The sequence below is a fragment of the Vicugna pacos genome, chromosome 29 (assembly GCF_048564905.1).
Source record: "Vicugna pacos chromosome 29, VicPac4, whole genome shotgun sequence".
Lineage (NCBI taxonomy): Eukaryota > Metazoa > Chordata > Mammalia > Artiodactyla > Camelidae > Vicugna > Vicugna pacos.
In genome coordinates, this window is record NC_133015.1 from 19,524,268 (window position 1) to 20,067,399 (window position 543,132).

General features: G+C 40.6%; 2 protein-coding genes, 3 long non-coding RNA genes and 1 pseudogene across 9 annotated transcripts; 1 reads left to right on the forward strand and 5 right to left on the reverse strand.

The window, feature by feature from the left end:
- Positions 1-19,107: 19,107 nt before the first annotated feature.
- NKAIN3 (sodium/potassium transporting ATPase interacting 3) lies at positions 19,108-428,818 on the reverse strand. Its single transcript, XM_072951671.1, has 7 exons — positions 428,363-428,818; positions 223,569-223,706; positions 213,135-213,215; positions 121,794-121,991; positions 45,446-45,506; positions 28,448-28,517; positions 19,108-19,216 (listed from the first exon to the last, which is right to left on the reverse strand). Exons 1-7 carry the CDS (start codon positions 428,414-428,416, stop codon positions 19,207-19,209), a joined length of 612 nt encoding a protein of 203 aa, XP_072807772.1. The 5' UTR covers positions 428,417-428,818; the 3' UTR covers positions 19,108-19,206.
- On the reverse strand, positions 50,610-57,179 carry LOC102534499 (arginine-fifty homeobox-like). The gene is made up of 2 exons (XM_015239543.2): positions 57,031-57,179; positions 50,610-51,348 (listed from the first exon to the last, which is right to left on the reverse strand). Exons 1-2 carry the CDS (start codon positions 57,177-57,179, stop codon positions 50,610-50,612), a joined length of 888 nt encoding a protein of 295 aa, XP_015095029.2.
- A 4,591-nt stretch (positions 428,819-433,409) lies between the features above and the next one.
- LOC140690263 (uncharacterized) lies at positions 433,410-436,269 on the reverse strand. The gene is made up of 2 exons (XR_012065476.1): positions 435,837-436,269; positions 433,410-433,758 (listed from the first exon to the last, which is right to left on the reverse strand). It is a non-coding gene; the product is annotated as an uncharacterized lncRNA (long non-coding RNA).
- A 1,614-nt stretch (positions 436,270-437,883) lies between these two features.
- Positions 437,884-442,620, reverse strand: LOC140690262 (uncharacterized). Of its 2 annotated transcripts, XR_012065474.1 has the most exons (3): positions 442,417-442,620; positions 438,807-438,936; positions 437,884-438,188 (listed from the first exon to the last, which is right to left on the reverse strand). It is a non-coding gene; the product is annotated as an uncharacterized lncRNA (long non-coding RNA). The 2 variants fall into 2 exon arrangements; XR_012065475.1 differs by lacking the exon at positions 438,807-438,936.
- Positions 442,621-464,414: 21,794 nt separating this feature from the next.
- On the reverse strand, positions 464,415-512,204 carry LOC140690264 (uncharacterized). Of its 4 annotated transcripts, XR_012065478.1 has the most exons (9): positions 512,079-512,204; positions 494,557-494,656; positions 488,724-488,932; positions 487,707-487,755; positions 483,956-484,060; positions 481,882-481,954; positions 478,848-478,997; positions 471,514-471,661; positions 464,415-464,769 (listed from the first exon to the last, which is right to left on the reverse strand). It is a non-coding gene; the product is annotated as an uncharacterized lncRNA (long non-coding RNA). The 4 variants fall into 4 exon arrangements; XR_012065479.1 differs by lacking the exons at positions 481,882-481,954; positions 483,956-484,060; XR_012065480.1 differs by lacking the exons at positions 481,882-481,954; positions 483,956-484,060; positions 487,707-487,755.
- A 25,481-nt stretch (positions 512,205-537,685) lies between these two features.
- On the forward strand, positions 537,686-539,195 carry LOC102540476 (tubulin alpha-1A chain-like; annotated as a pseudogene).
- The last annotated feature ends 3,937 nt before the right edge of the window (positions 539,196-543,132 follow it).

A 543,132-nucleotide genomic window follows, 5' to 3' on the forward strand; every position in this document is an offset into this window, starting at 1 on the left:
ATGCATTTTTATTGCCAGTACAATAAGCCCATATGTTTATTAAAAAAACTCACACCTTCACAATGTTTAGCTTTTTTCACACAGAGGTATACAATGCATCTTTTATTCCTCTTAATTTAGTTAGGTAGTTTCATATACATTTCTTACTAAAAATTTTCATAGGTGTCTTGTTGTCTATTATGATTTCTCAATGGGATTTATTAATTTCCTTTCTGAATGGAAAACTTTAAACATACATCCCTTGGACTCATCAGAATAAGATGTCCTTTAATATTTTTAACGGATTTTTGTGTTTGGGGGCTGTGATGGGGTCTTGGTGTACTGACCTTCCACTGATACTTGTCTGTAAATCTTGTGCCTGTTCTTTTTTGAGCCATTTAGTAATTCTAGTAACGTTTAAGCTGATTCCTAAGGGCTTATGATATTTTATTTATTATATATAATATATGTGTTCGTAAATGTCTGTAACTGTATATTACACATAAATATATTAGGATTATTAATTGACTTTTTTTTTATACATATATGCCTTTTCCACCTTCTACGTGATGATTCTTTCCTGGAAATAAGAAATTGAATGTGCAAGTTAAATTAAGGAGGGCTGAATCATTTGGATATTTAAATGGTGCAATTAACATAGAATGGTTGAGGTGTACAGACGTGTACTTTACACGAGTAAAAGCATTCCAGGAGGCGAGGGAGTATTCACAGCATGTAATTGTCCGGATGGCATTAGCCCGAGCCAGCTGTTTACAGGCAGGATCTGGTGTGTGTGTGGACTGTTGCTGCTCTGGTACTTCCAATTAAGGTTTCACCTACTCTTTGCTTTCAAACAGAAAGGTCTGACAAACTATGCAGTGCCTCCAGGTCCTCCTGGAAGCCACACAAGTGATGCCCTCGTGTTGAACTGCACTTTAAAGAAAGAGCTGATGCTGTGCTAATGAATGTGTCAGGAGACTGCAGTTCCAGCCTCGTCGCTTCTAATTAAGGCCTCGGGAACTCTGAGAACCTTGCCAGGTCTCTGCCTTGGGCCATTTTAGTGTGTTACCATTTTAAAGTCTGGCTGCTAATTTTGGTTTTTTTTTCCCCTTCTGTAGGATTTCCTCAATTGTTGTGATAGAAAAGTCATTTACTTTCTCTTTCATAATAGAAACTTTCTTTTCTAGAAACTTTTAATTTTGAATTAATTTGTTCTTACAGAAAACTTGCAATCCCTATGCAAAGAATTCCCATCTATCTTTGACACAGATTACCCAGTTGTTAACATTTTATATGTTTGCACTATCGTGCTCTCTGTCTCTGCTTTGTGTATGTGTGTCTATGTGCACTATGTATGCATACGCCCACATGCGCACACACACACACACACACATTTTTTTTTAAACTACCTGAGATTAAATTGCTGGTGTGTTACCTCTTACCCTGAAATACTTCAATGTATATTTTCTAAGAACAGGAATATTTTCTTACATGATACTGGGTAATTATCAACATCAACAAACTATTAAAATCTTGGCAGTTGTCCTGCTGTTGGTCTTTAGAGCAAATGAAACAAAAAAGTGTTGGGGCGGGGTGGTCAGGGATCTAATCCAGAACCACGTGCTGCATTTAGTTGTCATGTCTTCTCAGTCTCCCTTAATCTTTTCCTCAGTCTTTATCGTTCATGACCTTGAATTCCTGGAGACTATAGGAGAGTTATTTTGTGGAAGCTTTCTCTTAATCCTAAAAATCCTCAATCTTCAACTAATTCCAGAGGCATGACCTTTAACTTGCAGTTGAGGCTTTCTTGCTTCCCACTCAAATCCCCTGTCAGCCCAGCACACACAGGAACATAAATCTGACTCCAAAAGCACTGAGGAGTGATAGGTCTTTAGTGGAAGTTTCCATTTTATTTTTTTATGGGGCTGTGGAGGAGGGGGGCGAGTGCATGGTCACGAGTACCCTGGGATTTCTTGCCACACTCTGTGGACCTCGCGCAGTAAGTTCCGTGGTCCCTCCAACCCCCTGCCCTCTCTGCTCCTGCAGGCTCTCCCAGACCTTGCCCTCTTCCTGCTCCTCGGTCACCCGTCCCCAGTCTGCCTTCTTTCATGTATCTGCTGACACTGGTAGATCCAGGTAGCTTTCCTTGGGTTTTTGTTTGGCAACAACCCGACTCCACACTTAGCACAACAGAGGGTGAGAAGTGAGAGCGAGGGTCTTCCTTCCCCGCCATCCCGGAGCGCAGTGAATGCTCTGAGTTTCTTTGACGCTCTGGTCACACAGAGTGTGAAAGTGAATGGGCGGGACGGCCGCTGGAGGGGGAGGAGTTTGGGATGTGTTCCCTGATTCTCAGCCCAGCTGCACCCTCACGAGGGGAAGGGGAGACTTTCAGCCCCCTTACTTAGTCTGGATGGCAAGTGTCATGGCGTCGGTGCACGATGGGCACTTCTAATCGGCAAGGCTAATTTTATTGTAATGAGGGCATGATGAGCAAAAGGTTACGTTCGGACATTGGCGATTCCTGCTTTTTCCCATTATTTTTTGTTGTCCTCCAGTACACTTGTCACCCAAAATGTGTGATTTTTTTTTTTTACCAGTCCAGAGGTTCTTGCTTTTCTGTTTCTGCCCAAAGACCCCCCATTGTTCACAAGATGTATGATTTCCTGCCATTTGGCCCATGCTCCCCTTTCTCTGCTCATATCTAGCTATCTGCCTACTCTAACAAAAGAATAAGAAAATGAATGAGGGAAGACTAATGTTCTAGGGGACTCACGTCAGAGCCTGTGTTACCCACTTTCCGTATAGTTTCTCACTTAACGACCAGATGGGATCGGTGTCAGCCTCCTTTTGTACGTAAGAAACCTCAGGCTCTGAGAACTTCACTGGCTCAAAGACACGGAGTGAGGGAGTGATGGAACTGGGGTGGATGGAAACATCAGAAATGCAGAAAGATTAGAGATGGGAGGGAGGGAGGCCAGGGAAGACAGGAGGGGGGATGGGGCCAGTGCAGTGCGTGGGATGCGGTGGTACCCTAAGCAGCACTTCCTCTCTGACTGCCCGCTCCTCCGTCCTCCTAAAATGTTTGCTCTGTAACCGTGCCCGCAACTCAGGGAAACTGCTTCAGCTGGTTTTATTCCCCAGGACACATTATCCCTGAAGGAATTGTTCAATGAAGAGCTCTAAAAGGACAGCATTAACTGAAGTTAACTGAAGATATCTGGTCTTCTTTTATTCCTCGTCACCAAAACAACGAAGACAGAGCAAGGCACCATTAGTGCTGATGCTCCAATCCATGCAGGTCTTCATCGGAGCCTGTTCACACAGCCGTTTAAGGAGGCATCAGCTTTTGGGGAAAATACTTTTTGAAAGCAAACCTAATGAAGTCATTTCTACATAGTCTGGAAGCAGAAATGTCTCTTATGATTGAATCTCCATTTCCAACGTATTGACGAACATCAGGGATCATTTATTGTGTGTCACTGCGATCTGAATAAGCACCTACTTTGCTCTGTGTGGGCATCAGTGTATTTTCAAAGGAGAAAATGAAATCAAATCTCTGTTGAAGTAAGAGGCATAGTGCAGCGCCCTTGTTCTTTGCCAACATTTTGGTTTTTAAAGATGCATGCAGTTCCTAGTATTTGGGGGTATGTGGTACTCAGAGAGGTAGGTTTGGATGTGACTCGACTTCCATGGTGCCAGTGGGGCCAGACACCCTCCAGCGGTTTCTCACAGAATGAAACCGCCACTTGCACTGACCTACAAGGCTGTGAGTCTGGCCGCTACCCTCTGCCCTCCGCCTCCCAGTCTTTTCCCACATCTTTCCTCCACGCTCACTGTACTCCAGCCACGAGGGCTCTGTCCAGTTCCTTGCTTGTGTCCTCTTCTTTCTTGACTCAGAGTGTTTGCACTTGCAGTAAAATAAGAGGTGTCACCTGACCACTGTGTCCAAGATAGGGCCCCATTCCACGTCCCTTCGCTCTCCATCACATCAGTCTGTTTCTGTTTTCACAGCATGACCTCCACCTGAATTTATTTTTCATTTGTTCATTGGTTTGCTCCAAGTTTACAAACCCTGGGATTATTGGATTTGTCTTTGCTCATCAAGATGTGATCTTCTTGACGGCTGCTAGAGACCGAGTCCCTGGAAATTTTCTTTAGTCTTTAGGAGATTTTATAATTGCACAAGACTAATGGTCAGCATTTCTTCACTTTCTCTGACAAAAAGGATAACGTCCCACACAAACATTGGTAAATGTCAGTTGAAGTCCCACATAGTTGAAATAAAGATCTAGCTGGATTCCTAAACTGTAACCATTCAAGACACAGAGAATCACCATGTGAATCTCTTAACTGGAGGAATCGTATCTGTTTGGCTCATGGCTAACGCCCGTGTCCAGCACAGAGTCTGGCACATTATAGACATTCAATGGCTACTTGTTGAAAAGTTAAATAAATAACACTGCAGGCAAGATCATTGCTCTCGGTGAACTGGGAGGCTCTCAGAGGGTGAAAGAGAAGCTAGAAGGCTGAGAATGGACAACCAATGCGAGAATGTTTAGAAAGTGGAAGAAAGCAGACTTTACAAATCATAAACTGATGATTTAGTGAAAATCCTAAGTAAGACGCTAAGATACTACGCATAAAATCTTGTAAAAACCAGTTGTGGTGGTTAAGAACTAATATGAATTCAGGTCAGATACATCATTTCTTCTTCATACAGTTAAGATTTTAGACTGCACTAGAGAGATTAGGAAAATGATGAATCTGGGTTTCAGGACGATGCTCTAAAGGAGAGCATTATCTCAGATTCGAAGGAGGCATTTGAGGTCTGACAGATGGGAATATGTGGTAATTCAGCCGTAATCTCTGTCTACCTCACCCTATTCAACAATCTGTAGCCTCTGCATAAAAAAATAAACATCTTTTTACATGTGTAAGTCACGTGAATTTGAGAAGAATAACCAATAGTTTGATCTAAAAAATTGGAAGTTAAAATGACATGATCCTATTGAAATGATTGGCTGAATCTAAGAAAATTAAGTTTGCTAGGAGTCAATATGAGTACCTAAAATTGAGTCTAATAAACCTATCGGGCAGATACGCAGGCAAGTTTCTACTTGACAATAGAAGCGTGTGGGAGGGAAAACCCCCCAAGCTTATGGCTCGAGGTGATGACAAAATTAGTAAGATTGAGCAGGGTAATATGACTGCCAAAAAGCTAATGTGATTCACATTCGTAAAGCACTCAGGACACTCAGAATGTAGTCAGTGCAGTTAGAGTTCAACATGGAACTATGGAAGCAGAACGGAAGTTCTCAGAGTAGAAGGAGACCCATTCTGTCCACTAAATTCAGAATCTTCCACGAGTGAGAGCCCCATAATTACATGTGGGTTTTCAGTGGGATAACATTTGACTTGGGTCTTGAAGATTGAGTGAAACATATCTAGCCTTCGAGACAATATGAGCGTTCTACGTACAGGAAAGGGCTTCCATGTAACAGAAGCATGAAAAAGCAGGAGAAATGTTTGGACAAGAATGTGAAAGAGACACAGAGAATGTGACAAAGGGAGCAGTAAGAGGCAAGGCTGACACTGTATGTAGGGTCAGATGATAGATCTTATATTTCAAGCGAAGGAGTTTGAATCTGATTCTTTATTCTAAGATTTTACACAGGGTAATAAAACACCCCTCAGACTTACTGGTGTGCTGACCCCAGAGCTTTTAGGGAAAAGTGGAGGGTCTAAGCTCCATTAGCAGGATGTTTAAATAAGAGACGTTGAGGGTCAGAATGAAGGTGGTGGTGTTAGGTAGTTTAGATAGAAATGAGCACTGGGCAGGGGGAGAAGTAGAGGAAAGAACAATCCAGAACATGAGGAACCTGAGCTGTCAATCAACCAACCAATCAATCAATCAATCACGAAACCAGGATATAAAAACAGGAAAAAGGAGGGAAGGGTGCCATTTCTTTTCTCTTGGCTTGGCCCGCTCCCGATTCTCGGGAGTGCACGATCCTTCGCTATTTTTTTACTTTACTAAGAAAATCTTGCTTATATCACGCTTTTCGTCTCTCGTCAGAAATGCTTTTTTTTGGGTGACTAAGAACCGAGGTAATTCTTATTTCCCTTTTCCTGGTACCAGTGGCAGTGGGATTGGAGAGGATAGGCTAAGAGATGATATTTAAGTTATTGTCACACAAGTGAAAAATGGAGGAAAAATAAAATTCAACATAAGCTTAGTGTAGGGAAGGAATATATGCTAGTCCGTTGTTTAAATTCATAGCCGTGATTAGATTATAGGAGTGGCTAATATGATTTCTCTGTGTCCAGTTAGGCTTAGAAATTCAAACTCCCATTTGAGGGAAAAGGCAATAAGAAAAGCAATTTAAATGTTTCTTTATTTTGCTTGAAAGCACATGGGAGCCTTGAGACTTGACTACATTTCAAGTTTTTTGATAAATGGAAAAGGGGAAAATGTGTTGTCTTTTATGTTGTACTTGCATCTCTGAGGGCAGAATCTGGACTACACCACTGAAACACCCCCTCCGCCCCCATCTTTTAAATAAACTCAGTTTTAGAATTATAGAAAAATTGCAAAACTCGAGTTCCCATGCATCCCAGTACCCCTCCCCTCCTTTTTCTGGGATGAGCCCACTGTGAGTTGCTAGTCAGTTGGTTCAAGACAAATTCATTCACTGTTCTTGGGGAAGCCCGATTTGAGAATAGAATCCTAGTGCACACGCCTCAGGCCAGATGTTTAGTACTCTGGGAAGTACTCTCTTCAATAATCTCTGGAGATTACGCTGATGTTAAGGAGATTTTACACCCTGATTGGGGTGAGGAGAGGGTATTTTGACAACCCTACTGGAAACAGTGCAGAAATCAACGGGTCTCCTGGGAGGAGGGACCAGGCGGGAGTTGAAGAGGTGAGGGGCTGCAGAGACGGCCCCGAAGGTGAATTCAGAATGACCCCAGGCCCACTGGTACCTGAGATGTAGTTTCAAGCTTTTCTTTCTGGGATGTAATCCTCTTATTTCTTGTCAGACCTTAGCAAAATTTATCAGTTACAAAGGTTGGTTTCAGCTTTGCGTGGGAAATAAAGCCCTGGAGTTCCTGCTTTGGGGAGAAGTTGCCTGGGGTGAACCGTGGGGACAAGAGGACGTTACGAGGAAGTCAGAGTCATTGGCAGAGCGGCCGTGAGCGGCTGTCTGCAGGGAGCCCATCCAAGCAGCACCTGTGTGGATTTATGGAGCACTTGAACTCTCCCCAGGGATGCCTGGAAATCCGTGGGGGAAGGGACTGGGCTTCCTAGAGCCTGAGATGTAACTTTCATTTGTTTATGAAATACAGGGCTAACTCCTTGAACTCCGAAGAATGGAAGAACATTCACGATGCATGCCTTTTCTAATTTCACTGTAATAAATACATACTAGAATGGGGAGAAAACTTATTAAAAACAATAGTCATCTTTTACTTCAATGTACATTTTTATTCATCATTGAAAAGAATAATCTATTGTACTGCTAATTTATTGTAAATGTACCCAGAAAGGGTCCATAGAGACATAAAAAAATGTATGCAGTTTCTATTAAATAACACTTTCTGGTCACTTTGGAATACGAGTATAATACACAAGTGTTATATGCACAAAAAATGTAAAAAGGAATTATGAAAACAAGTTTTACTACCAGTTTATATAAGAAAAAAAGGCATTCATTTTCCACAGGCTACCAACATCATACAGGAGGGTTCCTAACAGAATTCGACCTTTTCAGTTGATTCATCTGGTAGCTCAATTATCTGTAGAAAAGAAGTTAATATACAGTGAAGTCACTACACAGTGTTAAGGGGCAGTAGAAATTCATATTGGTAAAAATATTATTGGAGATTTTTACATTAAGTTGCAATGTCAAGATGGGGACACACCTTGGCTGGCAAGTAATCTAAGAATTGTTCAAGATTGAAAGTTTTTCCTTTTTTTAAATGACATCTGTTGGTAAAAATGGTAAAGGTTAAAAACATGTAGAAACAGACAGCAGGTGCACCGTCCTTGTCTTCTTACCAGCAGATCCTTGTTTTGAAACATGGTGCGAAGCCTTCCATGCTTCCCAAATTTTCCATAAGATGGCAGAGTTGATATTACAAACGGGAGCGCAAACTCATTCCGTTGGTCACAGAAACAAAGAGACTTAGAGGCATTCTAACCCTTTCAATACTGCTGTCCTCTTGCAGTAATAAATAATAAAAACAATAATACTGAAAAGCCTGCTTTTGCCCCTTTACTGAGTGCCCTTACCCATCTGCTCCGGGTTTTATTTAAACACTGACCCATCAAACTAGGCCCTGGCGCACCACCCGCGGGCCACCGGATGGAACAAAAAAATGTCTGTTGATGTGACTGAGGGCGTGGTGGCCCTGACTGCCTTTGTTTGCGAGTCGCTGTAGACTTGGTATCTCTGCTGTGAAGGCAGAGATCCTTCACGCCTGCTTAGGTCCCTCTGAAACGCGTGACTGCAGTTCCGGAGTTGTTATCCCGGTCCCGGGCAGTAGGGGGCTCACTTTGTCCATTTGCTCTACCATCCCGAGTCACAACAGAGCATCAGGCACAGGTCTGCCCAGGCGAACCGGGTAGCCTGTGGCCGAGTGAGATCTCAGTCTGATAGAGTGAACAGGTGTCACTTATGGGGGCCGAACCCAAAGGAAGCAGCTTATGACCACCTGAAAGCTACTAGGATTTCTTGTGTAACCGTCTCAAGGCAAGGACGTGCGTTTGATTTGTTTTTGTCACTCCCGCAGCTTCCGGTGCAAGGTAGATGCTCACTGAGTGCTGAGTCACAGGGAGAGACGGAAGGAGGCTGTGGAGGGGGTCCTTCCTGCTGGGGAGGCTGGGACCCAGCATCTGGAGGAAGGAGAGCCCCGGGCTCCCCCGCCAGGCCCGGCTTGTGCAGCGCAGAAGCTGGCGTTGTCCAGGGGCGTGGCGTTAATAGGCCTCTTCCCCCCCGGACTGGGAGCTGCTGGTGGGCAAACTCTCCTGGGGTTTTCCTGTGTATCTCTGGTGCCTGCACAGCCCCTCGCGGTCCGGAGGCGCGCAGCGGGGTGTTCTGAGGGGAAGAAGCAGCAGCCTTCGGTCGCCACCAGGGGATTCTGCCACGTGGTGTAGCTTCCAAGAGGCCAATCTCCACCACGGAGATGGTGGACCAGAGGCTAGAAGGGTACCTACCTGCAGAGAAGCTTCGAGACCAGGAGTACCTTCTGCATGTGGTCAGTTTGACACACCAAAGTGCAAATCAGATTCGTCTATGAATGAAGACGTCCCAGTGTGTGAGAAGCTGCCATTATCAAGAGAGAAGAGATTTCCTTCCACAGACGGCTGATAGGCCAAGAACGCCCCCAGGAGGAGTGCTCTGGGGAATGGAGGAGGAGGGTAAACACTGCCCGGGGTGGGGGTGGGGGTGGGGGGATGGGGGCGGGGAAGCGCGCGCCCCTCCTGCTTTCTGCAAAGGCTTCCCTTGTCCGTGAAACATCCCAGGACTTGAATATTTTTGCAACTGAAAAAATCAGGGCAGTCTACTAGAAGAGGTACTTTTGCAACTACAAGGTGGGAGAGAATTTACTGGAGGGGAAAGTTGCGGAGAGCTAATTCCAAGGCCCACAGTCTTGAGAATCTGTTCATTTTTTTTTTCCTCCGGAGAGAGTGGCTCACAAGAGCACGGCTCCTATTCAGAATATTTGGGGAATGTCTTGGGTACTACTGATACTTAAATCTTTTAAATACCTAAGCGTCTTTATTTTAACCATTTTGAACGGTGAGTTTTCCAAAATCAAATGTATGCACCTAATTATTTAGGAAGACTGTACCCACAACAGGGCCAACGTATAAAGCTGTGAGGTTATACAGGCCCTGCGACGCCACATTTAAAGGGTTTCCATTCAAATTACAGACTTTGAAGCTCTGTATGGTTATTTGAGAAATTTTCCAGTTGATGAAGTGTCTAATTTAAATAAAAATCAGTAATATATTTTAGGACAAATGAAAGTATCTTGATTAAGGGGTTCCTGTTCCTAATTTACAAAAAAACCTTTTTACTGATAATCTGGGTTGATCATTATAGGAATAAAATGCTATTGTTGGAAGCAGCACAATGTTGCCCACAGACTCTACCAAGTGTATTCATTCTCACCTTATATCTTTCCAGACAACTGTGCTGTAGATTTTTATTTTTTATTTTTTGAAGTTCACTTTTTTTATTGAATTATAATCAGTTTACAATGTTGAGTCAATTTCCAGCGTAGAGCACAATTTTTCAGTTATACATGAACATACTTATATTCATTGTCGCATTATTTTTCGCTGTAGGTTTTTATAGTAATTTTCTATCTCTGTTCGTTTAGTTAGGGAGAGTATGTTAAATTATTGTACGTATTTCTGCTTATTTTATACAATACCCATCTTTCTGATTTTCTGCTTGAAATCTGTCATGTGATAGAAAACAGCATCATTAAGATAATTAGAATTGTATGTAAATTAAGAGTAAACAGGATTTAAACAAAGGGTTGGGGAACTTTTCTATGGAAAAAACTCAGGAGTTTCAGAGCTGGATTTGATAACATGCTTGGGATGGTCAGAGACCTTTCCTGTTTTTGCCTCGGTTCTCGGTTCTGCTGTGGGCAGAGGCTGCCTGGAAGCAGAGGTCTTGTCACATGTCAAGGAGTCTCAGAAAAACTTGAAAAGTAAGCACAACGGAGAAGATCACGTTTCCTCGTCTTTTCATCTACAACGGCAGAAATCCCTTAGTGTTTTCAGATCGGGAACGTCTCAGGGGAAGGTCTCACCTACACACTTCTACCGCAGGATGAGAAATAACTATTGTTATTCTGAAAAGAGACTAAAACAGGCATTTTGCTTTAGGAAATTAATACTCTTCGCTTCAGATTTTCCCCTAAAGACTTAGAAGTATTTTGAAGTGTTAATACCCCAATTCCCTTTGAGTTAGACTGGAGGAAACTGGGATATCCATGTCTTTACAAGAAAACAAGACTTTTCGCAGTTATCACTGATGCTCGTGGTACCCTGGGCTGTGAGCATCTTAGGTTTGCAGGGAAAGTCTACTTTCTTAAGAGGTTTTAATTTTCATGCTTCCCGTATTTATAGATATGGAAATGTGAAGATCAGGCAGAATAAAATCTAGGAGGGTTGATGGCCAAGGGGCCCTGAAACAAAAGAGGAAAGAAGAAAACGGGATCAGAAGCCCTCCTTCTGACCCTCCCCTATACTTCATTCTTGACAGAGATGAATCGGGCTGACATGACCCAAGCTCGGAGACTTTAGAACAAAGTGTTCACCGGCCCAGAGCACAACCAGAACTTTACAAAGGGCCAGGCGGTTTCGATTTCTGGGTGAACTTTGGATATTTGAGTTCCGTAATCGATGGCTTTTCTCTGTGCTGTTACAAAATCTAAAGATCAATCGATTTTTTTTTCTTTATTCACCACACTAAACAAATGGTTTAAAAATAATAAATAAGATGGAATTCATGAGCTTTGCTTGCCCTATAAAAACAACTTAAGCATGCTGCATGAATTGCCCCAATTTCCATTCTCTAAGATTATTTAACGTTGTGCTCTGTACACTCTATTTTGCTTTAAAATGTTTTGCACAGGAAACTAATTTTCTTATGTAGAGTGATGGCAAAAATAAGGAGCCATGGAAGGACCTAGATAAATATTTATAGGTATTGGTTGAATAAGTGGGTTAAGTGCGACAATTCATAATACTGAAACCCCTGGATGGTGCAAAGAGAGGCCTGCACAACACAGTGCAAGTTATGATGAAGGAGCGGGAAGGCTAATCGCCCTTCACGTGTAGAATGTTCAATTTGTACCATCATGATCTGAATGCAGCAGGAATGGATGCCATGATGAGGCTCTTGGCTTCATACTACACAGGGGACCCGAGTAAACTATTCTGTAAAACGGCATTCAGTGACTGCTATTTTAGGTTTAAAAAAGATTTAAGATGCCAGGAGTGGAAGAGAGTTAATTCCATTTAAAAATAAAGAGGTTTAAAGAAGTGAAACCATGGGAGGCAGTTAAAAAGGGACTCCAAGCAACTATTTACAAACTCACTTCTCAGGAACAAAAGTCTTTAGAAGAGACTGATGCTTGGTAGTTAAAAGTCAACTACCTTCTGGCTGACAAAAAAGCGCGAGAAGGCTGGACCAGGGCAGGCAGAATTATGTTGAAACCATGAGTGAAAAAAGAAGGCAGGCAGGACTGAGCTGTTCTTGTCTTGAGGAACCAAAGAGCAGTGGCTTGAGGCCTGGAATTTTTTGTTTGTCCTGAGAAGACAAAGTGCTAAGATGTGAGCCCACTGAATGGGGGGCTCTCTGATGCTGAGATCCAGGCAGAGGGGAAGTGAAGGGGGAGCATGTATCTTTCTTAGCTGCCCAAAGAGTGACCACCAGGGCCCGGAGCCCATGTGAAAAACATCATCAGACTGCAGTCAGCAGCCAAGGCCCGGTTCCGTCTGCCCTTGTGACATCCAATGGCCACCAAATGCAGAGGAAAGAAGGCTGGACCGAAAGCTTGCCTAGCAGACCGGATGGGACCGGGGACAATCCCTGGCAGGTACCAGCCTCCATCTTCTCTCTGAATTGAACAAACCAATAGCTGAGGTCCTTTCAACACTACAGGCTGATCTTACAGAGAAAGAACATGTGGTCCCAGGCATCTTACTTCTTTCAAACTCTCACTCCCGATAATAATCCTACACATTTATCCTTCAGGGAAGTGGGTCACATGGTGCGTTCTAACAATGCGATTGTCAGACAGGGATGTACTAAGTGAAGTTTGTGTGTGGATGTGTGTGTACTGCACGGATAAGGCAGCCAATCTGATCTCAGTTATCAGCATCAGCTGCCAGATTTGCAGGCACAAGAGTAGAACCAGCGCTTGTCAGTGTGGAAGTCACTTCATGGGAGATTGTTTAATGAGTAGTACCTGGAAGGTTTCCGCCTCTGTTTCTCTCTTTTTCACACACACACAAACACACACACACACTGAGCCTAGGAGAAATAGATGATGAAATCTAACTACAAAACGTTTGATGATTTCCGTCAATTGTATTGTTTTCTTAGAGAAACAGATTATCAAGTAGCTTAAAATGCAGTTGGCCCCTCCGTATCCGTAGGCTGCCACATCCGCGGACACGGGGTGTGTTGGGTGGGAGGTGACTGTGTTCGTGTTTGTGCTGTTTTATTGAAGGGACCTGAGCATGGAGGATTTGGGGATCCGTGGGGGCTCCTGGATCCAACTTCCCATGGACACAGAGGGAGGACTGTACCCACTCCGTTCTAGTCAATATTATGTTCTTAGAGAAAGACAGATGAAAGGAAACACAAGGCTAACTTGTGCTGAGAGAAGATAGCAGAAAAGGAAAAATTATATACTTTTCACTTGAACGTCCTTTCTCACCTGCCTAAGCACCGATGTCCATCACATATTTGCGGAATTGAATGAAAAGGAAATACTGACACTACTAATCAATTCAGAAGAAGTGCTGCCAAAATAAGAGTTGAAGAGTTATGACCAGAGAAGAATTCCTGTATTTTTGAGGCAGAACAGTGAGAACCAAGGCATGAATTAGATTGGTTCTTGAATTTTAAGTTCACTTTCCAGAGAAGGAAAGCGAAAATAAACTCTGCAGAATTATGGGAAACACAGAAGGGTCTTATGTCCTAGACTTATTTTTTCTTTCTGAGAAGAAAGGCAGAAAGATGAGGTAGAAATTCTCACTTCATAGAGCTGATGATTAATTCCTCACAGTATTGAAGAATTTATGTATTTTTCTGTAATGTATTATAATTAAAGTAAATGAAAACATGATTCCAAAAAATCATGCCAACTAGTTTGAACTGTGTGGCAGGGACTGTCAAGCATCCTTTAATGTACATTTCCTTTTCTTACTATGACATGACACCCTTAAACTCTAGATGGGCACGAGCCCCCAAGAACAAAGGCTACAATTGCCAGCTCTCCTTGCAGCTGGATTTGATGTGCAACTTGTGAGACACACCTTGAAATGAAAGAAGCATCTTTCTCCCATTTTCCTCCTTTTTGGCTGGAATACAAACGCAATGGCTGGAACTTTGGCAGCCATTCTGAGTCTCCTTGTGACCTTGAGAATGGCAAGACACAAAATGAAGCAGCAAGAGAGAAGGAGCCTGGGTCCCTGTCCCTAGGAAACCTACATCCAACTCTTTGCTATCTCCAGAATTTTGAAATATGAAGAGACATAGACCTGTATATTGTTTAAGCCATGTTCATTTTTCTTTTTCTGTCAAGTGTAGATAACTCTAGTCCTAACTAATATAGATTGACAAGGTTGTCTGCCAAAGCAATTCCATGAGAATAACTAGAGAGATTATCGGTTTCTTCAATTGTTTTCAAAAGCTTAACTCTGGAGAGCAAAGAAAAACATGCCGTGGATGGAAAATGGTCCATGTTTGTCTTGTCAAAGAAACTAGAACAGCAACCCTGAGTTAAGGATTGATGTGTCCAAATCCAAAGTAGGTAGACTTTCAAATTTGAATTTTTCCTTCCTTCCTGCCGCTCTCCTCCCTTCCTCTTTCTTTTCTCCTTTCTTTCTTTCCTATCTTATTTCTTCTTCTTCTTTTTACATAATTTAGTTCTCAAGTTCAAGTGAGAGCATATTTTGGATTCTTTGAATATTTTATTTTAAAAAGTTTTGTCTTTAACCCAATTCTTGCCCTTTATATGCTAGCAAGTCTAAGGAAGATGGTTCATTTTTAACCTGACACCAAATTTTTCTACAAATATCAATATTTAGGAAGTTTACTGACCTTCTAGAAACAGCATTTTTTTCATAGCCCTCAATAAAGAAATTAAGCTTTTTCAGGATGAAAAGAGAGATGCTGCCTACAGATTGTGAATTTTTTGAGAATTTTGTTTTTTTGAAGAATTCTTTATTAATTCATTCTTATATAAAATACATTGGCTTCCTTTCTGCCTTACACACTCTGTGGTTACGTGAGAAGTAATTCCCTCTATGAGTTCTACTTTTGGGCATAACATCCTTGAACGGGGGGCCTATTTGAACAGGGTTCATAAACCTTATCCAGCAAAGGTTACAGATGACTCTTATACGGGAAGAAAACGAAAACAGACATTCAAGATTTCTAAGTTTAAAAAGATCAGTTATTGCTATTGTTTCCTACTTAACTGAGTTATCCACTGGAAACAGCCACCACCTTGGGCTGCAAGGTCAAGTTAGAACATCTGCGTTCTAGTTCACTGTCAAAGTTCTCCTGGTTACATACTAAAGCAAATCAGAAGTGACAAGCGAGTGTTTCCTTTGAGAAATAATTAGCCAGAATGTTTACTTCAGAGTGAGTCCACATTTTGGGATACTATACATTTTTAAATTAGGTATAAAATGAAGATCTGTTTATTCTTGGCAAGATTCCTTTCTAATTAGCAAAGATTGAAAAGAGCAATTTTGGTTTTTACTTGCTTCTCAATTAGCAGAGTCATGATGGTTCTCCCCGGATTGGCAATGTATATTTTAGCTGATGGTGATGAAGACAGATTCCTCTCCATCACAAGTGTCCCATTCATTAAGTGAGACAGATGGCAGCCTTGCTTTGTTTTGTTAGATGCAGCCTCCTGAAGCTGGCTTGTCCCTTTTTTTAGGTCTAGAGGAAACAGCAGGGCTTATTTTTCTGAAGGAAAAAAGAAAGAAGTCAATATTTTGCTAGGCAAGATGTCAAGTTATCCTCAAAACAAGGATGCCAACAGCCTCTCAGAGGGGAGTGATGTGGACATAAGTTTTTGTTTCAGGGACACGTACCCTCACGTTGTATGGCAGACGGAAGGCTAAGATACTTGTGGATCTGCTAGCTGGGAGCTTCTCCTACGAGGTGTTTGAGATTTCTCTGACGTAGGCTGTTGCACACCCCAAAAATGTATTCTGTCCCTTGGGACTTCTCTAAGTAACCCCCTCCGCCCCCGCCACTCCCCTGCTTAATTTTTGCTGCTTTGAAACGTGGCTGGAAGCTGAAATAAAAGGTAAATGGAAAGCATCCCAGTGGCCTATGACTCCACACATATAAGGATAAGTCACTGACAGAAGATAGAAGGCACTGCCGGGGCAGGTTTGACCAAGGTTCCCAAGACACCATCCCAGGTTTGTTCAAAGAGGAAAATAAACTTTGATTTTAACTTTCCCCTTCTCCATTCCCATCAGCACTGGGGATGATGGGTAATGGGTGTCCTATCTCCAGGACCACTTCTGAGAAGAGCGCTTGAACCTGGCGCTGGACCATCTCTTAGGATGCGGAGATCCTAGCAAATGAATACAGGCTGAATGTACACCTTCATCTTCCCTCACCCTGAGCAGACACACACTTGCATACAGAGAAGTCAAGATTTGGCACGATCGTAGATACAGTGAACACGTCCTTGTCGAAACCCTGCTTCCTGACGCAGGGTGCAGTGTGGGTGGGGAGGGGCAAAAGCTGCAGAACCCAGCAATGGTCACGTGTAAGAGGCAGCCCGCTCGAGGGTACCGCATTGGAATCACCCCGGTCACAGGGCGGCAGCTGAGTGTTACTGCACAACCTTACACTTCTTTTCATCCCTTGGTCTTAAGTAAGCAGAACCTCTAACGACTGACCAGGAAGAGGAGAGGCAGGGAGGGAGGAGAAGGGGTGGGAGATCCGACTTGTTTCTGATGATTGGCACATTTTCTGGAACTTTAGAATTATTCCGGATTGCTGTGATTGGGGGTTGAAAACAGTTACAACTTAATTACATAAATGAAGAAAGATTAAAAACTGAAAGCACACATACCATATTAAGTAGTTACCTCTATTGAATAGCCATAGAAAAACCACCAGTGTAAGGCTTTCCTCCTGAGATCTGTCACCTGCAGGGAGACAAGCTCCAGGACCCTGCAGTGCACCAGAGACGTATGTACAGTTACGTGAGGGTAAAACAGCAGCACGGGTTAGCTTGTTCTAGTCTGTGAGTGCTCACTGTGTTTTGTTTATGTGTGTGTGGGGGGGTAAAGAAATGATAGTTTACAATATTTAACTGTTAATTTTATTCTTCTGTCTTACTGATTTTGATAGTCTATTAGCTTTCTCCATAGTAATAACTCATATTAGTCCTGACATTTGAATGCAAAAGTTATTTTTTAATTAAGAAATGCAATGTTTAGTGTATCTTATTTCTAATCTCTTAAATCTGGGCAACTTTTTCAAGCTACTTTTTACAAAACTTGGAAGAGTCTGGCATTTGCATGGGCTTTGCACCTCACTTGAGTGGGTGGATCACAAGAGCTCTAGACAGGATCCAACTTGCTGTCTGACATTACAGAGATAACTGCCCTTTTCAACTGTGGCGTGCTGCAATTTACGGAATGACTTCATTTGTATCTGCCCCTCACCACACCCTTGGGAGGTGGGGATTAGAGTCCTGCTCTATGGATGAGGACATTTCCAGTGCTGAGGTGTCCAGCCCTGTCTGAGACCTCAGTGGTGGGCTGGGGCTTCAAGGGCCCCCTTTTGCCCTCCAGTTTCTCCTTCCTTCGGCTGTAACTTGTGTCCTCTGAACACACCAGGCCCCACACCAAACTTATGAGGCTTCAGGCTCCCTCAACTGTACAAAGGTAGCTTGGATCAGGCTTTCTCCCTGGTCCATGCTGGCTCCTCTTCATTCTGAATTTGGATTTATTCAGGGGAATGAAAAGTGCTGGGGTTCAGTGGGTGTCAGCTGACTGACCGGGCACAGTCCAGAAGCTCTGAGCAAAACAGGCCTCCAGGAAGCCCGCAGGGTTTGTCATGAATTGGGAGCAACCAGAGCAGGCTTTATTGTATAAATTCTGACTCTTAAGCATCTCATAAAATATATGGGCTTCAAGGAAGAAGAAGAAGGAAAAAAAAAAACCCTCTACACACATACAAAAACTTGCACACGATTTTGGATGGTTTTAGGCTGGCTTCTTAGAGCTGTATGGGTCAAGTTAACAACTCATGGATAATTAGTGCCCATGTATACAATTTCGTGGCCTATGGAAGGCCTCATCTTGGTTGTTACCCAACATGAGCAAAGCTTATTCTGAGTTGGGAAATAGTCATGGAAAGACAGGAATGGAAAAAACTGTGATGTGTTTTCAGGCCAATCCTTTTTTTTTTTCATGGAAAATTCTGTTTCCCACATGACTTTCTTGGTTATTGGGAGAGGGAAGGAGAAAGAAAAGCTGATGTAGGACAAATATAAGTATCTTCTTTAGAAGTGTTTATGGAGAATTCCACATCATTTGAATACTTTTGGGGAACATCTTAAGAGCAGTATTCCTGACGGCAGATTTATGGTTGCGATTTCTGTCCCAAAGGCCTACAAGCTGTATATTTAGGTCTGATGCCAGTGTCAGGAGTGGCATAAAGAGTAGAAAATCTGAACCTCAGAGAGACCCTGATCCCCTCCAAAGAGGAATGATACTCTACTAGTCATTTCACTCTTTCGTACGCCCATGACATATATTTTTCAGAACACAGGAAGAACAAGATGTCATGTGTGAATCGGAACATTCAGATGCCATCATATTATTCTGCATTTGGGAAAATCGAGAACAAATTAGGACTCCTCCTTTTGTCTTGCGATGCTGAAAAATGGTCCCTACTGAGTCTGAAAGCCTGATCCACTATCTGTATCCATTTCTCAGCTGTCAATCACAGCATCTAACTCCCTGCTGAGGAGCCCCAGGTACTGTCTGCAAATGCAAACTCCGTCCAGCCTGGGATCACCCCAGCAGTCAGCGGTAGGGACTTCACAGCTCAACAACACAAACCAGTATTTCTCTTAGAATTGGCGGTAGACGATTTTCAGAGAATGGTGTTCATTTTGCATGCCTCACATTAAATATTGTTAAAAAATTAAAAACCCATTTTTTTTTTACAATTTACAAGTATTCCTATAAGAAGGAAATGACTAAAAAAATACCCACCCAAGCACCCACCACTCATCTAGCGAATAATGCTAAGAATACACAGGCTGTGACCGAAGAAGGCTGTGACTCGTGGGGAAGTGGGGAGGTGCAGCCCATCCTCGGGAGGAAGGTGAGACATGTGGATGCAGAGAGGTGTGGTCCACGGCGCTTTGCTTCCTAAGTCAAATTCAGCAGCCACGTTTCAGAGCCAAGGCCATTACTTATTTCGACCTAAAACAGAAGATAGGGATTGCTTTAAAAGACTTCAAAATTGAAAGCTAAATTTCCTTTCTGTTCATCCAGGCTTTTCAAAGACGAACTGTAGCCACAAGGATAAACCCCTGGGCTCCCTGATTTTCAGGTCAGGGCAGGGCCAGCAGGTGTCAACACCAGAGTATCAGACTTGTGGTTTCCTGGGGAAGAAGTGCCAGCCACATGGCAGTTGGGAAGTGACGTCCAGGTGTGGCCTTTGGCTGCCTTGGGGTAAAGATGACAGGACAGCATTATGTCCCCAAGTTGCTAGCTACACCCCTAGCCTGATCTCCCTACAGCGTTCTGTGGGTTGCCTGCTCAAGAACCACCCTGGCTTTCCTACAACCTGACCATCCACCCACGTCCCTTACAAACATCCCGCCCTGTGATGGTCAGTTTTATGTGTCAGTTTTGCTAGATCATAGCACTCCGATACTGGGTCGAACACGGGTCTCAATGTCATCATGAAGGTATTTTATAAAGACGAGATTAACATTTAAATCAATAGACTGAGTAAAGTAGATTTGCTCCATGATGTGGGTGGGTCTTGTTCCATCAGTTGAAGGCTTTAACAGAAAGACTGAGGTCCCTGGAGGAAGAAGGAATTCTGTCTCTACACTGCTCTTGGACTTAAGCCTTCCCTGAGTCTCTAGTCGGCCAGCCTACCCTGCAGATCTTGGACTTGCCAGTCTCTGTAATCCCATGAGCCAATTTCTTAAAATTCTCTCTCTCTCTCCACACACATACACAGCCTAATGGTTCTGTTTCTCTGGAATTCACACTCATCTCCAGTCACTCCTGTTGCCACACATCTGACAAACACTCTGAGCATCTTTCTGACTCTCCACTAGGCAGTGAGCCTTTGGAAGGTGAGGGTCCCGGCTCACACATCTTCCCACAGCATCAACCTCAACACAGTGTCTGCCACGTAGTTGGCACCTAGTAAATATTTGTTGGGTACTTTTTGCTCTCATTGTTTCTCTCATGTGGAAAAAGTCTTAGCTGATCCAAATCTAGTCATCTTTGAGGTTCAATTGAAACTGGTTCTCCTCTGTGAAGACTCCACCGCGACCTCAGCCGCGTTGCTTTCTCAGCCTGCTAAGGGCAACTCCGTGCTATCCGCTGGGCCCCACGTGGAGCCCACGGTGCTCGGCGCCACGACTAACTGTGCTCTGATCGTCCCACTCAGCTACGGAAGTTCTCTCCCTCCAGCTAAATGATGAGCAGCTTGCCAGTGGAGACTGTGTTTTGCACTTATTTTTATGTCCCCATCCAGCAATGCTCTCCCATTAACTCAGTTCAATGACTTTCTCTTTGACTTCTTAGTCATAATGTGAAATAGCTGAAAAAATTTCCAGTTTCCCTGTTTCACGTTTTGGCAGCGGCTCTTCTCCCTGGAAACTCGGTTCCCTCCCCACCGCTCAGGAGTGGGGGCTCTTCAGTTCTCTCCTCATCTTCCCACACGTTTTCTCTGCCTTGTATTCCTCTACATCCTGGAAAACATAGCCCAGATGTTTGCCCTTTTACCCCACTGTTGTTTAACAAGGATTTAAACTGAAAGCTAAAGGGATGAGATTATAATGGTGGGCTATTTACAGTTGTATTCAACCTTTTAGTAAGAAGAAGGGAGACTCAAGGTCTTAAAGTCTATTCATCCATCCAACAGGCGACTCTTCTACACTGGGATAAGGCAAGAGGAGGAGGTGTTTTTATTTTATTTTATTTTATATTTTATTTTATTGGTGATCGTATCGGGAGAAGGTTGGGGGAACGTGCAGGCATCCACCACATTTACCTTGACTGTCAGCTCTGCTTCTGGCTAACATTTTCTGCTTTGAGGCTTTATCAACACAGATTGGAAAAGCAGGGAAGTAGACTGAGCCTGTTCCTCTGATGCCAGGTAGGAATTCTGGAGGGCTAGCTTTGGGCATTGGGAATAACGTCTGCAAGGAGTTTTCAAGAAGAACTTAGAGCAACTTTGAGAAGAGGCATTGAGAGGGAAGCCTAATGGCAACCCTGCCTTAGGTTTTATTAACATTTACTGAAAAATCAAGCATAACCAGAAGTAGAGAGAATGGTATTATGAATACTTACAGTACCCACCATCCTGCTTCAAGTAAAATAAAAATGATCTAATCAAGTCTCATGTATTCACTATGGCTTTTTTTTTTTTGTGGCTAGAGTATTTATTTATTTAATTAATTAATTTATTTTCTTTTTGGTGCAGAATTAGTTTATTGAAGTATCTTTCCCCTCCTTTTTATTGAAATGTAGTTGATTTACAATGTATTCGTTTCTGATGTACAGCATAGTGACTGAGTTATACATGTATACACACAAATATTCTTTTTCATAGTCTTCTCCATTGCAGGTTACTGCAAGCCATTGACTACAGTTCCCTGTGCCCTACAGTAGGGCCTTGTTGTTTGTCTATTCTGTACGTAGTCTGTATCTAGGCTGCAATGTTTAAAAGCACATCCTAGACATGATGCCATGTCCTCGGCAGCATGTCTTCATGACGCTCTGACTCAGAGATTCCTGGTCAAGGACGTGAATCAGTTGGTTGCCCCGGTTTGGCAAGGGGTGCGCGTGTCTGTGCTCTTGGCAGCTAGTGGGTGAAGGGCGAGAATGGTGCCAAATGTCCCCAGATGCACAGGGGAGCCCCCACTGCAAAGAGTGATCTGGTCTAGAGTTAACAGAGGTTGAGAAACTCTGCTCAACTGATAAGAATTTATTTTTCTTCTTTTTTTTTAACCTATTCATTAGCATATCCATCAAAATAGACAATAACTTCTTAATATCATTTACATCCAATCCATAGTCACATTTCCCCAATTGTCTGAAAGCATCTCGTTACCGTTGGTTTGTTGAAATCAGAATCCAAAAAAGGGATACACATTATATTTGACTAGCATGTCTCTTAAATCTCTTTTAATTAGTAAGAGTTTGCTCACCCCCTCCTCCCTTTTATTCATTTGTCTTATACTATTTCCCACATTCTAGACTGGCTGATCATTTCCTTGTGGTGAGATTTAACTTACTCTGTTATTCTTGTATTTTCTACACTCAGGCCAAGATCAATCAGTCCAAGCTGTTCCCATAGAGGGTGCTGTCTCTTCTTAGCATCACCTCAGGAGACACATAACGTCTAGCTGTCACTCTTTTAATGATGGATCAATGAGTCTGGGCGGAGAGTTTGACTTTTGGGAGCCCTAAGATCATTACTCTTTGCAGCTGTTTGTAGATATGGTAGCAGTTACCTAGGGGTACCTGCCCTCAAGGCAGAATGAAATCAAATAATAAGATAATGACGTTATTTCAAAGAGCATCTCCTGAGAGCTTGTCATTGTCTCTTTTTCTCTTGCCCTTTTAAGCCTCTCTGTGTCACTTCTGGGTGTGCGTGTGTGTGTGTGTGTGTGTGTGTGTGTGTGCTTTACTCTGTGTTTTGTTATGTTCTTTCTTATGTCTTGTTTCTCCCCAGAATCTATCATAACATTGAGATTATGCATATTTTTAATGTGACTATAAAATGAAAAAAATATACTTAACATAAGATTCGGCTTATGTTCATTACCTTTAATTTTAAAATCAGTGGCTACTTTCTGTTGGAAAACAGGGCCAAGTGAAGTTACTTTTACTTATTCTGATTAAGCCATCAAGAAGAATGAAATAATGCCATTTGCAGCAACATGGATGGACCTAGAGATTATCATATTAAGTGAAGTAAGTCAGAGGCAAATATCTTATGATATCACTTATATATGGAATCTAAAAATGATACAAATTCTATTTACAAACCAAAAACAGACTCACAGACATAGAAAACAAATTATGTTTACCAAAGGGGAAAGGGCGGGGGAAGGATAAATCAGGAGTTTGGGATTAACAGATGATACATTACTATATATAAAATAGATAAACAACAAAGACCTACTGTATAGCACAGGGAACTATATTCAATTTCTTGTAATAACATATAATGGAAAAGAATCTGCAAAGAAAAATATACATGCATGTATATGCATAACTGAATTGCTTTGCTGTACACCTGAAACTAACATTGTAACTCAACTGTACTTCAATGAAAAATAAAATGCAAAAAATACTTATGCTGATTAATTTTGGGGGAGGGTGCTCTGTATCTCCACATCACTGCATAAATTTGTTCTCTTGCTATTCACAACAATGACAAGTACTGAGAAGAATCCTGGGACTTCACACAAATTGACAGCTTCCTTGGAGGGCACCACGCCGATGTGAGCTTTCTCATTTTGGAAAAGGCTTCATGCGCTAAGGGCCACCTCCTTTGTGCTAAGGCAGGCAGGCAAGGAAGCCCGCCTCTCCTTTGGGACGGCCAAGAGGGCACCCAGGGCATCACCACTGGAGCACTCTGCACTCTTGGGGCAGCTCTCGGGAGAGTTCACGGCTCTGTAAGTGCCCACCATTGCCAGGGGCTGCTGGGAGCCCTCGGGCAGCAGAACTCCATGCTAAGTAACGGGAAACGTGAGCCGGCCATGGCTGCGAGCAGAGTACAGACACCTTGCTCTGCGTGTCCTGGGGGACCAACACGATGGACGAGCGTGAGCGTGTGAAAGCCAATCAAGGACAAATGAAAACGGTATCAAGCCAGAGGGCTGTCATTTCATGTCTTCAGATGCTTGGTCCAGAAATGAGGAGTGATGAGGTAGATGAAGGCTCCCCAAATGCAGCTCATTAATACATTGCTAGGGTTTTTCAATCAGGGTTTGAAAGCACGTCATTGTCACCTCTCTAACCCCTACACACACACACACACACACACACCCTAGGTGTTGTCCTCCTAAGTGTTTTTTTGGTGGGGGGAGGTAATTCGCTTTATTTATTTATTATTATTTTTAAAGGCAGGTACTGGGGATTGAACCCAGGACCTTGTGCATGCTAAGCACGTGCTCTACCACTGAGCTATTGCCTCTACCCCTCCTCCCTGGTATTTAATCTCATGTTGGAAATGCATAATGGCCTGGCAGCGACTTGCAAGGATACTGAAACAAAACAGCTGCTCCCAGGAAAGAGCAGATGGACATCGCCACCCCTGGCTCCATCCAGCAGTCGGATCGTTGGAGGTGAATATCCTCTGAGTCTGGACTGTTAGAGGCGGAGGACAGGCAGGAAGGGACGGGTGGGAGCTGACTGCCAGGCCAGCCTGAAACGGGGATTAGCACGTTTGTCTTCCAGAACTTAGTTGCGGTAGCAGACATTCGATCAGCAGCGGTCACATAGCATGTAACAATTTTTGTGAAGGAAAATTAGCCTCCAGCAAAGGCAATCAGGCAAGTCAAGACACCAGAGAAAAAGTCAAGTTCTCATTTGGAAACCTTAGAAAAAGATCAGCTAAAAGCAGTGGGAAAAGCTTTTTTCATCAAGTCGTTCTTAACTGCAGTCACGGGGCGTCTTCCTCATGGAAATGTCTATCATCATCAGATCTCCCTCTGCTTCTATTGCGAAACTCAATTCTGAGATTCCACTGCTGTCTTTCTTGGATAAACTGCCTCAGCCTAATTATTTTTATGCAAAGAATTACCTCTACATGGAGCTTAATTTTCCCACTACCCAGTCACTAACAATTATGGTAATTTTGACAAACCTCGAAGTAATTCAGCTGCTCACAGTGACGTTCTCTGATACTCTGTATCTCTGTCATGGCTGCATGGGTCTATGCCAAGCCATTTTTCTTCCTGAGAGGTGAATCTGCTTCTGTGAGCGCTCTCCCCTTGGTGACTGCTGCTTCCATCACCAGCTGCCACGTTAGGTGTCCCTTCAAAGCCACCGCTGACCACATGAGTAACCCTTGCCCTTCCTCTGTTGTGAAAGGTGGTCTAGTAGCAGCAAGGAGGAGATCCAGGTTGTACTTGCGTTGAGAGTTACAGCCCCGCCATGTGGGGCCATGAAAGATAATGGACCCCAGCACAGGCTACCCTTGACCTGGGTACCACGTATCCCCAAGTCAGACCCAGAGGACCATCACTGGAAGCATCTCTATAGCCTCCAGCATAAAGAGTCATGTCGTTTAGATGGCGAAGCAATGGCGGCTGAGGGTCTCAGAGCATCCCCACTAGGAGCTGTCAAGATTCCTCTTCTGCATAATCATCTGCTTCCTTATGGATTTGCTGACTTTATGGGAGAACTACGGCAAAGGCAGGTCAGACTCGATAGGCACAAATTTCAGCTTCATCCTCTGCAGGATGGCCAAGCAAATTAGCCTCTACACAGGGGACCCCTGTCTTCTTCTGCTGCTTTTGATCAGCTCCTCATCATCTTTCCAAAGTCAGCCCAGGCATCATCTCCCAGAGGAGGCTTCTCCCTCCAAGTGAGAAGTAAATGTTCTCTCTTATGCCAAAAATTGCCTCAGGGACATCGTTTCATATCTACTTATTTCTACGTAGGTCCCCTCTCCTAGATCATTAGCTGCTGGAGGTCAAAGCTTAGGTATTACTCATCCTTGTGTCTCCAGCATGGGGCCCGGTACACACATTGTAAGTGATCAGGAAGCAATTGAAAATGGAATAAACCAATTCATTTAACCAGTGGGCCTTGATAGCTTGATGCCATCACTTTAAAGAGAGCCAAAGCATGAAAGACAAAATCCATATGTGAACTGCTTCACCCCATACCATCACCCCAGTACATTCACAGGCAATTGGACTGTGGGCCCTAGAAAAATACATTAATGATTATGAGCAATGATATGATCAAATGCAAGAACGAAGGCTCCCTGTACAAGTCTGCAGCATCGCCATGAACGGAGTGTCTGCTTATAGCCACCTGTCTATAACTGCAAGTTACCATCTACATGGGAGTGCCTGGGAATATGATAAGGGTTTTCCCAATTCCCTTAACAAAGTGGTTTCTTAAAACCTGACTTTGGACGCCATGGAGATTAGAGTCTCCATGAAAGTTAAGAGCCACGGTTCACTCCCCTCTCTAACATTTTAGTCCAGAAATTTGGAGTTTTCTCCAAGTCTGTTGCTGGTACAATGGATATGGCATCACTGAGTGGGTACAACGAAATCCAGTGTAAAGGACTTATGGAAAGAAATCAAGCAGGCTGAGTGATGCTGACTGGATAAACTGCAATATTTGTACGCCTGAGGGGGGCACACACACTGACCTCTTAAACTGTTTCACGCACAATGGTTTTAATTCGGGTTTAGTTTGATCTTGCAGAGTCTCACTCCCTCCATGGTTGAAAGTCATTCTATATTCATCTGACATAATAATACACATAATCTATCAAAGCAGAAACTTATTCTCTTGCTTTCTGCAGCCTGTGTTGATGTCACATTCAGCTGAAAAGATGTGTGGTTCAGCACTGAACAGCGTAGTTAAAAAACCCTTTGAGGAGGGAATGGAGTTGATCAAAGCCTTTTAGGTAATCTTGCGAAGACGTCTCTTGTGTTCTTGATTCACAGAGATGGAAGGGACTTGAGGGAACAGAGATGGAAGTCCCTTGGCTCTGGGCTGTGCCACCGGACACCCTTTCCAGGTTCACGGGCACACGAGTGTCATTCAAGAAAGGAGATTCGATTACCAACGTTAATCAGTTGCTGTTTTTAATAACCTTCCCTCATAGAAAGAGCTTTCTCACATCTGACCAATATCTTGCCTAGTGCAGTTTCTCTGCCAAGTTATTTTTTTCACAGTGTAGACGAAAGAAATCATTCATCATCCTCTTCTCACATAACAAAGATTTAGAAGACTTTCCAAGTCACCACCAGGCATTGTTTTAGCTCTTTTCTCACTTTCAATGGACTGATCATCCTTGTCATTGTCACAGTCCCTGCCAAGTTCCCCAGACTCACAAATATCAGCTTTTGGAGTAGATCCCTGACAGGCACGCAGCAGTAATGAGGTGGTGGCTGCTTGGTTCCGGAGTGTTGCATAAGGTGAAAGTTTTTTCCAAATTGGATTTGCTTTAAGAAAACAATATATATTTAAACATCTCTCATGTGACAGGCACAGTGCTGATCTTTGTAGCCTCTGAGCTGTGTTTCCTTCAGCTCATTTTGGCGGTATAAAACTAACTTCACCTGGGGAGATGCAGGTGCCTGGGCAGGCTTCTCAGGGTGTCAGTCCCCAGAGAAGCTGGGGGAGGGGCCGCAGACTTGGGCAGGAGCCACGGTGGCAAAGAGGCTGCCGATGAAGCCTTCTCAGACGTGTTTCTTACACCAGTGACTGTTTTTACAAATTTCCTCTGTCACCATGAAATTACAGGGCAGTGGGCTGGAAGAATCAGAATCTGAGCAAGTCCACAATGTCATGGTGAGAGCTGACTATCCAGGACAGATCCCAGCTCCACCACTTACTACTCGAGAGACTGGGAAAGTTGCCCCTCCTCTGAGAACTTCACGTCCCTTGTTTATAAAGTGGACTATTAACTAGTACATTACAGCATCTTCATGGGGACTAAGTGAGATGATCTGTGCAGAGTGGTTAGCACATGAGTGCTATCATTTTATACATCCGTCTGTTCGCTACTTAGAGCTTTTGAAGAGTGGAGTCACTGTATCTATTTTCTCGTTTTCTAGTATTTTATCAATCAACTGACCATAATTCTTTCCTTATACTCAACTGAAATCTGTCCAGTTTGAGGTGTTTTTGTTGTAGCTGTTGACTTCCTTCCGTGTTCTCTAGGGACAGTTGGTCAAATATTTGAGTACTGGACATATTCATGGACCACTTTACAGATGCTCTACGTACCTTCTCCCATTTAATTCATCCTCCTCCTCCTCTGCCTATGAAGCCATATTACAGATGACAGGAGCAAGTCTCAGAGACATCAAAGAAGGCCCTTGAAACCACACAGGCAGAGCCTGGATCCCAACTTGGGTTTTCTTCCCTTTTCCCTCTCCTAGGCTGCCCGCAAGATACATATTTAGTCTCTCTTCTGCAGACTGAATCATTTGTTTTTCCAACTCAGCAATCAACAACTGATAAGAAAAATGAAATAAAACTATCATTTTAGAAACATACACCACGTCACCAACTTCAAATCCTTTTGGGGATGAGCAAGAACAATGATAAAGTTGGGTTACATGTGAAAGGTGTGTTTTAAATATGAGTGGAAAATTAAACCAATGATTAGTAGCAGCAGGTCCAAATTATTTCAGGTTTGGTTAGTTGTGGCCAAGTTAGAAGGATTAATATTTTCCATCTCATCACACCTTTACTTACAGACGAACAGGCTTTAATTCAACATGATCCTGGTAGTAGGAGTGTGCAGTAAGTCCACCTATGAAATCAACTGAAAACACAACATAGCCCAGTATGAATACATGTGTAAATAAAAACGCACATAACAGCAGGTGCTTAAAAGAACACATACAAGTAATATCGACAAAACATCTGTCTATCACAAAATGGGAAAATGTGTCTTTCATATAAAAGACTTAAAAATATTAGCAATAGTCAAAAACGGCGAAATTAAAAAAAACACACATAGAACTTGGAATCTTAGGGACTGAAAAATCACAGTTGTTGTTGGCCTTAGTGAAAAATGAAGTAACACTAAATAACATTAGATTTTAAATAATGTGTTTGTCCTTAGGCGAACAGATATGCCCTTTCCCGCAATACATCAAAAGATATACCATTTCTTCTTGTTGCCAGAATCCATTTTTTTCCTTAAGAATATTTATTGCATCATTAGAAAGACCTTTGAGAAGTCACAAAATCTATGTCCTTGCCTTCTGTCCTCAAGCCATCCCTGACAAATAAGCACCTGCCTTTTGAGAGAAGGGTTCACCTCCTCTCTGGTGGTATGGTTCTTGGTTCATAGGCAGTGTGGATTCACTATTTTTGGTAATATTCTTCCTAATTTCTTCCTGTTTTGATCAAAGCCTCAACCTTCCTTTTTCAATCCTAATGTCTATGGGTAATCTTAGTTCTTTTCTCCTGTTCTGTAATTTTTTTGTCACAGCCCATTAAAAATATTAATGAGTTTATACCAAGCTCTGGTTATATTTGAGGACTCAAACATTAACAGGTCCACGGACATGGAGGGACACAGCTCTCAGTGCTTGCGTGCGTGTGTGTGTGTTTAGGTACACAGCATATGAATATTACATCACATCCTCGGTTCAGGACAGGCTTGCTAGTGAACTGTGACTTAGGGAGAGGTGAACTAGCCTAGAAGGTGATCTGCTCTGACCTGCTCTCTTGTTTCGCCTCCATTGGAGGAGTTGAGGTAAGGCTTCACAGGTCACTGTGTAGACATGAACTCTGGAGTCCTGCGGGGTTCACAATGATGAGGGGACAAGGGACCCTCTCAACGTAATCCCCCTGGACACCAGACAAGCATGAAGCCCATTCTTTTACTACTAAGTCCTATGAGTTACCTGGATATAACCTTGAGAGAGAGAAATAGCAAGAGGGAAGTCAATCTGAGACACTAAAAAGATTTTCCCAGAGAGAACAAGCAGTGCCTTAGGGGCCATGTAGTCAGATTGGATTATGTTTTATAGATCAGATATTTAATCAAATATCTACTGTCTCACCTTGTTGACCAATGGGTTGGAATTTAGATGGAAGATCATTTGATCGATTAAGATCATTGATTAAAAGTTGAATGATCATATAATTTACAGGACATTTTTAGAGATTAAAAGGTGTATTAAAGTAAACAAATTATAAATATATACATTTGTGAGTCAAATAATTCAATGGAAAGATTATATTAAAAATAAAATTTATTTATAAAAATGAAAAATCAAAAATGAATATCTGTATTCAGTAAAGCAAAAAAAGAAAGAAAACTTCCTTATATTTATCATTTGAATGTTAAAATATAACATTAACAGGGTGATTATTTTTTGTTTATTCATGTACTGCTGTGAATCCACTCCTTGGCCCACCTCTGTCTCTAATACACCACATCACTGGTATTCTGGGGAAAAACACACACATAATAAATAGTTTTTCAGTATGGTCTTATTATTTTGTAAATTTATTTATAATCTTATTCAAAATTTCTTTCTATGATTAATAAATTTGAAAATTTTGTCACCTTAATTGACTCTGTAAATCAAAGTATTTTTAGCTATGAAAACATTTTCTGTACAGGTGCTGGCAAATCCCAAGCAAGTTAGCTAAAGGAAGGATCTGTGTGACATAGTTTAGCCCAAATGCTTTCCCAGGAACTGTTATTTTACTTCCACTTAGCACATCTGTCTTTGCCGAAAATTTTACAAGATACGAAACTTAAATTGTATCTATTTATGATTCTTTTTAGGTCTTCTTGTGAATTAACTTCTTTTCATTTTGATGCAGAATATAAATTTGTCGAATCAAACACAGGGACTCTGTTAAAAGAGTCTTTTTTTCAAGTTGAGATATTTCAATAGGAAATTATAAAATTATAAAACTGAAAATTAAATCCTGTATAACATTTGAACTCTCATTATTTCATTCATCCAGTTCTCTTGCTTTTGTGAGCATGTATTTCAGTGTTCTCCTTTTTTTATGAGCTTTCACTTATTGCCACTTACTAAAAGCTTCAAAAGATGATTTTGGGAATGCTTCATTTGTTGAATTCTATTTAAATTCTTCAACTGATCCTGAATGCAGTGTAACTAAAATGTTGAAGACATTTATACAAATACTCACAAGCACTATAGGAAATGTAGATTAATTTACAAAGTAGTTCTTCAAAGGCTGAAATAACCCTCTCTCTGATGGATGAAGAGAAGCAAAGAGAGATAATGTATTGTGTCATCCTGAAATGTTTTCATTTGTTTGTTTTCAACATCAACTTCATTACAAAAATATTCTCAAGGAAATGCAAACCATGCTGAGACACTACTTTATATCCACTAAAATAGCTATAATAAAAAAAATGAGATAATCACAAATGTTGGTAAAGATGTGGAGAACCTGGAACCCTCATGCACTGCTGGGAGGAATGTAAAATGGTGCAACCACTTTGGAGAACAGTTAGGCAGTTCTTAAAATGGTTAAATATAGAGTCATCATATGACTCAATAATTCTACTCCTAGGCATGTACCCAAGAGAAATGAAAACATATGTGTACACAAAAACATGTACACAAGTATTTATAATAAGCAAAAGGTGGAAAAAATATTGTAGTTCACTTACCCTACTGCGTGTGAGTGTGTATGTATACACACAAATTTTGAGAACTTGACAAGACTGTCAAAAAAGCAACTATTAAGGAGGAATCATTGAAAAGTAGGTGATTATAAAACTGAAAACATCAAGAATCCTTTACAGAGGAAGCAAAACAACAGAAGCCAGATGTTTCCATATTAAAAAAATAATGTTTTATGCACACACCAACACTTCCTATTTGCCAGAGTAGAAAGAGAGTTTAAGTCAAGAGAAACACGGACGTGTAAATGGAGGGCAGGAATATACATCCTGAAAGCTTTTTAAAATAATGTTTTAAAAAATCAAGAATTTTATTTTATTTTTTTAAAGATGATTTGAAATACTTGAAAACAACTCAGCAGGAAAGACCTTTGGCTTCTGAGTGTGCAGAATGGTGATAACAGCACACTGTCAAGAACATAAAGCAACTGTGCATCCTAAAAGTCGCTGTCATGAGAAAGATGTGAGAAGATGCTGAATTAAGCAGTTTCTCCAGTAGAAATAAGGAGATGAATTTCAATGAAACATGGGAAGCAACAGAAGAGTCATGGAAATGCTTTTGGAGATATTAAAAAAGGAAATATCCAGAAATCTGCAGTCATTCCGGCGAGAACACCATCTAAGCGTTTCTGGCAGAAGAGTGCCCTTGGAAGAGACCGGGAAGACAGAAGGAAGGAGGCGGGGGGATGGGGCACAGCTTGCCCGGTGACCTGCAGGATACTTCAGTTGAATTCCATATACTCTGGTTATTAATGTCTTAAAACATAAAAGAAAGAATTAGCACAATTAAGACCTGGCATCCACAGTGCAGAACAGCCAGTAACACAAAGCTCTGACCTCTTCCTCGTTCTCGGAAGCCGAGGTGTTACTATAACAGATCCCTCAGGGGGAGCCCGTGGCAGCCAGGAACACCATGGGTTGTCGTCCTTTCCAATTTATTTCCTGTGCCAACTTCAAAAGCACAGCCAAGCGACTTCTTGGAAGAAATTAAGTGACTTGCGGTGGATTATCTTTGTGGTGACTCACTGTAACCACTGCAAATCCCTGACAGGGATTCTCACTGACCTGAAGGAATTGCAAAGCTACTTTGGATTGAAAGCATCATCTTACTGTACAAATACCGACTGGTTTTCCACTTGTAATAGAGTCACAGCCAACTGCAACTTTTCTGTTTGACTATAGGAAACATTCAGTCATAAATGAAGTTTCCAACAGATAGCTGAGGGCAATTGACTCAGCGCCTCCCTCAGACATCGCAAACCTGATGGACACCTAAAGCAACACAGACCACTTCCAGTGAGCACTCAAGGTATCATTCTGTCCCCAGTTTAATATACTCACCAAATAATTAACCAGAGTGGAGGTATTTTGTTTCTGATCCAGCTCTGATCCTTGCATGCTGCCTGGTCCCTGAACTGGGAAACACCAAGACACCACTGTACCACTGCGTTTAGCTCAGAGAAATGAAAAGACTGGCAGATGAGGATCAATTCACATATTCATTCTGAATGCTTCCTGGTCTATCACTGTTCCTGCTGTGTGGTTATGAGACTGTTCTAATAAGCATTTCTTTTATAAGTTGCCGGCAATAATGTCTTTTTTAATAAAATTCTTTTTTTATTGCAGTATAGGCAATTTACAATGTTAGTTTCAGATGTACAGCAAAGCGATTCAGTTATACATATACATACATACATATATATATATTTTTCAGTTTCTTTTCCATTACAGCTCATTACAAGAAATTGAATATAGTTCCCTTTTATATATAGTAATGTGTATCTGTTAATCCCAGACTCCTAAGTTACCCCTCTCCTCCCCATTTCCCCTCTGGTAACCACAGTTTGTCTTCTATGTCCCTGAGTCTATTTCTGGTTTATAAATAAAATTTGTATCTTTTTTAAGATTCCACATATACGCGATAGCATATGAAGAATACTATTTGACATCAGTAATGTCTTAAGGAAGCATCACTTCGGCCCTTTAAAGAATTCAAATATGGAGATCGTCAGATGGTGATTGACTTGTTGGGTGATATGAATTCATAAGAGACAAGCCGGGGTAGAGGTTCGACATCAGCTGAGTTCATGCAGAGAGGCCCTTAAAGACCGCTGGGAGGACTTTGCAGCACCCTACAGATAATGAAAGCTTTTAGGAGAGACCAGCTATTCCAGCGGCAGTCAGCCACTGAACTCTGCCCGCGTTGCTAGGGAACCAGCCAGTCCGCAGCATTACTGGTCTCCTGCCACCTCCCGCCTGAAGAATCAGAGCTTTCAGAGGGCACGGCCCGCTGTGCCAAACCGCAGGCCACGGTCGGGCTGCTCACAGCACACGGAGTGGCCGCAGGGGTGCCCCGACGGGCTGCTAAACCCAGCGAACTTCACGGGGTCCTGAAACGCTGCTGACGCCCAGCGCGGGTGTTGGGGACTGTGCTGCCAGCGCCGAGTAACTTCATGAACCTTAAGAGCTGTTCAAGCAGGCAGATGACACCCCGAGGGCAAGCTTTATGGCTCTTCTGTACGGTTCTCTTTATGATGCAAGAAGTTTCAAATCTCTCCCGCCTTTCAGAAAGCATGTGAAACGGAAGAAGGGGAGCAGTGGCACCAATGAGATGCTCCAGGAGGAGTCGGCCCCACCCGGAAGAGCAGAGCCCGCAGTCCCAGAGGCTGTGTCATCCAGATCAGAGTTTTCCAACATTTCTATCTCTTCCTGCCTGTAACAGGCAAATGGACTCCTCTCACCTCCATCTAGTTCCCCTCAGTCTTAGGCAGAGAACTGATACAGCTCAATTGACCTGGCTGGCAATTTGGCCTGGAAAACACTGACAGTTGTCACCGGAGAAAGTCTGGAGGGTCTAGAAGCAACCCCAGGTCTGTCTGGGAGTCCCAGCCCCTCCTCATCCGAGGGAGCAGGAGCGGAGGCAATTCGAGGCCAGTAGTCTTCAACGGGGGCTGCATGCCCTGGGCGGAGGGGAGGACTGCATGCCCTGGGCGGAGGGGAGGACTGCATGCCCTGGGCGGAGGGGAGGACTGCCCACGTGGTGTGTGGGCATGCACAGCTCAAGATGATTAATTCCGAGAGCCTTATTCCAAAATGCATGTGTCCTGAGAAGGTACCTGTGACCATTCTGGTGGTCGACTCGCTCCTCCTCTTCCACAGTTGTCTTCTTTTCGCTGTGCTGAAGGGCGTCTGCCCCCGCCACCAGGACGGGCTCACATCTTAGCGCGCCGCCCAGGGCGTGACAGCCTCCAGGGCACTAAACAGAACGGCATTTTTAATTTCTTGTGATGGATGATCACAAAATGACAGCTACTAACCACGAGGCAGGTGTTTTCCAATTTTTGCTTCCAAAATAACCTAACCGATTTGTCAGTTGTAACACTTTAAAAGTAATTTTTGATAATGGATCACTGTATACTTTCAGACATATATTTCAGCTACTTTATCTAGAATTCCATTCGTTCCCATTTGTCCTGTCCCCTTTCCTCCTTTATTGTTTTTCTTTTGTATTTATCACCATTTACCATGCTGTACTATATATTTGACTTTAAAAAAATCTTATGTGATGTCTCACCCCTTCACTACAATTTAAGCTTTATAAGATAAGAAGTTTTGTCTGATCTTGTCTGATTTTGTTCCTTGTTATATTTCCAGCACCTAGAACAGTGCCTGGGACAAGGTAAGCCCTCAAAAATATTTGGGGAAAGAAGGAGTTAAAACAAGCAAGAGACATTGCTGTAAACAGTTTCCTCTCATTCTCATATTTCTTTTTTTCTGTGAACAGAAAATAGTTATAAAAAAATTAAACAGAAAATTTCTATAAATACAACACTAGCACCAAACATTGAAAGTCCCTGAGGGTAGTCTTTTGGATTCTAGGAATAATATTCATCCATGAATAATATTCATCCATGAATGCATGAACTAATTGAAACAAAACCACTCTGTCCCATTTATTAAGAGTTACCCTTCCAATAACTATTTCATTTGATATGTAAGACTTATTCATCCATATCTGTTAATACATTTATGTTTGCTCAGTCATGTTAGTAACCAATAATTGCAATTATAACCCCATCTAAAGAAGAATTTTAACACTAAAAATCTGGTCGCAGGAAAAAATTAAATTCTTATTCATAGGAAAAAAATCTAAAAAATTGCATATCCTCACACTGAATACAACAAAATATATTAAGAGAAATTAAAGATGTCTTAAACAAATGGAAGAATCTAGAACAATCACAGATTGTGAAATTCAATATTATAGCTACCAGTTAATTTGTGGATCAGTTAATCTATGGATCCAAAGCAATCTCAGTAAAGAACTTCGGCAGTTTAATCGAGATGCTGATTCTAAAATGTATGTAAAAAGGCAGAAGAATAACTGAAGATTAGTTAAGACTAAGTCTCGAATAAACCATAAAACTTCCTAATTTAAGATTTAAGATTGATAACTGGATTATACAGATTAAGAACTTTTATACACTAAAAGATAACACTGAGAATGAAATGTCAGCCTATAAGCAATTTTTCATTGCAGACGTGTGGAAGACTAAGAAAAAAACTTTCAGGAATAAATATGTTACATTAAGACGGAATTTTATGACTGAAAAGGAACGGAGGTCTAAGTTCAAAAGAAAATGGAGCAATTTAAAATTAAAGTTTGTTTAGGTACTTTTAAGTGGGTAATTATGAACATTAAATTGCTATGACACTGAGACCACATGGGATACATTGGAAAGAGTAATGCCTCAGATTTATTACTAAATACTGTAGTGATTTTGTAATGGGTCAACCTCTCTAAGCTGGAATTGTGTCTCCTGAACTCCCTGCGTCTATGGTTCTGAGTTAGCGTTGGCTACACGAGACGTTTGTGTGGGATGTGAAAGACAGATGCGAAGCAGCACATCTTACGCTCAGGAAGCTGGTTTAGGGTCCAGGTCCCACTGTAGCTTGTACTTGGAGGGCTGACAGCCAAGATCAAGACGTGTTTGACAACGGAGACCACCCTGGACCCTTGCACAGCTCCATAGATGCCAGCAGGAAAGACGGGAAAGGACGGGACTGCACAGTCCTGCCCTGCACAGCTCGCACCACATCAGCCCTGAGCTCAGAATCAGTCCTGGGAGGAGCCCAGCCCTCCCCACGCTGACACCTGATGTGGCCAAGAAATCCTTGAAGTGGCTGAGTTCTCCTGGCAGTGATCACCAAGGGGAAGACATGCTGAATCTGGTTTCGTGAAAAGAAGGGAAGGTATGTTTTTGCTTTTTAAAGATCATACCCACAGCATTTATCATATCATATTCTGTTACATTTTACTGAGCCATACTTGAATACTGATAGTCTTCTAATTACATTGTATAGCCATACGGAATTTCACAGTAATTAAAAGTGAACAGTGTTTTTGGGGGAGAGGAGACAGAGAGTTCTGGTTTCACAATTTTGTAGTATTTGAATTGCATCCTAAAATTCTGTTATTCTAATGATAAGCCGCACATAGTGAACGTTCTTGCTAACAGGACAATTGATTTGGAGCAAGGTCACTGGACATGTTACATCACATATGCCTCTCCATGACCAATTAAATTCTAGTGGGCTAGCTCGTTATTTTTCTCTACATTGTGCAAATAATTTACATTCTCACTCACTATTTAAATATGAACGTCCTAGTTTTAATCTAGTGAGTCACCAATATATCTTTCTTTATCTACGTATAAAGAATTTCATTTTTATCCTTGTTGGAAAGAAAGGCACAACTGGATGTTTGAAAGCCTATGGACTTTAGTCCTGGAAGTTTCTGGATCAAATATTAGTTCCATTTCTTCTAGGCTGTGAGTTGGGAAAATTCTCAGTGTACTCATCTGTAAAATGGGCATAATGACAGCCCCCTGGGATGTGGTGGCCCTAGATGAGATAGGGGCCATGGAGTGCTGGCGCACAGAAGGCACGCAGCTGACACTGACATAATTCACCATTTATCTTACTCTGCTGACACAGTCCTGTTGATTGTTGATTTCCAAAATGCCAAAAGGTTCGTTTAGCTTAGGATAACAATAGTTTGTGAGAATTCCAACATCCTGTTTCCTCTGTGCCCACAAGAGCGTCTGTCCTTGGGGAATTTGTACTGAGCTTGTGTCTGGCTTGATGTTCTCATTTTAGAAAGAGTACCAGTCTGGAGGAGGGGAAACTGATTACTCCCCCACGTTCTGAAGCCTGAGGTTTCATCTCCTATGAGCGTTTTCTCTTCTGGAAAAATAAGCCTCCTGGTATAAAGACGTAGCAAGACAGAAAGTAAAGCTCAGTGGGGGCAGAATTTTCAGAGTTGTGTCACGTGGGATCCCGGCTCCCCCTCTGTCCAGGGCTGGTGTTGAGTATTCCCTGAGCACGTGTCCAGCCCACGAGACCCGCCCCGTGTACCCGGGACACTCCTGATGACCATATTTAAAGCTTTTGACTGGCTTTGCCTTTATTCTCTACTTCTTCCCCACAGCAGCACAAACCCTGAGGGGAGATCTCTCTCTCTTTTTTTATTGGTATTTCAAGTCACTCCGTGGGATTCTTTGTAGATAATATATCTTTTTTTGTGCCAAGTGCACAGAGTGACTTCTTCCTAATGCTTTCAGTATCACACGTATTTCAGTTACTCTGTCAGGATCCCAGGAACTGCCTTTCGTATTTTGTCTGTGATTCCCGTGCAGGGGCAACCTGTATAGTGGCCCTACAGGGTGCTTTGATAATAAGCCCCTGCTACCGTGGCTCCTCTCCTGGCACTGGTTTACGGGAGCTGTGTTGCCTTTATGCAGATGCTGTAACATACCAGCTCCCACCGACCTCCTTCCTCCACGCACACATGCTTTTTACTTTTGATTTTTCTTGTATTCGAAAGAAAGGCACTAGGTTCTTTTCTAGCCCCCCTTTCTTACTTCAGTTTTCATCTGTAATCATATACTTTATTCCCTTTACAGTTACTCAGCTCTTTTAAAGCCACACGGACTGTGCTATACTTACCCCTTTGGTTAATCTGCATCAGTAGCACTGTGCTTGAGGGGACTGGCTACTTCACTCTTGTAACTACAGTTTGGCTTTACTGAAGACCCTTTCAAGGTTTCTCTACTTTTTCAATTACTATCTGCTCAAAATCACTGGTGGCTGAAGGCCTTTGTGTCACTACTGCTGAGCTCATTCAGAAGAATACTGTATTCTAGAGAAAATAGGATTTTAAAAACATTCTGAGAAGACCTCCCTTTTCTATTCTTGGAGCTCCCTTTTCGTTTATATTCGGCTGCATTCCCAGCCTTTGTTTCTCTTGTGGGTCTGGATCTCTGGAATCAGATGTTCCCATAATCAGTGCTGACAGTTTCTTCCCATTTAAAAATTTTCTAAGAGTAGACAATATTAAATAATGGCATGATGATATTTAAATAATGGCATGGATTTTAAAAATCTCTTTGGGGTCCATAAAGCAGAAGGAATCTCTGAGAAGAAAAATATTGCTTAAGAAAGGTAGGGGCTAAAAGCAGTTCTAAGAATTTGTCTAAACAGTTATAACCTTTTCCTTATGTAACACATTTTTTTCTCAGTTATCCAATTTTTCTCCCAATGTAAATATTTTTATCATTCTCATTTAAATCTGCACAATATTTTACTTTGCTCTATAAATCAAGTGACAAACATTTGTTGAATTGAAGTCTCTTTATAATTAATTGCTCTGCCTGCTTCTATGGTTTTGAACACTTCCCCTTTCAATATTATTTTCCTTTTAAAAAATAGCCTCTATTTTTATTTTGGATTAGTCTTGATCCTTTTGATTCTGGGACAGTCTCCATCCCCAAAATGCCATTTCTTCAGAGATCATCTTTATGAATTCTTCTCTCTTTCTGTGAATGACTGTTTGAAGAAAATTGAATCTGATCATTTTCTTCCCGAGATGAAGTCCATTCACTGACTCCACATTATCTAGCAGAGCATCTCAGCTGGTGTGACCTGAGCAGGTACAGATGTCACCAGACAATTCCCTCATTCCCTGGGGTGTGTGTGTGTGTGTGTGTGTGTGTGTGTGTGTGTGTGTGTGCTGAGTATGGCTTGGGGTAGCTAGCCCTCTGGGTGGTCATTTCTTACTGAGTGCCTTATAAATATTAGCCTTCTCTGTAAGTGTCGAGATATAAAATAGGCGGGGAATCATTGGGGTAAAACAGAATCCAAGGTCCCTCAAAGACCGACCCTGCCACTCACTTAGTGGACTGAACATACCCAACTGCTCATCACTTCCTGTGTCATCCAGGCTTTCCCCAGGCCTTGCTGAGTATCTCATGGGTTTTTTTGCTGAGTATCTCATGACATATTTTTGCCAGTATTTTAAATGTGTTTTCTTTGCTCCTTTCCTGGTGATGTAACATTCTTCATATAAGACCATGTTCTCATGCTCTGAGCAGCTGTGCTGGATGCTCTGACTCACAATTAGCCTCTGCTTAACTTTTCCATGCATCTGATTCACTTTATACAGACCATTATCTGCACTGCACTCTTCCATCATTATTTACATGCCTGGCTCACTTATTAGAATGTAAGATCTCTTAGGAAAGGGACCAAGTTTCATTCATCTCTGTATCCTTATGGTTTAATACAGAGAAGTCTTTCAATAACTGTTTCTGAAGGAATGAATCAATACATCAACAAAAGATTAGCTATTTAAGCTTGTTTAAAGCCCTAAAATTAAACAATAACATACTGGATCTGGACGAGCCAATGGAACCCAGAACAAAAAGAGATATGAAAGAAAGGCAGAATCCAATCAAACATTTAAATCTTTCTGAGAATTGGCAATCTATGTGGAATATAGGAAGAACGCAGAATTCCATCAGGAGATACGGTTGAAAGAAGTAAATAGAATGTCAACAAAGCATCTGAGTCACATGAGAGGACATTAAGATGTTTTGAAGAGTTCGCAAGTATAAAACCAACCAAAAAGAGACTCTTAAGAGGAGTAAAGTCTTCTCTCTACTCATCTAATTAGCTTAGTCCTGGTGATGTGTGCTGTTGAATTAATCACATTTGAAGGATATGGAATGAGCTCTCCTCTTCTTCCACCAACTATTTAAAAAAGCTCTGAAAATCCATTAGTGGGAAGTTATAATTCCCTTGGAATTTAGGGCCTGCTTCCCAGCTGAAAATCCCCTAACTTGCAACAAACTCCAATTGTTTGAGATGCTTATTTATTGGAGACAGCATTTCCAACACAGGGGATTGACTATAGAGAGAACAGAGAAAGCCAATTCCACCATTTTAAAACACTGAAGTAAAAATTTAAGATTTTGTGGTCATTGGGATAATCTGTGTTTACTTTGTACGTAAAATCTTTGTGTTTCTTAACATAATCAGATCGATGATGTCAGACCTGGCAGGTTGATCATGCAAAATCAATTCAAAATTTGAATTTGGTAATTAATTTTATGCTTGTGATTTTTAGATTGAAAGACATAGGAACATTTTGCTAAATTTGTGTATATTTAAGAGGATTTAAGATTTAACATGTGGATACGTTTATTTTATTAGATTTATTGGATTTGCTGGAATAGTTTAAAAACTAGGGAGCGTTTTGTTTATTAGGAGGACTGTTTGAAGGGCTTCTCCAGAATTCACGAGTGCAGGTTAAACGTTTAAAGGACTTTAAATCGTAAATGGAATAGATTATTTAAAGGAATTTAGATTATTGAATTTAAGTAGGTCAAATAATAATTAAAAGTTTAATGGAATATTATTCATTAGAAAACCTTAGAAAGGAGTGAAATTCTGACATGATAATATGGATAAACCTTGAAAACACTATGGTAAGTAAAGTAAATCAGACACAAAAGAACAAATACTGTATAATTCCAATTATGTGAGGCACCTAGAACAGGTAAATATGCAGAGATGGAGAATAGGACAGAGGTTCCCCTATGTGCCCCCCGTAAATGTTCCCCTTATAACTGCTACCCCCCCTTCCCTGCCCCCCCACAATCCCGCAGCAAAGACCGCCGCAGTGCCCTCCCACCGCCTGCTGATCTGATGTCCACAGGGGGGTGTTTGCTTTGGACGTGTAAGATCCCCCGTCCATTAAACCGCGGATGTGTCTGTCACTGACTCTGGGCTCCTCCTTCCATCAGGGCTCACAGGCTTATGGGGTGCAGATCAACAACCCTCAAACATCCATGTACTGCAAGACTCACGAAACAATGAGCAAGTTTCTATTTTGAGGATCATCCAGGCCTCTTCTGTTTTCTCTCCTTCCCCTGGTGCCCGACCTTTGGGTCATTCTACTTCTCTAGGGCTTCTCAAGACATTACAAAGTGAGGACGGGAGACTTGGAAGTTAACACTCAGACTAGTCAGTTTCTCTCCTTTTGTTTCTCTGTTAAATTCGTAGAGGTTAGGGGTGATTCTTATTTCCAATTCACATCATTGCTATGGGGATACTACCTTATTCTATTAAAAGGAATTCCTGGGAAGACAGGCAAATACATGAATGCTAGCCTGCAGGAAGCCTCAAGGACAGCAGAGACATGGAATGTTCTTCCCAGAGTCAGGCATCCTTCCAATGAAAAGTTCCCCAAAAGTATATTACCAGGGGTCAGATGGTTGCATAAAGAGCTATTTTAAGATGTTCAATGTAAAATATTGAACCTACATCTGGGGAGTTCATCTCCTTTACAAAAACTAGCACTTAGGGTTTTCAATGTACATTTTTCCTGCCATTCATACACAACTCAGACTGGCCTTCATGAGCTCAAACAGATGTCCCAGTTGCAATTTGCAACCTAATATCAGAAGTAATGCTAGCAACGGAGCCTCTGAAAAAGCCTGGCAATGTTTATACATGTTAATAAACAATGTTTATACATCTTTCGCCTCCTCTCCACACTTCCTTGAATTAAAACCTTTCTTTTTAGTAAGTCTAACAAGGTAGTAACAAGCCCACAAGTACGTTTTCACCAGGGGATGGTTCACAAACAAGATGCTGACGTGTTTTTACGACTACAGGTTCCAGATGTCCTGGTCTCACCAAAATGTTCATAGAGGTGGAGAGATATTAAAAAAAGAAATAAAAAAATGAAACAGATATAAATAGGCTTATTCATTAGAATGAATGATGGAAAGTATTGACCCTGCCCAGCAGTACCCTTCCTTTTGTGAGCTTTTTATTTCATTGTCTGACCTGCAATCATAGTCTTTATAGGAAATAGTGAAAGAGGCTGAGAGGTAACTAAGAAGCTGAGTGCCTGGAAATAAATGTTTCCTCAAGCATTTATTACCTTTCAGAAATGTCCATCAGCTGAAATGTTAGTCCCAGAGAACCACTTAAGCAGTGCAGAGGAGAAGCGGGTAGTTATTAATTTTTAAGGCTGGCTGACAGCTTTCAGTCCAAGAACAAGGCTTAACTTTGCATTTTGAATAATGCAGAGATTTTCATTAGTCAGAATAGAAATCGAAATGATGAATGATACACTGTCTGCCAGAATGCTGTGACATTGTATTATCTGTTTGCAGTTACCGTTCAGAAGAAGCTTTCCAGAAGTATGCTTAGGCAAATTGGAAGGCTACCGGTATTGTCTGCTTATTTTATGTTTAAAGTTTGTAAAAACAATTTGAAGGATGCGTCTTCTGACTGTGGGTTGGTAATGCCATACCCGAAGGCCCGTCCGTTATTGCACCTGAAAGCTAAGTGCTGGCACAAATTGTACTGGTCCACGAGATCATTGCAATTGGTTTCAGGCACTTATTTTTGCTCAAATCTGCCTTCTGAAGATTCTGGGACAATGTAATTACCAACTGCACTTTGAGTCTTACTTCTTTCAATAAAAAATGTAAAATTACCCTCCCTTGAGAACTATCAGACTAAAAGGTTTGTGATTGCTTTTCTCTGTCATCTCTCTTCCAGCAGATTATCATGTCAGGTTGGTCTAGGGCATATTAACTTCTTTTGAGCACCCAAGACCCTTTGGCTCTAAGTATTATTTGAATTGATGGCAACAAAGCTACTATATTCAGATGTCTCTCGGTAACTTAATGTATGGCCCTAATAACAAACGCTAGAATTAAACAGTAATAGAATAGGCTGCTAGCAGCCGCTTCAATGCCGGTTTGATGGGCATTAAAATAGCTGATTCAGAAATTTCTATAGAGAAACTTAAGCTACTTAAAGACTGTAAAGTCAATGAAACTACAGTATCTGCCAGTAACAAGACAATCCACATACACTGACATTATTACTCTGAAAACAGGCTGATGGAAGGTCAAAAATCTTCTACCCAATTTAGATGAGCCTTTTGTTCTGCATGTCATTTTGTATTTCCAAGTTTTGTTTAAAATCACAAGCCTCAAGGAAAGTCCTTTATATATTTATTCTACTAGAGAAAAATAAGACTATTGATGAATCCGTCTGCCCTCTCACTATAAGGTAGGATGAAGCATTAGCATCGTTTGAGAGCCTCCAACCAGTTCAGTGAGGAGAAGAAGAAAGAGGACCCTTTAGGTACCTACTCGAAAGTGCCTGATAAGGTATTCAGTGGGGATTTATCCATCAGTGTGTCATTGTGGTGGAAGTATTTATTTAGCCCCAATTCTAGTCCTTTTTTTTAGGTCCCAATTCCAGTTGAAATTGCTCAGGCTCACCCTCAGCTGGTTGGTTTTTGGCTGCTCAGGCTGTCTTAGCCGTGCGTTGGAAGCACATTGCTGATTTTCTGTACATTAACTTTGTCAGATTGTGGAACTACGAATGGAACACCTGAAAACACACTTTCCGAAGTTAACTTCATAGTCACAAGGGTTGTCATTACAATCGCACTTTTGAAATGCCAGAAAATTTCCAGCTCATTTACCATTAAAAAAAAAATACCGCCAAGCAAACACAAAGGAGATGATGGGGTATGTTTGCCTGATGAGTTTCATCTCAAGGTTTACTATTTCTTTCAGTTGCTTAAATAAAGCCTCATTGTCAGCTGGATTCCAGGTCATATACCAGACACTGTTCCTATTTGGTGGCAAGCACTCACCAGACCCTTTGGGAGCTGTGTTCTAGAAAGAAGTTGTGATGGCTGGCTAGACACTTACCTTCATTCTGTAAAAAAGAGTCAACTCTACAACCCAGACCGTAATCACAGCGATAGAGCCAAAACCCCTGGGATGGTTGGGTGTGCTTTGCTTATCTAATAATAACTTCCTTTCAAAAAGCAAATTAAACATTTTCTGTAGTATCGCACTAGCCCAGAATGGAGTTGTGCCAGGAAGTGCCTTATGCATTACCAGATGCACAGTAAACGCCAGGCATTAACCTGTGCTGCTAAATCTCCACCATATAACTTCAGGTAATTTGTCTGGTTTTTTTTTTTTTTTGAGTGTTCTGCTAAAATGTGACTACTTAGCTTTTTATCATTCCATTAATTCTTTTTCAGTATCTCTTTTTTGGGGGCATGGGAGTTAATTAGATTTATTTATTTATTTTTAGAGGAGATACTAGGAGTGAACCCACGAGCTCGTGTGTGCTGAGCACGTGCTCTGCCACTGAGCCATACCCTCCCTGACCAGCAACTCTTGTTTTTTTTGTTTATTTTTTTTTAACATCTCTCATTGAAGGCTGTCATTTTCATTTTCTCGGGGCATTTTATGTCATTTACAGACATGTAGTCATTGGCAGACTATATTGTTGCACTGATGTCATCGTTATTAGTCAGATTTCAAAATTCTGCAGCCAGCATGCTTACAACTGGTGATGGATAAAACAACTCTCATTTTTCTACCTGGAAGAAAGTTTAGTCTCTGATGAAAAGTTACTGAGATGATACAACAGCAGGTTTTCAGCGTCTGTGTCTCTGGGCATCCTCCCACACCCCTTGGACTGAGAACTTTAATACTTAGTGCCACCTTACTTGTGAGCAGTGTACCTTACGAGTGTCTGGTTGTAACTTTACTACGCTGATTTCAGTCATTTAAAATGCCAAAGAGAAAAGATTATCATCGCCCTGTAATGGTTAGTTGTGGAAGCAGTATCTCATCTAAAATAACCCCACAGGTAGACACAGGTGTACTTACAGGTGTCTTCTTCTTCCATGAAAATACTGATCACATAACAGGCACACACAAAACCAACCAACTGCAAAGGAGAGAAAAAACACCTTAAAAATCTAGGACAGGTGTCCGTGATTAGAGAGCCTATGTAACCGACAGATGAAGAACACACAGCAGTATCACCCATCAATTTGTAACAGGAAAAAAAAAGTTAAAAATTTTTTATGCTACTTAAATGTTTTAAAAGAACAGCTGTGATTTTAAAGAAACTTTTCATTTCTACTTGGCTTTAATAGCTTTCTAAAACAGTACAGAGAAAAGGGAAAAACTGTAGATGTTTCACTTAGGTTTTGATTTGGGGTTTACAGTTTTTATATTTTAAAATCACCACAGATTACTCAGAACATACATTTTAAAGTTTTGACTATTTATAGAGCAATTTGTAGCAACCCTCATTATTATTACAGTGTTTAATTTTTACAATTTTAATGTTTAATAACCACAAAGGGAATCAAAATATGTTCATTGCAAATTAAATACCAATCATTTACTTAATTATTTAAAATGCTCTGAGAATGTAAATTCTTTTTAAATGCTAAACTGTTTTGTTAACTAGATCATAAGGAAAGGCATTATCTTTCACGTCATTCGTCATAACGTTGAGAGAGAAGAGATAATTTACACTTCTGGTACTAACGGTTAAAAGAATAAATTCAAGGGCCAGGTTTCTGGTTTTTCCCACTGTTTTCTGCACTTATTCTGCTGAGAAGATGACTTTCATTCTATGGAGACAGAGACACTGCAATTTCTGGAGGACAAACTTGTCCATGAATCTAGTCTAGTCCAAAATTACTCCAAGTACTTTGATGAAAAAAAAGATACTTCAAAATAAGGTATAAAGTCTGTCCTCTGCCCTTCTTCCCTGCACATCTGCAAGTTGAAGTCAGACCCAAGCTGAGGAGGAGAGTTTTTAAGTGGATGAGAGTTTGCACTGGCCTGGGCTGGACTTTTAAACATCTACAAGGGACCAAAAGACCTACAGGTTCTGCCTGAAATGTGACCCAAAGGGTGAGACAAACTACAACTATGGAATTGAAGGGCTGGTAGAAGAAGGAATAAAATTGCCTTTTGATGATATTCTACTAAGTCCAGTTCATTCCATAAACCAGTTGCATAGAGAAGAAAGAGATGGCCCATGAGCCTATAACTAAGAACTTTCTAAGGGATTTTTTGGCCCAAGTCCTTTATATTATAGTTGGTGAATATCCCAGTTACGTTCTTACGACCCAAGTCAATACTTTTCAGAAGCTTATTAATAGCTACTCAAATTTGCACAATTTAAAGTTACTGTAATGCATTTAAGCAATCTCCTACTATTGAAAGTTGTTCTCCAAGTTTCTATATTATAAATACTATTATAATGAATAATAATGCCTTTCCTATAGTTTGGATTTTCTGATTTCCAGAGATGCCATCAATATTTTATGCCTTTTTTACACATTGTTAAATTGCTTTTCAAAAGGTTTGTTTTATCTTTTACCCTACGATAGCACAGAATGACAGTGCTTGCTTTGTCATGGCCTTAGTAGCATAAGATTTTTCATTTAAAAAGTATATGCCAGCATAATAGACAAAATGACAGCTCTTCATTTATTTCATTTGCAATAGATATATTTCACATGGAATATTTTCATATTTTGTTACCCACTTATATTTTTTCTATTCTGAATTATCTGAAGAAGTCCCTTTTCTATTTATTAACTTCATGCTATTTTCATTAATTTGTATGAATCCATATGGGGTTTGTATACTGAGCCTTTGTTATATTTGTTGTAATTTTTTTTTCTCTTTATCTCAGCAAGTGATAGTGATGGCTTCATAACTGAGGGGTGTTTTCTTAGTAAACTGTATATTGGAAGGCATCTGCCAACAAGTAACTTTCTGGTTTCTTAGCAGGACTCTGTCTTAGGGGTGTGTGTGTGTGTGTGTAACTCAAGAACTTTCTTGTATTAACTCTGATTGCTGCTGTAATAAATTACCACAAATGCAGTAGACTAAAATAACCCAGATTTATTATCTATAGTTCTGGAGGTCAGAAGTCTGATAATGGTTCTCATTGGGCTACAACCCAGGTGTTAGCAGGACAGCACTCCTTCTGGAGTATTTTTGTCTTTTTCAGCTTCTAGAGGACGCCTGCACTCCTTGGCTTGTGATCCCATTTTTCCACCTTCAAGGTCAGCAACCTTGAACTGAGTCCTTCTTATGCTGCCATGTCCCTGGTTCTCCCTCTTCTGCTCCTTGTTCCACTTTTAAAAACTCTTGTGATTACATTGGACCCATCTGGATTATCCAGGATAATTTCCTCATTTTATGGTCACCTGATTAGCAACCTCAATTCCCTCTGCAACCTTAATTCATTCCCCTTTGGAGCTTAGGCCATTATTCTGCCTGCCACATCCGTGCACTTGTATTTTAGGTTCTCTGTAAACCTCTGCACAATTTAAAACACAGTGAAGAAGGAGAAGTGATACTGAAGAAATTATTTACATTTTAATGTATGAAGTAAAATTATAGCATCCTGATTAAAAAAAAAAAAGACGAACTACAGAGACATGAATTTGGAACCAAGTATTATCAACACAGATCCTGTTTCAATCACAGTAATAAATGTACAAATGTAATAAAAAGTTCTTGGAATTGAAAGAACATTTATAATTGCTAATATGCATATTTTGCTTATCATGTGCTGAATAGTGTTCTAAGCTCTTCTCATAATAATCCACATAACCCTCAAAAGAAACCTAGCAAGTAGCTGCTGTGATGATCTCATTTTAGAGATGGGGGAACGAAGGCAGCAGAAGTTCAATGACTTACCCAGTGATGGGCACCCAATGTAATTAGCTAGTGAGAGGCAGAACTGGGGCTCAAACCCAGCCTGTCATTGGTAGTGTTTGCCTGTGAACGTTTTCCTCTTACAAAAAGAAAAATAAAATAAACAGTCCATCAAAACAAACAAAAAAAGTAATTTCAAAATAAAGTTTCAGGCTAACTTCTGAGTGTGAGTAAGGTTGTGACAAGGTTTAGTGTTGTATTGGCCGTCCCCTCCCTCCCAGCGAGGGTCTGCAGACCCACAAGGTTGCTGAATTGTATCCCATATCAGAAATGATTATCTGACATTAATTAATAAAGGGAAATGCAGGTCACGAGAAAACAACTTGAAAGGAAACTTCGAGAAGTTACTTTGCACATTAATCCGTTCCTCTCAGGAAATGCCATCTTCTAATATTGGGGAGAAAACTTCTCTCAGAAATCCGGTGTCTGCACCTCTAGTCTGTGTTTTCACACTTTTGCCATAAATGTGTATCGACAAGCAGAACATAATTATTTCAAGTAGTTCTGATCTCAAATACACAGTTTCCGGAACAATTTAAATTTTGAAGATATTGTCTCTTTAATTTCATTAGATCATCATTGTTTCCACTTTGTACTGTAGCCGACAGTTTTATATGAGGAGGAAGGTACATGTCAGCTCTGCCATTAAAAAAAATTTTTTTCCATGCCCGTGTCCGTAATTTGTTTTATTTTCCACCCATTGATTCTTGGAGGAAAAGTTCTAAGCTACACGATCATTTTCTGAGCATTAGTCTTCTGAAAACTAGGCTATATAATCTGTAAACCTACTTACCTAGCACATAAGTTAAATCTTGCAAATCATTATTTTTTCATCTAAGTAGGTGAAAGATAAGCCAAATGTTATTTATTTATTTATTTATTTATTTATTTATTTATTTATTTATTTATTTTTTAATTGATTTATAATCATTGTACAATGTGTCAAATTCCAGTGTAGAGCACAATTTTTCAGTTATGCATGAACATATATAAGCCGAATGTTTTGACTGAGTGCCACAGGACTTTTTAGAATAAAGCTAAGGCCGTCACGATAGCTCAGTAGTACAGTGAATATTATTTTTCTACTTTCCTAATAGACTATAAATCTTTAGAAAAACATATAGTACTTCTACCTACACCTTTATGTTGATTTGAAGTAAGAGAAATTATTCTTTTGTCTTCATTGTTATCTTTTGAGGTGACAATGGTGTATAAAGTGCAGACTAGCATATTATTAGCCTCTTTGACAGGGGACGTATTTTGGTGTCTTCTAATATTAGCTCATTCCACTTGGCATGCTGGGTCCATCAGCATTTACTGGTTGGCTCATTGGCATTTACTGGAAGAAAGGCCAGAGGATTGATGAGAAGGACTCTTGAGAGCAAACTCAGTCAACTCAATGTTGAAGCGCTGTTTTCAAACATCAATATGTAGAGTTAATTTGATAGGGTTGAAAAAATCCCATCCTGAGAGAGAAGTTTTAACTGAAAACTAAGTCTGCCTCACGCTCCTCTGGATAAAATGTCTGGAAAATAGTCATTGTTAATGGCTGTCCCATAAATTGCTTTGTGACTTACTTATACATTTAAAGATACAAATCTAAGCAACCCATATAAGGTAAAATTTTTGTGTGCATGGCAAACTTTTTAATGATTCTAATACAAGTTTCCTTCTAGGTTAAAAAGAAAGGGGTTGACCAGATGGCTAACACTAAAGACCAAATGTGAGTTAGGTAGCCCTGATCTCATCATTTGAGTAAGTGCAGTGGAAATTCAGGGAGAGGTTTGGGGTTAGGATGAGACACTGAGCAAGTTAAAAGAACTGCGTAAGAAGATGATCATGGATGTACGTTTATAAAGGCAAAAGGGCCCAGCTCATTTGAATAATTTTTTTAAAGTATGTTTTTACTCAAGTTTCATTTATCTTGTATTTCTTCCCTGTGTTTTAGGACCATGGATTATTTTGAAATTATTGTTAACTCTGAAAAGATTAATTGTCTATGTACTGAAGACAGTTGGTCAATATGTTTATTTCTCTTTTTCCAAATGAGTCTTTTGACTAACGGAAAGTAAAATCAGCTTCTTTTTTTTTTTTCCTTTTTCTATGCTATCTGCCATTTATTAGTACTTTGATAAGAGAAATCCAGAGTCCACCACACTACTCGAGGGGTTCTGGAATTCTGGGCTCTCTCTTAAGATGAAGGCTGCAAAGCTCCAGTTTGTTGTACTAAACTGGGTTTGCCCAGGAGGTAAACCTACAGCTGGACCAGCAAAGATGCTACGGGAGGAACTCTATTCTAACTGGGCCTTGTTGGTGAGAGATACTGACAGAGAGAGTGGAAAGAATAGCTGGCTATCTCATCTTCATCAGGAAAACTGTACATTTCCATGATTTGGGCTATGTCATAGGCATCAGAGTACAAAGCAGGAACTGAGGCCACCAGCCTCTCCAACTGAGGATCTTGGATTTGGACATCACTTGTAGGACTCTCAGTGAGGATAGAGTCCCCCACCCAACTGAAAGGGCCTAAGGGCTGAGGTGAGAAGGAGCTACAGAAATCTGAAACTGTTGGGGGGAATAAATGAGGACTTGATGCTGTTGACACGTTCTTGGCTGGAAGGATCTGGTTTGGTGGCTTCAGTGATTTCTGTTGCTGCTGCTGCTGCTTCCTCATTTTGAACTGCCTATTCCTGAACCAAATCTTTACTGTTGAGTCTGGTAGGTTGAGTTTTAAAGCAAGTTTTCTCTGGAGATTTTTATCTGGAAACATGTTGCAGCTAAACAGAGCCTCCAACTCTTTGTGCTGTGTTTGGGTAAATGAGGTGCGTTCTTGATGCTTCTTCCATTTCTTGGGACCAGCCAGTAACTGTGAATCATCCTGGGAGTTCATGCTGGAATCATCCACACAGATAAAAGGATCTGGCTGGGGGTTCTCTTGGGCCATTTTGTTCATCAGGGGTGCTGACATCTGGCAAAGAAAGCCTGTCATAAATTCCCTTGGATTGCCTATTTTCAAGACTTCTTGATGTGTTTCTCTGGAAATGCAATTCCTTTAGTGTCAAAATCAGCTTCTTAATTATAGTGACACCAGGCTTCCCTTCCCTATTCAGTGAATTTTTTGTTGTTAATGAAATGTGGGACCAACCAGTTTTAAAATGACAGAGCAATGCACAGCAACAGAAAAGTTGTCAGATCCAATTGTTTACTAATGGACTTTAATAATATCTTGATAGATGAAAAGAAAGGAATTTTGGCCAAGTAACTGAAATGTACAATGCCATTAGCTGGAAACAGTCAGATAAAGACATGCCATCCTAGAAATATTAGATCATTGTCCAGGCTTTCAAACAGAATTTGCCAGCCATAATCTCAATATTATAACAAATGGATTAATTAAAATATATCCTTTTACTTTTGCTTTATTGATTGGTATTCTAATAAAATATTTATGGCCAAAATTACTTTTGCTATCATGATTAACCAAAATAGCTGTTTAATTAATAATGTTATTCTCATGAGAACGTGTCTAGACATCATGTTAATCACTAATTTGTAGATGGCTGACTGTTGAGTAGTTCTTGGTTTCCCAGAATATGAGTTGAAAGAGTCCCTGTGGCTTTCTGCTTATCTCCAAGAAATGGAATAAAATGTGTTCTTGCCAATAGCAAAGACACACAAAATAAACAACAGCAGGGTAATAACCCTGATTACATCTGCTTTAAATAAGGGTTTGAAAGAGTCATTCATTTTAAAGACACCCATTTTCTCATCCATTAAAGCCGTCCATCTCTACAGTGATAATGTTTACACAATTTTCTCCTCCGTACTGTAAATTCTGAGGGCACAGGTTCCATCTTTTTCAATATGTTAAATAGATGCAAATGGCGAAAGATTAGATTCCAACACCCTTTTATGTGAAGGGATGGATTCGTTTTTATAAGTAGGATTCATTTTTTTTCTAATTGAAGTATAGTCGGTTTACAATGTTGTGCTAATTTCTGGTGTACTCCAGTGATTCAGTTTTATGTATATATGTATATATGTATAATATAAAGACCCACATATATATACATATATTTACATCTTTTCATTATAGGCTATTACATGGTGTTGACTATAGCTCCCTGCGCTGTATACAGTGGGACCTTGTTGTTTATCTATTTTATATATAATAGTGTGTATCTGCAAATCCTGAACTTAAGGCTGATTTGTCTTGACCGCAGGCCTTGTGTAACGATTGATGGGAATCAGGTTTCACACATGCAGATGCTAGGATGACACATGCCTGTGTGTCCTGCCAATTGTGGGTCTTAGTAAGAATGAATCCAAAAAATGAGTCATCCCTAAGAGCCTGAGTGTCTCAAGGGATCAGTTTGGGGTGACGTGGATGGGTGAGAAGAGCCCATTTAGGGATTTCAGAGAGAGGAGCCCATTCCAGCATAAACTTAGGTGAGAGAGTTTGTGGGTCTGAGGGAAGCCAAAAGGATTCTTGAACAAAAATAACTCTCCAACTGCTCTTGCAAACTTCCCGGCATTCACACCAACAGCGAAGCCCTAAAGCTGAAGAGAACCCGTAAGGAATGACAGAAGTTTCTCTAGTTGACCCACAGGTTCTAAACTGCTTTCTGTTGGTTAATTTTTTCTCAAGTCCAAAATGACTTTGTACAAGTCCCGGCCAAAGCTGTCTCCGGGAGGCAGGCAGAGGCTGACACGCCAGGCTCTGTGCAGGGTCAGGTCCCTAGGAAAGTCATTAAGCGGAACGTCTGAGAGTAGGAAGCTTCCGTATGTGATTTATTTGGGTTAAGGTGTTAAGTTGCTTATAAAGAAGGCAGGGCTGCCTCCCGTCCAGAGCTGTGCAGCGTCTGGGGTTTCACTCCGCTTGTAAGCTAACAGGTCAGCCTGCTGGCCTTTCATGGACGCTGGCCGGAGACAAGGACGTCACCACTCACGGCGCAGAAACCAGCACGAGCCTCACGCCTGTCTGCTGCGTCCCCGCGGCCCTTGGGCCGCGATGGAGCCCTGCGCATGCGGTGGGCTGTGTTCTGCGAGAGAAACGTTGGGTCATTTTAAGCATTTCTCTAAGTCAAGAAAAAGTCAAACAATAGAGAAATGAGCAAGGAACACAAGCATCTAGCCACAGAGAGAGAAAGAAAACTAACTGTGGAACGATGTCAGACATCAGTCATACATTAAATGCACACTAAGACTACAAGAAAGTCATTGTGTCACCCAATTTTGCATCTTTTTTTTTAATTTTTGTGGGTGTTGTGTTAGGGTGGTCAGATAGATATTCTCATATACTACGTTTGGAAGAACAATTTGGCAAAAACCGTTATACTCTTTCACCTTGTAATTTTACCTGTAAAAACCCGTTATGCTGAAATATTTTGTAAATCTCTATAATGATTTTTTTTTGAGCTACTTTTATTGCAAGAGGGAGCAAGTCTCCTGCTTGTCAGGGGTGGGGTGGGGGAGCAGTTACCTCATCCCTAAAGGTTGCTTGCGGAAAACACAACTCTGAGAAATTGCTCAGGTAAAGAGCAATGATAAATTTGGAGGTCATCCGTGTGTCTGTAGATGGCGCTCACAGCCACGTGACTGGACTAGATCCCTAAGTCAGGGAGTGAAGGCAGAGAAGGGATCCAGGGATGAAGCTCTGGAACAAGATGACACTTGGGGGTTGGAGAGAAGCCCCGCCTCCTGCAAAAGAGACTGAAAAGGACTGACTCAAGACCTATACAAGAAAGAGATACAAGACAGGGAGAGCGATCAGCCTCCCCAAAGGACTGTGCGAGGCCGAGGGCAAGGAGCACCGTGTTACTGACCACTGGGCTGAGCAAAGCGGAGGAAACGGGTGACCCTGATGGGAGTTGTTTTGATGCAGGGTGGGGCAAAAATCTGATCAGAGTGGGTCCAAGAGAAAAATAGGAGGTGAATAACTGTTTCAGGGAAGGGCATAGCTCAGTGGCAGAGCATGTGCTCAGCCTGCACGAAGTCCTGGGTTCAATCCCCAGGGCCTCCATTAAAAAAAATAATTATATAAATAAACCTAATTACCTCCTCCGCATCCTCCTCCCCTAAAAAACGACAAAACAAAAAACCCAGAACTGTTTCCAGGAGTTTTGCCTAAACGGGGCGTAGGGAAAGAAACAGAATCTGGAGAAAGATGAGGTTTTTTTGTGTACTTGGTTTTGTTTTTAAAAGTGGGCATGACTACAACACTTTTGTTTTCTGATGTGAATAAACTCTTTCTTAAAACATGATTTGCATTCGCATTCTGGGGCAATGGAGAACAGACGTCATCCTCCCCTCCCCGGCACACAGACGCGTGTTGTCTGCTTCCAAGCCCTCAATTATCCTGCCTCAGCCTGGCTTTCAAGACTTTTCTCACTCCTGTCTGCTGTGAGCCTGCGTTCCCGCTCCCTGGGCACACCCCATTCTCTGCCTGCCCACGACCCCCTAACCTGTTCTCACATCTCTGTTTGCACAAACCCTCGCATCGTTTCAGCCCTGTTGTTGAGGTCACTTGCTCCGACCTCCCCCGTGGCTGCGCCTCTCGTCTGAACTGTCTCCACACCGTGTTGCTCTCGCTCTAATGGCAGTTCCCAGGACTGCCTGTATGTGCGCTGGTTATCTTTCCAGTAGATCCTGGAGAGCAGGACCCTCCTGAGAGAGCTGACGGAGTGGCCACATCCTCTGAGATCCTGCCCTGGTCCCTGCGCCTTCCCTGACTTTGGTCCAGCCTCTCATTCCACGAGGAAGACACGGCTCACATCCCTCTGCCTGCCTGTCTCCACCGCCAGGCTCTTTCAAGGTGAGAACTTTTTCTCAGTGCCACTTTGCATTCCTGCCACAGCACCCGGTACAAGGAAGGTACTCATTAAATGCTTTTGAGTGAATAAATGATGAGAAGCATGGTATTCCAAAGCAAAGCGAGGCAGGGAAACCAGTCTGGCTGAAACACAGTGGGTGAATATCAGAATTCCAACACGGTAGCAATGCAGAAACGCCCACACGGTCCCTGTGCCCCTCAGCCAGCTCTGCTCACGTGCTGCAGCAGCCCTTGACTCGGTAAGTTCCATAGATTTTTGCTGCTTTGCTTTGACACCGCCTGGATCGCATAACAAACATGAGAACAAGACAATGACTGTCCCCTCTTAGACGGATGGATGAAACAAACATGCAGAAAGAAAGGGATACTGGGACACGAGGCTCTTGTCACTTATGAGTTAACTGTTGGCTGATTCTGTATGAAATCAAACTTTTGAAGTACATTAAAAATAGCTACAGGAGTTCCCGAATACTTGCTGCTGCCTTCGCTGAGGAGAGGAGAATCAACGTGATGGGATAATCATTTTCCAGCCACTTGATTGAAGGGATACAGTGGTTTTTTTAAGGAACGGTAGTGCTCCAGCCCTCGCAGCAAGTCCAAATGCAGCCTGCCGTCTTGCACGTCAGGATGACAGACAGCAGACTGTCCAGATGTGCGACACATGGTTGCTAATTTGGGAATCTTCTGGTTCCCTCTACTAGGAGGGGTCAGGGGTCAGCTCTGTGCTGTGGCTCACCCCCAGTTCTGGGCTGGGTGGTGGGCAGATCCTTCCTTTGCAGGGAGACATTAAAACAACTCCGAGACTGAAGAACAGGCAGCAGGTGGACCGTCTCATCGCACAGTGCTGTGTGGACACATTTCTTTCTCTGTGGCTCCCAGGGGGGCCTTTTCATGCAACTGTCACCCACACCCATCTGTTTCCTCCCGTGTGCCCGGCAGAACAGAAGCCTAGGGTCTCAGGATCCTCGGGGGAGGAGGTCCGAGGAGAGACTGGCTTCTTATGTATTTGGATCACTCTGGGGACAGTGTCCTCGTAATCCGAGTAATTCCTCACCTATTTGTTTTTTAATCAAGCTGCTCCTACTTCTTCAGGAATCCAGAATTAGAGTTATGTCTGTTTACGGAAGGCGTCCTTCGCCAAGTGAAGCCTGAAATTATCTGAAGACGTTTGGTTCCCTGTCCTAAGAGTCCCACTGGCACCCTGGGCTCCAAATGAATCAATGAATATGGAAATAAGTTGCTTTCTCCGCGATGACCATAAAAACGCACAGCAGCAACAGCACCGCGTTTGTCTGGGCTTCGGGGATTTATTGCCCTGATGTGATTGAGAGGCACTTGTGTGGATAGTCAAAATGGAAAACAAATGGCTTGCTGCCTTCTACCAAGGAAGATAAGCTTTTTAACGACAGGCTTTTGTGATGCAGACGCTGCACAAGCCAGCTCAGAGGACACGAATGTTACTCTGACTTGCAAAGAGCGGCGCTCTCCACGCGTCTCCCGCATGGAGTCACGGAGGGCTAAGAGCAAACCAACCAACCAGCCACCCGACCTCTTGAGGTCGCTCATTTCATCTGCGACCTTTCCAAGTGTCCACTGCCAAGCTCAATAACTCTGCAATGCTACCGTGTAAAACCTGGTAGGGTCATAGTACCTGTGCTACAAGGTAATTTGAAGAAAGATGTTTCTGTGAAGGAAAATGTCTTCTAGTTCTTACCCACGTTACAATCCTCACTGTAAAGCTGAAAATGAACAGTGTAACTGTGAGATGAACGTAAGTGTAGTTTGAAGATACAGACTTCTTTTTGTGATGGTGCCGGAAGGTGGTGGGTAAGGTGGTGGGTGAGCATACCCGTCTTTGTGGAGATGGGGACTTATTCCAAGTTACCCCAAGCTCTGCCTCCTCCGTCCCTGACCCTCTGAAGGAGTCAGGTCCAGGTAACTGGAGTAGAAGCTGGGCTTCGGCAGGAGCCCTCCACCTGTGTCCACTCGGACTGGCCTCCGACTTGTTTGTTCCATCTCTGTCCCCGTTCCCATCTTGAGCTTTTTACTCCACTCTCTAGCAACTCAGACCTCTTGTTCTGATGACTCATTTTCAATCTGCTCCCTGGCTTACTAGAGAATATTGACTCTTTTTGTGCCTTCAGGGTCAAGGGTGAGCACCCTCTGGACTCAGGAGAGACGGTCTTGCCAATATGTACTCAAAGCCACCTGGCCGCTGGACCACGCAGCCCAACAGTGGAATGTGTGTCTCCAAACATTGTGTTGAGAACTGCAATCCCCAGAGCACCCACTGGGAGGCAGTAGAAGGCAGAGCAGCCGTGCTCCGAGCCCCAGGCTGAGGCTGCCAGGCACTGCCCCACATACCGATCTGCATGTCTCTCCACTGCCCCCTGCTCTCACCGAGGACCTGGCTCAGTAAGAAACGGGGTTATTCAGGGGCCATTAACAAATGGCAATGTCTGGAGCCCTGTCTGTTGTGGACACTGCTTCTGCCATCCAGACAGTCATGTAACCTCGGTAGACGTCTCAGCCCCTTGCAGCAGATGGAGTTGTACGTGGACATACAGGTTTTACGGCTCTCAGGAGAACCCAAACGGAAGACTCTGCTCGTGAGTATCTACTGAATTTGAGGGGAGACATCTTGCAATAGAAGTCTGCTTGTCTGTGATCAAATGGGGTTTCACAGTCTTCTTTTAATATTTTTTTAAAAAAAAAACTTAATGACTTAAAAATTTTTTTTAATCAAGGTACCGGGGATTGAACCCAGGACCTCGTGCATGCTAAGTGCTCTAACACCGAGCTATTATCCTCCCCCAGCTTTCACAGGCTTCTTAATTTGTTTGAGGGGCATTTTGAGAGTCCCATCTAGTGACATGTGGCAGACGCTATGATCCATTTGGCTGAATTAGCATATGGAGTCAATTCCACCTAATTTCACCTTCTTGAACAAGAGTCAGAAGGAGACTGATGATGCTGTGGTCTCGTTCTGGGAAGGCCCCAGGGAGTTCTTTGTGAGAAACCGGCCATGGTGCCCAGATGCACCAGCCTTTGTAACTAATGAAGCTTTGAGTGAAGCAGATGTGCAGCCTGGGACCTACTTCACAGTCGCGCAGCGGGTCACCCACCCTCCCCTCGGGGTCCAGGATGGGGAGGATCTCATGTCATGGACCATCTGACCTCCCTGGATGGTCTCAGTGAAGTGCTGTCTACTCTACACATTGCTCACCACATACCCTGTGCTTTTCAAGTGATGATTTAAACAGTCAAAAGCATTTTTTAAAAGCATAAGCACCAGGTTTGAGTCAAAAGCATAAAATAATTCTAAGATGCTTGTGTCTAATTATCTGGAGTCTTAAAACTGGATATTTTTCCAATCCAATGGACAACAGTCATCATTATTCCTTATAATATGCTGAAATCATGAGAAGGGAGACATTTTTCCACTAATGTTACCCATTTTCTTATTACCCTAACTGAGAGTTCCTTTTCTAAGATGGCTTTGGAATGATCTCAGAACTATATGACTATGACGTTTCCCTTCAAATTCTGGTGCCTGTTAGGGCCAAGACGAATTCATTGTTACTGGAGTTTAATTGATCACTGAATGCTTTGTTGAAATTCAGGTGCACCTTGTATTTGGATCCAAGCACAGTCTAGTAATGACTGAAAATGCAACAAGGTTAATTCAGTATCACCTACTGTGAGAAAGTCTATGTTGACCACTAGGGATCCTAACATCTTTGTTACTAAGAATCCTTAAATAGTGTGTTTAAGACTCTATTCCATTGTAGGATGGTAGAGGGATGGAGTTAAGTTTTCTGCTCTACAATTTGTGGGACTTCATCTTTCAGAAAAATCAAAGAGTTGCCCAGGTCCAGGAAGGAAAACTTAGAGAACCATTCTGGTAGCAATCTTGGTTCCCTGCCTTTGATGAAAGCCAGTCGTGTGATTTATGGAAGTTGGGGGTGGGGCTCTGAGTTGTAAGAGCCACACCCAAACCGTTCGAATCTAAATATCTCACACAAAGCCGTGTTCTACTGGTGTGGGTCAGTGCGATCCTCATGGGAGCAGCTGCTCCCGGGGCGCCAGAGCTGGCTCTCAGTCACCCTGGTTGTCCCAGGTTGGCCCTTCAAGGCAGACATCTCAGGTCCAATTGTCAATCTCCATCAAAGAGTAACCACATTCCAGAAAGGAATTCCAGAAGGTATTTGGGGGCTGGCGTGTTAATCAGAAAGGATATTTGGGCTGGGTAAGAGGGGTCAGATTGAAAGAAGGTAGTTTAAAAACCATTTTTTCAACTAACTTCTTTTTGGGTTAAAATATTATACTTCAGGAACTGGTGAAATTTCTAGATGCTTTAAAAAGCTAAGTTATATTTTGAATGAGTCTTTGCAGACATACTGTACTCACAAAAGTCATAAATAAAAAAATGACATTCTTTGCAGCTTTCTTTGTGAGTGAGACTAAATGGCACCTCTGCTTCTACTTCAGGTGTTTAAAAACGAGAAGAGCCGACAATAGCTCGGACTGTTGGTTTCCTGTTTCCGTTCTGCTTTTTCAGTTATCAGACTGAAACTGTTTCACTGTTTGGACATCCCAGGAGGAGGGTTTTAAGGGCTGGTTCAGTGGTCATTAAAGCTGGGTCTCCCTACTCTGCCCCGAAAGGTAGAAACTGGGTGGCAAGGAGCTTTGATGTCACATAATCTCAGCGGGAAAGAATGGTGTTCAGTGAGCTTTAAAAATACAGCTTCTTAAAATGGCACTTGAGGTCCCTCAAGGCTTTCTGCCACAGAATCACTGATGGAAAGCATGTGTTCCCTACGTTTGATAGTTTTCTGCTTTTCTACATGATGGGAGCTGAGCTGAGAGAATGAGCTTATTCCTTATAGAGAATTCTCGAGAATATCTCAATGGGCATATAATGCACAGCTATTTCGATGCAATAATCTGACACTTCCAGACAGCTTAGATCCCCTTATTATCTTATGCTGCATGTTGACATTTCATTAGAAAAAGAGACCAAGGTAGCTAACCATTTGTAGCAACATTTTGAGTAGTTAGTAGGTACTCAGTGCTAACTTTTTCAGGGTTTAACTTTCACAGCATGTTTGTGAGGTGAATATTACCATCGCTAATTTGTGGATGAAGAAATGAAGGATCAGAACATCTAGGATCAGGTTACACAGCTCGTGAAATCAAGCACAAGGCAACAGTCTGCAAAGCTCGATGCCTTTGACCTAGTTCGCACTGTCTCCGCATTCACTGGGCAAGACCTGAGAAGATGAAGTTGGCTTCGTTAGAGCTTCTCCACTGATGGAGGCACCGTGGCAAGTGGCTTCCTGCTGCCCTCCCGACAGCCCTGGGTTCCCGTCCATTCCTGCTCATTGATGGACCAAACCAGGCCCAATCCTGAATCACTTCTGCTCTTCTATTCTTTGCCCCTGCTCTTGGGTCACACAGTAGAGTAGAACCACAGTGCTCAGAGCAAATGAATTTTAACGTCCTCGGTGTCAACTGTGGTCCTCACCTCCCTCCTCAGGTTCACCCTCAGCCTCGCCTTGACCTCAGCTTCACTTCCGGTGCTCGGCAAATTCTGGCTTCGCGCCTTGCTCCTGACCTTCAGGGATTCTTCTACTGGGCATGAAACCCCAGTGGCCGCCAGATCCCGTTAAACCCATCTTGGCAAATCAGTTTATCTTTTCATTCACAGTTTCCCATCTCTTCAAGCGAGAATACATTAAGAGATTGCGTCCATTGACTTTTCCTGCACTAAACATTTTTGATCCTGCAAAACTCTGAAGTCTACCTCCACACTGTCTTTATTCTTACCTCTTACTTTGTTGAGTGTAAGACTATTAAAGTGAACCAATTAATATATACACAGACACACCATATCGCATTTCTTTCTCCATGTATGCCTTCGTTCATTCTTAATGCGCCTCAGGATAAGGAATCTTTCCTCTTTAAAGATCACCCCCATCTCTCTAATGTCTTTTCTTATCTTGATTTGCAAAGATCTTTCTTTTGCTCTTTTGAGTTTGTCTCCAGTATCTCCTTTTCACAGACTCTCTTCCTCCTGCCTTCAAAAATGTTTAGTTTTCCCTTATCTCACAAAAATGTCACTTGATTCTGTGATGTCTCACAGCTCCTTCCTTCCGCCCACAAATGTCTGAAACGAATGTTGTTATCAGCTGCCTCCTTTCCTCTGCTTTTCATTCCTTCCTTAATTCACTGTGATTTGGCTTCAGGCCCCATTTTTCTGCTGAGATTGCTCTTTTAAAGGTTAGCAGTCTACATTTTGTCAAATCTAATGGCCTTTTTATCCATCCGAACTCACAGAGAGTCGACATTATGCTCCAACTAGACTGTGAGTGTTAAGTTCTGCGGCCTCCCCCATCTCCATCCATTCCTCCAGTGCCACTTAGCTGCCTCTGGACTTCAGCAGCCCCAGTGCCTAGAAGCAGTGCTTGCTATGGTGACAGCGGACCGAAAGGCTGGGTCAAGGGTGGGGCTCGGCCACGAGCGACTCTTTGACATTAGCAGCATGGTCTTGTGCAAGTGTTATGTCGACTTGCCCTTGGGTAAAAGACAATGAGCTGGGACAATCCAGGCTTGGCACGGACTGAGGGTGGGAAAGATCCGCCTGGGACCTGAGGGGGAAAGGCTGACTCCAAGACAAACTTCAGGAAATGGTCAACATCAGCTCTGATCCTGCCTCCAGTCACTGACTCAAGAGAGCAAAGGGGCCAGGATCTGGCTTCAGGGAGATGATACAGTCTCAGAAATGTATTGAGATTAGAGCAAAAGAACCAAGAATGCCGACTGACGGCACAAGAAGGAGTCAATGTGTCAGGACGGTAACCCCTCTGGGTCCGTGGTTTCTCTGCGGTTTCAGTTACCCTCGGTCAACTACAGACCGAAAATATTAGATGGAAAATTCCAGAAATAAACAATCTGTAAGTTATAAGTTTTGAGTAGCGAGGTGAAATCTCACGCCGTCCCACTTCGACCCGCCCAGGACGTGAATCCTTCCTTGTCCAGCGGGTGTCCTGCCCGTTAGTCGTTTAGAAGCCAACTCCTTGTCAGATTGACTGTCCCCTGACTGCAGTGTTTGTGCTCAAGTAACCCTTATTTTATTACTAATGGCTGTAAAATGCAACAGTCGTGACGTTGGCGGTACGAACATGCCCAAGGGAAGCGGTGAAATGCTCCCTTTAAGTGAAGAGGTGAAAGTTCTTGACTTAAGGAAAGAAAAAGAAAAGCCACGCTGAGGTTGCTGGGATCCGGGGTGAGACACGTCTCCACGTCTACCTGTGAGACTGTGAAGAAGGGGCAGGGAGTTCGTGCTGGTTTCACTGTCGCGCCTCAAACTGCGAAAGTTATGGCCACAGCGTGTGGTGAGGGTTTAGTTCAGGTGGAAAAGGCGTGATTTTATACAATAAGATATTTTGAGAGAGAGAGACTACAGTCACATAACTTTTATTACAATATATTGTTTTAATTGCTCATTTATTATCGTGGTTGTTAATCTGTTACTGTGCCTAATTTATAAAATGAATGTTATCATAGGCATATATGTGCAGGAGAAAACACGGAACCACATGTACGGGGTTTGGTCTATCTGCAGTTTCAGGCATCCACCGGGGGTCCTGGAACTTACGCCCCCAGGATTAGGGGGAACTACTACATGTGGAACTTTCTGGAAAGCTCTTTAAAGAGAGCTGACTGCTGGGAAGCACATCTTTTTGTTCTTCTTTCTTGGCTGGAATGCTGATGTGATAGATTTCACTCTAGCTACCATTTTGTGATCATGAGGTGACTTTCGGGATGAAAACTGCATCCCAAGAAGGATGAGGAAGAAATATTAAAAGAGATTCTCTGATGACCATGGAGCTACCATTACATGTCTGCTGTGCCTGCTTCCAGATCCTTCTTAGGTGACAGTAAAACAAATCTCTACCTTCTAGATAATTATTATTTGGGCTTTCTATTACTGGTAGCTAAATTTGATTATGAGCTGGTACTGTGTACACGCAATATCTCTGGACGATTATCCACAGAACTGATATTGGCTGTTGCCTCTTGGGAGGAGAACTGACACACCCAGATTTATCAGGGGCCAGGAGGAAAATTTAAATTTTATAGTACTCCCTTCTGTCCTTTTTAGAGTTCCCGTTTCAAGAAGATAATAACAACAAAAAGTGCAAATAAATAATAACAAAAAACATAAACAAAAAACAAACAAGTGAAACAGAAACAATAGAAATGTAAGAGACTTGACTTCTTGAGTGTTCAAGAAAAACATACTGCAAATTTTCCATCCCTGTTTTCACACCCTTTGAATGGTATTTTCTTTTCATTAAAGGTGAAGGTGGATCCAGCTGCATTTTATGAATTTAATCAGATTTTTGTACATGAATGGAAATTAGCATGCATAACTGACACTCAGCTCTGATTTTCTATCTTGTCTTCTGTAGAATTTTGTGTCAGGATCACTACCCAAATAATTAAAAGCTCCAGGATTTTTGCCACTAAAATCATATCTCCAAGACTTTGAATTCATATTTATGACTGATAACAAGTGAGTAAAGGGCTAAGGAAGAAGTGATTCTTAATGTGTCTTTGTTTGTTGGATGTTGACACAATTTTATCTAACGCAGTGCTGGATTATCCGTGGGAGCGTCGTTTTATGGGAAATATCCTAGAAGGCACAGATCTTTATGTATGATCAAAATGCAATTAATCAAGATCATTAAAAAATCTTCTGCTTACACAGACACCTCCACTTACTTTTCAGGGCTTTGTTTTTTATGACAAAGTCAACCTTCTTTCTCCTCTAGTTGGGGAAAAGTTCTCCTCTCTTTGTCCAGACATTCCTTACTTTCTCTTCCTTCCAACGCTTTAATCACGGATCTTTCCAGTGTCTGGGATGGCTGTCTCCATTTTTATTTTCCCCAGTTGTATATATCTTTGTGTACACACACACATACTCACACACACACACACACACACACACTCATTCAGGGAGTAACTCATACTGCACAGTAAATGTCACAGGCTCTCCCTGACTTCTCCCGGCCGCAATGAATCCCGAGAGGAAATCCCATGAACCAGTGTCCTTTATCTACATCCCGCCCACAGGTATGCTTCTTTAAGATGTTAAGATGGTTGCCAAAAAGATTATTTTGGAAGATGCCACAAAAAATTTAAAATTTTTAGTTTTTCCTTGAAACAATTGGCCCTGAAGTCCTGCGTGTCTACAATCAGCTCCACCTGAACAGCTGCTGCTGCTCTTCCAAACAGAGCAGCCTCAGATGTCCGGGGGTCCCCACACCCCGCTGCCTGGCCTCTGAGCTATGTGATCCTCTGGGCATGCGGGACCCTGAAAATGCGGCCCGAGAGCAGGAGTGGGGAGGGGGCGTGAGTGAGCTGACCTGAGCACAGAAGTCGGTGCAGACCTTTGCAAGTGTCTGTGTTTGTCTGGAGAGTCACGCCTCAGGCACACCTAGAACTATGTCCCACCTGTACAAGAGCCCAGCGCGGATCGCCCGCTCCTGCCTGAAATAGTCACACAATTTATCTTCTTACTAAGCCAACTGTTTACGCCAATGTACATTTTAAAGCTGGACTGGCATCTACTGGGTGTTAGAGGTTCCCCCCTATATTTTGTAAGTCGGGTAACTGGCCTGCAGAACTAGGTATCACTGCCCAATACACCTTATTACCATTTCTCTACTGTTTTATGCCTGTGTGTCTCAGCTTCCCAAATTAACGACAGACTCCTGGAGGGAGTGGTACCATTCTTTATGTATTTCTGGAAGCTAATAGAAGACTCTCTATATATGAATATATACATATATTTTATATATATATATATATGTATATATATATATATATATATATGAATAAGTTGGTACCTAAATGTTCTTTTTACCAAATGAAACCAGGATTTTGCCATGAGAGCATCTTTCGCTCATAATCTTTAAGATTTCCTTCCTTCACGTTTAAATTTATTTTCACTTGAATTAGAGTGACAAACCTGGCTTTGTTTATTTTCTTTGACAGTGTATTTGTATCTATATTTTCAAGCATATAATTTGAGCATCTCAACAAGGGGCAAATAACCACAGCCTGGAAAGTGTGAAGATAAATCTTATTCACACTTCATTAGTTCAAGAAACAGCTTCTCACATCAGTTAATATGATGATAGTTTTTAAAATGCCTGCCAGCCTCCCCGAAGGTGCTGATATGAAGTGAAATTAATCTAGGGCCGGAAAGGAAGCGGATTTGGAAAGAGATTTTACAGATGTCGTCTGAAATGTTAACCTTTCTATGTAAGGCTCTGACCGTGAAATAATGTTATCTTGAGTACAGTGCTGCTTCCCCCCCCCTTTTTTTAAAAAAAATTCTGAAAAGTTTTACCTTACATGATACCTAGAGATGTCTCTTGTCAGAAAAGTAATTAAATGATTGTGTAACAAAGAACCACTAAAATATATTAAATCCTTGTTAAAATGGATAAAAGCCACTTATGGAATCTGCTGTAGCCTTTTCCTCACACATGTTCGTCTGTCCTAGTCTTGTTATTTTTGCTTTCACTATAGTTTTAATCCTGCGAATAGAAGGATTTTAAGCCTTATTCCATTTACGGATAGATTCTCAAACTGTTTTCAACCTGCACTTTCCTGACATCCTTTCTCTGCTACTTCATTCAGTTAAGAATATTTCTGTGTGAAGATGGAAGGAGAAAGGGAGGGGAAGGGAAGAGGAAGAGGAAGAAGAGGAGGAAGAAGGAGCAGAAAGATGAGATGGAGAGAAAGAGAAAGAGAAGGAGGGAGAGAGGGGGTGGTGTGCCTGAGGCTGAAACCATGGCTTTTATAGAAATTTTATTTGCATTTTAGTAAAAGCTAAGTCACCATGCAAACTGCCAAATAAGGAAGGAATTTTGTCTCTTTTTCAAAGACTTAACAGGGATAGTATTTCAATAGTTAACAGTGAAGTCAAACTGGCTCAATTTGTCCCCCACTTCCCCTCTCCTCTGCTCGTTGGCCTCCAGAAGGGTCCAGTGTCACCGTGTTCTTCCACATTGCTCCCTTTCAGATGGTCTCAGATGCCTCATTGGCATTAAAAAGTAATATCACAGCCATCTGGTGGTCTTCAAAGGATAAACTATTAAAGGGATAAAGCCATCCAATGATCTTAAAGGGACAGAGGATGTAAGATGGCACGTTAACTAGCAGCAGAGAAGGGCTTTGTCTAGTGATGAGAGTAGCGACGTGATGGACAGACCACACACCCCAGAACAGTGGCACGCACTTCCACTCTGGGTGAGCAGGTCAGCCCTGCCGGGAGGGGAACCTCAAATCCCGTCTCACTCCGTGGTGAGTGTGCAGACACGTATGTGCGGGGAGCAGGGACAGCTTCAGGGAGCTGCAGGCAGAGTGGAAGGAAACCCAACTGGAATGATAACTGCCTTGAATACATTTCAGACCTGCTTGTTTCTTCTGCACTATCGTCCAAGAGGCACAGGCAGAAATGAAACACTTGTGGGCAGAGAAATTACCTTCCAATGAATCAGAAAACAGCTCGTGGAACACACATCAGCTGAAAGGAAGAAACGGTCTGAACGGCCAGTTTTCACCTGCATCCTGTGTGTAGGCGGAGGACTTGAGTGAGGAAACACCTGCAGGACCTCTCTCTTCATTGTTGTGCAAGTTAGATAACAAAGGGAAAATCAGAGACATAGAACTATCGATGCTCATTGGCTAAAGATCTGTTCGGTGGTCAGTACACTTACTTGCTCTCTGAACTTAAACATGTTTCAATAATCCCCTTCGAAGGGCAGTGTTTTTAAAACTTTAGTAACACTGGCCTGCTCTCCCTCTGGGAGGGGTTATTAAAACACTTTAATGCTGCTTCAGATCAATGGATTCAAGAAGGATAATGTGGATTCCGACAGAACTGTCAGCTAAGCTGAAGATGTATTCAACTGAAGAACATGTTTGAAATAAATTATTCTTACACCCACCAAAACATATCACACTTAAATTGGGAAGGCGAATATACAGTGCATATTAATTTCAACCAAATTCTTAGTGAAGGAAACAAAATTATTTTAGTTTTCATTATGCCACTCCATTGTGGATGAAACTGGAAATATTAATAAGATGCATTTTCTCTCTTTTCAAGCCCAGGCCTGATTAAATGTCACCCCACACTCACACCAGTGTCAGATTTTGCTCCCAAGTGCTCCTCTCTGACTCCTGGCCATGTCTCAGGGTCGATTCCAAGCGCTTTGCCATGAAAGCTTCCTGAGCACAACTTGGATGTCCCCGAAATTTCATGTCATGTCTATTTTGAGTCTCCAAGAATTCTGGTACCAATTCCATGACTGGGTTTTCCCCCACACCACTAAGCAATTCTCCAACATCAGCTGAGTGTCCTTCAAATCAACTCAATTCTGATGTATCTACCTGGAGATAACATCAGAGCCCACAAGACACCCCCCTCCCCCACCGTCAGATGCCAGTTGCAAGTCCAAGTCATTATTTGGGCTTCTGACCAACTAGCTCTACACTGGAGGTTCCAATGACCCCTTCCTGGGGTTTGGTTATTTGGCTGGTGCAGCTCACAGAATTCAGAGAAATACTTTACTCACTAGATTATTGGTTTATTAGAAAAGGCTACAACTCCGATGCAGCCAGATGGAAGAGACGTAGGTGGTAAGGCATGGGGAAAGGGCACGGAACTTCCATGCTGCTTCCGGTTTCCACTCTCCCTAAATCACAACGTGTAAAAAAAACCTGGAAGCGTTCTGAATCCCACTTTTGGGGGGTTATGTGGAAGCTTCATCATATAGGCAAGACTGATGAAAACATTGATATTGGTGATTTTTTTTTCAACCTCCAACCTCCCCCAACCTTGGAGGTCTGGGGTTGGGACTGAAAGTTCTAGTTCTCAAATCACATGGCTGGCTCTCCTTGCAAGCAACCCTTCCTCAGGTGCAGTCCAAAATTGCCTCATAACATAATAAAAGACACTTTTATCACTCTCATCACTTAGGAAATTCTGAGTTTTAGGAGCTCTGTGCCCAAAATGCGGATGACCAAATACATATTTCTTATCAATCACAATATCAGAGTTTCTCAATGACATACCATGTTAGCTGTTTTGCTTAATTTCCAAGAACCAAAACAAATTCTCCCTCTTTACTTTTTAATCATTAAAAAATTATTTATACAAAAGTGCATATCAGAGCTCAATCATGGTTAGATTTTACCAGTAGGAAGTGATGGCTCTCTCCTAGATAGAATCACAGGATTTACTCTCTGCAGCCCTAGTTCATCACCTTCATATACCGCATTATCTTGGTAGTCCTTTGAAGGACCTCTTTTAATGTATAAGAGGATTTAAAATTTTTATCTCATAGTCACTTTATCTTATTTTTCTGTGCAGCTTTGTCCCAGTTCATTGCTAGCACACCACACTTGTCTGATAAATTCATGCTAAAATATTGAATATAGTTTGGATGAGTGCAAAAAAAGATAAGAAGGATTCTTCAAAACTAGCTTGGCAAAATCCAGCAACACATAAAAAAGATTATACATCATGACCAAGTGGGGTTCATCCCAGGGACACAAGGGTGGTTCAACGTATGCAAATCAGTCAATGTAATACATCACATCAATAAGAGAAAGGACAAAAACCACATGATCATCTCAATAGATGCAGAAAAAGCATTTGATAAAAGTTTGTATTTATGATAAAAACTCTCACCAAAATGGGTATAGAGGGAACAAATCTCAACATCATAAAAGCTATATATGACAAACCTACAGCCAGCAGAGTACTCAATGGTGAAAAACTCAAAAGCTTCCCACTAAAATCTGGGACAAGACAAGGCTGCCCACTATCACCACTCCTATTCAACATAGTCTTGGAAGTCCTAGCCACAGCAATCAGGCAAGAGAGAGAAATAAAAGGGATCCAAATTGGAAAAGAAGAGGTAAAAGTGTCACTATATGCTGATGACATGTTACTATATATAGAAAACCCTAAAAGGCCCACACAAAAGCTACTAGAGCTGATCAAAGAATTCAGCAAGGTAGCAGGTTACAAGATTAACGTTCAAAAATCAGTTGCATTTCTTTACATTAATGATGAATCAACAGAAAAAAAAAGTAAAGAAACAATCCCCTTTAAAATAGCACCCAAAGTAATAAAATATCTGGGAATAAATCTAACCAAGGAGGTGAAAGAATTATACACGGAAAACTATAAACCATTGATGAAGGAAATTAAAGAAGATTTTAAAAAATGGAAAGATATCCCATGCTCTTGGATTGGAAGAGTCAATGTTGTTAAAATGGTCACATGGCCCAAGGCAATCTACAGATTTAATGCAATCCCTATCAAATTACCCAGGACATATTTCACAGAACTAGAACAAATCATAATAAAATTTATATGGAACCATCAAGAACCTAGAATTGCCAAAGCATTACTGAAGAGAAAGAAAGAGGCTGGAGGAATAACTCTCCCAGACTTCAGACAATACTACAGAGCTACAGTCATCAAGACAGCATGGTATTGGTACAAAAACAGACATATAAACCAATGGAGAATAGAGAGCCCAGAAACGAACCCACAAACTTTTGGGCAACTAATCTTCGACAAAGGAGGCAAGAATATACAATGGAATAAAGATAGTCTCTTCAGCAAATGGTGTTGGGAAAACTGGACAGCAGCATGTAAAGCAATGAAGCTAGAACACTCCCTTACACCATACACAAAAATAAACTCAAAATGGATCAAAGACTTAAACATAAGGCAAGATACAATAAACCTCCTAGAAGAAAATATAGGCAAAACATTATCTGACATACATCTCAAAAATGTTCTCCTAGAGCAGTCTACTCAAGCAATAGAAATAAAAGCAAGAATAAACAAATGGGACCTAATGAAACTTACAAGCTTCTGCACAGCAAAGGAAACCATAAGTAAAACAAAAAGACAACCTACGGAATGGGAGAAAATTTTTGCAAATGAAACTGACAAAGGCTTGATCTCCAGAATATATAAGCAGCTCATACGACTTAATAAGAAACAACCAAACAATGCAATCCAAAAATGGGCAAAAGACATAAACAAGCAATTCTCCAAGGAAGACATACAAATGATCAATAGGCACATGAAAAATGCTCAATATCACTAATTATCAGAGAAATGCAAAGCGAAACTACAGTGAGGTATCACCTCACACCAGTCAGAATGGCCATCATTCAAAAATCCGCAAACGACAAATGCTGGAGAGGCTGTGGAGAAAGGGGAACCCTCCTACGCTGCTGGTGGGAATGCAGTTTGGTGAAGCCACTGTGGAAAACAGTATGGAGATTCTTTAAAAGACTAGGAATAGACCTACCATATGACCCAGGAATCCCGCTCCTGGGCATATATCCAGAAGGAACCCTACTTCAGGATGAAATCTGCACCCCAATGTTCATAGCAGCACTATTTACAATAGCCAAGACATGGAAACAGCCTAAATGTCCATCAACAGATGACTGGATAAAGAAGAGGTGGTATATTTATACAGTGGAATATTACTCAGCCATATAACCCGACAATATAATGCCATTTGCAGCAACATGGATGCTCCTGGAGAATGTCATTCTCAGTGAAGCAAGCCAGAAAGAAAAAGAAAAATACCATATGAGATCGCTCATATGTGGAATCTAAAAAAAAAAACAACAAAAAAACACAAACAAACCATAAATACAAAACAGAAACAGACTCACAGACATAGTATACAAGCTTGTGGTTGCCAAGGGGGTGGAGGGTGGGAAGGGGTAGACTGGGATTTCAAAACTGTAGAATTGATAAACAAGATTATACCGTATAGCACAGGGAAATATACACAAGATCTTATGGTAGCTCACAGAGAAAAAAATGTGACAATGAATATATATATATGTTCATGTATAACTGAAAAATTGTGCTCTACACTGGAATTTGATACAATATTGTGAAATGATTATAAATCAATAAAAAATGTTAAAAAATAAATAAATAAAACAGAAAGGAAAACAAAAAAAACCTAGCTTGGCAAAACAACAGACAAATAGATCCAGTGGAACAGAATGGAGAGCCCAGAAATAGATTCACATAATATGGTCAACTGATGTTTGACAAGGGAGCAAAGGTAACACAATGGAGCAAAGACAGTGTTTTCAACAGTTGGTTTTGAAACAACTGGACATCCACATGTAGAAAAAATACGTGTGTGTGTGTGTGTGTGTGTATATATATATACTCTATACAAAAATTAACTCAAAATAGGTCATGGACTTAAGTGTAAAACACAAAAGTATAAAACTCCTAGATGATACTATAGAAGAAAATCTAGGTGACCTCGGATATAGTAATGTCTTAGTAGATAGAATCTCAAAGGCACAGCCCATTAGAGAAATAATAAGATGAGTTTCATTAAGATTAAGATGTTCTCTTCTGTAAAAGACACTGTCAAGAGAATGAGTAGACAAATTATAGACTTGTAAAGAAAATATTTCTTTAGACTTGTTGAGAAAAATTTGCCCAAGACAGATCCGATAAAGAACCATTATCCAATGTGTACAAAGAACCCTTAAAACTCAGTGATATAAAAATGAGCAGTCTTATTGAAAAATGGGCCAAAGACCTGAACAGGCATCTCACAAAAGAAGAAACATGATTGGCAAATAAGCACATAAAAAGATAGTCAGCAGTATATGTCATCAGGGAATTTCAAATTAAAACCACAGTGAGCTCCCACTACACATCTCTTAGAACGGCCAAAATCCAGAACTCTGACAACCAAGTAATGAGAAGGACATGAAGCAACAGGAATTTTCCTTCATCGCTGGTGGGAATGCAAAATGGTGCACTTTGGAAACAGTTTGGCAGTTTCCTACAAAATGAGACATATTCTTAACATTTGATCCAGCAATCACATTTGTACTTTGGGAATTTGCCAAAAGGAGTTGAAAACCTGCATCCACACAAAAACCTGTGCATGGATATTTATATCAGCTTTATTCATAACTGTCCAAACTTGGAAGCAACCAAGATGTCCTTTGGAGGGGAACGTCTGTTCCCTCCTCTAAAAATGAGGGTGATAATACTGTATCTAGCCCATGAGTGGAATATATCTGTTTGGATTAACTGAATTATTATAAGGAAAGTGATTAGGTTGTGTCTGGATGGGGTAAGCCTTACATATGCATCTTAGCAGGGACTGGAGATCCAGAATTGTGAGAAGGCTCCGGAGTTTAAGGAGCTTTTATGACCCTTGTGAATAGGATGACAGGTCCCTGGGGGACGGATTGGACCTGAAACCAAACTGCACTCTCAGGAGAGGCTGCTGACCTCCTGGGAAGAGTCGTCTCTGTTCAGAGGTGGGCGGTGGGCAGGGTGGGCTCTTCACAGGGACACGCCTGGCTCTGAGCCCCCTCATCTGGACCCTCGGTTGACAGCTCCTCAGGTCAGTGCCACCCATTCAATGACAGCAATGCCAGAGGTGAAGCTCTCACAGAGCACAAGTACCAAGTGAAGGTTGGGCAGGTTGAGAGGTTTCAACGGTTAATGCATCCGCCACCAGCAAGACTCTCATGTTGGACGAGGGAAATCACACAGTTAGGTCTTGCTTTTTCCGAGAGGATGTATTAACTGATAAGAAAAGGATTATTTGATTAATCAAGACATTGTCTCCGCTGGGACTTTATAGGTTGAATTCACTCACAGAAAGAAATGTAAACCAAACAAAGCAATATATTTCTTCCTTCAAACATTGAATCTATTTATTGCCTTGCTGAAAAAACCCTCCCAGCATTCTAAAACACCAGAGAAAACAAATCCGGAAGGCTGCTGTGAAGCAGATTATCACGCAGAGCTGATCCCCGGCTGCAACGCGAAGTGTCCTGTTAGACCTCTTTGTATCTTTCTATATGTTGACACCATTGTTTCACCGAAAAATGAGCCTCCTTCCATTTGTTCACGGGGAAAATGGATATTGTGTTGTGAATATAAAAGTATTCGTTTTTGATAGGACTAAATAATGGATCATTTTTGGCATAAAAAAGTTTAAGCATGGCTGAGGAGTCTGGCTCTAGGCCACAACCCTTTGTGCACTCCTTCAGGCCCGACCACAAGCGATGGTAGAGCCCCTGCCGGCCGGGCCCCTCCCCGCACCAGCTCGGTGCCGGCCAGGGCACGCGGTCCAGTCAAGGGCCCAGCCCTCCCCCTCCCCCAGCCCTGCTCGTCTAGGGGCCTCCGTTTGGAGGCCTAATTGTGAAGTAGCTCCCCGCAGGGGCCCTTCTCAGGTGCTTCTGCTGAGGCCACCTTACGGGGAGAGGGGCTTGAAAACATGGTCTCCATCTGATTCAGATGCAACACTTTTCCCTCCTGGCCCTTCCCGCCTCACTCCCCTGGCCCCCAGGTCTACAGAACAGCAGGGGCCCTTGGTGTGGGGCTCCCCTGTAAGTGACATGACCCCCCACGCCCCATGCACACCAGCACACCTGACCCCTACATGGGCCCGGTTCCGTGGGGAAAACGGAACCTGGGGAGCCAGCACGTCCTGTCTCCTGCTCACACGGTCACAGGGAGTGAATATGGGCTTGACTGGTTCCTTCGGTTTGGCTCCTTGTCTAACTGACCGCTTGGACCCATGGCCGCTGGGCCCTCTGTCCCCGCAGGGAGCGTGGATGGACTCACGGCATTCACTCCTTCTCCTCTGAGAAATACGCCTTCCATCCACAGGGCCATTCAGCAGAGTCACCCCTTTCTTACGCATTCAAAAAGCAGAAGTACACAGTGTGGTACCTCAAGGCTCGAACACAGCTGGCAGCTCTACTGCCTGATGCTCGGGCGGGAGGGCACCTAACGTGAGTGGCAGCTTGGACGTTTCTGGGTTTGCATCTTCAGCTGTGCTGCTGTGAGGGGGCCCCTCTGCTGGGCAGGAACCTGATGGACCCCAGATGTATATGCCTGGGGTCTCCTTGCCTCTTAGAGGTTTGAAATACGTAGCTCAGAACTGAGGCCAGCCCTAAGTCCTCTGGGGTCTCTCAGCAAGTTCCTTGTCCTCCCTCTCAGCCTCAGAGTTCTCTGTCCTGTGTCTGCAGGCACACACTTTGCTCTATCTCAAACCCCCAAAGGGTTCTGTTTCTGAAGTTAGATATTTCACTCTTCCTTGTAAATTACTTTTCCCCCTGCAGAGAGCTCGGCCGAGGTACCCCAGATGGGGCACAGATCTCTGTTTCCCCATCATTTTCCACAAGAGAACTGGTGAAAATGGTAATTCTATAGAAGGCATGAAGGGCTCCAGGGAGGGGCCCCCTCCTGCGTCTCTTGCCGTCTCCACCATCCCAAGCCCTGCTCCTGTCCAAAAGCCCGGCTCCCTTCTGCAGCACGGCCCCTGGGGCTCTCTGTTCTGGGAAGGACCGCCCAGCCCGGACTCCACCCGCTGGTGCCGGGCAGCGGCCTGAGCCCCGGGCTTCCCCTGATCTGTGAAGTCTGGGGAATAACACTGTCTTCATCTCATGAGGGATATTGGCTGACCTCTACTTGGCCACTGCCTGGAAGAAGGAAAGTAAATATTCTGTCATTAGGATCGAGTCTTCTGCACCTCTAGCACACAGAATCACTCCAAAGCAGTGGGCTATTCCAGACAACTTCCCTCCGAGGAAACGTGTTAAAAACAAAAGCCGGTCTTTGCCTGCAGGGTTCCCAGTCTGAGTTCTGTTGTGAAAGAACACAAACCCCCAAATCGACCTTTTTCTGCCACTTTTCTAAAGCTAAACAGTCACACCAGATGGCTTCCATTCACAGTTTCCAGCCTTTCTAACCTCAAGTGAATATCTATTTCTCTTTAAAATCTGATTTAAATTCTGCATCGTTTTCTTACCTTGTTATCTTAAAATAAGTTTCTACTCTTCTTTTTATCCCTTTTAATTTCAAAGAATTCTGCTTGGTTTCAGTTCCCTAGATGAATCCTACTTAGTTTATTCCTCAGAAGTTGTCTTCCTTCTAAATTAATCTTCCCACTGGAAAACCACCGCCAAAAAATCAATCATTTTATTTTCCTTTCTTAAAAATATTTTTGTAAAAAGTTAACAACATCTTCTCTTTAGACTAGATGTGCCTTTTCCACATTCTTTGCCAAGGACACCCAGACCAGGGCACACCACCCTCCTGCTCTGTCCTTTCCGTGATCACATTACACTTCGCTCGTCCTCACCCATGTTTTTCTCATGCTCCATTCCCATCAATAGTCTGTTGTCAGAAAGCCACAGGGGCAAGGAGAAAAGGTCTTTTAGATCGTTTTACGTTTTGCTTCAATCTTTTAATTTCCCCCCCTCCCTCCACTGAGGGCAGCAGGGGGAAAGGTCTGAATAATAATTCAGGAGATGTATTTGTCTAGCTGTAGGTCCATTGCTTGACATCTATCGGCAGGTTATGGAAAAGCAGAGCATCTGAAGACAGCCCTCCTGGTCAACACTCACTCGGCTACTTAGAACCTGAGCCTCTCCGGGTTTATAGATGTTGAATGCATGCAGTTTCCCCTTACTAAGTTTTTCAGAATATGAGACCTGAGTAACGGTGTTCAGCAGGACGCCCTCACAGTAATGATAACACTCCGGGATCATAAGAGTCCCAGAGTGCAGGCAGGACTCAGTGCACAGGATGAATCAAAGTCACAGGATTGTGGTATCATCAGTACATGAATTTTATGTCTGAAGCCAAACCAGGTCTGGGGTTAATCCAAGCCCAAATCCTCTTTTGTCTCAAACATCTTGCTACTTCGATATAAATTGTTTCTACCTGAATTATTGAGATAAATACCTTCTCGGTCCATTTCCCTTTTGCTAGTAAAGTCCTAGCTTGTAATGGAAGCAAATACCAGGTCATGAGGAACAAAAATGAAAACGAACCAAGACCGAATGAAAAAGAAACATGAAAAGAAAAAAAAAACTCTTCTATCAGGATGATACAATGACTTTTGCTTTCATTAAAGTTTCAAGACCGTATGCTACACCATGGCGGGTTATTTAAAATTGTCGTGAGCCTCCACTGTTCATAATGTGGCTTTTTATTCTAGTGAGAACATCTGTTTCCTTTTCTAATCATCACACTTCTCTTCTTTTCCCTTTAAAGATGCTTTTCAATCTCCAGACACCCTGGTCCTTTAATGCATTCTAGTCAGAGCCAGTATACTCTTTGCAGAACGACAAGAGGAGAAAGTACAAGGTTTCCTGTCAGTTGAGCGATGTAGTTGCTGATTTGCTGATATGTCTTAAAGCCGTTTTATTCTTTCACAGCTGGATGTACTGCATTTCTCTGTGCATGTGTTTGTGAATTTACGTAGATATTTTCCGTGTAAATACTCTTGTGCACGTACTGCCCGGCGATCGATTTCATTTGGGGAGATGGCCCAAGGAAAAGCTTTCTATTCTCTGCTTTTAGACCGCTAGCAAAGAGAGGTTATTAAAAGTATGTACTTTGCTGCTTTAAATATCTAAATTCAACACCAGGCTATTAGATTTGTCATCATCAACTAATATTCTTGCTCCTGGGCAGTGCACATTAGTATGAAATTTATTACGGCAACTCATTATTCCTGGCCTCCAAGAGTTTCCTTCTTAAGTTGCCTGTGGGGTCACAGGCTACTCAGAAAACAGTGCCAGGGATGTGGGGTCTGTATGAGCGGAGGCTGCAGATTCCCATCTGAGTAACAGGGAGCCACCGGCCAGTCAGTTCTCAGTTCTCTCTTTTTATCTCTTATTTCCTTGCTGGACTTTCTGGTGTGTCTCATTCTGGTTTAGTACTTAGTATGTTTATGAGTGAAAATAATGATTATAGTGATTTTCACATATTGATCATTGATGCTGGGCATGATGTTGAGGGCTTTATACATGATCTCACCCAATCTTTAAAATAATCTTATGAAGAAATTACTACCATTCTAATTTTGTGAATAAGAAATGGAACCGTGGGAAGACTAATTTAATTGCCCGATGTGATGCAGTGCAGAGTGGCATATCAGAATCTGAACCTAGTGTGTGTGGCTAAAGATCATGCTTTTAACCATGAGATACTCTGCCTCCCTTAGTGAATAAAAATAAGAATGAGGTCCTGTAATGACTGTTTCTTTGATTGGCCTCTTCCTCAATTTCAGAGATGTATGGTGGGAAGGATGAAAGTGCCTGGATCCTCTGATACAGCTATACACACACACGTGCACACACACGCACAGACATGTACTCACATGCACACATGTGGGTACACACACAGCTACACAAAACACGTGTACATGCATGCACACACATACAAATGCACAGACATAGACACTTAAACCTGAAATTGTTCACTCCTGTACTGTCAGATGGGAAAGTAAACTACTTGTAAACTCTTTTCAGAGTTTATGGGAAAAACAACTTGGGTCATCTTTCGCCCTGATCTGAGACCCCTAAACCTCACTTATATAATCTAAAGTCTTCGTGGAATATTCTTATTCTTCTCAGCCCCTGTGTTATTTTTGTGTGTGTCTTTATTCTTTCCATTTTTTTCAAGTCATTGACTTGTGTTCTACCTTGCCTAAAATCTAAACATTAATATTATCTTCTCCAATTCCAAAATGATCTTCCATGACCTTTAAAAACTCTTGAGTGTATTTTATTAAGAGCTAAGACTTTTTCATGTTTTTCAAAACCCTTTGGCATGCAGGAAGGGAAACTCAGATATTATCACGCAAGCTAAATCTTTTTTCCATGGAAATGTTTTAAATTCTTTTTCAATTGAACTCTTCTTTTCAGGTTTTTAATATCTGATTCTCTTTACCAGAAACCAGTTTTCTTCAATCTCTTTAACTTTCAACATAAAAATATTTTAATTTTTACTTTGTCTTAACTGAAAGGAATCACGATTTCCTCTGTGACTTTGTTATGATCTCACTCGTTGATTCCATAGCACATTTTTTTTTTTTTGGCAAATTACTCACTACCTTCTTTCTGGAACTGCTTTACACCAGCGTCTACACAGAAAGGTTCTTCTTCCTTCTCTTTGACTATATTTTACGTGATGCATTGGATCGGTCCTATAAATAAGAAGTCAAATAATTTTGTTTTTGCCTTAACATACAGAGGGGTGGATGTCTAGCTTCATTAGTATTAATTTTATAATTGGATTTCTGGTGGTATATTCACCTTTTTGCAATCAGTATCAATAGCCAGACTGAACTACAGATCAAACAGATTGCAGTCAATGCAGCACAGTAAAAGTAGAAGCATGGTTAGGACAAGCAGAGCTTTATCATGCCAGGAAGCAACTGGAGCCCTAAATGTACCATATGGGTAACAAGAGAGTTAATTTGTTTCACAAGTGACATCAAAGACTAAATGAAAAAAGGTATCATGTCAGCTGCTTCCTAGCACATTGAGATAAATCTACCTGCTTTATTCTTTCATTCATTTAAAGTTATTTTAGGATATGAAGTTAAGGCTTCTGCTTCAAACCTCTTCGTGGTCTAATCCTAAAATCATTCCCAATATCAAATACTGATCAAATGCCACTAATGAAAAGGTGCAAAATAGTTCCTTGGTAACAAATGCTAATATCCTAGTATAATCTGAAATTACAAAATAGCATTAAAGTTATATTACTTAGAAAGAATAAAGGTGCTGTTTCTTTTATGTCACTAAGTTGACTCCTTTCAAGTAACACAATGAATTCTCACAATATTTTTAAAGTGAACTGAAAACTTGTATGAGGTTGATCTCGTGCTGATCTAAAGGACCCCATGAATCCCCGTGGGATGACTAACCAAGGGAAATGTCCCTTTCTGCCATGTCTCTGTTGGCTCATCTGGGCAGATGAGGTGTGAGGAGAGTAGAAGGCCAAGGAATTTGAGGCCATAGCGAGGCACAGGGAACTGGACTCCCAGCACGTCACTATTTTTTTAAAAAAGTATCTTATCTATTTAGTTTTCTGCAGAGGAAGGTAATTAGATTTATTTATTTACTTACTGAAGGAACTGGGGATTGAACCCAGGACCTCATGCATGCTAAACATGCACTCTACCACCTAAGCTATACCCTCCCCCTCTGTGAAAGGGGCACTTTGACAGAGCCAATAAGATACGGTGGGGTGGGGGTGCGCATATCATGGTTCCCATGAGGCTGAGGAGAAAGGTACCATCTCCGCTGTCAGGGCCACAGCGGAGCCCTAAGCTCCAGCAAAGAAGAAGCCGGGATTATGCTGTATGCCAAAAATCGACACATTGTTATTGACTATAATTCAATTAAAAAAGAAAAAAAAAAAAGAAGCTGGGATATTGGCTTTGGCACAGAGAAGGAGGGAGGATCAAGTCGTAAGAGGGCTGAGCCCTGAGAAGCACCCCGAGAGCTCTGAGGGAAAGAGAAGCTCCGAACAAGACCTGAAGCAGGTTTCTTCTCCCTGGACGCAGCGCAGAGATTGACCCAACCCACCCTGTCCTGGCATCTGACATCGTTGACCCGGTTCCTCACCACCAGGGACACACTCTCATCTTCCCAGGAGGCCTCTGTGTCTGTCTCTGCTTTTGGGTCATGTCCTAACAAATCTGGGTCTCCCATGGTGTGGGGGGGGTGCGTCACACTAGATAACATAACAATCTTTGCTGTGCCCCCAAATAACCGTATTTTTTGGTATTATTATGTGAATTAAAATGTTGAGTGGGAAGCTCTGCATGCAGTTCAGCACCATGAAAGAAAAAAGTGGGGAGCCTGAGGTGACCCGTGATGTTACTTGGGACCTGGGCTTCGTATTCCTGCAACAGATAATTTTGAAAAGCCCCTGAAAAGTTTGATGAAGTTGGTTTCCTACCAGATTTGTAGGTGGCTAATCCAACACAGGCATGAAATGGGCAGCTGAATCTCATTTTCTGTCTCAAGGACTTTCGTGGAATTTACTGTTAGTCAATTCACATCACCGATGTGTCTACTCCCTGGCCTTGGAATGGTCTGGTGGCAGAGGGCAGCTGGTGCTTAAAAGTAACAAGGATGAAACTGGTGATTAACACGGCTGGGGATGTTCTGCAGGTAGAGGATGAGTGTGTTTGGAGAAGCTGGCATGACCTTCTCTGACAGAGGGTATAAATTGAAGTCTAGGCAGTTCTGCTATAATGCTCGCTTTGGAGATGTGTGATTGATGTATTAGGGAACAATTTCAAAGTAATGCAAGTCTTATATTTGCTCATGCATGAGTCTGTCCATGAGAAAAATAAGCAAACACAGATAGCTTCACCCAGCGGAACCAAATTGTGTAGAAAAACACAAAATGTAGGTGCAAACACACCTCATACACCCCCAGTTACCTTGGTTCACCACATGTGTGAGCTGAGTTACAACTTTCCATCAAATTTCAGGTATTTTTTCTTCCACCGCTTCACGACTCACAAGCTGTAACCCTCTGTCATCTACTTTCACAAGTGAAAAAGTGCAGACCTTTTTCTTTCTAGGTAAAACACCATATTTATTATATTATTCACCCATTTCTTAACCATTTAATATATGCAGAACTATGCTACCATTTTTAATAGCTTCACATTTTTTTATATGCCACTGACTAAATTTTTGAATGTTGTCCCCCTGACCCCGTTTCCCCCATAAGCCCTGTAGTTTTTATTGTGCAGTTTTTTAGGGACACATCTATTCTTTCAGAGCAGAACTGATGTCATACTTGGTTTATCCACTAATATGATCAGGATGGATTAAAAAAGGTTTGGGAAGGATATCTGTGATTGCATTCTGGGATTCTGGTGGAAGAGTCCTTCCAGTCCATCATCTTGATGGTATGAATACAGATTTCACAGAATAAGGGTGTTGTCCTAACACTGCCATGAAGAATTGAATAGAAACCAAAGTGCCTGAGAAGCAATGCGGACACAGGGTGGAGGAGATGGAAGGTGATGAGTGCTCTCCTGGGGCCAGCAGGTGCTTCTCCCTGCTTTTTGCTGCTCCAAGGTGACCAACAGTCAGTCTGGCCGGGGCTGCAAGAAGGACAACCCTGCGTGTATTGTAAACAATTGGGCAGCTGGGAACCTTCAGAAATTAAATTGTAGTAGGTTGAAAGTGGTCTTCCCGGCTCTGCGATTTGGGAAGGTACTGGATCTGGCAGTGAGAGGAACAAAGAGGGCCAGCAAATAAACCAGCTCTTGGCTGACTTGCGTGTGTCACTGAGGTTCTGTTGGTCTGTGTTAATGGGTCGTTTGGCTCCCATCAGAAAGTGCTGCCAGCATTTTGTGAATGGATGGTTAGGGTTTGGTGGGAAACAGCTCACTCTCCCACGTGAGGCAGCTGGGCTCCACAGAGCTGGCCTTCCGATGGAGACGGTTGCGTTACCAGCCCTCCCCGCTGCGGGCTTCACAGCCTTCCCATGCTCCCCCCCGGGGCTGCTGTCCACAGTGACATGTCACACGTCTGGGTTGTTTAATATTGACTTAACGTTAAATCGGTATATGCAGGTCCTAACTCTTTAATTTTCAGTTTAAATGTTAATCTCCCCCCGAGCTTTATTGAGATCTAATTGACAGAGAACATTGTGTAAGTGTAAGGTGTAACTGTGACAACTGTGAGGCATAACTCCTGCTAGACCGTTGACAACTACTGAAACAGCTGGTGGCCTCATACCTGTTTTCTTGGAGCACTGATTTTTCTTTTCTTTTAATTTATTTTTTTAGGGGGGGAGATAATTAAGTTTATTTATTAACTTATTTATTTATGTATTTATTTATTTATTAATGGAGGTACCAGGGATCGAATCCAGGACCTCCTGCATATTCGCACACTAACGCTGAGCTATTCCCTCCCCCAGAGCAGTGATTTTTTAAAGTGTTTTGTGCGGCTCAGGGTGCTTTGAAGGAATGTCAAGAGAGAGGAAGGGGGAAAAGAGAAAGGAAGGGAAAGGCATTGGGCAGAGAGGCCCCTCCCCCACTTCAAGGTAAGTAGATCTACCTTTATGTTTTATAACTGGGATTTGTTATTGGCTGAAGTGGGTCCCTTCAAAAGATTTTGAAGTCCTAACCCCCAGTGCCTGTGAATGTAACCTTATTTGGAAATAGGGTCTTTGCAGATAATTAAGGTGAGGTCGTTAGAATGGGTCCTAATCCAACATGACTGGCATCCTTATAAAAAGGGGAAATTTGGACCCAGAGACAGGTGCACACAGGAAATGAAGGCAGAGCTGAAGTGATGCTTCTACAAGCCCAAAATGCCAGCGATACCAGAACCCAGGAGAGACGCATAGAACAGACTCTCCCTCACAGCCCTCAGAAGGAACCAACCCTGCTGACAGCTTGATTTTGGACTTTCAGCCTCCGCAACCTTGAGATAGCAAATTTCTGTTGCTTAAGCCACTCACTTGGTTTGGTGCTTTGTTACTGGCACAGAGTTCTGGGTGGAATTCCATTTGACCCCCCCCCCCAAAAAAGCACAAAGCATTCTGAGGTTTAAATCATGTGAAAATTACTGGGTTAGAGGGAGGTGGGCCAGGTGGAGAACTGTGGATGCTTCCAGTCCAGAACTGCGCCAATCAAAGGACACAAGACCTCCTTGTGCCAAATGTCTATGAAAGCAAAGTCAAATGCCTGCTTCCTGACATGGGCATCCAGTGGGTGCTTTCACAGAGGGGCTGGTATTGTACAGTTTGAATGAGTCATGAGAAGAAAGAAGGATGCTCCTCAGCAATTAGATTACTCAATAACCTAACGTAACCAGGAACAGAAAAGGCTGAGAGGCCTCCATGTATCCCCAGCCCTCCGTATCCATGGGTTCCCCATTTGCAAATCTGAAATATTCGAAAAAATGTCCAGACAGTTTCAGAAAGCAAAACTTGAATTTGCTGCACACTGGCAACTATTTGCATAGCATTTACATTGTATGAGATACCATAAGTAATTTGAAGATGATTTAAAGTAACAGGAGGATGTGCCCGGGTTAGATGCAAATCCTACTCCGTTTTATATCAGGGACTTGAGCATCCGTGGATTTTGGTATCCTCACTGATACGGAGGGACAACTGCATATTCAAGATGGCCTTGGTAAGTTCAAAATAGGGTCTTCGTCTCTTTTTCATGACTATGACTACATGCTCTCAGGAATCCCTGTTCGCTATGAACTGTGGGTCACCTGTGCTGGTACACAAGCCAGGAGTCAATGGGAAGGTACAGATTCCGGATTATGAATTTACTTAACAGCTGGTGCTCGTTGCACCAGATGTGCACCCTTGCTTCTTCTCTTGATGAGGAGGAGAGACAGTAGGTGGGCGCATGGGTCCCTTCTGTAGATTTCTTTCATTAAATTCCCCGTGGATGCCATGTTTGACTAGTCATGAGCACATGTACCTGGCAGATCAATAGCTCAGGCAGAGGGGTGGAAGTCAGGCAGGGTTTTGGCATAAAAAGCCTAAATATATTTCAGAGACCTGGGGTTTCTGGGTTAGGAATGGTACACTGTGTTTTCTTTGGTACTCCAGGATGTGCGCTGGCAGAGGGGGGGTGCGGGGGGATGCTAGAAGTGACGGGGAAAGCACCAGAAGTTAGCCTCGGCTTTCAGAGATTTCAAATGGCACTGAACCAGCCCCTGCATCCTTGGAATTAAAAGGCTGTGAAGGACCAGGTGGTGTCCAGGAATAGATATCCGTGGTGGTACTCAAAATCACGAGTGGGTCCAGTAGGTCTTGTAGCACTGACCACAGACTGGAATTGTCTTTGGACATTGGGTTCGTGGTGTTGTCACCCAGCTGAAGGAGTTACTCCATCATCACACACCTGTGTGTGTGTGGATGTGGCTGTCTGTTGAATAGCAGTCTACGTCCCTGCTGGACTAAAGCAGCACTTGAAGGATTCCCGGGGAATGAGGTTTCCAGCTCGGTCATGCAGCCCCAGCAGCCCTCCCCAGCGCCCCAGCAGACGTCATCACTGATCAAGGCCTACGTTTATGTTTGTGCTGAACCCAGATGAGGCCTCAGAATTCTTACTCACACGGCTCTCTAGGGAGCTGCTCCCCATAGATGAGCTGTCATGGAGGATGAACCCCGTCTGTCCTGCCTGCATAGGCTTGGAGTAGGCATCTGGCATAATGCGAACTGCTTGTCCCGAAACGGGGCCAGCCTGGTGACCCAGTTCCCAGAAAGCTGCAGCATCTCCACAGGAGAAGCTCATCCGGCTGGAAGTATCCAGGTTCTCGTCTCAGATGTATGGGGTGAGGGCCGTCTGGCTGTTGGTGTGAGCCGTATGCAAGAACACAAGTCACCTCAGCCAGCTGCTCCTAGTCGCCACTTGCAACCCAAGGTCAAGTGGTCCGTCCGAGACCACTGGGCATCGGAGTTCATCTGACATTATTACACTGTAGAAGAGGCGACCCCCGACCTCAAAGCCACAAGTGAGCAAGTGTGGGCAAGCACTAAGGACCATCCCCAGGGCCTGATCACACACCTTCAGGGTCTGACCCGGACCTTGTTCAGCAGGAAGACGCAGGAGTGAACCACCCCCACCCGCCGCCCAGTGACTGAGAGACTCCCTCTGCTGGGTCTCTTAGCTCTGCGGGGCTGGGCCACGTTCTCACAAGGGGCCATGGGCCAAGTTCTCAATCACCTGTGAGTATAAATTGTTTGCAATATTAACATAAAGCAGAAGCAAGGGAGGAAAAGGCAAATGGGCACTGACAGAACCTGGCACCGCGAACACCATCTTACTCATCTTCTAACAGCCCCATGAGGTGGGTGGTATGGTTTCATTTCACAGATCGGAAGAGCGAAGCTCAGGGACTGTGTACCCTGCCTGAAGTCACAGGTAGGAAGGGGCAGAAGGGAGGGCAGATTTAGGTGTGCCCAGGGTGCCTCATTCCTCCGGCATCTGCTCCACCACACCACACTCCCATGCTGGGAAGGGAGCCGCATCTCTCCTATCACGTGTTTTGCTGCTTGAGAAATTCAAACAGCTCCGTATTGTTTCTGGTTTCTACCCCGTAGCCAGCGTCTAAACGGACTGATGAAATACTGTCGTCTCCCTACGCAAACTTCTAGTCCGCCGTTCGCAGTATTTCTGACATTTCTGAGGTCATCCCTCTTCCTGCCCTCGACACAGACGAATCCGGCTCCGTGATTCAAAATGAAAAAGCAAAATGGCAACAAATGTCAAGTGCAACAGTGATTCTTTCAGACAAAGCATCAAGAGAGTAAAGCTATTAAAAACTTCATTCTCCTCTGCCCTTCCATTTACTGGGCTGCATCCTCTGTGCTGCTGAAATCAGCACCATCGGAAGCGAAATCTCTACTAGTGCAACCCGGGACGCTGCACCTTCTTTGTAAATGTGAATCTAACCAGAGTAAGACCATGAATAGCTTGCTTTGTTTTGGGGATTGGTGGGAAAGAGCCAGTAAATTCCGTATTTTTATTGATAAAGAAAGAGAGCAGGGATATGAACATAAAAGCTCATTATCTTTAAGACAACTTAGATTTATCTGTATATTTATTTGATTTTGGTTAAATATAACTAAACTCCTCCCAGTGAGCATTATTTTACTTGAAGTAAGGGAATAGACAAAGTTAATGGGAATAAGAAAACTTGCTCTTTACAAGGGAACTATACTTCCATTTAAGTTAGAAAACAAATAGCAAGAAAGTTACACTTTGTTATGTACATTTGACACATCATCACTGGCATCATTTCATAAACTACGCACACTGACACATGATTAAATCATGCCATCAAGTCCTGAAAGAGTAGCGTAAGACTGATACTGTGTTTTTAACTTTGAATTTAAACATGTGATTGAAATCAACCCTTCATTTGGAAAAACAGAAAACGCTGAACCACTTGTCACATTTCTTACGCTCTTGATAAATCTTGCCCTGGTTGTCTAGTCATTGATTTCTCAGAAAATTTATCTGTCAAAGCTCTTTTAGTTCATGCCTCTCTGTTAGACATTCATCACTCACTGGACTGAAAACACACAGGCTTTCTCTCCTCACCCTTTACACATCACTTTGGTGGTTTTGATCGCTCTTCTTCTTTGATAGCATGGATTTTGTGTGATCATGCATGGATTTTAAACAAACAAACAAAAAAAACTCAAGTACCGAGTGATGTTTTTCTGTCTTCTGGGTTCCAATTCAGTCTTGGAAATTAGACTTTCTGAATTCACTCTTTATCTTCTAAAAGGACTGGAGGCCTGGTTAGCTGTGTGTTGATAAGAATCACAAAGCAGGTATATTTTTTCTGAAGTAAAATGAGAGAGCACAGAAAACGGGGTGATGTTTAGGTCATGTTTAGTAAAATTAATGTGAATTCGGTAGCATGTTGGGTTTGTAGTGAACAAAACCTGTCTTTTCCCTGTCTTTTCTTTTCTTTTTAACAGAAAAAATTATCCCTGCCAGAATGTTTAGTAAAATTAATGTGAATTCGGTAGCATGTTGGGTTTGTAGTGAACAAAACCTGTCTTTTCCCTGTCTTTTCTTTTCTTTTTAACAGAAAAAATTATCCCTGCCAGAATTCTATGCCTGCTCAGCACACCTGCCTGTGAGGCTTGTTATGTGAATGTCTGCTTAAAACTTCCTTTTCTCTCATTTCATTTCACATCTTCTGGGATAACTGTGATGAGCAAAGGTAATAAATACAAATGCTACATCATTTACTTAGGAAGTTTTCAGTCTTGACCCGATGCTCTTTCGTCATTCATCTTGGGTCCTATATTCACTCTGTGTCCAGAACTTCTCCCCAGCAGGACTCAGCTTCAGGTCCCATGGGATGTGGAACTTCTTGTTTGGGGGAGGAGTGATGGGGAGTTAATACAGGGCAAGAAGGCAGCTCTGTTAGGTACAGGGTTGTTTTATCACTTCAGCAGCAGGTCAATGAATTTATATTACGAAGGGGAAGATGTATAAAACATGGGATGGGGTGGGAAAAAGAGAATTAAAACTATGTAAGCACTGAAGGCGTCCCCTTTATAGCAACTAAAATACCCAGCACGAGGCAAAACATTCCTGTTTTGCTTCTAGTTACATCCAAGTATGTTCTAGGTCTGGAGAGCCATTCTTCAATGACTTATGGTTGTGTACAATGTACGTGGTGGGTAGAACAGGCATTATTTCACCCAAGTCTCCTTTTGGATGTGGTACATGAAGATGGTTGTCCTGGTAGGCATTGAGCAGCATAAGACCTTCTTAGATAGAGTTCCTTGTTGGGTGGTGGTAGTGTAATCCATGGAGATTCATCAATTGTCCAGGCCCAGTGCCTCGGTCTCCTGGCAGACCAGGGAGTGACCAATAGCCATGGGAAAGTCAAATGGGGACAGTTGCCACAGAAAAACAAGCTCCTTTCACTAGTCAGTCTTTCTCATTCTTGTCTTTGTCTTGTCAGTCTTCCTCTTCCATAAACTTCAAGAAGACCCCATCAATTCTAATACATCAGCATCCAGATTGACAAAACTAATACAGAACAAGAAAAGAAAGTGTCCCCAGCCCTTATCTTTCCAGGCTGCCCAGCCTTTTAACTAACATCTTTGGGCTACAATATAAATTTAAGTGTTTGCAAAAAAAAGTTAAACCCTGGCTATGAACATCTGAAAATATTGAAATTAGAATCAAAACAGCATCCGGGGAGGGCAGTGGAATGAGGATCTTCTTACAATGCAAAAAGTTCCTTTTAATCCATCCTTGGATTAAAAACAAAAATTTTCTTGTGCCTTGATTTCCCACTCTGTTGCCAGTGAGAGCCTAAAGCTTAAGTCTCTTAATCGCAAGCAGTTAATCTGTGGTTTTCTGAGAGGAATCTGAAATCCCTACTGTTCCCAGAAATAAATCATCCTTCTTGGACGTCAGAACAGACCATTTCTAAGGAGTTGTTTTATTCTGTGGACACAGTCACTTTCTATCCAGCCTTATGTTCAACAACCCTGGAGAGCTCCCCCATTATGCCTTCTATGAATAATGGAGTCATGTCTTTTCAAAGCTCAAGGCAGAAATGCAAATACGTTGAATCGCAAAAAAACAAAAACAAAAAACAAACCAAAAAAACAACTTTCAGGCCAGGGATGTCCTGTCTTATCAGCCAGTGATCTGCGTGTTTGAGGCATTTAAGTTCATATTTCAGCTTTTGCCCCACTGGCAGTTCCCGTTACTATGCTATTAATTGGCATATAAATAGCTTTTTATTGTGAAGTTGCAAAGTGCCTCAAATCACTTCTTAGTCATAGGTTTTAGGATGTTTCCCATAAAGTTTAGGACCTTAAACGACTAATGAGACAGTCCTGAAGCTCTCACTTCTCACGTGGCACTTCACGGGGCAAAGGGAAAGGTCACGCATCGGTGAACACGAGCCAAGGGCGGGAGGCACGCGGCGGTGCCCGGGCTCCCTCCTGCAGCAGCCGTTCATCTCAGAAAGAGATACAGGTCGGAAACAGGTCCTGAAACACACTCTACGAGTCTCCTAGCGCTGCTCGAGCCAATTACTAGAAACTTAGTCGCTTAAAGCCACATAAATTTATCATCGTACACGACAAAGTCAAAAGTCCGAGATGAGTTGCCCCTGGTTAACTCCCGGGAAGGGCTGCGGCGCCCCGGGAGGCTCTAGAAGAGACTCCCTTCCTTGCCTTGTCTGGCTTCTAAGCTGCTAGACCCCGCCCGTCTTCCTCGGCTCAGGGCCCCCTTCCCTCTGCATCTTGAGTGCGCACGTCTCATTTCTCTGACTCTCTCTTCCGTTCCCCTCTTCCACCTTTAAAGATCTTAGTGATTATATTGGGCTTATTTGCATAATCTCCTTACCCTGAAGCCCTTACTCTTACGCACATTTGCAAAGTTCCATGTGCCACGGAACGCAACATTTTAACAGGTTCTGCGATCAGGACGCGCACATTTTCAGGGGGGCATTATGCTACCTACTGAACCCCCTGGACACAGTAGACGTGAGAACTCTCTAACCTGCCTCTTCAGTTTGAAAGTCCCTGTGGGAAGTACAAGATGTAACCCACGAAAGTGGGCCCTGAGGGGCCAAGATGGTGAGATGCTGTGTTCAGCTGCTAAGGTGGCTATTCTTTCTCAAACGTCCTCACTAGGTCACATACTCAGTAGAGACTTGTTCTCCTTCCTTCTTTTGTCATCGTTGCATTTTTCCTTTCTGTGGGTTGAGTTACCAGCTTTTTAACAAAGTAGACACTGAGGACTGCGAAGGTATATAATTACTGTTAAAATGATTGGAGAAATCACAGCGTAGCATTTGCCTTGCTGAGAATTGACATTGGTTTGCGGAATGTCTCTGATCCCAGAAAGTCAGTCAGCGCTGGGACAGCAAAGCTCCTATCAGTCTGACACTCAGGCAGTCAGGCCCTCTGGAGCTCTCTTCCTAGAAACAAGTTCTTAAAAACTAAGGAATGTAGAAAGTAGGGTGAACAGACAGGAAGCAGAGGAAAGAAAATCACACCTTCCCTTTTATCGCTTTTTTCTGATCCTCCAGATTTAAATAAAGGAAGCCCTAGAGAAAAGAAAGAACCACGTTTTCACTGGAAAGTTAATTACTTAGAGAAAGCCTGGTCGTCGCCTGTGGTGGAACTGAGCAGATTACGTTCAACGATGGTATATGCGTTATAAACTCCGAGTTCATAACCAGGTCACTAAATAAGTCACCACCCCCTTGAGATCTTTCTTTTTCGTATGGAACTAACAACTGAAGAATGATGTGGGTTAGGGAAGATGTATGCGGGAAATATCTTCCGCCTGGTGATAACAGAAAAGCTTGGCTCATGTTGACAAAAGCCACTCATTCATTCAAAAAGTACTTCTTAAATGTCCATTAGGACCGATGCTGTGGGGGAGTGTGTGTCGCTGTGAATGTGTAAGTGTGAAAATAAAACCCATTTCTACCCTCTGTCTAGTTTATAATCTAGAAGGAAAATCCTATAACTTATGTGTGATTTGGGGGTTTAGTGAAGACATTTTTATAAATGTCTTTGATTTTCTGCAGTTTGAAAGCCACTTCTGATTTCATTTATCTGATCCATTCCAAGTCATCAAAAGACATTCTCTAGATCTAAAAAAGATTTATTTCCTTTTATTTATAATTTTAAAGGCCTGAAACACCACTACTTTGGATAGGAATATCTTTTGTTGTTTTGTTTGATTTTCTATTGGTTCATAAGAGACATTTTTGGAAGTCCAACTCCATTTGATGGAACCTCCCATCTATCACTCTGTGGTGGGGGAAAGTGTGTTTTTTCAATATTGGCCAAAAAACTCCTAAAATCTTTAACTAGAAGAGTCTGTCAGGCTTGGCATATTTTAGGTTGGTTAAAAAAAGACACCTGAGAGTGTGTATACAAAAGGGAGTTAAGGAGAGATGAAGAATTCTCGTCATTAAGGCTTTAGAAGGAGGAAAGAAGTACCGTCAGGCAGAGCACGACAGAATCTGATGTCAGCTGCCGCCTGGGAGGGAGCTGGGAGCGGATATATTTCAGAAGAGGGGTGAGTTTGTACCAGAAACATCTACATGCCGTGGCACTCAGGTGTGGAGCCGTGCACCCAGGAGCAAGGAGGAGCTCCCCAGGCATATAGAAACTTCCCCCCTAGCATCTGAAGCTAAGAAGGTTAATGACCAGTCACTTATCTTTCTGCCTTGGAGGAGTACAAGTTATCCGCAGGAAGACCAGTATCACTGTCTGCCTCAGGCAGAAGGATTTCGATGTATATTCACCTTTTACTCTGATGATTGGAAATTGGTGTCTCGAATGCAAAGGAGTTTTATTCCGTTGGATGTGATCATCGATTACTTTGTGCAAATTCAAGCAAATACATGATTTTTTTTCTAGCTCTTCTCTCTAATAATTGTATCTTATAAATGCAAAGTCTTTCATATATTTAGTCAATCACTTCCCCACCAACCAATATTCCCATCTGCTTGATCTAAAGGATGGGTTCTCTCTGGCTAAAACTTATGCAGGCCACACCTGGGGGGACAGGATAACATTTATACATCTAATAAGACAATTGTGGAATAGCTTGAGTGTGACCCTAGCTACAGAATTTTACTTGTTTGCATCTTCCACCAAATCTACAGGTCTTTCTAAATGTCCCAGCTGTCTCCTGCGGTGTCAGAGAAGCACTCTGAATAGTGCCTTTACACACATTCTGATACCATCACCTACTTCTCAATCCTAGGACTTAACTACTTCCTCCATATGGTTTTATTTTCCTAACAAGTTTGCAAGAACCAAGAGGACTCATCCTTCCTCTTATTTCTCATTAGCGCTTAGGCTGTAATTTACCAATAGTAGATATTTAATAAACACTTGCCGACTATCCAGCCAAACCAATTTAAAAAAATATAAGTTCAAGGTCTCTCTCTTGATATCAACCCCCTTCCCCCCGCCCAGCATTCTACAGCTCCCAAAACAATATCCCCTTTGTGAGGAGAGGTGCATATTGGATCGTGTTTATGGTAAATTGCTTTTGTAATTTCGAATCGTTTTTGGCACAAGGGACCAAGTGAATTAGCTCAGTGTCTTGTTTGTCATTAACCACAAAGCATATTGAATTTAGAAAAATTGTGTGAATGTTATTTGATAGTACATTACATTTTGTCAAACCTAGCTGGGCCAAAAGTTATTCTGTCACAAATCAGTAAACAGATGGAAAATGCAACATTCTGAGCTACAGAGTTGGAACAGAAATTGCATGCTCTGGTCATCGAAATACCACCATGATTGAGTACGAAGATACAATGCCATACACGCTGTTTTCACATTCAAACAAAGATTTCCATTAAACAATAAAAAATCACTTTACGATAACTCTAAAATCTTCCTGGAGTTTTCAGGGTACCTTAAATTTCCAGATACTGATTGTGGGGGTCTTTCCCAAGCATCTAAATTACTGAATACCCATGGCTGATCATTATTAAACCATGAATCGCTGATTTAAATATATCATGAAGTAATGTCTTAACCTTAAATAGAGGCGGTGTTACCTTCCCTATCTCATGAAGATGCACAGAATCAATCAACTTCAAACATCTTAAACAGACTGCAAGTTTGTGAAGATGGAAAGAAGATAACATTCATTAAAAATAAATGCCAGCTCATTATACACAATGTCACTTACAAGGTCCTGCCACTGGGGAAGCAGGTTACTCCTTGCTCATGTTTTCTTAGAAAACAAGTAGTGAGGTCCTGCAGGAATGTCAGACGGAGGCAGCGCTGTGAATCTAGGCTTTTCTGTGAGTGAATCTGACAGAAATTGCGTTTACTCCCTTTAGTGATAAACGTACCTGTCACACATCAACACTCCAGGCAAATCCACTTTTTGTTTATTAAAAGGTTTAAATTTCACTCTCTGCTTAGTTCTTCATTCAGACATTAGTGCCTTGAATGCCTCGAATTGACTAAACTATGCTTAAGTTCCTAGGCAGGGTCCCGAGTTCAGTTTCTTACTTATCTCTGGACAGTTGCTTCATGCCAGAGTCTTCTTCCTCTCTACCACCAACCTCACCACGGAGATCTGGAAGCCCTTAGAGCCAGAGCTTTGGAGGTGGCCCCGGGAGGGGCCCCGCCCAAATCCATCCATGAGCCGGGTCCGTCCATTCTGTTGACTTTGCTCTCTGCCCTCACTGCTGTCAGACGTATCCGTGCAATCCTCGGTGGCTGAGAAGAGCAGCTGCTGCTTCACCTTCTGATTTTCCTTTTTTTCTTTTTCTTTGTTGCATTTTCTTTATTGAGTTATAATAAAGACAGATTCTGACTAGAAGATTTAAAGAATTGGTCATGACTCTTGAAACATTCATTCTTGTTGGTACTAGATCCAACTCCTGAGCCGCAGCCAAATGTGATTGCCATCTGGAGTGGATGAACAGTGGTTTGAGCCTTCTGATTTTACTAAAAGGGAATCTACTTATTTCCCCAAAGAAATTTTTTTCCCAGTTTTTACTGAGAAATAATTCACATACATCACTGTATACGTTCAAGGTATACACAGTGTGATGGTTTAAGTTACATATATTGTGAAATGATTGCCACAGTAGATGCAGTTAACATCCTCCATCTCCTATAGACACAATAAAAAGAAAAGAAAACAATTTCTCCTTGTGATGAGGCCTCTTGGGATCTTAACAGCTTTCCTACATATCGTGTCATAGTATTAACTAGAGTCATCATGTTGGCCATGACATCTCCAGTACTTACTTATCTTAAACTGGGAGCTTATACCTTTCGGCCGCCTTCCTCCAATTCCCGCTCCTCCCACCTAGAAGGGAGTCTCGAAGTTGGTCAGAGAAGGCCCAACTGACTTTGTGAAACTTAGAGTGCTCGAACTTGGGGGTGAAAGATAGGATTGTACTTAATAAATTTGCTAAATCTTTCTTGTGTGTTACTGTTAGAGATCTTCATGCATTATATTAGAATCCAAAACAAAAGGGTATGCTATATTAAAACATTTATTTTAGATATGGGAGTTGAGTGGGAATTTCACGTTTTATTTTCTCGCCCAGGATTTTCAGCAGTACAACTACCTCTATAGCCGGATATCGAGCTATTTTAATGGCAGACTTTGGCTAGGAGGGTGAACATACATTCAAAAAAATCAGAAAAAAAATCAATAACACAATAAAAAATGTAAAAAAAAATCAATAACAGAGACTCTAAGGAGGAAAGGAATTAATTTACCTTTAGAAGAATTTATGGCAAATGATATCAATCAAGCCCTTGTTATGTGCAGGGATCTATACTGTGTTCACATTTATTATTTGATTTTTCATCCCCTTAGTTAATGTTATTTACTGTTTATATCCACCCTTGGGTTTAATATTAAAACTCAGATTTAATTCTAGTACATACACTTTAGTTTATTGAAGACAGTAGGAGAAATGGATTTGTTTATTTCTTGGTGGGTAAAATCAGTAACAATCAAACATGACTCTGAGATTCCTGACAAGTTGTCACCAAAAGATCATTCGAAGCACATTCAAAAATGCCGTGCTACGTGATGTACGGCCATGGCCCATCATCCAGAAGTAAAAACAAAAAACAAGAAAAATACTGGTTTGTGAAGTGTATCTAGAAATTTTCTATGTTCTGTCGTGAATCTTGGATCTTTTCCGTTTCTGGCTTCTGGAGCCCACTCTGCGCATCCTGAAGTTCAAATATACGTCCAATCACAGAATCCCGGCTCCTCCTTTGATAGATGCTCTTGCTTTTCGTGACTGAAACACAATGATGGTTTCTTCAGTTTGTTCATTTCCCACTTCACTTCAAAGCCAATCTGAAGCAGATGCAGAAATTTAAAAAAAAATCTCTCTCTCATTTTGTGATGGAAGCTGGGAAGCACATCTTCCAGGAGTCTACCTTAGGCACAAAGAACTTTAAGGAACAAAAGTTTTGTATTTATAAGAGAAAGATAGGTGGTTATGTTTTAAAGTGGTTTTTCTTTTAAATATATATGTACATGTGTATGGAATCACTAAACTATAGAAAAAAGAGCAAAAACAAATTAGCCTTGTGACTTGGCCTTCATGTGGTCATTCTTCTTATTTTTATTATTATTATTACTCATTTGTCAAAAATCATAAGATCACAGAACTTAAACACCCTGTCAATATGATGTGGCTATTTCATAAATGTCAGGGTTCCTCTGAAATACACCTGGTCTTACTATCTTTTATTTTCATGTCCATTCAGGATCAACATTGTTGTGCTTTCTTTCGTCTCTAGAACAAAGTTACTTCAGGAACCTCTCTCCCTGGTTTGCCTGTAGCAATTCTGTTCTCATTGAATTTCTTTATCTTTTTTGGCAATGACATGGGACATCACACTCCTGGTCCACCTAGTCCCAACTGATTTTCCGTGTGTCTGAACTGCTGGGGGACGAGACGCTAGGGCGCACAAGAGTCTCATGGGCGGCTTGTTAAAGATGTAGGTTTCTGCATCTCCAAGAGACTCTTTTTCAGTAGGTTTGGCGAGGGGTGGGGATTTGCTTTTCTCATAAAACATCAGACCATTGTGGTGCAGGTTTTCGAGGCTGGCACACTAACAAACGCTGCCATAAGTCAGTGCCTCATGAGTCTGAGGCCCACTTTTTCCCAAGGAGCTCTCCCGGCGATCCATCACTGTGTGACAAACCTCCCCGACACTTAGTAGCTTAAAGCAACCACGGTAATTTACTTTGCGTACAGATTTGCAACGTGGGCAGAGTGTGGTGGGAATGTCTTATCTCTGTCCCCGTGATGTCAGCTGAGGTGGTCAGCTCATAGCTGGAAGTCCACTTCCAGCACAGCTCACTCAGGGTTTGGCAACTTGGCGCTGGCCATTGGCTGTCAGCCAGGAGCCTTGGTTCTTTCTACATGGGATTCTCCATGGAGCCACCTGGGCTTCCTCACAGCACAGGGGTCAGATTCCAAGAGTGAATGTTCCAGGAGAAGGGAAGTGGGAGCTCCCAGTCAGTTAAAACCTAGCCCAAGAAACGAAATGTTTTGGGGATATGAAATTATTTCCTCTGCATTCCATTTGCCAAAGCTGTAAGAGAGCTCTCAGAGATTCAAGAGGAGGGGACAAAGGCCCCACCTCTCAATGGGAGAGTGTCAAAGGATTTTTGACTATTTTCAATCTGTTACAGTAACTTGATTATTTCAGACTGTGATCACTAAAAGGGAATTTAGAGGGAATCTAGTCGATTGGCTTCCAAATTAAGGTGGATGATGAACGACTGGGGTGCAAATAGAAAATATTGAAATTTCGTTATATTTTTTCATCCTTTTGAGGGGTATATTATCATGCAATAAAGTAGATGATTTTGCTTTTGGTCTCCAGCTATGTAAATTTTAATACATGAATAGATTTGCATAGCCACCACTGTAACCGAGATACAGAACATAACTTTTAACATCTCAAAAAACTGTCTTATGCTATCTTTATAGTTACACCTTTATCTCACCCCTGGCAAACACTGATTAATTTTCTATGATGACAGTTTCCTCTTTTCGAGAAAGTCGGAATAGAGTAATTTACCTTTAGAGACTGGCTTCTCACAAGGTATTTGAGAATCACCTATGTTGTTGTACAGATCACTAGTTTGTTCCTTTATATTACTGATACATTGCCTTGTATGAATATACCAGATGGCTTATCTGTTCACCTGCTGTAGGACATCTGGGCTGTTTCCAGCTTTCAGCTCTCACAAATAAATCTGCTATGGACACTCACGTATAGAACTTCCTTATATTTTAACTCATCCATTAAGAATATTTACCTGTGAGGGAAGTTTAAAAATGCAAAATAATGTACTGGTACAGTAATACATAGTTATAATTTACATATAAGTTGCGTGTAAGTTCTTATTAACTTAATGGCAAGAGTGTGTGATCAAAAAGTTTGGAGATTGTGTTGATCATGGTTGAAGCTGGGTGACAGATACTTGGGGCTTCCTTATAATGTACTTTCTATTCTGTTATTTGTTTCAAAATTTACATAATATACATTTTAAAAAGGTTTGCAGACCTCTCTCTGGTCCACCGTACTCGTGTGATGGGTGGAGAGCTGATCCTTGAGAGTATCACGGACTCAGGAGGAGACGGCAGAGACACACCCAGGGCTTCTGCCTCTTTCCAGAGTGTTATCCTGCTAACCAGCCGATTTTGGTGAAATAACAAATTGCATAAGGATTTTAAGTTAACTACATGTCACATTTTAGCATTTGGTAACCACATATGTGGAAGAATTGATGGATACTTTAAAAAAATCACACTGGAGAGCAAATTGCAGTCAGTGACACTGCTCTTTTCCATCCTTTTTTTTCTCTTCCTCCCTTCCCCTGGCACACGAGACACACGCACTGCAGACAGAACAAATCAGCAGGCTTGTGAGAACTGAAAGTCCTCACTCTCTTTGCCTAGTGTGCGACAAGATCCTATTTCTTCTTGGCCTTTTGTTACTAACGCCAGCAAACAGCAGAAAAATGATGGATGAAGCCTTTAGCCTGGGTACGATTCTGCCACACTGAGGCCAAGGGGCTTCGCTGGTCAGAAGCCAGCACATGTCATGCTGCCACTCCTTTATTGCTAGGGGTTTGGCTTGGGAAATGGTTTGTTTACTTTTAATTGCTATTTATTTATCTACTATTTCCTGCTCTAAAGGGAAAATTAAACCCCCCAAATCAGCTTAGCTTGGCTAAAACCTACCAAAGACAGTTCTTCCCCTTCCACACTTAGACCTCGGTGATCCATCAACGACAAAGGGAAAAGACTGAAACTAGGGGGTACAGAGTTGTCTCTGATCCACCAAGGAAACCAAGTTTGAAACACATGCCCATAGTTCCTTACAATTCAGCAAGTCTCAGCTTTTCGAGCTCTCGCTTACTTCCTCTGTTTTCCCAGCTACAGGACAAGAAGAACATTGCATTTCCGATAAATAATGTATAATTAATTAGCATTTCCAAAAGCATAGTAGCCTTCACATAAAGTTGTCTTCTCTGTACCAAAACAGCAGGTACGAATGAGATCAGATTTTTCTCCTGCAGCAATCAGTTCCTGTTGTTTGGCAATTCTGAAGTGCTTAGGGGTGGAACCCAATTTCTCTGGGTTCATCTGTTTAAAATCCACCTTGTTCCTATGGAACGGAGAGAATTCTTCTACACGGGAAATCTTATTTAACAAAGAGAAAAAAAGGACACTTGCTCTAAGGAAATTTGAATATGTACTGCCTTAGAGAACTTCATAGTTCTGAATTAAATAGAATATGGAGGTCAGGAGGCAGGCTGCCCACATTTTTGAGTATGGCTACTTAATATTTGAGTAGCCTACTCAAGCAAGTTTAAATACATAGAAGTTTGTTCTTTTTATTCCTGAGACGAGATTTTTAAGTTTATACATGCACACATTTTAGAGATAAATAAACTCTTATTGTAATACCTATTTTATTTATGCCTTCTGGCCTCAAATAACTTTTAAGGTCTCTTCAATGATCTGCTGTTCTCCTAACTTAAGAAACAAGGCTAACGTTGAAGTGCAGTATCCATTTACGCAGTTTCACCTTGACAACTGGAGGTGCGAGAGACGGGGGTCTGAGTTGATGGCGCGGTGGTGATGACTGGGGCTGGGAGGTCTGAACCAGGAGCACATATTTTGATCTAGGGTGAAGCATTCGTTCTAATTCACCCTCAAGGTTGTTACTGATGTGCCTGTACAAGATCTGTTCTTTGTTGTTTCCCGAGGTGTGACTTCTTCCCTGTCCTTCATTCCCTGACTCCAAGCTCACTGGGACTGACGGGGCTGCCTGAAACCGACCATCAGTCGGGGTCGCGGGTCTGAGGACTTGACCCTCGGGGGTAGTACCAGGGAGTGACTGAACTCTATCATCTCACACTTCACAGCAACGCGATTTCCAAACCCGGCTGCACAGGAGGATTATCTGGGGAGCTCTGCACACCTTGCTCTCTGGACCTCGTTTCATACCCAGTCATGAAGATCTCCAGAGAGCAGGACTCAAGAAGCTTTTAAAACACCCCTGGGTAATTCTGCTGGTCAGCCCTCTGTTGACCATTGTTTCAAATGGTTTGCTTGACTGGTTCAAATAGAAGTATAAAGGTAACTCACACACCTACACACTCACCCACACGCTGTCATAACTAATCAACCCAGCGGTTCACTTCATCTGCTGGCTCCTATCGCATGATAGCACCTGGGCACTTGGGGAGGCAGACTATGGAGATTAGAGAGACAAAAATACCCCCATTTTCTCCATAGTAACTCAGCTGTATATACATGATGCATGAGGGACTTGCCTCAGAACGCTGAAATGATAATAGAAGACACTTAATGATCTTTATATATATATACATATACACACTATATATATATACACTATATATATATATATACACTATATATATATATACTGAAAAATTTCACAGGAATTATAAGTAAGATCACCAAGTTTGATAAAGCTTGCCCACTGTTTTGGGGAAAAATCTACTTCCTAATGTACTTCAGAATGTCCTTAAATTTGCTCAGACTGTGACTCATGAACTGTTTCACTCACTGCAGGAGACAGAGTGAGGAGTGGGTGGGAGGCCTGGGGCTTTGCTCTAATCTGAAATCTTTGTGACGCAATATGGCAGACTTGGAGAAAGTCACAATCTCCTTTCCGGCTTTTTTTTTGAAGGGGAGGGGAGTGCCGTGTTCAGTCACCTCTCAGGTCTCTGCGCTCTGTATTCTCTGGCGGTCATCATCTATTAAGCAGCTGTCAGAACTGTGCTGGCCGCCGTCCCCCTGGTGTTCACCACTTAGGGAGGGTGACACAACACCTCCTTGAAGTGACAGTGACATGTAGCATCAGGAACAACTGCTTAGGGCAGAGCAGACCCTCCCCAGGGGCCGGGTCCTTCCTCCTCCAGCTCTGGAGTGTTGGTGGTTGATGGCTCTTTACTCAATCACTTTTGGAAAACTGCTCTCAGCTGCAGAAAGCTGTACCATCCCAGGTCAGGGAGGGTCCCCATCCAATAGTTTGTCCATGTAGGAATAAAAAACCACAGTCTCCTTCCCTCCGAGGGGAGAACCTGGAAGGGCTCTGGCAGCTCAGCGCTCCCTGGGGACTGGCTGATGTCCCTGCCGGGATTTCACTGCAGCTCAGCTCTCCCCTCTGTTCAGTTCACTGCTTCGCTTCACCCCGGGCTTCACCCTGAGGACACACTCCATTAAACTTCTGGTGGGCAAATTTCCACCTCAGAGCCTGTTTCTCAGGGAATCCAATCTAAGACAGCTGGTGTGGGAATTTAATTTTGGATACTACGGAGTTTGAGATCGGAACAACCCTGCCTTGAGCCCAAATGACACTTTTATGGGAATTCGAAGGAGTTGCCCTTACTCATCTATCAGAGAATTATTGCCCTGAATACACAAACCCACGTAACCATGAAGGCGGAAGGCGCTCCTGCAGGTGAGCTTCACATCAGAAGGTGGATCCTTGAAGTGGAAAGGTAGAGTTGTGCCAGATCGTGAAGGGCTTTACTAACCAGTTTGTGGATTTTTGTCTTCTCGATGCTACACTCTCATTTTTCCTGAAGTTCAAGGGCAGTCATATGATGCTCACTTTTAAACCAAATTTAAGTAATGATTCTTTTCACAGACGCTGTATTTGAATTTGCTATATGGCTTCAATTCCATAATATTCCTGAAATATATCCTTGTGAGTTTTCTGTTCATGTGATATGCAGTTTATTTCTACTTAGCATTACAATGTCACGGGGGAAAGGATCTGCGATTTCTGGTGTATTTGTGTGTTTGTTCACTGGGGAACATCTTTAGGAGAAGGGCGAGTCTCTTAAATCTGGTCTCCGGGACTTCTCAGGCTACACATGACACTGTAATTAACTGGAACACTTAGCCCCATGATGGCAAACATAATGTGACGTAGCGCCCTCCCATGTCTGTACAGAACACGAGAGTTGAGAACCGTTCCCCAAATTTGGTTCCAACACAAGTCTTTCTTAGATTCCCCTAGATTAGTTAATTTTATTCTGTGATATTTTCTTATAATACTAAACCACACAAAACTAGCCTGTGTATTACACACATGCAAGTCAGATTATGAAGGTCAAATGCTTTCAAGATTGATCAACCTATAATTTAAATCATATTAATGCTTTTACTGAAACAATCTTGTCATGCTAACGAGTCAATGGCTTTCTATTTCTGTACTTTTATCAATAGATTTTTTTTGATGTCTTATACTCAAAATCCTTCAAATATTCTCTCCCATTCCAGAGAGAGGAAACAAATTATGCGCCACCATCAAGAAGATACAATCAGCAATAGAACCACCACTATAGATCAGCGGGTGCCTTTTTCTTTGACAATATGCTTCATTTTGATAACAGAAGGATGTGGTCACCTTGCTCAACCCAATTTAAGCTTCACAGAGGGTCATAAACTAACCATGAGAAACTAGATTTTCACAGTTGCATCCTGGAGGGGATTTTTTCCCCAGCCCTAAACTGTAGCTTTGGTCATCAGCCTCTGTGCACTGGCTTTTCAGTAGTAGCAAGGCTTTGGACACGTTGCGCTCAAAAGTAGAGCTTCTGTGGCTTTCCTTTTCCAGTGTGCAGTGAATCCAGCTTCATTATTACCTCATTTTCCTCAATGACAGCGTGTCACTTAGTAAGACCCATTAATGGGCACGTGAATGCCAGGACCTGGCACTGGGGGTTTCTCAGGAATCTCCCACCTACTCTGTCCTTCAAATGAGACGAACGTGGGAGCTCAGGAAGGGCATTTTTAGCAACCAAATATGTTACCTTTTATAATCTCAACTAACATGTAAGCTTATATGGATCAGGAAGATGCAGATTGGGCACAAACGCCTGTGTCTTTCACTTTGATGTATAATTTAGAACTTCACGGCCACTCCAAAAATAATGACGTGCTTCAAAATGAGACAGGAGGCAGTATTAGCTCTCCGATTCTGTTTCTTGCTCAAAAAGTCCTCCTCATTCCACAGGAGATTGCCGATGACACTGATGGAAGGTACCAGCCAGGAATCAACTGCTTTTTCTCCTAAGGTGACAGTCTTTACAGACAGAAACTTTTTCTAGTGACAAGAAAGACATTTAAGTGTTTGAGTATTAAAACTGATGGTTGGTATGGAGACAAGGCTTCCATTTCAATAGAGTGAAAGAGGAAATAAAAACATAAACAAAAGGGAAAATAAAATTTGCCACTGCCCTGTCTCCATGCTAATGGCTTGTGTTGCATAAAATGTGGCCACAGCTTATCACCTGCTTGGCAGGTAGATACTGGAGAGTTGACTTTGGCAGTTATAAAAGAAAACATTTACGATCAATAGAGACGGGGAAGACATTCTACGAGGCAACAATTGGTGTCATTCTTACTTCAACTGTCACTTTATAGAAACCAAAAGCTCAAACTCTGTAGCTCATTATTACAAAACATAATTTAGGCTTTGAATTTTGCAGGTGCATCGAGGTAAACTGCAATCAGCATTACTTAAAACTCTCCTGCTTATAATTACACCCATGCTAGGTTCAGGAGAATAAAAATAACCACAAAACACATATGGCAAAGATAATTAAACAAACAAAATAAAGCCTTTGTAGACTTAGATTGCTTCAAATTATTTAGCTAAATATGCACATTTGTGTTTACATTTGTTTACTTAGAATTTCTTCTTGGTGAATTGTTACAGCTCCCTGATATAATATGCTTGCCTCATCAAACACTTCCTCAGCCCTCACCTACTCCATGGAGCTTCCAAACCTGACATCAATTTCTCTTCCTCACCTCCTCCCATCGCTCTTCCACCTGCACCTCCTGCAATCACACCTTAGTTTGTGGGTTCACCAGAGTTCTGCCTTTGATCTTGCCTGCCTGCTCTACATGTCCCCCCGGGGTGTGGCATATCTTACACCCCAACAGAGGATAACTTACGTCCTATTCTCAGGGCTGCCTGGATGGCTGTAGACCTTCAAAGCGAGTGTGCCTAACACCTCCCTCCTAATGTCCTCCCTCCTCAGCCTGCTCTAAGTTCTGTGTTCTCCACTTTGCTTAATGTTGCTACTATCAACTGGTTATTCGGCTTCCTCCCTTTTCTTCTGCTGGGCCTCCAAATCTTAATTAAATCTGTCTCAGCCAAAGCATTTCCTTCCATTCCTGATGTCACAGTGTGGTTCAGCCTTTCATCGCCTCTTGTCTAGACCATTTCAGAATCTCCCTCTTTTTTATGTTGCCGTTGCCAGATCATTCCCCTTTTATCCCACACTGCGTCACTGTCTGATACCTACAGAACAAATGCGACTCTGTTATTCCTCCATCTCAGACCTGCATGGCTCTCTTTTGCCTATAGGATTAAAACAGATTTGTAAGTCTGGAAAAATTTCTTAGTTAGGAAGGGCTTAGCCATATCGTTGCTGTCTTTCAGCCTCATAATCTCACCAGCTGACATGGTTTTCCGTCTACGCTTGGCTCCAGCCAATCGTTTCCTAAGATAAACTTTTTTCTTTCAAGTCAGTGCTGTTTTCCCTGCCTGAGATTACGTTCCTTCATCTAGCAGGTCCACCCCCAAACTTTAAATGTTTTTCTTAATTTTTTTAAAAATAAAATTTATTTACTGAAACTATTTGAAGTTTGTTTTCTAAATTTATAAAATTTTCTGTAAGCTTTTGGGTAAAAGTTTTCAAATCCTATCAGCTTATTCTCAGAGTCAAAAGTGTGGGTTTACAACTTCAGAACTGATAAAAATCATTCATAAATCCAACAGTGATGGAGATAAAGAGATCTTTTCCCCAGTAGTTCGTCTGAAAAAAATTCCAGCTTCATCCAGTCCACAGAGAAGGCAAAAATTGCTCTAATAAATTCTCTTTGCCCCCAATGGTACCTAATTGGAATACAGAAGATTTTGACCCTGAAGAAAATATTACTACTGTGACTGAAGAATGAATCAATGCTTGTCTGTGAGTCAGAATAAATTAAAATGAAGATTAGGCGTGAAATGTTCTGTTATGTAAGCGGTGATGATTAAGGAACCTATTTTACCTACTATTATGGAAATTTCCACACATAGAATTAGCTTCAGGAGAATAGTGTAAATGAATTCCCATTTACCCATCAACCGACTTCAACAGTTAGTAACTTTGTGTCAATTGTGAATCATCTATAACCCACAATTATATTTTTTTGGAGTATTTTACAGCAAAGCCCAGTCATCATACAATTTTATTCGTGAATAATTTGGTTTGTAATTCAAACATAAAAGAGTTTTAAATGTTTTAACAACAAAAACATTATATTATATAACAAAATTAGTAATAACTCCTTAACCACCATTGTTACTAACAATATTATATCCTATTCATATTATTAACAATAATTTCTTTAACTATTCCATCCAATCTGTCTTCAAATTTCTTCAGTCTCCCATAAATATCTTTTTCATGGTTGTTTCATTCAAACGAGGACTACATATTACATTTGGTTGATGTGTTTAAGTGTCTTTTAACCTAAAATCACCTAACTTTTTCATTTATATCATTTATTTGTTGAAGAAATTAGACAATTTATCCCATAGAATTTTTCACATTCTGAAAAATGTCTACTTAACCCTTTATGACTAAACTCATATGTTCACTCTAGGATGCTGTCACTGATTTCCGAAGACGGGTTTTCCCATCTCTGTGATTCTGCAGCACTTGGCTCATGGAATCATCAGGTTATTTTGAGGCTGTTTGCAATTTTTTACTTTCCCAGTAGATTAGGAGGATTTTGAAGACCAGAATCTTGTCTTATTCAATTTTGTATCCCCAGGGCTTAATGTCATGCTTGATATGTGATTGGTGCGTCATAAATTTTTGCTAAGTGGCAGAGTAAATGAACAACTAAGACAGAAGACAGTCATACTGGGAAAGGGAAGCTAGCATCGGGATTTCATCATTAGGAAAGGAGATAAAGAAAAATCTGATTGATGCTTTGCACGCATCATTCACAGGGCTGAATTCCTTTACAGGGGCTGTAACTTGTTTCTCCCCCAAACTGCTTAATTCTTGCATGAAAATGATAAAAAAAAAATCCTGCTATTTGTATGACTTTATAACTCTGTCAGGAATGGGAAAGAAACACAAAAACGATGAATGAAGATGAAACCTGAGACCTGCTAGTCGCTGGTCTGGGAGCAGGCCGTGGCTCCAGAGTTTTGATCTATTGACAGAAATGTGGGTGAGGTCTTTCCACAAAACACCAGCACAGGCTCACTGAAGCCTGGGGCTGAGGTGAACTCCTCTGATATGTGAAAGGAGATTATGGCCGAGGACTTGCTGCCTGAAGCTGCAGCTCTGCAGGAAGCTCCCAGAGGCTCAAGGAGCTGTAAAAGCCAACACTCATCTAATCTCCACAATAGGAACTGGACCAGGCTGCCTGTTGGCTCTGTGATGTTCTCAGTATCAGAGGGAGAGCTCTGCAGAACCACTCTAAAACCTGGTCCCCAACTGAAAGCCTGGGGTCAGTGACAGGGGCAGGGAGGTGGGGAGGTGACAAATAGACCTGGAGAGGGTGAATTTAGGAAAAGAAAGAGAGAAAAAAGCCCTTCCACTTAAAAAGAATTCATCAACTAAAATTCTAGAATACATGGAAATTTTCATCTAAGAAACATAGTAAATAAAATCAACAATTGGAACATGAATTTATCTCAGATTTTTTAAAAACCTATGAGTATAACAAAAGCTTTAAGCCATGATTATTTAATGTACTCAAAAAGACAATTTTAAAACATCCATCAAAAATGAAAAATAATTATGAAAAATAACCATGCAGTGATAAAACAAGAATAGCTAGATATAACATGAGAAAACCTTTAGAGATCTTTATAATTTAAATAGATATGAAAAAACCTTTAGAGATTTTCATAATTAAAAAAAAACCCCATAGCCATTGAAATAAACACTGATCTTTACATTTAAGAGAGAGTTAAGACACATTTAAGACAAAATAAAAGGCTCCAAAATACAGCTGATAGTGGTTCTAGAAAACAGATTGGAATAAATGAGAAAAAAAAAGTAATATTTAGAGAGATAGGAAATATTTACAGAATTGAAGAAAAATATGAGTAATCACATCAAGATTCTATTCCAAGCATTGAACGAAGTATATAAAAATAAATCCAGATCTGAACACGTTGAAGATAAGGAGAGAATCTTAAAAGCTATCACCCACAGGTAATTAGACTGACAGCAGATGTATACTGCCCATCATTGATACCAGAGGCTGTGGAATAATAGCTTAACACTGCTGAGGAAAAATTTTCTAAACAGCATCTTTCAAACTTTATGATGAAATATTTCAAACTTATCCAAAACTAGAGTCAATCTAAAATTGTATATTCAGCTAAACTAACAATACAAGAGTGAGCACAAAGAAAAATGGTTTTGAACACAGGATTAAGGAAATCTGACACCCAAAGCATCACCTAATTAACAAGATAATTATTAAAGGCAGTATTTCAGCAAGAGGAAAAATGGACTTTGAGAGAATATGTAAGTCACAAGAAGAGGTGATGAACACAGAAACTAAGATACGTTAATGATTTTAATAAACTATTGATTATAAGAAAAATGTCAACCAAAACTTGTGTGTATGTTTAGAACAAGTAGAACAAAAACTCCAGGAAATAAAAACAAGATGGAGGGGTACTCATTGTACTGCTAAAGTGTGACATGGTTTTACCATTCAAGGAGGAGAATAGATATATTAACTAAATTTAGACTGTTAAAATGCATATATACATATATACACACACATATATACATATACACACACACATATATACATATAAATACTAAAGATTAAGAGTAATAAAAGGCATATAGATTGGAAAGGAAGAAATAAAACTGTCCCCATTGCAGATGACATAATTGTCTACATAGACAAAAATCTTGAAGAATATACCAAACAAAACAAAATACCCCTCCTAGAGCTAATAAGAGTATTATGTAGCAAATCAATCATATTTCTATATGCCAATAATGAATATGTGGAAACCAAAATTTGAAAATACATTTACTATCACTCCAAAGAAAATGAAACACTTAGGCATACATTAACAAAATATGTACAGGGATCTGTATGCTGCAAATTAGAAAATGTCAAGTAAAGAAATCAAAGAAGCTCTAAACAGTGAAGAGACACACCATATTCTTTCAGTCTCAATAAAGTCAAAGGTATCATTTTCCCCCAAATTGATCTATAGATTTAATATGATTCCTAACAAGATCCTAGCAATGATTCTGTAGCCATAGACAAGCTTAATTTTTTTTGGGGGGGGTGTAATTAGGTTTATTTATTTGTTTAATGGAAGTACTGGGTATTGAACCCAGGACTACATGCATGCTAAGCATGTGCTCTATCACTGAGCTATACCCTCCCTTCTATTATTTTAAAATTTATGCAGAAGCACACAGGCCCTGGGATACGTGAAGCAATCCTGGAAAAGAATACAGTGGGAAGAACCCTTCTCATCACTATTTGGTCCTCCTGTGTATATAGATTCTAACCTCCTATTTAGTCCTCCATACAATGGAGTCCGCCATAAAAAAGAATACAATAATGCCTTTGGCAGCAATGTGGGTGGACCTGGAGATTGTCATACTAAGTGAAGTTAGCCAGAAATAGAAATACCATATGGTATCATTTATAGGTGGAATCTAAAAAGATGATGCAAATGAACTTATTCACAGAACAGAAACAAACTCATACAGAAAACAAACTTATGGTTACTTGGGGGAAAGAGGAGTGGAAGGGATAAGTTGGGAGTTCGGGATTTGCAGATACACACTACTATATATAAAATAGATAAACAACAAGGTCCTACTGCAGAGCACAGGGAACTGTATTTGATATCTGTAATAACCTATAATGAAAAAGCATATGAAAAGGAATGTATAAATGTATAACTGAAACACTATGCTGTATACCATAAATTAACACAACATTGTAAACCAACTGTACTTAAATAAATTATAAAAAAAACCCTATATATTATGCAACTACCACACAACCCAGCAACGGCATTCTTGAGCATTTATCCCAGAGAAATGAGAACTATGTTCACAGCAAAAGCTGTACACAAGTGTTCACAGCAGCTTTATGTGTAACAGCCAAAAGCTGCAGACCATCCTGAAACCCTTCCACAGGCACATGGTTAAACATAGTAAGATGTATCTTCATCAAGGACTACTACCCGGACAGCAATGGAAGGGGGTGATTGATACATGCAGTTACTTGCATGCGTCTACAGGGAATTATGCTGAGTGAGAAAAAGCCTGTCCCAAACCTTTGCATCCCTATGAGCCCATTTATATAACATTTTTGAAATGACAACATTGTAGAAATAGAGGATGGATTAGTGATTGCCAGAGATCAGGTATTGTGGTGGGGAAGGTGGGTAGGGTTATAGGAGAGAGGGAAGTGGGTGTAGGTTACAAAATAGCAATAGGAAAGGTGTCTGCCGTGAGGAAAATGTTCTGTATCTTGACTGTAACAATGTCAATATCCTGTCTGTGATAATATTGTTTTGCAAGATGAAGTTCTCTTTGGGGGAAACGAGCTAAAAATACACAGGCACACTGTTTATAATTTCTTATAACTACATGTAAATCTATATTTATGTTAAAATAAAGTTTAATTAAAAATGTAAAGAAGAAACTAAAGGTCATCTTTAATGGGATAAAATATAGACACAGTTTGCAAGTCAGGAGCAAATAAATACATAGGTAACATATATAAGTAAGACCAAGAGTAACTAAAACTATCAAGTTAGCAGAAGTCAGGAAAAGAGAGACAAGAAAGCAAAAGTAAATACTTACCTACCTACCTACCTACATGCATACGCTCACAGTATGGTAAATAAAAACATAATAAAAGATGGAAGTTTGGCCAACAGAAATGTATTCAGCTCACATGTTAGAAGACAGCTGTCCCCTTAAGATTTTACGTTTCCTAAATGAGAAAACCGAAGCCCATGGAACTTGAATGACTTGTGGGTATTCTCAAAGAAAACTGCATTCAGGGTCCAGACTGAAGCCCAGTCCCCCTAATTCCCATGCTCACAGGCCATAAATAAGAAACAAAAAACCAAAAATCTTTTACTCCAGGAATGACTTACTCCACCAAACATCTCCCGTCAGGCTTGCTGGCCTGCCTCGCGATGCCTTCAAGTCATAAAAGAAGGGAAATGTGTCTGAAAACTGAATTATGTTTTTCTCCGGAGGAAAGGCTCGTCTGTATTTCAAAGGTCATTTATTTTTCAATTTTGCCATTTTTCAATTTCTCAACATGTGGCTGAGGGAACCTACCCTGAATCTAACACTTGTGAACACGATCACTCAAACCAGCGGCTGAGTTCCTAACTTCCCGCCTCCTGAAGCTAAGTTGCTTCCCCGACCCTCAGGGGCAGGTGGAGGGTCTGATCCCTGCACTTAGGGGCTGACTCCCACCTTGGACTTCCTGAGGGAGAGGCCATGAATGATGTGCTCGCTAAATGAGAGCAACCAAGGGCTCTGGATTTTGATTACTATTAGTCTATTTGCTTTCACTATCATGAAAATGAGTGAATGGGAAAAAGTATGTACAAATTAACAAAAAGAAAATCTATCCTTCGTTGTAAAAAAGTTCTGTAAACTAAGTACTAGGTTTATAAAAGAGTGAACGAGTAACGTGCGTTTTGGGGAACCCATTATGAATTTGGATATCGTCATCGGTGCATCCCCTCTGATGCTGCCCTTCAGAGGCCGGGCTTGGCCCCCGTCTGGTGTGTGCTTGGTTAACGTAGACGGCTGGAAATAAGCAAGATACTGTTCTGGTGATTTCTGAACGCTAGGACAGCTTTCCTAAAATTCTCCAGAGTTCACTGGTGCTGGCTGGAGAAAATCCCAGGACGGCCCAGCTCCGCATGTCTTCTGGTTTGTGTCATGATTTCTTGTTTATTGTGAATTGTTTTAGGCTTTATAATAGAATTCAATACTGAAATGGAATTCCGTTGCGATAGGTAAGTGGCAGCCTGGTAGGCCTGGTCTCTGCTGAGCAAAGTTTGCTCTCAGTCCGTGGTCCTGGTGACTTTAACCACCAGACCGGGCTACTTTGTACCACAAACAGCGCCGAGCAGAGCGCCTCCCTCCGCAAACTCCTTCCTCTATGCAGATGTGTAATGGCCAGAATCAACCACTGGCATATACCGACGAATAACCTAGTTGTGTGTACCGGGGAGCAATTCGACATTAAGTAGGAAACGAACTCCAGACAGACTGGCACTCTTCGGGATCCAGCGGTTCTAGGTTTCGCATTCCCTCTCCTTACCACACCCCATCCCCGAGAGCCCCACATCCAGTTAAATTTGAGGAAAGCGACAGTGAACCAGCCCAAATTCTGACCTTGAAGCCGTCTGCCAGGCGCTCACGTGCTCCTGCATCCCCGGCTCCTTGGGCGGCCGCCTTGGACTTCAGGAGGGCCCAGGTCTGCACCCCACTCAGTGGCGGGGCCACTCCTTCCAGTGGATATATTTTCTCCATGTCTCCTTTCTACATTTTTCGGGACTCTTCCTGCTTCTAAATTCTCAGTTGCTATGTGTATCAGCATCCTGGGGCTGCTTCACAAAGTACCACCAACCGAACGGTTGAAACAGCAGAAACTCACTGTCTCACAGTCCTGGAGGCTGGAAGTCTGAGATCGAGGTGTGTGCAGGGCCGTGCTTGCTCGGAAGGCACCAGGGAAGGATCCGTTCCCTGTCCTACCTTCTGAGAGGTCCACGGCTGGTGGCCGCATATTATCCATTCTTCGCATACCTGTGTCTCCAAATTTCCCCGTTTGTAATGATACCAGTCATAGGGTATCAGGGTTCCTGCTACTCCAGCTTGACTTCACTTTACCTGTATCTGCAAGACCGCATTTATAAACACGATCATATTCTGAAGCACCGGAGGTCAGGATCTCAATGAGTGAAGTCTTTTAGGACAATTTTCAACACATAACACCACTACAGTTTCTTTACTTGTGGAAACACTGTTCCTCATTTAAAATTTTTTTCATTATTCCTTTGTTCACTTATTCATTCAACCCATATTTACTGAAAGCTCATCACATGTCAGACACTCTGCCAGGCATCAGAAGAAACAAACAAGGCAATGAGAGTGAAAGGACTTAAGGACACACAGGTGAGCAAAGACGGACATTCCTTTTAGACTCCTCAGTACAAGTTTAAAGAGGATGACTCAGGTTTTTCCCAAGACTGCTTTAACTGGTCAAGATCTGCCAGATTTTGCGAGAATCATTCATCTAACTCACACATCTACAGATTTCCTAAAAGTGCCTGTTGCTAAATTTACCTATAACCAAGGAGTCTTTTGTACTGATTTCATCGTTCGTTATTTGTAAACTGTATTTTTGTGAACTTTGAGTCGACCAGAGGACTCATTTATTTAAGTTTTAGAATCCATTTACCATGTTACTGCTTAGATGTGACACTGATTTTTGATAAAGAAAGGCACTGTGAGAAAAAGAGTTTTAAGCCCCCTGAGGAGATATCCTTCTTGGAAATAAAACATTCTGCCTTTTCCAGAGAATAAAGAGTGAGCCAAATGAAAAATACAGAAGAAACAGCAGGAGGAAGATGTTTTCATCCAACTCCTGTTACAGCAGAGTGGAGCTTTCCGTCTCTGAACGAAGTGCACTGGAGAGGACTCTATTCTCTCTGTAAATGACCGCGAGTGACCTCATGAGATAGACTTTTTTTTTGCTGGGAGGACGAGTCTGTTGGGGAAAGTCACACTGAAGATTCTAATGGTTTGTTTTCAGAATGATAGCCTGTCCAGTGATGCCTTTAAATTCCTGTTAGGTTTAGTGTGTGTGTGTGTGTGTGTGTGTGTGTGTGTGTACGTGTGTGTGCACGTGCGAAGTAAGAGCTAATGTTCTCTCACCTTAAAAATTCTGCCTCCTTTCTACTGAACTAAATGACACAGCACTCAGTAACCTCAACATCCTTGTCCTCTGCACAGCACGAGACAGGCTAGGACTGGGGCTCCTTGCTCAACTCAGACTCTGAGGTTTAAGTGGTAAAAGAAAGTGTTCTCTGCAAACCCAGCTGTCTGGGTACATGCAGACTTCACAGGCCTCCGTGTGAGGAATTCAGATCGGCTGTCTCCTATTGGGTCGTGCTGTGCACCACATGTGTACTTGTTCAGTATAGTCATCTGGTTGGATCCAGCAGCTCTGTCCCCTAGGCAGAGACTAGGGGCAGTGTCTGTCACCCGCTGATGACTTTAAAGTCACCAGTGACATCTAACTTGGTGAGCCTCAAACCAAAGATGGAGAACGGAAGGTAGTCATGTTGCATGCTGTTGCCCAAACCAACACACTTTTTGAAATGGTCTTTGAAAGAGCTGGAAGCTTGGTTGGGATCTGGAGATGTGGTGGATGTCTGAGGAGTCATAAATTTCAAGGTTAGGGTCACTTATACACACACACACACACACACACACACACACACACATGCACATGCAGATGTATACATATGTGTGTATTTAAATATGAAAAATAAATATTAATTTCAACCCCAAATAAGACTTGCTGATGTAGTTGAAGTGAGTTCATATAATATTGATTTCAGGGGCCTAATGATATTTTAGGTGACTAATATTAGCATACTTTTGAACATTCACAATGCTCCAGGCTACCCTCTGTGTTATCTAATTAATTTAAAAAGCTGTGAAGCACTATTAAGTTTTCAATCCCCTTTTAATTGCACTTTAGAGCTGAAAAAACAAAGACTTGGAGAAATTCAGGCACTTCTAGCTGAAGGCTCTACAGCTAGTCATTCTGGAGATGAGACTTAAAACTTCAGACCACCTGATTCTAAAATGGGTGGGGCTTTCCCCACTACGTAACTCAGCTTTAAAATCTGTTTTATACATGAGGTCCACAGACATCCAAGGGGTTTGTGGAAGGAGTCCAGGGGGTCCGTGAACATGGCAGGGAAAAGGGCATCTTTCTTTTCACCCACCTCCAACTAAATGCCAGCCCTTATTTCAGTTATAAATGTTCACAACAGACCTTAGAAGTATTAGCTCTTGCTTCTGTTTGGATTTATGCTTATGTGGGAGGGAAGAAGAGGGGTGAGATTTGAATAGTGGACAGAGAAAGCAGAAGGGCTACACAGAATCCAGGTGATGGGAATCCAGGTTATACATATTTGTAGCCTTCAAATAAGTGGTACTAACACATGTCAGAGAATCAGAATTACCTTTAGAATTTGTTGAATATACAAATGCCTGGACCTCACTGTCCTGAAATTTCGATGCAGAGGCAATTTCTGATCATCTGCACCATGACATGCACACAATGGGGGTTGAAGGGGATGGATGGATGGATAGAGGATGGATGAATACTTGAATGAATGAAGGAAAAAGACAGTAAAAAAAGAAGCAGGAGCCAAGAGCGAGTGAGGCTGCTGGCTGCAGCTAAGGGCTGTGTTCTTGAGGCCACACTGCCCGTCGCTGTCTCTCTCCCCACCGCCCCTGTGTTGGGGACCTACTCTGCATTCCCACAGAGTTAGACTCTGCTTAATGCTGGAAAGACAAGTGATTACAGCGTCTCAGGAATGCAGGCAACTGTCAGGAAGCCTCACATTACTGGCAACTCTCCCCCAGACGAATAGAAACTACAGAAGATGAAGAAGAAAGAAAATGAGGGTAAGGCGGGGGTTGAGATTGAACAGACCTCCAAGACTCCCGCTCACCATCTTTCCGTTTCCTTTCCCAACTCTTCACTCACCTCCAGAAACACTTTAATGGGTGGAAGGACAGTATTTTAAGCGTATTTGTCGGGGGAGGGAGCGATAGGTTTTCCCGAGAGTAGCTTCAGGCTTGAGGACTACTTTCTAAGCACTGTTACTGAGTACCATTTCTGCCCGATGACATTTTATTTATTAAGCACATTTGTTAGTGACAGTTGAATGGATTTTTCTTGTACTTACATACCACGTCGGAAGTGAAAAAGGAATGTTCTCTGACATTCGTCTCATGCTCTATTTGATATTTATTGGAGCCAGACTAGAATCTACACATGTTAAAAATAATCACCTCATTACGAAGCCATTTACTGCCAGTCAAGCTACCTTACTTCCTGTAGAGAAGTAACATGTCGTGTGTGCAAAGGCTACTAATAGTGGCCAAAAAAAAAGGAAATAAAACCCCAAAGAGATGATAAGAGAAAGCAAAGCCACCACCAGCCCTGAAGCTCACAGGTTCTCCTAGTGACTACTGGAATTACAAGAGACGTTTTGTATTTTAAAAACCAAAAAGCAAATATTCATGTATGTCTAAAATGGTAGGTAAAAGGAACGACCCTCCACCATCACTTATATACTTAAAGGATTTAGTTAATAAAACAGGGCACCGTGCTGTTGCTTCTTAATTAGTGAAATTTTCCTTCCCTTCGGCTCAAACTCCAGCAAAGATAGGGATTATTTAACCCCAAAATGTCAGGTTTGATGTGGATTATGGATATTCCGGGTAATGATATTAAGAACACATTTCTTGGATATCCTTAGAGCTGAAAAAGAAACGTAATGGGGTCCGAGACACATGCCCAACTTTAGGGGGGAAAAGAGCAGTGCCTGCCTGCCACATGCGGTTCCTGGGGAAGCGGCCCCACCCGCACCTCCCGCCACTAACTGCCATGCTATTCCCAGAGTCACAGATAACTGACCTGCAGGTGGGGAGTGGGCCCAAAGGCAGACAGACAGACAGGTTATAAACTGGCCTGTGACCTGTAGCCTAGCATCAAACAAGGGGCTGAGCCAATGAGATTCATCCTCTCAGAACTCCAAAATGTGCACCTTCTCAGTCGCCGGAGAGAGCTGAGCCCAAAGGGTTACGATTTGGAGAAGGGCGGTGGGGGGTGTGTGTCACGTGTATTGTAAACTGACAGCGTGAAGGAGCGGAAACTGAGCAAGACAAGGGAGCCAATGGCTAGAGAAGAAAAAGTGGGATGAGCCATCAGGAAGAACAGCAACGCCACGGCCAGGGCAGTGGAGGCTCATTGTCATCCTAACACAGCAAGAGAAACAAATGGTGTGTTGATGTGCAGTGTTGAGAAAGTACCAGAACTTTTAAAAATAAGAGGCTATTTATTTATTGAGTTTTCCTCTTTGCTCTGGTTGCCAAGGACATTCATAATGATCATGTTTAGTCACTGCAGATTTTCTCAGGCAACAGATTTTGCTCTCTCTCTCTCTCTGACTTTTGATTATGACTTTGTTTTACTAATAGCTGTTTTTGGTCTTTTTATTTCTGGTGCCTTATTATTAGCAGCCTACATCTTTTTGAGGAGTAGACAGGATCTGAAAATATCTGCAAAATCAGAAGTGATAGATTTTGGGGTTTTGTCCGTTCAACATATATAGCACATAGACCTGGAAATGGGATGTATTTATTGCTTAAGAGATGCCATGCCTTTCAAAAAAAAAAAAAGAATCTGTTTATTTCCTCCAAGCCACGTGGGAGGATTAACATTACGTAGTGTACAGAGATACAGAATCATTTTAAGGAAAGTGTTTTTTCTCCCCTTCTTCTTTCTCCTTTTGTTCTTATGTTCAGTCTGTTCACAAGGGATTGATCCTTATTCCCAGCCAACAAAGGTAAATCTGCTAGCCCGTGGACTCCACATTGTCCTGCTCCGGGTCGGGGTAGAGAGCAGCTGTGGGTCTGATCGCTCCCCCATGGCAGCATATGCTCACAATTGCCCTCCAGGAGTGCGCCTCCGACAGCTGCATTCAGAGTGTTCACAGGAGCCAAAGGCGGTCCAGCCTTTAACATATGAAGAAGTAACCAAATCATCAGGGTTTCCTACTTCCCTGGCACCGTGCAGGTTACAGACCTTTCTCAAAGGGTAAAAGCTTATACTGCTTTCTTTAGTTCAGCAATAAATATTTATGGGATTACCAGCCCATTGTAAGTGGGATAACCAAACGCATTCTAATGCAAAACTGCTGGCTGCTTATCTAGCCATTTGACAGAATGCAATTACAGGACCAATTCTCTTTTTTGTGCCCTTCTGTTACTGCTCCCTGAATCACTCATGATGGACCCCTGGTAGGTGTTTGTCCCCCAACTTTTCCCAGCATCCGTTGTAAACAAGGTTAGACAAATCCACTATCGTATGTTATCCCGTAAGTTACTCTGTTGATGTTCTGAATGAAAAATTTTTTTTCTACTGCCACAGAGACAATTTCTATTGACTGTTTCCCCCACCTAAAATATAGGTCACACTTCCCTATATATTGTTTCTTTGTACACTTCATCTCTCTCTTTTTGTTTTGAAAACTGGAAATTTTAGATAATATAGAAACTCTCGATTCTTCTTTTTTTCCCCAAAGGGTTGTTTTCTTTTGCTTTACATTAACTTGTCCGAGCCTAATCTTGGTATGTAGCTTCTCAGGCCTCTGTTCAGTTTTTTTTTTTAAACCTATTTTTATTTTAGGATCCTAGAGGTCACCACTGTGTCTGCATAGCTTAGGAGTTGTCAGTGATTGGTTAGACGTTTGCTCAAACACCTAAAGCTACAAAATCTCCTACCATCTGCTGATGCGTCTATGTGTTGCTTGTAGGGTACATCTAACACTCAAGCAAGGTGACCCCCAATGATTCTCTCCTTCTAGGATTTTTGCCCTTGTATAATCTACTCCTCTTGAGAGTGGGCAGCACCTGAGACTTGCTCTGACCAACAGAATATGGCAAAGATGTATGAGGTGATGAGATGATGAGATGAGATGATGAGACGTCCTTTCCATGACATATTTCACTACATGGCAAAGTGATGAGATGTAACGCTCATGATTATTTTCTTACATAAAACTGGGAAGCTGCACACGTGTAGGAGAGAATCTAGGGGGTACAAGCTCTCCAAACACCCCTGGATGACTGGGTGACTGCACATATATGAAGGAAAGACCTGGAGGACATAGGAAAAAGAAAAATCCAGAAAAGATTTGCAAATTGTTGAATCCTCTTCTCAGCACAAAGTCCATGTCCATTTCCATGACAGAACTCAGGGCAAGGGCAAGCATCCCATGACCGTAGCTTCTTCTTCCTTCCAGATTACACCTCATGGGGGCAGAGAGCGTCCTAGGTCTCAGGCAGAAGTCTAAACCTCACCTACAGCTTCACAAGAAGGAGATGGAGCCAGGCTTTTTGCCTTAGGGATAAAGGGATCACGGCTAAGAAACCTGCAACTGCTGCCAATGCAAATACAGAATCTTGTCAGCAAGGCACTAGTCAAAAATGTCGGTGATGTCCTATGAGACAAGACTGCAAGATGGGTTGGAAGGTAATCTTCCTGTGACAAGCCAGAAGAGTGGGATTTGAACGAAGACTAGATACTCTTTGATACTCAGGAGGCAGAACTATAGATGGAAGTTCCAACGTGATGGATTTTGGATCTACAGACAAAAAGTCATTCTGAAACCTTGGAGGAAGCAACATGCTGATGACACTTTCTGGGCCTCGCTTCCAGCCCTGGAGCTGGAGCGTGGTGGGGGCAGCCCTGCCCGGCCGGAGCCCACCTTCACCGTGTAGAGGGCGGGAGTGAGTGTGTGGCTCTCTAACTGTGAGGCAGTGGACATGCTGTTATCAGAAGCTGGGAGTGTGGAAGCCAGCAAGCAAAGACAATAGATGTCTGCTCTTTCCCGCTCTGTCCTGTACGTGCAGGACACAGAAGTCTCACAAGTTGAAGACGCTGACTTCTACGAAATCATGAGATAGTTGAGCAAAATCTGCAGATTGACTCTTTAGAACCCTAATATCTTTCCAAAACATATACTAGGTGAAACATTTATATCTATTCTGCCTTTTGCTTTATGGATTAACAAAGTATCCTTAATAAGCACAGTCATTTTGGGATATATCTGAACCAAGTTTGATGCCCCCTCCCCAGTCGCTGACCACAGGAAAATGGATAAGATGTTTATTTTGTGTCCCAGTTTACTCCTACGTAAATTAGAGAAAATAAGGTCTACTCTGCATTACTCTTGAAAAGATTATGCAAGATGATATTTCAAAGGAAGAAGCCAAGCACATAGTATACACCCAGGAAATGATAGCTATGCTTTTGTTTGTTTGTTTGTTTGTTTTGTGGGGGAGGCAATTAGGTTTGTTTATTTATTTTTATTTTTTTTAAATGGAGGTACTGGGGATTGAACCCAGGACCTCATGCACACTAAGCATGAACTCTACCACTGAGATACATCCTACCCCCCTGATTTTTTTTTTATTATTATCATTGGTTTTAAAATCCTTTGCAGCCAAACCTTACAACACGGTTTTCTATTTATTTAGATTAATTTAACTGACTAATTAAAAGCTGTTGTGTATCCTGAAGATTTTAATTGTTCATGTTTCATTGTCTGCATGGCTTCCCGATTATCTTTGCTACTAAATAATAATTATGCATCGCAAATATTTGCTTGAATTTTGTATAAACCAGTTTTAAATGAAAGAGCTATTTACATTAATCAATTTAAATAAAGAGCACCACTTCCTCGTAGCTTTCTTGCTACCAACTTTACTTTTAGTCAAATGTGAACGGCTAATACTGCACTAATTTCTTTAAACCATTATGAAATGACAATCAATTAAGTGCCATTAGAATGGCAAGACTTTTCCATCTGGGAAGGCACACTTTCCACTACCAGATGGTGCTTCTTTTAGGCTAACTATATCAGCCTTGTGATATTTCTGGAAGTATTTCTCTAATAATTAAAACTATTTAAAAAAAATCTATGTTTCATTCCCATTATTTCTTATGTCAAGAAGAGATGGAAGCTGCCAGTGAAGCAAAGTTCCTGGACTCTCTCATTTTGGTAAATAGCAGCGTCCCCTACCCCACTCCTCAAATCCAAGCCCCAAGCTTCATCTTTCTTCCCTTTCCTCACATGCCACGTCCTATCTTCAGCAAGAACTGCTGTGTAGACATTTCTAGTTCTGTTGCTACCACCCAAGTCCAAGCCACCATCTCCTCTCATGTGGTCTATTGGAATAGCCTACAAATTAGTTTTTTTTCTTCTGTTTTTATTCTCCTCCAATCCACTCTCCAAGCAGCTACAGAGTTGCTTTCGTAAATACAGAGCGCGCCCCTCTCCTGGCTGAAACACAGTAACAGTTCCCAGCATTTTGTAATCCAACTCAAATTCTGTACCATGTCTTTTTTAACCTCTAGCCCTTCTCTGATTTCACCTTTCATCACTCTCTCCCGTATTTTCCAAGTTCCAGCCATGTGAATCTTTCTGTTTCCTCTGGAATATTCCTAGACCCACACTTGAAATGACTTCTTTTGTGTCTCAGCTCAAATGCCACGTCCCAGGATACATCTTCTCTAGCTACTCTGATAAGTAGTGACTAAACCAATTTGATCATTTACAGACATTAAGTCCTTTTTGAGGGGGATAGATATTTAGAGGAAGTCAAGGGCCAAAGTTTTTCTCTCTCTCAAACTGGCTACCAGCAAGCAAGCAAAAACCTGTCTAGACTCTACCACATGTGCACCAATACTGCAGTCAGCAGCCCTTTTCTCAGGATTAAGACTGACGTCTCAGCACATGCTAAGAAACTGATACTGGAAGCACTCTCATAGTGTTGGATTAAAAAAATCACAATTCTAATCATTGTAAACGTATCAAGTGAAATAAGTGGAAAATACCAGAAAGCCATACGCCATCAACCACAACAATCATAACATAATTTGATGATTGTGAAATGACTTCAGGGTAGATTTCATTTTAATATAAAAAGAAAATCTATTGGGAATCTTGTCTCGCTGGTGTGTTACAAGAGGAAAGTCAGAAATCAGCAACTAGTATTTTTGCTGCTGGAAGGCTGAACAGTCTAATCAGGACAATGTGTGCAGGGGCTGAGCTTTGAATATTCACTTAGCTGAGATGCCAAGGAGTTCATCTATAAGTGATAAGTATTTTAGGTGTGTATACTTTATTCAGTACTTCCCTTTAGTGTAGGTTTTTATGTGTCAGTTCAGCTCCATATCCAATAAATACTTTCACCTTGCTATTCATTTGAATTGGAGTTACTATGGAGAAATGACTTTTTGATTCTGACAGCTTTCTGCTGCATTATAAGAACCTGCACATCATACCATCATTCCACAAAAATGGCTTGGCAATTTTCTATGAATTTTTTTTAAAGTAAAGGAATCTGTTCACAGAGGAAGGGTTCTAGAAAAAATGTTTCAATATTAAAAAATTTAATAAGAACCTTTAGGACCTAGGATATGACAATAGAGTACAGTTTCGCATTAAAATAGACTGAACAATTTTAAAAGAAAATTCACCACATTTTTAAAAAATTCAAAGATTTAAACATATACATTTTGCCACAGTTTCATATGTAACTGCCAGGAGAGTTAAAAACAAACAACAACAAAAACCCAAAACAAGACCAGAGAACAGGGAAAGGATAATCTCTGAAGAAAAATTCCTCAGCATTGAAGTACAACCTCTTTGAATTCAGGGTAGAATTTTCCTTTCATTGAACTAGAGCATGAAAAGATCTTTGAAGTTTTTTATTCTAGTCTTTAGTCTTCCTTGAAAATTATAATTCAAATACGTTCTAAAACACTGTTTTAAACCATGCATATTTATATGCAGGTTAAAGAACAATAATGAATGAACTACGTAAGTGAGGGTAAGACCACTGCATCCCCCTCCCACAGTGACTCTGGGCTCGGTCACATGACTTGCTGCCAGGGGGACGATCACAGGCATGACTCTCAAGTAGAGGCTTGGTAATGCTTGCACGTTGGGGTCCTCTGCTTGGAACCCAGCTGCCTTGCTCTAAGAAAGCCTGTCAAGTTTTCTTCAAAGAGAGAAGCCATGTGGAGGAGAAAGTGGGGCAACAGCCGGCCCCAGACATCTGAGTGAGGACTCCTTGGGTGTTCTAAGGCCATCAGAGCTCCTGGTTGAGAGGTTCGTGTGAGACACCCTGGCCAGTATCATGTGGAGCAGAACTACCCAGCTGAGCCCTTCTCGAAGTCCTGACCCACCGAACTCTAAGCAACACATTGATGTTAGGTAGTTACAGTTTGGGGTGGTTTGTTACAGAGCAGCAGATAACGGATACGGTAAGGGACAGCCAGGACTCCTAAAGTCTGTCTGGAAATAATTCCAAGGTACATTCTCCACTGCCAAACACCTCCTAGACATCTGTCATCTGTTTATTTATTATTAAGCCTGTATCTCTTATTCTGACTCTAACCAGTTGGCTAGAAGAACTGAGATGGCTGACGTACGTGAAAAGCATTGTGAGAACGGCTTTACTGCTCATTGACTCAAACAAAATGCCACATCTTTGTTGGATTTCAGGGAAAGAGCACTATTGATGATGGATGTGTATTAAATGAATTGCACTCTGCAATGTGATCAAGCTGTGGGTGGGACAAGCAGGTACAGAGTAAATATCATTAAGGAACTCCCAGCACGTGAGTCTTCTGTAGTCCAGTCAAGCCACATCCCCTTTGTTTCTCTATATGGAATTGTACCCTCACAACAAAGTTTAGGCACTAAAAGGTGTAAGACTCTGGAGGAATTTATTTTCTCAAGGAGTCACAAATATGAGGTTTATTAGATTGAGAAAGCCAGTGGGTATGTTTGATCCTTCTTTCTCTAAGTGTTCATTCACATAAGGAGCTAACGCGCCTCAGGAAAAGAATGCATTGGAACTAGAAGCAGTAGCAGAAGCATGTTAAAAGGGAGGAGCCAATGGACAACGCACCACTTCTGGTGACACAGTCCCACTGAATTTTGTGTGTTGTATCCCAAGTTAGAAGCCATAGCAACTAACTGGTTCTAAAAACAAAGTGTCTGGATGCCAAGAGGAAAAAGATGCAATCTGCCATTAAACATACCGAATGCTGGGATAATAATGGTTAATATCATTGTTCCATGTTCTTACCTGCGGCGTTATCTACCAGGGGACTGTGGACGGAAGGGTTAGATGTAAAATGCCATTACAGAGAGTCCTGATCAGACAAAGACACGAAAGTGGTACTTACAGAGAGGAGAATCTGAACAGCACTGTGGATGACCTCCAGGTACTGGAAGTCGACGATGCAGCCCGTGACGGAGACGTACGTGTAATCGTCCATCATGCCGTGTGCTGACGGGGGCAGCACCCTTCGGACACAGCCGGGCCCGTGTTCCCGCCACCACGACCGGTGTACAGAGATGTTGAATGTCATTAGATCTGTATCCTAGTGGGCAGGAGACAAGAGAGCGAAAGGAGACCATCATATCACATCACATCTTTGCTCTTCACATTAAGACGAATTCAGGAGAGATGAAATTGCTGAAATGGTTTAAATTTCAAGTAAAAAGTGACGAAAGACAAAGCCAACAATGGCCACATGTATCGTATGGCTAAGTGGCTCATTTTTCACTGGGGTTATAATTATTCAATGTGGAGATAGAATTCTTTCAATAATAACATTTTAGGGTTAGCACACATCAAAAATCCAGAGATGATATGTTTATTTAAAAAATTCATATGCTTATTTTAAAATTATTTTGTCTATACTGAAATTTTCTTCTTGCTTCATTAGAATTATCCTCATGGGCTAACATTTATTGCCCTTAGTGTTTGTGGAGGGTCAGCTATGAAGGACTAAGGTTATAATGCTTTTGTCCTAAACAATGGTTTGAAAAGAATACATGAGGAACCAAGACTCTTGACTCTCAGATAAATTAGAGATTACAGCCACCCCTGTGGGCACCTGAGGAGGTGTGGTGATGGAGAGAGAGCAAGGGTGCCCACAGACCACGGGCCAGGATGTGGATCTGCAGGGAGCCGTGGATATAGGCGCAGCTGGTCGATTTCCCAGCCTCCACTCCCATCAAGCTCACTGTCGCTAGTGCCAGGGGGACATGCGGAGTGGGCACCACTTCTGCTCAGCCGCCCAGGGGCTGCCCGCTGATTGTCCAGGACAAATGATGCTCATCTGTGCATTCCAGTGCCCCTCGGAGGACCATCCCCACCTCAGTGGCATGGAACACTCCTAAGTGTCAGAAATTGAATTTGGAACTCTGAAAACTTAGGGGAAGCTGGTGCGAAGTGGAAAGCCCTTGAACTTCTAGCTGACCAGCATGAGACCCGCCTGGGCAAGGTCAGTGGAAACCCCTCCCTTGTTATCCTCTGCTATATGTGGTACCTGCATCTCCAGATGAGAAACATTTCCAGTTCACATTAGTAGGCAGTTTTTCCATGGCTTTAGATTTTCCTCAACTCAAATGATTCCAAGAATCATTATAAGAATGCCTTTGATTAGATCAATAATAAAACATTTTATATCTTTTTTTTTTGGTTGTTGGTTTGCTACATATATTCTGTTACCTTCACAGCTACAGCATTTTATGGATAATAAGACATTTTACATCATCTTTTTTTTCTTTTTTGGTTATTAGTTTGCTACATGTATCATTTGTACTTACTCTCTGGAGGGAAAATATTACAGAAAAATAATTGCTTTTGTGAGTGAATTCAGTTTAACACAAGGCAATTTACCTGCAGGCAAACTGCACACTGCTCCCTTTCCTGGCCATTAGATTTAATCTCTGGAAGTTAGTCTTGGTCACTACAGAAGAACTATGATTTCCCATCTTAATAGAATTCATCAGGTTCAGGATGAACTAGTATGATCTCAAAATTCATAGCAATTTCTGTTCTGGAAGAGTTCTTACCCAGTGGCCTTTTCTATTGCACGACTGTAAGTTCCTTTCAATATGACTTTGACTAAAATTTATATTACCCAAATAAAACAAAAGTGAATTTAAGAACTAATGATACATGTTTGTTACACTCATAAAAATCTCTCAGTGTGGTTCTCACTTAATTTGCTGGCACTGTAACATATTTACAAACTGTACTATTTTTTGTAATGGCTGTATTAAAATTTGAATGAGAACATCAACAGCATCAAATTATATTTAAAATTCTAAACTCTTACTTAAATTTGGAATAAAATTTTATCATAAGTTTGTGTCTGATTTCTATCTCCTTTGACAGTTAGATATCAAACATTAAAAAAAAAACTCAACACATAATCAACTCAGTTTTGCATGAGGCACATCAGAGGGAATGCAACTCAGAAAACCACAATTTTTTTTAAATAAAAAGAACTAAATAAATGAATACAGAAGATCATTTATTTTCTTGACTCTTTTGGTTATCATATCAAAGCCTATAGTTTTGAAATACATGGTTTAGTTAAACCATAGATCAACAAAGTGACCTTAAACATAATTATGAGTAGCTCAAATGTCATTTCTTTTCCATTTCTTGGAATTAAATATTATCTGATAATTTAAGCACACTATGGTTAAAAATATTGACAAGCGATGTCTTTGCCATTAGAATTTTTTTTTCCAAATTAAAGATTTTATATTCTCATATTCAGCAATTGGAAAAAATAAAATGTTTATCCTGAAATCACTGATAAATTTCTATCTTCATACACAAAGAAATAGTCTCAGAACTGAAAAAAATCAATAAGCTATATTTAAATGATATTAAAAATTTAATATATAGTTTTTAAAGGTAGAGTGCAAAGAGTCTGTCGTAATTCAGTAGGGGAAAGATTGTCTTTATCTTTTTTTTTTTCTTTTTTTTTTTTTTTACATTTTTTATTGATTCATAATCATTTTACAGTGTTGTGTCAGATTCCAGTGTTCAGCACAAATTTTCAGTCATTCATGGACATATACACACTCATTGTCACATTAGAATTTAAAAGATGTAAATAATGGTGTTTGTATTTAGGCAAGTGTGTGTGATTACCAAGGGACAGTTGGTAAAACAAAGAAAGCAAGGAGAGAGAGGAGAAACATGGGAGGTGTGGGGACAGCCTGGGAAGAGACAGTGTCAAGGCCAACAGGAGGAAGAATTTCAGGGCAGTTGGTCACACCACAGTCAAAAAACCTCCTAAAACAAAACAAACATGCAAACCAACAACAGTGAATTTGCTGATCGGTGGGGCAATACCAGGAGAGTGCTGGGAGTGAAAAAAACAGATTTCAAGGAATTGAGGGGATTGAGACAGATGATTTGATGTTTTTTCACGAAGTGTGGAAGTCAAGGTGGTAAGAACATGGGATGATGGCTTCAAGGGTGCACAGGAGAACATGAGTGAACATGTGGAGAATAAGATACTGGCTGTATCTCCTCACACTCCCAACCTTATGACTTAAAATTACTCCAGAATATCTGCTCTTCTCTAAATAATCTACTCAGGTAAATGTTAAATGTTTACAAGCCCCTTCGCCTCATTAGTGTGAATCCCATTTTCTTTGAATACTTGAATTTTTTAAAAAAGAGACATTTCCAGAATGATTTGAAATGTTCATTAACTTGGGTATGCGGACATGCCTGCCCACATTATTTGCAGTAAGTGTAGCCACCGTATTGGAATTAGCTCACGTCCTGAAGAATTCAGTGTTCACTTTCTATTATAGTAGACCACTCTATAAATTTTCATTAATCAAGGAGTTACTCATTCTTATTCTTCTTTGTTCTTTTAATCGTCTGCTTTTTTGTATGTGTCTAATTTAACTTTAGCTAATCCTCTCTATTGCTAGAAATGGACTCCCAACCTCTGATAATATTCATTTTTCTCCCCTTTCTCTTTAGTTGTGGCTCAAAGGGTCACTGAATCCAATCTTACATGGCGATCTGCTCTTTTGTCTTTTCACTTTCTTTGATCATAAGCCAGCCCATCTGGAAGTGAAAATGTGACCTTGAGGAGAAGTCCACATGTATTTAAGAAAATAGATTTCAATTTTAGAGTCGGCTTTGAGTTTACATTTATATAATAGAATTCATGTCAATTGAAACTTCTTCTGAAGGACTGTTCATCTCAGAATAGGAACTGGGAAAGTTAAAACAACTTTCTTACATTTCCAATTATTTTCTTTTCACCGAAGCATCAAACATTTCAGAGCGTACTGTAGATCCATGTAACAAGGGACAAACACAGTGCTTGCTAGTGAGGTTTAAGTGTTTGGAGCCCATAATACAAAGACTTAGCGTCAGTTCAAATATCTCAACCAGTGTATATTATTTTCCTACATCAGAAGCAGCTCTTAGAGACAGGCTTAAAAGGCATCCAAGCTTCCACTGGAAAGTGATTGCCATCTGCCATTGCTCTCTTACAGAATCCTTCCTGCAAGCCACCTGCACATCATGATGCTGTCGGCCTGTGCCGCTGGTGCCGAATCTGAGGAAGGTTTGCAGAGCGGGCAGTGGCCATTGATTTTGACTTTCTATTTCTTACCCTCGCAACTAGGCATCGCTGGGGCTTTTCAATTGTCTACTATTGATTAGAGGCCAGAGGCAGGGCTAAAAGTAATCAAGCCTTCTGTCTTCATTCCTGGGCTTTAATTCCTTAGACTGAGCCGTTTCGGGAAGCCCTGAAGTCTCATCCATCTATTCAGCAGGGAGTTACAGAGTTTCTAAAACGAGCTATGCACTGGGATTTAAGAGTGAATGTAAGATCTTATTCTTGCCCTCACAGAACGTATATTCTAGTGGAGAACACAGGCAATAAAATAGACAGAAATACTTATATGTCGTAAAAAATAACATAAAGGGAATAACGTGATGGAGAGTGACTGGGATGAGGAGTGGAGTTATTTTACAAGAGATGGTCAGAGAAGGCGTCTCTCATGGTGGGTATTGGGCCAAGACCTGTTGGATGAGAAGGAACCAGACACGTGAAGATGTGGGGAAAGTGTCGTGTGCAAACAGAACTAACAGTAGACGTAGGAAGCAAGCCCTGATGAGGAGTCGGGATTTTATACAAAGTCCAGCTGGGAAGTCAAATCCTCGTCTCACCTGCTTTGCATTTTTAAAAAGACCATTCTAAGAACTGTGTAGAGAATGGATTTGACTGGGGCAGAGGTGGAAGCCAGTTGGGGGGGTATTGTAGCAGGTAAGGTGACTCGGGGAAAGGGGCAGCAGTAGAAGGGGCAGGACAGGGGTGCGACGTGTTTTGGAGGCAGAATAGCACGTGGAGATGAGAGGAGATAAATGAAGGAGACTCCAGCGTCTGATTGAGCAGGAGGGCGCCCATCTGTTGAAGGCAGTTCTCTGACGGAGGGGGCAGAGCCAGCCAGTTACTCAACAGCCAATAAGTCAACTGCTGGGGGGTGTGCACACCAGCCCCGTAAAGGGTGGATAGATGGGGCACGGAAACAGTATTTATCTGTGTACTTATATGAATTTACCATTTTAAAACCACTTTCCTTATATGTGGGTTAAAACAAGGCATCATGCTAAATAGTGTTAGAAAAGAGGATTTTCAGTGGAAGAGTTATGAGATCAAAGAAAATAAGTGTAAATACTGTGACCTGCAAAACAAAGAGTCAACTGTTCTTGTTGGTAATAGAAATTTTAGTAATATATTTTAATCTGTTTTTTTACTTTAGAAATGAGAACGAAAATATTGCCTGCTATCAATTAATCCTCAGAATGATGACATCAGTTCATTTAAACTTTCTCCAGATGTTATCTAAACAACTTTTAACATCATGCCCTGAGTTGTGGCTCTAGTGCATTCAGTCACACTGTTAATTATACAATTTTTATTAAAATGTATCATGTTTGTGTTCATTTATTTTGTTCTAATTTTTTAATCCAATCAGTTGAATAACTTAGTCCCACAGTAAAAAGCATTTGAAAAAGTAACTATTGCTTAGTCTTTTATTTGTATTCATATCTGGATTAGCTGAATTTTGGGATTAGTACAGTTTTAGTCTGGAAGTGTACATATTCATTGTTTCATTTAAAGGATTAGTATACGCTCTGGCCTGTCAGTCTTCGAAGGTTTGGTACTGTGGGCACTTTACACATGTAAGTACTGCTGGGAAAAAAAGTACGTGATGCTAACACTGAATGGAAAATATCAAAATGCACTCATGGTTTAAAATTATTATATAAAACATGTGTGAGTGTGTGTGAGTGTGTGTGTGTGCGTGTGAGTGTGTGTGTGTGTGTGTGTGATCTCTGTCCACTGAAATGGCTTGGAAACAATGTCATCCCAGCAGCAGTGAGTGTCTCCGGTTCGTGCTCTCTGAAACGCTCCCTCACTAAGCAGAACCAAGGGTATTCCCTGGAGAAATGCCAGATCCAGGTGTGGTGAAGGAAGCAACAAGGAAAGTGTGCAATATATCTTTGTGCTAGAAATTAAGAAAACTTTCACAAACTGATAAGTCATGTTAAAAGGACCTGGGGCCAGTGTGAAGGGTCTCCCACTGGTTAATGTTATGATCATCTGAGCATTAAAGAATGTCTGAGGCAGACCAAATGCATTGAATCAGTGAAGATCTGTGACTCCATTATGCTCAGAAAAGAAAGGCAGATATTAACATTTAAAGGAGTTTTTTAAACAATACCATCTCTGTGCTTTTCACTCAGTTTTGCTATGAACTGCTCTAAAAAAGGAAGTTTATTAATTATAAAAATCAACTTTACTTGAAAAATGAGTGATAAAAGGAAAGGCATTAGGCATTTATTGTGCCTTTCCAGCAGGAATTATGTATCAAGATAACCCAATTGATGAGGTAAAGTCTACCTAACTGGTGAACGCCAGGCGATAAATGTAGAAGGAATGAAAGGATTTTTTTAATTACAAATTATAATGAAATTATTTGATTCTTACAAGGATTAGCAATGGGGTTATTAAAAAATAATAGTTAATTCAGGTAGTATCAAAGTACATAATACAGATTTTTTTTTTAGTGTCAAACAGCACTTACAGAATAATAATAATAATAATAATAATAATAATAATAATAATAATAATAAATTTCAGGACTTGTGAAATATACATAAAATGATATTCAGGGAAAAATTTATGGCATTAAATATTCATAGTAGAAAAGAATAAAGGCTGAGAATTAATGAGCTAAGCAGGTAGTTCAAAGATTTAAGAATAACAAGTTAAGACTATATGAGGAGAAAAGATGTAGATACAGATTTGATTAACAAATGTATATTATGTGCCTACCCTGTGCTGGGATCTGGGATTAATCCATGAACAAATGAGACAAAATCCCTGCTTTAGTGAAGCTAACATTCTAGTATGAGAAGATAGACAACAAATAGAAGAAAAAGTGTAGTCTCTTTTGTGTTAGAAGATGAGTATTATTTCAAAGAATGTAAAGTAAGGACATCAGAAATACATAAAAGCAGAAATGGAGGGAGAAGCAAGATGGTGGAGTAGAAGGATGCTCGTGGCTCACCCTCTCCCACAAGTACACCAAGACTCACATCTACGGACCCACTCAGCCAACCAGAGCACCTGCCAAACTCCGACAGAACATCGCCCTCTTCGAAAGACAAAGAACCATATAAAAGCAGAAATGAATTAAAGATACAGTAGAAAGGATCAACAAAGCACAAATTTGTGTCTTTTAAATGCTAATAGAACTGACAGCATCCTGGTACCAGTGATCAAAGTTGCTACACTTGTCACTGTCCAGGTGGCGTGGTGGCCCCTCATCCACAGGACAATGATCAGCCTTAAACAGAATAAAGTGGTAACATCCAGAAGTTTAAAATGGGTATGCCATATGACTCTGCAGTTTTACCCTTCTGAATTTACCGAGCTCACGAACATGCCTGTCGTGTTTTACGTTGGTTTGTCTACTGAGGTGCGTCGGGTTCATAGGGAAGAACCAGGGATGTCCCTGCAGAAACAGCCTTCCAAAAGCTGAGCATTTGTGCATGGAATAATACAACATTTTTCAATGCAATGGAAAAAACATTTCTTACCAATGATGCCTCAAACATTATTTGTAAAAGTATAATGTACATTCACAGATATTGACATTCATGGTATGTAATTGCTGTGCCTGATGACACTAAGATTTGCCTACAGATGATTTTTTCACAATAAGTACACATTTTGTTTGCAATCTATGAATTTTAAACACCTGTAGTTTACTTAGTTAATTGCCAAGCCCATTCAAGACATCTGGCTTCTCTGTCTTTGTATTAATCAACAATTATTTGATTACAGTGTTATGCCATTTATGCTAATTAGGATTTTGAGACCATAAAATTGTGCTACCTTTGTGCTTCATGCTGGTACTAATGTGTTGTATTTATAGTTTGCTGTATTCATAATTCATGCATGCATATGCATGTATGCTCACATTTTCATTTGCACAACAGAAATTTTTCTATTCAGTCTGGTTTTTTTTTTTTTTGCTAAGTTTACCATCTGAAAAGAATATCCTTACTCATTTTTCAATTTTGGGAGGAAAATTCCTAGTTTGAGAGAAAAAAATAGATATTTGTTTTAACAGGATAGAATCCTTTTAAAAAAATAAAGAGGAAAAGTCATATGGTCCTTTTAGTTGCTCCCTTGTTGAAAGGAAGCTGATAAAGAGGGCAAAACTGGTATTTTGACCCAGGGATGTGGCTCCTGCTGTGGTTTAAAACCCTTTACAAAGGAAGATTGTTTTTCTTAATTGCTTCCTTTGCTAAAATAATTGTGAAGCCTGGAAAGAGTCTGATGAATTGCCAACCTGGATGTGGTAAAACCTCTCTGGAAGGTTCGCATCTATCACCATCCATCTCAAGTTGCAGAGTAACCACCTTGGACGACAGCCTCTTGGGATCCGGAAGTCTCAGAGACAATGACTCAAATACAGCTCTGGCTGGAGTTCCACTGTGGCAGTGGGATGGGTGTCAGCCCGTTCTTGCCGCATTGGGGTTTCTCGTGTTCCATGCAAGTCTTGGTGTGTGTCCATATGTTCAGGGGGAAGGGGCTAAACTGAGAATAAAAGCTTACATCTACCCACAGTACTCATTTTGAGAATCTTGTCTCCTTTCATGTCTTCATAGAGCTCTTGCTATGACTGTGAGTAATCACACCACGTCTGACAATGCTTCATGCCAACATTAGCTCTCTGTCCTCTATCTAAACAAGATTAGGTGTCACTAGCCAGATAGTCCACAAATATTTAAGGCCCAGGGCCTACAAATGAGCTACCTAAATAGTGAACACTGCTTATTTTATCACTGTTTAATTCTCTGAATGGGGCGGGGGATGCTATTTAAGGCGATAGTTTAACCCCAAGCTGAGTCATGGAAGTATCTTTCCTAGTGTCCTGAGGAGCTCAGGGTGCGTCCAAACTACTAATAAAATCATATTAGAAAGTGAATTCTTACTAGTAATGATTAATCCCAATAATTGTAATTCCCCCAAATGAAGTAAAGACCACATTTAGCTCTTCCTGAATTAAAGCTGAATCTGAAGTTTTCCAAAGAATATTTGAATCTTTTTCAATTTGCACACCATGGGGAGACGTATCAATGTCTGACTGGCCTTACAGAGAGCAGCTACTTTTAAAACATCCAAACCCGTCCAAAAGCATGCTTAGCTACACTTTCTGTAAGTACCTGAACGAGCACACACACAGCTGAGAAAGCCTCTCCCCTGTGACGGCTCTGCTGCTAGCCGCCAAACAGCCCTCTCGCCACGAGCTGGGGTTATTTCCAGGGGGAATCTTGCCAGGTGGAATCTTCAAGAGATGTGGGTGGTTATAGTGGCTGCATCTTCTGCAGTGTCTGGAGTGGCAGTGGTGCCTGGCTATGCTCTGCCCTATTTCCCCTTTGTCTGAACACAAGGAGACTTCAAACAGCATAGGTTTCCTCCTTGTAAATATATACATCTAGGTCATTATATACTTAAAAATCTCATTAGGTCACAAGCTCTTCTCTGAGAGTGAATGCACACATTTTTTTCCTTGCTCATCTCTTTAACAGAAATGCTATCTGTATAGTCTTTGTTCTCTATTCATCATTATACCAAGAAATATGTTCGTATTTTCTTCATGAGCACTTTATAATCCAAAGATACATAACCGATATTAATTATAATATATTGGTGAATGCAGAACAGAGGTATTTAGAACGACTTTAATTCAGAGCCATTTCTGTAGGAAGTGACTCACGCAGTCTGATAGAGTTTATCTTTAAGAACGATGCTTCAAGCATTTTGTCCATCAGTGACAAGGCATGGTGGCTTCTTATTCGTTATCTGAGGATAAATATTGCACATCAGGAGCTCTGTGCAGACGGTGTGGGGGCCGTAGTTTGGGGATGTGGAGGGTGGTCCAATCAGTAATCAGAAGATTCCCACATGGCCCCTGCGGCTGGAAGATCTGATCAACCAAGGGTCCAGCTCTTCTGTCTCTGAGTCTGGGAGTGAGATACACAGGTTTTGAGGAAGTCTAGCATTTCCAAAGCTAGTTTCAAGACTTTCCAGAAATAGATCAAACAGGAGAAGATTTTTTTTCTTTTTACTGTCAGAACTGTTCTTTCTTTAAAGGTCTGTTTCCTCGGTGAAGGGCAGTGCTTCCAAGGGCCCCGTTTGGCTGGGGAAGAAGGCCCCGTAGCCCTCAGAGGCAGCAGCTGGCCCCCAGACGTGGCAAGTGAGACTGAAAAGGCACTTTGCCTGCCTCCTCATCGTAGCCTCACTGTCAAAAATAAAAAATCTCAGTTTGGGTTGCAGGCTGTTGGCTGACTTAAAGATTTTTTTTTAAACTTTTAATCAAAGGAGAATTAAAAGAGAAGGACAGGCACTTGCCCTCGCTCTCCAGCCTTAAGTCGTGCCATTTTCCTTCACTGCTAACATTCTGTCCTTCCAGGCCACGCACCAAGGAGCAGTACTGTAATACTCCAGGCAAGTTCCATAAAATTGCAGTTTAAAAGTCCAGGTAGCTCCCTTACATTTTAAAATTGAGGTGGTCTTCAGCAGATGATTATGCTATTTGGCACATCTGCCTCTATTTGGGGAAAGTTATGTATTTAAAATTCAGCTTCTAGATGTGAGTCTGGTGAGGGCTATAGGACCCCAAGACAGACTAGGTCATGAGAAAGGCACTGGAATTGGCGAACATGTGTGACATAAATTCTGTAAGGGCAGAAATTTCCCAATTGTCCCCTCCCCACGATCTCACCCTTTATCAGAAACCAGCATGTTCCCTGTTCCATGGTCCTCAGTAGAGACTGGTGAGGAAGGAAGGGCAGGGGTACATGCGTACTACGTACCGATGCATTCTGGGTAAGGATGGACTGCCATCACATGTCTCAGAGTTACAGCTTGCTAACAAGACCAGCAGCTGCCTTTTCTAGTGGGCAGGCTAGCATAGGGAAGAACAACTTCCCTCCTCTTCTCACCCCCTTCCCCTTGTCCAGAATCTTAACAGTAGTTTCTCTCTGAGTCATCCAACAAATGGGAGAATTTTGCAGTAGAAAGCCAGGTAACTTGACGGCTTGGGCCATCATTGGCTTTGGGAAATAGTGCGTGGAAAAGAGAGCTAGAAGGAAATAAAGGAGAGGAAATAAATGCTGCCATTGTCAAAGAAAGAGCAATTGTCTGGGCCCAGGAGCAAAGGGAATTTTATGGGGGCAGTGAACTTGGAATCCATGGGTCAGAGCCACGCACTACATACAATTAATGAAAGACAGAATTTGAATTACAATATAATAATTCCATTGAGAATTTCTGTAGCTATTTAATGATTCATAGTATACTTTGGTCATTTATACTAACTCATGACCATGAATCCTGCTCTCAAATTCAGATAGCTTGTAATACAATGCACTACACGATGCATATTTATTTATTAACATTTAGAAATAAAGATGTTCCTATAATTTACTGTGAATGTTTAAACATGTCAGGGCCATCATCTCATCATAAAATACCAGGAATTGTTATTGAAAACATTTGGGGACCATCTACATAATTATTCTCAGTATTGAAAAATAAATCCCATTTTGGGGATGTATAAATTACAGCTTCTTAGTTCTACAAATATCCAATTTGGCCATAATTACACATAAAATGAGGGCTTTGGGTTATGTTTGTGTGTGAATTGTGGCAACTTTTTGCTAGGTCACTTCCTACATCTGATAGAAATGTATTCAGAAGATTTGAAAGTGTGTCAATCAGCCCATGGCATCAGTGTTGGTAATGGTTGAAACTTACCTGTCAGGCAAAGCATAAGACAAATGGATTATCTGTGGACATTTTGCTGAGACTCAATTGAGAACAAAGCCAGATGCTCAGAGTAAAAAGAACAGACAAGATCTCAGCTGATTGTTGGACAGTGATTCACAGGACCAGCTCATCCCTGACCTTCTCATTGTGACCTAAAATGCCAAAGGCTAGTTCCCAAGAGAATGTAACCAGGTTCCCAGTCAATGCAGAGTTGCCAGTGAATAAAAGAAAGAACTTCAGTAACAAGAATATGGTCCATTTTCAGAAGGCTAGTTACTTCTGACGGCTCTTAGATTTTTCATGGAGTGATGGCAGGTCTTCCCCACCTTTCTGCCTCACCCTTGCACCCACTGCCACACGTGCCTCTTGTCCCACAGCTGGGAAAAGCAGAATAATGTGGAGAAGACTCCAAGGAGCTCAACTTGCATAGGAAAGAAGAGGGAACGACAGATTCCAAACTAGCCTTCTCCGATCTAAGTTTCCACATCACACACAGGTTAAACATCACATTGGAAGAATTCTGAGGACCACCCTGTGCCTAATATTTAATGGAAGGCAATCAACGTTCTGATCTTTCTGGACTCATGAGGTGGGAGCAGCAGCAGCAGTGCCTCCCCAGTGACATTTGTCTACTGTCTTTGTCCAGACTTGGACACAGCCAGTTCATATCCAAAAGGACACCTATTTTTTTTCCTACTGGGAGTCCAGCTTTGTAACGAAAGCACCCCGTGAACTCAGCATTCTACCGGCAACAAGAAGCAAATCCCAGTCAACTGAGAAACTACCACTATTGGCAAGTCTACGTGTCTTCCTGCTCTTTGACCCTTTACACGTTAGTGTAATTAATCTTTTTATGGCTTGTCTTACTCTCTGATTTTATGTTCCTCAGGAGTTGGCATGGATTCATTTTTGTGTCACTAGTGCCAAACATAGAGTGGGTGTGTAATAAATGCTTATTAAAGGAATTAGTGATTCTCAAATAAAATAAACCATATACGCACTGTAAAATCAAAAGGTCAATTCCAAATGCATTGTAGAGTTAAACATAAAATGTAAGCCGTAAAAGAATTAGAAGAAAAGCATGAATATTTATCTTAGGGTGAGGAAGTACTACATAAACACAAAGAGCGAAGGAAGAAAACGAGAACATGACAGAAAACAGACAGGGTAAGTTTGCTTTAAAAAGTGGCTAATGAGAAGGAGAAGTGGCTGGAATCAAGAACGGACTGCCTGGTGCCTGTGTTACACTTGGCTGCTTTTAGAAATGGTTTCACCATAACTGAGTATTTTCAACTACATGTTGAAAGGAACAATATTCATATAAATAACACTGTGTTTACATAGATAAATTGGTTTAATACTTTAGGGGAAAATGCTACGTGAGTTAAACAAGATGCATTAAAATGTCTTTTAAAAACTTAACGAATAATCAGTTTGACTATATTTTTCAGAATTGAGTCAACTATCCTGATATCCCTTTGGTGTGATCTCAGAATTAAAGTACTAAGGAATTACTTATTTGTAAAATATGTACAGTTTGACAAATCCTCAAGGTTGTAACAAGAAGAAGTCCTTCTATCTATCACAACCTTTTTTTTTTTTTGCTGGACTTGTTTTACGAGTCGTATGCCACACTAAGCCAAAAAACCCCACCATTGCAGGTTAAGGAGCCTAAGAGATAATCAAGAAAAAATCATGTTTTGGAAGATTCATAAATTTGATTCTTATACCAGTAATTTTTGCCATCTGATTCATTATCACAAAGATTTTGGAGAGTAAATTATTGTTTGTCTAGTAAATTTAAAAGGTTTGAAGTTACAAATCCTATTTTCTATACTCACGCAGAAACATATATTTATAAGGAAGAACCAAAACCAAATATTGCTTTAATAAGAATCTTAATCTGTGTACATAAATAATGACACTTCCAAAATTAACTTAATCACTGTAGAATCCAAAATTAGCGCTTGATCAAATTAGCTGGATAATGGTTATTCATTATTTGGTACTGAAAAAACACAACTTTAACTACAATAAATTATGGAACACACAGCAAAACATACAGCTTTAGTTTTTCTTAAAAGACTCTTGTATCAAAATGTCAGTCTCATTAGGCAGAAATCACTAAACCGATGAAGCCAAGAATAAAGGGCAGGCAGGACCTAAAAATCACCTTCCAAACTTGAGAAGCATAATGTATTATAGAAAATACACTATTTCTAGGGAAATGACTCAGTGAAGACTTTCCAAAATATCATAAAATACTTTAGCTGGAAAACGAATATTCTTTCTCTAGATTAAGTGTGAGCATTTAACAATTCAAGCCACAGAGGCTGAGTTGCGCCCGCCCCCCATTTCACAGTCTGGGTGTGACACTATTTTGACTACTGCCGTCAAACCCTCATTTTCAGGAGAACTCAGTGCTGTCTCCTGATTGACTGTTACTTTGCTGCAGCAATTTTAAAGGAGAACTGAAACTATACGAAAGTGACTGTGGATATAGCCTCCTTGCTAATTTTGCATCTAATACATGACTTCAGTAGCAGGTGTTAATTTCTAGGTAAATTCGGGCTGGTCTTCTTGAAAGATAATTCCTACCAGCTGCTGTTCTCTAGGTTTCTGAGAATCCCAGCTTCCAGGACAAAGGGAGCAACTCCCCACGTGTCTGCAGCGTTCTGATGCTAGCTCTTTAGAACGATATTAATCTCGATGCCACGGATTCATGTATTTTTTAATCTACTTCAAGAACAAAAAGGACATAATGGCCCATTAGGAAACATTAAATCCCGATCATTCCGTTAATGTTCGCGCTAATACGTGTTCTATAAAGTTGCTCACTTCTGTGACTAAGACTCTGGTGTCATGGGTTAATGAGCCACACGGTGCCTAATGTTGTACATCGGCTGTTAATCCATTATCAGGGAAGGACTGATCTATCACCCTAGCAGATGGATCAGAAGTCCTGTAGGGGGAAACGAACCCCACCCTTTATTGCTGCGTCTTACAGGTGCGCAGAGCATTTGCACAAGCTATCATATTTGATTCTAAAACCCATTCTCTAAACTCAGGAGGCTGTGTGTTACTGTTCGTTGGGAGCGCCTGGCAGGGAAGCGCAACATCCTTGTGGGATGGGGTCTCTTTTTACTGGGAAGGTTACTGGCTGGCTGTGCGGCTTCTGGAGGGAGGCACTGGGGACACAGATGTGCAGATACTCGCTCAGAACAACCTGGGTGACCTAGTTCTGATTTTTGGGTGAGTAGGCACTGTTTCAACCAAGTTAGCAGTTACAGGGCAGGGAGGCATACACAGCTGCTGACTCATTCCTTCTCTCTTCTATTATGCCTTATGTCAAGTGCTCCGGATACACCAATGCCAGCAGCCTTTTCATCATATTCACAGTAGATGGGAAAGGGTGCTGAATCTGTTCCTTTATGCTCCATCCCCGCATGTCCTGATCTCAGCAAAGTGACTACCCTCAGCTCTGGGAAGTTCTGATTGTTGCCAAAGGTGTCTGTTATCCTATCAGGTAATTGTTCAAGGGAAAGGCTTGATACCCAACTCCTGTAAGGCAGATGTGTGAGAAAATCTGTTGAAAGGACTGGAAACTTTTTTTCATATCTGGAGAGCACCATAATTGCTTTTTCTGGACATTGTCACAACAGCACAACAAGAAAAGCAGCCACCATAATAGAGAACACCTATGTAGCACCTACAATGTGCCAGCCACCGTTTGTAGCACGACATGTGTTTTAACTGACTTAATCCTCGCAACAGCACTTGGGGTAGGTGATGCCGTTCTGCTGACCTTGTCGATGAGGAAGGAACCAGCTACCAAGTTCTGAAGCCTAGAATGGTTGCCACCTCCCTGTTTCCTAATGCAATGTTGTCATTCTCAGTCAAAGTTGAGTATACTTGGGCTCATTCTCCGTACAAGTGATTTGCTTGAATTGACAGCCAACAAGGAGCAGATCTAATGTGGGAAGCCAGGCTGAGGTGGCAAAACAGATGTGAAAATAATTAGGACTCTTGATGACATCACCCCATCAATCAATCTTGAAACCTGCTCTACTTCCGGGGCTTTGGGATGTGAGATGCTAAATGCCCTTAATGCGTACGGCACTTTGAATCAGAGTTTCTGTTACTTCCAGCATGAAGTTCCCAACTATCCAAGAGTCATCTTTTAGCACTAACTAAGGATGCAGCTACTTGTGTTTGGATTTGGCCTTGTGATTTTGGATCAGTTATTTTTTTTTTTCCTTCTGAGGGAAAGTATCTTTTCCCTTTTTCATTTGTAAAATGGGAATGATAATGGCTCCCACTAACATGTGTGATAAGGATCAGATGATACAATATAGGCAAAGCACTTAAAACAGTGCAGGTGAGATCCTATTTGTGAATATTTGGTGAATATTAGTGATTTCAAATTTTATTGTATTTATTATCATTACTTTATTATATTTTATTTTTAAGCCTTGGTATTTTTCTAACCTGTAAAATGCAAATACCAATAAATTTGGAGGGTTGTTATAAGGATTAAATGAAATAATCCATATAAAGTGTTTAGCAGAGTATTTGGCATATGCAAAACGTTCAATAGAGATTCATTTTTTCTTTCCAATTAATTTTTTATTTTAATCAAAACATACGATGTAAAAGATTAAAAAATGCTAAAGACTTATAAAGAAGAAAAGCAGTCCGTTCTATTGTATGAGTTAAAGCTATCCTAGCATGTTATTTTCCTTTAAAAAATTATATACACTAAAAAATAACACTGTCATCGTTTAGGTAAAGATTTACTCCTCCAATAAACCAGTCTGAATATGAGCTTCATTTTTTTTTTATAAATGAAAACCAATTACAGTGTGTGCAAACTGTTGTATAAGAAATGCCGTACTATTATACAAGCAGTTGGTCTATTTCTAAAATGAAGAATGGAGACATGTCTGGCAAATTCCACTGCTTGCTCATCCATAAACTTGTGCAGATCAAATATCCAAGCACAACAATTAAATACCTGACACTACGCCCCTAAGGAAATATTATACTATCTGGATCAACTGAAACTGTGATCTATCAAGAGCTAGTGGTGTAAGTATAATTCTGGCTGAAATAAATGTTAATAATAACCACCTGATCTGAAAAAAAATTCCAAATACATTCCAATTAGCTTTCTAGCTCGCTCGGAAACTGATGACATTTTACACAGAAGCAATAAATTAAAATTCCATTTGCATTGTTGAATTTAGTCATAGAAGAGGGCTTCTGTATATCAAAGTCACATTTAATAACATACAAACCATAGAACTCTGCTTCAATCTGCTCTTGATTTGGGAGCTAACAAATTTTAACCTATAAAAATTCACTTAGCAGCAATTCCTAGTCATTGAATAATATCCGCTTCATGATAGAGATGCCGTGTAACCAAATGCAAACAGGAATCTTGGTAATTCTTAGTGACTGACATTGTGCTTTCTTAATAACTATTTGCTGAACAGACAGGAACACAGGAGTAGAAAAAATACCCATTCAAAGTGTTGTTACCTTTTTCCAATGTAGATTCTTAACTTACGGAGCTATCAATATGTTGAGTTATTAGGGAAAAAGAGAGATATTTAATTTTATTAATTTCTCAAATGTATAAGTCTCTAGTATGTGAAAAATGCTTCGTACTATGTTTTGGCTGTACTTAAGGTATTCATCTAGTCAGTTCTACAAACACCAGCTCAGTGTCTACTAAGTGCAAAACACTGTCATACGCCACGAGGGAGTCAAAATGGAAACTTGGTCTCTTATTAAGCTGGGGTACTGAAAACTCCTTACAAAAACTATAGTAAATGGATACATTTTAAAGACATAATCTACAAGGGTGTGGGAAACATGAGAGGAGGTAAAGGGCACACAGTTTTGAAAGGCAGAAGCAAATGGATGAGCAGGGACCAACATCAGGAGAGAAAGACGGGGAGAGACCCAAGTTACCCATGCAGAGCCATAAGAAGCCTCAGTTACTTCTGGGGTGGTGGTGAAGAGGGTGGCTCTGAAATCAGGCAGCCTGGGCAGAATCTGTCTAAGAACCAGTTAGACCTCTGATGTCTTCTGCTCCTTACTGCTGCGTGTGCCTCCTTCCCCTAGAGTCTGGAGATGTATTCACTAGCGAGGGAAAACCAGGGATCTTGAGCTGGCCAGTGCTACCCACAGTTGAGGGTGTATGTACCATGCTGACAATGTGGGATTAAGGATCAGATGCATGCCAAATGAGGGATGCAAAGACCCCCAGCCTCTGTCCCTAATTGGTTCTCAGGATGTTGGCTCTCAGATCCCTCCCCACGAGATAGAAATTGGAAGGTTCTTTCTTGGGGAACTTGATCTGTTCCAAAGCAATAAAGACAAAGATACTAACACCTGGAATTCCTGAACAAATGGTCCACACAGGCCAATTCACAGCGTAACTCAGAACTGAGAAGCCCCATGATGTGCTCAGCAGGGCCAGTCAGGTTTTAAAATCCTCACTCATGATCATGCACCGAAAGCCAAGGATGAGGAGACTCTGAGGAAAGGCTCTCAAAGATAAAGACTCAAACAAACAGACAAACAAAAAAAGGAAAACAACTTTGAGAAAACAGATTATGCAGGGAGAAAAAAAATCTGAACAAAGCAAAACAATTCGGAACATGTACACACCAAAAATAGGATGCTATAAATGCAGAACATTCAAACTGAAAAAAAAAAGGAACATTTGAATTAGAAACACAGTAACACACATGGAAATTCAGTAAGATTGGAAGGTAAAGTTTTAAGAAATCTTTCTGCAAGTAGAATAAAAAGACAATGAATGGAAAATAGAGAAAAGGCGAGAAACTAGATGAGTGCAGACTATCCGATATTTGAGTGATAGAATTGCACATTAGAAATGGAGGACGCAGAACACGGAGGGGAGAACATTAGCAACAAATGATTTAAGAACATTTCCCCAAAATACAGGTGCTAAGTTTCCAGAAAGAGAGGGTCCACTAAAATGTCCAGCATGAGACGCCTTATTAGTGAAGAGCCTCACATTTCCCAGAACTCACCCATTAGCAGGTCTGGTGATGCTCAAGGGCTCTCAGAATTCCTCAAGCCAGACCATGATTTAACTCTCTCAAGTGCCTTGAAATATGAAAGACTAAATCCTGGAACTCTGTCTGGGTGATAATTTAATTGAAAATAATAAAGCAGGATAAGAAAAATCCCTGGAGAGTATCATATTATTTAATAAACATCTTAAAGATAAACACGAGGGAGGATTTTTCCATAATGTCATTATTTATGCAACTTTTAAGAACATTCATCATCCACATCAAAATGTGATATACCTTTTGGCCTGTTAACTTCTACACAGATGGTGTGTCATGGTTCCAAATTGTGCCAGGTAGTGCCAGTGAAAAAAAATGATTCTTTAGCAGCACTATGTACAATAGCCAAAATATGGAAACAACCTAAATGTCCATTGACAGATGACTGGATAAAGAAGTTGTGGTTTATTTATACAATGGAATACTACTCAGCCATAAAAAGAATAAAACAATTCCATTTGCAGCAACATGGATGGACCTGGAGAATGTCATTCTAAGTGAAGTAAGCCAGAATGAGAAAGAAAAATACCATATGAGATCCCTTACATGTGGAATCTAAAAAAGGAGACAGAAATGAACTTATTTGCAAAACAGAAACAGACTCACAGACATAGAAAGCAAACTTACAGTTTCCGAGGAAGAGGGGAAAGGGAGTGGGAAGGGATAAATTGGGAGTTTGGGATTGGCAGATACTAACTACTAGATATAAAATAGATAAACAACAAGGTTCTGCTGTATAGCACAGGGAACTGTATTCAATATCTTGTAGTAACTATAACAAAAAAGAATATGAAAATGAATATATGTACATATATATATGACTGAAACATTACACTGTACATCAGAAATCGACACAACATTGTAAACTGACTATACTTCAATTTAAAAAAAAAGGATGATTCTTAAGCCTTTCATTCCATTTGACTGAATCATTGTTCTCAGCCACAAATGAGCCATTCAAGGTCGGGCATGCAAGGATGAAACCAGGCTTTATCTTGTAGGAAGGAGGCTAGGAGAATCTCTTCTGGGATATCTGACAGCTGGAGAGCAAGGCCAAATCTACCCCAATATGAAGGAGATGGCCAAGAAGACACAGCATTTGTCAAGCGTTTTTGAGCAATCCTTCCCCTAAGATGGGGGACAGAGCCCACAGCAAATGGGGAAAAACAAATGAAGTACTGGGAAGAAACAAACACTCTAATAGCAAAGATAGCTCTCTTCAGAAAAAAGAGCACAGAAGGCAGAGAGAAATGTTCTAACTATGAAGATGAAGATTTTATTAAAAGGGAAAATTTAGGGGAAAAACAATCTTTAGGGTATTGAAAATATTATGGTGTAAGTGAAGCTCACTTAGAAATGTTAGAAAATAAAGTTAAAGACATCTTTCAGAGAAGTTCCAAAGAAGCTTAAAAAGTCATCAAGAAAGGAAAAGTATTTGTATTTTACCATATGTCTCATCTGCAAATGCCATTTTTATAGTTATAGTCAAACAAATACTGAATAATAAAAATAATAAGATAAAGCAAAACAAAATTCACCTTGCTAATTTGCAAGAGTAGATGTAACAGCCTATATTTAACAATTATCTTGCTGAAATGGTCTGCTGATCTTAAAAATCCCAATTAGAAAATGATGTTGTTAAAAAGAAAATGAGAATTTGCTTCAGAGGATACCTAGTGAAAGATGACCAAAACGGTGGCTATTATGAGATTAAGCAAATTGTATGACTTAGTTAACTGTGGTTTTAGGTAATATATTTTTAATAAATTCAGGTAATGAATGCGTGTACTGCTTGCAAGGTAGAGGAAATTAAATTTAGTAGCTCTGTCATGGAACAATACCCCTGTCCCCCCAGTCCCAAGAATAATGAGCTCCTTTGGAATATATTATCCTAATCGAGCTCATTCCATGATGCTATGGAATGAAAGGATGAAATATTGGTGCAAATGGAGGCAATCATTAATGCTGACAATGTGATTCAGTGCAGCACAGCTCCCCGTGGTTTTTATTTTTAATTCTTCTGTTATTACATGGCTTGAAGTTTACATTGATGTGTGGCAGGATATTAATAGTCCTTAAATTTGACTTAGGAATCAAAATAAAACAACCAGCCCAAATTTCCCAGAACGAAATTCTGGAGACACAACTTGACATGTTGCTAAGTGGGTTCTACAACAACAGAACGATTTCAGAGACAAAAGTTCAAGTCAAATCATCTAGAATTTTCAAAAATGGACCTATGACTAATGATACAACATCGGTGGCAATTTATAAGAATCTTTAAAATAAAGTGCTGGCCCCTGACTCTAAGTTGCAAAATGTAAAGCATCTAGAAGATCCCCAAACCGTGTCTGGCTCAGGCATCAGTGTTCATCCTTGGTAATACAAATAAAATAATTATTAGTTTGATGGGGAAATGAATTGTCCACAGGCTCTTTGTCTTTTTATACACAGGACCTGCATAAGAATCTAACTTTCAAGATCAAAATAAACAAACATTTGCTTCTAAAATGTCCACAATTTCCATATTAAAATATTTTCCCAGTGCTTCCGACACCCCTTCTCCATTTTTCTCAAACACTGTAATTGTGTGCTCTTCTGTCTTAAACGGATGAGTTCTGAGCGGAACGATACCAACGATACTGGTTTAGAAGATGTATTTTTTTTGTCAAATATAATACACACATGATGTATTCAAATTTTAAAGTGAGCCCAGGTGGCCATGGCAGAACTGAAAATTGCATCATTTGATTCGATGTCCTACATTCATTCTACTTTTTCAGCATTCTTTGGTTGCAGGCCTTCAAGTGCAAAGACACCGTGGGGATGACCCGAAGGGGTGCAGTGCAGCCAGTGACCTGATGATGCTTATCATCTAGACATGAAGACAGGCATGTAAAGAACTAGATCACCAGACACAGAAGCATGGAGCAAGGTCCATAACAGGCACAGAAGCATATGTGGCAACTGTCCACCCATCAGATGCATGCGTGGAATTGGAAGAAAAAGATGCCACTCTCGTGCATTCTGTGCACCTGGGGGCAAGTGGACACCGTTGCCTTCAGCCCTGCAAGTTAGTGGTTTGGAAACATTGGTTCCAAATGGGCATACCAGGGGGCCTTCCAGGAGAAGGCGGCATTGGGACTTGGAAGAATGGGTAGCATCTCAATCAGTAGAGGTGATTGTATCCTTCACATTATTTTTTTTTTCCACATAGGACCCTGCTGCACAGCACTCTGCAGGTTTTGTGTCCCCATTTCTTTCCCCAGTACTGAAAATAGGGTTGTACTTTTATTTCCACACAGACAAGCACAGGAGTGGGAGCAAATTGCGGATCTGCGGGGAGCTGCGCTACCCGCACTGAACTGCCCGCCAAGGGTTTCAGCTGTCTGTCCATCTGAGGGACCCCCTGTGTTTCCACAATCATAAAACATGCAAGGATTAAATTTGAGATTTTTCTAACTGAGAGTTAGAAAGCATGACAATAACATACGTGACCACAGTAAAGTGTTGGGTACAGGCTGGGCATGGGGACAAATGGCTGGTTACGTCGTGAAGAAATGAGCATCAGATGCAGCATCAAACGCAGACTCCACTGGCCTAATGCCATGTTTGAAAGCACCCAGATGGCCAAGTCCTCACATCTAGTGCATTCGAGCAGCGTTATGCATCAAAATGAGAGAAAAGGTTCTGGGGTCCGCACGTGGTTATAGTCTAGTGATAAAAAGCTTACAGCCTAAGCCACACACAGGGATTAATACAAGGTAAATCTGGCTGGATTTAATGCTGACCTTCACGAAACAAGTTACTTTTCAGCAACTACAGATGGGTTTATAGGGGAAAAGGCTAGCTGTGTATAATTTTACAGCTAAGATAAAGGATTAAAATGCAAACATAATATTTAGAATTAATTTGTTTCTGGCCAAGAGTACCATGGAGTTGTTAGGGTCCATAAAATAAATGGATGGAAGACAATGCTATAAAAATATAATATGTTCTGTTTGGAAAACACAGTCTGATGATGATGTGTTTTGTTTTGCCTGTGACAGAGGAAGTCTACTGGCTTCAAACTATGTTTGTGGAAGACTCAGTCAACAACACACAGAACAACAATGGAACAGTTAATTGATTGTTTTAAAAATGTGGTGAAATAATTTTTTTAAATGCTGGGTAAACACATGTGCTTCAGATCATGTATTTGAGCTTTTTATGCAGAACTTGTTATTTCTGCATCTCCATCTTCCTTGCCAGAGGTGAAGATTAATAGGTGATTCAAGGTTTAAATAATGCATGTCTACCAAATTGACCATTCTGATTGAATTAGGAGGTGAATGGGAAAAGAGATTATATTTCTGGGAGTCTGCACGGTATTTCATAGTTCATAAAACACTTCCACATTTGAGTGAAATTATCCTGGGGCAATTTTGGAAAAATATCATTTCTCCATTTTTTAGCTCAGGAAACGGCCAATGCAGGTTGCAACAGTCAGACTCAAAGCGCCAGCAGCAAAGCCACGGGCCTGTGCAGCTTCTCTGAATTATCCAGTAAGTTCACACTCTCAAAATTGCTTCAGACATTTCTTCTCCCCTCCCTTCACCCCCGCACTTCCTCCAGTCGATGGTTTAGCACAGGAGAGAAGTGAGTGGCCTAAACTACCTGCTCATCCTGAATTTCAAAATCACCAGCAAGCAATTAAGTAACCAAGGAATTTTTACTAATCTGCTCTAAAAATGTCAACATACTAAGTAATAATTCATAGATCACTCATCTTTCCACTCTGCATAGTGGATAATTTTGAGTAGCATAAAATCTGTGAACTTACCTTTCTGTGGTATCAGACCGCGAGGACCACAGTTCCTGACTAACTGATCATAATTTCGGGAATGCTAATAAGAGCCAAGCAAATTTAAAGCTCTTCCTTTGACAACACCAAATGACAGGACAAGGATGAATAAACCATGGAAAAAGGAGGTTAGGCTTTTGAAGATCTTAAGTTCACCTAACAGACCCCCTCCTCCTCCACCCTCCCTGTCTCCCCTCCGCCAACAGAAGTAGGGAAGTGATGGAAGAGAAGCAGGGATTTAGAAGCACTGGATACGCAGGGCTTCCTGGTGAGTGACAGCAGCAATCACTTAATCAGAAGGTCTACAATATCGAAAGCAGTTTATTTCAGTAGCACTCATTCCACGCTGCAGGGCAATGCCAATTAAAGACATTTTTAATTGATCATCACTCATGGTTTAATATAGATTCTCAATGTAAGTGACTTAGAAATGAGCACAATTATGGAGAAATCTAGCAATGTGCTTCCTAGTAATGCAGCGTATCACACTCATTTCCTTGAACTTGTCTGACCTTCGTTCAACAGCTTTTGCAGGGCTATACCACATTCCGAATTTCCAAAAAGTAGGAAGCAATATTGTGAAAATGATTTTAGGATAAATTATTAAGGAATGGCGTGTAAATACCCTGAGGGAGGTCACAAGGAATCCGGCATGTGTCTCATGACAAGAACATCAGCGTTTATTTCTGTGACTGGGTTGGCAGACGGAGAATGTAGAGAATTAGTCGTTCAGGACTAGGTCTTAAACTGGCAAAATCTGAGACAATATTCTTATTCTTAATGTAGTGAGAAATGTGAATGACATAAGTGGCTTAGAAATTATTTACATCATAGTCCTTCAATGGTGCTCATTAATAAGTTGATGTCAGAATATATATGTTTATATATATGTATAAATGAATCACTATGCTGTACACCAGAAATTAACACAGCATTATAAATCAACTATACTTCAATTTAAAAAAAGAGAAAAATAAAGCACAGGGCAAGTAAAAGATTAAATAAACAAATACAGTGATATCAGTCACAGGGGAAGTTTCAGGAGGAAAGCTGCAGGCTCCCATCTTTTCAACTGTCCTCTTCAGCATTTTTCCAGTTACTCGCATTTCTTACCTAAAGAGACAGAGGCATTCTCGCCTCCTCCCCATCTGTAGTTGAAGTTAACTTCATAATTATTAAATATGCTGAATCAAAACTGTCTTCACATGATGTAGCCATGGACTGAAGTCTAGGAAGTTCCTGTTTAATTGGAAAAAATAAGGTCCTACAGCTGGCTGTACACAGTGGGGAACAGCAGCCTAATAGTCTTAGGAATTCAATTCGATAGGAATTGCATACAAGTCAGTATAGCCCCCCCAAAAGCAAACATGATTGTAGGCTGAATTAATAACAGGAAAATATCTAGAAGTGACAGGGCGGTGATGCTCTGCCCTGTGCCGAAGGGTGCACTCAATTCTGGGTGTGGCTTTGCAGGAGGAGATGGAAGGAGGGCTCATACGACAGATGAACGTAACCTGAGGTCAGTCATGAAATGCGTCAGTGTTTACCTGGATCAGCACAGACTAAGCATTTGAGTGGAGTATGAGAATTCTCATCAAATATTTGAAAGTCTAATAATTAGAAGTGAGGTTTGAGAAGAGTACTTAACCTTTCTCCTTCTAATGAGCATAATCACATTATTCTATTGACTCTGTGAAAAGCGGGAACACATTTTCACCTTTTTCACTTTGTTCTATTTTCTTTCCACTTCTCAGTTTATATTGATTTAATGTGCTATTTTAGATCCAATATATGGTTATTACATTACTTATAATAGATAAAGATGTAAAAGATAAAGCAGTGAACAAAATAGACAGAGATCCCCACTCTTAAGGACTATATGTTCTAGCATTTGGGAGGTGCCAGAGGTTGGGAGGAGGGGAGAGACAAACAATAAAAAATAAACATAATAAATAAGGGCATTATTAAGTATGTTAGAAAGTGAAGAATGCTATTTAAAAAAAAGAGGAAAAATAGAGTTTCTTGGGGGTGGAGGAAGTTGGCAATTTTAAAGAGGGAGTGATGAGGATATTCTCATCAAGAAAGTGATATCTGAAAGTCTTAAGGAAGGGGAAGCAGAAAGCCATGAGAATAATTCATGGAAGAAAATACCAGGTAGAGGAAACAGCATGTGCAAAGGCCCTGAGGCAGGCAGATTCCCAGCATAGGGAACACAAAGAGGCTAGTGTGGCTGGAGCAGAGTGAACAAGTAGCAGGAAGAGGATGAGGATGAAGAGGTAATGGGGAGGTCAGGAGGGATGTTCCTATAGATCATGTCGGGCCCTATAGGCTGCTGTAAGGACCTGGCTTTTGGTTCTAGTGCAATAAGGAGCCATGCAGAGCACTGAGCAGAGGGCTGCCACATTCTGACCTATGTTTTAAAAGAACCACTCTGGCTACAGTCTTGAAAATAGGCTGCCGAGGGGCAGGTGTGAAGAGATTCAGACCAAGTCTCTTCCATTTATTCCCCAGTAAAGTATGAAGGAAGCATTTTAACAGTGTCATTTTGCATGTATTATATACTTTTAAAATTTTTTACTAGGAAAAAAATGTCACAGAGCATCTCACAGAGAAATCACTGAACTATATGACTGGAAGAAACCTTGAGAAACAATCTATTCTACCTTGCCTCAATCAGATAGTGCCCCAGTAAACGATTTCAGATATATATGAATCTGTTTTTACCCGAGAATACTTCTCGTAAAAGAAATTACACCACAGCTTCTTATAATCCATACTCCAAAGCTTCTAAGATGTCTCTTTCAGAAATGCCTTCTTATGTCAAATAAGAATTCTTCATTCTATAAATTACAATTTAAGTCACAGTTTATTCTCTCTCTCTCTTTGAGAATGGGAACTTAAAGAGCACTAAAATGTAGAATCAAAAATCCAGATTTTGAATACCACAGGATTCTAACCTCACTGGCATACTATGTAACCTCTGTGATATCACTCTGTCTCCATGTATAAATTAAGTAACAGATGTAGACCTTCCTTTAGCTCCTAGGGAGAAATGAGCTCTGTAAGTCTCAGATATAATTAGAATCATTGTTGGTATTCTCTTCTCATTAGAAATGGAGAATTAATCCAGTCCCTTACTAGGATTTTAACTCAGCAAGATGGTGTATGTTGCCTGCAGATATGAAATCTTCAGGGAGCATTGAGTCATTCATTCTGAGTCAGGGGGAAAAAAACACTCTGAATTCACCAAAAGCATTTAATCCAGATTTAGAGTCATTCTTATTCCATTACAATGAGTGACCTTTAAGGAAAAAATCCTGACAGTAATTTAAAAGAATTTTAACAGAACTTTCAATACAGCTAACATAGACTCTCTTAAAAATATACTTTAGGTATTACAGGGATGAAAATTGGGTAGATAACTGAGTGAAAACTTACTTGAAGGCCATTAAAATTTAAAACTGAACAGCTCAGTTTCCCAATTAAAAAATATATACATATATATGATTTAATATATGTATATAATTATATATAATTATTTATGTATTAATATTATATGATACATAATTATATGAGATATAATTTATTATACATGTATATTAATGTATACATATATAATATATAATAACATATTGATATATATATACATATATATGATTTTAAAATAGTCCCTTCATTTGTAACCATTTTTCCTAAGGTGCCAGCAATAACTAACCTTGTGCACAGCATAGCGTCTGTGTTGACCATATCTTAAATGGACCTCTTCAGCTTTCTTCCTGCTTTCCCAAGGCTTGTTATTAAAATTATTCATCCTTAGCTCCAGGCTCAGTTTTGGACTTACTGTCAATTATTCCATCTGCCCTTCCGAGCCCTCATGGAGCACTGTGGATTCCACTCTCAGAGACGCTCAATATTCTTTGCCCTACGTCCACGGACAATTTCCTGCTCCACCTCATTATCCAGCAGCCTGGATTATCTCACTGCCTCCTCGCTGGTCCCTCGCATATGGCTTCCTCTCTAATTCACTCTCCAGGCTATTTCTGAACTTACTTTCTTAAAGCTTGGCTCTTATTTTTCGTTCAAGTATCACTGAACCATCACCAAATGGCATGTACTGCAGTAGGTGCTGGTGATGTGAAGGTGAATAAGACTTGGCCCTTCCACTTGTGGAAACTGCAACTAAGTTTGGCAGAGAGACATGTAATTAAGTCATTTTGATCCAGTATGACCAGTGAAATATGAGCACATACAAAGTGCTGTGGCAACAGGAGGAAGGGATCCAGGTTTCTATGGGGCGAGGCATCGGGGAGGATGTCCAGTTTTGCTTTCGAGGGTTGGTTAGATGTAGCCCCAGTCATTGTCTATTTCCATGTAAATGACATTTGCTCTTTTCCTAGAGCACATTGGCCTTTGTTTCCCCTAGGCCCATGCTTTTAAAATAGGATTCTTCAGGGCCCTGGAAGATTAGTTAGAGGTGCTTGCAGGAGGTGCTTAAGATGGGATGGGTGAGAAACCAAGGGGCAGTGTTCTCATATCTCTACCCTATATTTGAAAAAAGTCAGCTCTGCTTTTATTTGTTTTATGTGTGAAGTTCCATGTAAGACTGCGTTTGAAGAAAGCTATTTAAACAATTTTGCTCAAGATAGTGGGGAGGACTTAAGCGGTTTTAGTATTCACTTAGTACTGGCATCAGACTTGGAGGAATAACCATTTTGTGCCACAATATAGAGGAAGACTGGGCTAAGCCGTGGCTGTGACCCTGGACAAATGACTGTAAGTCTCATGACTATGAGATTCTGGGGCCAAGAGTATATAAAGGTAGCAAATCATATCAGAAAGCTTGTTCCTTCCAATCTTTCCAGATGAGACATCTGCCTTTTGTCATGGGGTGCAAATTCTAACGTTGTAGGGAGCAGATTACGGAATGCTTCAAAGAGAGAGAAGGTGTTTTATACTTAAATATCATTTGATCAAGATACCATTATGACTTCAATATAATCATCTTCCAATTAAAACTAGGTGAGCTGAATTATCTCTGTCCTTTCTACATAACTTGGAGAACCCAAGGAACCATAGCCAGAGCTAACTGGAATGTTATAATACTGATAACATTTAGGAAATATAATTGATGGGACCTAAGACTAAATGTGAGACATGAGGGAGAGAAAGAATGGTCATGTCTTTACTGAGCTTCTGGCTTGTGCTTTGGAATGGATAATAGTGGTCCTTACCTAAAAGAATACACAAGAAAGTGAGAAGCATAGAAGGGAAGACACTAAGATTCACTTGGAGACAGGTTGAGGTGGGCATGCATGAGAATCACCCAGAATGTAGTTTGACAAATGAGTCCAGAGCTCAAGAGAGAGTCTGGGAGGGGTATAGATCTGGGAGTCATCGATACGGCATTAGTGAAAATTAATGAAGTGGATGAATTGCTGAGGGGCAATTTTTGAATGAGAAAAGAAGGCTGGGGATGAACTGTTGGGTGGCCCCAAATTAAGGGAGGACGCGGAAGAAGAGAGCTTATAACGAAAACTGAGGAATAAATATTAGGTAAATAAGAAATAAACCAGGAAAAAGTGGTTATCATTAAACCCACAGGAAAAGAGAATTTTAGGAACAAATAAATGGCAATCAGCGCTAATGTCTATAAACAAGCACCCTCTGCTATAACTCATTGTGCCTTCAACTGATCACAGAACAAACCTCTACTTCTTAGTGTGGAATGGAAACCCATCCCAAATCTCATTTCTAATCCTCTTTCGCATAAACTCCCAGCGTTCATCTGTGCTTGTAAATACAAAATCTTTGTTCTGATAGCAGTGCTCTTTGACCTTTATGGAATAGGTTTTATGCTTTTCTCATGTTGCTCTTAACACTTGGAAGCTTCTTACATGTTATCTTTGCCAGTTGGGCTCCTACTTATCCTTGAAGTTTGAGGTGATTTGACTGAAAAAATGGTCCCTGTATCTAAGCTCCCTGCAATATGACTTTGAGGAGCCTTCTATCAAGAGGTGGAGTCTGTCTCTTCAGCTCTTGAATCTGCGCTGGCTTCTGGACCTGCTCTGGCCAATGGAATGAGTCATGTGATGTATTCCAGTTCTGAGCGTAGGTTTCAAGCGGCCTTGAGAATTTTCATTTTCTCTCTTGGAACCCTGCCGTGACTCAACAAAAAGCCTAGGATGATCTGCTGGAAGATATCAGACCATACAAAGAAGAGTCAAGTCCATCCCAGGCCAGTGACCAACAGCGCAGACCAGGAACATGTTAGAGAACTCAGCCAAGACGAGTGGAGCTGCCTGCCTGACCCGAGCTGATCACAGATGCATGAATATTTCCAACTGAGCCAGAGGCCCTGAGGCTGACCTTTAGACTCATGAGCAATAACAAATGTTTATTACTTTATGCCACTGTTTTAATATGATTTGTTATGCAGCAAGAGCTAACTGATACAGTGATCTAGCTCATGTCTCATCAGTTCCATGAACCCTGCCTTGATGAATCTTGCTAAGAAAACAAAATAAAAACCAAAAGCACAGTATATTTGACCCTTGAGTAACACAAGTTTGAACTGTAGGGGTCCACTTACACATGAATTTTTTTTTCAATAAATATACTAGGACATTTTTTGGAGATCTGTGACAATTTGAAAAATCTTGCAGATGAACTGTGTGGCTTAAAAATATGGAAAAATTAAGAAAAAGATATATCATAAATGCACAAAATACATGCAGATAGTCTATCCATACACAGGCACACTATGAGTGATATTTAACATAAAATTGATAATGTGTTAGTTTTCTTACTGCTTTAAAATTTTGCTTTCCAAGAATTACATTACTATACAGTGCACCTCTCTCCCTCTTGTAACTGGAGAAACGGAGAATCAGCCTATCATCACAGGTAAATGGTTTTTTAAAAAAGTAATAATGTTTCCAATCCTGTATCATGAAGATGACTTTGATACTGTGTACTGTACAAATTTTATAACGATACACTCATTCATGTACAGGCTGGGCTACCATGAAGCAATCATATCGCTGCTTCTTCATATCAATGCATGGATTGTTATAACTGTAAATACATATGAATTTCTTTTTCACATTATCTTTTTATTTCTGATGCCTAGTGTTAGTAATATGTATAACATCTCCAGTGCTTTGTATCATATAAGACGATAGTATGTAGGCACTGAACTTATGTATAAATACAGTACAACGCTGTAAGTGTGTTTTCTCTTCCTTACGATTTTCTTAGTAACCTTTCCTTTTCTCTAGCTTACTTTGTTACAAGGGTACAGCACATAATACATATGTACATACAAAGCATGTATTAATAAGCTGCTCAGGTTATAGGTAAGGCTTCTGGTCAACAGCAGGCTAGCAGTAATTAGCTTTGGGGGAGTTAAGTTACACAGGAGGGTTTTCATCTGCACTGGGGTCGGCAGTCTCAGCCCTCACCTCCTTCAAGAACCAGCTGCAGTCGCTCCCCTTTCATAGACGCGAGTGGCCTGCAAGGAGGCGATACAGGAAGATAGGACCCAGAACCCCCAGGGCCCGACGGGCTTGTTAAGAATGCCAGAATGTAACATTCTCAAAGACACCGAATGTTTTTTGCTCCCTCCTTTGGCTAAAACACAAAAACCAACCAACAGCAAAGTCTTAAAATTATGTTTAGAGTTAACAAAGGTTTGGAATCTGGAGGCAACTGGAAGTCTAGGTGAACGCATCCAAGAGCGTTCTGTTCCCTTCCCTCCGTGGCCCCAGTGAGAGCCCCGCGCTGTTGTACTCAGCCTCGGCTCCCCGCTCTGCTTGGTTGTGAAGCCCTGCATTTGGACCAGGCTTAGAGTCAGAGCCAATGGAGTGAGCGCATCCCACGCTCTTTCTGGGGCTGCATTCTGGAGCGGAGGCACTTAAACCCCTCCGGGGCTCACTCGACTCGCCTCTACAGGGACACCTGCTTCGGTGCACAAGGCCCTTCCGCGGAGCAGGAGATCTCGCGAAAAGCGAGGCAGAGAAGCTACTTGGCTTCAAGCACTTGGTATTAAAAAAAACCAAAACCAAAACAAAAAAACAAAAAAAAAAAAAAAACCCAACAACACTGAACAATACACTTGAAACCGTGGAACGCTAAGATATGGGAATGTTTTTGAAGGCTTCTGGGAGTCGGACGCCTTGATCCTGTGCTGCCGACGGTAGAGATTGTGCGTGATGCCCTCCCGCATCACAGCGGGAACAAACCGTTATCTTCATAACTTACTCCATGGTTTCTAGCGGGGCCCCCGAGTCTCAGGGAAACGGCTGAGGCATTGGGCAAGCGGAGAGTCGCCCCCCACCGGGCCGCCCACGCCGCGCCCCGAGGCGCCTGCATCCCCTTGCACCTCTGCCGGGTGCCGCTTACTCAGACGGTCTCAGGCAGCTGCTCCCTCCGTGGGACGTTCTGCTTGTGTGAAGGGCGCGCAGCTGCCAGGGAGAGCCTTCTGCGCGCTGCACCGGCTGGGAGAGCCTCTGTCCCAGCGCCTGGGTCCCTCCCCACCCAGCTTCTGGACGCCTGTCTACACGTCAGCGCTGCCAGCCCGGCCGGCGGAGACGGAAACTTCCGCAGAGGCGTCGATGCTGAATACCTCCTGCTTCGCAGTGATGGGTTTGGAAAACGTCCCAGCCGGTGCATCTGCCTTGGCATAATGGCTTGTACTTCAGAGAATGAGGCTTTTCAAGGGAGGCAGGGAGAACATCCATATCTCCTCACAGAGGGAGGCTGACATCGCTTCCCTCTTTCAGGGACAAGTGCCTGCCTTGTCGGGCTCTGCCCCCGGCGGCGTTGTAGCTGCCGGCGAATGCGTGTAGCCAGGACGGGGCCACTTGGCGCAGGAGACCCGCTGGGTCGGGCCGGGGCGAGGGGTGGGGAGAGGGGCTGTGATGGGTGGAGGGGTTGGGAGGGGGGACCAGGGCCAAGGTGCCTTTATCTTCCTTGTCACCTTGTAGTATCTGTTTTCCCTTTTTTTGTTTTTTTGTTTGTTTGATTGTTTTTCAGTGTGGAGGTCAGGTGACCCGACACCAAGGAGCTTCCTTTGATATCACTGGAGGAACCTGAGATTTATGTTTCCTGTCTTCCACAAATGTACAGACCCAGCCAGTGCTTCGTAAATCTCTTTCCTGGCTTAGTCTTCCTGCTCTTTGATTAAATCTCACATTTATACTCAAATTCATATAATTTCAGGGTCAAAGAGACAAAGATACAGAAGAGGAAATTCTGATATGGGTGTAGGAATTCTGGGCGTCTGGGTGGAGTTAGCAGGAATATCTGAACATTCCTTAATATAATGTTCTTCTCATATAAAGGTAGAGTGAGCTTCTCTGAGGTCCATTTTATAAAGAATGAGAAAGAATCTTTTAAGAACAAACATAATCTACTGAGGTTTTAAACCCAGGTTTATTGGTATGACATCGGTTGTTGAATGGACATTCATGGGGTAAATGGGCTGAATTAATTTTCTGGAAACTTCTGATGAGGTCAAATCCATGTCTGCCTAAAAACCAAAATGTACAATGTCCTAGTGTAAACTCTTCTTAAAAGCAGAAGAAAATGAACAATGCGAGATGAAATCAGACTGATGGCTTAAATACTGGTGTGTGCGGGAGGAGGGACCTGCCCCTGGGTGCTTTGTTCCCTGGTCAGGAACACACAGCCAGCTAGACAGAACACCTGCAAGACTAGAGGCACTTATTTCAAGCATCTACTCAGAAGGGATGATGGGCGAGCACTTTGGTCCCTTCACAACGGCAGCAAGTCTAGGGATGAGGAGAGACTTGGAAATCTTAACTAGGTATCTTAGAAATAACTTCCAAATAAGTTCTCACAAGGAAATAAATGATAGTTTGTGTTAAAATGTATTTCCATCCTCCACAGAGAAGCAAACAGAATAGCAAATAAAAATTGGTACACAGACTGTGCAAACTATAAAAGGAATGCACGTTTGCCATTGTCATTTGGCACGTTTAAAGGGATTTAAAAACATGGAAAAGGATTTTAAATGATATACATTCTTTATTACCAGGCTTAAAGTTAACTTAAGGAAGGATCTTTCAATATTCCATATTTTAATAGGAAAAACTAAGCCATCTCATGCCCATTTTATCTAAAGAATGGATGACAGCATGGAAATGTTTGTTCTTGAGATAAGAAGACTTTGTAGGGGAAGATAAGACATTAGGTGTGTGTGTGTGTGCGTGTTTGTGTGCATGTAACAGAAAGCAGGCTTGCTCTTCATGATTTCCTTTACATGTGCTGTCTCAGTGGCCTCGTGTTTTCTTTCACAGCACTTCTAGCATTTGTAATTCCCTGTTTATTCTGGATACACTATGTCTCCTTAAGACAAGGTATACACTGATTTTATTCTCTGATGTATCGCAGGGTCTATTCCATGGTTTGAAATAAGGTAAATGCTGAATCAATGTTTTACAAGTGAATGAAGAATGAATTTTGACCATTAATGGATGGAAATAATATTCAGCAAACATCTACCATGACAAACACGATACCAGGCAATTAGGTATATTTATCTCATTTAATCTTCCCTATGATTCTGGCAGACAGGTATTGTCAGCTCCATTTTACAGATGAGTAAGTGGACACTTACAGAGGTTAGCTGAACATTTTTGTCCATTTATGTCCAAGGCCACTATTGCTTGGACAATGATTGCCATTGTCTGCTGCCCATAATGAAAACAGATGCCAATTCAATGTAGGGATGGACTGTCGAAGAAATCTCACAGTTCTGGAGTGCACGCTCTTACGAGGAACCGAACGATCTGTCACTGGAATTATGGAGTCCGCCTGACCATCTGTCAGGAACATATAATAGAGAAGACAGGAATGGAGGTTGAATGGGAAACCCTCTAATGTTCCTTTCAATGCTAAACTTTAATTTACTGTCTGGCCATATGCTGAAGTGGCAGAATAATACGGTCCTTCCCCCTTTTGGCATTTCCCTCTTTTTCTTTTCCTTTTAAAGCAGATGGTTGCTATTGCGCGTGTTGCCCCAGGAGAAGGGTGTACAGACAACAGTCAAAGTCGGCTCTCTTTTGGCTTTTCCATTACGAAAGCCTGAGCCTTCAGGGCAAGTGGGAAGCTTCAGGACACAGATGAAATATTTGAGAGAAAGATTGAAAAGAAAAAAAATAATAAATAAAAGAGCATGGCTCTCCCACCAGTTTGAGAAAAGATAACCTGGACTGATGAGTTAGAATTAGATGAACAAAGTGCAGAGGAGTTAATGATCAGTGAGGTTCTTGACGCTTCACAGACAGAGATTCCCTTGAGCTTCCTGCATGGGTAGAGACATGCCGAAGCAGAACTGCCCCAGAAAGGCTTTGAGGCGCTAGAGGATGCTAGAGACTGCACCTGTTTCCAAAAACCCTGGGGAGATAGAAGAACCGAGAAAACCATTGTCTGGAAGGGGTATGCAGGCATACTAGCTGGAGAGGCACCAGGTGACCCCAGGATGAAAGGGACACACCTTGATACAGGGCTTGGCTTTTCAGGAGCTCTGCCTCCTGCACAGCTAAGCGCAGACACAACTCTGGGGAAGGGAATGAACCCTGCCAGGACAAGAAGAGTGGAACAGGGAGCTTGATGATTTGTTCTGAAACCTCAAGACTCATCAAACCAAAGCCTGAATGTTTCTTCTTAACCCCTTACTTGTCATTCCTGCGTTTTTCTGGTGCTTTTAGCCAGATGAAACGAAAACACACTCATTCCTCCAGTGAGAATGGTGTGCGTGTTCTGAATCGTTCAAATGTGATCTTATGATGGAATTCACGTGTTAATGGGGTTAAATCATTTATTTTGAGAGACTGTCTTCATCCATTCATTTCTATTAGTTCTCCTAGTCTTTAAGCCTAGGTTTGGAGCCTCACATAAAATCACACCTGTCTCCCCGAGGTGATGGTTGGTGGAGCAGGAGAAGGGGTGGACAGCCTCTCTCTAGTCCTTTCTCTACTAACATGCTTCCTCTGTACGTTGTACAGTTTGCCATGTCAGGGTCTTTTGTGAAGCAAACCCTCAAACACAAGAGACTGAATGGGGGAAATGCCCATGAGAGAGAAGGTGCAGAGGGAGCGCGACCGGCCGGGGGAGCTCGCAGTCCCCGGTGTGGGCCTGACACCTCGGGAAGGAGAAAGGGGAGGCGGAGGGTTGCGCAGGGAGGACTCGGGATTGAGTGCCGCTCTGAACAAAGGCGCCTACGGTTGTAAAGACGGCGTGTTAAAGCACGGCTTCATCAGGCGGGAACGGCACAGCTCCTGTGCCGCCACTGTGCTTAGAGATGAGCCGGGAGCAGCCTGGGAGAGTGGCTGAAAGGCAGTGGGACTGTAATATGGACAAGAAGTGCCTGGTTTAAATGACCAGCCAGTCATCTGAGAACATCTCCTCCCTAAGGACTTCACAGTCACACTGTTGCAATGAGTCATTTTTCCCTCACCTCACTAGACAGAGACCTTAACTGTTCATATACAGATGTTCCCTGCTTTGCAAAATTTCATCTTATGCTATTTCACTTCTGTGGAAGACCTTCGTTGGTACCTGTTTTCGCTAACCAGAGGATACTTGAAGAGGATTTTTACTTTTATTGAAAAAAAGCAAAAATAGCGTTCAGTGTTTGTGTTGCAGTGAGCCCAGCCGTTACAGAGGCAGCAGGCACCCTGAGCAGTGGAAGTGGCATCTCCAGGATCCCTACCTGGGACCCACACTCAGCATCCCAGCATCCAGCCACCAAGGCTTTGAACCATGTCTGTGAGCATCTGTATTTCATCTTGATTTATTCTGTGCATCTGTCCTAAGGTCATTGCTTTTCTTCACCTTACACCATTTCGGCTTACGAAAGGGTTTGTAGGAAACCTCTTCTTTTGGATAGTGAGGAAACCTGTATACAGTTTTGCAGACATCCTTTATATAGATTCCATCAACAGCCCAATTAAACCTCTTGGGACATGTGTTTGAATGCCACCATGACTGTAACTAGTGACGAAGCTTAGAAAAAATAGAATTCCCCACTTAACTAAAAGGATAAGCAAAGAAAAATTAATGTTGTTGAACTTGCTTTGTTAAAAGGAAAGAATGAGGGAAATCCTAGTGATTTATTTAAAGCGATTGTTATTGATCAATTTTCTAAAGTGAGTGAAGCAAAGAAGTGCTTCAGAAGCAAAGAACGAAAGCTTATGAAATTCAATTTCCTCAACGTGTGAGTTAATGAAAATGAAAGTTAATGAATCTGAATAAAAAGGAAGGTACTTTGCGAGTCAGTGACTAAAAATGAGGGCTGAAGACTTTTTAATAGTTTTTTCTAAACCAAATGGCATGATAATAGAGGCTGACTAGAAGATCTCACCTGAGTCCCAGTCTTCACGAGACCACTTTGCTGTCTTGAGCTACAGCAAGTTTAAGCTCTATATGCCCCAGATGGATGGGATATTAACAACCCTTCCCACCTGTTGTCATAAATCTTACTAAGGACGGATCTCGGCTTGCTTGGAAGGAAAGCGTCACTGGACGTAAGAGCCTTTACGGCAGCCTGACACGCTGCCGCCAGTCTTCCCAGCACATGGGGACGTGAGGCTGTTACATGCAGAGCAGGATGCTGTCTTCCTGATCCACACCTGAGAACAAAGCTGTGTACAGGTAGTCCTCCATCCTTCTCTCACAGAACTGCCACCTGTGGGACCAGCTGTCCCCCACCTGGTTTTGCTGGGAGGTGCTGGATCCACAGAACTTTGTATCTCTCCCTTCATGAACTCCCGCCCCAACACACCCCAATAAACAAGATGACACAAAATGATCCCTTTTTCAGGACAGCAGAGTTTGGAAAGGATGGGGAAAGCTGTACTTTGTTTCCCTCAAACTGAAGAAGGAATGTTCCAAGGAACTAGCTCTTTAAAGAGGGCTGTGCCTATAAGAATTGAAGATTGACAGTTCTCTCCCTGTAGGGGGAGGAGAACACGGGGGAGAGAGAGCACGGGGGGTCCTGTCAGTAGCGATGAGCCCTAGACCCCTGTCCTCCTCTTTCCCCTTGACCACCCTTGAGTTCCCAGTTCTTGAAAGGCCAGATGGATCCCGAACATGCCTGTGGGCCTCAGGTTGGTAATGAGTGATGGATGAGACTGGGATGACAGACTGCACATATTTCACAGGGATCAAGGGAAGACGCCAGCTGGTCAGGAGATGTGGCCACATCTGACCCGTCCCATCCCTGGGGGAGCTGCTGAGGAGTGAGGCCCGCTGGTGACACACCATCTATCTTTGTCAAAAGCTATGCACAAGCCACATCAGCAGTGTGAGCATCCAAAATGGAAACGCAACGTCACCCCGGGCAGTCCACTAGGAGCCCTCTCGTCTCTGCCTCTTCTCCCTAAACCGATCTCTGTGTGATACAAGTCGGGGAGAGTCTTGTGAGAGCCGGGCAGGGCAGAAGGGAGAAAAGTTATAAAATGTTTATGAGACTCTGCATGTGACGAACTCTAAGTGGCTGATTTAACAACCGAATAAAACTAAGTTAAGGATTGCAGCTCTGGTTTTATTATGGGCTCGCTGAACAAGCAGAAAAGGCAGGCAGCAGCAGCAGATCTGGAACAGACATGGACAAATAAGAGTTCTTTTTGCACACCCCCAACACATTATTTCTTAGTAAGCCAGCTACTTATTGCAGATAAAAGGTTAATAATACCCATTCTCATGCTGCGTGGGAGTCTGACCTTGGGCAGCTCTCTCTCTCCGTGTCCTCCTGATGACTTGGGAAAGATCATACGTACCAACTACATAGGATGCGTATGATAAAAAGTGACCCATGATTGGCAAATTACATCTGGACGGGGAATATCTATGAGAGATGCTGCGGAGAAGCCATAATTTGGGGCTTTCCTGAGTAAGTGCCATGTCCCTACCTGGGAATCCATGGGGGTGCTTCAAAAGACACGGAATTCCCTGATGGAAGACGCTTTTAAGGAAACGCACCCCCTGGACCTGGCTGATGTAAAATTCCCCTTAGACCTGACACGCTGGGAGGGCTGGTTCAAGAACGCTCAAGGAGGAGAGCGCCTCACCGCCCAGTCAGCAAGCTCTGGCTCCTGCCTCAGGCCTTCTCAGTGCTGGCGCCAAGTGTGGTCTGTGACGGTCCTGAGTCTCCACCCTGGCTGTCGAGGGCTCTGGGCTCTCATGAACCCATGGTCCTCCCATGTCTCTGCCCAGTTGTCTGCAGTCTTTCTCCGCCAGCCCGTTTGGACCTCTTGCTCCGCGTGGCCTTCCTGCTCTGCTCACACTCTTCCCTATTGGAGGTGCCTTTCCTCATCGTTTCTTCTTATCCCTTCCTGCATGTGGAACCTTGCCCATCCTTGAAGGCTCACCTTTTGAGCTCCTAGAAAGCTCCATATCAGACACACTGTAACCTTTTCTGCACTTTCCCTATGTCACATCTCATACTGTCCCACAGTACAGTTAAAGCTAGTCTCCAAGCTCCTTGGGGAAAGAGAATGTGATTTTTTTTTTTAAATTTTATGTTCTCATGATGGTTTATTAACAAATCATAAGTAATGCTTTACTGAATGGCTAGCTGTCATCTGGTCCCTTACCATCTGATCATCTCTAGTTGGTTGGCTGGCTAATGGATCTCTAACACCAGACAGTAGGCTTTATCTGAGAGATCTCATTAAGTCTTTTTCAGCACTGAAATTTCATTGTCCTGGATAGTGTCCAGTATGTCCCAGGCACTTCACCCATCAAGTGCTGGATAAGTGAATGAAGGCATAAAACTGAAAATTTAGGAAGTAATTTTGGTGTCTTCATACACAAAACAGAATTATTTAGTGATTCACAGTTACTTTTATACACCAGAGGACACCCTCAAAGTATCTGTAGACTCAGTATTCTTGTATTTCCAGGCAATTTGTCATTCTCACCATGGACAATTAACTATTACAAAACATGGACATTTGACGAGTTTCTAGAGGATGCTGAAGTTTGAGAGATACGAGAGAGAGTTAATTATCAACTGTTTCCTACTGCCTGGAATATTCTAATAGGATAACTGCTAACATGCTTCTTTATTATTCTCAAGAATAAGACCTTCCTCTCTGGTAGAGAGACCACTTGGAGATCTCCTATATGGTAGAGCCTGCATTTAGAATCTATACTGAGACTACAAAGTCTAAAATGATAAAAGTTATCTTCCACTGGCAGATGGAAATGGAATTTCCTGGCTTTAATCTCAGACAGACCTGGACTTGAATCCCAGCCCAAACATGAGCTGTGTGCACTTGAACAATTTATTCCAACTCTTGTCTGTAACATGGGGGTGACCGTAATCCAGTTTCAGAGGGCTGTGATAGGACAAAGTGAGGTACTGAATAGAGCTACTAGTGACAACTCCAGTTTCCTTTACGCCCTGCAGCCAGCTCAACATTTAATGTGAATTGCCTTCACAACAGCCCTTCAAAGTCGATACTATTATCCTTATTTTTCAGATAAAGAAACAAGCACAGTGAGTTGCCTGAGACCTAGTAAGTCCGTAATAAATATATGTTGCTAACATAACTACCTGTATTGATGGATATATACTATTGCATATATTTTAATCAAGTTATGCATTTTCGGTATATACAATATGATGAAAATATATGCTAATAGTAATAGCTTAAGGAGCATTACAATGCATCTGATGCTTCGATACTTTATCTGGGCATCTAATTTAATCATCATAGTATGCCTATGTGATGTGATTATCACTCCCATTTAGCAGATGAGGAAACTGAGGCTTAAATAGTTTAAGTCATGTGTCTGAGGTCACACAGCTAAAAAGCCAGTAGTTAAAGCCTGCCTGCCTAAGTCCAGAGCGGGCATGAGTAAGCCTACCTTGCACAATGACTGAGTCTGTCTAAGCTGCTGTAAAGTGGGGATCAAGGCTACTTAGCTGCCTCACAAGACTGCTGTGAACTTGAGGTTACATATCCTCTGGGCAAAGACCTGGCACTCTGCCTGGCATGGAAGAGGCCAGTTATGAAGGGGAGCTCCTCTCCCAGTCCCCACAAGGGTATGTGAAAACCTCCTCTCATGCTTGCAGTCTTCTTCAGAGAATTATTGCAACAGAATTACAGGAAATGGATTCTTTGCGGGTGGGTACTTTAAATAAATAAAGCTAAGATACAAAGTAACAGGAAGACCAATGTCAAATAAATCCTCTCTTTTTTAATTTAAAACAAATTCAAAATCAGAGTCCATGTGTTATGACTAGAAGGCACGGTGGGCCTGACTGTGTCAACAGATCGAGGATGGAGACGGAGATGGCAGGTCCCCCTGCTTCCATGGGAACCTCCCACCAGGCTGGCGTCACCTTGTCACCTCCTGCCCCACCAGCAAGCCTGGTCCTGCCTCAGAAGCACGCCTTTGCCTGGTGGTCCAGACGTGCCTCTGGCTAGGGGGCTGGGGAACAACAGCTGCGGGCTCCCGCTCACTTCCTCTGTGGTCCACATAGACATCTTAGCATCCCTGCCCCTCAGGGTCCACCCAGAAATTCCACAGGTGTCTGCACAGCACTGGTGATGGTGGTGTCAACGTGCCTGCTTTTCCAGGAAGGAAGGGGGACCCTGCTCTTGGTATTTCCCATTTCCTGCATAGATCAGGTCACCATGAATTTTGGATGGACTTCTTCGCCCTCAGTCAGAAGCAAAATGCATATACTCGTCCAGGATAGAACAGTTGTAAGAAAAAATGTTCACTCTGATTTGTAATTAATACATACATTGTTTCTGTGAATATCTATCAAGGTGATTTGGAAACATAGGCATTTTGATCATGAAAAAGCTGAATTCAGTGATCTTTGATAATGCATGAGGCATCTGAAACTTTTAACGGAATTGGCACAAGAAAAAAATCTTGCTAGAGACAGAGAAAAATTGCTTTTCATTTTTACATAACTCTATGAGGGTTACAGAGCGTATTTGCATGTATTAATGTGCGCAATAATCTTTTCAGATAGGTAGGTTATGTATTCTTAACCTCATTTCACAAATGTACAAATTGAAACTCAGAAACAGTAGCATGAAAAATCAATTAACTTCTTCACTCTCAGATGAAAGCTGAACAAAGACCACACTGCCTCCTGGAATTTCCAGGAATCTTGTGCAGAAACCGTGTGTGGAAGCCTGCGTGTCTACAGCTTAGTCTAAGATACGGGGAGGAGAGTGCGGTGAGGGGGGAGACCTGATGCTGGAACTGCTTCCCCCCTCTTTTAATTCCCCTTCTCTGGAGGTCTGGTAACCGGCCCTACTCTCACGAAAGACGCAGCAAGAACATTTGGTCTACACTGTGATGTGAGCATCAGTGTTAAAGGATTCTAACAATCTTATTGCCTCTTCCCTTCACATGTTCTCCTCTTGGGGTATCATCCATAGCTGAACTCACTTCCCATCTACAGCTGCCTTGTTGGGCATCTCCACCTGGATGCCCGGCTAGTACTTAAAACTGATCATGTCCAAATGGAATTAATCACCATCCCTGTCAAAATCTATCCGTCTACATGTTAAGCAAATGAATAGCAACACACCAGTCTAATTGCCATTAAGTAGTTAATTATTTGCTTCCTGCCACCTTTTATCTTTTGTGCTTCTGATGACAGTGACACCACTGTAGTGCCGCAACTGAGAGCGCAATACTTGGAGACATTTGCTTAATTAACACGAAGTGGGGCAGCACTAGGCACAAGGAGCTTCATTAACAGAGAGAGGCAGACACAAGGACAAATAGAAACAGGAGGTAGACACCCACAGAAAGGGCACTGAAGCTATAACCAAGGTAGCAGTCACGCCTGCTTCTGCCGAAGTAAGCGGTGACTTCCCAGAGGAGGGACACCTGGCTGGTTCTTGCATCTGCGTTCACCAGGCAGACGGTCACGGGACGCAATTTCAGGGGAAGCGTCGGCACGAGCCGAGGCGCAGGCGTGAAAGAGCCTGGACGTCTGGGGAGCTCTGAGTTCTTCCAGACCATCTAGATGAAGTCAGAGGGACAGGGAGGGATCACCAGATCATGGGAATCTGCACGTGTTTCCTGGGTAGGGAGGAAGTTTTCTGCAGCCCAGTGATCAGCCCTGGCGGCACGACACAGTGGAATCACATGGAACATTCTGTACACACGACAAGCCTCTCTGAAGCCTTGGAATCGCTTATGATGCCAGAGGTGATTTACAGCTGATTTCCAGGTTTTAAGCAAGAGAATCTTAATTATATTGATGCCATGATTCTGGTTCTTATACATACATTTTTAATTTTAAAAGCAGATAAGCAGAAGTTGAGCGAGGTACGTGTTTGTCCCCGTCCTTCAATGCTGAACACTTACAATTGTTTGTGTGGAGGAAGATGGATGTAATAGATGCTTTCAGGTAAAAAGGGAGCTGTATCTAGTGGTTTTCAAGAAATTCATGTTGTTTTCTTCTAGGCGCTCATCTTTTGAAAAATGTTTTAGTATGCTGCCTCCATTCTCACACGCTTGAAACTTTAAAGTTTACGTGGGAGACAGGTCACCCAGGAGGAGACCAGGTAACAATGCGTCTTACTTCTCTTCATGAGCTGAGATCTTTGAGAGCCTGTCTGACATTTTTTCACTTAAAAAAAAAATCTTCTCATGCCTAAGAACTTTCTGTTATATCCTTTCAGGTGCTCTTGAAAATAGTTTTAAGACTTAGATGCTTAAAACTGAAAATTTAGTGCCAAGATTTTAATGACTTTAGAATACAGATAAGTAAGCATCATTAAAAGTCTCTTCATCAGAGAGCTGCTTAAGTGGGGGTAGAATCATGTTGGAAGAATAAAAATATCATTTTTTCTGTGAAAGGTTACTACCAGGAAGCTATGTGGCTTATTATTGCATTCTTATGAGGGTTTTTACTTTAAAAATTAACAAAATAAAAATTATTAAGATTCTTCGAAAGAAGCAAAAGACAGCAAATCTAGCTACCTGAGTACGAAAATGTTTATCTGGGAAGGTATCAGTGTGTGTATGTGCTGGAGCAGATGTGGGTCTCACAGAAATGGCAGGAGACTAGGGACCAGTCTTAGAAACAGGTGGAAACCAAGAAAACTACAGAGGGACAAAAATCAGGGAGCAGGAACCATGGTTTCTGTATTTTAACTTGTCAGGACCCCACTACTGGGATTTAAAAATCTGCAGCCATTCCCTCCCGGCAGGACCACACATAACAGCAGAAAGATCCATTTCCAAAAGAAAATCGGGGCCCTTTTAGGAAGGAGCCACCTCTTGGCTAGCCACAGCAGCACTTGTTCTCACGACAGCACCTGCAGATCCAGGGATCCCGAGGCCAGGTCCTGCCTCCTCGGAAAGCCACAGAATGCCGAACGGGTTAGCAGCGCTGTGACCGACTGCGCTTCGTGTCAAGAGGTCTAAAGCACTGGGTCCAGTGGTATACATCTCAAGGATAAAACGCCAAAGCTTCAAGATACTGAGACTGAGTCAAAGGGGTGCTTATGGTTATTCTTTATATTGTAGATGGAAGAAAATGCTGTGGGTGCCAGTCCTGTTGTTCTGTTATTCATAGAGATTGAGCCCCTTAAATCACACACACTTAATAAAGAACAGTTGTCCTAAAAGAGAAGGGACAAGAAACCCTTGAGTAAGAAATGAGGTCATCTTTACCCGTCTTCATTCTCTGTATCCATTCTTAGCAAAGGTGAGCTTTGTTTTTAAATTTTAACTTCGATTTTTAGTATTGTTAGGTAGTTAGATAAGTGGGAGAACCGGGCAGACAGGGGGAGGGGGAGGGGAGGGGAAGGGGAGGGAAGGGGGAGGAGAAGGAGGTATGGTCCAGAAGATGGCAGTGTGCCCGCCTTCAGCATAAAGGGGCTTTGCTTCCTCTAAATGAGCGCCGGCAAGAAACTGGTTAGAACCCAGAATTAGTTTCTTTACTTTTCTAAGAAAGGGGACTAAAACGAGGTCTAGTTTTTAAGTATATAATTTGCCTGGGGACACCTCCTCACTATCCACACACTTAATCGTAAATTATAAAACCAGTGGTGTGTTCTGGGCTGTTTCCTTCTGAGTCTGCTCCAGATAGTCTCTGTTAATCTTCACTACACCTCTGTGAGGTGTGGCCGTAAAATCAACTATTTCCCTTTAAGAGAAAGAAGAGAAGGAAAGTGGTTCGCCCAAGATCACTCACCAAATTAGACCCGGCATAAAACCCGGGTCCCACGTCTCCTGTTCCTGTGCTCAGTCAGGAACCCTTGCCGCCCCCTGGGATGCTCCAGGCCAGCCAAGCAGGCAGACCTCCCCCTGGGATGCTCGGCCAGCCGGAGAGGATGCAGCCCACTGTACGGGCAGTCCAGTCTTACCCTCAGGCCAGAAAGCTGCACACACTAAATAGATCACAGCCTCCCATCTCATCCAGCACAGTGGATGGTACTGGAAAACCTCAGTCTCATAAACCCTTTGTTGTCACAACAAGAGCAAAAGCAGAGTACTTGTGAGTCACATTCATCCATTAAAAAACTGAAAGTTTAATACCTGCACAGCCCTGAGGTGTTTGCCAGCCATCACCCCACTTCACCCTTCCAGAGCACCATGAGATACGTGCAACGACCCTAATGCAGAGCTGCTGCGCCACAGCCGGGACCTGGGCTCAGGTCTAACTTCGTCCTCCTTGTGAGAACTGGAGGCCCCTGAAGGCGAGTCCTTCCCGGCGGGTCACTGACCTCATGGGGACAGAAGAGACAAACCCGAGGGAGTCATCTCAGAGGCTGGCTCGGCAGGGGCTGGGAGACGGAGTGGAATGTGCGTCCCCCTGTTACCTCTGGGCTGTGGTAGGAATTTACCGTCGTGACCTTGGCATAGTCAAGCCCGGGGCCACAGTGACCCCGTGGAGACAGGAATGGTTTCTGACTGAATGGACTCTTGGATGGAGAACAGGATGGATTCCACATGGGGAGGGGTTCCCGGGATGTTCCTCTCAGGGGGCTGGACCGCTCACTGTTTATCACTCCTTTCTCCCCATCACTGCCTCATTTCAAGAGCCTTGAAGAACTCCTGAATTCCAGATATGCACTCCAGCGTAAATATGCAGAACATTCTGACACTTGAAAATATGTCCCTAGCAAGGTAGGACAGGTTAGAATTACAGTGTAGCCTGCAGGCAGAAGGGAGAGAAATGACTGGGTAATACTTCACTTCCTGAAGTTCCAAGGAGTAGATTACCAGCCAGTTGCTGCAGAGGGAGGCTAAAATTACTAACCAAATCAACAAATGCACAGGCTAGAAAACAAATAAATTACTTCAACACTATTTCAAAAATCCACGTTTCATCAATGATAAATCACTGAGTGGAAGGAAAGCTATGACTACTGTACTTATTTAAAAGACTCAATATACGACTCAATATCTTCCTGGTGTGATGTATTCATTTATTCAAAAGTGCACCATCAAATTATCTGAGTGGGTCAGCCTCATTTCCACATAATATGCCGAGCAGTGATAAATTAGAACCCTGAGCTTCTGCTGCCTCAGTTCCCCAAAGAGAAACTCAATTTGTTTCTTTCCAGATAAAGCAAATAAACAAAATGACTCTTTCCAACGTTTACTGAAGAATCTTGCACTACATCCTCAAGACCAAATTAAATTTTGCCCAAGGATGGTGTGTCGTGTTTCTGAGGCTCACTGCACAGCTGTCACGGGGCTGGTCATCTAAAAAGAATCCTTTAACGCAGGGGAAGGTTGAGAGACTGTCACGGGAACAGTGCCATAGGGTTGGAACTTCGCCGTGATCTCATGATTTTGTGAGAACACACTCTCAGAATGTTACGCAGAGCGCATTCAAATTTTAATTCCAAAGCCAAGCACGAGTGCTTGGGATTATCCATGCCCTGGCTGCTCTTCGTTAGTGCAAATAATTAAAAGCCGACGATAAACAGAAAGGCACATGGACTGCCGAGATAAACCGCGAGATCTACATTCTCTGTAGCCATTCTGTTTTCTGCTGTCTGCTGGGTTATTTGCACGTTCCCAGAGTTTTCCCCATTTGTTCCACTTGGTGACTGCTGAGGGATGGGATCAGCAGTTTTATCTTGATTCCTCAAATGAGGAACTTCAGACTGAGACGCAGTCTTGGCCAAGGTCACCCCAGAAGGTGCAGAACATATAATAGGCTGCAGCCTGTTTTCCTGGGCAGGGCTCTTCCTACTGTACCATCTCCACGGTCTGTTTTACAGAAAGCACCAACCGCTGGCACCCTGCACTCACTGAAGTGTATTTACTGATTGCTGATCGCGTGCAGGGAACCATGTTATATTTCTGGTACTGCGGACAGAATGCTGAACAGCCTAAGGCTCCTGCCTCCGTGATACGAAGGGGCTGATAAGACAACATGTAAACCATGAAGGTCCCTTCTTTTACTTCCTCCAGCTTTTTGCTCACGGGAGAAATGAACAGTTGGGGGATGGGCTGCGAACACAAAAGATGCTAAGAAGAGGATGAGCTGCTTATTTGTGGGAGCCCCAGTTTCCTTTTACCAAGAACTGGCTGTGGGCACACAGCAAGGTGCACTGTGCTTCTTACCCAGTGCATATGTAAAATGGGTCCAAATGAATATAATGAAATGTAGAGTATTGACCAACCAGTCTATTAAAGTAAATATTATTGAATATATGCTACACTATATTACTTCAGTTTCTAAAATGGATTCTGACATCTTAAGAGGTTCCATTGTATACCTATGAAATATTTACAAACCTGTTCTGAGCCGCTGATAAATAACAGCGAATTTCAGACATGCTTAGATAGCTCTTTTGAAAAATAGAATTCCATAGATAGGCAGACCTTTTAAACAATGAGAGAGTTGAAAGGTTTTAGATACTGTTTCTAGCCTGAACAAAAGAGCTGAAACAATGAAAGTTATAAGCAGAATTAAACTGCAATATAGCATCACATACTGGAACTTGACCTTTCTGATGCCTGAGTTTAGAAAACCTAGAAAATACCCTTTAAAAAAAAAAAGACTCATTTACACAAAAGGACTCTTAATAAAATCATCAGGTATTTGGTAATACGCTAATTTACTAGCCACGTCCATTGTCTTTCCTTACTTGTGGGTTTCTCTATCTGCTCTGAATGGTCTTAGCTGCAGGCAAACTCAGAAATACAGAACTCTATTTCAGGCTTGTCTTTATAAAATAAGAAAAAACTGACTAGGGCCATGGTTACAAAAGAGCTGACAGGAAAAATGAGAAGCATATTTAATTTGGGGAGTGGTTGGACTAGGTATTTAATTTTATTTTGGGGGGGGAGAAGGTAATTAGGTTTATTTATTTTTTAATTGACGTACTGGGGCTTGAACCCAGGACCTAAGCATGCACTCTGCCACTGAGCTGTACACATCCCCTTGGACATTTAGACTAACCATGAAAAACACTCTTATTCCAATTCACAAATTCAAAGCCCAAAATCACATTCTTTGGGGAAGTACAATTTCTGAGTGTAAGTGCAGTTTATAAAGTGACATTCTAATTTATGAGGCTGAGTCACAGAAGAACCTAAAACACAGGATTCCATCAGTCTCTGCTTCTTGCTTATTTGTTTCTTTCGTTTGCTATGTTTCTTAACGTATGAGATAACAGCTGCTGAAATTCTGCAAGCCTCTAAAATATTCTCACGCTTAAAAATCTGTGTCCTGATTTTCAAGGCTGAGATCAGAACAAGTTCCTGAATAAGATTTTCTAAATTGGAAAACAGGGAGCGTCATGGAGAATTAACTGCAGCCTGCGTTCAGAATGGCAGCAAATTCAGCTCCGGACAGGTCCCCGCTGCTCTGCCCGGTGGCGAGGCCACTGCTCACAGAAGGCAGCCTCCGTCAGGTGGGTTCTCGGCTGCCAGCCTTTCCCTGAGGTCCTCCTGCCGGAGACATCCCTTTGGTCTCTCAGGGAGACAGGGCCATGAGGTTTGGCCAGAGCAGATGATTTTTGTTCAATTGTATTTGAAGATTCAAAGGAAAAGAGGCATATTTTATTTCCAATACAATCTTTCCAAGATAGCAATTACTTCAGTGTTTCCCACTTCCCATACCCGCTATTTGCTCATGATTCACCACAATTCCATGTCCCTCTTACTTTTTCTACTCCTCACGAGGGATCTCTTCATACCGAGTTGACAATCACCTGTTGTTTATCTATCTCCTGTTGCCAAAATACAACATCCTAGCTCCCTCCTGAACTCCAAACCCGTTTATCCTGCTGCCTACTAGCCATCTCCAAGTGGATGCTTCATGTTCGAAATGGACCATCTTTATCTTCCTCTACCAATCTGCTCCGTCTCTCCAATTTTTTTTTTTTTTTTTTGATTTTGGCAGATAGATTACCACCCAACCAGTTGCCTAAACCAGAGATCTGGGACTCACCATCATTCTGCCTCACTTTGCCTTACCAAGTTCTATGTTGAGTCCACCCATTTTTCACATGGATATATCCTGTCCTTTCCTCTCTGCCCAACCTTATAGTCACTTTAAAAAAATATTTTGCAGTATCACTGCAGCCTCCTGAATGGTCTCCTTTCTTCTAGCCTTGCTTCCTTGTAATGTATTCTCTCTTCTGGAGCCAGAGTTAAGAGTTCTAAAATTCAAATCCTAAAATATGTCAACAACCACCTGTCATACAGAGAAGTGACTTGGGACATTTTTCCCAGTGAAAGTTCACTCTTCTATATTGAAAGTCTCTCCCGGAGGTGGAAGTAGACTTGTTGGACTGAAGCAATGAAGGTGAACCCCAGACCCTTTTCAGCTCAGATTCACCTCCACCCCATCTCTGTCCCCCTGATCGCCTGAAAACAGGTGACTTGTCATCATCACTTCATGACCCTCGGTTTACCTCCTCCTACTGATTCTTACCATCTCTCTTACCACCCACACCTGCATCTCCAAGTCTTTTTGCGCCGTATCTGGACTTCGGAGGGAAGAGTGACTGACCTGGGCTGTCGGGGGCCACAGGCTTTCTTCTATGCCTCAGTCTGGACCACGCCTGTGAGCAGTGATGTTCTGGGGTCTCCCTGCCTGACCAGGGTGCCCATTACTCTCTCCTGTTTGAGATCTCTTGTTTCTTACTTCTTACGAGTTTCTCTCGCTTGTGTGTTGTTTTCTGTTCACTCCCATGTTTGCTAGAACAAAGCCTCCATTGTTGCATGAGGAAAACTGAGTGTGTGTGTGTGAGTGGAAGTGGGTGAGTGTGTGTATGTGTGTGTATATGAGGTAAATTTTCAGAGATCTTGTTTGTCTGAAAACGTCTTTACTATGTCCTCACTTCATTAATAGTTGGGCCTGGTCTATATTTATAATAGGAAATAATTTTTCCTCCAATTTTCAAGTTCAGGAGTTTTTCTCCATTGTCCTTTACCTTCCACTATGTCTAAAGAAATAAAAAGTCACTCTAGGGGGAGGGCATAGCTCAACTAGTTGAGCGCATGCTTAGCATGCACAGAGTCCTGGGTTCAATCCCCAGTACCTCCATTAAAGAAATAAATAAATAAACCTAATTACCTTCCCCCTCAAAATAAAGTCATTCTAATTTGATCTTTCTGTATTTGACCTGTTTTTGTTTCTTTCCTCTAGACATTTGTAGCATCTTCTAATTGTCCCGATTGCTCTGAAATTTCACAGTGACGTGCCAGACTGTGGATTTATCTTGGAGCTTCTCAGTCTGACAACTCATGTCCTACTGTCCTAGGGAGTGTTCCTGAGTTGCTTCATTGATTCCACACCCCCACCACCTTTTTCCAGAACTCCTACTACATGGATGCTGGATTTAGACTTTCATAACTCTTCTTCTAACTTTCTTTTATTTTGAATTTTTCATTTTCTTTGGCTTCCATTCTTTTTACAGGAAAGGAATTTTATCAGCTCTTACTGGGTTCTTTATTTCTGCTATCATGTTTTTAATTTCCAAGAGCTCAGTTTAGTTTTCAGTGTTCCTTAAAGCACCTTGTCTGGTATTGCAAAATCTTTTCTTATTTCATTTAGAATGTTACAATAGAGGGTTTTTTTTTTTCCTCCACTGTGTTTACTTCTTTTAGCACAGTCTATGCTTCTCAAAGTGTATTTTATTTCTGCCCTGCATTGCTCATTATCCTTCGCTTTAAAGGCTCTCTTTAGGTATGTCAGCCTTTGGGTGTCTGTTCATGATTAAGAGTAAGGGATTAAGACAATGATTAGAATCTCGGAATCCATAGGAAGGCTTGTCAATCTTGAGCTTCTCTGTGGTGATTCTGTGTGTGTGTTGTCAACCCATAACATCATAATGTTTCTTTTCTCGTAAAAGAACTGACCTACGTGTATGTCCTGGTCATACAGGCAACGAACCGCAGGGCCGCTGCAGCCCTGTGTACGACTAGCCAAACACTTACACAGAGTACAGATTCAGTGCAAAGTCTCTTCCTCTGTTAGACCTGCTTTAATTTCATCCGGCCCCTGGCCCCCCGAACCCGACAAAACTAACTGCATCCTCCTTGGTGCTGTCAGACACCTTGTATATCTCTTAATTTTAGGCCCTGCAATTTTCGTAATAACTTGCTCATGTATCACCTTAAATTCATACTCCCTTGAAGTGAAAGCTAGGTCTTTTTCAACTTTTCAGCTCCAACTCATGGACTGGTACATGCTATGGACTGAAATGTACCCTTTTCTAAATTCATACATGGAATTAGTGCCCTTGTAAGAACAGACACCAGGGACATTGCTCGCTCCCTCACTCTCTCTCTCCCTCTCTTGCGCTCTCTCTCTCTCTCTCTCTCTCTCTCTGTGATCTGAGGACACAGCATTGAGGTGGCCTTCTACAAGCCGGGATGAGGCACCCATCAGAACACAACCACGCTGACACCCTGGTCTTGAACCTCTAGCCTCCTGTGTGAAAGTAAATTTCTACTGTGTAAGGCACCCAGTCTATGGTATTTTGTTAAGGCAGCCTAAGCTGACTGACAGTGTCTGACCCGGAAAAAAAACCCTGTAACAATCCTGACTAAATCAAGGCGGGTCTATTGCTCTGGACACAAATTCTAAAGAGCTTGGACCAATGTGCCAAAATGAAGAATATCACATTCCTGTTTTCCTGAGCTCTGGTCTCTCCGTCTCCTTTTATAAATGGCCAGTTATTCGGAGCGTAGTTTCCATATCAGACCTGAGTGTGTCCCTGGCTCTGACATCTGACCAGCGGTAGGACCACAATTTATCTGCAGCTGTTTTCTTTTCTGTTAAAGGGAGCCATGTGTGCATCTACCTCAAAGGGTGTTTGGAGAATTGAAGGTATAGTGCTTAGAAGAGCTTTTTATCCTAACATTCTGAGAATGAGACGTTTCTCTTATTCTTCTAAAACATGTTATCTTTCTTCTGAGAATGAGTTCAGCCCACCTGACTGGCACGGCTTTAGTGCAGCTGCAGGGGGGCCGGCGTGAGCAGAGCCTTCGGCAGTGTGTTCACCAGCCAGTCTGAATTCTCACCTCTCTTAAGAGACAGTTTGGATAATTAGTTCAATTTGAAGGGCAGAAGTTCTAGATGGAGCTAATTCCATACAAAGTATTGAAAGACTCTGCTGAGCTGCCATGAAAATTGCCAAGTAATATTCCTCTCAAACCTTCCACAAGGGAGACCATCACCTGCCAATGACACTTAACGAGGCGTGTATTAGAGAGTTATGCAAATCGCTCCAATAGGAGACTTGAAAATTGTTATTCCTCTTTCATTCCTTGGGTGTTTCTCTTTAGCAATTCAACCCATTAAAGGACTTAAAAAAAAAAAAAGCTGTAGCACCTTTTTTATCATGCAAATATGAATATTAAATGTGAATAAAAATTAAATTATAAATTATAAGTTGAGGAAAAGGAACATGAATCAGTGTCGTTCTGAAAATAAATCCACTTTTCCCAAGGGGGAATAATCTTGCAAATGCATTCTCTTTTCTTTCAAAAGAAGATGTTTTTCTTTTCGCAGGCACTGGTGGGAAATCAGAATTAATTCAAATGAAGGTTCATTAAAAAAAATACACATCTTTTTGGCATTCTCTGGACTTTTAAAACAGTTTGAAAGGTTTAATTAAGATCCTGCAGGAGATAAAACAAAAGCAGTCCTGTCACAAATACTGTTGGACTGGAAGTGGCAACGAACATCGTTCAGATGCAGAAAATACTGTTTCAGTTGGTATAAAGCCGTGAAGTATAATTGTTCTGTAGCATCTTTAATGGTGCCCATACCAATCTTGCATTTTCTATTTGTCTAAAAGTGTGTTTAAAATGTGGCGTCAGGACTGACTGACTTCCATGAAATAATGAGAAGAGCAAGCAGACCCATGGCCGGCGTCTGACCATATACGGGCAATGTGCACCCCCTCCCCCGTATTTCGGTCCTTAATTGGTGACAACTGAAATCAATGAACTCAGTACCCACACACTGTGAACGGGTGTGTAACCAGAGAAAAGACTTGTTCATTGCATTTGTCTTACTCATGAGATGAGACCTGCTGAAAACCATCCCAACCTCAAAGAATTCATTATCAAGTCAGGGAGAATGAGAGGTAAAGAGGCAGAAACACAGACAACCAGAAGTGATAAATGCACATTACATGCTCTAGAAATAATTAAAATTCCCCATAGATATTTAAGAATGTGGTCTCTCACCGTGTAATGTAACTGACGCTGAGCTGTTTAACTCACTTTGGGATCATTTGCCTGGAGGTAGGGCATCTGATGATGGATTAGAACAAACAGTGGCTGGAGGCACAAAGATCACTTTGGGTGTTGTTACTTTAGTCTAAGCCAGAGGTAGTGAGCATGTGAATTTTGCAATATATTTTGAACGGGAAAGAAGAATGGATAAGAGAAGTACTGGGAAAAGAAGTTGAGACTACAGTGAGAGATTTGCTACAAATTCATGTAAACATAAGAGTTGTGATGCAGTGAAGAATTATATACAATTGATACAAACACTTCTACCTCCATAGTAACTAGAAAGACCAGACATCGGAATCAAAATGTAATTTAACTCAGCCGTCAGAAGGACAGGACACTGTGTTCTGTAAAACTCCAGACGGGTGACTACTGTGGGCTTCTCCTTGCTCAGGTAGGTCAGGCAACTTAAAAGGATCTATATTTAATTAAAGTCCACTGTGTACCTGGCACAGGGTTAAGTAATTGGGGAGAATAGAAGATTAAGATCAAATTGACTTATTATCATGGAAACTTTACAACTGTTTAAAGTGGATGGGGGTCTATCTGGGCTCTTGCAACTCTGAAGAGCCCCAGGTGATGCAGCCAACCTGTCCCCTAGATGAGGTCCAGGGCAGCAGGGCTCCAAGACCCCAAGATTGTTTGCAGGGGTCATCTCTGCTTGATCCTGAGGGTTCTCTAAACATTTTGTTTGCCTTTCTCCATCCTTTCCCAAGTAGATGCAACTGTGTTTTAAAGGATGAGGGAAGAGGATGAAGAGGCAATAAGAATGTCCTGACTTCAGCTAGCACCGCTCGCTCCACTGAAACCATCCTCACTGAAGATACCAACGATCTTTGTCATTAAAGCCATCACATCTAATGGACCCTTTTCTGCTTCTGTAAGTAATCAGGTGTCTTTGGTTACAAATGACAGAAAGCAACTCAAGCTGACTTCCGAAAAACCAAAGGGCATTTATTGCTCACAAAATGTAAAAGTCCCAGCCTCCCGACTCTTTACCCGTTGTTCTAGCGAAATTCCTGGCATGGAGTCCCACTGGTCTGGTCGGCTCACAGGACATCATCCCTGTGCTCGCAGAGGTCACACGCTGTTTGCGACTGGGAACCAATGGATGGGGTTCACTCAACCCCAACCAAGGGAACCAAGAGTAAAGGAGGCATGGTTCCCACAGGAAAATGAACGACACAACCAGAAGCACAGGGAACCCGCACACGCGCACTGCTGTGTTCACTGTATTTGACTTGACAGGACATCTGACGCTGATGACCCGTTCTGGTGACATGGCCTCTCTTGCTACCTTTGACATTGTTCACTTTTCCCAGTTCTCCTGCTCCTCCTTCTCAGGCTCCTCCACGGGGCTTCCCTGCTCCCGTTTATGCACTGTCCCAAACTGCCCAGGACGCCAGCGGCTTGCTCTGACCCCTAACCGAAGGGAATCCACGGAGACTCACCCTGTTCCATCATTCATGAAATTTCAGCTTTGGATGCCGTTACTTCACCTTCTGACACCTCCTGTGTCTCAGCCTTTCCCTGGCACACTGACTGAGCTGTGGCAAAGCCCCCATCACGTCCAGTGCTTGGGAAGCAGTGGGGACTGGAAGCTCCCTCATGGAGCCTTGACCGGACTCTTGGATGCTCTGGCTTCCCCAAGGCTGCCCGGGAGGACTGATGGAATGAACACCTTAAGAGGCAAATTTTGATCAATGAGAGACAAGACAGGGAAGGAGGTGGGTGACCAATTGCCCTTTCTTACAGACTTTCAGACTCACAGCAAGTCCCACAGGGCCTCTCAGGAGATGTGTCCCCTGACTCAGCACCAGGCTGCGCTCCCTGCAGCGCTAACTGGGTGATGCACCATCGTGCGTTTGCTTCCCTGATTTTCCTGCTTCACTCCTGTTTTCTCTCAGTCTTACTCAGTCTTGCTGAGCTAAGCTTAGCATTAGCTTCACTTTGGGCTTTGCTTCATAGGAAAGCTGGGCTAGGACACTAGACCGTCTTTCTCTGATCAATGCACATTTATGGTGCTCCACAGGGTACCTCCCAGGTCACTTCTCACCTTACAACCCATATCCTTCTGGGGAAACATCACTCTCTCCCACGACTTCCATCACTAGCTGTAATCTGATGACTCCCAGGTCTCCGTTTCCACTCCGGCTCCACTCTGGAGCTCCAGCTCCACCGACCAGCTCTTACTGGATATCACTCCTTGGAAAGCTTGCAGGGATTTCCAACTCAACATGCCCCAGATCCATGCACATGCCAAACCCAAACTGCTCTTCCCTTGGGATTTCCTTTTCTAGTGGATGGCACCGCCACACGTCCAGTTCCCTAAACCAGAAACCTGGAATCACCTTGATCCCTCACTGTCTCATACTCCTCACTGCTCACATCCAACCTCCCACCAGGACTTGACATTTCTGTCTTCTAAATAAAACTGAGCCACAACAACTTCATTCCATCTCCACGGCATCTTCCTACCTCGCCTGCGTGTGTGCCTCCAGCTCACTGTCTGTGGAGCAGTACATCTTTATTTATTTTTACTATTTTCCCCAACTTTAATGACGTACAGTTGACTTAGAGCATCATGTAAGTTTCCTAGGTACAATGTGTCAATTTCATACACTTAAATATTCCAAAATGATTACCGGGTGAGTGCTGTGTGGTGGGGGAAGTGGGGGTTACAGGTCAAAGAGCACAGGCTTCCAGTTAGAAGGGTAAGAGCAGATTTAAGATCTTTTAAAACATCAGTCACAAAGGCTGTTATTTCAGATAAAACTTCCTTAAACACGCTTGATGCCCCCTGCCCTACCTTCATCTCCAGGTTCATTTCTTGCCTTTCGGCAATCTAGGAGATTTAGGCTTCACATCAACTGTTTTCACTGCTTCTTCATCTAACTAACTTCTGCTCATGCTTCAGATCTCAGCCCGAGCCTCACTTCCTCCTGGAAGCCCTCCTTTATCTCCACCCTCTCCCCAGTCCAGGTCAGCGGCTACCGCACCTGCACATCCGCTCTCGCAGCACTTATGGTGCTGAATCCGACATCCGCTTTAATTTTTTTCTTTCTGTAGAGCGGTAGGTCCTCTGTCTGACTTGTGCATGACTGCCTTCCCCAGAGCCTGACACAGGGACTGGTTTAAAGATACTCCTAGTGCATAAGCACCTTTACAAGTAATTTTCGCACCTGGCGTTTGGTGTCAAGTCCCAGAACATCCAGTGTTTTCTCCTCAGAATTTCAGACAACTGTTGTGTGCAGTCTCGCCTATGCACCCTTCCAAAACCTTTCCTTACAGATCACAAGTGATGGTATAAAAATGATTTTAAATACATGTGCTCCAAAGCAGAATATATATTGACTAGCTCTACAAAATAACATCACATAGAAATGCATGCAGGCTTCATCAATTGTAATAAATGTACCACACTGGTGGGGGAATGCTTACAGTGGGGGAGATTATGCATGCGTGGAGGTGAGGAGTCGGTGGAAGATCTCTGTACCTTCCGCTCAGTTTTGTTGTGAACCGAAAGCTGCTCTAAAAATGAAGTCTATTAAAAAAAATTAAAGCAGTATGGGCATAGAAGGTGACACACTAAAAAATATCAAACAAACACAATACTCAAAACAGAGACATAAAACCCAGCTCATATAGAAGGACTTCAATTTGCTGTCTAATTATTTTGAAAATGCTTTAAATTAAGCTGCACAGGAATTAACAAAAGTAAAAATGGTTTCCTTGATCATTTCACCACTGTCAAAGGCATGGGCAACCACTGTTTTCAACTTTGACCTAGTTACATCTGCCTAAAAAAGAAATGTGAATAAATCTCGACACCTAAAAAAGACGTGCATGCTACTGTTATTATATATTGCGAAGCTTGCTTCCATTCTGTCTTCCAGAGTAAAAACCCAGTGTTAAAGAACCGATTTCACAGCAAATGAGTTAATTAAGCACTTAGCATTGCTTGCCGGGGACTACGGGCCGGGAGCTGGGGCTACACGTCATCTTTTTATTCTTTTATGCCTCTTTGAGCTGATATTCATGGCTGTTTTTACCCCCATGGCTCTCCGTCCTAGAGCTCTGACTCTGTGGCTGATCTAACCTATTGTGCCTTTAAAAATATTTTTTGATTATTATAATTTTTGCTTGTGTTTTTATTTTATTCCCTGCTACTTTATGTGATCACATGCATTACATTTTTGCTCTGTTTCTAGTTTATCATCTGTTGGATAGAAGTTGCTGATGGCAATTTTTAGGTTATAAAATATAATCTGGGCTCATATCATGAATGGGCATTTTTAAATGGAATAGATTTCCAAAGAAATCAACTTTATGTAAAAGCTAAGCCTGTTCAAAACGGATAAATACAATGGCTTATTATAAACATTAGGAACATATAAATTAACCTCCACATTTTATGGTCAGAACAAGCAATTATAGGCTAGGCAAGAATATTTTTAAGTCTAAGCATATTATCTTCGACATTAGTTTTCTTTAGTATGTTGCATGACTTTTTTGGAGTTGGGTGAATAAATGAGAAGACTCCACAGGCATGGATTCAAAACCAAGCACTGTGCGCTGTTCTGCGGTTTCATATATAAATAAAAATAAATATATTATTAGTACGAGCGAATTAGGTCCCTAAAAAATCACTTTATAAGCCTTATTTAAACCTTTGACTTGAGTTGAGTACGTGGGTTGAGAGGATAAAGTTGACCAGTAGACATGTGACCAGCAATCTCCAGTCAGTCAACATACCTGCACCCACGTTCCTAAGCGGATGAGAAAAATACGTTTGGATTTTTAGGTCATTGCAACCGATATCCCTATCTATCTATCTATCTATCTATCTATCTATCTATCTATCTATCTACAATCTCATATGCTTCATCCCAAAAGTTTTTGGTATGCATTTCAAAGTAATCAATTTCAAGATGTAATTATTAAGCCGAAAATCGCTTTTGAGAACAGTTGTTATGGAAACGACAGGCCAGTCAAGAAACAGGCACCACTCGGAGGGTTGGAGTACTCAGATGTATTACGCCGGCGGGCTCAGAGGGGCTTCTGCTCCGAAGCTCTGAGCACCTCCAAGACGTGCGCATGAGGTTTTATAGGGTAAAGTACAAGCTTGGGGTATTCGGCGAATAGGCATGGAACAGCTTTAGCAGCATCACTATCACAAAAGTGGAGGCAGGGAGGCAGCAAACCAACATTCCAAAGCCAGATATGTATCTTTGAAAATCCAGCTGGCTAGCAAAAAATCATGACCAGCAAACCAACACTAATTAACTTAGATTTACAAGTTAGTCCAGCAGAACTCAGATCAGTATTCCAATACTTAGATTTGTGAGTTATCTTGTTAGACCAGCCTGGCTTTTCCTTCACACAGTCATATTTTGGCAAGTAGAATATTAATTTCATGTAAATTAATTACACAAAATGGGTCCTCAGATTAACTAGGAAATAATTCTGGAAACTGTTTTCCGGGCTAAACCACTGAGAGAACTTGAGCCCCAGATGATCTGCATCATAAAGTCGCACTAATGGCAAGAGCACTCATCAAGAATGCAAACCACAGAATATCTTCAATTGTCTGAAGCAAATCTGGCGCTCAGCAGTAACCATGTCCTTTACTTAATAACCCAGCAAAATGCTATTTAGAAATGTGGAGCCTCGAGCTTTCAGAGAACCCATCTCTTCACATAAATTTGGTGAATTCTTTTATCTTCAATCCAGTGTGATTTTCAATTTAAAAGGGCGGGGGGTTTTAAAAATTGTGTTTGTGTAGACGATCTCATTACACCCTGATTACTTGAAAGACATTCATCTTCATTCATATTTAAATCAAACATCAGAAAAACCAAAGGCTGTCCCTCCTGCTACTCTTTTCCAAACACAGCATGACTTCATCGTATTTATTCAAAGAGGATAAGCAGTGTCGTTCATGTATCACCTGGTAAGACTTTTCACTCCTTAAAAACTGAAAAGAGTAAATTTTTAAGGGAAAGGGAAGGTTTGGGGTTAAACCTGTCCAAAGTATGAACACGCAATCTCTCCAGAGAATTGCAGATTCAGCTTCACCCCCGAAATGTCCTTATTTTTGTGCTATCCAACTCTGTGACCTGAAACCCCTGGGGGATCGCTTGCAGATCAGTCGTCATCCAAGCTCTGTTCTTTCTAAACCCCTTGGCTTCTGCTGCCCAGTGGTTCTTAATTAGTATTGGAATCAGACCATCAAGAGACTGCTCTGGTTTGCCTTAGGCAAATAAGCTAATCAAGCAAAGTTACAGCCATTTCCTGCAAGCTAAGTTTGCTGTGTAATCCCCTCTGGGTGTTCCTTCAGCCTACCCAGTGAGAAAAGGCAACAAAACTCAGGTTTTCCGGACATAACACAGCTCTGGCTGGTCTGCCTGCCTACGAAGCTACAGAGCTGAGTGGAGATAACTGCATAAACAATTAATTATGCAAACAAATTAATCAGGAATCAGTTATTATTCATCTGTCTGGTGCTTGATGCTGTGCTACGTGCTGCAGGTAATAAAGAATAAAGACCTTCCAAATGCATATTAATTTCTGAAGAACCATTACAAAAACCAAAAGGTAGTCAGAGGGAAAATGCTAAAATCAATACTTATAATCAATATGCAGCCATTACTGAGCTTTTTAGTCATAACCAAAAATAACTGATCTATAGTCATCCTTTCCAAAGACTTCATTATGTGAACATCTGATTCATTTCATCTTAAAAAGGTTCCTAAAAGTCACCATTCTGAATTTCTAGGAAATCTGGGATATGGGTATATAGAAAGATAAAAGGCTAAATAAATTAAATAGGGATTTATTCTTCCAAAAACCTAAAAATGTCATTTTGAAAGATGTTTATTTCTCCTGGTTTTCTTTAAAAAAAAAAATTAGCTGTACTCCTTAATGAAAATGGTGCGCCTGGTGTGCATGAAGATTTCTTATTAAAGATTAGAATATAAAAGCTTGACATTTCAGCCATCAGGGTCCCAAAAGGAAGGGGTTGGTACGATCAATTCAGGATATTTTGAGGAGGTCTAGTTTGCAAGGGGAGTAGTTACAAAGACAGTGACAGCGTCTCGAAGAATGACAGAGGACAGTGCAGGAGAACTTAAAATGGAATAAGCTGAATGAGACGCTTCAGGAAATGTTCCAGCACTTTCCCTTTGTCCTGTGCCTTGTTAACGTGAACGTTTAACACTGGTTGATGCCACATATCACATCCTGCCTCTAGCTTTGTCTGCCTCTCTGCGCCTCTCATTTCCAGGGACTGCTCCCTGCCACCGCCCCTGATTGGTAGCAAGTAACTTCCAGATGTGGAAGACCTGGTCCGCAGCCAAGCGGTCAGAGGAGGAATGGAGAAAAGTGGTTTTTCAAAAATATGAAAAATGTGGGGAAAATACTGGAGGTGGGTCTTTATTCAAAACGAATCTTTCTCCTACCATGACTGTTTTATAAAAAATGTTTCGGAGGAGATACCATCGCTAGTAAGGATGGGTCAACCATGCACTTTCTGTAGAGGGTCACTCTAAGAACTTTCATATTTTGATGAAGCCACATTTTCATATTTTTACATATTTCCACAAAGGAGAACATGTTCTTAGAATACTGTCCCGTGAGCTGTCCTAGCTTTAGAAAATTAACGGAAGCCCCCAAAGTTAGCGAGTCTACCAGCTGTTCCTTTCGGGCTGGATAAGGAACTGCTGCAACCACATTTTTGTGCCTTTCCAGGATGCTATTTGTCATGTGTGATGGGCAGAGGGGGTGGACATAAAATAGGCAGTGTATTTCACCTCATGGAAACCCGACCCTCACACTCTCCCATATGCCCTTAACCTTGGTCTCTCCTGGTGCAGGACAGACAGACCTCGCCCCCAGACCCGGACGCTGGTGGCCTCTTTCTGCGGTACTGTTTGCACCACTGTTATGCATCTTGATTCTCTAGAATGAATGACAAAAGCCCAAGACTTAGAGTACTTCCCCTTTGCAGGACAAAGTCATCCATTTAGGCTCATTTATAAGTGGTTCCAAAGGGCTGAGGATTCCTCGTGATGGAACACTAACTGCAGATGAGAACGTCCTCTGGAGAAGCCTCCTAATTGCTTCGTTCCATTATTTTGTTTCTGTGCAGGAAACTCCAGGCTGAGAGAGCTTCTCGTGTCTCAGCAGTCATCTGATTAATGTCTTCGTCCTGGAGTTCTCCCGGAGGGGTGGGCAGAAAAAGAGCAGAAATCACCTGCTCCAGCAGGATTGGCAGATGGGGCAGCTCATCTCCATGCACATGCTCTCGCACAGGTGCTGTGTTTCTTCCACACGTGGATTGGTCCATATAATAAAGGAATATTGCAGTGAATTCTCTGAGCAGCCTCAAGGGTTCTCTTCAAAGACTCCAGGTGATGAAATGGAAGAAAAGGTTAAACACTGAAAACTTGACTGATTAGAGGAAAACAGTTGCTTCATGCCTGGTTATGTCTGGTATTAGCTTTTGTTATTTAAAAATTTTTTTGGAAACCACGCTTTCCCAAAACACACTGAATTCATATTTTTTTAGAGGAAACTGATAGATACTATGTGCACAAAATGAAAAAGGGAGTTAATTCACTACAAAGGAGCAAAAAATTCAACTTTAAACCATTATAAGTAGGCGGGTGTAGTACAGACTTCATCACGATGGAATGAGCGTTTCTAACTATTGTGTATTTTTCAAATATCAATTTATCACCACTAATTACTATCATTATGGAATATGAACATAAGATTAATGGGAATTTCTGAGTTCACTAATGAGGTCCTTTGTAGCAAAATTTTTTACCAGGGACATGATTTCCTTTTGTTAGGGCAGCAGTATAATTAATTCAGCTCTCTAATTATGAGGAACATCTTAAACAGAGATAAAAGTTTCGTCGATGGAAGCATGCCCACTAAAATGCTATCCTAGACGTAGCCGCAATTCACAAATGAATGATTAGTCTCCAAGTAGAGAACAAACACTATATGATATCACTTACATGTGGAATCTAAAAAATAATACAAATGCACTTATTTACAAAGCAGAAACAGTACGGTTACCAAAAGGGAAAGGGCGAGGGGAGGGATAAATTAGGAGTGCGGGGCTAACAGATACACACCACTATATATAAAATAGAACAACAAAAAGGATTTGCTGTATAACTCAGGGCACTGCATTCAATTTCTTATAAGAACCTATAATGGAAAAGACTCTGAAAAGGATATGTATGTATGAATATATATGTGTATGCATATATATAACGAAATCACTTTGCTGTACACCTGAAACTAACACAATATTGTAAATCAACTCTAGTTCAATAAAAAATCATGCTAGCATATTATATTTAAAATACATAAGTTTTGTGTTAAAATATATACATGTGAGAAACTGCTAAACCAATATAAATCGTTGCTCTTCTTACGTGATCACCTACATGTAAGGAAAAAGGGTGTCATAGCTGAGCGAAGGGGGTAGCCATCGAAAAACCACCCGTGAAGTCAAGCACCAGGGTTCCCTGGTGTCACACATCGGCAGCATCTCAGCATCTACAAATGGTGCTGTGCTTGTCTGTGCAGTGTTCACCTGGCCATGGACACTGTATCACAGTTTCCATGTCTGATAGCATCCAATGCCTGATCTGTGCCGGGTACAGAGACAGTCTCATGATTAAAACATCAATATGATCTTGTACCCACCATGATGTGACTTAAAACCTAGTTACAGAGACTTCCAAACCAACCATGAGTGTTTAAGGCACAGGTGTTAAGACAGCAGAAGGGACAAGGGCCCTGGGAGCTCACAGGAGGGGAGAGAGTTTTGGCAGGAAGGTTTTCAGGGGAGGTGGTGCTGGAGCTGGATTTTGAGGGTAAGGGGTTAGCGAGGCAACAGAGGGGGTTCTAGACACGTGAGTGCAGAGAAGTCTCTGAGAACAAAAACAAGCTGGGAACAGATGGAATGAAAGCCACCTGTGGGGGACAGTGAAGAGAAGAAAGTGAAAAATCTGGCCAAGGCTAGTTCGTGAGGGACTCTGAGCATCTTGTTAAGTATTTTGGCCTTTCTTCTGAAAGCTGTGAGCAACTACTGACGGGTCACAAATATAGGAGTGACATGACCAAGTTTTCATTTTAGGAATATTATTCTGGTACCAGGACGCTGTGGGCAGGAGAGAATGGGGAGGGTATAGAGCCGTTTTTCGTGTTTTGGGAGTAGGTTTGGGTGAAGGGTGGCCTCCCTCACCACGGCACAGGCTATGGGAGAAGGAGCAGGGTAGGGGAGGGGAACGCAAGGTCAGGACATCACAGAGCAGTGCGGAGGACAAAACGCCCAGACACATTCAGAGGCACCCGTGTGGAGGTCAGGAGTGATGTCCCTCTAGGGACACAGATTTTAGAGGAAGTTGGAGAGAGTGGTCAAAAGCGTCCAGTGCTTCAGAAAATTCTAGCAAAAGGAGACCAACAGGAACTGACTTGAATTGGCAAGGAGTGGTCATTAATGACCACTGGGAGAGCAACGCCATTGGAAATGTGAGGGCCCCTCCTTCTGGGGAGAAAGTGGGAGGTTTGAAGTAGAGACTGAAAATGGATTTGTCCTTCTAGAAACTTGGCTGTGAAAAGAGAGATACAAGGTTAAATGTAAAAGAAAGGTGCCTTTCTCTTAATGTGGGAGACAAGGCTTGAGGCTTGTTTATATGATAAAAAGAAAAATCCAGCAGCGCAGAGAGAATAACAACATTTGAAGGAAAGATGCAATTTCTAGAGGAAGCAGGTGCCAGGTGGAAGTGCGTCTCTTTCTCTGAGTCAGAGAGAAAAAGTGATTACAGAGAGAGAGAAGGTAAGCTGAGGCAAGTCACAACTGACTGTCTCTGTTTCCACTTTGAAATAAGAAGCATTGTCCCCTGCAGAGCTGGGTGGGGATGAGGGTCGGGCTTGTGACTTGAGTGACGTATCGGAGACGGAGGTGCCGCGACGGAGGAGGTCCCACGTTCTGCACACGTCTCATCTCGGGGTTGGTGACTTGCTGAATATATTTGGAAAATCTAAGAAATACTTCTTTTCTAGGGGCAGATGGTCCATCAGCCTTCGAGAACTAAAGCTTCATTATTATCTGATTATGAAGTGCTACTTTTAATGAAGAGTCCCAGCTCTCCAACACTAATTAGGTGAAATCCCATTAGAATTGTCTGCTGAATGGCTTACCCCTCATTTTCCTGCAGAACATCATTTATATTCAGATGGAAGAAAGGTCATCCTACAGTATGTTTTTACAGTTCAGACTCTACCTCTTGCTTAAACAATTATCTAATGCAATTACTTAGAGTTACTAGTATGCACCTTTAAAGAATCCAAAATGAATCCAACTCTTGGGTTCAGATCCAAACGTAAACCTCATAAACTCATATGTCTAATGAAAAGGAGTGAATTTGAAATACATTAATTAGCATTTTTCCCATCTAAAAGAACATGTTTCTCCCAAATTCCATCATAGTCCAATGCTTGGAATTTTTTTTCCTGAGTGATAATGAACTGATATTGAACCATTTGTTCTCCCTCAAGTCCCTCCTTCCTAATCAATGGAAAACATATATTAACTCCTTAATCTATGTATGTTGTTGCAAAATAAGGATGTCTAATATTTATTGAGTGCCTACTATGCATCAGGATTGTTCCAGATGATTCTACTGGTGTCATCTCTCTACTCCGAGCAATCTTAGGAGGTAGGTGCTATTATCATGAGGACGAGGTTATTTTTCCATTCTGTTTGCTGCTATATCTCTACCACTTACAGCAGTGTCCGGCACACAGTAGGGCTGTAAACATATTTATTCAATAAGTGAAATTTCATTTGACAGATGGAGAAACTGAGCCTCAGAGATGCTAACTAGCCACCTAAGGTTGGAGCAAATTAAGTGAGCAAATATAAGCAAAGGATAGCGGTGAGGATGGAATGCATTCATATGTGTGAGTTAGGACAGGACCCAGCAGACCAGTCCCATTGCCCAGGTGACTAGCCAACGTTTCGAGGGTTGACGGTTTCCTCTGCATCTTCCCGTCAGGACCAGGCAAGCCTTGTTCTCTCTGTGCTTCCAGCCTCTGAGCCAGTGTCTTACATACATGAGGTTCTACACAAATGTGCTGGAGGGAGAAAATGTTTTCAAACAGGCATTTTTGAGAGATGAATGAATTTTTGTTTTAGTACAAGGAAAATGAATTTAAGGCATACATTCAATAATCATTGAACAAATAGTATCAAGGACTATTACATTCCAAGTCCTCTGCTGGGTGTTTGGAATAAAATGTTAAAGAAAAACCAAAACGGCAGGCCCCGACCTCATGGAAGTTGAGAGATAACACAGATATACCTTCCTCTTTTTTTTCGGCCTGACTAGGAAGTCACCTAAAACCATGACTTATGCAGGAGAAAACCACAATAACTTCTTAATAACTGGAACACAAATTAAAGTGCTAACAGTGGCTAAAAGCATGACCTCGGCAAAAGCATCAAGAACAGAGCACATGTAAAGATTAGAGGTGAACAACACAGACAGGAAAGGATGACTACTTACTAATATTTGGAAGAGGACCACAGAACAGGCTGGAAGAACGACTTTAAATGACTGAGCATTGCCTAATAAGAAGCAACATTCTACAATCCGAAAATGAAATATTTCGATTGGAAATGAAAACAAAACAAGCTGGTCATGATGAAATTGGTTAGGTAATGGGATAATTTATCCAAAAGCATCCTATGTTCAAGTACTGGGGATGACAAAATATGCACGATTTGCTATGCAAGCCACGCACAAGCCCAGTGGGGAAAACAGAAGCACATCAGTGATGGGCTTTGTCGTGCAGCAACACGGAAGGGCACCTCACTCTGCGCCGAGGTGAGACATGCCAGCCTCTCACTGACACCAGCTTGGATTCAGCCCCAGCCTCCTCTCCAGGCCCTGAGACTCGTGAGCTGTTCCCCAGAGTTGAGGTGTGAGACAGCTTTCTAGTCTCCGTCAAGTCCTTTGACCTTTGCGACCTTCAGCAGCCCCACCTGCGAAGTAGAACGATGCTCTCGCTCACAATGCAGGCACGGTAACCGTGTTTACTGGGAGCCCTCGGGGTTTCAGAGGGCAGGATGCCTTAACAGACACGTGAAGCTGTGGTCACAACGGATCCTGCGTGTTGAGCGTGGAGGGACTTCGTTCTCAAGATCTTATTTCACCATTTCATGGCCTGGGAAGTGGGCCCTTTTCTTCTCCGGGAGGAGGAACCCATGTCCCTTTGGGATTCAGGGTTTTTTCTGAGTGCATGTGGCTACTCAGGGTGGAAACTGGAATGACCTTTCTGCTTCCAAAGTCCACTTTCAGTCCTCCGGGCCCTGCCACCTCCCAGAAAATGGGTCTTTCCTTCAAATCTCCACAAAACCAGCATCCTAAAGATGACAAGAGATACATCCTTCCCCATCCTCTATTTTTACCAGAGTGGTGACTTCTTCACAGACCAAGGAGCTTTTTAAACGTGACAAGTGTTGTGAAAAGGCTAGTGGTTAAAATGACTGCAGTCACTACCACGTCGTCATCTTGACCAGCTGTGGTACCAGGGCCGGCATCAGCTTCACTTCAAAGCACGTGAAACCAGCCAAACTCTACACTCTCTCTCTGGTCCTCTTCCCATCCCAGCTCCTGAGTTCTCCAGGCTTCAAGAAACACACTCCTCTCATCACCCTTCCCACAGCGCAGCATAGCTTCTCATCATCCAGCATCCCCTGTCCCAGCCACGTCTAAGGGGAAGGCAGCCCGATTGCTCTCACAGTAACTCACAGTCACCTCCCCACAGCTGCTGACCAACCCCACCCTCCTAGGACACGGGCATTTTAATCACTGACGCACTGGAGTAACAATAGTTGCCACTTGCACGGTACACTATTGCTCACAAATACACCTGAGGCAGATTTAATTCTCTGAGCTGCTGTATCCGTATTTCTCAAACACAGAAGCTAGATTTTAGAGAGAGTGATTGGCTCAGAGTCATACTGCTGCTAAAAGACAGAGCCACAACTTGAATGCAGACCCTCTCATTCGTGATTGTATATTCCGTCCAGTATCTCTCACAGCTGCCCATGGGCACTGCTTTTTATTTTATTTTATTTTATTTTTCATTGACGTGTAGTTGATTTATGATGTTAGTTTCAGGTGTACAGCAAAGCAATTCAGTTATACATATACACACATGTGTACATATTTTCGGATTCTTTTCCATTATATGTTATTACAAGAAACTGAATATAGTTCCTGGTGCTCTACAGTAAGCCTTTGTTGTTTATCTATTTTATATATAGTGTTTTATCTGCTAATCCCAAACTCCTAATTTATCCCTCCCCTCGCCCTTTCCCTTTTGGTAACCATAGTTCATTTTCTCTGTCTGTGAGTCTATTTTTGGCTTGTAAATAATATTTTTATCACCCTCCTTTTTTTTTTTTAGATTCCTGGTTTTTGAGGAGGATAACCTCCTTCCTTGGCTCCTTCCTAGTTCTGGCCACCAGCACATCCCTCCTTTGAACCATGGCATGGATAAAGCATTCAGTTGGCCATCCTTCAAAAACTTGCTAACTATTCCTCTGTAGTTCGCTAACACGTGGAACAGAGTTAATTGTTAATTTGGCAACACAGAGGCAAGGGTAGACGACTTACTGTCTGAAGTTAGTACTTACGGAAAAATGCTTTCAGCCAAAGTGCACTGTTTTTCTCACTGATTCACTGCATGTGTGGTGGATACTCCTTTCAGCACCTTCCATCTCATTTAACTCTTGGTTCACCCTGCGAGGAACCAGCTGTCATTACGTGCATTTTGTAGATGGGAACTCTGAGGTCCAGCGAGGTAACCTGCCAGAGAGCTGGCAGGTGGAGGGGAGAGGCCAACCTCTGGTGTGCGTCCACAGAGCCCCGGCTTTAGACCTAATGCCCCACTCACTGTGTCGCACGGGCCTCCTGGGGACGCCTGCAGAGGCTGGCGGTAGATGAGAGTACCATCAGCTACGTCCAGGCAGGACATACGACTTTCTACCATGACTTCGTGCTCCTGAGGCTTTCTCAGTGTTTGCACCTCAAAGGCCACTTGACGTATTTGCTCTAAGAACAGTCCCTGAAATCTCCATTTGATCTGAACTCACCTTCCCCATTTGTGGGATTTATTGAGCCTGGCATAAAATATGCATTTCTATCAGGGACAAAGAAATCCATTTCTACATTTCCGCTTAAATGTGGCTTTTCTCCAAGGAAATCAATGGAGGTTGAGTGGCTCTGGAGGGCTTGTCTGAGACGTACTAATAGAATCACCACGTGTCCCTGTCCCTTCTACTTACTGTGCTGGGAGGCAAGAAACTCCAGCTGGTGCCTATACCCCAATGGGGAGGGTGGGGGTGAGAGCTAATGAGCACAGAAATATCTCAAGGGCTAGTGAGCTAGAAATTGAGCCTTCCCCCAAAGTAAGCATCTCGCAAGTACAGGATTCATAAGCTGTGGTCTTTGTGCAAATTATTTAAACTCTCAGTGCCTCGGTTTCCTCATCACAGGGTTGCTGTCTGGATTATGTCACATTAACACATGCAAAATGTTTGTAACAATGTCTGACATTTATGTAATAAATGTTCAATACCTGTGATTTGTCTTTGCTGTGAGTGGATACATAATGCTGATAAAATAGTGGTCATGGCTCAAAAGACCCATAAGAGAAGGGGGGGGGGGACCAGGCAAATTCCAATTCTTTCTCACCCTTCAACTGTCCTGTCACATGTCACCTTTTCTTCTCCATTCCTTAGGCAAACCGAAGTGCTCCTTCTCCTGCAATTCTCATGCTTTGTTTATTTCTCTGTCAGAGTAACTGCCAGACTTATCACAACCTGTTAGGCAGGAACTATTCCACTATTCCTGTGCCCTTTTTTCAGACGAGGAAGTTGAGGTGTGATGTGAAGCGATCTGCCTGAGTCACAGTCGGTAAGCGGGGGAGGCAGGACTCAAATGGAGCAGAAATCTAGTGATCGGTGTCACATAACTCACTGTAGCACAGCACTTAATTAGCTTTGAGTCAGAAAACTCGGAAGGGGAGTCCAGATTCCACCATTATATCAGCCCTAGGACCTCAAGCAAACTCTAGTTTCTTGATCTGTTAAATGTGAATCATGGTATTTACCCCTTGGACTCTTGTGAGAATTAAATGAGATAGTATTTGCTGGGAACCAGTAGGAACTAATTAATCAAAGCTCTTATTAGAACCGCCTACCACTTCTAGACCTCCATCCCAGCTTCATGTCTCTAAGACAAGGTCCAGCATGTCATGGGTACTGATGAATGAATGGGTGGATGGATGGGTGGAAGAATGAGATGTGAAGGATTAAGTCAAGCTGAGAATATTATGCTCTGAAATATCACACCAAAGTCGTGCTATAGATCAGTTGTTCAGACCATAATTAGTGTTGTTATTTTAATATAAATATATGCTTTGCTGGACATTTTCTGCATACAGTATTGACGGTAGGAGAAATCATACAAATGTAAAAGTTAGACATAGCCATAAACTTTATAAATGGCTGTGTTGATTGGTTAACATTTCTAGGTACTTAAACAATGTCTATACAAATGTATGATTTTTTTTCTAATCGTAATATCTCTTGGCACTTACATGACAATATCTAGAAGCACCTATCTGTAACGTTATTAAAAAATTTACCGTCCACTATTTGTGCTCCAGAACACTTTTGTTATGACTATTGTGACTACTGTTCCTCAGATTAGTACCCTGTCCTTTGCACGTGTTGATCATCAGCGTTAAGTTTCTGGCATTTTTTTCTGGCATCGCTGATCTCACAGGAGAACAAGCACGTCCTGAATCGTCTGCCAGGCCTGTGACAGAGGGGCCCCTTATGACCTCATTGCGGGTGGTTTTGGGAAACATCCCATTGCTATTATCCAGACAGAAACATGGAGATTTTCCTTTCCTAAAGCCAATGGTCTCAGATACTGGACATTCCCTTCGTTTCTGTCTGTCTCCAGAGAGACACCTTTTTTCTTTTTCTTTTCTTCTCTTCTGGAGCCTTTGGACGCTTTGCATGGCTCATGGTCAACCAAAGTTTCCTACATTTTCATCATTCTGTCATATATTTTCCGCTTCAGAAAAGAAATATTGACTCTGAGACACGTCCATTGGCCCCAGAGCACCTTGATAAATGACAATTACAAGGCCGATAAGGAAAGAGAGGAAAGAAGAAATGTGTTTACAAATCCTGAGACCCCAGATCCATGAATTTGCCCTGTTTCTCTTCTGCAGGATGTGCTCCATCTGACATCTTTCCATCTTCCCTTGAGCCGTTTGATCCTGGTTCAGCGCCTGCTTCCCTAAATCGCATTCTTAGAGATTATGATCTGCTTCCACTTCCAAACAGCTATGTTAGAGCTGTCTGGGTTATAAGCAAATACACGGGTAGTGCTTTAGTTCAGACTTCTTTATATTTCCTTAGAGAAGGAAAGGCCAGAGTGGTTATATGCACACATTTCATTTCCAGGGAACAGTTGCTTGGTTTTAGCTTATTTGACAGTATTTGAATGCAGTGGTCAATATTAGCACTAAGTTGATATTCTTTTTTTCTTTTCTTTTTTTTCCCCAGCATTTTGTTTTCATTTATTTTTTATTGAATGAAAGATGTTTTAAATTCTACAGTGTTTTGCAATTTTCATAAGTCTAGGCTGATATTCTTCATAAATAGAAAGAGAAATAACAAGAGGAATGAAAGAAGAGGAAGATAGGTGGATTTAGGAGATCGAGGACCTCAATAGTTCAGCAGTAGCAACAAAGGGAGAGGAGGAAAGTGATGTGTGTGCATTCTGGACTAGACCTTTGGAGAACTGCTAAGTGCAGACTGCTGGGAAGAGGAGGCAGCTGAGATCCCTCGTCTCAAGTGGTTGAAATGGACTGTAGTTTATCCTCAGTTAATATCCAATTACGTCTTTTCTCTCCCAGCCTCACTTCATCCATGAATTTCTAGATTTAACACACAAAAAAAGCTCTCTCATTCTGAAGATGTTAATTCAGTCTTACACAAGGAATAAAATTATAGCTAAATTAATGAACTCAAAATGGGCCACCAGGTTAAATATAAAACATAAAACTGTGAAACTTATTCGAAAAATAAGAAAATCTTCAGGGTCTAGGGCTAGCAAAGAGTTCTTAGACTTGAAACCAAAAGTATTACCCATAAAGAAGGAAAGTTGATAAGCTGCATCGCATCAAATTTAAAAACATTTGCTCTAGTATAGAGCCTGTTAAGAGGATGACAAGACAGTCTACAGACTGGGAGAAAACATTTGTAAACCACATCTCTGACAAAGGACCAGTATCTAGAATATATAAAGAAATCTCAAAGCTTAACATTAAAAAACCCCCCGACAAATCCAATTAGAAAATGGGGCAAAAGACATGGAGAGACATTTCACCAATGGCAAATAAACACATGAAAAGATATTCAACACCATCAGCCATTAAGGAAATACAAATTAAAACCACACTTAGATCTCTCTATGCACCCATCAGATTGGCTACACTATGTAACAGTGACAACACCAAATGCTGACGAATATGCGGAGAAACTAGATATTCATACGTTGATAGTGGGCAGTCAAATGGTCCAGTCACTCTAGAAGACAGTTCAGCAGTTTTCCATGAAACTAAACATGCAACTACCAAACGATCCAGCAATTACACACCTAGGCAACTATCCCAGAAAAATGAAAACTTCACATTCACACAAAAACCTGCACACAAACGTTCACAGCAGTTTCACTTGTGATAGCCAAGAGCTGGAAACCCCCTGGACGTCCACCCAGATGTGCGGATGGTTAAATAAACCAGCACATCCGTATCACGGAATAAAAACTCGGCAATAAAAAGGAATCAACGATGCATGTAACAACTTGGGTGAATCTCTTGAGAATTATGCTGAATCAAAAGGGCTCATCCCTAAAAGCTATATACTGTATGATTCCATTTATATAACATTCTGAAATAACAAAATTATAGAAACGGAGAACAGATTAGTGGTTTCCAGACTTTAACAATGGGAGGAAAGTATGTGTCTATAAAAGGGTAACATAAGGGAGCCTGTGGGGATGGAAACAGTCTACATCTTGAGTGTTCCCATGGGAATATCTTGGCTGTAACACTGGACAACAGTTTGGCAAGACGCTACCACTGGAGACAATTGGGCAAAGGATATACAAGCTCTCTCTGCATCAATTCTTATAATTCTGTTGAATCTACAATTGTCTGAGAAAAAAATTTAATTAAGTACTGAGCTACGTATATACTATGTACTCATGCATACGCATACACACAAAATGTGTACATATGCCGAGCTTAACAAATGGGAATACTAAAATACAATGAGTGGTGAAATTGGGGAAAGATAGATCTTTTTTCTTCATTATAAGTCAATACATTTTTCAGTTTTTAAAAAATGTTTATATAATAACATTTATAATCGGCAACAACAAAACATAAGAGCTTGGGCCATGGTCACCCACTCAATTCATAGTTGAAGACTTCAGACTTTCTAGGAGAGTGTCATAAAAAATGGCAATTTATTGAAAACCTGGATCTGATATTAAATAAATTATCCTTTCCTTCTCTCCAAACTGATGACTTTTATAATTAATGGGCTAATTTCACTGCAAATCTTCAAGTCAGTAATATTAATTAAAGAGAAGACTTGTAAATGACCTTCTGGAAAGGACTTATCTCTTAATTTGCCCACAAATGAGCACTTGCCATTACTTCTTAATCAATACCAGGAAGCTGGCCAGAATTAATACCAGGCCTCTTGGTTTCAGCCACTTTTAAGAGCACTCAGGATCACCACATGCAGACTGTTCAGGGCCAGCCCTGCATTACCCTTTAATTTACCTGACCTTTCAGGCAGTGAGTGCATTTAAGGCATTTATAGGCTTGGCCTGAATAACTGGCAACTTTCATTACTTTAATCATTGACCAAAAGCTTTGGGAAATGTCAGCCTTTTCTATGCCATTGTTTAATATGCTAATAAGATCATTAATACCTTCCTTGACTAAGAAAAGGGTCCGATACATAAAGAAAGTGGTAGGAGGCTGGAGGGGGAGGGGGAAGAATAAAATGTTATTTTTATTTCTAGGAAAAAAATTGGAGCAACTTCCCCACTTCCTTTCTTCTTGGATTCGTGGTAGCATAAATAGTGGCTAGCAGGTTTCCAAGAATTGATACTTACAGGCAAAATGCACTTGCCTCTTATGGGAGATCTGGGTCTAAAGTCATCACAGAAGGTGAAAATCAAATATAACATATTCCAAATGCCCCCAGTATCCCTTAAACTGTCCAGAAAGACTTGCTAGCACACCTCTGCATCTAACACATTCCTGGAGCTCCTCCTGTCAGCCCTAGCCCGTGGTTAGTTCATTTTCTTTCTCAAGGATGTTGATGACTGCGATTTTTTGGGCACATCTTGACAAGCATTTCACTAATGTGTCAACAGTTAGAAAGACCTGAAAACCACTGGCACGTTCTTTCAGTACATTTTGCCCACGTGCATCGGCTGTTCCAGGCTTGAGTGTTTCCATCCCCTTGATAATATGAGTGACTCAGCATGGGAATGGCCAGCTTGAATTCAGCTAAGCTCAGTAAACACTTGCATCCCTCTGACTGCACTGTAACATCCACCCACTGCAGCAGCATCCTCATATGAGACCCCTGGTTACATTCTCCTGCTTAAATGAAATAGAATTTCTCCAAGTTGGAGCCTGAGGTCTAACAACAAACACGCACTAAATCCAAATGCTTGTTCCACTGTAGCAAGAAGTGTAGAGTATCTATTTTAAATAGCTTCTCTCCTTTTTTTTTTTCTGATGAAGGAAAAAGCCATGCCAAATAAACAAATGAGAAAAAAATTTAAAAGGCAAGCCACACAAGTAATCGTCCACTGCAAGGGCAGCATTACAACCTATTTTCACACAGCTGGATGGAACAGTATCTTTGGACCAGCTCCGCTTTAAGATTCACCCTCCTTGCCTTGTTCTCGGCTGGGTTGACTGCTAGGCAGTTACTGGATTCTAATAAGTCACTGAGATGCTTTCATCCCCAAATCTGCATCCCATCCTCGACAACATCCATGGGTGTGGGTCTGATATTCGAAGTCTGACTCTCCCTTTAGGCACTTAGTCAATGTGTGTTCACCAGAGATTTAACGTCTCAGAAACATGATTTCCTCGTCTGCAGAGCGGGGTGAATGAAGGGCACAGCGCAGGACTAAACAGGGCGACGTGGCTGGAGCTGCTGTGAATTGCAAGGTTCCGCTGCCGCTCTGACCACGAGGATAACCAATGAAGCAGCAAGCCGGGGGTGGCCGGCCACTGTTTCTGATCCTAATTACAGAGCTGTGAGAAGATAATTTTTCAGATAATTTAGGGCCAAAGCCTTCCTGAAATCTGCAGACACAAATGTTGATTTGCAGCCTTTGATGACTGAACGCACGAGATTGCTACGCTAAGTCTCCTTATCGCTTGAGGTAGGGTAGCCCGGGTGTCAGCCACGTGGGCAGAGTTTCGTTTATTCATAAATCTCCCCTGTCTCAGGCTTTCTGGCTGCTTAGATAGGACAGAAGGCTCTCAGTGGCTGGGGAGGAAGGTATGAATACAGTAATATGTTTGCCCTGGGTTTTTTTTTTCCCCTTCCATTTTGTGATTCTTTTATATACCAGAGGCAACTGTCAATAACGGATGCAACCTTAGTCTTGGAGACAGCAGCCCAGGATTAAAAACCGCATTTGCCAGACGTCAGTTGTCTGACCAGGAGTCAATTACTTGCTTTTTCTAAACTTTCCATTTTCTTATCTGTGTCAGGGGAAAGGCCACCTTCTTTGGGAGACTGATGTCGGGGTGAAATGAGTTCCCTGTGTGAACTTGCTGGCTGCCCAGCGGCCTTCAGGTCCTTGTGTCTCCTGGGTTTCTTTTCGCCTTTTCCGATCTCCGCGCTCAGTGTCTCTCGTTCTGGGTGAACCACAGCGTCTCGTGTCTGGGTGTTTTGAAAGCTCTTTTCTCACTGGGATGGTCGTTAAAGAGGCCATGACTAGTGTGACATGATACAATATATAATGTCTCTGGTAATTATTCACAAGGAGCCCCTTTGACCTTACCTGAGTTTATGCTGACAAGGTGAATCTTAGGGAATGAGAGCCTTAGACAGATCAGGGAGAGAGCTGGTTGCTAGCAGGAGCAACCACAGAATGAGAAGGTTGGAACTTCCAGCCCCACTCCTGGGGAGGAGAGAGGGGCTGGTAATTGAGTTCGAACTCCAGTTGCCAATGGATTTTATCAATTATGCCTGCATAATGAAACTTCCTCGAAAAACTCTGGAACAACCTGGTTGCAGTAGCTTCTGGGTTGGTGAACAGAGCAACATGTTGAGAGCTGGGAGGATGGCACACCTGCAGAGGGTGCAGAAGCCCCGCCCCGACTCCCTGCCCCCTCTTCCCTACCCATTTGGCTGTTCCTGATGTGTATCCTTTATAATGAACCAATGCTTGTAAGTAGAGTGCCTTCGTGAATTCAAGTAAGGGTTTGTAGGAACCCCTGAATTTGTAGTTGTCTGGGCAGAAGTTTGAGTAGCCCAGGGGTCCGATTCACAGCTGGCACGTGACGTGGGTCGGTCTTCATGGGACTGAGCCCCTGAGCTGCGGAGTCTGAACTACCTCTGGGTAGTTAGCGTCAGAACTGAATTGAATAGTTAGACACTCAGTTGGTGTTTGAGATCAGAGAATTGATCAGCGTCAGAATTGAATCACACAGTTAAGACTTTCTCAAAAAATAGAAATATGGATTTAAATATAACTGGTTCTCATTGAAATTAGAAGAATTTCACAGTAAACTTACACAAGTTGGTAGAAAAAAGAACTTTCTAACCAACTCTCAGTTTCAAAAGCCTTTTTTTCCCCTCTCTCTCTCAATGTTAAAGCCTGCCTTTGCTTGAAAATACCTCACATCTTGGTTTCCTTTTCCCGTGTAAGCTTCCTATGTGTGTATGTGTGTGTGTGTATATACATATATGTATTTATGAAGTACATCAACTACTGAGGCAAAGATTTTGATTAGTCTAAAAATACAGAGTGGATTTATCACAAAATGAAGAAAGTTAGGCTCAGGAAGAAAAGCGAGGCGGATGAAGTTAAAGAGAGTAGAAAGGAAGGAAGGAAGAAAAGGGCTAGTAGGGAAGGTGGAGGGAGTGGACACCTCAAAGCATGGAGAGGGTTCTCTGTGTCACAAGAGGCCTCGTCTTCTCACTGCACTCTGATGTCATTACTGTCAACCCTCTGTACTCACAGGTTCAGTATCTGCTGACTCAAACAACTGCAGGTAGAAAATCTTCGAAGAAATATGATTCCAGAACGCTCCAAAACGCAAAACTCGAATTTGCCTTGAACCCGACAACTATTTACTCAGCATTTACATTCTATTTACAGATATTTACATAGCATTTACATTGTACTAGGTATTATAAGTAATCTAGAGACAACTTACAGTGTACAAGAGGACACGCCTACGCTATACGCAAACACTGTGCTGTTATAGAAGCGACTTGAGCATCTGAGGATTTGGGTCTCGGCAAGGGTCCTGGAACCACTTCCCTGTGGTACCTGGGGATGACTGTACTGTTGCTCTCTTACAGATGAGAAAACTATGGCACCAAAACCATATCACAATGGGCAGAGACAGAATTTAAAGCTCTCCCATACACTGCCTCTGGTCCTTCAGCAACTTCTGTCCGTTCCAGTTTCCAACTGCAAGTCAATTCAGATTCCTCTCCCCTCTGCCACTGCCACCACCCTGCCACCACCTCAGTCCAAGCCACCCTGACTTCTTCCCGGGACCACCACAGTCAGCTCTCCATGGGTCCTCCTGCTTCTACGCTTGTTTCCTATATGACAGTTACACGGATTTTTTTATCTTGTCATTCCCCTATGCTCAACCTTCCATTGGGTTCTCATTAGATTTGGCCAAATCCAAATCCTCACCATGAACTACCAGGTTCCTACAGGACCTTGTCACTCCTCAGCTCTTCATCCTCATGGCGTGCCCTCCTCACCTGGTTCACGGCACGTTAGCCACACCACACAGCATCCCTGCTGTTACTTGCGCATAGCAGGCACCCTCCTACCTTGGGAACTGGCATCCCCTGTATCTGTGCATGGCTTGCTTCTGTCTGTCCCTTGGGCCTCTTAACTCCATCTTTCCATGAGGTCACCTCCCTCCCCCATCCTGCCTTTTTTTCTCTTGATAGCACGAAGCACAGGATATTATGTCGTGTACTTATTTGCTGATGCATTAAGTCTCTTCTACTTCAGTAAAAGCTCTGTGAGAGCAGGTCCTTGTAACCCCCCCATTATAGTCTAGCATCTACAATAAGATCGGCACAGACAAGATGCTCAGTGAATTTGTTGTCATCCAGTGTCTGATTCCAAGGCCAGGGAAAGAAAATACTTAAGAAAGTTGGAATTTATTTTAAAGAAAATTTCTGTCTTGAAAAATATGTAGAAAATGAACATTTTCTGGTAAGCACTATGCCTCCGGCACATTTATAGCAGCATTTCTTCCTGCCTTACAGACCTGACAAAGTGTTTTGATGACTGCTGTCATGTTCTGTAAAGCCCCTCAAGCTACGTGGAGAAAAACACAATATAAATGCAAAGAAATAATAAACCACCCCTCTGTTTGGTGCTCATAACAGACTACACGAGGCTTCTGATGATTTAGTGAAAAATAAAGCAGGGAGTTTCTACAGGTAAAGAAATAGATCAAGTGAAAGATCATTATCGTCCGACCCAAGCAGCAAGGGCGCTTGGTGGGTAAACCTGTTACGATTGAGACCTTGGGCGTTCATTTCCTGATGTCTTCAACAACGGGGAAAGCCTCTCCATTCAAGGCATTCTGTCAGCTGTCACCATTATTACACGAATCTTCAAACAGATAAAGCCTTGATTTTATTGCCTACAACATAGCTATTTTTAATTAAGCCAACATTTTCCCTTCTGTAAATATATATATATATAATATATTTACATTAAAAATACTATAGACAAAGAATGAACAATGAAACTGTATGATTTCATTGGATAGACCCATCCAAAGCCAAAATTGTAGAAGGAGTTTAAAACTTAACACGTGTTGGCTAAGAGAATTTTTCCACTGCCTTAAATGGCAAAACAGTAAGTCTGCTGAGCCACTGTAGAGCTGTGTCAGTCTTCAATGTAATGCTTTAAAAGTAGTCCATTCATGTGAGTTTTAATTTTATTGATTTTTTTACATTAAAAAAAAAAAAACCTCTGGGTAAAGCCAGAGTTATGTCTAATACGAATTTCTAGCTATTAAAAATTAATTCTTGGCTTTTATGATAAATTTCTAGCATTTTATATTTTGCTTTTAATATCTGACATAGAGGATAAAAAATTAATTTATCAAAGAGTCATCTTGTTTTCTCCTTTTGGGAAAAGCATGTAGGAAAAAATGCTCAAAACAAAACACAGGACATGCCATCCGTCTGTAACAGAGTTTATAGACCCAGCCAGATGGGCAAATAGAGAAAGAGCAGAAAGCAGAAGAAAGAAGGCATTTGTCTTAGTTTCTGGATTGATTTTATTGCTAACAACTAGACACAAAGGAACTCTGGACTTGTTTCTTGTCTGGAAAACTAAACTCATTAAAAAGTATCATTACTATTGTGATCTGTGACTTCAGAAAAGGAATTTCAGTTACAACTCTGATTTGCGATATGTAAGCTTGTTAGGAATCCTTGGAGGAGTTGATAATGTTGAGAATAAACATTGAGAATAAATTTTAAAATATACCAGAGGTCCAATTCTTAGTAGAGCTCCAAAAATAATCAATCACAGGTCATGCTTAGTCATATTTAAATTATGAGATGCTGTATTGATGTATGTTCTTCCTATAGAAGTCCTCCTTCGAGATACCCCTTCAAGATACCTTAGAGTATCAGATTCCACCAGGGGCTAAGACCATCTTCATTTCACTTTTTGCATATTCACAATTATTGTTACTGACTTAACCCCAACAGGGAAAAGACGTGGAAAGAAATTACACTAATAAAAATGGGATTCTCCTTTGATCAGCTTCTTATGAAGAAGCGCAAAGTAAACTTCCGGTTCAGGATGAAAGTGATCACACCCCCTAGACAGCACAGGACTCAGGGGAAATATGCGGACAGTGATTTCTTCTCCGAGAAACAAAGCCCATCACCACGCTTTCTCACGGCAAGTGCATTAGAGCACTGAGTGGTGCAAAGGTGCTCAGCGGCCCAGCAGCAGGTGCATCGCCCTTCTCCAACAGTGCTCATTTGCATATGCATGTTTAATCCCAGCAGGAGGTGTGCGTTCAGGGGTCTCTCAGGGCAGAAATATAGACATTCTCAGGTAAAAGCAGTTCTTCATAAACTTTATAACCTCATTCCAAACTCCAGTTGTCAGTGAACAGCTTTCCAGATTGACATCTTAAATCAAGAAAATGTCACACGTGTACAGTAACTGGCCTAATCTTTTCTGTAAATTGCTGCCCGTGGTTTTCAAAAACGTAGTAAATTGCTGGCAATTGACAATGTGTCTCCCTGCACGGCTACCTTCACTGCTGCACAGTTAACAAATCAGTCTTAAATTATTCAACAGATCACCCAACGTCTAGGCTCTTCTGACTGTCATTGATTTCAGGGACCAGTAGCCGGCCTGCCTATTATACTGAAGCGAAATTCATACCGTGTTCTCGGCATGTAAGATTAATTGTATGTAGGAAATAATAACTACACACTTTGTCTCAGGATCTCAGTTAAGGGTAAGCACAATTCAATGCTTCTGCTGTTCTCTGCTGCCCTGAAGCAGGACGCAGTATCTTCTCACACTAACACTTAAAACAGCTTTACTGCCCCCTGATACTTCAAATACACACAGGAAGTGTTTTCTCTGTTAATTCTATACTTAAGGACAAGCACAAATGATGAATTTTATGTACAAGTTAAAACATCAGATGGCCCATGTAGAAATGATGCCATCAGACCATTGCATATTGTTCTGGAAATAGGGTCGATGACTCCAGACAGCTTAACCAAATTGAATTTTTGTGGTTAAAACAAGTGTGGGGATAGAGTGCTTGTTCTGAAAGGACTTCTTAAGTCAATGCCATTTTTCTTTCAGCAGCACACAGAGGGCTTTGCAGGAAGCATGTCTGCCCTTCCATTTTGCGAATCAGTTGCTGGCTCTCTGCTAAATAGTGCAGTTGTGCAATGAAACAGTCTTACATTTGAGGAGCACATTTGTCTATTATGCTCAGGGAAATGAACATCAGATTATCTCAAGAGGACCACCAGCACGCTGGCATCTTCCTCCAACTGTGCCTGAACAGATGTGTCCAGGCCACTGGCAGTCATGATCTGTACCCAGAAAGCTCCCTTGTTTAGAGCATGTCCTTACATGTCCACCTCCCAGGTGACCTTGGCTCTGATGCACGTAACCCCATAGAGTTCTCTCTCCAATATATTCTGGCCAGAAGAGAGTCTGGGAAGAGTGTGAGATGGAGGCGGGTGGACTGATGAAAATTCATTACAGGGAGTTAAAAAAAGTAGCAACTCAAAGCACTTCTTTCATGGGTGGCAGGCCAATCAGAGCGTTTGTGTTTGGAAGGTCAGCAGGTCAGTGTGGTGCTCGTAATGCTGTTCTTTACTGAGTGTGTACAGTCCTCACTCACCCCATCTTCGTTCGGAAGCCTTCCCTGATCCTGGTGATACTATGGAATCAGAGTCCTTTTGAGACAAGAGGGAAGGGGGCAGAGCACAACCACTGAAGGGCTGACAAAGCAATTGAGGACAGGACAAACTGGTCACAACCAAGCTGGCAGAAGATTCGACTTCCAGTAGATCTGGAGTCTCATGGCACACGCACAGACGCCATGACAGTTCCTACGCTGACCATAGGAGGCCAAAAAGTGGGCAGGGACCCAATTCCAGGAAATCCCCTCCCCTTCCCCAGCATAGTTGGAATAACCCTCCTACTGGTTAGTATGTAAAATTACCGAGCCCATAAAAACAAACAAGTCCGCACCTCGTGGTCACTCTCTCTCTTGTCTTCTGAGACGGCCTGCACTCTGTCTGTGGAGTGTGTATCTGCTTCTGCTTTAAACTAAACACCCCACACCTCTCAGTCTCTCTCCCCTCACCTGTCTGAGATGGCCCGCATTCTGCCTGTAGAGTGTGTGTCTCCTAAGCCGTTTTCCCTCCTGAGTGAGACAGACCGCACCCTGCCTATGGAGTGTGTATCTCTCTATGTAAACTTGCTCTCATTTTCACCAGGCCTTGCTCTTGAACTCTTTACTGTGTGAGGCAAGAACCTATCCTCTGGGAACATCTTTGACCACTTTTGACCTTCTTATGTTCAGCCTAGGAACTGTCATGGCACCTGTGGGTGTGCCCTGAGGCTCAAGGACTATTGGAAGTCGAATTTATCCCTTCCCAACTCCTTCCCCTGCTGGTAACCAATAGTTAGTTCTCTATGTCTGTGAGTCTGTTTCTGTTTTGTAAATAAATTCATTTGTGTCCTTTTAAATAGATTCTACATATGAGTGATATATGGTATTTTTCTTTCTATTTCTGGCTTACTTCACTTAGACTGACAATCTCCAGGTCCAACCATGTGTTGCTGCAAATGGCATTATTTTATTCTTTCTTATCGCTGAGTAGAATAGCTCTGAGTTGTGTAACTATACCACAACCTCTTCATCCAGCCTTCTGTCGATGGACATTTAGGTGTTACAAAGATTTTTGTGATGAGAACTTTTAAGATCTACTCTCCTAGCATATTCTAAGAAAATAGTACAATATCGTTAACTATAGTCGCCAGGCTGTACATTACATCCCCAGGACTTATTCTTCTTATAACTGGAAGTTTGTACCTTGGGGCAACCTTCACCCATTTTTCAAACCCCTCACCCTCTGTCCCTGGAATTCACCAATCTGTTCTCTGTATCTGTGAGGTGTTTTTTTTTTTCTAGGTTCTACATGTAAGTGGTATTGTACAGTATTAGTCTTTCTCTGTCTGACTTACTTCACCTTGTATAATGCCCTCAAGGTCCATCCATGTTCCTGCAAATGGCAGGATTTCCTTCTTCGTCATGGCTGAATGATATTCCTATAATATATCACTATTCTTCATCCATTCATCTGGTGATGGACACTTAGGTTGTTTCCATGTCTTGGCTGTTGTAAATAGTGCTGCAGTGAACATGGGAATACTTTGGGTGGAACTGTTGGATCAGCTGGTTGTTCTATTTTTAATTTTTGAGGACCCTCCATACAGTTTTCCACAGTGACTGTCTCACACCTTGGTTTTAGTCCATTGAGGCTCATGTCTGATTTCCAACCCTAGAGAAGAAGGGCAAGTAAGGTTTGCGTTCGTCTAAGTGGAAGATTTGTGTTCTGTAAGTCACTGGGCTTAAGCCTGCCTCTAAACTGAGCTAGCTCTTCAGCAGCTTTCTCAGAAGTCCTTCACAAGTCTTCTACTTGTAGCTCAATGGCCAGAACTTGGATAATTCCACCTACTCATATAAAGGCACAGGAAATAGTTCTTTAGCATTTCCACCTAAAACAGGCCGATTTTCCCTGACTCTCGACCAGAAGGAGGGGCAACAGATAACGCAAGATAACTAGAAACGTCTGCCCCATTTAAGGAGAGAGTGATTAGGTGGATGTAGCTGAATACCTAGAAAATGAGGAAAGCGATGTGATTTTTCGCAGAAAGTTACATTTCCCTTTTGTAAATTAATTCAGCAAGTAGTCTTCCTTTTTCTTTTCATTTAGCTAAAGTACATTCAGTTTTGTTCCTCTCCATCTAATTTTAATCTTAGACATATATATATTTGAAGTTTCTATACTTTTGGGCGATTAAGAATTACTGATGCTCAGATTTCACAAATAAGTTCTCAGAGACCTTGAACCACACCAGCTTCTACAAGAATAAAGCAGAACTACTTCTTTCTAATGGCTTCATTTATTTTCACAGCTTCATTTGTTATCTGACTGTGAGATATTCCAGCTGGTGCCTGAAGCAGGCTCAGAGTTCCCAGAAAAAAAGCCAGCTTCTCAGGGAATCTGGCCCACTGGATGCTTCGAGGTGCTGATTTTCACAGACGAGCACAGTGACAATTCCTGCTTTTCCCTGTTATTCCTGCGTCAGCAAACAGGCAAAGGGCGGTCAATGCTGCGGGCTCCCCAGGGGTGGAGTAGACACACGCTCATCCTGGGTCCTGGACACTCAGATTCTTCCTGTGTCCTTCTCCCCTTTCATTCTGTCACCCTGTGCCTCTGTTCAGTGGTCTGTGCTGGGACCAGCCAGCTCTGCCTCATCTTCTGGGCAGAAGTCTTTGCTCCAGGCACTTTTTCTTTCTGTTTTCCTCTCTGTTGGCCCTCAGATAGGACAGGAGGAGCTGGAATGACTCACTTTTCCGGACGCTTTTCCCCGGAGCAGGTCCGTGCTGTGGCCACCACCCTGGTCAGCCCCGCTGCTGGGCCGACATGACTTGTATGGAGCTTCACAGCAAAGGACATCTCTTTACAAGGATTTCTGAATTGTCTTTCCCGTAGCACCTCCTTGTGTCAAGGGTGAGCAAAATGTATCTCCCTTCCCACTTCTTGTCTTTGGCACTAAACTTCTGGCCAATTATTTTTATTTTTCACATCTTTCCCTATAATTCTGATTGATTTTCTCATCATTCAGCTCCCATTGTATTTTCAAGCTCGTCTTTTCTGAGCTGGGCGGAGGTGGGGGGCAGGTGGAGACACACAGCATTAGGGTTCCAGCTGCTGCTGTAAACAGCCAAACTGCAAATTGGATGCAGAGGTACATTTGCTACCATCTATGTTCAAGACTTGAACTCAAATCAGTCTGAAACGTCATGCCATCACAGGACAACGGCTCAGAGAGAAATTTTCTCTGGGCAAAGAGAACATTTTAGATATGATTACTGTTAGCTGTGATTTCCCTCCCACAGGCTACATAGGAAAATCGGATCCAAAGCATTGAAATGACGTGTTTGTCTCTATCTGAGAGCAACGTCGAGTAACTGTCAGGCTCCTCTGTTCCTGCAGGGCTTTTCAGCTTAATGTTCATCAGTTATAATCTGACCATGCGGTGCTATTTTATTTTATAAGGCTCCTCGGCGGTATATGCTGCTGTTCTGGTTCAAAAAAGTAAATAAATGCAGCAAACTCAATGTGTTACCAGTCTCTCTTTTATAATCTTATGAACCGTTGCAAATGTCAGCTGAAATTCTTCGCCAGCAGGCTTGTACTCTTAACTGGCATTTCCACAACAAAGAGAGTGTGTTCACAACAAACTAATCAGCATCACAAGAAAATCCCAAATCTTAACGGCCTTTACTCATGTTCTATTTGTTCTACATACTGTTCTTCTGAAATGATCTTATGTTCAACTGACTGCATCAAAAAATTGGCAGTAGCCTCTTTACGTTGCCTTTAAAAACACAGCAAAGCATTTGAATGTAAGCTATAAAAGTGTGGTTTCTCTGCAGAATCCAGTTTTTTTTAAATAATCATGACATGGAAATTCAGCAGCCACGTTCCACTCAGAATGGCTTAACATTATATAACCTGTGGCTCTTAACAAACTTACATCTATTGGAATAATTATGGACATGTTAAAATAAGTACTGTTTTATCAAATTTAGTGGCAGAATTAGCCAATTTGCAGACTGTCACATGAGCAGCGGCCATTGGTAGCAGCTGGAAAAGCCTAAGGGGAGGACCCTTGCAGCCTGCGTCATCAGCGCAGGGCTGGCTGGACGAGTGGACTACTTCCTGTGTCCTCTCCCTGAGGAGTGGAGTCAAGGGAAGGGAGGAGAGAGAGGTGGGTAAAGGCCTCAGGCATGGTCAGCCCAGGTGAGGGGAGAACGGGTCTGAATCAGACAGGAGACCAATTTCGAATGACCAAAGTCATCACAGAATCTGTTGCCCGACGTAATGAGGAATGGGAATAGGGTTTGAAACAAAATAGCTGGGAGACAGTTTATTCAGAGAAGTAAAACCGTTTCATAATGATGATCCAATGAGCTGAGACAATAAACTAGTTATTCAGTTACCTTTGCCTGGGCCCTGTTCAACACGGCGACTCTAATTCTATAGCAACAAGCGGCACTCCTCTTGATAGAATAATAGATCCGTCGGCTCTTTTGAAAAAACTACGTAAACCTCTACAGAAGGGCCTCCGCTCATCACACGAACTTCTGGTTAAAAATCCCCAGACCACCCAGGCGGCAGCAGCTACTTAGTTTATCGTGGTTTCTATATGTCGTCGGACTATCACGTGGAGGCAAACTGGATTTTCTGAGCAAAGGTTTTCAAAATACTTGTGTGAGATGAAATCTATGAAACACATAACATCGAGTTTATACGTGCATTTTCTCTAAGGCGGAAAATAAACTATTATTTTACAAGGACCCTGAAGATGTTCTTTTCACAAGCTATGTTCACTTAGACCCAGGCCAAAGGAAAAAGGTAGAGTTTAAGTCCTTTGAAATATGAAATGTCGAACCACATTTTTGCTGCCATGTTATTATTATTTTTTTAAAGAACATAATTGCATCACTTTGGAAAAGGACTGTGCAGGAAACAAACATAAAAATAAACATTTGCAAGGTTTGGGGTCTCATTTTGATTTAATGCCTAAAAGCAGACTGTGATGGTCCTTCCTTTATAGGTCCTGAATGACTGGAAAGATATCCACCACCACCACCTCCAGGCCCCCTCAACTCCCCAGTCATGATTTCAGACAGAAACATTCTTTCGAGACAGCAGGATAAGTGTATACTAATGTATTATTTCAGAACCTGAAATATTTTGTTATTCTAGTGAACTGAAAGCTTATGCATTTTCCCAAAGGGTTTCATTGATACAGATACGTTATAAATAAACCTCATGATACAGTAAATAGAGTATCATTTTTGTAGTTTCAAAAGTAGGCATAGTTTTGCTGGATTTCTTGGCTGCTATTCCTATATTGTTTGCTGATACATTATTTTCAAATAAAGGTATTTCATATCCTAGCTTCAGCCCTGCATAAACATCACATTTCAAGATTCCTTTTGAAAAATATCTGAGGAGGAAGAAATCAGCAGGAGGAAAGAATAAAGGCAAGTTTAATACTCACTACTAAATTCAGTTAACTTGTATTCATTTAAATAAGGAAACATACTGTACATCACTGATTTAGTGTGAAACTGCCAACAGAGAAAGAATTCTGTGAGATGTAAAAATATTTAGAATGTTTATTAAAAATAATGGATGGACTATAAGCAGCTCAAGGGAACTGAGAGATCTCTCTGCTATGCAATTGCTCCTACACAGAGCTCTGCATTGATTGTCTACAAGTCTTCTACTTGAAAGTGCCCGTCCAAGGACAAGGGTAGTGGGAAAAGCCAACCTCGAAGGAAAATGAATCTTGGTCCACAAGGAGAATTTTCCCAATGAGTACAGAGGGACAATTCAGGCTAGGTAATAAGAATGAGCCTTGAGAAAGAAGAATGATCTCACTGACCCTGCCAGGCTGCTCAGGAGGAAAATTCAACTGAAGAATCTCACGAGAGAAGAGGATCCTCATGAACGTGTGGTGACAATTTAAGTCAAAGGAGGACAAGAAAGTGCTATTATTGTCATTTGGGGAAACAGTTTAAATTCTTGCAAGAATCAAAATACCCACATATCAGGTCACTACAGAAAAAGTACAATCATTAAAACATGATATAGAGAAACAAATGAAGGTAGCTTTCCTTTTGTGTGAAGCCATGTGAAACACTTGTATTGAGGACCAGTCAGTGAGGGCCAGCCCATCTTCCTCCTCAGCTTCTTGCCTAAATTTTTAGAAGACAAATCTTTAGAGAATTTCTTTGCATTCATTTTCATGCCTAAATTATGCTCATGCAGCCATACAAAGTCTGAATTCTATGAAAATGTGTCACACTGAGAATTCTCTAGGATTACTGATGTGTAAGTTCCATGCAGCTTTCAGGAAAAGTCAATTAGAAGAAATATTAGCCTAAAGTTCTACAATTTGGAGTAATCAAAACAGATCTCATGAGACATCCGCTTAATTCATTCAGAATTAAAAGCAAGAAAAGACTCAAGTTCTCAACATAACTTATCTTTCAGTATCCTCAAATGTAGCAAATGAGCTGGGTTTTCATAATTACATTCTGAATGTATTCCTAGGAAGAAGAAAATGATTTCAAGTCTTGCAACTTCCAAAGCAGCAGCAATAACTTATTAATTGTACCCTTGGTGATCTTAAAGTGAGGCAGGAAAAACAGCCTTAGAGACTCCAAAGATGCATAAAATTCTCCCAGGGGGAGCAGTAGGGACACCAGGAGAATCTTGCTGCAGAAGTATTTCAAAAAAGCTATTTACATGTTGAAGGAAAGGGTTTAATTAATAGTGTTACAGCCGTGAAGTTCACATGCAGATCCAAGGTCCTGTCACAAGGGACTGTTACATACTTTTTAAACAAGTCACTCAGTCCTGCATTTTGCCCCTTTTACAGCTCTTGCATAGTAATGAATGTATGTCCCCAAGGTTTTTCAGAATGAGGATCATGATGTCTGTTAATTTCTTAATAATAATAAAGATGATGATGCGGATGGCAACGAGGAGAATCACTTTTTACTGAAACCTCACGATACGCCAGGATCCTTCTAAGTCCTTTGTATGAATGAGCTTTTTTAATTCTTTCAACAAACCAGTAAACTCAGTGCTGTGGTTTTCCTCATTTTGCAGAAAAGGAAACCGAGGCTCTAGTTAATTATGTAAGTGTAGATGCTGTCGGTTATCTACCCACAGTCATCCCCAACCTGCCCATAATGCACACATTCCTCAAAACTGTATATCCGTTTCCTTCAGGTTCTGGAAGGTCTGGGGAGAATAGGGACCCTCAAGACCACAGTAATAATGTATATGCAGAGCTGTGGGCAGCATCTGAAGGTTATGATCAAGAATTCCCATAGCAGGCTAGACGTATGACTGCTCAGGGCCAGGAGAATGTGCGCTATTAGTTAATAAGAATGGTTAAGTAATGCCCATCATTGGAGGAACACCCAAAGCCATAGAGATGTTATGGAAATTCATCTGGATCCAGTTTTTAGAGAAATATTCACTCTTTTAGAATGGACATTTTGGGTAAAACTCAAGATGGAGATAATCTTTTAATCTATCCAAGTGGGTAATTCCAAGAAATGCCTTCATGAACAAGCAGGGGATGGAGAGCTCTAGACAGTTAGTATATAAACTAGCACACGTGGACAAGAAATACTTTATGAAATGGAGGGCAACCTGGAAAAGTGGTAGAGGTGCTTGGGTTTATCAAGGGTCCTTAACTCTGCTCTAGTTTCCAGAACAGATTTCCTACAGATTGGAACTGAGGCTTAACTGGGGCTAGAGAGGGAGATGTTACCAGCAACTGAAACAGTAAATAAAAGGAGAACAACAGAAAATCTTTAGGATGGATGTTCCTTCTGGAGTCATCTATACTTTTAATGATCTAGAACACTTGGTTGACTGCTTAATGGCATTTGAATGGGTAATAAAATGAGTAACTGGGACTACTATACCATTTTTTTTTAACCCTGAGCCTAAAGCGATGAGGAAAAAAAAAAAAACCTTGACATGTACATTGATATCAGAAAAACAGCTACAAGAAGCAGTACATAAAGGTCACCTTGGGCAGCGGAGGGAAATCAGCCTTGTGTGGAACAAATCACTGCTATTATTATTTTATTTTTGAAGAATTAAAAAAAATTATCACAGAATTGTTTTGAAGCTTACCTGAGTTATCATATTTGATGTGCTTAAAAAAATGCTAAACACGAAACAAGCACTAGTTATTGTCATCATTGGAAAATGGTCCGGTTTTTATATTCACAGAGACTTTTGGGGTTCAATGATTTGCCTAAAGGCCCATAGTTTATAAGTGTTAAAGACAATATTTGAATGAAAGGCTTTTGATTTGAAACTCAACCTTCTTTCAACACACTATGATGACAGTCCCATAAAACACATCTCCTCTGGTCTAATTTATTCCAAATCAATTAATAGGGAGGAAAATAAAAGATAATTTCCACCCAGTGAAATAAAAATATGATTGAAAATGACCACTCAAATCACAAGATACAAAATGCTATGGGTTGAAAAAATGCTATGCTTAACTTATTATTCACAATTATTTTATTCATAAAATTTGCATTTTAAAATTACTTAATAATCTGCATGTTACAGACAACAACTGGGCATTGATTTAAGTTTTTTTTTCTGTCTTAGAAATTAGTGGTGAAATGAGATTAATAGCACAAATATTAAAGGGAGGTACTGGTGCATTTGTATGGAACTCAGTATTAGAAATGTCATTTCTGGTTCCTGAATACATTTGCCAATGTGAGAAAATGATGACAAGTTCTAATTATTAAGTTATTATAGTGTAGAACAAGCAGTAACTACCTCCGGAGGCTCTGGAGAAAATCGTTCAGGGATTTTTACTGCTTGGCTGAATCAAAAATTCTTTGTTACAAGTGGAATTCAACAGAGCCTGACAATTCTAAAAGTCCTGTGCTGGCCAAGGCAACTTTTCTAAGACCTAAACCACAAATGCTAGCAGAAGACCATTATGTCACTTAAAGAAATTGGAGATCATCACACAACAATATAATAAGTTTGCACACATAGAATTGATAACAAGGAATCTGAACATTAGATTATAGCTTTCTTATACTTTTTGTAATTATACTGTCAAGTTCCTTCTCTACGATTTCAAGTGAGAACTATGCTGGTTTATGAGAAAAATATTTAAGAAACACAACTAGAAACTTAACCCAAGATGCTCTTCCATTTGGGTGGTAATCAAAAGATGGTTCTGTGACAGTGGTAATAAAAATTATGTGTATTGCCGACATGAGTGCTAGACAGACAGAAATAACATTTGTGTCAGGTTGCATCAACACAACTGTTTTCTGATCAGAATTTCACAACAGGTATCACCACGCCGATGTACTTAGTTGTTACAAAGCGTATGTTCCACTGACACACAGTGAGGATTTCATTCTCTGTCAAACTTTTTTCTTCAGCGTTACTATTCAAGCAAAGATAGCAACTCAGTATTCATAATTGCTACATTTACATCTTAGTCAATCCCTCTTCCCGCTTTAAAAACAAGAATGTTCAAAACCATTTTTCACTTAATATCTGGGGCTGTGGTCATGGGGACATGAGGCCTTTTTAAACTGAACATGAGGACACACTGGAAGCTAAGTTCCACTACAGGTTAACAATCATAAAGCCATGGTTTTAGAGTTCCACTGTATTAAATGCTCCCAAGATCATTCTTTCCTGAATGGTATCCAAATTCTTTTTTTTTTAATTAGTGTTCCATTTGTAATGTTACCTGCCTTATTTCTTGGTGTTCTCTTCTTAAAATGTACTTTAAAAGCATGATAATAACTTACCTTAGAGAGCCCACCTACTTCCAAATAGAAGCAGATAATGAACACATTCCAGGTGACCCAGAGGGCAGTCCATACTGTATACTGGAGAGAAAGGGTGGGGGGAGAAAGAGAATAAAAATGTGCAGATGAAAGACATGTATGCTAAATAAATCAGTAATAAAACTGCCAATAAGTCTGTCTTCTGGGAAGAAACAGGGTGCGCTCAGAAAAGAGTGCTCCTTACGAGGTCCCCTAAGATCTCTAGAAATTAAATATCCAATAGTTTCTACTGCTTTCAGTAGATGCCAATAAAACTAGATTTATTTTTAAAGTGCTTTGCTGGCTTGCAGATGCACGTTAAATCCAAGTGCTGATTTGATTTCGCTTTTCTGAGTACTAGCTTTTCCGAGGAACACCATTATGCAAATTTCCTTTGGGCTATCTATTTATCTATCTATCCATCTTTTAGTTATAATATCAAACTATCAAGTTTTTAGGAATGTTAGTCAAAACTCTTCACTTCCATATCACTGAATGAGGATCATGTTTGAAAATGGATGTGTGGAGTAACATTAATAAACTTTCAACTGTTAAACTAATTTATTAAGAATGAAGTGTGTGCCTCTAATATTATTACAGAATATAATATGAGCACGTAAAATATTTTTTCAAAAGCATAGAAATTAATAAAGAGGATTAAGGATGAGCATGTAAACAACAGATTTCCATAATGGGAAAATACTTTCCAATCACATCCAACACACTCTCCACAGGCTAGCCGTACTGATGAATTGGTTTTATTAATGTATTATGTATTAGCAAATGCCTTCCTCAAGAGTATAGTCAGACTGAATTAAGATAGCCTTAGATCAAAACTCATCAATGGAGAGGGTCTCAGGGCTCAGTTCATCCCGTCACTTTCTTCTGCAGACAAAGGCACGGAGGTCTGGAAACTGACATACAGAACAGCTTGGATGACTAGGGGTGGAATTTTCCATGGCAACCCAATGAACAGATCACATACAATGGTTTGCTCATCCACTTTCTTTTACTACAAAAATCTATGAATTCTTAACTTCTTAAATAGGCATACTAATTACATTATTGTTTTCTGTTGTTAACTAAGATAAATGTTGAAATAACATACTAGCTATTGCTAAATTAAGATAAATACTGAAATAATTTATTAGCTTATTCTATGCTGTGCCAAATAATAGACTTACGGATTTCAAACACTGTATAAAACAGCCATGTTCTTATTAGAAACCTTATCAGAAGCTCTTTAACTTTTTCTGAAATTCAATTTACATTTTGGATCTTTGTCATTTATGATTTTTAAAAAAGGAATAATACACTTGTAATAATGAGTTAAGGCTCTGAAATGACTGGAGATTTAGAGGAGTTGGAAAATACATTGAAAAGTTAATGTAAGTTAAAATACATACTGAGGCTTTTGCTATTTGGGGATATTGTTGACCTGCTGATACATCCTGTTAGCAAAGTCTTCTAGTGTGAATGGACCTGGACATTTTCTTAACAATGGGCCAAATGCATTGAAATGTATTTTTCTGAACCACAAAATGTTCCCATGAACTTTGAAAATAGCTAACCTACATCCTCAACGTATACTTTTTGCAAACAGATAAAGTCACAATAACCACAACAAATTTTAAAGATGTTGCTAATAAGACGGCACCCGGTATCTGATATTTTTCATTCTAAATAAATCTAATTATGGGGATATGTGAATGAGGCAGCAGTGCAGACCGCTAAGTCATGAGAAAAAAGCCAGTGGTAAAGGTTAAGGAAAGGACATCAAGTAAAGCAAGACTCAAAGAAGGAAATGAACTGAATTAACTGCAAAACCACATGATTATTAATTATTAGGACCGCGAACCTAAACCTGTAAGTATTCTTTTAGAAATATAAATCAACTCATAGTCATAAAAATACGTAATAAAATGTATCCCTTCAAAATAAAAGCACAAACTTAGTGATTGGACTGTATTCTGATCCCTCCCATTGTACCCTTGATGTTACTTCCGAACATTCAAAGATAAAATTGTCAGGCTGAGTAGACTCCAACCATCAGCTCCTAGATTCCTAACAATAACACGAGTCACTACTCTGCGGCTTTCCACACTCCAGGTCCTGTGTTAAGCACTTTACAAGGATCAAGTCCCTCAGTCACGCTAAAGCCGAGGTAGAGAGTTAGTCACTTGATCACCCAGTTAGTGTCAGAGCTGGGACAGGAACTCTGACAGTTTGACTCCAGAGCTGGGGTCCTTGGAGTCATATGATGAGCTTCACGTTCAAAGATCTTAGGAAAAGGACTACGATTAATTTGCAACATGACACTTCACCAAATTTTCCAACTTATCAAATGACCAATTCACCAAATTACCAGTTGACTCAAAATTTATTTCACTCATATGTATTCTATAACTGGCAATGCTTTTGGAATGATGAAGTCTTTTGTATTTGCTATTAATGTGTCATGCATTCTATAAATGTCATGGTTTTAAAGCAATGTTGTAAGTTTCTTTATTCTAACACATTGGTTCATTGAGAACAAAGAATATAGCAAATAGCAAATATCACTGAAATTTGGACTGTTATGAGATGTAAACTATACACCTCAGTGTGTACCTGAGACTGAAGTCTCTGCATAGAGATAAAAGGGAAGGATTTCTAGCAACACAAATAACACATCCATAGGAATTTACCTAGACAGAAAGTATTAGAACAGCATACGTTATGAGATGGGCTCTCCTCCCTGCCTTCTTTTTGATGTGAGTTAATTTATAGTTCAACTGAAACTAGACTATAAAGAAAAGGAGATAATACTTCATTTTTAAGAAATACCTTTTGGTCATCATAGAGCACTCCCACAAGCTCAGATAACCACATAGACTTACTCGCAGTATAGAAGACTTACCCTCCCGATGCAAAATAAAAAAATCACTCTGTACAGTTATCTATCCATCTATTTACCTCTCATCTATCCGTCTATAAGCTATCAATCTATTTATCTATCCTACTTTGCTTATGTTCAGTACACACATTTTAAATCCTAATTTACTGAGACAATGGCTATAAAGATGAGCAAACATTTGTGTGTTCTATGTGGCTTCCTGAACAGTTCATAGCTTTGTGAGGCTATTTGAGCAGTTTTTAATTGAAATGAACTTTAGAACTCTTACAGTCTATTTCTTTCTCATTCAGCAATTAGTCCATGACATGAATTATTTTTACTTTCTGAGCTTGTCTGTTTTTCAGTTGCCAGGAAGGCCACTCAATCATTCATTCATTCACATACAATCAATCAATCAGATACAATATTATGCACAATATGTTAGACATAAAAAAGGGTAGACTCCTCGCTCACTCATGGTTCTAATATTTTCTGGAGTTTTGTATTCACATCCAGGGGGATTTAAATCTGGGACCACTGAATGGAAGCCTGACACTCTTAATAGCCACGCTGCGCAGTGGCTCGGGGGGGAGACGTATGATGACACAGCGGAAAACGTTCCTGTGAAACAATTCAAAGGAAAGCAAGTTGCTGCTCTTTGCATGTGAACATTCGTATGAAAGTCCAAATAACTAACCTGTGCACTTAGCATATACTTACTTGGTTTTAAAAAATTTTTTAAAGGAGGTTTTGAGTTAATTTTTATTTCAAAGTTAGTCTTTACTCCAAAAAATGTCAAGTTAGCTAATGCTTCTGCATTTAAATTAATGTAAAACTGCTTGATTAAATTAACTTACTACCCATGAAATAATAAATATTTAAATAATTCTAGGACAGAATCTTACTCTGGACTTCATAAGTAAGATTTTAAAATATTTGACATAGGAGTAAAATATATGGGAGTAACCAGCTGATTCCAGAGCAGTACTTTATGACTGTTCAATATGATTTCCAGCCCACACTCTGCTTCATTTTGTCTACAGCCAAAGAAACACAAAAGGTGCATTCAAACGCTATGATTAAACTTGGTGTTCCCTAATGAATGTATCCCGCCTTGTATCTTAGTTAAAGTAAATTTAAACAGTGAAAGAGTACCATATAACAAGGTTGTTTTTGTGTTCTAAAAATAAATGTAGAAATAGCAAATCTGTACCTTATCAGCTGAGACAGTGTCCAAAGGGGAATTATTGCTCTTTCATTTTGTGATTTGGGTGAATTTTTCTAATAGTCTTTGCAATGGGTCCTCCTAAATTACAGAGGCAGGAGCTCACAACGTTATGTTTATTAGAAAAAAAAAATCAGTTGAGGAGTAAGTCAGCTAAGGGTAGGTGTAGGCAGAGCAGGTGTACTAAAATCCACGATGCATTTCATCCTGTAAATCCCAGAGTTCAGATGGAGATAAACAAGGCTGGAAGGCCAGTTTACTTTGCTTAACTGTTGTTGACAAGTTCTGAGATAAGAAATCACTGTCCAGTCCATTCTGTAAGATAGTTTCATCTATGAACCTTTAATTCATTTATTATTTGTTCAATCAAGTATTAAGCACCTTTAAAGGCCCATGCATAACAGGATAACTTAGAATCCAGCCCTGGCTGGGCAGCGTCTGCCTTCCAGGAGGACACTGTTGAGTGAAGCCAGGTGGGACTGGAGGCCACGATGGCAGCTGTGGGGAGAGGCAGGATGGAGTCTCCAAGAACCAAGGGAGCAGAGAGGAAGAGGCACTGCTCCCGGAGCAGGCTGGTCAGGCAAGGCTCTGAAAGGTGACCGATTCAGTTGAAGAATTATTAAGGGTTTTCCAAGCAGGTAAGGAGACTAGGGTGTTGCAGGTAGAAGGTGCAGTGTGTGCAAACCAAGGCGGCAAGAAGCAGCATGTGGTCTTTGGAAAACACAAATCACTCAGCATGGCTGGCTGGCGTGAGGCAGGCAGGTGGGGAGGGTGGGAGGTGCAGGTGGGAGAGGTAAGTACAGGAGCAGGTTCTGTAAGCTTTGATTTCCACTCTGAGGAGATGGACGTTGGAGAGCTTGTTCTGTGTGGTCCTCTACCTGAACCGTTCTCATAAGGGTGATTGGTTCTTCAAAGTCAGCTGTGATAAACCCTGTTTGTCCTAAGAATTGGTGGTAACTTACCATCTGTGTTTTGATGCTCCAAAATATCTGTTAGCTTGAAATGGATTATATTTAATTGGCGTTATTGGTGACTTTCAGTCAATAATGGAAGCCAAGACTAAGAACACCAACCAGGCCAGTTGGGGAGAAAAATCTGCAACCAAAAAGCCCTCTTCCTGCTCAGTGAAAAGTCAGTATGGATTTCTGACCCCGGTCTCCTCTCACTGCCATAGAAAAGCTGCTGCCTTGGAGGTATCCCTTGATTAATGTCATCCACGCCATACTCATTTCCAGGCATTTTCATATCAGAATTAATTCCAGGCCATCAACTGTGGCTTCAAACCAAAACATTCATGAAAACAACTCAGGGATGGGCCATTTGTGGTGTGATAAAGATAATATCCAACAGCAATACCAAAAGTTCCGATATCATAATTTATACAGACAAAGGAACCACATCATCGGGAATCTGATGGTGGAAGCAAAGCCGAGCTGGTGATAAAGTAACTCCACAAACCTAATAGTATCATCCACTTCTGCCACTTACTGTCTAGGTTCCCTGGGCAAGTCACTTAACCTCTCCTTAACTCTTGCCTTGTCTGTAAAATGAGAGATGCTAACACACACCCACAGGACATTTGTGAAGATTAAACAAAAGGATGTGTTTGGCATGGACAATTCATTGCTTCCCTTCTCTCCCTTTCCTGGGAGACGGTCTTGAATGAGACAGCAAATAAAATGATGGCGATTTGGTTGGTATATGCATCAAGAGACAGTCAAGATGAGCAAACATGTGGATTGTTTGTCTTGTAGACATCTTTCTTTGAAGATTCTGAAAGACCTAAATCTGCCTCCCTCGATACACAGGAGGGAGAGGGGAGAGGAGGATGTGAGGAAAAGATACCAGAGAAAGAATGACACTGGTCCTATCATAAGCAGTCCAGGGACCGGCAGGGAACTAGACAAGAAAGACAATGAGTAAGTATTTATTGAGGACCTATTACATTCCATGCGCTCAAAGAACACTTTGTCTAGTAGGGGAGACATAAATGTGAACAAATTATAAAGCATGTCCAGGACACAGAGGCAAAGGGGCAGGCAGTGATTAACTGCTAAAGGGCATGGAAGGGGGTGAGTATGAGGGACTGAGGGCACGTAGCTAGAGGAGGGGACAACGCCAGCTGAGGCTGCGAGAGCCACAGACTGGAGAAGCAGGTGGAGAGGAGGGTCCTCGATGCTGAAGTACACAAACCTTCTTCACAAACCTCTTTCCCTGTCGTTTCATCACCTCCGGAGAGCCCAGCAACCTGCACCTCCTCACTCCTTACACGGTGAGTTCCCGGAAAGCAGGCAATATACCTTCTTTGCTGTTTATCCAGCCCTGGCACAGAAGAGCAGGTCCTCAGTGAGTGCTCAGCGAGGGAATGCCAACTACTGACATCCCACTGGGGGCCTGCCGTGCTTCCTGCCTGGAACCCCCTTCGGTCCCCTGTACCCTGGGGAGCTCACACTCATGCTGCAGGTCTCAGCCCCCCAGTCACTCCTGCAGGGTCAGGTTACACATCTCGTGGCACAATGTGCTCTTTTTTGACACTTGCTACAGGTACAGTGTAACGTCTGTGCGGATGATTATATGATAAAACATGCTTGTCCTCACCAGACTGTAAGGCAAGGACTGAGAAGGGCAGGAAATAACGTGTCTGTATTTGCTCAGCAGTGTGCCCCACGTGGAACACAATGCCAGGTACAGAGTAGAAACCCAATAAATAGGGTTTGAATGAATAAGTTTAAAAAATGGAAGAAAGGAAGTGGAGAAAAAAAGAAATAAGGGAAGAAGGGAGAAAGGAAGAGGAGTAGAAAGGAAGGAAGGAAAGCAGGAAGGAGGGACTGTAGAGACTCAAGTTTGGTCAGGGGGTCAGCCAAGAATATTCTTAGATTTTCATCCTGCTAAGAGTTAGTGAAGGTTTTAAGCCAGTGATTTAGAAAATGTACGAAGGACATGCTGGACGGGAGGAAGCTGAAAGCAAGCCAGCAGTCCGTGCACAGGGAGACTGCAGAGGGCAGGAGATGAGTGAAGAGGGTCCAGAGCTAACATGCAGAGGGAAGAAGCATCAGGACTGAATACGTCCCAACAGCATCATCCCGTGGACGCCATCGGTGTCCTAGCCTTCCGGCATTTTGTGTTTCAGTACAACAGCAACATCATAAAATAAAAGGCTGCAGGAAGTAAAAGTGCTCTGTGTTCATAGCAACAAACGGGAACATAAAACCCGGTAATAGTTTGCTATTATGCACATTAAAGTCTCTTACGCTGCAAGCCCGCTGCTGTGAAACCCCCTTCTCCTGGACGCACAGTGGCTCAGCAGGGGCTGCTTTCAGAGAAAGTGCAGCACGAGCTGTTCAGCCCTGCAACCAGCCGAGTGACACAAACGCCCTCCTGTGCCTGGGGCAGTAAGTCTGAGTTCAGTCGTGGGCTGTGGGCCGGTTACCTTCATTTCAGTGTGATATGATGAAAGACACCGAAAAGCCAATTTTGAGATTCAAAAAGAGAATTGATGCATTTACAGAAAAATGTATAACCTTTTTCATTTTGATGGCGTGATTGGATTAAACCAAAATGGAAAGATGGCATATTTTTAAGTCTCCATTTTTCCTCCTAGTGAGGCAGTCATTGTTTTTTTTTTTAACATTTTTTATTGATTTATAAACATTTTTATTGATTTAATTGATTTATATTGATTTTACAATGTTGTGTCAAATTCCAGCGTAGAGCACAATTTTTCAGTTATACATGAACATATATATATTCATTGTCACATTTTTTTCTCCGTGAGCTACCATAAGATCTTGTGTATATTTCCCTGTGCTATACAGTATAATCTTGTTTAACAATTCTACAATTTTGAAATCCCGTCTATCCCTTCCCACCCCCTTGGCAACCACAAGTTTGTATTCTATGTCTGTGAGTCTGTTTCTGTTTTGTATTTATGCTTTTTTTTTTTAGATTCCACATATGAGTGATCTCATATGGTATTTTTCTTTCTGTTTCTGGCTTACTTCACTTAGAATGACCTTCTCCAGGAGCATCCATGTTGCTGCAAATGGCATTATGTTGTCAGTTTTTATGGCTGAGTAGTATTCCATTGTATAAATATACCACCTTTATCCAGTCATCCGTTGATAGACATTTAGGCTGTCTCCATGTCTTGGCTATTGTAAATAGTGCTTCTATGAACATTGGGGTGCAGGTGTCACCCTGAAGTAGGGTTCCTTCTGGATATATGCCCAGGAGTGGGATTCCTGGGTCATACGGTAAGTCTATTCCTAGTCTTTTAAGGAATCTCCATACTGTTTTCCACAGTGGCTGCACCAAACTGCATTCCCACCAGCAATGTAGGAGGGTTCCCCTTTCTCCACAGCCTCTCCAGCATTTGTCATTTGTGGATTTTTGAATGATGGCCATTCTGACTGGTGTGAGGTGATACCTCATTGTAGTTTTGATTTGCATTTCTCTGATAATTAGTGATATTGAGCATTTTTTCATGTGCCTATTGATCATTTGTATGTCTTCCTTGGAGAATTACTTGTTTAGGTCTTTTGCCCATTTTTGGATTGCATTGTTTGATTGTTTCTTATTAAGTTGTATGAGCTGCTTATATATTCTGGAGATCAAGCCTTTGTCGGTTTCATTTGCAAAAATTTTCTCCCATTCTGTAGGTTGTCTATTTGTTTTACTTATGGTTTCCTTTGCTGTGCAGAAGCTTGTAAGTTTCACTAGGTCCCATTTGTTTATTCTTGCTTTTATTTCTATTGCTTGAGTAGACTGTTCTAGGAGAACATTTTTGAGATGTATGTCAGATAATGTTTTGCCTATATTTTCTTCTAGGAGGTTTATTGTATCTAGCCTTATGTTTAAGTCTTTGATCCATTTTGAATTTATTTTTGTGTATGGTGTAAGGGAGTGTTCTAGCTTCATTGCTTTACATGCTGCTGTCCAGTTTTCCCAACACCATTTGCTGAAGAGACTGTCTTTATTCCACTGTATATTCTTGCCTCCTTTGTTGAAGATTAGTTGCCCAAAAGTTTGTGGGTTCATTTCTGGGCTCTCTATTCTGTTCCATTGGTCTATATGTCTGTTTTTGTACCAATACCATGCTGTCTGGATGACTGTAGCTCTATAGTATTGTCTGAAGTCTGGGAGAGTTATTCCTCCAGCCTCTTTCTTTCTTTTCAGTAATGCTTTGGCAATTGTAGGTCTTTGATGGTTCCATATAAATTTTATTATGATTTGTTCTAGTTCTGTGAAATATGTCCTGGGTAATTGGATAGGGATTACATTAAATTTGTAGATTGCCTTGGGCCATGTGACCATTTTAACAATACTGACTCTTCCAATCCAAGAGCATGGGATATCTTTCCATTTTTTAAAGTCTTCTTTATTTTCCTTCATCAATGGTTTATAGTTTTCTGTGTATAATTCTTTCATCTCCTTGGTTAGATTTATTCCTAGGTATTTTATTACTTTGGGTGCTGAGGCAGTCACTGCTTTGCAAGAAAATATTCACTAATTCTACTGAACATTTTATTTTTTTCAGGCTTCATGAGCATTTTAGAGTGTGTTACTCCTAATTACAATTACTTACGCATGCGTGGTATTTCTCACAACGTTTTTATACATGTGGCCTAAAATAGCTCCCTCTTTTTATGGCAAACAAAACTAATAACTGGAAATAACTCTCAGTCAGTTGTGGAGCACAGCATATGCCTTATTCAATTTTCCCACAATGGAGGCTGTGCTGACCATGTCTGTCACAGTTCAGAGTATGGGTTTATGTTTTAAATTTATCTTAACAAAATGTTAAAATGTTTAGTGATATACAGTACCTAATACATCAGTGGGGAGCACTAAATCACCTTCAGCACATGCATTTGTAATGTCCTAAGTCAATTAAAATTAAATTATATCATTGCCATCAGTTATTAAGCAGTTCTGGCTAGGTAGGGTTGTTTTTTAGGGTTAATGGAATACATCATTAAAATGACAGTTAATGCACATTTATATCTCATCTGACATCAAGACCACAACTGGTCCCCCTGCTCTATCCACATCCCATTTTAAGTCTCCTCGTGAAACTTGATTTCAGGTACAGTGCGAGCTGCACTACGCGTCTCATGCTTACAGTCAGGATGCTTTGCTTCCATTTTAAGCATTCATTGAGTCTTTCCCACAGATAATCATCTCTCAACAGAGTTCAGGAATGAAGGCAGAGCAGCAACAGCACATGATACCAGAGGGAGCAGCTTAAATTATTTTATTCTTCTCACCGCAGATTTGTAGTGTTTATATGAAAAGATACAGTAAAAGTAAGACTTACCACCACAATATATCGAGGTCTGTACTGAATGGTTCCAAACAAACCCAAAATGACGACTATTATATGTAGAAAATTTCCAAGAATGGGCGCCCACTGGAAGCCAAGGAAGTCAAAGATCTGCCTCTCTAAAGCTGAGAGCTACAACAAAGCAAAGAGAGTCCATGAGCATCTTACCCACGCACATCAGACCACTTTAATCTTGGTTTCACAGCTGGAGGAGGCTGGGTAGTCAATTTCAGCCCCACTTACGGACACCATTGTCGTTGAGACTGAGACACCCATTTCATGTACTCTTTTATGCGACTTCTCTGAGCAAATATACTAAGATAAATTTGAGCATCATGACTTCAAGTATATACAGATTTGAAGCCTATCAGGGGAGCTAGACATATACTTCTGAAACCATTTTCTGTAGCAGCAAATCCAGGCGGTTGCCTTAGGGTACCACACTTTATGATATTAACTCATCATACTTGGCACACTGTTTCAAAATGAAGCGTACTTATTTACTTACTTTGAGCTCACATCCCTGATCTAAAACTAAGTTAAACAGACCCTTTGAATCCTATTTTACTGAGATCATATAACTACATGAAAATTCATGTTAGATCAGGTTCAGTCCTTTTTAAATGCCCAAATAAAAATTATGTGGCAATAACAATTTTAGACATGTCTCAGTTTATTATATTTGCATTACATTTTTAAGTAATTCTAAAATATATTAAAATACACACTTAAACCATTTATGAGGAAACAGATGAATTTCACATAGTCCAGTGACTGCCAACAGTGTCATTATCATGTACAAATGATATTTATTGTATTTTATATCTCAAAATTTTTATAATTCCACCTGCTGTATTTGGACACAAATCTTATATATTTCAAGCATTTTTCTAGCTTTACTCTGATAAAATAGTAATTCTAAGAAAATGATCCAACGATTAACTACACTGACGAAACTGCAGATTTTAAATGAAAATGATACCCTGGGTATTTTCCTAGTTACATGGCAGGTGTATGCCTGAACAGCTTTAATTTCCTTGGACAGAAAGAAATGTCCTCTCTCCAGTGAGCTGAGTTGACCCTGGTGAAGATTCCCCTTCACCCAGCTGTGGAGGAGAAGGGAAAGGAGCGATACCCGAAGACAACCACACCAGAACCACCTTCGTTTCATGGTTATTTCCTGATCATCAAGTGATCTGCACCATTCCCTGCACTCAACCCTGGGAGGATGCACAGAAATGGCTTAAACACAAAATAATCAGACCAAGGTGAGAAGCAGCACCGTGTTCTCAATCCCCTGTTTGTCTCTGCTTGTGACTCTGGTTAGTTCCCAGGAACCTTCCCCTAAAAATGCAGCATTTTATTTATTGGACCATCAGTGATGTAAATATGCAGGTTTTCTTTAAGTGTCCAAACAGGATGGATGTGTTGAGGAAAAAAACCAAAAAGTCCTGAAGAGCAGCTGCAGGCAATTCATTCTGAAAAGCAACCCTGTTTTGAAGCTGTGGCGCATCACAAAACCCTTTAAAGCGAACTTTTCAAACAGGGAAAAACCGTCTTCTTTTCTGTCAGAAGACGCGCGGATAGCACTCTGTTTCACGGTATCAAAGAAAACGCAAGGAAAGAGAAGCCGAGGTAACACCACTTATTAGCAAATCTGCCTTTCTTATTGAGGGCGCCCTGTCTCCCTACTTATTAATATTTATTCTCTGATAACTTAAAATGGATTTATAGCGGCTTGATAAGAGCACAAAGAAACAGTCATAAAAACAAACAAACTGGGGGGAGACGGTGTCAAGGATGAGGGCAGAGGCAGCTAAAGCAACTATATAAACCACAAAAACTACTTTTGAGTATTGGATTTTAAAAAGTCAGCTGACAACGACAAAAAGCCCTTCAAAAGTAAACAAAATATTGTTGCATTTTGTATTAATTATTTTATCTAGTTTCCATGTTAAGCTGCTCAGTCGTTTAGTTTAGAGGCAAAAATAGTCTCTCTAAATGTCATCATCTCTAGAGATACCACTTTCTGCCTTACAGCTTGACCTTCATAAGAATAAAGACCTAGGGCCCCCAAATGAAATGAAATGATATCCAGGTTGCTTTGTTAACTCAAGAAAAGCATGAATATATTTTATGAATATATTTTAGAAACGTCTCTGTCAAACTGGTCTCACAATGATGTGGTCCAGCCGCTGGAGCAGACCAGGGAGGGCAGATCAGGTGCATCTCTTCCCAGCCCCACAGTCAGGAGTGACTTCAAGGTGAGAACTTGACATTGGCCACTGTATTTACCACATGGACATCGGGAAATGCTAAAAAAAAAACCAAAAACCCAAAGCCTTGTTTATTTGTTATGAGAGCCTACGGTTATATATTTACCTGTGATCCAAGTGAATATATGGCCCCTAGAGAACAGGGGCTCTGACTCAGGAAAGCAGTGAAGGGAAGTGATCACATGTGCAACGCAGCATCAAGAGGAAGCATCCAGCTCAGCTGAGAGCAGGGGATGGAGGGACAGCGGCCAAAGGAAATGAGAACGGGGACAGCATGAAGCATTCAGGAACTAGACTCTGAAGGCAAAGTGCATGTGAGCGGTGAAGGATGAACCAGGTCAGCTGAGCTTACATCTTCACTCTGACCAAGGAAAACTTGCTGGTTGGATGCTGTTACAAGTATTAAAAATGAGAAGGAAAATGACAATTTTGAAGTTAATGTGTTGGAATCCCTTATTGGAAGACCTTACGCGGCATCGAATTACATATTCCAGTTGTGGCTTTTCCCTCTCTCTCTTCTTTTTTTTTAAGGCAAATTAAAACCTGGTGTGAACAGTCCACCTGGACAATCCCTCAAAGGAAGGAGCTGTGACCTTTCCCGTTGAGCTCCATACAGGTGTGGAGGCCCTCCCCTCTCTATCCGTTGATACGTGCACAAAAAGTCAAGTGCTTTTCAGTTTAGGTTAAACCAAATATAATTAGGATAATTGAAACCATAGGTAAGGACTGGGCAAAACATTTCCTGGAAGGAAACTAAAAATAACTTTCGGGTTACTCACTGTTACGGATTATTTTAATAACTACGCTTCTCACATCAACCCAGTTGGCGTGACTAAATACACAAAGTTTCAAACTGTGGGGTTTAATTATGGGAAATGAGGATCTTATAATTGTGGGAACGCTTGAAATATTCCCTTCGGCATCATACATGTTTTGAAAAATTTCTTACACTTTACCAACAGGTTGTTGTCAAGAGAGGGGTCTTCAGACGTGTGTTCCAGCCCCGCAGACACCGAGGGAGACATGAGACAGACCAGGCCATAAAGAAACGAGGCAGGGAATGCTTCGCTTCCTCTTTTCCTACCAAGTCAGTAATGCGCTGGGTGAGAGCTCCACAAAAATTAGGCAGAAGGGAATAATCTGTTAGTGTTTGTTTGAGGAGGTCCCTGGATGGCTCAACAGGGTGGTTACGTCACCTGATTCAGTGTCTAAGCGCCCTCCCCTGCCAGAAATTACCCCATAGCCTCACTCCTCCCACTGTGCCAAGCAGACACCGACCTTAAAAAAGGCAGTTCCAGTCCATGAAGAGCTCAGGCCAGGAAGAAGGCAACTGTTGCAGCAAAAGCCCAAAGTGCCAATTTGTTACAGAACAGCGACTGAAGATGAAATTCCAGCCCTCCAGAGGAGCTGTAATAGATCCACGAGCGCTAACGCTGAACCCCGACAAACAGCTGGCGGGATCACGCCTGCTGTGGCCTTTCTGACGCCCACGGAGGTGTTACTTAAATGGCAGCTCAGCATGAGGAGACAGAAGAGAGGGTTATGGGCCAAACGTTTCTCTAAGGGCCTTTTCATGTCTTTATTTGTAGTAGAGGCCACCTGCAAAATTCCTTCTCTAAAGATTCGCCTTCAAGTGTGCATTTCAACAAGAACTAGATCTTTCATTTGGGAATGAAATGAAATGTTTCTTCTTTAGAAAATAATATTGAAAAAAATCTTGTCAAAGTATTTATGCTATAGGAAACCATTCTCACTTGAAAATTAGAATGTACAGTAGACATTAAGTAATAGTTAATGGTGTTAAAAGTAGGTTAACACCTCCCACTGTCTTATTATTATTAGTCCTGGGAAGGACGCTGCTGATGCAGCAGACCACTGAACATGGAGGACGTCTTCGACTGCAGAACTGCTGAAATCCTTAGATAATGACTGAGGTGTTTCGGGTGTAAACTTGCATTTTATTTTCTTCCTCACAATTATCACTAACCAAGAGCTATGATCTAATGTGGGGACATGGTCTTCATTAACTTCATATGGTGTCTTTATTCTTCACCGTCAGGGTGAGGCAGGAAGGAAGGGGGCAGGGCACAGCCATTCGAGGAATGACACAGCAATTAACACCAAGGTGGCGGAAAATTCAACCCCCAGTAGGCCCTGAGGCCCAAGATGGCGGGAGATCTGACTCCCATTAGGCCTCGAGCTTCATTATACGCTCATTGTAATATATTAGCATGGTGAATGACACAGCCACAGGCACCATGACAGTTCCAAGGCTGATCATAAAAGGTCAAAAAGTGGGCGGCCCCAATTCTGAGAGTCCCCATCCCGTCTCCAAAGTAGTTAGAAAGTCCTCTCACTTGTAAGCATATGGAATAACCCAGCTCATTAAAACCCAACAGCCCCACACCTTGTGGCCTTTCTCTTGCCTTCTTAAATGGCCTGTGCTCTGTCTATGGAGTATGTGTCCCTCTGAATAAATCCACTTTTACTCAACTGTGGCTCACTCTTGAATTCTTACCTGTGTGAAGCCAAGGACCCACACTTGGCAGGGCCCTTCCCAGGAACCCAACTGAGACCAGCACGGGGCCATCCTCTCGTCCCACAAACTTAATTAACCACTTTTCAATCGTGCTCGTGCTTTTTGGACATTAAAATGTTTCTCAGAAGACCAGGAAGCTGGATCGGCCTCTTGGTTTCCAGGCATTTTTATTTTGTAAGTGTACAAATTGACTCAATAGATTAGGACCTATCATGTGTTCTGTTTTCTGGTCCCTCTTCTAGTGGTAGGGGCTAAATAAGTCAGTTTACGCAGCTACACCAATCATACAGAGATACACTGACGACCTCCTGAGCTTTTATCTCAGACATGCTTCCTCCCTCGCTTCTAGTGAATATGCGTATTTGTAAATTTTGTTATAAGGATAATGCATTTGCTATAATTTTATGTTCAGTAAGTATAATTACTGTTCCGTACAGCTACCTAAAGTGATAATAATAATACAGAAGAACACATTTATGGTGCTTTCATCTATTAAATAGGTTCTGGCACCAACTCCAGTCTGTGTGGAGGTGCTTTGTCCACACCAATAAACAATTCTTGGGAGCCCAGCTGTGTGTTCTAGAATTCAACTCAGTTCTGACACGACCTACCAGGAGACAGCATCAGACTCCACATGCTAAGGGTTCAGCCCAAGAGGACTGCTTTCTGCACCCCGCCAACTTCAGATGTTAGTCTCAAGTCCAGGGTGCTATCTGTCCTTCTGACCGGCTGGTTAATAAATCAGAGGTTCCCAAGACCCCTTCCTCAGGTTTGATTAATTTGCTAGGGTCACTCCCAGAACTCAGAGAAACATTTTACTTAGTAGATTGCTGGTTTACTACAAAAGGATATAACTCAGGAACAGCCGAATGGATGAGAAGCACAGGGCAAGGTGTGGGGAAAGGGAAGGGGGCTTCCACACCCTCTCCCAGCACGCCACCCTTGGGCACTTCCACATGTCCCCGACTGGAAATCTCTCTGGACCTTCCTCTCCTTTTGGTTTTTCATGGTGGCTTCATTGCATAGGCACGATTGATTAAGTCCTTGACCACTGATGATTGAACTTGATCTCCAGCCTCTCTCCTCTCTTCTCCCAGAGGCTGGGACTGAAAGTTCCAGTCCTCTAATCAACTGGTTAGTTCTCCTGACAATCAACCTCCCTCCTTAGGAGCTTTCCAAAAGTCACCTTGTTAACATGACAGAAGAAACCTTTGTCTCTCTCGTTGCTTAGGAAATTCCAAGGGTTTTTGGAGCTGCGAGCCAGAAAGGAGGTATGAAGACCAACTATATATTTCTTACTATAGATGACAATATCATCCCTATGTCTCAGAGTGCATATCTACTCTAAAGTAAAAGAAGAACGCATGTTTTTACAAATCTATTTCCATTTCTGAGAAAGTTGGGGGAAAAGAGCAAGCTAATATTTGCCCACCATCTACTTCATGGCAAGCATTACATATAGCTTTTCTTTAACTGCCAATAAAAACCTCATGAAGCAAATATTTTACCCTGTTTTTACAGAGCTTTAAGGGCTATCTACACACTCAAGAAACTCAACTAGTTGGTATTAGAATCAGTATGAGAACCAACCTCAGTCAGACTCCAGATTCCAAATTTTTTATACTACAGTATGACCTTTCCCTGAAGGTTTAGATTAATTCCTACATTGCCTAAATGTTTTACTAAAAATATATGTACAGTTTAGAAAGTGCTTTCACAGACTTCTTCATTTGTTCAAGGTTTCAATCAAAATCACTTGTCAAGCCAAGAACCAGGAAGATCTCAAACTGAATGAAAATAAGACAAGCAACAGATGGCAACACCAAGAGGAGAGAGATATGAAAATTATCTAAGATGTTAAAGCAGCCATAATAAAAATTATTCAATAGGCAATTACAAGCATATTTGCAACAAAAAATTAGGAAGCCTCAAACAACAAAAAGTGAAATTCTCAGCAAAGAAAAAGGACATATAAAGAATTAAATGTTAATTTAGGACTCAAAATACAGTAACTGAAATAAAAAGCTCAGTGGGCTTAACAACAGAAAGGAAAGGACAGAGGAAAGGAATCAGTGAACTAGATAGAACAATAAAGATGAGATGTGTGTGGTTCCAGCTTTATGAGAAGGGTCCTACACTGCCGGCTTGGGTACTTCTTTGGAATTTATTTCTTCTACCCCATTCTAGGGTTAGAGTAAGGGTTAGGGTCAGGTTTACAGCAAAATGATTCAGTTATATATATATATATATACACACACACATATACATTATATATATATATATATATATATATATATACACACACATATACATACATACATTTTTTTCAATTTCTTTTCAATTACAGCTTATTACAAGAAATTGAATATAGTCCCCTGTGCTGTACAGTAGGTTCTCGCCGCTTATCCACCTCACATGTAGTAATGTGTATCTGTCAATCCCAATTTCCCAAGCTATCTCCGCCCCCCGTAACCATAGTTTGTTTTCTATAAAACATTTTTTAAATCAGACATTTACAGTTGTTTTTAACAGCAGTGATGTTCAGGGAAAATTATTCTACTATTCTGTCAGAAATACGTCTTCCAAAATGTTTCTGATCTCAAGTAGTATATTGCCTTTACTACACGTTCTCCTTAAGGAATTTAAAAATTCTGCTAATTTTTTTTATTAGGAAACTACTGACATAGGTCATGCCTGGATTTTGAGGCAAAGTGGGAGCTTGCGCTCATTCAGTTCTCCATCAAGCAGTATCACTGTTTAATGTAAACACTGGAACAAATACAAGAAGAAATCCTCTTTGACAGCAGTGATTAAAATTTGATTTTTCATAATTAGGTTATGAATTTCTAGAAACTCATGATTCAGCCTGTGTTCAGTGGAAAAAATACTGCATGCTCATTCTCATCATGTGAACATTAGAGGGCCAAACAGCCTGTGGCATAAGATACAAAGTTTTAATAATCCAGGGCCTGGGTCAGCGTATGTTTGTATCAGACATCAAACAGCCACACAAAGAGCAAAGCAGTGTTTTGCATCCTGTATCTGTACAGTAAATATTTGTCAAGTAACATTCTCTCCTCTTCAGAGAAAGAAGACACTTTTTTTGAGAGAGAGAGAGAGAAATCGCAGTGAAAATATTTGGTGGGTAGTTTTGCTTTAACTCATGATAGATTGAGTAAATAAAATGGGCATCTCCATGAGTTGGGTGAAATAAAGGAAATGGTTTGACAAGTGAAGAAGTAACTCCTGAATGGAGAAATAAGGAGATGAATACTGCGATGATTTATTTATGGTATGTTTCTACATTAAGGTGATAAAAATGGTCATACTAGCCTCATTACCCTTCCCTAAATTACTGAATCCTACATAACTTTTACATGGAAGGAGATTTGGAGCTTTTGTTTCTTTGTCTCCAGCACATCCAGCACCATCTGCTTTTCCTCTCCTAGCCTTCTCGCCATGGCAACACGTATTGATTCACCAGCGAGATCGCGATTGTATGGTCAACTTTATGTAACACTCTACTGCCAATCATGAATCCAGCAATCTCCTTTTCCTAACTTTGCTTTCAGAGTCACCTTCCAGCGACTGCGTCGCTGCATTCTAGGGCACGCCACCCAGAGCGGAGAGGTGGTATTTTTAGTAAAAGGTGCTTTTATCCCAGCAGCTGTCTCAGAGCCAGACCTTCTCCAGCAGTTCTTTTGTGAAAGTTAAGACCTGGCTGGCAACTAAAAGTGTGCACACTTGTCAACAGCATTAACTGAGATTTCAACATCTCAAACCAGACAAAAGAGAAGCAGGGGACCTGGCACCAATTTCAGAAATAGCACGTTTCTTGCTCCTTTGTTCCACACAGCGCCATTCAGGGGACGGTTTAATAAGAACTGGACGCTTCTTTAGTCATTGAATGGAGACATCCACGACACCAGAAATGTGAATGAATTGCTCATCAAGATCGGGCTTTCTTTCATCTTTACGGTTTAACTAAGAAGAGCTTGCAGGCGCTGCATTAGGACAGGTCACCAGTACAAAGAGATCATTAAACTCTCCATCAAGGGATTATCAGATTCACGTTGTGAACAGCTTGGCAAATTTATAGACTGGTAAGTTTCCAGTGGAACTCTGGAGTCAGAATGCTATTTTTCATCTAATAACTACTAAATGAATCAGAATAAATCTTCCAATAAGTGAGAAAAGGAAGACATATTTAGAAAGTAAAACATAGAGAACATAGAACTGATCGTGATATGTAAATGTTGCTCAAACAACGGTCAACAAGGTCCTCACCCTGTATTTCCTCAACAATTACGTTTCTGTGGCTCTACAATATTTAGAATATGTTGAATTCAATAGTTACATGTTGGGTAAGTGATTGTATGTTGGGTAAATGAAATATGATCAAGGCATAGGGAACTTAACGGAAAGACACACGTCCTCGACTACTTGGATATTTTGCAGGTAGTAAGACGATTGAAAACATTTGCCAAGAAATATCATCAACAAGATAGTTTTTCCATCCAAATATAGTAAAGGTACAGCAGGTCTTTCCAAGAGAGATGTTACTTAAGCCAAAGATGCAGGATCAAATAAAAGTACATGGCAAGCAATATCTCTGATATCAAAGTTTATCTACCAATATTTCAAGAGTAAGTATATTTCGCACATTTCCCATCTGACATCCGCACCTAAAAGTCTTCTTGCTGAAACTACTGGAAAAGTGATGGATTGGTTTTTACAATGATACACCTCTGGTGTCTCTGAATGCAACTCAAATTACCAACTTATTTCCAAAGGTCTCAAAACACCTGCTCAAAGGTAATAGCCTTCTGTCCTCTCTGACCTTTGTAGGTTGAATTAAAAGTTGATAAGTCAGAAGCAAGCCCTATTCCAGCATCAAACATTCAAACAATGCAATACCAATTTCTCTCGGTTTTTAATACTCTTATTTTCTCTTTTATCATAATTATGAAGGCACAGATAGGCATCCTTCCCCCCAGCTCCTTTGATTTTCCTCTTTGTCATGGTTCAATTGCACTGATACTTCAAACCAAACTAGTCCATGGTTGAAACAACAACAAAACAACAGAACAAAAACTCTATGGACGTATATAACTCTCTGTTCGAATTACAGAAGTCCAAACCAAACAGATACTGAACTTGAAGTGAAACTAGGGACCTTAGAGAGTCAGACTTTGCCTTTCCTTCCTCCATCCTAGCCCATCTCCCCTTATCTACTAGGAAGGAGCAGCATTCAAGAAATGCTAAAGCTGACGATGGAGTTACATTCACACATTCCAGAATAGCCACCAACAGAAGTTTTCTCTTCTTCAAATCATTATTCACTATGGGACTTTGCATAAACAGCCCAATATAAGAATGTTTGTCCTCTGCTCTCGAGGACTTAGTATGGGGTCAACAGTCTACCCAAAACCCACAGTCAAGCTGAGGAGATGGGCAGATAAATTAGTCACACGAATACCGTGGAGCAGTGATGGGGAGGAGGAAGAGAGTAGCAGAGATGACATCGGAAACCCCTAGCAGATCATCGGTAGCTCCAAGGGGCTTCTGGGACAACAGAGTCAGGGTATGTAAATAAAGTAAGGACTCTCCATTGTTTCCCTTATTTCAGTCAAAGACATATTTCATGTGTTCTTGCTGTTCGTGCTCACTCCCCTTCCCAGCTTCTATACAAAGGAGATCCTATTCTAAGAATCTGTGAGAATTTCTTACACTGTACAGCCCATCTAATTTTATAGGAACACATTAAATGCACCAAAGTCTTTTTATTTGTATAAAATGCAATGCTCATTTTCGCTTCAGAGAACTTTAATAAATATGAGTTTTTCCTTGCGAACCCTACTCTTTTAAAATCATTTCTACTCTCCATCTCTGGATAAACATTGCTTAAAGTAACTGTGTCTCATTGTTTGTACAGAATGTCTCAGACTGTAAGTTCAATCCAGCCAATGTCAGCGATGTTCTATCAATCTAGGCAATGCCAGAGATTTAAAAAAAAAAGAAGAGAGATCACTGTTTTCTTAAAAGGGCTTTAGAACCTAGTAGGAATGATAAGTCAAGTTCTTAAATGATGAAGCAGAACGCGATAAATGATAGAAAAGAGGTAAAGACCAGGTACTGCCCTAGTTCAGGGAGGAGATGAAATTATAGCTTCTTGAGTGTTCATATTTTTCAAAGGAAAAGAGGAAGCTGGTAAGAAAACGGAAGGATAAACTCCCTTTAAAGGCCATGGTATGATAGTGAAGCCAAAGAGAAAGAGAAATATTTACCAACAAAAGTGACATGACTGGAGATTCTAGCAAAAGGGAAATCGATATGGACATGCAAACTACAATCCTAAGAGCTTACAGTGACTTGTTGGTCTTCCACACTGGTTCTTACATCACTAGCAACAGCATTTGCTCATGCTTTTAATTCACGGGCCCATTCTTTCAAGGAACGTATACTGAGTGGTCTGCTAGGCTCTCCAGGTAGCAGGTGAGCAAAAGGAAACTCTTCTTTTCTCAGGAATGTTGCACCTCTAGACACACAAGGATGCCATGAAACATACGTGCAGATGTGAGTGTATGTGTGCATTTGCACCTGTAAGTATAATCTCTCAAATATTTGAATAAATATTAATCCAAAGACATTTATCTAGAAGTACAGATCACTTAAAGGAGAAAAAAAGAGTCAGAGATAAAAACAGAGAGGAAGAAACAAGCTGGGGGGAGACTGGGAGGGACAGACAAGAAGAGTGTCCGTCTGGATAAAAGAATCAACAGGTCAGTCTAAGAAAAAGAGACTTTGTTTGCCGTCAGTCAAACGATTCCAACATGGACTCACATTGTCAAATTGCTAAACATAATTTTCCCTTCTCTGATGAAAATGCAAAAAGTTAAAGTGACAACATCAGTGGCTAGCTGGTTTTACCTAATAACATCATTTTCAGATGGAAGGGTTGTAGGCAGGAAGATGAAGGGCCATACCTGTTACGGAAGATAGATTTTACACAAGATGAAAACCAAGACATGATTTTAAATTAGGAAAAAAAGTAATGCAATAACACTGATGAACACAGAGGATATTCCGCTAAGTGAAATAAGCCAGAACAAATATTGTATAATTCTGCTCATATGAGATATCTACAGTAGTCAAGCTCACAGAAGAACAGAATAGAGTAGTGGTTGCTGAGGGCAATGGAGAGAGAAACGGGGAACTGATACTCAGTGGATATAGAGTGTCAGTTAAGCAAGATGAAAAAGATCTGGAGATCTGCTTTACAACATGGTGCCTACAGTTCACAATACCGGATTTTGCACTTAAACGTTTGTTAAGAGGGTAGATCTCATGTTAAGTGTTACTACCACAATAAAAATTTAAATTAAAATATTAGAAAAAAATGTAACTTAGAACAAAAGAGGCCCAGAGAAAAGAGGTGTGGGGAAGAGGAGGGGGACATGCTACCCAGTTGGATTTAAAGATGAGGGAGTTTCACAGCACCTCGTTTGATACTGGGAATTCCTAACGGTCTATTATTCACTTTACTGAACGTCTGGATGAGGACAGTTAAAATGAAGAGGGCAAGAGCTCTTCCTTAATGGCCCTGTAAGTTTTGTCCAATTTTAGGGAATACTAAAGAGTTTACAAGAAAAATGAGAACATTGACATAATCTATAAAAATTTATTCACTCTTACAGTTAATGAAATGTTTTCAAAATCTGCTTAGTTTCTCTAAAGGGAGTGTTAGGTAGAGTGGACTTCTGCAATGAAATATGTGGCAGGAAGCATGAATGATGTTTAATAATAGTAAAATATTACTACTGTAGTTTCTTTTTTGCATAATTTACTGAAAACTGTTATTATAAAAAAGGAATAATTTTAAAAGGAATTAAATCATCCATAATTTATACATCTTAACTTACACTTCTCTTTTTCCCATCTTCCTGTTATTTATTACTTATGCATATTAAAAACTGTGAACACACAAAAACGCACTGTTACAACCATTTTTTTTCCCTTAAGATAATATAAAATTTTCATGTTGTTAGAGTTCTGGCAACTATTATTTCTTGAGGTACATTTTATTCTACCAGGTTGACATGTTATAATTTACTTTATATTTTTATTCCAATGGGGATTTTTTTCACTAACGTTCATTGAACATTCATAGGTGCCAGGTGCCCTGTGTGGCATGTGGACCCAGGGATGAATGAGTGACAGAGCCAGCCGGTCCTGGAGCAGCATGAGCAATCCTCGCACCCCGATTACCCCCCCATCCTCCTGCCCAAGAAGGGAGCCATGGTGCTAGGACGGGGCTGGAGGGAAGGTGGAACTGAGTCCTGACAGGCAAGTAACTGATTTGAAACTGTCAAACCCTTTCTTCAGCATCGCCTTTCTTTAACAAATGTTCCCGAGTTTAGTATTTACAGTTAGGCAAAACGTGAAATATGTTTCAAACAGTAAAATACTGAGCCTATTTTCAGTTCATTTATTAAAGGTCAACTTTAACTCTAGCAAGTTTACTCTGCAAATGCATGGGGGACAAAGGGATTATCAGAAAAAATATCAATCACCTTTTTGTCACTGCAGAAATTGAATTTCTGTTCACTTCTGTCCAGGGAAGAGCATGGGAGTGGACAGGTCTTACAAGATGAACAAACTCGAGAGATCTTAAATCAACAGAGGTTGTGCTTTTATCTTCAGCTATAATTAAGAGATTTAGAACGTAAGACTTCGTGGTGTCAAAGCGTGGGTGTGGACAGAGGCATCAGAAGCACCTGGGAGGTCGTCCGCAGAATCCTTGGCCCCACCAAGAACTACAGAATCTGAACCAACATTTGAGCATGATTTCCAGGGGACTGTCACGCACTTCCAAATCTGAGAAACTGCCTGAGAGAACACCTTCATCGTGACTGCACGCCACACCGTGTGCCAGTCCACGTGGCCAGGGAAGCCGTCAGCCCTGGACTCTCCCCGCAGCCTGAAGCCCAGTAACAGCTGACCCTTCAGGCCGTCTTTGCTTGCAGGTGATTGGACAAGCGATGCCATCACCCGTTTAGACCATCACTGAGCTGGTGGCCAGGGGCCATCTTAAGGAATGGCCTCGAAATTCTGTAAGCATTTGACAGGTGATTCAAACAATAGAAATGTAATCACTAAAGTCATGGAATACAGACTTCTGTTTCTCCTCACCACCAGTCTGGTGGCCTCGGAGTTGACCTTTCTGATGAGAAATGAATACACAAGAAAAAGCCCCTGATAGTCAACTGAAGCTGCCATAAGTCAGCACCTTATTTTTACTAATTACGAATGCTATCCCTCTTCAAACAATGCTCTTTTAGTTACCTTCGCTTTTGGCAAACCCACATGGGAGAAAATTGAACCTCTGAGGGCTGGAGAGAAGGAGGTATGATCCTGTGTTAATCACCGGTCAGGAGCTCCGAGAGGAACATGGACCAGCCAAGACCTCTCTAAGGACAACAGTGAACGCATCATGTCCCAGTGCCGGACATGTCAGGCAGCTCCCATCGAGGGCAGGTCACTAGGGACACTGGCAAGTCATTCAAAGTGTATCTGGTAGTAGCAACTGCTGATGCCACCATGGGGCCCAGCTGTGACTCATGAACAGCCTCAACCTTGTCTGACTTCAGATGAGTCCCTCAATCCGTCTTGAGACCTTAGACACCAATGATGTAGGCTCAGCTGTACCAGGTCTTCACAAATCCACTCTCCCCGCTGGCATCACACACCAGATAACAGAATATTCACTGTTCATTTAAAACCATATGCTGCATTGGCACAAACCCCGTCCTTCAATATTTACAGCTGCGCTGGCTCCCCTGACGCCCTCCGTCAGAATCGTGGGGATGGCGTGCTGAGGGTAAAGGCAAGACTTAAACGTCCACTATTGCACTTCCTTTTGTTACCTGTTCCAACATTTTATAAGCTTATGCTTAAATAGAATAAAATTATATGAACTATTTCAACCAGAGGCAATCCAGAGACTTCTGATTTGAAATAGTGTCTGGTTCATATTCACAACACATCCTTTCCGAACTCACACAGTGATAATGATGGGGACACCAAAACTGGAAATTCAGAGATGTGCAACACAAACAAAGGGCCAGTTGCAGAATCGGGGAGAAATGATCACTGTTTTCAATGTTGTTGAACTAGTTGGTTATTAAACTATATGAATGTATAGTTTGATAAAAATTTAAAATAATAAGTCACCAAGGGTGTTATAGTTCTTCTTGATTGAAAGCTGACACATTTATTAATGCAAAGAGGAAGCAATGTTTAGACCATTTGTTGCTTTTTGTTTTGAATGTGACTGACTGACATAAACAACACACATTACAATGTTTACTTCAGAAAGAAGTGGGAAAAAAATGCACCCAGGTTGTTTAATGTCTTCATGGGATTAATCAAAAGAAACCCTCTGAATCTTTTTCAAAGATCTGCACACAATATAGCTCTAATCTTGGTGGAAAAGTCTATGACAATTGGCCAATTTCCTACTGCAGTAAAGCTGAAATCAGTGCTTATACTTGTTTTCTGGCAGTTTGACAACTGACTCTTCAGATGTTTCAGGCAAAGCCCTCAGTTTTCCTTCAGTTTGGGATGTTTATATTTCGCTGCTCCCATAACTTCATCTTTGATGATCCAGTTATTCTTATTGAGTCATCACGCAAGAAATTGATGCTTCAGGATGTCACATTTGTAAAGTTATGCTGCTAAGTTTGCACCCAAGTTCAAAAGGAACTGATGATCGGTTTGAATAGTCCTGGAGCCAATGTAAGAATGACATGCACGTTTCAGGGCAGAGACACAGGAATCAGCAGGTAGAATAAGGCACGGGACAGTCGTGTTTATTCGTTTGCGGGACATCCACTGACTGCCTCTCGGGAGCCTCGCGCTGTTCTAGGTGCTCGGAGGGTAGTGGGAGTAGATAAACAAGTTTTCTATATGCACGACAGTATAGCGGGCGATGACAGAGGGCCCGGGGATGAAGTGGTAAGGGAGATGCTGTGGTATATTTCATTATCTGCTTAAATAAATGTGTATCAGTTCATTTGCTCAAAATTAGTATAAGCAGAGATGCACTAAGAGTCAAGGTAGAAACTGTGCCGTGTACTGCAGAGGAACATACCGATGGCACAAGAACCCAGAAATCAACACTAATTTTAACGGAGACCACAGAGGCTGAAGTTGCATTCAGTGCTGATGTAATACCTGAGACTTGTCACTAGTAGAAGATTCCTCCTATTACATGAAATCCCAACAGAATCAGGTTTGTGGCTGAAACTAAGCAATGTGAATTTTAAGGCAACACACACACTGAAACCACTTTCTTTTGGAACTCTGTTTAAGATTTATTTTGTAGGGGAAAAAAAAGTCCACTCACCATAAAGCGACCTTGTAACAAGAACTCTGTTTCCCAGTGACATGTTTAGAGATCAAGCCAGACCTACGATTTCCTGAAGCTCCTCGGGGCTCTGTTTTCCTGCCCCTTCTCCCTGTGCTCTGACACCTGCTTTCTGCCAGGGGAAGCGGCTTCTGGCAGATGTTGGACTCGGGGACGCTGGGCCGTAATCACAGTTACCATCACTACGAGGTGCGGTACAAAGACCATATAGCTCTGTCCTTGAACTCGGCTTCTCTGAGGTTGTGTCAAAAAGTGAACATCCTCCTGCTTCTGCAAATGCTGTGTTGAGCAGGAGTATCTTTCAAAAGCAACCTGATCAAAGTGCCCCAGAAAGCAGAAGTCAACTCTCAAAGTCACCAGCTCCGCTTCGTAGTGACTAGGCGATTTATCTTCTGAGATTCCTAAAAATGTGATGACTACAGTCGTCCCTCAGTATCCAAGGGAGACTGATTCCAGGACCCCCGCCTGCAGGATCACATAGTACTGCAGCGTTTATTGAAAAAAAAAATCTACGAATAAGTGGACCCGCACAGTTCAAACCCACATCGTTCAAGGGCCATCCATAGTCTCTATGAAACTACACGCTACAGCTCAAAGGCATTGCTGATTGAGAGCTGTTGGATGAAAAATATAAAAGCGGGAAATTGATTAGAGCATCGCCAGATATAACAAGATGCAATTAGGGAAAAGTGGCCAGAGGTAATGAAGTCTAACTAAGAAAAGCAGAATCTTCCTGGGAAGTGAAGCTGGAGAAGAATGTGTTTCTTATCGAAGCCATTTTATCACTTGTGTCACCTTACAAGGATGTAGAGGTCTCTGCCAACAGTGGCAGCACCAAGGATGAGGTGCTTTAGAACCCCAAGGACATCTGTGTAAGTGGGAAAAATCATATAAAAAATAAACAAAGACATCTTTAAAAAAAAAACATGGCCAGTACACCCTAAGAAAAACCAGTGCATTTACTCAACAAACACAACTTCAAAACAAATTCCTTATCTCTTCCTTCCAACTAGAGTGTTGTTCCTGTGCCCCATCTATACAAAAATTCTGGAGCTTGGTTAGACAACAACCAGTGACAGCATGACTGGGACGTTATGCTGTACACCAGAAACTGACAGACTGTAACTGACTATAGTTCAAAAACAATAATAAAAATGTCAAACGTCACAAAAAAAACCCCCAACCAATTACATAATGAGTTCCTTTGGTGTCTGGCTGTCGGGACATACTAGCTTTTTGTCTTCATTGGAAACGTGCCTTAACCAGAATTTACTCTACAGTAAAAGTTAAGGTAACAATTCATGGCTTCGTTCTCTTTCCTGAAATGCTGTAGTGCTTCCAGCCAAAGCCAGCCCTTGAGTACATGGTGCCATGTGTGCAGGTGCTTGCTCCCTGATGAGATGGGCCTCCCTTCTGAGGATCACTGCTGACTTTGGGATCTCCTCTCTCCTGGTGGGAAGGCAGATACTTCAGCGATACTGAACTGAGTCGACAAATCACGATTCCTCCTCCATGTGCGTTGGGAACATGACTGGAATGTAGCTGAGAGTGGTTTGGATTGTATGTAAAATGCATTTCAGTTTGGGAGTAATGAATGGAGGTTTACTGCCAGCATTCCAATATCACTTAAGAGAATCTGAGCACGTTACCTCTCTAGATACTGTTTCACTTGTCAGAAGAATTTAATTCAGGAGGTAAGAAAAAGGAGCAGCTATTTCAAGAAGGCTTTATAGGTCCTTCCAGAGAAAGTTTTGTGACCACAGAATCCCCTCCTGTCTAGTTTCTCCAGGTCTTCCTGGAGGTGTCCAGGGATCCACCACTTAGACCACCCAGGAAACGCCCACTGCTGTTCTACTGGCCCCTTATCCAATTTCTGTATAGAAGATGCTAAAAGCAAATGCAATTCATTAAATCCAATTGCTTAGGGTCTATAAAAGGACATATATTAACATCATTGTTAAATTAACGCTTGACATACATATAATAGGTGTTTAATAACTGCTCTGTATGTTTATGCCTAATATATATATATATATATATTTTTTTTTTCAGATCTAGTAGAGAAAGCAACTGGATCATGTAACCCTTCTCTTCTTCAGCTAGAGACTTGGCATCATGGGCGTTTGCAGTCTTGCTTTCTGAAGGCATTATGATGATAAATTTATGCTTAAATGAATTTTATTCTTAAAAATGTTATAAACACTTTTTTTTATCATGTTCCAAATGGCTCCACTTATAGTAATGCTTCAAAAATACTGAGGAACATTTTCTTGAAAATTTTAATGCATGGTCCAAGAGAACTTAAAGATGTAGATAGATAGATCTATGTCTATACACAGAGAGATACAGATTTACCAATTCACACATGCGTGCATCAATTTATACAATATATGTATATACACATATGATGTGCATCACCTGACACATCTATGACTGAGGCAGCACATACACTGTGACATATGCTACCAGTACTTCAATAAGATGAGCAGTATATGGATTCAACTCAGAGCTCATCTGCCAGCTCTATCAATTTTGGATGCAAAGAGGAATCACTTAGTGTTAACTGAATGGTGGTAATGACTCCATCAAGACAGTCCAATTCCAAGTTTTATAAATAATGCTACTCATAAACAAAACATGCACACAAATCAATTTGAATTTCAATATACATCTGCAATGAGCAGAATGTTATTTGTTGAGCTGTGTTTCACAAGAAGCTGCTTATGAATACTTCCTTTGGGACCATTCGGTGGTACTTTCAGAAAATCAGAAAACATACAAAGAGAGAGACAACAAACGGAAGGCTACTATATTTCTGCCGCAAAGAAAGAAGCATTTCCCTGACAGGAAGTGGTAGCCACGTGGAAGTTACCTTTTAGACCAGTGGCTCTCAAAGTGTGGTCCAGGAGCCGCAGTGTCAACAGATGCAAATGTTTCTAATTCCTGCTAGAAACAGAAATGCCTGGGCCCCACCCCGGATTTACAGAACAGTCTGGGCGGATCCCAGCACTCTGGTTTAGCAGGCCCTCCAGGCCATTCTGACCCGTCCTGAAGTATGAAAGCCATGTGTTAGGCTATCAGTGATAAGGAAGAGCTGGCTTTACAGTTCACATGTGAGACTCACCTTATGTTGGTTTTGGGGGGTGTGTGTGAAAAAATACACTTAATTATGGTCAAAGTGACATAATTCCCAACCACCAAATGAAGTGTGGGCTGTGGTAATTTCATAATTCAGCAATTCACTGCAAAAGAGAAGCTGCACTACAGAGTCATGCCAGAGTGGGCGCTGTTCTATTTATTAGCGTCATGTTGGCTGGTCTTCTCTTCAAACTCGCCAGGTGTTCCACCCTACCTAGCCTGGTTCTCACTAACCTTTAAAGGGAGCAACTCTGGCCACTTATGGCTGCTGTTTAGCTGGGAGCCAGGCTTCCCGAGCACAGCCATTTGAACACACACTGGATTCAGCCTACTAAGGAGAAGCACTTCCATTTCACGACCATGGTGCTTCATAAAGAGTCCCAGATCCAAGGTAAGAAATTCATCAGAGAATAAAGCGAGCCCCAGGGAAAGCTCAATGGCAGGGCAAAGCTCCGCCCACCTTTCCTCATTATCATGAAGTTGCCGTGGTGATAACGATGCACCTGAAGGCAGAGCATCGCTGCTCCGGGACGAGCCCTGCCCTCGGCGGACCCCTCACTCTCCAGTGTGCTCCAGTTCTCCATTTCAATCTGCCGCCTTTCCTTCATGTCTAAAACCTTGCAAATTTGGACGAGTTTGCAGAATAACTATTATCATAACTTTGTTTTCCATAATTCCATGGTGAAGGAGTTCTGTTTACTCAGAGTCTGGAGAGAAAAGACTTAAAAAACCCAGGCATAATTATCATTTCTGTGAATATAATATGAACTATCAATTTATACATGTGAGCTTCTTCTCTCTGTGTAAGTAATGATCAAAGACTCAAAGAAAAGGGAGAACCATTTTAAAAGTTTAAGAAGCTCCCAAAACCCAGCTACACGGGGGTGGAGGGTATAGCTCAGTGGTAGCGCATATACTTAGCATATGCAAGGTCCTGGGTTCAATTCCCTGTACCTCTATTAAAAAAACAAACAAAAAATCTTCAGCTTCAATACACACACACACACACACACACACACACACACACAATCTACAAATTTAAGAAACAGTGGCAGGAATGAGAAGAATTTACAAAATGAAGGTTTCAAACTGAAGAAACTCTGTCTCCCAAATGCAATTATGTTCCTCAGAGGATGATTCTCCCCATCCAAGCATCCTGAAACCCTGGTTTGGGAGGTAGAATCTGAAGATGACCACATAAAGGTCACCAGTCCTGGTCCTAACGTGGCTAGAAGCCAAATGATAAAATAGAAGAATTTTTGGGTGTCCCCATGTGGAATCCCAATCTAATTTCTCTAGCCGTTCCACTGCAGCGGGGCCGTGCTGCAAGCTGCTCTCCCAAAGGCAACAGCTGTTAACAGTTTTAGTTATTACTTGTGAAAATTCCATCTTTTTACATTTTTTTTCCCTTGGGATAATCACACTTCAAAAGTGTTTACTTAAAGTCACATTTTCAGTGGAGCCTCTCCTGATCAAAGTATACATTACAGCTCCTGGCCCAACTCCCTTTTTATTTCCTGTTTTCTTTTCCTTGGTGGAACATTTCATCATCTCCAAATTACATATTTTATGTATTTATTTGATTTATTTTCTGTCTCCCCCACTAGAATGTCAGAGAGTTTTGTTTGGCCAGTGGTTGTATACACAGTGCCCGGAAGAGCAAGTGACACTGGGTGGACACCGAAAGATTTGTGGAAAGAATGAGTAAATGAATATTCTAGGGGACGATATTTCCTCCGTCCAAAATGCCGACTCACCTGTGCTGGAATGTAAAGCACCAAACCCAACGGTGATATGGGACGCGGAGCAGAATTTTTCATGCACAGTCCCTCAAATCTCACTACCTCTCAGTGTGGATACTTGAACTAGAAGGAGTCGGAGATGCAGGTGCTGGGGAGGGCTGCCACAGTCTTAGGCTACTTTAATAAACTTTCTCACAGAGTGGAATTGAAAGGCGGAGCCGATCGCCAAGTGTACAACACACTGATTTCTAAGCGAACTTATACACCGAAATATTTCCAGTATGGTGTTCACCCAGAGACGCCGAAATGCTGACACACACACACTACAAAGCTACGCATCATCCCCAAACCAATGCGAAACGCTGAGCCTGTCTGCCAAGGACACTAATTCTCAAAGAGATTAGCTTCCTAGCTCTATTAAAACATGGATAATTATAGCATCATGTTCATTACGCTGCCGCCAGCAAAGCACACATTCATCTTAATGCAGCTTCTCCCCCTTGGGGCTTCAGCACAAATATAGACGTTATCCTTTGGACCAGATCGTGAAGGCACGGAGCCTCAGTCTAGGGGATTAAGCAGGGGATGCTCGGCAGAACCAGACTGCAGCCTTGGCACGGGTGAGTGGCTCTGTCTCTCTGCCAGGCCTTGATATCACCTCCTGGTGCCACGAGGCTGGCCTTCACCTTCAGCGAACAGTCCTGATCAATGTGATGACAAGGTACGTGCTAGGTGATCATCTCATTTCTCGTGGATGTCACCAACAGAGAAGAGTTTAATAGAGCCCCTGGCCGAACTGAGCTGTGCTCGTCAAAGAAAGCATCAGACCAGGAGCTCTAACCGAAGCACAGATGCCAAAGACAGTCAAAGAGCGTGTCCATGGGGGCTCCCAAGTAAATTCTAAATGACAATGTGTTTCCCCAGAAGCGCTGTACTGTATTAAGTCCCTGCTTCATACTGTCATCCAAGGGAACTGGCAGTCGTGAGAACACCTGGCAGGAAGCGCAGCGCAGGGGACTGATCCAGATTCCCAGCGGGGAGCGGGATTCTGTGCAGCTGAGAGCCGCGCTCACACCAGGGGGGCAGGCAGTGCAGATGCCCAGCAGCTCGGTCTGGCTGCTTCCCTTGCATCTGTCTGTTCCTCCCCAGTCAGACCAGGCACCATCTGAGCAGGGTGTTGGGAGGAAAAAATCCACCAGCCAGCTCTTTACTTCAGACCATCTCTATGTCAATGCATCTTAAACTTAAACAATTATGTTCTCCGTGTCAAACGGGTCTGGTAAAACCCGCTCACTCACACCGTCTCCGGACTTTTCTCTTCTACAAGGTCTATTTGAGGGTCTTCGTCATCACTACTGTTGGCAGTTGACTCTTCATTTGATATACTGTCAGCTTCTTCCTCAAGTACCTGCAGGTCTCCTGCATCAATAATCCCTAGAGATCCATTCTCATCTACATCTCTTGTACTTCTTATTTAATCATCGGAAGCTTTATCTCCAGTTTCATCTATTTGAATTATCTCATTCACATCATCATCAGTTATCTGAATGCTTAAATCCATTTGAGAATTAGCATCTGTATAGCACAGGGAATCTTAAACTACATGGTGGGTCCTCGTATTTCTTCATTCCTTTACTCAGAAAAAAATTATAAGCGCTCTACTCTGCAGTGACAGTGGGCTGGGGACACGGGAGATCATGATCCCCGTCCTTGAAGAGCCCAGTATAGTTGGGAGAACTGACTCAAGATTAGAGCCGTACACAGAGACTGCTGCCACAGTGGTTAGAAATATATATAAAATAAATGACCCAGTGGGCCAGGAATTCAAGGAGGGAGCAACTAAGATTGTCTAAATATGGAAGGAAATAACTTATGAAACAAACGAAATTCATATGCTGCTTTAAGGGGAGATAAGCCCTTGTAAGGCATGTTTGGCAGATTTAGTAGAGTACAGTGTGCTGAACACAGACAGAAAGAAGTGAAAAGACAAGAGGTGCCTAATTTCACGGTCACCTACTGTTCCTGTCTTACTAAGAGGACACGAGGAACCGGTAGGTCTCTGGTGAGCTGTGGGTGTGGGCAGGGGTGTTTGTTACTGCATCTCGCAGACAGACACATGTGTTCTAGGTTCAGGAACTGTCTATCTCTGGCCCCCCGAGTCTGGTCCTCATAACCACACCATCAGTAAAGAAGGCTGATGTGAAAGAGAGAGACGGGAGATACGAATGGGATGGGACATAAACCAAGATTCTTGAAGTGTTGTTCCTTATTAAAGTGAAAAGCCCACTCTTAGATTGAATGTAAGCAAAATTTAAAACCAGAAAACGTAGGGTTGAGAAAAAAGCAGAATGCAACACTGTTTGCATTTCCCTACATCTGAAGGGAGTTAATATGCAGAGGAAAACAATTTTCTAAATGGTTTAAAAATCAGTGCTTTTAATCCAAGAGCCAACAGCAGGAGAATCAGTGAACAACATGATGTTCTGGTCTGAATTCACACAGGTCTCCAGCCACCTGCCGAGGTATCAGTTCTCAGGGCCATAGGACAAAGACCTAGCTTTAAGACGTTCCTTGGGTTTGGCTTGTGGTTGGGCTTAGGTTCTCCAGCCTACTTAATGGAAGCTGTGCATGAAGTATGTTTACCACAGAGACTTGTTAAAGAGTTTGGGACTGTGGGGTGGAAACAGAAAATGGTTCCAGTGTTTGTTTCATGTTTCAGAGGCACTTCCTGTCTGGCAGTAACCAATTCTCAAGACGCCCAATCACTCCCCACCCCCATTTCACTGCTCAGTTCTTTGGACTGTTGTTCCATTTGTTGACAGTGACAAGTTCCATGACGTTATTGCAAGCCATCCCCAACCTCCTGGAATGTGGTGAGTAAACGCATTAAGTAAAAGCAAACTAGCCAATGCAAGGTCAACAGACCTGCTGCAGCCAGATCAGGTGGAATCCGGACTCACCGATGTGCGAGCTCGTAGAGGAAGCGTCCAGAACCACGACCGAGACACTGTGGGCTTTACAACACAGAGACAGACCCACAGACACAGAAAACAAGGTTACGGTCACCAGGGGAGAAAGAGGGTAGGGAGGGATAAACTGGGAGTTTGGGATTTGTAGATACACACTACTATATATAAAATAGATAAACAACAAGGTCCTACGGTAGAGCATAGGGAACTATACTCAATACTTGTAATGGCCTGTGATGAAAAAGAATATGAAAAGGAATACACATATTATATATATATATGAATGAGTCCATATGCTGTGCACCAGAAATTAACACAACATTGCAAACCAACTATACTTCAATAAAAAAGAATGCAATGATGGTGAATGATAGTAAATATGAAAAAAAAACCCTATCAAACTTAAAAAAAAACACAAAAAACACAAAAACAAAACAAAAAGGTACTGTGGGATTGCTTTGCTTCCTATGGAAACATCAGAGCTCGGCCTGGCACGTCTGCGCTCCAGGGCTCGCTCTGCACACGCGCTGTAAGTCTCATGGGCCCTCCCGCGTGTCCTGAAAGTGTAAGAGGGTGTGTCTACCTTATTCTCACAGAAGGAGGCAGAAAGGAGCAATGTGTTAGTAAGATTTGTCTAAAATAATTCGAGGCTCAACTACAGAAGGCCTTAGTTGAGGGTTCGGGTAATTTTTTTTCCTTTTAAATTAAAGCAATTTCAAGGTTGTCATGTAAGAATGCCACTCTAACTTGCATCCTGATCAGCTTTCCTGAATAGCAGAGAAAAAGGCTGAATTACAGGAAGAGGCCAGGAACTGCACTCAACCACAGGTGCGCCTGGGGGAGTGTGCTGAGTACGTGGACGCATCTGCTCCGTGAGATACAGGAGAAGGAGGTGGAGAACTGCTGGTCTGGCAGAATGAAAGCGGGCTTTGCTGTCCCTGATGATAATTCTGCCTCGGCCACTGTGCCCTCGGTCAAGTGAGTCCCCTTCTAGGCACCTTGGCTTTCTTATCTGTAAAACTTGGGAAAATGGTACCTACCATTTAGTGGGATAAAATGGTATGAGGTGTAGGCACTCGGTTTATGACTTACGCCCTCTTCCCTCCTGAAGTGTTCTGAATACTTACTACGCAAACTAGGAAGCTTTTGGTTGCAAATAACAGGAAAGCCAACTTAAACTGGCGTAGACCACGTGCAATGTGCTGGCCCCGAAAGGGACAAATGATGTCCACCAGGCTTCATGGGTGTGGTTATCTACTGGCTGAGGCGGTCACCAGGAGCCTGTTACTTGGTACCCCTCAAGTCCTCTTCCCACAGAGCCCCAGCGTTAGGAGCCCCCCTAACGCAGGTGGCTGTCTACCGCTCTCAGGACGGAGGGCTTCCGGGGGCGAGGGGGAGACAGAGAGACAGAGACCGATCACCATGTCAACATTACTGGAACAACATGGCGGCTACACGGAGGAGACGATGGTATGGATCAGACGCGGGGGCGGCAACCACGAAGTCCACTGCAGTAGCAGTAACACTGGCAGTGCAAAGTCCTCACGGAAACCTTTTATGTTACATTTATTCTACAAAAATACACAAAATAGATGTGCTACATTTATTCATATGTATACATATGCATATATGTAGGTACCATATTGAGAGAGAAGGTTTTACTCTAAGGAGCGTTGTCAGGAGCAGTAGACCAGGGCCCACGCTCTCTGACACGGTCCCATCGCCTCTCGGACGGGAAGTGTGGGAATTAAAGGGAGGGTTTATCTACCCTTTAGAATTCACTCGGTTTCACCCAATTGTTTTCTTTTTTTATATAAAATCACACAGATAGATATATTTTCCTTGCTAAAATACACACACCAGCAACATCAAAAATCCTTTTATTAAATCCTTCATCAACAACCATGTTCATCTTGATACCGTCAAGTCACAGCTCAGAGCTGGCAAGCATCCCGAGGCTTCATTATACTCTTGACATTTCTGAAGCAGTTTTATACATAAAGCGTGAACACTTCTGATTAATGTTTATTACCGGGTCCTGACTGGGCTGGAGAGGTACACATACCAATATATTTTCTAAAGCATGTGTTCTCAACCTGTCCATAGCATTTACTACAGAGCAAATATCCTTCCCGTCTGAAATATAGGGAAGAAAACTGAGGGCCAGTGAGCTAACTCCCAAATATATAGTAAATGATCTGCTCATCATAAAGGCATTGTGTGTCCTGAAACTCAGAACAGTCACAAATTCAGAAACCTTAGGTTGCTTGCTGTTTCAAATGGGGTGCTCTAACCCCATTATTGTTTTGTAAAGATATGGTTCCTGGTTTGCTGTTGTTATGGAGGGGGAAGGTTTGAATGGCCCTGAACTGCAGTTAACGGTGAGTTAACATATGTCAGCCCTTTGACTGTAAGTAAGATAACTTACTTTTTCATTTTCAATAATAGAAGAACCAGTAAACCTCATGGCCATGCTCAGTAAAGTGGATCTGACCACTCCATTGCATTAATTCCTATCTATGGTCCAGTCATTTGACCTCTGAGTCATTTGGCTAAAACTGACATGGGAGGTTTTGGCCTTCACCTTAGCCCAGGATGGGAGGCTGACTGGACAGAACTATCATGTACCCAGTCGTGAGTTTCTGTCTCTCTGGTTTGGAGACCATACTGGGATTCCAGACTGGGGACCAGAAGAAAGATAGAGGTTTATCTCTTAGAGACACTGGTATAAACATGGAGAAGCTGCAGTGTGGGTGGAGGGACAACTGGGGACTGACGCTGGATGCAGAAGCAGGACCCCTGACGCTGCGCCGTCTAACAGGTGCGTGGCGGGGATGGCATGGGTGGTGGGTGGATGCAGGAGGGTGGCTTCATCACTGCTGCTGTTGTTAAATTGCAGATTCCCGTGGGCTAAGCATGAACCAAGTGCGTGCAGAGAACCATGGAGTGGTCACCACGGGATACTGCTTTGCCCACTCCTAACCATAAAGCCTTGGGAAGGGCTGAAAACTCTCTGAGCCCTTTCTTCTCCTTTCTAAAATGACGTTCATTTCAGATCCAGCGTTCCCTGGTTTTATATTTAATGGGATCATGGCATTTTTGTTTTCTCCATCAAGTAAGTTTTGGAGATTTCTTATAATGCCAAACACTCCTACTTAAATATCCTAAAAATGGACCTGGTTTCTTAGGAAGCATATTTCAAGTATAAGAAGCAATTAAGCAACCTATTATTTAAAATATTGCCCTCTATGTAAATAGGTATATAATATTCAGAGAAAATTCAGTTCATCCTCTTCTCCATGATAGAATTCTACTCCAAAATACTCGTGATTAAGGAAAAGCCCACATCTTGCTATGACTGGAAAGTTGCCATAGGGGCCCACTCTAATTTGAGTCTTTGAGTTGAACTCTGGTTCTGCGGTTGAACCCAAGGATCTCGCCCTCATTCTGTCCTTGGGAGCGATCTGTCTCATGTTTAAATTTGCACTGTACGTTGCACTATCTTATTGTTGCTCGTGTCCCTCCTAATCCTTCCCTATCCCACTCACTCTTGCTCCTTCAGTCTTCCTCTCACCCCATCCATCCTTCGCAGGCCTTTCATCCTGCAGGTTGCCCCTTCTGATCCCGCTAAACGATCGACGTCTCTCACTGCACGTGCTAGGCGCAGTCCTCCAGCTGAGGCATGGCCCCAGAAACCACCACTAAACTGGGGTATGTTATGTCCTTTAAGACCCTCTTTGTAACTTGTGATCTGTTAGAATCCCCGGTTATGTAATGTGAACTGCTGTTTGCTTCCCCTCCCAAAGTTTAACCTGAGACACATACATTTCACTCATTACCATAACCAGCTGGCCTTTGCCCAGTGTCAGGCAAGAGTCAGATCTTGCTATGCCCGAGTTCACAGACAGGACCATGAAACTGTGGTTCTATCAAATACTTAACTCAGATTTTTGAACCTTTAGATCAATAGCAACAATCTTGGATTAACCACCTACAAAGGTTTTACCGTAGATTTTAATTCCTTCAGAAGCTTTATATAGATGAGCGAATCTTCATGAGACTATCTGATAACAACCCAATCTAAATATTTGGAGAAAAGTTATCAGCCTCTCAGTGATCTCACCTTGTTTGCTCTATTTTCATTTAAATTCTGAGTTATTTCCAATATATACATATAATTTACTCACTGCTGTATTTGGACCAGAATTTTTTTTTTTTCTGAAGCACAAGCATAATGGTTACAGCCAACGCCTCACTCACAGGCCCTCCCCTGTTCTCTCCAGAGGTAAAAACTACGTGAAGTTGGTGTCCACCATTCCCGTGTGTATTTTTGTATTTTTCCTATATATTCGTCTATATGGAAACATCATATAACGCTGTTTTTGTGTCTTAAACATTGAAAATAAATGATATCATGCTGCAGGCATCTTTGTGCAACTTTCCTTTTAAACTGGAAGATAAATTAAATATAAGTTTCAATTATTTATAGGCTCAAAGACAGAGGAACTCTTCCAATGAAACTTTTGCTATAAATTCCTCTGATTAGCACCAAATCCTACCCCATTCCAAAGAGGCACAAGAGGCAGGTGTATGAAATGGAAGAGAAAAAGGCCATCACCCCGCGGGATGCCTGCGCAGGTTTACCGGGAGCAAGGGCTCCTTCTGGCGTCATCCTCTCCTCCAGCTGGGAAATCGCCTCTTCTCCCCCCCACCCCACCTCCTCCCACGACTCAATATTTGTTTCTCTTGAAATGTCACTTTTGAAAAGGTTACAATTCACTCTTAAGTATGCATCCCTGAGTAAGTATTTGAAAAAATGTAATCAGTTCTCCTTAGGCGGTTCTGTGGCAGGATTCTTGGTATCCAGCCCCCCATTAAGGCTAATCTCAGCATAGCTGATGGCACGCAGCAGGAATTAAACAGCTGTCACGAATCGAAGGCATTCATATGAAGTCGTTTGTTCTCTGAGGGTCTCTGCACACCCTCCCGCCCCCCCACCACAGTAGGATGAGGTGACAGAGCAGTAGATGTTTCTATATGGGCTCTTTCTGATGGACCCTGCAGTAACATCAATCCTTATTTGCAATGAATACATCTTTAACACAACCCTTTACATCAACAAACAAAGGCAGCTATTAAACCAGAGAGTCCCAACAATTCTCTGAAGGCCTGTATTCATTTTATAAAATCTCAAGATAACGCTGGTAATGAGAGTAAACAAGTAGCCTGCACCGCGGGTGGACAGAGCACTCTTTAGAATAAAGAGTGAGGAACACAGCACAACTGTTCAGTTTAAAACCTTTGCCAAGAAAGCAAAACAAATTTGAAAAGTTCTGGATAGTGACCTTAGAAGGATGGGGCGTGCCTGGAGATTTCAAATAATTGAAGAATGCCATGCGGGTTAATTGATGTCAGCAGAGCAAGGCTGAGGAAGTCACTCACTGTGGATGGAAGATGAATAATTCGTTCCATTCAGGGCTGTTTTCTGAATGACCTGTGCAGATTCCCATCAGCAGACAGAATTAGTTATCTCTGCCCATGTGTCCCTCTAGGGCCTGCTCATTTTTCAACCCACTGCCATTTGGTTGAGTTATTCCCTAAATGAATCAATCACTAATTCATAATTAGATCCAACGCCAGCATAAATCTCTGCAGTGGAAAACTTTGGAAATGACAATGTGGGTCTTAAGGCAAACCAGAGATGAAGCACGTCTGTCATTCTTGAAACCAACTGAGTCTTGGCTTAAACTCTTGGTCAAGACATAGTAGCTAGATTTTTGAGGAGTTCTATGTGATGATCTTAATACTTCACCTGTTCATCGATCCTTGTTTTTTTTTATATACATACATGGCAATCTTTCTAGAGTAGTGGATTTATCAATGTCATTGACATAAAAAGTCTTATCGCCAGCTCTGTGTTACAGGAAGTATTATGTGAAAGCAACTATTGTTACTTTAAGGCCAGATTGTCATCCTAGAGGACCAAAGCCGTACAGGAGAAACTCCTGTGGCTATGCTAAAGCTCTATAAAATGACGGACTATAAAATGATAAAGCTGGCTCACCAGCTGGATCTCTAACTCATCCCCCTCTCTATGAGGCTTGAAGTCCTGGCATGCCAGGACTGGCACCCTGTGAGAGCTCACTGCTTCGCTGTGTCCTTGCCCCACTGACGCCCCAAAGTGCAGCTGACCCTACCTGCACGCGTGGGAGACAAAGGACGGGTGTTTCCTTACCCTCTGCCGACGTTCAGAACCCTGGTGCCTTTGTCTTAACCCAGAGACCTCACCGGAATGCTGTGCACACCTAGAGCGTGGACCTTCACATGTTCCTTTCCTGTATCAGGAAAGTATCTCCCAGTCCTAAACATTTTGATTTCTGGTATACAACAGTCAGTACCGGTGAGTTATTTAATTACGCTCTCTCCCCAGTTTGCCTAGCTGTTCCCTTCTCACTGAACTAACTTGACACTTGGTATCTGTTTCAGTGTCTAATGGATGTGGAGGAATGTGGTCGGTACTGAGAAACGTGGTCACTGTGCTGTTGTGGTCCAAGGACCAGCGATCCCCGGGCCTCTCTCACCAGATAGGGTCTTAGATGAGTGCATGTTTCATGTACAAATATGATGAGACCTGAGCTCAGAAAAAATCCTAGCTTGCTGCCCTTTTAAGCTCTTTGCTTCCTATTCACTCTCAGCCCCATGAAAGGACGAGGGTAGCCATGCAACGTGAATGTCATTGCCACCACCGCCTCCTACCAACTGTCCAGTCCAGGGAACACAAGCCTAATCTCAACCAAAACACTGAGAACGTCTACGTCACACATTCAAAATGTTTTAACAGCAATGACAGCATTTAAGAATTCAGACTTCCCCAGACCAGGAAATAAAGTGATTTAGGGAAAACCCTAACTAACTCTTATTTAGGAATAAAGATTTTGATGACATCAGCTGGAGATGCTTTCCAGTTTCTTGAATCATTCTTTCTTGAATTGACAACCCCTGAGTACTCTCCATTGATGAGTCTTCTGAACTAAATTGGAACTGATGTTGTGGAGAATCACATGCTGCAATCTGGGTCCTGATCCAGGGTGCTCTTTTTGTCCATCATTCAGCTGCCCTGCTATCAGTGAAAGCAACTCAAGATATTTGCAAGTGGGGTCAACGGCCTGGCTCTGTGCGTTTAATTCAGCACGGCCGTGTCCTCGGCCTCAGCAGTCTTCTGCAGGCCACTTTTTAGTAGGATGTACATGTGCCCCTCAGAGACACACACAGGATTTACTGCCCACTCACCATGCTCACACTCATGCCCATACAAGGATTCCTCCACTGCTTCCACAGCTAAGCACTTGCTCAATTATCAACACACTCCCAGGCAAGAAAAAAATGTTAGAAAACTCTATAGAACCAGTCACGTAATCACAAAGATTCATTGTTCTTCCAAAATCAACATTTAAAAACAGCTGGCGTGTGGCCTCTCCACCCACGGGCTAGCTCACCATTGCGGAATCAGAGCAGGGCGAGACCTTGAGCGAACAGTCCCTCGGTCCTTCAGGAAGCCTGCAACTAAATCATCGCAGACAGGAGAACATCCGTCCTAATTTTCTTGAGCTCCAGGGACGGAGATCTCACGGCGTCCTAGTCTGAATAGAGAGAACGCCTTTCTTACTGTCAAACAGTCTCTTCCTTTAGAGCTGAAGTCTATTCATCGTGCCTGGCTCTCGTGTGAGATGGAGAACCACCTCTCTAACGATTTTTATGTCACCCACTCTTTCCTCACAAATGGAAATCAGCTCCTGCCTTGAGGACTGTATTTCCCCAAAACTTTTAAAAGATTAAAATAGTTTTGTGACATTCACTTGTTTCTCAAAGTTATCTCTATTTTTTCTGAGCCCGTAAGTCCAGACTTAAATATTATTTACCAGTAAAATCTAACCAGATTCGAATAAAACAGTCAGTCTCTGAGTTGCCCAAAATGGTAGCCACTAGCCACATGTGTACTGGAAATGTGGCCAGTGTGACTGAGAGGTTGAATTTTTAATTGTATTTAATTTTACTTGATTTAACTTTAGATTTAAGACATACTTGCTACAATGTTTGGGAGACTTTAAGTATGTTTGGAACAACTTGGGTTTGTGAATCTACTTTTGCAAATGTAAATTTTATGACATACAAATAATGTTCAAGTATTGCTGATGAAAATTTAGCACCTGCTTTGAGATCTCTTTTAGTCTATAACACAGAGATGACTCTGAAATTTTTAAATAAAAAAATTTTTTTAAGCATTTCATTAATATTTTTATATTGATTGCATGTTGGAATTATAATATTTTGGATATACTGGATACTGTGGACTAAGTATATGTGTCCCCACCAAAAAATTACTATGATTATTATGATTATGATTATGATTATGATTACTTTATTGTTGAAGTCCTAATCCCCAATGTGACAGTATTTGGGGCCTTTCAGAGGCTGATAGGTGATGGGGGTGGAGTTCCCACCAGGACCCAACCCAGTGGCACCCTGATCTCGGACTTCCGGCCTCCAGAACTATAAGAAATAAATGTCTGCTGTTTAAGCCCCCAGCAGGTGGTATTTTGTTATGGTAGCCCGAGCTGACTAAGAATGTGGGTTAAAAAATATGTATTATCAAAATCCATTTTACTTTTTTTTGAACTATTTTTTATGTAACCGATCACAATCCTGGAAAGAATCCCTTGATGGGAGTTCTATCTCTTATTGTATTTCCTCCCATAAGCATCATAAATCTGACACAGGATTAAAAGATTGAGAGAGGAAAGGAAGGAAGTCAGAACAGCAGGATTTTAAATGTTGTGGCACAAAGTCACAAGGAGAAGCAGCCAAAGGGGGAGGATTTACGGTCGTCCACGTGGCCTCAGCATCCCGGCCAGGTGCCAGGCTAAGGCACCGGGACATGTAAGGAACACAAACAAGTTCGCTGTAAGGTTTTTTGCTTCTGTTCGTTTTGTTTCCGATTTTGCACATGATAGATGTGAAGTGGGAGTCCGTACAAAAAGGGGAAAGACTGAAAAAGGAGGGTTATGCGTCCTCACTCATTGGCTGGTCCGGGCTGGCCTCGGACAGCCCAGCGCAGGGGCGGTGCTGCGTCACACGTGGTGTGAGGTGTGTGCGCAAGGACAGGCTGGAGGCTTGTACTCGAAGGCCAAATTCATAGACTATGAGGTCTTGGCAATTTGAAAATTTAGGAAGCTATTTTGAATGCAACTGGTTCTGAAAATATTGGCAGCCCTATAACTTGGAAACGATTTTTTGAAGTATTCCTGCCTGGATTCGAGCTGAGAAGGGGCCCATCACCAGACCTAGCTCTGTCCAGGAGGAGCGATGACCGTGCAGAGGTGCCCACAGAGGGTGGGTTTGGAGGAAACGGTGTTCACTTCTAGCATCTTAAGTTAAAAGCTGCCTTTTATTTCCTCTTGGAACCCCTTTCCAGTGTCTCCTAATGATACCAAAAGAACATGCTATGTGTGCACCATGGGCATGAATATTGCATACGTTCTCACGGATATTGATCTCCTAAGAAAGCAAACGTGTAGTGACCAGCAGCTTTCCTTTGATGTGATGTGTACTCATGACAGCACCATTTGAAGGGGCAGGAAAGTGAATCTGGCCTGTTCTGACAGAGAAACTCTCAGGAGGCTAAAAGCAGAAGACATGAGATATCTGCTTCCAGATCTTTTAATGAATCATCATGAGAATTTTAGCAAGTCAACTTTCCGCTTCAACTTTTCCTTGACGTTTTGAAACACCAACTTTTGTTATTTTATTTACTTTTAATATGCTAACACTGCCAGGAATTCAATCATACTAATATTCGAGACCACCTGAAGGCAGGGACCATCCCCAACTTCTCTTGTGTGTCCTGAGTCTTGGCGCAAAGGTCTACATGAAACGTTGTGGGGTGTTTCTTTTTACTTTTAGAGAAAACACATCCACCATTCCCATTGCTGACGCTGTCCAGTATTAGGACTGGAATGCTAAAAGGAGTCTGAGAGATTGCCTGGTAAATCCCTCCACGGCAGAACTGACAAAGCTGGGACCCATGCATTGATGTCACGTGTAAATCCTGTAGCTCCGTAGCAGAAAACTGCACTAGAATCCAGGTCACAAAAAGATTTGCTTCTTTGTGCTGCATTTTAGCAACAGCTGTGGTAATGTAGGTGGACATCTAGGGACAACTCAAGTACACAAAGTATTTTAAAGTCTCTTAAGTTGAAAGAGTCATGTTTAAAAGAGTGATTTTTACTGTGTTTTTAGAAAAACAATTGTTAATCTTTTGATGCCTGATGTTCTTGATGCCAAAAGGTAAAACCAAATGTTTCATACACAATGAAATCGTGTATCTTTAGTGCCCAGCATCACTTAGCGAGCATTAACTGTGTGCCAGAAACTGTGCCCAACACACTATCTCATTGAACCCCCCAACACTGGGGGAGGTAGGCACTAATGCTGCTGATACTTTGCAACGAGGAAACTGATACACAGAGAGGTTACCTAAACAGTGCAAAGTCAAACATTAATCTGTTCCAGTGATGAAATCAACTGGGCAGCAGCAGGTGCGGAGCTGTATCTGAGTCTTCCCTGTCTGCTCACACAGTCAGCTCATTTGGCTAAATATGACCAGGCAGGTGAGCTCCTGCTGTGATTTCCATGCCATTTGAAGTGGAAGATACAGATATTGATGTAGACAGAGGTATAGATGTAGACGAGGATATATTTCTCCTAGCTAGTTCTCCTTTGTAATGAAATTCTGAAAAGCAAACATTAAAAATAGACCCACTGTAAACAAACTGTTGACCACAGCATCTCAGGAAAACTTAAAATCCATGATCCGGAGAGAACAAGGCGTTATACATCCCAAGATGCTAATGCTGGAGTATTTGTTTTTACTTTTCTGGTCATACGCCCTGTGTGGTGGAAACTCTTGAGTGCCTGCCCACACCCCATTCTTAAACTTCCTGCCCCTTTGCAGGTAGGTGCTTGTTCTGGACAATGGTTGATGAGTGAATCTTGACAAAAGGGGATACGCTGTGAATGCTTACTACAGTGCTGTTGGTGACATGAAAGAAACAGCAGAAATTTAGGAGAGGGAAGTAAAATGTGCAAGGTTATGTTATGGAACTTAGAGATATATTAGAGGTGCATCCGGTGCTTGCACAGATGTTAAAAGTGTTGAACAGAAAGAAAATGTTAAGAGTCAGAATGACCCTTTGGCACAGTTGCGTTTTCTTTAAATGTAGCATAATGTTGTTTTCTTGAGAACAGGCACAGACAAAAACAATATTGTAGTGGCATATTCCCAGTCAAGGATCCAATTTAAGGACACTGTATGTAAAAAGAAACTAAGCTGCTATGATTAGTAAATCTGTGAACTGGCGTGTAATCTAATCTACTCTTAACCCAACGGAGCAGACCCAACTCTACACATCCTCACTAATTGGCAAACACCAATTTCAGACGAAATAGAGGGAAACCTAGGTGCAGCATGCACTATATTCCAATAGGGATATTTGGTTTAGGAAAGCAATACTTGAAAATTCAGAATCCAGAAATACAAATGGATGTGCAGTGCTGTTTCAGGGTCACAACTATGCCCGTGCCTTGCCTCTAGAAAACCTGAGTGAAGAGCTGGATGCTGAACCAGAGCTGATGAGACAGAATGCGGCTTTGAAAATGCGTTGCCTGAACCTATATCACATTTCATTGGAGTAAATGGCTTTAGTAATTTTTTTCCTAGCAAGGTATGAAGCATCCATTTATCATAATGCATTACTACTATTTATACACATGAAACTACACAGGGCTTCTGTCTTCTAGGAACGTGAATGCTTTGATAAGAGAAGATTATTTATTTTTCCCAGTAATGTACTTGATGCTGAGTTGTCCAATTCAATTTCCTTTGACATCTTATATTATTATTTTTTTCAAAAATGGACTTAACGACGCCAGTAGGAAAGCAAATAGTGTGATAAACTCATTTACTTAGTGAGTTTCCCATATATCCTGCTGCCATATTTTTTTTGGTGTGGTTAAAATATATTTGTTTCTAAATACTTGTTGTGAAGCTAGTTATTTGTCACTTGCTGGTAACGTACCATCTGTTCGGAGAAAATGAGAAACATGATAAATAAAAGTTTTCTTGATCAGGAAGGAAAGCCAAGATGAGGCTGAAACGCAGGATTTACCTGCGCTTAAGCATGAGGTTATACAAATAGACACCCCAGCTGAGAGGCACGGTTTCATCTGCAGCAGCAGCAGCTCAGATACAAACAGTGTGACTAACACTCAGTTTGTTCCCTGCACATGAAGAAGATTTCCAGCATCAGTAACTGCGCTGTGGACACTGCCCTTTAGGACCTGTGTCTGTGGGAGTCCCACGAGGTGTCTATTTCCCCAATGTAGCTTCTAGATGAAAAGATTAGTAAGTATTAAGACTGGAATTTGAGATCAAGGGAGGCAGTTTGGAGGATTGAAAAACAGAAATGAATATCAACCTGAAACAGAACCAACTATAAACCTGGGAAAGAAGTCAGGGGGATCTAAAACTCCAAATCCCTTAAAGCTGGGGAAAACATGGTCACATATCGGAAAGGTTCTGTTTCCTTGGCCTGATCCTAGGAGGCAGAAATGAGAACATGTTTCCAGGTTTTCGTTAAATATTTAAAAGAGAAAACTGAGGTAAAAGAAATGAGTTCAGAGCATTAGAGAGAGGAGCTAGTTGGGAGTATCGGGGACTGGCTGGCAGTACACGCCTTACCCACCTAAACTCTCCCGTCGATGGCTACAGATTCATTAGCTGGACAGTCACCACAATAGTTCATTTATTAAATCAAACATCCGTCGATTATTTTAGTAGCTTCCATAGACAAGAACTTTTCAAAGTCCTGGGAACATCATATCAAGTCAGCATTATCTCAGTTCTCCGGAACTTCATGGTATGAAATGAAAGTCATTCACTCATTCATTTTGGCTGAGAGAATTCTGTCTGTTGAGCATCCACTCCATGCCAGGCACCATGCAAGACGCTGGACTCCAACCATGAGCAAGGGAGATGACCATTTAGATGACAAAAGGGATATTAACGAAAGAACCACAAAAACAACCCCATGGTCATAAATAAACACAAACACCACGCATGAGTGGGGCAAGGCTCTCTGAGGACACAGACCTGAACACTGGGAAAGGCTGCCCCAGGGAAGAGGGTCTTGAGCCGTGATTGCTTAGAGATTCTGTGCAGGAAAAGGATGGGCTGGACCTTCCGAATAGGTGAAAGACCAGTGGGATTTGGGCGGAGGAAGCAAGAGGGAGGAAAATGTGCATCAGAGATGAAGAGAGAGTTGCTCTGCAGGGCTTTGGATGAAGTGCAAGGACCTTTGTCCATCTCTTGAGAATAACAGGAAATCCTTGAAAAGTTTTAAAGCAGAGAACAGCCATCATACTGTTTTTGTCTGGAAAAGATCCTTCCACTGCAGCGTAAAGCGCAGCTTGGAGAACAGTCAGCAGGACACCAGGAGATTAAAAAGAAGACTTTTTCAGTGATCTGGGTGGGGCTCACCTGGGGGGCGGTTACAGTGGGCTTGGGGAGATTGAGAGAGCCATTGGTCACTGAATCAATGACTAAATATAGTGAAATAGGCACTATAAACAGTGGGTTAAGGGACCAGAAACCCCAGAGGCGAGTCACACAAATTAGACTGCAGGAAAGCGCCCTGAAAGAAACGCCTCTTGAATGAAGTTATGAATGAGGGATTGTTTATTGACTAAAACCAAGAAGAAGAGGAAGTGATATTTCAGGGCCTGCGGAGAGCAAGAGGGGAGACACAGAGGCTGCGATGCGTGCGGGAAGCCAGAACAAAGGCAGAAAGGACACTCTAAAGTTTGTGCTGGAGGTTTCTGAACAGCAAGTATACACCTGGCAAGTTCCGCGTGTCCCATCAGGAGAGGTGAGACAAGGACAGAAACTGGACAGAGACCTTGAAGCCCTGCCATTTATAGGGCAAACAAGGCAGGCGGAATCCCAGCGAAGGACATTGAGAAGGAGCAGCCGGTGTTGCAGAAGGAAAACACACGGAGAAGGAGGGTGGGTCAAAGGGTCAAACACCAAGAAAATGTCAAGCGAGAAGACTGAAAACCGACTATGGCATTTGGCCGTATGAGGTCCATCCGTAACATGGCCCCCGCATGTTATCCGCACTTACCTCCCACCGCGCTGCTGAGACTCAACGTCCAGGCCGTTCCCTCTCTCCTCCGCTTCCTTCCCCTTCTTGCTAACAGACCTTGTTTCCATACGGGACTCAATCATAAACGGTCCAAGACAAGCACAGCAAGTCCTTCTGTTTTTGCAGCGATTGACCTAGTGACGGCCACGAGTCTCAGGACGGAGGTGAGCTGCCAGGGCCAAGTGGCAGCAAAAGCCCACGTGCTGAGGATGGTGCGGAGAAGGAAGGGAAGCCTGGGTCCCTGAGGACTCAGCAAGACCCGGGACCAGCTACCTCCAGGCTCCCGTAGAATAAACCGCGAATGCCCCTTCACGTAAAGCTAGTTTAGGAGTTGTTGCGCCTTCATCTGAAAGCATTTCCAACAGACGTAACACCTAACTCTTCACCATTTTGTGTCCATTCTCCCCTTTATTCATTTTGATTCCTCTCCCAAGAGACCCTTTACCAAAATCTTCACGCATCCCAAATCAACCCAAATTCCAAGGCCCTTTTAAGTGTCACTTTCCATCACGTGGTTTTTCTCTCCGCTTCCCAGTCCTAAGGAACTACTCCCTCTTCCCACCCCCCAACCATCTATTTCCCTTTCCGTAAATCTCTCTGACCATGTAAAGTATAGGTGTCCTCACGCTTGCCTGTGCCCCTTGCTGGACCTTAATTCGCTCGAGGGAAAGATTCGTCCAAATTATCTTAATTTCCTGGCACCTGATGCAGCGTTTTGTCCATGGGAGCTCCTTAACCAACTGAGTGACTTAATGAAAGGACTAAATGTTTCAACATGTATGAAGCTAGTAATAGAGATATTGGAGAGTGATGATAAGAAAGAAAATTTTTAGTAAAATAGTCAAGGTCAGAGGAAAGAGCTCACAGCAATTTCAGGCGCAGCTTCACGGAGAATGGCACATTGCTGGAATCATGGACCCGTATCTCACGGCAGCGTGGTGGTGACCGTGCACTCTGGCACTTGGCTGCTTATGGTGCTTCAAGGTAAGACTGCAACAGCCCCTGCATTTCATTAATAGCCCAGAGATCAACCCAAGGCTGTTTTTGTTAACCCGGGGGCAGGCAGCACTGGCAACAAAGGAAGTGAGCATATGGAGCACATTCGTAAGTGAAAGCAACAGACAAAGGGTGTAAAGAACAAGAGCCACAAGTCTCCCCGGCTGGGACCCTGCACCTGGGCAGATGGCCCGGTGGGTGGTCAAGGCGGTTCTGAGACAGCAGACCAGGATGGGCGGGACCAACGAGAAAGTGAGGTGAAGGATAAGAAGACATGTGTCTCTAAATGCTTTTCTCAGCCTTTGACAAAGCTTTTCTAGATGAAACCCCGCTGCACTCCCCTCCCCTGCTCCCTGTGACCAGGGCTCTGTAGTTTATGCTGGTCTGGCACTCATTTCACTGCAGGTCCTTCAGCTGTCCGTCCCTTGCGCTGGGTATTTTTGCTCTCCCCATAAGACGATAAGCTGGACCCCACAAAGAAAGCCAGCGCCTCCCTAAAGATAGTACCAAGCGGCGCCTATTCGGAGGGGACCATGCATGACTGATGAGTACGGAAAGAAGCGACAAATTCCAAAAAGACTTTTCTTTAAAAACCTCTGCTGTGTAACACAGGGAACCATATTCCATATCTTGTAATAACCTACAATGGAAAAGAATCTGAAAAAGAATAGATCTGTATACCTGTATATAACTGAATCTCTTTGCTGTGCACCAGAAACCAACACAACATTGCAAATCAACTATACTTCAATAAAAATAAAATTAAATTAAAAAAAGAGACAAAAGAAACTCTACTGAATTGTGCAGAGGCATGAGGGCACACTGGGGTTACTGATAATGGTAATGTTCTTTCTTTTTCTGGGTGTTGTTACACTGGGGTGGTTACTATGTGTACCATTACACACTTACAATTGGTATACATTTCTGAAGGTATGTTTAATACTTCAATAAAATGTTAAAAAAAAACTTATTGAAAAATTCATGCTTAAATATCTCTATACTGAAAGAAAACCCATAATAAAACTCACATGAATATGCGGGCCAGGCTGAAAGGTGAGGACAAGGAGGGACTGAATCTCCCTCACTGTGAACTACTGACCATGCCATCTGGGAAGAATGCTTTGAGCATTTGAGACATGTTATTTTGGAGGTCCTCCCAACAGACTCGGGCAGGAGGCATGGCTAACTGGCCCCCAGCAGACGAGAGGCTGGGCGTGTGGGTCCCACTCTAGTTGCAGGAGCCACAGCCTAGCGTGACCGTGGATGGGACATTTATGATGGGACGCACAGAGAACCTGGTGGTTGTGCCTTGGTTTGAGTGGGCTAGAAAGTAAAGAAAGATTCAAAAAGTGAGGTCCACGGTGGAGGGAGAAGGGGCAAAAGTGAGTCTGAAGCTAAGGACTGAAAACAGAGCCAAAAAAGGTCTTCAGTTGGGAAGCCTGGCCGGGAGTGACCGCGGTTCTCCTCTGAACAGATCAGCTTCCTCTTTCTTGTGCAGCTTCTCTGCATTTGTGGGAAAGTCTCACTGCTCTCCAATCAAAATCTCTCCGGGTTTTCGAGACCTGCTGTCTCCCTGGCCCAGTGCACCAGTTTCAGTGACTATCTAGAGAAAGAGGAGTCAGAGGAATTATTTCCTGAGAAACAATAATGTCCCACCTTCCTTATGGAGGCCGCACCCCTAAGTTGTGGCAGATGTCTGTTTCAGCTGAGCCTGAAGAACCACACCCCAGGATGTTTTCCAGCACTTTTTATCCTGTGGAATGGAAATGTGGTTCTTTCAGGCACCCCGATGAGCTGGCAGAGTCTTTCTGAAGGTCACCCGATACCATCTCAGCCCCCATCCCTTTCTTCGTGTCCTTTCTGCAAGCCTGCACTCCATCAGTGGCCGGGGCAGTGGGCGGCCCAGTACAGGCATGGTGACTTTTACAGATCCCATGTGGAACAGCTTTGAATGTGCTGAATAATTTGTTACAACCGTGGGAGGTGGGAGCAGGTTTGTAACAGAAAGGAAAAGAGAGTCATATTAATAATGTCTCCTCCATCCGGCCTGGGACACTGCTTTTAAAAAAGAGACCAAGAGAGAAATGATGGGCAGCTTTGCAGTTTCAACCAGTGGTGTATGCTTTTAACATTTCGGGGAAGGTGAAGGCATCGAGCAGAAAGCCCTGTGAGGACCTGGGAGTGGCCGTCAGCCGGAGCTACGTGGGGACAGCTGTGGCCTGAGGCACCGGTCTGCCCCATAGGTCAGTCATTCCTACAGGATTCAAATTAGGTTGCCTAGGAAGAACACAATCAAACCCTGTTGGCTAGAGGGGAGAAGTGAGACATGATTCTTTCATTCAGACAGCAAGTATTTACTGCGTGTGTGCTGTGTGCAGTCCTAGGCAGCTGCTGAGGTACCGATGCTGCTGGTTTTCAATAAATCCCAGCGAGTAACTAACTCATAATCCACGAGCAGCATTTTATGCTTTGTTCACATTCGAGGCTCAAATCAGAAATCCTCGTCCATCTGGTTGTATCCACGATATTCAAGATTGTCTCAATTTGGTACAGCGAAGCCGACAAACACATAATAGAAATTTTTTTTTTCCTAACCAGTCACACACTTTGGAAAACAATGGGAAATTATTCACACGGTGCAGAATTATCTTTATTCAGACGATCACATAAGCCGCATGTTCACAGTCAAAAACATTTTACGCTCACAGTAAACACCAGTCATTTATGCAGGAGCTTCCCAGGGTTGGGAGATATTTTTATTGCCTCATTTTGCTTCTGTCAAAGAAATGGAAGAGATGCTTTTAACCTATTATCAATTCTACATCAGGTGTAGAGTCGGGCAAAGCATTAAAAAGAGATAGGGGAGGAGAGGAGGGATCTCCACTGATCCCTGTAAAGGAAGCAGATTTGGACGTGGTCACCCAGACACCCTCTTTAATTCTCTTAAAAAGCAGAAAAAATGTGTATGTCCTAATTCGCAGAGGCACACACATCCCCACACACAGTTACTCATGGATTCGAAGGAAATGTAACTTTAGTTACGGCTTCAGGGAAAGGGTCCACGTGTAGCTCTCTCCTTTGAGCAGGGAGTTGGAAAGTCACACTCTCCACTGTAAATGAGCAAGTCAGTAAGGCGGTTCGGCAGGCAGAATAAAGGCTCCCCCCCCAGATGTGGTCACACTCATCTCCAGGTTATTGGATATATTCCTTTGAATGACAAAAAAGCCTTTGCCAAGGTGATTACATTAAAGACCTTACAGTGAGACCAGTCTGGGTTATCCAGGTGTGCCCAGTCTCATCACATGGGTCCTGAAAGCAGAGGCTCTGCCCCAGCCATAGTCAGAGGCAGGTGTGGCCAGAGAGACGCAATGTTGCTGGCTTTAAAGAGGGGGTGCACCAGCCAAGGGACAGGGTGGTCTCTAGAAGCTGGAAAAGGCCATGGAACAGATTCTGCCTTAGTGTCTCCATGAAGGAACCAAGTCCTGCCAGCACCTGGATTTGAGCCCAGTGGGAACTGTATGGGGGCTTCCAACCTGCAGAGCTGTAAGATAATATGGTTATTCTGAGCCACTGCTTTGTGGTAACTCTTTATAGCAGCAACAGAAGACCAACACAGGTGGGCTGGCAAATAAGGATTCCTTAGTGCTAATATCTCAAATAAGTACACAAAACTGTTGTGACTAAAATGTCAACAATTACTATTAGAGGTAGGTCTGGTTACATTTGGTAAAAAGATGGACAAAATCAGGTAACAGTGCTTGATGTCAACAACCATATAGCAAGTCCCTTCCACAGAGTAGGGAATATTAATTGCTATTCAATATTCATTAAGTCATATAAAGTTATGCTTCTGTTTTGATTATGAAAGCACTGTTGAGGGCCTTACCCTTTATTTCACTCAATATATTTTACGTAATGTACCACAAATGGGAAGTTTCCCTCAAAGTTTAGAACCAGGAGAAATTTTCCTCGTCATACTCATGGTGAACGGTTGTAGACAGTCCCCTAAGATCGTTTCAAGTATGTGACTTAGTCCCACAATTTTTTTTTTTTTGGGAGTAGGAGCCAGATCTGTCTTGTTCTTAGTTACTTTCAACACCTAGTGCTAAACACAAGGGATTCACCCCTAAATTATTTGTGAACTGAATGAATTAATGACTAAATCTTGACTGAAGAGTGGCTCAGGGCTGGGTTTTGTGCATCACCAGTCCTTGCCGATTGCCATGTTGACTTTATCATCAGCAGAACTGCTTTTCTTGGTTCTTCCTTTACTGTTTCTTCTTTCTTTTTTCTAGCTTCATTACATTTGTGTCGTCTGCTCTCAAAGGACCTAGCTTGTGGGGAAAAAAAGAATACTTGCATACTAACTATGATAAGATGAAAAAGCACTAAAAAAGATATTTAAGTGACACAGAAACCAAAAGAGAGAAGCGGCTAAAGTCACTGGCGCTTTGTTCTGGGGAGAAGGGCTTCTAAAGTGAAGGAGTGTCACTGACACCGATGGCTGTCTGGGGGACAATGAATAACCTAGTGTTGCTAGCGCGTAAACTAGTGGGAGAAGAATCTGGAGAAGACGGTAGGGTAACACTGTACAGGACAAGGACACTGAGCTGAGGAAGTGCGGCGTCCACCCTAGGCAGCAGTGAGCTCCCCAGGGGTTCTGAGAAGCCTGACGTGCTTATTTCTGTGTTTCAAGCAAACAAAGTAGAACAAAAGTCTGATGACAATAGAATGGATAGTTTCGAGAAATCAGAATGTTGTTGTTACAATACTGCAGGGAGCAAACAGCCAGCACTAAAGCCTATACGGCTCGGGACAGACTTCGAGGGAAGCTGGAGTAGAATGGACACGACCCAGCCAGTGATTGGAAGTGAGGACTGGGAGGGAGGAGAAGAGAAGATGGCTCTGGGATGACGACGTTTTGATTAGAGCAACAGAAATACAAGAGAGAGGCACTGAAGAGACGGATCTCCTCTGTGTGGAATGACAACCACTTGCCAGGTTTGGTTCCAGACACTTTATATTCACAGTCACTCTACAAAGTAGGTCCCCTCGCCGTCTTTCTCCAGCTGCACGAGGAGTTTCAGTGTCTTCTCCACGGTCCTGCAGCAATTTAGAGGCAGAAATCTCCCCCTGGTCCATCAGAGGACAAGGTCGTGCCTTTCATGGTCTTCTTCACAGTCCAGTTTCATTCTGGACGCGGTGAGCTTGAACCCAGGAGAACAGTCACGCCCAGAAAGCCGTTACAGATGTGCACATGGTGCCCCCGAGAATACCTGGGGCGCGGGAATTCAAGTCACCTGAGAGTAGATGACGGCTGGGGAAGCATCTGAGGGAATTTGGGAAGGACACATGGGAACAAAGAAGAGTAGGAATGTTACTCCTGAAGGGTTGGTGGAGAAGAAGAAGTCAGAAGGGGAAGCTGAGAAGAAGTAGCAGGAGGAGTGAGAAATGAAGGGGAGAGCAGCACCAGAGTCTAGAGGGGCGTGTCCAGAAGGAGCAGGTGGCATAACCTAGAAACATTACAGGAGGGTGAGAAACAGGAAGGGGCCACTGAATTTTGCAAAGGGAAACCCATTAGGGACCCGGCAAGGGCAGCATCGTGTGAACCGTCAGGTTATCAGAAGAGCCCAGGAGCAAGACTGGAGGGCTGGGTGGTGAGGAGGAACGAAGAAATAAAGCCTGTTCTTTGTGACATTTAGCAGTGACAGGAAGACTAAAGACAGGACAGAGGATGCAGGAACAAGGGGAAGAAAGAGAAGGTACTTTTTTCTGTATATTTGAATGCCTATAGGAAGGCTTCTTTAGGTACAACCAGAGATGGAGAGGGAAGAATATGCATATCTGAGAAAGTGACAGATTTTCCTCACTGTCTCGGGAGGTCAGATGTGAATGCTGATGCTCAGTGCTGGGCTCCATCCCCCTGATGGCCACCTGCCGTGGTGGCAAGGGTCGCTGCAGGACGGACTGCAGACAGAGCTCTGGGCAGCTCTACGGCACATCTAGAAAACGGGGACCATTCAAACCCTCTTTAACTTAAACATAATATCCAATGAGGTTATACTGGTATTTAAAATGTATCCACTTAGGACAAATGCTGTGTCTGAGACATGACTCATCACTTAGCACAGTTGTATGGTTGGTAAATACCGAGGACAGTCACTCGAGTGGATGATTTCACTTTGCACACATCCCGGAGCACCGATTTGAATATTCACACACAGTGAGTGGAAGTCCAGTGGCTTACATTTGCTACAGAGATTGATTTCAGCTTTTAAGTGAGCGACCATAAAACAAAAACTTAGAGGAGGAAGAATGTCGGGGAAGGTCTGGCCCCGTCGTACAGATTACACAACAGCAAGGATGCACATTTTGCAGAAAGCTCAGACATCAGCGGTGGAGAGGGTAGAATCGAGTCTGAGTCCAGAAGGGGAGCCTCAAGAGCAGGAAAAGCTTAGAATCAGCAACAGCCCTGAGAGATGAGGCGACTCGGAAAAGACACGTGTGAGGAGACAGCTTTGTAAGGCGGAGGGAGTTGAGAAAGCCAAGGAAGGTTGGCAAGAGAAGCATGTCAGCCCTGAGCAGAAAGTCTGAAAGAAGCACAATCCAGGTTGCATCCGAGATTATTCTGCCCCCGGAAGAGCAATTTTCAAAAGAGAGAAGAGAAAGATTTAGGATTCATGGGCTTTCGGGGCTGAGGGCTGGGGGTGGGACCTCCCACAGCCCTCATGGAGAGTCAGGGTGTGATTTCTTCCTCTACATCCTGTTCTTTCCTAGTCACTATATTTTCAACAAAACTGGGGGATTTGGGAACAATACAATTATGCTATCAATGATCTTTGCCTACCCCACATTCTCGGCTCAGTCTAGTTGGAAACAGCCAAAAAACAACATAAACGGGACCACTAGAAAAAGGAACATGCGTACACATCTGTTGATGGGCATGCAGTTAGCATAACAGAGGAACAACTGATATATTCTCAAATTTCCTGAAAACCTGAGATGCTTTGCTTTTGTTTAGCGGTCACATTTGGCCGAGTGAACCCCACTTCCTCCCTCCTGACAGCCGAGGCACCATCCCCGCTGCTCCCGGGATGCATGCTGATCGGGCTGCACTCCCTCCCTGGTGCCTTTGGGTCTCCTTCCCTCCCTGGGTCTCTCTGATGACTCCCTCTCCCTCCCCGTCCAAACCCCTCTGCCTCCACCCTGACGTCAAATACAGCTTGTTCTTCCAGGTCCAACAACACTGTCCTTTCCTGGACCAGACCCTCCCCACCGTGGGGTCCTTCTCTCTCGCCCTTCTCACTGGTATGCGGTGTCACAGAGGTAACATCTAATCGTCTTCTGATCGTTTCTTACATTTTAGAACAAAGTCTGACATTTTTCTCCTGGGCTTTAAGCCCATGTTGCATTTGTCCTCAGTTGAGGAAGACATGATAAATGCTCTTATCTAAAGCTTTCAACTGCTCAAATAAATCTCCAAGAAAGCAGACAAGATTCAAAGAGCATAGGATTACAAAAAAGAATATTTGGGTTCAAATCCAGACTCTGACACCAACTCACCATGTGGGATTGAGGACGATAGAATTCTCTGGCACACTGAAATCCCCAGGCCCTGCGACATTGCTCAGTGACCAGCCATCCACACATTCAGACCCTTCCAAACACACTTCCGTGAAGTGTTCACTGAAGTTAGTGTCAACCTTAAAACATTAGGTCTGATCTTCCTCTTGAAATAAATCATCAGTTCTCCCCCCGTGTTATCAGTTCTTAGAAGATGCTTCAAGCATGTCAAGACAGAATAAAAAGGAAGATTAATTGATGAACTGAAAAATCCTTGCAGTGACAAGGACATAAAAAGAAAAAAGAGAGAGAGAGAGGGGAAGAAAAAAAAAGACCAGAGCTAGGGCACTGCCTTCTTTTGTAGTCCTTGTTTATCTCAGGTTTCAAGGTTTTATCAGTGGGATGGCCAGCTTACAGCCTTAAAAACATGCTGCCAAAATTGTTAATAAAGGGGAACATGTAAGTCTTCCTCTTGTCATTAACTAACCTTGATTAAAGCTCCTATTTATAGTGACTTTCAACCCCTTGGAAGATACGATGCTATAACCTTTGCCATTTTATTTCCCTTCCCAATGAAACGCAAAACAGCATTTTCTTCTAAGTTAACATAAATAAAGTTTAATTTTGCTTGAAGACGTTAAATGAAACACCTCTCAAATAAATGGAAGATACCATAAATAGTGCAGAGTTGGATTTGGGACTCATTCAGGGGCATTCTGTCCTAAACAAGCAGCAAAAAGAACAGAAAATCCAGCTTCTATCTTCAAAAAGTGTGATCCCTGGCAGCTTCTACCAAGTTCCCATCATGGGCCAGGAAACACCTTTTCATCCTGACAGCAGTCTTTCGTGTAGGTGTCCCATTACTTCTATCTTAGTTATGTTTAGGACAGTCACACAGCACAAGCTGACACCTGCTACAGAACCAGGTATCAACAAGGAACCCCTTCCTGGGGTCTGGTGGAGAATCTGAACTGGTAAAAGTGGGAGAACATGGAATAAAAAGGATTACAGGTAGAAAGCTACAAAAGGAGACATTTGAGTCAGTCTTGAAACTATAATTAGATGCAGATAGATGGTATTATGTGGGAAGAACATTCCAAAAACTAAAATAAAATAAAAGAAGAGTGTCTGGCAAGGAAAGTCCACCTGTGCTTTGCTTGCTCCATGTCAGGTGTCCCCAGTATGCTGTAAGATTCATCACCTCCGAGGCTCTGCCTTGCTCCCAGCTACAATTCCAAGTCCTAGTCTACAGTAAGACAAGCTGAATGAAGGGAAATGCATGTATAATCACTTAGTAGACTGAGTCATTGACCCAATTCTTTATTCATCATGTATCTGGGATCTTTGCCTTGTAACTTTTCAGCTCCTCCCTAAAATGGAACTTTTCAGCTCCTCTCTAAAATGGCCATTCTGTTATGGACTGAATGTGTTTTTCCAAAATTCATGTATTGACACCCTAACCCGCAATATGATGGTATTTGGAGGTGGGGCTTTGGGGAGGTAACTAAATTAAGATCAGGTCCTGGGGGGGGGGGCTCATGATGGGATTAGTGACCTTGTAAGAAGAGAGGCCCCTCTCCAGGCACAGGCATGGGGGAAAGGCCCTGTGAGCCCACAGCGAGGCGGAGGCTGCGTGCAAGCCAGGAGGAGAGCTCTGACCAAGAACTGGACCTGCTTGTGCCTTGACCTCGGACTTCCCAGCCTCCAGACCTGTGAGAAATAAATGTCTACTGTACAAGCCACCTACTGTATGGTATTTTGCTATTGCAGCATGAGTTGACTAAGACACACTCACTGACTTAGGACTTAGCCATGTAATTTGCTTTAACCAATGAGACTGTATCAGATGTAATCCACGCAGAGGCTTGAAATGCACTTGCTTTGTCTGTCGGGCTTCTGCCGATACCACAAGGCGCACGCGGTGGAGTGCATAGGATAGTGGAATGCAAGAGGCAACTGAACAGACTCCTATAACAAAGCTGAAGCATGAAGACGCCACTTGGGTTCGAGAGTGGAGCTGGAGGTAGGAATGCGATCAGCAGAAGGCAGCCGAAGGACGGTCTTCATAATCCAATGTAAAAGCTGACATTTCAGAAGCACGTCCGAGGAGGAAAGCAATGACGTTACAGAATCTCAACAACGGAGTTGAATAAGATAAACCCAAAACTGGAGACTACAGAAATAAGCATTCTTCAGACCAGTTCTGCCCTGCTCAGCGACAACAGTTGTGATCTGCTATCTTTATGGCCCTTTTTTTTTTTTGACAAAGCCACCAGGGATCTTGTTTTACACTGTTAAATATTATTCTCAATCCATCCCAAAGGCTTGATGATTACAAACCTTCCTCACGTGTGATGGTAAAGTACAGTCATTATCAATGTGCATCTGTTAAACACACACACACACACACACACACACACCTTGCAATGTTCTAAAAACCAAATAAAAGAAACCAAGCAACAAGAGAGGGTATGAATGCATGAATGCCAAGTAAAGCGGCTTACCCACCTTCCCCTTTCCCACTCAGCCACTTCAACAGTAGGTGCCAATAGGCTGACTAATGTTAATCCTAAGATTTTTGTAGTTAATACACCCAGGCTGACAATGCCAGAAACTCAGTCTGCAGCAATCAGTAAACGAAATCCCAGAGAAACATAAATACCCAAGGGCATGGGAATCAAAGCCCCAGCTGCACCGCACCAGACTGGCTCTCAACATCAAGTTCAAATTCGGCTCTCGGTGCATTTTATCAGGGGTATTCTGGGTCTCTCCTAGATGCTTAAGGGGCTTCTCCTAATTGGAATTGCCCTCTGTGAAATAGGATGAAGGTCTTTGGTATGTCTCTACTGAAAATAGGCCTGGAACCAAGCAGGAACTGGTGGGTTAGAAGTGAATTATAGGATTAGCAGGCCATTTTCTGCTCCTATTGTAAGAGTTTATTCTAAATTAAATTGCCTGCAAGGCAACAGACACCTTTACAACTTGTGCCAGGAGCTTGAAAAGAAAATTCAGGTTATATCTAGAAGTCACTACCCACGTATCTTGTATTCCACTGAACTTTGCTTCAATTATCATCACTGGTTTTTGTTGCTAAAAGAGAATGTACATCCCATCTTCCACTATTCATCTTCAAGTCTACAATGGAGACAAGCATTTTATGTTCAGTAGTTCATTTTGCTATAATTTGTCATTCTCTTTCTTTCCCTCAAATTCTACATTTTCATGACTAAAAGCTATTGAATGACATAGTTTAGAAGTTTCCTCTTTCTGTAATAGCTATCAAAAAGCACTTCAAACACTTTGAATTTTGTCAAGGTAAGACATACAGAATTTACTTTAGCCTAGAGCAGAAGAAACAACTTCTTTTCCAGATTATCAACTCCTTAGTTGGCAGCTGTATCATTAAGGAAATGTCTTTTTTTTTAAGACCTTGAACTTCAATGCCTTCTTAACTGTGAAACTCATTAAGTGTTCAGAAATGACATTATTCTCTAAAGCTCATACCCATTAAGCAGAGCATACCCATTGTAGTTACAGAGATACTGGGGAATCACGGCTCCGGTGAGGAGGCAGGAAAATTGGAGACCACAGACTGAAATTAAAGCATTCCCACCAAGAAACTAATTGCATAAACAATACAGAGCAAATGAAACTTCTGCTCCCCCAAAGAGGCACTAAAATTAGTTTAATCTAATCACACAGCACAACCCATGTTAGCTCTGCCTTTTTGAAGGAGGGTCTGGAGTAGCTCTTTTCAAAGAGGCAGAAGGGTCTCTCTTCCCAAATTCCCTGACACCACTGAAACCTACTCTTCATATTCATTTTAACTCTACCATGAGGTCTGTTGAATAGATGCATGTGTGAGTGAATGAATGAATGGATGCACGTGAGCTTGGGACAAGCAACGCAAGTGGATGTCCTACTAAACTTGTTTCAGCAGTTCCGCGTGTCAGCCAGAGTCAGAGGGCGAGATGGTGCTGCATGGAATTCCCTTCTCTGTGGTTCTGCTCCTTGCATGGGAGCTCTCTCCATCTCTGATCGCCATCCAGGAGGCTCTGGACAAGCCCTGATACCTAGCACTTTCAACATCAATTAGGCAGGACTGCGGTAAAGACCAGAAACTCACTGGAGTTATTAAAACATGTGACTTTTCCCCATGTAGCACAGCTCTGATCAGAATGCTGGCTATATCAGTTTTTATGCCCCTTGGGAGGCAATATAAGATGAGCATTATTAGCAGTCTAGTTTAAAACTGCTTATTTCTTCTTGTGTCTATTTATAGTTCTCTGCCTTTTTTTAATGTTTACAAAATTTCAGCAGTAAGCATATCATTAAAAGCTATTAAATTAAAAGGGCATGATGATTTTAATAAAAGCATGTAACTACAAATGACACTTACAAATACAAGGTGTCCCCAAACTCAGTGTTCAATGACTAGACTGAAAATTCCTTGCTTAGACTGATCGAATGGGGGCAAGCTTTGGTTCAACTGTGCGGTGAGTGAGCCCTGGGCTGGAGTCAGCACAGCCGGGCCCCATTGCTAAAGGGTTTTCCAGTGGGAAGGAGCAGGCTTGGGACTCAGCCCTCGGGTTAACTTATTAGCTGTGTGACCTTGAGCAAACTACCTCACCCTTATGAATCTCAATTCTCTTATCTGTAAGTTAGGACTCTTAGCTCACAGAGCTGTTGAGATATTAAGTAATGTGGATAAATAGCTTAGCACAGTACAAGATAAGTCAATAAATGATAGTAAAAATATCTATACTTTGGGTGCTTCAGTTAACTCTCTATAGTTCAATTTTCTTTCTTTTTTATGGATTTAAAAAAAATTCTAAAGTCCTTCCTGTCCCACAAGAGTTCATTTGTAATCAATTTTATACATTCTCTGTTTAACTAACCCCCACGAGCTGACAGCAGGTCTGCTTTTGTATCCCCATTACACTTGCATCATTGATCAAATGAATTTATTGAAAAAAGCAGTTTAGCACTAAAGAGATGTACCTACTACGTAATTCTCAGAGGGCTGATTTTAACATTTAATTAATACTCTCTGCTCATTTATTTATTTCTAGTTCTTAGCTATATAGATCTCCTTTCCTCTGGCTGGCATAGTGTCTATTTTTCTGCCTACATAACAACTCTCTTTTTTCACTAGTGTCAATCCCTCATTCAAATCTATTCTTAATTATTGAATTATTATTACCAAATATTATCGAATCTTATTATCAAATCTATTCAAAATGATTTAACATGGATTTACATAACTTATGCATAATCGGGCATGAAACAGTTACAGAAGAACTGCAGTGCAGCAGGCAAACAGTTTTAACTACAGCTGCTGTAGCAAAATGTGATAATGGATAGTGAGAGACAGGAAGTAACCACAGAATAAAGGGCTTCTGATAATGGAGGCAGAGATTTCCAAGTAGACCTCAGACCAGACGTTGCTCTTTCCCTCCAAAATTGCTACCAATTAAATTACTGATAGCATTTTCTGTTATTCACATGCAGCTGCAAAAAGCATAATTGCAAAATTGGTAGAAAATTGTACTTCCGACATTTTCACAGATTTGTAAAGTAACAAGTCAGAACATTTGAACTAACTGCTGCAACAAACAATAGCTGGAAGGTCTGTGTTCAGACTAAAATGTGAGCAACTGCAGAGAGAGTTGAGTAACATCTTGAGATTATTACGTTAGCTCTGATATAAAGAAGAAAACAATTCAATACGGCAGAGCATGGGCCAAATATACAGCACCTGGTAAGACAAGAAGAAAACCCCAGGATCAAAGGAGACTCCACTTCCCCTGGCCCTCTTTCTCACCCAACCTTCTGGAGAAGGTTTCTATTAGTCATGCTGCATCCCTGAAATACATAATGTGATTGCTTCATCTCTTATTGTCTCCTGTATTTCTTATCATTGCTTCCTCTCAGAGAGGATCGTCATGAAAATTGCTACTGCATCAACTAGAGAAGTAGAACCAGGAAGAGATACTATATTAGGAGATTTAGTGCAAGGAGCTGACTTATAATATGGCTGTGAGGCCCAGATATACAAATCTGAAATCATTAGGACAGGCCACCATGACGGGCAGATTAGAATCCAAGGACAGGCAGGGGTACAAGTGGAATTTCTTCTCTTAGGGAAGCCAAGCTCTATTTTTGAGGGCTTTCAACTAATCAAATAAGGCTCACTGAGGTTATCTAAAGTAATCTCTCTTGCATAAAGTCAACTGATTATGAACTTTAATCGCATCTACAAAACACCCACACAGTAACACCAAGATTAGTGATTGAATTACTAGGGACTGGACCTTGCCAAACTGACACCTGGAAATGACTATCACAGTAGTTATTACCACTTTTAATATGAATAAATAATATTTACTAAACTACTATACATGTTTACAACTTGCTTAACATCTGATCCTCAAAATAACACTGAGAAATTGGATTAGAGTTTATTGTGCCCAATTTATAAGAGAGAAAACTGAGGCTCAGATAATGTGGATTTATCTAGGGTCACACAAGGAAATGATGGACTTGGACCTGAAGCCAGACTGTTGGCGCTGTGGGCTACTCTTGGCAGCACATCCTGATGTAGATCACTGCTCCAGGTATTCACCAAAGGCATCAGGCAATATTAATGAAGTGGTCATGTGAGAATTTCAATTTGCAAGGTAGGAAAGTTCTGTCTCAGACGATAATTATAAGTTATTTTAAATTCAATGTAGCATGTACTTGGCTTATTGACTGCCTAATTGATAATTTGTTATGAGCAAAGAACATGATTAAAATCAAATGCAAACTCACAGCTCTTTTGAACACACTAAATATTTTTGTCTTCATTTTCCAAACTTGTTATACCTAGAACCTACCTCTCATAGCATTTGATTAAAAAAAAAGAAAAAAACCTCCGTTATTCAGATATTAAAAGCAAGGCACAGGGGAACCTACAGAGACCTTTCACAGACCCTTCAAGTATTAATTCACTCTCAAACACCTGCCTGCCTAACAGGTAACAGATAACTGATGAGGCTAATATGTTTCTATAATTAAAAGGTTTACATAATTTTAAAGATTACAGGGTGCATATATTAAATTTAATGCTATGAATGCATAATTCAAAACTTAGACAAATTTATGTTTAGCATTGAAATTTTCAAATCCAATAAATTGATGTTTAAGTCATATAATAAATGATACTAGTAAAAATAATAATAATAATAAAAGTAGTGATAATGTATCGAACTCTTAGCCTGTCTGCCATTCTGCTAGAATATTTTAACATAAAATATCATTAATATTCCAAGGAAACTTCTGTGGCAGGGACAGTTTGAGGGAAAGTAAGGAGACACAGCTGCTAAGCAGCAGATGCACAGTTTGAACAAGGTCTAACTCACTCCAGGCTCTCAGTTCTCAACCCCACCGACTACTTCTCAAATGAATGCAGCCTTACACATAGATATTCCTCAAAATCTCAAACTTTACAATGATTTTGTCTTGCTCACGCTAGTCTGTTATTCTTTTTCTTCTATCAGTAGCAGCCCCTTCAGGTATTCAGCTCCCTCTACCAATCCAATTATTCCAGGCTCACAAGAAGCCTACACACGGATAACTTTCACCCCAAGCCTTCCACGGGACGAAAAGGAAATCAGATTCCCAGGAAACAGCAACATGTATTAGTCATCACCTCACTTATTCATTCATTCATAGTAAATATTGACTGGTGGGCTACCCTTTCAGATCAGCAATAGTAGAGATGAAAAAGAAAAAAGTCTGCTCTCAAGGAATTTGTTGTCTTCTGTGGTGGGGCAATGGGACACGTATACAAAACAATAAGGCAAACATCACGATAAAGGAGGGTACAGGTGCTGTGCGATCCCAGGGAAGCTGACAGTTAGCTCACCCATGAAGGATGGATCAGAATCAGTATGAACAGTGACACCAAGATAAGGCAGAGTCTGAAATGTTTCCAGAACACTCAGACGTTCTCTGTGGGTGAGTGAGCAAAAGCAGGTGAGGAGGTGGTGTTTCTGGGATATGGGGAGGTTGGGCTAAAACTTGGTGGGGCTGTTGCCAAATTTACTGCAGCACTGGATTCCATTCAGCCAAAGGGAGCTAACTTTATAAATCTGAGTTTACAGGTACAATGCTGAAGCTCATAAAAATGAAAATTAGATTTTAAGGTAAAACATTGCGAGTGATGAAATGGACCAATCCATCTCCCCAGTGGTCCAGCTGCCTGCCTGAAAATGTCATAAGCTGCAACAGTGAAGTTCTCACACTGAAGGACCACATCCAGTCTCCGTAACAGATGTACACATGTTTGTCATTCTTCTGGTGTATGCCCGCAAACTCTATTCGCACATGCAATCTGTAGCTGGCAATGGAACCAGCCTAAACACAGCAAATAAAGAATGACAGTGGGCATGTTTCAAAAGATTGTAACAGGCTTACAAGATGTGTGGTGATAATGGGGTTGCATGACATTAGTATTAAGAGCTTCAGAATAATCCTCCCTTTATCGAGTCATAATTTGTTAAATTGTCGTGTGTATTTTGCGATCTTATTTGACAATGCAGATATTCAAAACTCTTGGAAAAAAAACTGAAAGGAGTGCATCACTCAAACATTAGGCAGTTGAGTAGTCACTGAGCCCACTTGGAAATTCAACCGTCTCTTTACAGTAACAGCATTGTTTGAATTACAACACGGAATGCTGCCTTTGACTCTAAAACTGTACCACCTCCTTGACAGTCATATAAAAAAAGGAGAGTGAACTGTCATTTTAGAAACCAGTGCCTCCCTCCCAGCAGACGTCCACGTCCACATTGCCTTTATCTCTTTGCCTCAGCGTGAGGCACTTCCTCAGGACTCTCCCAAACTCTGCCATCCGTGAGCCCTGCACAGCTGGCCTTTTTCCACTGAGCAACCCCCAGAATTCTGGGTTTTTGATGATTACCAAGGCAGCACAGATTCTCTCAGTGTCTTAGCACAACCAGTGCCATTTTGGACACCAAGCACAGCATGTCAGTAACCTGCTCTGCCCTCTCCAGCTCATCAGTGCCCCACGGCCAGTGACCTCCTGGCTGTGCGCGAAGTGCAGTGAGGCTAATTAGGACCTTCGGTGATATTTTCAGTGCTTCAGCCTTCATTCTGACGATGGTGAATTCTCTGATCGAGCCTGGTCTAGGGACTGGGTGTTCCAGTTATTGGTCAATTGAAAGAAAGAAAGTACAGGTGTCAGAGGTGTCCATGCTTGTGAGAGTCGGGCTGGGCTGAAATGACATGATCGATCGTGTCAACCTGCTGCCTCCATTGTGTGGAGTCACCAGATACCTACATAGCAGCGAGGCAACTTCCAAAACTGTCATCTACCCTACTGTACAGGGCCCCCCTCCCCATCCCGGTCCGTCCAGCCTCTCCTCAGAAAGATGACGCAGAGTGAAGTCACCAATCACCGTTTACTGAGCCTTGAGACAATCACAAACAGTAGTAAGAGCAGGAAAACTGCGCCGGGAAGATTAATAATGTCCTTCCCACTTTTCCAATCCATGGTGTGTGTCCAAAGTTTTCTCTATGAGTGTTTGTGAAGCTGTAATAAAGGATATTACTTTTTCACATAGCCTGGGGTCAAAGATACCACGTCCAAAATCAAATGCAGGTGAGCAAGACAGCCTGCTCAGCTTCGGGTGAGCGGTACCGGAGATGAATCCTGCTTCCAAGTTTCATTTGAGCAATATTTCCAATTACCATGAGGGGATGGTCTGGGTATTCAATACATTAACTGTCTGAGCACCAAATATTCAGATGAAAGAATTTACACAAAGAAAAATTTAAAAGAAGGAGGAGGAGAAGAATGGGAATAAGAAGAGGAAGAAAGAAAGAAGGAAACCATATGACCCCGAGCCAAGGATGCAATGAATTAACTCCTTATATGACTGTTCATCTTTGAAGAAACAGATTCTCACCTATCCAGGTTCTCTTTCTTCTTTTTTAAAAAATTTTTTACTGAAGTGGAGTTGATTTACAATGTTTGTTTCAGGTGTACAGCAAAGTGATTCAGTTATACATTTACATACATATATGTATTTTTTTCAGATTCTTTTCCATTATATGTTATTACAAGAAATCGAATATAGTTCCCTGTGCTGTACAGTAGGTCCTGTTGATCTATTTTACATATAGTGATGTGTATCTGTTGATCCCTAACCCCTAATTTATCCCTCCCCACCCTTTCCCCTTTGGTAACTATAGTTTGTTTTCTATGTCTGTGACTTTGTTTTTGGTTTGTAAATAGAATCTGTACCATTTTTTTAGATTCCATATATAAGTGATATATGATATATGTCTTTCTCTATCTGACTTACATCACTCAATATGATAATCTCTAAGTCCATTCATGTTGCTACAAATGGCAATATTTCATTCTTTTTTATGGCTGAGTAGTATTCCACCACACACACAAACACACACACACACACACACACACACACACACACCCACATCTTCTCTGTCCAGTCATATGGACATCAACCTCACATTTAGGTTGTGAGGTTCCCTTTCTTCTTGACTCCAATGTCTACCTCCCCTTCCTGGAACTCTCTTCTCTCATAGCATCACTTTATCCATCTCAGCTGAGTCTCCACTTCTCCAACTTTCTCAGTCTCCTTTGCTGGCTCATTTTATTTTGCCTCTTAAATGATGGTGTCCCTATGTCCTCAGCATTTTTTCTTTCTGCTTTGCTTGTCCTGTGTGATTTAATTCTGTCTCCTAGCTTTAACCACATACCAACAATTTCCCAAATTTCCTTTCGTCTCCATTCCTGATCTCACTCTTAAGCTGACACTTTCATCTGCACTGCACATTTTCAGCTAAAAAGCCTACAACTCTTTCCTAATTAACATTGACTTATTGTCATCATTCAGCCCTGCCCCCTACCCATATTTCATAAATCAGTTAATGCATTATCAATCGCCTGCTCACTCAAGCTAAAACACTTCCCTTCAGGCTTCATGTCTGATCTGTCATTAAATCTTGAAAGTCAACCTCCAGAATCACTCTCTAATCCATCGACTCTTCTCTTTCCCCAGGGCCATTGCCTTGTTTAGATTTTAGTCTCTTCTCCCCAGATAAATGCTACAGACCCCTCAGTGATCTCTCCAGCTCTGCAGTCTCGTCCCTTCAGCCCATCCTCAGTCCTGCAGCTCCGTAGGACATAGTTATGTTCCTCCACGTCCACTCTGGGGATTCTCTGATTAACATAGGATTTTATCACGCTCAGTGTTTACTTGTATCCCAAAGCCTATGATGATTTCTCTAGTTGGTGGACCTAGTATCTTGTATTCTATCAAGTCATAAGAAGGCAATGCATTCAACTTGCAGCTTTGGTTATTTCTATGAATTTCTAGACAAACTTTGGCAAAGCCATCCTACCCCCTTTCATTCTTTTTTTTTATTGCATCAATTATCAAATCAATGGACATTTAGCAAATGCTACCATGAAACTGCCTCTGTGCTAGTTAGTGGGAGTTTAGAGATGGGCTCTCGAACAGCTCAGAGTTCGAGTCGGGGTGGCAGAAATAAATGGACAGTTAATACATCATGGGTTATAAGTCCAACGACAGAGTCTTGCACAGGAATTCTTGTGTCTATAAGGGATGAACACATCACCCAACTTGGGGTCTCCTTAGAGAAAGTGCCACCTGAGAAGAGTCTTAATGGATGAGTAAGAGGTGGCTAGCAAAAGGGCGGAGGGAAAGGGAGGTGCAGGGAGGTCAGCAGTCGTACGTCTGTGCAAGGACTTCCAAGACCTTAGGTGCTGCTGGAGCATCACGTGTGAGAAGAGGGTGGAAAGAGGAGGAAATTTTGCACAGTTAATAACATCCTTGGTTACAAGAAATCAGAAGTGAATATGAATATCTCAGTCAAGGAAAAATTTAGCATCAACCTGTCAAAAAAAATCAATCAGTATGAACTGGCAATGAGATCATGATTATAAATGTGAGCAGCATGAGAGATGCTGGGTTTTTAAATGACTACGCCCAGGCATCCAGCTCTTCCAGTAACAGTCAGTCTGGGAAGGCTGGGCTGTTCGTGTTTTCTTGGGATTGGTGACTTCTCTGTCTGAGTCCCCTTTCCTGCGGATCCCTGGGGAATTACTCCATTCTGATCATTCCTCAGTTTTGTCTCTGTCAATTCTGCATTTGACAGACGCCGAGAAGCAGCGCCCCCTGCCTTCATTGCTGCCCACCCCCCACCCAGTCTACGACCCATCACTATTCAGTGGACTCCAGAAGTCCAGGACTTTGGTGTCTGGCTTCAAAGAAAGCCCCAAAGTTACTCAAGGAATCGTTTTTCTGGGTACAGTCCAGAGCTGTCCTTTAAATAGAAACGCAGGGCTTTGCTTAACAAGCCCCGAGGCACCCTTCCTCTGGGACCGTTTTGAAAGTGTCTTAGGCTGACTTTTCCTGGGGGACTTCAGGAAACCCCAAGTCTGTCCTCTAATTTCTGTGTCCAAACAGGAATGAGAATTTAATGACTTCTTCCCTAACTTCATCTTGAAAAAAAAAAATGATCACATGGAGAACAAAGAGTGATTTGAATTCCCACTTAAATTCCTGTGAAGAGAGATGTTCTATGAAAACCAAGAGATGTTTAAAAAAAAAAAACCTTTGACTCAAAAGAAAACCAAGCTAAATTCTAGAATATTCTGGGAAGATACAAGGGCTTTTCTCATTGTCTTCTGTCGTTCCTTCGTCTTTGCCTTTCTCCCTTGTTTCTTTGTTACTGAGAATTCCACTGAGGGTGACTGGGACAGAAATACTCTGACCAACACGGCAAACGAAACTTGCGAAATAACATTAAATAACTAAGGCTGATTTGCTTCTGAAAGTTTACTCTGGACCCTGGGGAATAGTATACTCCTAGCTCTTCTCCTAGAGTCATTCCTCTAGGATCAGAGACAACAGGCACATTCTGTCCCCTCCCTTCCTCACCTTTGAATAAGGTTCCTGTCGAGTGTATCCAGTTTTTCCAGAACCATCTTAGCCCCTATTCAGCACTCCCTTCTCCTCAATGCCCCCCAACTGATGTGTTATTCTCAAGACTGAGAACAATGTGCGGCAAGTCCCAAAGGTGACAAACGATGTCCATCCACGACAATGCCAACACGGAGGACAGGGTGGGGTCTTTGCACCTAGGACCCGGGTTCAAATCCAGGCCTCACCACGTGGAAGCCGTGTGAGTCCAGGCATTGTGATTTCTCTCTGCACCAGTTTCCTCACCTGCAGAATTGGATGGCAACACCTACCTCACAGTGATGCTTTGAGGATTAAATGAGACCATATATGTAGAACCTGGGATGGTAAGTGGTTAATAAATTATAGTTCTAGTAAGAGCAATAATGAAATGAACCCATAAATATTTAGGTCGGTTCCTGTGGAAACACTCACATCTGAGGATTAATTATTAGACCGCTCAGATTCAGAGCAATCAGCTAAGTAACGTGTCAAGTCCAACACGACATCTTAGGTCCCCTAGAGCCCCGAGGCCAGCACCTGCAGACTACACTGGATGCACGGGGAGAAAAGGGAAACAGCGGACTGGAAAAGGAGACGGGGTGGGGGTGCGGGGGAGGCCGCCCCTGAGCCAGACCTGCCTGACCCGGGCCCGTGCAGTCGGTCTCCACGCTGTGTGCTGTACACGGCAGGGTGTTCTGTCCTCTGAGAACCTTCTGGGTGCCCAGCACTGTGGCCCCACACGCTGCCACATCCAACACCCTGCTCTGCAATCGTAAGAGCATCAGCTGAGCGACACCGTTCTCAGTCCCGGCGGTGCCTCAGAATTACTCAGGGAGCTCTTCAAAAACCCCGACGTGCAGCCCCCCGTTCCTTCTCTCCACCTGTGATGTCCTGGCTTATTTCATACAGTGCATGGCTCAGGAAATAAGTATTTTTAAAACCTTACCCGTGGATTTTAGAGGACTACCAGGTTGAGAAGCACTATGGAAAAGTGCTACTTGTATTAACAGTAAAGATGATTAATAGCAAAGATGATCATACTAACACTAGCCTGGATTGGAAGTTTACTTCATAAAAAAGGTGGGTGAGGGCAGAGCTCAGCGGCAGAGCCTGCGCTTAGCGCGCACGAGGTCCTGGGTTCCGTCCCCAGTACTTCCACTTAAAAAACAAAGTACTTCACGCTGCTCCCTATGCTCAGTGCAGGTTACACAGCTTGCCAGTGGTGGATTCAGGATTGGAAATCAGGTCTGAATGATTTCAGTGTTTGTATTTCTAACCAGTATCACATATGTGTCTTAGGTTAATTTTTAATTTGATGGGCCATCCATATAATATAACTCAATATTAGCATACTGCATGACTTCACTTCCTCCCAAGGTAACGTACAGTCATTTCAGCCGTGGTCACGGGAGCCTACGACCCTGGCATCGTAGGGTGGCGGTTAAAAGCATGCACAGACTCTGGGCCTGGATAACCTTGGTTCAAATACTGGCCCTACCACTAACCAGCTGAATACCTGGCTCTACTAGTTGCCATTTGCATAACTTCTCTGTTCCTCAGTTTCCTCATCAGTAAAATGGGAATAATAATCATAGTTATTATTATTATTATAAAAAACCTTACAGAGTTCATTGTAGAGGATTAAAGTACTGTGTGGTGAATAGTGTCTGGCATATGGTAAGAGCTATACAAGTTTTTGTTGTTTTTCTTCACCATTACGTACCTAATTGAGCCAGCGCCCAAAGGTGGGAATTTCAGGAATCATGGAAGCCTGGTGGGGAGACGCTTTGGAAGGTTAGCTCTTTGCCACATTTCTAGGATCACACGACATTTGCAGCCATTCGGTTCTGGATCTCGAGCACGCACGGGGAGTAATGTGTGTCACGTTTTTCTTTCCCCAAAGCACACGGTGTATGGATTCATTTTATGAGCTATCTTTTTCCTATGGAACAATTTCTGTTTCAGGTCTCAGAAGCATCTTAGGTATAAGATAGTTACAAAAGCCTGGTTATTTCCCATCCTTTCTCTTATTAAATTATCCACAAGGTACAATAAAACATAGAACAGTCCTCTGTTTATCCTTTCTGTTTATCAATTTTCAGACTTTGTCAGTGCAATAAACAGTACGTTGTTGAGGGGTTTTATTTCGCGTTTTCTATTTTAGAAATGTCTCTATTGTAAAAAATCTCCTGTTATGTGTGTATTAGTTTTAGTTCACAGAAGCTAGTATGCTTCCTCAGTACCAACTAGGTTCTGGAAACTATTTAATATACATATTTTTTCTAATATTTCCTTAATCTCCTGTATTTTATAGGTGAGCCTCTTTCTCTGCCCTTGTTCCCAGAATGTCATTCCTCTCTTTCTCAACTTCCAGCCTGCATTATGTTTCGATGGGGGTCACGACTACTGTTTCTGCTCTACTGCTGACTCTCTCTTTCCCATTTTGTCTCTCCGTGGGACTCCCAAGGTCCTACACCTCCCAGAAGCCGCCTCTCAGAATGAAGCAAACACCCCTACCTCCTAGAAATACGGTTTCTCTCCCCCAAGGAAGCTCACTGCACAGACGTATGAAAGAGAGAGTCATAAGCACCGTCCTGTTGGGAGAATTGTTTCCGGGGCTCTGTGGCTGCGATGAGGGAGCCGCAGTGCCCCGTGAGAGCCGTGAAGTAGAGATGAGTAACAGCCAGTGTCGCTCCCTCCCCAGTGGCCTCTGCAGTGGCCCCGCACAGAGACGGCCCACGGCGCGCACTCATCCCATCACGGGGAAACACTTCTCACTGCCGCTGGGAAAAGGATGTGCTGTTGTCCCTGTCCTTGGCAAAGGACTCCAGAAGATGCCGGAGTGTGTGAGTGTGTGCGTGTGTGACAACAAGGATGTAACTCTAAGCCCATCCCTGCCCTCATTCCCGTCCTGGCAAGGAGCCTGTGCCCACGCTGCTCACCTCCACGTACACTTCCCCACGTGATTGATGCTCTAACATTTGTAACCAGCTGTTTCCTCCCCGCATGAGCACTTCCTGCGCTGCCTTTTCCCCTCTGCCCAGGGGATCCGTAATCGTTTCCTCTGATTGCTCTTGTACCTGTCCTATGTTTTCCCCAATCAAAGCTGCCTCTGTATTTGCAGTCAAAACACACATCTTTCCGTCCTAAAGTCACAGTGTGCTCCCTCCCGTCTCGTTTCCCTTTGTCTTGGTTTGTGGTGATTCATTTTAGAATCCCTGTGATCGCTTTATAGAGAAAAGCAGGATAATATTTATGGAACAAGAGATAGGGACAAACAGATAGAGGATAAAAAAAATAAATTACCCAAAATGCTGTATGTGGGGAGTGTACAATGGCTTCTGAATGACTACAGAAACAAACAGATGGAAACGCTATGACAGGTCCTTGTGCCTAACAGTCCTTCAACAGCACAGAGATACATGGTTGTATTCTCTGCTCCCACAGTAATTGTTTCAAACATTGTGCACACTCAACTCTTCTAAATTCCATCTGCATAGCGCAGACAATTTACTACCCTGCCACCTCTCTCTGTGTTTTCATACGTCTCTTTCTCAGTGACAACATTTCTATAAAATAAGAGCCGTGGGTATAAAACTCCAAGCCTCTTACTTGATCGTGGCAGAGAGCAGCAAAATCCTTCAGCCTGGTCTTAGTACAAAGCTAACGTGAAACTGTTAGCCGTAAACTATAATGACGGTAGCTGTTAACATCTAGTGAGCGCTCGCCGTGTCCCAGGTGTTCTTCCAGATAACTGACTTCTTTGGTTTCGTTTTATTCTCATCACAACTTTAAGAAGAATGTGTTATTATGTACACCTGGAATATGTGTAGTTTACTGTACAGAAATCATACCCCAATAAAGGTGATGATGATAATAATAATAATAATAATAATAATAATAATAATAATAGAAGAATGTGTTATTAGAAGGACTTGAGTCTGAGTGATTTGCTCAAGTTCACGAGTATAGACCCCTTTGGTCTGACCTCATCACACTCCATGCTCTTGCTCTTACCCACTGCGCTCTACTATGATTTACATTGATTGGTTAAAATGTTTGTTCACATTCTTTATCAATAATTTTTTCTCACTTTACATCTACGTGAGTTTTCTCAGGGCCCTCAGATCGCACCATCCCGGGAGCCCATGACAAACAATGTTCTGGAAGGTCTGCCTCTGGGGTTGGGCAGCGCCAGAGCCCGGGCTTTGCGCTCCTTCTCGTCAAGAATGATGCGATCTTCGTGAACACCCAGGATTTAATGAAGTGGCAATGTGAAACGGGTCTGGAGAGAAAAGGACATGATTACCAAAGTGGTTGTCAAACTTTAGTGTTCCCTGAAATCACCTGTGGGAGCTTGTGAGACACGCCGACGTCCCAGTCTACCCACAAGCACTTGGTTTCAGTTTAAGGTGGATCCTGGGATTCGAAAATTCAACAAGCAGAGTGGCTAGAAGGGGTGGATGAGTACAGGGTTTCTTGGGGGGAACGATGGAATATTTTTAAATTAGGTTATGATGATGGCTGCAACACTCTGCAAACACACTAAAAAATACTGCATCAGATCCTTTAGATGGATGAACTCTAGGGCATCTAAATTGTATCTCAATAAAGCTGTTGAAAAAAGAAAAATCATGAGCAACGCTCACCACATCGGTACAGCCTACCAGGCAAGTCCCGCTGACCGCAGCTCCCAGAGGCCCGCGAAGAGCAGGGCTGGGATGGGCTGGGCTTCCGAGCTGGCAGGGCTGTGGTTTTTTCATTCGCTTCAGAAAACTTAAGTACTTTATGACAAAGATACAGAGGAAAACATGGTCTCTTTTCGGTCCTTTCTAGACTTTGTTCCTTCTTTCCATTTTTTTCCCCCAGAGAGGAGTGCTGTAAATGAGTATGTTTCAGTATCTCGTCTACTGGCTTTTTTAGTTAAGCCTCTTTTTATTATTTTTATAATCATCACTCTAGGAATGACAATACACATTCATAATTTATCATGATCAACCTTGAATTCGTATTACATGTTTTCACCTATAATGTAAGGTATTTTAATTGACTTTTTAAAAATTTAAGAGAGAAAACAATCTTTCATATTTACCCTTATCAAACTTCTTTGTTGCTTACTGTAGATACGAATTTCCACCTGGCACCACTTCCCTTCAGCCTGAAAAACTCTCTAGCCATTTTGATATTACAAATCTGCTGACAGCCATGTCTCTCATCTTCTATCTGAAAATATTTTTATTTAACCATAATTTTTGAAAGTTTTTTTACCATTCTACAGAATTCTAGGTTGCCATTACTGTTTAGCTTTTGCCTTTTAGCACTTCAGAGGTTTTGTTCCATTTTCTTTTGGCTCTCGTTGTTTCTGACAATGTCATATTATTATTTTTCCCTGTAGGTATTGATTTTTTTTTCTTTTTCTTGGCTGCAGGATCATGAGGTCTTTTTCCGCTTTCCATCCCAGCTCCTTGCCTCTCTTACTCAGCAAAGTTCCCCAAGACGGAATTGTTAGGCAGAGAGGATTACTTTGTGTTTGGGGTGGCATCAGATTAAGAAATGACACGCCAGCCCAAAGATCCACCCAGTATTTACTGGTTGGAGCAAAGACAGTCCTTCCCTGGCTGGTGGCCTCCTCCGTGCTCCCTGACCACAGCCTCAGAACCTGGTCTCACCTCTGTCAGCCGCTCCCTCTGGTGTTAGGCCTTTAACATTTCTTTGTGCTCATGATTCCTCAGTGTCTTTTAAAAAATTATGATTATTTTTGTTTGTATGTTGGCCTGGTGATTTCTGGTTTTTATCACATGAACAAAGATCTTGCACCTCCTTCTGGATCCAAACTGAAAGTGGAACACCTCTCTGTTTCCAAGGAGCTTAAAATCTGACTGAAGACACATAGCAGGACTGAGTTGGAAATGCCAGCTGCTAAGTGAATAAGAATCAATCTCCTGAGAGATCAGAGGAGGAAGCAGGGCTGCCAGATCCGATCCAGGACATCCAGCTAAACTTGAATTTCATGTAGACAAGAACACAAGATTTTATGTAAAACTGAAAAATTGTGCTCTACACTGGAATTTAACACAACATTGTAAATGGATTATAACTCAATAAAAAATGTTAAAAAAAAGTATGCAATATTTTAATAAGACCATATCCCAAATATTGCATGGGCTATAATGATGTTGAAAAATATTCCTTGTTCATCTGAAATTCAAATTCAACTGGACATCCTGCATTTTTTTTTTCTAAATTTGTCCCTAATAAGGAAGAGCCATGAGTAGGAGAAAAATGGCTCTAAAAGCAACTAAAAACTGAGCCAGGCTGTTAAAGAAGACTGAAATGTTCAAATCTGCCACATCACATGTATGCAGATAAGTAGTGATAGGAGAAATCATCAGAGAAATGTGTCAAGTTCAGAATGCCTGAGGATTCTGAATGCCATTCTAAGAAGAATGGACTCTATTTTGCTGGCAAAGATGAATAAGACAGATCCTTGGCAAATCTCTCATTTTTAACCTCTTTAAAGGTAACGGGGGCAATAAGAGTCAATTTTTATGGTAGAGGGCTTCCTCAAGAACGCCCTTTTCCGATTTTATAGGGCTTTTTGCTTCAGTAAGACGCCATTTTCCTTTTTATGCTTTTCCTTAGGGTTTTTTTTTTTTACAGTCTTCATTTGTTCAGGTATGAGAAATGATGATGTCTCTACCTTCAGAAATGTGAAACAAATAAGATTTTCTATTTCTGCCGAAGAAATGAAAACCTAGAGCATGTAGGAATTGACAAATGCCAAACAATAGACTTTCAACCGTGCTTATTTGAAGCAACTTGCTGTCCTTCAGCACACAATTACAAATCATCCTCTCAAGCTCTTCAGAATCTCAGACCTGCCAAGAGCTAATTAACTGCTCTGACGGTGGAAAGACATAAGGCACAGTTTCTGAGTGACGGTAAGGTATTTAATTTGAGTCAAAGGAGAATTAAAAAGCAGTGGTGAGCGACAGTGGTAGCAGACAGAGAATGCCTATATCAAAGATTCTGATTTGATTTCAAAACCGTCTCCTGGAAATTTATATTGGAGTGAATGGTTTAAAGTGTGGGCCAGCGTTCCAGAGCAGTGAGCAGGGACGGAAACGGTGATTGTGAGTGTGTGCTGGTGCACCCTCCCAGCAGGGACTGTTTCGTCCTTGAGCATCTTTCCCGCTTCTGATCAGTGGTCAGAACATGAGCGAGGATGCCTGGTGCTTCACTTCATGGTCAGAACAGCTAAGCTTCCCCTAATGTGGGTAACTGAATCCAGTGACCTCTGCATCCGAACTAATTTGAGGAACACATGCATAATCTAATAAACGCCCTCGTCATTAACTTGCAGCTGTTTGCAGTCACCGTGCAGCCTCGCCCTTCACCCCGATCCTACCCCCAGGTCTGAGAAGTGGCAGCAGGGATGGGATTTGTCCTTAGGTCCCTTCTGAGAGAGCTGTGCAGATAGATGACTTCAGCTGAAGTCTTCTGCCTGCTTCTGTCTCCTCCCCATTTCACCCCCAACTACACTTACATTACCAAGAGGAGAGGAAAATTAGTTTTTTGAGGTGCCAAGAACTTTCATGTGTTACTCTGTTTAATTCTTACAAGAATATCTCCAGGGTAGCACTATTCCTAGTGCTAGATAAAAAAAAAAAAACCTCAGAGCTTTGCTATCTTGCACATCATTTAGATTCAGGTGGGCTGACTCCAACCACATCTGCTTCCTCCCTGACCACACAGCCTAGCTTTCCTTCTAGAATCTTCAGCTCCAGTCTTCTGTGTAGCCAATCCCTGATTGAATGCTGATTTCACATGACATCTCCCTAAAACTTCCCTCCCGCCCAAAGGTGGGGTCCTACCTATAACTGAGTCCAGCTCCTTCCAGGGATGGGGTTGAGTTGTCCTTCTCAGGCCAGGTGTGACTCAGCTCCCTAAACGGCTCAGATTTCCAGGTCCTTCACCATCCCAGCCCCCACCTCCACCTCCTGTGTTAAAGCAGAAAGTGCTATTTACATTCATAGCCATCAGAGTCCTTCTGCCACCTGGGGATTTGATCATTTTTCCCTAGCTAGTTTTCCAAGTCTCAAGCACCTCCTTCCACAGAAGGCAGCTAAGTGTATGCACATACAATTTTTTACCAGTAACTCTAATGTTTTTACGAGACACAAGAGATTTTCCTCTTTTAAATAATATCCTGCAACTTTTCACGGAACTTAATTTTAACAGAACCTATAAAACATTCCAAGCATATTTAAAAGTAAAAGAAAAATACAGCATCTACATAATTATCACCAAGACTGAACAGATGTTAACATATTGCAGTTTGTTTCAGATCATTTTTTTAAAGAAATACGTTTACAGACATTGTTAAAATGTTACTTCCAGCCCATACTCCTTCCTCCCTAGAAGTATCCACTCTCCTGACACTGGAGTGGTTCATTCCCAGGCATGTTTCTGAACTTCTATAATAGAAATAAATTCATCAATAAATAATATGTATGTGTATTTTAAAGATTTATATAGTTGAAATCTAACTGCACATATATTTTTACTTTTCTCCCACTTTTTTGTGGATGTCTATCCAAGAAAAACTAAAGAGCTCTAGGAGGTTTTTCATTTAATCACAGTATACCAGAAAAACAAACAAACAAACAAAAATGAAAACAACCTAATTGCTCCTCTCTTGTGCAGTGTTTACATAAATGTGATTTATGGAATGGAATGCTATCAAAGCTCTCTAGCAGTTAAAATGGATCAACAAGATCTACACATCTTTGTAAAACTTAAGCTCTTTTTTTTTTCTTCAAAATGCATTTAGGCCAAGGAAAGCAATGAATATAAAGTGAGTTTTTACAATAGTAGGTTTCTGTTTGCATCTTTTTAAGATTGATCCCTTGGTAATATAAAATATTGAATGATTCAGTACATAAAAATTCTTAGTGTTATCCCTGGTGGAGAAGAAAAGAAAAAAAAAAAAACAGAGCTTCGTATTGTCTTTATCTAAATCTCTGCTTTACCTTCAGCTCGTGTGTTCAATCCTGCAATGCAGATAGCACAGAGGGGCAGGATTCTGACACTACATTAAGTCAACATGTGGGCAAACTCTGACTCTCATTCCGATCTGTCACTGACACCACGAAAAAGTCAGGATAAAGGAAGTCTACCTTCTGTTCTTAATAAATGATCCCCATTTACTGAATTTGCGTATGGCAGGCAGATCAGTGATTCTGTTCAGAGGCAGGGTCTTTTTGGCTATCTGGTCTTATCAAGTTAGTTCTGAAAAGACTTCAGATAGCTCATTTGTATGCAGACCACAATGTCCAAATCGGCAGTCTAACTACCACAGCATTCCACCTGCCATATACAGCTGATAGTAAATTACTTTCACTATTACCTCCAGACCGTTACAGCTACAGTGGTGTGCGAATAATGCATGTGTGCACATTGCTAGCGTCAGTAGGTACTCAATCAATAAAACAATATTGCTCAGTATTTCAGCAGAGCAGAGGTCTGATAAGGTAATGGTGGCCTGAAATATGTTAATAAATATATTTAGTAAAACCTCTGTTAGTGGAGACAGGGCCACTATGAAGTGGGAGAGCCGCAAAGCCTGCTGGGACCGGGGCAGCTCAGAGCTGGAGTTCTGCTGAGAAACTCTGCCGCAGTTGGACCTGGGAGCGAAGCGATGTGTGAAGCAGGCAGGAAGCCCTGAGCCATCACCTGAGTTGGTGAGGCAAAACAGCAATTCTGTGACCTGCCAGAATAGGTCAGGTTGTCCTGCCGTAAGCTTTCATTGCACACTGCAATCTTGTGTAGTGAGCTTATCACAAAAGGTATGCAATTCTTTGTAAAACTGTGTGATTAAGTTTTCTTTCCCCTGCCAGATGCTTCACTGGATGGAAGGTGCTACACCTGTCTCGTCTGTTACCTGTCCCCAGTGCCAAGCAAAGCTCCTGGAACACAGTCAATGAGAAAGTTATTAAAATAGTTAAAGGGATATTAAGGGGAGGGTCCCAATGTAGAAGTCCTATTGGGCACCAGTCGAGATAAGGCAGGTCTTCTCTGTGTCTCCTCCCCACATCTGACCAATCCAGCGGGAGCAGCAGGTCAGTAATTCCAGACGAGCAATAGAGTGGAGCTCAGAACACAGGTCTGAATTCAGGCCACTTGGTTGCATTATTCACCTGCATTATTCACCTGCTATGTGACTTTGAGCAAGTTACTTAACTTTCCTAAGCCTCCACTTTCCTATCTGTAAAATGGATAACGGTTTCATACATTGTTATTAAGGATGAGCTAATCCAGACATTGTTTAGCTAAATGAATAAGCCTGAATGGCTTACTGAGCGAAGAAATGAATACCCAACAGGAGCTGTCAATGCGGATAGAGTTCAAATGCATGCTGAAACAATTCTGGCCACATCTAAGTCTGAGTGGACAGGAAAACACTTTGAAATTGTATGCATTTATGGGTTATTGTTGAAGATGTAATTAGTCCCTGAATTTTTTTCCTTCTTCAAAAGTTTGTTTATTCTGTAGTTGTTATGTTAACATTCTTGTTTTATTTAAGTGTTTTCTTGTTGATTAGCATGCATTTATGTAGCCAGGATACTTAGGTTGAATTACATCAATTTGGAGAGGTTAAATTCTACTAATTATACATTTGCAACTTATAATTAGAGTATAAATTTGATGATGGTATATTACTCGCAATGCATACAATAATGCAATTTAAGAAAGATGTTAACTTAGAGTCCAGGATACTGTTGACTTAAGCGATCTATTTAGTCTGTAAAAATGTTTCAGTTTGAATATTCTAAAAAAAAGAAACCTGTAAGTTGATACCTTCCCATTTTATAGTTGAAAATGTTATGTTGTATCTGTTTTTAAAATGTTTTCCAAATCGGTAGAAAGCCATTTAGGAGATGATGTGAGAAAACAGAAATGTCTTCTACATGCTTAACTTGGTACATTGAAATGCACATTCCATCCTCACATTTGAGTTACAGTTCCAGGTATTTTTTACAAACAAATTGTAAGCTGTACTATTAAATAGCTCTGTGATAGATAATTTGTAGGTATATCTCTATTTCAAGCATACTTAGGCAGGTGGAACATCATTGATACCAAGAAACGAGTCGACTTCTAACACTTCTCAGAGTCAGCACTGAATAACTAGAAAGCTTAGTTGACCATAAACTATTTTGCTTTCCCAAAACAGTTATACCTGAAGCCCCCCTCCAACCCATCATGGAGGACTTCTCTTAACATTAGAAGGTTAGAGGCTGTATCTGTCAACATCTTTAAATAGAACATTCTAACTAGCATTTTAGATATACCCTTTAGCATTACAATTCTAACAAGCTTTCAAATGTTTTGGAACAAAAACAAGATAAAAGGAAGGTGCGCATAGTGGATTTTTTTTACAATGTTTTTTATGAATCAAATAATAGTAATTATTCCTTTTAACTTTCTAAATACTGCATCTTTCACTTATTTATTTTTGAGTAAGTTTTATTTGGGAGTAATTGAAGATTTACAGAATGATTGCAAAAACAGTACAGAGAGTCCCACGTACTCTTTACTTTTTGGGTTTTTTTGTTGCAGGATATGGAGACAAAGATACATAGATCGCTCTCTATAGGCAGATCTTGAGAGAGAGAGGGAGAGATTCAAATATACACAAAGCAAGGGAAAGATCACATATAAAATGAAAGCATTTAGGGACAAAGCGTCAGCTTTAGGGCCAAGGAGAATCAGCAAATTGTCGGGTTACTATAGTTTTCCATATTGTGACACAGTTTTCAGGTATCACAAAATTCAGTTCAAGGACCTGAGTTTTAATAACAAATGTTTGTTCAACAGACCCTTGGCCCATTCTAAGATAAGTCTGCTAGCTTCCATGGCAGGACTTATAAAGCACTGAGTTACAATATTACAACGTCAACCATAATAGGGACGTTGTGTTTCTGCTAAGTAGCTCTGTGTTGCAAGATGGATTACATTGATTTTCAACATTTTCCAAGGTAACATCAATGTTAATTGCTAATAAGCCTTATACTATGCCTGAAATAGATTTTAAATTTGCTGGATTCTATTAAACTGAACTTTAATGGATCGAACTTACTTTCATTGCACATTTTGTTGTTCTTACTTAAACAGAAACATTTATTAGCTCTCAGCAGAATTACAAAAATGAATAAAAAGGTCAGCCTTCCCTTTAAGGAAAAATCTAAAAGGAGAAATAGATTCCGTAGAAGACCTAATATGAGATGTGTAAGATTTGAGTCCACAAAAAGCTGTGGGAGCTTTGAGAACATATGTGGCTGCAAGAAGCAGCCTTTAGACTCTGGGAATGACTGGAATGTTCTGGGCACTCAGTAATACGGGAGAAGCTCGTTCTATGAAAAGAAAACGGCACGAGCCAAGGTTTGCAAAACCAGCCCACGGAGTGCACGTGCCCTGTGAAGCGGCTAGCTGTCAAATGGACGGACAACGTTTCAGAGGCGTCAGAAAGACCTTCATCTGACAAATGGACGTTGTTCTACAAAGGCATAGACTTGGAAAGCCGTCTGCCTCAGCTGCTTTTCCAAATCAAGATGAGCAACAGGACATGCTTTCTTCTCGTCCTTCATTCACAGCGACAGCTGCTTCAGGGTCTGGAGTGAAATTACCAACAGCCATCATTCACACCACGGAAGGGTTGGGTCAATGCCCGCCAAACCCAACCACACATCACACTGCAGTCTCGCTTCTGTGGACAGATAACGTTTTGACATGTTGTATTTTTAAAAAGCCTTATTCCTTTTTTCACAAACATACATCCACTTAACATGATCAGGGACACGCACTTCCTCTCTATAATTTTTCTGACTCCTTAGGTGTGGCAAATAAGTTTTTGCAGAGAGAGCGCCAGGAGGAAGCAATCAAGTCAAAGGCTGAATACAAGACACAGACACACACTCTCTCAGAAACGGCAGCCTCAACTAAGCAGTGGAGGAACACAGATTAACCTCAACAGAGTCAGACTTGCAGATACTCGAGACAGGAAAACGGCGATGTGCTGTGAATTATCTATTGTAGCGCTATCATTTCTGTTTCCTGTAAAACCAGAACATTTGAAGACCAGATAGCACTGGACTAATACATTAACCATTCCCCTCTCGGACCTGCCTATAGACACAATCCAAGCCAAAGAGACATAAAATCTGCAGGTAATCAATAGTGAGCTATGGCAGTGTGGTGGCTTAGGTAATTTTGGCCACGTGCCTATTTCATCCACCTGAGACAGACTTGAATAAGTCCTCCCTGAATAAAAACTCATTGGGTATTATAAGAAGGTGCTAATGACCATGGTAAGAAAAAGCAATCTATAAGGTATGACAGACCCAAATTGTTTCTGATTATACCTACATATGCCTAATTTAATATACTAGGAGCTATTGTTGTAAATTTGAATCAATGGTAAACTGTGCTTAAATCATGACTTACTCAATATTTTTTATCAATTGTTACCTATCAAGAAAAAAGAGCTCCCAGCCAGAAATATAAGAAAATAGATTTTTCAAATGAAATTAGGAAGTGTCTTGCAAAGAAGAAAAATAAGAATTACAAACCACAAGTGGAAATCATTGTGTGCTCAGTTACATTAAAATCACACACTCATATACTTTAAGAAGGCTGAAATTTGAAGGAACACTAGAGAAACATCCTCCCCAAAAGTCGCAGATCACAGTTGAAGAAGACGTCAAAGTCAGCATGCCTATCCTCCCACAGGTGGAAGGAGTCTGCTCTTTCACCATCACTGCAAGTGGACTGTCTCATCTCTGAACACCACCAGTGCCAGAGAAACTTGATGCTTTGCGAGGTAGCTTGCTGTGCTCATGTGTGCACGTTCTAATTTAATTTTAAGTCCTGTTGCCCAGATACAGATCTCATCTTCTGTGTGTTTTTGCTGTATTTTCCTGAGCACAATGAGTGAGTTGCGTTATTCTTCTGAGTGGACCGTGCGGGTGTTCAAACATTCTTAATTAGGAATTGAGGCACCCTGGAAAATAAAGTAAGCATGTGTATGTGTTTGTGTAAGCAGTATGTGTAACAGGTAGTGTTCTACTAAACAGCCATGTAATCTTCATGCCCCTTTGTTTTTTCTGACCTCAGATATTTTGCCCAGCCAATGAGAGGTCATTTCTGAAGATTTCCAGGTTTGCTTCTAGCTGTAATGTCCTATGAATCTGGTGCTGGTTTAATTAAGTTTAAAATACTTTCCTGTCATTATCTCCATTAGGTATGGAAAAGAACCCCTTTAGTAATTAGGAGACTAACTGAAATATAAAAATAACAGATTTTTAAAAATCTCAAAAATCCTTGACTGTGAATGATGTTAAGTAATCTATTTCCACTGTGAAACATTCAGTATTTAGGATTCTACAAAATGTTTTTATGGCAGACTTTAGAGTAGATCTTCCCATCAAACATCCACCAGAGAGCATGAGTCTAGAAACAGAGTGCTCACATGGTGCGTATCACCACTTTGCATTTTCTGGGTGAGTTGTTGTCCACCTAGCTAAGTTAACTGCTGTTTGAAGTGCTCTGGGAGTACTGATCAATGCAGGAAAATGGCAGATGATACAGATATGGGATTTCATCACGCATCACTTTGACATTTGTTTGAACCCAATTTTTGTTTTGCAAACTCAGTAACTTCTACCTTAACTTCCAGTCTAGCTTCAAGTGTTTTCACCTGTCTTGTAAATTATCAGATATGAAGTAGTGACCTAATGGCTAAGGATCAGCCGGAACACCTACCAGTCAGAGAAAGAGGGAACTGCTAGTGTCATGCTGGGTCTGGAAATGTGCATGAGAGAGAGACAGAGAGCCAGAGGCAGAGTGTAAAATGCGCTCAGGATGGGACTGGCGAGGGAAATACACAGAACTTAACGTCTTTTTCAAACACTATTTAGAAATATTTATTTCCTTCACTAGTAGCCACATACATGTTATTTAGAACATGTATAGCGCATTCTGGTTTGCTTCTCTTCTGAAAAACTCATAAAAAATGTACTTCTGAGAATTCCAGCCTAATCTCTACACAAGTTATCTATCTAATCTATAAACCCATAATCATACATTATGCAAGCTTTGATAATCATCCACATAATCACAGACTGATCTGGGGAATCCTTTGAGGCTTATCACACTGCTGTCTTTGCTCTCCGTGTTGGAATGGCCACTGGATTTTTAAACCAAGCAGACTTTTTAGCACCTAGGATTGTTTTCAAGGGAAGAAGACCCAATGGCGAATGACTGGGTTTTTAGTTAATTGTATTTTATGATAAGTGGAGCTGCTTTAAAAATTACTGTAAGCTAAGTCATGAATGACAGCTGCCTCTTCTCCAAACTAATTTGAAAAAAAGATAATCATAATTTGACTTAATATTTCCAAAAACTGATGTCAAAACATAATTTTGCATGAATATCATCCATATGACCTTTGGAGGAAAGTCACAGTATCTCACTGTTCACTGTATGTATTTCCTCATCGACAAAGTGGCCAATCACCTCTGTCTGCTGTTCTGCAAGGTTGCAGCGATGTGCTTTCAGAGTACGTAACACCAAAACAATATAAGACATTCTTCCAAACTATTTTAATTATTTAGGAATTGGATCAAAATTTCTTTTGCAGGGATTCAAGGTTCTAGGTTTGGATTCTGAATTACGTGGTAGATCTCTAAGAAGGCACCAGAGCAGCGATCAGTGGCCAGGGCCCTGGAGCCACACTGATGGGGCTCCATCTCCCAGCCCTGCAGTTAACGCTCTGCGTGACCTGGACCACCTCCTCAGCCTTTCTGAGCCTTAGTTCTTTACCTGCGCAGTGTGGGGAACAACAGCTTGTCCTCAAGGGTTATTCTAAAGGTTAAATGAGTCATTATTTGAAGTGCTTAATGCAGTGCCTGGCAAATAGCTAGCCCCTCTATACCTAATAATTATTACCATTAAATTGATTAAGCGGCATTTGCTTTGGAGAAGCAACCCCAAGGCAACTACTGGCCCGTTGTAGAACATGTTAAGAGGTTTGAGATGTGATTGGAGGCCAGATTCCAGAACTATGCTTCTAACCCTTCTGGGTCTGCGAGAGCCATAGTCTTTGCCCTTCTCCCACTTTCTTTTCTATCTTACCCGTGCCCTGACACCAAATCTCACCCTCAGTCCACATGAACGAATGTTTCTGAAATAATGTGGATGTTAAGACCAAATGATGAATAAGTAGCCATCTGCTCTAAAAGCTGGAGGCTGGGACTCGGGATAATTCAAACATCAGTCCCTTCAAACGTCACGCAGGTGATTTTAATAAATCTGGGGGGGGGGTGTCCTTTTCTTCCTGTGCTCTTGCCAGTCCTTACGTGAGGGTCTAGCAAACAGCGAAGGCAAGCCAGAATTTCATCAGCTCACTCAATCACAGCAGCAGTAAAAAGCTCTTTGTTCAGACTGAAGATTGCAATGCTATTGATAATAACAACATACTTTGGCGATCGGATTTATGACGATGGTGGCTCTGCAGATGTAGTGGAGTTTTTCAAGTACAATCTGATAAACTAAAGTAAGCTTTAGCCTCAGTTTTTTATTTGTACAGTCACAACATTCTTCATGAATTAGCCAAGGATGGCAAAGTGGAAGGAGAGAAATGACTGAAATAAAGACAGAAAGCCACCAATCAGTCACCAAAAGCACAATGGAACTATCCCCTCCCCACCAGCAAGGGTAGAGGGAACAATAAACAAGCATTAAAACTCACTAGTAACCTGAATACAAAGAATACTGCAATTAAAAATACATAATTTTGCTTTTGCTGGAGGCTCTGGTCTTAGATATTGTGGATACACATTCATCTTCCTGCTAAGACTCGCTTCAGTCAAAGCCATTTATATCCACTACTGACAGATGGCAAACCCAGTAGGGAAGGACCACACGTGGTCTATGCCATGTGGTGGTTTAACGAGACCTTACTGTATTTCACTAAAGACAAGTTGTTCCGACACTTTAGTAAGGTATGAACCCGTCCGGAAGTAAAGGGAGGAGGTGGGGGACCCCTGACACTTGTTCTCTTTCTAAACCACAAGCAAACCTTACAGTGTTTTAATACTTAAAAACTCACTCATTCTGAAGACAGACTCTACCTCCCTCAATCACATATACATGACCCGAAGGCCAGAAAAGAAAGAAAAAAGAAACAGAACTCAAGTGCATGTCCAAGTTTATTGTTAGTTTTATGATAGAACTCACTGAAATCTGAGAAAGCGGAGACCGGGGCTATATTCCACATAAATGGACAAATCTGCCCGAACAGCCCCAGCACAGGGCCACGTGTGGGCAACAGATCACTCTGACAGTCCTGAATGCTCCGTGGGCTCTAAATATTTTATGCCCTCCCCATTTGTGAAGGCTTCCCGTCAAATACAAATATACAGCGGGATAGAGCAGGTTGGCGTTCTGGAAGTCGGGCACAGATTTAACGGACGACAAAGTTAAGCCTGGCTCCTAACCTCAGGTTTGTGTTCATTCACTTAGAATCTCATGAAGTATTTGTCAACACGGCCCTGTGCAATCTTGGAAAAGTATGCAGAAAAGTGGATCCCATAACTCTGTAAGCCCTGCTCCTAAAGACCAGTTGTTTTTCACTTAAATGAAGCTGTTCAACCCCAATGAAAAAGCATTTTGAGATTTCTGGTGAGCGTTAAATATTCGGAGTTCCTTTACAAAGATCACGTTACAGCTTCATGTGGTTAAACCTTTGAGTTAGTGAGTGCAAACCCTATAAAAGAAGAGAAACAAATGGCACAGTTTGAAAATCCTCAGATAACATCTGCTCCTTCCACTGACATGGGGTAAGACAAGTTAAAGGCCAAACTAGAACTGTGTTCTCATTGCCAATAGCACCAAAGAAGAAAGCAAGCTGGAAAGACCAATTAAGCGGAGCGTGGGGATTTTTCTGTGCATTTAAAAAAATCCTACTACATCATAACCCTTATAATAAAGGTTTTCTTAATTTTAAGTCTCTTGAATTTGGCAGCATAACCTGAACTGACCCAGAAAGAAACTACATATCTCCTTTGTCCTCTTTGCGAGAATTCTGACACATTCCCCTGCGGAAATACTAATGTGTTTGGTTAGGGAGCTCTGTCTCCAACTCCCCTGAGGGTTTTTTTTGTTTGTTTGTTTTTTACAAACTTTATACTGTATGTGTCATAGCACATTTCTGAAAGCTGAAAAGTTCTCAATTCTGAAACACATCTCACCCTATGCATTTTGGATGAGGAACTGTGGATCTCTGATAAAGTAAAAAAAAAAATTAATATGACCATACAGGAAGCTTAAAGACTATATACGAGATGCTCATGACAGGTGCTGTTGAGAGTTCCGATGTGACCTAACAGGCATTTTACTCCAGGATTAAACAGGCCAGAGCGAAGAAAATACCACCAACCATTTTTTTGCAGAGTATTGCAGGAAGTACTGTTCGCAATAAGATCCACTAACTCCTTACCTGTGAAAGCCCTTATAGTTTTGAAAATGCTGTGGCTGGACACTGTCTTATCTGATTTTATTTATATGAGATTAACCGAGGCAGACTGGGCAAGCATGACTATTTCTAAGTGCTAATGCTCAGAGAGGTAGAGCTGTCCGGCTGATAACTGGCAAAATTCAGACAAGCTCTTCTGATTCCTATGATACTGTGTTTTGTTTTATATCCAGTATATACCATCCAGCCTCAAGATCCTGCACAAAAACTTTAAAAAAATTTTTTTTAAAAACTTTCCCCATCCCTCAAAGTTATAATATTCACAAATACATATGCATTTGTCTATATTGAAATCAAAGTGCAATTATCACATCTATAGGAAACATACATTAATAAAAGATTGTGACTGATATTCTTAAGATGACGTTTCCAGAAACTAATAACATTAAAGAACTGCTGAGTACTATGACTCAACGCTTAGATTAATAGATAGATACATAGTTTTTATACTAAACAGAATAAGCATTTTAAGTACACATGGAACATACATAAAAGTCATAACTCTCAAAGAAAACTTCAATAAATGTCAAAGAATCAATATTGGATACATGAAAAATTATTACAAACCAATAAAAACAGTAACTAAAATTGCATGTGTCTGTAAACCAAAAGACTTACGACCAAACTTGGGTTAAAATGGTAATAATATGGGAAATTAGGAATAGCTCAGAGCTAAGTGACAATTTAAAAACTACACATTGACAAGGGCTAGACACAGCTAACAAAGAATTTATAGGAAAAATTAAAACTTTAAATGGATTTACCAGAAAACAAGAACTGCAAAAAAAAATTAAGTAAGAAATAAGAAAAGGAAAAGATAATAAAGCCAAAGAAATGGAAAGGAAATAACAAAATTAATCTCAGCAATCACTGAAATAAAAAAGAAATACTAACAATCCAAAAAGATGAACAAAGCAAAACTGATCATTTGAAAATACTAAAAGACAAACTTCTGTTAATACTTATGTATTTTTAATGAATATGGGAGATGAAAGATCCATATAAACAAATTACAGAATGTAGGAAAAGAAATATGTCCAGATGTGAAAACTTAAAATATTTTCTTTATCATATGCCACTAAATTTGGAAATCTTAAGAAGGATACATTTCTGGAAAAATATAAAATGCCAAAACTGGTAATACTGGTTTAATGAATACATGATGACCATTAAAAAATTAAAATATGAATTAAACATTTTCCTTTTCATCAAAAAACGTACTCAAGGCCCAGACAGTTTTACAAAAAACTCTATCAAACTTTCAAGGGGTAGATAATACAAACTGGATAATGAAATAAAAAAAAGACATTTGTATGGGGATTTCTCAGGTATGAAAGAAAATCCAAATTAATTAAATTGGCTCCTCACAATAAAACATTAAACAAAAACAGCACTTTATTTTCAAGAGTGCTTGTTAGGATAAAATATTTTAATACTAGAACATGAAACAATACAATTCATCAAATTAATGAATTAACGGGAAAGTATAGGATTTTCTCAGATGAAAAAAAGTATTTGATGAAATTCAACATCATAATAAAAATTCTGAGAAAAGTAAAACTAAAAGGAAATTCCTTAACTTGATAATGGCAAGGTACCAAAACCCCACAAAAACATAATGGGGTGACTTTGGTGCAGCTTTATTGAGCTGTAACTGACATTAAACACTGAATAAGTTTAGGGTATACAGTATAATGATTTGACTTACATATATTGTGAAATAATTACACAATAAGCTTAGTTAACATCCATTATCTCACAGAGATGAAAGAAAGAAAGGAAGAAAGGAAGAAAGGAAGAAAGGAAGAAAGGAAGAAAGGAAGAAAGGAAGAAAGAAAGAAAGAAAGAAAGAAAGGGAAAGAAAGAAAGAAAGAAAGAGAAAGAAAGAAAGGAAAAGAAAGAAAGAAAGAAAGAAAGAAAGAAAGAAAGAAAGAAAGAAAGAAAGAAAGAAAGAAAGAAAAGAAAGAAAGAAAGAAAGAAAGAAAGAGAAAAGATATTTTTCCTTTGGGATGGGAACGCTTGGATTTCCTCTCAACAAATTTCATATGTATAGAGCAGCAGTGAATATTTTTAAAAAGAGGAAATGAGGCAGAGATGTTCCTTATCAATATTTTTTGCTTTATTGTTCTATATAGTACTGAAGGTCCTAGAAAATGCAATAAGAAAAGATAAAATGTAAAGAGGTATAAGAATTGAAAAAGAAAGCGATAGTCATTATTTACCAATATATGTTCATCTACAAAGAAATGCCAATAGAATTAACACATAAATTCTTAAAAATAAGATAGTTTTGGAAAGTTGTCAGATTATGAAATCAATGTTCAAAAATTCTTCTACACAAGGAGTAACCAAATAGGAAATAAAATAAAGTGGAAAATAAGATATTATTTAAACTATCAAAAAGATAATACAGTATCTTGGAATTATTTATGGATGAATACATAAGACAGTGTAGAGAAAAATTTTTTTATTTTAAAACTTTATTAACTACTGACAGATACAAAAGACCTAAATAAATGGAAAGTTACACTCTGTTCCCTGACAGATAACCTCACATTGTAAAGATGTTAAATTTTATCATGCATCTGCAATAAAGACTTGGGGAAGTGACTCATCTAATATATCAAGACATATGAAAAAGAAAAAAAAAGATAAAACAAAACAAAATACCATAGCTACCACAGTAAAAAGAATATGGAGCTTAATTATCTCTTAAAATCAGTAACATTATGTGTTAAAAAAAATCCCTTAGCCCTTTGCTTGAACCCATGAGACCCAAAGGGTATTCAAAACTGTACACAAAGTGACAAGCAAGAGGTAAACACAAATAAACAGTGTAAAAAACAGACAAACCAAGCTGAGCGTGTGGACCACTCATCACCAGAAGAAGCCTTAGCAACAGGGGAGGGTACATGGCAACGGGAGACGGGCTTGGCACCCAGGACGATTTTGAGAGCAAAGTTTGCACAAGTCACGGGAGTTTTGAAATAGGGCAGGATATTTAGAGCAGAAGTTTTGTGCAAGTATTTATCACCTCATACTCAGTCAACTCTTGTAATAGCCACACACTGATCTGCCTGCCTCCAGCACCCACGGCCAGATTAATCTTCCTGGAACGCTGCATGTCAGGAGAATAAGAAGGTCTGAAGAAAAAAATGTTTCATTGCCATCTTTATTTCACAGTCCTTAGCTCTGTCTTGATGAAAAAAGAGAGTGTAGCCACTACAGACTTACTGAGGAACAAGGGAGACTTACATGCATACATGTACATATTATATATAGCTAAGTTATACTGTTATATACCATTAAATGTGTAAATATAATCTTATATATGTATACCTAGTTATATATATGTATAGTTGTATATATAGTTTTATATATATACACAGAAAATTTATATATTTATATATTTGAGCATGAGCATGTATGTAGGTTGCAGGATAACTAGCAGTGGAAGTCAGATGAGCAGGACATGTTGACAATGGAAGAAGATGGAACAGACTGGATGAAGAGCAATTTGACACCACGGTCTGGGACGGGAGGCGGGGATCTTACTTCCCAAGACTGAGTGGAAGTGACTGTCTTGTCAATATATTGGCTCCACCAATTCCTCCCACAGCTACTGACCAAAATGCTGCCTTGTCAGCTGCGAATTTTGTCTGAATCTTGACCAGCTTCTCATCTTAAGGTTGGACAAGGACCCTTTGGTTGACATTAGTTTCTGAATGAGACCAAAGAAGTCATAAAATTCACACCTGAAGGGCACCCTTAGTTGGGGTTGGGTGTTGTTCGAGCTTTTACCTTCTGGGTCCTTTCAGTGTTCCATATGGAAGGTAACTAAGAAGAATAACAAATCAATATCGGAGATAATGATGTTTTCTGAATTCAAGAACTGCCCTGACCTTGGACTTGTGTGAAGGGGTAAATAAAATGCACATTTCATTAAAGGCAAAGCATCCAATCCCGGTTACAAAGAGGAAGGCAGAATTCAATGAAAAAAGTGGGTCCTGAATGTCTTTCCATTAAAATCAACATCCAGGTGTAAGCAAAAAAACAAAAAAAAAAAAAGCCTTTCTGCTCATGTTAATATCTTCTTCCCAACAGAGTAAGTAAAACAACAAAAACAGCAATAAACCAAGACTGGGATAACAGTTGATCCCGTGCAGTAAAGTGAACAATGCTTCCGCTGTACGAGCACATGTTCATAATTCAATAGCAAACAAACGAACGAAGATGCTTCTCCGCTGACTGCACCTCATGGCCGGTGGCAATGGCTGTTCTATGCAAATGAACTGAGGAAGCTGTGAAAGGAGAACATCTTTGATAGCATCTGCCTGCAAACATTCAGAACGCTCAGCATTTGAATCCGTGCAGCTAAGTACAAACGTTAATGGCTCTGCCTTAGACTGGGCGGAGTACCAGACTGCCGCGCCCGACACGGAGCGCCACGTGAGGCGAGCCAATCAGTGTGCTGCGTGCCTAATTTTCTTTTTACCCTGGATGGATGCTGAGGCACGGAGACACTTGATGGAAACCTATTCCTTAGCCATAATGATGCTGGTATTTTTAAATTGCTTTCTTGCTTCCAGGCTCAAACACCTGCTAAGTCTTATCTTTTTAAGAACTGAAAAGCCTGGGCCAGGGGGAAGCAATATTACACTAACAGAGAAGCAGGAGCTGCACGGTAAATATCTTAACACTATCCTAAGATGCTGCACATCCCTTACAATTTGTGAACTGCAAGTGTACTTAACAGGGTCTTCTCTGCAGCGTGGAAAGGGTCCACGCTTCACAATCCAGCGGACCTGGGCTCTCATTCTGGGACATCACCCACCAGCTGTGCCAGTGTGGACCACGGCCAGAATCATCATTTACTTTTCACATCACTTCCCCTGCTTGACATCTCTTAAGAACTCCCTAGTGATCCTTGGATAAAGCCTAATATCCTTAATTAACTCGGCCTGGAAGGTCCTGCATGCCAGGCTTTGCCCACCCTTCTGGTCTAATCTTGGGCTCCACCTCTGCTTACTGTCCATCCCCCAGCTACGCTGGCCTCTTTCATTGCCCAGGACACTGTTCTGGCACCCGGGGATCAGCAACTGTGGGGGTATCAGCAGTCCTGAGCGTAGATATTGGCACTGTCATAGTGGCTGCTCCTGACACTGGCCTTGAGGACATCTTTGATAAATGGGAGCCAAGGAGAGAGATAATATAGTAGGTGACTGGAGGTGATTCTGGGTGACAGACTGATCTGTCAGCTACGAGGCTCACTGATGTACCCGTAAGTCACAGATCAGGGAAGAGGTGGGGGTTCACAGCAGTGGTAACTGGGCACAAACGTAAATGTCCTTCTATTTGAGCACACAGCTCATTTCTGACTTTGGCACACTGACTCCCCATACAAAGTATAGCTCAAGAAAGAGTGAACAAAACTGATTTTACATATTGCTTTCAATAAGGATTGGATCATTACCTATGGAAGGACAGATGAGAAAAATGTGAAACTTGCACAGAGAAGCACAGAGACAGGGCTGAAAGGAAAGGAGGAGAGGGGAGCGGGGAAGACAGCGGGGAGCAGAAAGGGTGCCACGGAGCCAGGGGCAGCCACTTCTCCTGCAAGATGCTCCGTGTTCCCTCCACCAGGTACCTGCTCCTGGGATCCACGATGTATTTTCAAATTAGGGAGCATTACATATAACAACAATCAGTATATGATTATTAGAGAAAATTTGGAAAATTAGAAACGCAAGAAGGTTAAAAAGTAATGACCCAAGGTCCTCACACAGAAAATCAAATCAAGTTAAACCTCTGTTGTGTTCTCTCCTGGTCATTTGTTTGTTTGTTTACTTTATTGAGTTGTAGTCAGTTTACAATGTTGTGTCAATTTCCAGTGTACAGCACAATGCTTCAGTCAAACATGAATATACACATACACTTATTTTCACATCCTCCTCGTCGTGTTCTGACACATAGTTTCCAGACTTATTTTTAGTTTTTAACATAGTTGACAACTTATTCCTTTCACAGCAGTTTCTCAAGCTATCCTAAATTCTTCCTAAACTTCGACTTAGAGAACTGTATTGATTCCACCAGGAAGACAGAACATCATATATTTACCCACATTCCCTACTTGGATGCTGAAGTCCCCTCCAGCGTTTTACATATAAAAATAGTCCTCATACATTTCCAAGTTCACAGGACCTACGAGGAACATGAGGGCTTCCAAAATGTTGTCTTTACTGCTTCCAGTGGCCATCATAACTTAGAATCTCATGGACCCCTCCCTGCACAGGAAGACAAGAGGACAAAGCCTGCAGCATCTATGAGTCATTTTAAGTCATTGCTAGAAGTGACAGAAAAACACTGCCCAGTCATCAGTCAACTCTGCAGGACGTCCACGCTCACAGCTAAAGTGGAGCCCGGGCATAAACAAGACATCTCAATCTTCTGCTGTCTGGGTGTATCTGTAGGCCTGGGGAAATTCACTTCGCAAAGAAAATTTTCTTTCTTTAACTAAGAGTGTTAAAGCTTCATTTCTACTCAGGAGAAATTTTAGGATGATTCCTTGAGGGGACTTCAAAGAAGTCAGTGATACCTGTTCTCCTGTTTTAGTGTCTGCCTTGTGTGATATTACAGGTCATTACTGATCTAATGGTTCTTCAAATGCTTTTCGTCTCTTCCGCCAAAAGAAAGCCATTTTACTTCTGCCCACGCTAATACTATTGATAATTTCACATCTAATAACAGCAATTTGTAATCATACGTCTCTCCTTTCTAACTCATCTGCCTCTATTTTTTATTGAAGTATAGTCAGTTTACAACATTGTGTCAATTTCTATTTTAATCTCATGAAATGAAACCTAAAGTGATAAGAAAAAACAACATATTGAAGAATCTAAAACAACCTTTCATTTACTTTGGCACACTTTACTTGGATTTAAATATAATTATTAATTCATTTTCATATGCATCCCTCTTTTTTGGTATGTCCCACACATTAAAATTACACTTTTCTTTTAACTTTGCAGGATCTTAATTTCTTAATTCTGATTGTGCAAAGTCTGGTACCGTTGGCAAATGTGAAAAATGCTGGCTGCCAAGTCACATGGCAACTGTTCCGTAGCCTGTGACATCATCATTCATGCTTCAACAAGGTAGATTTCTGATTCCCTGCTATTTGCATGAAAAGCTCTTTGACATTTAGATCATTGCTATTTTAGGAAATTGGTCAACATGTGGGAACTCCTAATTAAGCGACCAAACTAAAATTTCTGAAAAAAAGGAGACTGTCTCCAATTTCTATGTGTTAATATCATCGCTTTATTGTGTATTTAACAACTACTCACAAAAAAAAGATGAAGACTGGAATCTATTGGTGCTTAAGTAAAATTTCTACATTCATTAAGCTGGTGCTCACAGCTGTTTTATAACCACTTAATCTGACAAGGAGGAATGTAATGGCTGTATTCCGCACCACTCAAAATCTCCCCATTAAATACTATTTAAACAAATAAAAGATGTCTGTATAGTTTAGACTCTTCTCAGAAAGTACCCTTACGTAAGATTCACAGCCCTGAATTCAGCTGTACCCAAAAGCAAGAAAAACTACCAGACTGCCTTCACTAGAATGCAGCTAGTAAGATCTGGGGTAAATTATGAGAGAAAGAAGACTTTTAAAGGACTTTGATTTTTGCACTTCAAAATCTCCATTTATTAGTGAAGATGAGGAGATACTGGCTCTTCCACGTACCCTCTGGTGGACCTGTGAGATCCAAAATATCTGAAGGACAATTTCATCTGAAGGATGATCTGTTACATCAGAGTTTTAAAATGTCCATGTGCTCTGACTCAACAACTTCCCTTTAGGGAGTTGTCTTGAAGGGGAAAAAAAAATAAAACAAAGGCAAGCAAAAAGATTTACATCTAAGAATATTTATGCCAGCGTTTCTTTATGATATTAAAATACTGGGAATAAAATAGAGGACAATTACATATGTTAAAAAATTATAGCATATTCATATAAAAGCATATTGTGTAGAATGTTTAATGACTAGGGAAAATATTACCATCACGTTTTTGTGTAAAGAAGGCCTAAAAATAGTTTTTGCTGTATGATACGAAGTTTAAAAAACTTATACTGACTCAGATGTATATCACAGGATAAGTTTCTTAAATGATACAGATCAAAATCACCAGAGAGGTGATTTTTATATTTTAACTATTTAAAAATATTTTCTACATTTATAATAAGCATGTATTACTTTATAATCTTTGAATCTCTGATAACAAGACATATTAACTTCTAAGCATGTTAAGGGGTTAAAAGAGTGAACTTTATCTTTGGGTCACTTATATATACTTATACGCATGGGCACAACTCACTGAAATTTAGCGTAGTTACTTTTAGCAACAGCTCCCTTTCAATGGAGTTTGTAAGGAGTTTGACTTCATACGTCCACTTAAGTTGACGATTTTTACTTTTCATATGATCCATTTGTTTAGCAGTTCCGTCCTCTCATATTATAACTCTGTCAGCGTGTGGTTTGGGTCAAGGGAGAAATACAAGGAGCTGGAGAGATTTTATTGTGTCTACCACCTTTAGTTGTCAGAATCAGAAGTTGCTGTGATTCACAAACTGGTTTTTCGGTCCCCAGGAAGAATGCTTTCAACCATCAGAAAGCCAGCCCTGCCGGCCAGTACAGTTCCCACACTTCCAGCAGCTGAAGACGAGTGGAAAAGACAGCAAACCCTAGGGAAGAATTTCAAAGCCCGAAATGTGTGCTTCAGCAGCCAGAGGTGTTAGGGAGGACTAACCATTGTCAATTTATCAGAAATCTCCACTTGATTTTCACCTCCTTTTCTTCTCCTCCTTTTTTCCTCCCCATCCACCCCTCATCCTTCCACCTACACCCTTAGAGCTCACTGACCTCAAGCACTCTCCTGGCTGATGTCCACTATTGGGAAAGAGAGCATATCTTGATGTGTAAGAATAATTTATGTACATCAAACCTCCTTCAGTGTTAATAGATGTTCTATGAAAACTTGAGGAAAAGAAAGGTATTCAATGGTTAGCTCATTTATCTTTTAACCACAGGATTTCTGAGCTCCTTAATACACATGTGTATAGTTAATTTTCAAGAAAGGTCTATAGACTGAATGCTTCCCAAATTTAATCTTCATGTAACCTTTTTCATCATAAGACATATCTAGCACTCATGCTTTTCAAAAGATATTTTTGAAATTCTCAGCCTAAGTCCAGTGGTATTTCCTTTTAGGTAGAGTCTGAAGCCTTTATGGAAAGGAGTGACTTGATCATGATGTAATTTCTTGCACTGCCTGTTTCAGGGCAGGGACACAGACTTGGAGGAGAAGTGGTCCCTTCCTGAAATCTTCCTCAAATATGCATCATTGGGTCTTTATCTTAAGACAAACCCTGGTTCTGAGAAAGCTGAACAGTCCTACCACCCAGGAGGGTCTACTCAGGGCTGAAAAGCTCAAGGCTGCATTTCCAGCTACTTCTAATATCACAGAATCCAGGAATTGTTCCCTGGCTGCTCCCCACGGGAGTCAAGCCCCCATCCTTGGCATTCTCGTCCCACATTTTTCCTGTCACCTTCTTCCCTGTTTCTTTGTTCTCTGTCTCTCACCTGGTGAAATCTGAGGGCAGAGACTTTGACTGACTCACTTCCAGAGCACTCTCGACACCCCGCAAAATGCCTTTCACACCTTGGATTCCTCTTAACTACTGTTGAATGAATAAAAAACAAGAAGAAATACAACTGAGGCTTTCATGCCTCAACCAAAGCTACAGGATCTAAATCCTGCTCAGTTTTGAGGCTCAGTTCCAGTGTCAGCTCCCAAAAGACACTATTTCTGACTTTCTGTAGAAGAGTAGAGTTCTTCTGTAATGTCAGTACAGCTCATACCACTCAACAACAAAGAAACACAAGCAACCAATCAAAAAACGGGCAGAAAATCTAAATAGACATTTCTCCAATTAAGACATACAGATGGCCAACAGACACGTGAAAAGATGCTCAATGTCACTAATTATCAGAGAAATGCAAATGGAAACTACAATGAGGAATCACCTCACATCAGTCAGAATGACCATCATTCAAAAGTTCATGAATGATAAACGCTGGAGAGGGTGTGGAGAAAAGGGAACCCTCTTACATTGCTGGTGGGAATGCAGTTTGGTGCAACCACTATGGAAAACACTATGGAGACTCCTTAAACTAAAAATGATCCAGCAATCCCTCTCCTGGGCATATAACCAGAGAAAACTCTAATTTGAAAAGATACATGCACCCCAATGTTCGTAGCAGTACTGTTTATAACAGCCAAGACATGGAAGCAACCTAAATGTCCATCAACAGATGACTGGATAAAGAAGTTGTGGTGTGTGCGTGTGTGTGTGTATGTGTGTGTGTGTGTGTGTATATATATATATATATATATATATAGCTCAGCCATAAAAAAGAATGAAATAATGCCATTTGCAGCAACACGGATGGACCCAGAGATTATCATATTAAGTGAAGTCAGAGAAGATAAAAATCACATTACATCACTTATAGGTGAATCTTAAAAATATGACACAAATAAACTTATCTACAAAACAGAAACAGACTTATAGACATAGAAAACAAACTTATGGCTACTAAGGGGGGAAGGGGGGAAAGGGATAAATTAGGAGTTGGGGATTAGCAGATACAAACTACTATATATAAAATAAACAACAATGTCCTACTATATAGCATATGGAACTATATTCAATATCTTGTAATAACCTATAATGAAAAAGAATATATATATATATTTAACTAGATCAACATGCTGTATACCAGAAACTAACACAACATTGTAAATCAGCTATACTTTAATTAAGAAAAGAAAGATGAATGTCAATACAGACCTCTCTCAGAGTACTTATCCCAGAGTGTAACTGAGTATTTTTGCTGCATTTCCTTCACTAGATCTTGCCCTGTTCATCTTGGTGTTGGTGTGGCCAGTGTTGAGCTCACAGAGACTACAGTGTTTGGAGCGAATATGAAATCTGTATTCAAAATTCAATTCACATGGTCCAGGCTAAGGAGTTTAAATTGAGATGTACTCTCTCTTCGATAATGCATTACACTTTGGATAGGCTATTTCCCTTGACACAGCCCTCAAGGAAGATCAAAGGCAGCATGAAAAAATATATGCGTGATATTATGACAGACATCAAATCTCATGCTAACGTACAGTTTCTGTCACAGATTAATTTGATGCATAAGCCCTTAAGTCACGTCAATATCATAGAAGGTTTTCTGGGTCACGAATCTAAACCATTCCACAGTTCTCTCTTCTAACATAGAAGTAGTTCATTAAAATGATTGTTTAGTCGCAAGGAAATAATTTCCCTATATCTTGAAGTTCCTCCAAGTGGTAAAAGAGCTCTCAGGCTGTTTTCCCCTTGACTGAAAAGGCAGGACTCAGCTGGGAAATTAAACAAACCCACTTCTGCGGGGATTTCTAGTATCTGGTAATTTCTGACTTCCATGGAACCATCATAATGTCCCCATTTTCCTGTAGTAGTTTTACGACATTAGAGACCTTCTTTGTGCATTTTTATGGATTATTTTCAGTGATTTGGCTATCTTTTGGGGACCAACAGATTGAAGAGACTATAAAGAGAAATGATCAATTTAGAAGCTTTTTGCAGACAAAACAGGAATCAACTGGTTTTCCATGACTTTTCTATGACTAATTTTATTTCTTTTGCTAAAAATGATTCTCTCTCAGATAAATGTCTAAAGGGCCTTGACATGGGGTAACTACGTGTCACTTATAGTTTAATTAGGTGGATACAGTTCTTAGAGCAAGTTCATTAACTTTTCCCTTTTTATATGTCTTTCTTTTGGTTGTTCTTAGAGCATCTCCAGCAGATAATTAAGCATTCTCCAAGGCACTTTTACAGTCCTTGTTACCATCGATTGCTAACAAGACTTAGCAGAAAATAAATCACCTTTTTTTTTAGGTTCCCCGAAAACATCAAAAAAAATCCTTTGTTATTTTAGAATACAAGAAAATCAATTGCTTCAGCAATAATGCTTTGCAGATACAAGCCTTGAGTAAGTACAAACACAAAGATGTTACTTGTTTCATTTTGTGATGGTTTAATCTATTTGTTAAAAGACACTTTTACTTGAAATTATGATTGTTTCTCACTCTTCACCTCTCTGAATTTACAATTTCAAGTACGATATCGGTGTACTGTTGGCCACATATCTTAGTCAATTTAACATAAATTAGTTCAGTCAGAGTTCTGGGCAAGTAACAGAGTATGGCTGACAGAAATAAAATGCTATTACTATGTTTATTTTGAATATAAGCTATAATTAAAGAGTGGAGATACAAGTGAAAAAACCATGAGGTGCACCTTAATTCTTTGTTAGATACATTTAGAGAATGAGTTTTCATGTTTTCAGAACATCCGCTTTCAAAGAACACAGCCTGATTAATGACTAGAATTAAAGCAACCCATCCAGCTCTGACTCAGACTGTGTTTGGCTGTGACATAAGAAGACTCACCCAATGAAAGAAAGACTGTTTCCTAAGGAACATTAATATAAACTGAAAAGACATACACATGTTTGTAAAATGTTGAGTGCTTTATCTACCCATCGTTCTAACTTCTTCCTAAATCATACTTCTGTGCCAATTCTCAGTAAACCAGGTTCCTGCCATGGGTACCAACTTTGTGCCCTATGCCTGAGCTGCCTGCCTGCCTCTCCAGGGTCAACAAGAACCCTACTAATTACTCAGTAGCCACGTGGACTTCCATCCTCTCCATGATTCTTGCCCAGCTGCCCCTCTCCAAGCACATATAGCTGTATCTCTATATATCTAAATTGAGACAGTTCCTTTAATCTACCCTCTTCAGAGGAATACCTGCTCTCAAACGCAAAGTTTCTCTTTTGACTTCTTTTGAGGAGATGGTTAAGAATAGCTCCGTTAGCAGTGCAGCCACAGCTGACAGGCTAGGCTGTGCCGGATGCGATGGCCATGCCCACGCGCAACACCGACGCCCCCGGCTCTGCAGGAGTGTGTTAATAACCAGAGGTGGCAGAAGGCACACTCTCAACAACAAATCGGCTCTTCTGAGAAAACACACAGAAAATTATCTCTTGGAGGCAGAACCAAACGGCAGCTAGCTCTGCACACAGAGACATTCTCTGTGCGTAGAAAAATGTACTGATAGACCAACTCAGTATTAATGACATTATTAGCAATGATTGTTCTGTGACTAATAATTGTCAGCATCAGGATACACATTACCTCAATTCTTCAGAAAACTCTTCATTATTATCTACACTTCAGATGAGGAAATTGAAGCTACCGGATGATGAGGGACTTGTTCCAGCCAGCAAGTGATGGAGTGAGGATGGGAGCCCACATTAGAGTCTCAGAATGTTTAAAGATGGACACCTCCAAATTTAGACACTATATACACATAAAAGTGCCCATGCATGTGTATATACATACATATATATGCATTGTATATACATCTATAACATGAATGCTATATTATATAAATACATAAAGATCTTAGGTTTTTAAAAGGACATATGTGCTAGAGGTGAAGGACTTGAGGCTGAGCACAGATGGAGAATTAAGCTCACATCAGTGGGTGAATTCCATGAGGAGGGTTCCATGCCTATTTTTTGCAGAGTTAACTAGCTGCCCACTCAAATATCCAGGCTGCCTTCTACAATTTCCTTTAGGAAGAGGAAGTCCAGACAACACTTTGTAATTGCTTTAAGGCCATATGACTTTTTCTCACTAAAGTATAAGTGAGTTGCGTCACTCCTTGGCTGATGTAGGTAAATATCCTCTATGTTCTCATATTCTCATCTCAGCAAGCTTAGACACACCAGAGCCGTGGCGAAAAGAAGCCAGGGTTGTTGCATCATTCCTTGGGTGATAGCTCCTCCATGGAACTACCCAATCAGTAACATCTATTTTGCACAAGTGACAAATTTTTATTGGGTGAAGTCACTGAGATTTAGGGATTGTTTCTTATGGTAGTTTGCCTATGCTGAGAAGAAAATAATTTTTTAATTGTCCTATTTCCATTGTTTAGGATGGTATATAAAAAAATAAATAATCAACAAGTACTTCCTTTCTGCCATATGCATAGCTGTGGTAGAGATGGCGGTGTCCACGTCAGAGATGGAGAATAAATTGAACACCTGGAGTGACTTCAGTCAACTGTGTTGCCTCAAGACCTGAGTTGAAAAACTTCTGGGGTAACATTCATTTACAGTGAGAAAGAGTGTGTAATTGATCACTAATGCCTCACGTGAGTGCAAGACGGGAGAGATGGGACATGTGCCGAGTGTTAGCAATTTGTGATTTTTTAAAGGCCACCCTCCATCCCGTGGTAGGGACTGCCCTTGTGGGTACCTGCTGCTCTGGTTTACAGTCCTCAGCCCTGTGTGGTGTTCTCCCAGCCACAGAGGCTGAGTTGGATGCCCGAACACGTGAAGGAGATAATTTGCCATGTCTTAAGACCTGACATAGTCATCTGACGAAGTGATGAGGAATTCTGCCTGCTGGTGTTTATGCTATTTCGGTGTAGCACAGCTGTTTAATCCCTGAGCTCTGTTGAATAAAAATCGGACATTACAGAAAATCATATCTTTGCAAAATTTTGCAAAGGATTACACTGTCATTAAATTCACTCAAGTGTTTTTTTAAACTAATTTATGGTTATATATTTAAACTGAACTGAAAGATGGTCTAATTCCTATTTCAGTCTTATTTTTATAAACTCTACAGACATTTTTCTTTCTTCCTGAAATGTAGTTTACTGCTCATGTAAACATTGGGTTAATCTTCACTGATGCAAATCTTCAAACTTATTAATCCAAAAGATGCCCATTTGAATGGCTATTTGAGTAGTTTCTGATGATCTCATGAAGCCTAAACTTGTAAAACGTGACATGTCTATTTTAGAAGGCTAAATAAGCCCCCAATTTTATGCCACTTCTGTATCTCTTGTATTATTGATATGCTTAAGGTCAACAGCTTCAAAAGGAAATAAGATTATTTTCACAAAAAATAATTTTTCAAGCCTAGGCTGTATTGCTCTGATACTTAAATACTAAAATGTGCAACATGGAAATACCAATTACATTTTAAAAATGAGTGTCTGGATTTGCAATACAGATTGATTAGTTATTGTAACCACCCTATTGAGTTGGATGTAATCAGATCTGCGGCATAAGTTTCAGGCGAGAGTGTGTGTGTGCGCGTGCGCGTGTGCACACCTGCGAGAGAGAGAGACAGAAAGACAGGAGAGAGAGAGAGATCAGATAAGTCTGTATCATGATACACTAAACAAATGATATTTCTTCATCATTGTCATCATCATGATCAACTGTATACAGAGTCATAAAAGATCTTGAACAACTCAGCCAGGCATATATTCATTTTGTAAGGCAGAGAGTAACGATAAATAAAAAGCTAATACCGTATTTTAACATTAACTACTTCTAGAGTCTACACTTGCAGCACCCTTCACCTTTATCACAGGTTCTATCACAGATTAACTCCAAACTCAGATTTGCAGGTGGGAATGTGTCAGTGTTTATGGATATTCCTCAAGGACATCTTAACTCTACGCCATAAACTAGAAAACTCCCTGCATCCTTTTGCTGAAACAGATGGCCTAATACAATCATTTTACTACGAATGATGCTTTTTTCATACCCTCGATGAGTCCACCTTCCTGTATCTCTTGTTGCCACATCGCAGGTCTTTGATTTCAGGGTGGGTCTCTCTCTTTTGCACACATGCGCGCGTGCGCGCACGCGCACACACACACAGACACACACACACACACACACTCATCTATCATCTCAAGTTTCAAAAGCTTAAGATGCTGAAGTGGATAATATTTTTAAGTAAGTCCTAATTCACAGATAAGTAATCTGGGATCTAGAGAGGTTACATACTTGCCTGAGATTCAACCCAAAACCTATGAGATCCCAAACACCCACTCCTAACTACCCTGCAGATAAACACTCTACACCACATCACTGACGTGAAAGCATTCTGGGTGAACACCCTTGCGAGTCTCCAAATTTCCATTCTGGTAATACTGACAATAAGTCATTAATGCTAAAATACGACGAGTCTGTATCTTGCTTGCTCACATTCCCTGCTTTTCACGTTATCTCTAGCTGAAAGCAGGTAACACTTCATACATCCTAGCCTGATACCGGCTGGGGACTAAGGGCCTCAGCCAAAAGGAACAAACAGAGATGTTACGGAACACAGTTCTTTTCAGCCATGTTAATATCCTGTGAAGACTTTGTAAGACCAGTTGAAGGAGTATTTATTGTGCTGAACTGAATCCAGTTTGCTGAGGGGAAAAAAAAAGGGTTGAATCATTGTTCCTGTTTCTTTGACTGCTCTTATCAAATCTTCAGCAGAATTGCTGAGAATAGTCGCACCAACACACCTTTTGTTAAGAAGTGATCACACCCTAGGAGCGAGCAGCGCTTAATAGTACCACTGAATAATTTTTCTTCACCCTCCCTGTTCCTCAACTTGAATGTAAAATATCTGAAAATTAAATCAAAGCTTTGGAATTAAGAGGTACAAACTTCCAGTTATAAAACAAGTCATAGGAATGCACTGTACAGCACTGAGAATATGATCAGTGGTACTGTAGTAGCTTTGGATGGGGACAGAGGGTTACTAGACTTATGGTGAAGGTCACCATGTAATGTATTAAAATGTTGAATCACTGTGTTGTACACCTGAAATGAACATACAATTGTACATCAACTATACTTCAATAATAAAATAAAGTGTCTTGACAAGGATGTACTGTGTCTGCTTCACTGACAATGAAGCTCTCTATATACAGTACACAGAAAAGTTCACTGAAATAGAACTAATATATTTAAAAATAAAATCTTGCTGTAGTTTAAAACAAAGCAATATATTCCAAACATGGTCTGTACTGAAGTCAGGAATTGCAGTGGTGGGGAGAATTGGGAAAGTTGGGAAAATGGAAAGTGCCTTTTATTTTTTTTGGAAAGTGCCTTTATTTAAGTATTTAAGTGGCTTGATTTTTTCATAAATTTTTAATTTATTTCTTAAATCATTTTTTATAAAATCTCAAATCAGACCTATCTATATGCAAACACAAAAATATATTCCCAAACTTTATCAATATTTATTTCAGATTTTTGTCTTTGTTGATTCACTCAGTGGCTAATTAATAATGTATTATCTGTACACCATGACATATGTTAAGTTCCAATTATATCTAATATTGATGAAATAAAGAATAATAAAGAGAAAAATCACGTAAGAATTTTGTATGTGCAATAAAATTAGTGATTTCTAAGTTTATTTGAATTAAAAGTTATAACATTAATAATTCACGTTATTTTTCTAACTCCTATTTTAGTATTTAAAGTAAGTATGTTAAGGCATAGAAAGTCATTCCTCTACTCCAGCATATTTTCATTTAATATAATGTACACTTATTCCAAGGTAACGACATATTTTATTTCATTCAGAAAACAAGCATAACCAAAACTTCTTGAACAGTCTTGATTTGAATTTCATACTTTAAATGTTTCCTTCAGTGTGTTTAGGGATTTTAAAAACCAAGTTTCAGCATTAGTTTCAGTTTAGTTAGCTCTCATTGACTAAAATTCAATTGGAGGAACAAAGGTTTAAAATGATGCTTTGGGATCTGTTGCTCTGCAAAGTCTCTATACATGAACAACACTCATACATTTAAGACTGAGCGCTGCATCCTCATTCATAGCTGAACGACAGAAATATCTCAGAGCTCATTTAAATCTCAGCATAATGAGAAAAGATGGCAACGGGCATTTTAATTTTTATATTTAAAAATAACTGAATGAATAACTTTAGGAGTAAGGATAAAAAGGTCATTCAAATCAATTTTATTAAAACATACACTAATTCAAACATAGAAATTTTTTTCATAACATATGTTCCTGGCTTTGAAGATTATGACATGCATAAGAAATGCACAGCATCCTTTGAAGGAAACTGACTGCTCATCAACTTCCATGAACTAGGAACATAGTCATCTTGTAAATTCTAATTCCAAATGTTAAACACATCTTTTATCTTTAATACAGCTTAACAAAACTTCTCATTTTTCTTGTCTTTGAACTGTCACAATGCAATTCTTCTAACAACTGTCAAGGTTTATAATTTTGTTTCTGATCAATCTAATAGAGTTTTCATTTCTACATTATGTAGTTCCTTTTTACCACCTTTGTAAATGCACTGCTGAATCAGAACTCTGAAGACAGTACCCAGCAATCTGTGAAATATCAGAGGGACTCCTGTTAAAACTAAGAACACAAATTGGAGGATGGCTATTGATCATAACTATTTATCACTGTTTTTGGAAATTCTGGCCAGTGGTTTAAGGCATATAACAGAAATAAGAGATCAAGTTTCTTTCAAGGAAAAGATAAAATGTGTCATCAAGACAATTAACTGAGAAGCTATTCCAATTAATGTCATAGTTCAGTAAAATGTCATGTAAAAGATAGAGCCACAGTATTTCCAGCTAGAGTTCTACTGGAAGAAAATTTTGACTCACAACAGTAACACAAGTGTAAAACATTAAAAAATACTATAAAAGAAATATGCTTGATTTACATTTTAAAACTACAAGTATTTAATAAGACACTAAAGAAGATTTGAATAGAACATAGACTGATGCTTGTATATAAAAAGAGACTATTACAAATCAACGAATTCTTCCAAAGTTAGCTTAATATTTTAATACACTCCCAATCAAAAGTAAATTAGTTGTTTAAAAATTAACCCCCTAAATCTAAGAGAACAAATAAATAAGAGTATCTAGGGAAATATTTGAAGTGCTAATTATTAAATAAATATTTATTATTCCATTAAGGTAGAAAACCTACAGAGTGTGAGACTCAAGCAAAAAATAAAAAACAAACCCGAGAGTGATAGTCATATTACTGAACTAACCATCTGGCAGTCACTAAACATTCAGAATATGTCTTGCTAGAATACTCCATACTCATGTACCCTAGCTGAACATCAATCCTGGAGTGCAACAAAATAGAACAGATCAACCTTAAAGTCATGCTAGATTGCAGAAGAATGTAACAAAAAATTAAATATAATATCAAACAAATTACTTTAAAATACTAAAAAAAAGCTACTAATTTATAAAAATAAGTATCAAGTTGAATATTTCTCTTCTTAGTATTTTCAAAAAACAAAACCCAAAAAAGCCTTCTGTAGATAAAAACAGAATTACAAGTGATAAGAACAGATAAACAGAAAGATACTCCATGTTCATGGATTGAAAGGATTAATATTATTAAAATGTCAAAACAACCCAAAGGAATCTACAGATTCAATGAAATTCTTATCAAGAGACCAATAGCATATTTAACAGAACTAGAACAAATAATCCCAAAACTTGTACAGAACCACAAAAGACCACCCTGAGTAGCCAAAGCAATCCTGAGAAGGAAGAAGGAAGGTGGAGTTAATAGCCTTTGGAGATATAATAGCACCTTGATTCTGGACTCCCAGCCTCCAGGACTGTGTAATTTCTGCTGTTTATAAGCCACCCAGTTTGTGGTATTTTTGCATGGCAGCCTGAATGGACTAGGGCATGACAGCATCAGCAATGTGGTCAGCTAAATTACGATAAAGAAAATGTATCTTACTAAATCAGTGAAGTGTCACCTGAAACTTACTATATATGAATTTTTTTCTTTTAAGTTTTCCCAGATATAAAGAATAAAGTTGTCTACTTTAATTTATTTGCATAACCACATATGAACTTGAGAAGCATACGACTACCATTGTCAAATGTAGAATTAGACACAGGAATACATAGTAGGAAGAAGAAAATTCTTAAATACTTATTGCGCTAAAAGATCTTAGTTTAAATCAGTGGAAATTCATTAAAACTACTTTTAGATCTTAAAAAAATGGTATAAGTGGTATCTCAATGTGTGTAAATATGCTGTTTTCAATGTAATACTTGAGTTAAAATCACAGATTCTATCACAGGGTCTGTGTTTGAACCAATTTTATAGCCCCAAAATTAGTAAACAACAGCTTTATAATGTAAATTTAAAATTACTTTAAAGTAAGAGTGAGTGACTAGTCTTCTACTTTTTTTAAATGGGAAAGGAAGTCTTTGCTTTATATCTTATATCTTGAGTAACTTACAATCTTATTTTCCTGTGTTTGGAAAACAAATCTTGGGCCTTCGTTAAATTTTATGTATTTCTTAAATTTATGTAGATTCTTAAATGTATGTAAATTTATGTGCACCCTCTTAAATGCACACAGTTCATAAACTACAGCAGATGCTAATTCTTGTGAGGTGCAGCCTTCCCACTTTAAGATGTTGAAAATACACTCAATGAAATTTACATGCCTTAAACATTTAATAGTTGCCCATATCAGGTCAACAAGCATTTATTGAATACATTGTACATGCTCAGCCATGTATTAGGCATTGAGGAGAGAGACTAAATATAAGCCTGACTTCCCTAAGTAAGGTGTTGGAACAATATTTCATTAAACATTTGTGGTGACTAAGATAAATTGCCGTTGGTTATACTGGAGTGAGCAATATTGATCAAAGAATGTATTGGAGAAAGGAGACTCGTAAATTTCACACAATTGGATCCTGGTTCAAAATAATTTACAGTCAAGTGATAACTTGCATAGTGTAAATTATTAATACTTTGTTAGTTAAGAGAAGGGAGAAATTAGTGAGCTTAGAAAGGGAGAAAGTCTCATCAAGAATGCTTGGGGAAAAAAGAAAGAATGCTTGAGTTTAGACTTAAAACAGGAGCAAGATACAGGCAGGGAGAAAGGGCGAGGTTACAGCTGGGAAGAGCAGAAGAGAAATGCATTGAGAAGGGGGAGAGCAGGGTATGCGGAAGGAAAACCTGGGTGCTCCACAACTCAGAGTAACAGACAAAAGAGTTGCAGTAAGAGTGAAATACGTTAATTTATCAGCGAGTTTTAGCCAAATATATATTAGTGGTCTGATTTATATTATTACTTTGGAACCATGAGAAAGTGTGCAAATGTGGCATAGGAACAGCCATGAGGTAATTCACCTGGGGGTGCGAAAAACCAGTAGACAGCCTGCCAGAGAAACAGAACGGACTGAGGGACGCAACTGAGCAGGCTAGGCCCGTAAACCAGGATCCGTGCGTGCCCACTGTAAACCGTAGGTAACCGAGAGCTAGCTTTATATAAAATTTATCATCTATTTTCCAAAGACTGCAGGGGTAGGGAGTGTGATCTAGTGCAGAGAGGACTAATTGGGAGTCAGGAGACCCCAGTTCCACTCCGAGTTCCAACACAGCTGTGCTCTGCGACTTGGAGCAATTCGCCACATCACTGTATTTCAATTGTCTCCCCGTAAACGAGATGTACTGCTTATCGCCCACCACCCTCTGCAGAATTTGAAGATCTAAATGAGTTATTGCTTGGAGAGGAGTTTGTGCTCCTGAGGAAAAAGAAGTACATCCTTCAAGATAGCAATGCTTTAATTTAAACAAAATAACTCCAACACAATCATATTCTCACTCTGCGTAACAACACAGTGGATTTTAGAAGCTTTATGTGGTTTTTTTGTTTAAGGAAATAGGTCATTAAAGGCATAGGTGGGATGCTAAATTTTATCTTCTACTCTAATTAAACGTCAGAATGGTAGCAGGGATCAGTGTCTTTGGAGCAGCAAGGGCAACGGCATCCTTATGAAACTGAAATCTTAAATATGGTGAAGGACACCGCTGATAACAGAAACGCCATTTCTGAGCTGGGAGGTTTAAGACGATTCCTCTAGACACCCCAAAGAACACCCCAAATGTCCCAATATGCAGAATAATACTTAGTGGACACCTGTTGTGCACTCCATCAGATTGCTAATATATATATATAAAATATTTATATATATATTATAAAATTTTATCTTTATATAAAATTTTATATATATATAAAATTGCCTGTTCAAAGGCTCCATCCTCTCTCCCTGAACAATAAACTGAGGTTAAAATAAAGGAGATTAATCATCACAGTATAGAAAATGTTGAAGGAAGTCACTCTAACCTGGTACCCAGGAAACAAAGACACATCAAGAGGATTCTCTGAAGTGGTAGATGGGGACGTTTTCCTAATGGCAATTAACACAAGAAATGTCATGGGGCAAAACAAATGGAGGACTTGTTCTAGGAGTAAAGTGTAAGCTAATTTAGCGTACTTTCTTGCAGAACAGATTAAGTACGACTAAACATGGAGGACTTAATATAAAGTAGGTTCTCAATAAATTGTTGCTAATATCATATCTCAAAATACAATTTATACCCTTAAGAGACTAAAACAAAAGGTGAGATTTCTATTTTTAAAGAATAGTTTATATCCAGGACAAATAAAATGATGCTAAAGTTCTAACTTTGAGTCTACTCCAGTACCATTCAACAGAAATATAATAGGAACTATATATGTAATATTACATGCCCTCGTAGGAATAAAAAAGTACAAAGGAACAGATGAAATTAACATTAATATATTCTGTTTAACTTACTATATCTAAAACATTATCATTTCAACATATAATCAACATAAAAGTTTTTAATAAGATAGTTTCCATTCTTTCTCACACTAAGTCTTTGAAATATGATATGTATTTTATTTCCAGTTGGATACCAAATTTTCACTCATTAAAGTGAAATACAGCCCTACCAAAATAGTAAAGTTACATGTAATGGAAAAATATTTTATGCAGATTATTTTTACATTTTAACTTAATTAAGATCAACTAAAATGAAAAATTCAGTCCCTCAGTCTTAACAGATAATTCATTAAAATGTATTTATAAAATGTGTCCCCTCCCACTCTCATGGCCCTTCCACTATTCAAAGTAGACCGTGAAGCTGAGGTTTAGTTCCTCAGAGGAGGAGAGAATGCAAATAGAATCAAATGTTAACTTTTGACCTAAAATAAATCTCAAGACCTATTGCAAATAATATTCAGAGCTAATGCATTACATTGTAATAATTAGGCCTTTCTGAATTAATCATCTCCAAAATATTAAGAACATGAAGGACTTGGAGGGGGTGAGAATTCATGTCGACAGAGAACCTCTTTCCCTGCTCAGAGGAGATGCTGTGGGACAGACAGTCTGTGTCAATTTTCCCATCTCTGTAAGTTCACTTCCCTCTCCCATCCAGAGGTGGATGCTATTTTCCCTTCTCCTGAATCTAAGCTAGTTTGATGGCTTGCTTTGACCAAGGGACTGCTACAAGGTGCTGGTAAACAGGCCTGGCAGCTTCAGCTTTCACTTCTGGATACCTGAGTGACCATATTAAACAGCTGAGCTACACTGATGGAGCATCTATATGAGAAAGAGGTCCAGCCAGGCCTCAGGTATCCCAGCCATCCCAGCTGAGGTAGCAGCAATGGGAAGAAGATCTTCAACCTGACTTGAGGCTCCAGATGGCCACAGTCACTTAAATGACCTCAGATAAGACTGGCAGAAAATCAGCCCAGAATGCCTATTCATGGGCAAATAAATGGTGGTTGTTTTAAACCACAAATTTGGGATGGTTTGTTACACAGCACTAGATAACTGATACAAACAGGCAGTTGAATGTAGGCAGGCAAGAGATTCAGCTAATGGCAGAGGTTTCTGAGACAGCACCTCTATCCTACTATCCCTCCAAACAAAGTCTCAGTGTGAGGTGGGCATGAGAATTAAAGAAGGTCTATATAGATTTTCCCTTTGGAGAAGAGGTGTCTGTCTGATTGGTGATGAGACCTATGTTGGATTTCTAGGTGAAGACTAAAACAGTACACTCTCTGGGATAGATTCCAAAAGCAGAATAGTGAAGCATCAGTCCAAAAGAAAAGATGGCAAGACACGTTCAGACAGAGGATTTAAAACAGTCTTCTGAATTTTCTGTAGTCTCAAAGGAGGTAGGGAAATGCTCGTGACTCTGACAGGTGTGCAGACATGGTCTGGGTCATGCGAGCTGTCTCCAGCAGTGGATGCAATAAAGATTAGGAGAGGTTAGTGAAGATCAGCAGCTCCAAAACACCATTCTGAATGTCAGAAGAGGATGGAGGATGCCCACAGACCAGGTGGCCCTCTCCCTGAAGACCATAAACCACAGCCCAAGCCTCCCAACTCCACACTGGAATTTAGATACCACCGGAGGGAGAAGTGGGGTCGTGGGGGAGGTAGGAGTGGGGTGGGGAGAGGATAAGAACTCAGAACTGGCTGAGTTTAAACCCTGAATTGAAACTCTGATTGATAATTGCTGAATTTGCCAGTCTTATCCAGAAGCGATACCAAAGGGAATAGGGACTTGGATTCTGAAGTTTAACATTTATTAAAAAATAACGTTGCATCCCTTGGCCACTTGAGTCTGCGACTACTGCATACACATTGTCTTTATTTTTAGTTTTTGAATTCCTCACCCCTGCCCTGTAACATATCTGTCTATGACTTTTACAAGATCTGGGAAATAGCACCTTTCCATCCATGGTAAACAAGGAGTAAATTCTTGCAGCTTTAGTACAGTATTACCAATTACATTTTGTTGGTATTTTCCCACCCTTCTGGAGTAATATTCCCTAACTTCTATATACTTTTAATGGTTTTACATTATATTATAAAAGTTCTAAGAAATTAAAGACTATTCTGATCCGTTATGTTAGGGTGTGTGTGCAGGTGTGTGTGTTGGCATGTGTGTACTCTCCCACACACACTAAAGCCTTGATTTGGTGTTGTGTGTCCAGTTGTGACTGTGGCGCATATGCATAAGTGAGGTAACTATTAGTGTTTTTATGACCTTACATAATTAGTAACTTTCATACCATCTTTTTTACGAGCCTCTATGATACTAGTAAAGTTTGAACCCTTGAATTCCTTATCATTATTAACAAATGGAAAGACAGTTGCCAATAATAATAAAACCAAATTTACAAGGATGTTTTCTTACCCAAAAAGCATTTGTAAGACCAAGTGATACCATATTGAAAGAATTCCCAGTGAAGCAAGAATTTCCTCAAACACCAACAACGGAATATCACGTGATGTTTCAAAAGAAAACACGTTGGCTCCTTCAAGCAACTGAGCGTGCATTTCTCTGGTGTCACTTCCCAGCTAATAATGCTTAATTTACATTTTCTATGAACTAGGAAGACAGATTCCGCTGAAACAGAATATAGGGTTCCGCACTGTCATAACCTTCCTTAACCTTTTACTTAATCTTTTATGCCAATAAATCAACACCTTTGCACACTGTCAACATGGAGATGTGTGCTGCTGTTACGGTGGAGGAGACTGATAGTGTTGAATATGAAATCGAGTTTTCTCAACTCCAAATCATATATTTTATTTCTAGTATTTTTGAAGAGTGTAGTTAGGATCTTTTTATTTAAATCCACTCTGCAGCTTTTAAATAACAACACGTATGAATTCTGATTTTAAAAATGGAAAGACAATCACCGAAAATAGTTGCTTCTCTGTTCATCTTACCAAATAGATGCAACACTTTGACAGTTAATCAACATAAGTTTTATTTTTTTTCTGCTCTATCTGTCCTGTTTCGGGATGACCTATTCATTTTAATGGTTTGCTAGACTCCCATTTAATGGTTCAATGAATATAATACATTTGTGCTTTTCTTTGCATAATGAAGTGGCCAAATAAGCAAGATAATTTTTTGAAGCTTATGAAGCTAAAGGCTCTCAAAACAATTCAAATGTTTCAACTCCCCTTATAATTATAAAACTTGTCTAAATGCTAGCCTTAAACGAGAAAACTAGCTCTAAATGTGAGCTTTACTTGACTACAAAATCATCCATCAAATTATACACATTTTTAGAAAGTTGCACTTAAAGAAATGCTCTTTATGTTGGTTCAATAAATTTATTTCTCTGTGTTACATGTTTATTCAGTTTTGAATTACTCTGGAATCAGGTAATTGCCAATAAACTTAACTACTGTTCAGAGTAAAAATATTATGTAGTAACAATTTTCAAACTGTCCCACTCCTCATAGAATATTGAACTATTCGGCAGCTTTGATAATTTATCAGTCTTAATTTTCTTCTACTAAATATTGGTTTAGTGTTTTAATTAGTATTTTTTCAAGTTGTCTAGTGAACTTTTGGTGGTGGTGGTTTTTACTAAGAGAAAATCAGAGATTAATGTGCCAAAAAGATAGCTCTCAAGTCAGGACAGAATGAGTCAGACAGCATCACTCCACGAACCACGAGAAAATGTTTGTGACATTTTTGATACTAAATATTTTTCCCAAATGAATCTAATATTTTTCACATATACACACAAACTCGTCTTCATACTACACTAAACAACTGTGGTGTTAAAAACCCACCTATATTCATATTTCCCATTGTAATCTGCAAACTAAACCTCAAAGATTGGCACGTGCCTTTATTTTTATCATTGCCTTATTTTCACTAAAACTTATTTTTAAGTCACATGTTTATACATTTTACTTCTGATCCATAGGGTTTCCTAATTTTCCTATTTTGTCTGATATGTTTCAGTGTATTTTTTCCCCCTTCATTGTAACCAAATTACCTTTCTGTGTATTACAGGCTGACTCCCCTTTCTTTCATTTTCATCTTTCATCAGTTCAACCCCAGGTGTAATCTTAATGCTCATCCTTTTCATTTAATGTTGTCTCTTGGTTTTTACCGTATTCTACACTCTGAATTTGGCCATTATTTCCATCAACCAAGTTAGTGTCATTTCATTTAAGTCTCATCTAAATAAATGTTTTAATTAAAGCCACCTCTTTGACCACTAAGGCTGTGACAGAGACATGGCCTCCTCACGGAGCAGCCAAGGAAAGTTCCCATGGGTACCAAGACAAAAAGCTGTGTGCGTCCGCATAGACAACCACTATTCTGGACCATCTATTCCTGCAGAGGCCAGAAAGGCACATCAGGCTCTCCTTAGACTGAACCAAATTCCATTATTCTCAAAAAAAAAAACAAACCCAAAACTAGATAAAGTAACATTATCTAAGATAAGTCATTACTGCTACTGTGCAATAAATGATACTCAATCGGCCTAGAGGCGTAATTGCATTCCCCTCAAGTGCAGAGCTACATCAGGAAGCTATCTAACAAACAGTTATTCTGCTTTCTTGGCATCTCTTTTCCTTGAGATCCACCTGTGCATATTCCTGCATCCAGATATGCTAAACAAATTTGCTCAGAGTTTCTCTTTTCTGCAAATACGTTTATTGCAAGATGTCGGGAAGAGGAATGAGACAATTATGCAGTGATCCGAAACCCTTTCTACACCCTAGAAAGAGGGCAGCCCAGAGAAACCCTCAGCTCGGTGCAGCCGCGGCTGCCTGGGGTGGCTGGACAGGGCCCCCACCTCGGCCTGGCCGAGGTGGGCACGGGGGAGCCGGGCCAGGGAAGCACCTCTGCCAGCACCTGCTTCCCTCACTGAAGTGCCGGGGAAGTGCATTTCTACCCTTATTTCTCCCTGTGGCTCTTCTGCACAGGAAAAGGTACCCAACACCAGGTGAGACCTTGCGTTCCTGGGGCCATGTTTCCCCCCTGAGGGGAGTTAAGATGTAAAAGGTTGGGACTCACAACTGGTTGTGCGACTGGGGAGCTTTTTCTTCTGTGGATGAGGCTGTGTTCTGGTTGAGGGGTTTTGTGTTGCCAGTTTCCACGGAGCAACCTCCCTCCCCGCTGCCAGAACCTTTTCAGGCAGAGAATCAGCCCTTGGCAGTCTCTCTACCTGCAGCTCAGCAGGTGAGGCCAATATGGGCTGTACCTGCAGGGCCCGCTCTAGGGTTTTTTTGTTTTGTTCTGTTTTTTCCCAGTTTTACCAGAGGAGTCCCTGTCTTGGAGGTGTAAGGCACTAGCCTGGCCCATTAACGAAGCTGATGACCCAGCCGCTCCCTTACCCACAGAGTGTTTGGTCAGCTAGAGATTTCCTAACACCTGGAGGGCCCAGACTGTGGACCGGAAGGCAAGCCTCGTGCCCTTCCACACTCTCAGCACAACGGACAGCAGTCGGATCTGGCCTGAATCCCAATTTGGAAACAAGACGACTGGGAAAGTTGTGCAAACTCATTGAGCTCTGGTGTCTTTATTTTTAAAATTAGGATAATACAACCTTGATGACTGTTTTAAAAATTAATTTGGATGACTGTAAAATGCCTGAAGTAGAACTTGGCGTGCAGTATAATGGCTGGGATTTGATAAAAGTAGCCACTTAGGTGTGAACTGCAATTAGTTGACTTACGCCTGAAGATTTTCCTCAAACACTTGGTGTTGCTTTTTGTTGTTGTCACCACATGTTATTTTTGTCGGGCCTAAATGACTATGACCAGTCATTATAAACAAGTTTTGCTTAGATATTATTTGCTAAAATCATGAAATAAATCTGTGCCCCACATATAATGTTCACCTATTAAATTAGAGATGGCTATATTTATAATTGAACAAAGATAATCTAATAGGTTTTATATCTTAGGAATTATCTATATAAGTTATTAATCTAAAAAAAACTTTGGGGATCTTAAAATACATTTATAAAACTCAAGCATTTTATTCAACATGTAAAACCGTCACAATAACATTTATGTTGTAAATGTTGATGCACAGAAGCTGATACGGCATATCAGCTTTAGTCCGATATTAGTAAATTAAGGTCTATAACTATTTAAAAGCAAATATTTTGGAAAACCACAGAATATTTTTGAAAGTTAGTGTTCTATGATAAGAGGTAATAATTTATTCTGATACTCCAGAATGTCATTAAATAGCAAGGCACATGAGTTAAATTTACCCAGGCTAAAAACGCCAGACCTCATGGAAGAATATTTGGAGAGTAATTTTTTAATTTATATAAAAGAGAAATCTTTTTGTTGCCAGATATTTACCCAGGCAACAAGAAGCCATAAGCAGAGTTGTTGCTCCTCCTTCCTCAAGATAAGACAGAAAAGCATTTGGAACTGTATGCTCAAAATTATAATTACTACCAATCTTACTACAGACACGTGGAATTTTAGAATTGCATTTAATCTAGCACAACGTCTTTATTTTATAGATGAGGAAAGTGGGTAAGTGACCTTCCCAACGTGTCACAGCAGCACCAAGACATATGCCAAACTGGAGGAATATTATCACAACAGACAGGTTTTTGCCGTTTTCTCCTCGAAATTGGGGGTAGGATCACACGTAAGAGGAACAAAGCCGATGATAGTCAGTGTGATCTATTTATTCACCTGTGTCCCCCATAAAATAATGGGTCCTTTCTGAATGCAAGCACCAGTGCTGAAGGTAAGATGAACCACTTCACTTAGCACAGAAGTCAGTTGACAGTGACTTACTCAGAGGTCAAAAATGGCAGCCTGCATGGTGAATCTGCCACATGGTGCGTGGTGAATCTGCCATGAGCACATTTTAATTTCATCCACTCTATATCTGGGACATAAACTTAATCAAGGGGAAAAAGAATCTAGCATTCTGGCTTTATTGAAATCGCATAGGCCCTTATACCACGTGGCCCACAGTTCCATGTGGCAGCATTTGTCTAGAACTAAGTAGTGGTTGATGATTATCTGCCACTGATGGGACAAGAACTCCTCCATTCACTACAGAATCCACCATTTCCTGCTGTGTGACACCCAGGTCAATTATGCTACCTGCCCGGCCTGGATGGGTACTTGCGATCATCTGTGAAGATGATTCTATAAATCAATAAAATCCTTTACTACAAGCAGTATGACCTTTCCTGTACATCCCAAATCTTAGAGACGTATCATCTTTTACCATGTAGCTGGGATGTCTGATTCATTATCGCGTCTCTTCCACTCCTTCACGTATTGATTTGGAGTTTTCAAGCTCACTATTTCACTTGGTCCTCACGACAACCTGGGAGTTGAATTACAGGAGTTTTAGAAGTCACACTTTGCAGATGAGAGAAACGAGACTTAGAAAGGTTAAGTCACTCTCCCGAGGCCGCTCAGTAAATGGCAGAACTGGTGCTCAAACATGGGCTTCTAAGGCCAGCAGGCTTTTCCACTCTATCATGCTGCCTTACCAAGTCAGTCATTCTAATAACCCTGGACACTTCAATCGTGCTGTAACTTCTTCCCCTGGTAACCATGTTAGGTCAAAAAGCAAGAGTTATCATATTATAAATTCATTTGTTTACTTGTTATTTTTATCATTTATTTAAAAATCAGACTTAACTAAAATCATGCATTGAGGTGACAGAGCAATCAGAAGCCAGCATTCCTCTGTAAGAGAGACATGTCCTTATATCCTAGTGTTTTTGTTTTTTGTTTTCGCTAGGAGTAAACTTTCCAGACTCGCCAGCGGTAACTGCAGCTACCACTTACCAGTGATAGTGCTTTATTAGGAGCTTTCTATTTTCCAAAATTCTTAATTTTCAAAACAATCCTATGGGGTGGGTATTATTATAACTACTTTTACACGTGAGCAAACTGAGATTTGGAGCAAGTAAGAAGCAAGTTACCTGATTTATGAAATTGGCAATGTGACTTTGCCACGTCCTTTCAAAAAGTGGAGTCTCTTTCTCTACACCGCAACTCTGGGGCTTGGCCAAGTGACTTTCTTTGGTTCAGAGAATAGCAGCAAATTAGATGTCAGCAGAGGATGAAAAAAAATGCTTATGCAAGCAAGAGAAGTCCCAGTGCACAAGCACTATTCCAACCACTGCACTTGGTACACTGAGACCTCTGTGTGAGTGAGCCCCACCTACCCTGGGAGATGTCACCTGGAGGAGACCCGAGGCTCCCTGGCCAATAGCCTGGTGACCACCAGTCCTAGGATGAGGCCATCCTGCACTGTGCAATGGATAAACAAATGATGGCATATATATACAATCCATCTCACCCATGCTGATACACACAGAGACCTGAATGAACCTCAGGTGCATTATGCTAAGGAAAAGGACCAGGCCAAAAAGCATGCACACTGCAGGTCTCACTTTTACACCTTTCTGGCAACGATGAAGGTATAGAGACAGAAGACATATCAGTTGCTGCCCAAGGTGAGGGGCAGGAGAGGGTTTAACTACAAAGGGACAACACAAGGGAATTGGGGGTTAATGGAGCTGTTCTGTATATTGATTGTGCTTGTGGTTATATGATGCTATGTATTTGTCAAAACTCATAGGATGGTCATCAAAAAGACTGAATTTTATGGCACGTAAACTAAAACAAAATTTTAAAAATACTCTCTCTTCTGGTTAACTGTGGAATTGTGCAGAGCCGGCAGAGCTGAAGTGAGAAGGACCTGCCTGGATTATTTATATTCTGTATCCACATGTTACTATCTGAGTGATTTAAATAAGTAACATAATGTCTCTGAGCCTCAGTTAATAATATGTAAATGAAAATAACAATACCCACCTGGGGCTTTCATGCTTCATCTGTGAAATGAGGCAAGTAATACTCTCCAGAGTTACGACTGGGAGTTAAATGAGATCATGTCTGTAGAGGGCCTGGTACAGAGTAAGTGCTCAATAAAGGGACATGATGATGGTGCAGATGCTTATGATGGTGGTAATGACAGTGAGGAAGGAAATGACAGTCTCCATGAGGGGAACACTATTTGGGGAGGATTTCTGCCGCTACGGAACTAGGAGGATTCTCAGAGTTGTGATTCTAAATACAGATTGTGTCAGTATGTCCTCCTGAAAGATCCTGCACCGCACCGGTAGTGAGACTTTCAACAAAGGGAGGCTTCCAAGGTGAGCGAACTCAGCAGATCTATATTAGGTACTTAGTACATGCGACACACTGTCAAACACATGTTCTATGTCGTCTTTGCATTTATCGTTTCTGAAAGGTCTCTTTCAACAAAGTACAATGACATAAGACACCTACAGATCTTCAGCTTACCCTTGATTAAGGAAGCCCCCCTGTAACCCTAGTTGTCACCTCTGAGGTCATCCTCTGGGATCCTTCATTCCTTTATGGTATTCTGGAGTCTCTGCACCTATGACTGACTTTTCAGTGAAAACTATTTTTATTATTCTGGTTCCTTTGCCTACATTAAGTCCTTAGAATCAAGAAAATCATCTAAGTCACTGAATCTTTGGATGATTAATGCTCAAAATATAAACATGGCTCTCGCTCACAGCTGAATGCAGCACAGGGAGATCCTTCACCACTGGGGACAAGGAGGGTTTCCAGCTCCCATGTCCTCCTGAACAGAGGGACTTCTCAGCTTAATATTGATGGAGTTTAACCAGAAGTTAGAAGAGGGAATGATCAACCTACATATGTAGATTAGTAAAAATATTATTAAAAAATTCATGTCCAGGGGACAACTCATGAATATGTATGTGTTCACTGATACTAACCCACTATCATTACTTGGAAAGAACCTAAGCTAGGAGTCAGGACACTGGGCCCTAGTCCTGGTTGTAGATAAAATTCTCTCTATTCCATAGAGACCTAGGCTGGAGTAAGTCCATTTAGTTTAACTATTCATATAACCGGCCATGTTACCTAGTTTGGGACAGACGTGGAGAAATGACATACCTTAATGTTGCTAAACGACACCTCATTTCCTTGTTCTATGTAATTTGTAAAGTATTTTCCCTTAATATAAATAAAGCACCATCCTAATCAAACAATATTTTATAAACCTAAAGGATTAGATGTTTGACTCCTGGGGGTTGTGGAGGAAACAGTAAAAGGGCACCCTTGTATTAAGTGGCTCCACACATGCTTGAAGATTTAGGCAAAGAGCAAAATTTCAGCTTGAATTTGATTAGCAAGATAAGAATGTCTTGGTGAATGGAGAGAAGACTGATTTCAGCATTCTTACAGGTTCTCATACAAAGAAAAAGTAAGTAAAACTTTTAGCTCCGGGAAAGCCTGTCAGTGCCAAGGCGAAGAAAAAACAAACTAATTAAAGTTCCAAACATTCAGAAATGATAAAGGGTCTTGTAAAGTATGCAAATAGTACTTTATTCACCTTTATGACTCTAGAAAATGTAATACGGAGTAAAGCAGAGTTAATTTATGTTTTAATTGCAAAACCAAGTAATTGATATTTTTAAGAACAGGGAGACTCAAGAGTAGATCACAATGGGTTTTTTTCAACAGGCCCCGTAAGAAGTAAATTATAAAGTCCCCATTTGTGCCTCACAGGAGAAAAAGAACCCATTACCATTCGCTCTTTATTGGCATAATAGCTCTTCTGAACGGCTTACAGCCGGGCTTGTATGTCACACGTGAACGTCTGATTGAGCTCACCTGTTGTGATCTGCTTTAAGTGCCCGTGTTTTCCATGGCAGCTGCAGATTGCTGAGACCAAGGCTTTTACCATAAATGCTTTAAAATAATTGAGGGAGCTCTTCCCTTTGTCTTGCTCTCACTTTACGTCACTTGAATGTTAAACAGAAACTACTCAAGTTCGGAAACTCGGGGGTTGATCTTGGAAGCTTGCCTATCTCACAGGGCTGAGACAGCCGCTCCTGCCCGTCCCGGGGGACAGGGCTCTCCTGGACCAGCATCCACGCTCCTCAGCCCTGTTCACCTCTGTCGAAGCCCAGACACAGGCCTGTGCTCAACAGCTGGCATCGTGAGGGCCTTGGGTGCTGCTGACCAGTGCTGGCAAGTGGGGCGTCCACCTCCCGGACTGTCGATCAGTCAGAGGTGTGGAAATCCCTAGAATTCTCTAGCCCATGTTCTCATTGTCGCCTGACAGGGGAAAGAGATGGAAAAGCTTGTTATAGGAACGTGGCAACCAAGGGAACAACCACACTTACGGCCAAAGTGACAGTCCAAGCGGTGGCCTCGGTTATCTTTTGGAGGCCTGCGAATGAGTTCACTTAGCTTTTGAAAGTGGAAAATATTTATTAAGTTAAAAATCTTTTTCATGACATCCTAGCTCATATTAAAGGCTACGTTCAAACCAGAATATTTTGTCATGTTTTCAAACCATGTTAACATTCTGGTTACCAAACTCCTTTGCCAAACAGTTTTACTATTTAACAACCCTCGCTGCCAAGACAATTTTCTCTAAATATAATAGTCAGCTGCCTCAGATAGTGAGATACAATGGCAGGAGGTGTGCAAGGGAAATGCAGGTTATCTCTATTCACTACATCCATCACTTTATATTGTCTACTCCATCAAGGCCATAACATACGCAGAACAGCGCGTTAACACCTCCACGCACTTGAAAATGGCCGCCACTTCCCGCATTCTCTTTCCTGACCACTAATGTCGAAAAAGTCCCTGCAGAGCCCACTGGAAACTGAAACTACAAATGTCCTTAACAATAGAACAAAATTCTGAAAAGAAACAGCTGTTAGATTGAAAATGCTTCTGAAAAACAAAGTACTGAAAAGAAAAATAAGTCTTTAATCATTTTTAAAAGCCTAAATGAGAGAATTTGGAAGGTCTATTTTCAAGGAAGAATAGAGAAAGAAGTTGTGTTCATATATATGAAACTATGCTTTCCTGTGTGTGTGTGTGTGTGTGTGTGTACAAAAGACAGAGAAAGAGACAAATGGAGAATTTTTTAAAAAGAGGAGTGTACATGTTCTCAGCAATCAACATTTTTTCATAGTAGAAATGAAAATTCCATCCTAATTAAATGCTAATTAGGTAGTAAAATGTGTTTTTATTCTACTGTTAATTTTCCATTACATTAACCTTCTCATCAAAACTTATGTTTACATATTAAAGTTTTCTAACAATAGAATTTCATGAAAAAAGTTTAGAATGCTTGATCTGCATAAAATGTAGGTCTTCCTAAAGGGTTATCATTTTGTACTTTATAGAGAAATACATAGATGTATATATAATTAGGTGTAAAAGTAGTTATTGTGGACTTCAAGGAGTGCTTTCCACAAAGAAACCATTCTAGATAAGAGGATTAGATATTAATTTACCAATATCTAGAGGAAAATGTATTATATTTTCTATTGAAATTATCCTGGAACTGCATGAAAAATGCTCTTTAACTTAAAGAATAAAGCCTAAACATATTAGCATTTGAAAACACCGTAATATCATCCGTCTCGTCCTTCCAATACGTAACTCCTGACTTCCCTGCCAGCTTCTGAGGAATAAAGAATCTGAGTCATTCTGTATGTCTGCCCTCTCCCGGGGGCTTGGAACACATAGGTGCTCAGGAAGCGTCTGCAACCACATGAGTCTCTCACTAGGTTTGCTCTGTTCTCCAGCGCAACCTGTGTATTTTCCCCTGGACATTCATGATCTCATGATTTTTGTCAACCAGAAAAGACTGTTTTCCTTTTTCTCAACCTACTTCAACTCAATCTGCTTTTAAGCATGGACTCAAACATCACACCCTCATAAAGCTGACCATCTGAACCTCTTCTAAATATCCACCGACTTTTCAGGAAGGAACTGTCACCACAACCAGGTCCAGGTTAGCAGCACAACTCGACAGTGCAGGACCCTTCTAAGAAGCCCGCCCAGGGGGACCCCAGGCTGGACGTGCCAGTGCAGGAGCGAGACCGAGAGGCAGTCATCACCGCTTCTCACCTGAAAACACGGGTCTGCCTGCAGATCAGCCCACAGGGCAGAGGTCGCGGGAGCATCACAGACGGGCCCGGACGCAGGGCGGTCTCAGACAATGGCAGGCACTGCAGGTCTGCAGGCATCGCTTGGGAGCGTCTGTCACAGAAAAGCTAGCTTTCGAGGCTGGGGATGACGTTCCTGGGCACACTGGCACACTGGAGATGGCACACACGTGTGACCAGCCAGGAAGAGAGTGGATGGAGATGCAAGCTGGGCCTGGGCCCTTTGGGAGCCACCATGAAAAGGAGGCATTCAGGGTCAAGGTGATAAAAGGGCCCAAAGAGTTTAGGTTGTCCGGGAAGGCCCTTCTGCACAGACGCACATTTCTAAATTCCATGCAGGAGCTTAGTTGCTAAACTCCCACCAATATCTCGGCATTTAACGTGCGCCAAGGGCGCCGGGATGGGGAGCCTTAGCGACAAGAATGCAGTCAGAGAACTGTCCTGCTTCTGGGGTGACTTTCTCTTTGACAGGAAGGTTCCCCCAGCCCAGGGAACTGCTCCCTCACAGCTCTCAATCCAGTTGCAGCTCTATATTTTAAATATGAGTTGAGTGATTTTCATTAACGGCAGAATGGAAGCGCCTTTAGGGCAGAGATCGTCCCGGGCTTTGGCGGATTCCCCGCATCCGCCGCAGCGCCCAGCGTGAAGCAGGAGCTCCGAGCGCACTTAAGCAAACACGGTGATGGGGAAAGGGTGGGTCAAAGCCGCGGGAGACAAAACTGACACAGAAAGGCAGCACCGAGATGTATGGACAGAAGTTATGTGCAGAACAAATCCTGAAAATGTATCATTTTTAAGTATTTTTTTTCAATAAGAGTTTTAAGAGTGCATGTGAGTTAAGTGTTCCAACGTTATTAAAGACTCTTCCTGGAAGTGCTTGGCCATCATCCCGAGCAGGCTGTCAGGCAGCAGGATATATTCTGAATACACTTTGCTTATGAAATACTGAATCTACTTTGAAACACACTATAAAATACTGAATATACTTGGCTTGGTCTCTCTAATCGGTAAATTAGGTGGTAGGACTGGCACTTCCTAGTCCTAAAAACATCATTTATGCTTATGAACTAAAACCTAGCAGAGTGTGCTGGGAAGTGGGGTATAGCTCAAGTGGTAGAGAGCATGCTTAGCATGTACGAGGTCCTGGGTGAAAAGGCTGAGCTGGTTCATTCAAAACCTATTAGGTTAACTTTAAATTCAACATTGAGAATCATTCATTTGTTTCAAATAATGCATCTCAATCGAGGAGACTGGATTATCTAAATCATGGTGGGGAGAACAGAATATTTACACGTTAAGAAATACTGATAATGGGCTATTCAAAAGAGTAACAAACCCACAAAGAAAGGAAGCAAAAACTGGGCAAATACTGTCAATAAATCATGCAGCTCTCTTTATAAGCATACAGGTTTTACTTGTGATTATTTTTACTAAAGTTCAATGAATCCTGTATTCAAAAAATACACTTTATTCCAATAAATGGAGTAGGCAGATCATATGCTGTGACTGTTGACCCAGGTTAAAACTTCTCCTTTTAACGCACCTCTGCTTAAAGTTCCACTGACTTGGGCCTTCAAACCTCCAAACCTACTCCCCACTCCCACCCCTAAGATCTCCTTTACTGCCTGCACCAGTAAAGCTATAGAGGGAAAACCATAAAAGCTGACTGCATCAGTGTGCAGTTTGCTACTAAGAGGCCCTCATTTCATGGTTCAAACTCGCAGTTGAAAACTAACAGTAACCTGCCCTGGGGGAAGGGGTGGAAACACTCCTTATTTGGCCAGAGCTGTGCAGCAACCCTTCATGGCTGGACCCCTGAAATCTCAGACCTCTGAGGTGTGTCACTGCTCCTGGGGAAACCACAGCGTAATTTTAGCTTTGCAAATTTTGGCTAACTACAGGTAGGCTGCGATTGCCAATACTAATGAGTTAACCTCAGACGCTGCAGAAGCTCTGTGGTCTAGTAAGAAAATATCTTACATGGACTTTTTAAGTGAGTAGCACTAGTCAGAAGTGATTTTATTCCAAAGACGGCCACTAATACCACTCTGATTTTGAGTATTGTATTTTAAGGGTGGCCTTCTGAGCTCAAGAAGTATCGTTTCTACAAAGGGGACTGGGAGTCAAGTCCACAACTTATTGAGGTGACAACACCTTTGTGATAAGGAAGTGTCTTTGTAGATGGACTGCTGTAACTAATGACACCTCATTTCCTCAGTGCAATAAAATGTAACCCAAGTCTTCATTTAAGAAAGTTTTTGATTGGCTTTGCTTTCCTTACACCAACCTTACATCAAATGATTCATTGTTTCAACTGTCAAGGTGTTTCATGGGAATGAAACCCTAAGTCTCAAATGACTTACCCAAAACCATTGCTTTAAGCACTATACACAATAGCCAACACATGGAAACAACTTGAATGTCCATCGACAGATGACTGGATAAGAAAGCTGTGGTATATTTATACAATGAAATACTACTCAGCCATAAAAAGAATAAAATAATGGCATTTGCAGCAACATGGATGGACCTGGAGATCGTCATTCTAAGTGAAGTAAGACAGAAAGAGACAGACAAATACCATTGAGTATCACTTATATGTGGAATCAAAAAAAAAAAAAGACAATAGAACTTAAATACAAAACAGAAACAGACTCACAGACATAGAAGACAAACTTACGGTTACCAGGAAGGGAAGGAGTGGGAAGAGATAAATTGGGAGTTCAACATTTGCAGATACTAACTACTATACATAAAATAGTTAAAGAAATTTACACTGCAGAGCACAGGGAACTATATTCAATATCTTGTAATAACCTATAATGAAAAAGAATATGAAAATGAATATATGTATGTATATGTATGACTGAAACATTATGCTGTGCACCAGAAATTGACACATTGTAACTGAGTCTACTTCAATTAAAAAAAAAAAAGCCTTGCTTCAGAAGGATTCTAAACTTCCAAACTGAATACAGTAAGACAGCAAGCAAAACAGATGAGTATGATCTCTCCTCTCTAAATGGGAGTGAGGGCACCTCAAAATATTGGCAGGTAGGCAAGATTTTTGACATTCACGCCAAGAATTCTACTAGCTTATGAAACCATATTCATTTTTATAATTAAGTTAGGAGAATTTCAGTGTAAAAATCTTAAAAGTAAATCTGGCCAGGAAAATTTCCTAACCCATACTTTATTTATTTAATGATAGAACACTCAACAGGAGACATTTTCATTTTTCAAAGTTCGTCTAAAATTCGACAGTCTTTTAGGGTAACCTCTATTTATCTGGAACAAAAAGGGATCATAGTTGGGAGAAAACGCAATACCTTACACAGATCTCGGCACTTAACTCTCATGAACAGCAATGTATGACTCTCTTTCTAGTGATACTTTCAAACAATCCACAGTAATTTTCTTTCCATTTTCTAGAAACCGAATTTCTGAGTCAAAAGAGATGCATGAATTCTACAGTTTTTTTAGAAAAATGTTTTGCTAAACTGCTTTCCAGAATTTGCTTATCCTAAACGTCAAGTTTAGGGACATTTATTTTCCTAAACAAAGACCAACAACAGAAAATACAGTTTTTAAAAATCCCTTCAAAAAGAGGAAAAGGGAACTGTTCAAACATTTACCTTAAGGTCAAAAGGCGAAGGACAATAAAGGGCAGAGATCAAACAAGAGGTGCTGGTTATCATTTATCCTTTGGCTTCAGGATGCCTGCTATTTTGACTTCCTCTCAAGTGGAAAGAAAGTGAAGGGAAGTCATCTAAGTAAAGATGAAAAGTTCAATGAACTGTTCTTCCACATTCTGGCCACTCTCCATAATTACTCAATGGACTCATATCTAACAGGACTTTTAGGTCACACACCAGTCATAAACATGTTTAAGTCCTTAGAAACCCAGAAATCAGTTGAAAGTTACCTGACAATACTTTTTCAAGTAATAGATGAATTATGTCTGCTTATTGAAAGATCTGTGAGAAAAAACTTTACATGCACAAATATACGGAGGCGGGGAGAATGTAATAGATATTGTGGTTAAATTTTCCCTTTGCTTTACTTTTGGCAAGTTTAGAAGCAGCATTGCCTTTTCGGGTGCTAAGAACAGCAGCAGTAATTTTTTAGGTCCGATAGGTACCGAAAGTCCAGTGGGAGTAAACAGATAGCGACACCACACAGCACAGGATCATGAGTTTTCTGTATTTTAATTACATTAGCAAAAATGTGTTTGATCATCTAAAATAACTTATTTGATTCAAACCAAGTGGTCACTAAACCACCTCGGACGGGCAAGTGGCTTTGGAGACGGATCTCAGGGGGCCAAGCAGCACAGCAGAGACAGCGTTAGCTCATTCTCACTTGGCAGAATTTCCACCAGACAGTCCTGAAGGGGTCATGTCAGAACCAGCTCCTATCAATGTCCAGTCAACTGGCCTTCACTGCAACCTCATGCCGGCAAAATGTACTCTTAGTTTTTAGCATTAGAACATCTCTTTCTCACAATAACTCATTAGACTCTGTAGATTTATCCTTCTAGGATTTAGAAGGAAACTTGAGTTTCAGCATATACTAAATGTGACTCAATTTGACCTATCAGGAATGACTTGTGAAATGGTTTTACACACACACACACACACACATGCAAGAAGCTCAACATTTATTTTATACCCAGACTACAAAGTCAACAAATTGATACACTCTTTCATTCTTCTATTGGCTTTTTGTTAAGTTGAATTCCTTTTGAAGCCACATCCTTTTTATTTTAAATATTTAAGGCATAACTACTATGTAGCAAAATTCAGCCACTTTAGTGGACAGTTCTGCAAGGTGAGATAAATACAGAGTCAAATACCCTCCACCACCACCTAGATATAAGATATAGTACATTTCCATTACCCTGCAAAATTCTTTTGCTCCCTTGTAATCAGCCCCTCTGACAGCCACCCATTTCTCCTACAGTTTTGCCTTTTCCAGAGCATCATATAAATGGAATCGTTTCAAGTCTAGCTTCTTTTACTTCACATGTTGTATTTGAGATTCAGCCATGTTGAGATTCATCAGGCGTTCATCCCTTTATATTGCTCAATAGTATTCCATTGTGTGGACATACCACAATTTATTTATCCATTCCAAAATTGAAGGATATTGAAGGGTTGTGAAACCACAGCTTCTTTATTTTAATTTTATTTTATCTGGGGGGAAGGTAATTAGGTTTATTTAATTTTTTTTAATGGAGGTACTGGGGATTGAATCCAGGACATTGTGCATGCTAGGCATGTTTTCTACCACTGATCTATACCCTCCCCCTCACAGCTTCTTGTATCTCATTTTTTCTTCATTAGTAGAATTTAAGGTTTATGGTCAAAATTTCCATTTTTATATCTTTGAATCACTCTTAAGCTATGTTCCATTTTAAAGCTTCTGGCCTTGAGATTATACTTATCCATATTCTGAATTTTTAAAAGTATTTTGTTTATCACTTTTATTTCATTCTCTTGTTATTGTAAACTTGAAGGTAGATCATTTCTTTCAAAGGTTACCATCACTTCCACATTCAGAGCCTACTTCTCTTCATATAAATACACACATTTTCAATAATAGAGTCTGCTTTAACCTACTGTTGCATCAGTACAAAATCAGCCATTGGTAAATGGAAATACATTTGATTTTACCTTTACATCTAGCCAAACAAGTGCAAATTGTTTCTGGAAACAGGACAAGAGTTTTTTTGTTTTGTTTTGTTTGTTTGTTTGCTTCTTTGGTCTCCTCTTACCATTGAAAATTTTGTTATTGTGCCATGATGGAAATAAATGCTAGCTATTGTTTTAAAAATAAACATCTTCAAGATTGACTGCTTGACAATACCAGGGTCCAGGTGGACTTCCAAATGCAAAGAGACATCCAGACAGACAGATAAATCAAAGTCTCTTTCCTTATCCCTTTCTAATATCTTGTGATGGAAAGAAGAAAATCTGTCAACAGTTAGATGGCCATAAGAATTCATACTTTCAGCCCAAACTGCAAATTGCTTATTAATGGTCTCATGTCTCATACCAAGCATAGTTTCTCAAGGACTTGTGAAATTGTTTGATATGAAAAAAAGAATTGGCTCTAAACTATGAAAAGAAAATGCTCTCTTTTGCTAGAGCTCTTGAGTATGCAGCAAGATTGCTAAGATGTCATGTCCAATGATAAATAAATTAGACAAAGACAAACCATTTCAAAAAATAAAAAATAAAAATAAACGTCTTCAGGGAGGGTGGATATAGCTCAGTGGTAGAGCACATGCTTAGCAGGCATGAGGTCCTGGGTTCAGTCCCCAGTCCCTCCATTAAAATAAACAAACAAACAACCATCTTCATGGAAATTGGATTTAATAAAATATTACAGTTCACACTTGAGAGACAATGTTACAAAAAGTGCTCTATCTCTGCCTTTATGTGTGTTCTGCTCTTTTGTAAATACTTCATAATGTTGTGGTTTTATGAGCATATAATTGGTTGCCATCTTCGTTTAGATAACTTGGAATCATAAAATAAAAACGGATCAAAAAACAATTCCATTTTAAGATGAGGCCAGCATACAAACAAACATATAAAACTCGAATTTGCCTTTCAGAACTACAAGGAAGCACATCCCTGCTTAAATAACACCTATTGCTCCAGCCACTTAATTCTGACACAAAATGTGTGATGTGAATATCCACCACCAGATAAAGGTCTAAAGATACTCATTCAGCTGACAGCCTTTTTCTCCTTCAAGCAGAAAACCATATATTTTGTTAGAAACATGAAAAGGCAGTATATTAGTACCAAAGCTCAGAGAAAGTAACGAACTAACCCTCTACCTGCTTAAAAAAGAATACTATTAAGAGACAACAAGCTGCATTTGTTCGTGATGTTTTTTGTCTTTTCAGAGAAATTATAGTAAAAATTAATAATGTGCCTTCTGTATGTAACTAAATATTATATAAAGTTTATATGTGTGTGTAATATAAAATACAGTTTTTCTTTTTCTTTTTAAGCAGCTGTTTAAATACATAAAGGGCAAAGACTCACAGACGTATCCAGAATTTTCATAAATTTCATTAAGTTCTGATCTACAAGGTCACACAGCTATTTAATATGGATTTTTTTCAATCCCAGAAAATCTAATCAGAATTGAAAGCCATTTTACGTTGATTGGATAAAGCCAGAACTAAGTTATATCTTTGATACATGTTTCTATTGTCAAATATTAAACAAAAGGAAAAAAGAAAAACAGAAAAGCAAAGACATTTTGGCAAATCCTTGTCAAAGAGGCAAAGGGGATACCAGTCTACAAGAAATAAAGGAGGCGTAAATAAATCACCAAAAATAATTTACCATAGGAATCAGAAGGAAAGTTTAGAAACTCCCTTAGCATTCTCATCAGTGCCTAGAAAGAACAGGCAAAAATTTGAAACAACAGCATGCAAAACAATATAGGTATGTGAAATAAGGAATGAATTCGAGTATAATTACTACTATTAAAATTACTACAAAATGTAAAAGCTGAATTAAAACCCACATTGGAGAGCAGAAATTTACATTTCAGAATTTACACTGCAGAAAATAAAACCAAGGACCTGGAGACAGGGAAATCACTCCGAGAACTCAGAAGACAAGCCAAAGATACAAAACACGAAAACCATGGTGAGCATGGAGGGCAAACAACAGTGATCTAAGCTACAGATCGCATTAGTTGTCCCCCAGGAAGAAGCAATAACTGAAGTACAAAGAAATTGGAGCTAAGTCTTATTTTAGAAATCGACGAAAATGTTCTTACTACGCATGTAAGCACTAATTTCAGTCCAGCCAAAAAACAGCAGAAAGTGACCTATTTGTAGATGGATCTTGAAAGGACAAGGGAAGGAAAAATAAAATTAAAATAAAACCAAGTAAAGAAAGACAAGAAGAAAAGGAGGGATGAAAGCAGAAAGAGAAAAAGACAGAAAAAGAGAGAGAATTAGAGAAACTGACTTCAAATAATGACAATAACAAGAACACAAACAAAAGTATGTTGTCTGGGTTTGGCTTTCCTGAGGCATTAAATTCGGAAGGACAGAAGCGTAATGTTGACAGAGCCTGTGAATGAGTCGGCGGGGTGAGGTGCCAGCCGTATTATTACAGGTGCATTAAAGCAGCAGCAGGGTAATAGACCAAGTTACGCTGTGACTCAGGACACATCACATTTATGTGCTCATGTTTACAAATGTTCTTTAAGATTTAAGATTGCTACAACCAATCGTGAAAAGAAACAATTCTGCAGCTCGGGCCTCAGATAAGACTGGATGGGTGAGTCTACCTCCCGGGTTTAAATCTCGAAGTAATTCCAGGTGTTTTGTGCAGCCTGGGGCAGCTGGACTCTGCAAAATTCCAGCAGCTTTTCTTCTGCATCTGTTCCACTCCCAGTCATAAAAAATGAGTTTCTTAAACCACATTCTTGGCCGTGGCTCAAAAAAAATGTTTAGTAATTGTAACAGTTATTTATTACAATAAGTAGTGTTGGCTCCATTCTTGATAATATTCCTTATCTACCAATATTGAACATGGTGCTAGAATTATCAAAAAGGCTCTATTTTCCCATCATAAAAGCCAAGTTGTTACAGAAATCAACACTGTCACAGTGCTTACAGAATATATTTATATTTTGCAAATCTTAAGCCTGTTGAAAGGCATATATCAATTTTTTTCTTTTACAGTGAAGACTAATAATTCATCCAATGACAAATATTTTTGTAGCCTCAGTCTAGAACACGTGAATGTTCCTGAGTTAATTCTGTTTAAAATCAATATATGATGTATAGTCCTAACCATGAATAATGATATTCAGGAAAACAAGATAGTAAGGAAATGCATTAAAATGCAAAATGCTAATAGAAGTCCTCCACAAATAATAAAGCTATACGCAATCTCTTTCTTCCCCAGTTCTCTTTTTCCTATGTTTTAATGAGTACACTTGTACTGAATATTTTTGAAAAATATGGAAAGAACATAGGCAGATGCTCAAGCTCACACTACTCAGATAAATGCACATTAAATCAACAGTGAGATAGCACATCCTGCTCAAAAGATAAGCCAAAATGTACAGTCAGAAAGTCCTGAGTGATGGTGTAGCGGGCAGTACCTGCTCTGGGATCCTGCAGGGAGGCGTGCAAACTGTGACAGCAGGACGCGGCAAAGTCAAAGTCTTGTGTTTTGGTGATTTACTCATTTCACTTCTATAGGCTTGGAGAAATTCTTGTGGCATGTGTACAAGGAGATGTACATCCAATGGTTTATTGCTACAGAGTCTGTAAGAATAAAACTCAGAAATAACATGGATGTCCATTCGTCCACATAGAATACTGGACAGAAATTAAAGTAAGCAAACTGGAGCTTCACGTGTCAACACGAATAAATCTCAAAAACGTTAGGTTCAGCAGAAAAAGCAACAGTAGTGCTACAGGGCACATATTTAAATGTTACGTACTAACACTTAAAGCTTAAATACGCAAAAGAATAGCATACTGTTTATGGGTCCCTAAATATAGAGGGAAGTATGGAAAGATTATTGGGAAAAATAAACACCACGTGCTGCTGTGTGGATGATGGGAGGAAATAGGTTTAGCAAGAAACACACAGGTGCTGAGTTTTTTCTCTGTACTTTTCTGTGTACTCGAAAAAAATCAAAATAATAGTAATGAATTATAATAAGATCAAATCTTTTTTATTTTAACAATCCTCACAAGTATAAAATGAAGGGAAATGATTTGAAAAACAAGGGATCTAGACTTTGGCTGATTTTTAGATGCCATCTATTTCGATGCCTCGCCCTCCGATATCTTTGGGGAGTTACAATCAGTTCCCTGTTACATCTGAGCTTTGAACAAATCACCTTTAAGCACTGCTGGTTTGTCTTGAAGAGCGGTTTGGACAGTGAGTCTGCAAATAAAAATTTTGAGCATGTGTATATTTTAATTAATTGAAGCAAGAAAAACTTAAGTGAACTATGGGACTGAAATGTCCCACAGGTAATAAAACTGATTAGGATGGGAAGAAGAGAAGAGTAAAACTTCCTGTAATGGTTCTGAAACTCCAAAGGGGAGAGGAACCACTGTGTGAAAATGTTGGCATCTATCAAACAAGCTGCTACGCTTAAAAATAAATAAAATCCAGACTCTAGATTCCAACCAGCGTTTAAACTTACAAGGGGCTAGATGCAGGTCAACAAGTATAGTAAAAAAGACCCTGGGTTTGCTAAATCCTTCATGATCATATTCTATAATTTTACAGACTGTCTCTTATTATGTAAGTTTCAGGCGAACAGCATTATCATTTCACATCTGTATGTGCTATAAATTGGTCACCATCACTGTCTAGTTACCATAGTTACCATCCATCACCATATAATTGACCTCCTTCACTCATTTCGCCCATTTCCCAACCTCCTTCCCCTCTGGTAACCATTAAGCCAATCTCTGTTTAGCTTATGAGTTTGTTTTTGTTTTGTTTTGTTTGTTCATTTGTTGTGGCTTTTTAGATTCCACATACGAGTGAAATCATACGGTATTTGTTTTTCTCTGTCTGGCTTACTTCATTTGGCATGATGCCTTCCAGGTCCATCTGTGTTGTCACAATGGCAGGATTTTGCTTCATTCTTTTCAGCAGCTGCGTCGTATTCCACTTGATCACAGTGCATGTACCTTTTAAAGCATCGCTGGACTCAGCCTGCTGACAATCTGCTGAGGATCTTTGCTTCTTTGTCAAGTACACTGGCCTACAAATTTCTTTTCTCATGGTGTTCTTGTCTGTGCTTCTGGTTATTAGGGTAACGCTGGCTTTGTACAATGTGTTTGGAAGTTTCCCCTCTTCAGTTTTTTTGAAGAGCTTAAGAAGCATAGGTATTAAATTTTCTTTGCATGTTTTGTAGAATTCACTAGTGAGGCCATCTGGTCACTGGCTTTTATTTGGGGGGAGATTTTTTGTTACTATTTCAACTTCTTTACTAGTAACCTCTCTGTTCAGATTTTCAATTTCTTCACAATTCAGTCTTGGAAGATTGTATGTTTCTAGGAATCTATCCATTTCATGTAGGCTGTCCAATCTGTTGATGTCTAAGTGTGGTAGTCTCTCATGATCCTTTATATTTCTGTGGTATCACTTGCAACTTCTCTTTCATTTCTGATTTTATTTGAGTTCTCTTTTTTCTTGGCTAGTCTAGCTAGTTTTGTTGTTTTGTTTTGTTTTTTCCCTGAGGTTTTGTCTTGTTCTTTTGATTGGAACATATTCCTCTGTCTCCACCTTTTGCCCAGTTCTCTGGGTTTGTTTCTGTGTATTAGGGAAATCAGCCACCTCCCCCAGCGTGGAGAGAGTGGCCTTACTGAGGAGATGTCCGCAAGGTTCAGAGGTACCATCCCAAAGGCTACCTGGGACAGGTGCTCCAGGGATGCCCTTGTGTGGGCGCCTGTGCCCTCCTGATGTGATGGGGCCGCTGATGCCGCTGCAGGTGCTGGTGGGCAGGGCTGGCCCCTGGGCTGGCTGTGGGCCTGCCCCAGGCCATTGCATGTGTCGGTGGGGCTAGTGCCTGGCTCACTGTGAGGCTCAGCCAAAGCCCAGGGAGGGCAGGGCTCTCAGCTGGGTGCACAACTGTCAGTAACAGGTTAGAGGGAGAATTTGAAAATGGCTCCCACCAGTGTCTCCGTCCCAAATGGTTCTGCGTCTCTCTTCAAGATGAGTATAAGTGGGTCCCCTTCACCTGTTGTCCATGTGCTTTTCCATCTGGTATTTTTGCGCTGGTTTTGAGGTCAAGGCCAGTGTTGGATGTGGGCCTTTTAAGAGCTGAGTTTTCCATTTCCTGCAGTTCTGTGATTTTCCTGAATGTATGCCTTGTTGGTTTTCAAGGCCAGCGTTTGGGGGGCTCGTCTCTTCTGTGCAGGACTTAGGGATGGGAGTGCCTGATGGAGCTGGAATCACTCACTCTTCAGGGAAAAGATCTGAATCTTCATGACCCGTCCCACTTGTGGGTGTTGCTGTGGCTGGGGTGTGTGTTTTCCTTGGTAAGACGGTCTCTCCGCCCTTCCTACCTATCTTAATGCTATCCTTTTATCCTTTGTCATGGAGGTTTTGCTCATCCAATTTCCAAATACTTTTCTGGAATTATTCCCTGCGTAGCTACAGATTTGTTGTGTTCATGGCAAGAGGAAAGTTCCAGATCTTCCTACACTGTCATCTTGAACCCCTCCTAAGAACTTTCCAAGTTAGAGGAGTTAAATGATTTGAGAAAAAAAAATTTTTTACAGAAGTTTTATAATTACCTTTAAGGCATTGCTCAAAGTCTGGATTTGCTAATTGACTTTTTGTATGTTAATAGGCCTGCATCTATTAATATACTCATGAAGTAATGTCCTAATTTGCCTTAGTGCTTTCACTTAATGGAACTACAACAGAAGACGTATAGAAAACTATTCATTTACTCATTAACATGCCCAATAAACATTCCCATTTCCTTATACTCCAATGGGATTTAAAGAAAGAGAGATGTGAAAATTTTTAAACTCACATTAACCTCTAGGGAAGGAAAATCAAATGAGAAATATCCTCTGGGTAACCATTCCCCATTATTATGGTACACTGCATCACCCTACATAAGAATTTTTTTTTATTTCTAATCTGTATAGAAAAATAGAAAGAGAGTAAGAATGAATTAAACACCTTCCCAGTTTCAGACTAGCTCCATTCATTTCTTCTGCTTGAAAAAGAAACTTTCTCTTTCCTCATCAAGTGTTGTCTGTGGGTTTTTCCTGGTGCCGTGCCCCATTCTCCCTCCTTCTGGAATTGACATGGAAACCCTGGGAACTACCTGGCATGAGGTGACAGATACACGCCCAGCTCTTTAAAAGCCAGAAACCATTATGACCACTTGGGTTATGCTGAACCCTCTGAATTTGTCCCTTTAATTCCTGCCTCCTGCTCCTATACTGTTTCCTAAATTATGTCCTATTACTGAGAGTGATTCTTGCAGCACACCCCCTTGCTTACCCTTGGTGCCCATTCACTCATTCAACGTTTATTGGAATTCTCTGCTGGAGCATAGCTGGCACTAGGTGCCAGAGAGAATCTCCGTCGTCCAGAACTGGATGGTCCGGGGGCGGGGGGGGACAGACCAAAAGACAAATCAGTTACAGTGACTATGAAAGGGGCCTGAGCAGGTAGCATAGAACATGTATTCCGCCCATCTTGGAGGGGCCTAGGCATGCCTCCTGGAGGAAGAGACACGGAAGCTAAGACTTAAAGGAACAACCGGAGTTAACAAGGTGAAAGGGGAGGAGGTAAACATTACAGGCAGAGGAAACCGCAAGTACAAAGCCTAGAGGTAGAAAGAAACTTGCTCGAGACTGCTCACTACTGCAGCTGCTGGGCATGGCAGAGGAAGCCTTATTTTTAAACACGTAAGTCTTCACTGCTCACTTGACGTTACATCAATTAAAAATAAATAAGTACTTACTAATGTTAAGCATATGAATCATTAAGCACATACTTGTATTAAGACTATGGGTCATTAGGTACAACATTTAAAACCACCACGGACCTGCACGGATTTTCAATAATTCATTTGTCTCAACTCCATAAAAATTCTGAGTTAGTTAGTAACAGTTATTCTCTGTTTAAAACTGGAATGAGAAAGAAAATGGGCTGCTAGCAACTAAATAAATAACTTTTTAACTTCATTCCTTCATTTAATCGTTGTACAAATATTTAATGAGTTCCTCCTTTCGCTGAGCACTTTTCTCAAGATGCTTACTATGCAAGTGGAGGGAAGGAAAGAACAACACTCACAAAGGAAACAACTAAACACATCATGTCGCGCTTCAAATACAAACATTCCAGGCAGAGCAGAGCAAATGATCCAGAAACCTAAGATCGAGTCACATAAAAATTTTCATTTACTAAAAACGCTGCTAAAATTTTTTCTAATAAGTGGTATCGGTTAGACTTCCTTTGAAGCTTTCTAAATAACCACGAGTGAAAGGTTCACTTTGTAGAGTTGGACTCCGTTGATCAGGGACAGCGAGCAATCCCAGCAGACGGTGCCAAACGGCGCCTTGGAGAGCTTAAGTGTTCTGGCTTTAGAGACCGGCTGTCATCCTGACTCTGGCGTTTTCTAACTAGATGAAATTCAATAGGTTATTTAACCTGATACGAATCTCATTCTTTTTTTTTTAATAATATAAAGATACAAACGATAATAATGTTAGTACAAACTTGTTGGGTATTTTGCGGTGGAATAGGAGTCAATCCATGTTCAATGAGTTAATTCCTGCTAAGTTCCTAGAGCAGCGCCTGGCCTGCCCTAAGCGTGCTAGTACCTGCGTTCTGATCCATGAAGCGCACAGTGAGGGCCCTCGCTGTTTGGAGCCCCACCGTGAGGTTTATGAACGACTCTGGCTTCCTATGCTCTCAGCAGCCATCACAAAAGGACTATTCATTTTTCCAAACGGTAAAGAAGCTGGTTTCCTTTTAAACAAGCCTACCTGGTTATGTCCTGATAGCAGTTTTCTTTGAGATTAAATAATCAGGGGTTAAGCACAAGCTGCTTGGGAACCTCCACCCGTAACCAGCCTCCCCACGTGCTGATCCCACAGGCAGACGCTCAGCCATTCACACACAGAACCGCGGCTGCTCAGTGCAACAGTTACCCTGTGGCTGCATCATCCGGACACACACCGCCTCCCCTCCTCCCTGGCTGCATCCCCTGCCCCCCACCCCCCCGGAAAGGGCTTCAGCACAAGTGCCTCTGCTGTGAGACTAGATTCGGGGGAATCTCGCATGCGGGTGGCCCTGAAGAGCTGCAGGGCGCACGGATGTCACAGAGGTGCTCCCAGGCATAGAGGAGCTTGACACTAGGATTGCTTCTCCTTGTCATTAATGTCATAATAACTTTGGAATCAACCTGCATCCCCTCAACTGGGAACGTTACCACCAAGCTCCATTTAGCTTTTACACAGGGACCAGAATGGAGGCTTATGTGGGTTTCCCACCACTTTCCTTAAGACAACACAGGGAAGTGGTGCCTTCAGAGGAAAGGTGCAGTGATGTACTCCTCCCACAGACTGCACGTGCCGCCCACATCAGAGAACCAGTGCTGGCTGCCCTGCTGTTTCTCACAGAGGACCTGTTCCGGCCTCATCCTGCTCTCCTCCAGGCTGTGGAGTTGTGGAGCGACTATGAGGTGGATGACAGCCACTGGTCCTGGTGATTGGGTGGAGCCTGGAGAGTGGGGTCTCTCTCCGACTTGCCTCCCCTGAACCAGAGGCAGCAATCCTGGGTAAGCGTCTCTGCGCTGCAGATCCAAAGCTGCCCTCTGATGCAGCGGTCCCACGCGCTAGCCTGGGGATCAGGAAGTGTTAGCACGTCCACTTCACTCGCTGACAGACAGAAACCACGCGGTCTAATGGCTCTTATCAGGTGAAAACCAAAAAGATGTATTTTGATCTCTGTCAGTGTCTATGTCGCAACTGTTTCTAAACCAGATACGCAGAAAGGATAGAAATGATATTCACTGATCTCCTCCAATATCAACCCTTAGTTCTTTAAGAAAAAGAATGCTTAAGTATAAGAATCTTATCTAAGGTACATGGGAGTTTGTTAAAGACTTTAAAAGCAGAGCTAAGAAAATGGAGACTCCTCTAGAACTGTCCTCGCACTTTTAATTCTTTCCGTTTGTTTGCTTGGTTTTTGTACTTGTATAAACCTATGAACTCTGTTAACATTTAAGCTGATATTTTATATTTATTAATAAATCTGAGAAAATAAGTGGAATAAGCTAGTTACACAAGCAATTGACTTTATAACTTAAAGCATGATTTTTCAGCAACACAAATGCTGAAGACATCTTTTCTTTAATTCACTGTTAAAGGGCAATTTGTGTCCGAGGATCCCGAGGTGCACCGTGTGAAGAGGCGCTGGCTTCAGCAGGGCTCACCTTTCAGAAATTACATATTCTATGACTCATATCTAAGAGAACATGTTTAATTTTTTGAACTAATGCATAAAAATGCAAATATGAGCTCATGTATATCTATGCTTACATATCGTGGAATAAAACTTCTTTTTTAGGCTTACGTGGCATTTTGTACCTTATCAACCACCATTAAAATGCATTAAATGGCTCTAATAATGATGCACAATTGACCTGCCCAGCACTTCAGCGCTCCTAATCATGTTGAATTTCTGCCTGAAAATGAAGAACAGCCTAATTATCAAACTACCAACTTCAGGTACTTTTGAGTTTTTGGGTTTTTTTTTTTAAGTCTGAGAACATTAATTAGCTTCAACTCTCAATCTTATAAACTTATGTACTTCTGGGTGAAACTATCAATGACAGAATTCTAGCATTTTCTCCATGTGTGCCTGCGATATTAACAACAATTAGGCTTGATAAATTGGACAGACTTTCCCATTTGCTGACTTTCCCATTTGCTGTCTCCATAGCATGAATCTGTAATGTATTCCAATATTTAGTCTTTAAAAAATTGTTTTTACTTTATTTTGGGAGGAAGGTAATTAGATATTTATTTATTCATTTATTTATTTAGTTATATGGAGGTACTGGGGATTGAACCCAGGACCCCGTGCATGCTAACCATGCACTCTTCCACTGAGCTATATCCTCCACTTCCAATACTTACTTCTAAAATATCAGCCAAAATCAGAAACCTAGTGTTTAATTAGTCCATGTGCTACTTACAAAGAACAATCATCTAAGAACAATTTTAAATATAGAGTAGAACTAACGAGTACTACAACTTATTAGCATTTCAAGAGCGTAGACTATACTCTCTCTGGGAATCAAAGCTTTCTCTTCTAATTTTAAACTCCTCTGACAGTTACTGGAGTTTGGGGGCAGTGACCAGGAGAGGTGAGAGGTGAGGATGGAGGGAGCAAGGGGGGCCCTGGACCACATTTAGGAGTTGGGGCATTATTGTTCAGGCTTACCTTTCTTAGAGCAGTAACAGATGTTTTGCTGAACAGAAGAATTTTATTACCAAATAATTTAGGAATATAATGTTACTTGGGAAAACAAAGAGATGTTTTGATTCTAGGACTTCTAAGAGCTTATATGCAAATGAGCATTTTTCAGCAGTAAGAATTTTGAATATACTCTATAGAATTTCCAATTGCCTTTTTACTTGTCAAATGCTTTTTTAAGAGAACATCTCTTTACAGAACTTGGGATCACAAAATGCACTTTAGGTATGACTTTAGGCAAATGGGAGACATTTAGAGATTTCAATCTTAGGAGTGACAAGGTTTGGCTTGCATTTAGGATAGATGTTAACCACTATATGTAAAAATAGATAAAAAAGAAATTCTGTAGGGCACAGGGAACTATATTCAATACCTTGGAATAACCTTTAATGAAAAAGAATATGAAAATGAATATATGTATATACATGCATGACTGGGACATTGTGCTGTACACCAGAAATGGACACATTGTAACTGACAGTACTTCAATGAAAAAATATATATATATAGACTGCTCTGAGGGCTATGTGAAAAGAGGCTGCACGGTGCTCATGGAGCCAGTCAAGACAGGATGATCAAGGTCAGAACGAAAACAGCAGTGGACAGGAATACAGAGGCATAATGACTAGAATCTAAGAGGAAAAATAACTGGCAGAACTTGGGTCGATAAGGAAGTACATCAAAGATGCCTCCCAAATTTGAAGTTTAGGTGACTGGGTAAATATGGGTGGCAACCATCCGGGTAGAGAATAATGGATAAGCATCGTGAACAAATACGCAAACACATGGAAATAACGGTTTATCAAGTTCTTTCACACTCGTTATTTTGTCCAACGCTCATAACAACTCTAAGACGTAAGCAGTGTCCATGGTTTTCTCCATTTTAATGAGGAGAAAAATGGGATCTGAATTTCAAATTACTCAACTGAAGGAAGCTAAAATACATGTAATAACAAGGTGAGGGCTCCCCTCCACCACCTAAATCACGTCTCATTAAAGAGAAAATATTTCTCCATTTAAGTTCTTAGAAGATCTCTCATGGATCAGAGCTCTATGTAACTGTGTTTTTAAGTAACTGCATTAGCCTGAAATATTCTCCACCAATTCTAATTGAGATGCTTCTAGAGCTCAGCTGAATAAACTGAAAGAAAGAGGGAGCCAAGAACCATAGCCTGGATTTAGGATTAACGCTTAGGATTCTGTCCTCACACCTGCCACTGTTGGTAGTTATTGAATTAAAACGTTGCTTGAAAACCCATATGGTGGTGTTCCATTTTCGAGATAACAACACACCTACGACGTAGATGTAGAAAGAACTTTGCTGATATATTTATGGTTTGAGATCAGATTTGGAGTGGCAACATCATATGCAGAAACAAAACCCACCAAATTTTTAAAAACTTCTGTGAATGCAGAAATGATGGTCAAAAACACTGCATTAAATGACCGCAGAGTGACCCCAGATGTGGAAGATATGTGAGAAGTTGAATGACATTGCTTCAGGAAATGAGAGAAAAAGCAGTTTTACAAATATATCATAAAATGACATATGTGATTTTAAGTATGTATGAGTAATTCCAATTATAAATTAAGAATTATAAATAAGTCGTAGACTTTCATCTACATCTCTAAGAGTCATACATTTAGACTGGTCAAAAATATTAGTTCCTCTCATTGAGAAAGTGGGAGAATCGCCTTTTGTGCAGAGTTGCCTTTTATTCAGGCTTCCTTGATGTTTAAATCCTGTCCCACTTTTCAAGACCACCACTGTTCCATTCACTCAAGAGATGCCTGATTAAATCCTATCAAAGCTGACCTTGGAAGCAAGAGAAGCAGTAATGTGGAATTAGGGATAATATATATGGTACTGACTCTCTAAACTGTGTTGGAGATTTCCAAGTTTGCTTCTGAAATTGGGAGAACACCAGGCTTCCAGAAAATGAAACACTATACGTGCTGTGACTCGGGGTGTTTATCGGGAAACAATATGGTGGCGTGAACAGAGCTCTAAGCTCGAAAACAATCTTGTGACCCTTCTTCAAATGACTCATTTCTGTTGGAAGACAAATCTCCTTCGGTCTCTTGCATTTCTGCACATCTTGACTGTGAGACACTGACTGCCCTTTATTCTGGACTGTATTTTCGAAGATGTTTGGCTAGCAAACAGCCTCAGAAAACAAAGACAGTATCTCCCCCCAGAGAAGAGGGCAGACATATGTACTCCCCAGTATAATAAAGATCAATCTCCTTGCAGAGGGAGGGGCAGACACTCTTTCTGCCCACAGGGAAAGGTTCAGAGTCCTTAAGCTCAGAGCTTTTCTCAATACAGCCCACCGCGAGTCTGTGTGTCAGATGGACTTGGCTATTCCCTCTGCGGGACCTGGGGCTCAGAGGTCAGGCGCACGGATGCTGCCTCCAGTCTCCTGTGTGCAATAACCTGTCTTCCACGTCTGACCCTGGAGCCCTAGGTCTTCTCCCCTGAAACTGCGACCAGCCAACTTGCTAGTGGGCAAGGACGGTGAAATCTCAGCCCCTTCCAAGCATTCCTCCCTTTACTTATCTAGAATAGAAACAGCTTGAGCTAGACCATCTTGAGTTTCCTCTCCAGCTCAATGAGTGTATAGGATTTATATCAAGAATATAAGTAGCCTGGACAAAAGTGGTGCTTCTGCTTTATGTTCGGATTGTTCAACAATTCTTAAAGTTGTTTTTCCAAAAGAATTTCACATCGAGTGCTTTGAGCTTTATGTTTCCTCTTTCCTAAAACAAAACATAACAAAAACAAAACAAAGAACCCTACAGTGACCTGCATGCCTTCTATTTACTTTTAAAAACAAAACCTGCTCTATTCAGTTAAAACTCCAGCCCTTAAACATCTCAGGCTGATTTGTAATCAGTCTCTTCTCAGATCCCTCATGCACCCTCACCTCCTTTAACAAGCCATTCAAATACAGCTTCAGTTTTTTGTGCTTGGGGGAAAGGTAATTACGTTTTTATTTATGTATTTTTAATGGAGGTACTGGGGATTGAATCCAGGACCTCATGCCTGCCAAGCTCATACTTTACCACTGAGCTAAACCCGCCCCTCAATAGCTGTAGCGCTGAAGTTTCTCCTGAAAATGTCTATTAACATCATACCTCTGAAATCTTAAACCAGTTGGTCTATTTTATATCTAAAGTTTGTGTTTGCAGCTGTTTCAATTCCAGTGACGTTAGCCACACATACACAGAAAATGTTACTCTTCATGTTTGGTAAGAAAAAGTATCCATTCATATTGGACAAAAATTTCTCTATAAGAGCAGGAAATTTATTCGTGCATTAATAAGTATTTATTGAGTCCCTACTATGTGCCAGGAATTGAAACAGATGTTATAAAAATTAATAAAATATGATCATTGCCATCACCAAGTGTCCAATAAAATAGAGGAATCTATAATCTAGTGCTATCTTGTAAAGCCTCATTTTCCTTAGCAAACAGATACTACACCATTCATACATTAACAAGAAGTTCTGAATAATAGCTGAATGAATGAATATATTGATAATGAATGAAGAAATATAATTGTGCAAACTGAGGCGAATCCAGGTTATGTATCAAATACACGCTTTGGCAGCCTGGGGATTTCTGAAATCATTTCAGATCAGGAATGTTAATAAAAACTCATTTCCTTGCAGAAAGCAGAATTTAAATTCTAATTGCGTGAAAATCCCTGGGCTAATATTTCTTAATAAGAACGCACATAGAAACAATTAAACTACACTTAAACCAACCCTGTCTTAGGATCGACGTTTTTTTTTTTAACTTTTGGAAAGCAGACAGAGGTTTACCTGCTGCACAGTTTACCCTTGTCAGAGATTTCTCATACTGACCCCCAGGCATATTTAGGGGGCTGGACTGCACCCTGAAGCTTTGTAGGTTTTAATCTTAAAGACACAGATGACACTACATCTGGGGATTAGGCTGTGGATCTGATCTGATTGCTGATCTAGCAAGAAGGCAGATGGACTGGTGCTTCCCATGGGTCAGACCTCCACGTCATCAATCTGCCTGACTGTACTGAGTGGTAGGTCCGGGTCCCTGAAGCTAGAGCAGAGTTATTACTATGCAATGGGTGTTTGTAAAGACTGACTCCTTGAGAGTTTTATCCTTAATTCATTCACTCCACAGTTACTAATCTGGTGCCTATATTATGGGAGCCTCTAACTAGGAAGAAAAGTAGTGGGAGTGCTGCAGAGACAAACGGTGTGTTGGTGGCCCTGAGGGACCCACAGTGCAGAAGGAGAAAGGCAGAGATCACCAGGAACGTGACCAGGGATGCCCTCATGGTGGTCGGGCATTCAGTTGAGGTTCAGTTGTGAGATAAAGTTGTCTCAGGAGATAAAAAGCAATTGTTTCCCATCTACTTCTTTAAGACCAAGTTTCAGTCTCTGCTTCTCCAATCACACTTTTCCTAAAGTCTCATCTCTTCCCCAACGTTACCTAAGACTTACGTTTAGAACCAGCTTTATCGACTTAAGTCTATACCGATTTCTACCAACAGAACAAATTATAGTCAGTCTCTTCTCTAACATCCATGTCTAGTGCTACTCTTTTCTGTCTGGTTAGGGTTTTGCCCCAACCCTAGGCTTTAACTTTCCTGAATTCATTTCCTGCTCCAAATTCAGCCCATTTTCCACTCCCTGCCTCTCTAAATCTCCAACACACCCCAGTGGGATAAAGTATTTAAAAATCCCATTGCTACACCCCCATACTGAGACACTGGGACCCTCCAGGCAACTGGGAGACTACCACCCTGGGCACACAGCTTCAGCTGCCCCAAAAAGTATGACAAAAAAACACAATGATGTTGTATTATAAGAAATAAAACAAGAAATACTGAGAAACAGTATGAGGCTCAGGGAATACTCAGACTCTTTCTTTGTCCATATGGAGTTAGGTACAAAGCGACTACTACCAGCATGATGTGCTCCAGTTCAGGTGTGTTTCAGCCGTAGCCTGCTCAAGGATTACGCAGCGGCTCAAGTGGAAGAGGTCATCACTTCTGCTAGACTGAAATGGGAAAATCTGAAAACGGAAGGGACTTACCTACAAACCAGCTGTAACAGAGAATCTTCTTGTCCCTGCTGAATGGGACACGTGGGCTTTGGCTCATATTCGACCGTAGCTCTAATCTTCCAGACTAATACCCCAACTACTTCAAAACTTGTCGTACAACATGTTTTCACGCATCCTCTAGTTTATCAGGGTTTATTTTAAAATCTGGGTCCTCCAGGTGGGTGCTGCTCAGTGGAGAGTTTTGTTAATCTCAGCACTGCACGCCTGTAGGGCAACCCAAGATTGAGTTACTCACTCCCTTTTAGGGGCCAGACACTCTCTTCCCTAATATCCACATCCAGCTCTAATCTTTTCTGTCTGGTTAGGGTTTTGCCCAAACCTAGGCTTTAACTTTGCTGAATTCATTTCAGGAAAATGAACTGTATGAATTGAGTTTGTACGGTTCCCATACAAACTGTGAACAACTGAAATCTCTGGCTATTTGTACATTAATATTATTACATATATATTCCCCCATTTTGTGCTTGGGGGGTTGATTTATATATATAATATATCATCTTATCTGTTTCTCTTCATCATGCATGCCAACAGAAATATTTTCAACTTTAATAATGTCACTAAATTTATCTACAATGACTAAAAGACCATGTCATCTTCAAACATGATAAGTGTGCTTCCTGGGATTAGCAGCCTTACAAAAGAGGGAAAAAGAGTTTAACTTAGATGACTTGGTCTTAGTGAACCAGGAGGTGTCCTAGTGATGACTACATTCTTTTAAAAGTAGTCATCTTCTGTTCCCTGTGTATTAGCCCTGTGCTGGAGATTAATAGTATAATAACCTACAGTTGCTTGAATTTATCTTTTCTTCAGTTTTGGAAATTAGAATCAAAATCGCCTATTTCTGACAGCCTAGTATGTTTGTAGACAAAGATTTCTAAAAAAAAATTTAAAAATAAAAAAATAAAAATAAAAAGTCTGACAGTGACTCTAAAATCGTACGCTTAAACTCTTTTGAGACCTAACAATTCTTCCACTTGAGATCTGACTTAAACAACCAAATGCTTTCTCACCATCTGATTCCCTATGTGAATGACAAAGAGTCTCTTCCAATTTAAAGTTCATTCTCTTACTTGGACAATATGGAAGAAATAAAGAGTAAGTGGTTCTTGCTTTCTCATTCATTCTGTAGCCTCATATTCATCGACCCAGACACAGACCTGTCACACCTTTCCTGTTATTCTTGTTCCAAACAGCTTTGCAAGAATACTTCTTCAAAACTTGAACATTTTTCAAAACCACTGTAGGATTTGACTGTCTGGCATTACATTAACATGTTTATTCCTCTTTTTTTCCCCAGAACCTTTATTTAGTTTTAAGCACCTTTCCTTTGATCTTTTTATGTGCATCTCCTTTCAAAAGGTTGATTTAATAGGGGTCTAGTTATAGTCGCACAGAGAGTTTTAGTTTTCGATCTTCATTAGAATCACTTGTAACTGTAGAGTCAGGATTTGCATTTTGAAAGTCTCTTACCATTCCCAGATAATCTCTCTCTTTGAACGTTGGAATGAATCTCTTTTTCTAAACTTTTTTGACATCTTTTTTTTTTTTTAAGAAAAAGTAAGGTTTGTATCTGGAGGTATCCAACATTCCTTTTTCTCTCCATCATGACTCCAATAGCATGATGGGCTCCTGAGGTTCCCACAAGATTTTAAGGCACCAAACATTTTCCTCTTTGGAGAGAATTAATTCAACAAAAGCTCCTATCTTCTTCCATAGAAATGCAATTTTACTTTATGCCAAGTACTCTGCTTTTAGTGAACTGAATTTACAGTAGAAGTCTTCACATCAAAATCCTTCATTACTACTCTGCTCTCCAGAACTAACATAGAACTTGTCCTGGGGAGCATCACTTGTAACTATATCTGTTCATGGCAGACATTTGCACTGGTTCTTCAGGATTGGATGCTGTCATCCACTCATTCACTTCTCTAAATATCCTCAGTTCTCCTGACTATCACTCGTCATTGGCTTTTTTAGGGTGACCGTAATAAATGAAACGTAAGCTGAGGATGTGGTGTCAGTCATTTGTTCCTGCAGTAAGACTACTATGTAGTCATTGTGCCCATTACAACTACTGTGCAAAGGGGCACTGAGTCATTATACCCTGATGTTTCTCTGATTCGTGAAGAACTCAGTCTAAGTCTTACAGTCCACCATGGCCCGGATGATTCTGCAGTGATCTGCTAAAGTAGCAGAACATGACTTGGATGTACCCTTCTGGTGGCATGAAGACCGAGCTCCAGGAACATCAAAGTAGAAGCTTCCAGCAGACTCAGCAGTAGCCAGGTCTTGCCATTTCCTGACCTTTTAAAGCTACGAGGATTAACTTTAGCTCTTCAAAATAGCAGAACTGAATTATCACCTCACACAGCTCACTCACTTATTCTGTATATATCTACTGTTAATGCCTTTGGAATGTACATGTGATTACATCCAAGATCATTTGAATGTAAGTTACTTTAAGAGTCAGTTTCAGAGCTGAGTAAGGTTTAAAAATCATTGAAATTTCATATTTTACTGCCTAATATGGTACACTACACAGTTCCAATCTTTTTAGTTTTAACAGTGGCTTACTACCTGTTTAGCAAACCAGTAAACTGACTTCAGTCAACACATAAAAGCATACTGAGTGGCAGGATTAAAAAATATATATATAGCAATTAGAACTGTGTCCTTATTAGATCCTGCAGTTCACCCCTTCCCACTGCCAACTCAGAAGAAAAGCAAAGTACAGAGAAGAGAAAAATATAATGCACCATTCTCTATTAAAGTAGGATGGTGGTTACTAGGGGCTGAAAGGGTGGGAAAATTGAGACATTAGTCAAAGGGTACAAACTTGCTGTTGGAAGATGAATAAATTCTGTGAATCTACTGTGCAGCATTATGACTAGAGTTACCCATACTGTACTATAGACTTGCAGGTTGCTAAGACACTAGGTCTTAAATGTTCTCACCACAAAAGAGAAATGATAATTACTTGACATGATGTAGTTGTTAGGTAATGCTATGGTGGTAACCACACTGCAATATATACGTGTATCACATCAAGAATGATAAAGGAAATACAATATGTAACAGCTAGAAATCGAAAATAACATTCTATGCTTGTATTTTTCACTAAGTTTTTCTTCACAGATTTGCTTCCTATAAGTATACTCTCAGTTTTTCCTCCAAACGTCTGTTATTGGAACATCAGTAGTTATATTAAAGTATGCCTTGCTCCATCTTTCTAAGATCTACCATGACTCCCACCGGATTCTAAGAAAGCAAATCTTAACCTCTCAAGGGCAGCTCTGTCTGTGACTGATGGCCTAGCCCAGCTTTTGACATTATTAATATATTCTTTTCAGAACGCAGTATAGAGAGCACAGGCAGCTGTACCATGCTGGCTGTGGCGGCTGTGATAACCCTCTTATATTCAACACATCAGTGAAAGAGCAGCCCTGTCATTCAGTGTCACCAGAAGGGAAACATCAAGAGCTCTAGGAGTTCCTTTATGTCCAAGTCTCAGGCTTCCCCTGTGGCCAGCAGTGTGTGACCAGGTGAGAGTCAAAATGCATTAGTGGATTCAGGCAGCAAAAAACCCAGCACTTTTGTTAAAGGAAAAGCTTGATTTAAAAGGTTTCTACTGCATTGGTCTTTGTTGATATAATCTGTATTCAAAAGAAAACCTAAATATGTCCCAAACTTTATTATGAATATATAGACATTTATGTAAGATGGTGAATAGTTCTAACGAAGTACCAATAAAATATTTCCAATTTTCCAAAGCAAACAAAAAGAAAATGTTTCTATTTTCTTCCTCTCTTTTCTTTTCTTTTTCTTTCTTTTTGCTTGAGAGTTGAGAGGTTGTGAAGAGTGAAATTTTAAAATTCCAGCCACAGCTTTGGAGGGAGGGAGAGAGGCAGACACCTCTTTGGCTTCGTATCCTCCTTTTGCCCAAATATTGAAAACAACTATTTTTTCTCCACTGGGAAAAAAAAAGCCAGAGATATGAATGGTTTCCCAATACTGACAGAACGGATTCAAATCTGGATTGACAGTTGAAAGACCTACATCGTCATCTTGACTTTGTCTCTAAGCATTTATTTCTAAATAATGTATAGTTTAATAGCTTTTAAAAGGGATTTGTGGAGTGACTTGCAATAAAAACGTGCATACAAAAGAAAGAAAAAAACATGAAAGGGTTAAATAGGAAATCAGTGAACAAGACAGAGTAAAAAGGGAGAACTTTCCCCTAACCTGGGGTCCTGGGCACCAAGTGGAAAAGGAAACATGACAGACCTCACAGGTCATCTCTGCTGAAGGGAGGCCCACCAATTCTTGACAGCAGAAGTCGTTTCTTGTTTTTGTTGTGTTTTGTTCCCCGGTTCTAAACTTCAGAAAGAATTTTTTCTTGTAGATCTTTATATAAAAAGGCATCAAGTTAGACTCTTCTTTAGAAAATGTAAAAAGCTCTGGGTAAAGGTTAAAGGTATTTTATTGAACTGTACTTGAGCAGAGGTAATTTTTTGAGAGTTAATACACTGTAGTCAAGTAAATTGTCTTTGAGGCTCTGCCTCACTGGAAGGAGGGCCTGGATGGCTCCATGACCTCTTTTGCTTCTTAGTCAATAAAGCAGGGATTTGATTAGATTAACTTACAAAGTTCTATTATTTGTAGGGTTAATCTCATTTAGACTTTCCATTACTGTTAACATGCCATCCAAACCCAGAAACCCACAGAACAGGGTTTCATATCATCTTCTTTTTGTCATAAAATTAAAATCACAGACATATTTGGAAACAAATTACGTACTTTAAGTAAGAGACAAGGTCTGTCATAGTACCTGAAAAACAATGCCTGTTGAATTAACAGACGAACACAAGCATTTCAAAGTTCCAACTGCCACTTTTATATTTTGTCTTTAAAAGTTTCAGATTAACAGTCAACAAGTGAACTGTCTGTATGTCCTGTGAATTCTAAATTAAACAACACAGAAACCTTGCTGTAGCCAATGGCAGTTCCAAGGGTAACGGAATAGCACTAAAATGCATGCTGCAATGTGTAGATAAATTAAAATGTAATTACTTTGATGGGTAGTAAAGGTGAGCAAAATATGCCACCCCAAAATATGCCTCTTTGGTTTATTGATTATTTTGAGCTGGTTATTTTTAAGAAATAGACACAAGAGAAGTTCTGAACAGTGAGCAGAAATTACCCTTTTGCTAGAGGCATTTTCATTTATAAGGGAAATCTCCATTTGATGTCTCCTTCTCAGTATCAGGAAGAGAAGGAAATTCCTGTCAACTCTTATCGATGGAGAAGGCAATGACTTAAATATGAGTAACAATCTTACTATTATGTACTGTGCGTTTCTGGGTAACCTCTCGTCGCTGGAATCCTCCCTTTCCCCAACTAACATCTTCTTTTGTCTTCACTGCAGATGTTACTTAAGGACGTGGCTCAGGTCCTTTCAGGGAGGAAGGTTAAAATTTCACCTTGTCTCTTTCTTTCCAAATTAGATTAGCAGGAAAAAATATTTATGAGAATTAGTACCTTGGGTAAAGTGACTTTGGTAAAGATGTTTGTTGTAAGTATTCTGGTTTCTATTGATCCAGAGATGGTCATTGTTTCCTTTTGTCTCTGTCTTTTGTGTCATCCATAAGGAGGAGAACCACAGGTCTCACAAGGGTTTCCTTTTGTCTTGCTCTATGTCTTGAGAGCTTAGCTTTGTGACCAGAGAGAACATTCTTTCTGATCTCTCCCAGCTGAAGGATGCAAGGGCTGGCATGCATCCGGCAGACAGCTGAGCAGGCTGTGAATCCTTGAGCAGCATTTTCTTTGTCCTGCCATACCAGCTCTCAAGGGAGTGTGTCATAAAGAGTCCTGGTCCAAAAAGGGCTTTAGTCATCTCAACCTTCATTGCCTCATTAGTGCTGGAATGGTCCCATTCCAGGACTGCCTGGCCGGTGACACAGATGAGCAGGTCTGTGACTGGAGGCATCTCGCGTTTTTGTGGGATACCAGAACACCATGTCCACTACACCGTTCTCATCCTCCATGGCAAAGAAGGTTTCGTCTCTTAGGCTAACTTTGGAGTGAACTTTCTGGATCTTGTGAGGACATTTTCTTCTGCACTCTTTTTTGGAATGCCTTTGCATCCATAGTTAAGCCATAAAAAGGCTTACTGATTTGAGTCACTACTGAAATGACAATCCTAGTTGTCAATGGTCAGATGGATCCTCTGAACTGGAAACACTTTTATATTTGAAAGACCAAACTTTAGAGAGCTCTCAACCTAAACAACCATCTAATGAATACCAAGAGAATGATCAAATTGAAAAGAAGACATGAGGAGTGTGTCGGTCAGCCTTGGGAGCTCCTGTAACAAGACAAAATCACAAAGCCTTTTTTTCCTTCCACTTTCAGAAGAGCCTATTAAGCTTAGAGGAGAGTTAGAAAGACCAGTGGCCATTCAGTCCCTGCTCACAGGGACCTGGACTGGCTATTAAGCAGTGTTCTTCCTACTCACAATTATATTGATTACATTGTAGTTATCAGACAAGCCAGAGGGCTCCCTGCAGAAAACCTCCTTCACAGGGAAAGCAAATGACCAGAATTTCTCCCAGGTCTTCCTAAAAATGAGCAGAAAGTGGATTAACTGAAGGCTAATGTTCAGTGGCTGATAGAAACAATAGCACAGGTTTTTTCCCATAAGGAAATTTGTTTCAAGGTTGAATTATAAACTCAGGAAAAAAGGAAAGCATCTGAAGGCTTTTGTTACATACTTTATACAGAACTTTTAAAGCATAATGCATTAAACCCTGAAGCTCTGGAACACAGGACTCTTTATTTCCATTTTAGTTGGAAATCTCCCTGATACAAAGAAGCAAATTGAAAACGTAGTTGGATGGGTAGGTAAGCCTCTTGATCATTCAGGCTGCTATCCTGTTCTTTGGGGAACTGGACACTACTGTCTTTGTCTTGTGAATCTCTCCAAAACCAGAAATGCAGCTAGAAGCAATTCAAAGTCCACGTGTTCTCACCAATCTCAAACCTCTCCTACTCATCTAAAAATGCTTGTAAAAGATCAGGGCAATGGAAATAGAATTGTCCTATATGTAAGAAAAAGAAGGACAAATTTAATAATTACCCTAGACCTCTGATAATAGGCAAATACGCCCCACTTCTTGGAGAAAGACTGGACATTTCTTCTGTGCCTTTGAAATGGAAATGTTCTACCTTGTCTTCTCTAGGACTTAAGAGCCTTTCTTTGAAATGCAAAATGTAGGGAAATGATTCTCATCAGAAGGGAAATAAAGGAGCTATTTGGAAATTGGACGAATAAAGAATCTTAAAAGTCTTCTCCACAAATGTTAATAAAAAAAGCTCTAAGTATCTGAGTAGGTAAACTTAACCTTTTCCAACTTCAGAAACATACTTTGGATCCCCAACCATTCTTTTATAAACTAGTGAATTTTGTATTATTGTACCTGACTCATGTCTAAAATTTTAGAAAGGAAGTTATAAGGTCTCTGTTTCCGTCTATATGTTTGTTTTTTGTGTTTGTATATACGTACGTTGTAAATGTGCGATACTTTTCTACCTTTGGATGGTATTGCCAAACTTAATTTGTAAAACAGCTCTGTTTGATTAGTTTAAAGGACAAGCACTTTATAGACTGGTTATTTCGAAACTCTCAGAAGTATAGAAACTAACCTAAATGTTTTTCAAGTTAAATAATCTGAGATTAATTTTAATAAATAAAGGCTAGTTTAAGTTTGTTGTTTTAATTAACATAGTCATGTCTACAAAGTAAAACTTAATTAGATATACAATTTTTTATGGTACCCGGGTTTACTAGTCATAAGTTCACATTATCTCTAGTACAAAATTTGTCAGCAAGAAAAATAGCATGGTACAATATCTCACTTTGTCTAACGACTTACAAAATTTTGTGAGTAGTCTATACATAGTTGTTGGGAGCAAGTGATTCAGACAAATGTAAATGGGATAAGATTTTGGGGGTAAATGTTTCAGCAATAATTATATACTTTACAGTATGATCACTTAAAAATAGGTTTCTCAAATCTCTTCAGTCACTTGAAACTTTAGAGTTTTGCTAAGTTAAGTTAAATAATGGGAAATTCATTGAATAACTAGATCACTTCCAAATAAAATAAAATATTCAGCATTAATTACTGAACATAGGTTTATCTATTTTGGCTTCTTATAATAGAGGAACTTAAGGTATTTGGGTCTACTGGTAAACATAATTTATGCCACACTGAAAAAATTATACAGTGAGGAAACATATGCTTTGAGAAATTATGAAATACATTCATACCTTAGCCAATCTCAATAAATTTGCTAGTGTAATAGACAGTTCACACTTGCTTGCTTCTTAGTTTTTCATTAGAAAGTAAAGTTTTTAAGGGTTAAGAATTCTAATTAATATATGCAATTAAAACTACTAGAAATAACAAGTAAAACAACTCTGTATGCAAGAAAAGCAGAATGTGTTTTTGGCTGAGAATATGTATGAGATATGAGGAGGCATGTTTGTTAAGGGAAGAGAAAGTAAATTTGTCCTAAAGTAAAACTGGTTGTTTCAGAATGGGAAGGAGAATAAAGAACAAAATGAAATAGAAAGTTAGGAAGCGAGAGAGGAGAAGAAGAAAGAGAAAGAGAAGAGAGTTTTACCCTGTGTAATCAAGACAGCTAAAACTGAATTGTTGTTATAAGGATTTTTTAGATAAACCTTAACAGCAATAGGGTACTTATGTAAAACTAGAACTTAGTTTTATTTCATCTGCTAAAAGGGAAAAGTTTTATGGACTATTAGTCGACTCCTGATAAGCAAATATGAAGGGCTTTCTTCATCTTTTAAGTAATCTGCCTCGGAAGCATGGATTTTATGTCTTACCAAAATAATTTCCTGTGCTTCATGTTGTCTTTATCAGGTCTTTGATTACTTTAAAAAAAAACTGTCTTCTCAATATTAAAAGAGCTAATTTTTGCTCACAACTATGTAACCTCCTGTATTTACCTTTAAAATCTCTTACCACTTTGGTTAAATAGGTAAGTATTGCTTCATGATCACCTAAGATCCTATTTAGGCAAGTGTCCAAACCCTTTGATATTTTTTATAAACTTCCCCAAATCAAATTCTAAAGGAAGAATTACCTTTTTAACCTTGAAATAACTTTGGATTTTTTTCCAGAAGGTGCCTGGAATATGTCAGAAGATTTGTTCTCTCTCCTGATAAAAGAGAGATGCTAAACTAATGAGACTTATTTGATACGTTAAACTACATGGGAGGAATTGTCAAATAAGAGATAATAAGGCGCCTTCTTTATGGTGTATTTGTGTAGCTGCATGTTAATGCTCCAGAAATTGTGTAACAGTCCCACAAATATGATATTTCCTGGTATAATGTTATCACTGGTAATTTTAGTCATTATCTTAAAATGTCACGTTACAGAAATACCCAGGTTTCCTTGTCAATAGCATTATAATGAACTCTCATCAGACCTTTAACCATGGCCATTTTTAAATCTTTTTGTCATTTGTAGAAGTTACTGCTTTACTTGGCTTCCCAGCTTCAAGGTTTTTAAAAATGCAATCTAAGATTCTGTATGAAAAGTTCCAGCAAAGGAGATTTAAAAGAGCCTATATGATCAATCATTATTCTTGCTACATTTATGTAAATAATCAGGCCAAGTTTACTGAAACTAGACTTAGTTTGCAAACAAATTAGTGTTTACTGTAATTATATTCTACCACTGTAAGTGGTAGAAATGGGGGGTGACTGTAGAGAGAAAAATTATGTATCAGTAGAAAGTACAATAAACCTCTGTGGATGTCAGATTCTACTGGTTGAGGGGGGAACTAATATAGCCTCATTCAGCAGGTGGCATAGAGTAGAACTTAAACGTCTATTACAAATACCACTGAGAATGTACAAGATACCTTTTGGAATATTATCAGCACTGGGTGATCATCTTCACATGGCCTGGTACATATAAATTCCAAATATTTGGGCTAGTTCTCCATATTGTACCAATGCTCTTTTTTACATCGATTCTTGAAGTCACAGGGCCGGAAGATTCATTTTAAATCCACTTAATGGCTCATAGGCCTTACACCTAAGGAAGAGCTAGAGTCATAAAACAGGATACAAATCCACTGAGGCAATGCTTTTACTTGCCAACAGTTTGGTGATGGATAACTGTAATTATTCTCTAAAGCGAGATTTGGAAATTTTCTATGGCTTTTAGTTACTCATTCTAAATGCTTTCAAATAATGATACTTGAGCCCAAAGCCATATGTAAAGCATTTAATGATGTCCATTTATGTCTCTATTAATACTTCAGAATGCCTATCACTCTAAAAACGGGAGAAACATTCATGTTGTTTATTTTCACTGATGATGATAATATGCATGGCTAAGAAAAATAATACATCAGGTTAATGCTTAGCAAGTCCTCTGCCAAAGTGGCTGTTTACACCTGCCTTCAGGAAAAGACCAGATAAATGTGACTGTCACACGATTTCCATAGGGCATCGCGGTATTTCTTAAATGGTATTAAACCTCACTTAAGTGGCCCCTGGGACACCTATGCAGCATGCAGAATTACTGCCTTAGTATTAATTAAAATGCGTGTCATATTTCCAGATTGCATTCATTTGGCCAGTGGGACATGCACTGTAATGAGCTAGTACCAGATTCACCTGAGCTATAAAAATAAATAATAACTACATGATAATCTTTTGATGTACAGCCAAGAATCATTTAATTTCTAGAGTCATAAAAAGGTGAAACGAACCACGAATTCAAAAATGCCGACGAGTACTTGAAGGGACTATCCTTTAGAGATGGATAACTTCAGCTTTTTTGTACAATAAAAAGATTAATTTCTTAGGGGAAAAGTTGCCAGTACGATGACACATTACTAGACTAGTGTAATGGGAAACCTGAAAACATTTTTAAGAGTATTAGCATGTGATTTTTCATAATCCATCTTGCAAATTGTGCCAGAAAATCTTTTCATAAAGAAATGAATAATCAAAAACAAAAACAGAAACACCGTATCATACCGAATTGCCGGACCAGAGGTTGCTGATCGTAGACCTAGGTCCATAGCACAGCTCATTCATAGTTTAGCAGGTTCCTTAAGTCATCTAACCTTATAAGCCTTCGGACTCCTTATGTACAGAAGGGAAGGATATTACTACTACATCACTGAATCATTATGATGAGAAATGAGGAAAGCTTATGGAAATTTTCCTCGTAAATTGCAAGCCATTATGCAGATGTTACGTTATTCATTAGTCTAGTTGAGAAAGTCACCCCAAATTACAAACAGTCACATACAGTCTCTTTAACTTGAGGTTTTAACATTTCGGTTTCGATATAATTTGTGCTTAATTCTTTCTGAAGGTGAGGTTTTGTTTTTACTCAAAATATAAACTCAGAAAATACCAAACCAGTCACTTATTAACAATGGATATGTAGGACAGAAATAAGACGTTCTCCTGGAAGTCTAAAGCATCTAGTGCTAAAACACTCTTACTGACCTTTCACAAATTCTGTGAGGCAGAAACTAGGGGTTAGGAATGTAACGGACTGAGAAACATTTTCTTATTTCGGGAGCATTTATGATTTCACACATTCCCTTTCAAAGTCCTTTTAACAGCTCTGACATGAGGCACCACTGAAGCTTCAGAAGAAATGGAGACAGGTTGAAAGGCACACAAATAAAAAGGCTTCCTATTAGAATCAAAATGGAAATAACTCCTTAATTGTTCCCTTCAAATTCATATCATGATCAGTCAGAGCATGTTTCTGCCCAGGTCACCCAGCTGGGGAGCTCCCCTGACTTCAAAGAATTCTCCGCTGAGAGGAGACGTCAGCTGAATCTTATCTGAAGACAGAGTTAAACATGGAAAAAAAAGGAGTTTTTTTATTTTTCTGAAAGAGCCCTTACAAAGCACTGTTTTATTGGTCTTTCACAAACAAAGACAAAGACCCACAATAACCTACGGATCCTGGAGCTACGAACTAGTTGTTCAAAGTCTAGTTGGGAGATGTTTGCCCCTAATGCTCATTAACTCACTTTCCAGATCAACCAGGATAAAAACCAAACTCTTTCCTAGAGCAGATAAGAAAGAATTATTCAAGCTTTCCCAACTCTTATAGCAGAACAAAGGCTTCCTCCGCTCAGAGCTTTCTTCTTTGGGTGGGAGTTTTCAGAAAAAGAAGTGGAACGTTCGGATGCAGTGCTCCCAGCCCTTCGGCCACATCACACGCATTTCCCATCTATTCTTTGCCAGATGCTCTGCTGATGGGACCAGGCATGTGAGGGATGGTTGCTGCCTTCAAGGAGTTCACTACCCAGCAGGAGAGACTATCACGTGGTTCACAAATTAGTATATGGTGGGATGAGACCTGGCAGGGTTGGGAATCAGAGATAGCAGTTTAGGTGTCCAAGAAGGGGCAAGACGCAGGCTGAATCTTCTTGGACTTCTTGGGTGTTAGCTGGGGAAAGGAGGTGGGGAGCAGTCAGAGGACAGAGCAGGAGTGATGGGACAGAAATGACCCCCAGAGCTTAATACGGCTGTGCAGAGGGCTTAGCGGGGAGAGAGAGCTGGACGAGGGGAGGCAAGAGGAGTGAGCCAAGGGATTTGTGTCCAACCAGAGTTTGGACCAGGACCTTGGTGACACAGGAAGCACTGGGTCATCAGTGGTGTCCATCACCTGAGACAACTGGACCAGAGGAGGAGCACGTAGGAGTTAGGCTTCCTGGGTCCTTCGTGTAGAAAGTTTAAGGCAAATATGCCTAATTATATACGGCAGCATCACCTTCTGCCAATTCTAACTTCTTAATATGCCTCAAATCCAACCTTCTCCCGTCCTCCTGCACTGCCCTCTATCCAGCTGCCAACTGCGCTTCCTCTCACTGTGTCAGCTCCCCCTTGTCTCCAGGCTTACCCTGCCTTGGACTCTGAACTGAAGCCATGTTCCTGCCCAAAGATCTTCAGTGGCTGTCCTAGAACTTCAGGACAAAAATCAAACTTCTTCCTTCTCCACTGTTACCCACTCACCTCTCCTCCCTCATTTTTCATCCCTTCCATTTGCCCACATGAACCCTATCCCATGAACTGCTCTGCCTGCTTCTGCCCTGGGCCTTTGTTGGATCACCTTCCTCCTTCTGTCTGGAATACTGTGTCTCTCCTGCCCACACTTTGCTCTGGAAACCTCCTCATCCTCATCCTTGGAGCCTCAGGTTAAGGATCACTTCTTCAGCTGTTCCTGGTCTCCAGGACTGAGAGGGGCTGCTTCCATGGGCTCTAATCCCACCTACCTCTGGTTTAGCCGTAAATCAGTGCATCATTAGTTTTCCTGGACTAGAAGCTTCTTGAAGGCCGGGACAGTGTCTTATCCATCTACGTCCCTCTGTATTAGTCTACCTAGTACTGTATAAAAACCGTCCTCTGTGTATTAGGGTAAAAGAACAAACACTCATTATCTCACAGAGAGTTGGGAATTCCAGAGCAGTTTTTCCAGGTGGTCCTGGAACAGGGCCTCTCCTGAGGCTGCAACCAAGGTGTCAGCTGGGGCTGCCATCACGTTACACTGGACTGGGTTTGAGAGCATCCCCTTGGCAGCTCACTTGTATGACTGCTGGTAGGAGGCTACAGTTCCTCACCACAAGGGCCACTCCCTAGCGCCACCAAGGACACGGTTTCCCCAAGAGAGTGATTCAAGAGATATAATGTCCAAGATGGAAGCCACAGTCTTTTATGACCTCATCTCAGAAGTGACATGCCATAATTTCTGCAGTATTTTACTGGTCACACAGCCAACCTTCGTACAACGAGGGAGTGGAGGGGGCCACATAAGGGCGTGAGTATCAGGAGGCAGGAATCACTGGGGGTGAGCTTGAGGCTGGATCTGTCTCCCATGTACAGCCTAAGATTAGCCCATAAGAGGTTCTAACAGATATCTGAGAATTAATTAATAAATGAATAAATAAAAAAGTAGTGAGTTTAAGCAAAGTTTTAGGCTAATTACTCTGGATTTTTATCTTTTCAATGTATTTTTCTATTAAAAAAAAAGTATGCCATAATCTCTGGGAAGTTAAAGTCTTCTTTTGCCTAGGATACTTGGCACGATGAGGACTGGTTTAACGGTACACGGTTATTTATTCCCAGAAGGCTGAGTAGACAGAAAAGCTCTGTGAGATAATATTCACGTCGTTTTTTTATATCTTGAAAAGGGGGTGGGGGAGAAATAATGCTACCCATAGATTCTCATGCTTTGCTTGTAATAGGACTCATCTTACTATGAGCATTTTGATATATTCAAGCTGATTAAAAGGTAAAGGAAAACAATGTCTGAAATAGTAGGTTCATTAAGCAAGAAAATGAGAACCATAAACAATTCAAAGGATATTAAACTATTTTACTTTTCATTAAACTTGTGAATTCTGTAGAAGGCAATGCTGAGCTTTGTGAGAAGTAATTCAAAAACTAAATTATTTTAATCATAAACTGGTCTACTGACACTGTTTTCCAGCTGAATTGCACTAAATGACATTCAACTGTTCTAGCAAATTTTTTAGCCCAAAGGTACAATTGATTAGCATTTCTCCACCTGCCAATAAATAAAGTAGGCTGGTATAATAGATGAATCAATACACAATGCAACATTGTAATATGATGGTAACGTGCTAAAGACTGAACCAGTAAGAAAAAACTTATGATTAAGGTAATTGTTTTATAATAATACACATTTTTTAAAAAGCTGTAGAAGGAAAACTATAAAGCCTTGCTGAAAGAAATCAAAGAATAAAAAAAATTAAAAAAAAATAAAAAAAGAAATCAAAGAAGACATAAATAAATGGAAAGACATCCCATGTTCATAGATTGGAAGAGTTAACACTGCTAGAATGTCTATACTACCCAAAGCAATCTACAGATTCAATGCAATCCCAATAAAAATCTCAATAACATTCTTTTGCAGAAATAGAAAAATCCATACTAAAATTCACATGGAGTTTGAACTAATCTTGAATAGCCAAACAATCTTGCAAATGAGTGGAGTTAGAGGACTCACATTTCCTGATTTCAAAGCTTACCACAAAGCTATAGTAATCAAAACAAAGCTGTACTGGACATACAAACCAATACAATAGGACAGAATAAACAGTCCAGAAATAAACCCTCACATCAATGGTCAGATGATTTTCAGCAGGGGTACCATGCCCACTCAGTGAGGGGAAGAGTCTTTTCAACAAATGGTGCTGGGAAAACTGAATATCCACATATAAAAGAATGAAATTGGAACCCCACCTAACACCATATACAAAAATTAACTCAAAATGGATCAAAAACCTAATATCAGAGCTAAAACTGCAAAATTCTTAGAAGAAAACATACGGCAAAAGCTTTATGATATTGGATTTGGCAATGATTTCTTTGATATGACACCAAAGGCACTGGCAACTAAAATAAAAACAGACAAACAGGCTTCATGAAAAGTTAAAACTTTTGCATCAAAGGACACTATCACTATCAACAGAATAGGAGATAATATTTGCAAATCAAATACCTGATAAAGGATTAGTATCTGGAATACATACTTAGAACTCCTAAAATTCAACAACAAAAAAATCAAACAACCAATTCAAAAATGAGCAAAGGATTAGAACAGACACATTTATCCTAGGAAGACATACAAAGGCCAATAAGAACATGAAAAGATGCTCAACATCACTAATCCTTAGAGAAATGCACCTCAAAACCACAACAAGACATCACCTCACACCCAATAGGATAGCTACTATAAGAAAAGAAAAAAGAAAAGAAAAGAAAAGAGAAAAGAAAAGAAAAAAGAAGAGAAAAGGAAAGGAAAGGAAAGGAAAGGAAAGGAAAGGAAAGAAAAGGTGTCAGCCAGAATGTGGAGAAATTGGAACACTTGTGGACTGTTGAGAATTTAACACGATGTGGAAAATAACATGGCAGTTTCTCAAAAAATCAAAAATAGATTTACCATGGGATCCAGCAATTCCATTTCTAGATATATATCCAAAAAAATTGTAAGCCAGGTCTCAATGAGATCTCTGTGCACCTATCTTCACAGCAGCACTATTCACAAAAGCTAAAACATGGAAGCAACCCAAATGTCCATCAGCAGATAAATGGATGAGCAAAATGTGGCATATACATATACTGGAATATTAATCAGCCTTAAAAAGGAAGTTCTGACATATGCCACTTGGATGAACCTTGAGGACATTTTACTAAGTGAAATAAGCCAGTCACAAAAAGGCAAATACTATATTATTCCACTTACAAGAGATATCTAGAATTGTCAAAACTATAGAGACAAAAAGTATAATGGCGGTTGCCAGATAATGGTTTTGGGGCAGAAATGGGGAGTTTTGCTTAATGCATAGAGTTTCCATTTAGCAATATGGATAGAGTTCTGGGGATGGATGGTGGTGATGGCTACATAACAATATAAATGTATCTAATACCACTGAATGATACACACGGAAATGATTAAGATGACAGATTTTATGTTATGTATATTTTACAACGATAAAACCAATAAAAAACTTGGGGGGGAAAGATCTAGAAAGAAGTGGAAAAAAGGAACAGGTGGGAACTGTGTGGTAATGGAAATCTTTATTTTATATATAGTAGTATGTATCTGTAATGAGTTTTTAATATAATTTTATTACTGATTTATTTTTTAGATTGTAAACACTTTAAATATAAAGGTTTTTATTTAGAAATCCAGCTGAGCCAGTTTAATAAAGGTTTGTGGTCCCCCTTCTTTAAAACGGATTTTATTTTTTGGAGCCACTGGAGGTTTACAGGTATATGAGTAGAAGTTAGAGTTCCCATATACACCCACTAAGCAACCCTCCCCAGGTTTCCCTATTATTAACGTCTTGCCTTAGTATGGTACCCTTGCTATAACTGATGTATCTATAGTGATCATTTGTTGTTAACTGAAGTCCATAGTTTACATTAGGGTTCACCCTTGGTGTTGTGCATCCTTTGAGTTTTGACAAATGTCTAATGGCATTATAGTTTCATGCAGAGTATCTCACTGCCTTAAAAATTTCCTGTGTGCCACTTACCTAGCCCTCAGACTCTGGTACCCAGTGATCTATTTGCTGGGTCCATAATTCTGCCTTGTCCAGAAAGTCGTATAGCTGGAATCACATAGTTTGTCCCCTTTTTCAAATTGGCTTCTTCCACTCAGCAATATGTATTTAAACATCCCTCCATGTCTTTTAGCCACTTGATGGCTCTTTTATTTTTATTGCAGAATAACATTCCACTGTACAAATGTGCCACAATTTGTTTAGCCATTCGCCTACTAAAGGACACCTTGGTTACGTCCAAGTTTGGGTAATTATGAATAAAGCTGCTACACACATTCACATGCCGGTTTTTGAGTGAGCATAAGTTTTAAACTCATTTTGTTAAATACCAAGGGGCGTGACTGCTAAATCATACAATAAGAGCATGCTTAGTTTTGTAAAAAATCACCAAATTGTCTTCCAAAGTGGCTGCACCATTTTGCATTCCCACCAGCAGAGACACTGCTTGTTTCACAGCCTCGCCAGCATTCCGTGTTGTCCATGATTTTAGTACTAACCACTCCAAAAGGCATACAGTTTTCAGTTACAATTCCCTGGTGACTTATGACGCTGAGCATCTTTTCATATGTTCACTGGCCATCGGTGTAACATCTTTGGTGAGGTATCTGTTCAGATTTTTCACCCATTCTTTAAATTGGGTTGTTTGTTTCCTTATTGTTGAGTTTTAGGAGTTCTTTGTATATTTTGGACACCAACCCTTTATCGGTTATATCTTTTGCAAATATTTTCTCCCTGTCTATGGTGTCACGTTCTTAACAGTTTGACTAACTTGCTCACTCATCTTTATATGACCTTCAAAACTTAGAATAGGCTCCTCACACGGTATTTATTCAGCAAGTGTTTGCAGATGCCCATTTAAAGTGCTTTCCCACTATAGCCTGGGCTTGCAAGAAAACTTTTGTTTTGTGTGGGTACGTTTTCAAATATTCCACAGTAATCACCCTGAGAACAAATGCTGATCAATTTCTACCCACCCTCCAGAAACAAAATTTGAGTTTGCATGAAACGGAGAGAAGCTTGATGAAGATCTATCAGTCTGCTTTCGGGACTGCCACTCGTTCACAGAGTTACTTGCATTTTGAGTAAGAAGACTCGTGTTTTTTCCTAACTTGGACACCAGTCGCCAGTGCAAAGACTGACACCGTCACACCGCCGCCCTGGGCCACGTGGCTGACGCCCGCCCTTTCTGAAGCTAACCACGCCTGCATCTTTCAGATACACTTACATTTCAGGCACTGGAAGCAGCAATTCCAATTGTCCAAGATAAATGATCTTTAAAAAATATTTTTCTCGCTAAATCAACCACAACTGAAGCATTGCGGACAATGGGGGGATTTCAGCAAAGGTAAAGATCACTCATCTCCTAACATTTGCAACAAACCCTGAAGGATCCCTGAGGCTACCCTGGAAATTGAGGTCAAGACATTGAATAGATGGGTCCTGGGCAGAAAGTCCTCTAAATAAGTGAACAGAAATCTGTGAAATAACACTACTCAGGCCATTATGTTTACATTACAATTTGTGTTTGGAGTTGCACTCTGGAAAATTGACTGTGTAGGAGCTTTCTATGAATTCCATTTTCAATCCTATTTTCCTTCCTCATTTCTTTTTAAACAACTCTAACACACAGCGAGGTGGGGGTTCTTACTTAGAGAACACGTGCTAAAACCTATCTGCTGTCCTTGTCAGAAAAGAAAAATGTCTCCTGTATGATGACGGTGTCTCAAAAACCTGTTCAGAATTCCTCTGTGATCTATTTCCGCCAAACACCAGGCTCTTCTGTCCCCAGGAAGGTCCTGCCGGCGGAGCACAGCTACAGAAAACAAGCAAGCTGGGAGAGTCATCCCATCTGCCACTCAGAGTTACAGCTCCTGAGATTCAACCTCCTGAAACAACAAGTTTTTCTTCACAAGAGAATTTTGGGTTCCATGTTCATGACTACAGATCCTGGTCACATGAGAGTTTGCTAGCATTAAAAACAGGATGAAATGCCTACTCAAAGGAAGCAGTGTTTGGATTATTGGCAAGTATGTTATTTGGCAAGACAGAATCATCATTGGAGCATCTTGAATGGACAGAGTTCCTTTTAACTAAAGACCACCTATCTGAGGAAGTTCCAAATTCTAATTAACATCCGTTGGGGGACAGGGGTAGGGGCTGACACTTAGGTCCTGCTTCTGCCGAGGAAGACGTGTGTGCTGCAGGCCAGCACTGCAGCCGGGGCCGGGCAATGACCATGGAAGGGAATCCCTTCCACAAGGAAACAGTGGCTTCCTAGCAACAGAGTCAAGGCTGTCTACTGGGGACTCACTAATCTAAGGTCAAGGACAGGAGTCTGGTTTCTTCACCAGTCTTGGGGCTCTTGTGATAGCCAGAAGGAGGCCTTTTCACTTGCTCAACATGATGGGGACGGTAAGACCCAACCGAAGGGCTGGGAAAATGTCACACCTGAGCAGCACTGACCGCCACCACAGCCAGACTGTGACTCTAGATTATGTCCGCAGAATGACACTTTAACATTGTAGGAACATTTTTCGAGGTGCAGTTAAACAGTGAGACTTCTAAAATGTGCCTAGTAATTTAGAAATTTATAATTTTTCACCCAATTGTGCTTTATATACTTAACTCAATATTGTATTAAAAATGCCGCATATTTTAAATCTTCCCTTAATTCACAGCCTTATTCTGAGTGCCTGCATAGGAAACTAAGAGATAGATAGTTTTTCAGAAGGTGGATTTACCCACTAAAGGATGCTTATAAATCAGTCTTCCATAAAGGGACAATTAGCAGAAGCAACTCTGATAAAAACGCAAGCAGACATTTTTTCGCAGAGCTCCTTAACTGAAAACACTGCTGAGCTCTCCTCCCTGCCACAGACAGGCTTTATCTCATTGACAGCAGGATCTCCGGGGCTTTGTACACAGTATCCCCAATCAACATTTTGTGAATGAATAAAATAAGTGAACAAAAGAGTATGGAAATTCAGAACCGTAAGTAGCTTGGTATCTGGTCTGCATGTGGGCTTAGAGCACTGGGAACAGCTGTGTTCATATCTCTATCCTTTTTCAAAAGGTGCTAGAATTCTTATAACCCAGTTTCTGAAAGGACAGATTTTTATGCTTTTTGGAACCTGTGAGTGAATGATGTAGAAATTTCCCCGAACAGAAAAGCCTTTTCATGCCTTCAGCCCATTGTGTCTATTACTCCTATCAGTAATATCTACTCTTCCTCTTGGGTCCCTTATAATTGATACCAGCTTCTTCAGAATTGCTGACATTTATGCCCTGAGCACTTGCTCATCCAAAGCAACGTTCTGACTTACATCACAGAGGGGTTTGTATGCCAGGTGTGTATCAATACCTGCACTGCCATTTTCCTCCAGCCTTCAGAATAAAGGGAGGAAAAATCAGAATGAATGCCAAATAAAATTCTGCAAAAAAAAACAGCATTGTTATTTCAAAGACGCAACTTTCATTATTTAAACGACCTACAGCAATGAGTTAACGTCATTTAGTCCGTAGAACTGATTTCCTGAAGGAAAGTCTCAATTATCCATTTAAGCAATAATCGGAAAGCCTCGAGAGAGTTTACACAAATTAGCGTTCTGCAGCAACTTCATGGATTAAAGCCACACGTCGATTAACCAGCTGGGAAGAGAGACAGAGAAGAAGTAAATGGTTCTTGTTTCTTTGCTTGAAATCATAGTTGGTAACAGGATGGAGGGTAGTAGTAGCTAATTTAAACTTAAACGGGAGGGTGTGTGAGCTCACCACTCACCTGAGACTTCATTTCATTACCCTCCCTCACACCAACTATCAAGCATTCTCTCCTCCTGAAAACTGGAGGCACAAAAACATGACAACTCATTAAGAAGAAGACTTGAATACTCAGCTTTAAATCTTCAGATTCCTTCTAGCAGTTTCTTGAGATCACAGTCTTTGCAACTATAAACCCAGAACATATCCCATCTCCTAGCATGCCTTTTAAAGCGCATGTGCAAAAGTAATGTGGGGGAGGGGATGCGGAAGGTGGGATCCTGTATATTTACCCCACTTTCTTCCCTAAAGTAGATCCTATATAGCTGGATGATAAAAAAAGATTCCAGCAGGGCAGTTCATTCAATCCATGGACATCCAGAATCTATTGTGATCAGCAACATTTTTTGCTTATATAAACCTAACATTTTTCTTCCTTCAAGCCCTCGCATATTTCTATGTATCTGACATCTAAAAAGATTAAGCAGTTGCAAAAGATGCACTTTTCACTGTACTAAGTTACATTTTCAAATAAAAATTACTACATTACTCTTTTAATTATATCCTTCAAGTCTAAATATTAGAGTGAATCCAAAACCATCTACTTCGAAGGACACAATCATGTTTTTAAGAGTCAGAAATCTTACATAGCTTCTCTGTCTCCTTGAATTCATATTGACATTTTGCATCCCCTGAAGAATTTCATTCTCATGTATAACTTTTATTCTTAAAACTTTCATTCAAACTACCTTATTTCTTTGCAAAAATATGTCTACAATTAAGCTTTTATTTTCTGTCACTACACATCATTCCTTCTGTCAACCCTAACATCGGTGTTTTGAATGCTCTTTCTTTGGTCCTCCACTGGCTTCTACTCCTTTCATGACAGTGAAATTAGGGATGGGTTAGAGTATGGAGTCACTTGCGGGCGGTCAGTGTGTCCCCAGGAGAAGCAGCTGCTCAGCACCCCCCTCCACCCAGGTCTCATGGGTGCAGCAGATTGACAAGGACGGGACCCCCAGGTGCACAGGCTTAGCACGGCAAACCCGCTACAGCAGTGACATATGTCTCAGGAGGGCATTCAGATTACCAAGCTCACAAAAATTAAAGAATGCAACTTGACTCTTCCAGTGCATACTGAGAAAGAAAACCGGTGTAGAACTGACGAGGTCACGATGAGTACACGCCTGCATTTGGTGTCAAATGTTCAGGTTAATATTTCTTGGTGAGTGCTGAGATCAGAAGCAGGCAAGTTTGTCATATGATTTGAAAGGGTAATAGCATTAGTGTACGATGGTTTGCAGTGTCTGTCTGCTTGGTGGTCATTCACTCTGAACGTGGAATTCTATGACCTGGCTCTTTGGCCAAACCTATCACTCCACTAAAACTCTCAGTTACTGAATGAACAATGTCAAAATTTTGACACTCTAACTTTTCTTGTTCTGTGTTCTATTGCTGATCAATACCTCTCTCCTCTCCATCTCCCTCGCCTCCCCTACACACTGCCTTCCGATGATTGACAGATACACCCCTTGTTATGAATATATTCAGTCAGGTATTTCTCTGGCTGGGAAAAACTACCTCATTAAGAATTTCCACAGTTCAGCTCTTTCTTATTGCATTCTGCATTCATAGTTCAACTTTCTGAGCTGGTTTATCATTCTTAACTCTAAATTATTGGGAGATACCTAATTATTACCCACTGCCATGTACAACAAAAGGTAAAAAAGTTCTCATTTCAAAAACTCCTTCAAGAAGTTTGAAGGCAGCCAAAAGGTACAAACTTCCAGTTGTAAAATAAGTAAGTCTTGCAGATATAATATATACAGCATGGTGACTGCAGTTAATAATACTGTACTGCATATTTGAAAGTTGCTAAGACATTAGACCTAAAAGTTCTCATGACAAGAAAAACTGGTACCTGTGTGGTGATGGAGGTTAACTAGACTTATTGTGGTGAACTTTTCACATTATATTCATATATTGAATCATGACATTGTCCACTGGAGACTGAAATATTATATGTCAATTGTATCTCATTTACAGAAAGAACTTCTTGACAAAAAAAAATATACTATTTAGTTCTCTCCCCAAATACTCAAATTCAGTAATGCAAATAATAAAAAAAATCCCCAGCACTTAAAATAGTAAGACATTTAATAAGAAGGAAAAGCACAAGCAGAACTGAATCAGTAGCAGATATAAACTAAACTAAATTTTTTAACAATGCAAGTTTAAAATTAAAACATGAAAAGAAAGCTCAATCAAAATATTTGACTACAGACTAAAACTCCAACAGCAATATTAATAGTCCAAGGAAGGTGACTACACTGAGAGTGCTCGGTCAGGAGGCGGCCCCTTCCCTGGCTAGGTTCTGGCATGTTTCTCCGAGCGCTGTCCAGCGCCCGTCACTAGAACCCAGGGAAATGGCTGGGACATGAGTCAGGAGAGAGTACAGAGAGCCAGGGCTCGGAGGCCAAATTCCCCATTTGCCAAGGCAGTGATGAGAGCGAATCAAAGTCCTTAAACCTAATAATATATCCAAGGACCACGAATTTCGGGAACCCAGATGGAGAAGGTGGGTGGAGACCAGCCTATGTTTCCATGACCACAAGTTTGTGCCCACGAGCCCGAGAAGGAGGGCCTGGCGACACCATGATGCTTAGACCTTGGGGAGATTTACAGGATGCTCAGCAGGATTGAGCAGACGTGCAGAGAAAGAGAATGGGCTTCCATTGTCTCTAGAAAGGAAGTCCAATCTTGCCCTTTAAAAATGAGTGGTTGCCAGGGAAAAGGGGCTGGGAAGGGATAAATCTGGGAGTTTGAGATCTGTAAATGTTAGCCACTATATATAAAAACAGATAAAAAACAAATTTCTTCTGAATAGCCCAGGGAATTATATTCAATGCCTTGTAATAACCTTTAATGAAAATGAATATGAAAATGAATATATGAATGTATATGCATGGCTGGGACACTGTGCTGTGCACCAGAAATTGACACACTGTAACTGACTGTACTTCAATTAAAAAAAAAAAGAGTGGCATCCAGAGTGCATTTGTCAATAAGAAACAAGGAAGTCAGTGGGCACTCTCTCAACTGTATTAGCACATGTTTATCTTAATTAATAACTGTATTCTGCACTGAGATGAGTTTTTAAGGTAGTTGCAGTTTTTGCTATACCCTCTTGTCAAAATTACATCTGCATGCATTACGGAATTCCCTAATTCAAATTTTATTTTCTCCTAAAACCCTGTTTCTGCTGAATGATCTGTAACCAGTGAAACTTTAAAGTCATATTTAATAGAAAATATCTGTTTTTAAACAGTTATCAACCCTTAAAACAGCAATAAAAATGGATTTGTAACTCTGAGGTTTGAAAGATTAAAAACTACTTTAAATTTTGTATAATCAAGGGTAAATGATGTGTTATGTATGGTAAATATGATGCAAAGAATAGTCTGTTTATGGAGAAACTATTCTGTACCCGGCAATGTGCTATTTCCTTTATGTACCTCCTTCTGGTCCTTGAAACAGTTCATAACTTTTTCACATTACTGACCCGAAGTCACACAGCAAACGAGGCTTAGAACTGGAGATTTAACCATGTTTCCCTCCCATATTTCGCTCTTTTCCACTATAACGGAGACCTCCCACAGCAAGGGTTGGTCCATCTAAAAATGGATTTTCTTGATTTATAAGTAGCTTCTACTGTCCCATGAACTTTACCCTAGACATGCCTACACCAAGGACACAATCACAGCAGGATGCTGTGACTCTAGGCAAGTTAGAACAGAGGCAGATGCTTTTCTACAGCATCCAGTGGTGCTTAAACTCCTGATATGTGGAACAATTAAATCCGGACTATTAGTCTCAGAATGAATCAGCCCAGGGCGCAGGTCAGTTAGCAACAGGGAGGCTCATCTCTTACACCTGCTGGCTCTCGATTCCTTATTCTTTCTTCATTCTACTCGCATACTTACATTTCAGCAAGTATGTGTTGAGTGTCTACCTGTGCTGGGTAAATCGTCTTGGAAGACTCAATTATGCATAAGAAAACTGCTTTTCCAGCATGGTATTAGCACAAAGTGAACTGGCCCTCCACCAAGCTGCACTACCTCCTCTGTCCACCGATGGGGACTGGCAGAGCACTGATAACTTCTTGCATTGGCTCCCTTCCTGCTGGATTACACACTTAAGCATGTGGATTTGGACAGATACACAACTCCTCAGCGATGCATTTTCACACCATCCCCTGGGATGTATTCCTGTAGCTGACTCTGCTTGTCCTCTTCCAGTTTCAACAGAAAAAGTCACTTGCCCAGGATCCCGTGGCTGGTTAGGGACAGGAGGAAATCTGTTCCATTTTCTACTTCCCTGCTCCTGGCAACTTCTTAAAAAGATAGCTCTAACCACATTTTCTTTCAAAATATAAAATTAGAAAGATAAGATTATTAGATACTCCCTTGGAAATTAAACCTATAAAACTGTAACAACTCTTGCAATTCTGCATTGGTTATTTTTGTTCTACACATTTATAATCCTATAAAACTAAAGTTAAGACATTAAGTTTTGAGCTTTAGATGCTGTATTTCTTTTATTAATCAGGCAATATTTTCAATACCTATATTTAAAGATTCGGCAATCCCAACAACTTGGAATTTGAAGTTGCCTTATTTTTCAAGGTGAAACTTCTGAAAACTAAGTTGATTCCTACCTAAGATGTGTTTATATCCAATTTGAGAGAAAGCAACTAAGGAGAGTGCCTGACAGTGCTATGTTTTGGTAAGTCAACTATATTTTCTGTAGCTTCCAAATTATGTATGCCAACCCCTTTACCAAATTAAGCTACAAATTCCAAAAGGGTCCTCATTTGAAGGCAATCTGTTCTGCAATTAGCATTATCTGGTCCCGATAAGGCTCACCTGGGGACCTTGAAGTGTAGGTAGGTATTAGCAAACACCTTTTGGGGGGAAATCTTATCAAAAATGAGTGGACTAAAAATTGGATTCTCGGTCATTGGCGGTTTTTCAAGAGTCCCGTGACCACTTCAGCAAATGAGAAGAGGGAGCCGCATTCACAGCAGAGCGTTTCCAAGGGTATTAGTCTCATCCAGGGGTCATCCCACATTTTCACATATTTCATTTTAATTGTCACAGAATCCGTGACCAAAGAGCACAGCTGTTTTCAAAGGAAACAGTAAATCAACCACCAGAGAACACATTTCCCCAACTGCCCTTGCTCTGGTTGAATTCTATGCCTTGTTTGTAACGGTCCCAAGGAGTCCAAAACCATGATCAGGAAACAAAACTTCTTCATTGCCTGCTCGTTCAACCCACGAGAGTTCAGGCTTGCAGCTCGGGTGATTTGCAACATGCACTTGTCACGATGCCACTGCTTCTTAAGAGATCCAAGTGGGAGGGGTCAACAGCCTAAACTTCTACGTAATATCATTGCTGTAAAAAGAAACCCCGAGGACGGTGAGCAACACAAACCATGAATCATTTGACAGAGATGCCCTCAATGATATTCTGTTATGATCAGATCAACCATGACTATCATGACATTTCCTTTCTGCATTTCTTTACCAAGAAGAAAACAAGCCATGGGATATGCTCTCTGGAGATCTACTGTTGGCTTTTCTCACCTCTGAAACAATGTAGAGGATAAGATTCACATCTTTGGACGTGAGGCTATAGCTCAAGTGGTAGAGCACCTGCCTAGCATGCACAAGGTCCTGGGTTCAATCCCCAGTACCTCCTCGAAAGGTAAATAAACAAATGAACCTAATTACCAGCCCTGACTTCAAAAAAATAATTACTTAATTCAGATTCACATCTGAATTAGGGCAGCGAACATTTACTGAGTGCTTTCAGTGTGCCTGACACTAAGACAAAAGCCAGGAAATCACTATCAAAGTTCTAATGGACATGCTGACGTCCCTGATGGTCTCAAAGTTGGGCCACTCTGTGACTCTAATGAAGCGCACAGTTGGTTAAAACGGTATCTTAAAATTCATGTTCATTTTCTCCTTATCACTGATACAGCTTCTGTGTGACGCACTTTAATTACTTTCCTGTGCAGCACCTAGAGAGGATGCCTGCTCTTTGAAATCCTGACCTGTAGATCTCCCTTTGATAAAAGGGCTGCGAAGCAGTTGGGCAGCCAGCCGAGGTAAGAAGAAAGGAGGGCTTTTATTCCTGTGGTTTAGGGCAGTGGGAGAGACTAATGAGAAGGACAGAAAGGCTTTCTTCCTGATGAATAGGTGACCCACATGAATGCCCTCGGTTTACCCACTTGGCAAACCTGACGCAGAGGACGCTGCCAAGCCCATGCCTCGATGAATAGCTTTGCTTGAGAATTCTGAACGTGTCAAGGGGGCAGTTCTAGACGAACATGTTTTTACTCATCTTGGAAGCCTTGTGGGGTAATTAGGCAGGGGAGAACACTTGGACTGAGTCAGGAGCAGTATTCAGGCTGCTTTTAGGATAGTCTGTGGCAGCAGCTGTTGAAAACCAAGAATTTTCCAAAAGGTACCAGGGTAAGGTAGCTCTCGGTAGGGCTTTTCCAGATGAAATCCACAGCTGAAGGCCCTCCGACATCTCTGGTTTGAGTTCAACTTTGGTTGCGTGCAAGGCAGCGCTCACACTCACTTCAAGGGCTCTTGTATGTTACCCTAAAAGGTTGCCTCGAACAGGAAGGACTAATTCTGGAGTTTTGCTTTTGCCATATTAAGGCCAATAGCAACCACAGGACTTGTGTGAGTGTGTGTGTGTGTGAGAGAGAGAGAGAGAGAGAGAGAGGGAGTGGGGAGGGGAGAGAAACAAAAGGACAGAGAGAAAGAGAGAGAGGGGTGGAATTGTTCTGCAATGGAAAAATCTGGATATGTTCCCATTTCTCTGCCCAAGACGAACAGCTTTACTTCTATTCAAGTGTAGCTGAGGCTTGGTAAATTCTAAGAAGGTGCCTCAACCCCGGTGCTGCTTTTCCCCAGAGAACTCACTGAGTGGTTATAAATTACATGCAGCCCCAGATCTCCTAGGAAAGGTCATCAGACAGCTTGCAGGTGGTGGCGGTGTGTTCCTGTCATGAGGGCAGCATTCACACCACGCCCAGCTGGGCTCTGGTTGGTGGACATGTTCCCAAATTCTAGGGAGAAGACAGAGACAGAGAGTGCCGGCAGTGTGTGCACTTTACGGGCTGGAGGAGTCCTTTCAAGCTAAATGCTGGCCTCTCTGCTCATCGTCCAGTGGGGGAAGCTGGAGTCACAGGTCCACACAGTGAAGCTGTAACAGCCATCATCACTGCAGGCCAGGCTACATCACACTGAAGCCAGTCGCCTGTTTGTGTGACAGGTCCAGCGGAACACTCTAGCACACTGATGTCCTGGACCAGCGATGGTGACTCTACCTACCTACCAAGTGCCTCCTGACCCACGAAGAACCCCTCCTCACCCCTCATGTTCCATTTCACCCTGTGCATGCCTCTAGCGTAGTCTTTGTCTCCTTAAATGGTAATGACGTGTTTATTGGCTTCTCTTCCCTATCACCTGTGAGTTCACTGAAAATGGGGGCTGTGTGACGTCATCTTTGTACGACCTCAATACACGGGGCATGACACATGGCACACACAGCCAAGCCTGACACACGAAAAATTTTATAGAACGAATGAATGAATGAAGCATTAAATTGGGTTTAGCTCCTCTTCAACGCTTCAGCCTCCCAAAGCACAAACAAAATCTTACAGAGCCAGGTTAAGATCACTGCAGAGGAAAGAACAGTGCAGGGTTTGAAAAGAGATGTGTATTGATCAGAACCAGAGACACACTGACGCAAATTTCCCACCACCGCTTGCCAGGTGATTGAGTACTACACACTTAACTTCTGTGTGTCTCATTTTACTAATCTCTAAAACGCCTCTCATATAGAATTACTTGAGGTCTTAGAACAGATGACAGCAGTGACACCCGCCACACCGTGTCTGGCACAGCGAAGGCACATGGCATGTAAAGGATCTTGTTTATAAGACGCTTGAGGACAATGGAGGAGAAATTCGTCATGAGAAGGACGTTTTGTGTCTGAGTCTCCATGGTCCAGTGCAGGAGGTTATTCCTTTAGGGCTATTACTGGCCTAGATCAAATGGCCGGGCTTTTTAGAGCCAAAGGCCAGTGACCTACTAAATCACGTTTACACGGGGAAGATGAAACCCAAGCGCTGTGTAGAAAAGATTGCACTGGACCTCACTATAAAAATCAGGGTGATGTTTTTGAGTATTTGCAGCTTTCAAGGCCTGGGTGGCTTCAAAAGGATTTTGCAGATACTATAGGTCATCCAGAATCTCACATAGCTCAGGATTACGGAGGCAAGCATTATATACATATCTGGTATGTTTCAATATCAGCTCACATATACATTCATTTGGTTATTCATTGATTTGTTACTCTTACACAATTAGTGAACCACAGCACCAGGCGTGAGTAAGACAACGAGGAATAAGCCAGTCTATCGTCAGTGAGCTCCTGCTGCGAGAGAGGAAACTCTGTGGTCTTCTAAAATGCGGTGGGTTGCAGCCTCTCTATCCTGCCTTCAGGTCTCAGCATAGACATCACTTCCTCGAAAAGCTCTCCTCCTCCCCTACGACCTTCCAGACCAGTCTGGGGCCTTCTGATCCCCACAGAGCCCTGCTATTTCTCCTCTGCATACTGAACCACATTCCACTTCTCCGGGGTCAATCATCACCACTTGACCAGACAGTCCAGGAGGTTAAGTTCCCTGTGTCTGAAGCACAAGAGCTGTTCAACAGATGACAGATGCTGAGTGAACATCAGGTGGGAGTCAGAAGAGAGACGTGAACAAACAAGAGTGTCAAGTAGCCTGAGATGTCAGCAGTGTGAAATGCCCCCGGGGAAAACCAAATCAGACCAAAAGAAAGAAGAAAATGAACAGCATCTGTGGTATTTGTCAGTAAGAAAGCCTTTATCAAGGCCAGCGTTAGAAGAATGAGGCAGAAAAAAGACTGCATTTATTTGAGAAGTAAATTACAGTGGAGGAAGTAGAGATGGCAGGTAGAATGGGGTTTTGAGAAAATAGATTAACAGCTAGAAGGAATGAGGTGAAGGGGCCAGAGGGAAAAGGAAGAGGTTGAAAATATAAGAGAGAGAAAGCATTATGGAGTGAAGATACAATTCCTTGAAAGCAACTGAAAGATTGATTTACAATAATGTATATAAATGCGCACATTCTTGTACACTGGACATTGTCAGAAAATAATGGTAATTATATAAATTATATAGAGTCTCAACACGTAGCTCCCAAAGCACTAAATATCTAGATGATTATTTACGTAAAAAAAAAAATCTTTCGCATTCCTGAAGCCACATGTATTTTCAGTGCTGTTTTAACTTTTCTAGAAAGGGAAAGCCAATGACCGCACATGTATGACCACAAGTGCACATCACACCTAAAGTAGATCATTTAACTGCTTGTCCAATGAAAGTACAAACCCTTTTCAGGCTCTCACAATCTGTCACCCTAGGACCATCACTCTATCCCCAGGCCTGTCCCGGGTTTGCCCAGAGTGAAATCAGCAAATACTCGTGAATAAAAACAGGAATAAAATTTCTTCACTCTTTACTTTGCTTCTTGACTTGAAGCGAATTGAGCCCTGTCCTCTCCTATTTGATCAGAACCTGGTTTTACATCATCTCATCTCTGAGCTTGCCAATCTGAATTCAGTCTTCCTCCCTGCCACCCAGGTTCCCTCCTGGATTTCGCGTCTCCCCGACTTGCCACTCTGGAATTTAGACCTAGGCTCTCTTACATAGTTTCTGGATTTATCTGTATTCCAAAAAGCTCAGCCCAAATCCTTGACCATGCAGACACCACTTCCCCCAGTGCCCAACACCCAGAGGGATCACATGACCTGTGGGAAACAGGAAGAGGAGGAAAGAGACATTTAGGAGGTGGAGCCAGCATTCATTTCTACCATTTCCCCATTTTCTTCTGTTGAGCCAAGGACACTGAAGCTATAGGACAGCTGACAAAAAAGTGAAAGTGAATCGTGGGGTGGGTCCTCGCACCGGAGCATAATGAGATAGGTTTACACAAGGAGATGACACTGAGAAGAGGATGCTACGTATATAAAAAGAAAGAATAATAGAGACACTATAATATAATAATAATGAGATTATACATGAGGGCACTCTACAAGAGAATCCTAAATAAAATAATCCATATATTATCATAATTAGTTCAAATTAAAATCAAATACTTATCTTCAGTGCTAAAAACATAGTTAATGACTTAAGATCACCCATTCCTAAAGATATTGCTTGTATTTTCTTGCATAATAAAATATCTATTTCAAATTGACTATCTTGATATTCCAATGGGAAGTGTTAGATTTATGTGGACAGTAAAATCTTTTAGAATAAATAAAAATAATTTTTAAAACTTTCTGATTTTTTTCTTATGATTTTTGTAATACATGAATATCTTCAAATTCTTATTTTTAAACTTTCTAAGCTTATTCCCAATTTGAGAAACTATAAAATGACAACAAAAAAGTTTTTCTAATAGAGCACAAATAAAACATCCTATTGTGGTCTTCACACAATTTTCATAACGTGTGTATATTCCTTTCTGGTGTTTTCAGACATCTTTTTACCTCATTATAATAATAATGCATGCAATTTGTGTCTCGCTTTGCATTTATCACTGTGCATCAAGCATTTTTCTTTCTGGCTACTTAATTTTCTTTATTGTTATTTTAAAAGACTGCCTGTTTTTCTACAATGAAGATATTCTATATTTGAGTGTCCTCTTATGGTTGATTGTTGTTTTACTTCCAGTTTTTAAGGAATGCCACAATGAACAGTTTTGAGCACTAATTTACAGGGTTTTAATCATTCCATTCTTAATTTTATGAACGCTTATAAAAAGACCTTCGTTATGCTACGGCAAATATTTCCTTACTATTTTGTTTCCTTTTTAGTTTCTGTCACACATTTTTAGCCTTCACAGAATCACAGATCCTTTCTTTTGTGATTTCCCAACATTAAAAAATACAGAGTTATACTCCTGCAGAAACTGATAGTTTATGGTGAGGTATTATGCTCAGCCTTCCCCAAATTTCTAATCAGTTCTTGCAATACCCCTAACTATGTAATCCTCCTCATCTTCGTTGTTTTGTAATTCTTTCTTTAATCATCACGAAATTCTAAAATACGAAGAATATTTCCGGGAAGACTGTTTTGTTTCATAGGTCTATTTCTTTTGTGCCCAAACCATAAAACTGTTTGTAAATTAATTTGCCTTTAATATGCCTATACTAGCTATAGAGGTGTTCCCCTTAAATAACATTTAAATAAAAAAAAATTTACTGCTGTTTTCTTCAAGTGAGCTATGGAATAATTCCTTTGAATTTACAAGAATTTCCTCTTTAGATTTTTATTTAATTTTATTAAACAAATGAATTACATTGCAGAGAATTCATATTTGTATACATTGAACATTTTTAAAATACAACGATCAGTCTCTTCGTGTACCAAAATCTTTCTTCTTTATGAAGTTTGATGGTCTTCCGCTTGTAGGCCTGCACAAGATCTACTAAGTTTACTACTTTCATAATGTTTATTTTATTTGCTTATAGTGCATTCTCTTTCTCATTATAATTTTTACTTCATAATGGTTAGTATATTAAAGGAACTTCAAAATCCAAGAAGAAGCAAAAGTAACATGTCATGATTCAATGGACCAAAAACACCCAGAGAGGTTTCTGACCCCATCACACCTTCTCTGCTCCACCAAAAATGTTCCTTGCTAGCTGACTATGAATCCTCTAAACCTTTTAAATTATTTATAGGAAAAATGTGTTCAGCCATTTTCCCATTTGGTGGTAAAAATTAAAATTTAAGATAAACTCTGAAAGTCGCAGTAAACATTATTTTAGCTGAAAAAGATTTTTAAGTGCTTTTTATTTATCCCATCTGTAACATTTTTGTTTCAGGACTTTGATTTATTTTTAATTATTAGAACTATATATTTTAAAGTAGGTAATAATGAGTCAAAATTGACCGTGGTTTGTATGTCTGTCTGTATGGATGGATGGATGGATGGATTTATTTATTTATTTATTTGGATTTTTTTAATTTAAAAAAATTAGTTGTTTTTTGGAAAGACAAGCTATAGTATATGGCTTTTTTTTTGGAGTGGGGGAGATAATTAGGTTGGTTTGTTTGTTCGTTTGTTTTTATTTTTTAATGGAGGTGCTGGGGATTGAACCCAGGACCTTGTGCATGCTAAGCATGCGCTCTACCCCTGAGCTATATCCTCCCCCCACAGATTTTTATTTTTTATAATTAGAAATTAAACTTGTTACTGAAGTCTGTCTTTGCTTTTCCATCTGAGTGGATAATCTCATTGGGATCCATACCTACCTTTTATCTAATCATGTTCCCCAGACAGAGATAAGGGACGTATCAGCAGGATTATAATTTCATTTGTTGCTTCTCCTTTAATTTAATTTTGTTAATACATCTGTTCCAGAAAGGGTTCTTCTTATCTATTGTGAATTAAAATAATACAATTATGTTTCATGTTATTATAAACATTTTTTTTTCATGTTTATTGCAGGGCCACCTCTCAGGAGGGATTCCCTCCACCACTGCCAACTCACCTACACACAAACACCAGCACCGCCGCCACACAAGCAAACTCGGGTCCAACTGGATGATACAAATGAAGCTTCCAGTCATCAGCAACAATGTGTCACAAAAGCTACATGATGTGAAAATCATTTAGCCCCTCAGATCCTACAAATGATTCTTCTTCTGATTATGATTTCGAACAAAGCACTGCCTTTCCTCAAATTTCCAATTTAGAATTTCTTGATCAACACTCAAGTTCAAAGTCACACATTTTTAGACCAAAAATATAGCACAAAATTGATAACAAAATACAGTGTTTCTTTCTAAATAAGGAGAAATGTGGCAAAGGCAGTAAAATAAAGCCTTTCGATATCTACATATCATTATACTGCTGTCATATTTCTAAAACTAACGAAAAAACTTCTTTTAATATATCAAATATGAACATCGCTGTAAGTCTGTTAAATAAAGGAACAAGACGACTTGGGGTAAGACGCAGGAGACTTCCCTTTTTTGAATGACCATCAAGTTCTAAACTCACAAAATGTTTGTTTCTCTCAAATTACCTTGAATATAGATACTATCCATACGTGAAAATGTGTAATGATAGAACAAAATTCATTTACACTGAAACTTTCCATGAAGGGGGAAAATGTTCTTCAACCCTGTGCTCTCCAGCTGAGGCGCTTTGATTCCAGCAAGATGACTGGACTCCAGCCTCCCTGGAAAGTGGACCTATGAGCCGTGGGAGAGTGTTTGAAGCCTGCGGTCGGGGCTGCCTTTCTGGCACGAGCCACTGGACCACTCCATCCAGGTTCCATTTACCATAAAACTGGCCCCTGACAGTGCTTTGTCTGAGCACCCATCACCCCAAAACCTCTGATCCACAGAATCATGGAGGCTCTGAAGGCAATGGTGGAAGAGAATAGAGGTTTTCTCTTTACACAGAGTTTTCTCACTAATTCTAAAAACAAGCAACAAACAAGCAAACAAAAAACTCTAATGTATAAAAAGCTGAAAAATGATGGACTAGCCAGGTATTTTTCACCATGTAAAAACAGCTTATTAGCAAGAGAGAAATGACCAAACCAAAACATATATTCAACCTTGTTAGCAAGTTCATGTCAATACAGACACTGGCTGCTTCATTACACCAGACAGCATGGGTTCCTGAGCTCCACAATACGGAGAAGCTATGTCTCAGAAATATGGGGAAAATGTTATCTTTCTGTCTCTAAACTTCTTCTCATTCATTCAACCCCTTGACAAAAAATCCACTGAGTACCTACTCCATCTCAGAGACTCTGAGTGATGGGATAGAGCAGTGAGGAAGCAGAGACAGTCCCCCATGCACACTCATTTCTCAAAGTCTTGGAGGTACACACAACACACTAAATAAACACGTGGCTACAAGTCGTGATAAATATCATGAAGGGGAAAAAAATCATGGTGATAACTGAAGGAACAGATTGAGGTTATAAAGTAAGAGAAGGCATCTTTAGAAAGAGTGCTATTACACTGACCCCTACGAGAAAAGCCAGCGGGCGCCCAGGAGCAGCAGCACATGGGAAGGCTGTGGGTAGGAAGAGCGTGGGGCTTTGGAGGACAGACCAAAGGCCAGTGTGGCTGCAGCCAAGCAGGAGATCAGGCTAGAGAGGCAGGCAGGGGGCAGACAGTCCAGGCTGTGGACTGAGGATTATCATCTTAACTGTGGTGGGAAGTTGTTGACAGCATTCATACTGTGGTGGGTCCGAATCAGATCTGAGCTATTCCTGGAAGGTCACCAGGGCTGCCAAGTGCAGGATGAGGGGAGGCAGAGCAGCTGACCGAGCAGGTGCCTGCGGAGGTCTAGCAAGAGGTGCTGCCATATTCCTGGCTGGTGGTAGCCGCAATGGAGAAAAGCAAATACAGTCAAGAGCTACCCAGGGATAGAACCTGGAAGACTCGGAAATGGATCAGGTAGGAGAAGGGAGGGAGACAGTGAGGTTCTCAGGTCTCTGTAATGAGCTGCGGATGGAAACGGAGGCAGGAGGTGGAAAACTGGCCAAGTGGGTGAGAAGAAGGGGACAATCGAGGGCTTTGGCATCTCGCACGAGGGTGGCCAGTGAGGAAGAGAGCAATGGGCTGGGGCCACGTGGGCTGGGAGCGCAAAGGGAGATCTGGGCTGGACCTGAAACGGGACGCCAATTACATCACTTCCCAGGGGGATTACTCATCACCCCTGGGAGTGGAAGAGGGTACCCTTCTCCAGATCAAGGTGTAAGTTAGTGTTTGGTTAGACAGAGAAAAAGGCAGGAGGAATGGCTATTGGGTAAGCAACCAAAAAGTCCACCGCCAAAATCCACTGTATCTACAAAATCAAGGAGGGAAACTCGGACGTCACGTTTTTCCAATGCCAAAAAGCATTTGAAAAAAATCAAATTAACTTTTAATCTTAATGAAACTACTAAGTAAAATAGGAAGAGAAGAAAATTAACAGAAACTAACAGACAACATTATCCTCAACATTAACTCAATATTATCCTTTGTCTCATTTGAAATGAGAGATTCGACAACGACCACTATTCCATTGTTACTTCACACTGTCTTAGAGGTTTTAGTGAAGGCAATAAAACAACAAGAAAATGAAATAATCTATACAAAAAGAAAATAAAACACTATCTCTTCTGCTGATATGATTAGAAGATATAAGATGTCCTGGTATGAAGTAACTGATATAATTAATGCACAGTTTTAGTAAGGTAGTGCAACACCAAGTAAATGCACTAAAATCAGTCATTTTTCTATATTTTAGCAATATACCCTTGTAAACCAGAATATATTCCATTCTCAACTGTTAAAAAATAGAAAAGCAATATAAAATATTAAGGAATATATATTCACAAGGAAGATAGCAATTCTACGAAAAACGAAAATCTCAGGGACCAAAGGAAAAATGTAATCCTTTTCTTCAATGGGAAGATTTTTTATCACACACACAGTCTTCTAATACATAAATTTAATCCAATTTTTATTAGAATCTCACAGTCAGTTTTTTAATGGACAAAGTGATCTTGAATTTTATATAGAAGCAGCATTCAAAAATGTCTAAAAGCAGTTGTGAAGATATAAATCATCTTCAAAGACGGTGTGTTAATATTCTTGTCTTTATAGAGCATGAAACTGAAGCTCGTAAATAACTGTGTTGTCCTCAGTAACAAGGCTAGTCAGTGGATCAGGATTCAAACCCAAGTCAGCTTACCTCCAAGGCACGTGTTAGTGCCTTGAAACCACACAGAGTCCACGATCACCAGGATGATGGCCTGACACCCCATCAGCTTTGCTAATGCACTTTTTTTCTGGATATTAGAACTTAAACCTTATAAAAATGAGTCAGAGACTAATCTTACTCTCACATCTGCACATCCTGTGAAGCAGGGGTCTGTTATGCTCCATGCCCAGACAAGGGGGCATTCCTCTAAATCCATGTCCTGGTTGTGTCTGCCCCGGGGATACCAAGATGCAGCACATCAAACACAAATTCAAGGAAAGAAACCATTCTATTTGATTTTTTGCTCCTTGTTCCTTCAGACCAGTCTTGCCAGACCCCCTAAAGGAAGGGCAGACGGGGGCCATGTGGATTTCCAGAAGAGAAAAGTGATCCAAGGATCCATTTAAAAGTTACTCCCAACAACAGGACACCAACATTGAAAGGTGACACAAAGAGAAAAAAGGACCTACGAAGTATGCTGTATGCCTTGGGAAGGGCAGAAGCTTTGGGTCCTCTCTAGAGTCTAAACTGCAATTAACGGATTACTTTAACTCACAGGCTCTAGGAGAGTTGCAGAATAGAAAGGACGTATCCATTAACAAACTCCTCCTGATCAGGATGCATAAAGTCCCTAGTATTTTTATTTTAATAATATCTTTTGTGTAATTCAATTAGAAATACTGCCTATGAAGGAAAGATACTTTCTGACAAAACTCTTTAAATAAATTCACCTCAGGAAATATTTTCTACTATGAGCAAGGAACTGGACTACGGATGAAAGCTGATTGAAATGATGTTCTCAGGGAGCCAACAGATTTGAGCAGGTTCACTGAGGAACAGCTATATAAACTGGGACCGGAGTCTTGACAGGGCAGTGATGGGTGAGGATGGGAAGAGGAGAAGGGAGTCATCAGGTGAGGAAACACGTGGAAACTAGAATTTACAGGTTATGCTAAAGCCGAGCGATCCAGTGTGACTGGTCGGAGCACAGACAGCAGGTGTGTAAAGATGGGTGTGCTTCTCGGTGGGAAGTGGGTGGGAGACAGCGGGGGAGGATAGCTCAAGGGCGGTAGAGAACAGCAAGCAGTTAGAATCAGACTATGGAAAGATGCTAAGAATTGGTACCTGGTTTTTTGGGGCGATGGAAACCCACCAAAAGACTTTTAACAGATGAGTCATGGAATAACCAGTAATGTCTGTGTCCCACTGGAAATACACTGAGGCTTTCGTGTAAGCTGTTTTCTGAAAAAAAATCTGCAAGGAATTTTGAAATGTTCCACGGTAAATTTTCTAAAAGGAAACCAAACATAGGTCCAAGTAACTATAGCCTGAGTGTGGATAAAAACCATTGACTTGTTCCCATTAGCTCCCCCATAAAAGCTCCCAAGCAGCTCAGTCTTGTACTGAAATGAACTGGTTGCCATCCAGTTAAGAATACAAATCAGGCTCCTAGCCCAGCCACCACTGAATGCCATCTCTACCCCTTCAGGTCAGGACTGTTCCTTTAATCAGAAACAACAACTCACTGGGCTACAGGTACCTGCTGGGGAATCACTCACTGACTGATGCTGGGAAATGGCCAGGAATACTAATATTTGAAAGTGATAGTTTAATGGGAATCCATTCATTTAAATTACACAACTTCTATCATATTAAATTGTAATATAAATAGAGGATTCCTAGACAGCATTATCTCTGGTTCATGGAGAAGCCCTTTTTCGAAATATGGGACAGTATTGTGTCTTCCACCTTTGAGAGCAAGTATATGAGAAATGTTCACTTAGAGATATTTCTGTATCTTCTTTCACCCAAATAGAAAAAAAAAAACATAGTCAAGGACATTGACCATTATATTTTACCATTTCTTTACATGAAGCTTGCTTAGATACATTTTGCATTCTTTTTACTTGCAAGGTAAGGTTGATAACGCTGTTTTGTCAGAAACTAAATCCTGAACAATGTATTACAAAGGGAATGATGCACTGAATTTAGAAGCTCAGAGTCAAATTAATGGTCCAATGATGATATTCAGCTGCAGACATCTGATATAATAACTTCCTTTCTTTAAACCATCTTTGCTCTATTTTAAATTCAGTTTGATTGAATAAACATTTATTGAGCATCTACAAGATACCAAGCACTTGGCCAGACATTTGGGATGCAGATATAAATAAGTATCTTATATTACACTTAAAAAAATATGTAAGCTACCACAAGTCCAGTAAATGACAGAATGTGCATATAAATAAATATGCCCACATGGATAATACAGATTCCATTTTCTAGGAGAAAAGTTGTGTCTAATTTAGCCTTTCTTTTTTTTCTCAGTATAGAAGTATGGAAAATTGAGTTGATAAATCACGTAAAATCCTAAGGGAAGAAAAACTTCAGTTGCTTTCGGGCTTCCCAGTCCAGATATTTCTGTAGGACTGTCTGTTACCTTCGTCTGTCAACTCCAGAGGAAAGGGGGCTGAACAGGGATGGGATCTGAAGGCCCTTGGGTGTCAAGCTTCGTCCACAACTCAGGAGGTGGCCTCACAAGGGGAAGGGGGCCAATAACAGTGGTGCCACAAGGAGAGCTCTAAAAGCCACCCTGAGGGGATCCCAAATCCTACTGCCAAGCCCAGCCAGGGACAGGAGAGGAGAGACCAGGATAGAATTCCTGAAAAAATGCCCCCCATAATCTGCTTCAGCCCTGGCTGGTTTTAGTTGCAGCCTCTTAACTCTAATTCTCATTCCAGGGACACCTTAAAAGAATTCATAGCTCCTAATAATGAGATACACCAAAGCCAGCGTTTCCAAAAAGATGCAAGTGCTGCCTTTGTAGGTGAGCACAGCACACATTTGTGTATTCTTTCAACTTGTCTCCGTATCATAAAATACACAACTCAGCAGAAGCATTATCTGGCCAAGGCTCTGTAGTTGGCAACCTCAGATCAACGGCTTAGGAAGCACACATTCTCAGTTTTACAGTGATTTTTTTCTTATCCAGTAAATGTCTCTATTTCAGGGGCTTTAGCATTTGTGAAGTCTGGGACGAATTAGGGGAAAGATTAAAGGAGAAGTTTTATGATGACTACTGAAGGGTCCGAGGTCAATCTCTCTTTATTTTCCAGAAATAGGCACATAGTGGAAATTACAGTCATTCTAGGGCATTCCTGGACTAACACTTTAATTGACTGCGTGGCTACTTTTCATGAAAAAGAATCTGAAAATTCAAAGGTCAGTTTCTCCACCAGCGTGCCCACAGATACATGTCTAAACCACTGAACTCAGGTGCCAAGAAGCCATTTGTACCAAACTTCCCTAGGATTCTTACTGGCTTCTGTGTAAATAATTACATATGGGGGATTCTCCAGTTTCAGGTTTACTTGTGCATCTAGGCACACCACATTCATGTTTTACCCTTTCCTCTTGCTGAAATTCTGCCCACTGTGCTTGCTCCTGCTGGGTCTTAAAGGGGCTGTGACACCAAGCACCTCACAGTCTGCCATCCTAACCAGAACAGCAAGGGCAGCGCCAAAGAAAGTAGAAAAAGACTGAGTGGCCATCGCTGCCACCACCATCTTCCCCTAAATCCTACTCATGGGGGCTACAGTAAGCCAAAAACAGACAACGTCCCAGAGTCCCACGGACAGTTTTCTGAGCCATCAGCACTGACGCCGTGTTGCTTCACCCCCAGCCCAGCTGAGATTCCCTCTTCTACCCTCGCAGGGACGACCCTTCCCGTCTAAAACAGAGCCAGAAACAGAGGAGGGAGGCCCCGTGGACTGTGTGGTCTCAAGGTCTAAGAAAGGAAAAGTGGAAGAAGGACTTGCTCGTGGGCAGGCAGGGGGGCATTTCAGTTTTTCCATGTATCCGAATAGTATTCTCAAACTTTAATTTACACGTATTGTCTTCATAATTCATACTCCTTCTGTGTCATTTTTTGCATGATGTCTCTTGAATCTACACATGATTTAAAAAAATAGATAAATGTATCACCAAAGGATTCAGAGAGTTTCATGAGCCTGTCATATTTATTTCCAAAGTACATAAAATACAAATTTTTTAAAAATAGAATGTCCACATCGCCGAAAATGTAGACTGTTACCAGTCAGGGCTTGAAATCAATCCCCTTTCCGTCTTTAACTAAGCTTGCAAGTGGAAGCATAAATATCGTCAGTTTATTTGAAAGTTCAGGGAACAAAAGCACTCCAGGTCATTGGCTTTAGGGGTTTAATGAGTGCAGCTTCTATTCGGCGTGGTTTCAGCAGCTCCGGCTCGCGCTCCATCAGCAGCTCTTCCTTCCTTACCATCTGCAGAGCCATTAGGGCACCCTAGGCATCTTCCTTAAGCAGGTCTGTGTCCAATGAATATTCTGTCAAACCACCTGCCTAGTAAACAAGGTATCTGGAACCCTAAGGGGGGTTCTGCGTGTGTGTTCCCTAATGCCAGAAATCCTCAGAACAGAAGAAGAGGAAAGTCAGACCTTACAAGGAAAACGGCCTAATTACGTGTTTTTCAGGAGTCCGTGAGAAATTTATTAGCAATCAATTGGCCGTTACAGAGAATGGACATTATGGTTAACAAGAAGGAAGAAATGGTCTGTGCACTAACTTGCCTTCTAATGAAAGGACAAAATGGAGAACTGACTTAAGGCTACTGTCAGTACGATGTCTGCAGTCATCAAAGCGAGGCACTAGGAAAGCTAATTAGCAGGTAACTGCAACCCGTAAAAATAATTTTTATTAAATGAGAAACACCAAAGAATTCAGACCCTTAAAGTATTAAGAAACATTGCGGGGTGGGTCTAGCCTGTGGTAGAGCACGGGCTTAGCATGCATGAGGTCCTCAATTCAATTCCCAGCACCTCCATTGAAAAAATAAATAAATAAAATAAGAAAAAAAATTTTTTAAGTATTAAGAAATACTTACACCCAATGAAATGCAAAGATCTTATTTACACAATTCAATAAGTTTTGACAAATGTATACACCCTTTAGCCAACAACCCAATGGAGATACAGAAATTTCTGCCATTCCAGAAACTTTCCACTTGCCACCTTCCAATCCACTCTTCTTCCTCCTCCTTCATCCATAATGACTTCTATCATAATAAAGGTTCTCCAACTCAAAATAAATACACAGTAAGAACTACACGTTTTCTTCTAGAGGATCCCCTTTCTCTCATTATAACATTTTTGACATTCACTCATGTGCTCGAGTGCCTCAGTAGTCCATTCAGAAGCTTTGGGATATTTGGGTCGTTTGCAGTTTGGGGGTATTATGAATAAAGCTACTATAAACCTTGTGTACAAGTCTTCTTTGTTTTGACTATCACTTTCTTATGAAATACCTAGGAGAGGGATTCTGGAGTGGAGTAAACCTGTGTTCACATTTCTGAGAAGCTGCCGGTTTTCCCATTTTGCTTTGTGCCAAACATGCACAAGGACTGTGCTCGCTCCACACGCTCACGGCCATTCGTGTTGTCACTCCTTTAGTGGGCAAGGAACAGGACTTCCTTGTGATTTCAACTTGCATTTTCCTGATGAACAATAACTGAGAATATTTTTCATATGCTGACTGTCATTTGTATAGTCCTCGTGTGGATGTCTCTTCAACTCCTGTGTCCATTTTTAAATTGGACTTTTAGTCTTTTCATCATTGGTTTGTATTGGTTTTCTTAAAAATATTCTAAACCCAAGTCTCTTGTCAGGAGGGTGCAGTGCAAATATTATCTATGGTGTGTGTCTTATCTTTTCATTTGTTACGCTGGTCTTTGGATGAACAGAAGGTTTTCATTTGATGAAGTAGTTCCTCATTTCTTTTTCCTTTAAGGGTATTGCTTTTGTACAATGCCTTTGTGTGTTCCAAGGTTGCAATGCTATTCTTTTGTGTTTTCTTCTAGAAAGTTAGTTCAGCTTCTGTGTCTGAACTATGTTTATATCTAAGGTCCATCTCAAGTTAATTTTTGTGGATGAAATTAAATAGGGGACAAAATTCATTTTTTTCCATATGTCTATCCAGTGTTCTAGCACCACCCACTGAAAAGATTTTCTTTACTCCTTTGAATTGTCTTGGAGCCTTTGTCAAAAATTAATAGACCAAATACATGTAGGTCTATTCAGACCTCCTTATGTTCCTTTACTCTACGTGTGTACCTTTACGCCACGCCATGCCGTCTTGATTGTTGGAGGGTTTACAGTAAATCTTGAAACCAGGCAGAAGTCCTTCAACCTTGCTCTTCAGCATGATTGCTTTGGATACCTGGGTGCTTTACATTCCATTTACATTTTAGAATCAGCTGGTCTATTTGTTTAAAAAACATTAAGATTTTTGATTTGGTTTATGTTGTATCTATTATTCTGCAGTTTTCAAGTGCACTGTTTTACAAATATCAGTTTTGTCAGTTTGGCTTAAAGTGTGGTTTAAATCTTTCACATCCTTGCTGATTTTCCTGTTGATTTTCCTGTTGATTTCTGAGAGATGCTGAAATTGTCAACTGTGAGTTTATCTATTTATTTTCCCCTATAGTTCTGTTGGTTTTACTTAATATATTTTGAAATTCTCTTAATAGTTGAATACACATTAGCATCTTTTAATTGACCCTTTTATCTTTATTTTAAAAATGTTCCCCTTTGTAAGTGGCCATACTCTTTTTCTGATTTCCATTTTGCTTAGGGTTCATAAAGCCCACTGGCTTTTTGATGCTTGTTGTCAGTATAGCACATCTATCTCCATCTCAGATTTTTAATTGCATACATTGTAATTTCGATTTTTTTTAATCCAGTCTGGCAACTCACATATTTTAATGGGAGTGTTTAATTAATTTATATTTGATGCAATTATTGATTTGGTTAGGATTTCCTATCAATAGCATCATGGAATGTTTGCTCATTTATCAGCTATGATTTTTGTATCATTGTTCCTCCTCTCTTGCTTCTCCTAGGGTCATTATCATTATTATTTTAAATTTTATTTTCTCTGCTGGCTTCAAAGCTATACTTCTTTGAGCGACCTTTTCTGTTTTAGGTAGGGATCATTACATGATCCTTTACTTTTCGCAGTCTACTTAGAAATTAACATTGTAATACTTCTTATAAAATAAAAAAATCTTACAGCAATATAATTCCATTTATTTGTCCCATCTCTTTTTCATAGGTTTTACATCTATTAGTGATATAACACCCATAATACCATGCCATTATTTTTATTGCTTTTTAAAGAATAAAAATTATTTATCCAGATATTTATAATTTCTGACGCTATTCTTTGTAACTTGTGGCCCAGCCCACAACCAACGTCTTGAGACATAACTTTATCGACTCCTTACCCCCCACTGTGCAGTCCCCTCTCTCTGTCCTCTGCTCCACAAACTTCTGTCGTGACCTCCAATTCCTGCCTCCTCCTGTCAGCAACAGCTCTGCTCTCTGGGTGGCTCCATCCCTGCTTCACATTCAGAAAGCACGGTTTAGAGTCTCCCTTTTCTCAAGGTCATAGTCCTGAACAGTCTGGTGTCCAACGCCTGAGAATCACTACCTCATCTATTCCGTCCAGCATTACAGTTGTTTATGTCAAAAGAGTAAATTCAGTGCCAGTTACTTCATCTGCTAGAAGCAGAAGTCTACAGATAATTAAAGGAGGATTCTAAAAATAAATAAAGTGAACTTTATTCAAAGCCATATCCTAAATCCATGTTAATTTACCTTAATCCTTCCTTTAAAACAACAAAAAAAGTTAATCTCTTTGTTTTGGATTTCTAATTGGAAAAATAGCTCTATATAATACGTTTCATCGTAACTTTAAAGATGACTCTTTATTAAACAGTTCAAGGGAAGATGATAAAGTTTTATACCACACGAGCTACATCACGTAAGCGATAATGATTCATCTTCCTTTCCAATGAGAGGTCAGTCACCACCCACAGCCCGCAGCCCACAGAGGGAGAGTTTGCAACACTGGGAAGCCCAAAAGGGTCACCAGGGTGAGAGACAGACATTAGTGGTCACCAGTAACACCTGACCACTCACACGCATACACATCGCCACAAACCCACCCAGGTCTAAGTTTAACTTTGGAGTAGACCAGATGCTCAAACATACAACTCTCCTTCTGCTCAATTAGAAATCAGAAATTATGACACAGATTCAGAAAATACCCTAAAAACGGGTATCTTGTTTATACAATATTCTATTCAATAACTGTTGAAAGTTTCATTAAAAACTTAGCTGAAACACACTTGTTTCTTAAATTTATATTGAAATTCAAGAATATGTATCCTTGATTTCAAAAGTAGTTTGTTTTTGGACATTTTCTGAAAAGGGCATTTTATACATCATTATTAAAATTGAAATTCAGTGATCAATACAATTTAACTATTATTAGCAAATAATTAAATTATACAGATCAAAAGAAAAAATAAACAGTTCAAAGATCAATTGAATAGAATCTTTTGTGGTAAAAGTAAGGAGTAGTAGGAAAATTCAGAAAAGTAATGAGAAAATTAACATTTTATTCACCATTGCACAGAAGCATTCATTGAATTCTAAAGCACAGAAATATTACCTGAATTCTAAAAAGAGAGTCAAAATAATTATTTTATTCTGACGACCAACTTGAACAAATTGAAACTATTCCTAATGGAAAAAACATTGAAAATTACTATTCTCATTAATTTAAGCATGGCTGCTAGTAATTATAAATTTCTGGCCTTTTCATTTTAACCTTTCACAGCACTCTATTGAACACTGTCTGAAAGAAATTGATGAACAAATAACTTGGGAAATTTGCCGACCTAATACAGAAAAGTGATTTTAACAGACAAAACTGAATATGCCAGTAAATACAAAATTAATATGAAGCATATACATCCTTTATAGTGCATCATCTGTCATTTTTATAACTGCTCGCTAGGATTGAGCCTGAGGTAATTAGAAGTTCAATAATTGCTTCATTTCTAGTTTTTCTTAAGTCCACTGACATTGCCTAGCAATGTGGAACCTTGTCACCACTCAAAAATACTTCTCTTTAATTACTAATTTAAGAAATAAAAACCAGAACTGACATTACAGACCTATACTAGTAACCCACCATGCTCTCAAATCTGAATTTTTTTTCCTACATTTCCAACAGATCGTGTCTTCTTTAAACCCAAGAAAAAGACACCCTGATTCTCTCCACAGCTACGTTAGAGCCTCAAATAGTTATTTTTCCTTAATATCTAAAAAGTCACGGGAATTTCCAAGAAGAAAATGAATGGTAACCTTCAAATTCAGAAGAGTGAATATTGTTCAATATGTGTTCTCCACTTCAACACTAAAATAATTAAAAGGCTCACATCATGGTAATATTCATAGAAATAGTTTTCTGATAATAGCATTACATTAGAAAAACTATAATACTATAAAAATTGTACATTGTGAGTCACTAAACTATACTAAATAATACTTTAAATAAAAATTATAAATGGTTCTCCTACTCCTTTAACATAAATAATATTTGGCTACTTTTACAGCACTTAGATTAACTCTATTTTTCATCAAAACTGGACTTCAAACTGGAAAAGGCAGGATTTATACAATAAAAAAGGAAACTGAAATGTCTGTGACTATGAAAGTAACAGTCTTACAACTTGAGAAAAACGGCAGAAAAAAATCTCAGAATTACATACTCTCTTTCACTTTTTTTGAATCAAGATGGAACATGAAATAATACACCAAACGCCTGAAAAGAAAGTTACACTCAAGAAATACATAAAGTAACCAGACTCCCTGCCAAACACACACACACACAAACACACACACACACACACACACACACACACACAGCCTCAGAGCATTCAGGTCTCAGGTCCAACTGAGTGTTACCACAGCGCAGAATCCCACTGATGTGTTATCACAGCCGATCCCAGGAACCACGGATCACGACAGCACCCAACCTCACAATGACTAGTGAAAGACACCGACACAGGTTCTCTTTGAAGACTCTAGCCAGGCTCCTCGGAGCCTGCTTCTTGAGTGGGACTGCCACCCTTGGCCTCTGAAGACTGGAGCAAACACTAACACAGTTCCTAACAGCTAAAGGCCACACGCCAAAGAGGACCCTAACCCTCCTTAAAGTGCCTGCCCAAGAAAACTCAAGGCTGCCAGGAGATTAGTTTGTTCCAGCCGACACCTGAAAGGAAGGTCCCCATCTCCCAGTGTCCGTGGGTGGGTAGCTGAATCCGAATCATAAGCACCAGTTCACAAACCCTTCCCATGGACCCTCTCCCCCTCTTTGTAATCTTCCACTTCCCCAGCTCTAAAAGCCCCTGCCACACCCCCTCCCCCTCTTCCCTTTAAGATGCACATCACCTCTGTACAAATCCAAGTTGAGCTCAGCCCCCCTGGACTCCTTTCCCTACTACAGCAGCATATTACTAATTAAAATCTGTCCTTACCACTTCAGCTGAGTGGGGCTCGTGCCTCTCTGACAGCACGAGTGACAGCAGGCGCACCTGCAGTGATGGAGAACCCTGAACCACCACAGCCTCAAAAAAGGCTTCTTCCCAGACTGGGTGCAATTTGGTTTCAGAGTGACAAATGAGTGCTAAGTATGTGTATAGCACAAATGATCTCCAAAAAAAAAAAGGTTTAGGGCTTCTTAGTTTTTATATTTCAGTCCTCATCCAAATAAAAAACTCATATGACTAACTTCCACTCTCCTGCCACCTGCGCCACATGAACTCCAGGTTTATTTATTCACAACAGGTAATCAAGACACAAAAAGAATATGAAAGATATTCTTAGATATGAGCTTTTTAGATAATCTTTCTGTTACTAACTCTCCTTGGAATGTCTGCAGGATGTCTGATGGAAGTCAGCAGTGGCCCAGGGTGTCCTTAAGAAGGAGGAAGGGAGTGAAGACCACTGTTAACTCTTTCCTTCCCACAGAGGGTCCTAATGGACCCAGAACTGACCTCAGAACCACAGTCAGAAGTCTGTGCAGTCGTGTTACAAGACATGAAAACCCCAGGTGCAGGGGTGGGACCAGTAAGTTTTCATGTCTTCTTAGCAAACTGCAGAAATATACAAGGAAGCAGACGATTCACTGAAAGCCAGCTTTATGTGAGAAACAGTAGGCTAAATACAAGGAAGTCTTTTTCTGAATGTTATATGTCCACCAAGATGCTTGATTCCTCAAGAAAGCGATGGCTTCTGCGTCCTCCCTTCCCATCAGAGAACCCAGACGGAGAGCTGCATCTCAGTGGGATGCCATTTACTGTTCTAGGCAAGAATTCCTCACTGTGCAGGACTTCCTGTTCACTGAAGGGTCAGCTCTGCCCTCTGGGAACCTAAGTGCCAGGAGCACCTCATCCACTACCCACTCCCATCACTGTGACAACCAAAATGTCCCCACACAGTCCAAACAAACGCCCCACGTGAGTGGAAGGATGCTGTACCGCCCTGGGTGAAGGCCACGTGAGAGAAGGTGCTGTGGGAATTCCAAAGGCAAATTGTGGAATCACCTGAATCCAGGATCCACTTCCACTCCAAAAGTCTATCCGTTCATTCCCTCATTCATTCGCTTGCAGAACAAACTTTCACCAACACCTCTTACATCAAAACACTACGATCCTGCCGTCTCTTCTGAGGCTGGCTGCGGGGCCGGCTTTTTTCTATAGTTTAACCACCAGTTACTGCCTCTACTATTAGCCACACCTTTTTATGAATTGCTCAGCTGGGCTGTGCCAGCAGAGGACTCCCGCCTCTAACCATGGCGGCCAGGCTAGTGGCGTCCGGCTCCCCGTGGGCCCTCGCAGCCGTCCCCTAAGTGCGGGGGTCAGGAGGCTGGAGAACCGCCATATTTCAGCATCCTTCCTAGCACAGCCCTGGGAGAGGTGTGGGAGAGGAAATCAACTTCTGAGAAAGAGAGGGACTGTGGTAGTTGATCTCTAAAACATAACTGAATTCTTTTTTTTTTTTAAAGGAGAAAGATCCTAAATCCTTTCTAGTGCTACCACACCACTGGTCCAACGGAACCCTTTGTATCATGAAAGGATTAAAATACAACCCTTGGTAATTGCTTACTGCATGGAAAATACGTTAGGAAAGCATTACATTATCACCTGGATAAAGTGTAACTGAAATTCTTAGCTCACACTACCCTGAACACCTCCTAATACCACCAGGTCAGAGCTGGGGTTTATTTTTCTGCCTCAGCTCTGAGGCATCCCCTGCTCCTTTACCACAGACGACAAAACCAGGCTATTCTCCGTTCTCTCCCTGGATCTGTCCCATGCAAAGCTCTCTTTTTAAAATCCCCACTGTCTGGGTCTGCCACAAGTCTTGGGCTTAAAGATAATAGTAAGAACAAACAAGTCAAAGAGTTGATTGCAATAACAAAGGTCCTTTGTGGCCCTATCTTGCTGTCATGAGCTGTTCTGTTGAAAGTTTAGGTCTCGGTGAATCTTACTCATGCTGCATTCCAACCCAGCAAAAACATCGCCACTGAGATTTATAGTGTAAGGCTTTGATTCTGCGTCATTCTTACCTAGAACTAAAACAGCCTGTAAACACTTTGAAAAAACTTTCAGAGAGAATACTCTGTGTTTCCTGTTTGATGCTGAGAAACATGTCTGTTCTTATGAGTGGCATCTAAAAGTATTAGTTAGGTTTTTAGTATCAATTTTTAAGCTTTCCACAAATGTTCAAAAGAACAGTAAGAATAAAATTTCACCAGGCACCCTAAACTTCCATGTAGCTAGCTCTTCTATACTGCAATATCAGTATCTCATCATGCTCTCAAAATAAAAATCTGATACTTGGGTTAGCAAAGAATGGAGAAAAGCATGAAGACCTCCACATGAACTCAAGTAAAATTAATTAATTAAGCTGGTTTGCATTATTTGTACTGCAACATCAATTATTATTACTATTTTAGATATTTTTAGAAGATGGGCTAATTTTGCTCCACGGTTTCTTTTGATGACTTCTCGTGAAATGCTGGATCTGATGAGAAAGTTTAATTATGCATTATGTACATACTAGGGTTTTCCATCCAAAGACAGAGTCAGCAACATTAATGAGATTATCAAAAGCCATACAGGTCAGAGTTGCTGACCTGAAGTAACTTACAACTGACTACAATTGACCATATAAGGCTGTGATAGGAAAAATAAATCTTAGGGTAGAGCCACATAGTTTGATAAACGCTAAAATCTTCAGAAATATGATACTAAAATATACATATCTGGGCATTAAAGATGAATGTTCCAAAGTTTGTTTTCAGAGCCCTATACACTTGCTATGTGATGCATGTATTGACTAGAACAGAGTCAAAGATAATTAGGATTGTATGCCCAGCTCAGCAGTAGAACGAAAAAAAAAATGGACCACTCCAAAGATACACTGTCTGACTTTTCTCAAAGCAATTTTCTAGGTAATTGGAATATGAGAAGCTATAAGATCAAGAGAGAATTCCATAAACTGGGCAGTTTTCAGTTTACCAGAGGGCTTCGTTACAAAGAAGTGTTTGAATGTCAGCTGTCTGGCACTCTCTGGGGTTGAAAATGGCTTCTGAAAGCCCACGACAGCCCAGGGAAGCCGCAGCGCTGCTGACACATAGTGTCACCACATTAGTGCTGTTTCCAGCTAAATTTATGCACCACGCACAGGGGTTTTATCAAGGAATGGCCTTCTACATTGCAGAATTACAGAGAATAATCTGCCTGCATATTACATCTAACCTCATGACAAGAGAGGGGGACTGTGACCCGTGGGGCAGCGATGACAGTGACAAATGTTGTACAGGGAATGCTTTTCAGGCAGCTGCAGAGAGGGCCCACATTTTAGTGACCACGTAAGACACAAATGTGGACCCATGTGCCAGAAATCACATTAACTGCACGTAGAACACATCACCTATTCACAAGAGGGCATCACGCAAGTCATTCTCCCGGGGTTGGACTTTCCCAGGCTTCTGATAGCAGGTACCCAGCGAGCATCAAACAAAAAGAGCCTTTGTAACATAGCAGAAAGGACCTGGGTCTACACATTCATGATGCAAAGCTCGATTCCCAGCTCTGCTTTGCCTCCCAGTGATGTGACCTTGGGCAAGACACTCAGCCTCTCTACATCTCATTCTCCCTATCAGTAAAATAGGAGTAATGTTGGCTACGTGCAGGGTTTGGATGAAAAATAGAATTACATAAAATTCCTGGCATAACAGATACTCTATAAAGTTGACCTATGACCACACCTCCTAACTGATTGCAATGTTGTCAGTGGTTATGCCATTTTCTGCTAATTTTAGGTCTTCAGAGAAAAGCACAGAAGAGCCACTCTCATGTCCTCCTCGCTCGTAGGATGCTGGATCTGTCCATACTGCGAGGAGTCCTCCCCGGCGGCTGGGTCACACTAAACTAGGCCTGGACAGTTCTGTACAGACTGGTCCAGAGAGGGCAGGTGACCCAATAGTGGTCAATTAAAGATGCAGAGAAACCTGGAAAAAACTTTCTTTCCCAATGAAAGGAGGGCTGTGAAAGAAGAAAGGCTCTTTTCCATCTGCCCACTTCCTTCCCAAGTTGAGTATTTTCATGTGAAAGCATGCGGCTTGGAACTGCAGGAGGCATAGCGTCACGAGAGCAGCAAAGACCCAGAGAATCCCAGAAACGTCACGTAGAGCCTGAACATCGTTGAACTGGTAATCCAACCCCAGCAACGACTTCCCTCTCAATTTCTTATCATGTGAGATTTATTAACAAGCACTCAGAGCTTCTTTGAAAATTAAAAAAAAAGAAAACAGACATTTTTCCAAGGAATATATACAAAAGGCCAGTGGGTACATGAAAAGATGCTCAATATTATCAGTCATTAGGAAATGCAAATTAAAGCCACACTGAAGTATCACTTCATACCTGTTAACATGGTCAGCATCAAAAAAAAAAAAAAAACAAAACAAGAGCTAACAAACGCTGGTGTGGATGTCCAGAAAAGACACTGTTGGTGGGATTGTAAACTGGTACAGCCAGTATGGAAAGCAATATGGAGGTTCCCCCCAAAATGCATAATAGAACTACCATATGATCCAGCAACTCCACCTTTGGGAATAGACCCACAGGAAACAAAAACACTAATTCAAACGGATATCTTTACCCCCATGTTCACAGCAGCATTATTAACAATAGCTAAGACATGGAAACACCCTAAGTGTCCACTGATGGATGAATGGATAAAGAAGTTATTATATGATATATATATAATAACTGGAATATTTATTTCAGCCATAAAAAAATAAGAAAATCCCATCTTTTGTAACAACATGGAATGACCGTGAAGGCATTATGCTAAGTGAAATAAGGCAAAGAAAGACCAATTCTTTATGCTCTCACTTATACATGGAATCTAAAAAAAGCAACAAACTGATGGAAAAAGAGATCAGATACAGATTACCAGAGGTGGAGGAGGGTTGAGGGTGGCTGGAGGAAGGCGGTCACAAAGTACAGCTGTCCAGTTACAAGATAAGTAAGTACTAGGGATGTAGCGTACAGAACGATGATGTAGCTAACACTGCTGTATGGCGTACAGGAAAGTTGTTAAGAGAGTAGATTCTACTGGTTCTCATCATGAGCCAAGTACGTTTATTTCTTTTCTCTCTCTTTGTTTTGTATTGTGTCTATGCGGCATGATGAGTATTAGCTGAACTTACTGCTATAATCATTTTCACAATGTATGTAAATTAAACCTTCATGCTGTACACTTTAAACTTATGCAGTAGTATATGTCAACTATTCCTCAGTAAAAGTGGAAAAAAAGCATCACTTCTAGATACGCCGGTCAGGGTGCCTCTGACAAGAGTTTAGCATCTGGACCAGCAGACCAACCAAAGCAGATCACGCTCAGGAATGCTGGTGGGCACTATCTGCTGATAACCCGAAGAGAACAAGAGGGCAGAGGAAGGGAGAATTTGCTCTCTCTGTCTGAGCTGGAACTCCTGTCTTCTCCTGCCCTTGGACGTCAGCCCTCCTGGTCCTCAGACTTGGACTGGACTTCCTAGTTCTCCAGTTTGTAGACAACAGGTGGGGATGTCCAGCCTCCATTATCACATAAACCAGCTCCTCTAAGAAATCTCCTCATATATGCATATAATGGGATATATGTCTGCACATCATCATGGTTCTGTCTCTCTGGAGAACACCAACTGAGGCAGCCTGGATCTATCCTCTTAGACAGAAGCAGCCCCAGTCCATTCTATTCTCTTTAAAGCGTCATAGAAGTAATTTCCAAAATCTTCTTCCAGGAAACTTCACAACACATCTTGTGCAGACAAAAGTGTTTACAGAGCTGGAGCACGCCTGCCATTTTGCAGAAGAGAGTAATTATAGAGCAGTCACCGCTGTGCCTTCACTGTGGCGGGAAAAGCAAATGGACTGGTAAAAAGAAACAAACGTCTACCCTCAAGGTAGGTAGTCATTTTAAACAAGGACTTGGGATGGAGACAGTTAAGAATTGATCACTTGCACACCTAAATTAACGTCAAACTCGCCTTCTGTAACGGCACCTTTTATGCACCTGTTTCATCCACCCTGTGCTGCTGTAAGGCACAAGCTTCTGATATCACTTTTCTCTGATGTCAAGGAAGTGGTTGTTCTGGAAATTTCACATGGCTCCTGTCTCAGCTATACGAGTGGGAAAGGCCAGCTCATAAAACACTGCGCCAGGTGGCCTCTGAGGGCCTCCAGAAGAGTGCCACGCTCACAAAAATACAGCCCAGGAGAGGATTCACGGCATGACGCCGGCAGGTGACGGTCACAGGAGCAGCACCACAGGCACTGTTCCGTTGTAATTTTACCGTCACAATGGGCAGCTGAACAGATCGAGCTGCAGCTGGGGTTTGCGGAAGGAGGATGCTCCATGACAGAAGTCGGTATGTAAACCTCAGTGCCCGCATCTTTCTCTGCAGTAAGAGATGGATGCACGAAGCACAAGTAACAGATGGAGCTAAATATGGTGCTAAGTTAACAACAATTGCACCTTCCTAGACCGATAGGCCCAGTGCAGTAACACAGGTTAGAAACACAGGTGAGCAGGTGTCAGACCTCGGGAACCACCAAGAAAGCATGGGAACCAAGTGGGTAAGAGGGAACAAGGGGCCAGTCTTGTAAGGTGTCCAAGTCTCCCTGGTAAGTCATCTTGCTGTATTGTTATCATTCATTCTTTCTGCTTCTGAGAAAAAAAAAGTTTTAAGTATATGATTTAAAGTCTTAACGGCAACCAGTTGAAGAGCTGATGATACACATGCCATTCTGATTGTCAATACTGGTTCAGTAACAGGGCTGGATCAGAATCCACAGAGGGGAACAGTGGTTCCAGAGACAAAGAAAACACAGACAGAAGCAGGAGGAGGTGGCGGGGGCCGGGGGAGTGCATTTTCCTTACAACATCCTGAGACAGTTCCTTGTGATGCTGAACACCGTCAGGCTGAACTCCATTTTTCCATCTGAACTATTTCTGAATTAGCATCCGCTTTAAGTTTGACTGTACATTTCTCAAAATATTTCACTGAAATCATCACATCCTTTTGTTTAACTATACCTGATCGGCGCTGACAAGACAGGATCGCTATGTATCATGAGAACACGTATGCGTTTCAATAGTCTCTGCCGTGAGGGTCTCAGGCTGCTGAGTCTCCTTTGTCTGCAGTTATTACTCTTCTGATCTTTATCTCCAGGACTTTCCCGCAGATGATTATTGCACATAATGGAGCTTACACACGAATGGGTAGTTTAATGCTGTCAAAAACACCCTTTCCCCTATATCTGAATGTGTTAGAAAAAAGTAAGTCCAAATATCAGGAACTCCCAGAAATGTCCTAGGATTTTTTTCCCTTAGGCTTACAGATGAAGCTTGTAAAACGTGCCGTGACTTACTGCACTATCTTCTCCGTCACATTTACTTCAATCCGGACAACCTACTTCTAAGGTCTGCGAACTTTCCGCTGCCATCTTGGGTCAAGCTGGATCATGTTAAACGCTGTCCTTAGAGCACTAATCCTGCCGTCTGGTTGCAGTTCCCCCATAAGGTCAGCCTTCGGTACTCACTTAAGCACCTTGGAGAACACTGTGAGTACACCACAGCGAGCCACCCCCAGTGCAGCCCCGAGGCCTGGGGGATGATGGTTCTCCATCGCCTTTCCTTTCACTGGGGGTCATGGAAAGCACATCGCGTTGCAGGTCAAGTTTGACCCAAATCTGAATTTCAGATTACCGCTTAGTTAAATATAATGCTGTACACCAGAAATTGATACAAGCTGTCAACTGACTATACTTCAATAAAATATATATACAAATAATAAATACATAAATATAATGCAAGATACAAATCAACAAAAGAAGTGTATTTCCATTAGTAAAAAAGGGCTTTAACCACCATTCCCCTAAGGGCATTTTAAACCTTTCATTGGTAGAATGGCAACTCACCAACCTTTCAAAATCAAATTAAATTTTTTGATGACTAAAAACATAAGAAATACAAAGTTTGGATGTCTGAAAATATATTTAAGTTATCTCTCCAGCTTTGGTATGGTCCCCTAAAATATGCAAATAATATTATTTCTTCAGTATAATGGAACAAAAGTAAAGCATCTTGAATTGGAATCTGTGCATATTTTTTCCAACTACCAAACTAATTTGTCATAAATAAAGAAAAATATACTAAAAAAAAAAACATTCTGTACTTGTGTTGTCTGGAATGAAAAGTGAGCCATTATGTATACCCTAAACTCCCCCAAACCTCTGCCTTCCATCAGGAGTATCGGGAGTGAAGGAGTTAAAAAGTACGTACAAAGACACTTAGGACTAGTCAAACTAACATATTAATAACAGATGACCAGCGCTCCTCTGTATGACGCTGTGAAATGTTACAAAACGTTAAGTCTCCGACTTGTGAAACGCTTCAACACAGCCACGCGTGAGAAGGACAGATCCCCGGGGACAACTCCATCCGTACCTCCAACCACGACTCCTTTTAGATGAAAAGGCTGGGAGGGAATCTTTGCAGGCTTCCTAAAGGTTCAACGGCTTCTTCTAATCTTTTCCCTAATTGGGCCTGCGTTTAAGACACTCAGTCAATGATGTGGCTGCTATATTTAGATCTCTGACAACCATACACTCCCGGGTCAAGGGAGTTTCCCATCAGAGAGCAAAAAGGATTCGTGGCTTCAAGTCTTACAGAGAGGATACTTACAAGTAGAGGCCCCGATGGTATTAGAAGATTGTATCTGGACAGTGAGAGCACTGTCAGAAGTGGTTTATCTGTAGAAAAAAGTAGAGCATGCTAAAATTGCAGAGTATTTGGTCTGCAGAAAGCTTGCATTTCATTCTTTTGTTGTGGGATAAATGGGGGTGCCTCCTGAGGGAATCTAAAAATAGGTAACCATCACGAGGAAAGCTACCTTCTACTAACAGAAATGCGAGAAAAAGAAGGCCATGCCAAAGAGTTACATGCCTCTTCTTATTACTTAAGTTACTTGGATCATATTTTAAAAATCACATTCTATGTAAAGAAATTGCTTGCTTAAAGAACTACTCTTTCACTCAACAAGTTTGGCCTGAGCCCAGAGAAACAATTCTTCTAATCCAGTCATCAGGTAACACACGCAAAATTTTGTTACCCTCAGTTTCACATTTCTGATGCCTTAACCTGTATCATAGCATCTGCTTTCCATATACTGCCTAATTTTTCTAAGCTGTAAGTGGGAATAATACTAATATCTGCCTCATGGAGATGTTACAGGGACGAAACAAGGGAACTGAGATGCAATAGGATTTGTAACTGATTATTTTTTAAAATTCAGAAAATAGATTTTATGAGCCAAATAATCTCTTAGCGTGTTCTCAAATAAATCATCTCTCGCAGACTCCTGCAAGACTGAATATTTAGCATTTCAATGTAGGCGACAATGGAAAGTCGAAGCTTACCCCAAGCCTGAAAGAACCGGATGTGGTGTAAGAGGGTAATTTGATCTTTTTGCCACCAATCACTGGACATCCCTGTGGAAGGAGCTAACGAGGACCAACAGGTAGGCAGGTGGGGCAGCTGGGCACGGAGTGTCCCCCTTCCTCATCCCATTGATGGGAACCAATCAACACCCACTAGCAGAAACGACTTTCCCTCTCAGGGAGGGATTCTAGAGTCTAGTCAGTCACCTGGGAGTGACACTTATGAACCACTGTCAATCCTGGATCACTAGTCACAAGTCAGGTATCAACTACAATGTTTAGGGTGATTCGAAAGCTGTCATATAAAAGGAGTTAATATTGGAATTTTTGAAAATAAAAACTTCTCCATTATGTTTAGACAACTTTGCAGATGCATTCAAAGCAACACATAAAACATTTAGGTTAGGAAATATACTTTCTATTCATGCATTAATTAGTTGCATTAGGGGCTTATAAATCAGTTCCTATATGTACCAGGAAGAAAATGGGCTTTCTTCTGATGAAAGCCCCACCCCAGGGCAGCTGGTAAACGATCAGTAACTGGCTCTGAGCAGTGAGAGGAGGGCCTAATTGGAGTCTGTGGACCTTCATGATGTGAACACTTCCACAATAATAGACTTTTAGCTACCAATGTGATGTCACTGGATGCAGAGTTGGAGAACAATGCTAAACAGCAGGCTGTTACACAGAATTTCTACCATACAGACACCATAGATATAAGCTTGTCCCTGGGGCACAGATAACAGTGCAATGTGGTAAAATAATTAGGAAGGGTTGAGTTTGGGTAAAAGTTTATTATGTTTGCCTTTAATACAATTTAAAATGTATACAATGAATGTTTAATAAAGGCTGTGTTTAACAACTGGCTCACAGAATTTCTGGGAACATAAGGGGAAACTCTCCCCAGCTGGCATGAGCTGGTCTCAGCACATCATCACTTCCATCTGTTACTTATCTTCCAGATAAAAGGCAAATGTACAGAAGATAGCATAGAAATCACAGTGCAAGAAATTCATTTTAACTGTAAGGAGGGTTTTGCTACCAGGAAAAATTTCCGTTCTGAGAGATATTTAAGAATCAACAGGAGGGTCTATGGTATCAAAGATTTTCGCGCTGTCTTGCTGAAGCGCTAAGGATGGGTCTAGACGATTTCTTAAGGACCCCTGAAATCTAAAATATGGTACCTTCCATAAACTATAATTCGAAAGAGCACTCTCATCAAGAATTTACATTTTAAATACAGATTGATAATGAGGTGCCATTAACGAGAATTTTATATTTCCCATTATCTTAATTATGATCAGTCACAGCTAGTTATCAGTACGAGTGCAGAGCATTCCACTCTGTACCTTAATTAACCAATTTGACCAGTCAACCTATATAGACTGGGCTTTCCACACGTAAGCACTTACTACACTACGTATTAATCAACACCAAAGCACACCAGGTCTCCGATGACTGGAAGAGAGAGAAACCGTCAGAAATGTATTTACGCCTTATCATTACATCCATTGAGCTCATAATCGCTTACGAGAATCTGATTGCTAAGATGTTATTCCAGTACCTCTCGTTAATAAAGGAACGGGGCCTCTGTATGAAACCATTCTCAGTGCAAGTACCTATAGACGGGGTGGAGAGAAGAAACCCAAACATTTAATTTTACTTAATGACTCAGGAATATTAATCGGGAAAACCACTCTAAAGAGTGCTCTTCTATACAGAAAAGAAAAAAAAAAAAGAAAAAAAAACCCTAGAAAGACAGAACAAGATCATCAACATTGCCATGATCTTACCCCAGCTTCGCTTAACAAAGGACCATCTAATTCTTGCCATCAGAGCCCTTGCCCCCACCCCAACTCCTGTTGCCCCCTGGTCTTCACCCTCATTTTCCTTTCCCAATAGACAGATGCTTCTCATCCAAATCAAGGAACTGGGGACCCTCTTACAAGAGTCAAAGAACAATCTGCTAGTTCGAAGTTTCACCTTCCCTAACTTTGTTTGTTTTTCACTATGCCCATCCTAAATTACCTGTTCTCCAGTACTCTGCCTAGACAATGTAAAGAATGTTCCATCAAAGGACATTTAGAGCCTACCTCCTATTTTATTTTAGTATCTCTGCCAAATAGATCAAATTAAAAATGTAAATTAGATAGTTTGTGCTCTGGGTCATTTGCTTGTTCTACCATATAACTGGCATTCTGAATACAAATCATTGATGAAGTGTAATCTTTTAGCATAATGTTATATTCTGTCGTAAATGCTTGAAGATTCACACACATTAACATCAATTAGTGTTAACGGGGATTAAAAGCATACACTTTTGATGCACCTAAAAAAGGTCCACTTTAACCTTATCAAGTATTTACCAAATAGTCCATCTAAAATTGACACTCAAAACGTCTTCAAAGTTGTTTGAAACATCTCTCTTTTTCAAAATTAATGTTAACATTACTTTAAAGCACAAATAAAAAGTATTTCAAGAAAATCAAAATAAACAATTAAAAAGATAATCATTTGTGGTTTTCTTTTTCATCTTCTCGGTTCTAAGTTACTACAAATCCTTACTTACCTATGAATCAGCTTTACTTTCAGAATGATTATATGTATTTATTCTCTGATTCCATATCAGCTCAGAATATTAGGCAGCTAAGTTTCAAAATGCAAAACTGAAAGACACCCCATTCTCCAGCCCTGTGTCAGGGCGCCCCTCCTGGCAAGCAGATTAAGTGCTGGGTTTCTACCTAACACAGAGCAGCTCTGGGCCCGCACGCACACAGCCTTCCGTTAGGGCTCTGAGCGAACACGCTCTGCTCCTGATCTCCCTGCACCCCTCAGTCTTGCTGGTCATCTGTTTTCTTTCCAGCCCTAGTGGTATTGCTCCATTCACCGGGGCTTTGGAAAGAAGGGAAAGAAGATGGCTTGCTGTTTCGTTCCAAAAGCTCCCCAATTTTGTGTTTTCCATTCTGATTTTTATTTTTACCTTCAACGAGTAATTTTTATTAAGCATTTGAAATCCTGGTTTTTAAAGCAAGATGCACTTCACCTGATGAAAACAAATGCTTAAGAAAATTGTCAAAATATTCATAAATAGACCCAGGGGTTTTTATTCGGCTCACATATCCAAACTTTTTCAAATAAATGGCAAAGTTTATATTAATATGTATTTTGTCTCTAATGCCAAAATCTTAAATAATATTGGTTCAACATTGTTGATTTACAATATTGTGTTAGTTTCCAGTGTATAGCATAGTGATTCAGTTATACATTTATTTATATATATTTTTATATTCTTTTTCATTATAGGTTATTACAAGATATTGAATATAATTCCCTGTGCTGTACAGTAGGACCTTGTTGTTTATCGGTTTTATACATAGTAGTTTGTATCTGCTAATTGCAAACCCCTAATTTATCCCTCTCCTACCCCTTTTCCCTTTTGGTAACCATAAGTTTGTTTCCTAAGTCTCTGTTGACTCAGAATTTCTTACTCTTAAATCTGAAATTCTTCCTTTATATTTAATCTGGATAATTGCTCAAATCTTTCCTGGAGATCTATTCATTGTAAAATCTGAGAGAAAGGTGAACAAATATGGACAAAGCAGCTCACTTTTTTAAAAAATAGAAAATACTATTGCACTTCTGGGGATAGAAAGCAATTTGTTTCTCAACATCTTATGATAAAGATTATCCTCTCAGGGGGGCAAAAAACTAGGCAAAACAAAAATGCACATGGAAGTGACCAGAATGAAAATGATTTTATTAAAACTGGGGACAATTTTTTTTAAAAAATCAATAGTGCCTGATAGTTTATGAAAAATAAAACAAGTCTATATAAATATTTCCATGTCTGCAAACTTTGTTCATTTCCCTTCTCTCAGTTTTACTGCTCTGAGTCGTGGTGTCCATGCTGTGCTCATCTGTCTTGATACCTTCGCTCTTCTGTGATCTCCTCCGGGGCTTTAAATGCCACAATTGCTCATGGTGCCAAGTTCTGAACCTTCAGTCCAAAGTTGTCCTCTGAGCTCCAAGCTCATACACCTGGCCTCAGTGGTCAGACTCCTACAGTATCTCAGAGAGAACCCTCCCATCTCCGAACACTGCTGGCCCCACCTCCACACCCACAACACCCAATTTTCCCACTTTCAGTGAAAGCACTGCAGTTAAATCCTGTTACGCACAATGTGTAGGTCAAGCCCTCAGCGAGCCCTAGTCTCTTCCTCCTAAGCCACGTCTCAGGTCCATCCTTCCCCATCTGTTCCGTTGTGACATGTGTCTGACTCACATGCTTTCTGGCTCAGAACAACAGAAGGCCAGCCCGTCTCCCGTTTCTTCTCTTGTTTCTCTCTAATCTCCTCTCTACTCAGCAATGAGACTGTTTTGAGACACAAGTCATTTGACACCATGACTCCGTGTAAAATGCGGATTCACACTGCTCCTTGAATGAAACCCGGCCCCCCCCCCCCCCCGCACAGGTCCAATGCCATCTCCCCGCCTGCACTCCGCCCCATGCTCCGCCCTGGCCACACCCGGCCCCGGTCACAGCCAGGAAGGCACCAGGCTCTCTCAAACCTGGAGGCTCCGCACCTTTGGCTTCCTCTGCTGAGAATGACTCCCCTCTCTTGACATGACTGAGAGGTTTTCCTGACTGTCCACAGCTAAGACCCCCCCCCCCGCCCACTTCTCTACGTGTAATACACGTCTCATCTCCTTGATGGCACTTAGTATTTGTAATTAGGTAATCTTTGTTTACACATTTATTGACAGCCCTTCTGCCCTCAGACATAAACTCCGTCAGAGCAGGTCTACCTCTGAAGCGTCTGCACCTGTACACCCAGTGCTTGGGACTATATGAGTATTTGCTGAATGTTGTTTATTATTCCAAGTAAAAGAAGCAAAGAACACAGTAAAGAGAGTGCAGATTCAAATGTGAACCTGACTCCATTGCTGGGCGATCCTGGGCATGTTATGTAAACTCCTGACCTCAATTTCTGAATCTCTAAAATGAGTGGTTGTGAGAATTACATGATTTCATAGATATAAAGTATCTAGAACAATGCCTGGCACATCAGAAAACACTCGGTTAAGTTTAGGTCTTTATTTGTGCATTAATTTATTCTCCAAAGACTTGGAGAGGGCTTACCCTTTGCAGGGTGTAGTGGAAGATTCTGTGAATAAATCAAAGTCTTTGCCGTTTGTGGACTTGAAATCCAGCAAAAAAAAAAAAAGCACACAAAGAGATAAACACAAAGAAACATGTGATTAGTGTTCTTTGAAAATAAAAAATAAAAGACCCGTATTACTTTGCTGCAGCTGTCATCAACAAGTTCCACAAACTGAGTGGCTGAAAGCACAATAATTTATTGTGTTGCAGTTCTGGAGGCTGGAGGTTTAATACCAAGGTGTTGGCAGGGTTGTGTCCCCCTGAGGGCTGTGGGGGAGAACCTGACCCCCGCCTCTCTGGCAGCTCCAGTGATTTGCTGGCCCTCTTTGTCTTTCTTTGCCTAGTGGACTATTACCCTGTTCTCTGTCTTAATTGTCACCTGGCGTTCCTCCACGTGTGCCCACCTGTGTCCCAACTTCCCCTTTAGATAATGATACTCATCTTAACTAACCAATTACATCTGCAATTATCCCTTTTCCAAATAAGGTCAGATTCTGAGTTACTGGGGACTAGGACATCAACATTAAGAATTTGGGGAGGGCACAGTTCAACTGACAGGACGATCAGAACACTTTTCCTAAGCAAATGCAACACCCTGGAGGTACATTTAAAGAACAAGAGAGTTACAAATGGATTTGGATTTGTAGAAACCTGGCTAATGCAGATTACTGAAATGATTTCAACACCAACCACGTTATAACTAAAGTCTCGTTATTAGCCAAAAATTTAATTTCCCTAAACTTTTCAAGTTTCATGAGATGAACCAGAGTATTTAAAAACAGGAAAAGAATAGAAACTAAATGATTACAAATTACATTTCTCAGAAGAGAAAAAAAGCCATTAAAATAAAAAACATGTTCAAACAAAAGTATCAGTCTATCTACATAGTAAAATAAATGCACCTCGGCACCCACGTCCAGGTGTCTATGGTGAGTGAGTGGCACGCTTCATAAAACTCAGTTTAAAAACGTGTTACTGCCACTGACACCTCCATCATTCAGGCACCACTCGGTGCGTTTTATCTCAGCATCATAGTGTCACAGGTGGTCATGAGACGGTCTGAATGTGGAGGGGAGGGAAAGTTAACTCAACTGACTTTCACTTGAAAACGGGAAAGGAAGATTACTAATTTTATTTCGTTTTGCAGGACGTTCTCTAAAATAAAAACATAGAGCCCATCGATGTGTTAAGAGCTGCTCGTTTTCTAGAAATCTTCTAAAGACTCCTGTTACTGTGGATATGCAAAGTAAGAGTCTGGAACGTGTTCCCCTGAACATGAGGCCTCACTGGAGTAGGGTGGTCCCCTGTCCACAAAGCGATGCAAGGAGCAATAAACCTCTGGTCACGACCACATCCGGGGACAAAACTGCCCCCTGTGACGTCGAGAAGACATTGAAAGCTCTGTGGGAGCAAATCCCTGCCAAGCTAAGTTCAACACTTCACTGAGTGGCCTCTGACAAGATGGCTTGGAGGTACATGTGGAGGAAATTTAGACTTAAAAGCAGGCCCTTAAGATTCATTTAAATATGGCAGCTACAGTTTACTAAAAGCATATGATAAAGTGTTTTACACATTTATAATAGTGGAATACACATCATTTTAAAACAAGCAAAATCTAAAGTATCCTCACGAAAACATGTTTCAGGTTCTGGGATGACTTGCTGAATCTGTTACCCGGGGATGCACTGCTTTTTCAGAAGAGATTTACTTTGCAGTTTCCTCTGGCCAGGCACACATGCGTGTCACGTGCTCTTTAAGTTCACTAGCAGAATTAAGAACAGGAATGTGAAATTGGAGGCCAACACACAAATGTGCTCGAGGGCCTGGAGGAGGAGGAGTGATGGGAGGTGGTCAGAGCAGCTCAATGAAGGAAGGAGAAAGAAGCCTGAGATTTTGCAAACCAAAGCTCACCCAAACACACGCGCCTCAAAACGGTCCATTCTCCCCAGTGATATTCCCCAATCCGGAGAGAGGGGAAGTCAGATAAAATGGGAATAAGATAATAAAAACCTTTTGTTTGTGTCTTTAACTTTTAGAAGGAGCTAATGGACCATCTTTCAATGGCCCACACAGTTACCTTAGCCATTAGCATGTAGATTCTCTCCAGCAAACGCATCTTCCGAATGCCATTTCCCCTCAACCCCCGCACTTACTGACTGCCTCATCACCTCCATCTTCCAACAGTTGGTGGGAGCAGGAAAAAAACATGAAAGGGAAAAAAAGACAGCTGGTTCTGGTGGAAAGAACACTGCACCTGGGAGTCCTACCTGGTGGTATGCTGGAGCAGGCGTGCACCGGCTCAGAGGGCTGGTTCAGCTTTTAGGATGGAGTGAGCCAGCTGTTAAACACGACCATCATTAGTAAATAAGTAATAAAAACTTTAAGGAAATCATGGAAAACAGAGGTACTAAATATTTAAACACATCCTTTTCTAATTATTTTACTGTGTTTTACTTTACACTTTGAGGTTATTTATGCCTGTTTTATCTGTATGGTGGAAATACCATGTAATGGCGCACTTGAAATTGACCAAGGTAGGAGTATTTACACCAAAGAAATGGGTAAATGTGAAAAATCAGGGTGTAACGCTGTTTTGTTGATTGTCTAGACTTAAGAAAGCACTGGAGAATTTTTTCTCTAATACTGTATATTAAACCTAAAAGGTGTCATGTCATTACATTGCCAATAGCATAAAAAAATGGGCAGAAGCCCTAAATAGACATTTGTTCAAAGAAGACAGACAGATGGGCAACAGGCACGTGAAAGTGGCTCACATCGCAAATTATCAGAGAAACGCAAATTAAAACTACAGTGAGGTATCACCCCACACCGTCAGGATGGCTGTCATCAAAAAGCCTACAAACAATAAATGCTGGAGAGGACGTGGGGAAAAAGGATCCCTCCTACACTGCTGGTGCGAATGTAAACTGGTGCAGCCACAATGGAAAACAGAGTGAAGTTTCCTTAAAAAGCTAAAAAACAGACTTACCATATGATCCCACAATCCCACTCCTGGGCATGTATCCGGAAAAGAAGAAAACTCTTAATTCGAAAAGATACATGCATCCCAGTGCTCCTGGCAGCACTATTCACAATAACCAAGGCATGGAAGCAACCTGAGTGTCCATCAACAGATGAATGGATAAAGAGGGTGTGGTGTTATACACAACGGAATGTCACTCAGCTATAAAAAAGAACGAAATATTTTCATTTGCAACAACATGGATGGACCTAGAGATCATCATACTTAGTGAAGTAAGTCAGACAGAGGAAGATAAATATTATATGATATTACTTACATGTGGAATCTAAAAAAAAAAAATCAACTTATGTACAAAACAGAAATAGACTCACAAACTTATGGTTACCAAAAGGGAAAGGGGAGGAAGAGGGATAAATTAGGATTACGGGATTAACAAATACACACCACTGTATATAAAAATAGACAGGCAACCAGGACCCACTGGGAGCAAAGGGAACTCTATACAGTATCTTATAATAACCTATAATGGAAAAGACTCTGAAGCTACACACCTGTAACGAACACAATATTGTAAATCAACTACCGTTAACTTTTCTAAAAAAAGAATTGAGGAAATAATTTCCCAGTACTTGAAAACTGTAACCCAATTCAGCAGAGAATCTGCTCTGCGTTGGAGGAGGTCACGGGGAGGACTTGACCTCCAGCTGACCCTCGAGCCGGAGCAGGGCGGTGGGAGGCTCCTCACCCGCCCGGTCCTTGGGACGTGCGTCCTGCCCACCATGCCCACAGTAGGCGCCGTTTCAAGGATGCAGCCTGGACAGAAGAATGTGTCGTTGAGACCATCCGGACGGTGGACATGACTGAACCCAGTGAAGGTTTCTAAAACTTTAAAGGTTCTGACCACTGGAGGTGGAGATCCACTCATCCAGCAGCGCCCCAGACAGACCATAGTAAGTCCCCTCATTTATTAAACCCGCCACCTAGCAACCAGGAGTGGCCTGCCTCTTCTGCCCTTCCTTGTCCTCCGTCTACAGGGGCCAGTTTAGAACTCCACCTGGGAAAGTTCCCGAGGTTTCAAACCAAAATCACGTGATTAATGGAGTCAAACTCCAATACTGACTTCCTTGTTTCACTTTCCTATTCCTGCTCAAAGGAAGTAAAAAATGTTAACCAACTTTTATGTCAGAACTACAGAACCAAGAGTTCATCAAGTGCAAAAAAAGAGATTTCTGCCAGAATTAATCGGCTGTGTAGAATTTACAATAAAGAGTGCTGCATATTTTATTATTGTTTGTCAAAGTGAGTGCTGTACATCCTCTATATACACAACACTTAGAATGTATTATGTAAGAATGCAACATAGATATATGTTTTGTTTTGTCCAAGATCCAGTCATTAAGTGTTTACCATCACTCTGATGTCTCTACCCACCAAAAACTATTGATTTGAAGAAACTGTTTAACTCTGTGAGGTTAAGGGTGATCTTCCTCACCTGCAAACTAGTAACATGGGTGCCTTCCTCAGAGGATAATTTTAGAAGTAAAATAGTGCTTATGCAAAAGCCCTGTATGGATTGCAAATATTCATTACCATCATCAGTTCAGCAGTATGGTTTGGCTTCTAATATGAGCGCTCCTAAGGACTTGAAAGTTGAATCATGTTTCATCCTTTACTCTCAGGCTGCTTGCAGTCTAGTAATGTGTGAATCACTTAAGAAAAATAACATAAGAGGATGAACGTGTTCTAACAGAGGAAAAAGCAAAGTACTATGCAATTAAATGAAAAGAAGTGATTGATTTTTCACCTGGAGCACCAGGGAAGACTTCATGGAGAAGGCAGAATTTTGAGATAAGCTTTGAAGAGTAAGTTGCATTTCTATCAACTGAGAAGGTGTATGTAGAAAGGCATTCCAGGCTGATGCATGAAACTACAAAACCCATTGTCATCACAACTATTACAACATCAACTAAGGAAATCATAATTGTGTTGATAAATCTGCTGCATCAAAAACCCTTACATGTTATGTCCATGTAAAACAGAAAGAATTATGCCATTATAGATTACACAATGCAGGTGCCTGTCTGCAACGTTGCATCTTCAAAGTTTGACTAAATATTTATTTAGTTTTCCCAGCCATGTCCATTTCTAATAACCAAAGTGTAAATTATTCTCTGGCCTGCCTTCCTTAATGAAAGAAAACATTCATGGTCAAGTAAATTTTTTACTTATTTTTTCAAGAAAACTCCATAAAAATACATGCTATTTCACAAGACAGAAGGGGCTATTCCATAGGTTTAAAGGAAAGTAGCCCTGATTTCAGATCCATAAATACATAAATTATGCACACATCATGTAAACACTGAAGAGCACGTCTAAAGTGAGGGTTTAATGGGAGAGTAAAACACTGAGGCAAGAGAAAAGTGAAACCTTTTAAAGCATTCATGGGTACAAGGACTAACTATTAAAGAAACAGCATTATTTTATCCCTTGCAAGATTGACATTACTCAGTCAAGTTCACTGAAAAGCTTTTTCCTCTTGGGAGTCAAAATACACTAGCTAATATTTGTGGCTTTAACAAACAACACTTGGAAGAAAGGCTGGCAGAGCAGCTACAGAATCTGTCTTAAGAGTAGTAAAAGGGAGCCGTCTGTTAATCCCTCACCCACGAAAGTCTGACACAGGTCTGTGGCCTTGACCTCACGCGACTACGGAACAGACCACGGGGCGGTCTAGGTCCCTACAGGACATGTGTTAAGCAAAGCATTCGCTCCACGCTGAGAGCCCTTTCGTTCCCCACTCTGCTCTCCAACTTCCCAGCCCATGCCCTCCCTGGCGAGCCACCGCGCCTTCTCTCCCTGATGACAGCTGTCAGTCTGTCGCTGTCTGAACACGCAACATGTCACCAAAATTTAAACAGAAATTGGAAGGGCAGGGGCTGCAATACTCTGTTTAAAAACCCAGCGCGACCTCCTTCCCGGAGCGCCACGACTCCTCAGCCACCCCCTTTCAACCTGCTGAGGGGAAGAACCACCTCGCTCTTAACTGAGACTGGAAGCTGGTCCCGTCTCCTCGGAACCCGGTCTTTCCCACGCCCCGTCGGACTGCGCCGCGTTCCTGGAAACCATCCCGAGAAGAAAGAGCCCGCAAGCCCCAGCGAAACTTGAGCGGGGATGCGGCGGTGCTAAAGCCAGCTGTCCAACCCGGCGGCGGGAAACGCTCCCTCCCCCGGCGCCGGGCAGCGGCCCCGGGACCTCGTGGCGACGCCCGGCGGGGTCGCGTGAACCCCCGCGCCCGGGACCTCGAGCAGACCGCGCCCTCCCGCAGGGCAGGGGCGGCGCGGTGAGTGCCCGCGGAGCGAGCGCAGCGAGAGTCGCCGCGGCGGGGAGGGCGCGGGCCGGCGGGAGCGCGGGGCTGGGCCGCCCGCCCCGTGCCCGGAGCTGCGGGTCCGCAGAGGGAGCGGGGAGGCCGTGCCCGGGCAGGCGCCGGCCGGCGGGGGACGCGCGGGGAACTCACCAGCTGCAGCGCGCAGAGGCAGATGAGGGAGCAGCGCCCGGTGCAGCAGCCCATGGTGCCCGCGGCGTCCGAGCGGCGCGCGCCGCGAGAGTCGCGTGGTCCGGCGCCGCTGCCTCCCGACTCCGGAGCAGCCCCCGCGCGGCGCTCGCCCGGCCCGGCCCAGGCTCGCCCGCCCCGCGGCCGCCGCTCGCCGCTCTCGGGGCTGGGCTCGCGCGCCGCCTTTGTTAGTTTCCCGGGCGGGCAGAGGTCAGAACGGCACGCACGACCCGAGCGTCTGGCGGGGGTCCCTGCCTCCCACCGTGCGGGGCTGCTGCTTCGGGGCGGGGGGGAGCCGCGCGGGCGGGGCGGGGGGCGGAAGGGAGGCTACAGATGGTGAGTGGGTGGAAGTCTGTTTAGGGGAGGGGAGTATGTAGGAGGTGGGCGTCTGAAAAGTGGAGTGGGCTGTGGGGGGTGGGGGGGCGGCGATGAATGAGAGGGAGCGCCACGGAGGAGGATCGGCCTGTCTTGTTAGGAGTCTTGGGAGAGAGAGGACGCGGCAGAGAATGAGAATGAGAAGGAATATGAATGAGGGCGGCTGCGGGTGCTGGAGACCCCCCTGTGGCGGGTGGAGCTGGGGGGACCCGGGCCGCCCTTCCTCGCTGGGGGCTGTGCTGGGTGTTGGGAGGGTGGTCGGAGGCGCGTGAGGAGGGGACAGGGCTTGGCCGAGGTGCCCCGGGGTGGAGAGGGTGGAGTTGAGACGGCTTGGCGTCCACGGGAAGGAGGGCCCGGAGGACAGAAGCCAAGCGCAGAAAGCGGAGCGCCCGGCCGAGCCCCGGACGGCGGGCTGCGAGCGCGGGCGCGTCCGCTCGGCCGGCGCCGGGCGCGCAGCTGCGGGGTCTCCCCTGCAGCTGCAGGCGGCTGCCCGGAGGGCGCCTCTGCCGGAGTCTCGGAGGGAAAGTTGACCGAGTGGGTTCGGCGAGAGGCGATGCGGCCGAGACGCGGCGGCCCGGAGCGCAGGGCTAGAGCCGGACGCCGCCGGGAGACCTGGCTTAGGTTGCTCAGCTACGCGGCTCTTAGAAATTGTCACCAGGCGTGAAAGAAGAGAAGGGGAGACAGAAGGGGCTGCGTGGCCTTCTCTAGGAATGGAAAATGTGTCCGGGATGAGGGTAAATATGCTTTCTTCCTCGAATTACTTGTTGGAGAGTTGCTTGGAAATAAGACCTGGTCCCGGCTAGTTAAGACCCCGGACTAACTCTCCGTGACCCCAAGGAGGCTCTTGCTCCCTGTCACCTGCTAGCTTGGAGCGGAGGAGTTCCGCGGAGGATTACATTGCTTCAGGCTCAATGTCACACCTCACGGGCACGTTTGCTGTACCTGGTGCAGCTACGCAGGGAGCTCGCGAACCTAAAAGAGCAGGGACAAGCCTCCCTGCCCGTTGTCTCAAAACGGGCTTTCTGCAGAACTTGGCACAGAAACCCCATTCTAACCCGCTGCTGCCCTCCTGGGTCCTTAGTGGTGGGTTAGTGAGAAAAGGAAAGAGATCTTCGCGTTTTTAAAGATTCACTCTGTGCCTGGAAACTCTGCCCAAGCCATTCCTTCAGGCATTAAAAGGAGTTCTGGTTTTGTTTTGAAATCAACTGGCTGTCTAGGAACAGTTCCTTCAGGACTTATGTTTATAACTTACAACGGTTGTAATTTCCAGGAAAATCGTCGCAAAGTATCTTTGAAATGCTAGTAGGGAGGTAGGGATGCATAAGTGACTTCAGGATTTGGGTCACTGAAGGATCAAGAATATTAATCTGTTCCACCTCTGTCCATTGTCTTGGAGAAGGGGAATAATAGAGTCAGAAGCCTTTTTTTTTAACTCAACCTTTAAGATATCAGAGATCAAGGATTATGAGAAGCACGCTTCTTTTATGCACAATAAACACAACCATCACCACTCATGATGAATGGAAAGCATAAGAAACCACAGACCCTGACGAATAGGTAATTTAGCATAGAGAAAAGAACTGCAGAAAGTTCCGGGCCACAGACCCCTCTGAAGAGGGAGAGGACATGAACTAGTCTACCTACAACTTCCAGAAACTACCACAGCCTCTTCACCTGCAGTGATTGTGATGAATGATGATCATAAACCTAGCGGCCCTTCCTTCCCTCCACATTAAATATGTTTACTCCAATATCCTTCTTTGTTTCATCATTTATTCATTTAGGACGTACCATATTTGCAGCTAAGATGTACTGGGTCCTTGCCAGGCACCAGGTACCAGTCTAAGTGATTTCTGTATGTTCATTTATTTAATCCTCACAACAGCCTATGAAATGGGTGCTGTGAGCATCCCCAGTGAAAAGATGTGGAAAAGGGAACCGGCATCCCATGGCTACTGAATGGATGATGAAGAACACCACAAAGCTAGGTCATCTGACTCAAGAGCTTCTTGATTTACACATTCACCATGCTGCCTATGAAGCTTCGGACACGCGTGACACCTGCCCAGGTGCTAACTACTCACTGGGAAGTAGGCAGAGTAATCTGCATTGATCCTTCCCCCTCCAGACTCAGTGCCACCCACGTGATGTGATTCCAGGGGACCAGGAGAGTCCTCCTGTACCTTTGCCTTTCCCACTGCCCCCTCTACTGATAGATCCAGGCTGGAGTTTCTTCCTTATATAATAAAGACAGTTGAAAATGCATTTGGCTTTGAGAGGAAGAAGGAAGATGCAGAGATAGCACAATGCTAGTAATAAGTCTAGAAATTGTGTGAAACTACCTTCAGTTTTCTCTGCAGTCTCTTATTCTCATTTTCTAAACTGAACTGCATCATGAACTAAAAATCCTCCTCCCTTCCTTGTTTCCTTCTGTCCCCAATGCTGCCCTCAAATATTTCTTTCTTGCTTCTTTTCTTAATTCCTCATTCTGTCAAAGGCTATGCTAGCTGCCAAGTTTGCAGAGGTAAGTGACACACACACACCCCTTTCCCCTTAGGGGCTTGGAGGTGGGAAGGGAGGGCAGAGGGGTCAGTGAAGCAGAGCACACTTGGCACCCACTGCTTCCTGGAGTTCCCTCCCTGGGAGGAACAGCCAATCTGATGTATGGTTGGTTATGCCACTTCCTCACTGTAGAACCTCAGACAAGTCACTTTGCTCTCCTGTGAGTCCTCATTTTCCTGTATAAAGTGGGTGTGATGGATGGCTCGCCCCAGAGGACTAAGTCTGCCATTTGTTCTGCCTTCCACCTCTGTGTGTCTTGTACCCTCGCCTGATGTAGGTCTCAGCCTCATGTCATGTCCCAGAGAAGCTTCGTTGACCACGCCATCTGATGTAACGCCCTAGTCTATTGTATTTTCAAGCAAACCACTGATTTGTTTGCTTTATAATTTCCCATCTCCCCAACTCCAAAACAATGCACTTTCTCCAGTGCTTATAACAATAGTTAAACTCAATATTTGTGCATGAAAGGAGACAATGTATGCACACTTTTAGTATACTGCTTCACGCAGAGTGTTGAATATATACATGTACACACATATCACATATAGTACATCTTAAACATATACATATATACATGCACACATACCCTAATGAAATCTGAGTCTGTCTTTTTCTCTTTCTTCCACCTCTTTTATTTCTCACTTTCTTGGAAAAATTCCTTTTGAGAAACTCCAGTTCTGTCTCCCTTAAACTTGAGAGAGAAGCACATTGTCTCCGCACAGAAGAGTGGGTGGAAAAGAGAGTCCCTAGAGGCCAGACCTGGAAGTGCAGATTTCTAGCTTCCACAGGACTTTCGAGTATTAGGATTTTGAGACACCAGCTTGAAGGAATTTAAGTTCCGCCTTAATTATGGCACTGTTTTGGGGGGTTTGTTTTGAAGCCTGCCAGTTGGGCATTTTTGTATACATGAAATAGTGTGCAGTCTGATCAAACATTCCTCTGTCTCTACTGAGGAAAGTTCCTAAAGGTGCCACTAAATATGTGTTTTTTCTCTGGTGCCTGCTTGAAGGTGGGCCCCTCCTTGGAGCAAGCAAATTGAAATCCTCTGCAACGGGCTTATCTTCATGAATATCTGACAGACATTTGTAATGATAGTGTGGCTGCCCGGACGGAGCAAAGATAAGGTTTACACTGGAGCAAAATTTCGAGACGCACCTGTGGAGGGTTTGAAGCTTGGCGGTGAAGGCTGAGGTACATTACTGGGCTGTCCAATACTTGTTGAGACCACAATCAATTCTAGTTAGAACTGATTAACGTAGTAATAAATGTCCCAGAATACTGGGGGCATGGGAGAGACAGCAGTTCTAATTTCAGTGTTTCCTTACTCCCTAAGAAGAGAGATACATCTTGCTATTAAAAGCACTTTAGATCATAACATTTAAAACTGAGCCCCCCTACCAATCCCAGAGGACTGTTTTATTAAAAGGTAGGATGAGAAAGAAGTGGCAGATGGACAGGTGGTGTGGGAGTGTTTTTAAAGACACTGGAAAGCCCAGAGGATGCAAAAATTACAAAAGGAGAAAGAACAAAAGACATTTCTTTGGTACATTTTGCTTCAAGAATTGTTAGTGATAACTAGTTTTAAAATTTGAAAGAGATAGCCAAGTATCATCTTTTTCAAATTTCCGTTTGGGTTAAAAACTAAGCCTTAGTCATATTTCCCTGTCATGACCATGCGGTAGTGGTGCAGTGACGCTGATCTGGTGTGTGCTATGACCATGATTAGGATTGCTATGTCATGCCTGTAGAGTTTACCAAGCACTGTAGTGGGTGTCGGGAAGTGAAACCTGGCCCCTGCCACTGTCTGGAAGGAGAAATAAGATTACAAAGAAATAACTGCAAGCCTCATAACAAGTAGAAGTAGTTACAGTAGTAGACGACTAGGAGTCAGAGAGAATTAGACACCAGGTTAGTAAATTTCTGGAATGCCTGCCTGCGTAGCTGAAGCTTTAATTTCTAGGTCACTTCTATCTAAACTTATTTTATCAGGTACCATTATCAGTAAAAAAAAAAAAAATTGAAAATACACCAGAGAATACACACACACACACACACACACACACACTACAGTCAATTCTCATTATTCACAGAACCTTTATTTGCAAAGTCTGCTACTAGTGAACATGTGTTTTTAACCCCTAATCACTACCCGCAGCACCTCTGCAGGCATTTGCAGGGGAAAATTTGAGTCCGTGAAGGCAGGTTCCCAAGTGAAGACAAATTAGGTGATACTTTGCCCTCTTGTTTCACTACTCATACTGTCAACATGTGTCCTTTTCCCAGTCTACTTAGTGCCATACTTTCCACATTTTTGTGCCTTTTGCTGGGGATTTTGTTGTTCAAGTGGCCCCCAGTCTTAGTGCTGAAGTGTTCCTGAGTTCTGAAAGTCCAGTGTTCCTAAGCCCAAGGTGGCTGTGGAGGGCCTGGTGGAGGAAATACGTGTGTTAGGTAAGCTGTGTTCAGGCCCGAGTATGGTGCTGCAGTCTGTGAGTCAAAAGTCAATGAATCAACAAAATATATTAAATAAGTCTCTTAAAAGAGAAATAGACATAAAACAAAATCTTGTTTTAACTTTTTTCAGCTGGGCACAGGACAGATTATAATGAGTTGATGTAGACAATTCAGATATTTTTTTCCTGTTTGATTAACTATTAAGCCAAAATAAACATGTCTTTGAATAAAATTTTTAATACAGGCTAATCAGAGCAGGACCCTGGAATTTTACCAGTTGTTCCTGCAATAATACAAGCTGTCCAAAGTCACTGTCCTAAGCCATTTTTCTTATTGAAAATTTTATTAGGCACTTATCCTCTGTTGTGCAGTTTCTATTAGGGATTGCATTATGAAACCCATCACTGTCTGCTGGAGTCCATATAGTAAATGAGACACTACTGTCTTCTACAAATGGAGTCACAGAGACCACAGGAGGAGACTCTCAGAAAACGGGGACATGGTGGTAGCATAAAATGAGACAAAAAGGCCAGTATTTATGTCTGAAGAAGACTAGAGCATCCCTAATAGGATCTCAATCTATTGAGGGCTAGATTCAGAAAATGGCCTGTAGGAGTTCAGGATTTCAAAGATGAAGGAATGCTGGCTGATACAGAGGTCCAGATCACCATCATGGGAGGGACTGGGAAAAACAGTTAATTGGAAGTGAAAACAGACACCCAGTAGTCAAAAAACACTGCCTCCCTGAACATGGCAGGAATTGGGACGGAAAGAAGAATCCATGAACCAAGCACTACAGTTCTCCCTAAACACAAAGTATTTTTAAACGGGTACAGCAAATAAGAATACGTTCGGACAGTACATTTAGATTAGCATGAAGCTCCACTTCTTTGTCTTACCAGTTCTTGCTCTTACAGGTCTGTATGTTCTTTTACACAAAACTTCCTTCCTTGCACTTCTTATTAGAACCATGTGGGAATGGAAATACTGGTAGCTTTTCAGATAAAAGTGCAAAGTGAAATGTATTCTGTGTTTTCATGGAGCTTTACTCCACTCCTAAGATAAAATACCAAGTGGAAGATTCAAGACTTGAGGTCTATTTATTAACAGGCTGCTAAGGACAGCATTTGTACTGTCCTTTCCTGGAAATCTTACTAACTCGACACTAGTCAATCCATCATAGCTTCACAAAGGAGGCCATGAAAAGCATGCCTGTCTCCTGCACTTGAAATTGAAATAAGCCTGATTGGATTGCACAAACAGTCCTCTGCAGTCAGCCCTCGTTGAATTCAAAGGATTCATATGCATGGAAGAAAAAAAATCCAAAGCTACAAAGAGTTGAGAATGTGGAGCCAATAATGTCCTTTTTTCACTTAAGGTTTAAAATAACAAGCAAAAAACCAAAAACAAAAGCACAAACCAAAAATAAATCCCTGCCGTTTCGAAACAATCAATTTTAAAACTGTAATTACATGATTAATCTGTTTATTTGTCATTTTATAGCTACAGGTGGCTCTAAATATTACTACTGAAGTTTAAGTCAATTGTCTTTATGTACCTTTTGAAATACATCTTGCTTTGATAAGTGAAAAAAAATGATATTCCTGAAATTCTGCTATGTTCATTTTAACAATAACAGTAGGTGTGCAAACATCAGTGTGCGCAGGGCCAGGCAGGAGGCGTGGTCATGGAAGCAGTCTGGATGGGAAATGTGGTGAACTTGTTTAAAGGGGCAGCCATGACTCGGCCTCAGCCAACTGGTGCCCTGCAGAGAGCTGAAACAGCACTGCCTGCTCTACAGATTGTCAAGAAAAGGCTGAAAACTGTATTTTTGTGTGGCCTCTCCCAATTTCTCCACAATTGCAATTAATTAAGAAATTAAAACATTGTGTGGGCTAACAAGACAAATGAGTCCCATTTATCATATTTCATAGAGAAATCAGTTGCTAGGGTGTGTGGAGCAAAGCATGAAAAGGTAGGGGTGTTTGAAAATTAGTAACTACAAGAAACCTCTGCTTCTTCTAAGTTGGAGGAGGATGGTGGCGGTTACCTCAAGGCTTCAGATGTCCAAGTTGAGCTTCTTGAGCAGGAGCCTAGGAAGCTGCCCTTCTGGGGCTGGGCTGGTACTGCTGGTTCTGAAGCTGCCACCACGAGGACTCCCGTATCAGCGGCTACAGCTGCAGCTGTATTGTCATTACTTCCTGAATTATCCCCGTTGCTTCCCCTGGAGCCTCCAGCACAAGGATCCCTCAGTGCTGCTACTGCCACAGAAACCAGCGTTGTTACTACTTGCAGAACTGTGGCCACTGCAGCAATTACTGCCAGTGCAGCCCCCACAGGGGCCAGCTGTAGAGGAAGCAGAAAGAGTCACTCCCCTCCTCCAGCTGCGTAACTTTCAGCCACTTCCTCCCATAGGTAGCTGGCATAGAAATGATATGCCAATTTAAGAGCACACATGCAAAATTCTCCTGAAAATATTAGACAAATATGTTGACCATATATACAAAAAGTAATCTATCAGTAATACAGAATAATGGCACTGGTTTTATCTAGTAATGCAGGAATGCATGAACAATAGAAAGTCTTTTAATGTCATTTACCACATTAGCAGATTGAAGGAGGAAAACGATAGGATTACCTCACAAGATAGAAGAAAAAAACATAAGATAAAATCCAATATCCATTTATATTAGGGGGTTTTTACCAACCTAAGAATAGAAGACAACTTGCTTAACCTGATATGTTTATCTATAAGAAAACCATCAACATTATCATATTTCATGTTGAAACATAATCCATATTTTCTATAAAAGCCAAGGGAAGGAAAGAAGTGTCTGCTGACACTGCTTATATTTATGATAGTCTAGAGTTCTTGGCCAGTGCAGTAAGACAGAACAAAGAAATGTTAAGAAATTAGAAACAGAAAAAGACACAAACTGTCATTGTTTGGAGATGTTTAAATTACATATTTAAAAAACAAGAAAATCTGTAGTTAACACTATTCAAATCAGTAAGGGTTTTAGACGTAAAGTCAAAGTAAAAAAATCAACAGAAATGTTATAACACTAAAGCAACAAATTAGAAAATATTATTTAAAAAATATAACATTTATAACAGTATTAAACATTAATGTACCTAAGACTTAATCCAGAAAAAATGTATAAGACTTTGCACTTAATTTTATTGAGTGACATAAATACATACATATACCTACATAAAAACACAAGTATACCATGTTCATGGATGGAAAGGTATAGAATCATAAAGATGGCAATCTATAAATTTACAGTTATTCCAATAAATACTTCACTAGTATTTTTCTTACACCTTGATCATTAAAGTCATACTGGAAATCAATGGAAAGGATGAGCCATGATTATTTTGAAGTATAATACTCTTTCAAATATTAAAACTTATTAAAATTATGATTAAAATTTCTTGCTTTGACTTAATGATATACTAATAAACCAATGGGAAAAAATATATAGCATCAAAAATTAGATCCATGGATTCACTGACTATTTTGGACTGGTAATGAGAGATTAGGTGTGACAAATCAGTGGGAAAATTATACTATTTAATACATAATACTGGAATAATTGACTATCCATATATAAATAAAATCTGTATGTTGTATCATATGACAAAAATCCATTTGGGTTAAAGACTTAAATAAGAAAAGTGAATTTTTAAAATATTTAAATGACTTCGGTGTTAGAAAGGGTTTATTAAACAAATACCAGAAAACAGGAAGAACAAAAGAAAAGATTGATAAATTAGAGTATATGAAAATTTATGACTTTAGGCATCCTAAATTAAGGTTAAATGCCAGTTAGAAAAACTGAATAAAATAATTACTATGAAACCACAAAATATAATATCCACTATATATAGAGGATCCCTACAAATCAATGAGATAAGTAATTCAATAGGGAAAAAAATGGGTAAAGATTCTGATACAATATTCACAAAAGATGATAAAAATGAACGGCGAATTATTGTGGAAATACAATTTAAAACAGCAAGGTACAATTTAACAACCACAAGACTGTGATCATTGCCTGAAGGAAAATGTAAAACTATGGCAGGAACTCACATATTGCTAAGAGGAGTTTAAGTCACAGCTTTGGAGAGTAATTTGACAATACATGGTAAAACTGAAAAACAAAGTATATGTAAATAATATACATATTACAGATTGTTATATGTAAGTATAAATATGAATATATGCTAACAGACTGTACATTTTAGATATCTGTATACTATATAGATGTAATTCCACAAGGTAAATCTTCTTCCTAGAGAAGATCTCTTCCTTCTGCCTTTGGTACGTGGTACACACGTACCAAAAAAAGACATGTCCAAGGATGTTTGTTGGATCTCTATTGGTAATAGGTAAAAACTGGAAAAAAAATAGAAAAGCCCATTATTAGGGGAATTGAAAAGTAAATTGCAGTATGTGAATAGAATGTAAAACTATACCTCAATTAAAATTAATTATATTAATGTATACGGATCAGTGTGGATAAATCTTGAAAACAATGTTGAGTGAAAAAATAGCAGATACCAAAAATATGCTAAAAATGGTGTAATTTAACTGAAATGTAAAACGCACATATGGTAACACAGGTTGTTTATGGCCACACACACACACGTGGACACACACAAATGTTGGGATATTTGGGGAATAAGATGGGGATAAAAGCTTCCATTATGTTTGTAAAATTTATTTCTTATAAAGAAAAAAATGATCTGAAGCAATATGGTAGATATTTACTTCGTATGTTCTAATAAAAAAAAACTAGAAGGAAAAAAGAATGATTTTAACAAATTTAAAGACAGGTTTTTTTTGAATTTTTATATTATCTTCTATGCTCTATTTGCTTGTCCTACATCAGTATATATTATTTTTATCTAATTTGCACTATATGGAAGCTAATACCATTAGAATTATACCCTAAAATAAATCCTCTTTAATTTATATTGGTCCTAAAGGCTTAAATATTTTTCATACACAGACCCAGGCTTTGCCTTCCAGAAACAGTGCATGCCAAACAGACCAGTAGTCAGGAAAAATATTGAATTTGGACACTCTGTAGGTATTTCTTTTCATTATTCTGCATATCTTTTATTGGCACCCACTCTTCATCCTAGAAGAACATAAAGAAGACAGATACAAGATTTTGGGGTGTCTTAGTCTCTTTGAGATGCTATAACAAAATACCATGGACTGGGTGGTTTATACACAACAGAAATTTGTTTCTCACTGTTCTGGAGGCTGGAAGTCCAAAATCAAGGTGTCACGAGATTCAGTGTGGTAGCTGGTGAAGGCCTGTTTCCTGGTTCATAGACTGCTGCCTTCTCTCTGAGTCCTCACATGGTACAAGGGGCAAGAGATCTCTGTGCTTAACCTTCTCAGATTGTACAAAGTCTTGGGCAGGTGAGGATGCCTCATTTGGCATTTTGATGGAATTCTTCACCCTTGCCCGTCAATCAAAACTATCAAAGTAGAATATGAGCCCTGGGTAAAAGGCACACCACCAGCACTGGGACAGTATTTGCTGAAATAGATGACTAAGGGCGAAGTTGCATGAAGGATGAAGACATGTTTATCCTTATTCCATAGATTAGAAAGCTGAAGCCTGGGCAGGCTAAGGATTGTGCCCAGGGTACCACTGTGAGTTTAAGGCAGTGGCTCCTCACTCTTGCACGACTTGTGACAGTGTACTGTATCTGAATGCTGACCAAAATCCACAACCCTAGCTCTATCTCAGGACCCTCTTTTCAAACAAAGCTATCATGTAGATGGTTAGGAAAGGGGCAGTTGTGTGGATCCCGGGAAATGCTGCTGCCGTAGTACTCACTGTCTTTTATAAACGACCACAACCCACCTTAGGGAGGCTGTAAACACTGAGAAGTTGGGAGTGTTTCTTTCCATAAAACTGATCACTCCAAATACTTGTAACGAAATAAAGGAATGTCATTTCAATTATGAAGTCACAAATATTTTAAAAGAGGGGAGAAAAGATCACTTTTTAAAGCAATCTCAAGATTCCCTCCAGATTCATTTGGCACTTTGTACTTCCAACTGTTCTACAACATCAGCTTGTGTTATTCAGCGTTGATACCATAACCCACTTAGAAATACCAAATGTCTTCATGACCACATATTAATTAGCCAAATAAAAGGAAATACATATGAGCCAATTATTCCAGGGCATAATCTTATCCTCAGAAGGAAATTTGATAATAGAAGGGTTTGGCTCACTTTTTTTTATTTTAAGAGTATCAAACTAATTCCTGAATAAAATATAATGCACTAAGATAATCTGGTTCAATAAAAGATACAGCAGCCTTATGCCCTCTCTAATGAAGAAAATTAATTTCCTGGCCTATATGAAATGTCAGAATTCACATCTAAGATTTCCATGAACTAAAACCAATCAACTAATAACAAACAGTTAAGGGAAAAAACTGAAATACTAATGCTATCAAAGAGGTTATGTGATGATGATTTCCATTTAATAAATAAAGATTTTTGTACATTTTCCTAAATATAAATTCTTCAAGGAAAATAGAATGTTCTATTAACACAGGAGAAACACACAAATGGAATAAATGAATTTCCTTTCTTCTTTTGAATAAAATAAATGTCAATTACTTGGCCCATGATATACTGAGTTGGATACACAGAAAAAAAGAACGTGATTAAATAGCTTCTCATTTGGTGCATTGTTTATGGATTCAGTCTTGATGATAATGCACTGAAATACAATCAATCACTGATTTTAATTTCCTTTATTGTGTTACAGACAGATGAAAAGGAAAGAGAACTGAATGAAGGATGGTTTAGCCAGGCTGTGCACCGTCTCGGGCTCCAGACGGCATACACTTCCTGTGTTCTTTGCAACATCACTAAGCATGGCTACGCCGCAGTGCCCACCTCACACAGTCTGTGCGGTTCACAGAGCGCTCCCCTAAGAGGTGGAGTTAAAAAAGGAGACGCCACCTTACTCTTTGTATCTGTGAGGGGATCCATACAGCAATGAACTTACTTTTCATGAATCACATAATAAAAAAAGCCTTTTATTCTATATGTTATTATATGTTCTAAAAACTACAAGATCAATAACAGTTGCCTTGCACGTTACCAGGCACTCAGTGATCAAGAGTGTATTTGCTAATACTGTTCATTATAATACGGTTGGCAGTTCCTGGTTTCTTCTCCCTCTTTCTCACTCTCTTTTTTAACCAGACAAATATTAATCAGAATTTATAATATAAAGTGAACGAAATTACTGTGTAGAGATGAGGATAATAATTACTTTTTCTTCATTAAGTTGAATATTTTCTAAGGAGTAGAGTAAAACCTAAAGAAATAATCTGTAATTAAAAATCTGAAATATCTTAAGCTTTATTTCCAGTGAGAATATAGTTGATTCTTGAAAAACTTAGGGCTTAGGGGCCTCAACCCTCTGCAGAGTCAAAAACCCACTTATAACTCATAGTCAGCCTCTGTATCCCGTGTCTCCCCTTATCCCAAGGTTCCTCTGTATCCTCAATTCCACATCCGTGGGTTTGACCAAAGGTGGATCGTGTAGTACTGCAGGAATTACCATTGAAAAAAAATTCATGTATAAGTGGACCTGTGAAGTTCAAACCCATGTTGTTCAAGGGTCAACTGTAGGGGCTTTTTAAGCCTTTTATTCAGCACCCAGGTTTACTACCCGAGCACCATCAGTTCTGAAATCCTTCAGCTGGAGAAGTTGTTTCTTCAGGAAACTTCTTCAAAATGCCTGACTTTTCCTGGAAATCCATACATAGAGCCTCTTATCTTGGATCTCCATCAATACAACATCAGTACAACTGGTTAAAAAATGTGAAGTATTTGGTGACTAAATAAGGATCCCTTCTTCCAGACCGTCCTCCCTGCTCAAGGGGATGCAAACCCCCCCCCACACCACTGACTGCCCCCACGGCACCCAGTACCCAAAAGGCATTTATTTGCTTCTGTGTATCTTATCCTGGTGACTCTGTGCTCCGTGAGGGACAGAGTCATGACTCTCCATCCCTGTATCTCCCAGGGCCAAGGACAATGTCTGGTGTCTGAGTTTAATAAAATGAAAAGTACAACAGGAGAAACCTCATATTGAAATAAAATCCACTCTTGCATCTCTTGCCATTGAATCTTTGGATATTTATGAATAATCCAAAGCACACTTAAGTCATTCCATACTGTTCTGTGTGTGTGTATGTGTGTTTTAATCAAAGGTGTGACTTGGGCTGTGCCCTTTAGGTCCAGGAGTAGCTAAACCTCTCCCCAGCCAGAAAGATTTTTAAGATGCCAAAAGGTCATATACAGAAAAATGTAAATACATATATATATAAATGACACTCATATCCTCATGGAAGTCTCATGCAAGTCAGGAAGCAGGGAACACGGTGGTCCGTGCTTACATTCAGGGTCACGGCCGCTTCTCTGCACCACCCCATGGCTCCTTTCCTTTCCCAGTATGAAGCCTCCTGGCGGCCTCGCATTTACCCTCCATCACCATACAAGCTGGTGCACATTGAATGAGACCAGCAGGGGGCAGGGCCCTGCAGTCATGGAGGTTGGGAAGGTGACTTACCAGTTACACTGAGAGTCATCACAGGCACGTTTTACAGAAGAGAGAGGAGGGACTGGAGCTGCGAGGCTCTCTCTTCATCTGGTTGATTTCACAGCTCCTTTCTCCCCTGGTACCACCTGCATAAGAAATCATTCTATATCAAACTGGAAGGAAGACTAAAGAATAAATGCCATAAATAAATCCTTATTATTTACTATCTTCTAGAATATTTCAATAAAAGCCATCAGCCTGAAAATTCTGTCCTGAAGCTCTATGTCTGAGCCAGTATCTGTGATGTCAGAATTTGGTGTGTTCCATTCAAACTGGTTCCCAGTTTAAACTCTAGTGTGATGAGAATATAAGCTAAAGATTAATCCTAAAAATTACAACTTTTAGGAAGTAAAACCACATAAAAATTAAAATCCACTTCAGTGTATATAAAATAGTTAGGAAAAACTGCCCACAGCTCATACTTCAAGGACAAATGGTGGGAAAACAAATAGCCAAGTCCAAGGTCGCAGGTAACTTCCCCATCCTCACATGGACCCTCAGTACCAGGATTAGAATGGGATTGAAACCTATTGCAATCAATAATAATAATAAAAAAGTGCGTCCCTATAACTCCATGGAACTACTTTCCATAAATTTTCACTTAACGGAATTGAACTGAAAGTGGTTCCAAGGCATTCAAAGCAGTCTTACTGTCACGTGGGGGCACAGCACAAGAAGCCCCCTTAAATATCAGACCTCAAGGTCAGGGAGAGGAGAGAGACCGCCTCTGTGTTTCTTTCCGTCCTGAAACTCGGCCGTGTGCTAAGTGGACACGCTGATGGAAGGCAGGAAACAAAGATGTAAACCAGCAGACGTTGTCCCCAGGAAAAGCAGGCAGAGCAGGCAACAGAACGGGTAATAAATGTGTCCAAAGAAAAGGAGAAAAGCTCTCCTCTCTTGCCATAAATAAACGGAATAAAATAGCCAGCAGAAGAAAAGTGCACACACAAGGGGAGATGCTCTGGGATATGTGGCTTATTACCCATGTATTTTTGTCAGGGATACACTTCTCTTTGACTCCGTAACGCCAGAAAATTGGTACACAGTTAAAAACAACAGAAAGGTGAAAACAAATACTAAGCAGAACGCTCAAACTGCTTTTGGTGGAAGTAGAAGGGCACCGATGATTGCTTTAAATCACCACGTCAGACCTTACAGAGATTTGGACTTTAAGCTCTCATTTCCTCTTCTGCCTCGCAGATTGATTTGAGATATAATGAACTGCTGTTTGTGAAGCACTTGTATCTTTAAACAATGACTGTGAAAGGAAGGCAGATAATGGTCAAAGGAGGAAGTATTCTTTCCAGAGCTAAGCAGGTTTTATCCAGAGACACCGACTCTGTGAGACTTTGGCCGCTGCGGCTGGGACGCACTTCTGATACCTGGACTTCACCTCTCGGCAAGCAGCGAAGAGTTGTCCCTATCAACTGTCAGACACTGCTTCCTTGGTCTCCCAATCAGATCAAAGCTGCCACTCACCTCTTTTTTTATCTCTTACTCTTGAGATAAAATCAAGAGTCATTTGTGCATCCTCACACCAAAAATTGAAAACTATCTAGCTATGTCACTCCCCCTGGGAAAGAGACTCATGGTATTCAATTTGTAGCCATGGTATAGGATGTTGAAAAGCTAAAACCTGTCTGGCTTCTTGGTTATCAAAAGGAAAAACCAGATACATTGCAACCGACTACTATAGGAGTATCAGAAATCTCAGAACTGCCATGTTGTTTACATTTTCTGCAATGCTGGTAACAGTAAGTTAGGAAAGATACTATGTGGTGTTAGAACAGAGTCCAGAAAGTGATATCAACAAAATTGCTCAGAAATAGAAAGAAGTCTTAGCTTTAAACGTCAAGTCCAAATTGATCTGTAGACAGAGACTCCCTCCTGGAAAAAAAAAATGCAGCCAAATGCTCAACAATAGAGACAAAAGATGAGCTAGGCAAACTCATTACAGTGACGCGGAAGCTGTTTGATAAACCACAGGACAGAGACAAAGCTCTCTGTTAAAAGAGCAGTCTGAGGCTCTCCACTCAACCTGCCAGCTGCAGCTAACATGAACATCTCTTAACAAGAAATGTGCAGGGGATGGAATAATGAAGGAGCGATTCACTGAATGAGACAGAAAGCTCCAGATCAGTCAAAGGCACCGCCTGAAACGCCTGGAGCTGGTTCTGTGCCAGTGCCCAATGACGCAGCAAAAAAAATCCGCTATCAGCTGCTCAGAAGGGGTCAACATTCAGCACACCTAAAACTTAGCTAACTATTTGTCGAACATCCTCCACATCTGGAGCAGGGCAAGCCTGACCCGGCTGAGCCAAATGTCATTTATGGGAGAGAGAATGAGTGCGGAAGAGCAGATCAACCACCTCTTCCTGCCAGATTCCAAACGTCCTTGCGGATTAAGCCTTGTTCAGAGCATTTGGGATTTTGCATGGGATCTAGATGTGTTGGCTTACACACATCTTGGCTCTAAATGAGTCCAAGTCTGCCGGTCTGGACAAATGTTACTCCAAGCTATGGAGACAATTCGGGCCAGAAATCATATATGCTCAAAGATTCAAAATAGGATTGTGCAGCTTGAAAAGAAAGAGGTTTGCAAGAACCAGGGAGATGCTTTGCTAATGCCTCCCGGAGGGTCAGGGGAGCTTCCTATAGAGGAGTCACAGCCTCCAGCACCTGCTTCTGAGTCCCCTCAAGTGCACATGCCCAAGCCCTGCTTCCCTCCCGCCTCATCGGTGTCAGAGGATGTCAGGGCCCTAGAGCAGGCCACGCGTGCCAGCTGCGGGGCTCCGCCAGCAGGCCGTCCCTACTTGGGGACTCCCTGTCAGCTCGGTGAGACCTTCCCAGACCCGCACAGTGGTCTGAGGCCTTTCCTCCCCAGTGGTTCCCTTCCCTTCTCCTCGCACAGGAGCCACCCCTGCAGGACAGTCTAAAGGCTCATTTCTCCTGCTCCCTGCCTCCCTCTTTATCCTTCATAGCACATCCTCAATAAACTGCCTGCATGCCTTCCCCTGCCTACCCCTGCCTACCCCTGCCTGGGCAGCTGCTGCTTTGAGGGCATAAGCTTGTATCTACAAACTGTAGTTTTTGCTTCTACAAACTAGATTCCACCTATGGAGGAGACGAGAGTGATTCATCAAGATGTTTGTTTAGAATCAGGGAAAAGCACAGCATGGATTTCTTAACTGCAAGTCATGTTAAGATTTAAATGCTTTCCTTTCTCAACAGGGTTACTGGAATGACACGTGGGGGAAAATGCAGAAGACATTTGTATTTTCACAAGGCATCTGGTGATGTCTCGCATATGACTGCATTTGGCCTATGAGCAACGAGCAGTGACTAACACAGACTGAGCTCACCAAGGACACTTCAGAGGGAAGGCTGCGAGGGATGTTTGAGAGAGGTGCACTCAGGGAAAATGGAGAAGACTGGGCAGAGACCCAGCAGGCTAACAGCTGCCATCCACTGGGGTGTTTTCAGGCCATTTACAGTGCACCAGGCGGTGTATGAAACACGTTGCATGTTGCATACTACATGTATATAAACACACAAAACCATACTGCCATCCTTTAGATGAGCCCATGAAACAGATGATTTCCTCCTGTTAAGGATGAGGAAGCCAAAGCAGGGGCAGCTGCTCTAACTTAACAAAGAATGTGCACCGTTGGTTAAGAGCCAGGAAATAAACCCCTCCAGGCACTAACACAGATGCCTCATTGATGGGGTGGTACCTGGGCAGAGTCGCTGGTAGGACAAGGGGGCGGCTGGGGAGGGTGGGGGTTAGGTCAGGGGATGAGATTACTCCCTCTTAATGCCACATCGCAGCAGACATGTCACATGCTCCCTTCACAGCAACGTGGCCCACTTCCGATTTTACTTTTAATTGCGGTGGACAGTTCCACTGAAGCTCAGCCTGCTTGTGCTCTCAGCATCCCAACTAATCAAACACCTGCATCTTTTGCTGTTTCCTCACAAGATCTTATCCAACTTAATGAGACCTCATTTCAGCCTGTGTTCACATGCAGCCTAGAAGGACAGAAACTTAGCAGCTCTGTTAGGGAAAGGGAGCCACTGGGTAAATCTGGGGGCATTCCCTCTGCTCTGAACAGCCACCGCAAACTGGAGCTCCCATCGATTATAGCAGCATCCTAGAAAATGCACCGCTGTGTTGGCTTTTTGTCTTTCCATGTCTCAATCTCCTTACTTCCTCATTCCCTTAAGGTCACCTCAAAAATAAAGCCACTCTCATCCTCGTCACAGGCTGTCCTGTTAGGGGACCGTAAACCAAGACGGTGTAAGAAGTGATTCCAGAAAGTACTCAAAGTGCGGTTCTGGAGCTGGGTCTGGCACAGAGCACCAGCCCACCTCCGATGCCTGGAGGAGGTGGTAATCCCTGGAGCTCTTAGCATCCCTATTACCAAACCATATGTGAGGTGACTGGGGCAAGGGACAGGAGAGAAGGGTAAGCACTGGGTCCCGCAGTCCTAGCACAGGGACATTATGAGGCAATGGTAAATGCGAAGGTTATGGAGTTGGCTGACTTTTTATAACTGCCTTAAAAGGCTAGAGCAAACAAGGAGAATCAGGCTCACGTTGGTCTGGAGCAGGCTGTGACAGCCAGGACTCATGGCTACACTTACATGCCTCCGGCAGACGTATGGGAAAATGTGTTAAACACACAGCCCAGATTTAAGCGATAAGGATGAGAGCTCAGTGGAAACTGACTGTACCATCTGGAGAGGAATCTTCTGCTAAAGGAAGGGCCCTCTTTGGAAATAATGGCCCCTGGAGGCCTGAGCTGGGGACTATTAGACGTTGCATCAAACAGAGGTACAAGCAGAATTGCCTCCCTTCCCCTCACTTCCGGCAACGCACCTGCAGAACGTGTGCTGTGCGGGTCTCACGTCCCACACAACACACGGGAGATGAACAACAGAAAACAGTCCACCGGGGACAGTAAGGGACAGCTTGCCCTGAAACTTCCTGGATATTTTAGACTCCCTGTTTCACCGTAGGAAGGATTATATTTTATAGTGCAATCAATTCTGATCACCGTCAGGAGCTAAAGCGGGAGTGTGGCTGCAACATGGGGATCCCCTGGGGTGCTCTGGTGCTTCTACGCCTGATGATTACTGAACAGACAATTGCAACAACCACCGCCCCAAACAGGGCAAAGCAATCAGGAATGAAGATCCCTCTGGGATGAAGGTCCGCGGCTCTCTACCAGGTGAGCGGCTTAGTGCTGCCACAGTGCGGGATGAGGGTGAGGGACATCTGGAAGCCGTGGCTGCAGAGGGAGGTGATAAATTCCACTCGCGGTCTCGATACCCGTTGCAGCAGAGAGGACATAGCCTGCTCTAAGCCTGCCTATATAAAACTACCTGATAGAAACTGCAGCCAGTCCCACCTTGAAAATGTGGTGACAGAGTGGACTTAGCGAGGGACACCACACAGTCTGAAAAGCGCAGCAGGCTGGACTGCAGCGGATGCCGCTTGGCTCATCTCCTGTTAGCATCACCTGCAGTGCACAGTGGCACGAGCTCTGACTCACTTGCTGTACCTCAAACAGGCATGGCCCGAGTCAGTGTGCTCCCGGCTCCAGGGCTAAGATGCCAACAGAACCCTTGCCAGTTGTAGGCACAGCCTAAAGGCATATCCTTGGCAGTGACCTTCAACCAACGGGAGATGAGTGTCAGCAGATAAAGGCTGCAGCCTCCTGCCTTTGGTGAGGACATTTCTGGGAAACATCCTGTTCAATTTTCGGAGGTTCTGAACGAACTGCCCAGTCGCCTTTAGCAGTGGAAACAGCAATGCACACATACTGGCCTTCCTCCCTCTGCATCCTTCTGTTTCCCTCCCTTCCTCACTCTGCTTCCTGAGCTCATCTCTCAGGCAAATTACCTGCCCAGAATCCCCTTTTCAAGCTCTACTTTTAGAGGAAACTGAATTAAAACACACAAAATGTCTCCAAAATCTTCCTGTTCTCGGCTTTATGACAAAGGTGCTCACTCCTGCTGGAGGTGGAGCTGGACTGAATATTGGAGAAGGAACATTTATGATTCAGAGCCCAGGAGCAGTGTGAGTCTGGGGTATGTGCCAGATTTTAGATTTCCACTGCTTTGCAGAATCTTCACCTTAAAACTTGGAGATGCTGAAAACCCACTGTCACACACAGCCAGATGAGTTATTGCTACTGGAATTTTTAAGTCACTCAGATAACATATTTTTAGAGAAAATCTACCCTAGAGCAAAATTGGAAGCATTGGCGGGAATATTCCTTATAGGCCTATAATTTTTCACCTTTCAGACTCTCTTACATACCCAGTTCAAGCTATCATCAATACTGCTTTGGGGCATTCCAAGTTGTCCCCAGTGAGCAGTCTGCTACCAGCTCTAACAACTCTCGAAGACACGTGAAGTTCAAGCAGTGTCTAAGAGCTTAGATCAATGAGTCATGAAGAAGCTAAATGGGATGGCTAGCTTCACAGGACCCCCTGACCCCATGTGCAACACCAAGGAACGCTGACAGATGGCCTCTGAGGCACAGCAGCTAAAATAACACTCAGCATTCTGTGGTTTCCAGTCCCAAATTATCCACTGATATTCCACTGCCATGCCTTTGAAATATGTGACATTACCCTCATTATTCTGAATAGAGGAAAATAGATTAAAAGTGACTTATTTAATAATGTAGTGGTCAAAAATTTAAAAACTGGAACTCAGTAGTTCCTGAGTTCAGAATTATGTCCTTTGGCTGTTTAAGCTGGAAGAGTTCAAAGTGAACTGATGTTTCATCCAAGAAATTATTGTTCTATGTGCTATTTCTTGCTGGGTTCCAGAAACAAGTAATGTCAAAAATTCTTTAAATGAAAGGCTTGGGCTTCAAGCTCTTGAGAGTGAAAGGTGTTTTGTTGCAATCAACAGGCCAGGGAGGTACCAGAGAATTCAAAAACCACTGCTGAAGACAGTAAAAGAATATTTGCTAATCCTTACTTACCTCAAATAGACAAAAGAGGAGGTGCAGACCAGAAGGAGTAGATTGACAGGCAGGAGCAGGGAGTGGAACTGACAACTTAACTGTGTGTCCACAAGTCATCCAAGACTAAGGCACCGTTCCTTTATTATGCTGCTGAGCTGAATAGCCTTCCATCTAGAGCGCTCATTGCAGAATGTGAGCACAAGGAATTCATTTTTTCTGTACTACAAATTTCCTTCGAAATCTGGTTAAGTTGTACGGCTATCAGCATAGCTGACACCTTCTTGGGTTCGTACAGTTCCTCTTGTCCTTTTGCTGACCCTACCCAGGACTGTACTGTGAGGTAAGTCACTTCTCTGTCATCAGGGGCTTTGTGGTTAATAGGTATTTTTTAATAATCATTAGGACAGGTGGCTTCTATGTTCTGTTGGTCCCCAAACAATAATGAAGAGTTTCGCTGCCATATTCCCAGTGCCCGTAAGACTAGTTACCCATTCATAAATCTTGACTTAGGAATGTACATCCTGTTTGCAAGCACAGACCACCCCCATACCCTAAGTTAACTATAAAATTGTTCCAGTGGCCCCTTAGCGGTGCAGAGCGCAGCTGCGTATGCTTCTGGATGGTCATCCGCCACATCGGATCCTGGTCTCACCCTGTGAGTAAGTTACCCTAAAATAAACTGATCCATTGATTACATGGAGCCGCCAGCCTCGTTTTTCAGCCTCAAGATACCTTCTCTGTCAGGTAGGCACTTTTCATTTACCTCCACCCTCCAACAAAAATGAATACATTATTTAAATTATTTATCTTTTATATAGACATCGTTTCTGAAATTCCACACAGCTACCTCCCAGAAAAAGCAACAGTCTTCTCAACGTAGATGAAGCTAGTGAAAGCCAACGAGTTTAGAAGACAAGAATTACACTAACATAAAGTAAATTATCGTCACATTTGAATCTAAACACTGAAACCTACATGTCGCTTTCCTAAAACAAAAATATCTCTGGAATGCATATTAAAAATACAGGTTTCTGGACCTTGTCCAGGACCAATGAATCAGAATGTCCTCGGACAGAGTCCAGGTATGTAAACGTTTAAACAAATTCCACTCCCACATTCCCCTCCATTAGCACACGACTTACTGAGTCCCGGGAAGTTTGGAGAAACAGAACCCCACATGTTGTGCTTTTGATCTCTGTGTTTGGAAAGCAGCAAGTTGCACGAAGTCTGGTTGAAAAAAGCATACTCGAGTTGGGATTTATTTTTCTCACATACCAAGAAGTCTGCATGTAAGCGCCGGCTGGCTTTGTTCCGACAGTGCCGTGAGGCCAGGGCCAATGTCTGCGGACCCTCTGGGCCTCTTCCTCAAAACTGTCACCCAACACCAGACTCCTGCTTAGCTTCCTTTTAAAAACCCCTGTTGTTGCTCCCCAGAGGCTGCAGCCTGGGGCGTGCACACAGTCATCTGTATTACCAGGGTTCTCTTCGACTGTCTCTCTTTCATCAATCTGCTAAGCGGTCTACCTCTGATTGTATCATCTGTAGCTTTTAGGTTACACTAAGTCGACTAATCACTCTATTGTTTGCAATAATGGCTCGGGGCATAAATTTTTGAAGTCCCTATTTGAGGTTCATTCTGACTCCTGGCAGACTCTTTTTTTTTTCCCCCTTTCTCTGCTAAAGGAGCTGGCCTTCAATTTAACCTGCTGATTTCAAGGAGGTACCAAACCTCCACTGTTTTTGAAAGCAACCTCAGACTTGAACATACTCACATTCAGTTCCAAATAAAGTCAGAGATGGGGGGAAAAGCTTCAGAGCTCTGACCCGCCTCTCTCTGTGAGCAACATCTCTGAGGCACTGTTCTTGAGCTGGGAACGGGGGCGTGGTCCCCTTCTTTCAGAATGGCCCTCATGATTTATGAGGAGGATGCTGGCAAGGCAGCAGACTCGAGTCAGCTCAAGTCATGTCTCTCAGCTTTGAGCCCCCAGGAATAAGCGATCTAGGGGGAAGGCGATTAGGACCTGCCAGGCCTCGAGGAGAGGCTCTGGCCTGTAAGTGGGGCTGGGCGGAGGAAGAGCCCCAACATCTTAGGCTCACTTGGAATTTAGCCTCTGCAACAAGAAACTGGGAGACAGTTAGAAATCCTGGCAGCCTGTTCCTCTGGGAAAGATGCCACAGCCCTGGACCAAGTCCTGCGAGGAGGGGGAGCCTATTTCCAGACTACATCCACCTGAGGAGTGGTTCCTGGAGAGCTGAGTGTGGACAGAGGGAGCAGGTCACGGTCGAGAGATGCCGACTCTGTTCGGACCAAGATTTAGGAGATTTTTTTGAGAGAGAAAAAAAAGTTTCTTCATCTTTGGTATAACCTTAGCACACTTTCCAGAGACTTCGCATTTTTAAAAAACTAATATTCACCAGTTTCGACTGTCGCTGGGGAACCGGTCAGTGGAGCTCCTTGTCACCGTTCTGGAAGTCACTTCTTTCCTTGATTTTTCAGGCCTGTTAACACATGACAGAACTGACATCTCCATCCGTGATGTTAGCTGTAAGTTATTTTCTCCCAGTTTGTCATCTGTCTTTTTACATCGCTTGCGGTGTATTGTTCTGGCACGATATTTAAAAATAAAATTGTATGTAGCTTATGTAATCATTTTCCTCTTACTGGATTTTGACTCTTAGTTGGAAAAACATTCTCCCCTTCATGTGATACAGTAAGATGCTCATTTTCCCTTCGTGCTTGAACGATTTAATTTTTACATTTACACCTCCAACCATTTTCAGTTTGTTGAAGTGGGTTGTGCGAGGTATAATTTTTAAGTCACCTTGTTCTAAATGACTAATTAGACGCTTCAAACCAATGATTAAAAATTCCATCTTCTTCTGAGGCACCTGAGATCGCACCTTTATCATGTAAAAGTTTTCCACATATATTTTATTTGCTTTCAGACTCCATTCTGTTTCATTGGTGTATCAGTCTATTTATGAGTTCTTTTAATTACAGAGACATTCTATTTTCAAATTTTAAATTTTTAAATGGCTAGCCTCTTGCAACTCAATTATTCTAGTTTTCAGGGTTTTCAGACAGTTATGATTTATTTATTATTTAATTTCATTAATTTTAGAATTAGCTTGTACAGCTCCAGACCAAGAAAATAAAATTAAGCCTTCTGGATTCTGTTATCACATTAAATTTATACATTAACTTTGGAAGCATTGACACCTTTTGATTGAGTTGTTCTATTCAAAACCATAGAAGTCTGTCCATTCCTTTGAGCCTACCTTTCTCTGCTTTTTAGTGGTATTTTAGTTTTTTCCTCAATTAGATTTTGCACATGACTTGTTAACAATATTTCTGGGTATTTGTTGCTGTGGTTTTTGTCTTCCAACATATTTTATACATTGTTGCTTTTGGTTGATAAAAAGGCTGTTGATTTTGTGTTTGTGTGTGTTTTTATAACCTGCTAAATTACTAATTCTTATTGTTTACATTAATTTTTTTTACTGATTGCCTTTGGTTTTCTAGGTATGCTATCATAAAGTCTACAAATAAAAATAATTTTCTTCCTTTCTTTTAATTGTTACATCTCAAATTATTATTGTTACATCTCTGAGGAATTGGCTAATTTCCTCAACATAATAAATTAATAGCAGTAGTGGACAGTACAATAATTCTTGCCTTATTAATGTTCTTAGTGAGAATGAAAAAGATGTTTCCTTGTCAATTAAGATGTGGGTGTTGATTTGTCTCCATTTTCCTGGAATAAACTCTACTTACTTCGATGCATCATTTTTATGATATCGTTGGATTCTATTTTACTAATGATTTACTTGTAACGTTTTATCAATATCTGTGATTCACAAAAAACCTGTATATGAAACTTTACAACCACTTACTCACAATCATTCTGCACTGGAAATTCCCCTCATGTCTTTCAACTGGTGAATGGATTCTTTAACAAGGTGGTACATTAATACAATGAAATACTTCTCAGCAATTTAAAACAAAAGAACTATTGATACACACAACACCACGCATGAATCTCAAAAAGGCTTTGATAAGTAAAAGAAGGCAGATTGAAAAGGCTACCTACTGTAGGATTCCATTTATATGATACTCTGGAAGAGATAAAACTGCAGGAAAGGAGAACGTATCATTGGTGGCAGGTTAGGAGACCAGGAGAAGGGCTGACTACAGAGGGACTGCAGGAGGAGATTTGGGGGAGCAACGGAAGGGTCTGTAACTCGATTGTGGTAGGAGCTGCACAACTCTATGTATGCACTTGTCAAAACTCATAAAACCATACACCAATAAGAGTGTATTCATTATATGAAAATATAAAAAATAAAAATGAAGTAGGCAGGAAGCAGGAAAGTACAAAGGCAAAAACAATTACAAGGAAAATAAAATAAACATGCTGGATATCTTCCATTTTTGTTACCAAGTTACTCTTACTCCTCCTTCACACCCCTCTGTGTGCCGACCTTTTTAGGCAACATTAGCATGTTCCTTTACCATCAGTGCTTGGCAGTCTTGCCACGTGGAGCCTCCATCATGATGAGATCAGAAGGGAGGAAGGTGATGCTAGGCTGTGGATTCGTCTGGCTCCTTCCCTGTGGGGCAGGCTCGGGCCGGCTATGATCCTCCATCGACCCCCGGACGGACCCCTCTAGTCATCCCACCAACATGAATTTTCCCTTGAACTTTCCAGTATTTACTTCTCTCATCCCTTTTGATCTAGAAATGATAATAATGCCTACTCATACTGGCCCTAGGGAATTGCACTATCTTTGATAATTCCTTACCTCTCTGTTCATACTTTTGTTAAGTATTCCTGTATTAAAATCTCTCAAATCATCCAGTTTTAATTTGCCACCCATGTCACACAGAGACCCTAACTATTACAGTGACTGAAGACTCAGGAGAATGATTTCAGTATGTTCCTGGGAGAGCGAGGAGGCCAGCTTGACTGAAATTAGAAGTTCTAGTCTGAATAAGTGAGAAATAAGACGGAAACACAGAGTGAGGCCATGATCAGCAAGGTCACAGTATCTAAAACTTGGTTCATCTTAATTACGTCAGGAAAAATGAAAACATTGGAAACTTTTGAACAGAAAATGGGTATTATTAAAGCAATATTTAATAAAGACTGGCTTTAACATGCTGGATGGATTGGAGCGGGAAATAATTGAACAATTAAAAGAATGATACAGTGAGGGAAGCTACATAATAATTATACATGGGAAATGACAAGCTTAGAAAATTAGATTTTGGAAATGAAGCAGATAAAAGACAGGAAAGAATAAGATGAGCCAAAGATGACTGTGAAGTTTGAAGTCTAGATGACTGGAGGAAGGACGATGTTATTAAAGGTGGCATTCTGGAGGAGAGAAGACTAATCTGTGGACCAAGACGATGTCTGAAAAAGCCACAAGTAGTGAGATTCAGGGACCCCAAAGAGATGTTTAAGTTCTGAAAAATCAAACATGCTTTAGAGAGCGTGAAGTGGGATCCTCAAATATGTAAAGGCAAATAAACGTCTTTTAGATGAGGGTGGCTGGCAGGACAGGGCAATATATACGGCGCAGCAACTTCTGAAGGGATAAGAAGGGGTAGGCAAACTAAGTTACTACTCTGTATTTTTCAAAGAAATCCCAGTGGTGATGAAGATTAGAGTTAAGAAAAGACTTATCAGAGAAGGCTCAGCAAATCAGCAATTGCTCTAACAAGTTCAGCGCAGTAGATTTCTTCATGCACATACCTCACACGTTTCTTTCATCTCAAAAGATTAAGGCTAAATATTAAGGAGGCATTTCAGCGACTTAACTTCCATCACCTCCAGATGAGTGAAACAGCACTGCAACAAAGATGACAGCCCAGCTTCTGAGGTTCTGAGTTCTCCCTGGATCAGCTTCTCCAGCAGTGTTTCCCAGTGATCAGAACTTCATGACTCAGTGTTGACAGTGAAATTTCGAGTTCACATTTTTATCTGTGAATCAGAAGGCTCAGAGGAATTGGTAATAGACACTAAAGGGAACCTTACCAAAAAACGTACCTGATTTCCAGAGTCACTTGTTAGTTTCTTAGAAAAAAAAAATACATCTGTGATGCTGGATTTTTCGGTTGTGAAAGGTATCACTGCTGTGATATTTGCCCTTAGGTTTTCTTCATTGTCTTCGTCTTGGAGGGTTAAAGTAATAGTACATAGGCAGTTTATGGGTGTAAGCCCCAGAAAAATTAATAAAAGGATACTCTACTCTTTAAAACGTATTTATTAACATATCATAAATGAATGCAGAAGTATTCCTAACAGTAGGTTTTATTATTAATATTTTATTGTGGTGGAAAAACATTAATTTGCCCAGAAAATATATGTTGTATACCTTGAGGGTGGATTTCACTCTTATTTGTTCTTAATTTTACTGATATAAAAACTGATGCTTCTATGTGAAGAGAAATGCCCGAAGTCACAAAACAAGCTGGCTTCTATAACACTGCAAGCAATAAACTCACCCCATCATCTAATATGCAACTCATTTTTGACAAAATATACATCAAGAAAAAGTTCATTTTAACATCGTGAATAATAGTAAATAACTTAGCTAATTAATGCATTTATCAGACTCACTATAAAATGTAATGGAGCAACACCTCTCCATATCAATATATTATAGCAGATAATAAGGGACACTTTAAGTGGACACATAGACAGGTATTTACTCAGTTCTTGGTGTTTCATTGAATTACTCAAGTCACAAAAGCTCTAACAAGTACTTCCCAGCAGGGACGGAATAAATAAAGAAACCTAATTGAGGGAATGTTTCATTTAAAAAACAATATGCATTATATTATTTAAAAGTTTATTGATAAAAATCTGAATTGGTTCTCTCCTTCAGGCTTAGAGAAGAGTAGAAATCCCTTGGGAAATTTTCTCAGCTTTCCTCAAGGCCGAAAAACTTGGTTTTATATAGATTAATAACCTTAAAATTGTATCCTCTAAGAAATGTTTAATAGCCTGATGGATTGTGGTATAGTGCAAGTGGTTTCGATGAAATGTTATCTTTTACTTGTTTTCAGCACAGCAAAAAGGGACTTCATATAATTGTAGTCTCCCCTCTGCAATGTATTTTCCATTACTCTCTGAGTTTATCATGAAGAATAATGGAGCTTTGATTAAAAAAGGAACATCGCCGCTCCTCCAGTCAGGCCTCACCAAGGGCAGGCCTGCACATCTTTCTCTAACTCTCCTCCCCATAAACATGACAGAGAGCAACGGTAAAATACATCAGATCATGACAATTGTGCAAGGACAGCTATATGTCTCCAGTTCCTCATGAAACATTCACAGAACGTTTCTAACCATTGCCCTGCGTATGCTCATTCATCTTCAGTTTTCCTTCTTCAGAACAAGGCAGAAACGTACTGAAAGAGCCAAAGTCTATCAGCCTTTAGCCCATCAGCGCAGAGTTATTAACCCATTGGCATGATTCTGAAGATCTAAGTAGAAAGAGCAACATAAAAAAATGAATGTATTCTGTTTCCTTCTCGTACTTTTCACTTCTCTCCTTCGGTTTCTTACCATGCCTGCCCGGACTTACTGCTACGGTCTTCCAGCTGATCTGCCTGGCTCTTCGATTTTGCGTTTCAATCCATCCTTCATGTACTACAGACAGAAGCTCAGGTCTGCAATCTGCATTCTCACTGCCCAGGGTTCCTTCTCTACCCCACTCCCACTCCTCATCCATTCATCCCTCTGCCCCCCATTCTGCTTGCAATCTCTCTTCAGATGTTAAGGCCATCTGGGTTTGCCCCCGTTTGCCTTTCCCATCTTTCCATTGTTCTGGCCTTTATGCTGTTTCCTGTCCAAGTCACGTGATTGTGATTTGATGACGACGTCTCACTGATAGAACCTGATGAGTTTCCAGTGGGCTCAAGCTAATACATCTTGCAGAAATATTTGTGTGAATCTGTTTTAGCATACTGGGATTTCTCATCTCTCTTTCTTTAATCTGTAATGATGTTTCTTTCATACTATTCCATTAAGACAATTCCTGGTACTTTTAAAGGCTAACATTTTATGTGTCTGTAATCACTTTAAGCATACAAAAGGCAATTTGACTGTCCACAACGTACTGTCAGAGTATTTTTGAACACTGGAAGCACCTCTGGGCAAAGTGAAGTGCATTGTTCCCTAAATTGATATTGATCTTCCATTTAAGGTTATTACTACAGGACTGAGTATCTTCTACATGTGCGGTTCTACATATGACGAGAAATTACGTAAATGCTCACTTAGTCATATGGGCCTATTGTTTAGGATCTACTTTTTTTTTTAATTTTAGGTTGTTTCATTCTTTTCAAAAAAATTTTTGTTGTTTTTTCTTCCCCTGGGGGTGGGAGGTATTTAGGTTTGTTTGTTTGTTTGTTTTCTTGTTTGTTTATTAATGGTGGTCCTGAGGAGTCAACCCAGGACTTTGTGCATGCTAAACACACTCTACCACTGAGCTATACCCTCCCCCCAGGATTTACATTTGTAAATTGCTCATATGGGAGAGATTGGTCCTGCCCTTTGTGGAGATAACAAGGGGTGATATAAATCCAATGATATACCTCTGGTTCTGATTTTAGGTATACAGAATTAAGTATAAGCAGAAACTGGTTTTTTGGTTTTTTTTTTTTTTTTTACTCTCTTTACCCCTTTTTCTCATCAAAGCAAAATTCTGAAAGCCACATAGACGCATTCATTTGACAATGTAGAATTTGCTGTTGAAAGACACTCTGTCCCAGAGCATGTTATCATGTTAGATGGTATCTGCACAAAGCCTTTTATTCAAACTCTTAGGAGCAGATGTGCTTCTGAATGCAGAATTTTTCAAGTTTTAGGAAAGTAAAACAGTACATGCATCTTCTGTTACAAAATTCTCCCAGGGGAGCCCTAAACAGTATCCTATAATCAAACACAGAAATTTGTCAGCAGTGAAAATCACGACGATTCACTCAGGAATAATGAAGTTTATAAATGGTCTCACATCAAGACAGACAAGGTTTTGCAGCCAAATGAGTTACAGAGACAGTTTTCACTTTTTATAGCTTTTTGGATTTCAGTATGGTAAAGGCTTGTGAACCTGTGGTGTTTAATAAAACCTGGAACATAATTTTTGCCCTCAAGGAACCCAACAAGGGTTAATATTTAATTAGTCCTTATTGGTAGGGTCATACTGGTGTTAAAATACCGAAATTTTTTTCCAGTAATTAAGTGGCCACTGTCGCAAGCCATTCAAGGAGTCTTCCCTCCAACCCATCCATTCCCTGGATCTCTGGGACCCTTCCTGCACCCACCATGAGCCAACAATGACGGAGCGACTCCTGGCTCCACAGCCAACCTCTGTGTAGTTGGTGCGTGCCTGAGTCGTACCACTTGCTCACAATTTTGAGTATCAGTCCTGAAGTCACGGGATAGTGAATTTCTTCTAGTAAAGCCAGAGGATTTTGACAGAAAGAGGAGCGGTTGAGAGAACTAAGGAGCCCTACTTCCTTTTATTTTTACTTTTATAGATCAAAGGTTTAGGTAAGCAGAAAGCCAATGAAATAATCTGTGACCCCACATCTCTACTACTCCAAGAAGGACAACTGTCCCCAAGTGGACAACCAGGGAGAGTGACCCCAGGAAAGAGAGTCTTCCATGATCCCTTCTCAGTGGCTTTCATAGTTAAACTCATTTTATTTACCTCAAATGTAGAAAATTCCATATATACTTGTTAATTTTATTTCAACTGGTGTTAATTTTTAACATGGCATAATTGAACAAGAACATGATTTGATGAAAGATCTGTTGTTGAGAATGTCTCCTTTTTAGAAATGATAACCCTGAGCACATTCTAACCTCACTGAAAATTGTTTATTTTTTATTTTTCACCTTTAAAACAAGTATAATAATTCCTATCTGATGCCAGCACGTTTGTGAAAACTGAATGAAATGACATATATTGCTAAACAAATCCAAGGCATTTATTTTTATGAGGTGAAAAATGCCTCTTAGGTTTCTTTTTGTTGTTTTTTTTCCCATTGAATTTGATCAGCACTGATGGCTGTACCTATAAATGAGATGCACTGATGTGTCCCCACCCTGCCCAGCTGGCCAGAGGTCAGTGAGTTGAGTGAATACTAATTAGGGCTTTCATTTACAAACTGCTCCATATTCTAATTTAGCATGAGAGGCAGTACAGCACAGTAGTAAGAGAGTGGGCTCTGGAACATGACTGCCTTGTCTTAAAGCCCAGCTCTGGCACTTACTAGCTTGAGCAAGTTTACTTAGTAAACTAAGGATATTTACTTAGTAAATATTTACTTAGTAAGTATTTACTTAGTAAATATTTACTTAGTAAGTATTTACTTAGTAAAATAAGGATAATAATTGTACCTATCTCATCGTATTATTATAACTGTCAGTTTCTGCTGCGGTGTTAATGGTGCGAGTCAGTCTGCTGCCTTCGAGGCCACTATGTATTCAGTTTCTCCAGGGCCCTGCAATCAAGGAACTCAGCTTATCAGACCTTTCTTGTTGTCACTGCCACTGCTGCTGCTCTTCATCTCTTTCCTCTTCTCTCTCCTTTTTCCTCTTCCTCAATGTCCTATCTTCCTCCTCTTTCTAAAATTCATCTGCAATTCACTATGTTAGTACAAAACTCTAAGTAACCTATTATTTTTCGCTCTCCCAACTCTAAAGTTCCCATGCCTGTATTCCCCAGTTCGTCTTGACAACACTGCAAGAGCTCATCTCACAAAAAAAGAAAGGTCCCCATTCTCTTGTTATCATCTCTTCAGATTTTGACTCCTTCTCCTTTGCAGACATTTCTGTTCTTACCCCATCACATACCTAACATTGTGACTCAGACGTCCTATCATAATCTTTTTTCTGTAGTGTGTGGTATTTATTGAAATAAAATACATGAATGACAGTAAGAGCACAAATAAGGGAAAAGGACATGGATCTACATTCCTCTAGTTTTCTTTTTTTTAACATTTTTTATTGAGTTATAGTCATTTTACAATGTTGTGTCAAATTCCAGTGTAGAGCACAATTTTTCAGTTATACATGAACATACATATATTGTCACATTTTTTTCGCTGTGAGCTACTATTATAATCTTCATTACAATCTGAAGTGCCCTCCACCAAATCAATGTCTCCCCTCCCCCAATCTCTCTGCCACCCACAAATTTAGCCATGTTTCTTAGTCTACGTCACAGCTTGCTGACAAGCAATGTTCAATTTTCCTTCCTATTTTTAATGCCTATTCCTAATATACCATTTCAAAGAACTATTGTTAAGGCCACAACATTTAAATGGCCAAGCATGAACCATCAAATTCATGGAGTAAGGATTCTGATACTGTAAGTTTTTATACATTAAAATTGGTTAAGCTTATAAGACATTCCCTACAGAGGTTTCCTGTATCTTCATTTTAAGTCAAAATCTTAGATGACTAACTGCATTTCAGAATAACACAGACTCAATAGCAAAGTTCATTACCCTTGCTAACTTGGCATTGCCTTAGAAACCTGGCCTTTTTAACACCATTTCTTTAATGACCTAAACATTGAGAGAATAACTATGAAACATGCAAAGAAGAGTAATTCAAGGGTTTTTTTCCCCCTTCTTTTCTTATTTCTCCAGTGGCTCTCAAGTAACAATGGTTGCTTTTGTTCAGATTTCTCAGCAAAGACAGGTCAAGATAAAAGCATATATGCTAACATCTGACTGATTTAGCAACTATAAGGTGATGTGATGATGGAAGCAGAAACTAGGCAAATCATCCAGCAGCCCAGGAATGCCACAGCTGCTGGAAGCTGGAAGAAGCAAGGAGCAAGGAGCCGATACTCCCCTAGAACCTGCGGAAGGACCTAGCTCTGATGGTTCCTTGAGTTTAGCCTGGTAAAACTGACTTTGACCCTCTGACTTCCAGAAATGTAAGCAAATGAATATGTGTTGTCTTAAGACATTAAGTATGTGGTAATCTGTTATGGTAGCAATAGGAAACTGATACATATTTTGGTACCAGAAATGGGATGTTTCTATAACAAATACCTAAAACATTGTAAGCGGAATTTTAGTAGAAATATGAACATTAAAGTTTGCAGGCAAGAACTCAGAGGTAATGAGCAACATATTGTTGGAAGCTATACAAAAGGAGGTTGTTGTTATATACTAGCAGAAATCTTAGCTGAATTGTGTCATATACTTATATGGAAAGCAGGCTGTGTAATTGGTGACCTTGAATTTTTTTATCTGAGCAGAGCTTTGAAACTATAGCTTGGTTTCTTCATGTTGATTACAGTCAAATTTGAGAGGAAAGAGAAACTGAGAGAACTATTAAGCAAAAAGGAACCAGGATTTGATGATTTGGGAGATTCCCAGCCTACCCAGATTGCAAAAGATGCTAAAATTAGGAGATTCTCTATCAGGAAAGAACACTCTGGAGAGAAAGCCAAGGGTGTGTCTGGACAACCTTTTTCCAGTTCCTGGGAAAAATCAAAAGATCAAAGTATTCAGTCCCACAGGACTCTTTCAAGGGACGAGGCACGCAAGTCATAAATGCTCACGACCATATCAGCAGAAGCCAAAAACAGAGGTGAGATTATCCAGAAAAGACCTCTGAATGAGCCTTTGTCTAGTGGATTGAATACCTGTGACATATGTGGGAAACCTACAGGGATTCTGCAAATGTTGTATCAGCAGAAACACTGCCAGATTGCACTGAAAGGGATTGAGAGGATAAAATTAAAGGCGGCGATTGGATTTTACATACAGGAAACAGACTGATAAAACCACTCAGCTACAAACATAAATTACTCTTCATTAAAAGAAAGAATAACTCAGAGGGCACATGAGGGGCCCAGAGAGCAAAACCTCAGTCCTAGAGGGTGGAGCCTTGAGCCAAGTAGATGAGGCCAAGAACCACAGAGAATTATTCTCTGGCCTGGAAACTGATAAAGGTTTCTATCTCAAAACTGGATTTCAAAATTACTTGGGAATTCTTTATTCCTACCATTTTATCCCTTTTGGGATGAGAATTGGAATAATTTCTTCCTTAAATATTTGAAAGAATTCACAAGCAAACTCATCTGGCCCTAGTGCTTTCTATTTTGGAAAGTAATTATTGATTTGATTATTTATTCAATTTCTTGTAGAGATATAGATCTATTAAGATTTTTTTTCTCATGTGAGCTTTGGAAGATTGTGTTTTTCAAGGAATCAGTCCATTTCATGTAGGATATCAATTGGCCCTGTGACTTCAGTTTTCTTCTGGATTTAAGAAGAGATGCTCAGCTTTCTCCTTGTTCTTAGAATAGAGTAGTAACTTCCAAGCTCCTTACATACTGGACCAAATCCAGGAATCTCAGAGTTATTTTGTTAAGCACCACAGTTGAGGAGTGAAAGAATGTAATAAAGATGAAGGATTAAGGGACTTTATTCATTGGGTGCTAGAGACTTGAGCTGCATAGAACGAGTCAACAGAGGGATGAGGTTGCAAGTAGAGAAGAGGGAGAACCAGATAGGAGAGAACACAGTATTGAACATGGGTGAGAAGAGAATACTTGAATAGAAGAGTGAAACCCTCCTCATAAGAGATTGATGATTCTATTACTCACCTGCAGGGATGTTTAAACACAGCACAGAGTAAGGCTTGATGTCATTCTCCACCCGTCTTCAAGTGGACAGGTGAACCAGCAAAATAAGATACTGAGAAATGCCAATGATGTGTAGTGTTCAGAAGACAAAGGAGGGAAGCAATACTTGTGCCAGTCCAGAAACCACATGGACTTTCAATATGCCCTTTATCATACCTTCCTGATCTTCATATCTGGAAATCTTCTTTTCCTTTCTTCTCCTCCCAAACTATGTGACCCTTTATCTCTACTTTTCTCAGTACTAATCTCTCTGTATGTTGCATTATAGTGACTTCTTAATTTTTTTGAGATAAATATTGATTGGAAAATATTTATTGAGTACTTACACTGTACTCAATAGGCCTCACATCTCTTAGTAAAAGGACTGAAATTGGGAACTTTCTGTAATTCATTCCTGATTCCACCAAAGGGTCTGAACCAGGGTTTTGTACTCATGTAGATGACAGGCAAATATTCCGATAAATTAAACATAAGTGCAGCTATTTTCATGTCAGCATGCTCATGCATGCATTTATTAAATGACAAATGACAGCTGAAAGTACTAAGCTTTTCTCCTGAATTATGTCACTTAATCCTCATACAAATTTGTGATGTAGATATGGTTAGTTCTATTTTACTGTTGAAAAAACTTAGTTTTGAGACTGGCTAAATGATTTACTCAAAGTTGCACAATTAATATGCACTCTGATTCATGCTTAACTAATGCCAGTAGCATATTTTTAAACCACTATCTTCTTCAGTCTATAAAGTACGCTGCCTGTACACATACACTCTGACCTTCCACCATCAGAATGCATCAGAAATGCCAAGGTCAAAATTAAGCAAAGGAATGTAGAGGACAAGCAAAATGGAAGAACTTCACCCAGGAATACTCAAGCTGTGTAATCACAGATAATACAGTGGCACTATGATTTAAAAACCAACCAACACACACACACCTCCTGAAAAGAGAGTCTCTGTTGGTGACATTCTCTCTTGCTCACAGGACACCAACAAGTGCAGGAACTTAGGCTCAGGCTGTCATCATATGCTCAGAAGTAGTGTGTCTGCTGAGATCAGCTTGGAAGGCTTGTCTGTGCACATAACCTATCACCACACAGCTCGACCACAATTTACCTGACTCCTTGTCATGGTTCATCTTTTGCTTTCAGTCTTGGCCTTGGTGCTTAGACTGCTAAAAAATGTCCTAAGGGTTTGCCAAGACTATTTGGTGACAATCACCCAGCTTACTGCAGCACAAGCACTCTGTGGAGTTGGGGGCACTTGATTGAAAATCACTTACTCCATCCCCGAGAAGTAATATTTTCAGTTTATTTCACACAGACAACACTTTTTCAAATTCAGAGAGAATGTCTGTTTCCATAGCACAGGTAATTTATTCCAGTTACTTAAGATTAAACTCTAAATCCATGTGCCATTGGTAATTTAGGATGGATATAAGGAAGAATTTCCTGAGAGCCTCATGGGCTATTAAACACTGAAATGTGCTACAGAAGAAAATTGAAGGACCCTTTCCTTCAAAAGTCTTTAGAAGTGGAATCAGTGAACATTATCCAGCGTGGGCTAGGGTGCACCCATGTGAAGGCAGGGATATGGAATAGATGACTTCTCAAGGGCTGGCTTTCTATGATTCATGCTTGAAAATCGATGATCTGTGTTGAGAAAAATTATATCTTATCAGTATGTGAAGAAAGCAAACATAAAATATTCTAGAGGCAATGATAAGCATTTATAGAATTAAGCCAATACTGCTGCCTTCGAAGACCTTTACCAAGTTTCACTGATTGCAAACATGGCAGTGACACTACAATCTGGGGGGGGACCACAATTTTTAGTGTAATACTTAAAACTCATGCAGTGAGAATGGAGAAACTCTTTCAAAAACACTCACATTTATTTACTGCCTACATTTAGTAAACATGAGAGGGGTTAGACACCGTCCAAAATGCTGGCCCTGCATCCATATTATAAACACAAAACTAAAGATATAAATGGCTCTCAAAGATAGTACGATGCTATTTTTAAATGCTATTTTTAAACGGCATATAATCTATTTTTCTATACTCACAGATTTTTTTAGGTAACTAGTCTTTTTTTTAATATATAAACTTTTTTATTGAGTTATAGTCATTTTACAATGTTGTCTTTTTTTTTAGTTTTTTGTTTGTTTGTTTGTTTGTTTGTTTGAGGGGGGAGGTTTATTTACTTACTTATTTTAGAGCAGGTACCTGGGATCGAACACAGGACCTCATGCATGCTAAACATGTGCTCTGCCACTTGAATTATACCCTCCCCCTGATACTCTTAGATTATTAAGGCAGTTCTCCACTGAACTTGGGATCTTTTAGGACCAGGAAGATACTAGAGCCTACATTTCGGAGGAACTGCAAGGGAGTGCCAGATTACTCCAACTAAGAAAAGCAGAAGCCTACTTGGGATTAGGACGCTAATGGTCAATGAGGTGTCAGCAACCCCATGGAAATGTCGCTGCCTTGAGTTCCAATAAAGATCCCTGCTGGAAAGGAAACTGACTAATGAGTTGGACAGAACTTGTCTCGGACCTTCTGCTGGATGCTGCTGACAATTTTGGCAGGAGGGCTGTACATGGTAGGGCATGCTGTCTCTCATGATGAAATGTCAGAATCAAAATGGGGAAAATATAAAATGTTTACCTGAGCCCCCTCCACCTGCCATTAATTAAGATCAAGATGGCCTGACCTCTTATCTCTACTGTATTTTTTTTTCCTGCATAGCCAGAGAGGAAAGAGCCAAAATCCCAAAATAATGGGGATTTATGCTTTTTAAAAGCTAGGCATCTAAGGAAGTAAAAACGTTAGATAGGAAAGATAAAAGATGTGAACTATTTTAATTATAACGTTAGCCACTGGGAAGTATAGTCTGAGAGTCTTTCTAGTATAAAAATAACCTCCTTTGCTTTAGAGATATTTGGAAAGTTAAAGTATGTAACTTTGATAAGCATCACTGCTCACTGGATTATAGCCAGCCTAAAAAAAAAAAAAGTCAAAATTGTAAACTGCTCAAATTCCCTTCAATTCTGTAATAAGTAAATAAGTTGTAGTATATTCAAATAATAGAATATTAAACATCAATGAGAATAAAAATCCTACAACTACCAGTAAGTAACAAAGTGGATACTTATCACAAACACAATGCACAGCAAAGGCAGTCAGACACAAAAGGGAAACCAGCACTGTGGTGTCAGACGTAAGCATAAGGGTCGCCAGTCTGGGAATAACTAGTGACTGCATGGAGCACTGGGGGCTTCTGAGAAGGTGGTAATAGCCAATTCTTTGATCTGAAAGCTGCTGAGTTTCTGAAAACTCATCAAAAGGTGTATTTAAAACATGGGCACTTTTTGTTTAAGTATATGCTTAAATTAAAAGTTAAAAAAACTACTTGACCCCATATGGCCCTCAACTACCACACATGTATATGATTTAGAATAAGCTTTCTCCAGTAAGTGTTCTATCCTTGCTAAATTTCCTGTGTCCACTTTCTCACACTGATTTCTCTGTAAAACCCAGTCCAACTGGTCTTTTTTTTTTTACCCACTGCTCAGCAACAGGGCTCCTTTGAAGGCCACAAATGACCCTAAACCAGTGGCTAGTTTTCTGTCTTCATCTGACTTGACTTCCCAGCAGCACTTGCTGTACTGATCACTGTTCTTGAAAAAATTTCATCCTTTGGCTTTGTGACACGACGTTCTCCCTGTTGGCCACTTCTCTGTAGTATCCCTTGCTCAATATAACAAATAAAACCAGGAAAATGACATAACTAGAATTCACATAACACTACAAACTTCAAATTACCCGTAAGTATAGATGTAGACACCTATTTTCAGCAGAGCCATCTCTCAACTTTGCAGACAGATGGATGGTGATGGTGGGGAGGAGGGCTTGGAAAAACTGCTGAGGAAGAGGGAAGAGGAGAAGAAGTGGCCATGACTGATCGAAAATGTCCCAGAAAGAGAAAGTCCACTGTCAGTGTGAAAATACAGAAAAACATTTCCGATAAATAAGAGCACTGACAGGAGAGAAGGGGCATAACAGTGTGTGGGGTTCCCAGTGACAAGACTGAGAGGCATTATTTCTGAAGGATGAGAATAGGAGAAAGAGAGTGGCGTTTTTTGGTGACTGGAAAGTAAACAGAAAAAAGAAGCAGGAAGGGAAAAATGTGATCAAGCTGGACGAAAAGAAAATAAAACAAAACCAAGGGCATACAATCTCTGTCCACACTAACCAAATAACCCAAACAAATCAAGAATTTTCCACTCTTGAAAATTCAAGTGAAATTTGAAAGGTTCAAGTGAAACAGGGAACTTACAACCCATCCCACTGGCATCTTGTCCACACGCTGCGTAGACGTAAGCTGTCTGTATCTACACACTCAGCTATTAAGGAGGGAGACAGTGCTTCTCTCCCAGGTGAGAATTCTCTCTCAGGAGAGAACCACAAAGCAGAAGAAAACACTAACACAATATTTCAAACTGAATTAAATATCCCCAGACAAGTGTTTGTGGACATATAGCCAGAAGAAGAAACGTGCATATTAAGGAAAGGATGAAATGAAAGTTGATTGAACTCAGTGAAGAAGGAGGAGGAGGAGGAGGGTGAGGACAAGGGAAAAATTACAGCAGCAATAATGTCTAAATTAGGAGGTTCCCCGGCAGAATAGGCTTAAACAAAAATGTAATAAGGGACTTTGGAGAAAAGTAGGAAAAGAACCAAGAGAATGAAAATGAGTTAAAATTAGACTTAAAAAGGATGAGAAGAAAATTGGTTAAAATGAAAAATAGGTAAATGTAAAAACATGGCATAATAAAAAAAATAATAAAACAGAGCCAGTATTTATTTATTTAATATAAAAATTCCTGGAAATAAAATAAGAACTCTTTTTTTTTAAATATGGAAGATACCCAGAAGCTACCTGAGAACTTTTCTTGAAACAACCACAGAGAAAAGGTTGGAAGCAGTAAGTCACTCACAGCAACATGACACTGGGCTAGACTGTTAACCTACTGGTCCGAGCAGCGGACACTCAGCCAGACTCCCCAGGGCTCTACTTCCTTCTGTGCCTTCCCCCAACGTAGGAGCACTGCTAGAAATCTGTCTGCTCTTGGCATTATCCAAAAGTCCTGGTGGGCTCCTGTCATATACATACGACAAGGACCTCTGGTCTATTTCCCTGGACCCGGAGACCAAAGCGCAGGGACTCACCTTACTTTGCATTCACTTGAGTGAGTAATGACTCTCTTGAATTACTAGCACTCACTTTCTGTGGTTAGGTTGATTCATGTTTTTTTCATTGAAAATGCTGCTCTGTTGTTGTTTAGCTTTTTATGTTGCTTTTAAGAAACCTAATGTCAGTCAATTCTCTTGCCCTTTTAAGTTATTGATCTTTTTTGTCTGTAAGTTGAAAGGATTAGCCTGTAAGTCCTAAAGATTTTTTTAAAGTCTCATACATTTATTAACATACATCTTGGAGTTGACCACGGTTAAGGTCCAGCCCAGCCAGCTCTCTCTTCTGTAAGGTTTCACATGTCAAAGCACATCACATGAGTTATCATTTTAGTCATATCAATAAATGTGGATAGGATTAACTCAACTATTATAAGAAGACTTTTAATTTTACCAAAGAAGTAATGTGAAACCATAATCCTGTACATAAGTAATATACCTAAAATAATGTGATCCAAAACTCTAAAATAAAGTTTAGGGACATATTGGTCAAATGGTCAAATGGAAACATTAAGAAAGTAGGTTTAGAGGGATGGTATAGCTCAGTGGTAGAGCACATGCTTAGCATGCACAATGTCCTGGGTTCAATCCCCAGAACCTCCATTAAAAAAAAAATAATAAAATAAAATAAATTCCAAAAAGAAAGAAAGTAGGACTTGTGATCCTGATAGGCACAGTGAAGCAAGTGAAAAAAAATTAGGTGTGACAGAGGACACTTTTAATAATAAAAGCCATGATTTCCAATAAAGATGTAACAGTTACAAACATGGATATACCAAATAAATAATACACTACTACCCTTAGACTAAAAAATACAGCTGTGGAAAGGTTTTGGTGACTGTCTGCCTTTCTCCTTACGCCAATTATTATATATTAGCCTGTTCTGCTTTTCCAACTGGAAAAAAAAATCAAAAGTACCCTTGTCGTCCCTTTATGTTGTCCATAGGCAGTTTACCTCCTTTTTTAATCCTTAGGATAAATATGTGCACCTAGGATGGCAGGGGAAGCAAGGGGTGAGTCTTGACGTAGCAACAACTGCTATCAGCGTTTTGAAAGCCCTCTTCAAAGGAGAGAGGAGCCGTGGTTCCGAGGCACGGGCTTGGGGAGTCACATGCAAACAGTTTGAGCCCCAGCTCTGCCGAGTCCTCAGTATGTGGCTGTGAGCCAGTGATTTAACCTCTCCAACCTTCAGTTCCACTACCTATGTAGTGAGGATCATAAAAGAGCCTTCTTTTTGCTTTGTTGTGGAAAGGTACTGAGGTGATATGCTTGACACGGTGCTGGTGCATGACAGCCGTCAGTAAATTGTACCTTCATTTTTTTTTTAATTCATCTCTCTTATTAACACTAAATACTCTATGTTATTTATGGAACTCCTTTTGCGTAAATGTATCAAAACCCACATAGTGATACAAATACACAATAAATAATTAAGAAAGGATTATTCACCTCACTGAACAGATCACAGCAAGACCGTCTCAAATTATAAGCCACTGTTATGTATTTACTTTTTGTTAACAAGTAATTCCCAAAACACTTTTCATAAACACATAAATATGTATATAAGGAGAACCAAGCAATTAAGATTTATATACTTGAAGAATATACACATCATATTTACATGTCAGTCATCCTTAATGATGCCACAGCAGTTGAACATGTCATTACCCGTATCAGTGCCTTCATTCTAGATTATAATCAGTTAGTGAACAGGCAATGGCTATATTTAACTTGCCTTCTTCCTTGCTTCCTATTCGTACATACTACTAAAAAATATTGTCAACAAGATAACGTGTTTTCCAAAGTTTCTCATAACTAATCCTGTTATGCAAGTATGCAGTACAGAAAAAAAAAAAGTCTTTTTGTGTTAGCATTTGCTTCTCCCTCCAGGTGACTCTATGTGTCAGGGCACAATGAAATTGTCCTCCCTCAGGGTTGGATGGTCCAGGCTGCTCAGATCTAAAGAGAAGAGCGTAACCGTCTCTGGGTGTAGAAAGCCTGGGTGGAGGAGCTCTCAGGATCAAGAGGACAAAAATGAGAGGTATGTGATCGACCGGTTATTGTGGGGTTGATGAATGAAAGTGAAAATGGTTCCCAGAAATGTACTCATGATTTAAAAAAAATAATAATTCTGGTAGTATTGTAACCCTGTGATTAGGAGACAAGGCAGTTTTTCTGCTAAAAAAAATTCAAGTGAATGTAGAGGTTTTCCCTGTTATCTCAGCAGCATTAAAAGGTGGGAGGGAGCGTTTGCTTTGTTCTCAGCCCTTCCCCGCCAAGCTCCATCTGTGCGGAGTCATCATTTTCTGTACACGAAAAGGCATCCTACCTATCTAGGTCTGAAAAGATGCCCAGGAGAAAGCAAAACACTGATGCGGAATTTAAAGGGCAGCGGAAACAATAAAAAACATAATAGGTCGATTGATCCAAGAGTTTGCCGGCCTCTCCGTGTTGGGGGGATGTGGAGAACTTCACAAAGCACACTAGGTCAGGGCTCCCCAGAAATGATCGGCAGGAATACAGTCCTTCCTTGAGCACAAAGATTTGTCTCAACCAAGGACCCTCACTGAGGAAAATATTCTCTGTCCTCTGCACAGCGTCTTCACTGTTTGACCAAATCATTCTTCAGGTAAAAACTGTCACGTGGAGACGGTTGATTACATTAGTTCTTTGAAGAAAAAATAGTTTCTTAGAAGCACACCCTCTATCAGGAGATACAAATGTCTTCCAGTTTCACAGGCACCCTCTTACACTGGCTAAAATAAAAGGCTACTTTCGAGGCACATGTGGGCTAAGTGAACGAGTGTGATACACACACGACGCTTTTTTCTTTCTTTCTTTCTTCAGAGTAGAGGTTCTTTCATGAAATGCAATTTATCTGTTTATATTTTCTTGGAGACCGGTTCTACTTTCACAGCCCAGGAAGCCCTCGCTTAACGTCTGCCGCCCTTCTCTTTTGAGCTCTAGTCACTTCATCCCCTTCCTTGCTCTACGTTGGATTACCGAGGTGAGGTGTAATACCTCACTGATTCTACGTAAAATCACACTGCACCTACCTCTGTGTGCATCTGTGTGTGACACTGGTTGTGTTTAAGGTGCTCCTTTACTCTTAGTAAGTTAACAAACAAACATAAATACCTAGAGTCTTAAAGGTGTCAAAATGATGTTAAAATCCATTAAAAGAAGCTTAAACTGGATGCAGTTAGTTTCCCATCTCTATGATTGCTTTTGCTTGATTTCCAGGGTCATTTTGAGTCTGTGGCAAACTGTTGCTTTTGTTATAGTACTTGTAATTCCACAGGGGAGAACAAAGAAAAAGAGAAAGAAACAAGGAAGATTAGAAAAATGTACATAACAATGGTATATTCAGGAAAAGATAATATAGATTGCTAACCGTTATGAAAGTAAGATTTACTTTCAAAGTGTGTTAGACTTTCATTTGTAATATTGGCATCAGAAACAGAAGTATATCTTTATTTCCTTAATTTTTTTAGTTTGTAGGGAAAATCTCTTATGCAGCATACTATTTTTATTGTTGAAAAAGTGTGAATAAGTAACCTAACAATTACGAAATGGAAATTCAGAAGACATAACTAAAACCTAATTATCTTAGGTATCTATAATATCTGACATGGCTCATAATAGTATTGAAAACAGGACTATTCTTAGCCTGACCCCTAGTGTTAACAGCAAATAAGTGTGTATTCTGATAGTATTAGGCCAAAAAAATTGTTTCAAAAGAAATACACACCCATAATTTTTTTCATTATAGAATAATTCATCCTTTGTGAGTAAAGACCAAGCTCAGAAGCGTCAAACCAGAAGAAGCTCAGAGATTAACACCTTCAATTGATAGATGAGAAACCTGAGCCTGGCAATTTTTAGGATCATAGAATTACTCTGAGTTAGTGAACAGAGCTGTGTTTCAGTCTTTGCACCCACACCACTGGCCATAAACCAATTTTACAACCACAGGAAAACAATCTTTGGCTTTAAATCCCTGTCATCACCACTCCCTGAGCCCTGCCACAGCTAAGATGCAGGTACACTCCTTGTGTGCCTGTAGGCAAGTTCAAGTCTCTCAAAAGGGCCACAGAAAGAATTTATTCTTTATTAATCCAGCTCTGAGTTTAGAGCTGTCTGACTTTAGTCAACTGACAATCTTAGTAATTATCCACCCATTTACAAGACATTCCCAAGTGCAGCTCCTTAATTCAACCAACTCATGTTTCCTTCCTTTCTCTGGTAGGAGGAAATCTCTTACAGCAGAAGCCCTCCGACGCTTTCCTTTACAACTTCAGGTGATACATAACTAACAGATAAAGGAGAACTGTGGATTGTTTGCTTATTTTTCTTAAGATCTGGTACATCCAGCTCTTCTGATATCCTCTGCACTACATAAACTTATTTCTTTCACATTCCCATTGAGTTATGTGATGCAAAAGTAAACAAGCCTACAGTAGCAGACATTTCTGAGTTTCGTTAACCTGGAAAAAGTGCTCATTTTACCTGATGCTTGAGAGGTCATTTCTCTGGACGTTAAATTCAAGGTTAGCAATCATTTTCTTTTAGCACATCAGATATTCATCTCTCTTCTGCTTGTCATTTATGCTTTAGAAAAGTCACTTGTCCATCAGAAAGCTTCTGCTTCAACTTTTTTAAAATTTGGTTTTCTACAGTTTCACTGTGATGACTCTTGGTATGTGTTTCCTTTTGTGTAACTTGGGACTCATTAGGACTTCAAAAGTGAGGATTAAGATCTTTCATCTGTTCTGAAACATTATCAGTCAGTATCTTTTGAAACATTTCTTCTGTCCCATTTATTCTTTTGTCTCCTTCAGGAATCCATGCTTAGAGCGTCTCATGTTCTTCTGTTAGTGTCTTAACCTCTTTTCCACCTCCTATCTCCCTGTTTCCTTATCCTTTATTCTGGATCCTATCTTCTGATCTATCTTGGTTTTCTCTTCATTTACATCAAATCTGTTACTAGCATGGTCACTGAATTTTTAATTTAGTTAATCTATTTTAGTTAATTTTTATTAGAATTTATTTTTACAACAGTTTTAGATAGAAAAATTAAGAAGCTAGTACAGAGAATTCCTATATACTCTCTACCCAGTTTCTCCTATTATTAACATTTTACATTATTATGACACACTTATTACAGTTAATGATCTAATATTGATATACTACTACTAACTAAAGACCGTAGTTTATTTAAATGTCCTTAGACTTTACCCAATGTTCTTTTTCTGTCCCAGGATCTTGTCTAGGATAGCACATTGAATTCAGTTGTTTTTTCAGGCTCCTCTTGTTCTAACACATTCTGCAATTTTTCAGTTTCTCTGACTTTCCTTGTTTGGAGCAGTTTTGAGGATTACTGGTCAGGTATTTCGCAGAATGCCCTCCTACTGGAATCCGTATGATGTTTTCTCATGATTAGACAGGGAATGAAATAGCAAATGTTGCTGTAAGGATCTGTTAAGAAAAATTTGAATAGTAACACTGGAATTTCATTTCCTTGAAATTTGAAATGATTTAGCTTCTAGTATTTTTTTCCTTGTCCAGGGTAGATCAGATGCCTCCAGGACTTTCTGATCAGTTATGTTTTAATTTTCTGTGTGGTGACCCTGTTTACTCATGTATTTTAAGCATGGATTAGGAGTCAGATTTCAGATGATTTCTTCTCTGTAATTACTGTGATATCACTGAAAATATGTTGATCTCTTGGACTAAGAAACTCAATGTATCAATGACAATGATTTTTACAGGACAAGTAGTGTTTTACTGAGCTGTCAAAAAAACAATGTTTGATATGTCACACGACATTTTCTTTTGAACAAGATAAAAGATTTTAGATGACAGATCCCAATGAAACATTAATTCCATCAGTATTTGAAATATTAACCAGGGTATCTCTATAGATTAAAAGATGTGTTCGGAATGCAAAGAAAATATTGGCAGTTGATATGTAAGTTGTTTATCTATCTTTTCCTCTACTTAAACGTACAGAGAATTGACAATATAAAGGCAAAAGAGGAAGAACACAGAAAAGGGGATTTTTTAATCATTCCTAATTGATCAGCTAAATATTGATTTGAAGTTATCAAGTAACTGATTCATAACAGTATCAACAACTTCTAAAAACTGATTTTCTAGAAGTTGAAATTCTTTACAGAAAATTAATAATACACAAAATTTATATTTTAATACTGAAGTTTACAATGTAATAACCTAGTGAATCAGATTTCTTAAATTTTCTTCTTGTATTGATATCTTGACTTTTAACTACCTAAAAATCACTTAAGTCCAGGAGGCCTTGTAACATCAGAAACTGGTATATTCATGCTTTAAATCATCTATAAAATTAAGTTGGATTAAATTTGCACCCTACTGTATCTTGAAAGCTGTGTATTTGAGGATAAAATTCAACCTAAATGGTTCCTTCTGTCTTTCATTATAAAAAAACTAAAAATCACAGGTCATTAGTGGAATATACATAAATTATTCCACCTAATTCATAATTTTTTATTCTATTCCCAAATACTCAATTTACTCTCTATTTGAATTTTACCAGCAAAAATAAAAAGGCCAGTGTAAAATATAATATTTTAAGCAATATATCCTATCAAAGAAAAAAATGGAATTTCTGCAACAAGAAAACCACAGTGAATTTTTAATTTTAGCAATGCAATTACCTTGATTTCTCAGGTATGTAATAATATACCAGTCAGAGCTTTATGTGTGTTATTTTAAACAGATGGATTAGGGTCCAATGTCACCCTGAAAAAATCCTTCATAAAGGAAGTTCAAAACCTACGGACTAAAGAGGAGCAATCGCCAATGCAAGAGTGCTGATTCTCTAACGTGCTCCTTAGCGCCAGCGATGTTGAAAGAGAAATCCGAAGACTTTCTTCTTCAAGCACAGTTCCTATAGCAACCCCCAAATGGTGGCTGTGTTTTCTCCCATCTTGGACGCTGTGCTGGAAAGCGAGGCAGGTGGTTGGCCTGCTCTTCTTACTGTTGTTTTTCAAACTATTCTCCTTCACTTCTGTCCAAAGACCCTCAAGCTCTGAATTTCACACAGCAGATAATTCTTCTTACAACTAACATTTTTGGTTTCATTTCTTAGTTCCACTCATTTCTATTGATTCTAGACCTAGCTCCTATCACTCCTTTTATGACACGTGGGACTTTCTCTTGCTTTAATTCTTGGCAGTTTTGTTATATGTGTACTAATCCTTGCCATGCTCTGGCCTCTCAGTTGCTTGATCTCCTTTTCACAGTGACTTTCTCCATCCACTTTTCTCAGACACTCACTCTCATGGCCATATCTAAGATCTTGTCATTACCAATCTCTGTACAACAAAACAGCAGCCTCTGTGCAGATCCTAATCTCTGACACTAAATATAACGACAATCAGCTGCCCCCGTCACCAACAGAAACCTGTTCAACAACAGACAGGGCTAAGTGTCCTGAGACGTTGAGAATTCACACTAGCCCCAACTACTTCCCTAGTTGAAACAGAAAAGATGGAGCTGCTGAACATCTTTTGTTCTTGATAGATAGAACCAAACTGAGATGTGCATTAAGACTCTTTGTACTGTTTACACCTGTGGTGTTTCAACATCAATCTACAGAAGCCATAAATGTTCTAACACATTCTGCAAGCACTGAAAAAAAAAAAAGAAAAGAAAAAGAAGGGTGATGGAAGAAGTAGATTACGATGTTACTAAAAATAATTTTTGTAAACACACAAAATAATAGCTCCAAGTAAAATCCACTCAAGGAAATGGTGACTTGAATTTACCCTTTGAAATCAACTTAAATGAGATTGACTGGGTTAGTGTGTTCAAATTAGGGATATGACTATCTAGGTTATTTAAACTTAAATTTTGAATGCAAGTTATTGTCAAAATGCAAGGGATTTAGTTTACCCTAGCAAAGAGCTCTATTTGCTAATTATAGGCTTAATGTTAAATTAGGTCCTATTTCTCGGTAGCAGCAATGTAATCAGAGGTGAATCCCGTGCCTCTATTAAACATTCACATTAGAACGGCCTAATTATGTCAGGATTTGTTTGGGTAGCACTGGCAGATGTTCTGAAAGGCTGTGGAAAATGCAGTCACTGATTCATAAGAGATGAGCATTCACTTATGACCATCTCGACATCAGAGCAGGATATGTGATTGCATGAAATTAAGAAATGTACTGGTGCTTCTCAGTATAATTCATTACAATAGATCATCTGAGCCCCTGTAACAAAGGAACTTGTTCTCCATTTGCCTCGGGAAAATATTGCTGGAATTCATAAAAGAAGCCCAGGAAACTTTAAGCATTTTAAAATTCACTGTTGTAGAACAAAAAGCTGTTTAAATTATTGTAATCAGAGTTTTAATGCTGGGGGAAAACAATCACATAAGTCACTTTTGTTCCAACTGGACACACATTTCCTGAGCCCTCTCTAGCTTCACAAAGACACAATAATGCTGTGAGATTTTACTGGTGTAAGTCCTGTCGGATCACAGTTGAGTAGATGGTACCAGGTCAGTCAATGCCACTCAAAGAAAAGTGCAGCTGGCTCTGTTTCCTCTACTTCATTTCGTGATATGATGCTTGAAGGGCTAATCACAGGTCAGATAAGCCACAGCAGGAAGAATCAAGGCTGCTGCGGGTGACACAGTTCTTGCCCAAAGACAGAAACTCCAGGTCCAGACTTACTTCCTGTCTTCTCCTGCACTCCTGCCTAAGGCCCAAGAGTCCGCTACGCTAAGCTCATTTCACAGCGTCAGGACATCCTCCAGGCTCTCTGAAAGTCCTCTGCTCATAATATGCTTGTTTTCACCCATTTTCCCTAGATTCTGCCTCATATCTAGATCTTCCCTGTCTGCCTGGCTCTCTCTCTGACAAATAAATTGGTTGGACCGTCTGCCTGATTTTCTTTTGAAATTCTTTTCCATGAACCTACTCCTTGGGTGACCCCCTGGATTCCACATAGTGTAGCTCATGGAGGACAGACCCCCTGACATGCATGCACTTCCCATGGACTCTGACCAAATTCCTGGGACACACAGTGCATGGAGCCCTGCGTTCTCAGGAAGGGGTTCAGAGAAAGTACGGTCCTGCTGACAATGTGACCTCCAGCTTCCAGCCTCCAGAACCATGAGACGATTTCCTTGTTTTAAACGAACCGGTTTGAGGCACTTGCTATGGCAGCACTGGGGAACTAACATACTTTCCTTCCCCCTCGTCCCACAGCTGAGCCGGACCAAGTGTTGCAATGATCTGTGGTCACGGATGCAGCCTCCCTGAACTCACCTCGGGAAGGCGGCGCTGGGGGACAGGGCACTACAGAAACTGCGGGAAACAGTCATGAGTGTGCCTGCCACACTGGCGCTCCCCTCCAAGTACGCTGCTTCGGATTCACAGGAAACCCAAGGTCAGGGGAGAACAAAAAGAGCACACTCTCAAGAGTCAGACAGACCTGGGTTCTAATCTGATCTCCGCTGATTTCTGGCTTCTGATTTTGAGAAACATTCCCTAATCATTTTGGTTTTCTGTGTCTTAACGTTTGAAATGTAGTTAATAATATTTGCCTTACGATGTTGCTATAGGATGTGGGAAGAAATGTATATAAGTTACCCCAAAACTGCTATTATAGTAACCATAGAGAGTTCAGATTATTTATAATGCACAAAACAAAACACATCAATTGACAATGGTCTACATCCCTGTTTAAATGACTTTCTCTAATCCTCTTCTGGTGGGACCTGGTTTCACGGCCAGGGATCTACTCTGCATTAATTTGATAATGGGAAAATGTTTGCATAAGAACTTCATTAATGTAAAACAAATTTCTTAGTTTCATATTACTTTAATATTAACAATGATATGTCTTAAAGTGTCCACATTTCATTAAATTTCAGTAAACTTTATAGTTTGAACAAGATGTGAATATAAATTATTCATGTACAAACAAAGCATTCATGTTTTTACCAAAACTAACCTTTGGGGAATCACAGGTACCATGTGATAAAAATGACTGAAAAGGATACAGATGCCAGGGGAAAATGGCATTAAGCTTGATTTTGTAAGTACCCAGTGTTGCCAACTGAAGTGAGGACATAATTAATGTGGAATCAGTTTTCAATATGAGATTTATAGACAATTATAAAAATTACCCAAAGGTCAGATTTAATAGTTAAATGATTTTCAGGAAAAAAGAGATAATTATTCCTACTCTGTTGCATTCAACAACAACAAAAAATTTTTGTGTCTACCGTGTGCTAGATACAGAGATTATAAAGGTAAGATTCAGTTTCTGATTACAAAGCAATTACAGCTACAGGAACTCATGCACTAAGTTTAAACCACTTTTTAAAACTCCAGTAATTTTTCATAAATTTTGGTCTTCAAGTTAAAAAATGAGAATAAAATTATGTATTAATATTTTTGTGAAAGTGGTTCATACCTGATTAGACATTCACCCCAAAATTCACATTGGGCCCTCAATTATCTGGACTATTTTTTCATAGATGTCTAAATTACTGTTTAGCTTTGTATTTTACAAAAAATCATGATGGTCTTTCTACTTGATGTGTCTACAGCAACAGCACAGCACCTGGCAATAAAGTAGAATTTATATAAATATTGCTGAACAAATGAAATAAACAATTAATGTATACTGAATATTGATATTTTAAAATATGCCTCCTGAGTCCTTGGTGGAATGATATAAAATGATTTCATTATGTAAATGCAAAACAAATTAAAATTATCTCAAATAAAACTAATTACTGAGAGCCCTGGCTGGTGTGAATGAATGGTCTGATTAAATCTGACCACTTATTTTTTGTGAAACATAATTTAGCAGATCTGCACATGAATAGAAGAGGAAAATTAAATTAGTTTACTTAAAATGGAAAATTCTGGAAGAGTTCACAAATGAAATAGTCTCACTGATCAAAACCATGTCTTCTGCAATTTGTGAACTATTTAAATATCACAGGAATAACTGTCATTTGAGCCAGGATCTGACTGGCACTGAGCCATTTTGTCATTCACCCAGTGTGAGTCCTGAGTTTGGATTATAAACATTAGCAGGAACTCTCTATTCACCACCAACTCTTCAATTCAGCCAAATTCTGATGTCAGTTTATGCAAATGTGGCTCAGTTGCAGCCTTGATTAACTCAGGTTCCATACTCTGACCACTACGTAATGTGATGGTATTACCTGCTGATTTAAAACCTTTCCGGAGCCCGCCAGTCCCCCAAGATAAAGTCCACACTCACAAAGTCTAGACGGCTCTCGAGATCTGCCTTTCCACCCTCTGGCCCCAAGTCTGCTCCAGAACAGCCATCCCACTCCTCTCTCAGCACCTACGGAGGCTCAGCTCCCTCTTAACTCCGAGCCTCGGGGTTTGCAGTTCCTTTACGAGGAAAGCTCTTCTCACTCTCCACCTGGATAACTCATTCCTGCTCTTTGAGTGTCATTTTACACTTTATTTCCCTGAGGAGAAAATGATCATATCCTAAGATTGGAGGATAGGTATTGTGTTTACCTTGTTGAATCCACAGCATTAAGCAAATCCCTAGCCTTTATAAAGATTTCATTCATCCTTTCAATCCTTTACTCATCCAACAAATATTTATTGATCATCTAATACCTGCCAGTCATTGTTCTAGACATGAGAGACGTAATAACAATGTGGGACCAAGCCCCTTCCTCCTGAGGCTTACACTCCTGTGATTCATACAGGCAAGTGAGACATGAAGACAGATCATTTCAGAAGGTCATGAACACTAGGAGGAAGATCCGTCATGGGTCTGGGGTAGGGTCTTCTTGAAGAAGGTTTCATTTGAGTGGGGTCTTAAAAAAATAAAGCCACGAGGCATCATGGTTTTAGGCGACAGACAAATCCTGAGGCATGCTGCAAGTCCTGGTTTGCAGTTTGAATTTGATTTTAAATCATAAAGCCACTGGAGGATACAGAGCAGAGGAGGGCCATGTTCCTGTAAAGCTTTAGAAAAATTACACTGTTGGTAATGAAATGTAGGAGGAGCAAGAGTGGAAGCAGAAGTGATGATGGCTTGACCTAGTAGGTTTAGAGGGATGATTGGCAAGATTCAGGATCTAATTTGGAAATAGAGTTTTGAAGCCATCTGATAGTTTAAATGTAGCAGATGAAAGAGAGAAGTCAGTAAGTACTTACTGAAATTAATTCTCTTATTTCATTTTAAGAATAATGCAAAAAGAAGAGTTTTACAGTACATCATGGTTTCTCAATCTCAGCACTACTGACATTGTGATCTGGATAATTGTTGTGGGGAACTGTCCAGTGTTTTGTAGAATGTCTAGCAGCATCCTGGCCCCAACACACTAGATGCCAGAAGCAGCCAATTAAGTCTCCAGACATTGCCAGATATCCCCAGGGAATAAAATCTGACCTGGTTGAAAAACACTGGATTAGATACATAAAATGATACTTCATTTGTAATCATATTGTAAATATGATGCTATGCTATACTTATGGGAAGTGATAATATTTTCTATTCTTAAAATTTTCAAGTAAAAGATTATAACCATCTTTTCTAGATGGCTTGTTGGCAGCTGTTTTGTGAGAATCTTTACAGATGCATCAGTCAACAATTAATATTTATTTTAATATTTAGAGCAAGGTATCTGCAGTACAAGCCTGCTGATAAATCCTGCCTATGCCATTCATTGGCTGGGGTTAGATGATAATAACCTTTCTCATGGGGATTGTTTTGCACGGAAAACCTGAAAAACACCTACAACAGTTCCTGGCACACAGTAAGCGCTCAATACGTTAGTTGTTGTTGAGAAAACTACCAGTGGCTTATGGGGGACTCCACAAAGAAAAGTAACTTTCTCTTCTCAAAGAACCATATCTGTACCTCCTACCAAATAACAGTAATATAAGAGGTGATTGAAGTTACTGTGACTTATTTCAGAGTCCCTGTCAGGATGAGATGAGTCATGGAATGGGGCTTTATCTAGAGGCTGCTTGACACTTGTCTCAGATGCTTCAGGGACATTTCTGCCGATCCTCAGCCCTCTCTCTTCTCAATGTAGAGGCATTTCCAGGGTAGAGTAATTGGGAAAGCAGTGGGTGGCTCTTTGGAAGTTCTGGAGAATGTGGATTCTCTTCAGAGACTGGAGGTATGAACAAGCTGAAGAGCGACATTGATTAGCCATTTAATTCATGATGTACTTAAGAGATGTAATTTTTTTCTTATACAAAATATCACAGTTATAAACTGATGCCCACTATAACTAATCTGACATCATGAGTTATGTGACTCAGTCTCAGAGCAAAGAATGCACAGACCAAGAACTACAAGCAACTACAAAATAACTCAAGTATTCTGTGTATTTTTCCCATGAAGTGAATAGTACATGTACACAGCCCATGGCTATGTTTAGCTTTTTTTCCTTTTCTTCATATAAATAAATCCCTTAAGCCTCATGGCTTATACCTACCATCCCCCAAACATCTTCCTCAGTCTGATCTTACCCATCTCTTTTTCTCTACTGCTCCCTTCTAATTTTCAATCTGCAAAGTAACATTCAAAAGGTCAAATATGGTAGATAAGAGTGGAAGAAAACTGAGCAGGGGAGGCTAGCCTACTCATTGATGGACAAATGGCAAAAACACAAGGGATGATAATACACTGATATATTTGTCTGATCCCAGCAGTGTATAATTTTGCCACACTGTTTTCTTCTTTCCTAAAGTTTCTCGTGTTTTAAATTGACCTCTTGATGGACAAATCAAGGATGAAATAGTACATTTGTCCAGTATGATCTCTATACTGTCCCATCTTGTTCGATTTTCCTTGCCAGACTCTACTGCCCTCCACCAGTCTCAGGTAAATTAGCATATGTGTATTCATTTCAGGTCACATTTTCAAATCCTCCATGATTTATGGGTTGTACAGTGTCAATACAGGTTAAATTGCAAAGTATACTTATATTAATATTTAATATAATTTAACTCTTATTTAATTAAACTATTTCCTCAGCTACTCCAAATAAATACTTTGTTGCCTTGCACATATGGTAATCTCCGCCTTCACATCATTATACTTAACATGCCCTTCCTTAGTAAAATCCTCCATCCTCTCCTTTTTACCAAATAGTTTTGCTCACATTGAAGGCTCATTTCAGCTGTTTGCAATGAAGCTTTCCTACTCTATTAATTTATAATAATTCCTCTATTTTAACAAATGAAGCATTAATAATTTATACTATCCAAGATTTCAGCTGACTAGAAAATTTTTTGTACTAATTGTTTTTACTTTATAAGCCTCATTTCCTCAATAAGATTGTGAGATCTTCAATCAGTGGAGCTTGCTGGCATAACTAAAGAAGATTTATCTTAATTACCACAAATGAGAAATAAAATGTCTTTTTGATGTCTATCTTAGGCATATATTTATCCTTACCCTGTCCCTTAGCACCTAGTACTTAAGTGGGCACATACAAGGTATCCAATAAATATTTGTTCACGTGACATGGCAGATAGGTAAATACCTTCATTACATGTATTTATATAACATAAAAGAGAATGATATCCCTCATTAAAGATTCCATGGGCCTGTAATATATGAACTGTGTACGTTATGTGAGTTCTTAGGAAGTGTTCCGTATAACTTAAAAAAACAATATTTAATTGATGCCAAAGATTTTTTTCCTAATCTAGGAAATAAAATTATAAGTTGCTCAAGGTAGAATTTAAGCAGTGGTTCTCAAATTTCAGCAGAATCAGAATCTCCTGGAGAGGATGTGATACATTAAGCAAGCTGCTGAGTTGACCTCCAAGTCTCTGATCAATTGGCCCAGGGCTGGGTGTACTTACTAGAACTTTTGGATTTACTGTGTTAGTGAATCTGAAAGCCTATGTGATTGTATGACTAAAACCTGGATGCAAGCGTGGTCTGCCTTTAAAGATGTTGAGATTCAAAATGTTCCCAGCACAGTAGAGAGAAAGGAATGCAAAACTTTTTGCAAGAAGAATATTAGAAACAATAAGCCTGAAAAAAGAAAAACAATAAGCCTGTTCCTCCAAGTGTTGGAACCCTGTAATCAAAGGACAGGCTTTGTATATGAGTAGAATTTAATATTTTATATTCAAGATTCAATTCCTACACAGTAAATGATTCTTAAAGTGTCACTGACTCCTAGTGTGGATACCAATTTAGAACTGGATCCAAAGCTAGGACTTCTATTTCCTAAATGAGTATTTTTCTATAAAAGTATAATTTTAGCAGTCAAGCTCCAGGACTTTATTTATTTTTGTCAAAATTACTTTTTCCTAATATTATACAACAGAAAGTAGCCAGACATAAATGGAACGACATCATAGGAGCTTAATATTTTACTAAACAGAATAGTTACATATCAGGGTGTTTAAAATGAATTCTCAGAGAAATAGCAGACATTATCTGTTAAGAATCTAAAAAGTACCTTCGCCAATTTTGTATTCTGAAGGGATTTTCTGGATGATGACTGAGAATGTTACTTAATATTATTAGCTAGTTTTAGTGATACTTACATAGATGAAGAGGCCACTGTGAAATTATAATCAAGAGGATATGACCTGATGCTGTATTTATTAATAAACTGTGCTTTTTGGAGACTTTCTCTGATGCAAAATACACTGAAATAAATTTTAGGCACATTTTAATGTCTTATCAGGAATCAATACAATGAAACTTTGGACTGAAAAATGGTATCTGAATAAAACCTTTGTATTTTCCATTTAAGACTAAGTGCCTTAAATATCTCAGTACATGAGATATGTCATCAAAGATGTCCCTTTTGGATTAATATATTTAAACATTAATAAAGCACTAAAATTACCCCAATTTTGACATAAACAGTAAATCAAAAGTTAAGAAAAGAAAAAAAACAAAATCCTGTACACTAGAGAAAGAAGTAATTAAGGCAGGAACTGAGTGAACAGAGTGAGAGGAGGAATTTAGGGAATCATTTTTCAGATCAAATCAAGTAGATTGTTATAAAATAACAATAAAGGGAGGATTTTGATATCAGATAGACCTAGGTTTAAATTCTGGCTCTTTCATTTGTCTGCTGTGGGACTTAAGTGTTGTGTTTAAATCCCCAAGTTGCTGTTTTTCTCTGTAAAATGGGGCTAATACCTGACTTTCCATATGTCATACTCTTGACTTGGAGTTTGTCTCTGTCCCTCATCACGACTGCACCTACATCCTGTAGTTCACAATTTTAATATTGCTCCTTCAGCAAAGTCTTCCCATGTCACCTGAATTTATCTTTTATGGATTTGACAACAATGGAAGATGATAAACGGTAGTTAGTGTTTAATGTCTCTCCTCTTTGCTAGTCTGGTTATGAGAACAGAGGTTATTTTTGTATTGTTAGTGGCATCCTCTCAACATATGCTCAATATACATGTATAGGATGGATGAATGGATATCACAGAAAGCATCTGACACAAGTAGATAGGCAATAAATGACGGTTAATACTATGTTCATCGTTTGTATTTTTATATTATAATTGCTATAATTTACTGTGAAGACTTTAATAAAAATATGCTGTGGTGTTATTTTGTGCAGTGACCTTTTTTGTCCAACACAGATTAGAGACTATAATATAAAAATCAAAGGGCAAATTTTATCACTTCATCAGATGACTACACTGGGTCTTAATTTACTTGCAGAGTTTTACAGACGCAAAACTTTTTAGAATAGGAAGTTTTCCTTTTGTTCTGATGCCACAAAAAATGCTGATATTCTCTTTAGTTTATACTTTTTTAAACAATTCACTTTTGACTGTAGGCACAAGCATTAAGACATGGTAAATGATCCACTCAGCACATTCAGGCATCCGCTCTTCTGTACAGCTAGCAAACTTAGCACAGAGAGTTAGAGGTTATAACCCAATCCAGCCAGGTGGCCAAGATCCATCTTTCCTCCAAACAGGACCTTTTCTACCAGCTCTCTGGTCCCAGGGAGGCACTGTCAATTTGCTGGAAACTCACGTGGCATCTATGGACCCAGGTCAGTATATACAAAAGGAGAGGTAACTATTCTTCCAAGACTAACTCCCCCAAAATCCTTGACCCCTATTCCATAAAGGACTCATACAAAAGAAATTCTGCTGAAAGATTAAATTCCCTCTCTGGTAAAGCCTGGACCATTCCCATAATAAGGACTGAGGAATGAATAGTATGAGCCTTTTAAAAACTGTTAGGACCCTGACTTAAACAGCATTATCGAAAAGAAAGGATGCAAAAGTCTATTCCAAGTGTTAATTGTTTTCCTTATGAAAGTCATAGAAATTGATCATTGAGAATACAGCTAAGCGTAATAACACTACTTACTGAAAACCATTGTCAACAGTGGTGTTTGATCTCTCTGGCCCCTTTGAGATGTATGTGTGTGTAGAAATTTATGATCTAGATAAGATGGATAAATCTTTAGTTTTTGTCTACTTTATGTATATGAAACAAATGTAAAATATGACTATACCACAGTACTTCATAAACGTTATTACATATTTTTCTATACTATAATTGTATTGATTATGTAATACTGTTATTATAGAATATTTACATAATAAAATTATTGTTGGAAAATTTACATATTAGTGTTGGACATTGTATAGTTTTCTTTCTTTATACATATAAAGCTCTAGTATTTTTCACGCATATTTGCATATCTGACTGATGGTTTTATCAGGATTATTTCTAAAAGTGTAATTTCCTGGTAAATAGTATGCAAATCTTCAAAGATATTATTACATGTTGCCAAACCATTATCCACAATTTCTGTACCAATTATATTCATTAGTGCGTATGGAGGGATCTGTTTCCTGGTGCCTCCAAAACACCAGTCACTTATTAAGCTTAAATGTGTTGTGCTACACTGGTGCCAAAAAAGAAACCGATACCCCAAGGCTTTGCTCTTTAGAAAAGTAAAGGTGTCTGGGTAACATTGTCCCATAAACTCTGAAGCAGAGTTAGTTTTCTGGATCAGCTGAAAGAGCTCCCAAAAGAGTTTCTCTCCATGGGTGACTTTTCCTCTGTCTGAAACTGCCTGTGGATATGAGTCTGCAGAATTTCTCTACTTAATAGCTAATGCGTATTGAATGCTCACAATGTGCTTTATGCTTATATAAGTTAACGTTTACAATTACCTTATAACATAGCTACCGTAACCCCAACTTCCAAAATACCTACTGTTACACCCAGTTTCTAAATGGGAAAACTGAGGCACAACGAAGTTAAATAAATTATAACTTGCATGTTCTGCAATTAGTTAAGTGATGGAACTGAGATTTAAATGAAGCTGGTCCAACCCAGAGTGCCCACTCTGCACCACGACATGACATGCTGTAGAAAAGAGTGGTGATGAGTGGGAATGCACCTTTCTCTCTGATGTGTGTATTTGTGTAGAAAACATGTGAATTGATTTGACATAACAGTTTTTTCTTCCCTTTGGCAATCCTATTCTTTTCTATGCCTGGAGCTCAGACTGAACTAATTTATGCTGGATCTATTGACACATAAAACTTACAGTAACCAGCATTGTATTCAAACTTGTAAGTGAAACACTCAATTTCATTTATATGAGCCAATCGATAGATTCAAATACTGCAAATTGAAACAAATGGCATCTCTGTGCTTACTCTAATTCCAACTTGTATCTGAAAGCATTATTGCTATAGTAACCGATTTTATCGTACTCAAAAAAAAGATTCTCAAAAAATATTCTATTAACCTAGAAATACTGAGTTAGTTTCTGCTGTCTTATTAGCAATCAATGGTAATAAAGACTCTGAAGGTGCCTTAGAGAATGCTTAACTATCTTTTTGAGATCCTCTGTGAACAAATGAAAGAGAGGCTTATAAAAAATTAATTAACTCGTCCTAAAGACTATACATATCCAATTAAAGTATAAATAAAATACTGTTAACTCACCATATGTTGCTTGATGTATGATAGGTGATTTATGCAGGAGGAAAAAATTAGCAATAAAAATATTTTGGAACTAATCAGTTACCTTAACCTAGTTCCCTTTAAAGGCACATCTTCTAGTTTGAGAATTTTTCTCTATTTTCCCCTTAAATTATTCCTCTTTAGAAGATGGCCAAATGGCCCAAAATAATTCACAGGAACACACAGAAAAGGTCTCTGATCTTGCAAAGATGTTCAGGGAAGAGAGGATCATTATTATGGTTATCTGCAAGTCTGAAATCTTTACAAACTGCTGGGTACAGATCCCTTTTAGATATTTTATTTAATTTTTCAACTCAGTCTTACCTTCCTGGTAGAGGAAGAACTTAGCCAAGGCCCTCTTCATTTTGAAGTCCTTAAACAAGAAGTTTGGGAGTATTTTTTTTAATTACCCATCACTATAAAATTATTTTAATGAACTACTAATTAAGAAGGGTTGTCACTCAAAACACTCTCCATGACACTGATGTGAATTAGGGCTTATACTCCAAAGTAACTTGGAAAAGACACGGTGCATTAGCATGCTTTTTTGTGCCTTATAATGTCACATGTTACATTTTGTCATGTTATCTCTGATCTTTTCACCAGGGAATAGCTTAACTGAAGTGTACTGCACCTTAAAAATTACCTGCTTGTCCTAGACCATGCGACTTGAGTATGAGGTTTATATCATCACAAAGATTAGATTATGTCTCAATATGAGCATGCAGCACTGAATCTAAGAAACGAGTATTATGTCCCTTAACGTTGCTATCCAGAAGACTGCACTACGTTTTAGACTTCCTCAGCACTCTTACGTCCACAGAGTTTTCATATTCGATCAGGGCTCAGTCCTAACCACCACTCTATGCCCTAAGTCTCATTTGATGACTTGGTACAGGTTGAATCAGGAAATTAAATCTCTCTCACTCAGAGATATGCAAGAGACCACTCACCACGCTTACAGCAGGAGTAAAACCCAAGTGGAATAATACTTAATTTATAATTAATTCCATAGAACCTTTTATATTAGCAAGAGTTTCACAAATATTGCAGTTTCTGCATTTAGTCAGAAGGCGCAGAAGACTCAGGAGACTGCTTTTCTGATTGTAATCCTGAGAATAAGCCAGAGAAGCTGTAAAATCACAGTACGCCACGCTGGAGTAACTAGTATCAGATTCTGCCTCCTGGCATAAACAACTGGGGAAACAATTGGGCACAATATATCAAACAGCTGACTTTACACATTGGACAACAGGCAGTGTAGGGCTGTGATCCCTGAGAAAATTAAAATGAACAAAGACGCTTATAAATTGCCCTGAGGTTTTTCATGGACGCACTTACAAAATCAGCTTATAAGAGCAGACCATGGAGATTCTGCTGAATTGAGGAGGCAGAAGTTGCATTCTGATGAGGTCCTAGCAGCCGAAATTTTAGAGACAGCGTATTGGAGAGGAGGGAGATGTGCAGAGAAAGAGCTCTAGAAATCTGCGTGGAGTGCCACTTGGATTTGTTTCTGAACGTTGATTTGTTCGTGTACAGCATAGATAACCCTGAAGCCAGGAAAAGAGATACTCTTAATTATAAAATGAACAATTCCTAGAGATCACCCAGAGATAAAAGATGTTCAGGTTACAACATGCCATAGAATAAATGTCTCAGTGAACAATCAGGGTACTCAGTGGAGAAATCAGGAAAATTATATCTCAGCAATAAGATTGATTTATACCACAGCAAACCTAGTCCAGACCCACCCTAAAAAGCTTTAAAAAGAAGCTTTCATCAAGCTGTTCCACAAATTACTTGATATCAAAACTAACTTCAATATTTTTTTGTGTGTTTTCATTTTGGTTTTATTGAAGTATGGTTTATTTAGAATATTTTGCTAATTTCTGGTGTATAGCATAGTGATCCATATATAAATATGTATAAATATTATTTTTCATATTCTTTTTTTTACACCAAGTTGTATTTTCATTTTTATTTTGCTCAAAATATTTTAAAATTTCTTGAGACTTCTTTGACCCATGTGTTTTAGGTATGTTGCTTAATTTCCAAATATTTGGGGCCAGTATAGCTATCTTTCTGTTATCAATTTCTAGTTTAATTCCACTGTGGCCTGAAACACATTTTGTATGATTTCTATTTTAGAAAATGTGTTAAGTATTTTTATGGTCACCTAGCTGGCAAAGGATACACGGGTTTTTATTTAAGCCCATTGTTTTCTAAAAGGTATTCTCCTTCTACAAGGAAGGCTCACATGTATGCAACGTACTATTCATAAACCTAGCAATAACAGAGGTGGTGCATTTTGGAGAACTGTTAGGACAATTACCATGCAGCTCCAACCTCTCAGTTAATATTATTTTGACTCCATTCAGCCCTTCTCTTCAGTTCACAGTAAGACCAAATGAGCAGTGTTTAAGCATAAAATTAAAAGTCCAAACTGAAACACAAACACTACTGCATGGCTAACACACATTTCCCTCGAAGGTCTCTGCATGCAGCACTGATCCTGCAGGATCTTTTTACATTTATACCTTTACTACAACAGCCCTCAGTCAGCAATTCCTTTGAACTTTAAGTGCAATTCCACAGAGGCTGTTATAAATTCTTCACGAATCCTGTGTTTTGGTGGAAACAACACAAAGGCTTCATCAAGCACAAGTAAAGCTGGTGACTTTTAAAGCTGACTTACTTTTCCTGAGACACTTTGATCTGACTGCTTTATTAAAAGCACTCTGCTCAGCACTGGACTTTCCAGAATCTTATGGAGGAGAGTGAATGTCCTTCACTTCTTGACATGACCTCATAGAAGCCCAGTTCAAGGGCAGATCCATGTGGTCTTTGTGCCACACCTCATAGTGATGGCAACCATGATGACAGCCCAGCCTCCCCAGAGTCCAGTGTCTGCCAGGAGCTGCTTCCCCGGAGAGACAGCAGGCGGTTTGCACACAGGGAAAAGGGGAAGGAAACCAGCCTGAGGGGCTTCAGAAAATAGTATTTCTGACTTGACTGCTAAACACATACTTTGTAATAATTTTCCTGGCTGCAGGATAGGTTGTATATGTTTCTTTTTCTCTTCTTATTTTGTTTTCCCCAAAATAGATCGAGAAGAGATGTTCAAAACCAAGCAGTTTCAGAATGAATGTTACTGCCATGAAGTTCACACTCATTTCAGCCACAAAACTGATTCCTGTCGGATTTCTGCATTGTGGTGTTGTAAGACGGTTTCTCTACTACAGACTAATTTCAAATAACTTGTAACATTGAGTATGATTTCAACCTCGGCCACTCAGTTAAACTTAATGATGATTTCTCTATTCTTTGTCATTAATATTTTTCTATAAAAACTCTCTATAATACCTTATTATCTAGTGAAATCCTACATTTTCCAGTTCTTAGAATTTGAACCAAGAATAGGAAGAAAAAAAAAGGAGAGAAAAAAGAACACATTCAAATGCATTCAAGGAGTCAATGGAATATAAAAAATAGCATCTCTTTCCCCCATATTACACTTTACTCCATCTGACACACTACACACTGACTATAACTCCCATTAAAATGGAGATATTATCTTCCTCCCCTAGCATCTAAATCAGTGCCAGGGAAAGAGGAGGCATTTAATAGATATTTATTAAAGGAATGATCAAGATTGGTGTGGCTTCCAGTTCTCCTGTTTTTTAAATCTGATGCACTCTACACACTAATTCCACTGTCTGTGACATTAAATGTGTGTCATTCTCACGACAGTTTTTGAACTCTCCTGAAACTGATCAATTTCTTTCACGTAGGAAGGAAAATTAGCAACACAACACCGCATACAAATGACATTATGAGGATGAATTACTTACTTGAATAACTAAATCATCATGGGTAAATTTATAGGAACTATAAAATATATATATATATATATATATATATATATATATATATATATATATATATATATATATATATATAAAACAGAAATAGACTCATGGACAGAGAATACAGACTTGTGGTTACCAGAAGGGTGGAGGGTGGGAAGGGATAGACTGGGATTTCAAAATTGTAGAATAGATAAACAAGATTACACTGTATAGTACAGGGAAATATACACAAAATGTTATGATAAATCACAGAGAAAAAATGTGACAATGAGTGTGTATATGTCCATGAATGACTGAAAAATTGTGCTGAACACTGGAATTTGACACAACATTGTAAAATGATTATATATCAATAAAAAATGTTAAAAATATATACATATATATATTAGATACCTGATTTGGAATCAAAGCAGCATTGAAATAGATACACCTTTAAGATCTGTAAGGTCACACTAAACTGGCAGAAATGAGGGTAGTTATTTATTTCAGGTCCCCTGCAATATGAAATTGGCCATCTGCCATAGAATCTCACTAAGAATCACCAGGATCTGAGACACATGCTGCACAGATGAGAAAAAAAAAAAAACTCAGAGTGACTTCTGACTGAGTCACAGGGAACTGTCTGGGCAAACTGTCTTTTGAGTTCTCTCAAGAGGACACATTCTTATATTAGTCAATCAGCCACATTCAAAATAAAGACAAAGATCTATGAATTGCTTCATTTTCTGTTTATGAGCAGAGTCAGCTTTACTTTGTAGGAGGCAATAATACATTGTGAGAGGTTTATAGTATTTAATTCATTCTTAAAATCATCAAAGATATCACTGCCTTAGAAATTAACCCCTTTAACTATGCTTATGACACACAGCAGTCCCCTGCCCACATCAGCGCCTAATTTCTGCTCTCCAGTAGAAACAATTTATAAAATTTCTAGTAAGTAGCCATTTCTACGTACAAACTGGCAAATCATGTGGTTCAGCGTCCTACTTTCACTGTGTGTATGCATAAGCAATGTAAAGTATCTGCTCATGGGTCAAACATGGAAGTCTTTAATCAACATTACTTTTTAGAATAATCTGTATGTGTAACTCTAGCTAATTCATATTCTCTTCCATAATATCCCATGTATTTATCCAATTTCCTCGTGACAGGCATTTCAGTTATATTCACATTTTGTTGTTTACAAACAGCACTGCTGTAAATACTCCTGTTCATGCCTTCAGTGTCTCTGTTTTACAATTCTTCTTGGTTATATACTTAGCAATGGAATTTCTGGATCTTAAAGTATATGCATCTTCACCTTTACTTGGTGTTGACCGACTGTGGTCCAAAGTAGTTGTATCACTGTACCCTCCCGAGAGCAGTATGTATATATTCCTCTGCCCCTTGGCTTCCAATCACTGACAGTGCTTGGTAACGTCAGAAGTTTTCCCGATATTCTTTACATCCATCCTGGTGCACCGCCAGAGCCCACCTCTCCCAGAGACACCTGGGAACACCGCTTCTGAGGCTCTGTGATGCAAATCAGGTTACTGATTCTTGTCCTTCTCCTCTCACTGCTTTGATTCTGGTTTTCCCGGCTCTGTGACATCAGCTCCTGTTTGTCTTTCTGCTTTCCACTCTACAAAATGTGGTTGCCATCGTCACCTATATTTTCTTCACCTTGGTGGATTTATGCCTTTAGAAATCCCTAAAATAGTATTATTTTAGTGGCGTTTCAGGCAGGATTTCAGATAAGACAGTGTGTTCAATCATTATCTTTAACTAGAAACCATTTTGTACTGTTTTATTTGTAAACACATCAGTCTCTGTTGCAAGTACTCAACTCTGCATTATAGCTCGAAGCAGCAATAGACAATATATAAATTAAAGGGCATAGCTGTGCTCAAAGAAAACAATATTTACAAAAACAGAGTGAATTGGATTTGGCTTATGAGCCATATTTTGCTGACCTCTCTATAAACCCACTGCCTGGCTGGCTGACATTTTGAGTAGTGTGTGAAAAAATACATTCCCCAATATACATTGCTTCCAGGACTTGTCTTGGCCATACCTCTGCCATTTATGTATTAGCTGTGAGACCTTATAACTCACAAATGAAAATTTAAGAGAATCCTCTCTGTCCACTCTCAGTCTCAGGTTTTTCTGACCATTCTAATCTGAATGGAGGTGAGCTAGAAGAGGCTGACAGAACATTGTCTGCCTCCAAAAACCCAAGTCAGTTTTTTAGTTGATCTCATGTCTGAACTTAGGAGCAGCAAGTGAAGCAGTGTTGGGGTGGGCTCTCTGTAAACTGCTTTCACACATTCATGCTGGGTTTGTCTTTGAGCAACAAGCCTGTGTAGACCACCAATTGTGTTTTTCATCTGATTATATAATTCCCAATCAATCTCCACTGGAAATCAGAATTCTCTTGAATTGTATTTGTCATTTTCCTTTCACTTAGGTGGAATTTTAAGCATGGTGGAAAACAGTACAAGAGGAAAACACAATTTCAGATATTTAGGACTTGCTGTACATGTAGCATTCCATCCCTCAGATTCTGGCAGAGGAGCATCATAGGAGCCAGCACAGCTGTAAATATTGAAGGATAGGATTTGTGCCAATGCTGCATATGGTTTTAGATGAACAATGAATATTCTATTATCTGGTGTGTGATGCCAGGGAGGAAGTGGGTTTGTAGAGGCCTGGAGCAGCTGAACCTACATCACAGAATATACCCTTTTGTCATCACTGGTGTCTAAAGTCTAAAGGTTTGGATTGAGGGACTCATTTGAAGAAGGAAGACAGGGTGAGATTGCTAGTAAGTTACAGCTGTGCCCAAAATTGGCACCAGCACTTGCTATAATCAAATACATTTTGAATGACCTGCTAGTGTCCTTAGTGATCTATACTTTATCTGAGCTGCCTGGATGGACGGATTTCCAAACATTTGTAGCATGGTGTTTCATTCTTGTCCCTAGAGAGGTCTCCATTATAAAAGTTTCATTTCTACCTTCCGATCAGCTATTAAAGGATTAAGCTACCCTCATTTCTCTAGCACACTGTGTGTGTGTGTGTGTGTATACACACACATATACACACATACAATATATATACACATATATATTATATCTTAAGTGTATGTGTTCTTATGTGTATATATGTATATATGCATATACATACATATATACACATACACACACACACACATACATGTTTCTCTATCAAGAGTTTCCCAAAAGCAGATTTCCAATTAAATTAAAAGAATATTTGGTCAAAGAAGAGTATCTTTCCCACTGAGTAAAAATGAAGTTTCAACTTACAACGGCTTCAGTAGGCTGTCAGGGCTTTCTTGCCATGCTGCTCACTCATTCCTGGTCAGACAGGCTCTACGTGGTCAAGAAGAACTCAGAGGCTGGTGCTCTGATCATGAGGAGAAATACAAATCAGTATTCACTGACCATTCTAATGTTTGATTCTGTTTGAAAATATCTGAAGAATTCTCATGAATGTTACTTAAAATGGCCCCTGAGCACTCAATGATGATCTGAAGTGGAATAAAATCATAAATTTTCTTGAGCCCATCAGAGACCTGAAGTTGCAATGCAGTGAAGTGAGATAAATTCCAAATAGTAACAACCCATCTAAGGAGACGCAGAATAATGAACCCTCCCACCTTTGCAGAACATAGAAAGAAGAGGTAGCTACCAAAATAGATGGATACTAAGCAATCAGCCACAGTGCTAACAGAGTCACCAAGAGTGGGTTAGTGTAACAGTTTAGAATCACTGGAGCCATACAAGGGAAATGTGTACTGACTTGCAACCTTTTTTCCATAGTTCTCCACTGAGTGCCTATGTGAAATATCCAGAATGAGTTATGGATAAACACCCAGAAGTGAAATTGTTAGATCACATGGTAGTTCTATTTTTAATTTTTTGAGGAACCTCCATACTGTTTTCCATAGTGACTACATCGATTCACATTTGCATTAGCAGTACATGAAGGTTCCCTTTCCTTCACATCCTTGTCAACACTATTTGTTGTGTTGCTGACAATAGCATTCTGACTGGGTGAGCTGGCACCTCAGTGTGGTTTTAATTTTTCATTTCCCTTATGATTAGTGATGTTGAGCACCTTTTTATGGGTCTGTTGTCCATCTGTATGTCTTCCCTGAAAAAATGTCTATTTAGATCCTCTGCCCGTTTTTTAGTCAGATTCTCTTTTCTTATATTCTTTCTCCTGTTTTGCCACTTTCTATCAGAACTTGGTCTTTAAAAAAAAAAAGATATTCTTATATATGCCCCTAAATTCCCTTCTTTTCAATTGAAAAATGGCAACAAAAATAGAGAAATTTTAATTTCACCTTCATTTGTGATCCATAAAAACACATGGCTTACATTATTCTAAAGTCATTTGTTTATTTGTATTAATTATTGAGGGAATAAACTCTTCACCTTTTTTAGATTTCTAAGCCCCATTAGGACAATGATGTTGTTTCTAATCTCAGAGAGTTTTAAAATCTCCGACAGTAACTGGATTAGTCTTTACAGCATTAGTGAATCTGGGGTTCTCTAGCTAGTGTGAGACAATGAGACTTTAAAATATTTAAATTTACTTTAAAATATTTTAAGAGTATAAAATCATTTTCATTATGTTAAATTTCTTAAGAAAAGGATTGTATTTATTACAGTTTGGAGAAAAACATGAATGTTGTATATTTATACAAATAAAAAGGCAGTGTATTGGATCAGCTTCTATAAATTTAAATATGTCTACACTCTATATTTTATAGAACCTTGGAGCAGAATCTGCTGTGTAGAGAAGATGGGGAAAGAGAAAATATACGCAGGGGGAACAAGTTAAAAAAATTTTGACAGGCACAAAGAAAATAATGTAAATTTCTCTTATGTTGTTAAATATATTCAATTCTCATCATTCTCAGTAGTTATGCTCTATAAATTCACCACAAACACCAAATTAGTGAATGCTGAACCAGTGTTCCTAACGGAAATGCAGGCTTAGGTTCCTGTGAGATTCTGGTGTAACATTTTCATCAATAGATCAATACATAATCTTGTTTTATGCGAGCTTCTGTTTAAAGACATTTTATGTAATATGTTTTGTTGATTAATTAACATTGAATTCATGGCCAAGAGCAGTATAACTCTGCCTAAACTAAGCAATCCAATTATGTGTATTATCCAATACACATATTTTCTCTGTAAAGCATATCATAACCTTCTTATATTTAGGAATTCTAAACAACCCATCAGCAGAATGCTTGGGGGCCATTTTGAGCAGAAAAATCACCAACAAAGAAATCACAAAAATGTTTTTTAAAAAGTCTCACTAAATAGAGTGCACAAAGGACACTTGTTCACTGCACATGCATGTTGGGTGACTCAAAATTTTTGCCCCTCTCTGTATATGTCCACGTATGACCACAAAATCACCACAAGTACTGATACTGGAGTTACAAATAAAGTTAGAAAGTAGATAAATTCACAAAAAAAGGAATCTGAAAATCATGAGGAGAGACTCTACTGTCTCTGATAACCTAGAAGACCGCAGAGCTATCCATCCTCTCCCAGGGTGTTCCCAATCACGCACATACTGACCCCGTAGCCCTCAGCCTTTCTCTGCACACAGTGTGAAGCATGGTTAATTTATCCATATCCTCACCTTTACTGTGAGCTCTAGGTAAACTCTGTCCCCACTAGAGTAGCGGTAATGAGTAATGAAATGTTAGTCTATATAAAAGGTACATGAGTGAATATAGTTGTAAAGTCTAATTAATCTACCTCAGGTGTTACCCATTAATGTTCTTCACAGCCTTCTAAGGTACAAGGGAGCATAGGGGGTGGTGATGGAGAAGAAACAGCAAATGTGGAGGACTCCAGGCTTTCTAACTTCACTTCAGTTCAGTTTATATGTGCTTAATTTAAAGTCAGATGGCAGGAAAAAGAAAAAAGTTTATTTCCTAAATTTGGCAAATAATTTTGCTATAAGAGATCTATCTGGCCAAGTACATTTTTATTATTTTGCATATTGAGTTTAATGAATTTATTTCTGGAAATATTTGTTATTACTTTACATTAACGAGGTAGATAGAAATGATTTGGAGGGTCAAATTTCCCTAAAAATGCATATTCTGAAAATCCTTAATATGGGCCAGTATTAAGTAATGATGGTAATACCAGCATAGTTGAAGACATTTGTTTTTCTTTACACTGAGTTTCTTATGCTTTGATTCAGGATACGATATATTTATTTATTTATGATACTATATTTATAACATGAATTGTTATAAATATAGAGCAACACATATATAATTGTTTGGAAAACTCAAAGCAAGAGTTTTATTACCATAGGATAAGGTCAGTTTGGACAACACTTACAAATCAAGATTAGTTGTGGTCTTCCTATTTCTTATGTATTTACATGAATATATATTTTAATTATCTTAGTCATTATTAAAAATAATAGTACAAGAATGCCTCAGCAAAAAATGGTGAAAGAAGAAATTCCTAAACCCTTCTCTCCATAAAAACTATGAAAAAAATGGCCAAAAAAACTGCCAAAGTCCACTTTTTCACAACTCGGGAAAATAATGACAAGCTTGCAGCAACCCAGCGATGGATTATAAACAAAATTTTGGTAAGATAAGTTAAGTGAGCATTTGGTGTTTTAACTAACTGTAAACCCATCTCCCAATGCCCAGTGGAAGCTTTAAAACTGACAGTCTGCCTTCACAGTACTAGTACCAGAAGGAACAGAATACATCTGATTTGCAATTTGTTATTAGTTCATCCGTATAGTAGCTCCCTGGGTGATAATAATCAAAAGACTTTTCTTTATCTCACCTGCCTGGAACTTTCCTTTCCTATGACGCCAGCCAGGGACATTTGTTGAAAATATTTACAGAGAAATGGTTAGTTATGTCTTGGTGCATATACATGAAAAAAGAAAGAATGTTAAAGTATGCTAAAAAAGATTAACAGTGGTTTTTTATCAGAAATCATGGAAGCCAGAAGGCAGTGAGATGATATATTCAAAGTGCTAGAAAAACAGAAAAAGTGTCAACCAAGAATTCTATATCCTGCATTTTTTTAACATTTTTTATTGATTTATAATCATTTTACAATGTTGTGTCAAATTTCAGTGTTCAGCACAATTTTTCAGTCATACATGGATATCCTGCATTTTTTAATTGAATTCTTTGTTTTTTGAATTATGAGTTGTCTGAGATTTTTATGTATTTTGGATATATTAAGCCCTTGTCAGATATGTCATTTATGAATATATTCTCCTATTCAGTAACTTGCCTCTTATTTTGTTGATGGCTTCCTTTCCTGTACAAAAGTATTTATTAGTTTGATGTAATCCCATTTGCTTATTTTTGCTTTTGTTTCATTTGCCTGAGAATACAGATCAAAAAGTTATTGCTAAGACCGATTTCAAAGACCATACTGCCTGTGTTTTCTTCTAAGAGTTTTATGGTTTCAGGTCTTGCATTTAAGTCTTAAATTTTGAGCTTATTTTTGTGTATGTTGTGAGAAAGTAGTCCAGTTTGATTCTTTTGTATGTAGCTGGCTAGATTTCCCAGCAACACTTACTGAATTGGCTGTCTTTTCCCTGTAGTATATTCTCACCTCCTTTGTCAAAGATTAATTGGCAATACAAGTGTGAGCTTATGTCTGGGCTCTCTGTTCTGTTCCACTGACCTATGTGTCTATTTTGTGCCAGGACTATACTGTTTTGATTACTGAAGCTTTGTAGCCTCTATGAAAAACAATCCCTTATCAAGTTAAACATAGTATTATCATATGAGCCAATAATTCTCCTCTGACGTATATACCCCAAAGAATTGAAAACAGGTTTTCAAACAAATACTAGTACAGAAATGTTCACAGTAGCACTATTCACAGTAACTAGAAGGTGGAAACAATCCAAATGTCTATCAAAGGATGAATAGATACGCCAAACTTGGTATTCCCAGATAATGGAATATTATGCAGCTATAATAATGAAGTAGTAATACATGTTAAAACATGGATGAACCTTGAAAACATATAAGTAAAAGAAGCCAGACATGCAATGCCACATATTATATGATTCTACTTCTATTAAATGCCCAGAGTAGGCAAATCCATAAAGACAGAAAGCAGATACGTGACTTCCAGAGGTTGGGGAAGGGGGCATGGGGAGTGACTACTAAATGGGTATGGAGTTTCCACCTGGGGTGATGAAAAAGTTCTGAAACTAGATAGTGGTGATGACTGCTCAACGTTATGAATGTACTTAATGCCACTGAATTTTACATTTTTAAATGCTTAAAATGGTAAATTTTATGTTATGTGTATTTTACCACAATAAAAAAGTCTCAGTAAGAAACTAACAACCACTTAAAAAATGGGGGAAGGATTTAAACAGACATTTCTCCAGAGAGGTTATATAAGTGGCTGATAAGCCCATGAAAGAAGCCCACATCATAAATCACTAGGAAAATGCAAATGAAATCCACAATGAGAAATCACTTTATGTTCACTAGGATGGCTATAATAAAAAAGAAAAAAAAGATAAATAACAATTGTTGGCAAGGCCTGGAGAAATTGGACCCTTGTGCATTGCTAATTGGCTTGTTAAACGGTGCAATCTGTGAAGAACCATTCTGCAGTTCCTTAAATAGTTAAACATAGAGTTACCATGTGGCCCAACAATTCTACCCCTTCAAATATAACCAAGAGAGGTGAAATCAAATGTCTACACAAAAACTTATCCATGAATGTTCCTAACAGTATTATTTGTAATAGCCAAAAAGTAGAAACAACTCAAATTGTTCATCAGTTGATAGATGAAAGAACAAATATTGTATATCCATACTCTGGAATGTCATCTGCCTGTAAAAAGGAATGAAGTACTGATAACTATTATAAGATAGATAAAACTTTAAAACATGCTCAGTGAAACAATACAGACACAAAAAGCCACACATTATATGATTTCATTTATATGAAATTTCTGGAATGAATAAATCCATAGAAACAGAAAACAGATTAGTGAATTCCAGAGCTTGTGGGGAGGAGGCAATTCAGAGTGAATACTAATTAATATTAAGGTTTCTTTCGGGGAATGATGATAATGCTCTGGAGTAGGGTAATGGTGATGGTTGTGCAACATTTCAGTATACCAAAACACACTGAACTGCACACTTTAAAATGATTAAAATGATGAATTTTGTTACGTAAAGTTCATCTTACTTAAAAATAATATGGTACACATATATGGAGATTTTCATTGTAAAAGTATTAGTCATAATATTTTCAGCTGTTAACAACATGCATATGATAATAGACTTGTAAACAATTTAAAATTTTTTGTGTCCTGGATATCTACCAAACTGTGAGGCCTCTAGACTCATCTTACTTTTTGGAATTCCTCTTAGTTGAGCTAAGGTGAAAAGTCTTATCTCAACATGAACTTTGTATCCTCTTTTGTTGTTACTGCGGTTACCATTCAATGACTAAACAGTGAGTCCATTCTCATTACACTGTATCCTCACTGACATTTCCTCACTGACATTTCTTCTCTTACCAATTGCTTACTATGCTACATTCTCAGTTACTGCTGTTTACAGTATGTGCACTTGGCTAGCCAGATCTGGACTCTCACCAAAACCGAAACAACAATGACAACAACAGAACTGACGTAACAGTTCTGGCCCTGAGGTTGCCTCTGGGATGATGGTATTTCGCCCATAAAATTCCAACTCTGTTCTGTGTGATTTGCTCTAAAATGTGGCACCTCAGCCACTGACTTTGACTCAGCTGTTGACTCAGAATCTTGACTCTGAAAGCAAACAGCCAGATGTCAGTGGTCAGGGCATTCCTAGACAAAATGGAGTGTGAGGTCCCACTACATTTACAGAAAATAAAGAAGGTAGAGAAACAAGCTGGACAGCACTAAGAGGAAATAACTGCTTCCTTAATAAAATTTAGATGTGAGAAATCCTACAAGACAATCACCTGACCTCTTAAAAAAAGAAGGAAAAACTAGAAAGGGAAAAAAGAAAAAAAGAGTATTTGGTCATTTGTGAGAACATTTTCTTCTTGTTATTTTCTTGTTTTATGTTATTTATATTACTCCATTATCTAGACTGTTTTTTTTAGTCTACTGTAGTCTATAATAAAACTAAAATTATTATGTAAGAAAGAATTTTTGAAGCTTTTTTCTAAATGTTCATGCCTATTACTCAGTGAAAAATCAGGGCAACAAACTAGATATTCATTTGATTTACAAAAACTATATACACTTCAAAAATAAACATACATGCCATAAACATGTGAGATGTACACATTTAAAAATGAAAAGAAACTGTACTAACATATTAATAGTGTCTTCAAGTATAATAGGAATGGGAGTAATTATATGATTTTTATTTCCTTCTTGATACTTCTGTGTATTCAGACATTTTTGATAGTAAAAGCATCTCTTACTTCTATAAATAATAAAGTTTACAATGGACATAATTGTCCTTAACCGCTAAAATAATCTTTCATCACGTGATTTGTGTGAATTGGTAACTCCACCATTCACATCCCAGAGTCTGGAATGATAAGCGAACTACAGCTTCACAGCCTATGGATTTTCTTGTGAGAAAATAACAGTCTTGAATTTGTTTAATGCCAGTAAGTGGCTTGAAGATGAAAACTATTATGTAAGTGCTAAGTATTGATTGTTATTGATCATTAAGAACCACTCGACACAGCATAAGTGATTTTCTTCATTACTTGCATGAAAGCAATTTTCTCTACACCAAGGGTAAGGAGTCACTCATAATATTGACATTTTTTTAAGTGTATTACTAGGAGCCATGACATGCTGGAAACACTTCTCTCTCCTTTCATTTAAGTCCTATTACATGTTGTGAAGTCAGATCTGCATTTATTTATGTCAAATGCTATATTGCTACATCATAAATTTTGCAGGAAAGTGCTCTATCAATGAAATTTTCAGGAAACAATAACTGCTTTTGGAAACAAGAATGGCGTATGAACAGGCAGGCTTGGTGAGGAGCTGGTCTACTCAGTACTAAAGTGGTGAAAACTGCAACTGGTAATGGTCCCTATCTTGGTGACAAAGCTTATTTTGAAACTTACCCTTATTAAACAAAGAGGTTTTTTGTTTTGTTTTGTTTTACTGCATGATTTCAGGATGTTATGATAGAAATAAAATAGGATCAAGAGACAAAACATAGTCTTAGCTCTGCAGCTCATTAGCCGATTGTTCTTGCCTCTCATAGAGCCAGTAGGAATAACACAGCCCATTCTTTTATTAGCATCACATGAGATTAACAGATGTGGAAAAATTAAGGTGCTAAATAATTTTTTATCTATAATATTGCTATTCTTCCAGACTTTAAAGCATTTCTTTAATGCTTTGGCTTATTCCTTGACATATTGAGAAATAGTTGGTGACATATTGGTGAAATAGTTGTCACCTGCTTCCGATGATTTTGTCATCACTCTGCTAGTTGATTGCTGAGTCATCACACAGGATTCTCTAAAGAGGTTCATACATCTAGTATCAATCATTGATTAAATCCCAAGAGCAACTATGTCTCAAGGTACATGGACTTAAATTGTAGAGACCTTACAGGAACCTAACTCAAATATTCTAAGATAATTAGTTCACCTAGTAATGCTATTTTGAAGAATAATTTGTACAAATATATTTGGTATTTTTAAAAATTACCTCCTCCATAGATTTATGATTGCTCCTCACTCATAAGCACTGCAGTAAGAACTAGTGGTCACTTGGGTCACTTTTAGCTGATACAAAAAGTCAAAGAACAGGAAAAAACAAGATCCACCTCAACTTCTCCAAGCAAATAATCTCCAACGCACTGGGACTATTGGTAGTAAATCTCTATGGAGTATAACTGTGATATGAGGGTCATTATATTACTTCTCAATGCCATACACAGTATTTAAAGGCATGATTTGAAATACCATTTTTTCTAGACCTTGACTATCCACAGAAACCAGGGATCAATCAACTCCAAACATAAAAAGTCTTTGGGAGAATGGCTGCATATTAGGAAACTTTAGAGCACAAAAAGAGTGGGCAATGGTGGTGGATCTGTGGGCTACAAGGACTTACCAGGTCTAAAGATACGTACATTAATAGCCCAAGACACTTACTTGAAATTTTCTCGGAAATGATCAGTTTAGCTAATGTGAATTCTAATTAGAGCTTTTAAAGTCTCTTTTAAAGAAAGGGTGGATGCTTCAAAATATAGTGATTATAAAATAATTTTGGACATGAGTTCCTAAACTATTAAACAAAGCTTTTTCAGAAGACAGCATCAATTCACACAATATGCTTAAACTTCACAGTTTGATTCATGACTATCAACAAAACTGTAAGCGGGTCTGTATTGATTCTCAAGCTACTATCGTTATATTGTTTCTGCCTATATAGTCAGCAGGAAGAACAAGAATAAAAGGCAGCTCACTTTACTTACAATGAATTTGAGGGTACTCAGTTCTTAAGAACATTCTTATCCTATTTTATTTTGGACAAAGCTTATTCTATAGATTCAGCATAGGCAAATGTCCAGGAACATGCCCTGTTATCTGGAGTTTTTGTAAGTTATTTATTTAAGTAAAAATTGAGTTTAGCAAGTACAGACAAAATATGTATTACATGCAGGTGTACAAAATATCATAATAGGCATTTTAGGCAATGCAGATATCAGTGGAAATGACCACTTTCAAGAGATCATCTCTCTGTGTGCGTGTGTGTGTAACTTAGGCATACGACAGCAGAGTAGGCCCATCTCTGGCAGTTTTGAAAACAGAAAGAAGTTTAATGCGATGTGATACTTTTTCTTTTGCCATGACATGCATAATATACAATAGAACTTTAAGCCCCTCATGTCTTTAATTTAATACACTTTTATACTATTGAATATGACTTACATTCTAGTCTAAAACTCTAATGAAATTTTCAACTCTAATGCTTTTTCTATAGGTTGAATTCTAAATATTATAAACAAAAAATGACATTTATTTTATGATATACAAACATACTTAATGTGAAAGCATTAGCTAAGATCACATTGCTCTTCTAGTCCCAACATCACAACTCATGTGTTTATGTACTTTATTATGTTCCTACACACAAAATTATGACAATTTTTTAAATTCTTTTAATGTGAACCATGTTTTTCAAGTAACAGTTGGGTTGGTTTCCTTTATTGATTCTTTCCTTCCTTTTTTTCCTTTTTGGTAATATCTGATTTTCTTTCATCTTTTCTATCCTGAGAAAATAAGACATATTTATATTTCTGTATCCCTAATAACATCTCATTATTGTGCATTCAGCCTGCCTCACAGGGATCATTCTACTACTCTTCAAGGTTCTGTTTCTTGTTCAGTCAGACTGGTTGACTGGTTGCTTCATATTCAGCTTCTTGATTTCCTAGAGGGTCTAAATGCTGTTCTTCATTACTGAACTTTGTAACTTCATTGTACCCTCCAGTTATTAGATTGTATGCATCAATACATTGAACTGTATGTATCGAACTGTATGCATTAACACACTTTTTATTTAAAGAAGGTAGTAAATTTTAGTATTTGTGAGCCCTTCAGTCTCTGTTGCAACTATTCAACTCTGCCACTGTAGCACAAAAGCAGCCATAGGCAATATGTAAATGAATGGGTATGGCTGTGTTCTAATAAAACTTTATTTAGAAAAGCAGATACTGGGCCATTTGTCCTACCTCACTCTCTTATTTGCATGGGATCTTTAGTATTAGCATTCTAAGATTCCTCCATTCTTCTGTTCTAATCTGGACTGATTGCTTCCTACTACAGTTAATTACTATTAACCAGTGATGGATGTTTACTGCTCTCCTGGGTCAGAGTCACTATTTTTAGAACTGATATTTTCATCTTTCTGGATTTACTCCCTCACTTTCCTATGCTATCAGACAATGAACCAATAAAAGAGTATTAGTGTTTTTTTCTGATGTCTTACTCATTTGAAAATCATTTCATTCACAGTTTAGCTAAGTATAAAATTCTAGGTTGAATAAAACTTTACCTCAGAATGCTGACAACATTGCTGCCTTTTATCCTGACATTCATGTTGCTGAAGAGAAGTCTAATGCTGGTCTAAATTTAGATCTTTTGTAAGTAATCTGCTTCTTTTTTCTCTTGGAAAATTTTATAATCTTTTAAATGTAGGAGTTCTGGAGTAACACAGTGATGTGTCAACATGTGAGTCATTTTCACTCAGACTATTCTCCATTCAATAGGACACTGAAATTTGAAAACTGGTCTCCCTTTAATTCCTAGAAAAATCTCTTAATTATTTGACAATTTCTTATCCTTTACTTTTTTCTCTTTTTTTGAAACTTCTATTAGGAGAAAATGAAATTCTTTGATTGTTGCTTTATGTCTCTCATTAGCAATTTAAAATTTCTATCCCTGCCTATTGTTTGTGTTCAGGATATTTCTAACAATATTAACTTCCAAATATCTGAATTGTTTATTTCAGCATATTTCTAGTGACTGATGAAATTAAATTTATATTTTAGGACTTAAACATATAGACAGACAAATGCAGATATGTCTATATATACATTTAGTCATGATGTGGTCTTAAGTTGTTTTAAATTTGCAGAATTTTCTTTCAGTCAATGATCTTCTTATTATGTTCTGTGTATTTCTGGTGGTATTGTGTTAAGAGTTGGGAAAAATTGGAAATATTTACTTGTTGCTAGGTAATTTATATAAGAAATCAATATTTATTCATAATATGTAATTAGTTAATAAACTGTTAGTTTTGACAATGAGTTAAGCTTACTCATTAACCTCACTTTTTATTATAACCATTTGACAAAAATATTTCCAATATATACTTCAAACTCTTTCTGATCTAACAGAGTAATAGGAATATATATATATACAATTACTCCAAGGTAGTAAAATGGTATCCTTAGCATGTTTTAAAGTGTAGAGATTCTTTGCTGGAAAATTACATGATTAAATGTTCCAAAGAATTTTAAAAGTTTTTTTTTCCTTGTTTACTTTCTGTTGTTGGTAGTTTGCTTCTTATTATAGGTTTTCTTCAGCTAAGCTGCTTCTTGATATGATTCACTCTCTTCATTTATCTCACTGTTTTGTCTTTTATTCTGCATGAGTTATTTTAGGTGATCTTTTATTTTTGTTGTTATTTCAAGCCACATGAAATGTATTTTTAAGGTATTCATGGAATAGATCAGTGGATGATGATGGTTAGGGAGACAGAGAGAGAAAGAGGAAGAAAGGAAGAAAGAAAGAGAGAAAGAAAAAAAGAAAGAAAGGGAGGGAGGGAGAGAGAGAGAAAGTCTCCCTTGGTAAAGAATACAGATCTCCTAATAGGTTTCATTATTTAGAGTCTTTTTCATTTTGGCCTAATATCATCAGATGGAATGTTACCCATGCATTTTCTGGCAGAACAGGAAACTGTTTTTATCTGTTTGAAAATTTTACCTTGAATGTTTTCTCCTGCATGACAGTTTTAAAATAATGTTGTTCTCAGACTGTCTCATCTGTAACTGCACTGCTGGGATCTGTTTTTCTGAGCTCAGCACTTGTTTTTGTGCCTTCAGGCTATACATGGACCAAGAAACAAATGGCTGCATATTTAGTGGATGGTTCACAGCAACAAATTAGAGTCAGAGACAAACAGGGAATTGAAAGGCTGTCCTTTTATTTATATCACTCTGATCACTTTGCTTTTTGGTCATCTCTATGTATCTTTCAGTATATGGGTGCTGGAGACAGTGACAAGTCACTTAATAATTAGAGGAGATACCCATGATATGAATGTGGTTCTGGCGTGGTTGTCTTCAGGCACTTGCTCCTTTCTTTTCTCCTCCACAGCTTACTGAAGGTGAATCTTAACTGAGGTAGACTCAGCTTACCAGATGAAGGACATTGCTCTTTGTCAACGGAGATGAAAGCTATCCAAACAGCTGCCGTGCATGTCTAGTGATATCCTTCAGGTGCCATTTTCACTTCTAATTTGTTTCCCATGTTATCAGTGTAACTAATCATTGGTTCATTTTGTTGGAATTACTATTTCATCAGCGTAAATCTAGAGGGGGAAATGCCTGAAATGTATCAGACAGTATTGTAGCATAGCAGGCAGGACTATAAAAATTATAGGTATAGAATGTAAGACTTATGCATGATAATGATTTTGATAGTCACTGAACTTCATGAAATTCTGTTGCATCATCAAAAAATATATAAATGCATAGTTTAGTATATTTCATAATTGCTTAACAGTATTATACATACAGTGAAAATCGATTAACAGTAATGTACCCCAAAACTCTCATGGGTCTATAATTTGCATTTGACTATTCCAAAAGAGTTTTTACCTAACAAAAATTATCTTGTAAAGGTTAGATCTCCACAAAATGTATTTCAAAGGGATTGCTTTCCTCCAGTTTGAACCATGGTTTGAGGACAAAGTAAGTAACAGGGAAGCTTTGTTTTTAGTAAGTGATTAGTTCTCATCAAAATTGCTATTGAGAAAAAAAGAAAAATTAAGACAATAAGTATTTGCACACAGGGAGAAATAATTTCCTCTGCATAGCATTAGCTGTTATTGTAAGCCTGAAATTACTGTCCAAAAAGTAAGCCAATTATGTTATCAAGCACGGTAAGAAATTTAAATCATAAGTTTTCTGGATTTTACTAATATGGACAACTTAAATATACATTTCTCTGTTTAGCTTCAACATCTATTTTATACTTGAAATCATAATCCTTATAAGATCCTTGGCACATTCAGAGAAAAATTATATAAAATAACTTATGAAATTGGTAGCAAACATCTATTAATATGTTGCCATAATATGAAACTGAATATGCAGACCTCACGAACTGTTTCAGTTATTATGACTTCAAAATTTAGCGGGTTAGGCAATTATTTATTATGCTCACAAATTTGGTTGTAAGACATTAGTCAGGGCCCTGTGGAAATGACTTGCCTCTCTGCTTCGTGGTGTCTGGGATCTCAACTGGAAGACTTCAAGGCTGGAAAACAGCCTCTGAAGGCTCGCTCACATATAGTCTGGCAGCTGATGCAGGCTGTTGGCTAAGATCTTAGCTGGTGCTGTCAATCAGAGCTCCTATGCTAAGCCCACCATGTGGCCTGGCTTCTCTTCACAGCATTGAAGTGGTGTGTCCACGGGAGAACAGCCAAAGACTGGGAGGAGCCAGGTGGAAGTTATATAACCAACTGTGACCTAACCTCTAGTTCTTGAATTCTGTCATATGCTCCTTGTCAAGACCACAGCTCTGTCTAATTTCAAGGGGAGGGGAATTAGACTCCATCTCTCGAAGGGGGAGTGGCAAGGTTGTGGAAAAGGATATGGGACAAGAAATACTCTATGGTCATTTCTGGAAACTGTTATCTGCCACATTAACCATGAAAAAATATCAAAATAGTATAAGTGTACATAAATTAAACACTACTACATTGTCGTGTTGGTTTTTTTTATTGAAACTTTCAGCCTCTTTAAGAGACGTATCTTTGACTTCCTTGACTTCCTATTGCTTCTATTATTGGTAATTTTCTACATATAATAGTTGCTGTACAGATTCGTTTAGGTCAGAATAGTTCTTAACACACAGTGGTTGGAAGTATCTTATGTTATCATGTCTTTTCATTAAAACACTCCCAAATTCTTACAAGAGGATGAATGAAATAATTTGTCGTTCATTTTGACATCATATTATAGAATTACTGCTCTAGAAATTGAATATTAAATTATATTGAGAAAGGACTGTCTGCAAGGAGGATACAGGGGCTTGCTTATTAAAATACTGAGTATTTTACAGTAAGAACAAAACAGAACACCAAGTCGACCTAACAGCACATCTAAATTCAAGGTTTGCTCAGGGAATTTAAAATGCAGTTTGACCAGAATCAGAGGACAGATTTTGGCCATGCAAAAAGAGATGAATACAGTGATGATCAGACTACAAATTATAAATGTAAAAACTCTGAAAACCTATTTAAAATAATTCCTGACTGAAGATCGAAAATAACAATGTAATTCAAATTATAACTAATTTCGTAAATTACAAACACATACACTGAATTTATTTTTGACTCATCCAGAATAAACTTCACTCTCTATATTACTGAGTATTTCTCCAAATCATTAGGCTAATTTGGGAAGAAAAAAGAAAACACAAAAACTCTGTATTCTAGCTCTTCCAAGTATGATCGCTACATACCCTACTCTGGGCAAATAACTAGTTTGGTTACAGAATTACTGAGTGCTTTCCTCTGCAGTGCGTTAGTCTTGCAGAATATCTTTTTCTCCTCAAAACATGCCAGTGTTCAGTGCTGACTTAAATTTATCCTTTTCTGCCTAAAAAATAAAGCTGTAAATATTTCTCCAAAAGCAACAATTTCCTTGTCTGAAACTCAAAATATACCTTATTTTCTATCACATCACAGAGGTCAAAATAACTCAGACCACAAAATCATCTCTGTGTTCAAAATGTCTGCCAGGGGGCACCTTGAGGATTTTAATATCAGCTGGCTTGTTTCCTGGGTTAAGAAAGTTCTGCTTTATTTTTAATTCTGCAAAAGTTATCCTTTGCAATCTTCTGTGTAATCTACTGAACACTTGTCCTGTGGTACTGGAATTGGAGGCATGATGATTGATGCCTTTCAAAATATTAAACTATTATTGAATTCTGATGGTTGTAGTTTGTTACTTAGGAACATAAAGCACTTTTACTTATCACTGACTTTTTATTTTATGCTCTTCTGCTCAGTCACCAAATACCAGATGGCCCAGAAACCAATTGCTTCTACTAATAGAGAATGCACTATGATAGTATTGTTTTCAAGCCTCATAGCTTTTACCCTCTAGATACCAGCCCTTTCAATTTGTACACAGCTACTGCTTTCATTTTCACTTCTATCATCTCTTTCCTAGCTCTTTTTCTCCACAATCTATCTTTTACATTATTCCTAACCCATGTTGTTCCTTTGCCTATACTCCTTTGTTGGCCCCTTATTCCCAGCAGGATGAAATGGAAAACAGTCAACAATCCCCTTTCCTAGACCACCTACACGACCAAATTCTTCTTACTGCTTACTGATGAGAATAAGCATGTGAAATATGGCTTAAACATATTGAAGCTTCCAGAAAAAGTGGCAGTGATTTTACCCCGTAACTTGAAGTAGATTCTACCCCTTAATTTCAAAGGCCAGATCGATTCAATTATTCTCCAATCTACACAAAGGAAGAAGAATTAGACAAAGCCAGAAAATGCAGCTTCAATAGGGATCCAGGAGGCCATGGGTGGCTAGTTAATGAACATGGGCAATATTTCTTTCCCCAAACTGCAGCCTGTCAACTGCAGGGAGGTTCAACAAGGAACTCACTACAGGAAGCCCTGTCCTAACTGCACAGTGAACCACCCTGACACCAGACCCCCTAGAGGGCCCCAGATAAGGCTCACTCGGACCAGAGGGACATGTCCTGGGGAAGAATGGCAGATAGGACACGTTTTCTGAGTGACAAAAGCATTCCTGCTAGAACTGAAAGGGCAGCTGAAGTGGCTAAGGTATTACTAAGAGAAATAATGCCCAGGTGTGGGCTCCCAGGATCCCTACAAAGTGATTATGGTCCAGCATTTGTGTCTCAAGTGACAAAGGGAATAATAAGTGCCCTGGACATAAAACTGGACCTTGCACTCAAGTCTGGAGACCCCAGTTGTTGAGGCAAGTAAAGAGATTCAATCAGGACTTGAAATGGGCCTTAACAGAGCTATGCCAGGAAAGTCAAGAAAATTTAATTAAGTTGCTTGGGATTGCTCTGCTCCACATACGGTCAGCCCCAAGGGATAAGGTAAAGTTCAGTGCATCTGAACTACTGTATGGTAGACCCATTTCCCAAGCCCGAAAAAAGGGACTTCTTAATATCCTTGAAATGGAACAGCTCAAGTTTCCCTCCAGGTAGACGCAAGCATGAAAGCTCTCATGGAATATGGTGACCAGGTGCTGGCCGCACCCATGGACCTGGCCCTCCCCCGCTTCCGGCCAGGAGACTGGGTGCACCTAAAACCCCAGAAAACCGACAGTGTGCAAGATCAGCACCAGCGGACCAGACCCCACCCAGTGCGGCTCACTGCCCACCTGCCCTGAAGCTGCAGGGGTCACTCTGGGGGGACATCACGCCCGAGTGAGGAGACCCCAGAGCCTCAACCTCTCATTAAGAGACAACCCGGGCCCCAGAGCCCCCTGACTGCTGTGTGAACCTCTCCCTGCCCTGAAGCTTCTCTTTCGAAAAACCAGAGCTTGAGCAGGGAGACTGAGGCCTGGGCAGTGAGCGCCCACATCAGGGCACACCTGCCTACAGGCCGGAGACCTAGAGACCTTCACTCTAGGAAAAATCTTTTGACAGGGGACCACGATTTCCCTGCTGATATGTGAGCCATGCATCTGAAATTGTCTGGTGTCCTTTGTTTCCAGAAGGTTAGACAGTGGTCGGCCAGGGATGTGAACAGTCAGGGCCGAGCCTGGGGACAACCCGACACACCTCAAGGCCTTGGGGAGAAGCCCTGCTTCCCCCCACCCCGGTCTGGACGACGCCCACCCTCAGCGAGAAGCAGTCGCACAAGACCAGCCTGTGCCCCGCCGCCTCGAGAACGAGGAGCGGGCCGGAAGGCAGGGGAGGGGTGTGTCAGGGCCAAGCCCGTCAGCAACTCTCAGGAAATAAAAACAGAATCGGGATAGGAAAATAAAGTCTAACCTTTTTTTTTTTCTCCTTTGCGCCTAGTCAGCTCTCTCTCGCTCACAGCTGGCCGCACAGTGAAGCCTCACCGCGCGGAAATTCCGACCAGCGCGCCAGGAGCAAGATGGCGGCGCCCACACCGCGCTTGGCGGGCCGTGTGCAGAAGCGCCCGCCCTGTGAGCAGCGCCCGCGCCTGCGCGGGGGGAGCTCCGCCCCTCCCACAACGCAGCCACGCCCACAACCCTTCTGGTCGGGCAGGCAGTGTGCTCCAGAGCTGAGCCTGCACATCCCCGTTCCTGATCCAAGAATGAAGCTTTCAGCCTCATTCTATTGGCTCAAGTGATACCGGGCAGAAGGACCCACTCGGGAGGGTAAGAGACACTTTGACAACTGTTACATCAGTCTCTCCAGCACGAACGTCAGCGAAGTACAGGATTCTCCCGATTCCTGCGGAAGCAGGATTTGATTGCCTTCCAAATATAAGAACAGCGTGTGTCGAATTTTTACTTAAGTGATTTAAATATTTTCTTGTATATGGCGTAATTTGTTATTGTAAAGCACCTAGATAGTATGATTAAATAAAAAGCCGTATCTATTTTTAAAATTTCTTATTTCCAGCTATAGTCTTCAACTGTGTGCTGTTGTTTCAAGTCACTCTCAAAGCTTTCTGAGGATCTTGACTTGCCCTTGTGGTTTGTATCTTAGAAAACCTGCCTTGACCAGCACAAACTCTTACAGAATCTCTCTAACAAAAACTCCAGTGAGGCCCATGTTGTAAAAAAGGGCATCAATCCAGTTAAGCAGTGAGATATACCCAGAGAATTTCCTCTAAAACCCTCAGAGGTGGTTTCTGTTTGTTCTATATTATAATCACTGTATAGCTAGAACCATCACCACTTCTCCCATCAGTGAATGTGTTCTTGGACCATACAGTGCACTGTTTATAGTTTATCCCCCACCTCCCCTTCCTTTTCTCAGTTATTGCTGCAAAAATTACCAACATTTCAACAACCCAAATATCCAATCTTCTTCCTCCACTCAATAAGAACACTGGTCCAGAGCAAGAAAGGGTCTCAAGTCAGAAAGCCAGAGTGATCGATTTTAAGTATCACATTGTGTATTATCCTTCTTTCAAGAATCATATGCCTAAACTGCCTGATGTTTAGTACCTGAAAATAGTTCCTTCTTGTATTTTTTTTCCCAACTATGCTGTTATTTTCATCAAAAGGATAATTAACATTTCATGGCTAGAAGTGTCCATTCTTTAAGTTTTTGGATTATTGTGATCACATTGTAGATAAAATACATATACTTACATTTTTTACTTTACATAGTACAAACATTTCTCATATTGTTATAAACCCTTAATATATTTTAATAATTAATGCTAATCAAGTAGGTAAATAATTTTCTTAACTATTTCACTAATTTTCAACAATTGTTACTTCCAAATTACTACTGCAATTAATGGTGTAATGAAAATCATTAGTTTTCTTTGTTTAAATTTACTTTATTAGAATTGTAGAACTGAAATTATGAATATAAACAGAATGTGTATTTAAAAGATGCCTTAAAACTAGGGTGTAAAACTCCTGCCTTTGTTGAAATTGCAATTGCACTGTTGTTGGGGAGGTTGGGAGAGGCTATGAGCAATGAATATAATAACATAAGATAACATATATAAACAATACAGATATAAACAATGAATATGATAAAAGGAAACTATGCAGTATGCTCAAAAGTGATGAGCTCTATGGAAAAAAAGTAAATCAGGGTAAGAGAAACTGGTGGTGAGGCACTTGGAAGCACTTGGGAGCTTGGTTTTCAGGTTCATTCGCCTTGTAGTGTCAAGATGTGATGGCAGATATAGGTCCTACTTCCTTACACATTAAAGTCCAGGAGATAGAACATTGCTTTTGCTTGTTTGTTTGTTTTAAAAACTGAGAAAAATTTCCCACAAGTCAGGCAGCAAAAATAACCATAAACTTTGATCACAAGCCTTCTAAAAACTAATTGCTTCCTCTGTACACATTATTTTGTTTATTTGATCCCTGACTCTTCTGTGTCAAATTCCCCATTTCATTTTCTCAGTACTTAATGCATAGAGTCTGGACCAACTTTAGTTGTTAAAATTTGGTCATTAAATCTCCTTCTTATGTCTGCTCCCTGGCCACACCACACCTGTGGCTGGTGGCTTGAGAGTTTCCTCCTCACCCCACACTTCCTCCGCCAGACCCTGCCACCTGGGCAGGGGACAGGATGGAGCAGTGGTGCTCATCTGAGCCAGACTAAAGCTGGAGGGAAGCTGGGAGGTGATCCTGCTCTCACTCCACTTCTCTTACGTCACTGAGGCTCTGCTGAAGTGATGGTCTCCAAATTTATCCGCTTCCCTTATGAGCACCCATGAAAACATTTCTTTCTTAATAAATCTATGCTTATTTAAATATATGAGTTAGGTCACCGTCTGCAAAAATTAAAGCATTGTGAGTCAGCTGTGACTGGGAAACGTCAGTGAAAGCAGTACTGTGCTCCAGAGAAAACTGTTTTAATAGCGGAGATCTAGTGCAGTATGTTGCTCTGCTTTTTGCAAGGAGATTCACATGTCCAGGTGCAATTCTTGATGGAGCATACTTAATACCAGGTCATTCTAGAATAACAATGTGTTGAGCAAATAAAACAATAAATGCTACTAAGATTGTGGATTCTTTTGCTGTGATGTCAATTCACATATTTAATGGATTTACTCTTGCTGTTGAGAAACTTCAATTAAGAGGAAAATCTAAACCTAAATCTAAAATCTAAAGCCTTTTAGGTGACATAAGCAATGGTTCATAAGATTATAAAGGGGAGCCTAATAAACATTTATTTGCATGCCACTTACTATTTTTCTTAACACAACAGCAATTTCTGCCTTCAAGTAGTTTGATACAATAGTGAAGAATACCACCACGAAATTAAAAGGTAACTGATGAACATTTAGCTGAAAGGTCTTGCAGGAACAGCGATTACAATACAATGATGCAACACTACCTTCTGAAATATTATAAAGGGAAAAAAAAGAGTCACTGAATTGCTAGGCAGATTTGCCTCAACAACTCATTTGACAAGAATCACACTTCGAGGCAGATTTTTAAAATTTCTCATTGCACAGAGAAAGTTTACTGTTGGTATATGAGAAATTGTGGGTAAAGGCTTTGGCGAGGCTTTGCGTGCGTATAAGAGGCACCAGAGTACCTGGGTGTCTGATTTGTGGTTTGACTGGCGTGGTAGTCACAGGACACTCACAAGACTTCTCCATCCCCTACTTTAGAGGAGTAAGGCTGAGAATGAAGAGTAAGCAGAATGATGAGGAAATCCAATCAGTTATGTAAGAAAGATAGGGGAAAGGGTTGGCTGGAGCCTGAACAGCCAGTGTAGACCATAAAGTAACCTGGAGCAGACAAGTCATTGGTTAGGATAATAGAACAGAAAGATAGCAGAAGAGCTTGGAGCCTTGTGTGTTTGTGGAGCTGTTACATCATATCAAGACTGTCTTACTACTGGATTTCTTGTATACAAGAGAGTATTTTGTAAGCCGTTGTTTGCGGGCTTTTCTGTGCTATACAACTCAATCTGGTCTGAACCAATACATTCAAAGCTTAAATTAGAACGTATCAGCATGGTAATACGTGCTCTGGCAATACACCAGATAGCCAGCTTCTGTCCTCATGAAATGTTCTATATAACGGGAAACAGACAATTTAATAAATGGTAATGAGAAAATGTGAACAGTGTCATAATAAGGGACTTCTCTAGAAGTCTGTGTACATACAGCAGGAGTGTAAAACACAAGGATGAGCCAAGGTCTCCTGGAGGAAAACATGATGGGTTTATAAGCTACAGTGTTTAAAAACCAAGAGAATACAACCTTAATACTTAATATTTAATGCTGATATTTACAAATGAGGACAATGTTCATGATCAACTGCATGTAAGAAAAGCAGTTTTTCCTGTTCGCTGTGATGAATCTGTGTTGTTCTGTCCGTCTCCATTCCACACTTTCTTTAGACTCTTCTTTTACCTGTAGTTTATACTTACAATACACATCATCATGAGTCAGAATGTGGATCAGTGCCCTTAGAAGGGAGTCTTTAGAGAAATGCTCTAAATGAAACTGCTGGGCTACAATCTTGTAGACCAGAGCAGCTGTGACATGCCTTCTACATGGGGATCCTGCTAAGGTGCCCTGAAGTCAATCTTCCTGAACAAATAAGGATAAAAGTGCTTCTCAAATACAAGACTCCTTCATGACTTATGTGTATGATTTAGCTTAGAGCCAGGACTGATCAAAAACTCCCTTCAAGGAAGGGTAAATATGCTTCTGGAAAATCCCCTTAAGAAAGTACACTGATAGGAAAAAAAAGTTGTTAAGAAGTCTTTTTGGAACAAAGTACAAAACTATATTCAGTGTCTTGTAGTGACCTATAATGAAAAGGAATATGGGAATGAATATATGTCTGTATCTGTGTGACTGAACTATCATGCTGTACACTAGAAATTGACAGAGCATTATAGACTCACAATGCTTCGGTTAAAAAATTGACCATTAAATATTTTTCAAAAGCAAAAAAAAAAATTGTAGTTTGAAATAAAAAAATAAAACTAAATCTTGATATATGGTCAACATATACAACAGTGACGTTAGATTCAAATTATATAATTTTTATAGTTTCTGGGTTTCCATTCCTCAAGAAATGTGATGTTATGTTAAATAAACTGTCAGAAAAGCTTGTGAATAACTTGAAGAAAATGATAACTTAGTATATAACTAACAAAAGTAAAGAAAAATACCAAAAAAAAGAATAAAGTACAATATCCCTAAACTTATTTTAGAAACAACATTCTATCCATTTGAGCTCTTTGAGATGATCTAGTCCTGGTTTCAGAACCATGTGCAATGGTGTAATCGTACCATTTCTTAATGGGCCGTCTGATGTTTTAGGTTGTACATATAACGAATCATTTTATTGTTGTCCTATAACTATACAATTAATTGAGGAAAAAACTCCTCTGTATGTGAAACATTAGGAGGCATTGTTAGTCTACGAAAACAGCCTGCTCCACTTCAGAGAAGCGTCGGACAGCAGAAGCCCTGACTAGTGAACTGTGCCCAACATTCACTGAGATACTAAGACCGAGGATGAGTTATTTTTCCTGCGTACAGTTTTAATTTTACATTTGAAGAGAATAGAAACAATCAGGTGGCACATGTTACCTCAGTATAGAAGATAGAATTTCAGGTCCCTGAAATCAAAGGCTGTCCATCAGAACGAAGACATTGGGTGATCTGATGAATAATTTAAGACTGATTTGTTAACTGTGCAGCAGTGAAGGTAGCCATGCAGGGAGACACATTGTCAATTGCCAGCAATTTACTACGTTTTTGAAAACCACGGGCAGCAATTTACAGAAAAGATTAGGCCAGTTACTGTACACGTGTGACATTTTCTTGATTTAAGATGTCAATCTGGAAAGCTGTTCACTGACAACTGGCATTTGGGATGAGGTTATAAAGTTTATGAAGAACTGCTTTTACCTGAGAATGTCTATATTTCTGCCCTGGGAGACCCCTGAACGCACACCTCCTGCTGGGATTAAATGTGCATATGCAAATGAGCACTGTCGTAGAAGGGCGATGCACCTGCTCTGGGACCATTAAGTACCTTTGCACCACTGAGTGCTCTAATGCACTTGCCGTGAGAAAGCGTGGTGATGGGCTTTGTTTCTTACAGTTGATATTATTTCAAAGAAAATACTTTAAATATATTGTATTTAATCCTAAACCATCTCCATAGATATAATTACTTTAATCCTATACCAAAATTCTTATTTTTCAATTGCTTTTCAAAAAAAATATGGTATGAACAAACTAGAAAATTACCCTTGGATACCACAGTAATAGTTGCTGCAGGTAAGACCCACTGATGAACGATAAAGTCAATGAGAAACACTTTGAGGAGAAAAAGGTTACCCTCAAAGTATTTATTTGCAAACATTTACTAATTACTGTGTGCGTTTTAACCTATGCCCACAGTTTTTTTTTAACACATTCCTCTCTCCTCCAGGTGAAACTTAATTTTCCTTCCTTTCAGTATGGACTGGATTTAGTGACCTGCTTCCAAAGAATGGAACATGGAAAGGAGGAAATGGTAACTCTACTGCGGAGAAACCCTGTCAGACAGACCCTTAACCAAATGACCTAGGTTAGCCTCACCAAGAACAAAGCATGCTGGTGTCATGTATCACATGATATGATGTGATGAGTGGGGCACTTCACTTCTGTGATATTCTTCCCCCAAATCCATAATCCTAGTCCAATTGTGAGGAAACAACAGAAAAACCCAAATGAAGGATATTCTACAAAATACCCAGTGTTCTTCAAAAGCCTCTATGCCAAGCTCATAAAAATCAACTAAAGACTAAAAAACTGTCAGAGATTGGAGAGGCAACTAAGTTAACTAAATAAAACTTAGTATCTAAGGTTGGATCCTGGAACAACAGAGAAATTAAAACAGGTATTAGTGGGAAAATGAGTGAAATAAAAATAAAGTCTCTAGCTTGGTTAATAGAGTCTTACCAATATTAATACTTTAGTTTTGATAAATGTACCATCGTTATGAAACTTGTTAACATTAGTAGAAGCTGAGTGAAAGTAGGTAAGAATCCTCTGTACAGTCTTTGAGTCTCTAGATGTAAAACTATTTCAATGCAAACAGCGAAAAAAAATTTTAAAAGGAAGAAAGTGGTCAACGGACACTATGGGTTGCATTGTGTTCTCCCAAAGGCGTGTTGACATCCTAACCCCTAGGACCTCAGAATGGGGCCTTATAGGAAACAGGATTCTGTAGAGTAAAGTGGGACCTTAATTTAATATGACTGGTGTCCTTTTACGAAGACACACACACACACACACACACACACACACACGAAGCCGAGATTGGAGCGCTGCATGCAGTTTCAAGCCAAGGAGCATGAGGACTACTGGCCTCCACCAGAAGCTAGGAAGTTCCAAGGAAGTTTCTCCTCACTGGTTTCAGAGGAAGCATAGTTCTGCAGACACTTCGATTTTGGACTTTCCAACCTCCAGAATTCTGAGACTGTTTTCTGTTGTGTTAAGCCACCCAGTTTGTGGTACTTTGTTACTTTGGGAAGCTAAAACAGTTGAAAACCAGAGTAGACTTCTCACCACATTATTTATTAGTGTAAGCTATTTTGATCTGTTTCTTGCTAGTATTAAAGTTTTCCTTGAATTTTAAAGAAACTACTTTGCCAGTTAAAACTGTAAACTATAAGATGTCCTGAAGGATGATGGCTACTCAAAGAGCATTTATGGGACAAAGATTCTATAATTCAAATGCAATTGGGGGGTACAACCTGTGTTTGATCATTTCTCTGTGCTTTAGAATAAATTAAATTTAGTGTATATTTCTAAATTTATTCTTAGTGTTCATATGAATTCATTAAATTTTCAATATTTACCAGGCTGTTTAAACCTTGTAAACCAGGGTTCTTATTATAATTCCTACACTGAAATTGCATATGCTAATTGTCATTATTTAAAATATAAGTTGAAGTTTTGTTTTCCATATGAGAGTCAACAGGTCCTTCTTGTTTAGCAATAAAATATAGCTGAACATAGATACTTACAGCTTTTTCTGTCTTATACAGGTTACCATTCAACTCTGATAATTTGCTTCAATCTTTCTTTCCCTCTAATTTTTTCCTCAAAAAAGAAAAGAATAAAGACTATTTGAAAAATTACTTTTTTTTATCTTTGATCTCTATTTTTAAGAGTTAAATGTAAAGTGGTAGATTTGATGGTAGAAGTTAAACACCGAAGGAGTTTATGAATAAAAACTATTGTTTGACAATTATCCTGACTCTACTCGGATGTTTTTGTTTGTGATTGCAGAAAGACACAATTATTTGTTTAAAACAAATCATCAGAGCTGACATTACACCATACAAGATGAATTATACATTCAGATAAGTGGACAGACAAGATGCATATGAAAAGCCTGGGGATTTTGGGTCTACTTTTAAAACACTATTTTGAAGACTGACAGATTCAGCTCTAAACTGTCTCAGCTGTCATTTTTACTTTGCCATGTGAGGCTTATCGTGACAAAACTCAGACTTTACGTTACTGGCATACTCCTTCACTAGGTAAGAACTCACCATGATTTTGGAATGGCAACTGGCAATTTCATTATACCAAACATCCACAGTGATAGCTAACAAAATTTATATTTCCATTCCCTTAGGGCTTTTTAGACCCTAAAAATAATAAATATATTCAAAATGATTACCAATTGAAAAGCATTCTAAAATTCTATATTCATACTTGACTTTGGAGACCAATTGGTTAAATCCTGTACTTTTATTGTTTTTTCTTTTCCTTGAAAACTTAGAGTAGCCATAATGTAAAAAAGGGAGTAATTTCAGAGGGGAAATGTTGGCCTGTTTAGAGATAGCCTGAGCCTCTGCCATACCTAATTTCTTAACCTTCCAAATCCAACTCAAGCATCACTTTACCTGTGTCTGCCTGTGTGTCAACACTGATGATGCTCTGGTGAATGTTGGCTCACTGCCTCTGACCAGCTCAGCTGCTAGGCTTCTGCAGGCAGATTCAGTGTCCTATTTGTCTTTCCATTCCTGGGACATATCAAGTAGTTAGTGCAGAGAAGGCATCTAATAAAGTCACAGTCACATCTTAAAACTATATGTCAAATGCATAACATGGTTATGTAATCATGGATGCGAAAGCACAGCAAGCTGAAAAGACAAGCACCAGAACACACTGGAAAGGCTGCTTAGAGTTCACGCCCAAGGGACTGAGCTTCCTCAAGATGGACTTTTCTCAGACAGCATACCCTTTATCTTAAAAACAAGCCATCATACACATTTTAAAATGTACATTTGTTTACTAGTCTTCCCATTTTATATATATCTATGTTTGCCCATGCGTGTGTAAGTTTAATATATTATTAGCATTTTTTTCTAATGAAGTTCTTTTTACTGATGAACTCTTAGGAAATAGTAATGCCCCCCTAAAATGCATTTGAAATGCTGAGCCCCAGGGCTGAAAATGACACCAGGCTTTCTTCTGAGTACATGAAGATGAAGTTTACAGTGCTTTATTCTTTTCAGTTCTGTAAGTTTGAAAATATATTCTGTTAGATTGAAACAGAGTTTGAAGAGCAAAGCATGCACTAGTACAACTTCAGAGCAAAATTCTTAATTAGGAGATAGTATTTAAATGGTCCTGAAGGAGTACGAAAGAGAATAAATTCACACCCTTATTGGAATAGAAATTCTACTCAAATTTAATTAAAATGCATTCCTGTCATGTTTTTCCTACCGGAGGGGAAATGTTCCATTTCTGTCTATTCTGCAGGGGGAGGCCAAGGACCTGAGACGGAACGGCCCTCGGCTACAGGAGTGGAGCAGGGCAGCTCCTGGAGGATTCTCAGCAGGTGTGTGTGGAGGCTGCAACGTGTAGGTCACAGCCTGGCTCCAGAGCCCGCCTCTTCTAATTTCAGATTCTCATTCTGCCACCGGATAGCTGGGTGACTGAGCAAGTTACCTGACTTCCCTGAGCTTCAGTTCTGCTTCTGTAAAAATTAGTTGAAACCTCACAGAATTGCTGTGGGTGTTATTTAAAGGATAACGTTTATTACATAGTGAATCTTTGTTGTATTTATTTTACCATGTTTGAGAAATTAGAAATAAAATCCTCCCAGAGGATATACATTCCTACTCTTCTTATTCTCCGTGTGATAGTCTCTTTGATTATTTCTTCTTTGTTTCTGCCACCAATTTCATTTCTCATCACTTCATAGAAATGAACTCCCTAATCAACTCTAGGCCTTCTGTTTTAGAAACTTCACATTTTTGGATGGGGGTTCCAAGTATAAAAAAAAAAGTTAAATTTACATCTGTAGTGTTGACTTTTCTCTGGAGTTCCATATTTCTTGCAGTGGGAAAAATAGCAATGCTTGAATTTCTTGTCATTAATGAAAACTTGGTGGACACCTGCATCATCTCTAGCTTTGCTGTTTTCCATCTGCCCTCTGCCTTTGGACAACTGGAATCAGCTGTGAGTTCTTTGGGACCAGGAACCCTGTTGCTTTCATCTCCGTCCGTATGACCTGAGCACAGTGCAGGACAGGTGGTCAGTAAATGGTTGGCAAGTAAGTGAGTGAATGAATGAAGAATGGAGAGTTTTCCTGATTGAAAAGGGTAATAACAATGGAAAAAGAAGGAACATAAAAGTTAGAATAAAAGATATCACTAATCATTTTCCTCTTTAGCTAAAAAAATAATTGTTTGGAAATGCCAACTTTTCAATTCTATTAATAACGAACTTATCCCCAGTGCCTGCTACTCAGTCTGTGACATAGCTACCCCTCAGATATTTCATGTCGGTGGGTCATTATGAGGGTTTCCTGAGACAACCTCAAGAAATAAAAATATAGGATTTACCTACTCCAAAAATTCCAAATACCCAATAAGTTTGCATCTAAAGGGACACAAGAATATACATGCTCACTCACTGACACAAACACAAACACACACATGCAGCCACACACTCATCCATCCCATTATGATGCTCTCCCTCCCAGCCAACCACAATAAGAGTAAATACCTCTCTGCTCTAAAACAATGAAATATGCGGTAGTAAAAATCAGCTTTTAAAATATAAATCTCAGAAATTTTCAAGTCATGTCCTTAGTGGGTTCTAAGAAAATAAAAAAAACAGCCTAAATATAAAGTGCTCTAAGACCAAGTTTAAGTGTGTGTAATTTGAGTACATGTAAATTAAATGTTTGTAAATATTCTATGTAAATTGAGTATATGTAAATTTAAGGTTAATATGTATACATGTAAATTGTAGCTACCTCTGTGACAGCATTTCAGTTGGTGTAATTCAGTAACTTTAATGACATTGATTGAATCCTTAATCTCTTCTAGAACCTTTCCCACTTACTAGATTGCCCTTATAAGAGTGTAATCAAACAAGTGCTAGAGAAATAATTTATACACTTTTCAGTGCATTGAGTCTCAAAATAAGAGGAAATGATGCCATGGCTTAAATTCTGCTACCAAGGACTGAATGAGAGAGCTAAGTATATTCAACTAATCTTAAATTCATACAGTTATAAAAATAATCATCATCATTGGTAAATTGCACAACTGTTAGCACATCTCTGCTGCATCAGAGTAACTGAAACATGAAACTACACTCTCTCACTTTAATTTTTTTCAGAAAATTTGATTTATCCGAAGGGAAGTATATTCTTCATGTGTCATAAAACAGTGTAGAATTTCCTGTTTCATACACACATCAATAGAAATCAAGTTCCTTTTTAAAATAAAATAAATCTCTATATTTTCTTGGAAAAGTATCATTTAAAGTTTACTGTTCTAGAGGAGAATATTTTGATAACAAAAATTCATAGCAGACAAACCAGACATAAAACTGGTATTTTCCTCTTTCGTGATTAGGAGTGTTTGAGGAGCACTCCTGAAACTGATCAAAAGCTCCTAGCAATTGTGACATTTTGGGGTGGGAGGTTCTTTTTCTTTTCTTGTATTGAAGTGTAGATGACATACAAAATCATATTAGTTTCAGGTATACAACATAGTGATTCAACATTTATATACATTACGAACAGATCATATCTTAAGTCTAGTAACCATCTGTCACAATACAAAGTTATTACAATATTATTGACGCTGTAGGCTAGGCTGTGCATTGCATCCCCCTGACAATTTATTTTATAACTGGAAGTTTGTACCAAATGACAGAGATGATTGGCTAAAATAACATACTCTTTAAATGAAAAAATAATTTTTTTGCCACGTCTTTTTCTGCTTTGTGTTTTTGCAGGATCTTGGTTGAGACTTCATATTCCTCTTTAAACTCACAGGATACCTACGGTAAACAATAAGACGTATAGGTTTAAAGTCAAAATTCATTTGAGTGTGTTTTCTGATTTCTTAACTGCACCTGAAAGATTAAATTCTTTTCTGAAAGGAAAAGGGAACGCGTTTGCAAAAATTAATTTCCTCTGGGAAAAGTGGGGTTTTCAGAACAATTTTAATGTTTTTTTTTATTTTTCTTTGGTTTATAACTTGTGACTTAATTTTTATTCACACTTTATATTCCTATTTGCATGACAATGAGATGCTCTGTCATTTTTAAACACCTCTTTATCATCTGAATTGCTGAAGGAGGAACACTAAGAGGTAAAACAGAGTGAGGATTTTTAAATCTCATGTTGGATCAACTTCCCTAATCCTCCAATATTCAGCACTAATTAGCATGGCAGACAACCATCTTCCTTGTGGAAGGTTTGGAATGCATATTTTATAACAATTTTCAGATTTTCATGGCAGCTCAATAATGCCAACTCGTATTTTTTTTTTAATGGGATCACTTCTGTAATGGAAGTCTGGGCCTTCAATGATAAGAATTATCATCCGAAATTTCTCCTAACAGAATCAACATTTGCGTGGCTGACCTGTGTTCCAAACACTCTCCTCTCACTTCTGATCCAGCAGCTTAGTCTAAGGCACTGCCGAGCATTGGCTGAACCAAGATTATTTTGCAAAAAAGTGATAAAGACTTCTGGTAAAGTCAGGGAAACTTCCCTTCCAAAAATCACAGGACAAAAATAAAGCTCCAAAACCAACTTTTTTTCCTTTTCAGTGAGTCTATTTGCAAAATATTCCTGAGGATGTTTTGAGGAGGTTGGTTCTGTGGGATAATGAGGAGGAAGCTGGTTCATAAAAAACCCTTGTTCCTTGGTTTTAAATATGCTGGTAGCAGATGGCGAAGTCCTAGATGCCAGGCCTCCACCAAGCACTGTCCACACGTTACCTTCCTGGGTTATTTCACATAGCACACTGAGAAAGGGAGATTTATTAGCCTTTTTTTTTTTTTAAGAGAATGAAACTGAGTCACAGGTTCTTAATTTAAGAGAGTCAGGTCAAATACAAAACCTCAACATTTAGAATCTCTTGACCTTACTCAACAGTGGACAGTGGAGGGAAACCTTCAAATTTTGGCAAGACAAATATTTCCTACTTAGAGTATATACCCGGGCAAAGCATGCATTAAGCAAGGGTACAATAAGGACGTTTTCAAACAAGAAAGATCTCAAAAAAAAAAAACAAAAAAAACCTAACAAAAACTGTAACATTTCTTAAGACGCTGTGGCTAACAAACGAGTAAAGTGAAAATGGAAAGGACAAAGGAAACTTACAAGTTGCAGGGAACGGAAGATGACAAATGGTAAGAAGCGCTTTCTCCACTCCTCTTGAATCCGTACTGGCCTGTAACTTTCTTGGGACAATGAAACAGCAGCAAAAGTGACATAAACAGAAGCGTAAAAGCGCTTGCGTTTTAGAGCTTCCTCATTACTGCTCCTGAGAGCTCTCTGCACTGCGTGGACAAGCTTGAGCTTGCCCGAGGAATGATGAAAACAACCACATGGCCCGGTCACGCCCCCGGTGAACGTGCCCAGCGGATTAACCCCAGTAAGGGAGATCCCTTGCTGGATACCATTGAGACCGAGGATTGAGTGCAACCGAGACACACACACAAAAAAAAAAAAAATTCCCTGGGCTGATCCCGGTCTAACCTGCTGATCCACAAAAATTAGAAGTCAAATAAATGGTGATTGTTTTAAGCAACTGACTTTTGGGGTCGTTTTTATGCTGTGAGACACACTGATGATGAAATTGGAAGCTACATGTGGGCGGTTAAAGTATGTGGCTTTGGCTTTGGGACTAGGCAGAAGCTGGAGAAACAATGAAGAAGCTGGCTGCAAATTCAGAAAAGTTTGCAAATTTGGAAAAACTTGAATTACATGTAGGAGAACAGCAACGGACAAAATAAACACCTGCAGCAACTTGGAAGAGAGGGAGTACGGAATGAACTTGCATTTCTTTTATGATACATGTGGGAAGAGGGAGCTGAGTTAAAGAAAGACTTGTATAGTTCTAAAGCAGAATTTAGAGGAAATTTAAAAGGCTCAGGACTGAACGAGTTAGAAAATAAAACTTTTTCACATTCCACCTCTCCATGCAGTAAAATTCTTAATGGTAAAGATCAAATCAAGAGTATGGCTATAAAAAAATTGTTAAGATCTATAAAAGATTTAGGGTAGTGTCTAGAAACACCTTTCAACGAGGTAAAAAGTTTTCTAAGAAACTTAAAGACATATTTTAAGGGTTTTATCCAAGCAAAAGAGCCTCCGGTTCCACTTAAAGCGGCTGAGATTGTTCAAACTGCAGGAGGGCCTCTAGACTCACAAAATAGGTTTAGAACTCTGCCTGCATTAGTTCTTCCTCTCTGTCGCATTTCTCCCTGTGTCAGATGACGATGACTCTCTAGAGAAGATGCTAGTCTATGAGGAAGCTGAGCTGGGGACACAGTGAGTTGGGTCTCAGTGGCGCTTATTTAGGTAGTTCACAGACACTTGTGAGTCCTGTTAAATTACTGTGTTGTCCCAGATAGAAGTAACTTCCAGTGCTTTTCCCCTTGTGCCTGACGCGTTCTGATCCCACATCACCTTACTGTCTTTCTCCTTCAAACGCCCTCTCCCTGACCCTGCACCCGTAATGGCATTCTCTTTCCTCTTCTCTTGCTTTATTTTTCATCATCAAGCCTGTCTCTCATAAAGTACGTCGCTTGTTTTCTGCTTGACTTTTGTCCCCCCAACTTAGAGCTTCAGCTCCCAGAGGTCAAGGTCTTTGTCTTGTTCATCAGTGTATCTCCAGTGTTTAAGACTGAGCTAGACCTTTGTAAATACTAGTGGAATGAATGAAATAATACCCTTAAAGATTTTCAGTAGTGTCCATTTTAATATTATTAAAATAAAAATCCATATTATATGCAATGGGACAGAGAAATTATATTTTGAAACTTAGATATTAACAAGTTTCATGAACTGCAGAGAAGAATTTGAGATCGGAGCAGTCTTTTTACTTTCTACTCAGTCTTGTTTCTGTTACAACACTCAAACTGTCTTCCTCAATGATATGTTAAATAAAAATGTGTTTATTTGGGAATCCATACATTTACGTCATAGTCTGCGATAAGACAGCTGAATCAAAAATTAGACTCTTTACTAAGTCAACATCTTATCACACTAAATGTTGATATACATGGTGCAAGTTATTTAAAAATAAACTTGGGAAAAGAAAGGGAGAGAATGGTAACTTTCAGTTTATTTTTAATTTTTAAATTACAGATATATGGATGAATATATCCATATTATTATCACCCGTTTTACAGTGAATCAATAACCACTTTCCTTTAATGTGCATATAAATGTAGTTAACATTTTTGTAGAACTATTATATAAAAGTAAAAAGTTAGAGAAAATGCTATAACTGAGTCTTACTTTGATTCTCTACCTGCCTAAAATTTTAGGCTATGCTTCTCAACGACAATAAAGAAAAAGACAAAGTGAAGAGGTGGCACTTCTTTTTTAACCTTAATTTCTAACTAACCCTGCCTAGATCATAACAGAATCTAAACCAATTTTAATATAGCTATAGCTTTTTTCAAACTTTAGATTTTTTTCCATTTTAGAGAAACGAGTTTTGTTGTAGAAATGTGTGCAAAGTATCTAATCGTGCTGGTTTGTACACACACAACAAAGGATAAGGGGAAAAGATACACATTGCAGAGCTGTATCAAGGGGCTAAGTGACTTCAGGTTTTATAAATATATTTTTTTTTCCCTAGCTCCTTCTGTTTGACTAGTTGAATGACTGTCATTTTGTATCTATTCCTTGGAGGCACTGACATGGTGAGGGTGCATTGTGATGGATGGAACTGTCAGAACCCACTGAGTATTTAGATATTGTACTAGTGAATTACATTCACAAAGGGCTGCTTATAGGAAAGTGGGATTGCTCTTCTATTACTATTCTTTTGAGTGTTAAGGAAATGGGCTGGTAGTTAAAGAACAATGATGCGTTTTCCCTTTCCTCCGGCTACCATCTCTTTTGTGTTGCTTAGCTACAATTGCGCAAACCTTAAGGCTTTTGTCCGCAGGCATTTAGCCCAAGGATGAACTTCTTCTTCAGCTAGCTTTAAATAATCCAAGAAAGCAAGGCAAGGCACTCGGAAAACAGGTTCCTCATGCCAAATTCTACAGACGAGAACAAGAAACCACATTGCTTATTAGAAACCTAAAGGACGAAGACTTGAAATAAATATGCTACGTTGTTTTTCTTGCTCAGTGTGGTATCTCCAATAAAAGCATTTTTCATGAGCTAACTGACTTTACCTGCTATCCCCTCCTTAAAGGTGAATTTGAGAAGTCAGCTCTTTTCTCTTAGGAAGGCTGCTTTTTATTATTTGCATGGTACTTAAATGGGCCGATCTCCTTAAGTGGCAGAATGTAGCTTGGGGACTTGCAGTTGTAAGCTTTTTCCTCCCACAATGTTTCAAAGAGCCACACAGCATGATCAGAAGTATTATCACTAAGTAACTCCTCCCCCCAATTGTCATACCAGAGTAATAGCACGTTACCCTTGAGAAGTGTATTTCTGGAAACATTTTAATTTTCTGAGCTGCTTAAAATAACGGAACAAAATGGCAATAATGATGCTGTTTGCTCCTTTAGTATTCTGGCTATCTGATGACCTAAGAATAACTTTGGATCCCTGATCTACAGATACTGCAGTTGCCAGTTATGCCGTTTGGTCTGGATAGAGTCCCTAATAGTACCCCAATTTCTTTAGGGAGAGTAAATCCAGGTGTCACTTCTCAATAAAGATGCACCAGCCAGAGACATTTCTTCCCCTGCGTGTTGCTTTTATCTCACCATATGGTCCATATCTCCTGGGAACTGGCAACTTGACTGAGCGAGGTGATGGAGAAGGGATGCTGAAGGTATTTCAGTCCCCCTGAAGTGGGGGGGCGGGGTTCCTGCCCAGGCTGTTCATGTTTAGAGATGGTCGTTGTGCGACCTGTGTCTGGTTGTACGCATGTCTGTGGCCCTTTGTTTCTCCCTTTGCCTTTTTTCTGCTTCCAAACCTGCTATGCTAGGTTTGTATCGACTCTGTGAGACTCTGCCCAGAGGATGGCACACACCCACACCCCTAATCCTTTCTTGCAAACAAATGTCTTTTGCTCCAATTAGAACTAGTTTCTGTTGTTTGTGACAAAGAACTCTAACTGATACTGATGCCAAGAGTCTAAATTTTATAGAAAAGAAGATAACCAAAATCCTAGGGGGATGTACTTGACCCAGTCCTCAAAAGTTGAACATTCATGGTTAAGTTTGTGAATCATGAAAATGTGGTAAGACCAGTGATACAGGGTAAAAAAGTTCATGTAGTGTCTTAGGATATAGTTATGTTTTCTTTGACACTTTAGCTTCATATGAGACATCTTAGTGTGCTGTCTACATTTTTGAAGATTTGATATGTTAAACCTTCATTCTCAAAGATTCGATAGATAGAAAGGGTTCAACCAAATTTGCATAACACCAAATGCCATTAGGCTTCCTCCCATCTTACTTTACCTGATGAGTTGGACTTTTTGAGTTTTAGTTTTTCTTTTTTCTTTCCTTTTTTTTTTTCTTTTTTTTGAGAGCTCATTTGTACTTTTAAGAAATCTATTAATGCCCGGGAACATTCTGTTATTTCCTTCAGCTGCTCTTCACAGTGGTTTAACATTAAACTGTATAAAACTGAAATTTTAGTGCCAAGATTGTGTTGATTTGGTGGTACAGACGAGTCAGCATTTGTGATATCAGAAGATTGTTCAGACTGTTAGAATCTTTTCCAAAAATATTGTTTACAGTGAAATTATAACACTAAAAATGGATGTGGGCTTAGAAAGTTCTATTCACCTCTGAGTGATTTTATTAAAATATTAGAGAAAATAAATATCTATTCATAAGACACCATTAAGTGCCTTCTTACATGTTTTTGTATTAGCATGATTTCAAAGCTCATTTCAGAACAAGGAATATTACTAGGAAAAAAATAGTTTCAAAATAACGAAATAACGAAAAAAAATTTCAAAATAACGAAAGGAAAAATTTCTCAAGAGCACATAGTTCTAAATATGTATGCCACCAACAGCAGACCTTCAAAATATGTAAAATAAAAACTGTCAGAAATCAAGGAAAGAGACAAATCCACAATTTTACTTGGAGATTCCAACACCACTGTCTCCATAACTGATAGAAGAAATCAAGAAGAAATCAGTGAGGAAAAAGAAGACCAGAACAATAAGATTAAAAAATGTCACCCAGTCTAATTGACTTTATAGAACACTGCACTCAAAATCTTTCTTTTCACATTCATATAGACTATTCACTGAGAGACTCAGTAAGTTTAAGAAGCTAGAAAGCATACAAAACAAAAAGAAACTAGAAATTAGTCACAGAAGGGTATTTGAAAAATCCCAAATATTTGGAAATTATACAGTATCCTTCTAAATAGTTCATAAGTCAAAGAAGAAATCAGAAGACAAATAAGGAAATTTTTTTAATCAATGAAAATGAAAACACAACATACTACAATTTGTGAAAAGTAGGTAAAGCAGTGCTTGAAGGAATTGATAGTGTTAAATGCCTATATGGGAGTAGAAGAAATATCTCAAGTCAATAATTCACTTTAAAAAGCTAGAGGGAAAAAGAAGCAAATTGTACCTAACATAAACAGAAGGAAGGAAGTCATGCAGGTAAACGGGACAACATTTGTTCAGTAAAACATAAGGATGTACCATTTTGCTGTAATTTTTACTGTGACTGTTAGTTTATGTAACGGTGTTACCTGTTGTCTTGGGCTAATTTTCCTTCACGTCATTCTTTAGTGTCTTAAATTATTTGATCAATGAAATAAAATTAGAAACACTTGCTGGATAGTTGTGGTCATTACCATGTAAAGGAGAGAGCTCTGTAAATTGAAAAGCACAATAAAATGCGAAATTACTTTTTTTTTTTTGGCTATCTGTAACAATAGCCAAATAGTCACAGCTACTAATTGAAATTCTTTGCATTATGAATATTCAGAATTCTGCATTCTTTTAATTATCAGTCAATATTTCCATATCAACTGCTGCTCCTCTTGGGTGGTTGTCTTTCACTCAGTAGACATTTGCTATGAAAGATGGTGCAGGGAATTAAATTCAAAAAATAAAGTCGTCGAACTCAAACCTTCTTGTAAAGTCTATCAGGTAACAGCCACAGACAACCCAAGGACGACCCATCACAGAGTGAGGAATGCTGTGACCAGGAAGCAAAGAGAAGGAAAGCCCCGTGTACATCCCTTCTTCTGGGCCTTTTTCAGCAAATGTCAGAGCCACTCTCCTTCTCCCAGAGGCTGGGATGATGCAGGTGTTGAGATGAATTCACAACCCGGGTGAAGGCAATTAGGTCTTCAGCGAAGGCCATTCGGTGCCGGGTCATTCTGTCTGAGATTCCGCAGAAGGCTGTGAGCCCCAATGCTGACTAATGTGGAAAAGCCTCCCGACACCTTAAGAAAAGTGCTCAAATGAGCACATTTTGTGGCTAATGCATTTTCTGTGTCTCACGGGTCTCCAGCGCAGAGTCAGTGACACTAATGGTAGCTTTTATCCCCTCTTCCATTCAACACCACGTGTTGCCGTGACAGGTGGCAACGCCAAGCACATCTTGTTTGCCCTGTAGTTACATTCAGACGTACATCTGGGCCTTGTTATTTTGGGTTTGTTTTTAAATTACAGAGCAGACAATTTGCTTGACTTTTTTCCTCCTTTTGCCTTCAATAATAGTTTTATTTGCGTTAAAGTACCCACACACACAAAGTACTTTTTCCAGCTGATCAGTGGAAATTATACTCTGAGGAGGATTCCTTTGTAACAGGGGAGTAGCTAAGATAGCCAAGTGGGGACAGAAATAAAGACCTCACATTTACTGATTGCCTCTTTCATGCCAGCCTCAGTATCTTCACACAGGACATTTACTGCCTGGGCCCTTTGGTTCTTAATCCTCTGCCTACTAGTCTTCTGGACTGGGTTCTTCAAACCTGCTGTAGAGATTCTCCCCAGCGTGTCCTCTAGCTGAATGCCTGAGCTACCCTGACAGCTGCACTGGGTTTTGATTTCCCTGACTCAGTGAATGCCAGCCTTCTCCTGTTCCATCACATTCTTGACTGTGGTCCCTCAACGGCTGACCTGGTCTATCCAAGCTATAAATTTGCAAATAAAATTACATGATCTCATGCCTTTGAGCTGATTTTTATCAACAATGCCACCAGTGATTAAGTGAACAGGAGATCTATATTTCAAGTAGAAAAGATAGGAAAGAGTTCAAATATTTGTTAATGTCATAGGTCACATCCCATGAAAACAAGACTTTGAGGCAGAGATTTGCTGAAGGACGTTGATTGGGAAATGCTTTCATAATCCACACTCCTGAAGGACTAAGGAAGCAGAATTGATCAGACAGAATGTGTTCCTTTTTTTGTTGCTGTTGCCATAACAAACTGCTTTAAAATATATATGTTTTTGCTTTTAAAGTATAATATGTAACATATAAATTACCTACCTAGGATCTGGGAAGTAATCGTTGCTCAGTAAATTGCAGTCATCACGTTAGGATTTACTGCAGTATAATCCCAGTTGTTGACTTCGCTCTTCCACTAAATAACTGTAACTTACAGGACAAGATATTACACTATTTATCATTTTATATTTAGTCCCAGAACAGTATCTGGCATGTAGCAACCTATTTAATGCTCGTTGATTGGCTACTTGATAGTTTGGGTGGCTAACTGAATAAATGAATGGATTTCCACTCCTAATTCTTTACTTAGGCTTCCTCTTAAAAGCCTTCTATGCTATCTTCTCAGTAGGACTTTTCTAAACTTATCTGCCCAATACAAGTTCTCCACTCCAGCTGGACTCATTTCCTCCAATCCAAAAATACTGTCATTCAGTCTGACTCCACACCTAATTTCATGTCTTCCCTCGCCATCCAAATCCAACCCAGGTATCAAGATCCAGACTGAGTCCCACCTTCCCATGAAGACATCCCACCTCACTATTCTTACCAGGGATTTTTCAGTTTGGAATTCTCATCTTCCTACACATCTGTAACCCTCATTTTGCACTTTGATGTAATAACTTGTGCTGTTGTTTGTGTTTCATCTTGTTCATTGTAATGAGATCAGATGTGTCTAAGCTCTTTTAAGACAGGAAGTGTATCTCACATCCTCTTTCATCCATTCTGAGTGTTCCCCCCACATTTCAACGACTCTGAAATCAGAATGCATTTTACAAGCAACGCTGTAGCTTTGGACTGCAGTGTGTTCTTGTACAGAGGACCTGAGTTCGATTCTGTCAGAAACTACCACATCTGAAACCACTTTAGAGTAGAATCAGTAGTGCATATTCAGATTACAAAGATGAGTGAGCCCCAGCTTCACACGTTCAAGGGAGACTTGTTCTCCTCCCTTGCCCAGGGCAGAGACGGAGGCAATTTCCCTCGCCCTCTTCTGCTAGTCAGGCTTATTTCTCATTCACTTTTATACCAAGTTTACAATAACCCTTGTCTCAGCTCAATGCGGGGTCTTCTACTGCTCTTGGCACTCTTTTCCCTAACTGAAAATAAAATAACAATCCTCATGACAAATGGTGGCACCTTAGAGTCAATTTAATATCACAATACTTTCTGTGCCCCAAGTGCTTGACGTAGTATTATTAGAAGATTAACATGTATATGCTAAATGGAACAGAAGTCACCCTGGAAGCTTTTTTCCTTCTTACTTCACAACCTACCTCTTGGTCCAATCCGTTTCCTTTTACTTACCTGACAACCTGGACATTCGGCACCAAGCTGGCCTTAGTGGGGGGCAGTATGGTTTTTACTTCTGCAGCCTCTGAACTCAGGCTGCTGGGTTCGCATGTTGGCCTTTCTAGCTTCCTAGCTCTCAGACCTCAGACATAGAGCTTAACCTCTTTAAACCTTAATTTCCTCCTTTGCATGATGGGGGCTACTGTAGTATTGCTGAGGGATGATGTGAGCATTAATGTAGAATTAATACAGAAAATCATGTAAAGTGTTCGACCTAGTTCCAGGGTCAGTGCAATGCTGGATGACTCCGTTTTAGTATATTCCTAGTCAAGTCATACATAAACGTCTTTCACGGATACCAGCATAAATAATAAACATATTTAGATCCTACTATTTCTCAGCCAATCATCTGTGCCTCAGTTTCTGCTTCTGGGAGTGGGAATAATAACAGTACTGATCTTCTAGGGCTGCTATAAAGATGAAGCGAGATGATACATTGAAAATACACGGCATGAGCTGTTGATGCCTCCATCATTACCTAATTTCAGCCCCTTCACAGATCTTTAAAATTGGTGCTGTTGCCACTGTGGAAAACAGTACACAGGTTCCTTAAAAACTAAAAATAGAGCTACCATATGATCCAGCAATCCCACTTCTGGGCATATATCCAGAGAAAACTCTAATTCAAAATGATACATGCACCCCTATGTTCATAGCAGCACTATTTACAATATACAAGATATGGAAGCAAACTAAATGCCCATCAGCAGATAAATGGATAAAGAAGATATAGGTAGGTAGGTAGATAGATAGATAGATATTATATAAAATATATACATACACGCAATGGAATACTACTCATCCATTAAAAAGGAATGGAAGAATGCCATTTATAGCAATACACATGGACCTAGAGATTATCATACTAAGTGAAGTAAGTCAGGAAGAGAATGACAAATATTATATGATATCACTTATATGTGGAATCTAAAAAAAATGATACAAATGAGCTTATTTGTGAAACAGAAACAGACTCACAGACATAGAAAACAAGTTACCAAAAGGGAAAGAAGGTAGGGGAGGAATCAATTAGGAGTTTGGAAGCTATATGCAATATCCTCTAGCAAACCATAATGGAAAAAATATGAAAAAGAATATATATATGTATAACTGAATCACTTTGCTGTACACCAGAAACAACACATCATTGTAAGTCAACTGTAGGTCAATTTAAAAAAATGGTGCTATTGTTACCCCCAGTTATGGACGAGAGTTGGACTGAATTGTTCAAGTGCACACGGTTAGTACTATCTGAGCCGGGGTTGCAGCCCAGGCCTGCCTGGCATGAGAGTGTGAAGCACCATCACTTCCACCTGCCAGTGGAAAGTAACTGTGAAATGCGCCTTGCCCTTTAAGCCATTTCTGCTCAGCACAGATTCTGAGTGAACTCTTTATCAAACATGAACGTAAAAACTCTTTGAAAGTGATGTGGAGTCATCTTTCTAGCTTGGAAACGTGTGAGGTTAGAAATATGGTTGTAGTTTAAACTGAGAACATATGGCTGTGATTTAAAAGTGAATTTAGCAAGTCAAAGAAAATGAGCAAGCAATAAAGGGAAAATTTGGAGTAGAAACTTCCGTATTTCCTGAGCTTTTATAACAAATACCCAGAAGTCTCTTCACTTTGTCATCTCTAAAGCCATGGCAATTGTGTGCCATGTCAATTGTCTGCATTTCTCCATTTAAAGTGCCTTTTTATATTTTGAGAGTCGTGGTAAAAAGTCTAGCAGTCCCTTTTTCAGTAAATGGTGCTTTTTTCGCATGATTAAATGGCTCCTTTATCTGCCTAGTACCTTCTAACCAGACCAGGGAAGAATAATTGCCTAGAAATTTCTTGTCCATCATGTATTATCTTTTGAAATAACGAAGCAAACATTAATAATTACCCTGTTAGAATTTATCAGGCAGTAGGAGGCATTAGTAGATAATCATCAAGTTCTCGTCTCCTGAAATTCAGCATCCGTACAAAACCTTTAAAAATGCCCATGTTTTATAATAATTAGTCTTGAAGAAAGCTATATCTTCCTACAGATATATTGATATTTATATTTGAAGAATTAATGGCTTTGACTTTACATACTCTTTTCCATATACTTGCTTAGGAACTTCTAAATATAAGAATGCCGGCTCACAGATAATTTGGGAAACTTATTTATCAAAGTTATGGTTAAACATCAAATAAGGTTAGTTTTGTGCATGAAGGCAGTAATTATTAGTTCCTGAAACTGCAGTTTCACTCAATCTGAATTCATTTGACACATTTTGTTTGAGCAGTTAGGATATGCTAGGCAGTGGGACACAGCAATGAAAAAGACAGACAAGATTCCTACTCAAATGATATCGATGTTCTGGTGGTGGGACACAGCCCTTCAACAAGACAATCAGAGAAAATACGAGCTAACGGCAAATGTTCTGTGGAGAGTTAGAACAGGGAGGGGCCAGGCAGCAGCGACCACATATTACACCTTTACTGACTGACTGTTAGTAACCATCGTGAGGAACTGAAAAAAGTAAACCATAAATTTTGTCCATTAAAAGCTTATACTCTATAAGTTTACTGTACATAGACAAAAACAATTTATGGGTGTGAAAAATCACATGAGAAAGTTGTGGATAAAGTTTAAAGAAGCAGGGGAGGGTATAGCTCAGTGGTGGAGTTCATGCGTAGCATGCACAAGGTCCTTTTCAGTCCCCAGTACCTCCACTGAAATAGCGAACTAAATAAATAAACCTAATTACCTCTCCCCTTCAAACAAGCAAACAAACAAATAAAGTATAGAGAAGCCAAATGTAAGAGAAATTTCTTCCAAAAATGAGGACTAGGAGATGAGGCTTTATGGGAATAAAATAACATTTTTTTGTGAATCTTGAAGGATGAGTAGGATTCTATAGGTAGATGATTATGAAAGAATGAGAAGAGAGTCAACAAATCACTGAGTGTGAGCCAAGGGACAGAGGAGAATTGTTGAGAAGAGCAAGCGGTCTTGCTGGGTGGAGTGTAGGAAGTGGCTGAGATTAGTGGGGGTGGTGGATCCACAGAGGAAGACATTTTGAAATTGTGTTTGCATTGTTCCCCGGGACTGGATTGTCAGGATAAATTTCCTCTCTCAGATTCAAATATCTCAAGGTTCAAATTGAATGATGGATTCAGTACACTCAACAAATTTTATTTAAGTGTCTAATCTTGAATTGGCATTTTTCTAAATGCCTGAAATGTCTCTTATTTTCTTCTCAACCCCTTTATGATTTACCTGTGATACTGCTATTACACTCACAACCTTATAATAGACCAGGTGACAGTAAACTTTTACCAAAGGGTGAGCTATATCTTTAAATATTTTAGACTTTCAGGTCATATAGTCTCTATCACAATTACTCAACTCTGTCCTGGTAGCATGAAAGAAGCCATAAACAATACACAAATAAGTATCCCCATGTTCCAATAAAACTTTATTCATAAAAGTCAGCAGTTGGACAGCCAGTCTCTGAAACAGACTGGAAACCTATGAAGGTAGAATCCATGTTTGCTCACTCTCAGTTCAATGATTTTATGTGGTGGATACATTACAAATATTTGTAAATTGAATAAAAGTTACATCATACGTCACATCATCTTTTAAAAAATTTTTGGCAGGTCGTCGTACAACGACTGCTTGAGTTGCTCTGTAAGAAGCAGCAACCTCTCCTCCTCGCTGCCATCTCCTCGGCAGCTGCAAAAGAGCAACTGTGCATGAGTGCATCTCCATCCATGTTGGCCAGGCTGGTGTCCAGATCGGCAATGCCTGCTGGGAGCTCTACGGCCTGGAACACAGCATCCAGCCCGATGGTCAGATGCCAGGTGACAAGACCATTGTGGGAGGAGATGACCCCTTCAACACCTTCTTCAGTGAGACAGGCACTGGCAAGCACGTGCCCAGGGCAGTGATCATAGACCTGGAAACCACAGTTATTGATGAAGTTTGCACTGGCACCTACAGCCAGCTCTTCCACCCTGAGCAGCTCATCACAGGCAAAGAAGATGCTGCCAGTAACTATGCCCGTGGTCACTACACCATTGGCAAGGAGATCACTGACCTCGTCTTGGACCGAATTCGGAAACTGGCCAACCAGTGCACAGGTCTTCAGGGCTTCTTGGTTTTCCACAGCTTCGGTGGGGGAACTGGCTCTGGGTTGACCTCCCTGCTGATGGAACGTCTCTCTGTCGATTATGGCAAGAAGGCCAAGCTGGAGTTCTCCATTTACCCAGCCCCCCAGGTGTCCACAGCTGTAGTTGAGCCCTACAGCTCCATCCTCACCACCCCCACCACCCTGGAGCACTCTGATTGTGTCTTCCTGGTAGACAACGAGGCCATCTATGACATCTGTTGTAGAAACCTCGATATTGAGCACCCAACCTACACAAACCTGAATAGGCTGATAGGTCAAATTGTATCCTCCATCACTGCTTCCCTGAGGTTTGATGGAGCCCTGCATGTCGATCTGACAGAATTCCAAACCAACCTGGTACCCTACCCTCTCATCCACTTCCCCCTGGCCACATATGCCCCTGTCATCTCTGCTGAGAAAGCCTACATGAACAGCTTTCTGTAGCAGAGATCACCAATGCTTGCTTTGAGCCAGCCAACCAGATGGTGAAATGTGACCCTCGCCATGGTAAATACATGGCTTGCTGCCTGTTGTACCATGGTGACGTGGTCCCCAAAGATGTCAGTGCTGCCATTGCCACCATCAAGAGCAAGCGTACCATCCAGTTTGTGGACTGGTGCCCCACTGGCTTCAAAGTTGGCATTAGTTGCCATCCTCCCACTGTGGTACCTGGTGGAGACCTGGCCAAAGCACAGTGAGCTGTGTGCATGCTGAGCAACACCACCGCCACTGCCGTGGCCTGGGCTCACCTGGACCACGGGTCTGACTGATGTACGCCAAGCGTGCCTTTGTTCACTGGTACGTGGGCGAGGGCACGGAGGAAGGAGAGTTTTCTGAGGCCCGTGAGGACATGGCTGCCCTTGGGCAGGATTATGAGGAGGTGGGTGTAGGTTCTGTGGAAGGAGAGCGAGAGGAAGGAGGAGAGGAGCACTCAAGTCAGAACGTCACAGAGGTGCTGCTTTTACAGCGAAGCTTGTTCTGTTCTAAACATTGAAAAGCTGAGGTCTGATCAGTCGATCTGTACGTAGCAGTGTATACTCTCACATACAATTACTGACCTGGGCTGTAAAACACAGCGCTTTGTTACAGGCCCAAGCTATCCATTTCTCTGATGGATTGAATAAAGTATTCCCTGTCTTAAAGAAAAATAAATGAATAAATAAAAAACTTTTAGTAGTGTCTTGTAAAGTCTTTCCACTTGGGCATAATGACCAATCACCAGACAGTTGATCAAATTAGCGTGCTGTTGATCCATCTTATTTATCAAAATCATGTAAGTAATTGGGCTAAATATTTTATAGCCCCATCACTTCTGACATGTCAACAATAATTATTAGTGTAACTGCAAGATAATCCAACTATTTGTTCAAAGATTATACAATTAGTTGACTCAAATAATATACGATTTTGTTTGCTTTCCTATTCATTCAGACATGAGAAATTTGGAAAATAATTAAGAGTTTTTATTATTGTATCATCCTCATATACAAGTACTTGCTTAACCTATGTTTAATAAATGGGTCAAAATTCTGCTTAATAATACTGGTAAAAGATGGGAAACTGGGGCCTGGACCTACATTAAAATTTAAAAAAGAATAATACAGAAAGAGTTTTGGTGGATGTTAGAAGAATCTGGCCAATTTTTTATGTAACTATTAATAATTCCAATAACATGCATTTGGGAAGAAACTCCTGCTACTGCATGTGTAGGAAACATATCTGATGATAAACATCCAAAGAATGGAAAATGCTAGCATGCAATTCCAAGCAACATTTCTACTTACTATTGTTATAATTACTAAGTAGCTATACATATTAGCTAATCATCTTTTAGGAAATGGAATTCATATTTTAGAGTCCATCTAAGGGAAAATCCTGGCTCTATGACATACTAATTTCATCACTGTGAGTAAATCACTCAGCTTTTCCTCACCTCAGTTTCCTCATCTGTGAAGTGGGTATAATAATAGTATCTACTGCATAGGTTTCTTTTAAGGATTAAATGAGTAAATTACACAAAGCATTTAAGAGAGCATCTGGCACGTAGGCAGGTTTATATAAGCACTAGTATTATCTTCTCATCAATTACCGTATTGTATTGGGGGTAATAATGATTTTCTAGACAAAACATTCTTTTCTGTCATATATGACAAAATGAAATGTCCAGTTGTCATCCTGAACATTCTTCCATTCAACCAACATTTAAGATCCTGTGTTTGAGGAGGTGAAGGAGAAATCACCAGAATAAAAACACCACATCCTCAGTTCCTTAGAGATGAATGTCAGCACAACTAATAGTTAGAAACCAAATGTTGCTTCATTTTTAATTTGATGTGATTAATAAGAAGAAATTATCTCCTGCAGGTAGAATATAAAAGGAAACTGGAAAGAGCATTTCATCTTGACATAAAGTTGGCTTTGGACTCTTAAGAAGCAGATTGCACAGAATTTATCCACACCTACATTCAGCAGAGAGCCTGGAGGAGAAGCTGCTCGGTGGCTTCTGGGCCAGCGTGATGCTCAAACTGCATCTTGATGGGCCCAACTGAACACCAAATAAATAAAACGTGGGAGCTGAAAGGGGCATTAAATACCAACAGCCCAATCTCTATAGCTGATATTTAGAACAAGTTAACGTAAAGGGCAAGTAATCTGTACAATGTATTATGCGCTACATTTCTCATTGTCCCAATATAAAATTATTGTTATCACAAGAGTGCTCAAATTTACGGCATTTTCGAGTTCTATACGCAAGTAGGAAGAATGTTCTATAGACATTAAGAGACATTTTTAAATTAGAACTTTAAAATATCCTCTACTTAGCCACATTTTCAAATGGAATTTTTAAATTTTTATGTAGGACTTTGAGAATTGGGCTTCTCTAAGTCATTACCTTTCTTTATGAGCTAGCAGGGGAAAAAAAAAAAAAGGTCTGGCCTGTGTGATCCGATCAGTATTACAAAGTTTTGCACCTGACAGCAGTACGTATTTTGAGTAGCACGGATATAAACAAACACCTTTAGAACATTTTAACATTTAATATTTAGAAACATTTTGGAATTACCCAACCAAAGGAGAGAGGGAGCTGGGGCATTTACCTGCAGCTCCTGAGGGTTACTGGTTACAGAGAGAGAAAGAGGATTTGGTGATGCCTGGCACTTCCAGACTCCTGTGTCTATTCAAGCAGCCCAGCCCTCAGGGGCTTCTGAGAAAGACCTCAGACACAGAAGGACCCAGCACACCAGAGGGATGGGATAGGAGACTGAGGAATCTGAGCATCTGCTGCCGGCTTGCTGCTGGCTGTGGGAACTCCCTGAGCCTGCATGCGAAGAGGGCTAGCGATTCTGGACACTGCACTCAATGACAGGTGGACAGTGGGCGGAGAAATACGCCTGAGCTCCTGGCGCCTCACTGTGAGGTATGTCCTCCTTCTCCTCCCTGGGGTGAGTGTGGTGCACATCCTCCTCCTAATCTGTCACGACAGTGATTCAGGTTAAAAGCACATGGTTTAAATGACTGGTGAGCAAGAACTACGCAAGAGCATGGCATAGGTCCTGCTGGTTACTTTAGCTGCGCACGTGGTTTCGAAGGTTTACTTGAGCTGAACAAGCACAATAAAGGACTGTCATTTTTCCCCCAGGTTTATGTTACATCCATAAACCCTAAATAAACTACCGGTTCGGGGAACAAAAAAGCCATTAGCAAAATGCATTACGTTTGTGCTTTTTCTATTAACATATTTTATTAGTTAAATATAAGATATACTGCCTACACCCTCTACTTATAATTACATATCTTGTTAGCTCTATTAAAAGAAAGAAAAAAATTCTAGATGCAAGGGAGTTTATCCTAACACTTAAATATCATCTAACACATTTGCTTTTGGGTTTTTTCCTTTTTGAATTTTAGTTGATTTACAACGTTGTGCTAGTTTCTGGTGGACAGCATAGTGATTCGGTTACACACACACATATATGTTCTTCTGCATATTCTTTTTCATTATAGGTTATTACAAGATATTGAATGCAGTTTTTTGTGCTACACATTAAGACCTTGTTGTTTATCTGTCTTATATATAGTTTGTGTCTCCTAATCCCAATCTCCTAATTTATCCCTCTCTACCCTCTGTCCCCTTTGATAACCATAAGAGTATTTTCTATGTCCGTGAGTCTATATCTGTTTGGTAAATAATTTCATTTGTATCATTTTTTTTAGATTCCCCATATAGGTGATATCATATGATATTTGTGTTTCTCTTTCTGGCTTACTTCAGTTAGTATTATTATCTTTAAGTCCATCCATGTTGCTGCAAATAGCATTATTTCATTCTTTTTCATGACTGAGTAATATTCCATTGTGTGTGTGTGTGTGTGTGTGTGTGTGTGTGTGTGTGTGTGTGTGTGTTTCTATCACATCTTTATCCAGTCATCTGTTGATGGACATTTAGGTTGCTTCCATATCTTGGCTGTTGTAAATAGTGCCACTACGAACATTGAGCATGTTTGCTTTTCTTTGTTTCTTTCTTTTTCAAAAATCTCCTGGAAGGTTGTGTTTCTCTCTTGCTGCTGAGGCTCGAGGTATCCCGGTCCCATGCACAAAGTATATCCCCAAAGCTCATGGAAACTTAAAAAGCTTCTGTTAGCCTATCTGTACAAACCCCAAAGCTTTATGGTGAAATTAGTTAACATGAGTTTGAATTAGGAGCTTTGTCTCCTTTGCAGTATGTTTAACCGTGTTAAAACGGTAAGAGTGGGATCACAATGCTAACATAAGGAAGAGTGATCTTAACATTTTCCCCTTGTTTTTTCCAGTGTGTTTTCAAGCAGGAGTAATCTTCATGGTCTAGGTTGCCTAGAAAGCAAAGCCTGAAACACAGCTTCACAGACTAACATGTTCTGAGACATTTTAGTTTTTACCACTTTAATTCTTACCCTTTTGGGAAGGATTTTTCATTGTGAGCAAGTAGTGAATGCATGTTAAAGCAATTAAAAATGGGAGTTCAAAAGGCTTCATT

Bases quoted from the DNA above. Each gene is read 5' to 3' on its own strand.
- NKAIN3 (XM_072951671.1), bottom strand. From the start codon at position 428,416: ATGGGCTGCTGCACCGGGCGCTGCTCCCTCATCTGCCTCTGCGCGCTG. The intron at 213,216-223,568 runs GTAAGTCTTACT...CTTTCTCTCCAG, and splicing joins GACCTCGATATATTGTGGTG to TATACAGTATGGACTGCCCT. The intron at 45,507-121,793 runs GTAAGTACCACT...TCTCCTTTGCAG, and splicing joins CTGTTCAGATTCTCCTCTCT to TTGGTTGGTTTTGTGTGTGC.
- LOC102534499 (XM_015239543.2), bottom strand. From the start codon at position 57,179: ATGGGAACGGGGACAGAGATGGAACAAACAAGTCGGAGGCCAGTCCGA. The intron at 51,349-57,030 runs GTAACTTGGAAT...TTGCATTTCCAG, and splicing joins CGGAGGAGGCAGAGCTTGGG to AGAAACACATCAAGAAGTCT.